The 571,764-nt window shown below is 41.6% G+C and overlaps 21 protein-coding genes, 3 long non-coding RNA genes and 59 other non-coding genes across 99 annotated transcripts in view; 41 read left to right on the top strand and 42 right to left on the bottom strand.

Moving 5' to 3' along the window:
* Positions 1–2,130, bottom strand: part of cant1a (calcium activated nucleotidase 1a) — a 15,319-nt gene extending 13,189 nt beyond the window's left edge. Inside the window, exon 1 of the mRNA XM_015946454.3 lies at positions 1,973–2,130. The gene's annotated coding sequence lies outside the window, so the exon portion shown is untranslated. The remainder of the gene's footprint in view (positions 1–1,972) is intronic.
* Positions 2,131–9,700: 7,570 nt separating this feature from the next.
* ankrd53 (ankyrin repeat domain 53) lies at positions 9,701–12,954 on the top strand. Its single transcript, XM_015946456.3, has 6 exons — positions 9,701–9,954; positions 10,216–10,294; positions 10,408–10,607; positions 10,689–10,853; positions 10,948–11,068; positions 12,335–12,954. Exons 1-6 carry the CDS (start codon positions 9,773–9,775, stop codon positions 12,887–12,889), a joined length of 1,302 nt encoding a protein of 433 aa, XP_015801942.1. The 5' UTR covers positions 9,701–9,772; the 3' UTR covers positions 12,890–12,954.
* Positions 12,955–15,661: 2,707 nt separating this feature from the next.
* On the bottom strand, positions 15,662–28,697 carry tex261 (testis expressed 261). The gene is made up of 6 exons (XM_015946459.3): positions 28,440–28,697; positions 26,066–26,145; positions 25,836–25,989; positions 25,665–25,732; positions 25,456–25,558; positions 15,662–16,691 (listed from the first exon to the last, which is right to left on the bottom strand). Exons 1-6 carry the CDS (start codon positions 28,507–28,509, stop codon positions 16,576–16,578), a joined length of 591 nt encoding a protein of 196 aa, XP_015801945.1. The 5' UTR covers positions 28,510–28,697; the 3' UTR covers positions 15,662–16,575.
* Positions 19,518–22,419, top strand: LOC139066091 (E3 SUMO-protein ligase ZBED1-like). Its single transcript, XM_070547940.1, has 3 exons — positions 19,518–21,276; positions 21,492–21,615; positions 21,903–22,419. Exons 1-3 carry the CDS (start codon positions 19,777–19,779, stop codon positions 22,289–22,291), a joined length of 2,013 nt encoding a protein of 670 aa, XP_070404041.1. The 5' UTR covers positions 19,518–19,776; the 3' UTR covers positions 22,292–22,419.
* A 4,144-nt stretch (positions 28,698–32,841) lies between the features above and the next one.
* On the bottom strand, positions 32,842–64,285 carry shtn2 (shootin 2). 4 transcript variants are annotated; one of them, XM_054747506.2, is made up of 17 exons: positions 64,191–64,285; positions 51,167–51,216; positions 48,942–49,002; positions 47,660–47,754; positions 47,140–47,332; positions 44,190–44,287; positions 43,729–43,810; positions 40,896–40,990; positions 36,908–37,060; positions 36,679–36,832; positions 36,093–36,207; positions 35,861–35,919; positions 35,507–35,604; positions 35,373–35,393; positions 35,225–35,278; positions 35,005–35,146; positions 32,842–33,125 (listed from the first exon to the last, which is right to left on the bottom strand). In XM_054747506.2, exons 3-17 carry the CDS (start codon positions 48,964–48,966, stop codon positions 32,929–32,931), a joined length of 1,581 nt encoding a protein of 526 aa, XP_054603481.1. In that variant the 5' UTR covers positions 48,967–49,002; positions 51,167–51,216; positions 64,191–64,285; the 3' UTR covers positions 32,842–32,928. The 4 variants fall into 4 exon arrangements, with proteins under 4 accessions (XP_054603481.1, XP_015801946.2, XP_015801947.2 ...); XM_015946460.3 differs by lacking the exon at positions 64,191–64,285 and adding an exon at positions 52,251–52,391; XM_015946461.3 differs by lacking the exons at positions 35,373–35,393; positions 64,191–64,285 and adding an exon at positions 52,251–52,391.
* Positions 64,286–101,486: 37,201 nt separating this feature from the next.
* On the bottom strand, positions 101,487–120,947 carry vax2 (ventral anterior homeobox 2). Its single transcript, XM_015946463.3, has 3 exons — positions 119,983–120,947; positions 116,977–117,164; positions 101,487–101,995 (listed from the first exon to the last, which is right to left on the bottom strand). Exons 1-3 carry the CDS (start codon positions 120,215–120,217, stop codon positions 101,498–101,500), a joined length of 921 nt encoding a protein of 306 aa, XP_015801949.3. The 5' UTR covers positions 120,218–120,947; the 3' UTR covers positions 101,487–101,497.
* A 7,912-nt stretch (positions 120,948–128,859) lies between these two features.
* On the bottom strand, positions 128,860–173,405 carry adissp (adipose secreted signaling protein). The gene is made up of 6 exons (XM_054747512.2): positions 173,268–173,405; positions 160,251–160,337; positions 153,898–154,037; positions 145,185–145,323; positions 133,881–134,006; positions 128,860–129,184 (listed from the first exon to the last, which is right to left on the bottom strand). The coding sequence occupies exons 2-6, from the start codon at positions 160,267–160,269 to the stop codon at positions 129,084–129,086; spliced, it is 525 nt and encodes a 174-aa protein (XP_054603487.1). The 5' UTR covers positions 160,270–160,337; positions 173,268–173,405; the 3' UTR covers positions 128,860–129,083.
* On the top strand, positions 137,544–137,617 carry trnan-guu (transfer RNA asparagine (anticodon GUU)). The gene has a single exon. It is a non-coding gene; the product is annotated as a tRNA-Asn (tRNA).
* A 3,926-nt stretch (positions 173,406–177,331) lies between the features above and the next one.
* nufip1 (nuclear FMR1 interacting protein 1) lies at positions 177,332–182,656 on the bottom strand. Of its 4 annotated transcripts, none has more exons than XM_015946465.3 (10): positions 182,200–182,656; positions 180,330–180,415; positions 180,079–180,183; positions 179,931–179,993; positions 179,779–179,855; positions 179,595–179,687; positions 179,299–179,471; positions 179,098–179,223; positions 177,938–178,176; positions 177,332–177,867 (listed from the first exon to the last, which is right to left on the bottom strand). In XM_015946465.3, exons 1-10 carry the CDS (start codon positions 182,429–182,431, stop codon positions 177,433–177,435), a joined length of 1,629 nt encoding a protein of 542 aa, XP_015801951.3. In that variant the 5' UTR covers positions 182,432–182,656; the 3' UTR covers positions 177,332–177,432. The 4 variants fall into 4 exon arrangements, with proteins under 4 accessions (XP_015801951.3, XP_015801952.3, XP_015801953.3 ...); XM_015946466.3 differs by having other exon boundaries at positions 180,079–180,180; XM_015946467.3 differs by having other exon boundaries at positions 182,212–182,656.
* A 695-nt stretch (positions 182,657–183,351) lies between these two features.
* nop58 (NOP58 ribonucleoprotein homolog (yeast)) lies at positions 183,352–189,215 on the top strand. The gene is made up of 16 exons (XM_015946469.3): positions 183,352–183,521; positions 184,100–184,176; positions 184,253–184,305; positions 184,518–184,642; positions 184,716–184,852; positions 185,032–185,096; positions 185,743–185,877; positions 186,030–186,175; positions 186,373–186,499; positions 186,684–186,847; positions 186,922–187,056; positions 188,047–188,108; positions 188,204–188,352; positions 188,429–188,547; positions 188,766–188,873; positions 188,949–189,215. The coding sequence occupies exons 1-16, from the start codon at positions 183,477–183,479 to the stop codon at positions 189,003–189,005; spliced, it is 1,704 nt and encodes a 567-aa protein (XP_015801955.3). The 5' UTR covers positions 183,352–183,476; the 3' UTR covers positions 189,006–189,215.
* On the top strand, positions 186,222–186,304 carry LOC129165746 (small nucleolar RNA SNORD11B). The gene has a single exon (XR_008565021.1). It is a non-coding gene; the product is annotated as a small nucleolar RNA SNORD11B (small nucleolar RNA).
* Positions 186,532–186,612, top strand: LOC129165748 (small nucleolar RNA SNORD11B). Its single transcript, XR_008565022.1, has one exon. It is a non-coding gene; the product is annotated as a small nucleolar RNA SNORD11B (small nucleolar RNA).
* A 1,799-nt stretch (positions 189,216–191,014) lies between the features above and the next one.
* wdr12 (WD repeat domain 12) lies at positions 191,015–197,836 on the top strand. 2 transcript variants are annotated; one of them, XM_015946472.3, is made up of 13 exons: positions 191,015–191,181; positions 191,483–191,577; positions 192,218–192,312; positions 192,403–192,509; positions 192,581–192,696; positions 192,770–192,924; positions 193,000–193,045; positions 194,773–194,858; positions 194,943–195,083; positions 195,226–195,331; positions 195,406–195,538; positions 197,242–197,314; positions 197,434–197,836. In XM_015946472.3, exons 1-13 carry the CDS (start codon positions 191,141–191,143, stop codon positions 197,509–197,511), a joined length of 1,272 nt encoding a protein of 423 aa, XP_015801958.1. In that variant the 5' UTR covers positions 191,015–191,140; the 3' UTR covers positions 197,512–197,836. The 2 variants fall into 2 exon arrangements, with proteins under 2 accessions (XP_015801958.1, XP_015801957.1); XM_015946471.3 differs by having other exon boundaries at positions 192,215–192,312.
* Positions 197,837–199,067: 1,231 nt separating this feature from the next.
* On the top strand, positions 199,068–208,324 carry ical1 (islet cell autoantigen 1-like). 3 transcript variants are annotated; one of them, XM_015946473.3, is made up of 15 exons: positions 199,068–199,195; positions 199,725–199,757; positions 199,831–199,981; positions 203,040–203,112; positions 203,184–203,307; positions 203,387–203,585; positions 203,666–203,791; positions 204,245–204,343; positions 204,443–204,516; positions 204,700–204,749; positions 205,630–205,674; positions 205,768–205,947; positions 207,459–207,740; positions 207,821–207,913; positions 207,985–208,324. In XM_015946473.3, exons 2-15 carry the CDS (start codon positions 199,750–199,752, stop codon positions 208,101–208,103), a joined length of 1,623 nt encoding a protein of 540 aa, XP_015801959.1. In that variant the 5' UTR covers positions 199,068–199,195; positions 199,725–199,749; the 3' UTR covers positions 208,104–208,324. The 3 variants fall into 3 exon arrangements, with proteins under 3 accessions (XP_015801959.1, XP_015801961.1, XP_015801960.1); XM_015946474.3 differs by having other exon boundaries at positions 199,073–199,195; positions 199,728–199,757; XM_015946475.3 differs by lacking the exon at positions 205,768–205,947.
* A 4,377-nt stretch (positions 208,325–212,701) lies between these two features.
* fam117ba (family with sequence similarity 117 member Ba) lies at positions 212,702–215,856 on the bottom strand. Its single transcript, XM_015946476.3, has 7 exons — positions 215,649–215,856; positions 214,885–214,968; positions 214,692–214,802; positions 214,088–214,231; positions 213,792–213,999; positions 213,596–213,716; positions 212,702–213,062 (listed from the first exon to the last, which is right to left on the bottom strand). The coding sequence occupies exons 1-7, from the start codon at positions 215,667–215,669 to the stop codon at positions 212,837–212,839; spliced, it is 915 nt and encodes a 304-aa protein (XP_015801962.1). The 5' UTR covers positions 215,670–215,856; the 3' UTR covers positions 212,702–212,836.
* Positions 215,857–221,682: 5,826 nt separating this feature from the next.
* Positions 221,683–271,148, bottom strand: bmpr2b (bone morphogenetic protein receptor, type II b (serine/threonine kinase)). Of its 2 annotated transcripts, none has more exons than XM_015946477.3 (13): positions 270,856–271,148; positions 244,441–244,626; positions 244,158–244,337; positions 236,735–236,842; positions 236,488–236,579; positions 232,318–232,548; positions 228,302–228,416; positions 225,337–225,497; positions 225,079–225,226; positions 224,830–224,966; positions 224,422–224,594; positions 223,040–224,349; positions 221,683–222,547 (listed from the first exon to the last, which is right to left on the bottom strand). In XM_015946477.3, the coding sequence occupies exons 1-13, from the start codon at positions 270,920–270,922 to the stop codon at positions 222,300–222,302; spliced, it is 3,156 nt and encodes a 1,051-aa protein (XP_015801963.1). In that variant the 5' UTR covers positions 270,923–271,148; the 3' UTR covers positions 221,683–222,299. The 2 variants fall into 2 exon arrangements, with proteins under 2 accessions (XP_015801963.1, XP_070404039.1); XM_070547938.1 differs by having other exon boundaries at positions 244,441–244,623.
* Positions 271,149–273,349: 2,201 nt separating this feature from the next.
* LOC107377074 (dedicator of cytokinesis protein 9) lies at positions 273,350–350,169 on the top strand. 4 transcript variants are annotated; one of them, XM_054747511.2, is made up of 52 exons: positions 273,350–273,670; positions 305,946–306,062; positions 312,028–312,117; positions 314,651–314,733; positions 315,614–315,683; positions 315,984–316,079; positions 318,759–318,893; positions 318,981–319,155; positions 319,375–319,430; positions 321,418–321,492; positions 321,596–321,736; positions 323,451–323,768; positions 323,840–323,922; positions 324,130–324,252; positions 324,338–324,417; positions 324,512–324,699; positions 325,581–325,646; positions 326,191–326,283; positions 326,466–326,577; positions 330,791–330,906; positions 332,780–332,866; positions 332,948–333,037; positions 333,105–333,220; positions 333,303–333,372; positions 333,475–333,600; positions 334,309–334,380; positions 334,457–334,603; positions 334,719–334,802; positions 334,882–334,993; positions 335,072–335,250; positions 335,381–335,488; positions 335,621–335,732; positions 336,542–336,675; positions 337,524–337,638; positions 337,726–337,792; positions 340,462–340,509; positions 340,898–340,965; positions 341,040–341,155; positions 341,227–341,364; positions 341,446–341,628; positions 341,720–341,833; positions 342,735–342,950; positions 343,032–343,089; positions 343,685–343,791; positions 343,987–344,109; positions 345,127–345,240; positions 346,944–347,090; positions 347,890–348,100; positions 348,372–348,562; positions 348,635–348,735; positions 349,478–349,616; positions 349,850–350,169. In XM_054747511.2, exons 1-52 carry the CDS (start codon positions 273,557–273,559, stop codon positions 349,955–349,957), a joined length of 6,132 nt encoding a protein of 2,043 aa, XP_054603486.1. In that variant the 5' UTR covers positions 273,350–273,556; the 3' UTR covers positions 349,958–350,169. The 4 variants fall into 4 exon arrangements, with proteins under 4 accessions (XP_054603486.1, XP_015801973.1, XP_054603485.1 ...); XM_015946487.3 differs by having other exon boundaries at positions 340,829–340,965; XM_054747510.2 differs by lacking the exon at positions 273,350–273,670 and adding an exon at positions 290,546–290,855 and having other exon boundaries at positions 340,829–340,965.
* A 2,357-nt stretch (positions 350,170–352,526) lies between these two features.
* On the top strand, positions 352,527–436,138 carry LOC129165140 (uncharacterized). The gene is made up of 8 exons (XM_070547937.1): positions 352,527–352,945; positions 359,903–363,693; positions 364,275–364,457; positions 367,870–367,956; positions 416,690–433,751; positions 434,362–434,524; positions 435,076–435,960; positions 436,062–436,138. Exon 7 carries the CDS (start codon positions 435,082–435,084, stop codon positions 435,802–435,804), a length of 723 nt encoding a protein of 240 aa, XP_070404038.1. The 5' UTR covers positions 352,527–352,945; positions 359,903–363,693; positions 364,275–364,457; positions 367,870–367,956; positions 416,690–433,751; positions 434,362–434,524; positions 435,076–435,081; the 3' UTR covers positions 435,805–435,960; positions 436,062–436,138.
* On the top strand, positions 369,326–369,397 carry trnad-guc (transfer RNA aspartic acid (anticodon GUC)). Its single transcript has one exon. It is a non-coding gene; the product is annotated as a tRNA-Asp (tRNA).
* trnad-guc (transfer RNA aspartic acid (anticodon GUC)) lies at positions 369,967–370,038 on the top strand. Its single transcript has one exon. It is a non-coding gene; the product is annotated as a tRNA-Asp (tRNA).
* On the bottom strand, positions 372,234–372,307 carry trnan-guu (transfer RNA asparagine (anticodon GUU)). Its single transcript has one exon. It is a non-coding gene; the product is annotated as a tRNA-Asn (tRNA).
* Positions 380,163–380,234, top strand: trnad-guc (transfer RNA aspartic acid (anticodon GUC)). Its single transcript has one exon. It is a non-coding gene; the product is annotated as a tRNA-Asp (tRNA).
* On the top strand, positions 380,731–380,802 carry trnad-guc (transfer RNA aspartic acid (anticodon GUC)). Its single transcript has one exon. It is a non-coding gene; the product is annotated as a tRNA-Asp (tRNA).
* On the bottom strand, positions 386,569–386,642 carry trnan-guu (transfer RNA asparagine (anticodon GUU)). Its single transcript has one exon. It is a non-coding gene; the product is annotated as a tRNA-Asn (tRNA).
* trnad-guc (transfer RNA aspartic acid (anticodon GUC)) lies at positions 393,619–393,690 on the top strand. The gene has a single exon. It is a non-coding gene; the product is annotated as a tRNA-Asp (tRNA).
* trnad-guc (transfer RNA aspartic acid (anticodon GUC)) lies at positions 394,254–394,325 on the top strand. The gene has a single exon. It is a non-coding gene; the product is annotated as a tRNA-Asp (tRNA).
* trnad-guc (transfer RNA aspartic acid (anticodon GUC)) lies at positions 394,862–394,933 on the top strand. Its single transcript has one exon. It is a non-coding gene; the product is annotated as a tRNA-Asp (tRNA).
* On the top strand, positions 395,464–395,535 carry trnad-guc (transfer RNA aspartic acid (anticodon GUC)). Its single transcript has one exon. It is a non-coding gene; the product is annotated as a tRNA-Asp (tRNA).
* Positions 398,448–398,521, bottom strand: trnan-guu (transfer RNA asparagine (anticodon GUU)). The gene has a single exon. It is a non-coding gene; the product is annotated as a tRNA-Asn (tRNA).
* Positions 415,927–415,998, bottom strand: trnad-guc (transfer RNA aspartic acid (anticodon GUC)). The gene has a single exon. It is a non-coding gene; the product is annotated as a tRNA-Asp (tRNA).
* Positions 416,484–416,554, bottom strand: trnag-gcc (transfer RNA glycine (anticodon GCC)). Its single transcript has one exon. It is a non-coding gene; the product is annotated as a tRNA-Gly (tRNA).
* trnag-gcc (transfer RNA glycine (anticodon GCC)) lies at positions 422,963–423,033 on the bottom strand. The gene has a single exon. It is a non-coding gene; the product is annotated as a tRNA-Gly (tRNA).
* On the bottom strand, positions 426,464–426,534 carry trnag-gcc (transfer RNA glycine (anticodon GCC)). Its single transcript has one exon. It is a non-coding gene; the product is annotated as a tRNA-Gly (tRNA).
* trnag-gcc (transfer RNA glycine (anticodon GCC)) lies at positions 429,966–430,036 on the bottom strand. The gene has a single exon. It is a non-coding gene; the product is annotated as a tRNA-Gly (tRNA).
* LOC139065983 (uncharacterized) lies at positions 436,131–439,196 on the top strand. The gene is made up of 5 exons (XM_070547936.1): positions 436,131–436,685; positions 436,775–436,879; positions 437,004–437,072; positions 437,210–438,299; positions 438,698–439,196. The coding sequence occupies exons 4-5, from the start codon at positions 437,263–437,265 to the stop codon at positions 439,194–439,196; spliced, it is 1,536 nt and encodes a 511-aa protein (XP_070404037.1). The 5' UTR covers positions 436,131–436,685; positions 436,775–436,879; positions 437,004–437,072; positions 437,210–437,262.
* A 51-nt stretch (positions 439,197–439,247) lies between these two features.
* Positions 439,248–441,806, top strand: LOC139065968 (uncharacterized). Its single transcript, XM_070547934.1, has 2 exons — positions 439,248–439,839; positions 439,933–441,806. Exons 1-2 carry the CDS (start codon positions 439,248–439,250, stop codon positions 440,988–440,990), a joined length of 1,650 nt encoding a protein of 549 aa, XP_070404035.1. The 3' UTR covers positions 440,991–441,806.
* Positions 441,807–443,976: 2,170 nt separating this feature from the next.
* trnag-gcc (transfer RNA glycine (anticodon GCC)) lies at positions 443,977–444,047 on the bottom strand. The gene has a single exon. It is a non-coding gene; the product is annotated as a tRNA-Gly (tRNA).
* Positions 444,048–445,298: 1,251 nt separating this feature from the next.
* Positions 445,299–445,370, top strand: trnad-guc (transfer RNA aspartic acid (anticodon GUC)). The gene has a single exon. It is a non-coding gene; the product is annotated as a tRNA-Asp (tRNA).
* An 806-nt stretch (positions 445,371–446,176) lies between these two features.
* trnag-gcc (transfer RNA glycine (anticodon GCC)) lies at positions 446,177–446,247 on the bottom strand. Its single transcript has one exon. It is a non-coding gene; the product is annotated as a tRNA-Gly (tRNA).
* Positions 446,248–447,500: 1,253 nt separating this feature from the next.
* trnad-auc (transfer RNA aspartic acid (anticodon AUC)) lies at positions 447,501–447,572 on the top strand. Its single transcript has one exon. It is a non-coding gene; the product is annotated as a tRNA-Asp (tRNA).
* An 806-nt stretch (positions 447,573–448,378) lies between these two features.
* trnag-gcc (transfer RNA glycine (anticodon GCC)) lies at positions 448,379–448,449 on the bottom strand. The gene has a single exon. It is a non-coding gene; the product is annotated as a tRNA-Gly (tRNA).
* A 1,253-nt stretch (positions 448,450–449,702) lies between these two features.
* On the top strand, positions 449,703–449,774 carry trnad-auc (transfer RNA aspartic acid (anticodon AUC)). The gene has a single exon. It is a non-coding gene; the product is annotated as a tRNA-Asp (tRNA).
* Positions 449,775–450,580: 806 nt separating this feature from the next.
* On the bottom strand, positions 450,581–450,651 carry trnag-gcc (transfer RNA glycine (anticodon GCC)). Its single transcript has one exon. It is a non-coding gene; the product is annotated as a tRNA-Gly (tRNA).
* A 2,131-nt stretch (positions 450,652–452,782) lies between these two features.
* Positions 452,783–452,853, bottom strand: trnag-gcc (transfer RNA glycine (anticodon GCC)). Its single transcript has one exon. It is a non-coding gene; the product is annotated as a tRNA-Gly (tRNA).
* A 1,251-nt stretch (positions 452,854–454,104) lies between these two features.
* trnad-guc (transfer RNA aspartic acid (anticodon GUC)) lies at positions 454,105–454,176 on the top strand. Its single transcript has one exon. It is a non-coding gene; the product is annotated as a tRNA-Asp (tRNA).
* An 806-nt stretch (positions 454,177–454,982) lies between these two features.
* On the bottom strand, positions 454,983–455,053 carry trnag-gcc (transfer RNA glycine (anticodon GCC)). Its single transcript has one exon. It is a non-coding gene; the product is annotated as a tRNA-Gly (tRNA).
* A 1,253-nt stretch (positions 455,054–456,306) lies between these two features.
* Positions 456,307–456,378, top strand: trnad-auc (transfer RNA aspartic acid (anticodon AUC)). Its single transcript has one exon. It is a non-coding gene; the product is annotated as a tRNA-Asp (tRNA).
* Positions 456,379–457,184: 806 nt separating this feature from the next.
* Positions 457,185–457,255, bottom strand: trnag-gcc (transfer RNA glycine (anticodon GCC)). The gene has a single exon. It is a non-coding gene; the product is annotated as a tRNA-Gly (tRNA).
* Positions 457,256–458,508: 1,253 nt separating this feature from the next.
* On the top strand, positions 458,509–458,580 carry trnad-auc (transfer RNA aspartic acid (anticodon AUC)). Its single transcript has one exon. It is a non-coding gene; the product is annotated as a tRNA-Asp (tRNA).
* An 806-nt stretch (positions 458,581–459,386) lies between these two features.
* Positions 459,387–459,457, bottom strand: trnag-gcc (transfer RNA glycine (anticodon GCC)). Its single transcript has one exon. It is a non-coding gene; the product is annotated as a tRNA-Gly (tRNA).
* Positions 459,458–460,710: 1,253 nt separating this feature from the next.
* On the top strand, positions 460,711–460,782 carry trnad-guc (transfer RNA aspartic acid (anticodon GUC)). The gene has a single exon. It is a non-coding gene; the product is annotated as a tRNA-Asp (tRNA).
* Positions 460,783–461,588: 806 nt separating this feature from the next.
* Positions 461,589–461,659, bottom strand: trnag-gcc (transfer RNA glycine (anticodon GCC)). The gene has a single exon. It is a non-coding gene; the product is annotated as a tRNA-Gly (tRNA).
* Positions 461,660–463,790: 2,131 nt separating this feature from the next.
* Positions 463,791–463,861, bottom strand: trnag-gcc (transfer RNA glycine (anticodon GCC)). The gene has a single exon. It is a non-coding gene; the product is annotated as a tRNA-Gly (tRNA).
* A 1,253-nt stretch (positions 463,862–465,114) lies between these two features.
* trnad-guc (transfer RNA aspartic acid (anticodon GUC)) lies at positions 465,115–465,186 on the top strand. The gene has a single exon. It is a non-coding gene; the product is annotated as a tRNA-Asp (tRNA).
* An 806-nt stretch (positions 465,187–465,992) lies between these two features.
* Positions 465,993–466,063, bottom strand: trnag-gcc (transfer RNA glycine (anticodon GCC)). Its single transcript has one exon. It is a non-coding gene; the product is annotated as a tRNA-Gly (tRNA).
* Positions 466,064–467,316: 1,253 nt separating this feature from the next.
* trnad-guc (transfer RNA aspartic acid (anticodon GUC)) lies at positions 467,317–467,388 on the top strand. Its single transcript has one exon. It is a non-coding gene; the product is annotated as a tRNA-Asp (tRNA).
* An 806-nt stretch (positions 467,389–468,194) lies between these two features.
* On the bottom strand, positions 468,195–468,265 carry trnag-gcc (transfer RNA glycine (anticodon GCC)). Its single transcript has one exon. It is a non-coding gene; the product is annotated as a tRNA-Gly (tRNA).
* Positions 468,266–470,396: 2,131 nt separating this feature from the next.
* Positions 470,397–470,467, bottom strand: trnag-gcc (transfer RNA glycine (anticodon GCC)). The gene has a single exon. It is a non-coding gene; the product is annotated as a tRNA-Gly (tRNA).
* A 1,251-nt stretch (positions 470,468–471,718) lies between these two features.
* trnad-guc (transfer RNA aspartic acid (anticodon GUC)) lies at positions 471,719–471,790 on the top strand. Its single transcript has one exon. It is a non-coding gene; the product is annotated as a tRNA-Asp (tRNA).
* Positions 471,791–472,596: 806 nt separating this feature from the next.
* Positions 472,597–472,667, bottom strand: trnag-gcc (transfer RNA glycine (anticodon GCC)). The gene has a single exon. It is a non-coding gene; the product is annotated as a tRNA-Gly (tRNA).
* A 1,252-nt stretch (positions 472,668–473,919) lies between these two features.
* On the top strand, positions 473,920–473,991 carry trnad-auc (transfer RNA aspartic acid (anticodon AUC)). The gene has a single exon. It is a non-coding gene; the product is annotated as a tRNA-Asp (tRNA).
* An 806-nt stretch (positions 473,992–474,797) lies between these two features.
* On the bottom strand, positions 474,798–474,868 carry trnag-gcc (transfer RNA glycine (anticodon GCC)). Its single transcript has one exon. It is a non-coding gene; the product is annotated as a tRNA-Gly (tRNA).
* Positions 474,869–476,119: 1,251 nt separating this feature from the next.
* Positions 476,120–476,191, top strand: trnad-auc (transfer RNA aspartic acid (anticodon AUC)). The gene has a single exon. It is a non-coding gene; the product is annotated as a tRNA-Asp (tRNA).
* An 806-nt stretch (positions 476,192–476,997) lies between these two features.
* trnag-gcc (transfer RNA glycine (anticodon GCC)) lies at positions 476,998–477,068 on the bottom strand. The gene has a single exon. It is a non-coding gene; the product is annotated as a tRNA-Gly (tRNA).
* Positions 477,069–478,319: 1,251 nt separating this feature from the next.
* On the top strand, positions 478,320–478,391 carry trnad-auc (transfer RNA aspartic acid (anticodon AUC)). Its single transcript has one exon. It is a non-coding gene; the product is annotated as a tRNA-Asp (tRNA).
* An 806-nt stretch (positions 478,392–479,197) lies between these two features.
* trnag-gcc (transfer RNA glycine (anticodon GCC)) lies at positions 479,198–479,268 on the bottom strand. The gene has a single exon. It is a non-coding gene; the product is annotated as a tRNA-Gly (tRNA).
* A 2,129-nt stretch (positions 479,269–481,397) lies between these two features.
* trnag-gcc (transfer RNA glycine (anticodon GCC)) lies at positions 481,398–481,468 on the bottom strand. The gene has a single exon. It is a non-coding gene; the product is annotated as a tRNA-Gly (tRNA).
* A 2,131-nt stretch (positions 481,469–483,599) lies between these two features.
* On the bottom strand, positions 483,600–483,670 carry trnag-gcc (transfer RNA glycine (anticodon GCC)). Its single transcript has one exon. It is a non-coding gene; the product is annotated as a tRNA-Gly (tRNA).
* A 1,253-nt stretch (positions 483,671–484,923) lies between these two features.
* Positions 484,924–484,995, top strand: trnad-auc (transfer RNA aspartic acid (anticodon AUC)). The gene has a single exon. It is a non-coding gene; the product is annotated as a tRNA-Asp (tRNA).
* An 806-nt stretch (positions 484,996–485,801) lies between these two features.
* trnag-gcc (transfer RNA glycine (anticodon GCC)) lies at positions 485,802–485,872 on the bottom strand. Its single transcript has one exon. It is a non-coding gene; the product is annotated as a tRNA-Gly (tRNA).
* Positions 485,873–487,123: 1,251 nt separating this feature from the next.
* On the top strand, positions 487,124–487,195 carry trnad-guc (transfer RNA aspartic acid (anticodon GUC)). Its single transcript has one exon. It is a non-coding gene; the product is annotated as a tRNA-Asp (tRNA).
* An 806-nt stretch (positions 487,196–488,001) lies between these two features.
* Positions 488,002–488,072, bottom strand: trnag-gcc (transfer RNA glycine (anticodon GCC)). Its single transcript has one exon. It is a non-coding gene; the product is annotated as a tRNA-Gly (tRNA).
* A 1,251-nt stretch (positions 488,073–489,323) lies between these two features.
* trnad-guc (transfer RNA aspartic acid (anticodon GUC)) lies at positions 489,324–489,395 on the top strand. Its single transcript has one exon. It is a non-coding gene; the product is annotated as a tRNA-Asp (tRNA).
* An 806-nt stretch (positions 489,396–490,201) lies between these two features.
* On the bottom strand, positions 490,202–490,272 carry trnag-gcc (transfer RNA glycine (anticodon GCC)). The gene has a single exon. It is a non-coding gene; the product is annotated as a tRNA-Gly (tRNA).
* A 2,312-nt stretch (positions 490,273–492,584) lies between these two features.
* On the top strand, positions 492,585–495,090 carry LOC139066392 (uncharacterized). The gene is made up of 4 exons (XM_070548932.1): positions 492,585–492,690; positions 493,295–493,457; positions 494,035–494,919; positions 495,015–495,090. The coding sequence occupies exon 3, from the start codon at positions 494,041–494,043 to the stop codon at positions 494,761–494,763; it is 723 nt and encodes a 240-aa protein (XP_070405033.1). The 5' UTR covers positions 492,585–492,690; positions 493,295–493,457; positions 494,035–494,040; the 3' UTR covers positions 494,764–494,919; positions 495,015–495,090.
* Positions 495,091–495,120: 30 nt separating this feature from the next.
* Positions 495,121–500,389, top strand: LOC139066391 (uncharacterized). Its single transcript, XM_070548931.1, has 5 exons — positions 495,121–495,284; positions 495,563–495,631; positions 495,721–497,245; positions 497,642–498,783; positions 498,877–500,389. Exons 3-5 carry the CDS (start codon positions 496,209–496,211, stop codon positions 499,929–499,931), a joined length of 3,234 nt encoding a protein of 1,077 aa, XP_070405032.1. The 5' UTR covers positions 495,121–495,284; positions 495,563–495,631; positions 495,721–496,208; the 3' UTR covers positions 499,932–500,389.
* A 569-nt stretch (positions 500,390–500,958) lies between these two features.
* On the top strand, positions 500,959–501,030 carry trnad-guc (transfer RNA aspartic acid (anticodon GUC)). Its single transcript has one exon. It is a non-coding gene; the product is annotated as a tRNA-Asp (tRNA).
* Positions 501,031–501,836: 806 nt separating this feature from the next.
* Positions 501,837–501,907, bottom strand: trnag-gcc (transfer RNA glycine (anticodon GCC)). Its single transcript has one exon. It is a non-coding gene; the product is annotated as a tRNA-Gly (tRNA).
* A 2,542-nt stretch (positions 501,908–504,449) lies between these two features.
* LOC139065958 (uncharacterized) lies at positions 504,450–514,659 on the bottom strand. Its single transcript, XR_011518928.1, has 2 exons — positions 514,263–514,659; positions 504,450–506,576 (listed from the first exon to the last, which is right to left on the bottom strand). It is a non-coding gene; the product is annotated as an uncharacterized lncRNA (long non-coding RNA).
* A 194-nt stretch (positions 514,660–514,853) lies between these two features.
* On the top strand, positions 514,854–516,622 carry LOC139065926 (uncharacterized). 3 transcript variants are annotated; one of them, XR_011518907.1, is made up of 3 exons: positions 514,854–515,786; positions 515,849–515,928; positions 516,027–516,622. It is a non-coding gene; the product is annotated as an uncharacterized lncRNA (long non-coding RNA). The 3 variants fall into 3 exon arrangements; XR_011518901.1 differs by having other exon boundaries at positions 515,849–515,950; XR_011518895.1 differs by having other exon boundaries at positions 515,849–516,622.
* Positions 516,623–517,690: 1,068 nt separating this feature from the next.
* LOC139065947 (uncharacterized) lies at positions 517,691–518,448 on the top strand. Its single transcript, XR_011518918.1, has 2 exons — positions 517,691–517,851; positions 517,940–518,448. It is a non-coding gene; the product is annotated as an uncharacterized lncRNA (long non-coding RNA).
* A 7,582-nt stretch (positions 518,449–526,030) lies between these two features.
* LOC139065910 (uncharacterized) lies at positions 526,031–534,414 on the bottom strand. Its single transcript, XM_070547933.1, has 2 exons — positions 534,230–534,414; positions 526,031–527,811 (listed from the first exon to the last, which is right to left on the bottom strand). Exon 2 carries the CDS (start codon positions 527,790–527,792, stop codon positions 526,032–526,034), a length of 1,761 nt encoding a protein of 586 aa, XP_070404034.1. The 5' UTR covers positions 527,793–527,811; positions 534,230–534,414; the 3' UTR covers position 526,031.
* Positions 531,435–555,614, bottom strand: LOC129155662 (zinc finger protein 420). 2 transcript variants are annotated; one of them, XM_070547930.1, is made up of 2 exons: positions 555,298–555,614; positions 531,435–534,661 (listed from the first exon to the last, which is right to left on the bottom strand). In XM_070547930.1, the coding sequence occupies exons 1-2, from the start codon at positions 555,461–555,463 to the stop codon at positions 531,948–531,950; spliced, it is 2,880 nt and encodes a 959-aa protein (XP_070404031.1). In that variant the 5' UTR covers positions 555,464–555,614; the 3' UTR covers positions 531,435–531,947. The 2 variants fall into 2 exon arrangements, with proteins under 2 accessions (XP_070404031.1, XP_070404033.1); XM_070547932.1 differs by having other exon boundaries at positions 531,435–534,652.
* Positions 555,615–571,764: the final 16,150 nt, after the last annotated feature.

Here is a 571,764-nt window from a genome sequence, read left to right as displayed (position 1 = left end):
CAAGCACAACTTCCGTTATTTCACAATAAATCGGTAAACAAAAGGCGTTTTTTGTTTCATATGCACAGGTTTAACAACTTTTAACAACTGTCAATGGCGGTTGAACTTTAAATGCATAAAAATAAGCCATAAATACAGTTTCTACTATCAAAGCAGTCACCCTTTGTTGATCCATACACTGCTGATCTCTCAACACAAATGATGGACAGATTAAACAGTTCATTTCGATGCTTCTCCCACACAACGGGTGTTTGGATCTAACTTCCGCGTTTATTGCTCGGACTGTATTGCAAGATCTCGAAAATCCCGCGCATGTCTGTTTGCGCACCTCAGGTCTCCGCACCGGAGCGGAGCCGTTGTAGAGCGGGTATAGTATAATTTGAGTTTGGAAGCGAGCAGCAGTGGAGGGCGGGGCAGAGCGGAGATAGTGGAATTTTGTGGTTATGGTGATGAGCTACAAAGGAGCCACAGCTGCCCTGCGACACACTGGCAGAGATGAGGCTTTCCAAGCACAGGCGCCATCAGTCCCTCAGACCACCGCAAGCAAACAAGGTGGGTTAAGTGTCTTGCCCAAGTACGCAACAACAGGATCGTATGGCTGAGATGGGATCGAACCTGCGACCTTCCCGCTCAACCTCCTGAGCTACTGCTGCCCCAAAAAGAAAAATACATAATAATACAACAAGTATCGTATGTGGGCTGAATTAGGATGTATTGATGGCTACCTAGCTGATGGATCTCTTCGACTAAGCAGCTAAATAACCCTCCCACTACCTGTCTTTTATTATCTCCTTAGGTCAGTTGTGTCTCTGGTGAGGAGCAGATAAAGCAAACAAGAAAAAAACATCTAACTCAAAAGATAAACAAAAGCATCCTGCCAATTTTCTTAAAGTTGAATTTAACACTATTTCAAGTCCCTTTGGTTCATGAAACAAAATGATGTTTTACAAGAACTTCTACAGGCTGACACAGCAGAACAATATTTTTCTTTTTGACTGTTCTCTTGTTCAGAGCTCTCATCTCCTCCCTTATCATTAACAGAATGTAACATTCCATCAGACACTAGACAGCCTGGCTCTGGCTTTGCTCCACGCTCAGCTGCTCTGAGAATGCACCAGTCGTGCTCATTGGTCGGTATGCGCAAGAGGAGAGGGACGCAGTTTGATGGATGGATCATAATCCAATCATTACGAACAGGACGTTCACAATTGGATTGCATTTTTCTAGGATGATGCATTTCACAGGTGATTAAAATTACTCATTTTTGACAAAACAAACATGTCAAGCAATATGGCAAAAAATGCTCCAGAAAAACATAACATATCCCACCTTTAAGCATTGGAACTGCTTATTACAGTTCATGTCTTCCAATGCAAAGGTCAAATTCCTTTCTACAGACAGACTGTTGAAGATATATCCTTGATTAGACAAATATTCATTTTATATGCTGAACTTAAGGAGTAATTTATGTTATTGCACCAAAACCAATGATTGAGTAACTTTTAAACGTATATTAAACAGCTAGTTGTCGAGGCTTTATGTTCTCTGCTTGTACTCCAACACTTTTTATTGTAAAATAGGGGAAATAATCTAAATAAAGAGTGTTAGCTCATTCTGCGCTAGATAAATAAGTATCAGTGTAAAACGACTGCATTTGACATTAGAACACGCCTGAATTCTGCAAATGCTTTAACCATATAGACAAACAGGAGAATGTTGAGGTAATTTACAGATATCGATGTAATTAAAAATATATACTTGTAGGGTTAGTGTTAACCCTAAGGGCAGTGATAGACCTGCTGTTTAACGACGCGAACACGTGTTTAAACTGGCTTGCGTTTGATTTGAAGCGTTCCCCGAAATTAACGCGACGCGTCTGAACCGATGGTCTGAAGCACAGTCTTTGGTCTGAACGCTACATTAAACGAGTAACCATTGGGTGGAGTTGACCAAAAGAGCGATACACACTCACCACGGTGACTCCGCCTCTGGTTTAGAAGTCTTTCACACCATCTACGATACCGCTGCTGTCTTTTATTCTGTTGTGGTCTCAAAATGAACTAGTAAATAGAACAAATGAGCTCTTTTATGGACGCCATGTTTGTTTTGGTCGGAATCACAAACCTGGCTCTCTTTCCGGTCTGAGTTGCGCGCCCTAGTGGAACACCCCAATACTACATGCAGTGTAGTATGTTGCCTATAAAAAAAAGACAGACAGACAGACAGACAGACAGACAGACAGACAGACAGACAGACAGACAGACAGACGATAGATAGATAGATAGATAGATAGATAGATAGATAGATAGATAGATAGATAGATAGATAGATAGATAGATAGATAGATAGATAGATAGATAGATAGATGATAGATAGATAGATAGATAGATAGATAGATAGATACAGGGAGTGCAGAATTATTAGGTAAATGAGTATTTTGTCCACATCATCCTCTTCATGCATGTTGTCTTACTCCAAGCTGCATAGGCTCGAAAGCCTACTACCAATTAAGCATATTAGGTGATGTGCATCTCTGTAATGAGAAGGGGTGTGGTCTAATGACATCAACACCCTATATCAGGTGTGCATAATTATTAGGCAACTTCCTTTCCTTTGGCAAAATGGGTCAAAAGAAGGACTTGACAGGCTCAAAAAGGTCAAAAATAGTGAGATATCTTGCAGAGGGATGCAGCAGTCTTAAAATTGCAAAGCTTCTGAAGCGTGATCATCGAACAATCAAGCGTTTCATTCAAAATAGTCAACAGGGTCACAAGAAGCGTGTGGAAAAACCAAGGTGCAAAATAACTGCCCATGAACTGAGAAAAGTCAAGCGTGCAGCTGCCAAGATGCCACTTGCCACCAGTTTGGCCATATTTCAGAGCTGCAACATCACTGGAGTGCCCAAAAGCACAAGGTGTGCAATACTCAGAGACATGGCCAAGGTAAGAAAGGCTGAAAGACGACCACCACTGAACAAGACACACAAGCTGAAACGTCAAGGCTGGGCCAAGAAATATGTCAAGACTGATTTTTCTAAGGTTTTATGGACTGATGAAATGAGAGTGAGTCTTGATGGGCCAGATGGATGGGCCCGTGGCTGGATTGGTAAAGGGCAGAGAGCTCCAGTCCGACTCAGATGCCAGCAAGGTGGAGGTGGAGTACTGGTTTGGGCTGGTATCATCAAAGATGAGCTTGTGGGGCCTTTTCGGGTTGAGGATGGAGTCAAGCTCAACTCCCAGTCCTACTGCCAGTTTCTGGAAGACATCTTCTTCAAGCAGTGGTACAGGAAGAAGTCTGCATCCTTCAAGAAAAACATGATTTTCATGCAGGACAATGCTCCATCACACGCATCCAAGTACTCCAGCGTGGCTGGCAAGAAAGGGTATAAAAGAAGAAAAACTAATGACATGGCCTCCTTGTTCACCTGATCTGAACCTCATTGAGAACCTCTGGTCCATCATCAAATGTGAGATTTACCAGGAGGGAAAACAGTACACCTCTCTGAACAGTGTCTGGGAGGCTGTGGTTGCTGCTGCACGCAATGTTGATGGTGAACAGATCAAAACACTGACAGAATCCATGGATGGCAGGCTTTTGAGTGTCCTTGCAAAGAAAGGTGGCTATATTGGTCGCTGATTTGTTTTTGTTTTTGAATGTCAGAAATGTATATTTGGGAATGTGGAGATGTTATATTGGTTTCACTGGTAAAAATAAATAATTGAAATGGGTATATATTTGATTTTTGTTAAGTTGCCTAATAATTATGCACAGTAATAGTCACCTGCACACACAGATATCCCCCTAAAATAACTAAAACTACAAACAAACTAAAAACTACTTCCAAAAACATTCAGCTTTGATATTAATGAGTTCTTTGGGTTCATTGAGAACATGGTTGTTGTTCAATAATAAAATTATTCCTCAAAAATACAACTTGCCTAATAATTCTGCACTCCCTGTAGATAGATAGATATAAATAGATTCTTTCTGGAATTTGAAAGAACGTTTATAAAACAAAATCAAAGCTTGTTCTAGAAAGGTTTTGAAGCTTGGTCTAGATTAGCTTTAGCTCAATAAAACCCACACCTCAGCTCTTTTACCCTTCTCTACTGCAGCTCCATCATCTCTGATCCAGCCTCCTCCTCCTTGTTGTCCCTCTGTTCCTTTTTGACCGTGTTGCAGATGATGTCTGAGCAGTTTAAAAAGCCTTCCCTGTATGGTCTCTATCAACAGAGCCATCCTTCCCATGAACATTTTCAATAAAATATTTTTACCATCCAGCTGGTTCACCAGTTCCCGCACTTAACGGGCTGGTAAAACATGCAGCATATCCAACATCAATAATGCAGCAATCAACATGCTGTACTGTACACAGAGTAGTGGCTACATCCCTTTGGTCTTGTCAAACCAAATGGATTTCAAACATTTTGCGTGTGACCGTTATTTCACATGAGTAAATAAGCCTTTATGAAGTGAATCTGTGATTATTGGAATTGTAATTAGGCAACTGGATTAACATGACTCCTATTTAACCTTTAATAGGGTGTGCTCCAATTCCACTCCTGTGAGTTTTTAAATAAGAATTTCAAAAATAAGCATTTCTAAATGCATAAATATTTTAAACGTGTAGTCCCATTTGTGTTTGCGTATTTACTTTCTCAGATAAGCTTGTGTTTCTTTATTCCCTTCATAGTTCATGGATACAGTCAGGATGCATGTCAGAGGAACAATAGGGAGGTTTTGGTGAAATGGGACGAGACAATATTCTGTGACCTGGATACCGGAACAAAAAGGTCAATATGTCATGGGTGCAAAGGGTAGCACATGTGTGAGATATAAGCAGCATACCTGGCATGATATACACTTTCAGGTACGTACCATAATGTAGAGGCCTCCCCGTGAAGAGCAGCTATCACTGCTGCTAAAGCATGGTCTCCTGACTGAGAAGGTTTGGGGAGGCTTGTTCACTCTGCTGCTGAGACGTTGATCTTTGCAGCTTTACACACAGTCAGAGTGTGAGTTCACACCTCTGCCCGACCAGTAAACTCTACTTTTATAGTGTTTTTTTATACAATAGTGTATTGGTGAGAATGTGACAATACGATACCTATCACAATACAGAGGAGACAATATGGTGAAGTTTTAAGACTAAATTTAATTGGAAAACTCTGGTCAGAAGCTTCCAAGACACATTCAGTGTTGTCGCGAGATCTCCTTCCATCAGAATGGAGGCAGTAAAAAATGCTGCCACCTAGCAGTCAGGGTTTGAATTGCACAACACAAAGAAATACATTGTTGTATGTAAATTCTCAATTAAAAAAAAAGTCAATACCCTGCTTTTTCCATTAACATAGCACAAAATATCACCGTATTTAAGTGTAATCATTTTTTTCTTACATCGCTAATATATTTTTAACATTTTGACAACTTTTGATGCTTTGTATAAAGATAGAACCAACCAATATTCTGGTTTGTGGATTGTTTTTCAGTCTGTTGCCTTTAACTTAAACTCCAAAAACCAAAACAGAAAAAATAACTGATGTCAAGTTCTAAACACACATCTGGAATGTTGGTGTTTTATCTCTACAAGTAACACCAGTCTGAAGGAGTTCTGCCATGTTGTGGAGTTGCTAATGCTAACAGTTAGCTTCTGCTAGTCAAAATGTGCTCTACTCTCTCCTGGATGCTACACCAACAACAGCTTTCCCTGTCGCAGGCCAAGATGGGTGAGTCCATCAATGCTAATTTACAGTGTGGCATAAATCTGTGTGGCATTTTGTGTCTATTTTCTATTAGCAGACAATGCAGGGAATAGGGGTAGAAGACTTTTATAACATGCAGCCTGCATGAGAAACTCAGAGTGACTGATCATATCTCAAAAATAATTAAAAAATGATTTCTCAGTGAACTTGCTCTTTAAAATTTAAAGAAACAGCTGTGCGTTTTAGCTGTCTTTGTAAAATCTTGCAAACTTGCAAAACTTAGAGGCATTTGTGTGTTGACAAGCTATTGACATGTTTGCATTTTGGAAGCAGGAAATAGAAAAATGAGCATTTGTATTGAAACAACGTCAAAGTAGAACTTTAAAATAAAGAAATAAACATGAATAAAAAACTAAACTAGTTCCACCAACCTCCCCTCTCCTTACACAGATGATATTAACACACTTCCCCTCCTCCCTTCTCCTTTCCTCACTATCCTCTCTTTTCTCACTATCCCAGTTCTTTTATCTCTCTCTCCTTCCTTCTGGTCATTTCTGCTGAGCTGTGAGGACTGAGAACAAGGTGTCTCAAGGATGTGGAGGAATGTGAGGATCATCAGAAGGTGTGACGGCAGGATGCTCAGAACCTGGGGCACAAAGAACCCAAGCCTGAAAGTTGTGGACAAATGCCTTGAGTGAGGACTGAAATAATCTCTCTTTCCTGAAGCAGCAGTGGTTTTATGGTTCAGTCACCTCCAGGTGCAGGATGTTTGCTTTCTGCCTTATAGGAAAATGGGAATTAGCAGAAAAATCATGTTGTCTTTCTCGTGCACATGTGCATTTGCACACTTAAGCGCTGCTGTCTTGTTTGACACTAATAGGTCACACGTGGCACAAAAATATCATCTTGATGAGGATACGAATGATTTACCCTCGCGCTGTTGCTAATTATTCATCTTCTTGTCGTTTGATCTGATATCTGTGAGTGTCGCATCCCTGCCTCCCATCCTCTCCTCTCCTCCTTTGACCCCTCCACTCACAGCTCTCATCCTCTCCCTGAACAGGCCCTGGCACAGTGCAGCGCCTGTGTGCAGCGATGCTGAGGGAGGTCGCCGTTCGGTCACTGCGTAAAGCCTAGTCGCATTGTGACTCGGAGCTGCAGAATGTGCCATGGTGCATTAGCGAGCTGCCGCCCGGCCAAGCGTGAGGCGTAGAGACAGGAGGAGGAGGAGGAAAACGGAGAAGGAGGAGTCAAAGGAAAAGGAGAAAATCAGGAGTGAGAGAGGGCGGAGGAAAGTGAGGACATCAGCGCACTTACACGAGCAGAGCTCTGAGGCTCCAAGGGCACAGGTCCTTGTAAGGTGGCTCATCAAATATGAAGGAACATCAAGGGTGTGTGTTCGCTCTGGAATGTACAGTACCGCTCATCTTCTCCTTCCTCTCTCAGCTCTCCCACCTCCTTCTCTCCCTGTCACTTTGTTGCTCACAACTTCTCATCTCAGAAAGTCTCACTCAAAGATAAGCTTTCAAAGCTGGTTGTTTACGGCTCCTTAGAGGTCTTAAAGTGGTCCAAAATAAGGCAAGAGTAAGCCATTTGTATTCAAGCTTGATTGAAAAAAAGAAGTGGATTGATTGTACTGCCGTTTGATGGCCAACTGGTTAGGCGCCACTTGCAGAGCAGGAGATTATTGCGCCGCAAAGCCAATAAAGACAGATGGTGTGTGAGAGGATGATTTAATGGACCAATGAGAGAATGCCGCAAGGCTGCAGGGATATGATCTCATTTTCATCCTCGTACTAAGCAGGTTTAGAATGCTCTGATTAGCCCGTGGCTGATCGGCATTGCACCAACTGGATGATGTGTAGCTAATGCACGCACAACCTGTCCTGCACGTCCATGCACAGGTTTTATAGTAATCACACAATGTACATAAGGGAGAATGTTGGATTTTTTTTTGTTAAATTAACTCCAAACTGCTTTTTTCTTGAAAAGTGTTGAAGCCTTACATCCACATAAATGACTACGCTTATTTCACATGAACAATAAAGCACAATCAGGCTAAGGAAAGAGGTTAAGTTGGGGTTTTGGTTCAGGGACTTGTTCTGAAAGTCAAACAGGAAAGAGTTGTAATGCAAAAGAGTTCTGGCAACTCTCTTGAGATGTGACCGGGGTTAAAAGAGCACGCTCAGGTCACGGTGGGGTTGTGTTTCTTTCTTACTGTATTATTAAGTGATGTACACAAGCATGCACGCACACAGGGCTCAAGACACATCACTGGGTGCACACGAACACGGGCTTCACTTGTACTCACTCTCGCTGCACACACGTTTCTGCGTCATCAGCTGCAGGGTGGTGTAGCAACACAGGCGAAGGCCTCGGGGGGACGGAAGCTAGCAGCAGGAAGCAAAGGTTCACGGCCCGTCCTTGACCCTGAACTGGACTCAGAGGCTGATGGGGAGTGAAAGGCGAGGACATGTCTAAAAAAATACATCAAATAAGAGTTTTAAGCCAACCAAAAGAAGAAGGGGCATTGATTAGAAGTTTTGAGAGCTAAAAGTGAAAAATTAAGTGAAACATTGGGTCTGAGTCATTAAATATTTAGTTTACTAAGTTGTTAAATGTGGCTGAAAGCTGCAGAAAGAGCTCGTAAGTGGCAGGTGAGAAATTTTGTGTTCCTTGGCAAACTTTAGAAAGAAAAACTGTGAGTTTGATGTGGAAACAAAAGGTTGTGTCGGTTATCTAAAAACTGTTTTTGCACTTAGATTTGTCGTCGTCTGAGTTTTTTTTAAGGTAAACAACTAAAAGCAAATCAGCTGGTTTCAGTTTTGTAATTTTGAAACTGCAATGAAAGAAAACCAAACATCTAAAAGCATAAATATTGGACATTTATGCAAACTAGCAAATATTTTTTGTAAATACCTCATTTGCCTACTTTAAACATAAAAATGTCAGAAAAAAATGTAATAAAATAACATGGGGAATTACATTTTAGCACATTTTGACAGAATTATATATTTTATGTTTAAAGTAGCAACAAAGCACACATCTGCACAACCTGGAGAAAGTTCTGACAGTCTAAACTCATATAGCAGCATTTCTGTCATAACCCACTTGTTTCTAAGGCCCAGCCCATCATATACTGTACAGTTCAGTAGCGTGTCAAGTGGTCAATAAGTGTGATCAGGGAGGCCTAAAGCCTGGTGAGATCATCGATCCCTTTGCTCACATGAGATTATAACCGTCCCAGTTCACATCAGCTTCACATGCGTCGACAGCAGGTCTGGGCTGCAGCGGAACCAGCGCACCCTCTGAAGTCTCCACGGCATTGGCAAGATCGATCTGCTCTACTGAGACCAAGTCAAGCGGGCAATTCTAATGTAATATCAATATGAACACGCCAGGATGTAGCTTCTGTAGAGATGGCTAGAAATATTCATGTTTGAGTTTGCAGGAACTCATTTCTTTATTAATTAATACAATCAGAAAAATGAGCCGCAGAGGTGGGGTTGTATTTGAGTTTTAATAGATGAATAGATGGTAATTGCTTTCTGAAATGATAAATAAATGATGTTGACTAATTAAAAAGTCTTATTTATTCTCACTGGTGAATCACTCTTTTATCTTTGCACAGGCTATTTCATTTAGACCTAATTCTGGTTGCAGAAAAATGTGCATGTTTCATGCAAAATCATTGTTTCAACGTTTCATCTAGTGAAAAAGTATTATTTAACGTTTTTCTGTATAAACAAGAAATTTATTAATCCTCATAACTAGGCCGCCTGTAATTAAAAGATGAAGTGTAAATAACACTACTAATCTATGCTAGCTTTTAGCTAAAATTTCCATTCTTAAACCAGTTTCTGCACATCCATAGTCTGGCAAGCCATCCTATATAGGTGAATATATAAATCCTTTAGCTTCTGCTACTGTCCGTCTAGATTTCTGGGCTATTACGTCCAGGAAAAACAAATGATTGTTTTATCTCGCGAGATTCCGCGATAATTTTTGAGTTACATCAAAAGAAGAACTAGCTAAAACAGTTATTTATGTTTTATTTAGCTAACTAAATTATGAAACTAGATTATGAAGAATTTAAGTCAAAGCTTCTACCTGTTAGGCCAACGAGACAGTTTCTTCTTTTATTTACCTTCAGAACAAAAAAGGGGATCGTTTCCGTGTTTCCTCGTTTCCATGGCAACCACAAATACGTAAAAATGATCAGAAAACAAAGACGTGGCCCACGTAAAATCAGGTAAATGGCATTATCAACATCCAAATCGTAAAAGTTATCATTTCTTTGGTCGTTTCTGTGGAAGTTTAAACTACCGTAGTTTGTGTGTTTAACTTTGAACGTGACTTTGTGAAGCACTTCAAAACTCAACTTTATCAGCTTTCAGCAAACTATTTGTTAAGAGTCACGTTTAACTTAGATAATTAGCCCGTATATGTGTGTTTTCTTTGACTCTCTACACCTCACCTCTTAGTACTGCTTCTAAGGAATATCATCTTGTAGGAAGTTGCCCACCAAGGCTCCATCGGTGGAGCAGATGTTGCCAGATGTCACTGCTGAGGTCCCAGGGTTGCCTGACGAGGTATTTACGTCACAGACTTCTGAAAACATGTTTGTTTATTTATTTTTCTACAATTAAGGTTTAGTGATGAGGACATCCTTTAAAGTTCTGAAGTAGCATAATTTGTCTTCCAGTACATGAGCGCTCTTCATGCAGCCTGTGTTCATGGGCAGCTGGCTACTGTGCAGGTCCTGGTGGAATCCAGGCCATGGTGGGTAAACATCAGTGATTCCCAGGGCCGCCAGCCCCTTCACATGGCCCTGTCATGCCACGCCTCCCCCAACACCCACACTTGTCTCAGATACCTGCTGGCGCACGAAGCTGATGTCAATGCGTAGGGGCTTTAATGCTTAAAACCATAGTAACAAGTTATAGTTGTGATGCTTGAAAACTTAATTTGTTTATTTTTAATTAGCACCACTGATTCAGGTCAGACCCCACTCCACCTAGCTGCCTCAGAAGGCCTCCTGGAATGTGTAGAAATCCTCGTGAAAGCAGGAGCAGACGTGCTGGCAAAGGACAGCATGGGACTTACACCTCTAGATACGGCACGCATCTTGTGCCACAGGAAAGTAGCGAGGTATTATGCTAATTGACACAAAATATTAGCACTTCTAACAGTTTAATTTTAAATTCACAGATGTTTCGGGGGTTTTGCGTGTATGTGTGTGTAGATATCTAAAAACCAGTCTGTGGCAGGCTAATAAGAAGAGGGAACTGGAGGAGAGGATACTGGCTCAGGCATTATACAGAGACCTCATGAATAAAGTCAAACAGACTGATCCCAGTAGACAGGTGAGTTAACATTTCAAGATGTATCTTAGACAATTTAACAAATGTAATGGATAAATAAAATGAGATCATATGTCTGTGTGAATTTTCAGACATTTTTAAGGGTGTTTTTGTGTAAAAGTTCTCTTACCTGTTAGCCTCCTGAACAGCCTTAGTTCAGCGAAATAACTTTTATATCTTACAGGACTGATGAGATGTAGCCTGGCCTGCCAGACTCCCCCTCTGTTTAATTCTGCACAGAGAAAGAGTCTGGTTACTCACAGGCAGAGAGGCACTTTAGGGGCGGGACTAGGCAGCTCAAAAGTAACCAATCAGAAAAAAGACAGAAATGCCGACTGTACCACGCAACACCGTAGTTTCTTAGCTGTAGTAAAAAATGGCGTCTGGCAACGGCGCAAACATCTTCTTTTTTTTTTCGAAAAAATGCTTTTAGCGCTTCTATTTGTTGTGGTTTTGAAGACATTCAGGTCATTTAGAACAGAGGAAAGAGCCACAGCGAACTCCGCCGCTGTCTCCGTTGTTTATGAGAAACAGAGCGTCGCTGTGTGTGACGTCCCCGATGCTGCAGTTTTTCAGCTGTAGTCAAAAATGGCAAATGCACAAACATCTTTCTTCAGAAGAAAGGCTTTTAGCGCTTCTACTTGTGGTTTTAAAGACGTGTCCAAGTCATTTCGAACAGAGGAAAGAGCCGCAGCGAACTCCGCTTCAGTCGCCATGTTCGACAAACTCTGCATTATGGTGTGTGACGTATGCTAATCAGCGCTGATTGGCTCGGTTAGAATTCTCACGGGGTGGGGTTATTTGAATAGGAGAGTTCCCAGACCCTTTCTCTGTGCAGAATTAAACAGAGGAGGAGTCTGGCAGGCCAGGCTAGATGAGAAGGCAGCCAATTTGAGAACAGCAAGCATTTAAATGGGTGGCAGTCATTTCTTATTTTCCGTAAAACAGAATTTACTTTGGTGTGAAGGTTTGGGTGTAGGTTCATTAGGCTCGTCAGTCGGAAAAAAACTGTTTTTGTTTTTTTAAGACATTCAGGAAGCCGTCAGTGTAACTTAATACATTTATTGCCATTTGTTTCTAAATATTTATTCTTATTAATAATATCTGATGTTAAATGTAGTCAAACTCTGCTGTTAATTTTTGAATTGATTACTTTACTATTATCGTCATGTAATTCATAACAAGTAAGCGCAATTATAACTTTTTTACACATACTTCAAAATGGCCAAACGATTTTTTTATTATAATTTCTCCATTTCTTAAAAAAAGGCACTCATTGATGAAAAAGTGGCAGACTGGGCAAAGAAGAAAGGCTTGCCTCTTTTGAAGGATTTGACCCCCAGGGTGCAGGCAAGCAAATACCACAGCCAGTGTCTCCTGCCAGACCAGAGTGCTTTTAAACCAAAGCAAACCAAGAACCATCCAGGAGACCCTCTGAAGAACAAAAGCTCCTTCACTAAACAACCAGCAGCCTCATACAGCAGTCCCTGGTCCATCTTTATTGGCCACCAACCAGAGGAACCCCTCACAGAGCCAGACCTCAGGGACAGCGTCACATTGTGGATGGACAGGAGGAACCAGAAGCTTCAATATGTCACTAAGTGGGAGGGTTCACCCCGTCCCACCCCCAACCTGCCTCTGGATGTTGTTGAGAGGGTGTTGTTCCCCAGAGCCTTCCCTTCTAGGATCGCCACGCCTCACTGCTTTGAGCCACTGAACATCGACGAGGTCCAACATCGAAGATGTCCTCAGGGATGGAGCACCTCCCCCTGGACGGAGGTGGCCATGCACCTGGCTGAAGTGCTGGAGCCAGGTCACTACTGAGCTTCCGAGTAGGTGCTGAAGGAATTCCAATTAGAGCTGACAACAAATAAACAATGTAAAACAAATCATTTATACATTTTTATAGCTTAGAGGTATGGTTCACTGAGAAACCATATTTTTTATTATTTCTGATTATAAATGGCCACTCTGAGTTTTTCATGCATTCTGAACATGAAAATAGTCTCCTACACCTATCTCCTGCATTAGCTTCTGATAGAAAATAAGACAGTGAAACTCTAGGATTAGAAAATCCTGACAGATCTACGTCCCACTGTCATGGACTCACCCATTTGACTTGTGATGGAGAAGGCTGTTGTTGGTTTAGCATCCAGGAAACAGCAGGGCTCAGCTAGCTAACTGTTAAAATTAGCAACTCCACCACACAGCAGAACTCCTCCAGGCTTGTGTTTTTTGTGGAGATAAAACATCAACGTTGAAAAGCAATTGCCAGTGGTAGAGTTGCATTGCTGTTGGCCAATTCAATTCAAAGATACTTTATTAATCCCAGAGGGAAATTAGAGTTTCAGTACACACAATTATCAGACATACATACATAGGCATAGACACACGACAAGAATTGGTGACTGTGGCCATTCGCAACCCGAGTCGCGCTACCTTAATAGAGATCAGAGGGTTTACATGAGGACTGAGTCAGGTGGAGGAAAAAAAGGCACTTCAGAGTTACCCTCAACAGGGAGGGCAGCTTTGCTATGCAAAAAACACCTCATACAGACATGCAACAGACTTCAGACATTATACAACATAAGTGTCCACTAGGTTGGGAGGTAGGGTTGGGGACTCTCCACACATCAGTGCATGCAGCCACGATAAGCAGCGCTCATCACCTCCGTTTGGACAGGGGGGGAGGTCGTTGGGTTTAGAGAGCACAGTGACTCCTGGAACGATTCAACGGCCTTCACCGGTCGCAGTCCCACCCAGGCTGGGATAGGGAGACAGAGTTGCCATGGCTACAGCAGCATTCCACATTTCTTCTGAGGGGGAGTATTCACTTCAGCCTCACAGGCTCAAGGGCACCAGCTTCAGATAAGAAATTGTTTTGGGGCCAGACAGAGATAATTTCCTCTCTGTCTTAAAGTTTTGTTGGTCCTCAACCCCTCTAAATCCAATAATGTCGTAAATTAATCTATCCCAATCTGCGCTGACCCGTCAACTCGCTCCTTGATGGAATCCACCTTTTGTGCCAGAGTCTGAATCTCAGCCAAAGTCCCAAGCTTACAACTCATCTCGACAATTATATGAGTTTGTGCATTCACAGCGCAATGTAATCCATCCCTGAGCTCCGGGATTAAGCCAATATTCCTTGACAGCTCGTTAATTTTCCGGAAAGCCAGGTAACCACTCAGGCCAAAAAGCAGGAAACCTGACACCAACACCACGAATATCCAGACGTCTTCAGAATCCTCTACAGACAGTTGAGAGAGGCAGATCAGGTCCATGATATGCCCAGCTGGCTCTGTCCCAGAGGCCCTTCTCCCGTTCTCATCGTTGAAAACATTTTGTAAGTCGCGTTGAGAGACCAACTGACCAGATCCATTTTTAGTAATTTCCAGTTTCCAGAAAAAATGCAGAAGCACCGTACACCCAAAGACAGACAAAGAGCCCTGGGATAAGATAGGGAGGAGGAAAAAAGCGTCTGTACTCTCCAAGAGCCGGAAGAAGAAATCAGAGGCGAGATGTCCAAATATAAGGAAATAAGACCAAAATCCGGCCGTCTGCTGCAACTTTCTTCTGCGGCTGGCTTCTGTGTCCTCAAACAGGAGCACCTAAGCTTTTCTTTTACTAAAGAACAACTTACAAGGCGTTCACTCCTACTAAAGGCCATTGCAAATATATTTTAAAAATGAGTGAAGTTGACTTTTAAAGAGATGATAGGAAACCTGGAGTACTTTCCTACATTGTATCAACAGGATGCGATAACCCTTCAAATGCTTTTAAATTCCCTAAACCCTAGTTTGATTAAGCATGAGTCAGTCTAATTATGATGCACAAGGGCCTCATCTCTAAAGTCAAAACATTTGATTTCAACACATTTGTACTTATCACTTACGCCTCGCTGGATCAGATCTGTTTGTACTGAATCTTTAGGCGATTTCAATATGGCTGACTGGAGTCTATATAAACCATGCTCTTTGTTGTTCTGACCTCCACGTTGCATAATTTCCGAAGCATCAAACTCAAAAACCACAAACTCTAGAAGCTAATCTGACAAACTCAGGGAGAGCGTAGGGGTGAGTGAAAGGTGAGAAACCTCCATGAACTGGGTCACCTGTCACAGCTGTATCCCTGCACTTCCACTCGTCTCCCCCAGGGAAACAAATTGGGATCCAGGTGGAGGCTTGTAAACAGCGTGAAAGTGCGAACCATGAGCTGTGGCCTGTCATCTGGAGGTGAGTGTGTGTGGACTTTGTAGATTTGTTCTTGTTTTTTCTTCTTTACTGTGTGAAGCACTTCACACCTCAGTGGGGGTCAAAGTGCACACCAATATAAACCTGGTGCTTCCTCTTTGACTGAACCACATGGGACTAGAATAACATTATTCCATTCAGTCGGACCGCCTCAAACACAAAAACACATTCTGAGTAACTAAAGGTCAGCAATTTATGGGTGGACAGGATGCCTTGGCCTTATGTCATTAAAATCAGAAGACTTATTTTGCCTTTATGTTTTATAAATGTTATTAAAAAAATAATAGAATCCACAAATTATCTAAACAAACTCCTTTACTCACAGTCTATGATAAATCACACATGATTGTAACTGGTAAAAAAACTGTCAGTTTTATTGTTTTCATTCCCCCAACACCAGAAATCTTATCAAAGTCATTGCACGAGTGCCTTGCAGGTTGGGTTCACTCTAGAAAATCTTTTATTTTATTAACTATGAATGTTTTCTCAAACTGTCCAAAAAACAAAAGAAGACAGGCTAGGAGCCCCTACAGAGCGCTGATGATTAGTAAAAGTACTGAAGAAATCTGGACAAGCTTCGTCAAAACACTTGTTTTTGTTGCAAAATATTGGTGATGCGGGATGGGAGTGATTCCTTAAATGGAAGGTTGACTTCTACAAATTACCTCTTTTTACGTAGTGGTATGTTGCAGGACACAGTCTGTTTATATTTAGAACAAGTCATCATATTCGTTAGAGAATCGTTTTCTAACCCATTTTCCTCATCAGAAGATAATGTGTAAGGGTTTGATTTCTCATGCCGTCCTGGCATTATTGCTACCTCCTTCATTAAATCAGAAAAACAAAAAGGAAAGAAAGACAAGAAAAAGTCTTAAAAAGAAAGCTGAAAAGGATTTACCTGCCCAAGCCATTATTGAGTTTGTTGGTTCATTTTTTAGCCATCTTACAAATGCCTCAACACTAAAGCTTTAAAATGAAGTCCATCATGATAATACAAAAGCATGGTGCTACAGACAAGATCCCCGACAGGTCTCCGGTAGGTGCAGTTGGCAGTCGGTACAAACACAAGATGAGCTCATCTGCTCATCCAGCAGGAAGCGCTCCTCTGTTCATTGGTCCATCCTTTTAGTGATCTCTTCTTCCACGTTTTTGTCCCGTTCACAAGCGGTGTCCACTGCTTCCCCCCGTTCTCCACCTCACATACACACACATCTCCATCCGCACCTCTTCCGAGGCTGCAGTCAAAGTCAGAGCTCCTCCTCAGTACATCTTCTGTCGGCTGGGCAGAACGGCCTCTTTGACAAAAGTGAAAACGAGAAGGATCCCAGATCGCTTGCCCCGTTTGCCCTTGGTGAAATAATTCGACACCACGTCATCTACAAAAGAGAAAGAACAAAAGAAAGTGGGTTATTATTTAAGCTTTATAGCAGCATTCATTGTATTGATCCTCCAACCACGAGTCTGTCCATCTTATTAAGTTCACAGGCGACACCACCGTCATCGGACACCGACGGGGATGAGTCTGCCTACAGAATGGAGGTTGAACGGCTGGCGTCCTAGTGCAGCCACAACAACATGGTACTAAACACCCAGAAAACAGCGGAGGTTGTTGTGGACTTTAGGAAGCATACAGTCCCACTCCTCCCCCCATAACCCTGTCTTCACAATCCCATCACAATGTTGGACTCATGTCACTTCCTGGGCACCTCCATCACCCAGGACCTCAAGTGGGAGCCCACCATCATCTCCATCATAAAAAAGGCCCAACAGAGGATGAACTTCCTGAGGCAGCTGAAGAAATTCAACCTGCCAGCACAGTCGATGAGGCTGTTCTACACCGCAATCATCGAGTCCATGCTCACCTCTTTAATAACCGTGTGGTACACTGGAGCTACCATCAGGGACAAGAAGAGACTGCAACGTGTTGTACGCTCTAATGAGAAGGTCATTGGCTGCAAACTACCCTCCATACAGGACCTGTACACCTCCAGAACATTGAGGCGTGCAGGTCGGATCACAGCAGACCCGTCTCACCCTGGACACGATCTCTTCGACTCACTCCCATCTGGCAGGGGGTTTCGATACATTCAGACCAGAACCTCTCGACACAAAAACCGTTTCTTCCCCTCTGCTGTTAGACTCAAGAACGACAATTGTAGACCTGCCCACTCCAGCTGCTTTGTTTCAGTCATGTAACGATTAAATTTACATATTATTTAATGAACCATAAAATGTGAGATTCCATAGGAACTATGAAATCAATCTTATGGACCTTTGGATAATTTAAACCCAGAAGATTGGAACTTTTTATTGCAGGGATTATGTAACCACTTCGTATTAACTCAGAGACAAAAGAAAGAGTCAAGTTTTAAAAGTTTAAAGATTTATTACTAAACAAATTAAAACTAGACTAACTTTAAACACTAAATGTATGGTGTAACTAAGGTGAGGTGAGACTGAGAATGGTGTAGTGTGGAATGTTGTTCAGAACCAGCTAATCCGGAGAAACGATTAGTTCTGATGGGAGTGAAGATAATGTTTCGCGCTAAGCTTTTGGTTTGGAGTTTCATAACACACATTGAGACGCCATTCTGCCGGCCTACGTACCCTTTGCGGAAGTCCGAGTCAGATCAGGAATGTCGAGGTCCAGCTTGACCTTCTCTGGAACCAAAGCCGGTAGGAAAAGCAGCGGTTGCCGACCAAACCAGTCTTGAGATACTTCCAGGTCACGACAGTTTTTTTGGCATCTAGCAAGACCCAAAACGGGGTCGTGATGGTTCAGCTTTTATTCTGAAAGGAACCATTGCAGCAGGTGGAACAGCAACAGATTTTATCCAGCTTGTCGTCAGGTTCTTTCGGCTGAAGAGAAAAATTACGGATTGGCCACTCCGACACCTTCTCTAGAAAGCTTTGAACTGAAGTTTAAGGTGACGTGGGCATAGTTTTATAATTTGGATGTTTTGATTTACGGTCGAATCAAAAGAGGACAGATTTACCAAGCACCACCAAAACCACACCTCCGTCAGACCTGGAAGGTTCTGAATGAGTCAGAAAAAGGAAATGTGTCCTGTGGCTTAACCTTACGTGTGATTAGTCTCTAGTGGAAATATTTAAAGGTATATTACTTATTATATTCTATAGGATTATAATATCAAGTAATTAATATTTTCATTTCACAGATTAGTTCACATTTTATTATTGGCCAACACTTTGTTTGATTAGCTTTATTAAAAATAAGAGTTCTTCTGATTTATTAAAAGAAAGTGTTCATCTTCTTTCTTCTCTTGAGCTGGAAAGGAAACAGTTTAGAAGCAAATGCATGACCTTGAGGCAGTCTCATGCAGATTAGTTCTTCCTGAGGAAAGAGGGTAAGCAACCTTCGGTAGAACAGCTCCTCCATCACGTTACAGTCACATGACCCTGTGTTGTGTTTGCACCTGAACTGACCCGCTCTGACCAGTACCTACACTGACTTGTATAAACAAAACGATGACTAAAAAAACTTGGATGAATTCTAAAACAACGACTAAAATAGATCATACGCCATTTTCGTCAACATACACTAGATGAGACAAAAGTTGACAATGACAAAAACCCAATCAGAAGGAAAAGATGTGAGGAAACCAATCAGCAAATGAAACAGGAGGGACTAGATGAGAGAAGAACCAATTAGAGTCCGGAGCCGGCCGCTGTTTGAACGAGATACAGGAAACAACTGAACAAGAAGAAAATGTCCACGGATGGGAGGGACAGGATTAAACATGACAACATAAAGAATATGTGCTTGTAGGGCTGGGCGATAAGACTAAATATTTTACCTGTAGGACAGAAAACTTCTATTTTATATGAAGCTCTGATTTATACCACGGTTAGGTGTTTTGTGATAGTATGTTATGTCAAGATGCACCTTACGGCATGCCAATGCATGCTAACCATGCATAAACAAACATGGAGGAAGACGGTAACAGATGCAGTTCAGATCAGGTTTATTTTTAACAGGATGACCTGCCGACCAAACAGAGGAGCTTGTACCTAAAATAGAGGCAACTTCTGTTTAATGCATGTGGTTTGGATGTAGGAAGGCCAATGTGGACCAGAAAACAGTTGTTTGTATAGTTTACGGCTCTCTGTGCTAACAACAGACAACTTTTACATACTATATACATATTAGGGTTGTGAGAGATAAACCGATGCGACCGGATATTCTGTTAACAAGTGAGAGATTTGGGTGCATCGGTAGCAGCCTCCTCAATCGATAGGGAAAAGACCTGAACTCATAGATGAATCGGTTCTAGAGTCATCGATCGGGTATCGCGAGATTTTGAGTCGTTTGGCTGCATCATACGTAGGCCAGGCGCCAGAATCGCTAAAACATCGCGAGAGCTTAAGCTACCCCGCAAACCCAAAGAAGCAGCTACCCCGCTAAACACGATAGCTGCCAGTGACTAGCTGTTAGCTCAAATGACAACACGAAAAATGGAGGAGGCGGAGACCAACAACATTAGCCTGGGCGAAAGACGTGATAATACACCGAGACAGATTTTCAACGCACCGGGAAAACAAAAATCCAAGGTTTGGACAGTGTTTGGGTTTTATAAGATGGCGGGGAAGCTCGACAGAAGCCATGCTATTTGTAAACTTTGTAGAGCCTCGTTGACCTACTCCGGGAGCACTACAAATCTGGACCAGCATGCAAAGAGAAAACACGGTGAAGAGTACGGTGAGTTTACCGAGCAGAAGCGTGCAGGAACCAGTGGCAAACAGGCAAGGACGGAGAACGCCATTCCTACTTTTTTCCAGCGACTTGGTCAAAACTCAGCACGCGCTAGGGAAATCACGGCATCAATAACACGTTTTATTGCCAAAGGATTATGTCCTTACAATATTGTCGAGTGGGAAGGATTTCAAGATTTGATTCATACATTAGAGCCCAGATATAAGATACCGTCCCGAAATCATATCACCAACACGTGTATGCCAGCGCTGTATGCCCAGGTTAAGAGCCAAGTTGAAGAAAAACTGGCAAAAGCAGAAAGAGTGGCAATAACTACTGATGCTTGGACGTCATGTGCGACGGAGTCATATGTGACCATCACAGCCCAACACATCGCTCCGGATTGGGAGTTACATGTTTACGTCTTACAGACCCGGGCATTCAAAGGATCCCACACTGGGAAGAATGTAGGTGCTCTGCTGAAACAGGCATGTGTTGACTGGAAGATTCTAGATAAAGAGCCAGCCCTGGTGACTGACAACGCCACAAACATGGTTTTAGCTGGCGTGGAAGCAGAAATGACTCCTCACCTCATGTGCTTTGCACACACTATAAATCTGGCCACACAGAAAGCCTTCAAAATGGACACAGTAGCAAGGTTGCTGGGAAAGGTGAGAAGAGTGGTTGGCTTTTTTCACCGCAGTGTCAGGGCAGCAGAAATTCTACAAGACAAACAGAAACAACTTGCTTTGCCTACCCACAAACTCATCCAAGACGTGTCCACCCGGTGGAATAGTACCCAGATTATGCTTGAACGGGTACTCGAACAACAGCCTGCCATCTCTGCTGCACTCATGTCCAGGGATCTCAGAAGAGGAGAAGAGCTTAACACTCTGAAGGACAAAGACTTCTGTGATGTTGAAGACATTGTGAAGCTGATGGTGCCAGTCAAACTTGTGACGATCAGCATGTGTGAAGACAAGCGGCCCACACTCTCAGTGATTTCCCCTGTCAGAGAAAAGCTTAAAAAGACATTTGAAGCAGCAGATGAAGACTCGGTAGTAATCAGAGAGATGAAACAAGCATTCAGAGAGGACTTGGAGAAGCGCTACACTGGCCTGGAGGATCTGTTCCACACTGCAGCAGCTCTGGATCCCCGCTTCAAGTCTCTGCCCTTCCTGACGGACCATGATGCTGAGCGGACGTTCGCAAACATAACAGCAAAAGCTACATCCCTGCATAACAAGGTACACCTGGAAACACCTCATCATTTAATTAATTTTGTTAAAATACATAATACTGTATTGTGTATTTTGTGGTTTGTAAATGAGCTTTGTTCTAAACATACACATTACAGTGCATTGTATTAATCTATAATTTGGTATTATTAGATTTATCCTGACTACTGTTAATGTTTGTTTGATTTTGTACACAAGCTGTCTTTTATATTTCATTTTTCTAGGCTTTGGCAACAGGGGATCCAGTCCATGGAGGCCCACTGCAGACCACTCCATGCCAGACTGAACCTGCCCTTGGAGAGCTGGGCATCAGGATTGATGCCCCTCAGACCCAACATGAGCCAGAAGGTTTGTATATTTTATACCGTGATCAATAATGGGTTGACGCTAGTATAAACTCATGCTACAGATCTAAAATATTACCATATTACAAAAACACATAAAATATGAGAATTAGCATGCAAAGACCGGGTTTAATCATATGTTTACAAGAGTAATTCATTCTGAACATCAGATGAATAAAGATATGATTGGGTTATGTCAGCTACAAAGTAAAGCACCACTGAGGCATGGCAAACAAAGTCAGTAACATATGGTAATTGTTTTTTTTTTTTGTTTTGTTTGTTTTTTTTTAGATGATCTCCCTCCTTTCAAAAAGAAGAAAATATCTGCCTTGGACCAGCTGTTGGGAAAAGACTTTGAAGTGAGGATGGCGGCTACATCTGTGAGAGACAAGGCCAGTGAAGAAGTCAAAAGGTACAGAGAGCGTGCTTCATTGCCTCTGGAAGAAAATCCTCTACAGTGGTGGAAAGAGCAGCAGGACTTGCCACTGCTGTCATCTCTTGCTAAAAGATACCTCTGCATCCCAGCCACTAGTGTGGCCTCTGAACGGGTGTTCAGTACTGCTGGAGATATTGTTTCCACAAAACGCAGCCTACTCAAACATGAGCATGTGGATCAGCTCATTTTCCTGAAGAAAAATCTGCCCTCCAAAAAAAAAAAAAACAACAGTGATCAGGAGTAAAATGACAGAGAACATTCACAGGCGTTCTGTAAGTGAAGTGAGCTATTTTTCAGTTTCTGATTGGATAGAAATACCTTTATCTGGTCAAAAAGCAGCAGTTTGATTTTAGTTATATTTATTTACTCTAATTTTGTGCATGAAGCACTTGCCACTATTGAGCATTGTTGAGTTAAGAATGATGTTGCTGCTTTGTCGTTCCACTGTGGTTCCCCAGGCTTGAGGCTACATTTTGAGATGAGGCTAATCAGCTAATCATCAGGTTACGGTTTATAGGTGTGTGACTTGTTTACATGAAAATGTTGCACTTTGTTACCTACCTCTAGTGTTCAAAACAAGCTCAGGCTGAAATCTTGCACTTTTTTATAACTAGTCTTGCTACTTTTACCTCTGGACTTCCCATCCAGCAATCCAACCACATATCTCCATGCCTAAAAATAAGAATAGTAACATGTGGTTTTGGTATTCTGTTTTTCTTTTTTTCTTTTTCCTACAAGTGCCATAAAGCCACAATGCTTAAGACATGTTTTTTTTTACATATTTGAAAATAAATGTGGTACTGTCACTTTAACAGAACTGTGTTATTTTCTTTATAAAATATGTTCAACGAATATAAACTAGAGAATCTAATTGTTTAGTTATTCTTACCGTATCGAATCGTTAAAAATCGAATCGAACCGTTTCGAATCGGTCTGTAATAAAAGGATATCGTTTTTGAATTGAATCGTAACCTGTGCATCTAGATTCATATTGAATCGTTTTTCACAGAGAGATGTGCATCCCTAATACATATACATCGAACTCTTAGGCTACTTCTCCTCTCTCTCAAAATATGAAAATATAACAGATCTGAGGTAAATGTTTTGAGATATGTGTAATTGTTCAGTCATGTGACAGTGATTGTAATCATTTCAGAAGCGTAAGTGTGTGTACATAATAACGTAAATTTAGCCCTAATCATTCTCATTCCATACAAAATCTGCTGTTTTGAGAAGCATTAATATCATTATATCGGTATCGGTAAATATCGGTTATCGGCCATAACAGTAATATTATTATCGACACCATTAAATATCCTAACATTTTTAAAAGTGGGTGATTAGTGATCCGACCGGCTTGCCATATTCTTCACGGGCCGTGACGCGCTTGGATGAAAACATCTACCTCTTTAGCTCCTGATCAGCTGATGACAGCTTCAACACACTGCGCTGCTTAACACACGCATTTTCTTATTAGTAACAGAAACGACGTTTTGATAAAAGATGGTAATTAATTAGATTGCTCGTTACTGAAAAAATATATATATATTTTTTTGTAACGCGGTTATTTTAAACGGCTTTATTCCCATCACTGCTCTGTTGTGTCTACAGCATGCAGTGACTGAGACAGTGAGAACATCCAAACAGCCCTGGATGGCTGGGAGCTTTCTTCAGCTGAATGAAGATAAGACTGAGATCCTCATCTGTGCCCCAGACAAGCTGGTTCCCAAAGTCAGAGACTCTCTTGGTCAGCTTGCTTCTCACACCAAACCTTCTGTCAGGAATCTTGGCATGACCTTTGACCCAGCTCTCACCCTGGATTCTCATGTCAGTTCTCTTGTTCGCTCTTCCTTCTTCCATCTCAGGAACATTGCTAAGCTGAGTCCCATTCTGTCCCGCTCTGAACTTGAGACAGTTATCCACACCTTCATCTCCTCACGCTTAGACTACTGTAACTCTCTTTTCACGTGTCTGAGCAGAACCTCCCTGAACCGTCTACAGGTGGTTCAGAATGCCTGTGCTCGCCTTCTGACCAAGTCCTCCAAACACACCCACATCACCCCGCTTCTCCTCCAGCTTCACTGGCTGCCAGTCAACTTCAGGGTTCATTTCAAGATCCTGGTTCTGGTCTATAGGGCCTTACATGGACAAGCACCATCTTACATTGGTGATCTTCTTAGTCCCTACACCCCCAGCAGGTCCCTGAGGTCCAGTGATCAAAGCCTACTGGTTGTGCAGCACCAGGCTAAAGACCAAAGGTGACAGATCATTTGCTGCTGTGGCCCCCAGAGTCTGGAACTCTCTCCCCCTGAGCCTGAGATCAGTGGACTCAGTGGTCTCCTTTAAAAAGCAGCTGAAGACTCACTTGTTCAATCTGGCTTTTGTGTGACCTTCTTCACCACTCTCTCTTTATTCTGCTCTCCCCACCTATTCCACCTTCCTCAGGATCCACTGATTTCCCTCTTTCCTATTCACTCTCTTTCTTTGTTAACATTTTTTATCACAATTAATTATTTTTTGCTCATTTAAATACATTTTTAACAATTTTCTAAATTCTTTTTTAATATTTTTACATTTTTTGTTTTTGTGAAGCGCCTCGTGATTTTAACTTAAGAGGCGCTATAGAAATGATATTTTCTTCTTCTTCTTCACTGAGGGTCTCCACCCACCCGGCCAATCATCATCGTGTTTGTAAGTGCGTTACCGACACCTCTCTCTCCCTGGCTGCAGCTGAAGTGTGGCGGTCAGAAAGCCTCACGCTGTTGCTCAACGTTCGACAAGCACATAGTAACACACAACCTTCCGTCCCCAGTAACGGTAACCGCGTTGCAACAGTGGGAAAAGTAATTAATTAGAATATTCAGTTACCCAAAAAAAGAACACCGTTAGTAACGCCGTTATTTTAAACTGCGTTTTTCCCATCACTGCTAATTAATATCATCTAAATGTGTATTTCCTTTAAACACTTTATAATAATGCCATCTCTAGTCTCATGTTTGTGTGAACAAGAGTAAAACGATAGAGTAGCAATAACTGTAGCAAAATGTGTTAATGCTTCTTGAAATGGAGGAACCACATCACATCTGTTCATCTACAAGGAACTGGTGACTCACAAGACATCCATTCCTACTAGAGACCACTACAAATGTATGGGTGTCCCACACCTTTAGGGCCACTTGAAGCCTTGCGGTAAGAAATAAAACTGGGAAATAGGAATCCCAGCCTCTACTGATCAACATATTGTAGTAGCACCGAGCATTCCAGGAAGAATGTGTTCAGACAAAAGTTGATGCACACACAAGAACACAAACCGAGTCACACTGAAAATCTCATCACTTAAACATACACAGCATTTTAACTTCTACCCTTTGTGTCACAAAGCAGGACAGATGTCAGCATAACTCTCACCTCCCTGCTGCATGGTGGATGGAAGCACGTTTTCTCCTGCAGATAGCGACACGAAGAAGGCAAAGGGGATCACCCACAGGCAGATGGTGAAGTAAGCCAGGACCTAACGGCAGACAGGGACGGATTAGACAAGAAACAATCATTTAGGCACAAACTCTTCCCACGCTCTCAAAGCATGGGTACGTGGCATAAATGTGAGAAAGAGTTACCTCTGAGAATGGATAATACTCTTGTGCAAAGTACTGGAAGGCCATGTAATGGTTCGCCACCACCAACACTGTTGGTGCAAACACAAGTCAAACTCAGGACAAGGACAGGATGGGTGTGTTGTCGACAGATAAGCAGAAGAAAATATTCAAGCAACTTTGTGTTGAGCTCACCACAGGAGAGGATGAAGTTCGGGGAGCTCAGAAGTATGTAGGGAAATGTCCGCAGGAGGCCAAAGTATACCAGGTTTGTGAAGAGGCCAACTCCCACCATAAAGAGCGGGAATCCTTCAAAAAGATAGAGCCCTGCCAGCACACCTGTCGAGAACTGGACACATTTAAACATAATGAGACAGCGGCGATACAACTACTGGTGTCACGTCCTTCTATCATCACTTACTCACCAGAATCATGTACTTTATTATTCGACTGGTGGCTACTGTGTACTCCTCTATTAGTTCAGCCAGGTAGTAGAGGCCAGCAGCTGGGTGAAGAGGGCAGCAGGTGAGAAGGTAAACAGCAAAAGTCTACGATTGTGTAACAACAGTTACAAGGCCTTTCCACCAGACATGTAAGCATCATGTAACATCCCCGAGGCATAGTATGCAGCAGTTAGCCGCCGTCATAGTCATTTGGTGCGTTTTGGGCACGTCCCAAACGCGTAGTGACGCGTCGCTCTGCAAAATTTACACTTGAGTCTATTTTTCATGAGCAATGCTTCCAGAACACATTAGGCTCAGCAGCTCAAATTGGGCCAGACAGGAAGTCAAACACGAAAGCAATAAAAGACATATGGAAACTTTCAAAATAAAAGTAACGTGCAGATGTCCAGTTGCTTAACTAGTAAAAGAATTAGGTCATTACCTCTGGAACCTCCATAGTGGAGATAATGAACCACAGAGCTTTGTGGACACACGCTGCCATCTTTCTCTTTGCTAGCCGAAATCACGAGATCTCGCAATTCTCTGGTGATTTCATGACTGTCCAGGAACAACTGCAAGGAATGCTTTTGCTGTTGATTTTGCGAATGAAATGCTGCTGGTGGGAAGGGACACGCTGCTGAGCTGATGGAGAAAATGCTCCTATTGTCACGTGTCGTTTACGCATCCAGTGGAAAGACTGGGTAATAGAGTAGACAGTAATATAGTAATAGACTTGAGTGTATTCACTCTCAAGATTCATGTTCTGATGAGTTACTATACAAACATATGTAGTAAAAACAAGTTTAGAAAATAAAGAAGACAACATATTTTACACATTTTTATCAAACTTCCATCATTTTATAGCAACACTTTGGGGAAATATATTTCAGAGTAGAGCCAAGTGTGTGAACTACAGTAATATTATTTTGGCAATGGGAGAATTTTCAAAATAAAATACTTTAACAACATGACAGTGTCAAGTACAGTATTCATGTAGAATTTGAGTTTTGACTTATTTACAAGAATAAATGTACAACAAATTTTAAGTTTTACTTTGATGAATACAAACTACCCCAAATGTTGCAACATTGAAAGTGTAAGAACAATAGAGTGTTTGATAATTTTCTAGACTTAGTACTGGTGGTTAGAAATATTAATAACTCTGGTTCTGAAGATCACCACAATTTCTATTTATAAAGTTTCAGACTTTTTTCATTTTCAGCAGAAAAAAAACTTCCACACACATCTGTCACTGCTTGCGTGAACTAGCATTTAGCAATGGTGGGTTCATAAACTGCTAGAATGTCAAATGTTCCTTATTTTTATGTAGCTGCAGGTTATTAGTGTTGTCACAGATCAAAACCATTTTTAAAGTAAATAAACATCTTAAATCTTTAAACTTCTGACTGACTAATTTTTAGGCTGATCATGCTGAATTTTTCTGATTCAATTTCAATTCAAGTTTATTTATAAAGTGCCAAATCAGGACAGGAGTCGTCTCAAGGACCTTCACACAGTAAACATTCCAATACAGGTCAGGTCATTAAGCCAGTCAGTAAAAAGTTTCCTGTATAGGGAAACCAGCAGATTGCATCGAGTCACTGACTGGTGTCAGTGTCTTTACAGCAGTCCTCATACTAGGCAGGCATTTAGCGACAGTGGAGAGGAAAACTCACCAGCTGATTTTTAGGGTGTATATATGTCAATGGGTGTACCTTAAGTCAGTTAGTGTTAAGATTAAAAAATAAAACTGGCTCCAATACACAGAGAAGCAAAATGCATGAACTAGGAAAAATTACAACGTTTTTGTATTTTTATGCATTCATAATTTATGGTCATTAGAATATAAATGGGAGGGACAGACACACCTGTCAGGTGCAGCAGCTGCTATGTAGACAAATTACAATCTGCTACGTGGACAGACTCTCAGGTTTATTTTGTTTGCTTTGACAATGATATTTATTGACACTTGATCCATGTCCTTCAATCCAAACCAGTCTGAAATCCAAACACACTGATTTACTCAAGCTTAAAAGTTGGTAAGACTGAATAGTCCTGTGTAACTAACTATGTCATCATGGTGTTGAGTGGTGACACTTTGGCTGCTGTGTTGGTTAATCATTAGTATTTAATAATCGCTGCGAAGCGACGTCTCACGTGAGTTCAAGGCAGGGTAGAAAGGGAAGCTACACGTATGCATAAGCTAGACAACTTTTACCTATAAAAATAAATATCTCCGGAAACACTAGTTGTGTAACGGAGCTGAATCTCCCAGCAAACCTTCGACCTGCTGAACGCGTTAGCATTAACGAGCCCGTTCGTTAGCACCTGTACAGATTTACAGCTTTAAACTTACCTATCGCTAATGTTATGAAGGATATCTGGACGACCAACGACAGCCAGCTCAGTAAATAAATAAACCACATCTCTTTGCATAAGCCACCGCACACAGAGTAAAAGAAATATGACAGGAATCAGCTAGCTGACTGCTAACTGAGTCTTTCCGCCGTGTTTTCGGCACAAGCTGAGGAAAGCAGCAAAGAAGGACTTCCTCCAGGTCTGAACAGCGCTGCTTTACTACAGCGCCACCGGCGTTAGCAGAGAGAACTGCACCATTAGATTTAGATTTTTTTAGGCTGGTCAACTATTGTTTTATTTTTCTTTAAATACATGAAGACATTTTTTTGCTAAACGTTTTTTATTATTAATGAAAAGATACTAATACAAATTTAAATCAGTTGGAAAATAGAATTGTCATCACTACTATTCTATCATCGTTGTTCTTGTGTTTCTATTAAAAAGTAGCCAACTAAATTTTAATTATAATTTTGAGATTTTACATTTTATATGTTTATTTTATTACCTTTAATTATGTAGTTCTTTTATATGTTTGAAATGAAAATAGTTACAATCTAGCACGTTACACACACTTCACAAGTTAATATTGACGTCTTCGCCAAAGACAGTCTGCAGTGTTGACTCAACAGTTCTGTGTGTTTTCATTCCAAGCAACCAGAATTTCTTATAAACTTTTTTAAGTGATCTTCTGTTTTGATTACGTTTAAAAAGCTATTTTTCTGAAGTCAATGCAAATCTTTTTATAGTCAGTGCTCAAGAGAAGTGAAGTAATTTTCCCCAAAAGCTGCTATGATGGGTTTGCCTTTGGTTGTTTTCAATGGGGCCTATTTGCTGTAGAAAATAAAATCCTGCAACATGTCAGGCACAGTAAATAGAAAGAAACTGATTTAAGATTATTTTTGACAACCTGCACCATGTCAGGCAAAACACACGTGAAATTCAGGTGTCACTTCACCTTAAAAAATTTTTTGCTTCTTTCAAATTATGTGCCAGTCTCTCCAGGTTCAGATATTATTGAATCGCAATTTGGCTCTGAATGAACAAATGGTCGTAGTCGTGTGTAACACTGCTGTCAATAACCTGCACTTTACATCTGAGTTCAGATGGTTCTGGTTTGAAAAATAATCTCTACTAAAGAAATCATAAATGGACTGACAGCTAACAGAGCTCCCTCTGCAACTTGTGCTTCTTGTTTGTCTACATGGAGGAACAAATCTCAGACAGCAGGTCAATAAATCACTGAAAACTTCACTGTGACTCAAGGGGATTTCAGCTTGCAGAAGGAAGTTGCCTTCTTTAGGATATTAACAAGAGGTCCCCGAGATTTTATTTTGGGAGGAATACGGAAACATTTTATATTCGGTATTTGTCTGAACAAGCATATTTACTAGGACCAAATGTTGGCTCTTTATGTCAAAGTTTAAATCAAAATACTAATTTGTTAATGACCTACTGCCCGGTAATTTGAATGTAATAGAGCAAGGGAAATTCAGTCAGTTTTTATTAAAATGTGCTTCACAGTTTACTTCTTTTGTTGGTATTCAAGAGCAAAACTTAATGTTTTCCCTTCTTCTTTTGGTCCTCAAGGTCTTTAATCATATTAGTTATAAGACAAAATTTCCACCTCCTTTTTAAGATATGAATACACAGATGTCTGAATGTTTAAAAATTTCCCATTCAATAATCACCCTCTATTAACTTACCTCTCCCATTTTAAGACATTCTGACAGACACAAATGATCTAAAAGTAAGTTAAGAGGTCAAAAGCTTCAGTTACATTTTCAAAGAACATTTTTAATTAGTAAAAATAAATAAATCTGTTTTCTGGATGTCTAACGGGATCTGCAAAGTTTAAATGGTTCTAAATGCTCCTCATAATAACGGATGTAAGTAAGAATAGTGTTTTTCCTTTTTTGGGCTATAATGATAACATTGCAAGACAACATATGTGCACAGAATAGAAATGTCTCCCTACAGATACATTTTTTCTTATTTACAAACACATTTATTAGATTTATATATATATATTTAAAAGGAGTGTGTGCATAATGTCTAACTAGCGAATGTCTTTCTTGTCTGGAAAAATGTTCATTTATCTGTTTTGAGCACCTCCCCAGCAGAAAGGCGAGTGACAATGTTTTGCCTGTGTATTGAAGGATATTTAAAGCTCTCGTTCTACCTTTTTTTTTCAACACATTTGCAGTAGTTTTTAGTATAAATGAATGCCTTCTGAGTAGTTATCCGTGAGGAAAAACAGCTCTGGCGCTCCTGTTTCAGGAAGTAGAAGTTAGCCGCATGGGGCAGGATTTGGAGTCTCATTACTGTTCTTGACATTTGGACATCTGTCCTCTGACTGGATAACAGCAACATGACTTTCATCTCCAAAATACCTCAAGCCTGAAGGAGTTCTGCCATGTGGTGGAGTTGCTACTGTTAACAGTTAGCTTCTACAAGTTGAGACATTGCTGTTTCCTGGACACTAAACAAACTACAGCCTACCCCATCACTATCCAAGATGGGTGAGTCCATGAACGTTAAGTGACAGCTGAAGAGTCATCAGATTTTCTATCAGTAGCTAATGCTGGGTAGAAGACTATTTTCCCATTCGGCTTGCATGTAAAAAAGTGACCAATCATGTTTCAAAATAAGTAAAAAACAGTTTAGCAAGGAACCATGCTCTCGGGTTGCGAATGACCACAGTCACCAATTCTTGTCATGTGTCTTGTGCCCAGTATGTCTGATCTCTGAATTGTGTGTACTGAAACTCTAATTTCCCTCTGGGACAAATAAAGCTTTCTGATTCTGATTCTGAACAAAAAATATCATGAATTACTGAATGGGTTTTGTTGAAATCCTCAGGAAGTCATCACTGGATGATTCAATTAAATCCAATTCAATATAGCAGCTAAGGCTAATTGGCATTAGAAAACACAAACAAGGCCATAATTCAGTCAGACGTATACAGATGTTGCACAAAGAGGCATTTGCAACACATAGTTTGAGGTCTAACGGAGTGTTCTGGCCTAAGCTTATGAACAGATGGCTTCCAGTTCTTTTAAGGAATGTAGGGTCTTCATTTTTTTCACCGATCTTTTGTAAATGTAGCTTTTTTGACAGCATTGAGGAAAATATCTCTTTCACAAGGGGTCAGTTCAGTATTTTCTTTATATATCCTCTCAAATGTTATGTCATTTTACATTTTATTGAGCATTTGTTGTCCCTACACTGTAAACCCGAATAAGTTCCCAGAACTCAAAAATTTTGAGGCAATCAATTGTCTCAAATTTTTTTGAGTTTTGATACTGAAAAGTTTTCATAAATAAAATTTCTTAATAAATGTTACTCATACATTTGAAGTTAAATTAAAATTGCTCATCCAATCAACTCAAAATATTTTAGTTACCACACTGTAAACCTAAAAAGTTCCCATAACTCAAACATTTTCAGATGCAAAACAAAATACTACGTCTTTAGAAATTAAATTTATTAATAAATTCTACTCATAAACCTTGAGTTAGATTAAATTAAAATTCGTTATCCATTAAACTCAAAATATTTTTGTTACCTACAGGGTCAGCACCGTTTTCCTCCTATAGTTTCTACATTAAACCGTGTCTTACTCAGAGCTTCTCACACACAAACATGCATAGATTTCATTAAAGAGAGTGGGTAGCACACACTTTTAAATCCAAAATCATATAAGACTGTGGACACATACAATGAAAAATGGATTCGAGGTAGAGTGAAAAGGCAAGCCATCCAGTAAGGTGTTAAACAACCTAAATATATAATGTGAAACCGTGTGAGGACACTAAAATGGTGTCAGAGCTAAAGGTGAGAGTAATTTCACCCTTTCTTCAAATGCTTTCAGCAAAGGCAGAAAGGCAGATAGATGGACGGCGAACGGTGAGGGTGCGTGCACTCATTCATCCATGCACACACATGAATGCAGCCTCTGTGCAGAGGTGAGAAAACAAAAGGAGACCTGCTGCATTTAAAAAAAACTTTCAGTTGGGAGGCTGCAGATCACCTGAGGCTCTTATCTCAGCGACACCTCTGGGCTCTGGGTGTGACGGCGTTAATGTGCAGCTCGCATCCTACTGCCAGAGCACGCTTCAGGAGAAAGACAGTGAGAGAAAAGTGGGAGTGGGTATTCATAAATGTGTTTTTTTAATGGCTCTGTTTTCTTGCACTTAGATCGCCACAAAGGTGAGTGGATTTTAAATACAACTAGAAAAAACTTTGCTCTCTTTGTCACGCGACAAATTTTTTTTCTCCAAACTGGGTTAAATGGCAGTTGAAATTTATTTACTTTGACATCCTGAAACCATAAATGTGAAACCGAATGTGTGTTTGCGCCATACTTTATCTGCTGCACCAAGGTGAATAAAGCAAACACACAGAGAGAACAGTATTTTATTTAAAGGCAGAGGTTTCCTGATGTGTCAGTGAAAGACCACAGACAGAGTGCATTTCTGTATCAGGTATTAGGTAGATATATTAGGTATTTGTTCCTGAGTGTGCTTTAAGTCTCCGTGGCTGATGATGAGTGCTGATGCCCGAATGCGGGAATCTCTCTGCTCCCTGTTTTGCTTCAGCCTCCGGAGCACAGGTGCAGTGCCGCTCTCGCCGGCCCAGGGACCGTCACCTGCTGCTGGGACACACTGCTGCCCTGGTTGGGGATCTGACCAAGAGATCAGCACATATTCAGCTCAGGCACGAACCTAAAGAATGAGAACTACAGGGCACACTGCAACATTTAGGTTTGAATAAAATGGGTAGTTCTGGTTTTAAATATTGTAGCTTATTCAAGACAGTGAAGGTGGTTCTTGGAGAAAATCTGATGGTTACTTTTCATTTGTCTTATTCCCTGGTTTTACAAAAGGGGGTGTTTGTGTTTATTTAAATATTTCACATATATATATATATATATATATATATATATATATATATATATATATATATATAATTATTTGTATGTACATACATACATACATATACATACATACATACATACATATACATACATACATACATACATACATACATGCCCTATATGTATATATACTGCATGGATATGCATTTGGACTTGAGTTCCACCATTTGACGTATTCAACATGCAGATAGTGTCCACGTGTGCCACACATTGGGCAGATGTTTTGTCAAAATAAGCAAAAAGTAGTGCCAGATAGACAATATGCAGAACAATAAAAGACAGTACTGGGACAACTCAATGCCCCTATGCTATAGCCAAGCCAACCCAGTATGGCATTTTGCAAAACAATAAAAAGTGCTCCAAAAATTTGAAACCAACAAATAACTGCCATGCCACTACGCACACTGATTAAACCACTGAAGATTAAAATGTCAGCTCATCTGTATCAGTGTGCGTCGGGGTAATTCTTTCAAAACAACCAACATCCTTGAGTTTATCCATCAAAATAAACAGTCAAATGGAAATATCTGTAACCTGCCATTTAACTGTTTTGCCTTCTTGTGAAGATTGTTGCAAAGAGAAAAAACTAAACTTGATTAACCCCAGAGCCGTGCGCACTGCACTGTACTCCGTGACTGTAAATGAGGGGGAAACAATTTAATCGGATCCTTTTCTTTTCAACATGGTTTAATGTAAAGTTTCATTCAGTACAAACTTTAGTTACACCAATCTAACGAGACAGAGCCTGGATTTGTATTCTGAACAGTTTAAACATGTTTAAAACGGAGACATGCGTGACGCGTCTAAAATTCGCAACTGCTCCGCTATTATGGAAATTAAACTAACAAGGTGAATAACAGAAAATTATTTTAGGCACAGACAACATCCCCCACACTTTTGAAAAGCTTGCAACGCGCCTGTCAGGCTTACGGAAGTTGTGGTTGTTAAAATTTTGCCCAGTAATCTGACCTAATATAATGAGCTAGCAGTAGCATCTGCTACATGCTAATTCCAGCAATGGCCATATGACACTTTTTGGGTGCAAATGTAACAATTAGTGGTTGGACATGTCCCGAAGGGCCTAGTGACTTGACTTGGAATCTAATTGGAACAATGCTATGTCAGTTGGACTTGAACACTAAGAGCTTGAGCATGATTAGGACTCAAGAGATGGTGATTTGTCTACAACACTGAAAACAAATAAGTATATGCATATTTTGAACCAGATTGATGAGGTAATGGCTAGTCTGAATAAGCAGAAGACAAAGGTGGCATCTAACAAACAAGAAAAACAATAATTTACATGATTGCTATACGTTATATGCCCTTACAGTAAAGTAAATAACATACTCATAAATGTTTACGGTTGTTCATATAGCAGCAGCATCTAGCTGAAGCGGTTCTGGAGCAGCATGGGTCATGTCTAGCAAGAATTACATAACATTTCCACTGGATTGTGAAATAAATGATAATGAAAGATAAAACATGATTTGCATAATCCTTTTTGGCCTTGCACTACATGGACTAGCTGTTAGCTTGTCAATCTCACCAGAAATAAACTCAATTTCTTCAAACTGAGGTCATTCAAAGAGGTGAAATCACCGTTGAACACAGAAAGTTAGCATACCGGGAGGCAAATTCGAGGACCATGTGTCCTGTGTGTCTCCGATCACTCTCCTTCTTCTCTGTAGCACCATCAGTAGCTCAGCATCTCTGATATTTCCTCTCCTGGAGGGCAATCTACGGTGGGGCTGACGTTTAATGTTGTCCTAGAGTGCAAAGGGAGAAAACATGGATCAGACAGTCTGTCTGTTTTCACTTTTACAAAGTAGCTCATGTTTTGTTACCAGCACGCCCTTCAGCTCCAGGATGACTGATTTCCTGTTTTCACTTCTCTGATCCTGTAAGACAATTTGATATTTTGAAAAGATACCCTTTCATCAGAAGATCATCAGAGTCGATCCTATTATAAAAATAAAAAAGAAGAAAACTGACTTTCCAGGAGCTTTCTTCCTCCTGTGACCCAAGAAGCATCAAATGTTAAATAAAGATCATCCTTTATGATGTGACAATTTTGCTTTCATGTCTTTTAATCTGGATATTTGTACATACAGGTGACAAAAATGTACCTGAATGTTTTTGATGGGCCTCAGAATGATGCCTTTCTTTATTCTCTCCATCATCTCATCCACTGCTTTTGCTTTGATGTCTGAAGAAGGAGCTGGCTCTTGAAGCAAAGATTAGAGCATAAACACGCCTTTGTTTTTATATTTATATTCACAATTACTTTTAAACCATCTACCTCACATTTATAGATGATTCTAAACCAAAATAGTATATGTGTGCTGAAATGATTCACCACGCTGAGAAGATGCATAGTGAAAAAGATTTAAAAAAATGACATGTTCAAGTTTAAAATGTCCAAATTTAAAACTAAAATGGTTGTTTGGGATGTTGATTACAGAAGACAAGCGGAGACTGACTTTTCTGATCAGCTGCAGTGACTCCACCTTTTCTCCTGCTTCTGAGGAAGTCCTGTAAACTAGTCAGATAAATGAGAATAGACTACATCACTGAGATCACATTCATTTTATTTATTTTAAAAAATGAAAGTATAAAAGTAAAAGTCTTTGGGTGTATTTTCTTTATTAGTGATAAAGGAAGAGAAAATAGTTTAAAACTGTCTAGAAAACTGTTTGTGTTTGTTTGACTTACTTGATGACAGGAGTTGGTGGGGGTGGTGGAGGGGGAGGGGGAGGGGGAGGAGTGGATTCTTCCACCACATCTTTGGTTTCATCCTTCCTGTTGTAGGTTTCTTTGAACTGTTTCACTACAAAAGGACAAAAGCAAATGTCACTCAAAAGGATGTAAAATAATACAAACATCTAGATTATTCTCATTAACCCTCTGATGCATGAATTATGAGATCTTCAACCATGATTTTTTAAACAATTTTTTTTCATTCATCTTTAGGTGTGAATTAAACAAATTTCAACAAATATTTTTTGTAACATTTTGTTAATTTACAAATACTTTATTACATGTCCACCTCAGTGGACGGCGTGCATTCTGAACATGAAATATGTTGGCTTGCCTTACTGAAGTCCAAATGGAGAGGCTCACATGCAATAAAGTCTTCAACAGCTGTGCTTAATAGCAAAAACAAATAAATAACTATTTTGAGTACCTGTCCACTGTAGTGACCATTATGCATCAAAGGGTTAATGGAGAAAACACTCATATTTAGGTGTCTTGGTGCATCTTTCACAGTTTGGGGGCTCTTTAGTGGAGTTTCTGCTACCTTCCTCTCTCAGCTGTGTGATGGACGTGTTAGCTTGAAACAGCTGCTTCTCCAGACTCTTCCTCTCCTCCTCTGTCTTCTCCTGCTGCTCTCTCAGGTTCTGCAGCTCAGACAGATCAGCACTCTCCTCCACAGAACCTTTCATCTGCTTCACCTGAACACAAAAACAAGAGAAAGGGGCAGGAGGATGACATATGCAGCATTCATTTAACACCATCATCCCGCTCACCTGCTCCTGGTAGTATAGCTGCACATCAGACAGGATGGTGCTGATGCTGGTGATCTGCTCCAGCGCCTGCTGCAGCTGCAGCTGCACGTCGCTCTCTGAGCCACCAGGCTCCATCACCTTCCATTTTTGGGCCGCCGTCTGTTCGCTCAGCATCTGATGAGACAAAGCGCATCTAAAACACTTCCAACAAATCTTTATAATCATCTGCTTCTAAGGAAATAGAAAAGAAACACTTCCATCACAATGAGCCACCATTAGCGGGCGATGGAGGGAAGTGAATTGCCGGTTGTGGATTTTCACTCCGCGGGAGGTTGTCACATAGCAGGCAGAATGTTTTCAAACCCGTGTGTGACTAAATAATGATTTGGAAGCCATAATTACTCATCGGCTTGACTGTAGGGAAGGAACATTGTGAACAGGAAGATTTATCTCTGAGACAAAGCGTTGTTATTCCTCCATTATGACAAAGAAATACAGGTTTTGACTCATTTTAGTGTGAAAATGTTTTTCTTTGCTCTATAATGTGACAGATGAAAACAAGCATTAGTAACTGAAGAGTTGTATTTTGTTCTTAAGCACAGGGGTTAGTCAAATAGTTTCACATTTTTATGCATATTTCTGTTAGCGCCTACAAAAGAAAACCACAATAAAAAGAAAGTCACACAATTTGTAGTCTGAACATGCTGGTGAACAGTTGTTTTTAATACAATAAGTCATTCAGAAATCCACTCGTATTTGGTTTCAGGACATTTCATGACATCTTTCAAGCTTGTCTTCATAGCTTTTGTTTGCTATTCACCCATAACCTGGAAAGCCATCCTGTAGATATGAAAATATATTCTGGCCATGACCCATTCACAGAGCTTGGTTGTCGAGCAGAATCTCAAGTTGTTTTTCAAACTGTCTCCACATGCTATTGAACAACAAACAGCGTGACGTCCTTACTGCTAAGGATGTCAGTCAACAGGGCAGTATGCCATACTCTTTAGAAGAAGATTCAAATACATCTTTTTTCTAACTAAAGCACTTAAGTACTTCTATCTGCTCTTGAATTAAAGAAAAGCCCTAGTCTAAATAGTCCAGAGTTTTAAACGAGCCGTCACCATCTTTTTTTTGCTCGGTCGGAGTAACAACCCGTCCACCAAACCAATAGAACTCTGTAATTGGCTGATCAAACCAAAGGAGCACTGTGATTGGCCCATTAAACCCCATTAAATCAATAAAGCGCTGTGATTGGCGGGCCACCAGACTGTCCGGGGCTGCAGAGGTTCCAATGAAGCGTGGCTAGACCAACATGCAGAACAAAATAATTTTGCTTCTGCTACTGTCTGTCTAGATCTCCAGGCTAGTTTACTCACAGTACCAGACAGACTTTTATTATCCGTTAGAGCAGTTTGCATATAAAGTTTATAATTTACAAATATAAACTCTTTTTAGGGGTTTAAAATTTAACTTTGTGGGGGTTTTTTTCTTTTGGGTGCGTGATCTTTGTCTTTGTTCTGCTAAAACCCATGGCCTTCACAATAAAACACAATATTCTATCACTGATGCATCATAATACAGTATTAATCCCTCAATTTTACAATTTCTGTTGTACATTTATTGCTTCCAGCACCACAAAAAGTAAACCAACCCCTCATTATGATGAAACCTCCACCGTGTTTTCTTGCAGGGCTTCATTCGGTCTCTAGACCAAGCAAAATAGTGTGGACGGTCTATTTAGGGATTTAGCAACCAAGGTAGCAGCATGTGGGAGTTCTGCATGGAGCATTGCAACATGCCCAATCAACATTATGACAGACTGATTCTTATTTATAAGGATGTTCAATAGTCAAAATACGGATATAGTCCAACTGTTGACATAACCGAGGCAGCTTTATTTGTATAGCACATTTCATACACAGAGACAATTCAATGGGCTTTCCATCAGTGAGAAAGGCAAGAACATTAAAGTAACATAACAGCCCAATTAAAATACACAAATACATTCAAATCAATTAAAATCAGAAAAAAACACAGTTAAAGGGAGAGCAGTTACAGTGCAGAAGGTGCAGCACAAGAAACAAGCACTCAAAGGCTGATGAAGACATGAAAGTTTTCAATTTTGATTTAAAATAAACTGATATAATTATATGCCCCGCCCCCTCCATTACAATTACTTAGATAACAAACAAATATGTCCTATTCATAGTAGAACTGTAAAAGTATCGCTGCAAAATATGAAATTACTTCAATTTAGTAAATAAGGCCAGTTGAGACAAACAAATAAAAACAAACAAACTCAAAAAACTTTCAAGTCTCAAGTTTAGTTTCAAATAGTCATAAATCTGATCTAAAACATTTAAGTAAGGACAAAATTTGTGTTTGCTTTATTTTTTGTAATTTGAACTCATTTACTTGGAATTATTTTTTATTTATTTATTTATTTAAATACAAAAATGTATAAGTATGCTTTAAAAGCAGCATATTTGGGTAATATGAACATACTGTTAAATTTTATTAAATCATTTGAAATTTCTAGATAAGAAACATTTTTAATAGGTAGGAGGGGAAATCTCAAAGGTCAGTCATTGTCTCTATGAAAACCTTTTTCACAAGCAAATCTATGGCCCAAGAAGAGCAAGTGTGATTAAATGAAGTTTTTGTTTCTGTATTTTTTACCATGAGAACAAATTAAATTTGCATCAGCAACATGTAGCACACGAGGCCTCCGCTGCAGATCAGCCCACTCCCATCTTTAGTCCCCCTTCAGCAGGAAACCATTTTCACACAGCAATTAGCACACTTATTTCATACATACACACAGATTCAGCCAAAACAAAGAGACAAAGACACACATACACACACACACACACACACACACACACACACACACACACACACACAAAAGGTCCAAATTGTTTCCTGTTGGAGGATCTGCGTCATTATACTCACACACACCATGGAGGAGAGGTGTGAATGGTGGTTGTTTTCAAAACACGTGAAAACAGACAAATAGCAGCGCACACAAGAGGCATTCAGCACAGAGGCTGTGTGTGTGGGTGTGTGTGAGTGAGTGTGTTGGGGGGTCTTTCACCAGGAACTGAGAGTAAAGGGGCTGAATTGTGTGGGGAGTTAGGGGGTCCTTTTCACAGGTAAGGACCCCTGCAAGGTGGCCAATTGTGCGCCTGTCCGGTAAATGGAGGACGCCGTCCACAAAGGCGACAATTGCTATATGCTCCACAAAACATAAAGGTGTCAGGGAAAGACAGGTTGGGCTTAAAGAGCACTACTCCCCAGCAGCAGTGATGACCACTAATTATGGGGATGGGAGGGGCTAAACGGGAGGGGATGGACGAGTGGTGGGGGTGTTTTTGAAAGAAACGTCCTTCATTAAAGGAGCGGCTGGGACAGCAGAAACCATTCTCTCTCTCTGCCTCTCTCTCTCTCTCTCTCTCTCTCTGCCTCTCTCTCTCTCTCTCTCTCTCTCTCTCTCTCTCTCTCTCTCTCTCTCTCTCTCTCTCTCTCTCTGTGTGTGTGTGTTGCAGGTGAATTGATGTTTTTCTATTTGTGTGTGCATTTATGTGTGTGAATGCCACGCCTCATTGAGAGAGCTGAAATCTGACAGTCAGTGTGAAAATAAAGCGCCAACCCCTCTCTCCACTCACCCCCACCCACTGACCTGCCACCTCTGCTGCTCTCTGAAACCACAACTGAAACCTGCTGTGTGAACAGGGCCTAAGACATACAGACAGGAAATCACTGTGTGTGTGTGTGTGTGTGTGTGTGTGTGTGTGTGTGTGTGTGTGTGTGTGTGTGTGCGTGCGTGTGTGTGTGCTCATCCATGTCCCTCCTTTTTGTCCAAATGTCTTTTTTCTCACCGCTGCCACCCGAAGGTCAAAGCCGACACTCCTTCTGCCTTCCTGTGGCACGACCTGTCACCCTCAGCATCTACAGGTGTGAATGTGTGACAAAAAATATTTTTGCACAACCCTGAAAACACACACACCTGGTGGGCGACGACTTCGGCATGTTGCCGGAGGTCCTGCTCCAGCTCCAGCTTCTGAGACATTTCTGTAAACTCCTCCGTGACTAACTTGGACACTGAAGGTTCACACAGAAGAGATAAATACTAAAATAAATGTTAGAAATGTTGTTCAAACAAAAAATCTTCACATGGTAGGAGTAATTTTATGTCTTATTTATTTTTTTAAGCAGGGAAGCTCAAATCATCCACCCCACTGCTACCTCCACCAGCTCCTCCAGTTGGACCTCAGCATATTCCCAATCCAGGCTAGAGATGTAAAGTCTGTATTTGCTTCAGCCACTCTGTCCCGGGTTGACCTGCGGACCACCTCCCTGATGGACATGCCCTTAACACCTTTCTCACTTAGTTTCTTCTCCAACCAGAACAGAATCATTTAGCTGCCGCATCAGTGCAGATGCTGCCTTGATCTACCTGCTGATCTCTAGAACTCGTGAATAAGACCCTGAGATGCTGAAAATCTTCAACTTGCCCTCCATCCTGACCTGGAGTTGGCAATCCAGCCTTTCCCAAAGATCAATGACCACTGATTTGGATCATTCCAGCCACTTCACACTCAGCTGCAAATCTCCCCAGCATGAACTGAATGTCATAATTTGATAGACCAAGAAGGACAACATCATCTGCAAAAAGCAGAGATGGGATCCTCCATCCATCTCACTGGACACCTTCCACGCCACAGCTGCACCTTGATATTCTGTCACCAGGAACAGGTCCGACTCACAACCAGCATCGCTGACAGGCTAGCATTCCATTGGTACAAGGAGGTAAAGGCCTGTCATAAGCCTTCCCCAGATCCACAAGACACATATGAACTATTTGGGCAATCTCCCATGCCCCCTCCTGCACCCTAGGTTAAAGAGGTGCTCCACATTTCCACGGCCAGTACCAAAACCTACATTATTCCTCTTTAGTCCAGAGTAGACCTTTCCGGAGAGGCTAAAGGTTGATTTATGCTTGATGCGTCCGCGAGGTTCACACGGCTCCGTGCAGCTAAATTGCGTAATTTTAACAACCACGCCCCTCCACCGCACCTCCGCACGGCCCAAACTTTCCGCACCGCGCACCTAGGAAATTTTCTAACCACGCGGATGGTCAGACGTGGAAAAGCATGGCGGACTGGCAAGAGCTACTTATGGCAGAGGTTCGTAAATACAGACATTTGTATGATTCAGCTCTCAAAGATCACCGTGATCAACATGTTGTTAATAATTCTTGGAGAGAAATAGCTCGCACTGTCGGAAAAGACGAGCACGCTGTTAAAAATGATAGAATGCCATGTTGTAAACAACAGTAATTTTTACTTCTACTGTGGTGTAGTGTTGGATGCATGCCGTAGAGCTCCATGCTGCCCCCCACAGTTTGGGAGAATATTGGCTCACCGCAGAGACAAGCCGCATGAACCATAAACGCTGCAAGTTGTGAAGCGCGTTCCATCCGCGAGCCGCATCACCACGCGGAAAGTAAATGCGTCAAGCATAAACCAACCTTAAGGAGTGTGATCCCTCTATAGTTGGAAAACATCTTCTGTTTCCCTATTCTTAAAAACATGGACCAAATGTGACAGGCAGCACCATGTTGGAGAGGCATGATAACCAAGAAAGTCCTACAACATCCACAGCCTTGAGACACCAAGGATAAATCTCGTCAACCCCTCAGAGCTTAGCCACTGTGCAGATGTTTGACTACCTCTGTGACTTCTTCCTCAGAAATTGGTCATTTAATCTCCAGAACTCATTGCGTTGGTTACTCACTGGAATATGCCCTCCCAAAGCTATTTGACGGTAAATGGTCTGCGTTTGATATAACGCCTTCCAGAGTCCTAGAACCTCCCAAGGCACTTTGCAATACAATCAGCCAATCACCATTCACACACGGGTGGTGATGAGCTACAATGTAGCTGCAGCTGATCTGGGATGCACTGACAGAAGCAAGGCTGCCTTACACAGGCGCCACCAGTCCCTATGACCACCAGCAGCAGGCATAGGGGGAAAGTGTCTGGCCCAAGGGCACAACAATAGCAACAGGCTGAGCCGAGCTAGGGCCTGCAAACTTCTGATCACAGGGCGGACACCTATCTCCTCTGCCTCTCCTGAGTTGACATCAACATCTCCACCATTCTAAGACCTACGACGTCCAGGGGCATCTTGTGCTTTGCCCCTTACGGGGTCTTTGGTGTCAAACTGGTCCTAGATGAAGGGAGAGACCAAGTGCAGTGCAGAAGGTCCTTCATTGAAATGACTAAGGAATACCGGAGTACCCCACAAATGGATCTCTCAAGACCCCAGTCCCAGTGCATAGCTCTGTTACCAACTTCAGTGCTCTCAATCCTACGAATAATCTTGGGAACTAAAGTGTTTTTGCCAGCTCACTCTAACATTATTTGCATCTCGCAGTGATCCCAGTCCCAGCGCAGAGCTCTGATGTGCAGCCAACCCAGTCAAACACTACAAATCACACAGCACTGGTTCTGCACCATCAGCAGATGTCTCATTGAAACCATGTCCTACACTGTGACTGCAGTAGGTTTTAAAAAGTTCAACACTGCAAAAAAGATAAAAATGAACTCATATTTTTTTAATGTCAATCACACATGTTGTACATCTTGCCACCATGTTTGCTGCCAAGGTATTTTGTGCTTGTGAACTATTTTGGAAACAACAAGGACGTGAAAATACAGATGCAACCCATAAGTTATCTGGTTGTGTTTCATGAGTGAGGTAGCACGAGCTGACACAACACACCTTTGAAACACGTCATTAAGACCAGTAAAAGTCTGATCCCAACTAAAACGTACCTCTTTTGATTTTGTTCATGGTCTTACTCTGTTTGCTCATTTTCCTCAGAATGGCTTCTTTCTCCTCAACCTCCACAGCAAGCTGATGGAAAACAGTGATTAGACTGTCACTGACTGACACACACACACACACACACACACACACACACACACACACACACACACACACACACACACACACACACACACACACTTTCTCTCTCTCTCTCATGCACTCATACTATTTCAATGATTTGGTTACAGATTTACTAGAAGAAGAGTGTACCTTCAAAAATAACAACTAGATCCTTTTGATGTATTGATGAAAATGCAACTAATTTTGAAAACTCAAGGATCTATGAGTAAGCCCCACCCCACATTGAACCATAGATCTCACAGGGGACTCTCCTAAACCCTAGACTCCTGAATCCATATCCATGAGTTAAATAAAACAAACACACACAGAGAATGGTGTCTGTTACCTGCTCTCTGAGCTTGATCTGCTCTGTGGTCAGTTCTTCCACTTGTTGCTCTAAGAGCAACTTCTCAGCCAGAAGGCCATCCACCGACGCCTGCAGCTCTGGCACGCGCGCGCGCGCACACACACACACACACACACACACACACACACACACACACACACAGTGATTACCTGACTGTACGTCTTAGGCCCTGTTCACACAGCAGGAATACCTGATGAGACTGTTTTTAGAGCCATTACGGTAATCGGGCACATCCTTAAGACTGTCAGAAGAGGCGAATCAGGTCAAAACTCATCAATATTGTCCTGCTGAGTGAACATGGCCTAAATCCTCTGTGACAAAATCGCAGATGTAACTATTTTGGTTCTGAAGTGTTTGGTGAGCAGCAACTCAAATATTACACATGAACTGCTTTCAATCAGGAAGATTCTCATCTCAAGGGATGCAGTGTGATGTGAAGGTTTGAGCAGCCTTGTTAATCGCCTTCATTTTCCTGTATAAATTGTTGGTTGTTATAATTAAAAATTCAGTTAAATATATCATTAAGGAGGCACACAGTGATGTTTGAGAAGTGAAACAAAGTTCATATGATTCACAGAAAATGTGCAATAATTCTTTAAACCAAGTTAGACAGGTGCAAAAATTTGGGCATCACAAGAAACAAATGTTTATCTATTTAGTAGATCCTCCTTTTGCAGAAATAACAGCCTCTAAACACTTCTGTAGGAGCCAATTTGTTTTGGTTTAGATTATATTATGGTGTAAGTTTATTTTGATAATGTTTTATGTACATTTCTATTTATTGCACTATGGTTTGTATTTCCTTTAACCACTGGTGGCACTGTGGAGCCTATAAAGGTGTTGAGGCTGCAGTGCACTGGCGTTTTTTGGGTGACGGGAGGTCACACGGTTTTTACCGCTTCGTTTGGTTTCATATGCCACATCTAATTTGCCGTTATGATTGTCATCATTTACATAAACCTGGACAAGAAATAGCCATTGTGGACCCAGCTTGTGATCGTCAACATATTCAATAAATGGGACAATAAACCCAAACCCGCTTTCTGCCTGGACAATATTGTTGAAGCGAGTCATTGCCTCCACCCGCACCCGAGGGTGACTAAAAGTGGGACTTGATAGTCACTACAGCTTCCTATAGCTTCCAACGAGAGTCTGCATTCTGGTTGAAGGTGTTTTGGACCATTCTTCTTCTAGATCATTCAGGCTTGACGGACAGCTCTCTTAAACTCAAAACACAGATTTTCACTAATATTCAGGTCTGGGGACTGAGATGGCCATTCCAGAACGTTCTACTTGTTCCTCTGCACAAATGCCTTGATAGATGTTTAACAGTGTTTAGGGTCGTTGTCTTGTTGAAAGATCCAGCCCTGGTGCAGCTTCAGCTTTGTCACTGATTCCTGGACATTGGTCTCCAGAATCTGCTGATACTGAGAGGAATCCATGCGTCCCTCAACTTTAACAAGATTCCCAGTCCCTGCAGTGGCCACACACCCCACAGCATGCTGGAACCGCCACCATGTTTTACTGTAGGTAGCAGGTGTTTTTCTTGGAATACTGTGTTCTTTTTCCTCCATGCATAACACTCCTTGTTATGCCCAAATAACTCAGTTTTAGTTTCATCAGTCCACAGCACCTTATTCCAGAATGAAGCTGGCTTGTCCAAATGTGCTTTAGTAGACCTCAAGCATCTCTGTTTGTGCTTTGGGAGGAGAAAAGGCTTCCTTTGCATCACTCTCACATGCAGCATCTCCTTGTGTAAAGTGGGCTGAATAGTTGAACGATGCACAGTGACTCCATCTGTGGGTTGACTCTGACTGTTCTCACCATTCTTCACTTCTGTTTATCTGAGATTTTTCTTGTTCTGCCACTTGGAACCTTAACTTGAACTGTTCCTGTGGTCTTCTGTCTCCTCAATATGTTCCTAGCTGTGGAGACAGACAGCTGAGATCTCTGAGACAGCTTTCTGTACCCTTCCCCTAAACCACGATGGTGAACAATCTTTGTTTTCATCTCATGTGAGTTGTTCTGAGACCCTCATGTTGCTGCTCTTCAGAGAATGTTCAAAGAGGAGGGAAACTTTCAATTGCCCTTCTTAAATACTCTTTCTCATAACTGGATTCACCTGTGTGTGGAGGTCAAGGGTCACTGAGATTACCAAACCAATCCTGAGTTACAATAATTAGTTCTAAAGGTTTTGGAATCAATAAAATGACATCAGAGCTCAAATTTATGCACCTGCCTAATTTTGTTTGAAGAATTATTGCACTTTCTGTAAATCCTATAAACTTTGTTTCACTTCATACAAGTAAACAAACACGGTGGAGAAGGAGCAAGCTGCACACTTTCATGACCTCACTTTCTGATTGGCTGTGTGGACATGAACTTCACATTCAACAGGCAGCATTTTGTTTGCTCTAAGAATCAGACCAAGAATAAACAGCTTGAAAGGCCAGATTTAAGATCAGAGCGGTCCTAAACAACCTTCAGAGAATATGCCATACAAGGTAGGATTATCTGATAAGATTATCTGATAAGATTATCTTTAGAGCTGTCACAGCAATCTCGCAAATCTGTAAGATTGTTAAGAGGGTACGAGCTGGTGAAAAACATCCTACCATGTGAAGTAGGGTCTATTATAGTGGGTTATAGTGACCAAACCACATTCAGACATTTGTATATTATTGAATAAAGGAAAATAACATAAATGTTGTTTTATTTTGGGTGCTTTTCTGTTCCAATTTCTATTCCTCCTCCTGGACAACAAAGGTGGCAAGAAGGCACAAATCAGGCAAATCTGAAGACTAAATTTGCCTTTGTGTCTCTTGTTTGCACTCTAAAATAAAAGCAAACTAGACTTTTCTTTTTCTGTTAGCTCTGTTTTTGTGGTGAGCCACAGCAGATCAGTTATAGTAACCCTTGTGGAACTAACCTGTGATTTTAGCCTGAGTTTCAAGCAGCAGTGTATCATCTGTGCTGCAGCCACCAGAATCAACCACATCACCATCGACAGTGAGGTCGGCCTCTACATCAAGGTTCTCAGAGATCAGATCTTCTGGTATGTCAGGCATCCGCGGCATCAGCATCCGGCTCTTCCTCTTCAGGATGTTGTTCTCTTTGCTAACCTTGTTTAGAAGTAGAAGCTTATTCTGATCTTTTACTTTACTTTAATAATTTAATTCAATTCAATTCAAGTTTATTTATATAGCGCCAAATCACGACAAGAGTCGTCTCAAGGCACTTCACATAATAAACATTCCAATTCACAGTTCATTAAGCCAATCAGAAATAATGTGTCCTATATAAGGAACCCAGCAAATTGCATCAAGTCACTGACTAGTGTCAGTGACTTGATGCAGTGACTTTAAATGTGCTTTCATAAATTCACTTTCACTACAAGTTTAAAAAGGGGGAAAAATACAAAAAAAAAACATGAAAAAAATATTATTTACCTGGAAAGCCAGTGCCTCAGCGCTCTCTCTGCAGGAGCGTTCAATCTGGAACTGCATTTCTAGGACACCGATCTCCTTCAGGAGCTGATTGGAAGCTGATTTTTACAGGAAAATGGGTTTCAGTCTAAATTAGGTTTAAAATGCAGAACCAAAAGCAACTGATTGTATACTTCCACTTTTTCATGTGAAATAGTTAAAAGTTTACCTATCGAACTTTATTCACTTTTATGCAAACACGAGGTAAAAAAAAATAAAGAACTCTGCATTTTTCCTGAAAACAGCCAATTTTTGTTTGCACCAAATATATCTTCTGTTTTATTTATTTAGTTTTCCAAAAGTGTGTTTTGGTTCTGCAGGGTTTTTTCAGCCAAGCCAACTTTATTTGTATAGCACCTTACAACAAATAAAACAACCAAAGTGCTTCACAGAAGTATTAAAAAACAAAACACACAAAGATGCACATCATAAAATACATAAAAACAAAAATAAACAAAGACTCTCATGCTGAGTTAGGAGCTAAAGCATAACATTGGGTTTTCAAGAGATTTAACACAAGACAGAGAAGATGGCAACCTAATCTACTAAAAAGTTTGTTAAAGACAAAGATGGTGCTGGTGTTCTCGGCTGGCCGTCTTTCGCAGGAGTTATTGTTTGTGTTTTTACTGTTTCTACTGTCTTTATGTTTTTATAGTCTGCCATGTGTTACTGGATCTTTGTTTTTCTGCTGGGATAATGCCGGGTTCTTCTGATAAAGTTCGGCAGGATACTTTGTTGGCTGGGACTTTTGCATGCCTGTGCCATGATCCTGCACCATCGTCCTGGGGGAGGCATCCTCGAGGCTTCCCTCGGCAGAGGCCAGGCGGAAAGCTGACAAAGTTTTATTTGTACGTACTTTTAAGTTTTGCTTTCTTTTTCTTTTTGGTGTGCTTGTTGTTTCTGCTGCTTTCAGATACTTAAATGATGAGTATAAGGAGTGAGTGTGAATAATTCATACATGTGAGCCTTAAATGTACTAAAAATAGCTTCTTTTAATGATGTTTATTCTTGTTTTAAATGCCTTTAAGTTTATTTTAGTGTCAGTCATGAGATCAATTGAAGAGCAATTTGTTTTCATAAATTTTTGTCTCTATTTTTAGTCTTTAAAAATGCTTATACTTTTGTATTGCAGTGGTATTTTTTTTTACCTTTTGCTGTCTTTTTTTGTTGTTGTTATTTATTTATATTTTTCCACATAAAATCATTCAAACAAACGTGTGAGGATCATGAATAAGTCATTACCCACCTTCCTCCAGTTCAGTGAGTCTCATATTGGCTTCATCCCTCTGCTTTTCCAGGATCTCACACTAACAAGCAATCAAAAAATACAAGACAGGGTTAAAAAATGGAAACCGCCCATGTTTATTTACAATTTATGTTATTATCACATGGCTGAGGTTGATGATTATTTTCAACATGAACTCAAGGTTATTCAACCCCACACTCTAAGAAATGAAAAGCTGAATTTACTGAACCAAGTTATGCCAACTGGCTCCACTAACCTGGTGGCTGAAATCTAAAGAACAGAGTGCTAAGTTATACGTTGTTATGTTAAAGGTGCAGTATTGCTCTTCAAGCAAGCTACATTTTAGAAAATACATTTCAAAGACCTGGTCTGACCTCTGACCTCTTTCTTCAGGCTCCCCATAGACACAGAATCTGATGGTTGCAAGGAAGGGTTACAACACCGGCTTGTGACAGCTCTGCTGAGCTGTGAACGTCCAGATTTACAGAACCAATTCCAAACCAAGGAAACCTCCTCTCAGTCTCTTTAGTATGCTAGCATTTAAAACGTGTGATGTTTTTATGGTGAGAAACAAGGCCCTTTTCAGCTTTCTTGATTTGTTCTTTACTTCAAAACAACAGCAGTTCAGCACCAATGCAATCTTGGGAAACACCACTACCAACAAAATCTCCAGGACACCAACCAAACTCCATCATGTCTGCCTGCTCACAGCAAACCACTCGTGCACACTCATTCTTACAGAAACAACAGAGTTGAGACTTAGCTTCGTTCCCAGACAATAACTCCATCACCTATAAGTTTCCAATAAGAACAGAACCAGACTCTAACATGTAAAGTAACACTTTAAAGGGGAACTAGCAGTTTTGGCATGCTTTTAGCACCCCTAGTGTCCATTTGTGGAACCGAAAGCAATACCTTTCTTCTTGCTGTGCGTTCGTCTTAATCTAACCGCTGAAACATCTCCTTGCCTTTCTAAATGTCTACAGGAGTGATTTATCACTAAATTAAACAAATCAGCTGTGTTCATGATCAAAAACACGTAGGAAACGTTCTGGAACCAGACTGCAGAGCCAGGCATGTAAGTTCATTTTTTTTCTAACAGACCAGACCGACAACTCTGAAGTTGCAAGTGGAACATTATGGCCACAAGGGACGATAGCGGCTGGGTGGCCTTTCATTAACCATGTAAAGGGTAATTTTAGCACATACTGGCTCAAGAAAATGATTAAAAATATGAAAAAGTTGCAAAGAATCTCTTTAAATAAGATTTGCATACAGCACACATTCAGAGGAGCAGTTTGATGGATGGTTCATGATCCAATCATTTAGAAGGGGGACCAGCACTGGATTGGCTGAGGATCTTGCAGGAATCTACATTTCAGAGTTTATTAAATGTTTTTGTTTTAAAGGTTGAATATGGAACAATTTCATAAAAAGCTATATTTTTAATAAGTTATACCTCCACAGGGTGTTTAGAGGTATGCAGAATGAAGGTACAGTATTTCCTTTAGAAGACAATCTTTTGGGGGGGACGGGCACAACACTGGGTTTATGTTTACATCTACTAGCCACTAGAGGGCAACATCGTGGGTTGCTGGCTGGCTCTGTGGAAAATGGCGGACGCTTCTGAGCCCAGAAGTTGTTCTAACGTTAATTAATGTGGTAAAATAAACTTTTAGTAGAAATTAGGCCTTACCCTGTACATCATGGTGCTGGCTTGTAACTTCATCTGTCTGCAGTGAACCTGGTACCCCCACAGCTGGAAACCTTGTTCTATTGTTACAAGTACAACCTCCACACACTAGATGTCGCTTTGTGTTCATGGTTAACATTAAACTTTTAATTTTTTAGTTGCCATACATGAAAAGCTTTTCAAGCAATATGGCAAAAAGGTGTTCCAGAAAAATATCACAGACGGCAACTTGTAAAAGAAATGTAAATTAATCATTTTTTAAGAAACAAAGTAAAAATGACATCCTGTTGTAAAATTTGGTCACTGCAACCACTTTAAACAACTCTGAAAGGGAAAAACTTCAAACAGCAGCTTTAGCTCGTTTTAGTGGGACCAGTTTACATAACAAGTAAATTCAGCATTTCATTTTAGAGTTCAGTGATGAATCTTCAATGTATTTTTATTTTATAATGTCAGTGAATCCATTAATAATCCAGATAGATCCCATGTATGTGAGCAGGACTCCGTTCTTCCTAAATATGAACACAAATACCTGAATATCGCCCCAGTCTTCAGAAGACAAACTGCTTTCTTCATCAGAGTCTGAGGAGGAAATCAAAATAATTTATTCACAAATTAAAGACAGAAACCAGTTCTGAAAACTGGCCATTGTTCAGTGCTCAGCTGAAACTGGTCCCACATCCTGTCAGCGTGACCGGGAGAGGAAGTTCAGGGAGACGTGTGGTCGGAAAAAGAAAAGAAGTGAAACAGCAGAAGGACCTTCCACTCTCTGCGGACACATGCTGCCTTATTATGTCCTGCCTATATCCATCTGAAAATGTCATCATGCATCATTACAAGCTTATTTTTTAATTTTTTTATTTTTATTTTTTACAAATCCTGCTATAAATTCCAATGAAATAATGAAGATAAACGGAGTTTTAGAAGAACGACTAATTTTTAGAGTTTGAATATAGACTTGCCATTAAATGTGTTGGCAGTTTTTGTCATTTTAAAAGTTAATCAAATAGGTATGGAAAGTAATCAGACTGTGTTTCTGTCAAGGTGTAGGACCATCTCAGCATGATCAGAAGAAATGAAAAGCACCTGAGTTAAAAACATGAGTGTCACAGCAAAGGGTCTGACTACCCATATGATTTTTCTGTTTGTCTTTTTTAATAAATCTGCAGAAATACGGGATGCTGTGTGTACATTAATGAGGAAAAATGAATTTAATTGATTTTAGCAAATGGCTGCAAATTAACAAAAATTGAAAAATTGACGGGGGTCTGAAAACTTTTCGTACCCGCTGTACGTACAGTATCAAAGATAAAATGCATTGAACCATTGTAATTTCTACCCATTTCTTCTTTTTCTGCTCATGTCGACATCTGAGTTTGTCTTCCTTTATCCACCTCCACCTTTAGTCTACACCATTTTCTCTGCAGCACTCAGCTACTCTATAAACCATGGCCTCCAGAAATGTTATGCAGGGCCCGATTATGGCAAGTTACCATTTAAATAATTAAGGAAATCTTATGTTATGCTCTTCTCTAACACTTACTCCGTTCCACGTTCCGTAAATCAAAACCAGACAAAGTGAAACTCCCTCTCATATCTGTGTTACTGGAGCTTACCTCCAGCTGCACTGTCCCCTTCCTGAGTCCACATCCTTCACGCTCCCACCCTTTACTGATTCTAAATAAAACGGCACATCCCAGGATACACAAGGACCTGCTTTCTCAATGAACAGCAGCCTGATTATGCTGATTACAGTGAGTGGACGTTTCTGCTTTAACCCTTCCCCCCTTCTGTCAGGAGTCACAATAAAATAAGGAACCAGCCCCATCAACGCCTTGGTTTCAACAATATCTTGTTCATCACAAGCATTTGTCAAGTTTTGATGAGATAAAATGAGTTAATATTAGCAGCTCTTTGGTTCTGATGTCACATATAAAGGTTGTGTGACCCTCTGTGCCCTTTTGGCACAGTGATAAAAGGAAAATGTAGCCTTGCTCATGCATGGGGTCTCTGAGGGATGACTCTGTCACTCTACTCCAAGATCAATGTCACTCAAGCAGGCAGGGTGAGCAAAAGTGGCTTTCACTCCTCTATTAGCATCTGTGCTAAAGTTCATGACCCGCGTAAGCATCCACCACCTGCCATAGGAGCCACATTACTGGGTGAGAATTCAACAGATGACGAGAATGGGTGGCAACGATGATGTTGATGATGACACACGTTCTTTCATGATGAATCATTTAGAGGCTCAGATCCCTGCTTCCTGTTTTATTTATTCTCCTGCCTTTCAAGAGTTTATTTCTAGAAGTGCAGCCTAAACTACTTGACTCACATTTTTCAATAATTATACTTTAGTAGGGATGCTTGATATTGGCTTTTTTATCGATATCCGATATATCGATATTGCTGACTTTTAAGTTCCAATTCAAATATGAACTGATATTGATACATGCCGTCTCTCTCATACAAAAGAACAACTAAAACATTTTGGGTTACTAACATCACATATTTATCATGCATGCTTACATTTCAAACATTTTATGTGCAAAATGACTACTTCAATTTAAGTTGCTTATAGTAAAAGTGCCATATTTATTTTGTCTTTAACAGCATCTGATATAGAGTCACTGACCACTTTATTGGGTACACCTGTCCAACTACTTGTTAACGCTAATCACTAACCAGCTAATCACATGGTGGCAACTCAATGGGCATGTTGACAGAATGAGAAAAGCTTCAGAATGGGGAAGAAAGGTGATTTAAGTGACTTTAAACTTGGCACAGTGTTTCAGAAACTGCCGATCTTCTGGGATTGTCACACACAACCATCTCTAGAGTTTACAGAGAATTGTCCAGAAAAGGGAAAATGTCCATTGAGCAGCAGTTCTGTGGGTAACAATGCCTTGTTGATGCCAGAAGTCGGAGGAGAATGGCCAGACTGGTTCAAGCTGATAGAAAGGCAACAGTAACTCAAATAACCACTTGTTACAACCAAGGTATGAAGAAGAGCATCTCTGAATGCACAACATACGAACCTTGAGGCAGACGGGCTACAGCAGCAAAAGACCATTCTGGGTACCACTCCTGTCAGCTAAGAACTGGAAACTGAGGCTACAACTCACACAGGCTCACCAAAATTGGACAATAAAAGATTGGAAAAATGTTGCCTGTCTGAAGAGTCTCAATTTCTGCTGTAACATTCAGATGGTGGGATCAGAATTTGGCATCAACAACATGAAAGCATGGCTCCATCCTGCCTTGTATCAACAGTTAATGACACGGCCATGTCAATATGGACCAAAATCTCTGAGAATTGTTTCCAGCACCTTGTTGAATCTATGTCATGAAGGATTAAGGCAGTTCTATATATATATATATATATAAATAATTCAAATCTCAACGTCTGCGGGTGGTCTCATCCTTCTAAGCTCGGGTCCTCTATCAGAGGCCTGGAAGCTTTAGGGTTCTGCAGCTGTTCCATCAGGTTGTTGGTCTCACCAAACCGCTGCACTATACTTCCTTGGCTCCTCCATTCATTCCCTGCAGTCTCTGTCACTCACTGCTGCAGCTCTGCCCTCTCAGTTTGCCTCGCAATACCTCCTCATGAAGCACGCCTCTGGTAGGAGGGTGACTTGCTCTTTAACATTTATAGACATTTTAAGATGACTCTGCACCGGTGTAAAGTTGGTTTTATTTTTTCAGTCACACTCCATCATAAACCCTTTCAAACTCATTTGTTCATTTGTTTTTATTGAAATCTGTAGGAAATTTGACCAACTTGGGTGGTTTTCCCTCACCATGCATCTCGAGGCTGTATCAGAGTATTGCAGTGGGGGCGCCGGGGGGGGGGGGGGGGGGGGGGGGGGGCTATAGCTACCCCTGGATTAGTCATTGCACCCCCATAGCACCTCAAGTAAATATTACATTTTTTTACCACGAAATTTTTATTTTACGTGTAGATGTGAAAATATTTAATATACAAAACAAAAATAATCAGTAAATTATCATATAGATAGTAAAAACTTAAACCAAAACAGGAAATTGAGGTTAACCTTTGACCTCATTTTCCACCTGCGAACGAGTGAAAGGTAGAGCTAGTGGTAAAATGGATCGGTTTTTGTTGCCCAAATTTCCACAGGTTCAGTCAGAAACGAATGAATCTTTGGAAGTGATCTCCGACCCACAAAAACCTACGGATCTGGATGAAGAGAGTCAACCCTCAACCGCCGCAGCAGTCGAGGGTTTTGTTGCTGGAGATGCTAACACTAACGTTAGCTAACCTTGCAGCACTATAGATGGTTTTCTGTGTGGCTGTATGTGTTTATGATTTCATGGAAAAGTCAGCGATTGTTTATATGTTTATGACGTATATTAATGATTGTTTCAGGTGTTGTTGAGGTTTGGTGCACGCATGTGTACCTGCTAGTGTTGAAGGTGTTTTAGAGAACAATAGGTACGCATGTCCACTTCCTTCATAGTACCCCCAATAAAAAGACAAGCTCCTTCATAGCACCTGCAGAAAAAAAATTCTGAAGCCGCCACTGGAGTATTGTCCTTTACAGCCTAAACTACCATTTCTTTTTTTAGGTGTACTATTTCCTCCGTGAAGATTAAACACATTTTGCTCAGCAATCTGGCATTTTTGTTGCCTTTTTCATTTTTGCACACTTCAGTGAACAAACCGCCAGATGGAGGATCCGATCTTATTATTTACAGTAATCCCATTCGTGCTACACTTTATACTGACCCCATTAGCAGCGCTTTCATCTACAAGCACTTTTACAACATAAACATTCAATAAGTGGTTTCAATGAGCTGTGAAGTGTCAAATAATGATTTTTACATTGAGTTATAATTGCAAGGATCAATGAGGCTGCTGCAAAAAGATGGATTAGTAATGTGTGAGGCAAATTTACAGTGCAATGTGGATTATTTGGTCGTTTTTGCATGCAGGTGACAGCAGGTAATTTGTTGTAAACACCTAAACCAGAAGTTACTGTATGAACAGTATTAAATTTGAAAATATAGCATCTTACAGGAAAAATTGTGGAACAAAAGCCAATTTAGTGTTGGCCTCATGAAGTGGTTTGCATTCAAAGTTAATTAAAATGTGTTTGTTATTTTACCTTGATCACCATCGACAGTAAATTTAGGCAACACAAAACGTAAAAAATAAATAAATCTTGCTTGCAGCTGTGATCCACACTGATTCCTGATGTTTCTGTCGAGAGCATGAATGTCTGAGCGGGTGTCTTCAGAATCAGAACAGCTGATAATAAAAGGTGGAACTTAACTCTCTCAGGTTCAAAATAAGTTTTGATAAAAGGACAAACAACTAAGTCCTTCAAGGGTACTTGTGAGTTAAAAAATGCTCATGAAATACGTATGTGGAGTAACCAGGTAGGTAGGTTTTAATGTTGCAAATCTGCAACGCCTGCCTCCAGAGGGTTAAACATATTTTTAATCTCTTTTTTTCATCTTTTTGATACCTTAGTTTCTTTGTTTATGAAGCGCCTCGTGATTTTTATCTTGAGAGGAGCTATATAAAAGATCATTTTCTTTTTTTCTTTCTTTCTTTCTTTCTTTCTTTCTTTCTTTCTTTCTTTCTTTCTTTCTTTCTTTCTTTCTTTCTTTCTTTCTTTCTTTCTTTCCTTTCTTTCTTTCTATACATACATACTTCTGTCCATCTGTCCGTACATCCATCACCCAACTATCCATCCATCATAAAACCAATCTTCCATCCATCCATCCATCCATCCATCCATCCATCCATCCATCCATCCATCCATCCATCCATCCATCCATTCTCCAGTCTGCTTCTCCTCCACTTCCAAATGCTAGCTGGTGTTGCGCCCTCAAAACATTTTACTGTTGAGGCCTTCGTCGCTAGCATCTCAAAACTAAACTCAGCACTATGGAATCATCTACCTCCTCGCTCTCCCCCAGTGACCAGTGGGAGCTTTTCAACTCCACCTGTCTGGGAATTTTGGACAATGTGGCTCCTCTGAAATACAGAGGAGCCAGCCGACCATCTCAACCTTGGTTCAATGACACTACATGCTTAATTAGGAGACAATGTAGGAGTGCTGAGTACAAAGAGAAGAAGGACCATCTGCAAATGTCTCTAGATATGGTTAGAGAGAGTTTAGCTTGTTACCAGGCAACAGTTAGAACTAATAAATCTCAGTATCTCTCCTCTATCATTGCTACCAATAACCACTCTCCAAGTACTATTTTTAGGACAATTGATGAATTTCTCAACCCGTCTTTGACTGTCTATATTGACACCTCTGTACACATCTGTGTGACATTCCAAAGGTTTTTTGTTGACAAAATATCATCAATCCAGTACAGGGTTGGTAAACTTGGTGCCACCGTCATGGCTCCTGGTTCTGTTCCGAGTGCTGTCCTAGAAGAGTTCGAGCCAGTGTCACTCTCCACACTAGCTGCCCTGGTGGAGCAAATGAAACCCTCTGGGAGCCCTGTAGATTTTCTCCTGGCTAGGATGGTAAATAAGGTTTTTTCTGTTATGGGTCTCTCATCTTAACTCTCTTTAATTCCTCTTTACATTTTGGTATTTTGCCATCTGACTTCAAGCATGCAGTGGGGTGGCCCTTACTCAAAAAAACCTAACAGTGATCCAACTGTACTCTTGAAGTTCCGATTTCTGAACTTCCTTTTATGAGAGATTGTCTTTACTTTAGTCCATCAATTTCTCAACAATAATTCTGTTCTAGATACTTTCCAATCAGGCTTTAAATCATGTCATAGCACAGAATCAGCTCTCCTGATGGTACACAATGACATAACTAGAGTAGTGCACAATAGGCAGACGGTTGTGCTAGTTATGTTAGACCTCTCAGCCGCCTTCAATACAGTTGATCACAAGTTCCTTGTTTCATGTGTATGAGACTATGTTGGACTTAGCGGTACAGTCCTGAAATGGTTTGCCTCCTATCTGTCAGGAAGAATCTTTTCAGTGAAGTTAGGCGATGCCTTTTCTCCACCAGCTCCTCTATCTAGTGGTATTTCCCAGGGATCACCCCTGGGCCCCCTGCTATTATCACTATACATGTTGCCACTGAGAAAAATTATGATGAAGCATAACCTACACTTCCACTGCTATGCTGATAATGTACAGATTTATCTTCCAATCAGTCCCACTTCAAACATTAGCATAACCTCTCTGCTGAGTGCCTCGATGATCTTCAGCTATAGCTCTCAAACAACTTACTGCTGTTAAATGAAAGAAAAACAGAGTGAATAGTTTTTACCTCTCCAAACCATCCAATTGAAACAATTGAAAATTGATAAGCAGATCAATGCAGTAGTCAGGACTAGCTGTTATCAACTTAGAGCCATCTCCAAACTCAAGCAATTTATCAGTCACTTAGACCACAAGAAAATCATTCATGCTTTCATTAGTTTACACCTCGACTACTGTAATGCCTTATATTAGTGCAAAACTCTGCATCCTGTCTCCTCACAAACACATCTAGGTGGAGCCATATTACTCTCATTCTGTCAGAGCTACACTGGCTCCCTGTATCTTTCAGAATACAATTCAAAATCATCCAGCCTCGGTCCTGTCTATCTCTCTGACATTTTATACGTACACAAGCAATCATGACCAACAAGGTCAATGGGGAAGTCCGTTCTACATCTCCTGAGGACACAAATTGAGGCGACCGCATGTTTTCAGTGGTGGCTCTTTCACTCCGGAGCAAACTTCCCAACGCCCTGCGCCTGACGATAGACATGTCCACTTTCAAGTCAAACCTTAAAACACACCTTTTTCAGCAGACATTTTGTTTTCAGGGATTTACTAGTACCTATCCACTCTTTTATTCTTCTCTTTTAGCTTTTTACGATTTGTGGGATTTTACTTGTGTAGCCTCTTATTCAGTTTTTAATTTTAAGGTTTAAAGCTCTATAATTTATTGTAATCTCTATTTTATGCACTATGGTGTTATTTTATAATGTATAGCATTTTGGTCATCTTATGTTGTTGAGGAAACACTATATAAATAAACTTATTGATTGATTGATTGATTGATTGATTGATTGATGATTGATTGATTGATTGATTGATTGATTGATTGGTTGGTTGGTTGGTTGATTGATTGATTAATTGATTGATTGATTGATTGATTGATTGATTGATTGATTGATTGATTGAACCATCCATCCACCAGTTCATCCATCCATCCATCCATCCATCCATCCATCCATCCATCCATCCATCCATCTATCCATCTACCAGTTCATCCATCCATCCATCCATCCATCAAATAGCCATCCACCAGTTCCTCTATCCATCCAGCATCCATCGATCCATTCATCCACCTATTCATCCAATTATCTAACCATCCATCTAACTATCCATTTTACAATTATCTATCTAACATCATCCATATGTTACATACAGTACATACATACCTACATACATACATACATACATACATACATACATACATACATACATACATACATACATACATACATCACCCCTCAATTCATCCATCCACCCATCCCTCTATCCATCCATCCCTGTGGACCCTGCATGTATTTCCCATCAGGCATTTTTATTTCATTCCAGACTCAGTCATCATGTTGAATCCAATCTTTCTGTCTGTTGTTTTAATCTGACATTGCTGCACTAACAGCTGATGGTGAAAGTTCAAGTTGGCAGCCATCTGAGGACATGAAACACGTGCCCTGCACTAAGATGCCCTTTTGTACTGAAGCTGGAATGTTTGTTATGCCGTTTCTTTTTGAAGGATATAAATAGCGTATCTGCTCTCAGCTTTTATTTGAAGCCATGTGACGCTTACACCAAATGAAATAATCTGATCTAAATAAATAAAAAAAATCCTCCCTAAATTTTACTGTAGATGTTGCATGCTGTGTGAATTGTGCAGGAAAGCAAAGCATCTTGATCATGATGAGTTTTAATAAATTCTCGAGTGCCTTTAGCTTTGTTTTCTGACTGAATCACATGATGGGCATTTGAAAGGCTGATTCCTGATTTTATCCTTTGGCTTAGTATTAGGATTAAGATTTTATCATTTTGAAAAAACATAAAATATGTTTTGCACAGTAATCAAATGTAAGCATAAAAATCTGTAGAGCAGTTATAGAGGAACAGCTTGGATGGTCCAAAGTGAAAATCTGCGGGAAAAACATGAAAAACTGAACAGTTATGAGTGAAGACTAGTGCTGCTGACTTATCGCGTATAGCTTCCACAACTAATAAAATGCTAGAAAAATGTCTTTTTGCTTTTTGAAATTCATTTGGCTGTGCTGTAAGTGATTATAAATTATCAATTATATTAAATATTAATATTATTAATGAAAATTTATATTGGATTATTTGTACTTTTTAAACCTTTATGTTTGAAAAAATATAACTTCATCTGCATCATCCTTTCTTAGACTCTAATGTGTGTTCAGAGGGTTGGGGTTAAAAGTCATCATGTTTAAGTTTGCTGTGTTTCATTGCAATTCAGTTTTAATTATTTGCACTCTGTAGATAGCTGCTTTGTACAAAAATGTTTCCTAATTTGTTGTGAATGATACATATTAAAAAACTGGAATATTTGGATGTTGTGATTCATCTGCAGCTACCAATCAAGGAGAGGTGTAACGATTAATCACAAATATGTGTAAAGTGATATCGAGACAAATAATAACAAATGCATTTTCAAAAAGATAAACTAACTCTGTTAATCACACCTCAAGTACTGCCTTGCATCATGCAGGTGAATCTTGCTTGTGTTTATTTATGCGACAACTTGGAGCACACTTACAAAGCACACTGAATTCCAGTAGTGATGAAAAAGGAAAACACAAGGTCAAATGCAACTAAATGCATTCTTACCTGATCCAATAAGGAAAGCCTTTTATATGTCAACTAACTATTTTAAAGAGGTGGTCCTCTGATTAATGCCTAATATGATCGTCACTCAGAGTTTCACATCCAGGCTGAATGTGAAAATAGTCCACCCTGTTTCCTGCATTAGCCTCTGACAGAAACTAGACAAGGGAATAGTTGGGTCAGAAAAACTCAGTCTCTTCCACGTCACAGGGACAACTAATGTTCGTGGTCTCATCCACCTTGGTAACCGCGGAATGTTACGTTGATTTTTCGTTGACGAAAGAGCAGAGCCTCAGTTAGTAGAAGCTAACCGTTAGCATTAGCAACTCCATAGTAGAAATTCTTCAGGCTTGTGTTATTTGTGAGACAAAACAATGATGCAGAGGAAACAGAGTTAGCAGTAGCGTCACAGTGCAGTTAGCCAATCAGAGACAGAATCTTGGCATATTCTGAATGTTAATGAGAAACAAATCCTAACATTCAAAATGCATTTACTGATTTGTAACAAGCTGTTACAAAACTTTCATCATTCATAAACGTTGTTGTTTCACACATTTACCTCTTTGCTCGTTTCCAGTGATGAAAGGGAGTCTGATGTGCTTGTTGTTTTGCTGCAGGTTGTACTCCCAGGGATTTTTGACCCTAAGGGTCATCTGTTGTTAAGGTCTTACTCCAACACAAAAATATCGCTTGCTTGCAATGATTTAGGTATGTACTGCCCGCTATCGCCAGGGAAAATACACACCATCACTTTAAAGGACACCTGGAAACTCTGTAACTTATCTGCTAGCCTAGTGTTGCTAGCTAACGCAACCCAAATCTACAATGATAGCGTTTTTTTTTTTTTTTTGTTGTTTTTATGTAAAAGCAGATTCTAAAACTGTAGTGGGTAAAGATTAAGCACCCCCTCCAGATGGGCTTACACTTACAAGCGCTAGTTCATGAGAAATAAAAGCTGTTTCTCCAAACTGAGGCTATTCAAGTACCTTAGAATAAACTTTATCTCAGAAATCCTCGTTTCAGAATGAGGAGAATATTATAAAATCAGTGACGTGAGGAAGTGGTAATATTATGCGAAGTGGAGCTCTGAGGCTAAATCAGAATATCTAAATGTTTCATTAGTTCCACTAAGCCTAGAAAGGAGACACAGTGATAGTTAAAGGCATGAAGTGATAACAAGGAGTCAATTAAAACACACCAAAGCATCTTAATTGCTCTTTAGAAACAGTGACTAGTTTTCCCACCACACATTCATCCTCCGTTTATTCAGTCACACATTCCTGTCAGACAGAAACTGTCAGTCCCAGCAACCCCCTCCCTCATCTGCATCAATCATCTATCAAAAAGCAGAGGTTTAATGAAGCAGCTGGTTTAATTCTGCCAGCAGAACTGGGCTGAGGTGATGGATCAGTGGATTTCGGTTCCACTGATATAATGTGTCTGTGGGGGGTGAGGGGAGCTGGGACTGTGGTTTATATACAGCGTTTGTAAATAAAATTAGCAAAACTGCGAGTAGGAGATTATGAGCTACAACACAAACACGCAGACGAAAGCACACTCACCTGCCCCAGCTTGGGCCTACTCAGCACTTATGACTGTGTGATTGGATTATCTGGGCTTTTAGCAGCACCACAGCTGCAGCTGACAGGGAAGCTATCCTGCTTAGGTCGAGCCGGGGTCAACGAGAGGCCAGCGGGGCCGCAACCTTTTCGCAAGAAGACGAAGCCCTCAGGCAGGGAGGGGGAATCAGGAGTAGGGAATTTTAAGAGACAAATCGCAAGAGGAGGGAGTTGTTTTTTGTTTTTCTTAAATATTGCTCAGTGGTGACAGGTCTGATTTCTGGAAGCTTACGGAGGAGTGTGCCTAAATCTAACGGAGGGGAGCAGGAAAGATGGAGCGTGTTGGCGGATGGAGACGGGATGAGTTGTGACAGAAGAGCCTTGCAGATACTGCTGGCCTCCTGGTGACTCCACTGTACGCAGAATACAAACAAACAAGCCCGCTGCTGATGCTGATGCTGATGCTGCTACAGGCTCCATCCACTCCCATGTTAAAAACTCTGATACCTCACACGTCCCTTTTTACCGCCACAAAAAACAAACGCTTCTGAGCAATTTTGTTTAGTCAAAACAAGCATTCTCACACAAAGATATCCCCAGAGCCAGGAGCTGTTTCTATTCTATCTGTTTTAACAATGGTCATCACCTGATATCATATCATGAAGTTGCATCTCTAAATCATATTCTATGATCCACACATGAACGTCTGAGGCTGCAGGTGTAAACGAACGAGCCCAGGCAGTTGTTACTGAGAATAGCAGCCTGATTATTCAGCGCCCTGTGGGGGGTTTGTCTCCTCCTCGGTGTAGACCAGAGGATGATGTCCAAGTCTATTGGCGAGAGTAAGTGATGATATTCTCCCTGTGATTGGTCTAAGCACGCCAACATGAGCAGATCTACCCTCGCTAGTGGAGAGAAGTGATGCAGGAACGTGAAATGTGGATCTAATTCATCCGCTCTGAGGTCAAAACAAGATAAAAACATAAAACAAGGAATATAAACATGTTTTCTGCGCAGAATTTGCTTCTGTTGTTTGAATTTACCTATGACTTAGCTTTAAAAATTCTAATGAATAATTAAAATTGATGGTCTTTGCTCCTACTTTGGAATTTAGATCAACTTTTTACAATTATCACTTATTACTGTTTAGCTTTTTTTTTGCATCAGAATTTGAAAAAAAGAATATATGCAATAACAGTCTGAGGTCTTGTAAATTAGATTTAGTTTTCTCTCACGAGTCTTTTCTGGTTAAATAAAGGTGAAATAGAGTTAAAATAGAATTAATAAATAAAAATAAGAGTAAAATTCCTAAATAAAATGTTCTTTTGTATCGCATTCATTTTCTTTAAAATGGTGTATAAAGGTTTTGTATAAATAAAAAAATTTTGATTTATTTTCTTGATTTATTTCATCGTATTTGCTTCTCTGTCATGCTCAGTGCAATTGAACACAAGAATGTAAATAAATCCATTCAATAGTTGCATCAAGATTAATTTTAGAAACTACAGTCAGTGTTCAAACACTTCTGTCTACATCAAGTTCAACCACGGTGCCAACATGTGAACAAAAATCTAACTAATTTGTTTTAAAATGTGCAGAAAACACAAAAATTACTAATAATGAAACATAATTAAAACATTGACTGAAGCCGTTTAAGCTGCTTTAAACTTAAACAAACTTTAACACATTTTCTAGAGTATTTATTGTGGGTTATAACATTTTTATCAGTGCATGGTGTAAGCTGTTTGCAAAATGTAAAGTGTGTGTGTGTGTGTGTGTGTGTGTGTGTGTGTGTGTGTGTGTGTGTGTGTGTGTGTGTGTGTGTGTGTGTGTGTGTCTGCTCTTCCCAGTGAGCTCTGTAGGTGTCGCTCTAACCCTTTCCTCCACCACTTGTTGCTCTGCTGCTTCTCCAACAGGTTCTTCCCTTCTCCTGAGATGAAAATGTGTAAAAACTTCCTCTTTGTCCCGTAAAACCGACAGAAACCTGCAGCGTTTTTATCCTCGTGTCTCTGATTTGTTATTTTTATTCCTGATTTGTTGCTGCTGAGTGAATTCGGTTGATCGGCTTGGATTCATTCAGTTGTTTAAGTCAAGGAACAATGAAATCATGTGCAACAAACCCCAGACATGCTGTCAGAATCCTCCATCACTGAGGCCTTCATCGCCGTCTCACAGTGATGATGTCAGAGGTGAGAAGCCGTCTGGGTGAACCAGGCACCGAGTGGCACAGACGCCTGGTCACCATCTAAAAGAGAGGAAGGAACATTATAAACACACACTGATACTGTCTGCAGCTGAGCTCACACACACACACACACTGACTGTTCTACCAGCAGCTGCCTGTCTGTGTCAGGATTATAAGTTTTTTAGTTTGACCATAAAATATAAATCATTTGATAATTTAACACAAATTCAAATCAGCTATTTCATTATGTGACCAATTCAATGGTTTAGTTTCTGGGGGATGATGAGCTCCTGCTGCAGAACCCAGAAAAGTCAACAGTTAGAAGCCTAATCTGTGAGCGATCATCAAACATGCAAAGCAGCAGAGGCCCGTTTGTTTGTTTGTTTGCTTAAATTGCTTTAAAAATAAATCATCATGACTTGAAATTAATTTGTGTTTTGTTGTGGAAGAAACTGTTCTTCAACTTTAGTGAAGCAGAGGAAAAATCCTGGGTTCATTGAGAGCTCGTGTTTAGGAGACCAAATGAATCCTTTTTTCTGATGTTTGGTTTTAAACGGGCAGTTAGATCTGTCACTCGTTTATTCAGAAACTAATATGTGTGAAATTTAAAGAGATTTAAAATCTGTCAACAATTTACTTTACATGCACAAAACTTTTTTAAAAATTCCAAACTTTTGGAATTCTGTCTCATATATTCTGATTTGTTACCATTGGTACCATTCATTTTTGCTTATAGTGAAAAAAATGAGTAAAATAAAAGTTAGAGACAAAGTTTTTTATGTTAAACATCAGAATTAAAACAATTTATAATGTCAAAAATAAAATTTTCTATCCATTTATAGTTTAGAATATCTTTTTATTTTTTTTTTTTTTTCTAATTTAATATCTTTTTATCACTTGTCTCTCATTAGATTCATCTACTGAAGAATATTTTTATAATTGAGGTTGATAAAAATCAGCTTTAGCTTTTTGGGGTGCAACTGAAAAAAGTTTATATTTAAATGAATTAAGACACAAACGACACAAAAATATTCTAAAAAAAATTATTTTGTCACAGTGTGAAGCCTTATTTAGTCGTTTCTATAGAAAAAGGTGAATAAATAAATAAAATAATTTGCATCATTTAATTAAATGGTTTAAATTTATCTTTGTAAATAACAGTTTTTTATTAAATATCTAAATTTGTGCATTGATGAATGAGAAAGGAAGGTTTAATGAATGATCACTAAATCTAAAGGTTATAATAAATCATTATCATATAATAAAAATCATTTCATAAACACTGAATTAGTTTTTTTAAATATAAGTAAAACATTCAAAATAATTAGATCACTTTTTTTAAATAAACGTTGATAAATGTTTTGTGGCCTAAAACACTGATTTGGGTTTTTATTCTTACAAACACTTAAAAATGTTATTCTCTTAATTTTTTGTGGACTGAACAAATTTTACAAACTGAGGCACTTTTCTCTAATTAAAGATAAAAATGATGTATCAGAAAAAGTAGTTTAATAATATAAAGTAACTCCAGGCCTGCTGAGAGCACCTGTTGATGTGATGCATGTATTTATGAATTTACTGGTTTTAGTTTGTGTTCATTTTAAATTCCTGTAATTGAATAGAAACATTGTTTAATATTTAAATAATTTTATTTGAACTGATAAAATAAAACTGAAATGAAGATATAGGACCCAAAAATGATGCCAAAAATACTAAAAGTACTTTTAATCTCTAAGACCACGCCCTTCCTCCCTCCTCTGATTCTCTCCGTCTTCTCATCCCTCCATCACTCCACCCTCTTTTCATCTCCTCTGATTTCTCATTCGCTGATTTTCTTTTCTATTTCTTACCTTTTCAGCATGTGTGCAATGTTCATAATCCTTTTCTTTCTCTTCATCTTCTTTTATTTTCTTTCTCTTTTCTCCTTTTCAGTCTCTTCTCTAAACTTTGCTCAGAAAACGTCCTTTCCCCCTTTTCCTACTCCTAAAACTTTTCCTCTCCTCATATGTCTTTTCTCCTCAAACCATCCTTTCCAAATCTTACCATCCAGTGTTGATTCTTTTTTTTCCTTACCTCACCCCTTCATCTCCCTCCTCATCCTCTTCCTCTTCCTCCTCCCGGTGCAGCTGGTGGGGCCCGTCCATTAGTCCTGACATGCAGAGGCGCTGATTCTGTAAAGGTCCTGACCCCTCGCAGTGGGCTTCGCCAGGGCTTAGCGCTACACACTCACACATCTGCGTGCCCTGGGTTGCCCACCTCATGGATAACTTGCTCTTTCCAAATTACACACACACACATACACACACACACACACACACACACACACACACACACACACACACACAACACACACACACACACACAGTGACACAGAAACGTGTGGATGGACACAACTGCATGCACACGCTCAGATTTACGTGCACACATCTCCGGCCCACTTTCATCAATGCTGACAAGACTTAACCTCTCCCTTGGTAGCACCAACCGAGTGCACAGCTGCTGTGTGTGTGTGTGTGTGTGTGTGTGTGTGTGTGTGTGTGTGTGTGTGTGTGTGTGTGTGTGTGTGTGTGTGTGTGTGTGTGTGTATGTGTGTGTGTGTGTGTGTGTGTGTGTGTGTGTGTGTGAGAGAGAGAGAGAGAGAGAGAGAGAGAGAGAGAGAGAGAGAGAGAGAGAGAGAGAGTCAGATGTGCACTGGGAGAAATCCTGATTAATTGGACTGCTGCAGGCTTGGGAAAGACCCACAGCCGCTCTTTGCTTCTCACTCCCTCTTTCTCACGGCTTTTCTCCCCTTTTTTGTGCTTTATCCAATTGTCCTGCTGCACATTGGTGTGAATGTGTCAACCCCTGGATTAGAGGGAATAATAATATTGATAACAATAATAATAATAATAAAACATTTTTAAATAAAAGACCAGATTTCACATAGCTTTTTCAGTTATTGATTCAAATTTGCTTGTTTCAGAATTTTACAACAGTTTCATTTGCCTGTTTATGTTTCAACAAAAAATTCAACAAATGTAATTTATATTAAATTAAAACACAATGTTTATTGTTTTTGCTTTAACAATAATGTCTTGATTAAAGAAAATGATTTGTGTGATTCATTAAAGAAGGGAGAGGGGGCCATGGCCCCTTTCTAGCATGCTTCTTTCCACTTTTCCCTTATCTTTTAAACTTTGATACTTTTGCCTTAAGATCTTTCAAATTTCTTCTGCAGTCTTTGTATAAATTTTACTCATTTTCGCTCATTTTCACCCATCCATCCATCCATCCATCCATCAATCCACCCAGTCTCCTCTGCTTATCTGGGGTCGGGTCCTGCAGTAGCCTAAGGCGAGAGGCCCAGACTTCCCTCTCCCCAGCCACTTGGGGCAGCTCCTCTAGGGGAATCCTAAGGCGTTCCCTGGCCAGCTAAGAAACATAGTCCCTCCAGCGTGTCTTGGGTCTTCCTTTAGATCTTCTCCTGGCTGGACGTGCCCAGAAAAACTCACCAGGGGGGAGTCCAGGAGGCATCCTGACTAGATGCCCGAGCCACATCAACTGGCTCCTCTCGATGTGGAGGAGCAGCAGATCTACTTCTCCGAGCCCCTCCCAGATGACTGAGTTTCTCACCCTATCTCTAAGGGAGAGCCCAGTCACCATGCACCGAAAACTCATTTTGGCCGCTTGTATCCACGATCTCGTTCTTTTGGTCACTACCCAAGGCTCATGACCATAGGTGAGGGTAGGAATCAAGCCCCCACAATGCGGCTCAAAAATTTAGTCCAACCCAGAAGTACCAAAAATTGCAGTTCCACCCTCATCCGCTGGGGGCTGTTGTCAGAAGCGAGCAAATCCTCATTGACTCCCATGTTAAAGGAGACATTACATGAAAACCCCACTTTTTTATGTTTATGTTTATGTGCTTAGCAGACGCTTTTACACAAAGCGACTTACAATTATTTTTTAACCTATAGGGCATGTTGTGATCTGTGGGGGAAACCGGAGTACCCGGAGAAAACCCACGCATGCATGGGGAGAACACGCAACTCCACGCAGAAAGGCCGCAGACGAGTTTCGAACCTGCGACCTTCGTGTTGCGTGTTATCCATTAACACAGTGTGTTTCACATTTTAAGTGTCTAAGTGAGCAAAAAGGCTTATATTATTCACTGGAGTTGCTATTTAGATATTTAATAATTAAGTTTTGGGCATATTTGTCCACCCGTTCAGTTTTTCAAATTGTCTATTACATCAGAAATTTATTTCGTCAGGATAACTACCAAATATGGTCATAGCCCTCGGCTAAACACAGAGCCAATCCGCCATTTTTTTCTTCTCGCTAGGATTTTTTGTAGTCCTATTGGAAAAATGCAGAATGTCTGGTTATTTTAGCCACACACAGCTCACAACTGTTCCTCGTTTTAAGGAAGGGTGGTGTGGCAGTATTTAAAACCCAGAAGCTGATGACACAACTGCTAAAAAAAAAAAAAAAAAAAAAAAAAAATTGTGTGTTTCTGTGTGTGTGTGTGTGTGTGCGTGCGTGCGTGCGTGCGTGTGTGCGCGCGTTCGTTCTTTCGTTCGTTCGTTCTGTATGTACAGTCTATGGTTGGTTCGTGTCTCCCAGGCTAGCTTCATCTATCTAAAAGGAGTCATTTCCATCTGAATGTGGCAGCAACGGGACACAGCAGCAGAGCAATGTCGACAAACTTTACTTTACATTTACGGGCATTAGCAGCACTAAAGCGTTAGCATCCGACTTGCTATCGCTAGCACAGTATGCTAGTGAAGTTAGCACCCAGATTAATGTGGATTTGGCCGATTTTCGTGGAATAAAACGTGATCTGGGATTTCTGATCAACGCCCTTTTTTTTACACCAGATGATAACCTTCCACTGATTGTAGCAGCAGAGAGCCTGTGTGTTATTCTACGTGAGTGTGATGTAATCTTAGCATCCAGTAAATAAAGTCCCATATCAGCTAAAATGCAGCGTGACAAAGTCATTAAAGTGCGTCAACACAGTGGATTTAACAGAGTTTTAAATAACAATCTCTGAGTGAAGTGAGGTTAGTTTTTTGTCTCACTGCAGATATAAAAACTAACTCTGCATCAGTCAGACGCAGCAAAGCTCACCGTCTGTATGAGCGTGAGCGTCGGAAAGCTGATAAAATCGTCTGTAAAATAATTAAAACAAAAGTAAAAATGCTCCTTTGCTTTTTAGAGTCCACATCCAGAAGGCTGGAGCTGTGTTTCACTGGCAGGTTGTCAGACTAAAGCCCTGCAATGCGTAGCCTATATCTTTACAAAAATGTGCGTTTAGCTGTAACGTGGTAATTCTCTCTAATGTGAACACAGAGGTGGACATCAGTGCTGCAGTGAAATTCCCAAGATCAGTCTGCTTTGCTAACAAATATAGTTAAATCTGACCCGCATTCTAAATAAATACCGTTAGAGATTTTATCAATAACTCAATGCCTACTGATGTTTTCACCTAACAGCCAGAATGGAAGAAGAGCATGCTGGGTCATCCTGGATCTGAGCCTGTTCTGTGTATTTACCTACAGGATGCAATAAATGTCTACAAGGCTGAGTTTGGACCATTACATCTAAAATAAAACATACACTCAGTGATTTTTTTAATTGTTTACATTAATATACAAATTTTCTAAGTATTAACCTCAGCAAATAAGTAGAACTATATAATAAACAGGCTTTAGTAGTTAAACAGGCGTTGTGCACACAGGTGCTTTGTGTCCTAGTGCTGGTGGTATCTAGGTCTCAGAGTTCCTGTCCTCCTGCCGTCTTCTGTTGTCCTCAGGATACGGATTGATGTTTCCTGATGATGAGGGAGGGGCAGTATGTGGGCTTCAAACCGGTCCTGGATAACAGTGGGAGACCTCCGTTGTCTGAATACTGAGACCAGAGGGTTGGTGAGATGCAGATATTCTCTACCTCATCTAGAAACGGAGTTGGTTCAGGGAAAACTTTTCCAAAGACCAGATCCATGATGTCATCGCCATATTCTGCAATGATAGACAATAACGTTAATAACATATTTTGTTTACTCTCTCACAACCTCCATACCTCCTCTGCCACGGGTCTTTCTCCCTTTGAGACGTGTTATGGGTACCAGCACCTTCTGTTCAGCCATCAGGTGCCTGAGGTGGAGGTTCCTGCTGCTCAGACTCTGGTCCGCCGCTGTCATCTCGCCTGGATCCGGGCCCGTGCTGCCATCAACCGGGCCAATACGGAATACGCCCGTCAACATCGCCGCTGCCACCGGCCAGGCCCCGTCTTCCAGCCTGGTTACCAGGTGTGGCTCTCTTCCACCAATCTGAGGATGCCGGCGGGCTCCCGAAAGCTCGCTCCCCGCTTCCTGGGGCCTTTCCCGGTCCAGAGTGTCATCAATCCGGTCACTTACCGGCTGCGCCTTCCGGCCGCTCTTAGGATTCACCCGGTCTTCCACGTCTCCCAGCTCAAGCCGGTGGTCTCCTCTCCACCCTCCTCCGACTCGAGTGCCTCCGCCCCGCTGTGTTGACGAGGATCGTGTGTACTCTGTTCGCAGGATTCTGGATGCCCACCACCGGGGACGTGGTTGGCAGTACCTGGTGGACTGGGTGACCTACGGCCCGGAGGAGCGCTCTTGGGAACCCGCTCGCTCGTTTTTGGACCTGGCCCTGTTCACTGAATTCTGGTCCCGCTGCCCTGGGACTTCTGGGGCTGTCCCTCGTGGGGGTGGGGTTCCTGTCACAAACTCCTCCTCCTGACCATCTCTACGTACCTCGTGGGCGAAGCACTACACATCCCAGCATTCCCATCGCCGGCGCGGCTCTGCAACGTCATCATGTCTTCTCTATTTAGGGAAGTGCCACCGCTGAGTTGTCACTCAGTCATCGTACTAGACATACGTCGAACCTAGTTCTCAGTATCATCCACCATCAAACCAGGGAAGAGATCTTTCCTTGCTGCCTACCACCGGTAAGACAGCTTCCTTAATTATTCGGAACCGCCGCTCAGCCTCGGCTCTATCTGAGCGCTGCGTCGCCGTTCCTAGATCAAAGCTGCATGCTCTGTTCAACCTAACGCTAGCCACTCCGCGTCTGGGTCACACAGCCACGCTACAAGCAACCTCCGCTACGCTTCAGCTCAGCCAATCTGACCTGACAAACAGAAGTGGCAGTAACAAGTAAAAGTGCTACAATTCAGTACAATTGTGTCCTACTTTGTGTTGTAAGATTGCGGGAAGCATGTAGCAGTGCCTGAATGTGTCACCCCCTGCTGTTGAGGAGTGGAAACAGTCTGCACTCCAGTCCAGAGGACAAAAAGGTCCCCTTCAAAATAAAACTGCATGATTAATTTTTGTAACATTTTGCTCACTAAAAACAGCTCTGAGGTCCACTTTTGGGTCAGGACCCACCAGGCAGCAATGACAATGAATTTACTTAACAAAGTCAAGTTTTTAGCGTGTAGGAGATCCAGTTGTTTGGGTGAATAACATTTTTTAATCCAGATTATCATAGTTACACACCTGAACAGGTATCTCCTTCATTTTCTCCTCTCTCTACAGTTAGGCATCAGTTCATTACCAGCTGCTCAATTCCAAAACTCTTCTTTCTCATCACTGTCAGCTCCACCACCACCAACCCCAGTCTGACCTGTCACTCCTAGCTTGTTGTGCCTTCCTTTCACCCAGTTTGAGGTGAACACAAAGCGGGGGCTGTTGCCACCTCACAGGCTATGTTACAGACTCTCACATGAGGCAGACACTCTTGGACTCTGCAGCCTTATCTACTGTGACAACTCAGATTACTTCCACAGCTTCCAATCTGATCAGCACATTCAATTCAATTAGCGCAAATTAGTCCTGGTAACCCCCCGCCACCCCCACAACCCCCTCCTTCCAGTAGAGCCCCCCCAAAAAAACGTCTAAAGAAACGCGCTCAACCTGGTAAACTAGCTGGTGAACAACTGCAGAGTTCCTCAATCCGTTCACTCCGCTGACACTGCCCTCCAATTAACACACACACACACACACAATGACTCATTAACACATTCATTCTCAGATGCATCAGCAGAGCACACATTAAAAGTGACACATCACATAGGAACCATCTGCATCTGCGTACATTTCTGAACAAAAACTCCCACAGGTCCAAATTATCGGGTCTGCAAAACTTTATCCTGCAGTCTGTTCCAAGATTTAAAACTGTTCCCCATGCAATAAAGAGACTCAAGTCATTTTATCAGATGTGAGGCAATCTGCAGACTTAACCCTTTGATGCATGAATTATGAAATCTTCAACCATGATTTTTTTAACAATTTTTTTATTCATCTTTAGGTGTGAATGAAACAAATTTCAACAAATATTTTTTGTAAAATTTTATAATTTACAAATAATTTATTACATGTCCACTTCAGTGTGCAGCGTGCTTTCTGAACATGAAATATGTTGGCTTGGCTTACCGAAGTCCAAATGGAGGGGCTCAAATGCAATAAAGTCTTCAACAGCTGTGCTTAATAGCAAAAATAAATAAATAAAAATTTTGAGTACCTGTCCACTGTAGTGACCATTATGCATCAAAGGGTTAATACAGGTTTTTTACTCAGTTGGTTCAGATCTGTACACTCAGATAAAACAAAACAACTAAGTACAGCAACTTTTCTAGAGGCATGAAATCAGGGATCGTAACAAATGCCATTCAGGTCAGGTGATTGACTAAGCAATTTCCTTTTCTGGATTTCTTGTCCAAAGATGAGAACTTCCATCTTGTCTTGATATAAAAGCAAAAAGTTTAGAGTCATCCAATTTTTTATGTCCTCAAGAAAAGCCTGTAATCTACCCAACCGATTAGGTTCATCAGGGTTAATGGATAAATATAGCTGAGTATCATCAGCATAACAGTGGAAGTTTATCCCATGCTGTCTAATGATTTTACCAATTGGGAGCATGTCTATAGTAAAAAGAATTGGTCCAAGCACTGAACCCTGTGGTATTCCACAAGTAACCCTGGAGTATGAAGACGATTTGTCATGTACATTTGCAAAATGAAATATGTCAGTCAGGTAGGATTTAAACCAGCCTAGTGCTTTTCCTTTGATCCCTCTCACTAATGCAGTTTCAGTGCTGTGATACTCTCTAAAACCAGACTGAAATTCCTCAAACAGAGCATTAGTGTTTAAATGCTCACATACTTGGATGGCCACTAGTTTCTCCAGGACTTTGGATAAAAATGGAAGGTTAGATATTGGTCTATAATTCATTGGGTCATCTGGATCCAGAGAAGGCTTCTTAAGTGAAGGTTTGATTACAGCAACCTTAAAATCCTGTGGTACATATCCATTTACTAAGGATAGATTGATTACATCTAGAATGGGGGCAGTAACCAAAGGAAATGCTTCTTTAAATAATTTGGTTGGGATTGGATCCAAAATGCAAGTTGAAGGTTTAGATGAAGCTAATATTTTTGATTAATCTGAAAGCTCAACTGGATCAAAATGGTTCAAGCACAGATGAGGTTCTACAGTCACCTCTGATGCTGCCTCACTTACTGAGGAAGAATAAATCGCATTAGGGAGGATGCTAAAGATTTTGTTTCTTATAGAATTAATTTTACTTGTAAAAAATCCCATGAAGTCATTGCTGCTGAGGGCTAAGGGAATAGATGGCTCAGAGCTATGATTCTGTGTAAGTTTAGCAACTGTACTGAAAAGAAATTTAGGATTATGCTTATTCTCCTCAACTAATGCTGAGAAATAAGCAGTTCTAGTTTGTCGAAGCTTATTTTTATAAAGCACAAGACTATTTTTCCAGGATAGGTAGGCCTCCTCATGGTGCGTAGAGCGCCATGTTCTCTCCAATTTCTTAGAGTTTTGTTTTAAGGCTCGTAAATGAGAATTAAACCAGGGAGCCAATTTCCTGTCCCTAATTACCTTCTTTTTTAAAGGGGCAACATCATCTAATGCCACACGTAAAGAGGAATTAACATGATGAACTAAGGCATCAATTTGTGAGGGGCTAGAAATGAAAATATTGCCCTCTGCTACATGCCTCTGAGATGCTGAGGACAGTAAAGATGGAACAGTTGATTTAAAAGATGCAATTGCGTTGTCAGATAGAGACCAACTATAGTGAAATTTACTTTCATGTCTCGAGAACTCAGTTATAAAAAACTCAAAGGTTATCAGAAAGTGGTCCGAGAGGACTGGATTATGTGGAAAGATCGTTATTTCCTCACACTCTATGCCATAAGTCAGCACAAGGTCTAATGTATGATGGCAGGAGTGGGTGGAGCTACAAAACCAATTGAGTCTAAGATATTACTAAAGGCTACATTGAGGCTATCATTTTCAATGTCCACATGAATATTAAAACCCCCCACTACAATGACCTTATCAGTATTTAGCACCAAATCAGATAAAAAATCAGAGATCTGATCCAAAAAAGAGTAAGGGCCTGGTGGATGATATAAAACTACCAACAAGAGTGGTTTTACAGTTTTGCAATCTGGATTAAGAAAACTAAGAATAAGATGTTCGAACGAACTGTAGCTATTAATTGGTAAGGGACTGATTAATGAATCCGAATGAAAAATGGTTGCTACTCCTCCTCCTCGCCTTGTACTTTGAGCAATATGATGATTTAAATAATTTGAAGCAGTCGACTCGTTTAAGCTAACATAGTCCTCTTGCTGCAGCCAGGATTCTGTGAGAGAGAGCAAAGAGATCTGATTATCACAAATCAAGTCATTAACCAACAAAGTCTTAGAAAAAATGGATCTAATGTTCAACAACCCACATTTAATTGTTCTAGTTTTCTGCTCATTTAAATTTGATCTAATATTTATGAGATTTCCATGATTTGCTTTATTAAGCCTGATATTTAATCTGTGTGATTTTGGCCGTGGGCAGGACACTGTCTCTATGGGGTAGTGGGTGGGTAACAGTACAGAAGCTGCAGAGGGGTGGGTTAAACTATGACTCTGCTTCCTGGTCTGGACCCTGGGTTGTCATGGAGGACTGAAAAAACTGGCCATGTTCCTAGAAAGAAGAGCTGCACCATCCAAAGAGGGATGGATGCCGTCTCTCCGCATCAGACCAGGTTTTCCCCAAAAAGTTTTCCAATTATCAATATAGCCCACGTTGTTTTCAGGACACCACCTAGACAACCAGCGGTTGAAGGACAGCATGCGGCTAAACATGTCGTCACTGGTCCGATCAGGCAGGGGGCCAGAGAAAATTACGGAGTACGACATTGTTTTGGCAAACTTACACACCAAAGCAACATTAATTTTAGTGACCTCCGATTGGCGTAACCGGGTGTCGTTACCACCAGCGTGAATAACAATCTTACTGTATTTACGCTTATCCTTAGCCAGCAGTTTCAGATAAGATTGAATGTCACCCGCTCTGGCCCCAGGCAAACATTTAACTATGGTTGCTGGAGCCTCTAATGCCACGTTTCTGACTATGGAGCTGCCAATGATCAGAGTCGACTTGTCAGTGGGTGCGTCACTGAGCGGAGAAAATCTATTAGAAACGTGGACGGGTTGGTGGTGGCCCACGGGCTGGGTTCTATGCTTCCTGCGTACCGTCACCCAGCCGGCCTGAGGTCCCGGCTGCTCGGGTTCTTCTGCTGGAGGATCACTACAGGGTTGTTCTGAGCTAGTTAGCCGCGCGCTAGCTAAGTAGCTACGGCTGTTTACGGGCTTTTCAACAGCGCGGAACCGGGACTCCAATTCCGACAACCTCGCCTCCAAAGCTACAAAAATGCTACATTTATTACACGTACCATAATCGCTAAAGGAGGCAGAGGAGTAACTAAACATCTGACACAGAGAGCAAGAGATAGGAGACGGAGAAGCAGAGACAGAAGTCGCCATAGCCGTGCTGAGGCTAAGCTAACTGGACGAGCAAACTGTTCAACACCAAATAAACTGTGTGCGAACTCAAATGATTCCCTAAAAGCTAGGTGGAACAACAGAAAATGTGTGTTTTAGCGTGCTTATGTGCTACAATAACTCAGAGATATCCTAGTACAGAGAAATTAAATCAGTTTTAGCGAGCCCCAAACACCAAACAGCTACACGTAGTGCAACACTGAAAACAGGAAACGCCTTGTGCAGCCAATCCCGTTGTAGCAAAGGTCTTAGTAAAAGAGCCATAATGCACAGATCTGCATGCATCCCACTCTGAAGGACTACAGAGCGTACAATAACTGAGTTTTTATTCATAATCTGTAAAGTAGAAATGAGATTTTAACCCAGAAGGTGCACTTACTGCCAAATCTTTAGGCTCAGCTTGTTTTTAGTCGTAGTTGTTCACTTTTATCCTTGCACAAATATTATTAGTCATATGAGTTTTGGATTTATGTTCATGTATTTAGCAGTCGCTTTTGTCCAAAGCGACTTACAAGTGAAAATCGGCAGATTTAGTTGAATTCAATTTAGATTATGCATAATCTAGATTATGTGATCCAAAAATATTTTGACAGAAAAAAAACAAGAGTGACTGAAAGACCCAGTGTGGATGAATATTTCAGGTATTCAGTAAGAAAATGTATTTCTACATGTTATCATATGTGGAAACCAGTCTTTTCTAAGCCACTTGACACAGATGCTCCTGCACACCTGCTGAAGACAGGTCACCAAATCTGACACAATCATGCAAAGCAACATAAACTAAATGTCACTGATGTCTAAATCGAAAGGACTTCCATTTTTAATTGTCTGGTTATCGAGGTTGGGTTGTTATTGTGCAATGCCAGAATGGAAAAGGAAGGCAACAAATAATTAAAGCCAATGTGTGAGTCTCCTCTTATGTTGAGAGATGACAGTTATAAGCACTTTCTTTAAATATTAGAAATAACGTTAAATGCAGCAATTCAACTTGACTAAAAAAAGCAGTCACAATGATCTAGATGCTGTTTTAGTTGCTGATGATGGATGTTCACTTATTTACAGTCCAACAAGTTAGTAAACAATCATATCAAAACTTGGGAATTTCAGGCTTTTGTATTGCCTTTTTTTTAGAGAATCACAATTAAAAACATGCTTTGTAAAATTACAAAAGCGTATTCTTGTTATTTATTGTCAACATGGAGATTTTCTTAAAATATTTAGACATGGCTGGTTTCAACTGATTCTATTGCTGAGCTCTAAAAGGCGTAGTTTAAATTAATATGCTTTAAAATGTACACTGGGCGAAATTAGACTGAGATGGGAATTGGGGATTAAATATCGATATATTTTTCCTAGATATCCATTAGGGTTAGGATTAGAGTTACAAATTGAATGTTTTCAGCACCAGAAGAAATAAACCAGCCCCAAATTATGATGAAACCTCCACTGTGTATTCCTGTAAAGCTTCATTTAGCCTCCTTTGAAGGATCTGAGATGCCATTTTTCTGGATAATGACAAGATATAACTGATGGAATGTAGATGGTCTTTGCAGGAATTTAGCATACAGGTGCTTATTGAGAGCTCAGTCGGCTGGCCTTTCAGAGTACAGGTTGGTGGTTCGTTACCATGGTAGCAGGATACGGAGGTCCTGGGTGGAGCATGGTGGAAAGGAATCATTCAACATTATGTGAGACCAATTTTGAATTACCTTCAAATTAGATTTATTTGATAATGGCTTTTTTGCCATTATCATGAGGCCCCCCCCCCCCCCCCCCACGTAAATAAAGAAAATCTAAAACATTTAGACAGTTAACATTACTTATCTCCTGTCCCTTATCTTTAAATTTTAAACATTATCTGTGCTGAATATGATTTTTTTTCTATTTAAGACACATCATATCAAAAACTAAGCCTCGGATATTCATATTTTAATATTTTGAGAGAAAGAGAAGTAGCTGAAGAGTTTGATGTATAATATGTGCATGGTGTGTAAAGGTTGTAGCATTACAAGAAAAAAAATAACCAATACAGACCATTCCCTATTTTACATTTTGATGCCATTATCATCAGATGATAATGTAGGTGGATAATATCAGACATTCATAGTTAAAAGGGAAAACTTTAAGGTTTCTAAGAGAAAGCAACTGGAAATGTGACCCAAGATTGTGAAACAACCTCACAAATGTAACTCTGGTGTGTGACTGTGACCGAATGTTGAAATCATTAAAAAGGAGAAGAGTTGCTTTTAATCAACGCATCACACTGCAGTTTTATCTCATTGCCCCTGTCGGAGGTCATGACCTCCAAATGGGGAGATATAATTTGAATTTCACACTTTATTGCAGAAATGTAGAGCTGCTCCTCCTTTAACTGTGGATTCCCTTTGTATGCCCTCTTCTCATGTCTCCCCCATCCCTCCGTACCTTGGGTCTGAGTACACCTTGCCCTTGTCAATCAGGGGCCCCGGAAAACCACGAGCAAAGAGAAAATTCAGGATGCACATTGGAGTGAGGGGAGGGTACTGGGGGTGTTCGGTCGTCAAGGTCTTTCAGCATTCCGATGGAGCAAAAAGTTAATGATGGCCCTATTGTGTTTGGAGAAATCTGGCCGGAGGAGAAGTGTTACAGGGAATCACCGCCTGTACCAGTGAGCAGCAACAAAAGGGGGCCGGCCATGAGCCGCCACAGATTTTCTTTCATTTTTTAATTTAGTTTTGCATCAAAAACTGAGTTTATTCATCATCACTTCTGCCAATAAAAGCATGTTTGCTTTGAGGAATTAAAAAGAAAATCAGTTGAGGCGGATGTTAGGTGCTTCCTGAATGATTATTTAAAGGGAATCCTGCCACACAACTCTGTTTTCATTCCTGAATCAGTTTTTAATCAGGTTTAATCATCTCACTCCTCTCTTGGTAAAAGCCGCCCCAACACGCCCTCTTTCCCTGCAGGCCTTAATGCATGCTGACAGTTTCCCTCTGTAATTGGTGATCACACCCAGATGGATGGTTCCTTAATTTGCTGTTCCCAATAAAGCCAGGCCGGCAGCTCAAGGGAAAAGGGGGCAGCAGAGGAGAGGGAGGGAGGAGAGGATGGGGAAGGGGAAGGGGGGTGTAGCTGAGCCGTGGCGGTACAAGCGGCGAGGGGGTCCATCCTTGATTTGTTGGTCATAGATACAAGAGCAGTAAACACCCTAGGCTGCGGACTCGACAGTTTGGCCAGGCTTTTGTTCACACATCCGTTGAAAGGCAAAGGGGGTTTGGGGGGTGAGGGAGTTTGAGGGTTCTCCCTTGCCCCCTCCTCCTCCTACCCTTTCTTTCTTCTGTCCCTTTCTGGTTCCCTCTGTTTTTGGTCCAGCCCGGAAAAGCACACTGCATGAGCACCGGAAAACGTTTGACTGGGACTTTTATTCTGTGTGTGTGTGTGTGTGTGTGTGTGTGTGTGTGTGTGTGTGTGTGTGTGTGTGTGTGTGTGTGTGTGTGTGTGTGTGTGTGTGTGTGTGTGTGTTCTGATTATAAATCACTGGGCGGTAGAAGGAATTGATCCCTCATGTTCATGTGTGTCTTCCTCCCTTTTCACTAACTAAACGGATCGGCAGCGCTCATGTGAAGTGTGAATGGAAGAGCAACGTGAAGTTTCTAAGGTTATAGGTGGCAGTCTGGGCGGGTTCTTGTGTGGTCGTGTTGGCTTTACTTAGGAGAACACAAAGAAAGGTGATGGATTGGGTCGAGACCCCCGTTACTAATGAGGGCAAGCTTTGGTGACCCCCAGGGATCCCAATGATCAAGCAACGCCTGTTTGGATGATCCAGTTGAAAGGGTGGTATGATGTTTGGGCCTTTTTGATTGGTGGTCCTATTTGTTCTGTAATAAATAAAAGGATCACTTAAGTTTACACAACAGATGTTTTTAAGCTAGTGACAACAGGAAATGTTTAAGTATATCAAAAACAGATTAGAAACTAATGTCTACTTTAGAGGCTTTGTTTTTTTTTTAACTGGTTCACTGTCATTGTCTACTGGGATGCTTCAGAGTTCCAATCCTAAACACAGACACGATAACTATAACTAGGTTATAATTGGAGTAACTGATAAGTTCCTCTGGAAGCTTTGATAACTGAACACAACCATAAAATTTGGTCACTCCCAAATACCCTATGAACTATTTTTTTGAGCTAAATCTTTTCATTTTTTTAAATTTAAACACATTTTGAACGGAACATTCAACACTAATCAAAACCCTCCATTCCCACCCACCCCACTGCACTGGATCAATCACATATGAAAAAAAAAACAAAAGTAAGAACAAATCAGATGCTATAAAGAAACTACAGAACAGACTATCAAAAAATCTTTAAAAGGGACACTATCAAAATACTACATAAATGACAACTAAATAACATTAAAATTGTCTGTTGAGCCCTTCGGGTGTGCCTGTTTTTTCCAGGTGTATGTGGGACATAGATATGTTAACCCAGTGACCATATGCTGGTGGATGAGGGTCTTTCCACCTGCATAGGTACACCATCAAAAAACAAAAGGAAATCATATCCAGCTGGCATGTGTCCAAAAAAGCATCCATCTCAACCACTCCAAACAAAGTGGTAAAAGGTCTGGTCACGCAGATTTTAGAGAGCACATAAAAAATAGATCAGCAGTGACACTGTAGTTTCAGGTGGCAGGCGACTGCAACAAACACAAGCTGGATCCAAGGCTTCATTTTAAATTGTTTGTCTTTGGACCAATGTAAACAGTGCACCACTTTGGACTGAATAACACTGTCTCACACAGATCAAGGGTTTATGGATGTACCAGAACTGTTTCTCAGTTGAACATCATATTTAACCCTCTCAGGCTCAAAATAAGTTTTGATAAAAGGACGAACAACTAAGTCCTTCAGGGGTACTTCTGAGTTTAAAAATGCTCAAGAAATACATATGTGGAGTAACCAGGGGCCTCGTTTATAAAGCTTGCTTACGCACAAAACGGGGTCGGAAAACTGCGTAAGCAACTTTCCACGCAAACTTTGGGATATGTCAACGAAAACTTAGTGGAAAAATGTGCACAACTGTAAGTTGACTAAGGACCTTGCTTACGCACATTTTGGACATGGAGAGCACCTGCAGTGCTGCTGCTGAGAAGGATAAAATTATGAAATCCTGCAGCATTATCACTTGTACTGCTTCGTTTTCACACAGAATAAGACCCCCCCCCCAGACACACACACACACATGCACACACGCACGCGCGCACTCACACACACGCGCGCACACACACACAGCCTGAAGAGCAGAATATGGAATGCAGAATATCAGCAGGGGACAGATTGAGACAGAATGTCATGCATCTGTGAAAGTGTGTCCTGTCACTGTGACCTGATTGATCATGCGCCCTGGCTAGTTAAACAGGGGAGATCTCCGTTTGACTGACTGGTTAGCGCATGACTTTCACCAGGGAGTCGGGGTATCGAATCCCGATTGGACCATTTTTTTATATCCGCCACAGATCTCTCTGAAGAATTCACAGCATTGACGGCTTCAGCCGTGGATTTTCTCTTATTTGTTTTGCAAAAGCACTTCCTTTCATTTCTCCACCTCACCCACAGGTACCTTAACTTCTTCTTCTGTGAAATTGAGCTTCCTTGATCTGCCTTGATCTACGGTCGCCATCATCATTGGCGGAGCGCTGCAACAGCTGGTTTATGTATGTGCATGAGGTCCACAAAGCACTTTGCATTGACTATTTATGGCAGTAAGTGGGCGTGGTGAGGGCGGGATGTGACTAAAATGCAGCTGAGAAACATTCTCGTTAGTCTCCGATTTATGAAGCGGAGATTGCATGCAGCTGTGCGTACTCCATGTTTGATAGATCACAAACCTACTTGGCGTAAGTACATCTTTTTTTGCTGAGCTTAAGTACGGCTTCAGTAAGGATTCTGCGCAATGTTCGATAAATGAGACCCCAGGTAGGTAGGTTTTAACGTTCCAAATCTGCAACGCCTGCCTCCAGAGGGTTAAGCAGTTTGTCTAAAGAGGCAAAAGTACCATCATATAAATCATACCTATAAAGCATGTATGCCTGTAGTAGTCCACCCATTAAAGGCCTCATCAGACAAAGAAGAAATTAACTGGTGGTTCTTTGTCAAAGGGGCAGCAAACGACATTTCACTGAAATCACAACTTGGCTGAGTGAAGATGTCGAACATGAAAAGGACAGTCGAGAACAGAGTATAGCTATAGGAGAACTAGTGACAAACAAATCCCTCTACACAGCCACCCAACTCGGAAGACATAAATGGACTTGCAGTAATAAAAAAGACTCCAATAATTGTTCTGCTTTCTTTTAGATAAACACTGCATTTTCACCTCAGTTTGCTCTTTACATGTCACCTATCTTTTTTGTGAAAGCACTTTCATGACCCAAAATAAATAATATTTATTATCTCACATCTAATTTTAATTAAGAACTGTCAGCTTTTTGTGAATCATTTGACAGTTTATTGAGATTTTAATAAAATGCATTAAGAGGAAAAAGTAGAAGATTTGGACAGCAGTAGCTCAGGAGGTAGAGCGGGTTGTCCAGTAATCAGAAGGTTGCAGGTTCGATACTGACTCCAACCAGAGAATGCTGCTGTTGTGTCCCTGGGGAAGACACTTAACCCACCTTGCCTGCTGGTGGTGGTGGTCGAAGGGACCGGTGGCGCCTGTGCTCGGCAGTCGAGAGGCCCAGACTTCCCTCTCCCCAGCCACTTGGGCCAGTACTTCCTGGGGAATCCCAAAGCATTCCCTGGCCAGGTGGGAGACATAGTCCCTTCAATACGTCCTGGGTCTCCCTTTAAGCCTCCTCCAAATGGACGTGCCAGGACAACCTCACCAGGGAGGCGTCCTAATCAGATGCTCGATGGGTGTGGTAGGAACGTAGATTGACCTGTAAATAGAGAGCTTCACCTTCTGGCTCAGCTCTCTCTTCACCGCGACAGACCGGTACAACGCCCGCATCACTGCAGACGCAGCACCAATCCACCTATCGATCTCACTCTCCATTTTCCCTCACTCGTGAACAAGACCCCGAGATACTTCAACTTCTCCACTTGAGGCAGGACCTCATCCCTGACCTGGAGAAGGCATTCTACCCTTTTCCGAATCAAGACCATGGTCTCAGATTTAGAGGAGCTCTTTTTCACTTTAATTTAATTTCTGTTCACACTTTAACTCTTTTTTTAAACATTTTATGTGCGGTGAACCTTCCTCATATGCCCAGAACAAAAGTTGATGCAGTAAAAATTATATTTTTGAAGAATAATTTTACAGTAGTGCACTGGTTTTAAACTGCTCACAATTACATTTAACTACTTTGCTTGATCTTCAACACCTCATTTACTGTCCCACTGATAAGCCTAAATCAAAAAGGACGCATGGAGGAAAAATTTAAAAATATCCTAGACACAAAAATACTACAGAAGTTTCATCTTACATAAATATGAAAAACTAAATTCCACAGTAAAAAGTTTTCCATAGTGACCAGCAGGAATGGGAGGAGCCAAGCTGTTGCGATTATGTATGGATTTTCCACACACCACTGAGACCCCTGACAAAGGTATCTCAGGCTTTCCACCGAAAGTGTGCACAGTGCATGACATAATAGAAACGTTTTCCCTACAAGCTCAGCGGCACATCACTTCCCATGAGGGGTGCTTCTGATAGCTGTGAAAGTAATGCATGCATTTGGTTGCAGGAAAGTCACAAAATTGCCAGAGAATTGCAAGACCATGCATGATATCTCCAGCTCACACGATAACAAGCAAGAAGAAAGAAGGTAGCATGTGTCAACAAGATCTGTGGTTTATTTTCACGTATTTCTTTTTACTAGACAAGCACCTGGAAATCTGCAGGTCTTTATTTTGAAGTTGTCAGATGTTATACGCTATTTCCATGCTTGACACTAAAACAAAGCCCAGAGTTAGCAGCATGATGTGACACCACGCCTCTGGGATGTGTCCGAACCACGCCACTTCACTGCCAGTGGAGACAGAACCACTGACTATAATGACAGCTATTAGCTCCATACTAAGTTTTTTGTACATTACGTGATGCTTACTCGTCCAATGGGAAGCAAGAGTGAAAATTGCCAGTACTTGTTTTTTTTTCTGATTGAGGAGGGAATGTGGAATCGTGCAACAGAACAAACAACGAAAACTAAGAATGTTGGAGGGCTATTACATTCAGCTGTATCACATGTTCAACATTATTCCTCACATATAAAGTAACTAATCTTGCTTTCCAATGATGAAAATGAAAAGTTACTGCCAAGAACCATTGTTTCCGCAAATAATAATCTACCAAACGCAATTTTCTTTACTTTGTTATAAATAATTGAAGGACAAGTGGCATTGTTCATCATGATTTAGATACAAACCTATAGTTAATAGTTCAACTCTTTGCTGTTCATTGATATGTATGCAAGACATCAGCGGTTGCCAATCAAATGGGAACACAGGAACCTCCCAATGGTCCCATTGAAGACTAAAAGCTGAAAGGAAATCAAAAACTACCGAACATGTTTTGGTGATTAGAAAACCACAAGGTAAGATAATTTATCACATTTGACTTCATCAGAAAATTATCCTCTCTCTCTCTCTCTCTCTCTCTCTCTCTCTCTCTCTCTCTCTCTCTCTCTCTCTCTCTCTCTCTCTCTCTCTCTCTCTCTCTCTCTGTGTTTGGGTCAGGTTGGTTCTCAGGAATGCAGCTGTGAACTTTTCGGGCGAGCTAAAGCCCAACGCTTGTGTGAATCATGTCAAAACAAGGAGACATCACTTAGTCCACGCTACTTGAGAGAGGCAGGTGGGTTTGGGGCCTCCACAGAGCCCTCAGTCCTCAGGGTCACCTGACAATTAACCTCCGATCGGGCCCCTAATTCTTAACGTTTCTTCTTCTATATCCTCTTAAATTTGATGCACAGAGCCCTTTCATTTTGGAGCTGCGGCTTGTGACAAGCTCATGTTAAGGGGCGGGATGCTCTAATAATGTTTGTTTATGCAAAAGGGGGGGGGGGGACTTTGACCTTTTGTTTTTGCTCTCAAAGTTAATTCTAGAGAATTAGAAGTGATTGCATAACCCCATAAGGGAGTCCATTTTTACCCTGTCTGTCATCTTTTTGCCTTCCATATTTCTGCAATGCCCTTCTCTACGTCTGCTCACTCAGACTAATCCAACACCCCCCACAGCTATCCCAATTGCACGACCTTTGACCCTGCGCACCTCTTTGCGAGTCACATGACCACGCAGGTGTGGAGGGGTCTCTGCCCCTAACCGACCTCCAATTAGTGACCCTAATTAGTGGAGAGGCCCCCCGATGGGCCGCTGAGCTGCTCCGGAGGAGGATGGAGGGGGGTTAGGCTGTGGAGCATTCCTGAAGGTCGGTGGAGCCTCCAGGAACACAGACACACAAACACATCCAGAGAAACAGAGCCAATGTGGAGCAGAAGGTTCATCTACTTGAGATCAACAAACAGGTTCTGGAAGCTGAAGTGGAACTGATCTGATGTTCACACACAACCTAAAACATTTAATAAAAGAGACGCCAGATGAGTGTTTTACTTTTCTGACACAGAAAACAGTCATTTAGTTTTAATAAAAGAACAATTTCTGTCAAATTAGATAAAGTGACTCTAAAATCTGAGTTCTGATCTATGTTTGGCCTAATTTTCCATTTCTGATAGCTATTCAGTCTAAGCAGAACCTACTGAACTCAATAAAACATCATTGGTGGATATTTAGTTGGAATTTTTTGAATTAATAAATATTATTTCATTAAATAATAAAGATTAAAAACAAATCAAAGTCAAGTTTTCCTAAAAAACTACAAATAAGTCTAAGATGAACAGAATATAATATTGTAGTGGTAAATGGTCTGTATTTGTATAGCGCCTTCTTAGAGTTCTACAACCCCTCAAGGTGCTTCACAACACAGTCATTCATCCATTCACACGCACACTCACACGCTGGTGGGGATGAGCTACTCTGTAGCTACTGTACAGCTGCCATGGGGCATACTGTCTGAGGCAAGGCTGCCCTACACTGACCACCACCGGTCACTCTGACCACCACCAGCAGGCAAGGTGGGTTAAGCATCTTGCCCAAGGACACAACAGCAGCATTCTCGGAGCCAGGATCGAACCTGCAACCTTCCGATAAATGGACTACCCACTATACCTCCAAAGCTACTGCAGTCCCCTACTGTAGGAAAACATATTCCTCTTCAGGGGATGCTAGATCCCAAGAGGATTATAGGTTATTTTATGAAATGCTGCAGTTTCTTTGGTGTTTTGCAAGTTTTATAATTTAATGCATTATTAATTCATTTTGTTGACACTCTATCCCAGAACAGTAGGGAGGTAGTCTGTCTTTAGTGGTCAATAGATGAGAGAAAGGGGGACACCTTGCAGGTAATAGGGACACGGACAAATGAGACATCTCTTCACCCACACACACACTGATAACTACAGACAAATGAGTGCAGTCAGCTAATCTGACATGTATGTTTTTGATCTGTGAAAACCTACACAAGCATGAGGAGAACAAGGAAACTCCTCACCAGTAAGGTCACAGCTGGGTGTTGAACCTGCAACCGCCTTGCTGTGAGGCAGGGCCAGATTAAGACTTTGTTGTACCCTGGGCAACAATATTTAAGGGCCCCATCACCACGACCCAAGGATCACCATAATATGGTCACATATCGAATATTTTACTGTAATATGCAGTAAATATACTCAATACTTGAATGCCTGACATCACGTAACCCGCTCAGGGTAACCTTTGACCCACCTTGTGTGGACTGACCAATGAGGAGAGGGTCTTAACTTGAGGCCCTCTCTTAATTGGTCAGTCTGCATGAGACTGACTCTCAACTGACGTTCAGTCGTAGGCAGTGAAGCGTCTCTGTGCAGCGCAAAAGCCCGGGTGGACAGTTTGTTTAATATAGGGTGACCATATTTCCATTTCCAAACAAGAGGACAGGGGATCTGTGCCTATGATGTCACACTATGGCAACGCCACACAAACCACGTTGGGACCCATTTTTTTTGTAAAACCTAAATTAATATCAGATTCTGCCAATAAAAGGGCTCTAAAACAATTCATATGTAAATATTTTGCATATTTATTGCAAAATCTCATTTTTCTGCTTTAGTGCTGCAACAAGGTTTTATTAATAGTAAATTATTATACCGTTTGTTTTACTACAGCATCGGTACGCTTCCTGTGCACAGATTATTAAGGATTCTTGTTTCAGCTGTGAGATTAGACGATAGGGTCAATGAAAAAATAAGTTGTCACACACTCCATGGAAACTTTCAGAGAATCCACAAATGGTGGCTTTCAAATGGTTTTGTTACTTTTTGCAAGTTTAGAAAAGAAGCAGATGAGACAGCATGTCTGATAATTTAGTTTTTCATCTGATAATATTAGAACATGTCAGCGATGTCTGGGGAGCGTTTATAAACACAGTTTAACTAATACTCCTGGAGAGGGTATGAATTACACAGAAGCTTCCAGGGAGCCCAGTTATTGGGGGGGGGGGGGGGGGGTCATTTTGCCTTGGCCCCCAGAATGCCTTGAAACGGCCCTGGGTGTGTGACTGAGTTTTGAAGGTGATCTGAATTGTATCAGATGTATAAATATGACATGTGTATAACTTATTGTTTTATACAGGTAAAAACATGTAGTGGAGATAAATCTACCCACATTTTACTTTTCAACACTTTGTTTTGTTTTCTTGTTTGTATTTAACTATTTTCCTGTCCTGTCTGTCTCTCATCTTCCTGCATCTCCTCTAAACTCTCCAGAAAAACTGCTGCCTGGATTATTACTCTTTCACCTCATCAGTTACTTTTGCGCAGATCAAAGGGATCTCCTGACCGCAAAGCGGAGTGCGCGTTTCGATGCTGCGTCAGTGAGGTGAAATCACCGCAGCACAGGTGATGAGCTGCGGTGATTTCAAGCAGAGCGCTTCAGGCACAAACAAGACAGAAAGTAGAGAACATGTGCGGACATGAACGATAGTGTGCTAATTATAGTTTTTTGGTTGCACCACTTTGAGAATGGACCGTGTACTGGAAGCAGCAGCCTGGAGCGCTGCGCAACAACGATCAGCGCTCTGCCGCTCTCTGTGCTCTCTGCTCAAAATAGTCCATGAATGATGTAAAATAGGTAGAAAACGTTTTTTCCGGCTCCCCTGGATGTGTAGGATATCCAGCTCCACCATAATTCGATCCCTGCTCCTGGATGAAAAGCCGGACATTTTCATCAGGAACCCCCCAGTCCGGACGCCCCGGACAGAGAGTGAAAAGTGGACATGTCAGGGGAAAACAGGACGTACGGTCACCATAGTTTAATATAAAGCGGGAGATTACAGATACAGTATTTTGCTGCCCTGGGCCCTTTAGAGTTCGGGATCCCTGGGCAATTGCCCAGTTGCCCACATGGTTAATCCGGCCTTGATCACCACCATGACTCGCCATAGGTAGCATCAGTATTTTGCTCAAATCTGGGAATAGTTCAAAAAATCTTTAGTATTCAAGGTAGCTAGCTCAGAGCTAGCTGTTGTTAGCACAACAAGCTGATTGTGATGATTATCAACACTGTAGGAACACAGAGACTGTTGTGCAATTAGTGTATGTGGTTGGTTTATTTGGATTCAGGCTTTGTCCACTCGTAGCCAAGTTTTTTTATATTCGGTCTCCCAAAAAATAGCGTCGATACCACCTTGTTTTTAGGAAAAACTCCATCTACACATAACCGCAGAAGTGCATTGTTAAGCACGTTCATAGTCATAACCCCACCTCCACTTCCTACTCATTTCGTCTTCCTGTTCAACGTCAACAAAACATGAAACGTGTCCAGTCAGGCACGCAGATAGGGTGGGGGACAGGGGGGAATCTGCCCCCCCCCCCCCCCCAGATTCAGATCGACCCCGATCCGTCCCCCCAACTAAGGCCAGAAAGAAAACAAAATCGGAGTTTAAGCGCTTGAAGCTCCTTTTTCCAATTACATTGAATGCAGCATGACGTAAACAAACACCGTCTCCAGAGGCGCCAAAGTGGTTGCTGCTAGGATGCAGGATGAAGCGAAAAAGGCAAGCAACGATTACTGCGTATTTAAAAAAGGCCAACAGTGTAAGTAGGCGGGACCGATCTGTCTGATTATGCATGTTGGTTATAGTTTCTGTACGTTGTTGTCAGTGTTGGGACTTACTCGTTAAAAACGCCAAAGCCTCATTGCTGACTTTATCAAGTCTCATCTACAAATATGATCCCTCATGAAGTTACTACTTTACACCAGAAGATAGTGGAGATGTGTAACCTTCAGGCTGAGCAAAGTTTGGGAGTTTTTAGAGTTTGAAAAATGCCTCCCGCCGTGAGGCTCCCAGTCGGGGAGAGGAGGAGATGTGCGCAACATGAAGAGCACAAATATTAGATAAAACGTATAATTGCCGGCAGGTCTGGTCTTTGTTGACTGATCACTTTGTCTGGTAATGACTGACTCTGATTATGAAGCAGAATATTGACTCTGATGAGGAAATTCACTCATCCAGCCAGGAAGATTGACGCTGCTGCTGCATCAGACAGCTGGTGCTGCACGAGAGGTGTGTGGACTTTACAAGCTCCAAACGTTGGGTTTGATGTTGGTTTAACCTTCTCTGGGATTTGATGGATGTAGAAATGATGGTAAAAACACCGCTAACGTGATAGACGTAGCGACAATGTAAAAAAAAGCCGTGAAAAAGAGGCAGATGTCGATGCGTTATTTATGGAAGTCAAGTGTGCCACATAATCATAAAAAAGTAAAATATAAAATTTAAAAAGAGATTTATATATTTACATATAAATTAAAACTTTCCAAATATAATGAAAATTTCTAAATAACGTAAAAATACGAAGCAACATCTCTTGGTCAGGCTGATGGGAACCACTGCTATAAGTGATACGTGAATTTTGTTTTTTAAATATATTTTATGTGCAGTTTTTAGGGCTTTTATGTTTTCTGTAAAGATCGGTATGCTGAAAATGATTTAATGTTTTGCATAAAGCACGAGGTTTTGGTTAGTAATTGATTGGAAGAATAACAAATGACTGAATTAAATAGTGGGGCGCCTCTGTCAGTACGCCCCAGGGCAGCTGTGGCTACATCGTAGTTCATCCCCATCAGTGTGTGAATGTGTGTGTGAATGGATGAATGATACGCTTTTGAGTCCTTACTCTGAGAGGTGCTGTACAAGTGCGGGTCATTTATCATTTATAGTGTTGATCAGGCAGAGCTTTGTTGCCAGCGTTCCACTGCATAATGGCTTCAAACACGTGTGTGTGTGTGTGTGTGTGTGTGCGTGTGTGTGTGTGTGTGTGTGTGTGTGTGTGTGTGTGTGTGTGTGTGTGTGTGTGTGTGTGTGTGTGTGTGGGAGGGTACATTGGAACTTTGTCCCCCCCAGTTTGAAAATCCTATCTGCGCCCCTGTGTCCGATGACACCATCTAGTGGCTGACAAGCATATCACACAAACATTCTGTCAATCAGTTTTATTAAGATAGCGACTTTGTGTTTCTTGTTTATGAATGTGCTTCTGTAGCTGACAAACATGGTTAAAACACGCTGTTTCACTTATTCTCATGTCATGTTGTGGTTTCATAAATTTATATTTTGAACACGTACGTGTTTGTGAAAAGTTCATCAACTCAGCCGCGGTACTCCTTAACTTTGAAGCATGTAAGCGGTAGTCTAACGCTATTGGTTAGTTTTGGTCGGCGCTCAGTTTCCTATTGCACGGAGCTCTGCGGGGAAGGGGGCGTGCTTAGCAAAAAAAAAAGGATGTATTGCTTACATTTTATCACAGTATGATAAGAGAATCACTTTTACGGATTTTTGATAAATCATACATAATTTATTGTTACGTCCACTGACCTGTAGGAGCTCTCTTGGAGCAGAGAGCTTCCTGTGTTGTTTGTTTGCAGGTCTGCTGCCACACCCTGGTGCACAGCTGGGATCACTTGCGCCTCATCAGTGGGCCTGCATAAAAGCTCCAGCCAGCCAGCGCAGTCCCTTACCCCTGGGCACAGACTGTGACTGTGACTGTAAAGGTGTTAAAACCTGTGTGGCATAAGCTACTGTGATATCAGTGTTATTTAGTGGACACTGGTTTTAGTTGGTGTATGATTTAGCTTATTTTGTTAGTTGGGAAGTTTTGGTAGGGGTTCTCTGCCTTTTTATTTGACACACAGTTTTCTCCTGCTTTGTGGACAGCCAGTGCAGCTTATGCATTTTTTTTTTTTTTTTTTGTCATTAGAGAAGTGTTGCATTTAGTTTTAGCCAGAAGGGGGTTTTGTTTGTTGTTTTGGCCTTGAGACCCAGAAGTTAAAATACTTCCCTCTTTTTGTTATAGTTTTTAAATGCCCCTGGTTTTTGTGTATTAAATTCCTTCTTTTATACAAAGCCAGTTCGTGGTTGTTCTAGACTGTTATTTTACTTTTTTGTGTTACACCCTGACCTCCTAGACTACTCACTTCAGATGGGTTGTAACATTTCTGAAAGGGGAAAATTCCGGAAAGCTACTTTAAATGTAGTTTGATGATGCGAGCACAGCTCTGAGGGCATCCATGTTGTAGTGTAAACACAGGTCGCACATGGCTTGTCAGCATTTTTGCAGCAGTAATGTTTTAAAACCTAAAACTCCGGTTATCTCTGTCCACTCAAAAAATGCTTAAAACAATGAAAACCATATGAAAACGCAAATCTATGCTACTTTTGTTTATTTACTTTTAAAAAGATTTGTTTTTGTTTGGGGTAAATCTGCGTTTTCGTGTGGGTGACGGGTCGAATCGTGGAAAAATGTCTACGATATCTGGCTGCGAGTGGACAGGGCCTAAAACTGATAATGTGGGAAAACTGGCTCATTTTGCAGCTAACATCAGATTTTATGCTCAAGGCAGCCATATTGAATTTTTAAGCTGGAATGACAAATTAGAAAAATAAATTAGCAGAAAATATTTGTATGCCTCTTAACAACATTCTAACATAGTAAAATTATAAATGACCTTCAGTTTGCCCTCAGTTTGTATGTGACTTAAGCCTAGGGCACACTGGCGATAGCCGCGCCACGCTGCACCGTGTCGCGCCCGCGCCGTCATTTTTAATAGGAGCCATTATAGTTAAAGAGCAAGTCACCCCTTACAAGAAGCGTACTTCACTCCCACTTCATGTTTGAAAAATGCAACAAATGCTGTTGCCTAGCAGACTGAGAGGGTGGAGCCACTAACAAATACACACACTCACGACATTGTGACATCATAATGTACCAGTTTACATCATAGCATGCCTCTTAGCCAATAGCGGTGGCAGATTTAAATTCAAATGTAGTGAAGAGTTTTTACCTGACAACGGCACAACATTGACAGTTTCAGGCAGAAAATTTAAATTTTACCTAAAATGCACTAAAGTGCAAAACTATTGACTACACGTGTCTGCAGCACAATTAGACACGCATTTATATAGTTTATCAGAAAAAAATAGTTGATTTGGGGGTGACTTGCTCTTTAATGAGAGTGGCTATACGGGGAGCGCTGCGCCAGTTCTATCTCAAGCCGTGCGGTGGCACTGCGGCTGTTTACAACATTGTGGAGTACTTTACTACAGATATTACGACACGGAACGGCTTTACGGCACAAACCCAGCCACAGCTTTGATAACTTTAAAGAGCAAGTCACCCCCAAATCAACTTTTTTTCTGATAAACTATATAAATGCGTGTCTAATCGTGCTGCAGACACGTGTAGTCAATAGTTTTGCACTTTATTGCATTTTAGTAAAAATTTTAATTTTCTGCCTAAAACTGTCAGTGTTGTGCCGCTGTCAGGTAAAAACTGCACTGCATTTGAATTTAAATCTGGCATTGCTATTGGCTAAGAGGTACCCTAGAATGTTGGCTGGTACCATATGATGTGTGTGTGTGTGTGTGTGTGTGTGTGTGTGTGTGTGTGTGTGTGTGTGTGTGTGTGTGTGTGTGTGTGTGTGTGTGTTTGTGTGTGTGTGTGTGTGTGTGTGTGTGTGTGTGTGTGTGTTTGTTAGCAGCTCTGCCCTCTCGGTCTGCTAGGCAACAACATTTGTTGCATTTTTCAAACAGGAAGTGGGAGTGGAGTAATAATCTGGTAGGGTGTGACTTGCTTTTTAAAGTACTATTGATCTTAAAACATTCTAATGAATACCCGTTTTTATTGAACCAGAGTCTCTCAAAATGCGACAAGTCTGATCACGTAAAAACAAGAGTCACTTTCAGTTTCCTGTTTTTAAGTCCTGCGTGATGTGACTATCGTGCAACTTTTCAAGAAGCGCTAAGTGGCGCGGCCTGTGTGACCACTTGACTTGTAAAAACTGAGGGCGTGACACGGTGCATCTGCCTCCGGTGTGCCCCAGGCTTTAGACTCTAGCAGCTTTAAGAAGAGTTTTTCAGGAATTTCTAACTTTTTGTATTTTAAATCATAAATGGAGGTGTGTGTGTGTGTGTGTGTGTGTGTGTGTGTGTGTGTGTGTGTGTGTGTGTGTGTGTGTGTGTGTGTGTGTGTGTGTGTGTGTGTGTGTGTGTGTGTGTGTGTGTGTGTGTGTGTGTGTGTGTGTGTGTTGCTTTTGGTAGAAATTTGTGATCACCAAATAAAGGTTCTGCACCTTCATGACACATTTAGCCTTTCCTAAGCCATTGGTTCAGTTTTGAAGAACTAATTTATCCAGCAATATCCTTCCTCCTGGCTTCAATATGGAATTTACTAATTAAAATAAATATTTAAAAAACTGTTAGTCCTTCTCTGGGAGCTGTTTGTCAGCTACTTCCTAGACTGGTGGGCAGTTATTCCTGAATGTCCCTTCCCTCCAAGCCCCCCGCCCTAAACCAGGCCACCCATCTGGTCTTCTTTCTGCTGGTCTGCTCTCCTCTTCCTCACTCAAATAAAGGTGCCAATCACTGTAATTGGCACCCCACAGGCTGATTGTCCTGGCCTGAAGAGGCACCCCCTCACTGATGGTCTGGTACAGCTTCATCAGAGTTACAATTTCTTCTTTAGTTGTTCAGAAATCTTTATTTTCAGATCTAAATGATTGAGTGTTTGAAAAAAAACATCTACAAATGATTTAAATGGCCCATGTTGGTTTTGTTTGATGATGATTATTAAAAAAATAAAATCCTGGAACTTTCTCCCGACATTTTTGATATTGACAATAAAAATCTCAATATTTTGACATTTAATTGTTGTGATTGATGGTTAAACATTTAGTTCATTTTTTTCTAGGCTTTTTTCTGAAAAAGGAGCAGCAGGAGTTCCTTTTTGTTGTTTTGTTATAATACAAAAAATCCTCTGGACTCATCGCTCTATTATTTACAAATTACCTTCAAACTCTGTTGACTATATGATAAAAAATGTAAGTCGTGAGTTCCTTTATTAACTAGACCTCTTAATGGAATTCCTAAATAAGAAATTAAAAATATTAGCATTTCATTCATTTTCTCATTCAGCTGGTGCCTCAAGGGCATGTCACTTGTGTCAGTATGTGCTATGGTCTAAATAAGAGCATAATTAAAAGTGCAGTGAATAAAGATGCTTCTGGGAACATCTAAAAGGTAATTGTTGCATGAATCAGATGGATCCAAGGTTTTAATAAAGCTGTACATCAAAATAAACATAAAAAATTATTAAACAGTTTTAAAATGCAGATTTGCCTTAAACATTTAATTAATTTAATTAATTTATAAGTAATTTTTACTGCTGAGTTAATTTTTTTTTTAATCTGTCAGATTTTGTGGCCTTGAGGTTTTGGAGATGAAGCAAACAACACAGAAGCCAAAGTACATAGACATATATTTATATGCATATGATTAAAAATACATATACATTTGTACAATATTGTAGCAGAGCATGAAAACAGCTCCATTAACCCAGAAACCAATGAAAGCCTTTTTAAATAAGTGCAAAACAATGTTGATGAGACGAAAGAATTGTAACGCATATATAAAGTTGGGTTTTTTTGCTAAATTTTCTTTCACATTTTTTCTTTTTTTCCTGTTAAAATCACACAGAGCTGACACGGAGATAACTTGTGCAAAGACCCATTTATATATATTTATGTATAAATTTGTATCTATGTACAGGAAGGTTGTTCATCACAGTTGCCTTTAGCTCAACATTATGGTTGTTTTACTGCTCACAAACAAAGAGAAATAAAATACTTTGATGAAAATGTAAACCAAGCAGGAACAGTTTCTGTGTTTTTTTAAATGAATGAAGATTTTTCACACAGTTTAGATAAAATCAGGACAGAGGCCAAAAACAGCCCGTGGTATCACAGATTGCATCAAAAGTAACACTTTTACTCTGATGAAACTGAAGGACACTGTTAAGAAATAAGCAAAACAACAAAAGAAAAGAACCAAAAGGGAATCTAAAGAGCATTTTTAAAGGTGTGGATCACTCAAATCAATACATTTGCAGTTGTCTCTAGTAGGAATTAATACCTTATAAGTCATATTCTAGGGGGAAAAGCCCTGGTGTACCAGTTCCAGGAACTAGAAGCGACCCACATCAGAGCTGAGCTTCAGACGACAGGCTTTGGAATATTTTTTTCCTGATATGTAGACATCTTGTCTCAGACTGGATAACAGTAACACAACCCTACCACTGACTTGCAACGTTGATTTTTTATCTCCACAAACAACACAAGCCTGGAGGAATTCTGCCATGTGTTGGAGTTGCTAATGCTAAAGGTTAGCTTCTACTGGTCGAGACGATGTTTAATGTTTCCTGGACGCTAAACCAACAACAGCCTTCCCCGTCGCGAATCAAGAAGGGTGAGACCATGAATGTTAAGTGACAGTATGACATGGATCAGTCAGGATTTTCTAATTGTAGAGTTTCACCGTCCATTTTCTATCAGAAGCTAATGCAGGAGAAAGGTGTAGGAGACTATGTTCATGTTCAGTCTGCATGAAGAACTCAATGACTGATTATAATAAGAAATAATCATTAAATAATGTTTTTTCAGTGTTCCACACCTTTAACCAAATCAAGACTTTGCTTTTTTAATCTCTTTTTGTTTTGTTTTGTTTTGTTTTGTTTTTTACCTCAAAAGCAGAATCCTAGGCAGTACGTGTAGTTTTATGTTAAAAAACATCACTGGACAAAAATCTTAACTGATTTCACTTGTTTCCTACACTGTAAAATTGGATCAGTTAACCATCCATCCATTTTCATTCACTTATCTGGAGTCGGGTCGCAGGGGCAGTAGCCTAAGGCGAGAGGCCCAGACTTCCCTCTCCCCAGCCACTTGGGCCAGCTCCTCCGGGGGAATCCCAAGGCGTTCCCTGGCCAGGTGAGAGACATAGTCCCTCCACCGTGTCCTGGGTCTACCTTTAGGTCTCCTCCCGGTTGGACGTGCCCAGAAAACCTCACCAGGGCGGCGTCCAGGAGGCATCCTGACCAGATGCCCGAGCCACCTCAACTGGCTCCTCTTGATGTGGAGGAGCAGCAGGTCTACTCTGAGCCCCTCCCGAATGACCGAACTTCTCACCCTATCTCTAAGGAAGAGCCCAGCCACTCTTGGGAGAAAACTCATTTCGGCCACTTGTGTTAGCGATCGCGTTCTTTTGGTCACTACCCAAAGCTCATGACCATAGGTGAGGGTAGGAACATAGATCGACCGGTAAATCGAGAGCTTCGCCTTCTGACTCAGCTCTCTCTTCACCACGACAGACCGGTACAACGCCCGCATCACTGCAGATGCAGCACCAATCCGCCTATCGATCTCACGCTCCAGTTTTCCCTCACTTGTGAACAAGACCCCGAGATACTTAAACTCCACCACTTGGGGCAGGACCTCATCCCTGACCTGGAGAAAGCATTCTACCCTTTTCCGAATCAAGACCATGGTCTCAGATTTAGAGGAGCTGATTCTCATCCCAGCTGCTTCACACTCAGCTGCAAACCGCTCCAGCGAAAGCTGAAGATCACATTCTGACGAAGCCAACAGGACCACATCATCTGCAAAAAGCAGAGACCTGATCTTCAGGCCACCAAAACGGATGCCCTCCACACCTTGGCAGCGCCTAGAAATCCTGTCCATAAAGGTTATGAACAGAATCGGTGACAAAGGGCAGCCTTGGCGGAGCCCAACTCTCACTGGGAACGAGCCCGACTTACTGCCGGCAATGCGGACCAAGCTCTGACACCGGTCATACAGGGACCTAACAGCCCGTATCAGAGGACCTGGTACTCCATACTCCCGGAATACCCCCCACAGGGTCCCCCGAGGGACGCGGTCAAACGCCTTCTCCAAATCCACTAAACACATGTAGACTGGTTGGGCAAATTCCCACGCACCCTCCAGGATCCCCCTAAGGGTATAGAGCTGGTCCAGTGTTCCACGGCCAGGACGAAAATCACATTGCTCCTCATGAATCTGAGGTTCAACAATCTGACGGACCCTCCTCTCCAGAACCCTTGAATAGACCTTACCAGGAAGGCTCAGCTGTGTGATCCCCCTGTAGTTGGAACACACCCTATGGTCCCTCTTTATAAATAAGGGGACCACCGCCCAGGTCTGCCAGTCCATTGGGACTGTCCCCGATGTCCACGCGATATTGCAGAGCCGTGTCAGCCAACAAAGCCCCACAACATCCAGAGCGTTAAGGAACTCCAGGTGGATCTCATCTACCCCCGGAGCCTTGCCACAGAGGAGCTTTTTAACCACCTCAGTGACCTCCGCACCAGAGATTTACCTCTAAGTCCCCAGACTCTGCTTCCTCACTGGAAGACGTGTCAGTGGGATTGAGGAGGTCTTCAAAGAATTCTGCCCACCGATCCACAACATCCTGAGTAGAGGTCAGCAGCACACTGTCCCCACTATTGATAGTGTTGGTAGCACACTGCTTTCCCCCCCGAGGCGCCGGATGATGGACCAGAATCTCCTCAAAGCCGTATGGAAGTCTTGCTCCATGGTCTCTCTGAACTCCTCCCATGTCCGGGTTTTTGCCTCGGCGATCACCTGAGCTGCGTTCTGCTTGGACTGCCGGAACCCGTCAGCTGCCTCTTAACCATCCTTGAAATTAAAAATAAGTATGCACTTAAAACAATAAGGTCATGGGAGTAGACATTTATATGTTGGAGCCATTAATACTCACAAAGTAAAATACACTTAAATGCAAGTTACTATATTTAAGACAAACCAGTACATAGTACGCAGAAATTTGCTTATGGTACTTTAAACTTTGTACACATTAGTGGCTCCAACACATAATTACCTATTCCTGTGAACTTATTAATGCAAGTGTAAAATAAAAATAACATTTTTGCATTACTGTTACTTGTTTTTTGCTGAAAATTTAAATCAAAAAACATTTGTCTGGAGAAAATTAGCCAGAAAGGAGACACAGGGTTTTCATGAGATTCAGGCCTCTTGACTTCTCAGCTCTATTTCACTACTCAATATTTGATGCCAGTGTGTGAATTATAGATGGTGCTTATAGAAAATAATACAAGAGCACAGGTGTACTGCTGCAAAGAGCCTGCAGTTGTTGTTTTTTCTTTCTTTTTGCAACACTGAACACAACAAGAAGAAATTATCAGCTACAAGCTGCTGCTACATAGGTGCAAAAAGGCCCAGCGAGCCATCGGACTGAGGTCAGATTCTTTCAGCGTGCTCCTCTGGAAAATTCATCTGCAACCTAAAAACATAACGAGTACACCCGGCTCAAATTTATAAATGGATGTCATGACAGCGTCTTCTTTTAGGACGATTCGAACCACCATCAGCAAGCACCAGAGAGGGAAAAAAGAAGAGTAAGGGAAATTTTTTAAAAGAAAAAATAATATCAGAGTTAGAAAAAATGAAAAGATTCAGAAGAAAACAAACAAGAAGGAAAAAGAGACGATGACTCACATGACATGTACAAATTGAGGGCAAACTGCAGGTCATTCAGACTTTCTTTGGACAAGAAGGAAACCTGAAGGAATGACCTCTCATGGGAAAATGAAACTGCTGACCTTTGTTCTCCCTGTCCTACATTAATGCTAGTTTGGCTCTCCTCTTCTCAGTTTAAACACACACGGATCAGTTTACCTTTAAATAAAGAAATCAAAACATGTCTTTCATTATGAAGTCGACCAAAATCACCTCTCCTAAAAAAATCATTTCAGCCAAAAATGAAAAAAGGTGTCTTTAAAGGAGTGAGAGAAAAACAGGAATGTGGGGCAAAACAACAAACATAAAGTGCTTTCAATGAAGGTCAATCTGAGGAAATCCTTACAAGCTGAATGATGGCAAACAGGGAGAAACAAGAAAACATTAAATGCTCAGAGGCAGCTTGATCCATTCACATCGTTTTTGTTAGACGTTAAGATCACGAAACAAGGACATTTAAAGGATACTGTTTAAAGTATAAGATGTTGTCCCCAATTTTCAATCACTAAAATGTAAAATGCCTTTTTTTTGTTCAAAATTTGCTAAAAGAGTGAAGCCAAAGTAAATAAAAGGGACAGAAATTCTATTGCAGATGAGTTTTCTGTGAAGCAACAGATTGATTCACCACCTACAGCTGCAGCTTTAGTCTGCTAAACAAGATGCACAACACAAACCTCTGGACTAAGATCTGAAAAGAGACTTTTTTCTGTATTTATCTGTAGCAGCTGTGAGATCTGTGAATCACAGTTAATCTGAGTTCCAAGGTCGTGTTTTTCTTTTCTTTTCTCGGCCTGACCTCAGCTTGCCTCGCCGATTGGAAGCTCCAAAGCGTCACCCGTAGACGCGCTGGCCAACTTCTCTATTTTATTATTTATTTTTTCCTATCAGATATGTGAGTTTTGCACCATTTTTCCAGAGCCTACCACGTACTGTTTCATACACAAACACAACCAAACCAAAAGGTTTTACAAAGAAACTACAGCTGGACACCAAAAAGACTGATACTGAGATGCTACGGTTCTTTTTTCTTTTTTCAGTGTTTTGTTCTAGTGATCTCACATGGTGAAAAAAAACAAATATGGCCACTTGAACAGGAATAGAAACATGTACATGTCGCTCTCTTTGCTATACCGCTGTCTCACTCAGACACTGATTTAATCAACCCAGTCTTTAGACGAAACGTGGACCAGTCACAACAGCTCAGTTTCACCAGAGGCTCCTGTTTCGTGTCTGGTCTTCTTTCTTATTTACCAACCAAGATACAGCTTAAGGCCCCAACTGCAACACTATCGATATGATCAAATTACATTCAGTTTTACAAAAACTCTATAGATGTGTACATGGCCTAAATTTCTCCATTGTTGCTATAGTTACTGGAATAAAAATGATGGTATAAGTAAGCACACATAATATGGTCAAAGATGCCACCGATTTGCTGTCAGCTCCGCACAAAAATCTGTTAAGTACAAATACTTTGACGAGGGAGATGAAAATCTTTTCATTTTACCAAAACCAATATTTTTCCACGTTTTCGTGACCTAATCGCGATTAAAGTTCAATCATGTGCTGGAAAGTGTTGTTTTATTAATGTGTGAACATTGTTGAGGATAGAAACCAACTACTGTTTCATTTGCTTCTTAAGCTAGGCTCTGAATGTTCATCCTTTAATTTGATCAATGCGTTGTTTGTGTCAACAAGATCGCCACCTAGTGGTGTGGCATAGGTGTTGCAGCTCTTTTGCATTTTTTTTATTCAGGACAAAACAAAAATCGTATTAAAAATAAAGAATCAAAGTGTTACACTTGGGGCCTTAAATTCACCTTGTTAAGAAAAAAGTGAGATACATTTCCATCTCAGGTTTTCTTCTAATGGACTGTGATTCTACAGAGTTCTGGTGCTGTGAACGGTCCTGTTACATGTGTTCTGGTGAGACTAGGTTGAAAATATTCATGTCAAGTTGTCAAGTATGTTATTTTTTTCCTGAACATTTAATGAAGGCCTGTAAAGAGAGAAAGGTCACACACACACACACACACACACTCACTCACTGGACATAAAGTGAAGAGTTACTGAAAACTACCATGAAAAGAGTGGTGATAAAAACACCTGTCTGCAACATACACACGCAGCAATTCTGCAAAACAAAATAATTTTTAGAGGGAAAGTGATATTTTCATTTTCCATTCAGTTTTTCTGAGTTATTTTTTCTCTTTTGTACCAAAAATGGCACCAAGTGATCCAACTGGAGAGCACTTTTACTGTCATATTCTTATTATCCAGCTTGCTCTCTTGGTCTGTCTGCAGCTGTTTGCTTGTCAGACAAGTGGCAGGGTAAAAAGCTGAGGAGAAGCACCTTGTACAAGTCTAGTGCCTAAAAAACAGACCTGCTGCTCAGGAAACTGTTTTTTTCCCACCTAGATCTGCTTCCTTCCTGTCCAGCCTCATGTACGGCTCAAATGCTGAGGAGCCGCAGCCGTAGGTGGATGTCAGTTCATGATGAGCCCCACCCAAGAGGGGCAAGGAGAAACAGAGAGAGTGGGGAGGTGGGACACCCAGCCGTGGAGATGACGGGGTACCGCCCAGTGAGGGCAGCGAGAGCCCAAACGTCCCTCCTGTTAGGGAGCTGGGAGGAGTGCTGCTGCTGACGCCAGGGGAAGTGGAGGAGCCTCCGCCCGGGCTGCTGAGCAGAGAGCCATTTGCTGGGTGGTTTGGCGGGCCCAAAAGGGAGTTTGGAGGTGGGGCAGGTCCCGACAGGAGGCGGCCCTGCTCCAGGAGGCGCAGGATGTTGCAGGTAGCCAAAGACTCTGACGAGGAGGAGGAGCGTTTGTCTGAATCCTTGGTTGTGTCCTTCTTCTGTTTGGTCCGGCGGTTCTGGAACCACACCTTGACCTGCAACGACACCACTTCATCATCATCATCATCATTATCATCTACAAACTCAGAATGGAGAGAATTTTCTTCAAATCCTCAATCAGCAAAAAAGAAAGAGAAAAAAAAACAAAGTTTGAATGACCGTATGGAATAAAAACAGAACCATATCTGTTATATTATCTTTGTTGACTCAGTGTTGACTCATAACAAATAAAGAAGGAGACTTCCAGACGTTCTTATTTTTCACAACTAAAAGCTAAAGTCATGACAAAATGTAATAAAAAGGTCTGAGCTCTAAAGTTATTATAATCTAACCTTGAGAACACTCAATAGATTCCTCCCTGTCAATGTTTATTAAACAAAATGAAAGCTAAATGGAAGTACTGTGAGTGGAACAAAATAAGTTTACCACTTCCTCAGGATTTAAGAGGGAAAGTAGCAGCCATAGCATTTGAAGTGTTTGACTATAAGTGTGACCCTCATAAAAGCAGGTCAGCTTGTAGGTATGGAGCATACAGGCACGTGTTAGCAAAAACTGGGAATGACTTTAGAAAGTACAGGACTGGTGTTTAATAATATTTTGCATGAGCCTGATTTACTATGTTTACATTTTTTGTAAAATCTGGTTCACAGGAGGACACAGCAGGTCACCATTGAACCATGCATGCATACTCTAAACCCTGCAGCAGGTGCAGTCATGGTTCAGCTGGGGGTTAACCCGGTGCGTACATACTTACATGTTTAAAAACATGGGATCAGTTTTGCATTTTTGTTAAAGTTTTTCGCACATCTATATATTTGCTCCTTTTTCCTCTGTGACACCAACAAGTCCTCTAATGTAGAAACTGGCACATTTTAAAACACCAGAAAATCAAAACTGTTGTAATATTTTAACATTTAAAGATACTAAAAGACTTGAAAATGTAAAGTTTCAGTCACTGGAAATACATATTTGTTTTGGTAACACTTTACAATACGAGTTCCTTTATTGATGTTACTTAAGACATTATTAAGCATTATTAAAGGAAGGATTGCTTTTTAACATTCCCAATATATCACATATAATATTCCCAATAAAAGTGTTGGGGTTGGGAGGGGGATGCTTAATAATGCAGTACATAGTATATACAATACATAATATGTATATATAGTATTTATAGTACTTGTATACTTTATTTAATAGCTTACTAATGCTTAATTATGCACCAAGTAACTTTAATAAAGGGAGCGGGAAAGTGTTACTTTTTTATTTTTTCAAATATTTTTCTTATTTTTTGTTTATATTTATTTTTTTGTTTTTTTTTTGTAGCATTTTTGAGGCTCACAATATTTTAATCACTATTTTATTTTTAGAGATAAAAATGCTATTTACTGTAAAAAAAATTTTACTTATATGATTTTAAAGGTTTTTGTTTTTAATCTTCCTTTTTACTTCATTTAAATTTATTTCTTTTGAAAAAAGTTTTTCATTTTAATGTTTTAACTTTTTATTTATATAACTTTAAAGTTTTCTTTCAACAAAAAAATTTACATTTCAAGAATTTTTAGGTTTGGGCTGCAAATAAATTTAAAAGCATGCACATGTGATCAAATATGGTCAGTTGTATTAAAAATACCCCCATTGCTTAAACGCCTTTTGCACATCTCTGATGACAGCAAACTCAGACAGCTTCACATCATCATGCCATCACCTGCATGTCGAGGAAACAGAAAGCTCAGTGAACTCTACCTGTCCTCATCCTCCACGTTTAATTGATGTTCCACAATGTGGCTTTAATGCATGTGAATTCAGAGTGTGAGCTGTTGATTGGGGAGGTTGGTGGACAAAGAACCACAGATGAGAGAAATCACCTCCATGAAAAATGTGCACAATAATGCAGAATCAACACATCTGTGTGATTCGCAGATAAATTTATTTAGTTCCCCTGTTCCTTGTAAAAATTGCTCGGTGCATCCAAGGTCAAACCATTTTTATTTAATTATTATTATGAAATCCCTTTATTCACCGCCTTACATCTCTTTATTGTATTTCAACTAATGAATGTAAATAGAAGAAAATAGGAAAACAAAGTCAGTGGTGAACAGCTGAAAGCAAAGATGCAACAAAACAAAGAAAATAAAAAATGGACACTGTTTACAAGTCACAAGTAAAATAAGTGAGGTTCGGAAAGGTTTCCTGGTGTTCGGGGTGCGATTTTTGGTGTCTATTAGCAGCAAGTGTTATACTACATGCAATTGTGCGAAAGTTCATATATTTCAGTTTATTTCAACTTAAAAGGCATGCAAAGCCAGATATGTTATTTGTTATAATTGTGATGATTATGGCTTATTTGCATGTTCCGTACTGAAAACTCCAAAATTTGAACATCTTTAATATCAGTTAACATCTGAACTTATTAGGTCCAACTCAGGTTTAAAGTCTCATCCAGAACTGGACCGTAGATCAATCAAGATGGCAAAAGAGAAAAGATAAAACTTTAGGCTTTGGAAACAACATGACAATATGAGACCACCGTGGGTGATTTAGTGGAAGAGACACTCTGCTGTAATTAGTAGTTAGGCTGGCTGAAGGGATTGGTTCTCTGGATTAGAGTGAGTTAGTTTCGACAGTGGAACTGATCCAATCTAACACCAAGACTTTCAAACTCCCCTCCAATTAATCTTTTTTGGCATTTCAAATTTGCCTCCATTCTCCGTGCTCAATAAACGTCCCAGTTTGCATTTTTGTATTTTGCCTCCTAAAACACCTGAGCTGGTGCCTGAAATGACTCCTTTAACCAGACGTGTGTAGTGGTAATCAAGCCAGCAGGTGTAAACCGTAGTATCACCGCACCGTGAAGGCCAGCTGAGCAGGAAGTTGGATCAAGTGAGATCATCGATTCGCTTACTGACCACGACACAAATAATGGGATCTGAGAAGATTCCACAGCTCAGAGATGAGGACCAAGGAAAGCAAATCTCACAGCAAGGAACACTCAGAAGGAAAGGAAGCAAGACGATTTGGGATAAACTGCAAAAACAATCTGAGTTGATTTTTTTCATTGTTCCCCCCTCCCCTTGTTAGTTTGCTCACGCATGTACTCCCGAAGATCTCCACGTGCATTTTACTTATGCGCCGATGGTTTCCCAAACACCCACATCCCATAAAAGGCTTTCACAGCAGATCAAACTCCCAGCCAATCCTTTTCCTTTATCCCCTCGCTGTGGGTGGGGCACCGTCCTCTGCTCTCATTGCAGTCCTCCCATCGTTGGCTGAGATAAAAAAGACGTGGCGGTAAGGGAGGGAGGGGGAAAAAAGCAGCTTGATGGTGTTTTGCAGGGATTTTATTAGAGGGGTGGAAATGATGAGTAGCAAAGAAAGCAATACTGCCTTTGGTACATCTACACTATTGCATGTAAATCCTTTTTAATGGGATCCAGGGTTCAGAGCTGGGGCAGAGCTTACCGAGGGAGATCTGGATCTGGTGTGACCTGCATTTGCCCCAGGCTTCACCCTGTGGCCTGCTCGGGCACAGTCAGCACTAACGTTACTCTAAAGATGGCGAGGCTGCTGCAGGCTGGGATGTGGTGCAAAAATGAAAACGCTAAAGCACTTAGATTCTTTTCCCCTACGTTCTGCTGCTTGCATCGTTTGGTTTGTAGGTCAAACATTAGTTTCGTCATCAAGCAATGAAGCCTTGGAGCATTTTACAATGGGTGTAGTTCCTGGAATTAAACTTGATCAAACGTCCTCATTGATTACGTAAAAGACGTTAAATATTGCTCTAAGTTCTCCATACTCTTCATTTTCCTAAACAAGACTGATTTTACCATAAACCCTAACCCCACAAATAGAATGTGTATTTCAAAATGCTCTAAAAGCTAAAACACATTACAGTAGCTGATGGTGATGCTTAGCAACATCATCTATCACACGAGTCGTCCTTCAGACCAGACAGGGCCCGTCAGACACTCAAGATGAAAATGATGGGGCTGGATGTAGACATAGGGGTAGGGGAATGTTCAAGGACACTGGGTGACGAACATACGTGGACACACACACACACACACACTCCCAAAAGCCAGGTCCCCAACCAATCAGAGCTGTGTGACAAGAACCCAATGCAGGCGGGCAAACTGGGCCAGAGGTAGAAAGGTTAAGCCAGATCAAGACCAAATGTACAGATCAAGTTGGTATCCGTGTGTGTGTGTGTGTGTGTGTGTGTGTGTGTGTGTGTGTGTGTGTGTGTGTGTGTGTGTGTGTGTGTGTGTGTGTGTGTGTGTGTTTGTGTGTGTGTGTGTGTTCGATAACTCACCCTAAGCCCTGCTTTGTTCTAAAACAACACTGTGCCAAACCAGAGACTGGCATGGAGAAACAATGGGATCAGGAAAAGGAGAAACCCGTCTCCGACCCTGATGCCCTCGCACTGAACCGGAGTATCCATCCGAGTGACAACAACCCCCTCCGGTTGGGCCACATAATGCTGATAACGCTAAGCGAAGGGAAGGACTGGATCAGAGAGGTCGCTTGGTGACTCTTTCACACTTTTGCTGACCCCTCCATCACCTTGCTGCTCCCACCGTGACCCTGCTCAGACCCACTGATCGCAGCCATGTGATGGGCACAGCCAATGAAAACAGGTTCCCCGCAGATCGTACCAGGCACACCAGGAGCTTTAGAAGTGTACTCAACCCATCAATCAGACCTCTTTAATTTACTGTCATCATCACTTGTTATTTGTAATCTTTTGGTTTTTGGTCATTTTGTTCATCTTGTATTTTGAACATTTGTATTTTTTTTAATAATCTGAGTTACATGAATCCCTGTGGACCGTTTGTTTCAGAGGGGCTTTACCCCACCGACTGCTGTTGTTTTTTGAGGGATTGGAAGATTTCTTTGTGTGTGATTATGTGTCTGATTTGTCAGAGTTTGAAGGGTTTGGGTAACTTTTGCTAAAAATGGGATTTCAACCTTATGTTTCAAGGAGTTCCTAGAGTGAACCGAATAAGGCTCAAACACAGAAAAACACGTCTCACTTCCTGCAGAACCACGCTCCAGATTCTTTCCTCTCTACCTGACCCTAGACGACATCCAACTCCTAAAAAGAAACAAAGCAGCTTTTTTTACAGTGTCATCATGATGATCACATTTCTACTGACCCCTAAACCCTGCAGCAGGTCCGGCCATGGTTCAGCTGGGGGTTAACCCCGTCTTACACAATGGCTGGTAGATATGGCTGACTAATCCTCCTTAGTGCAAAAGCACTTGGGACTGTTATGAAGCCCATCTCTTTCTCCCTCCCTCCCTCCCTCCCTCCCTCCCTCCCTCCCACCCACCCTTGTTCTCTGTTTCCTTCTGCAGTAGCCCCTCCCCCTTGTTTACAAACTGCCCCGCCCACATCCCACCTGGCTGCACCCCTTTCTCAGAACACGCTGATTGGCTGTGTTGGTTTAGACATCTCTTCGGCTCCACCCGACAGTTGAATCAATGACTGTGTTTGAGATGAGTCATTTCTGCGCAGACTAGACCACCGGTGATCGGCGAGCAGTGCATGCCGGTTAGATTTGTGTCCAACTTGACGCCGACTTGCTCTGATGTCATGCCTACGTAGGCAACGATAACCTCGTGAGATCAAGGCGGCCGCAGATTTTGGAAAAGGCGCTGCAGTTGCTCTCCCTCGGCTGCAAAACCTAGGGGATGATGGGAAACGCCAGGCTCTCTCCTGATCTAAGATCTGATTGGTTCATATTTTGATCCAAACATCCGGTGGTACAACATGAAATGTTAGTTGGTCACATGTATTCTGTAAATCACGTTATGTTGATGATGATAACTATATAGGCCATAAAGAGGAATGTGATTTGTGTTATTTTGTCACGTTTCCTTTGAACACACTAAACCTACAGCTGATAACCTTTACTAATTATTACAGTCATGTCTTCATATACAATATATGATATCCACAAGCACGTGAGGATGTGTTTCAGCTGCTAACAGGCACCAGAATTAAAGTTGAAAATTAAACAAGTGTGAACGCTAACGCGATATCTTCATCCATCGTCACCCGCGAGCTACACATGTAGGGAGATCTGTCCGACTTAAATGCCGGCTTTCAGCCACTCCCCCTGCTGCTTCCGTCTGCTCTTGTCTGTTTTCCAGGCGAGGCGCAGCTCAACTCGAACACTGCCACTGTTTCAGCCTCATCTAAGGATTTAAAGTCGTGTTAATGACACACATCTCTGATCCATTGTTCAGAACGAGCCCTACTTTTACTCTGGTATTTTTAGATCCATAAACAGAACCGGTTGTGTTTGTCCAAATCCATGGATAGGGATTAGTAACAAGCGTACACTAAAACCTATACCAGGGGCTTTTAAGAAAGGCCACATGGGTGCCATCTCCAGAACCCAAAATACATTTTTAAGTAATTGCTATTAGACGTCATTTTAATAATGACAGTCATTTTTATGAATAAGGTTATCAGAAATGAAAAAGTGTTGTATAATGGTCTTTTTATTATCATTTTTTTCTTGATTAGTTGGTTTTAGAGGAAGTTTTCAATAATTTAACCAAAAATGTCTAGGGTTACAAGTCAACACTGTCCTTATTTTGTGGATTACAAGCTGAAACATTTGGGAACCCCTGATCTAAACCGCATATAACTACGTTTTCTCTGTTTTGCTGTTTAGTATTTATACTTTATCCAATCAAGCTTGTTCTTTGTTGTATGGTGACAGATTAATGTCTGGTTCATTTTAACTCAGCATTATAAAAATTTCAGATTTTAAAAGAATTTGAATATAACAAAGTTGGTTGAATGAGTAGTTTCTTTGAATCGTACCTCATATTTCTCCAGAAAATCTTACGTCATTCTTTAAAAAAAAGAATGATCAATTTATTTGTTTAATATTTGTCGTATTTCATTGTTACAATTTCTCTCTTTGGAAATAAATTTAAAACTTTTTAAGATTTCTTGAGTAAAAAACTTTGGAGGGGAAAAGTGAGTTTAAACTGTCAGTGCACTTGAAGAACACGTGTTCAATAAAAATCAATAAAGATTCGGCATGAAAAAACAAGAGTTTTTTTCTTTAGTTGCACAGACATTTGTGTTTGTTCGGATCAATGTCTTCATCAAAATAGTTAAGATATTTGAATAAATACTTTTAAAAGTCTTGTAAATAATAAATAAAAGTATTTTTCTTTACCAAAGTTTAATAAAAAAATCAAGCATGCTTCTAGTTAAATATACATTTTAGAACTTGAGAGCCTCTACTGTAATTAAACGTAGCTCCTCATGACAAATTCTGTCCTTTTAATTGTTTTTAGCAGGTATTTGTGGGGTGCGTCGTACAAACTGAAATAACCTTTAGAATCACATTTATTTCTTTTCATTCCCTGTTGTTCTGGGATTGTTTAGTTGCTGAGGCAGTCCTGCTCAGCTGACTCGTGTCTCGGTTTTGGCAAACATCACCAAACAGCTGCACAGAAAGCGTCTACGACCCTGCTGATTATCTGAAACTCTTGGAAGGGGATCAAACTTGAGTGTATCAGTGTGTATGCACAAAGACAACAAAAGTAAAATAACTCCAGTTTTACAGATTTCTTATTTCCAGACCAGCTGAAAGATCACACGTTATTCCGTATATTCGGAAAATTACGCTTTTTAACTGAGAGTCAATGCGGATTATTGCAACAGACTTCATTTATTTTGTGTTTTTCTGGTGAGCTAATCAGCTGATTAGGTAATCACAGCCTCACAGGTTTGTTTCTGATAATGAATGAATCACTCAAAGGCTGTAACTGTCTGTCTGTTCATCTGCTGGGATCTCTTCCTGTTTGTCACTATTCCGAGTGCCGGGACAATGCTCGCTCTGTGCGCCTACATCTGCATGGCCACACGCCTCTGTGCTCCAGAGGAGAGGCCCAGACATCTTCTGTCTGAGTCCAGAACAATAAACACAACGAGGACATTCTCTCCAAGCAGACGTGAAAACGCTCCTCATCCTGTCTCCAAGAGGGCAAGGTGCAATATGGGTTCAATATATGAGTATGCACAGTTGTCACAACAGCTCACTTCCCGTCAAGGTGCACCTCCATGCTAACAAGTGCTGCACACCTGCTTCAGAGCTGGCATTACATTCAGAAGAAGAGACCTCGCCCACTAATCACTTCTCTGGAAAACGCAGCGTGTACTTTTCTGAGAAGATCCCATGGAGCTCATTGGTGATGGGGTTAGGAGGAGCAGATTTAGAAAGCCCAGAAATCTGCTGGCATTTTCCAGAAAAGCATCTGAAATGTCACAAAAATTATTAGAACGGTGTTATTACATTTAACAGAAACTGAAGCTTATTGTTCTTGCTTCATAACAAGTCAGTTTTCTTAAATCTTGTTTTATTTTTATCTTTTGTTGGCTTTCTTTATTTAAGTAAATCAGGAGCAATGAACACAACAAAAAGTAGCTATCTAATGTTTTCCTAAATTAAACAACATCTATTTAATAGTATTTTATAAATTATGATGCAGAATTACTGAATAAAAGTTAGCACATCCCAACTTTACAGTATAAACTGTCCACCAGAAGGCAGAAAACTGATAAAAGTTTCAGTTTTACTGGATTTTCTGATAAACACATTAATTCTGTTAAAGAAGTAGAGTTCTTAGAATCAGTTACATCAAATGTGACACATTTAGCATCACATCATGAGTTCAAAAGGATCAATAGTAAAGCCTTTTTCTACCCTGAACAAATTTTTTCACATTTCTCCACCAGATCCAGTCTAGCATCAGTTTTAATTGGCAGCAAGTCTAACCTGACCTCTCCACCAAGCCTGTAAGCATCCCACAATGTAACAGAGCTCCACCTGGGGCGTTTCAGATGCAAATCAGCAGCAAAAGTGTTCCACGCAGATGGTCCCAAAACTACCAGAGAATTGCAAAAACCACACGTGATTTTGGAAGTTCACGCAATGACAAGCAAGGGGAAAGATGCTGCCGACTCTACAGAAAGCAGTGGTAGTAGAGATGGTGAGAGAAACATTGTTAACACTGTTATAAGGGGAGCAGAAAGAAAAAAAACAACACTAAATGAACTAAAATATCTTCTTGTTCCTTTTCGTAAGCTAGCATTAGCATTGTAGCACAGCTAGCAGCTACAGAAAGCGCTACCCACACTCTTACAGACATTTTCATACTTTATTAAATTGCAGCTCACTAAGTTTTTTGTGGAAAAAAAATGTTTTTTCAAAACAATTTTCCAAAGCAGGGACTTTTCTAAACTCTGTGTTTGTTGCAATAAACAAAACTTTTCAAATACAACGTTAACAGCCTCTTTTGAACATTCCTACTGCTGATTTGTGGACTAAAAATAAAACAATAAAGCTGTCATTTCCACATTTGTCTCACTTTTAGTGATCCTGGTTGCATTAAAGGGATAATGAGCAGTTTTGCTTGCTTTTAGCACCCCCTAGTGTCCGTTAGTAAAACCAAAAGTGAAACCTATCTCCTTGCTATGCACAGCTGAAATGTCTCCTAAGCATTCGTTAGTGTCTACAGGAGTGATTCATCACCAGGTGAAATAGGCTGTGTTCATGATCTAAAGCATGCAGGAAACTTGCTGGAAGCAGACTCCAGCACCAGGTATGTCAGCTCCACTTTACTAAATCCAACAGGGACCAGACCGGCAACTCTGAAGTTGCAAGTGCGATATTCTGGCCACAGAGGGCAGTGGGGGTCTGAGTGTCATTTCATTTTAGTACAAACTGTCTCAAGAAAGTTATTTAAAAATATGAAAAATTAGCTTAGTACGCCTTTACAGCTACAATCCAGAGTTGATTTTTTATCTGACGGCCCCATCTGGGGAATGAGAAATATCTTAAACCGTGCTTATCGTTCCCATTTTTAAAGCCAAAAGCCACGCCTCTTGTTCGTGAACGTGCACCAATAGCTGGCCAACAGAATTAAACCACATTGTGTTAAAAATTATATTCTCACATTGTGCCATTCATAGACTACTGTACTTTAAATACCATATTTTCCGCACTATAAGTCACTCCGGAGTATAAGTCGCAGGACCAGCCAGACCATGAAAACAAAATGCGACTTATAGTCCGGAAAATACGGTACTTACTTTTCTATGTGAAAAGTCGCCAACTCTACACCTGTCTTGCTAAATCCTCAAACGCTCGCACACACATGCTCTGTGGCTAACATCTGTACGTAACCAAATGTCTAATGCTACTGGCTAATGCTGAATGGCAGTCAATTCAAATGGAGCTCTACAGCAGGGATTCCCAATGTGTGGTGGGGGTGCGCGAGCTGCCGCTAGGGGGTGCTCGAGGTGAAAAGTGTAATGGCTGCGGAGCTCAGAGAAGTCTGTCATATGTCACCATTAGCGTAGCCAGAAACTCATTTGTGGGCGGGCCTAAGAAAAAGTAAGTGGGCACAATAAATGTAATTGAAAACAAGTATATTTTGCGCGTGTGTGTGTGTCCTCCGCATGTGCCCTAGCTTCATAATAATAATGCGATGAGCTTCAGCGCTCTGGCCTGCACACGCTGTTAATAGCAAGATATGTTCCATATTTGATCATTTTTATCGGTGTTGGAGAAATATGAAGGTGGCGAATCATTCTGGCAGATTGTAATAAACACCCTGTCTCATGCAGGTGTTCTGACATTGTAAACCTCACACACAGAACATTGTGGATGTAACTAAATAAAGCAAGGAATGATTCCCATCTGAGCATTTTAGCATTATTATATTATTATATTAGCACACTGACTGTGGGACAGTATTCTAAACGTGTCAGGCTATTAACAGCGCGCTGAAGATCTGAAGTTCAGAGTGTGTCTGTCATCGGTGCGTCGGTATATGCATATATATATATATATATATATATATATATATATATATATATATATGTATATATATATATATATAGCCATGCCCTGATGTGGGGGCTGGGGGGTGCATCGACCTGGTCGGACATAGAAGGGGGTGCGCGGCTAAATAAGTTTGGGAACCGCTGCTCTACAGGACAGGAGACAGGCTTTATCCTGAATTATACTTCGTCTTCGTCGGTGCAGAGACACACATCGCCAATATGCGTCGACTCAAGGACTCTCTGGTGGGCTCGCAGAGGGTGATGGAGACATGTCCAATTTTTTAAATATCCATCGAACGTGACAGAGACCACAAGCTTGTGATTGGTCAGGACACCTCTTCCTTTAAATTTGTCAACACCACCACCATTGCCACCTCAAAAGGTAAAAAGATATTTAGCAGCAGAAATGGACCGACTGAAGAGCGCCTCGTGGAAAAAGTCCAAAAATATGACCGTTTTTTCACCCGTGACTGAAGGAGTAAAAAGATAAGAAACAAGCCTTTTTATTTGTGGACGGAAATGATGAGAAATGTGGGTTTAGAGGTGACGAACGTATGAAGATGGGGAGGAAAATGAGGGACAAATTCATATGTGTTAAAAAAATACATAAATACATTATAAACACAATAGTAGATGCACTATCTTGGACCAGATAAGTGACTGTAATGGTGGCAGGATACTACCCTGGTCAGCCAGACTCGTCCTCTGTCTACACAGAGAACTAGTCTGGTTACTCATAGGCAGAGAGGCATATGGGGGGGCGGGACTAACCAGTTCAAAAATAACCAATCAGGCAAAAGGCGGAAATGACGACTGTACAGTGCGATGCTGTAGTTAGTTGCAACTTTATTTTAGCTGTAGTCAAATATGGCATCTGGCAATGACGCAAACATCTTTCCTTAGAAGAAAGACTTTTAGCGCTTCTACTCGTTGGGGTTTTAAAGATGTGTCCAAGTCATTTAGAACAGAGGAAAGAGCCGCAGCGAACTCTGCTTCAGACACCATCTTTGTTGTTTATGGGAAACTCAGCATTGCACTGTGTGTGTGATGTATGCTGCTCAGCGCTGATTGGCTCGGTTAAATATTTTAGGTGGTGGGGTTATTTCAAAAGAGGAGTACCCAGACCCAGTGCTTCGCCGTGGGAGACAACACAATCATACATAATACCTGAAAAGTGGAAAACTCCGGATTGCAGCTTTAACCTTTGATTGTGTGTGAAAATGATAATATCTTTAATTTTTCTTCTGCATATTTTAATTTATTTAGACTTATTCACCACCTAGTGGTGAGATAGAGATATTTCAGCATTATATTTCTGAAATTTGCATAAAACTGAGACAAAAACATCTGTTTAAAGAATCTTGACACATTAGTGTGGATAGGGCCTAAAATAATGGGGCCTTCAATTTTCTAAGCTCAAAGTGTCACAGCAAATGGTTGAGCCTTTAGATAGTCTCTCAGTTTAAGTAGAATTACTGAAATAAATTGACTTTTGCACCAGATTCAAATGTTTCCATTTCATTTCCAGTCCATCTGACACACTTTGGACAAAAAAGTGAAATTTGTTTTTTTTTTGAAAAATCAAATTTCCATGCAGCTGAAGCTATACATCAGTGTCACACTGCAAAGTGTTCTCACCTAAAGGCCTTTTATTTAGAAAATGCCAGTTTTTCATGGTAGCCAAGAAATAAAGCCAATGCGTCTGTTACATTTAAGACACATTTGACCTCATTTATGTGCTGCATGTTATGCTGGCATCTGGATAAAATACTGTTCAAAATACCGTTCATTCAGCTGCCTTTATATTTAACAGGTTTTTCTTTCTTTGCTCTTTTTTATTTTCAGAGTGAGATGCTTTGGTTTGATTCAATTAGATGGTACACTTCTGCCGCAAACTGATCAACACAGGCTCCCTCTGGTTGATGATTTCAAATAATAGGCTAAATAAATAAATGTCTCGATTCCAGCGACGCCACATCCGTTACGGCCTCTAAAATAGAAATGTATCATGTTTAGGATCCGTTTTCAAAGTTTTAGAGGTGAAATGATATTTTGCTGAGCAAAATAAATCATTCTGGGAGATTATTGTAATATACGGGTGAACTTTTAATTATGACCCAGAAATGTAAAAAACAGGTAACCAAATTCCACATGATTTCAAGAATCAAGATAATTTGTTGTCATTGCACAGGTAACGAGATTGGCTTTGCGCTCTAAGACAACTCACGTAAGAGGTAAATATGAGCAAGATAAAATAACAACATCGAATTGCATGTTGACTTAACGAGAACTCGTATTTTAACTGACCTTTTCACTTCTGGTCGTCATTAAAGACATTAAACTGCTTATGACGTTAATGTTGCATCAAGCGCGGAACTGTGTGTAGATCTCAGTTATTTTGAATAAGTAGGCTATTTGATTTGAAATGTTCAGACTCCGCCCTGTCATGCATGTGTGCGTATGTGCACGTGACACACGTGCGTGGTTTGCCTCTGCGATCCGAACACCTGGCAAAAATGTTAGTTACACACAAACACACACACACACACACACGTCTGAGAAGACACCTGTTGCTCTGCTCCATATGAAAAGTTTCTGTAAACTAGAAAAATTTCATTTGTGCCAGATTTATATTAAGAAAATTAAGTTTAAAAGGTTTTGTGAGTTCATAAAACTTATGTAGATGGAAGTTATTTTTTATTATTATTTAATTTTGTTCAAACGTCAGGGCCAATGGATGTTTTTGGGGGTCCTTTCTCCTCCTCCTCAGGAGCAGCAGGAAGCCCAGGCCTCCCCATTAACACCCCCAGAGGCAGCTCTAATGAGGGCCCCAATGGCTGCACACACACACACACACACACACACACACACACACACACACACACACACACACACACACACACACACACACACACAGAATATGTGACACGTTTAAGAGCAACAAGTTGCTTCACACACCTGATGATGACTCCCATCAGCTTCATCCCTTCTGCAGGTGTTAAGGGGTTATGCATGTTTTTGTTATCTTTGATTTGGACAAATAGCTACCTTTAAATAACTTGATAACTTGCATCATCTTTTATTCAAACATCTTGATTTAATGTGTCTCTATTTCATTTTTACATATAAAGCAAACATTATATTTCTACTACAGAAATATGCAAAAATAAAATCATTTTCTATTCTGAGACTTTCATTAACCCTAAAACTTACACAGAGAACTATGTATTTTATCTATATGTCTCCAGGAAGAGACTAAATTAGCTACAGCTGTGATGCATGAGTGAGTTCACACTGACACAGCCATCATATCCTCTTCCTGTGTGATACAAATGACTCACACATATATGCCCCAGCATGAGGTCTTATGCAGTAAATTTAAATAAAGCCTGGAAACAGTTGATGTTGGAGATGAGGGTAAAATTTTTCTGATCCCACTATCGACTGATTCCACCAACTACAAAACTGTTCTGATTAATTTGGAATAGAAACAGATAGTTATTTATGTGTCTATCTACAAGTTGAGGTCTTGCTAGACTGAAAGGAACTCACTGGTTCCCATCTTCTTGCCGTTTGAGGTTTCGATAACGTTGCAACAGGTCACAAGTTGTCAACAGGTACTTTTTATGAAGGTGCGCCTGTAACCATGACAACCATATAGATGGAGATGCAAACACACCAGTTGCAGGCCCCAGAAGTGATAACATGGTGGTCTGGTTGACTTTTTAAAGCAAGTTTTTTTTTTATATTTACATGAGTAGACAATGTCTAAAAATAACAATAAAACACAAAATGACCAAAAGATGATGAGAGGTTATGACTTAAATTAATTTATTAAACTATTAATATAATAATTGCATTAATACAGTTATAATATATAGTAATTTACCAAATGTCACTATTTATGTCAAACTCATCAAACATATGTATATATTTAATCCAGTTCCTGGAAAAAAGCACAAAATATAACAAAAATTCTCGCCATGTATTGAATGACGTCAGCGTGATTTTTCTTAATGATTCCATCTTTATGTTCAATAAAACAAGATTCGACCAACTGTGCGAAAGTTTCCTGTATTTTAAATATTTTGTCTAATAATTAAATGACTGATTGGCTCTCCATACATTGTCACTCACCTGTGTTTCTGATAGATTCAGCTGCCTGGCCAGCTCGGTGCGCTCGCGCCCCACCACGTACTGACACCGCTGGAACTCGAGCTCGAGCCGGTACAGCTGCTCGGCCGTGAAGGAGGTTCGCGTGCGCTTCGGTCGGTCCAGGTCCAGGCCTTTGGGCAGAACGATCTCCCGGATGGTGCCCTTGGCGTCTGTGCGTCAAAGAAAAACAGATTCAGTGTGTGTGTGTGTGTGTGTGTGTGTGTGTGTGTGTGTGTGTGTGTGTGTGTGTGTGTGTGTGTGTGTGTGTGTGTGTGTGTGTGTGTGTGTGTGTGTGTGTGAGACTCACCGTTATAATGTTCTAAAACTATAACCGGAAGCAAACTTCTGGATAATGACGATAAATATTAAGACATTTATTTGTTGCATTGCGCACAAAGCGGGCTAAATCAAGTTATCCCGTCTTTGTTTCACCCTTAAAACGTGAATTTGTTGCAGAAGCTCCAAGACCAGTTGGGCTGCGCATTCACGCGCCAAACATTCAACAAGTCTTTATTTTTATACTTTTTTTCTTGTTCTTCTGCTTTTTGACAAGATGGGTTTTAAGTGGGAATTTATTTTGTATTTTAATCTTTTTAATTGTATAGTTGCATCATACAAATATTGACAATTTTGTATTTTTTGCCAGTCCATTCAGGTGGAATGTTCAGGAAAAGAAAACGAAGGTGGTTTTCTTTCATTTTATTTTGATCATTAATAGTAAAATAACAGGTATAATGTTATTCTAAACAATAATTGGGGTGGGGGTGATGTCAGTTTATTATCAGATAAAGTTTACCACAGATCTGATTAAATATAATAATAATAATATAAACTGTTTCATGTGTGGTGAGGACGCCCAACATGGCCTCCTCTTTTGTTGGGGGGTTTTCGATTCATGAAAAATGCAGTTTAATGAAATACGGAGCTCCAAGCGCGAGCCTTGAATTAAATATGAAACAAAATCTCAGAAAAAGCAATGAGGGAACGCAAGCACACACAAAAAGAGTTTTCTACGTCAGAAGACCTGACAACAGCGGGGGCAACGACGAATGACGATATTTTGCTTGTAACGTTTATTTGTTTGTTTATTTATTTATTTATCTGAAGAAATGGGGTGCAATGGCCTCCGGGTGATTACATTATAGATTAAATCAACGAATTCTTGTCTTTTTTGCGCGCGCACAGACAACACACGCACACAACATTTATTACGCTTTCCAACACCTAAAAAGCAACATCCTTTCCATCTTTACGCACGCGTAAAGGCGCAAAGCTTTGCATCAACTCTCCCATTCATAAAAAATAAATAAATTACAAATGCGTTTGCATCAGATGAGGAATCCCGCTGCTGCAGGGAGACCTGCTGACCTCTCGGTGACCCCAGCAGCCTGAGCGCTGCAACAACCAGAGCACGCGGATTCAAAAACAAACCCTGACGCTGCAGCCTTTCACACCGAGATGATTCCAAGTTCCTGAAAGCTGGATGTGTTTGGGCTCTTCTGCAGCTTCAGGAGGACACAACAAACCCCTTCATGTCTGAACTGATCGGACACATGAACACCTGGCGTTAACACGGAAAAAGTCCAAAACATGATAAACAATCACAAACATGTATTCCTGTAAATCTCAGCTGTCAGATAATAATAAGGAAATTATAGAAGGTTAACGTTATTTCCATTTTATTTCTGCCCTTCTGTGGGTCGAAGAAGCAACGAAAAATGTGTTGTGTACCTTTTTTCCTCATTTAACTGTTATTTATTCTTTGCTTCTCCACTCAGCCTCGTTTTATAAACTCATTCCTAGAAAACCCCTGTCTCTAATTCTCTCTCTCTCTCTTTAAATTCCTCGAGAGAATCCAGAACCAACGGAGATTCAAATAAACATAAAACAAATAAACACAAAGTTTGATTTTTACCTTTTATTTGTTTGTTTTGAGAGGAACATCTGATCATTTCTCTTTATCTCAGAAAACTTAAAACATGTAAAATAAGCCTTCTCCCATAAACTATTATAGATAATATACTAAACCGTTTAGCAAGTTATTCAGCAAAAAGGAAAATTAGTTCCTGAATAAATATTGTTTTGCAATAATGAGGCCAGAAGTCGTACGTGTGCCTTTTATTCAAAAATAATAATTCCTATTAGTGGAAAATGTGTTTTTTTATCTCTAAATAACAAAGATAATTCAACGCAATTTATTTATTCGTTTAGCATAAAAATGTTTTGTTGTACCTGTTTTAAATAGTTACTAATATGGATAATTTTGTTATTGTTATTTTAATTAAAAGTTTCGTTTTGAAGTAAAGAATCTGTAATAAGAGGAAACACACACACACACACACAATTAGTGGTTTAGTGGTTATTAAAAGAGCTGACATGTTTACTTTTATCACTACAGAAAGCAGAAGAAAGTTTCCCTGCGGGGAATCCACCCATTTGTGTCTTTTTATTCAAATAATCATATTTTTGTTGAAATTTTAAACATTTCCACACGTTAAGACGCTTTTAAATCAAATATATTTGACATAAATTATAACGATTACAATCTCAGAGTTTGTTTTGATTGATTAAATAATCATTTAAAAACAAAATGTAACTGAATCACCAATTAAACCCAGTTATAATCGATTATTTTCTACTGGATTGAATTACTTATGCGTGTTTTTTCTGTAAATAATAACTTTTAAAAATACTAAAATGTTGATGTTGCTCTGATGATGGTTTGTTGTGGTCCTCCGAGCAGCAGAGGTGCTCTAACCGGCACAACTACTCTGACACAAACTTCAGCCTGCATGATAAATACGGCTTTTGTAAACAAATACTAGTTATTTTTTATTTTTAAGACATAGATCAGTTTAATTTAACGAAAACGTGAACGCAGTTAACGAGATATTGCTTCCAAATTTCATTTTGAACGCATAAATGTGTTATTTCAGGAGTCGTGCGTGCTCTGTTATTTATTTATTTGTATTATCATATGCGGCTCACCTCTCACTAAGATCCTGCGACAGTAGTCCGGGTCCACTCCCAGAAGTTTGTCGTGCCCGTCCTCGCTGGAGGACGTCGGCGTGGAGGCGGACGTCCCCGGGGTGTCCGTGGAGCTCTGCACCGGGGACCGGCTCCCCAGGTCGGAGCGGCACTTGCTGTCCATCCTGTCTGAACACAGCGGGTTGGGTCCACAGCGGTGGCTCCCATCACCCATAGCCGTGGCCTGATCGAACATCTACAACTAAGTTGGTCTCTAAAGGTCTCTGCGTGTCTCTCTGCTGCTGCTAATCTTCTCTTTCTACTTTCTTCTCTTTGTTAATTGTTTCCACAGAGAAGAAGAGCACGCTCCTCTTCATTCAAAAAATAGAAGAGATAAATAAAAAGGGGGTTAAAATTAAGTAGATCCACTCACAAAGAGACTGAGCGGTCCTGCAGCTGAACCGGGTTCTTGTGCCGCTGCATGACGCACGGTCCCGAGTCCAAACCGGAGGAAAGAGGTGAGAAAGCTTCTTTTTTTACTTAAATGCAACATGGGAGGTGTAGAAGAAGAAATGCATGGTGGAGCTTGCAGGCTGCACGAGAACGAGGTGTGTGTAGGAGCGGGGAGGTGCCACACACACTCACACACACACCAATCACCCACGGAGAAACAAAGTGAGAGGCGGTGCGCGTCAAAGACAGAACCAAAGCAAGAGAGAAAGTTTCTCCAGGTTCGGATCTGCTGCCTCTGCGGATCCTTGGTGTGTGTGTGAGTGTGTGTGAGTGAGTGTGTGCGAAAGAGAGGGTGTGTGTGTTGGTGTGTAAAATATAAAAGGGGGAGTCTTCTGAGATCAAACCCTTCAGGAGGGGGACTGTCAGGAAGTGGGGAGACGGTCTCTGTGGATCACAAACAGAACCCTCTTGTTGGGTTTCTGTTCGCTTCAGAACTACCCCCCCACCCCCACCCACACACACACACACACACACACACACACACCTCACCCCACACACACACACACACTTAGTAATAAAGAGAGAGAGGGGAGAATAATGTCGGTAGTGATATTTCACAAAGGACCTTAGTGACGTAATTTCCTGTCAGAGCGAGGCGAGGCGCTGATTGGCCGTCCGAGGGCAGGGCCGCTGTGTGACAGGCTGCTGCTGACCAGGGATCAGATCTACACACACGGACATGAGTGGATGGGTTGTGGGTTCGGCTCCACGCTACCGCAGCCCCCAAACAAATAAATAAAATACAGATGTTAGGTTAAAAAAAACTTTTGTTATAACTTAATATTATCCTTTCAAACGTTGTTCTGAGTCGGCTTGGTTGGATTCCCGCTCTAAACATTTATTTATTTATTTATTTATTATCTTAGCAAAGCTGTAAGTGTCCATTCAACACTGCCTATAAAGGTTTTATTAATACGTTAAAAGCATTTCAATAGTTTATAAACATCTAATAAATAAATACTAAGAGTTACAGCTTTTGTTTCTACTTAAGTGTTAGAAACATTCACTGTAAATAAATGGTTTAATCGTTGGGTTTTACGCTTAACAATATTACTGCTGTTTTAAATAGTTCAATATTTCTATTTTAACCAAAATTTTTATTGTGTGTTTATTAGACACATTATTACATGGAAGCAAGATCACTGTTGTCCTGGATTTAATACATTTCAGACTGTTTTTAGATTACAGCGGTTTAGACAAAGTATCAAACAAAATGATCCATTAACACTCTATAAATCATTTATTAAAGAATGTATTAACACCCTCTGAAGCAATAATGCATAATAACCGCATTAAAACGTCATAATTAGTCATCATCATCATGGGTGTTGTTGTAAGGAGGAGGTGGCGTAACCACACTTATTGAGGTCTTCATCGTGACTGTTTACTGCTCTTATTGTTTGCAGGTTGTCTGGTCAAATTGGATTTTGTTTGCAAAGAAGAGAAACAAAACAAACAAACAAACAACAAAATGTGGGAACATCTCTGAACCTATTGTGTTTACTGTAAAACTTGTGTTTGTTAGTTTTGTTCCACAGCTGTTCACGTAATAATAATAATAATAATAATAACAATAATATTAGCAAAGGGAGCAGAACATGGGGAGTGTTTGTTGTCAGATAAAACATCCTCAGTAGGAGTGACTCCCGATCAAACACCAGTCCATTTCCTGCCAGCTTGATACGGAGGCTGCAGCCTGCAGTTTGTTGTAATTGTGAGATCATTTTGTTTGCAGAGACGACTGAAGACACTGGGTGGAATTTCCTCTTTACAGGTGAAACGTCTCTGAAAACACAGTGAGTGTGGGTCTTTAAAAGCAGGATTATATAATTATAGTTTTGCTCTGTGTGTGTGTGTGTGTGTGTGTGTGTGTGTGTGTGTGTGTGTGTGTGTGTGTGTGTGTGTTATTTCTTATTTTTATTCTATTTCTCTTTCTTATCCAAGGCTGCAATTACTGCACACAGCCGTGGGTCGTTACTCCTTTCAGCTGGCCCTAATCTCACACAGAATGAATAGAAACTGTCAATCAGATGCTGCACTCAGCAGCGAGACAAGAGGGGGACTGATTGCTGCTGCTGTGCTACACACACACACACACACACACACACACACACACACACACACACACACACACACACACACACACTTCCCTCTTTCTCCCCTCCATTTTCATTCCCTCTGCTGAAAAAAAACTCTGCAAAAACCCATTTTATTCTAAAATGTTCCTATTGGAGATGATAGATAGATAGATAGATAGATAGATAGATAGATAGATAGATAGATAGATAGATAGATAGATAGATAGATAGATAGATAGATAGATAGATAGACAGACCAGCTCAGTGGCCTAGTGGTAGAGTCCATCCCCCCCCCCCCCCCCCAATCGAAATTGGGGTTCGATTCCCGGTCGGGTCATACCAAAGACTTTAAAAATGGGACCCAATGCCTCCCTGTTTGACACTAAGGGGTTGGACTGGGGGAGTTAAACCACCAAATGGTTCCCGAGCGCAGCCACTGCTGCAGCTCACCACTCCCCCTCCATAGGGATGGGTCAAATGTGATGAATTTCACCAGTGTGTGATGATGACTATGGGACTTTAACGTTATTACCCATTAGTGGAAATGGCCCTATATAACTATACAGTTTCCCAGTACTTTTAGTGGATGGGTCTTGAAATACAGAGTTTTGTCAACATAAAGTTGTCAGTCTTCTATTTCTTTGCCATTTAGAATTCTTACCCACTTAAGTTTGTGAACTACCTCTGTTCAGAGAAATAGTTCCTTCAGTTGCCTTCAGGATTTATGTGCAAATGGCTAGTCTGAGTTCAGCCAAGACCCAAATGTATTACTGGCGTCCCAAATCTCCTAAAGTAGCAGCTCACGCAACATTACCCTGTTAGTCTTTACTCCACTGTCAGTTGGAGCTAATTACCAGCATAACAAATGCAGCACAAGTTTAGTCCAGCAGGATTTTTTTAAGTTATAAACATAAATGAATAGGGATCGTGAATATTTGGGAACTTGAAGAAGTTTTAAGATTAGAGATCATCTCTGTTGGACATAAACTCTATTTCTCTGAACAGAGGCTACTCAGTAGTCAATCTCTAAAACATACACACAAAAAAATCTGTAAAAATCTGGGCTCAATGCAAAAGTCAATAAATCTATGTTATGGTTCTTTATTGTTTTAATGACAAACCAAACTGCCTGTACACTTTATAGAAATTCTGATAATCGTCTGCAAGGACACCATCCCTTACAGGAATTTTTGTTTACAAGATATAAAACCCTCTTTAGGTTTATGCAAATTGCTCCATTTGTCATCTTTTTACTTCAGTTATAAGGTGTTCAAAAACTGATTCAAGTTTTGCTCTCAAATTGTTTAGGACAATACCACAATGGGCATAAATCAAACATGTGTCAAACTTTATTATTAGGTAAGATAATATATTTAATTATTTGCATGCTGGAAAAACACGAACTATTGTTTTGAAGACATAAATATGTCTGGCAGGATATTCGTTAAAGCTTTTTCTCTAGAACTGGCTGATAAAATTTGCATCACTTATCAATGGTGCAACCAAGGAGTGGCTAGGGGTGGCCAAGCCCACCCCTCTGCTGCTCACCATTTTTAAAAAAAAGTACAGTGGATGTTTGTGGGTGTTTTGCGAAGAAACCAACTGGTGAATTTAACTAGAAATAAGGAAAGTTTTTAATTGAAACAAATTAAAATAACTTAAATGTTTTTCTCTAAATCATTTTTGTTTTGAAAGGTTTGAGGTAAATGTGTTTTTTTAAGAAAGAAGGATTATGCAATGCACAGTTAGTCTAAACAATCCCATAGATACAAGGACCACCGTGGTGGGCCACCCTAAAGTTGTCAGTGGTCTCACTTGGCCCCCCTATTAAATTATGAGTACACCACTGTGACTTTTCCTCCGCCATTTTTTTACGTTTTACCCAGATGCTGTAGCAGTGTCTCTTTTCTTCTCCTCTGAGCATTTACGTTTTAATTTGGCTTTATTCTTAAACGGATCTGATGAATGCAGACCCATGTGAAGGGGTCGTGGTTTTTCTTTCTCATCCAAACTAATTCCTCTAAAACTTCTAATCCAATTTCAGCTAAATAATACTTGTGCTGTTCTCAAAATCCCAGTTCCATGAAACAAGAGCAGATAAAGGCGCATATCTCCTGTCACATGACGCAGCAGCTCACGGACGTGCGCAAGCACACCCCCCGCGAACCAAAAAGGGAAAACTGTTTATTTGCACCGAGCGCCTCATCCCTGCAGCCCTCCCCGCCTCGCGGCTGGATTGTAGCCTCGTGGAGATGAATCTGATCAATCAGATCAATCAGCAGAGATAACTGTAATCCCGCAGGTCAGCGCGAGGGCACCGGGCCACGCAGAGTTCAAACACACACCACACCTACACATGCGCGCTCTCTCTCACACACACACACACACACACACACACACACACACACACACACACACACACACACACACACACACACACACACACACACACACACACACACACACACACACACACACACACACACACACGAGCTCCGGCCAAATCTGTGCAGGAATGACAAACATTTGTGCGTGCAGGAAGTGAGCGTTTAATGAAATTTGTTTTCATTTAGTAAGCTTTGAATTTGTTTTGTGAATTTACCGTTTTGACGCAACGGCTTGCGTTATTGTAAACGGACTGATTAATAATAAAGAAGCGCACATATGCCAAACAAGGCTAAAGAGCTTTGACTCTGCAGCAGTTTGCTGTCCGCTTCACGCACCCAAACGTAGCGGATATTTGCGGCTGATGGCGCTGCAACAATGTTCATCTGAGCGCAAAAAGCCTCGTTCTAAACTAAATAAACTTAATAAATTTCATAAAACAAAACTTAAAGATTGACGTGACTTGGCGCAAACTACAAGCATTTTTTTTATTAATTTCGATGTTTAAAATAATGGAGTAAACTTAAATTTTGAGAAGTTTATGGTGGTTTAAACATTTTCTGTGCACAAATAAGTATTAAAAGTTTCCAAATAAAGACAAATTGCATCATGAACAATAAAACATGTGCCAATGTAATCTGAGAGAATCCGAAAAAATTAGAAAAAAATTGCGAGGTAAAAAAGACGACAATACTTAAGAGAGGATTAAGCTAATTCTGTCACGTTGAGATCAGGAGGGTTGGACCCAACATGCCGAACCCCAGGACGACAAGAGGCGGAGTGGAGATAAAAGTAAAATCCTTTATTAAGGATGAAAAACCAAATAAACATCTAAAAGGAAGGAAGCCAAAACGATTATCAAGACGCTGCAAAGAACAAAACCAAAAGCTCACCCCATGGGGGTGGTGGGTGGGGGGTGTGTGTGTGTCATCAATGGACCGACAACACAGACAGGGTTATATACACAGGGGCTGGGTGTTTGGGAGACGAGGAGCAGGTGCGTGGGGAGAGAGAACAGAGGAGAGGCTGGTGAGATCAATTAACTAAATGGGAAAGGAAAACCAAGTAGAGCAGGGGATAAACCATAACCTGTGAGACACTACATAAATAAACCTAAAAGACTAAGGGGACAGGAGAACCAAAGATGTACAGTATGTATGTACAGTCTATGACTTGAACCAAAACTACAAGGGAGTGACTAGGAGGGAACATGTGGGAAACCTGGAGAGAGCTGGGGACCAAAGGGAAACAGAAGGCTTGGGGACACATGGGGGGAATTGGGCAGAGGTGAAAACAATGAACAGAGGAGAAGCAGAAATACGCAGGTGAAGGTGTAAGCCTGGGAGTCATGACAAATTCACTGTTTGTATGGTTGCTTTAAGAGAAACTGTACAAGAAAATAAACGAATAAAACGAATTAAATCTGCATATTTCTTTCAAAGTTTAAATAATTAACCTGAAGTAATTTCTAATTTAAATCTACAAAGTTTCCCTCTCAGCTTTTCAAAGCTTTACGTTAATTAATTAAAACGAATTCACTATGAAGTTTTTGTTTATTTTTAAGTATTTTCCTCGATTTGAGGCCACGTTGAACGTTTATTAACATGTGATTCAATTTATGTTAGTTTATAAACAAGCTTTAAATCACGAATTTTGCAGCAAATAAAAGTTTGGTTGCTTCTGTAAATAGTTAATAATATTCAAAAGAATGGAACAAAACTCACCAAATTAAAAAATAATGCTATACTAATTGAACAAATTGTGTTTTGGACCATTAAAATTAAATAATGCGTTTTATTACAAATACTTAGATTTAGTTTTGTTTAAAAGAAAGAAGTTTCACGCTTGGAAAGCAGACATCAGTCCCGCATTCTCCGCACTTGAACCGACTGGTTGTAAAAAAAAAAAAAAAAAAAAATTAATTAATAAAAATCCACAACATTAAGATTAAAACAATATTTTTAGTTTCAATTCCCAGCTTATCTGGAGCTTGTTTAAATCTACTTTTATTTAAAATGACCGGAAATGAACCGAGAAATGGTTCGAAGTGCTGCTGGTCACCCGTCCCAATGCCTTTAACAGAAACGTCATATTCAAGCGAACTTAAATAGTTTAAAACAGAATAAGATTTTTTAAAGAGCGAGTCATTAAAAAGCTGAAAGAATGTTTTTGTTGTGTGAAAACGTAAGACATGTTTATTCCTACAAAAAAGTTGAGTTTAAATTAAAGCAAGAAAACTTTTAGTTTCAACACATGAACCCAAATCTAAAAATACAAATTAGAGGAAAAATCCAAGTACACATAACTTTCTTAAACCTGTCAAAACAGAAAGTTTAATATAAAGTTGCTACTTTGCCCAATAATCAAAACTTTTTAATTTAATTTTAAAGCATGTTTTGGACACCATCTTTAATTTCACACCAGATGATTTAAACGTTTGGAAGGACTTACATATTTAATTATACAACAGCAAACCTAAGTGTTTGCTTTTCAAAATAATAAAACTTGTTAAAGTGACTGAAATACTATGGTAGAAAATATCCAGAGAGATTAAATGTATAATTTGTTCAGTCTTCATTCAAATTAAAATAACCCTGATTGCAATCAGCTTTTACCGCCACCACGCGGCCGTCAAAAGGAACTGACAGACAACAAGTAGTCAAAAACTCAATTCAACGCACTAGTTTATTTACTTTTTTTTTTTTTACATAAAAGTACAAATGACATCCAGGGGGAGCAGGTCAGATCAAAAATGACTAAATTCAAGAAAAACTATCAAGCGTCTCATTTTGATGCTAAAAACAGAAAAAACATTGAATAAATCTGCTGTTCTGCACCATCAACTAGCTCGGTGTTGGAAACGAGTTTAAGGCTGGCTACATTCAGAAAACTACAATAAAAAACATCTGACACATAAGGAGTACACGATGAAATGATATAATTGGCACATGGTTAATGACATGTTAAAGATGGAAGTTTAATAATTGAAAGCTTCAAATTGAAACTCCTTTTGACTCAAACATGTTTGATTAACCCTTTCATAAATGCAAACTGACCAAAAATCCCTTGTGGGGGTTAAAACAGAGTATTGTCATGAATAAAAGGAACCGGATGGGATGGAAGGCACTTGTGTCATTTAGAGGGTTGCTAGAGGAAGCTCTAGAAAAGAAAAGAAAATTGTTGTCATTGTGAAAGAATTAAATGCAATTTTGAGTGCACTCTATAAAAGGGAATGTTGAATTTACCTAAGTTTCATCAAGTGGTACTTAGTTACTTTAATGTAAAGAATAATATGCATTGCTATATGTTAAATGTATATTACTCCATACATTTAGATAACTAGGTTTAGTGAAACCAGTTGACATAACTTGGTTGAGTAAATTCAACATTTCCTTTCTTTAAGAGTGTGATCAAAACAGAAAAACACACGATCAGGTGGGAAAATGCTAATCTAAATAACCAAAAAACAACAGGAATTATCACAGCTAAACAGAAGCAGTGGATGTTTTTTAACCATTAATTAAAAAAAAACATTGTCCAAGTAGTGGTGCAACACTTTGTTATATTTGATTGTATGGTATTTCTATTTTTATGAGAAATAATACAGCTGAGTACACAAATATCATCTTATAGAACTAATTTACTGATAAAACACTAAAATTACAGACTAGTTTAGGGAGTCCAGGTCACATGATGCAGTCAGATTGGAGCAGTATCACACACAGATGAGTCTTCATTGGTTAAACAGAAGCAAAACACGATCAGTGTTGCTACTTCATTCCCCTGAAGTGTGCAGAATCGTTCTTTAGACTAATATGAAGCTTAATTTTTTCCATCAAACAGCCCAACTTCATGTTGAAGAAAGATGTGGGTCTGAGCTGATTAACAGAGAGATGCTGCCCTCTAGAGGCTCAGTCAGGAAAACACAGATTAGAACAGAGACCGGACAACAGTGACAAGGTATATTATATCGCTGCAGCAGAGGAATGTTTCCTGTAGAAAAGCTCTCTGGATGGAGACGGTTTCTATTTCTGCTGATAAGCACCACGGCCAGAATCACTAGAACTGAAGCGCTGCAGTAAACCAGAGTGGATGCATTTTTTTCCTTCAATAGATGTTTCCTAAAGCTGTAAGGAAGTATGGGATCTAGTCGAATCCTTGCCAGTCGCTCTGCTCGGAGTCGTATTCCAGCTCCATGCCAATGCAGCGAACTCCATTCAGCAGCATGGGAGTGCCGTGGTGGCGGTCTGGAAGAGACATCATTTCAGACAGAATGAAAAATTCCTTTTAAAGGGAAATACTGTAAGATTAATGTGGGTTTTTTCTGTCTCTTAATTTAGAAAAAGTGGAGTGGTACACTTAAGATTTACAATAAACAAATCCTCTGAAGTGAGGGGATTTGTGAGGTTTCAAAAACTTTTTAGCCAGAAGTTTAACGATTTATTCTTCATGGTGCTGCATTGCATGGCTCCTCTCAAGAAAACACACTCTTGCCATCAGTTCTCTCTCTTCGTCTACAGAAAAAGCTACAAACAACAGAAGTGGGGGCAGAGCCTAATCCACTGATCTGATAAGCACACACACGCGCACACACACACACACACATCTGGACAGATGTTCAGGCCAGGCTACACAAGTTCAAATATAAAACTAAACACTCCGCCAAACAGCCTTGAACACACACACAGCATTTACTATATTTACACAAAGGCATATGGGTACACAGACACACACCCACACACTCGTACGGCCCATTTACCTAAATCTCCATCTGTCAACATAAATAGAATCAAAAGCAGCCCGACTGAAACTGATTTAAACAACAACAAAAACAAGTGTAATTTTTGCAGGAACAAAAAGGAGAAGCTCAGTTGTATTCACACATGTTTCTCACATGTAATTAATACATTAACCATCCTATTGTTTACAAATGAACTTGTTAATCATTAGATCTAACTTTTTTTTTTGGGGGGGGGGGGGGGGTGTATATTTGGGAACTGGAGTAGTATGACTCAACCAGCAGGGTGCAGCAGTACACCAGTAAAGAGAAGAAACCAAAAAACAGGGTTCTCTTGGTTGCTAGGGTTCAGACTGATTTAAAAAGTTTTGCCTAAGTTAAAAAGAAATCATTAATACAAGCTAGCTTCATTAGTTAACCACATGGATGAAAGATTATTATAAATATTTAGATTTTGCAGATGTACCTTTACTGAGTAACAGATGTAAAATGAGCATACAGCTACCAGCTTTTCTTCAAAAACACTTAATATATTTATTATAATAAAACTATAATGGGCAATGTGACATTTTAAAATAAACAAACAAATTTTATTTATGCGATTCTGACCAATCCTTTATCTAATGCAATGAGGGATTATATTAAACTGTAATCCAAGTAAAGAAAAAAACACAAAAACATTTAAAAAATTACATTTCAGGAACTAGAAAATTTGGTTATTTAGTTAAATTAAAATTCCGGAACTGCGCTGCTCTGGGTGGCTGCATGTTGGAGTAGCTCTGTTGACTATATGTAAGTTTTGCCTTTCTCTTCTAGTTTATCAAGAAAATTTGTATTTTTTTGGACATTTTACTTTTCTGTTTCTGGTGCTCAGGCTTAGAGGATTTTCACTGCTATTTTTTCACTGTTTTCACTTTTTGAGCATTTGTTATGATGCGTAACCATGGCAACAAGCTGGTTTACAATCAGGAGCAGCTGATTAACATTGGAAAGGCTGAAATAATACCTCAACTGAAGCCACAAATCCCAAATGAGCTAAAACGCAAGAAGCATGGGTGCAGAGCGGGATCAAAATGGAGACATGGAGAAATTCAAACCATCTCTTCTATCGATCATAATGGGCAATGTGACATCACTGGCCAACAAGATGGATGAACTCCAAGCCCTTTCAAGGACTCAGCCAGAGTAACAGCAGTGCAGTGTTATGTGTTTCACAGAGACATGGCTGCAGGACCATATCCTCAATTCCAGAGTCTCTCTGCCAGGATTCCTGACGGTACGAGCAGACAGAGATCTGAAGAGGAGCGGGAAAATAAAAGGAGGTGGAGCGGCAGTGCTTGTCAACAACAGATGGTTCCATCCAGGTCATGTTTCAGTGAAATGTCATCTCTGCAGCCCAGACGTTGAACTCTTGGCAGTAAGTTGTCGCCCATATTATTTGCCAAGAGAGTTCACCAGTGTTGTCTTGGCAACCGTTTATATTCCACCTTCAGCCATTGTTGAAAGTACATGTGATGCCCTCAGTTCCGTTGTCGCTAAGCTACAAGCCCAGCACCCCAATGTATTTGTGGCTATATCTGGTGATTTCAATCATGCCTCGCTCTCTGCTACACTTCCAACATTTCAACAGTTTGTCAGCTGCTCCACCAGAGAAAACAAGACATTGGATTTGTGTTATGCAAATGTAAAGACTGCATCCATGTCCAAAACAAGACCTCCTCTGGGACAATCAGATCACAATCTTGTTTTTCTCTGCTCAGAATACAAACCACTTGTTCAGAGGCAACCTGTGACAAGAAGAACTGTGAGAAAATGGTCACAGGATGCTGAAGAAGCCCTGCAGAGTTGTTTTGAGACCACAGATTGGATGACTCTCTGCCAAGGATATGAAGGGGACATCAATGCCATGACTGGATGCGTCACTGACTATATAAACTTCTGTGTGGACACATCATACCCACCAGAACAGTGAGATGCTTCACGAATAACAAACCCTGGATCACCAGTGAACTGAAGAATCTGCTAAATGAGAAAAAAAGAGCCTTCAAGGAGGGAGACAGGGAATTATTGAAGAGTATACAAAAGAAACTGAAGATCAAGATCAAAGACAGCAAGGAGGCATACAGGAAGAAGCTGGAGAACAAACTACAGAGGAACAATATCAGAGATGTCTGGTCAGGGATGAAGAAGATCACAGGCTTCAAGCAGAGGAAGGATTGCACAGATGGCAGCCTGGACACAGCCAATGAACTGAACAAGTTCTTCAATAGGTTCAGTTCAGGAACAAACCCAGCAACCTCCTCGCCTATCCCCAGCCAATCAGACATCCCATCCTCCTCTGATTCAACATTTTCCTGTCACACGCCAGCTCTTTTGTCCTCTAACGCAATCATGGACTCTTCTGGTTCTATAAATCTGTCTTCAACCAAGTCAGGAGATGCTGCTGCCTCGGTTACCTCCCCCTCCCACCTATCTGTCTCTAGAAATCAGCGAAGAGGCAGCTGGAGAGACTGAACAGGAACAAGGCTGCAGGTCCAGATGGTGTCGGCCCCATAGTACTGAAGGCCTGTGCAGAGCAGCTCTGTGGGATTCTACAGCACCTCCTCAACCTCAGCCTGGCCCAGGAGAAGGTTCCTGTCCTGTGGAAGACATCCTGCCTTGTTCCAGTTCCAAAGAAAACTCGCCCATCTGTCAATGACGACTACAGACCGGTTGCCCTGACATCCCACATCATGAAGGTCCTGGAGAGACTCCTATTGGTCCACCTGAATAAGCAAACTAGGACATATCAGGACCCACTGCAGTTTGCTTATCGCCATGGAGCCATCATCCAGCTGCTTCAACCAATCCACTGTCATCTGGACAAAGCGGGCAGCACTGTAAGGGTCATGTTCTTTGATTTCTCCAGTGCATTTAACACAATCCAGCCTGATGAACTTTGCCAGAAACTCCAGAAGACACAGGTGGGGGGCCTCAACTATTGCCTGGATTAAAGACTACCTGACAAACAGACCAGTTTGTGAGGCTGAAGAACTGCACATCAAACCTGGCGATCAGTAACATTGGAGCACCACAGGGGACTGTACTCTCACCATTCCTTTTCACCCTGTACACCTCAGACTTCCAGTACAAATCAGAGACCTGTCATCTACAGAAATACTCATATGACTCCACAGGTGTCGGGTGTATCAGAGATGGACAGGAAGCCGAGTACAGAGAGCTGGTGGAGCGCTTTGTGGCATGGTGTGGAAACAATCATCTGACTTTGAACGTGAACAAACAAAAGGAGATGATTTTAGACTTCATAAGAACCAGGGTGGAGTCAAACACTGTTTCCATCATGGGAGAAGAAGTGGAGGTGGTTGAGGAATGCAAATACCTTGGAGTTCACCTGGACAACAGGCTGGACTGGAGAAAGAACAGCGAAGCCGTTTACAAGAAGGGACACAGCAGACTGCACTTCCTGAGGACGCTTAGGTCCTTCAATGTCTGTAGCAAGATGCCGCAGATCTTCTACAAGTCTGTTGTTGAGAGTGTAATCTCTTCGGCCATCGTCTGTTGGGGTAGCAGCATCAGAAGCAGGGACCTGAAAAGGCTCAACAGCCGAATAAAAAAGGCTGGTTCTGTTCTGGGGACGACTGTGGAACCACTGGAGGAGATAATGCAAAGAAGGATTCCCCAGAGAATCAAGAAAATGATGGACAACCCTGAGCATTCTCTTCACAAGACTGTCCGACAACGGAAGAGTGTCTTCAGTCAGAGGCTTCTTCAGTTTCGCTGCAACACTGACCGCTACTGGAGATCCTTCCTGCCAACAGCCATTGTAATATACAATAACTCTTTGATGACTTGATTATTATTATTATTCTGAGCTACTACAGCAATCAATTTCCCTCTGGGATTAATAAAGTATTTTTGAATTGAATTGAAATAACAATAAACACTTGTCATAATCCAAGTGTAAATAATAATATTAAATAACCAAAGCCTATTTAAGGCAGACTTGTGATCTCCATATTCACTCACGTCATCTATTAAACCCTTAACCGAAATATAACAATGGAAGTCTTCCTGCTTTTAGTAATGGAGCAATTCCCAAATGATTCATGGTTTTGTTCTGATTCTTATGTTGAATCACAAGTCGATGCTTGTGCAAACGTTGAATTCCCGGTTTCTCTGAGCTGTGGAAAAAAAAAGAGCCTCACCCATGACTCGAGCGTGAACGGTGACTCTGACAGAAACCTGGTCATTGGTTTCGCTCAGCAGCTTCACCTCCTCACACATGACTCCCTCCTGCAGCGCCAGGTACTCACAGGTGATCTCTAGGCCTCCTATAGACACACAGACAGGTAAGACAAAACAAAGGGACAATGAGTGAGTTTTTATTATCTGTTAGCATAAGCTGCTGTTTCTCTTTGATGTGATTCATAATAATACCAAGGAACCGGCAAGCAGAGTAAACGGTCATGACAGCTGACTCCAAAGTAAAGTCATAAATTTATCAAACATAGTAGCCCCCCCCCCACCCCCACCCCCCCACCCACACACACACAGAGTAATGTAAAGGGTGTGTCATTCAGCTGAAAGTAAAGGTCAGAGACCTTCTTCTGTTACAGGCCTGTTGCAGGTTTTACTTAGCCTAGTGAACTAGACCAAATTCTTGCTTTGCAAAGTTTAAAAAAAACTTTACAAAAATTAATAATAAAAATAATAATAAAATAATAAAAAATATATACATTTATTTAGTCTGGCTTGCCGGGCTAGGTTTTACTACCATCAGAGGATCATCCTCAGCCTGTTTTGGCAGGCTGCAATAAAACTGCAGATGCTAATCTAAGAGGGGTTTTTACCAACACTAATAGGAGGGGGGAGGGTTGTATCACCTAAAACCAATGCTTCACATTTAGGACAGACACATTTCAGTAAGTAATCCCTGATGACACAGAAGAATTTCCTAAGATGTTGCCTTTATTGTGCTATGTACTCTGAATACATCTAGCTTTTTGTGCTGAAGACATGTTGATAAAAGGATTAGTTGAAGTGGCAAAATATATAAAAGAGCATTAAGAGACAAAAGTGCGTGGGATTTCATAAACTGTCAACTCTGTCGGCAGATGTCCAAAAATCATAAAAGAATAATGACGTAAAAACCGTAGAAGATATCAAATGACAGCTTCACTCCTTCACTCAAGGGTGAATAAATGTTCGTATTTTTGGACTTTTTCCACGATGCGTTCTTCAATCTGTTCTGGGTTTGCCGCTAAATATCAGTTTACTTTTGAACTTGGCTACAGCAGTGCTGGTGATGAATGTACAGGAAGCGGCGTCCTGACCAATCACAAGCGTGCGGTCTCGGTCACTTTCGACAGATGTTTAATATTTTGGACATGTCTCCATCACCCTCTGTGAGCCTGTCAGAGAGCCCTTAATTCTTTGGTTGACACCATATTAGAAACCATGTTTCCTTCTACGAGAGCCTTCACATCGCATATGAAAAATTTTGGGGCTCAAAATGCCCCAGGAGCGCTGATAGATGACCTAACACATCCCCATAATAAAGCCCTACAATGGGAATACCTGTTTACCAGACCAGGATATGAATATGAAATAAGCGGTGTGCTGATTGGCTCATTTACCCCGATGGCTCAATGACCGCGTTAGGCTGGGAAATTAAATTGTAACAAAAGTTTAAGGAAAAAAAGATGGGAGGGGTGCCAACGATGCAGCAGTCTGGACAAGCAAGGGACGAAGTGAGTGTTTGGCTGGTTATGAAGCTGCTGTTAGCAGACAAATGAGGAAAATTACAACAAGCTATGGATCCATCTGGCAATCATTCATAGTCTGGCTTTTCCCAAAACATCCTGGAATGTGAGTGGTGTTCCAACAGTCTGTTTCCCTCTTGTCCAACAAGAACGTTAGGCGCCTAGGCTAGCATTAGCAGTAGTTCAGGCTATCCTTTATCTGCAGTTAGCATTACAGCAATCAGTATCTATACATTGTAGTGCTGCCATGATTAGTCAATTAGTCAAGATGACGTCGACAAAACTGTCAACTTTAAATTTAATAGTCAACATTGTTTATTCTATGAAGCATTTCTTAATATCGCCTGCTGCAGCACCTTCAGTGGCCGCTTGCTGCCTTTCTGCTCAAGGCACATGCGCAGTAGAGGCAAACCAGATCGGTCTTCGAATCAGAATCACCAGAGAAAGAAGACATCATGGCGAGTCGGCAACGTAGTTTAAAAGTATGGGAGCATTTTAAAGACAAAAGAGAAGAGTGTAGAGTGCAAAATCTTTCTTCTTTCACAAGAGCACATCTGCGATACACAAGCACCTTAAAAGGAACCACTTCCTGCTAATTACCTCCTTCTAGCTGCTAACATATACAGATAGTTACTTGTATTCATAGCTGTAGCAACAATCGTAGTGATGGTTATTTCCTTTTCTTTAGAACACATATGTATCTCACGTATTTGCTCTAAAGTAACAAATGCTAATTATTTTATCACGCTACATTACAGTGTTAAAAAACACTCCTCTTTAACGCGCAAATTTGTTACATTTATTGTATATTGTATTAACAGATTACAAAGTTAATTAAAAGTTTGACACGCGATCATCTTGTCTTTGTTTTGAGATGGCACATAACTGATGACACTTCAAACTAGAGGCTAATGACGGGTATATTAGAACATCCTGGTGCAATAAGCTATACTTTTATGCATGACACAATTAGTCAACTAATCGTCAACAAAACTGGGGATTAGTCGACTATTAAAATAGTCGTTTGTGGCAGCCCTAATGTACTGCCAAAATTGAAGTGGGTTGGAGCACGGAGATGTAAGGTGGTGTGTCTAAGCTTATGACCAGCTTTCCTCAGAACGTACCATTTCTCAGCAGTCGTTACAACATTACTAATACACTAATAATTTACTAATAAATATAACATAAGGAGGAGACAGAACAGACTTGTTGAGATTCTAAATTAGACATCCAAAGCTGCCTAACAACAAGGTAAATGTGGTTTTAAATGCTAGGACCGCTTAAAGCATACCAGAAAGCTGAAGAGGTGAGAGGTCATCCACTAAAATATCTAACTTGAGTAGCAGAATACTGAAATAAACTTGACTGATGTTACCAAAGATGTCAACTACTGTTAAAATCATCTTCAGTTATGCACGACTGACTAAAACAAGTAAATAACACCACTTATTTGATTTTGTTAAAAAGCAATGTTCCTGTAGACTAAAACAGGAACCTGCAGCTGTAAGTAAAAAAACACCCCTATTTAACGCACAAATTTGTTACATTTATTGTATGTTGTATTAACGGATTACAAAGTTAATTAAAAGTTTTCATCAGATGTGTGTCTGATACGTCTGAAACAGGGTCAACTTCAGACGACTTCAGAATGAGAATAACCTGCAAAAACATTCAGCCGCTAGGAGACGTTTTGTTATTTTATTGTGGCAAGAAGCTAGTCAGAAGTCCTGCTTTAGCCACACAAACCCTGTAGTCTATACCCCTCCCCCTCTTGCTCACTCACACACACACACACACACACACACACACACACACACACACACACACACACACACACACTGAGCTCAGCTCACAGTCTCTATGGAGTAATTGGTTAGTGCGTTTGCCTGTTAACTGAAAGGTTGGTGGTTTGAGCCCACCCAGGGATGAACTTTTTTCCGCTTTTCTTCCCTCTCCATCTCATTCACATACACAATCACTCATGGCTGAATTCACACACACTGTGGTGCAATGGGTTACTCTCTCTCTCTCTCTCTCTCGCTCTCTCTCCCACCCACCCTCCCACTCACTCACCCTCTCATAAACACACATGGCTGAGCTCACACAGTCTCTGTGGCGCAATCGGTTAGCGCGTTCGGCTGTTAACCGAAAGGTTGGTGGTTCGAGCCCACCCAGGGACGAATGTCATTTTGTATCAAGTTTCAGCTACAATGTCCGTAACCTCTAAAACACCACCTGGTTTTGCATTTTCTTTGATTGATAATAATCAAATCAAATCAAAGCTTTAATTATAAAGCGCCTTCCGCAACCCTGTCAGGAAGCCCAAGGCGCTGAACACTGTACAGTACAATACACATACACTCATCATTTATCCTTTATATCAAATATATATACAGTACAGGCCAAAAGTTTGGACACACCTTCTCATTCAATGTGTTTTTTTTTTTTATTTTCATGACCATGACCATTTACAAAGGGGCCAACAAGTGCTAAACACCTCTGGGAACTCCTTCAAGACTGTTGGAAAACTATTTCAGGTGACTACCTCTTGAAGCTCATCAAGAGAATGCATCAAGAGTGTGCAAAGCAGTAATCAGTGCAAAAGGTGTTTTTTTAATAAGATGGAAAATAAAACATGTTTTCAGTTATTTCACCTTTTTTAGTTAAGTACTACATAATTCCACATGTGCTCATTCATAGTGTTGAAGTCTTCAGTGAGAATCTACCAATATAAATGGTCATGAAAATAAAGAAAACACATTGAATAAGAAGGTGTGTCCAAACTTTTGGCCTGTATTGCACAAGCACACACACACACACACACACACACACACACACACACACACACACACACACACACACACACACACACACACACACACACACACACACACACACACACACACACACACACGCTCTTCAGCATAAACGAGTACACATCCTTTAAAAAGTATGGATTTAATCAGTAGCTCAAGAAACACAAGAACAATTCTGAGATTTTTCACAAGGCTGGGTCTTATTGAACACTAGTTTAACTCCATAACATGAAATTAAGGTTGATAATATAACTTAATCACAAAATCTTCAGTTTTCCTTAAAGGGACTTTACGAAGTTTTGAATTGTTATGCTCGCGATTGCCCCCTCAGGCCAAAAGCGTAATCGCAGCTTCAATAGTAGGCTCGTGCACGAGGCGCGCATGCTGTACGTGCACACTCCTTAACGAAAATAACAGCTGAGACAGTCCCTTGTGTGTGTGTGTGGCCCGGAGGACAGAGGACAGGAGAACGCGCAGCTAATTAAATAATATGGTTCTGTACCTTTCTCTTCAGCACAGCCGACAAAGGTTTATGATGGGTCAGTCCTCCTGCATGCTCAGATAATTCCATTCCCTTGCTTGAAAAATTGTTCCAAAATGAAAGTTGAACCCACATCTTTTTTATCTGTGAATTCAATGCCGTTCGGCGAGTCTCAAATAAAAATGTGGGCATCTTACTGTAAAAAATATACCATTAATGTAAAAAAGAAACTAAATAATTATGTTCACACCCGGAATTGAACCCCGGTCTTCCGCATGAAAGTCCATCGTCTTACTAGACGAGCTACAGCGCCAGTGACGTCTTTTGTATCTGTAACATTTATATCCTTCATGACAGCTGAAACAACGTTCGAAGAATGGTTCGGAGGGCTATGCCTGAGCGTGAACGCGCATGAAGCAGCCTGCTCGACCCGAGCAGCTTTCTTTTTCTGTGATTTTTACAGAAAAATAGGCAATCACAGTAAAAATGCCAGGGCTCATTCTACAGGACCAGGGCATTGCTGGAGAATGTATTAAGAAGAAATTTATTATTTCTATACATGTTTCGGCTGTCAAACTTCCATAATGCCCCTTTAAACTGATTGAAACAAAAATGAATACACCCTGCAACAAAAACTACTACATCTAGTACTTTGCATGACCACCGTGATTTTCAGGGACGGCACCAAGTCTTCTAGGCATGAACTAAACAAGATGGTGACAAATTACAACATCTATCTTATTTCATTCTTCAAGAATAGTGTCTTTTAGAGCCTGGATGCTGAACTTGCTGCTTCGGAATTCCTCACAGGTGTTCAATTTTGTTTCAGATCATGTAGGGATGGATACCGAATTTGGTACTTTTTAAGGCACTGACAGGAGAAGATCATTGAATGCATGTATGTTTTAGTAGCCTGTATTTTTTTACAGGTTTCCCTCACATGTGGCTTGAAGTTTAAGTGGGAGTCTACCTGGATGCCAAGATATTTGTATTGTTGGACAATTTGAAGTTTTTCTCCTGAAACTGTGATGTCTGGGTCTGCTGTTGTCTTCTGTGATTTTGTAAAAAACATTCCCACTGTGTTTGACACATTAAGTTGGAGACAGTTCTGTTGTAACCATATTGAAAGTTTAGCCATTGATTTTGAGAGTTTCTTTGCTACTTCTTGTTTTGAGGTTCCATGTAAATATAAAACTGTGTCATCAGCATACATTTGTATATTAACATCTGGGCAGGCCAGTAGGAGGTCATTAATATACATAAAGAATAGGACAGGGGCTAGTATTGATCCTTGTGTAAGGCCCGTTGACATACAAAGGGGCTTAGACTGCTTATCGTGAATACGGACCGATTGGAAATGGTTAGACAGATATGATTTTATCCATTTTATTGCCTGGTCTGATAGATTGAAGGATGGTAATTTAGCCAGTAAGATCTGATGGTTTACTGTATCAAATGCTTTTCTGAGATCAAGAAAGACTGCCCCAACTACGTTATTTTTATCAAGTAATGATTTGATTTTGTCACTGAAGAAACAGTTGGCAGACTCGGTTGAGTGGTTAGGTCGAAATCCAAATTGTAGTGGATGAAGTTGGAACGGACTGTTTATCAGGTGGTCTTTGATTTGTTCACATATCCACTTTTCAAGAGCTTTAGACATTACTTGTAGAATGCTAATGGGCCTGTAATTTGAAACTTGTTGTGGGTTTCCTGATTTAAATATTGGCGATACGATGGCTGATTTCCATGCAGGTGGAAACTCTGCTTGATCTATAGATTGATTGATAATTTTTGCAATGTGACTAATAAGTGATTAGCTGTTATTTTTAAACATTGCTGTGTCCATTCCAAACACATCTTTTGATTTGGATGGCTTGAGTTTTATGATTATTTCATCTGTGTTTGTTTCTGTGACATATTTGAAAACAAGACTGGGTTCTGCTGACTGAGGCTTATGTGACTCAATATTTACAGGTGAAAAGCTCAGGGCAAATTGTGTAACAGATTCAACAAAGTATTGATTAAAAGTTTCAGCTATTTCAGACGGGTCCCCTATACTGTTCCCATTTATTGTTAGTTCAATTGGTTTCCTTGGTTTATGTTCTTGCCCCATTAATTTCTTTAGCTGATCCCACATTAGCTTGAGTCACCATGAGCCTCACTAATTATGGTAAGGAAAAAGTTGGCCCTGGATTTTTTCAGCATTGCTGTTACGGTGTTCCTTAACCTGGCAAAGTGCCGTTTATCATGTGATAGTTTTGTTTTAATAGCCCTTTTTAGTGTAAAATCACGCTCTTTCATTTTTTGCAGGATATCTAATATATTATTAGAGAATAACAGAAGATGTTTTCAAAAGAAGTTAAAGCTTTTTTTGTTTACACAACAGTAAATTTTGCACAGTGAATTGTAAATGTGACTGATATGACAGCTTCTATAATTTTTGTTTGTTATGGATGTGATGTGATATGATTTTTGATTCTTGAATATAGTTATTTATTGCTCTGTGTAAACTCTCCGTTTTCACCTATTTAGATTTTTCATGAACTCTGAAGTGTGTGGTAACTTATTGGTATATCATTATAGCAATTGAGGTGGTATGATTATAATGAGCTCCTGGAGTTTGTTGTTGTTGGGTGTGTGTGTGTGGGGGGATGGGGATGGGGGTGTTTTGTAAAATATTTGTAATGAAATTGAAAGAGACCTCAGGAAGAATAGCTCCACACTATGGTGTGAGCTAATGAGGTTCTCAATAAATAAATAAAATAAATAAATCCATGGCAGGCTGCTCCTTTTTTTCCTGAGTTTAAACCGACAAGTAAATCTTTAATAATACTTTGCAGTTTATTTGAAAGTGTCTTGCTCCCTTCTTTTAAATCTTTTCCGGATAGTAAGAGAATTCCAGTCATAGTTGTCCACTGTGTTTTTAAATCGATCCTGGTCTTTATTGGGTATTCTTAGTGTTTCCTGCCCTTTAATGGCACATACATAAAATCTCGTTGTTGATAGTTTTCTGGCCACAAGTACTAAATTGTGGTCAGAGAGGCCTGTGATCATATTAAGAGATTATGTGATTCTTTCTTGTCTGTTGTTAAATACTAGGTCAGTCTGTGTTCTTGTTGATTGTGTTATCCTTGTTTGGCCTTTTGTTATCTGTGTGAGGTCAAAGCGATCTGTGATTTGCTTGAAATGTTTTCTGGCCTTTTTATCTTCCCAATTAATATTAAAATCTCCCATTATTATTACCACTTTGTCTAAGTTGATCCTTGTCAGCGTGTTTTGAAATTTTTCATAGAAATCAGTATTTGAATTAGGTGGGCGGGAGATAACAATGAGACTAAAAGACATTTGTGATGATAAGGTTATTTTAAGTCCAATAGATTCTAAATCACAGTTTTCTAGGTCTATTTCCTCAGTGTGAATACTGCTTTTTATGTATACCATAACTCCACCTCCTTTAGATTTTACTCTGTCCCTTCTATAGATTTGATACCCTGGTACCATAAGTGCTGCTTGTGGTGAATTTGCATGGAGCCATGATTCTCACAGACCCAGATAATCTAAATTAGATGTCGTTAATATATGCTGAATTTGATCAGATTTTGACATGAGACTTCTTATGTTAAGGTGTCCTCCGAACAAGCCCTTGGGTTTGAATTTGGAGTCCCATATTATTTTCAAGTGATTCGTCATTTGGAAAATGGTAAACTTTCTGTTTTTTTACAACAGCCGGATTCGAGGTCAACTTCCTGTTTTGACCCGTCTTTCTTCCGGGTGTAATTGCGTTGTTGTTTTTGTTAGCTTTGCTCCTTTTTGGAGTGTGAGTTCGTGACCAGTCACCAGCGTTATTCAACACTGGCGATACATTCTGGTTATCCAGTGTTTCTCTGGAGTATATCGCCTTGGTTCCCCGGCTCCAGGTCGGCTCCACGGTGGCTCGGGCGGCGGAGGGGCCCGCGGCTCTACACAGGTGGACACGCCGGCTCCGGTCCCCGTTAGCTCTATCCAGCTGTTCGTCATGTCCACTTAGGTCACCGATACCCCGCAGAGCTCGTCGGAGAGACAGGACCACCCAGGTGAGATTGTTGCCTGCTGAAGTAGTACGAACATGTAGCATGTACCTGTGAGTTTCTGGTGAGGTGCTCGCTGAGTCTGGAGTTCAAACGGTGTCCGTCTTGTTCTTGACGGTTGACCGGCCCAGGGCACTGGTGGAAGTCTCCAGACAGGAGGAGGAATATGGTGATTAGAAATGCGTAATTTGATGGCTTGGTTTAGAGGCATTTTTTCGTCCGATTGGAGAGATGCGAATACGTGAAAGCGGCAGCCACCACACTTTTACCAAGTCCAAAGTGTTTGCGGCAGGGTTTCCCTTACATAGGCGTAGCCGTGGCGGCCCGCCACGGCTGAAATCCCACCGCCACGCCTACAACATCCCAAGTTTTATTGATGTTTTTTTTTTTTTTTTTTTTTGCGCCGTTTCCCGAAAAAGCAGCGGGAACTACTACTGTGTTGTTGCTTGTGATCACAGCCGGCAGGTAGCAAGGAGGAGGAGGCTGGGCAGGGTGGTTACAGCTATGAGCGTACGGATAAAGCATTTTTAGCGAATACGAGCAAGAAACGAGTGTAAAACTCGTAAATATCTGTAATCGTGCTGAATGAAATCCTCATTGGGTAACTGACTGTCTTCACGCTCTGTGATTGGCCAGTCAGATAGAGCGCCCGCCCCTCCCTACACACAAAACTGCAGCCGGGAGCTCCGTCAGCTCGGCCCAGGCATCAACGCACACACACAGACAGTAAAGCCGGGCGGACACTGTGTGACTTTTTCACTTTTTTGAGCTGATTTTCCACTCGTGCGAGAATCCACAAGATCGGGGCGAGTTTAGCGTTGAGCGTCGTGTAGTGTACAGGGGGTTACGAGAGGCGATTAACACCACGTGACCAGCTACCGATCAGCAATCGTGAGCTCGCACGGACTTCTGGAGTGTTTGATATTTATCTCGTTCCTCATGAGGGTATCGCACTGTTGAAGCGGCGCTGCGAGCAGCTGCGACCCAAAAAGTACCAGAACCGCTCACGGCGCATTCGCAATCCTGCATCAACTCCGCTCACCCGCTATTTACCTAATAACACACGTTGTTCGTTTTTATTTCTACACGTTTTTTTTACTCACAAAGATTGTCAAGAAAGCGTGGTTGTCGTGTTTATGTCAAATTAAACTGATCACAAAACACAGATTTACTTTCTTTATTTCGTTTCCTCATCCAACCCCCATAAATCCCTGTGTGTCCTCCTGCAGCTCTACCGAAGGACAACAGGCAAAACAAGACAAAAAAGTCTGACATGTTGAGTAAAAACTGCTATTTTTAGCATATTTTAGGTCCGACGTGTTGCTACCAGACGTACAGTGAGCACATGACTCGTGAGATCTACCCTGCGCTGAAGTCGTACAGTTTGAGCTGAAGCTGTGTTACGAGTGAAAAAGTCGCACAGTGTCCGCCCAGCTTATTATAATGTTCACTGTAATGCATCTTGATGTTCTTAACAAATAAATTAAATAAAAAATATTGGTCAGTAATGCCAAATATGTAAATTTGTGTTTCTGTCATTTTTATACTGGCTTAAAAATACTTCATTAAGTCTACTAAGCAGGGGTGTAGAACGTTTTTAATAAGGCCAGCCCAGTAATGATCTTGGACCAAAATAAAGGGGGCAGAGAGTCAAATAAAGGGGGAAAAAGAAGATGTTTTTCCAGACGCCAAGAAAAATTAAATGCCAAATCCACCCTGCAAAGTGTGTCACTGAGAGTTTAAAACAGAAATTATTCTTGTGCAAATATTTATTCACCTTTAATACTAGTTATTACAATGCAGCAGTCGCTGGATTGGTGCAGTTCAAAGTGGAGTGCATCAAATAAAACAATATTAACATAAAGTCAGCAGTCATGTTGATGCAATTTTCTGGTTTGAATCCATGTCTGCACTTGAGTAGAGCGTGCCGACTCAGCCCACACTCATTTTCAGAATGTTCTATAACCACAGTGCATCTGAATTTATTAATAACTTCATTGTTATCAGCCATGCTGGGTAAACAAGAGCCGAGCAGCTATGACTGGATCAACACACGTCCTAACTTGTTTATGTACCGGTGTTTAAATAAAGCTGCAGCATACGGGTCAGCGCCCGTTTTACTGCAACATGATCCAGGGTTGGCCTGGTGGAAACCTCTGACCCTGTTTAAACTTTTATTAGGAGCCATTTGTCACAGAAGCCTGGTAAACATTGCAATACCAGTAACTGTGGTCAATATCACGAAACATTTCACCTGCAGCCTTTCAAGTATACTTATGTTTGAGCAGCCTTGTTTTCCAGTGTGTGTTAGGAGACCATGTTGAAAACCTATTTTTGATGCTCCTTTACTGCCTTTGGTCCTCTTAATGAGTCATGAACTCACCCCCCGGAGCCGGCCTGATGCTGTTGAGCCGGAGGTGTGGACTGGGTATTGGAGCTGCACGCACGTCTTTCTCCAGACCCGGGACCTCCGGCAGGGTGAACACTATTTCATAACGATGCTGCGTCTTCAGGAAGCCAACCTTAAAATAAAAAAAGTAGACAGAAATATTTTAAATGTATGTGCAAGTATGACCAGAGGCAAATGTACTCATTTCAAACACCAAACTTGCACAATTTTTTTCCTCTTAGCATATAACAATGTAAGTAAATGATACCAACTAGCCTTGAGTGTGAAAATGTCATTACAATTACTAAATAGTGATCCTAATTCTGCTTGGTTACCTCAACAACCATATTAACTGCAAGTGAAAATAACAAGTAACACAAAGAAGTCACAGGTGCCATTTTAGACATGGGACTACTTTATGACAAAGTACAGCTGTAAACTTCTGCTGAAAGGTGCAAGGAGTGTCTTTTTACTTACTTCCTTACAAACTAATGCACAGGTTATTGGTGAACTGCCATAAAGCACGCACACACACGATGATGATTTTAGAACGTCTTACGATCTACACATCTGCTGGTCTGTAATTTTTGAGAGACATTTTCATCACGAAGTGAAGTTGTGAGTCTTAATTTCAGTAGAAGGACATTCCACAATTTTGAGGCAAAAGCGGTAAAAGCTCGATCTCCGTGACTTTTACGCTTGGTTTGTGGAACAACCAGTCATTTGCTGGCAGCGGAGCGCAGTGATCTTGAGGGGGCGTGTTTCTGCAGTAGTGATGATAGATAAGGTGGCGCAGTCCTTGCTAGAGACTTTAATGTAAATACAAGAACCTTGACCTCAATGTAATGTTTTACCGCAAGCCACCACAGTGCATGTAATACTGGAGTGATGCTCTCCCATTTTTTCACTCCGGTAATGAACCTCGCTGCAGCGTTCTGAACCACTTGCAGCTTTGACAGTGTGGAAGTGGTCAGACCAACATACAGAAAGTTGCAGTAGTCGAGTCTGGAAAGCACAAATGCAAATGTTACAATCTCAAGGTTCTTACTGGATAGCATAGGCTTAATCCTTGCAAGGCGCCGGAGCTGAAAAAAGCAGGATCTCACTACAGAGTTCACCTGTGCATCAAAAGTCAATTCAGAATCCAATCTCACACCAATATCTGTTACACCTTTGTGCTCAAATGGTGCAAATGATAAGAGGTCTATGCTACATGGCTGATGGCCATTAAGTGAAAAAAAAATGACTTCAGTCTTGCTCTAACTGCAACTTCAGAAGTTGGCCGACAACCATGAGCGCACATATTCAACGCATTCCACCAGAGATTTTATCGAGCCAGACAATCTCTTTTTTACTGGTAGATAAATCTGGCAGTTGTCAGCATACAAACGGAAGTCAATACAGCACCTGCGGAAGATCATGCCGAGTGGGAGCAGATAGAATGAAAAGAGCAGGGGACCCAGAACAGATCCCTGAGGGAATTTAAGAAAATTTGATTTCGTGAACCATAATGTAATTTTCTAAGGTACTGGCAGATTACAGCTCATGTCCCTTGTAACGGAATGAAATGACTGTTTCCCCTCTCCTCTGCACAGAACTAGTCTGCATGAGATATGGCCTCAAGGTCTCATGCATTTGCTTCTAACCCGCTTCTTTTCAGCGCAACAGAAGAATGAAGAAAGGACTCTCTCCTTTTAATTTATCAAAGAACTCTATATTAATAAAGCTAATCCAACCTTGTGTTAGTCAATAAATAATATGTGACCAATCTGTGAAATCAAAATATTACTTTATTATAATCCTATAGAATATAAAGGTACTGTGACTTTAAATGTTCCAATAGGACTGATCTCACGTAGCGTTAAAAGACATGACGCATTGCTTCCACTGATCCAATCAGAATCTGCCAGATCTGACGGAGGCATGGTTTTGATGGTGTTTGGTAAATCTGTCAACTTTTCATTCAACCATAAACCAAAACATCTGAAGTATAAAACTATACCACGTCATCTCTAACGCCAGTTAAAAGCGTTCTAGAGAAGTGTCGGAGTGGCCAATCCGTAACTTTCCTCTTCAACCAAAAGAACCCACGACAAGCTGGAAAATTTGTTGCGGTTCCAACTGCTGCAACGGTTCCTTTCAGAATAAAAGCTGAACCATCAAGACCCAGGCGGGTCTCACCAGACGCCAATAAATTGTTGTGACCCGGAAGTATCTCAAAACGGGTGGTCGGCTGCCGTGGCTGCTTCTACCGGCTCCTGCTCCATAAGGTCAAGCTGGACCTTTAAACCTCCTGATCTGGACGGGGACTTCCGCTCAGGGTATGTAGACCGACAAATGGCATCGAATGAGTTTATGAATCTCCTAATCAAAGCTTAACGCAAAGACATCACCTTCAGTTCCCATCAGAACTAATCGTTTCTTCGGATTTGCTGGTTCTGAGCAACATTACACCTGACCCCATTCACCGTCTCATCCACCTTAGTTACACCATACATTTAGTGTTTAAAGTTAAATCTCTTCTGTTGTCTCTGAGTGAATACGAAGCTGTTATCTAATCCCTGCACTAAAAAGTTCCAATCTTCTGGTTTAAAATAACCTCACAGATCCATAAGGTTGATTTCATATTTACTATGGAATCCTACGCCTTATGGCTTATTAAATAACATGTAATTTAAATCATTAAACCCTGAAACAGTGGTTGAAGCGAGAGGAAAAGGACTCAGAAGTGGTGTTGTGTTGATAAAATTGAAACATCAATTCTCAATTTATTTATAAAACTTCCAAAAATGGAATTGAGTCAAGTCCAAACATTGATTTAACTGTCCTTTTACCTCTAAAGTAGGAAGGAAAAGTCCAGATATTAATTTTAATGTTTAGGTCAGAAAGGGTAATTCAGTTTCCCCCGGTAACTGTAACCCACCCAGTGTCCCTTTAATTATATGTCTGTGATTCAGTAACAGCTCAAAATGTTTTAATAGCACTGACCCATATCAATATCAAATTGGAAGAGACTGAATTGAATCATGATAATCAATTCTAACTTTTGAGAATCTGAAGTAAATCGATTCTTGAAATTTGAATCAATACCCAGCTCTACTGGAACGTTGTGTTGAGATGAGCTGTCAGAATGTCTATTAATATTCAGCAAAGAGGGCAATTCACAAACCTTCCCCCCTCATCTCAGTGAGGGGGGAAGGTATCCTCACAGAGGAGACAGGATATGAGAGACTGAGAGAAGACAACAGTAGGGAAGTGAGGGCAGCGAGAGATAACGCGTAAAGCCCTGCAGCGAGGGACAATAGCCTCACACCAACATAATCCCTGGTTACAGCGAGGAGCCAAACACCCGCTCCAAACAGCAAAAAGACCCAAAAGAGCAGAGTCTCACCAACGAACTGAGCCTGTACACCATCAATGAGTCTAACTTGGAACAAACAAACAAGAGTAAGGAAACAACAACGATGATGTTGAGTTTGTTGCATTAACATTTATGAGCATCTTCCATTGACTGTAAAAACAAAAGAGGTAAAAATAACTTGAAAGCAGAAGCTCTGGCTTCTAATATTCATACCATTAGATAGACAGGTGCTTATTGGTAAAACATCTTTATGAAACTCATGGGAGTGAAACTCCATAAAGTCTGCTTTATTTACTGTCTATTTCTCAGGAGGCTCAAGCTTGGTTTATGCTTGACGCATTTACTTTCCGCTTGGTGATGCAGCTCGCGGATGGAACGCGCTTCACAACTCGCAGTGTTTATGGTTCACGCGGCTCGTCTCTGCGGTGAGCCAATATTCTCCCAAACTGAACGTGGCAGCATGGAGCTCTACGGCATGCACCCAACACTACACCATAGTAGAAGTAAAAATGACTGTTGTTTACAACATGGCATTTCAGCAGTTTTTAACAGTGTCCTCGTCTTTTCCGACAGTGCGAGCTATTTCTCTCCAAGAATTATTAACATGTTGATCACGGTGATCTTTGAGAGCTGAATCATACAAATGTCTGTATTTACGAACCTCTGCCATACTAGTTCTTGCCGGTCCGCCATGTTTTTCCGCGTCCGACCATCCGCGTGGTTAGAAAATTCCCGAGGTGCGCGTTGTGGAAATTCTGGGCTGTGCGGAGGCGCGGTGGAGGGGCGTGGTTGTTACAATGACGCAAAATGATGCAACTTTTCCGAGCGAAGCCGTGCGGACCTCGCGGACGCGTCAAGCATAAACCAACCTTTAAGCAGACTGAAGTCACTCAGCAATCAGTTAATGAACGTGTGCAAACACAAATTAAACAGCAAGGCAGCAAGTGAGGATAATAAAAAAAAACCTTTGAGACATGAGCTGATTTCATTAAGTGGACGGCAGCTGAACAAATCCACATTCATGAATATTTTTATGGCAGGCCATTGTACTATAAACTGTGATAAGTTCTAAGTTTGTGCAGCTTTTACAAATCAATGTTGTGGTAGCCGATTTTGCACAAGCTAGTGATTACTTATGACCCCTTTCCACAATTTGGGAGTGTATACATAATATGGAAACACTCTCTGCACCGTCTGGCTTGTTAAGAGCTTAACTGAAGCGCAATGGGGTGTCTTGTCACTCCCAGAAACAAGAGCTGGTTTAGCTATGTGCTAACTGAGCTAATGGAGGTTGACGGGCACTGTCAGCCAGAAAAAGCCCCTTGGTTAGCACCTACTGAGTGGCACAACCTACTCCACAACACAACAATAGAGGACAAGGCAGCAGTGCTAAACATTCTGCTTAGTCTGAGACTTTTGCCCAACTTTAAAAAGAAGAAAACCAGAAAAGACTGCAAAGCGCACCGTGAAAACCAGTGACTTCACCTCCAAACCAATGAGATTGCATTTTGGACCTGGCTTGGTGCACTTGGAACAAAATTGTAGCTGGCTCTAAAAAAGGTGCGGCAACCTGGTACCCATTAATAGTGGAAAGGGGCCAATAGTGCCCTATAAATCACAACAACATTAAGATTGTTGGAAGGGTTTTTCTATATTTGAAATCATCCAGATCCCGTGTTTTGAGATAAAAATGAAAAAAGGAAAAGAAAAACAATTGTTTAGGGTTAATATGTAGCCAAGCTTAAAAGACTCTTTGCATTTTGATGCATCAGCCTTTTCACCACCAACAAGGGTACTTCAGGGTTCTGTTCAAATTATTTTTATCATCCAAACTTTTTTTTTTTTTTTTTTACAGAAAAACTTCTTACTTTAAAAATAAATCTGCAGTATAATCTAATATTGTAATCCTGGAAGACAAAATGTTCTTTCTGAATTATAAACATTCAAATTCAAATTTATTTATATAGAACATTTATTTAACAGCATGACACCTGACCAAAGTGCCAACAACTTCTTTGAAGTCCCTGTCTAATCATTATGTGGTGATTTGGCTTGCCATACATCATTATGTGGTGATTTGGCTTGCCATACATACACCCTGATGATTTCCTATAAGTTCTGTAAGTAACCTGACATTGACATAATTCTCACCAGGACCTGATATAAATGTAGCTCAGCTTTTGAGAGGAGTTTTACATTACTAACATTGTGTACACAAGTACTTCCTTCACCATTAAACTGTCATTTGCCAAGATTCAAGTTCTTTTGGTCTGTTCCTTTAATGGCACCAGCTTCATAATCAGAGTCCAACCGCCTCCCTGCAGTCGGCTACTTGTCAGATTCTATCCGACACTGTAGAGAAGCATTATTGCCTTGAATTTAAAACTATGTAATAGCACAAAAAGAATAAAACAAAAATATCCCCATTATATGACCCATTTTAGAATTGTTTATTTATTTTCTAAGAATGTTTCCAGCTCTGTCCCACTTCTTTATTCTGGTTTCATAATTCTTACCCAAAGGCAACCACACACAGATGTCTCATCACCTTTTAATCTGTTTACACACAGTAACGTATGGGTTCAGCAGGGTGAAAACCTATTGATTGTCTCCAAAGTGGCTCTCAATCTTATGGCCACTGAAAGGAAAGTCTGTAAATATCGGTTGTTGTTTCTCGAATCAGAACAGATTTGAATTTAAAATAGCGAAGTTTCTGAAGCAGCACTTCTTTGCACCACCGATGGCTGCTAATTTCAATCTCTTTGCTTCATTATTGTAATCAGAAACAGTGATTATTTTCAGAAAAATCCTGTTCTCTCACACACACACACACACACACACACACACACACACACACACACACACACACACACACACACACACACACACACACACACACACACACACTCAAAGCTGACATTTATACAGATGTTATGCATAGAGCAAGAACAATAACATTTCCATCCTACATACTGCCCAACACATCTTTGGTCTGTCTACAAAACATCAGAACCCCCCCACCCCCAGCTGGTTGTTTCCATGGAAACACCCCCTCATGCCTATGCACAGACTCATAGTGCTGCCCTGGCTAACTGTGCTCCGTGCCCACTCTCGAGTTTGTTTGAAAAGCTGTGAGAAAACACTCTCACATAAGCAGGCCGGTTTGTAACTGTGAGGGTCACATCCAGCTGTGGGCACACACACTCATACACATACAAATAATTTTCAAGCAAACATATCCATCTGTGATTTTGCATTAACGCCTCCAGAGGCTCAGTAAAAGCATTTTGGGGTAAAGTTTTAGAGTGTGAACAGAAATGAGAGCAAAATCGAATGAAACATGTCCTTTCTCAAATCTCAAACTTACATAACTTGATTACAGATGCCCACTAATTACAGGTACATAAATGTCTGGAGGAAATGAAGGCATTAATCCATCCAAGAAAAGCAATAAGATTGGACCTGCACGTGGCAGAAACAGAAAACAAAGATACTTCAGTACTGCAGTAGAGACGATTCTAGGGCGTTCTCCACTTCAACATCGCCAACATATAAGGGTTGGTTACTGTGATGCTAACAGCAGAGTAACGCTAGCTTGTAGCGGAGTTTCCGCTACATGAAATTGATTGCGGCACCCCGCCACAACTTCAGAATTAAGTTTTTTTTAATCTGTTGAAACAACGTAAAGCATGTGAGATATTTATACCCTATATTTGCGTACTTATACCAAGCATAATCAAAGTTTGAAATAAATTTAAATATCCATCCATCCATTTTTTTTACCCGCTTATTTACGCAGGGACGTGGGGGGCTGATGCCCATCTCCAGCAGTCTCCGGCAGGTGGAGTACACCCAGGACAGACTGCATCACATGGCAACACAGAGACACACAGGACAAACTAACAAGCACACACACACACACACACGACAATTCAGGCAGACCAATCAACCTGACAGTCGTGTTTTGGGACTGTGGGAGGAAGCCGGAGTACCCGGAGAGAACCCATGCATGCAAATTCCATGCAGAAAGATCCCAGGCTGGGATGTGAACCCAGGACCTCGTTTTAAGGCAACAGTGCTAACAACTGCACCTCTGTGCAGCCCCAATTTAAATTTCATGAAACGTTAAAATGTAGTTTATTTTGAAAAACCAACACTACCAGCTCCTGCCTGTCTGACTGCAAAGCTGTGGTACATTGTTCTTAGGAGTGAAGGAAAACTAGAGTCGACAGTAGAGGGAGATAAAAGGTGAAAGAATGGTCCCTAGAGAAGTTTAAGTTGATGCATTTTCAGTTCACGCCTGTGAAAACGAGCCTAATGTTAACGTAGAGTGACCAAAAGTGAAGCTAGTTGGACGTTCACTCCATGGTTCACTACAGACAGTGATGGGTTTTCATGCCGTGCACTGCGCCAGATGGCGGACAGCTGTGTTCTGAGAACTTGTTCATGACAGCGGTGGCTTGCTTAGAGACCATCAACACATTTCTAGTCGTTTGAAAATTAGTACAAAAAAAAGCAAAAGCTTCTAGATTTATTGATTAAATTACTCAAAATCAATTCTCAGTTGTGCTACTGAACTAAATCAACAAGACACAACAGTTTTTTTTTTACACATTTCATACATTCTGATCATTTTTACTAAAACTTATCAGAAATTATGTGATTTTGTTAAATAGCTTGTAGGTAAATACTCATAACCAATTCCCAATTATGTTACTAAACTACACAACACCCACCCCCCACCCCCGACACCCCACCACCACAGTTTAAAAGAATTCTAGAGGAAACCTTGTTGAGCTACTGCTAGCATCCCCGTAGGGCGAGAGAAAAACAAAGAAGCATGTCGAAACACACATGAAACTTTCCAGGTTGTACTGGGAATTTTTGTTATGTCATTATTAGACATACCTGCAAACTCTGGTTGGTCTATTGATGACACCTGACTAACACACTAGAACAAAGATTGTTTGTGAACAAGAGGAGTCCCCTCTCCTTTCTCTGATTGATTTTCATAAGAGTGACAGAAACCCATCGCTGAAACCAGACAGAAGACCCCCTCCCCTCAAAACAAACTCTTCGGCTCTGCACGATTCACGTGAACGCCACATTTGGCTTAAAAAAATGGCGATTTTTGCAGAAAAGCTACAAGTTCGCAGGTATGATTAGAGCTCCTGCGCAATTTTTGTATTTAATCACAGGGTTTGGGCTTCCCGCATGGCCCCTTCTGGAGGAGAGCCAAAAGTTGAGTTGTAGATGTTGAGTCATAAAAAGAAAATTCAGCCAAGAGCAGAAACAAAGTAGTTGTGTTTTTTGTTGTTGTTTTGCATGCACAGACAACAAACACACCTTGACCATGAATTTGCCGACCGCCTCCTGAGTCACCATAACGACAGACTCATGAAGCTTTTCATCAAAATGAACGTGGGAAGCGGCTCCGGCAGAGGGTGGTTTCTCTGTGAAGTGCACGCCTTCAGCCTTTGCACAACCTACAAAAAGGAAAGAGAAGATAACATTACTAATTTGAAAGACAAAATAAACAGATGCACTAAACCATCTTTTTAAATAACAGATGTTTGGATTCACCGGTATCCTTAAATCCAGGGGTTTACGGACCTATTCACCACAATCTAGCTTCATTAAATTTGAAGATCACAATGAGGAGTTAAAAAAGGGGGTTAGATTTCCAAATAAAACAAAGTTTTTGTTGCTCTTGAATGAAATTGATATTCATTGTTCTTCTACCCAGGCATTCGATCACAGTGTGAGAGAATGGAAACTTCTTCTCCAAATAAACTTTGCTCTCCTTTAAAAATAATATGTCTCCAAGAGCTGATAATAGTGCTCCACTTAAGCATTACGCAAAGAACAAGGCACTGATAGATGCTACGACTATGTTTGACTATAAAACATACTAATAATAGGATGTAGCCTTTTAAGATGCACTTGACTTATAACATTTGCCCACAGAACGTAGGGCTGTTACGTGTATTTTGATACTAAGATCAAGTCTTTATGTTCCATGAATTCTGACGTTCTTTTAAACACACTTAGTAGGGAACATAATGTATTTTACTATTAATACAGGTGTTTTATAAACTTATTTCAGCACTGTTTTCGGTCATTATCAATGGCATCAATCAAATGACTTGTGTTGTAATGCGCTTTGGGGGGTTGTGAAACCCAAAAAGGAGCTATATCAAACATAGGCCATTTACCATTTTACCATCACTAAATCCAACAAATAGGTCTTTTTAGGCTAACATTAAAGAAGTCACAAACTCATTTTTTCAATAAATCTGATGTGGTTTTTAGTATCAGTGCTTTTGCAAGAGCAAGTCACTCCCATTCCAGAGTCTTACTCCACCCACACTTCCTGTTTAAAGGTCTGGGACCCTTGTTTAATCAATACATTTGCCGTGGTCTCTGGTAGAACTGAATGGCTTGCAAGCAATACTCGGGGCACAAACGGATTTGGAGTCTTTTATCCTGATATTTGGATATGCGACTCTACTAATGACTGTGTTTGCTCTGCAACATTGATGTTTTATTTCCACAAATAACACAAGCTTGGAGGAGTTATGCTATGTGGTTAAGCTGCTAATGCTAATGGTTAGCTTCTGCTAGCTGAGATGTTCTCTGCTGATTGTGGATGCTGAAGGCGTTGCCCATCTGCATAATAAGTGCTTTAAAATTATTTTGAACTAAACTTTCATTTAATTTACAAGCTTTGAATAATTAAAACTTAGTTTATTCACTTGTTTGACTAACTTCATTTATACGTCTGATTTTAACACTGAGGGGTGCACAAAATTAAGATTTAACAGCTGTTTAAATTCAGTGTTCAATTTTGTTTTGCATCAACTGATAGTGACATTTTAACATGCAAATAAGGTGGAAAACGTCTAGATAACGGCCATGAAAATCGACAGCCATAGGTTGAACTTCACATATCAGCATCGGTATCGACAACAGAAAAACCAATAATCAACCTCTAGTTTGGAGTCCACCTATGTTATTATTCATGGACATAAAAAAGTTAAGAAAATACATGGACACAACCATAAATATCATATATCAATACTAGGGCTGCAACAACGAATCGATAAATTCGATGAAAATCGATTACTAAAAGCGTTGGCAACGAATTGCGTCATCGATTCGTTGTGTCGCACAACTCTTCCAAAAGCGCCCCCCCCCCCCCCCCCCCTCCCGCCCGCCGTTGCGCGCAGACCAGAGCAAGTCAGATCAGCGCGTGGGAGAGCCGCAGATCAGCGCGAGGGAGAGCCGGCAGATCAGCGCGAGGGAGAGCCGCAGATCAGCGTGAGGGAGAGCCGGCAGACTTGAGCTGCTGCGAACCGGTTCCGCATTGTCGCGCAGCGATCCAGGCAGCTGCTTCCAGCGCACGGTCCATTCTCAAAGTGGCGCAACCAAAAAACTATAATTAGCACACGATCGTTCATGTCCGCACATGTTCTCTATTTTCTGTCTTATTTGTGCCTGAAGCTCGCTACTGCGGAGCTCATCACCTGTGCTGTGGTGATGTCACCTCACGCAGCATCGAAAACGCGCTCTGCGCTTTTCGGTCAGGAGATCCCTTTGATCTGCTCAAAAGTAACTGATGAGGTGAAAAGGTAAGAATCCAGGCAACAGATTTTCTGGAGAATTATGAGGAGATGCAGGAAGATGAGAGACAGACAGGACAGGAAAATAGTTCAATAAAAACAAGAAAACAAAACAAAGTGTTGAAAAGTAAAATGTAGGTAGATTTATCTCCACGACACGTTTTTACCAGTAAAAAACAATAAGTTATACACATGTCATATTTATACATCTGATACAATTCAGATCACCTTCAAAACTCAGTCACACACCCAGGGCCGTTTCAAGACATTTTGGGGGCCAAGGCAAAATGCCCCCCCCCCCCCCCCCCATAACTGGGCTCCCCAGAAGCCTCTGTGTAATTCATGCCCTCTCCAGGAGTGTTAGTTATACAGTGTTTATAAAAGCCCCTCAGACATTACTGACATGTTCTAATATTATCAGATGAAAAACTAAATTATCAGACATGCTGTCTCATCTGCTTCTTTTAAAAACTTGCAAAAAGTAACAAAACCATTTGAAAGCCACTATTTGTGGATTCTCTGAAAGTTTCCATGGAGTGTGTGACAACTTATTTTTTCATTGATCCTATCGTCTAATCTCACAGCTGAAACAAGCATCCTTAATAATCTGTGCACAGGAAGCTTACCGATGCTGTAGTAAAACAAAAGGTATAATAATTTATTATTAATAAAACCTTGTTGCAGCACTAAAGCAGAAAAATTAGATTTTGCATTAAATATGCAAAATATTTACATATGAATAGTTTTAGAGCCCTTTAATTGGCAGAATCTGATATTAATTTAGTTCTTACAAAAAATGGGTCCCAACATGGTTTGTGTGGCATTGCCATAGTGTGACGTCATAGGCACAGATCCCCTGTCCTCTTGTTTGGAAATGGAAATATGGTCACCCTACATTAAACAAACTGTCCACCCGGGCTTTTGCACTGCACAGAGAAGCTTCGCTGCCTACGACTGAATGTCAGTTGAGAGTCAGTCTCATGCAGACTGACCAATGAAGAGAGGGCCTCAAGTTAAGACCCTCTCCTCATTGGTCAGTCCACACGAGGTGGGTCAAAGGTTACTCTGGGCGGGTTACGTGTTGTCAGGCATTCAAGTATTGAGTATATTTACTGCATATTACAGTAAAATATTCTGTTTGTGACCACATTATGGTGATCCTTGGGTCGTGATGATGGAGCCCTTGAATATTGTTGCCCAGGGTACAACAAAGTGTTAATCTGGCCCTGGTTCCGCCGTCACATTCCCGCAGAAACTGGTTGATCACACCGGGGCCAGACTACTAGCATGTGGTTTTACAACCACAATGTCCTCAGAAGCAAAAACACTTTTAAAAGGGAGGGAGGAGTCCTAACTGTTGCTGCAGGCGTGTTGTGTGAGAGTGCAGTTATATACTGGTTAATATATTTTTGGGTTCAGTTGCTTTCATGTGGCCTAATGTGAGTCTATTTGGGATCATTGGAATGATCAGCAGCATTTCTTGATGTGACTTTATGGCAGTTGCCCAGGGCATCATCGCAAGGAGGATGGCATTCATTTACTTTTGTTTTATTTGGTATTTTTTCAGTCAGTTTTGGAAATAGTGATCAATTTTGATTAATTCACAGCCTATGTTTAATTACATTTAAAATAAATATTAACAGATGAGATCAAACAAAACAGATGAGAATTGCCCTTAAGCTGTTTAACTTGGACCAAGCATTTTAGGTCACAGATAGATGTAGCTTAGGGTCTCTGTCTATACACTTTATAAGACAATTTAGGTGATGGCATGTTGTTTTTCTGCTATTGAACTGTTTTCTAATAATTTTGTGTTAAATAAAGTGAAGGAAGGAGAGAAATAACGTTTCCCTAGCAGTTTTTAAAAATTTCCCCATGTAATCCGATTAATCGATTAATCGTGTCGAGACCCCATCCGATTAATCGATTATCCAAATAATCGTTTGTTGCAGCCCTAATCAATACACAAAGCCATAACATGAACATATGCCTAGCAGCTAATGAAGGTATGTTGCATAAATCGCAGACATCCCTCTTCTTGTGTTCCACTAAATCTTTATTCAGTCTCATATCAGAGATTAGAAATCCTTGCACTCAGCGATCTGGGTCACAATAATGAGTTGGAGAGTTACATCATGTTCCATATGTTCAGAATTCCAGTGTAGAAATGGATTATAGATGGAAGAAAGGTGGTGTATGTACCTAAAGCCCATCAAAGAAAGCAAGAACAATGTAAGTTCTGTAAAATGAACTTAAACATGGTTTGTTATCTCTGAGACCCAAGGCAGGGCAATCTCCTGTCTCTGTCACATCCAAATAAAAGGAGGACAAATGTTAAAGCAGGTCAGACTGTTAAAATTACTTTTCTTATCAGACTATGTGCCTTCTTTTAGATTAAGAACAGATTATTACATTAACAAATGGCCAAATCTTAGACTCCAGTGGCCACTGAATATAGATGTTTAGATTCCTTTTTATTTGTAATATTTAAAATTAAGCTAAAAATACTCAAATAAAAATACAATCTTAAAAGAAACTATTTGTGATCTTTTAAAATCAGTTCAAATAGAGTTCATTTGATGGGATGTTCATTTCGTTTCCTGAACTACTTTCCTTTCTCCTTTAGAGTGTGATGCAATGACGATGTGAAAAACATTGTTGTATGGCCAATATGTTTGCATATTACAAGTTTTTACGTGATATTTTACTTTAAAAACATTAATTTTAATAAGGCTGGAATAGCTGAATGCTTCTGCCAAAATGGCCACGTACTGCACACGTTCCAGTTTGTTGTCTTGTTTTTGATCATCAACGCTGACTTTAAATCATGAGCTTCAATGCCTGGCTAAGCCAGCTAACACTAAACACACCTGTGCTCAACAAACAAGCTCATCTTCAGTCACTCTCACATCAGCAGTCCTGTAAACTCTGAGTTTTATCATTTTCTGCTCCTTTTGGCCTAATGTAGCCCTGTATCAGTAGGAGCTCTCCAACAGCGTGTCTGAATCAGAAGAGAGGGAACGATGACCGTGTGGACGCAGCATGGCTCTGTTCCGATCTTCGTTTTTACACAAACAACAGTTTGGCACAACGGCATTAGAACACATCAGCTGTGACTCAAAATTTTACTGAATAGGTGACAAGACCTTATTTCTCCCATTTACACTCACCTTCCTGCCACTTTGACCTGAAGAGGTAACTAAAACGGTTTTACAAATAGATTACTTTATGGATAATTGAAGTATTTTCATTAAAACCAAGTCAGGGTGGACAAAACGTCCCTTATTCTAAAATATGGCTGGACTGTCCACATGTGCAGCTTGGTCAGTTCTGTTTTCTAAAGGAGAAGAGCTACGACTGGACCAGTCGTAGCTCTTCTCCTGGTCTTGCTCTTTCTTTCAAGCTCAGCCACACCTGTTTCTGAGAAAAATGTTTCTGCTTGCCCCAACAGCAATCGAAGGTGAACCCACTGACTGACTCAGAAATGAACCTCTTTTCAGAGAAGAAGAAAACAAACTAATTAGATTGATTTTCTTTTCCAGAATGGCTCCAGGGTGATGCAATGGTTAATTTGGCATTCCCAGGCACAGCACGTTGTAATTAAGAGTTCTTGAACCTGTTCATCGACCCGGGTGCCTTTCACCATGCCACACCCTGTCCCATCTGCAAAAGACCCAATGTGAGGAGGAAGACTGAATCCGATCAGACTACAAAAGACCAAAGGTTAAAAGCTTTAAACAAGTTATCCTTGTACCATTTTGGTATGAAAAGGATCTACGAACAATTGCCATAATGTTGCTTTAAACAATAAAGTAATTTTTTAAGAACAGGCAAACCGATCTGATACTTAATTTAAAACATTGTGTTTTACTGTTTTCATAATTACCGTTTTCACAAAATTAATACACAAAAAAACTTGATTTTTGTTTTACTTCCACCATCTAAACCACGCTTTATAATGTCCAACATTAAAAAGTCCATATTCACCCATCCGCTCTAACACGGCTTTACATTTCTGCAAAGGAGGGAAAAATGGAGGATTTTCTTTAAATAAACAACAAAACCACAAAGACTCACTCTTCTTAGCAGCAGCCATGTCGCACAAATTGGATCTTGTTCACCGTCACAGCTTTGTCATGTCAGCAGCTGAACCTCAGAACAACCCTGCAAAACCAGTTAGGACACAATTAGACACACTGGGCAATAAATATATATACATACACCGGTCAGCCCTGAAGGAAACAAGTGGAAATGATTCAATCAACAGATAAACACTGGACAAGGGAGATGATAAAGGTTGTAGAGCAGAACAAAGAAACATGTTTGGCATGGATTTCATCCACAGCCTGCTGTTTGATTGTATTTCAGCTGAGAGCTCAGCTGCACGAGTGAGGCCAGGAGTACCACGGACTCCCAACAGAGGCTTCGATTAAAAGAAAACAACAAAACGCCCTAAGAGGCTTAGCTACGTAGGAGCCGACGCTGCAGTCGGTGGGCTTTGCACAGATGGAGAACTCTGATCTCATGTCTTCTTTTGATTACAGAAACAAACGTGCACTTATGTACACGCTTTTAAAAACTAACAAAAGTATTTAAAGGAGCTGGTGGTAATGAAATAAACACTAAACTAAATGAAAGGATGTAGAATGTATTTTAACAATGGTTTTGGCATCATAACCGTAGAACACTTGTTCACTTGTGTCTGTAGTAGCGACCTGATATAATAGATTTGTTTTTCGTTAAAACACGGGCGAACAACTTCCATTCTGATTTTTTAGATATTGTAGAAGCCCTCGCTCCACAATGCAAGTACAGTGCATACAGTAAATGTAAAGAGGGGGAAAATGGGCTAAGACCATACACACTGACCACATAAGTTTTACAGAAATAATAGACTAAAGGAAACCTCTGGAAAGCAATTAGAAGCACCAATTAATATTTGTTAGGGACGAGGTCTGAAGGAGCCTTGACTTCAGGAAAGGAGAGTTTAGCCCTGTATTCCCTCCACAGCTGACTGATGCACAATGGCTTTTCAGCACTAGTGTCCCTGATTTTAATCAAATCAGCCTGATTTAATTAACTCATTCACTGCCATTGACGACAAAAGTCGTCATTTGCATATTTTCACTGTGTGGGCGTCAGAACGACCCCCGCAACATGAGAACAAACACGTCAGCTCTAAAGCCGATCTTCATCCACATACGTCACACGTCACGTGATCAGGAAGCAGAAAATCCATGTGTTAGGAGATTGTTTAGCGCTGCTGCTGTAAAAAAAGAAGTGAGGCGCGAACCGGAAAACCTTCTGCCGATTACAATTCAACAATGGATTATGAAATAACGGCTAACGCTCGAAACGCGCTGATTATTCCTGATGTAAGAGGTGAGTCTACTCTTTGTTTTGGCTGATTTGGTAGTTTCGGCGTTGACATCATCATAGCGCGCAACATTCTGTGGCTCTTAAAAAAACTGTAAAAACTGAAAAACTCTGGCAGCGAAGGGCTTTTCTGATCAGGAAACGGCTGGTAGTGAATGAGTTAAAGGGTTTCTCTCACCCATCTCTCACTTCATGCCATGCCCAATGTTGCATTTATATAGTATTTTTATGAGAAATTTCAGAAAAGCTGTCTAGCTTTCTTAAACAGACACTTTAAAAAATGTTAAGCTCAGAATACAAACCATTAAATCAGAAATTTTATTTATTTATTTATTTACCAGGGCTGCCACCTTACCATGGTGGAGGGGTTTGAGTGTCTCAATGAACCTAGGAGCCAAGTTGTCTGAGGCTTGATGCCTCTGGCAGGGTCACCCATGGCAAACAGGTCCTTGGTGAAGGATCAGACAAAGAGCAGCCCGAAGACCTCTTATGATGAATTATATAAATGGAAACCGTGTTCCCTCACCCGGACGTGGGTCATCGGGGGCCCCCTCTGGAGCCAGGCCTGGAGGTGGGGCACATTGGCAAGCGCCTGGTGGCCGGGCATTCACCCATGGAGCCCGGCCGGGCACAGCCTGAAGAGGAAACGTGGGTCCCGCTTCCCATGGGCTCACCACTCGTGGGAGGGGCCAAAGGGGTCAGGTGCAGTGTGTGACGGGTGGTGGTCGAGGGCGGGGACCTTGGCGTTCTGATCCTCGGCTACAGAAGCTGGCTCTTGGCACATGAAATGTCACTTCTCTGGTGGGGAAGGAGCCTGAGTTGGTGTGTGAGGTTGAGAGGTTCTGACTAGATATAGTCGGACTCACCTCAACGCATTGCTCTGGCTCTGGAACCAGTTTCCTTGAGAGGGGTAGGATTTTCTAACACTCTGGAGTTTCTCCCACTGAGAGGCGCCGAGAAGGGGTGGGCATACTAGTTGCCCCCCATCTTGGTGCCTATACGTTGGGGTTTACCCCAGTGTACTGGCAGTCAAAGCGGAACGCGGCTTGGGTGGTCGCCGAGGTAAAAACCCGGGCATGGGAGGAGTTCGGTGAGACCATGGAGCAAGACTTTCGTACAGCTTCGAGGAGATTCTGGTCCACCATCCGGCACCTCAGGGGTGGAAAGCAGTGCGCTACCAACACTATCTATAGTGGGGACGGTGTGCTGCTGACCTCTACTCAGGACGTTGTGGATCAGTGGGCAGAATACTTCGAAGACCTCCTCAATCCCACCAACACGTCTTCCAGTGAGGAAGCAGAGTCTGGGGACTTTGACTTGGCCTCTCAAATCTCTGGTGCTGAGGTCACTGAGGTGGTTAAAAAGCTCCTCTGTGGCAAGGCTCCAGGGGTGGATGAGAGCCGCCCGGAGTTCCTTAAGGCTCTGGATGTTGTGGGGCTGTGTTGGCTGACGCGGCTCTGCAATATCGCGTGGACATCAGGGGCAGTCCCACTGGACTGACCGACCGGGGTGGTGGTTCCCTTATTCAAAAAGGGGGACCGCAGGGTGTGTTCCAACTACAAGGGGATCACACTCCTGAGCCTTCCTGGTAAGGTCTATTCAGGGGTTCTGGAGAGGAGGGTCCGTCGGATTGTTGAACCTCAGATTCAGGAGGAGCAATGTGGTTTTCGTCCTGGCCGTGGAACACTGGACCAGCTCTGTACCCTTAGGGGGATCCTGGAGGGTGCGTGGGAATTTGCCCAACCAGTCTACATGTGTTTCGTGGATTTGGAGAAGACGTTTGACCGCGTCCCTCGGGGGGGGGGGTTGTGTGTGTGTGTGGGGGGGGGTATTCTGGGAGTATGGAGTACCAGGCCCTCTGATAAGGGCTGTTAGGTCCCTATATGACCAGTGTCAGAGCTTGGTCCGCATTGCCGGCAGTAAGTCGGGCTCGTTCCCAGTGAGACTTGGACTTTGCCAAGGCTGCCCTTTGTCACTGAATCTGGTCTTGATTCGGAAAAGGGTAGAAAGCCTTCTCCAGGTCAGGGATGAGGTCCTGCCCAGGGTGAAGGAGTTTAAGTATCTCGGGGTCTTGTTCACGAGTGAGGGAAAACTGGAGCGTGAGATCGATAGGCGGATTGGTGCTGCATCTGCAGTGATGCGGGCGTAGTACCAGTCTGTTGTGGTGAAGAGAGAGCTGAGTCAGAATGTGAAGCTTTCGATTTACCGGCGATCAACGTTCCTACCCTCACCTATGGTCATAAGCTTCGGGTAGTGACCGAAAGAACGAGATCACGGATACAAGCGGCCGAAATTAGTTTTCTCCGAAGAGTGGCTGGGCTCTCCCTTAGAGATAGGGTGAGAAGCTCGGTCATCCAGGAGGGGCTCGGAGTAGACCCGCTACTTCACATCGAGAGGAGCCAGTTGAGGTGGCTCAGGCATCTGGTCAGGATGCCTCCTGGACGCCTCCCTGGTGAGGTTTTCCGAGCACGTCCATCCAGGAGGAGACCTAAAGGTAGACCCAGGACACGGTGGTGGGATTATGTCTCTCATCTGGCCAGGGAACTCTTTGGAATTCACCCGGAGGAGCTGCGACCCAAATCCGGACTCTGGATATGTATGACATATGCAGATTTCCTTTTAACTTTACCAGTAAAAGAAAAAATACATAACTGCTTGTGACAGATTTGGATACAAACTGCCATCTTTCTCCTGGCTTGTTATTGTGTAAACTGCTGAAATCATGCGTGTTCTTGCAGAAGGAGCTACATGGAACAAATTCGCTGACCCTTCTCGTCTAAAACACTCCCTGCAAGAAGGGAGGTGCCGCTGACTTTGGGGCAAAGATGCATTTATCAAGCTTTGCATTGCTTACACGTCTAGTGGAAAGCCCGAGTTAAAGGGGAACCAGGCAGTTTTGATTTCTTTTACAGGGGTGGACATTAACTTCAAAACCAACCGGCCAGCCGGGCCGGTAACTCTGAATATTTACCGGCCCCACCAAGAATCTACCGGCCCCGCTGGTCAGCTGCCAAAACGAGTCAAAATAACAACTGAACCGTTTTAAATGTAATAAACCTTCATTTTGTACACATTCACAAACATAATAACGTATTCAAGTTTGAATTTGTTTGTTCCCTCAACAACTCGATTTTGTCGTCGCATACTTCCGGCATACAACGCAGTACATCACCAACTCCGCTTTGCTGTACTCGAGCCATTGGCTGTGTTCGAGATGAGCCAGTTCTGCGCAGACTAGAGCACCGGTGATCGGCGAGCAGTGCATGCCGGTTAGATTTTTGTCCGACTTGACGCCGACTTGCTCTGACGTCATGCATACGTAGGCAACGATAACCTCGTGAGATCAAGGCGGCCGCAGATTTTGGAGCAAGGCGCTGCAGTTGCTCTCCCTCGGCTGCAAAACCTAGGGGATGATGGGAAACGCCAGGCTCTCACCTGATCTAAGATCTGATTGGTTCATATTTTGATCCAAACATCCGGTGGTAGAACATGAAATGATAGTTGGTCACATGTAGGGCTGGGCGATATGGCAAAAGTAGAATATCACGATTTTTGCAATATTTTATCACGATTTCGATTTTATCACGATTTTTTATCCATGAATAGCATAACTTCAATTGCGTATTAAAGAAGAAAAACATTGAATAAATAAACATTTATTCATATTAGGGATAATCAACACAGTGCTAACACATTTATATTTTAAACTCACACCAGAGATGATAAAAGCCCTGAGAGAAACAATTACAAAAATCAGTTTTTCTCGTTTTTCAAGTTACTTAACATAAATTAAAATCGTAAACATATTTAAAGTGCAAACATGTCAATTGCAAACGTATTGTGCAAACATTAACTTGTTCAAAATACTATGTAGCTCCCAGTTGCTCATGTAGTGGATAGTTAAGCTCAAATACGGCTCTGATGTGCGGCTGGACCAGAGATCGCTTGTGGTAGCAAAAAACTGCGCATTCTGAATATTTTCTGCAACAAGTCTCTAAATAAAGTAAAATTTTCCAGTGCAGATTGGAGACAACCCATAGAAGCACTGATTTGATCTCATTTCAGAGATAAATAGAAAAAATAGAACAGGTTAGATGCACCTAATAAATAAAATTACTAACAAACTCAGGAATCTTTCTTTGCTTCACTGTTCTGGTGCTGAGAATATCACTAATGTGGATCAAAGGAGATACACAGATGAATGCACCTCTTATTATTTGGAAACTACATTTACTGCAGCTGGCAGAGGCAGAGATTTTTTCTATTGATACACGGAGTTTACAGAATCATTTTAAATGTTAATAGGGGAAGACTGCAGGAGGGAGCGGTAAAATACAGGGGGTCCCCAGCAAAAACAAGAAACTACGAGTCTGATGAAACCCGCTGGTTTTCCATCAGGCAGTCACGGGGCAGCTCCAGCGACCCAGTGACCGAGCTCAGTCCGGTACCGACACCGGCTCGGCAGAGGGTGAACGAGCCGAGGCGACGTCGAGCTCTGCTTAAGAAGCGGTGTTATTTTCCTGCTTCAGAAGAAGCGTCCAACATGTTTTTACGCTTTCTCCGAGACATGTCACGTCGCTAAGTTGTTAGCGCTGCGCACTAAGGAAACCCTGCGTTCCTCTTCGGAACGAAAACCTCGTATCGCTCTCAGCCGCGGCCGAAGCCATGTTTGTTCACACACAAGTGAAAACAAGCGGGGCACTAATATATTACTATGACTCACTCTGATTGGTTAAGGGTCAAACAAAGGCGTGTCATTCGCCTGGGGTAAGTTCCCTTTTCATTCAAAGGCAGAAATTCAACAGCAGAGCTGTGAATCGTGATAAAACCGTCTCTCAAAAATGACAGACCGTCAGATGTGTAGATCGTAAAACGGTCTAAAATCGTCATATCGCCCAGCCCTAGTCACATGTATTCTGTAAATCATGTTACGTTGATGATGACAACTATATAGGTCACAAAGAGGAATGTGGTTTGTGTTCTTTTGTCACGTTTCCTATGAGCACACTAAACCTACAGCTGATAACCTTTACTTATTATTACAGTCATGTCTTCATATACAATATATGATATCCACAATCACGTGAGGATGTGTTTCAGCTGCTAACAGGCACCAGAATTAAAATTGAAAATTGAACAAGTGTGAACGCTCACGCGATATCTTCAGCCATCGTCACCCGCGAGCTACACATGCAGGAAATCTGTCCGACTTAAACGCCGGCTTTCAGCCACTCCCACCCCGCAGGGACTTAAACCCACACTGCCATCAGCTTCTGGAGGCTGCTGAGCCCCGCTGCGGGCCAGGTCCGACCCGGCTGTCAGCCACTCCCCCTGCTGCTTCCGTCTGCTCTCGTCTGTTTCCCAGGCGAGCCGCTGCTCAACTCGAACACGGCCATTCTCTGCGCCTCACGTCTTCTTTAAACCGCCAAGAATCATTCCACCTACGCACACGCTTCTCTGCTTCATACCGTTTCGAACTGTCTCGCTTCTCACCAGTTTTTAAGCGTTTTGCCAGAGATTTCACCAAGAAATCCCATCCCTGTGGCGGCGGCATCTCCCTGCGTGCTTGTGTGTTTCTAGCGTGGTTCCACTTCGTCTTTAATAGTGAACTTATAGTTCAAGTGACTATAACTAGAATCGTGCAGTACGTGCACAAATCGTACAAGTGCAGTACGTGGCTAGAGGCACGCAGGTTCACGCACACGAAATGAAAACGGCAGCTTCCTACAGGGCGCGGCCATGATGTAGGTGAAAGCCAGTATGTAAATGACAAATAAGGCTTGGGCGCCACCCGGGCAGTGAGTCGTCAAGTATTTACCGCCCGACGAGAAAATTTAGCGCCATTGGCGCTCGGGCGCTTTAAATGTCCACCCGTTTTAGCATCCCCTTGTGTACATTTGTAGAACAGCAAGCAAAACATATCTCCTTGCTGTGCATTCATCTTTTCAACATCTTAATCTAACAGCTGAAATGTCTCCCAGCCTTCTTTAGTGTCTACAGGAGTTGGTTCTTCCCTAAATTAAACATATCAGCTGTGTTCATGATCTTAAACATGCAGGAAACTGCTGGAACAAGACTGCAGCTCCAGGTATGTCAACTCCTTTTATCCAAGTCCCAACAGACCAGACCAACAATTCTGAAGTTGGAAATGGAATATTCTGGTCACAGGAGGAGAAAGGGGCTAGATGGCCTTTTATTAACCCTGTAAAGCAGGGGTGTCAAACTCCAGTTCGAGTGCCGGTATCCTTTATCTTTTTGTTGTTTCCCTGTTTCCACATTTTGATTCACCTGTGCAACAGCTCATCAAGCTCTCCAGAAACCTGTTAATCACCTCCTGCAGATTGAAATAAGGTGTGCTGAAACAGGGAAAACACTAAACAATGTGGGATAGGGATCTTCAAGGACCGGAGTTTGACACCTGTGCTATAAAGGGTACTTTCAGTACATTAAAGGCTCAAGAAAATGATTTTAAAAGATGAAAAACACGCAAAATATTCCTTTAAGGCAGCTACTGGCTACATATTGCACCAAGCAGATATTACACACCATTTACGTATCCGAAGAAAGCAGGGGTTTGGAATCGCCAAAGAGCTGCCAAGCAAGAGTAAAAAGTACCACAGAGGAGCAGAAAATGTTTACACTTATTTCCTTTTAGCCAAAAGTAGAGGTAAAGGCAATGAAAGTGAGGAGTGTGAAGTCAAGAATATCCAAAGAAGAAACTTAAAGTGTCACATCCTCTGAGAGGTCTGCTAAATCAGAGGATGATCTCATTTAAACCAGTACCATTTTAGGAACCTAAATGTGTCACTATGATTAAAATACCACTGATGGGATTCAGGTTTGAAAGACTCCCAGTGCAGAGAGCAGCAATGAGTCCTACCATCATATCTGTATAGAGCTTCAACTAGCACTACAACCTGTTTGCCATTTCTATCATTTCAATGAATATTTTGATTTAATAAAATAGAAAAAAAAACCATGAGCAACTAATAAAACTTCTGCAGAGAAGAATACTCCACATCACAGAGAGCCTGCTGTAGTAGCTCTTATTGTTTGCACGTCCACTTCATTTAAATCCAGAAGCTCAGCCATGAGTAGTAAAGTCAGCTCTCCCCCAGCTCTGTGCCACGGTTCATAAATTAAAACTGCAGATGGCAGAGAGAGAAGCAGGTACTCATTTCCTGCATCCACTGTGGTATTGTGTTGGACAGCAATAAGCTCTGAGCCACGCCAAACAGGTAAACAGAAGAGATGGTAAAGAGCTCTGCATTGAAACTGCCCTGTGATGCTAGTCTGACTGGCAAAGACTTAAAATCTGCTTCACATAAATTCCTAAGAACATTCTTGAAAAAGCAGGTTTCACCCTGAAATGGCTGTTTTGAGCCACATGTGATTCTTTGTAGCTTTGGCCAAAAGTGTGGTGTTTTGGGAATAAACAATAGATTATTTTACATAACTGCATCATTATCAGAGCCAGCTAAATATGAAGAACAATATAGGTAGCTTAAGTCAGGCCCATCTACTTCTGGACCATGGGTTCCCATCCATCCATCTTCTGAACCCGCTTTGTCCACGTAGGGTCTTGGGGGGGGGGGGGGGGGGGGGGGGCTGGTGCCTATCTCCAGCAGTCAACGGGCAAGTAGGCGGGGTACACCCTGGACAGAGTGCCAGTCCATCGCAGGGCTCAATGGGTTCCCAACTGGCAAAAAAATGAATGGGAGCCTTTTGTCCCATGGATTTCATATATGATGTCTGAGAATTTTAAAGACACATTTTGATGCAAAGAAAGTGTTTATTTTCCAAACGGCTGCAAGTTATTTTAGGTTTTGCGTGAAAAGTTGTAAAGGACTACAAATGTACGACTCACCAAATTGACATCATCAAAAAGACAAGATTTTTTCAGCTTTGAATCTTTCTTCCAGGACAAAAAGAGCATTAAAAGTGGAGAAAATCACTATAAATCTGACCATGTGAGAGATGGCAGCTATGCTGGGGTAGAGGAGATTCTGCGATGACATCATATTTTTATTTTAATTACAAAATTTCACAAGCTAATAAATCTCAAAGTACACAATGGACACACAATTATATTTTATTTAAATTGAAGTACAACAAAATGTGATTCGGGGCATAAGGCAAAGCAGATTAGAAGATACCTTTTACAGCCCTGTTCACTTATATTCTTTATTATTTCATTCTGGGGAACGTGAGCCGACCGGAGGGAGGAGACATAGGCTCCCTATACTTTATGCAACTTCCTGACATGTAGAGGTGTTGCTTTCCACATCCACTTGCAAACTTGTTTCCCAACTTATTTCAATCATTAGTGCTAACTCTAGAAGCTTGCCCTCCTGTTTGCTCAAGCGAAGGTCTCAGCCTTTGCCTTGCGGTAAGTGTTACATCCTAGAAGGCAGAGGGAAGCAGAGTCGCTCAACAGCAGTTTTCTGGCTAAAAGCGCACACCAACCTCCGTTAGCTTTGGTTAGCATCCAACTACATCAGCTCAGAGTTTGTTGGGTGTCAATCATCAGCCCCCACTCTCAGTTCCATTTTTGTATTTTGCAAGAGTGACACAGTGACAGTGGCAGTGGTAGGAGCTGCCCATTGGGCTTCAGTTCAGCTCTGTAGAAACTTCAAGTGGCGGTGCAGAATGTTCGTCTATTATATATACCGTCAACAGTTTTACCGATAACCCTAACCGGAGACTAAAATCCCCAAATTCCACTACCTCCGCTCCGCTCCGACACGAACGCCGGAGCAAAATCGGTCCCGTTGTAGTCAATCAGAGCAATTCCACTACTGCGGCCGTGCTCCGGCAGTGCGGCGCCGTGCGCCGCCCTCTGTTCCGGCGTCCGGCAAAAATAGAATCGATCCTATTTTCGCCGGACGCCGGAGCACCTCCGCAGTAAATGGACAGAAATCACAACCGTCCAACAGGAAAAGGAGCAAGCACAATTTCCGTTTTTCACAACAAATCGATAAACAAAAGGCGTTTTTTGTTTCATATGCACAGGTTTAACAACTTTTAACAACTATCAATGGCAGCTGAAGTTTAAATGCACAAAAGTAAGCCATAAATACAGTTTCTACTATCAAAGTAGTCACACTTTGTTGATCCAAACACTGCTGATTTGGAACCCCCAAATTCCACTACCTCCGGTCCGCCCCCGCCTTCCGCAGCCGCTCGCTTCCGAACTCAATTTTTACTGGTACCCGCTCTACAACGGCTCCGCTCCGGTGCGGAGACCTGAGGTGGGCAAACAAGCATGCGCGGTATTTTTGAGATCTTGCAATACAGTCCGAGCAATAAACGCGGAAGTTAGATCCAAACACCCGTTGTGTGGGAGAAGCATCGAAATGAACTGTTTAATCTGCCCATCATTTGTGTTGACAGATCAGCAGTGTTTGGATCAACAAAGTGTGACTACTTTGATAGTGGAAACTGTATTTATGGCTTACTTTTGTGCATTTAAACTTCAGCCGCCATTGATAGTTGTTAAAAGTTGTTAAACCTGTGCATATGAAACAAAAAACGCCTTTTGTTTATCGATGTATTGTGAAAAACGGAAGTTGTGCTCGCTCCTTTTCCTGTTGGGTTTTTGTGATTTCTGTCCATTTACTGCGGAGGTGCTCCGGCGTCCGGCAAAAATAGGATCGATTCTATTTTTGCCGGACGCCGGAACAGAGGGCGGCGCACGGCGCCGCACTGCCGGAGCACGGCCGCAGTAGTGGAATTGCTCTGATTGACTAGAACGGGACCGATTTTGCTCCGGCGTTCGTGTTGGAGCGGAGTGGAGGTAGTGGAATTTGGGGGTTAGGCTCCCATAGTCTAACTCTTAATTTATGATACCGATATAAACCATTACCAATATAAGCAGGGCCCTCCCTCATTTTTGTTTAATTTATTCTTTATTTAACCAGGAAAGACCCAATGAGATTAAAAACCTCATTTTCAAGGAAGTCCTGGTCAAGAGGCAGCTAAAGTTACAGTTACAAAATGTTTCAGTTACACAGACATGTTACGTACAATATTACAGAAGGCAGTTACAACACAGGGAATCTGTCTCAAGGGCCCTCAGTCTGGTTTTAAATGTATATAAACTCAGTTAATTTCCAGTTTTCCTGCAGCCTGTTTCATGCAGAAGGAGCAGAGTGAACAAAAGCTATTTTGCCCAGTTTGGTGAGAGCAAATGAAACACAAAGTAACAACTGATCATTTGCATGCAGACTGTGAAAAGTTACACTTCTCCATTTTGTTACAGATGTAGTTGGGCAATAATCCAAGCCTTATAAATGAAGGTGAACCAATGTCCCAACCTCCTGGTGGAAAAAGGCCATCCCACTCCAGAATAAAATTCACACTGATGGGGGCCAGTGGTCTACAGTTAGTAATAAACCTCAGTGAGGCATGATAAACCACATTCATCTTACTAAGACACTGTGCTGAGGCACTCATATACAAAAGGTCTCCATAATCCAGAATAGACAGACATGTTGCAGTAACTAGTCAATTTTTGCCTCAAAAGAAAAAAACTGTTTATTTAAAGAAATAAATAAATAAGAAACCCAGTCGAAGTTTGAGTTTCTTCACAAGATTATACATATATTATCTATATGAGGCTTAAAGGAGAGGGAGTCATCGAGCCAGACACCAAGGTATTTGGATGTGTGGACCACCTCAATGATAATTCCCTCAAGAGTGGTCACTGAGGACAAACTTAGGTCATTATTAAAATTGTTACTAAAAAAGAAAAAGTCAATAATTTTAGGTAACTAACATCAAATATCTCCTATCATGCATAGTTAAACTTTAAAAATTATCTGTGCAAAATAGGACAATTATTCAATTGTTTTTCAACTTCAATTTAAGTTTGGCCAGTTTTACCAAACAAGCATGAAAAACTGTACATTGAATCTGGCCTCTTTTTTTTTAACATTTTATGAGAGAAATATCTGAAGAGTTTGACTATAAAATGTGAAGGTATGTAATCAGAAGAGTATAAACCAATAATGTTTAAAATTTTACATTTTAATAAAAATTTTGTGTGATAATAATCATTAGGGCGATAATATCGGGTGCGCTTTGTCGCAAGGGTTTTGGATACATTATTAAAAAAAACATTAAAAAATATTTTATTAAAAATCATGAAAACACTCAAGCATGAAACAGAACAACCCAGTCAGGATGTTTTTCCTACGGCTGTTTCGGCTCTATATCCAAAGACTTCTTATTTTAAAGTACACTATTAAAAGTAATCAAAGTGACCGATAGTAATTAATGAATAAATATACTATTATATAATTGTATTGCTGACAAAGCGTATGGGTGAGCACAGAATCTCATGTAGAGGCTTATGTGTATGCCATCAATCCCACACGTGCACGAGAAAACAGCTTTCTAAAAAGCTGCAATGGCCTTTTATTTATTGATGAGTTCAACTGCCTAATGTTGCACACATCACTGGCACAGCTGTGACTCACACCTGACTAGTTACGCTGCCTCCATTAAAAACGGTTCTGCGCAGCAAACTAGTTCAAGTTACTAAAGCTAACAATAACTGTGGTTGCACAGCATACTAGCTGTTAAGCTAAAGCTGATGCTTCACAACATACATGCTTCCTTTTCTCTAAGGCGTCTTTGTTTCAACAGTTGCGATATGAACAGTAGTGACGTATATTTATTTGTTTAGGCTTCCTTTTCACAACAAACGTGACTTACCTTAGCTCACTCCGCCCTTGCGTGTGATGCCAACGGAATGAACGATTGGCAAAGAGCCAAAGTCTCGTACCAGTAACTTGCTGCTGAATGAGAGAAAGAAGCTCACCACGCAGCGCCCGCTCAAAATATGCGCTCCCCTTTGATCCTGAGTCTCTGTGGAACGGTTTCCGGTCACGTGGCATGGGTCTCCACGCCCCCTTCAAGTTGCGCGGTTCCGCCATCTGGCGGGAAGCGTTGGAAACTATTTTGTTTCAGGAAAATGTTTTTTTTATGTTTTTTTTAACTAATTTTCTGATTGTAATTTTAATTTAAATGACAAAATTATAATATCTTTCCCTTAGAATTTAAGTTATAAATGCTTGTTATATTTCTTAAGGTCTTTTGATTTAATCTACAGGTTCACTTTACAATCATTATTATTTTTAATATAATTTGATCTTGCAAAAATTAAAAATCTCATGCTTTGTCTAGATTGCATGCCGCAGTGAGTCCTGGAAAGAATTAACTTACGTTTTTTGTAAAAAAAAAACATTTTTGTGGAAAAAAGTTTTGACTTTAAAGAGCAAGTCACTCCAAATCAACATTTTTTTTCCTGATAAACTATATCAAAGAGTGTCTGATCGTGCTGCAGACACGTGTAGTCAATAAGTCGGCACTTTAGTGCATCTTAGTTAAAATTTAAATATTCTGCCTTAAACTGTCGGTGTTGCACCGTTGTCAGGTAAAAACTCAGCATTGCATTTGAATTTAAATCTGCCGTCGCTATTGGCTAAGAGGTACACTATGATGTTAGATGGTACATTATGATGTCACAATGTCGTGAGTGTGTGTATTTGTTAGCGGCTCCACCCTCTCGGTCTGCTAGGCAACAGCATTTGTTGCATTTTTCAAACAGGAAGTGGGAGTTGAGTAAGAATCTGGTAGGGGGTGACTTGCTCTTTAAGTATCATTTGTTTTGTCCCAGAATGGGAAACTTAAGGTGAACCAGCAGCAAGTGATTGCCAGCATGCATGTTAAAAGAAAAATAATTCGATTTGCACAACAAAAACATCAACAAACGATTCATAAGATTTTTTTTAAATCTGTGCAAATAACAGCAATAGTGTAAAAGCACTATTGTGATTGGAATGAATTACTATAGCTGCTGAGAGGAAGGATCGACAATAACACATTTTTGTGTGATGCAGCAATTATCACTAAAGGAGCTCACCAGCCTTGCAATAGCTTCATGCATGGATTGGGCAAGATTATTCAGCAGTGATCAATCAATCAATCAATAAAATTTTATTTGTATAGCTCCTTCCACTGCCTTTACAGAAGCCCAAGGCGCTGAACGTGACATAAAAGAGCATAAAGACAGATTACAACCCGCATACAAATAAATAATAAATACGTTTTATTTCATGTGTGCTGCACATGATTACATTCTACAATCTGTCTAATATATATAATTTAGCCTTTCTGAGCGGCCATAAACACTCGATTAAAATGCACGAGGGGAGGCAGGCAGTACCCTGCCTCACTATAGGGGCAGTGCTGAGCCCCACAGACACCAGGGCAAATGGCCAGCTTGTACATGGTGGGGGTGTGTGAAGCCGACAGACCAGTAAGGGTGAACTAGCTTCAAAGTGCATTAGAAATTAATTAAAAATGACATCCTGTTGTAAAATGTGGTTACTGCAACCACTTTAAACAACTCTGGATCTTTTAGCTGGCCGTCATCAAACTACAACTGTCGTCGCTGCAGCATTAGCTTGCAGGAGACATGGCAACCCCACACTCACTAGTGGTAAACAGTAGTTACGTTCAGGGGTGTGTCCATGGAGAGGCCTGGGGTAGCAAATGCCACCCTTGGAATCTGATTGGCCACCACACAGAATTCCCTTTAGATAGGCTTTTCATTGTCAAAAAAGACTTGGGGTAAAAAAAAAAGCATAATCATTGGTGCCACCCATGCACAAAGTGGTGCCTCACCTGGGCCACACCATTTTAAAAGATCTGGACACAACACTGGTTACGTTTCTCCTTCTTTCTTTTGAAAGTAAAAACTGACAATCCCCGCGGCCAGCTGGATATGAAAAGTTTCAGCATAACTATCCTTCCAAAATGACTGACTCTTTGGATTTTCTTACAGTAAAATTCTCACCGTATTCTTACATACTGCACCTTTAAATTTATTCTGACTAAATGGAAGATTTATGGCTCAAAACTGCAGGTTTTATTTAAAATGGATTTTCAGTCAGAGTCAGAGTGATCATGGAGAAGTCAGGTCCATGGACTTCATTAACACATAAATGTGACATCATACAGAATTTTCAACTGTAATAAAAGAACTGTCAAGAACAGTGAAGAAATGCTGTAGTCAAATGTGCTCAAATATTATTTTACTTTTCTTGCTAGTGTTTTGTTGACTAGTATGAAATTGATTAAATCATAACCAAGAAGTTTTAAAACAACAAAATATTTTATCTAAGGTGAAAAATAAAAAAACAAACTTCTATTTTGGGACTCCAGAGCAGTCAGTGCCTGCCCAGTCATGAACCTTACTGCATGGCATGCACCATACACTCTTGAAGAGGTAAATAGCCAAACGGGCCACCGTCCTCTTTGAGATTATGAATCTTTCTTTCATTACGAATACTTAGTCAGAATAACGTGTGTATTCTACATATTTCAATAGAAATAAACATTTTTTATTGTTTTTGTATTGTCTACACCAAAATGGCCGGCGTGTCCAAACAAGGAGTGGACCAGGTGGGAACAAGCTGAGTCCCACAGAATCTCCTGGACAGAGCTTTGGAAAGCCGAGTGTGTTCGGATCAAATTCCTTGTCCAGTCCATGATGTCCTCCCAAGCCTAGCCAACCTACACACCTGGGGACTGGCAGACACTCCCGAGTGTAAGCTGTGCCAGAAGAGAGGCACCCTGGAGCACATCTTAAGCAGTTGCCCAAAAGCACTATGAGAGGGACGCTATCGCTGGCACCATGACTGGGTGCTTAAAGCTTTGGCGGACTCAATTAAGCACAGCAAGACCCAGGCAGCTCCCCAACAAGCTATCACCTTTGTTAAAGCAGGGCAGAAGGCACAATGCCACTGGCCTAGCTCCCAAGGGGGGCTTCTCTCTACCGCTCGCGATTGGCAGTTTCAAGTTGATGTAGGTAGACAGCTCAAGTTCCCAGAAAACATCACAGCTACGTCTCTCCGCCCAGATATGGTGATATCTGAGTCCACCAAGCAAGTGGTCATCCTAGAACTGACAGTCCCTTGGGAAGACCATATTGAAGAGGCCCACGAGTGAAAGACGGCCAAGTACTGTATGCAGAGCTGAGCTCGGAGTGTCGGAACAACGGCTGGAAAGTTCGTTGTGAGCCTGTCGAGGTTGGGCGCCGAGGCTTTGCTGGCCACTCACTGCTGCGAACCCTCAAACTCCTTGGAGTAAGAGGACTGAAACTGAAGAAACCCACCAAAACCATCCTCGAGGCCGCAGAGGGGGATCCTTGGAGCAATAGGCCACTTGGACACAAGCTGGGGACTGATCAACCTCAGCTGGGTCGCCCGGGTGAGGGTGTATGAAGATTAAAGACCCGAAACACCCTATGACCCCGGGTTCTTTACTGATGACGTGTCCAAGTAGCAATGGAAGGTGTATTCAAATTCTCTGAGTTTAGATTAATTTCAAATATGGTCAGATACATGTCTTAAACCTTTATCTGCCCCAAGACATATTTTCCCAAGATGCTCCCTTCCATAAGCAAATATGTTAATATTACTAAAACATTTAAAAGAAAGCTCATCGCTCTTTTATCAAGTTTGTCGTATTTGCAAGATTGGTTAATTCATATTTTAACAATGGCGTCACGTTTCCACACAGACCAAGGTAAGTTTGGATAGTTTTGTTCCCTTAATAAATGAAATCCTAGCGTTTGTAGGTGTTTGGTATTTACACAGTTGTCTAATTTTGAAATGTGTTTTGTGATCTGTAATGTGACAAAATTAAGAAAAATAATATTAAAAGAACATAACACTACAACATGACTGTAAAGACCAACAAGTGCTATAGTATAGGGATCTTACTTTACAGATGCATAGTTTTATATAACAAAAGAGGATATTTCTATAAACAAGCAGAATCATTTCAAAATAAAACAAAGACGCTGTGATCTTCACAAAGCAGCCTGGTTGCTCTCCCATATCTCATCATCATACATGTTGGAGGCAGACATGTTTTTATCTGAGGAGGTGGTCATCTCGTCGCCGTTCTGGACCAAATCTGCAGCAGCTGCATCAGAACTCCCTTCAGAGTCTAAAGGAGGCTCACCGCATGGATCAGACAGGCCGTTACTCATCAAACTCCCATCCTGTCTTGTTCCTTCTCTTTGCAGATCTCCACATTCTGGTGCGACTCCACCAACAGAACAGCTGATGTTCTCAGGTTCGTCTGCTGGACTCGGGTTATTGTGGACAGTTCTGGTGGCCGACATGTCTTCAGTCTGCTGGTTCTTATGTTCGCTCTCCAGTCCAAAGAAGTTGTTGTGGACAACATAGCGTACACACTGGAGGAGGACATTCCTCTCGTGGCGGATGTCTGGAGCTAGTAGCTGAAAAGGAGAACTACATTAAAACCAGACATCAGTCATGTCTACATGTCTGTGTCATGTAGACTCGTACCATTTCTAGTAAAGTGGGACGACGTTTCTGAGGCGTATCTTGGTGTCTTCTTCCTCTACCACGGTGACCTCTCCTGTTTTTGACTGTGTTAGGACCAGAGTAGAAGTGAGGAGCTTGATCCGTCTCTGTAGAGGTTTCCAGACCTCTAGAAGGCCCTGTGTACCCAGAGGTGGGCTGGATTCTGTTTAGGATGGTCTTGTTTTCCTGAACTAGGTCTCTGGCTCTCTGAATGGGAACAGCTATGACACAAAGAGACAAGCTTATTATTGGGAAAACACATTCAACAAGTCCAAACCAGGGTTGTGTATTGGTAGGAATCTGGCGATACGATAAACATCACCACACCAGGCAGACGATGCACCTCTTGTGCGTCTATTGTTGACTTTCAGGGGACCCCGTCACCTTCAGCTCCCACGTAATTCGAACCCTGGCTTCAGTTATGGCACTTACACACAAGCATCGGCTCCACTCCGCCTGGACCGGGTTGGGAATGTTGTGGATTTTCCCGCATGCAACCGGATGTCTTTGCAGCCCTATTCCCAAGGTGGTCGGCCTGGAGCTGAACTGGTCCAATATGCCCACTGCCGACTGATTGGCCAGCTCAAAATCGTACCATTTAGGGGAGCCTCGGATTGGCAGATGTAATCAGCCAGCAGGGGATTCCCGCATTCTGGATGCTGTGGAGTTAACAAGCCTCTGACTGAAGCCATTTTTCTGTATCTCATTGCTGTGAGGAGGTACACACACACACACACACAGCAAAGCAGGACGTAGTATCAGAGTCTCCAAAAGCAAGACTGCTCAGGCTGCCTTTGTTTAATAATGGATACACCACAGACTTCGCCACGATCTTTTGCACCTGCGGCAACTTTGGAGACCGCCCATGTTCTCAATCACGTTCGCATTCCTAAGGCAGTGTGGAACAAACGTGGCCAGACTGGGGCGGGTTACGCAGAGTGGAGCCAATGCTAGTGCGCAAGTGGCATTAAAGATCTCTCAGAGCTTCTGTGTTAACGGGTTGTGCACACATCTATGAGAAGAACCGTTGAAGAGGTCACGACTTGGATTTTATGGCGCCTAAAAAGGGTTCTCTTTGCATTCTGGGTAAACATAAAGCAGTGTTACGCATCCTAATGGCCAAACATAGGTTTGTTCACCACCTTCTGGTTCCTCATCCTCTTCACTCATGGAACCGTAGTTAGCCATCAAGGCGCCGAGAGCTGAGCTCATCTGTTTAGGAGGCACAACCAGAACCGGTCTGGACTCTGGAGCCTCTTTGTCTGAATCTGGGAGCACAAAGCAAAGAAATCTGGTTTTTGCCTCCAATTTGTAGGAAACGTTCCAGACTGGAGAACACTCACCATGATCACCGTGTGCCAGTACACCCAATGGATCTTCACCTCTGGGACAATGGATGGGGGGTCTGGGAGACTCGGAGGACCTGCTTTCAACTGGAGGGCCTTGTGGGCGTCGCCCTCTGAACCCTCTGTTTCCCCTCCCACGACCTCTTCCTCTGCCTCTGCCCCTCATTTGTCTGTCAAACAAAAATCTGAATAGTTCTACTGGTTTTAACCTTGTGTCCCATCTCCTACATGCTCTGGAGTCTGGATGGGGATAGTTCCTCGCTGGTCAACAGTCCAAATGTTCTCACACATACCCAAACTGAGCCGTTTCAAGAACCCCTCCAGTCTGCTGCCGCGCCTCCATGATCTTTTTCTTCTTCTCGATGTTCTGAAGTGTTGGATAGTTTCTGTAAAATCCAATTAAACGATGCTAATGAACACCAGTTAAACCCAAAGAACCCTTCACCGCGGGTGTCCGATCACGTAAACAAGGCTCACTTGCGTCTCTCCTCTCTCCACTTGGAGATCTCCTCAGGTGTGTCCAGTTTGATTCTTTTAGCTCCAGGTGCATGGTTCTGTTAGGGGGTAGTACTCACACATATTAGAAAAAGGAAATTACAAGTTTTGTGTACAGAATGAGCTGTACTTACATTTTTCCAGTGTATGGAGACTAGCTTTTCATGAGCCATGAAGCTACAGTCGGATACAGAACACTGACGTGACATTAAATAGAAACATGTTGAATAGATTTTTAAAAAAAACAACACCAAATGATAGAAAACTGAATTAATGAAATACCTTGACGTGTTGAGACACGTGTTCATTGTACAATTGCAGGTTTTTGAAGCCCCGATCACACGTGTCACAGTAATGAGAATACTCAGGTTCTTTCTTATTCTTCTGCTGAAGATCAAGTTAAGATCGGATCATTTTACTCCAATAGATACACTAAATATGAATCACTAAATATGAATCACTAAATATGAATCACTAAATATGAATCACTAAATATGAATCAAATGTGGCCAAACAATGCTCAAATGAGTCACCTTCTTCCCGTTTTGATGAGAAGGTCTGAAGTTTTGTCTCCCACCTGGACGTCCACCTTGATACCACTGCTGTCCAACGTTCTGATCTGAACACAGAAAGTGCAACTTCTTTTTTAAATAAAAGTGATCTCCACTAGCTTGTGACTTCTAATCCTAAGATAGTCTTGCGATTTAAAAAGTTAATGCAAGTAAAGATGGCTGAACGAGGACTAAACACACTGGTTGTGCATCACACAACAAAATGTACCCCAGTAATGCTTTCATACAAGCAGAGTTGTTTTCGTTAAGGAAAACGATGATGAATTGATTTCGTTGACACCAAGCCCCACAATGCGGCTCTAAAATTGGTCTCAACCCGGAAGTACCAAAAATTGCAGTTCCACCCTCATCCGCTGGGGGCTGAGCAAATCCTCATTGACTCCCATGTTAAAAATACCAATTTCACAGCAGAAATAAACATGTTTATAGCCTGGCACCAAAACAGACAAATTATATCAGTCTGGGGATTATTGTTTTACCAAATCTGGGGCAGCTGAGATTGTGTCCCAAAGCCATAAAATAAATTGTTGGTATGAAACTCTCTCCTGTAGCTCAGAGTACATGTCTGTCTGATCTATAAATTGATTTGTTAGAGAATAATACTTGTAAATATCAAAACAAAAATCTTAGTGGACTAAAACTGACTAAGACTAAAATGTATTTTTGTCATCAAGACAAAGAGATGCCCGCCAAAAACAACACTGCCTACAAGTTTCCATTTCTAAACATCAAAGCTCCTGAGACAACACACCTTGTGTTCACCAACTCCTTGTTTGGACCTTGAGGCTTCCGTAGAAGCTCTTCTATGCTTTTATAGCAGCGCTGTCTGTTTATGTTGCGATCATGTGACTGATTGATTAAAACTGGATTTCTTCAAATGATGCACCGATGTGAAATTTTTGGGCCGTAAACAATATCCGATATTAAGATCACTGTTATGGGTGATAATCGATATTTGCCAGTACCGATAAACTGACATTATTGCTTCTAAAATCAGCAGATTTTGTATAGAATGAAAATTATTAAAGTTGAATTCATGTTATTATGTACACACATCACACACATTTATGGTTCTGAGTTGATTTCATTCACTCTTCACATGACTAAACAGACACACATCCCCCCACCACCACCACCACCATCTGAAAAAGGCAAACAAATGGAGACGAGACGGAAAAAATATCGGTTGTTAATATCAGCCCAGGTTTATTTATCGAACTGATACAAATTTGTTAAAAAATGACTAACATCGGCCGATACCGATATAGATGCGGATATATTGTCCATCCCTAATTTCATCAGTTGTGCTAAAGTGGACCCTGGTCAAGTGTAATGACTGAAAGTTACAAAAATATGTATTTGACACATTTGTCATCCTAAATGGGCCTTTCAATTTTATGGCAGTAAACGAGACATCACAACGTTGGGATGTTGTCTCTCATTTATGACTTTGGCAAAATAATGTATAAGCATAACATCGGTTTTAGCACAAGTTCTGGCTGATCACAGCTTCAGTTTTGTGACATTATTAAGTTATTTATTTATTCCGTTTTGATAATACCCATGTTGTAGGTTTTGTATTTCATTGAGCCTAACAGGCCACTGCAATGTAGAGTCTACTGTGGGTAATTCTGGTCTCATAATTAGTCATCATAAACTCAAATCCGTCTGCAGTCTCTTTTAGATGTGATCTCTAGTATTTCCCAACACACAATCATGTTAGATCATCTGGAGTTCACTATACAATAATTGTGGTTTTGATTGATTTCCATAATCAAGCATTCCAAACACAAACATTGAGAGAGGTGTCCTCTTTTAGAAACATAATCACCAAAGGTCTCACAGTGTGGATGGGTCTGACCGTGGTACCCTCCCGCCTGTCCGTGACTCCAGTTCGGACTGACCCAGTAGCTCCAGCTGGGCTCGGACGGCGTCTCTCCCCAGCTCCACATGCTGGGGTGGAAGCTGCTGGCCCGAGGTTGCTGCTGCTCCTGGGGCGTGTGGAACGAGCTTGGAGGGGGACAGCTGAAGTCTGGTGGAGGGTAGCGTTCTGGTTCGTTCATAGCTCCAGCTCCGGTGCCTTACTCAACGTTACCAGCCAGAAAACGGTAAAAGTTAGCTCAAGGTATTAGTCCACGCGCTCGTGTTTTGCCAGAGTTCACGCGTTCGTCACTTCCGTGAAAAAAGTGTGTTGCGTTTTGGATGATCGGAATTTCCTTTTCAATTTCTCAGAACTGGGATTTACAAGTTATCCGGATTACAACTGAAAATTAGATTTCCTACAAAAATATTTTAAAACAAATCTTCACACATCTGGAGTCGCCTATGTGCTTTAAAATTAGCTACATAAAATGTCATTCTTATATTACGGGAGTTTGTTCTCTTTTATTCTCTACTTGTTTGTAATTCTCCTTTTATTACATTTTGTTCTTTAAGTAACATCACGTATTGTTTAATTATATTATCTGTTTTATTGATCAGTCACTTTAATGATGGAATCATTAATAATAATATCGTTTAAAAGTGCGTAAACAGTTAGTTTGGCGTTAAGTTTTACTGTGAAAGCAACATACCGTGCTCATAACCTCTCGCGAGATTTGTTTGCGCGCATCTCTGGCGTTGCCAAATCAAATCCAGTTTGTGACATTTAATTAAAATGTATAAACTTTTTACTTTTTAACAAAATGAACATAACGATAATTTAAAAATAATAAGTAAAAAATACAATACGTGGTTTTACTATTTTGCTATGCGATCATAAAATAAAGGTGGTGGAATAAAAAGATGGAATTGAATTACATTTACTTTGTTAAAAGCTTTCAAGAACACACAAAACAACACAGTTGCATAAATTTATTATAGTTACTGTGTATGGCGTTTTAAAATACATTTATTGTTTTTAGAGTTAGCTAAAACACAAAGGAAATACTGACGTTTGGGTGATTTTGGTTCAAATTAACGGATCTGGCAACCCGGAAGTTTCCCCCTGCAGCAGCTCCTCTGCACCGCGTGCGGTTTCCGAGCCTCACCATCGCGGTGACTGACCGAGACGAAAACTGTCAGCTCTCTGAAAAGAGAGCACTTTAATAAAACAGAGCAGTTTCAAACATGCTCGTTCTATTTGAAACCGCCGCTGGATATGCGATATTCAAAGTGAGTGTTTCATTCTGTCAGTTTACCGATTGAAGTACGATATTTCGCTCGTATGTCTGTAGTTAGCCTCGATTAGCATCCTAATGTCACACATAAATTTGCCCTTAAGTAACAAGTTGGTGTTATTAGGGGAAATAAAACAACCGAGCTCTAAACGTGTCTGTGTGGGCTTGAATATGGCACCGTGTGCTTTCCTATCTCACGTGCACGTCTTCGTTTCTAAACTCAAATGCTAACATGAGTTAGCATGCTGTTAGGGGCCTGTGACCACGTGCGCTCCTGGAAGCTGGCTGAGTTTGATCTCAAACACAACAGAGAATGTAGTACACTCGCTCAATAAAAGGATAATTAATCCGGTCAGGTTATTGTAGAGTCGTTCCTTCTAAATGCACTTAAAGTGTGTTTGTGTGTTTGTGCTAGCAAAGTATCAAGAGCAATGTTGCCCATGTGGCTGTTTTTTTCGTTCAAGTCTATAAAAGACAGTTTGGCTCGGTGCAACACTTGCCATGCACAAGTTCCCTAGCTTCCAGCATACAGACGCTTTTATTGTCTGGTTGCTCAAGTTTATTTGTTTTTAGGTCCTAAATGAATCAAAGCTGCAGCAGGTGGACAGCCTGTACAAGGAGTTTGAGACTCCTGAAAAAGCCAACAAAATGTGAGTATGAACACGTCTCAGTACCCTCAGCTCAACACCTCACTCTGGGGGCTTACATCTGTTTTTCCTCCATCAGTGTGAAACTGAAACACTTTGAGAAGTTTCAGGACACGACGGAGGCACTGGCAGGTAAAAACACTCTGTTGTGTCTATGTTGGTGGTCTGTGATGGATTTCAGTGTCTGATAAAAGCATGAGGTTATCCACAGCAATCGTCACTACCACTGAGACCACCCTGTCCCTTCAGCCAGTAGATAAGAGAAGATGTCCAGGATAGGAGCAGGGATTATTAAAGTGTGCTTATCTAGGTTTAATCAGTTGTTTCTGACCTCTGCTGTGAAGCTGCCACCGCTCTGGTTGAGGGAAAAATCAGCAAAAGTTTGAAGAAGATCCTGAAGAAAGTCGTGGCCAAGGAGGCTCATGAGGAGCTAGCCATCAGCGATGCTAAACTGGGTGGAGTTATTAAAGTGAGTTTCATCCTTCTGCAGACGTCAGAAGATCTGTCTGTTAAAGATTTTCTGATCAAGTTTGTGTTCTTAGGACAAGCTGGACCTGAACTGCGTCTACAGCCCCGCAGTAGCCGAGCTGATGAGATGCATCAGGAGCCAGATGGAGAGTCTGATCTCTGGACTTCCTCCCAGAGAGATGAGCGCCATGTCTCTGGGCTTGGCTCACAGGTCAGGGTCACCCCGGGGTTATACTACAGCTGCTGCTGCTGCCTGTGATTACACATTGCTGTCTGAGATCCTCATGTAGATGTTCCCATCAGCATTCGTCACTACCACTGAGGCTGCCCCTGTGCTCCTGTTTATCGCCTGGTCTGTTGTTTATCAGCTAACACCCTCTCCTGTTGCAGTTTGTCCCGCTACAAGCTGAAGTTCAGCCCGGACAAAGTGGACACGATGATCGTTCAGGCCATTTGTGAGTGTTTCGCTGATGAAGCATCGTGTTGTTTTCATACAATATTAGTGATAATGACCCCTGAATGCAGCATTAGCTGGTTAGGGTTAGACATTAGCGGGCTAAATCTACAGAAACCTGTAGAAAGTAACTATTTTATTTCAGAAATTTCTTTTTTTTAGGATTTGATTGAATGTTCTCCCCTGTGAGGTGGATTAGTAATATTTCAGCCATTCTATAAAAAATCTGAATTTAAGAAATATCAAACTGTCAGTTCAGCCGAATGTTCATTTATTTTAAATAGAAAGATTTAAGTTAGTCAGATGATTAATATATAAATATTTATGAAGAAATTTAGTCTTTTGTCAGGATTTAACATAATGTCAGAGCACCCTTGATAATAATGGTTATTGATCTTATAAATATTATAAGAGGAAACTAAACTGACGTGATAAAAGCTTAAATCAGAAGTTCCTGGATACTTGGTTAGGCTGAACCTCACCTCCAGTGACCCCACAGAAGAAGCTAGTAGCAGCATCGCCGGGCCGTGTGGGTTCAGACATCTTGAAAAATTGAGGAAAGCCCAGTTTGTGTCCCTGGTGTCCTTTTCTGTGATCCTGGCTGTCTTTGTCCACAATAACCGGAGCTTGGGTGTTTTTGTCCTCAGCCCTCCTGGACGACCTGGACAAGGAGCTTAATAACTACATCATGCGCTGCAGAGAGTGGTACGGCTGGCACTTCCCCGAGCTGGGGAAGGTCGTCACGGACAACCTAGCTTACTGCAAAACCGTCCTCAAAGTCGGTAAGGTTCGTTGTTTAAGTAACACCTGGGCTGATGTGAAAAAGAGACGACAGCTTTTGTTTTAATTATCAAAACCCATAAAGGAAGGGCAATTATTTACCTTTTTACTATGAAGTGTCTTACTGATTGGACGGTCGTCTTGTCCGCCCCAGGTGATCGTACAAACGTGTCCAGCACCGATCTGTCAGAAATCCTCCCTGAGGAGATCGAGGCTGAGGTGAAGCTAGCTGCTGAGATCTCCATGGGAACAGAAGTATCCGAACAGGACATCGACAACATCCGGCACCTGTGTGATCAGGTACAGCTTTGTCGGGGTAAAGGTCAAAGGGCATCAGGGGTCATGGTGTCTGTGGTGATGATGAGGACATCTGTCTTTATCCTGAAAACTTGGTGTGGGTTTCTAGTCACTACCTCTTCTGAACAGTCACATGACTTCCTCTTTGGGGGGGGCGGTTCCCTTCTGCTGGATCTGAGGTGTTTTGTGTTTTTCTACAGGTGATTGAGATTTCAGAGTACCGCGCTCAACTCTATGACTACTTGAAAAACAGGATGATGGCAATCGCCCCCAACCTGACGGTGATGGTAGGAGAGCTGGTGGGGGCTCGGCTCATCTCACATGCCGGTACGTATCAGACAACGGCACCAAGGCACCACTGAGCTGTGATGATGAAGACTTTACGTCACTGTCCTGAGTCAGGCTGATGGTTTTAAGTCACTACCTCATCTGAGCTGTCATTAGGGGGTCGTGTGCGTGTGTGTGCGTGTTTGTGTGTGTGCGCGTCTCTGACTTTTTGTATTTCCTTTAGGGTCACTCCTGAATCTGGCTAAGCACCCGGCCTCCACGGTCCAGATCCTCGGAGCAGAGAAGGCTCTGTTCAGAGCGCTGAACACCCGTAAGGACACACCCAAGTACGGTCTGATTTACCACGCCTCCTTAGTGGGTCAGACCACGGCCAAGAACAAAGGAAAGGTCGGTTCAGGATGAGAGGACAACGACGACATGACAAAAGAGTCAACTTTAAACTAATATGGTGGTTCCTGCAGATTTCCAGAATGTTAGCAGCTAAAGCGGCGCTAGCTATTCGCTATGACGCTCTAGGAGAAGACACCAACGCAGAAATGGGAGCAGAGAACCGAGCCAAGCTGGAGGCTCGGCTGCGCCACCTAGAGGATAAAGGAGTGAGTACAATATAAACAACAGGAGCTCTGCTTTAGGCTCGCCGGTTAGGATGGCAAGAAGATCGATGTCAGCTATGATTATTTATGTTTCATACCAGCCAATCACAGGTTGTAAAGAATTACGCCGCAGTTTTATCACCAAGCACAGGACATTACTTGTTTGTCAGCGAAGGCAGACTTTTTTTTTACCATCAAACCTGTTTAGTATAGGAAACAAATTTATAATAAAATTCAGACACCAAATAGTTAAACTCAACCTGACTGGTCATCACGACGTAAACAACGGCAAGAGTTTACAAAGCAGAATGTGCCCACATAACTACGTTTACATACAGTTTTTGTAATTAACTGGAGTCAAAATTAGAAACGTTACTAAAAGCACAGCCTCTGAACACAACTCTATATCTGGGACATTAATTCATTCACAGCAGGAGGAAACCAAACAGCCGATGAAAGAATAATTTAAAAGAAATGTTTACAAGACATTAATCTTCTAACTCTCAGTGAAAGAACGTAAAATCAGCTGTTTTCTCCCTGTGTTTATAGTGACTACAGGTCTAGATGTAAAAATAAATCTAAAATGTGATGTTTTGTTCTTCTGAGATGTAAACTTTATACTTGTTTATGTTTTATTGTTATTAAAATTTCTGTCTGTAAATTTAAAAATGTTTGTTTTAATGTGAACGAAGGCCTACTGATCTAAATAAGTGTTAAAATGCACCCTCCTGATTGGCTCTTTTTCAACATCCTGTTTGAATCCTGCCCTCTGGTGGAGGATATAAGAACTGCACCTTTAGGAAAATTCTGTTTTACTATCAAAAAACTTTACTGTTGTTGTTATCCAACAAACTGTTAAAAATACATTATTCTATTATTAAGTAAAACGCTTTAAATTATTTTATTTTAAAAAAACAGTTCAAACACATTTTCTCCTGCCCAGATTTTAGATCAGGTGTCATCTTGATGCTAATGTATAATCCTCCGTTTCAGATCAGGAGAATCAGTGGAACGGGCAAAGCGATGGCCAGGGCAGATAAATATCAGCATAAGAGGTGAAGAGTCGCTCCTGTCTGCTTTATAAAGATGCTGCTTTTAACCACAGCAGCAATGAAGGCATTAATCTGGCTTTTATTCCTGTTTCTCCCAGTGAAGTGAGGATTTATGACCCCTCTGGGGACTCGACCATCCCGTCCACCTCCAAGAAGAGGAAGATTGAGGAGGTAGAGGAGGAGACCCCGGAGCCCGTAACACCAGTGGTTAAAGCCAAAAAAATCAGAAAGGAGCCAGAAACAGAAGGTGAGTCAGTTACTGGATCACCTCCACTTCCTGTTGGGAGTCGTAATACTCAGCCCGTCTGTTTTTGTTTGAAAAGAAACTGAAACGGCAGCAGAAGCCGCAGAGCCACCCAAGAAAAAGAAGAAGAAGAAAGACAAAAGTGCAGCAGAACTGGAGGAGCCAAAGGAGGAGGAGGAGGAGGTAGCAGTCAGTGAGGTGAGCCTCTGACTTGTATGATCAACAATAACACGTTCACCACTTAATTTCTGTCTGTCGTCACATTTTTTTTTATTTAAAAATTCTCTTTTCCAACTTTTTTCTGATTATATATTAAATCATTTTTTATTTTTTGTTCATGCTCATTATCTAGAGAGGTGTTGCATAAAAAATAGTTTCTTCATCATGTGATCATAACGGGTGACTTTATTATCCAGACCACAGGGAAGAAGAAGAAGAAGAAGAAAGACAAGAGCGTAAGAGAACTGCAGGAGCCAAAGGAGGAGCCAAAGGAGGAGGAGGAGGAGGAGGTAGCTGTCGGCGAGGTGAGCCTCACACACGTATGATCAATAAAACGTTCACCGTCATGTTATCCTAACGGGTGGCTTTTTATCATCCAGACCTCAGAAAAGAAGAAGAAGAAGAAAAAGAAGGTGAAAGAAGAGGAAGACGAGTGAAGAGATGAAACTATGTAAATATTTTTTGTTTATTATTTTATTATTTTTGTCCCAAATGTTTACCTGTAGAGGAAAAGTCTGTTTCCTGCCACGATGAACAGCAGAGTCATCTTTTTATCCAACAACCTCTGGAAAGCCAAGAGCCAATGTGTTTTATTTTTAAAAACTGAATCTGTGCCTTGATGGAATAAACCGATTTTCCTGCTGTAACTGTGTCTTTTTCTGCTTAATAAGCTTCAAACAACTGATAAATGAAGTTAGAATTATACTAAATGTTTTTATTTGCTTAAATTATTCAGTTTGCACTAAAACATAAAGATTTAAGTGGGTGGGACGAGTTAAACTTCTCACCTTTTAACCAGGGCTCAAGCAGACTGGGAACTAACAGGAGTTCCTTCAGTTTTTTAGGTGGGTCCAAATGTTTAGGTTTGAATTTAAAGAATAATGTGAAGAAGTGAAACCTGCTGTGCTCCTAAATGACTTGTTTTAGTTTTTTTTACTGTAGCCTGAGTATATTTAATACAATTGTTTGTGGTTTCCGGAGCTCAATGCCTCAAAGAAAAATACTTCAGGGCAATACTTTTACTTAATTACACTCCATCACTGCTCTTTTCTACTATATATAAATAAATTCACAAGCGTTGGTTCCGCATTAGGTGTAATCGTCACTTTTTACTTTATAATGCCTTCAGCAAGAGAGGGCCAAGTGCCCCCCAGAACCACCCCTGTTTCAACTTGTGTAAGTATTATTTAAAATGACAAACCTGTAATCTAACACAAGTTTAAAGGCAGGCAAAACATTAAGCATCATATTGGGGCAGCAGAGCGGGTTTCCCAGCGATCGGAGGATTGTGGCATCGACCCCAGCTTCGCCGGGGTACTCTGCTGTTGTGTCCTTGGGCAGGACGCCTCACCCGACTTGCCTGTCTTGGTGGCAGGAGGGCAGATGGCACCACCCCAGGGCGGCAGCAGCTCACCATCACCAGAAATGTGAATTATGGAAAGCGCTTTATAAATCTAATCCATTACTTTTAAACTGACTTCATGCCTCACACTCACTCCACTCATTAAAGTAGTGTTGACCATGTTGACCCCTCCTGAGTTGTTCCAGGATGGAAGAATGATCCATGGAGTGCCACCAGAGCAGGGGCTTCCCAGTCTATCTTCAATAAATTCTAGAGTACCCAACTCTTCACAGAGCATCTCATATCCTGCACTTCCCTTCTCCAGCTCCAGTTTCCCCTGACCAGTGTTTTTACCTCTGTCGCCCTCCACAGTGACCACCTTGTGGCATTCACCTTTAATCTAAATTCATTAAATAAATCTGTTCTAATTATTTTTTTTAAGAGAAATTGCCTGATGTGACCAAATATGGTCCTACCTGTGGAATGGAAGTCTAACAGGTCATGTGCAGCAAATTTATGTTGCAAACATCAGTTTAGTTGGTTCTTAAGTAAAACTGAAGCTAGAACCTAAACTGGGTATTTAAATAACTTATTAATAGATACTGTACTAGAGAACTCCATAAGTAAATATCCGTGCTTAATAGATCTACGTATTTTACAGTAGCTATATCATATTTTTGTTAAATGAGGCTGAATATAAATTTCTTCTACAATAAGCAGCAAATTTTTTTAAAATAAAAATAAAGAGTAGAATCAAGGCTTATTCTTTAATCTAGAGTCTAAAAAACAATGACAGTTCACATAAATTTATAATAAACCGCGTAAATATACAAACTAACAAAAATGATCTAAAGGTTTTGCAGGTCGCGTTTTTTCATCGTGATTTCAATGGATTTCACACATGGGGCCTTTAAGAGGTTTGCAGACCTGTTTTTCCCAACTTAATAGAGCTTTGAGTTCGGTTTTCCAGAAATACTTTATGAAGGAATCATGCGTCATAGAAACGTAGAAAATACTGAATCTTTAGTTTATTGTGAACAAACAGCCAGGCAGTACTAGATGCGCACTGATCCAGAGAACCCGGCACCGACTGTATCTGTGTTTGACTTTTTTAGCCTTCCTCTACACCACATGGCCACAGTGTCCTGACTTGGATGTTGTTACAGATCTACAGATATTAGCTGATTTTCTTTACTTTTAATCTGCTCAGAAAACTCGCAGACAGTAGGAATGTCTCAGTTACAGGCGAGGTTTTTTACGGAGGACAAAAGGTGAGTTTAATTCTGGGGTAGTGCGGTAAAAGCGGACAGGCTAGCTAAATAGTTAGCATCTATTTTCTCTAAACGTGTGTTAAATTTGTATTCAGGGTTTAATTTTCTGAGTTTGAGCTTCTTATCAATGTGCGTAACGTTTTCAACTTCCTACTGGCCTCGTGAGCAACCGATTAGAGGGCTTTTAGTGTGTTTTAGCTCCTTTAATGTTAATAATATGAAGTTTGGGTTTAATCGTTGATAAAGGTCAACCTGTCTCCTGGTTGGGTTAACGTTTTGTTGGGCCTTGATTTGTTTGCAGGTTTGTTGTAGATGATGTCCCGTTCTCCATCCCAGCTGCCTCTGAAGTGCAGGACCTCAGTAACCTGATCAACAAGCTGCTGGAGACCAAACATGGTACACACCATAACACACACAATAAACATAGTACACACAGCCTCATACACACTATAGAAATGGCACACACCATAACACACTATAAACGTCGTGCACACACCCTAAAACACACTATAGAGAGGGTACACACACCATACCTTCTCAGTGGCCTAATGGTAGAATGTCTGCCCTGGGACTGGCAGATCAGTTTTCAAATCCTTGTTGGGCCACACTAAAGACAAACAAATGTGACCCAGTGCCTCCCTGCTTGATACTCAGCTTTAAAGGGTTGGATTGGAGGGTTAACGCACCAAATAGTTCCCGAGCACAACCACTGCTGCAGCTCGCCGCTCCCCACAGGGCTGGGTCACATGTGGAGATGTAATTTCACCGGTGTGTGATGATGACTGAGGGGACTATAATACATCTTTAACATGGTAGACACCATAACACACCACTAGCACGTTACCCCCTAATACACACCATAAACACAAGTAACATGTTGCTAAACTACATAAAATGTCGACTGTAAAAAAAAAAAAAACTACTCATAACAGCTTAGTTTGGAGTTTAAACTATTACACATAATATGATTTATAAACGGTTATCATTCTTGTTTTATTTTTTACTTCAGTTGTTTATTTATTTATTTATTTAGCAGAATCTCACAGCAAGGTGGAGTTTGACTTCCTGGTCAAAGGTCAGTTCCTGCGAACGCCACTGTCGTCTCACATGGAGGCAGAGGGTGTATCTACGGTACGACCTCATCACCTGCCACAGAGACCAAAGCTGTCAGTATGAGTCTGACATCTGAGCTTCATCTGCGTGTATGGTTGTGTGTTTTAGGAGGACGTGGTGGAGATTGAGTATGTGGAGCGGATCACAGCCCCTGAGCCTGAGGAGTGCATGATGCACGATGACTGGATCAGCTCAGTGGATGCAGACTCAGAATGGTAAGATGGAGACCAGACCTTCTGGTTTTCTGTAACTGTCCTGTGACTCGTCCCTGTGTCTCGTTCTACAGGATTCTAACGGGTTCCTATGATAAGACAGCCAGGATCTGGTCTGTGGAAGGGAAGCAGGTGATGACCGTAGCTGGACACTCAGATGTTGTTAAAGACATAGCCTGGGTCAAACGAGGTGAGCAGACTGGGACCTTGGATGTCCCTCTTTGTTATTATTAACTTTAATGTGGACTCTATGGATGTCCCAGATGGCCTGACGTCTCTGCTCCTGACGGCTTCTCTGGACCAGACTGTCCTGCTGTGGGAGTGGAACTCTGAGAGGAACAAAGTTAAAGCCCGCCACTGTTGTCGTGGACACACAGGAAGTGTCGACACAGTGTCCACAGACCCCTCTGGCTCTAAAGTAAAGCTTCAGGGAATAGAAAGTGTTCATAGATGAGTTTGGTTTGTGTCTGAGATTGTTTGTGTCCTTTTGCAGTTCTGCAGCGGCTCCTGGGACAAAATGTTGAAGATCTGGTCTGCAGGTGGGTGAGCGATGAGAACATTTAAGCTGGAAAACCTTACCTACAGCTATAAAATACATATCACCTGTGTACCAGAGACAATATCACACAGTGCAGGGAAAATGAGACATGGAATAAGTGAAATAATCGTAATAAATGTTGACAGGTATGATTCAGCAGCAAAATATTGAGACAATGTGCTGTACACACCTGCTCTGCCCGACCAGAAGGTTGATGAAGAAGTACTCTCCCTAGATGCTGAGAAGGTGTTTTCCCACTGTCACCTCTCCAGTTACAGTGGAGCCTTTGGCTGTTGCCACGAGGTTGAGCCCAGGTGTCAGGAGCATCTCACATCTGGGATCTACTGTTAAGTCTCTCTTTATACCGATGATAGGCTTTTATATTTCAAATCCTCTTTCTGGGATCTCCAAGCTGTTGGCTCTTCTTGGGACATTTGGTCAGATCTCAAGTTGTGAGGTTAACTCTTTTGGAGCAGCAGCTCTCTGGCCCCATTCCATTTAACATCGGCCCAGATAAATTTAACTATTTGGATTACGCATACATTTAAAGACCTTTTTGGGACTAGTTATGATCCTTTATTAGCTAATCTTGAGAAATATCCAGATGGGAATCTTTGTCCCTGTCCTGGGGAAGAAGGACAAACATAAAGTTCCTTTATCTGTTCCAATGTCTCCCAATTTTTCTTTTTAAATTCTTTTTTCCGGACTATGTGGCACAACAGATGTTTATAAATGATGTGTGAAACAGAGTTTAGGAGTAAAGCTGGAAACATCAGCTAGAGCTGTGTGATTAAAGTGACAGTGTGTACCTTCCCTGGCAATAGGGGGCAGTACATACCTAAATCTTTGCAAGCAAGCAGTATTTTTGTGTTGAAGTAGGACTTTACTAACGGATGCCGATTAGGTTCAAAAAGCCATGGGGAGTGCAATTTTGAGCAAAATAACAAGCACATCAGATTCCCTTCCATCACTGGCAACAAGTGAAGAGATAAATGTGTAAAAGAACAACATTTAAGAACGGCGAAAGCTTTGTAACCATTTGTTACAAATCAGTAAATGCATTTTGTCTTCACAGGCTCCAGTAGAAGGAAACATGGCATCTAATATGGCGTCGCCCATAGACTTAGACCCGCTTCCATGTGTTTTAGACCTGATTTTTATGGATATTTGTTATGAAGCAGCCAGCTAGGACTTCATTTCTTTCATTTTCAACAACATTTTGATGGATATTTCTAGAAATGAATGGTAAAAACTACACATGGTCTCTTGAAGAAACACTAACTGCAGGACGGTGAGACAAGCTCGAGTTTTCCCTTCTAATCTTGTTTTTGTTTTAAATTCACCTGAGTGAGAGTGAAACTAGCTGAGAGATTTTAATGTTTTTATTGGACATTGGTCTCCTTTAATCCACCCCTGGCTCCTGATGAAATCTGTTAGTTTTTCTTTGACCCAGTAAAGAGTCGATGTAAAACCATAGAAAGTAGATTAACAATAGAGATCAGAGTCACCATAATGAAATGATCCAGTGCTGATCAATTAACAATGTGGTGACGATCATGAGCCTGATCCAATGATTGATATTAGATTAAAACGCATCTTCATAGATTCAGAATGACCTCTTCATGGCTGCTGTAGCAGAGTCAGATCAGCTGCTGAGGGGTTCAGTCTCACCTAAACTGTCATCGTTACTCACAGAAAGGGTTAAAGTTCCTGCTGTTGTTCCTCCAGTGCCCACAGATGAGGCTGATGAGGTCGAGGAGCCCGCTGACAGACCCAGGAAGAAACAGAAGACTCAGCAGCTGGGCCTGACTAGGGTAAAAACAGATCAGACTAAAATCTGAACGCCACGGTTCCAGCTATCAGCTAACGGAGTACCACCTCATCTCCCGCTCTTATAGACTCCCTTAATGACGTTATCTGGACACGGTGAGGCGGTGTCCTCTGTGCTGTGGTGTGACAACGAGGAGGTCTGCAGTGCATCGTGGGATCACACCATCAGAGTGTGGGATGTTGAGACCGGAGCCCTGAAGACCACGCTGGTGAGATTGAGAGGCAACACAGGAGTGGTTATTCTGGTTTTTACAGGATCTGCAGGAGGAGAAAAGGAAGTTTTATTCTTTCTGTGGATTTCGTCAGAAACCCCTGTAAAAGGTGGTTTAATCCATGTTTGTGTCTCCACAGACGGGCAGTAAAGTGTTTAACTGCATTTCCTACTCTCCTCTGTGTCGACGTCTGGCCTCAGGCAGCACAGACCGACACATCCGGCTCTGGGACCCTCGGACCAAAGGTGCCTGGACCAATGTCTGAAAAGCTGCCTGGTTCCTTCCTTATGTCCCCTTAAGTCTCACTTCTCATCTTCAGACGGGTCGCTGGTGTTGCTGTCTCTGACCTCACACACTGGTTGGGTCACCGCGGTCAAGTGGGCTCCGTCCAGCGAGCACCACCTCGTCTCCGGCTCTCTGGACAACCTGGTCAAACTCTGGGACACCAGGAGGTCAGTGAAGATGTTGTTTATACTCTAGAAAGCAATCTAAAGATGGATTTTAAGTCTTTACCCATCATTAAAGTAGGGAAAGTTTTTTTCCCCCAAATCTGTCAAGCATATGTGGTTCACTGTTACCATGGTTACCAGACTTAAGCAACTCTACTGATGCACAGAACAGGCTCCACCAGCAGGAGGCGCTCCTTCCTTGTTATTAGTGAACAGATTTAATAACAAATCCTAGTCACACATTTGTTTATTTATCAACCAGCTCATAAACTAAACTGTTAAATACAAATATCACAACACTGAAAAATCCCCCTCAAGTCCTCAGTAAGTACTTATGTTTTGCATTATTTATAAATCATTCCTTTAAACAATTTTTAACCAAAAATTATTTAATTTCTAAATAATATTTAACTCCTTTGAAATAAAAAACATAAAGGTGTTATTTCTGTCGACTCAAGTGTCCGTTATGTGTCAGCATTCATCGGTTATTCTGAAAACATATGGATTAAGTACACATTTCTGAACAGTGTCTGTCATAAATGGAACAGCCTCGGTATGGAGAAACAGGGATCAGTTCTCGTTAGTCAGACAAACTAACAACTAGCTCATGTTATACCAAAGCTAAAGTGGGTTTCTGCCTCAAAAATGACCTTAAATATTTTATAGTAGTTCATGTAATTGTTGCTTTGTAATTGCTTATATAAACAATAAAAATGTTTTGTCCACTAGTGCTGCTGATGGCTAGTTCCACGGCTAATTTCTGCTATAAAAAACAACATAATGTTAAATTTATAGCATTTATAAGTGCTGAAACAGTCGAGATTTAAAGTCTCTTTATCTTATCTGATGGCAGCATCTAGTGGCTGACAAGCATATCACACAAATAATTTCTCTCCATTTTTTTCAAGGTGGCGACTTCACGTTTCTAGTTTATAAATGTGCTTCTGTAGACTACAAACGGAGCTAAAACACGCTGTTTTACAAGTATTGTTCTCATGTCATGTTGTGTTCTCATATATTTATATTTTAAAGACTTTCTTGTCCATGAAAAGTTCACCAACTCTGCATCGGCCGAGGTATTCCTTAAATGTGAAGCATGTAAGGGGTAGTCTAACGCTATTGGTTAGTTCTGGTTGGCGCTTAGTTTCCCATTGCATGGAGCTCTGCGGGACAGGGGGCGTGCTTAATTATTCACAGTACATGATAAGATAATCACTTTTACAGATTTCTGAAAAATCATACATAATTTCTGAAAGGGAAAAACTCCAGAAAGATACTTTAAGTTCTTTAAAGATGCAAAATTCATCTGGGTCTCAACCTTGCAGCTAGCTGTTAGCTGGTCAATCAAGTGAGAGCTAATGCCCATTTCTCCTAACTGAGGTTGTTCTACAATATTCTTTCTGACATTTACACAAACAGACTTTTAAAACCTTTAATTTAATGATGAGTTCAGTGAGCAGCATCTTATATCTCGTCTTTGTGTCGCACAAACATGCAGACAGGCTTTGGTTTTTGTCCATTATAACTACTGTTGGTGCTGTTCCAGTGCGGAGCAGGACATCCTGCTCATTCCTCTGGTTTTAAAGTAAACATCCATCCAGGAGCAGCTTCCTGTCTGTCAGAATAAAGCTGGAGGCCTTTTGTTCAGAGTCGTGCCTAACTCTGTTAGCTTGTGGACTAAATGTTGTCTTTAACTCCGTCTGCAGCTGTAAGGCTCCTCTGTACGACCTGGCAGCTCACGGGGACAAAGTGTTTTGTGTGGACTGGACAGAAAGTGGAGTAAGACCCGTTCTGTCTTCAGATTTGAATTCTGATGTTTGTGTTTCACACAGCACATAAACAGTTGTGTGTGTGTGTGTGTGTGTGTGTGTGTGTGTGTGTGTGTGTGTGTGTTCCAGCTGATGCTGAGCGGCGGTGCTGACAACAAGCTGTACACATACAGGTATTCAGCCTGTCAGACGGACGCGGGGGCGTAGGCACCGACTGCACAGCTCCAACTCCTCCATCACAAAAGTCAGGACTGAACAGACATGTTCTTCTACATCCTGGTTCTTTTGCCCCACATGGATCAATGACTTGTGTTGGTTTCCCTGAAACAAGAAAGGAGTCCTTTTCACATTTTATAACGATGGAGTTCTCACTGTTCCACCCTTATGAGATCATTTTTCATGGTCTTACTCAACATACTGGCTTTCCTAAGCACTCTCCTTGTTTTCATTTGAACTGTTTTCTTTATCCTGTTCAGTCTGACCTTTACATCGTTGTAAAAAGTAACAAATATTTTAAAAAACTATGTACAGACATGTTTTTCAGAAATACTTTTTCACAGATGTTCTCCTGAAGCCAGATTTTAACATTTGGTGTGAATTCTTAGCATTTCTAACAATCATTTGTGTATATATATAAATGCTAGACGTCCACTTATTGAGCCCAGACCGTCCCCCTAGTGGTTGTTTCCAAAACATGTCTTAAGCATCACCCACTTCACAAAAACACATTAAACAATTTCCTGATAAAGCAAATAAATATTCACCTCAGATTCATGTACCTTTTATAACCGTAGAGCAGGGAAGAGGGCGTGTCATGGTTTGGGGCTGCGCTTTGATACAATGTGGGATCCTAACAGAAAAGTCCTGTTAGCATAAAATAAATCAAAGGCAGTGAAAGGCATTCCGCCATCCATTTTCAGCCGCTTATCCGGAGCCGGGTCGCAGGGTCACCAGCCCAAGCAGAGAGGCCCAGAGCTGCCTCTCCCAGCCACTTGGGCCAGCTCCTTTGGGGGAATCTTAAGGTGTTCCCTGGTCAGCCATGAGACAGAGTCCCTCCAGCATGTCCTGAGTCTTCCTTTAGGTCTCCTCCCAGTTGGACGTGCCCAGAAAACCACCAGAGAGGGGTCCAGGAGGTATTCTAACTAGATGCCCGAGCCATCTCAACTGGCTCCTCTCGTTGTGGAGGAGCAGCGGGTCTACTCCAAGCCCCTCCCAGATGACCGAGCTTCTCACCCTATCTTTTATTTTTTAAATTGAGCAATAACATTGTAGTACAAAGATAAACATAAAGCACAGCCACGATGCTCCTATTTGTATAATAACCCCACCCCAAGAACATGTTGGACACCGATCCAGACTGGAGTAAAAGTATAAATAAATGAGTTAAGTGGATTTAGATGAAGTACACAAGTACACGTGAGGTAGTAAGTAGTAAACTATACATGTTTTGCATAAAATTGATCCTTTATACATTTTGAATATCTAGTATGATTTTACAAAATTATAGCTCAATTTTTAAAAAATGAACGTAAAAGATTTTAATTCTATTTAGCATCCAGAAAACAATTTTGACCATTTTCTGATGGTTGGTTTTGACTTTTAAAAACTTTTTTGTTTGTTATTTTTTTTAATAATTAATCGTGTATTAAATAAAAATGTAAGCACTGCTCGTTATGCGCATCAAACTGTTTATTTGTGGGTGACGTCATCAGCGTCAGTGAAGACCGATGGTGAAGACTCTTCTTCTAACTGCTGAGCAGCGCCCCCTGGTGTCCGGACGGCGCTCTACAGCCGCTCTACATCCTGTTTCTGTGACTCAGAGAGGAGGATGGCTATCAGAGGTTAGCTGAGCCGCTCCGAGTAGATGCTGCTGCACGACACCTGAGATAAGGTAGAGGGTTACACACCTGGTTACATATCTGTGAAACGAGAGAAAAATGTAATGAAAGGGACGTCTTTATTCTAAAGTCGTCAACGGTTCGTTGTACGTTTCAACACCTGCTACTAGCTTGAGTCCTGCTAGCTACAGGAGCTGTTAAGTGTTTATTTTAACCTCTAGTCTTCTCTTTACTTAATATTATTTTATTTTACCCTCTCGTTTCTCCTTGTGTATCTTTATCGCAGCGAGCAGGTTCCCAGGTTTGTCTGAAACTGAACACCTGTTCGACACCAGCTGGTTCCAGTGGCAGGTGTTTGGTCCAGCCAGACCAGATTAGATCAGCTTCTTTAGCCTCTAGCATGGAGGAGTGTAGTTTAGTCTGTAACAACAGGGCTTGTAACCCAATTATAAACCTCTCTAGTCACTGATTGCCTCATTACCAGCAAAGAACATATGGTTTTGGATCTCAAAAGCTTTGTTGATCACATACATATTGTTTCAGTGTTTGTGTCACAAGTCTGTTGGTTTTGTTTTGCTCCAGTAGCTTTAACGGCTGATACCAAGTGATGGACGGGTATGTACCTGTTGGATAAAACCCACACATGTCCACCTGTGCAGAAGCAGCTAACGGTCTCTCTTGGTTCCAGGTTTACGGGGGACATGCTGGGCGACAGCTCGGTGATGGCCCGCATGCAAAAGAAGTTCTGGAACACTAAGCAGGTCCTCATCAAGGCCACGGGCAAGAAGGAGGACGAGTATGTGGTGGCCTCCGATGCTGACCTGGATGCCAAGCTGGAGGTAGACGAAACCAGGCCTTAACTGGGACAGCTGTTACTTTAACCAATAAGTATCCAGCTCTGCTGCGGGTGCAGAAACGGAACAACTTTAAATATCCATAACCTGTCCCCTCTTTTTACATCACACAGAGGCTACAGCGAGCCCTGCTTTGTTGTCAGCATCATTATAAAATGTGAAAAATACACAGATTGTTTAGAAATGCCCAAATTTGTGCTGTTTTTAATCTCTCATCCCATAATCTGGTTTCAAACTTTCTAAAATACCAGCAGTGATGCACTGTTTTTATTTTATTCACTGTTTATGACATAAATAAATCTTTGCGTTTTAGACAGATGGAGCAACTGGAGAATGAGGCAAAGCAACTCAGTAAATCTCTGGTGTTTCTGTGAGACGTAGAGTTTCACTGTGAGCATTTTGTTCTCTCTGGAACTGGATCCCCCCTCCACCCCCAGGCTCACATTGATCTCTGGTGAAACAGAAAGTGGACAAAGTGTTCAGAGGAACCGCTCCTCCCTCCTGCATGAGCTTCTGTTCCATCTTCTGTTTCTGAACTCTAAATCAAACCAGCCTTTTTACAAAAACTTAATTAAATTTCACATTTTCAGACTGAATCATCAGATATGTTTCAGTGAAAAAGTTTGGGTTATTTGATTTGTTTATGAAAAACAAAAGTATCTTTAATGTTTTCAATTTTAGTCTCTGATCAAAAATAAGAAATGGGGGAAATGGACTGCAGAATTAATTTTTAAAAATGAATTTAATCTTAATATTTTATGGCTCAGGTTTATGTGGACAGGTGTCATGCCAATAGACTCAGGGAGGTGTCTTTTTGTCTCCAGCAGCAGTCGGAACTGACATATCGGACATCTGGAAACAAAACAGATGTGTTTAATTGTTAAAAACATGGTTTGTGGAGCGTTACAAGGTGCAATAAGTAAGAATTCTACAGAGTAATAATCACATGACAATCTAATGTCTCTAAGGCTATACTGAAACAAGTTTCATTTTTAGCTGACTGGTGGGTTGACAGGTTTTATCCTTTCAACAAACTAAAGAGGGACGTAGCTTTTGTTCACAATCTGTTCTGCCTTCATAGTTCCTGGTTCCAGAGCCAATCATATGTGAGCCCTTAAAGTTGCCAAGTTTTCAATGCAAACGCAGCAGCACTTGCATTTGTAATTCAACACCGACAGGCAAAAGCTCCAGAGTTGTTTAAAGACCCAAAGCCAGTAAACAGGAGCGACCCAGAAGTTTTTTCTTGTACCCCTAAGAAGCCACGGTATCATTTTTTCCCCCCTCTAATATCAGGTGAAGCAGACTTTTATGTTTTTTTTTTTAAATTTACCTTTTATTTCGCTTAGCCAAGACAGCAGCTAAAAACAGGAAGTACAATATAAAAACATTAAGGACAGTTTAAAGGCACATCATTTCAGGGTGCTCGCCTGCAGAAAACAGTTAAGACAACTGGTAATTAAAAGATCTTTTAGCCTACCTTTGAACTGTGTCATCGTTGGTAAACGAGTTAATTGAAAATGATGCTGCAATTTAGACCAGGATGACATTGCAAAGAAACAATGAGCTAACGGTGCCAACAGTGAATTAGAAACAAATTTTCACCTCTAAAAATATCTGAAGCTACTTTTTCAATGACCAACAACTCAACATTACAGTGAAATATATTTTCCTAGTTTTCATCTTACCGTGTATGACTCATCTTTGCATGTTCTCTAGAATCTTCTGGTGCTGATCCAGAGCTGGTAACAGTTGCTTAGAGTGGACTTGTTTGTTTTGATACATGGACTGAAGTACCCAATTTTGACCACAGGATGTCATTATTACTCCATTCATCTTCAAAGTTTGCATAAATGGAGTTTATCCTCTTAATAATTTTTTTTTTACTAAAGTAAAATTTAATTCTACATCTAATTAGTTGTAGTTGGAGCGTGTTTGTGTGTGTATGTGTGTGTCTTGACTCTTGGGAGGTTCGTTTTGGGTCCTTAGGGATGTTTTGACCTGTTGTCCATGGGGTTTTTACAGATGGTTGTTGGCACTGAGCTGCTGTTATTTTGAAGTTAAGAAGAAACCAAGAAAGCTAAAAACTGCCTAATTTTTCTGTAAAAACATGACACTATTTTAGCTAGCATGCTAAATTTTTATACAGTTCACAACAATAGGAATTGCGATAGAAAGGGTACCAAATATGGGCCAAAACCTGGTTGATGGTAAGGATGTAAGAAAATATCAAAATGGCAATATATCATGATATTTTTTCCTACAAATTATATCAATATTTAAAAAATGTGTATCTAATTTTTGGAAGAATTTACATGCAAACAAGTGTGTATTTTCATTTATTTTGGTGCAATTCAAACGCCGACCGCTAGTTGGCAGCAGAGTGCAATGGGTTTTGTTTCCACCATTGAAATGTAAATTCCTCTATTATGGTTCAGATACCTCATGTTAAACTTGTTACATATCAGTTTGAACTGTTTTATTGAATTCTACAATAAATTCAGTCTAAAAAAATCGCTAATAACGTCTGACTGAATGTATCGCAATATATCGTATCGCCATAATTTCACCAATGCACACCCCTAGTTTCTGTTGTGTCTGGGTGGTGGTGTAACATTTTCTGTGACTCTAGGAAAGCGGGTGCCTGAAGAATGAAGGTCAGACTTGATTACTTTTGTCCCTTGATGCTGCTCACATACATAGTTTATTAGATCACCATGAGGTGGTGAAGTGATCTGTGTTGTTGGTGTAGCAGAAGGTAGGAGTTAGTCTGTTTATTCGGTGGTTAATGAGTAACTCTGCACATGTGCAGCAGACATGATTTGATGCCTCACACCTCTAACGTTAGTCTTCAGCTGGAGACCAAATAGCGACTCAGGCGGGGCAGGTTTAGTATCTGGTGCAGCCCCCTTCTCTGGTTTATTAGAACAGCAGCAGTAGAAGAGTTTACAGGAAGTCGTGTTTAACTTGCCGGTGTAAATTTATGATGGGCTGTAAGGGGAGCTGGCAGCACATTGAGTCACCACCTTCTGTTTGTTCTGTGCAGTTCTTTCGCTCGGTTCAGTCCACATGTACCGAGCTGCTCAAAGTGATCGAGAAGTACCAGCACAGGATCACACGTGAGTCCGAGCTGCTCAGAGTAACCCACCAGATGCTGCAAGAACAAACCAGCTCCGTTTTATCTTCTCAGGGTTGTCCCAAGAGGAGAACGAGTTCGGCCTGTTCCTGCGTTTCCAGGCTGAACGCGACCGCACAAAGGCGGGAAACATGATGGATGCCACCAGCAAGGCTCTTTGTTCATCTGCCAAGCAGAGGTCAGCAGCTCAAATCAGGCTTGTGATCAAAGATCTACATGTTTTCTTTTGAACTCTTGACTAAATCTAATCCCACCAGGATGGCTCTTTGCCCTCCGCTGCAGCGCATGTACCAGGAGGTGGAGACGTTCCGACGGCGCGCCATCGCCGACACGCTCCTAACGGTCTCTCGCATGGAGAAGTCCCGCACAGAGTACAGAGGAGCACTGCTCTGGATGAAGGACATCTCTCAGGAACTGGACCCAGACACCTACAAGCAACTGGAAAAGTTCCGCAAGGCAGGAAGAGGCGGGACAGCTTTGGTATCCTTCTGGTTTGAGAGCGTGGGTGTGAGACGCTGGTGTGTTTCTGTCGGCAGGTCCAGGCTCAGGTCAGAGGGACCAAGGGTCAGTTTGAGAAGCTGAAGAACGACGTGTGTCAGAAGGTGGACATGCTGGGAGCCAGCCGCTGCAACATGCTGTCTCATTCCCTCTGTACTTACCAGGTACACACCCAGACCAGTCTGGTGTCCAGTCACTGGTCAGCCATAGAGATCAGGAGCTGAGTGTAGCTCATTGTCCATGAAAGGGACTAAGTTAACATTTATCCATCCTTAATGAGGTAGACTCTAAACATGAGTCACATGTAGACAAACAGCTGACTACATTTTCTGAGGCATTTCATCAAAATCTGTAAGGATGTTCCTCTAATCACATTTTCTGTTATGTTCCACAGCTGTAGCAACGATTTTGACTAATAATGGCTTAAAAATGCTTTATTTAAAAGAAAACAAAATTTATTTATCTCTGTTAGCATTTTAGCACAAATGTACCCGTAGACCCTTTTTGAAGTTTTAAGGCATCTTTTAGCTAGCTTTAGCAGCAGCAGCAGCATGTGATTATAGACACGCATACATCTCTCCCTGCTTTTTAATGGTTGTTTCCTTTTGTCATGTCAGACCACTCTGCTGCAATACTGGGAGAAAACAGCCCAGGCCATGTCAGGAATCCACGAGACCTTCTTAGGACACATCCCATACCAGTTCACCACACTTAAGGTACCTCAGACTGCAGAGCATCCTGGCCTGGCTCCTGGAAGCTGAAGCTTTCCTACTAAATGTCTTTAAATGAAGTGAAGCAGCATTATCTACCTACAGGATCTGCGGGACCCCCTGGAGCTCATCTCTGACTCACAAAAACACAACGAGAAAGAGAAGAGCAACACAGACAGGTGAAAATGGTGATTTAACAGTGTAATGTCACCTAAAGCACCTGATTCAGGATATGTCTCTGCCTCATTGCCGTGGCTGTAATAAAACACACACCAGTTCCTGTTGTTCAGTTTTCTCTCATCAGCAGCTGTCATTAATATCTAACCAAACTCTGTTGTCATCCTCCATCCTTTTCTTCTCAGTCTGGTGTCGTTGGATGATGGTGAACCAGCAGGAGGTTCCTCTGGTGCAGGTATGTACTGCCCCCTGCTGGCAGAAATAAACAATTCAATTCAATTCAAAAATACTTTATTAATCCCAGAGGGAAATTGATTAACACTAATAAATTATTCACACAAAGAAAATAATGATGGAAAACATCCCATAATACCAATAAACTGTTTCTTACAACTCAATAACAAAAATCTGCAGCCAGCTGGAATGAACGTTTTATTCTTTACTGTATTAAAATGATGTCACAGGATGTCCCTTCAAAATAAGACATTTCTAATAAAAAAAGGTCCCTTTGCCCCTGAGCTTTTATGTTAATGAGGTCTAATTACCATAAATTCTAAAAGTTTGTCTAACTTTGTATCATTGACCCCCCCCCCCCCCACACACACACACACACACACACACTTGTGATAGCCTAAACTTAAATGTGAGTCCTGTTAAGACAGGCTTATTGGTGATCAACTCTGATATTTTTTAACTATAAGGAAGAAAAACTTTGCTAAAATGAGCACAGATCATAATAAACAGTCAGTTTAAAATTACATAAACAACAAGACAATAACAAATGTATTAAAAACAAAAATCTATATAATCTAGTGTGCAGGGCGGCCTTGACGCTCTAACCGAGTCGAGGCACATCATAACGTTTCTACTGTTTTCACATGAAGAGAACAAATGTGTTGTTTACTAACTTTGTGTAATTTCAAATAATAATACTAATTCTGTGGGATCAAAATAGAACAGCAATTTGTTATTAGCTGCCAGCGACACTCTCTGTATGCTAACCGGGGGATTAGTCCCTGTTGTTGCTGAGTAATTCTGCATTTGCTGTTGTGATTCTTAGTGATGGTGACAAATGTTTTTTTTTTTTTACTAATAAATGATATTTGTGTCTGCAGGCCTGACGCAGAGCAGTGGAGGTCCCACCCAGGCCAGTGACATTGGTAAGACCCTGTAAGGGCGTGCTAGCTCGATAGCATCAACAGGTTTATTGTTACTGACTGTGAACGTCTCAATGCACCCAAACACCACCACAGCCACCTCAGCGCTGTGTGACCTCAGAGGCCTGTCCACAGACTCGGATGATGACTTGATGCTGATGGCCGAAGACGTTCCTCCCCTAACAAACTTCCCTGTCCTGCCCCTGCTGCTGCCCCCTCCTCAGGCTGGAGACCAGTATGAACAGTGTAGCTCTGGCAGCTTCTCACACATCTCTGGTAAACCAGCTGGTTGTCCTCTCTCCTCAAACTCTGCTCTGGTCTCCGCTTCCTGTCTCACTCTGACCCAAACACTTGATTCTTCTTAACGCCTGCCTGGACGCTGTTTGTGGAAATCTCACTTCTGCTCAACACTTTCATGTGGCAATGTGTTTCCTTCTAATAATGTGAGATGGTTTCATGCCTTTTGTTTCCGTGTAAATGGGAAAGACGACAGGAACAACTGAGAATGTGGTTTGCTCTATATATGAATCACGGACATTAAAGACTCCGAAAATAATATAAATCTGATTTTAAGCTTTCCATTCCACAGAAACCATGTAGAAATCATTTATTTTAGTTGAAAGACACCAAAATGAGCAATTCTTTTTTCAGATAAGATCATTAAAACACCAAGTTGATTAAAAATACAAGATGGTAGCACCTGTAAACAGATTCTTCACAGAAGAGGGCAGACATGCTTTATTTTGATAGTTAATGATGGTTGCTTGTGTCTAATACCAGGAACCACTGTTACCGTTTAGAGAGCTGGGTTAGCTTCTAATGGGTCTACCATAACTTGCTACTGAACTAAGTAAAAGCTTTGTTTAGAAGGTAGATCAGGTTCACAGTTGGAATCATCAAAACTAAGCTTCGTGTCTCCACCTACGTCTGCTGTTGAAAAGGGATACTATGCTATACTTTTTCATATTTCTAAATCGTTTTCTTGAGCCAGTATGTGCTAAAGTGGCCCTACAGGGTTAATGAAAGGCCACCCAGCCTCTATCGCCCCCTGTGGCCAGACAATTCCACATGCAACTTCTGAGTGGGACTCGGTTGGGACTTATAAAATGGAGCTGACATACCTGGCTCTACAGTCTTCTTCCAGCATGTTTTAGATCATGAACACAGCTGATTTCTTTAATTTAGTGATGAGCCACTCCTGTAGACACTAATGAAGGCTGGGGAGACATTTCAGCTGTTAGATATAGGTGTTAAAAAGATGAACACAGCGAGGAGATGGGTTTGGGTTTTGGTTCTACAAACGGACACTAGGGGGTGGTAAAAGCAAGCCAAAACTCCCTAGTTCCCCTTTTGAAAAGTCAAGCCATGTTGTCTCTATGGCAGTGGCCATGTTGTTTTAAACCCAGTCAGGATGTGGGCCTGAATCAACAAGAGCCATCACCTGGACGTTTTTAGTTTAGAGTCCCATTCATTTCTGTGGAGGGGGCGGGGCTTGAAACATGTACTGGAACCATCCACTAGTGGGACTTCTAGGACCTTTTGGATACATGCTTTTAAGTCTAGTTTTTATGCATAATCATAACACACACACACACACACACACACACACATAGTCATGTCTCTACAGGAGATAAATAACAAATAAAAATATGTGTTTATCATCATTGTTATCCTGGTTTCCTGACTTCATTCAGCTTCATCTTTCCTGGTTTTCTTCACTAACAATTCTCCTGGGATTCTGGGCTGACGTATATTAGATGATGTCTCCTGTCCTCCGTCCCCTCTAGATGCTAGCATGCTGTCGCAGGTTCGGCACCTCCCCTCAGAGGTGGGTCTGGAGGAGGACGGAGAACGCAGCGACATGGCCTTCCTCCAAGACCTCTTGAGTCCTGGTCCAGGAGGCAGCGACGAGTTCAGCAAAGAGTGGCAGGATGCCTTTGGCATGTTTGAGCCTCCCAGCGTTCCTGCTACTAGTAGCATTGGACCCGCAGCACGCCCCCCCTCTAACCCTCCCAGCCCCACAGGCTTCCTACCCTCTCAGCTGCTGGACCACAGTCTGAGCTCCACAGGTCTGCCGAGTCCATCAGATCTATCTCAGCGACAGAAACCTCCAGCAGGCTTTCACCTCTTCTCTTGATTTGGGTTTCAGGCTGGGTGACTCCACCGATGTTCCAAGCTCCGCCCCTGCAGCTCCCCGCCGGTCAGAACCAGGCAGCTACCCGGACTCCGGGTCCAGCTACCGGTACGAGCTCCTGTCCAATCACAAACCTGATCTAAGCCCAACAGTTGTAATGAAGCTGTGTGTGTTTTCAGCTGCCGCATCAGGAGGATCCAAAGACATGTCAGCGTGGTTCAACCTGTTTGCTGACCTGGACCCGCTCTCCAACCCCGACGCCATTGGACGCTCTGCAGATGAGCTGCTGAACGCCTGAGCGTCTCCTCTTTTGTCACAGGGATGATGCTCCTGTTAAAGATGCTGTAACAGACTAAACACTACTAACACACACATACACACGTACATCTGGGCTCGGAGAATGCTTGCTTCTGTCACTGTTGTGTATTTTTCTGTTTGGGCGTGTGTGTGCCTTTTGTCACAAGTGACAATTTTTTAAACACGTTTATCTGAAGCTGAGAGTGGATCGGGTCCAGAAGCATAAACAACAAAATAAAACCTGATTCATCTCCGTTTCGCTAGCCGATGTGTGCATTTTGCTCTAGAACTGGTCCTGGACTCTGCACCTAGCTGCAGGCAGACACTAATAAATCGTCTGTAAAACTTTTAAGTCTCTGAAACAGAAACTTTGTCCTCCCCGTTGTGTGTGTCTACTGAGATCATTAAAACCAAACACCCACCCTCTCATTGTCATTAACTGTATAAACGCTGTTTAAAGCACAAATCTGACATTTTGGACGTGCAGTGAATGCAGCATTAGAAGCTGAGGATGAGCTGCACTGCTGCTAATGGGATGTTTCAGATGGTTTCAAATGACTTGTGTGTAAAATCTGAAATGAAGCCATTTGGGTAGAGTCCTGAACAGCCTCAGTTCGGAGAAACAGCTTTTACATCTTTCGGGAATGATAAGCTAAGGGCTAGTGAAGGCTAGTGAGAGTGCATACCTGGCAAAAGAGGATTTTTTTTTTGTGGTTTAAAACGTCTCCAAAGAGTTGATGCAACTTTTCCACAGTTTCACATTTACTAATATAAATGTCTTCAGTAGCACTTCTGATAATTCCGGGGATGTTCAGCAGCAAAGTCTGCGCGTTTCTGCTGAAACTAAAATCTCTGATGTATATCTGACACATTCATAACAGTTTATAAAATAGCTTTACACAACCTATTATGAATTGTTGGAGAGTTTAATAGGTTTTATTTGTAAACTCTATACTAAATCTTTATGTCACTGTCAGTTCCATGTTAGGTAGGTATTCTGGCAGAAAAACCCAACTGTTACCCCAAATGTTAGACCTTCCACTGATTTTCACTATAATTAAATATAGAAATCAGTCTATCATCTACATTGATATTTTATAGTTACGAGTTTTTTTAAATGGCAGTAACTCGCTTTTCTTCAATCGGACCAGAACATATCTTTGTTTCTCTAAGCTGAGGCTGTTCAAAGATCTTTCTACAACAGACTTTTTAAAAGAAATGGATTGATAGAAGATCTGAATTATTCTAAAAACCCTTCAGAACCAGACCAGTGAACGGTGTGTGTGTATGCGTGTGTTGAGATTCTGGCCGACCCCTAAACACGGACAGTCCACCCCAAACCAGAGCCGGATGTGTGAACAACTCAATATGATCAGATAAAAATAAGTTTTGATCCGATGTCTTAACTCCATCTTCAGATGTCTGAGGCCAAGAAAAAAAAATACATGAGGAAAACAAAGATATAATTTTACTGTAACTTTTCTAGTAAAAGGTTCAAAGAGGAACTGAGTGGGTTATTGAAGTGTGTAAATAACAATCTGATGCACCTTTGCTCCTCTAACTGCTGTTAAAATTGGTTTTGTTGTCTTTGGGGGGGGGGGGGGGAATTATGATGCAACATTGTCAGTTATTTACTATTTTAGTTGTGTGTGCTGCACATATTTATCTGAACTCTGAATGCATTACAAAGATTTTGTTTCTAAAGTGAGACGACACAATAGAGCAACACTTTTCTACTAGCTGCACACGGTCGTCTCCACACACCTGCTACGTGTTTGTGTCCCACACTTCAAAATAAAAGAATGTATTTCTCAAGTCAAAGATGCTTTATTTAATCCAACTATGCCTTTAATTTCATTCAAAGAGGTTTAAAAGATGAAAAGTTGGCAGTTCATTTTCCACTAAACTGGACACGCAAACAAAAAGAAACCTTTCCTCGAGCCTCGTTCCAAAATGCCGTTAATCCACCCGGAAACAAAAATAACGGTGAGAATAAATCGGTAACTTTATTGTTTTATGTAAACTTTGCTCTGGTTGTGATTGTTTTTCAGCAAGTGGAAACTGGATTTTGGAACAGAACTCACTTTTTTTTAAATAACATTTTTTTTATGTAACGGTTTTAGTTAGCTAAACAAAAGACATCCACACTTCTCTACATCTACTCTGCTACACTTCAAAGTCATTCAGAAAATCCACCGTGTGAGGCTACATTAATGGCAGCTGTTGGTTTGCTCAGAGAAGTTAGTAAATCTCTTTGTTTCCTTAATCTCTACAACCTGAGATGGACCATGTTACTCGTTCTGGTTTAGAACTCTGAAGACCTAATAACGCTCCCGTCGGGTTAATAAATACATTATTATTCACAATAATGAGACGAGTTGTAGTTCACAGTACTCGGCAGAGGAGGAGTGGTAATAATTATGTTACACTTGTTGATGCGTTCGAGTACATATCTCCGTCAGCTGACGATACGAACACAGTGCCTCTGTATTTACAAGTCCAGTACATTCCTATCCCACTGTAGCAGGCACAGTTAAGTAATGACACCTACAAGAATACAGGAGGATGGGTTCAGTCATGGAGGGGTCCACAAACTCGCTGCTAGAAACCCTACACAACACCAAAACTCAGTGCTTTAAGAACAAGTCTGCCTCTTTAACAGGATTAGTGCATTTCTCTAAAGCTGAACTGAAAACAGGATTTAGAGTCTTGCTCATAAATTATCATGCTATAAAAACTTCTTGCCTCTGTTTGGCTAGCAGCTACTGCCTTCCTTTACTTTTGATTTTTGAGTAAAAAAGGCAGCGTTGATGTTCTCTCCACAAATAACTTTAGCCTGAATGTGCTAATGCTAATAGTTAGCTTCTGCTAGCTTAAATAGGCTCTGCTCTCTCCTGGCTGCAAAATCAATACAACCTACTGCAGTCAAGAGCCGAGGTGGGTGAGGCCAGGCTGTTTTTGTCTGGTCTGAGCGTTATCCTGTCCGTTTTCTTTCTGTGGTACCCGGTATTGAAGACAGGCAGTAGAGATCGAAGAAAATGTATTTTGTTTAAAGTATCACCCGTTTCTCAGTGAATAAAACCTTTGGTAACGCCTTAAAAAAGGGTTCCTTTATTAACGTTACTTAGTGCATTATTAAGCAGTAAGAAAAGATCCCTTTATTAACGTTCCAGATATTAACAATTAAGTGTCCTTAAGGTTAGGACACAAGCCGGGGTGTGTGTGTCTGCTTAGTAATGCATTACATAGTATTAACATTAGTGTATAGCAGTTAATACTTTATTCAATAGTTTAGGAATGCTTAATAATGCACCAAGTAACATGAATAAAGTGACCCTTATTGTAAAGTGTTACCAGACCTTTAAACTTTTATAACTAAATATTCCCTTCATTTATTTTATTGGGAATATTTTTTTCTGATAAACTTTTAACTCTTAGAAAAGTCACACACACTTTGGAGTGATATCTTTCTGCAGCAGTTCTAATAGCACAATAAAAGTAGTAGTAGTGTTTAGCTCATTTACGAGACGGCACAAGGCAAATAAGATGCTATAAAGCAAGTTTATGAGGAAAGCACTAATTCTGTTATAGAGGTAGAGTTTCTAGTATAAGCATATTAGATGTGATGGATTTGGTGTGATGTGGTTAACTTTTACATCATAAAGAAGTAACAAAAATTTATTAAAAACTAAGAATTAAAGAAATTCCTTTGCTTTCTAAAGCCTGACAGTCTGTATGGTGTAGAACCGTGGGTTGGTGGACCTCTCCGTTATCAGAACCCCACGACCAGACGCTTTAAAAAGCAATACAAAACTGAACGAGACGAGAAGAAATCCACAAAGAGAAGGAGCTGGGGAAAGGAGAAGGTAGGGCTGTAGGTGGCGATGGAGTGAAAAAGATGTGAGCAAAGGCTGGTCCTCAGGAAGGATGGAGGGGGTGGGGCAAGCAGACACAGGTTGAACACACTGCAAACATCATAGCCCTGGCCTGAGTTTCCCATAGATACACGCTAACCAGCCGAAAGATGGAGTCGGCTCATGAAAATACAAGACAGATAAAGATTTGGTCTACGGGTTTGTTTTTAAGATATATATACTGTTTGTATTTTTCCTGCTTGGTCTTGCGCGTATCTACGGCCACCGAGGTGCAACGATCACACGCTAGACGTGATCACGGCCTCAAGGTGGTTCAGGGAAACTGAGCGGTCTAAAACATCAGGCACATTTTTTACTTTTCACAACCCTTCAGCTTTATGCTACGATACATCTGGCAGCACCAAAGGTTAGCCTCCGTGGTCGACCCGTCGGTCGCCAAGGAAAGCAGCGGCCTTTATTTCCCCATGATGGAAGGCATAATTCATTTCAAGAAATAGAAAAAAGAGATATGTCCGTGGAAAGGCGCCATGGTTTAAATACAATGAAATCAAACAGTCTGTCCTTTCACCCTTTTCCTCCCAGTAGAACAGGAACATAACCAGCGCTAACAGTAGAAGAAAGCGATGAACTGTGACACCTGCAGGAGTCTCACGTTTGAGGAGGAGGCAGTGGGAAGCGCTTTGTCAACGAGATAGGACATCAGAGAGAACTTAGCTGGCATGCTGAAGGCATTTTTTTGTGTTTATTTTCAGAGCAGAAGGTTCGGTTCCTTAATTTTTTTTTCTTTTCCCAATTTCACCAATGGGGTAACACTGTTTTTTGGGGAGGGGGGGTGTTGACTTTAAGGCCAACGGGGCAGTCAGAAGCTCTCAGGCTCCTCCAGGAGGCAGGGCTGGGTGGACAGAGGCACGAGGGACGGGGACAGGCTTCGGAGGCCCACCCCCGGGCGAAAGTTGAGGTCCGGGGCGGGGAGCAAGGGTTTGAGGATGCTGACGAGGCAGAAGGCAGAGCCACTGTTGGGGATGAAGTTGACCTTGTTGCGATCGGGACACAAGAAGGGTGGGATCTCCTGCAGAGCTTTGGGCCTGGAAACAAATGTAGCCTGTTTATCAGTTTACAGGATCAATGGCAAAAAGGACCATAAAACAGCAAAGTGTTTAAGCTAAAGTTCTCTGGTAAAGTAGTGCAGCTCCAACTAGACACCCACAAATGAAGTTTTAACCATATTTTAGTAATTCACCACATAACTTTCGTGATGCGACCCCCAAACATGGGTTTGGTGAGCTGAATTCGTCTGAAAATATCAGCATTTATTAGATTTCCATTTTCTGAAACCATATGTTGTATTTTTATTGTCCTCATTCAGTCACTGTAAAAAACAATACACCCTTGTTTGATTCCTATACACAGGACCGGTGGCGCCTGTGCTCTGCAGCCTCGCCTCTGTCAGTGCGCCCCAGGGCAGCTGTGGCTACATCGTAGCTCATCACCATCGGTGTGTGAATGTGTGTGTGAATGGATGAATGATACACTGTAGTGTAAAGCGCTTTGGAGTCCTTACTCTGAGAGGCGCTATACAAGTGCGGGTCATTTATCATTTATCATTTGTCCCACTCACATGGTCTCCTCAGACACTTTGACCTTCTCGCAGCCTTCTGGGGGTTCCCTCTTGAACATGTAGCTGTTGTTGGGTCTGGGAGAAGCGGCGTACTTAGGCAGTGGGGAGCAGGGGCTGAGCTCTGCATACAGGAACAGATGATGAGGAGTTCAGCAGCACATACACCACTCACTGTCTGGTCCTTCCCTTCACTCACCTTTGTCCTCGTAGGGGCTGCCTCCAGTTGTGTCATTTAGAACGGTGAGGTAGGAAGGCGAGATGGAGTCGGGACGGCTGCTGCAGTTGCTGTGGTTACTGCTCAGCCCACCTCCCGATGGGGTTTGTGTGTCGATGCTGCGGGTACTGCTGCTGCGCTGAGGGGGGACGGGTGGGGGTGCACGGTGCCCATCAGGGACATCCTGTGGCTGTTAAACATATAAATAGGTCAGCTGGGCTCTAATCCACCGGATGGTGGATGAGTTACTGGGCGGAGAACACAATAATCCAACTCACAACTATGGTTTCCTCCTTCTCAGGGGTGTCTCTGATGATGATGCGTTCAATCTCCTGGTTCAGACCCTCCACGCTGTTCCGGAAACGAGGAGCCGAGGACTTGGATATGGGGATGGGAATGAGAATGGTTTTGGGTATTGATGCCTGCACAGATATGAAACACAAACACAGGATTTTACTGTTAGTGTGAACCTGAGAGCAATGCTAGAGCAGTTTGATCTGGAGACAGGATGGTTATCTGGTAAGGGGTGGAAATGCTGAGTTAGTTTTTTGACTGATCAGTAGGGGGCGGAGTTTACATGTCTGGGATAGTTACAGAAAATAAACGCATGTTAAAAATAATTAGTTTATTTCAGACCTTAACTATAACATAACACCAGTACTCAACAGCAACCCAGAGTTACGCCAGGGTCCACACAAGGACCACAGTCCCTGTTAGGGTGGTGATCTTGAAGGTCCTACTGAGGCAACAAAAACAAGAACGCATACAAGCATGCACGTGCGCGCGCACACACACACACACACACACACACACACACACAGGCGCAAGGGCCTGATTCCTTTCAGCTATAAACCCACTCAGCAGAGCTTCTTTATTGATCACCTGTGACTGAATGATGGTGTGGCTGCCATTGAACGGGGACTTGCGGTCTTTGTCCCTCCGATGGCGGCTACTGCGTTTGCTGCGCTGGAGCTGCTGACGCAACTTGGCAATCTGGAGAGGTTTAGGAATGCAGACATTGATTTTAAAGTGGTAAACTTCTACAAACACTGCACATGCAGGAAGACGATCAGACCTCCTTGAGCTGGTCGGTGCTCCCGCAGGAGGCCGAGCGTTTGTGAGAGCCCCTCCTCCTCTCATCTGCCCAGGCCCTGGGGGTCTGAGACGTACAAAAACACCAGTTAGAGCAATGTCTCCAACACACACCGGCTCACCATTATGTCTCAGGACCGAGGCGTACATTTGTAGGGATTTTATGTGATATTCATGGAAAACACAAAGGCCTAACAGAAAGGCTGAGATATCCTGCAGGAACTCTTTGATCTCATCTCTTTGATCTGAGTCTTGTTCAAAGACTGCGACTGTGAAACACGCTACCACGTTTTATGATGCAACCGTCTGCAAACTCCCTGAACCTTGTTGGACCTACTGACTGATTGATCAGCCTGTTTAACCCTTTAAAGCCTGAAACATGGAATTATGTTCAGATTTTATCCAAATGTTTATAGAATAATATTAAATATGTATTTAATTTCATCACACAAAAGAAAAATGGTGCTTTATACTTGTAGTGGAAATATTACTGCAAATAAAACGGGATAAACTGCAAAAACTATAATTTATCAGACTTTTTTGGGACTGAATTACCAGAAGAAAGTCAGCAGGCTGCTCAACCATGAGCCTGAAGGAAAGAGGGTGAATTGCCTCATTTGTGATAAATTAATTTCTACAGGATCACATGAAGGTTTCAAAGGAATCTGAATCAACTGGAGATGTTTCCTTGCAGCAGTTTCTACCTGCAAAATACCTGGACATGCCTCTGCCCCGCCCCACACTCACCTGCGTGGCTTTGTCCCTCATGTAGGAAACGTGCTGTTGCTGGCTGTCGTCCTGAGGCCAGGGACCTGTCAGGTGAGAGCCAGCGAGTGTGCCCTGCGAGGGCCACAGCTGGACACGATGACGGGGGACTGGCGAGGAGAATAAGGGGGGCCGCTCAGCTATCAAAGGAGGTGGAGGCCGACGCCAGCGGGGGGCACAAGGAGGTGAGGATGGTTAAGGCCACGGACGCAGTCTGAGGAGATGTAAACAACATTGTTTGTCAACACCCGGTAAACAATAGATGAACAGACTCACAGCTGTTCTGAAGGATAATCTCATAAATATCTCATTCTGTCGAGGCTTGATGCTAATCCAGCCCGTTGCATCCTCCCTTCAGCCCCCTGAATAATGGCATTAAACCAGCTTAAAGCAGGGCCTTGTGTGTGTGTGTGTGTGTGTGTGTGTGTGGGGGGGGGGGGGGGGTCTGGCTTTTGGCCAACTGACCCATTTGGAGGCTGCTGCAGCAGCTTGAACAGGAAGGGGAACTAACTTACAGAAGAGACGACTTTGTTTTTAGGACTTTGTCTTGAGCCGGGAGTTTAATGTTTTACTTTGGCAGATTGTAGGGCTCCGACAATAATTTGTGTGTTAAATTCAAAACTGGAGATGGAAGAATGAGGGCAAAACACACCTATGGTGTTTGATGTATACAAAAGTCTGCTTCTCTTATTTTCAGTAATTTGTTGTCATAAAGATCCTAGAGTTGTAAAAATATGTTTTATTAAAACTTCCACTCAGAAGTTGGAATATTAACCACCTATCTACTGAAATCTGACCCCAGCTTTCCACTGGATGTGTAAGCTGCACATAACGTAATCTATGTGTTTTATCAGCAAACTCAGCATTGCCTTCCCACCGGGAGCGTTTCAGACGCAAATCAGCAGCGAAAGCGTTCCACCCAGCTTGCCTCACGAGATCACGAAATCACTGGAGAAGTGCAAGAACATGTGGGATTTCAGCAGTTCACGCAGTAACAAGCAAGGAGAAAGATGGCAGCACGTCTCCCAAAAAGCCAGTAGTTTATTTTCTGTTCTTTTTACCTCAACTACAAAGATATCACGGGTCATTATGTACTTTTTTATTTACTAGTTATTAAGTAACTAGAAATGTTTTGGGTGTCTTTTATTTTGAAAGTTTCAGGATAATTCAAACTGCTTTTGTGTTTGACTTCCTGTCTGGCCCGATCTGAACGGCTGAGCTTGAAGTGTTCTTGAAGCATAGAAAAAATAGAAAACAGACTTGAAGCATAAATTTAGTGGAGCAGTGTGACACCATGCTTCTGGGATGCGTTCAACACATGCGTGGCACATCGAGGCGTGCGAAAATACAACCGTTCACTATAACAGCGACTATTAGCTATTACGCTTTGCCAACATTACGCGACACTTACGCATCGCGTAGAAAGCTTACCAAATCAACACAAGGATGTGTTTTTTAAAACTGTTATAGCAAAGAACTCAGTCACATCATTATGATTCATAGTCTCCCTAAAATAAAAACTGTTATTTTTTGCATATGAGAAATAAGGCAAAATAATAAATGAGTAATTCAAACTGTCTTATAATTCTAACTTTTTGTCTGCGGTTATTTGAATAGAAATGGAACATAAATAATATTCTGCACACTACAAAATCAGCCTCGCTAGAAGATGAATGTAACATTTAGTTCCGCATGTCTCTACATGTTCAGACAAACGGCTTTGCCTGGTGGTGCAGGACCTGCAGCTAAATTTGGAAAGAGCCTTGACCAGTACTGTTGCTAGGGAACGGTGTGGTGGTGGTGGGGTCTCTCTCTGGGAATAAATGGGGATTAGGACATGAGCAGTCTGATAGAAAAATGCCCAGATTGATGAGCAGTGACAGTTCTTTCCTTAGGGTCAATATTGATGCATTTTCTGGGTTAACACACATCTATATGCTCCTGACCAGCTGGCGCATTAGCACACACCTCTATGATATATCAATAAACTGTACAGAGCTATGGAAAAGTATTTGTTTTTGCTTTGTTGCCATTTACTAGCAAACATATGCCATTTTCAGCCAAAGACAACCTGAGTAAAAGCAAAAATGCTGTCTTTTAAATGATCTAATTTCTTAAGGGAACAAAGCTATCCATAGCAACCTGGTCCTGTGTGAAAAAGTATTTGACCCCCGTGTTAAATCACAAATTAACCTGATTATTTATAAAGTTGAGTTCAAGTCCACCAGCTACGCGTGTAGAATTAAGAAATCACCTTAATTGAATCTTCCTGGTTGAGGAGGAAGCTAAAAGATGTCAAAAAGTAAAAAAAAACAAAAAAAAACATGAATCATTCTGAAGAAATTTAATAACAAACCCATGATTCTATTATTTGAAAAGAGGGAGTGGTCCTCACATTAAAAACCATGCTGGTGATGAAGGGGTGTGTCTTTTTCCATTTGGAGTAAAACTAACACCAGAACATCCTGACAGCAGTCAGACTTGGTGGTGGTAGTGTTGGGGACTGCTTTGCTGCTTAAGCCTGATTTATGGAATCAGAAAATCTTGACCTTTGACCTTAAACAGGACATTCATGTGTCTGCTCTGTAGCAGAGTGGGACAAAATTCCTCCACAGCGGTGAGAAACTCAGCTATCCAAACTGACTGGATTTGAGATCCAGGTGGGTTCTGAATGATAAGACTAATTATCTCAGTGTGGCAAGGTGGAGAAACGAGGGCCCGGGCGGGATTTGATCCCCAGACTCCTGGGTGAGAGTCACGCTCGCTAACCAGTCAGCCAAAGGGACATTCCCTTGGCCAAGTAGCCAGGGCGCCGATCAATCGGGACACTGTGACAGGACGCTCACACTGCCACATCAGTAAATAAGATAATTGTGCATTTCGTATTTACTCAGATTATCTTTGTCTGGTGTTAACATTTGTTTTTTGATCTGGAAACTGTGAAGTGACTGAAGCAAAACCATAAAATCCACACACGGGAGCAGCTAAAGTGTGTTTTCCGGCCATAAGCAAATTAGGCCACTTTTGTTTACTACTAGTAAACAAGCATGCAACCCCCCTCCCCCCATCATCATCATAACAGGTGAGATGCAGGTCATTTATATAAACTCTCACCCAGGTGAGCATGAATCCAGACTGGTATTAATGAGCAGACTCACCTGCAAGATTAGAGGCTCCAGGCGCTGCCTTGGAGGGGGCATGGAGCTCCGGAGCAGCCCAGCCTCTGCTTGTTTGTCTCTACCCGGAGACGCAGCAGCAGCTGAGGCTGAGCAGGGCGGGTGGGCTGCCGGCTACAACACACAAAAGCCCTTTCACCAGCAAACACATGAGAAACAAGGTCGTCTCGGTGTGCTGACTCTGATTTGGCCCCTGCCTCCTCCTCCTGCTGCTGGTGGATGGATGTTTTTTTCTTCTGGCGCGCGCCTGATGCGACACTACGGCTCGAACGGAAACCGGCAGCCCATCTGCTGTAGGAGAGAAAACCGGGGGAAAAAGGATACTGCGTTGGTTTAACGTCCGGGTCGAGATGTGCAGGAAAACAATAACAAAAACTGTGTAAAATACAGGAGAATAAAGGAGAAGGCGGTGATGCTGGACGAGCCTGGCTGACACGACGGGAGAAGGGACCAGTGTGAGGCTAGCAAAGAGGAGCAAGCTAACTTCCGGTTGATACTTTCAAAATAAAACAATCTGAGCGGGCAGCTGAGGCAGGCGGAGAGGGATGGTGTGATAAACAAACAACTAAATAAAAAATTGTTTAGAAACGAGACTGAATTGTGCATTTCAGCATCTATACAACTAAACTATTTTTCTAAAGCTAATTTAACACTGATAAAAGTGCTTTCTCTGGAATCTTAATACTGTCATCATGTTCAGCCTGGCCTAGAAATCTAGACCATCATTAGCTGAAACAAAATGATTTTGCTCTGCATGTCTAGGATGGGTTTGCCACCAGGATATTTTTAGCCTACGTTTCATACAATCTTAGCAAATCTAAGTAGAAAAATTGAAGTTTGTGTGAATGTCTTACATCTTTGTGTATTTTATTACTTTATTATTTTAACATAATTATGCAGTGCACAGCACGTTGGTCATCTTCTTGATTGTTAATTGTACTTTATAAATGAAGTTTGATGATGGTGGAAAAACAAGACATGAATTTACTTCTTGACTTTTAGATTTTTAATTCCAATCTAGAGCATTTCCGGTGAATTTTTGCTAACTTGATGCATCCAAATCAAAGCAGTGACGCAGCGCACGAGCGCCGCGCCGCACGCGCTGATGCTGCAGTTGCTAGGGGCGCGAGGAGCAGACGGCGAAAAGGAGAGGATGACCAGTGTTGGGCAGACTATTGTAACATTTATTACCATCACTAGAATCTGCAACATTAACAGCGATAAATCAAAAATTCGAATAATTATATAAAACTGCGCCTGCTTTTAAACATCCAACATTTTAACTTCTTGGTGAGGAAGTTAAAGATTTAATGTTGCACATATTTTTTCTTTTATTGATACATTTTTAAATAATTGTATTGTTTGGTTTGATCATTGACGAAATTTTTAGTTAATTTGAATATAATCATTTTATTTTATTTTTCCTACTATAATAGATTGTTCTTAAGATAATTATTTAACATCCATTCAGGGACTAAAGAAGAAAAATAACATATATTATTACATATAATATTCAATTATCTATTTCTTGATCCTTTCTTAGTTTAGTAAAAATAAAGTTTCTTACATGACATGATTCAGCTAGTATCTCTAGCCATAATCAGAGATCGCCAGTGTTGGTGGCGTCACTTCCTTTTATCCGTTTGACTTAAAATAATATTCAATTAGTTTAACTGGCTAATTAATTTTTGACAACATACTTTTAGATATCTAGATATCTAAATTTCGGTAAACACCAAAAAACATTTTTCTAAAACTTTTTAGTGAATAAAATAAATCATGTTTGAGAGCTGATAGGTTCAATTTAATTAAAAAAAATAAACAAAAAGAACAAACAGAATCAATTTCTAACAATTGTTCTATTTTTATATTGTTAAATGGGAGGAAATGTCTCCCTCCAGTGTTGACTTTAATTCTAAAGCCCTGTGAGGTGACTGAGGGCATTCATGATGAGCAACAGCCCACATCTGTTTGGGTTTGAATCAAAAACGTCCACCCCACATAAACTCCATTATAATGTCATACATTTATTGAGATTTTCTTTCATAATGAGTTGAAAATGTTTACAGAAACTGTACCGAGCAGACGCATAGCAATGGAATCAAAGGCCGTGTCCACTGAATGCACAACAGACCTCCATAAAAATGATGCAAATATGAATGAAATACACATACGCTTTGTTTTTTTATACAAATTACAATTACAAAAACATACATGAGATCTTGTCCCCAGCACTGAAGCAGCTCTGACATAACAGAAAGGGTACAATGACACTTTTAGCTTGCCTGTACAGCGCTAGGCCTCGATGATTCTGATGCTGGCTGACAGTAAAAGAAACACGGCACGTGCACACGCTCACACGGTCAATCAGTCGCTTCAACATCACGGGATGAGACAGGAAGTGGAAATAATATCCAGCGTGCTTTAGTGTTTTTTTTTTTGTATTTTAGGTCTCTGGTTTTGAACAAAAGTAGCAGGATCTGGGTGTTTTTTCAGTGTTTCTGGTGTTTTGATTCAAAAACAGCTAACACACAGTCAACAGTGAGGTCAGGTGATGGCGTTAACAGCGACACCGTAACAGATCGCTCCGTAGGTTCCATTCAGGTGATTGTAGTGTTAAAATCCCACGCAGGCAGAGAACTCCGGTGATCACACGGTCCAGGATCGATTGTTAGTGTTGTGTCCCCCTCAGAGTCCAAGGAAAAGAGGATTGTCGTCCATTTCTCTCTTTTTGAGTCGGGGGGATGGTGACGGTGAGGGGGTGGATTGTTTACAAAACGATTGTGACAACAATACGTAAGTGCAACAAAGATTATTAAAGTATCAAAAACCATAAAAACGGCAGCCAAAAAACAAAGGAAGCAATAAAAACAAAAGCTTCTAAAACTACATCCTATTGCACAATTAAAATTATGATACAAACATGGATACATGGACAATGGCATTGCATACAAATTAAAATACAAGAAAAAAAAAAGATTAATCTGTTCTGTCTTTAAGACGTCTTTTTTATTTTATTTTTAACAGAGCTCAATCTCATGTCGCTTCATACAGCAAAGGTGAGAGGAAAAGAAATCGCTCCAAGCCTTGATTGTTTTTCTCCGCCTTTTTAAGTTTAAAGACCACTTTTTGTTTCGGTCACAACAGACAGGACTTAAAACACTGATTTTAATTGGTTCAAAGTGCAGGAGGAGGGTTTAAATGTTCTACGGTCATGACGATGAAAGGTAAGAGAAAGCAACAAAGAGATTAAGAACAAAAACGCAGAACAAAGAAGCAAAGGAGAATGATGCATAGCTGGATTCCATTTAAAGCAATGCCGTTAGAAAGCCACACTGGAACGGGACGGGTCTAATTACTGTACAGGACCAGGCTCCACTGTTCACCAAACACCATCTTTAGCTTCCAGATGCTGATTCAGAGCAGTTCTTTATCCAGTCTGGATGGAGGTCTAGACTCAGACCTGTGTGTCGCTGGGCTCGCTGTGGAACCGCCCGCCATGCAGATAGATGGCCGAACTGGACTTGGGTCCATTCTGATTGTGACCATGACTCCGAGTGGACCCGTTGTTGTTGACCTCCGGGCCCCGGCTATCTGTGGAGATAACCCAAGTTGTGGGTCGCCACTTCTTTAGAGAGTAGGGTGTTTTCACGCGCTTCTTGATTTTATCGCCTGTTCCCAAGGCGCCGTCAGGCTGCACCTCCCCTAGAGGAGAAAACACACACAAATGTTATAAAAATGATTATTTCTGTAAACCTGAAAATTACCCCGGTCGACTTGCGTTTCAGTGAGGAAAAATTACTACGTAGTTAGTAAGATCGCTTTTACGAGGTGAAGGTAAATATATATTATCTGCTGTGGGCCATAACAGCTGTATTATCAGACATCAATTATTAATATTAACCTAACATTTTTAGATTGATGCATCTCTGTATTTCAAGTAGTCTTGATTTAGGTGTTTCATGAAAAAATCCCGGACGAGCCCCTAAAACGTTAGACTCTGTAATTTTAGCCCAGAAAATGAAGGGGTTTTATTAGCTCAAGAGCTCAGGTGTGTCTCAGTTTCAGAATAACGTGTCCAAATTTGAAAATCTTTACACAATACACAACTGGAACCCTGATTAAAAAAGCTAAATATTTCTGACAATTTATCAGATTAAAGACGTAAATTTCTGTCAGAGGGTTTTGGGCAGTCACCTAGGGAAGTCAGGTCCTGTGTGGTGAAGGACAGATCCAGGGAGTTGGGTCTCTCTGGGCGGCGGGTTCTGGGCTGTCTGAGCAGAGCTTCTCCTCTCATGATGACTGTTGACTCCCTTACTGGGTCTGCGGTGGACCCTGACCCAGAGCTCTCTCCCATGGTTTCCCTGCTTCCTCCCTCAGCGCTCCCTGCCTCCTCCCCTCCGTCGCTCTCCCCTCCGCTGCTGCCCTCCCCCTGGCCGTGCCCGGTATTGCTGTTGTTGTTGTTGGTGTTGGGGCGGGCTGAGCGCAGGGCAGAGGATGCGTCCCTCACGTCCGGGTGCTCTTGCTCTCGGCTTAGAAGCGGCTCGTGTTCGTCGGGGCTGGCTGTGATCACGCCGAGGCTGAGCCGGCTGTCGTCGGACCTCAAAGTTTCTGTTCCATTCTGAGTTACACCGGATCTTCCCGCCACCATGGATGAGACCCCCCCGCCAGCGTGACCATTAACGACACCATTAACGATACCGTTGATGCTGCCATTGACGTGGACCTCTCGTAGAACAGGTATGTTATTGGTGCTGGTTCCTGCGTGAGCTTCGACGATGTTTGTCCCCATCACTGCTCCAGGATTTGTCTTTGCTCCCTCCACCTGCCTCAGGTTGGACTTCCCGGAGCGCCCGAACTTAAACCTTAGCGAGGAGGACGAAGACTCCTTCTTGGTGGGCTTGTTCTTCAGTGGCAGACTGGACGGTCTCTTTGGCAGGTTCTGCTGCTTGGGCAGGGGGAAGATGGTGGCGGGTACAGCTGCAGGGGGTTCCGACGCCCCCGAGGCCTCGCTGGCCATCTTGATGAGCGGGTAGAGAAGGCTGGAACTGCCGGGACTCAGCGGGTCGGGGGAGCAGAACTGCTTCTGTGAGTGCTCCATTAGATTCTCATCAGAGCTCTCCTTCAGGTTCTTGTCAACTTCTTTAGGATCCAGCTTGGTGGTTTCCAGGTCCTCCTGGGTCAGGTGTAGGCAGACGGGAACTGTGGCTGTCCCTGTGAGACCCTCTGACTCAGAGAGGATGGTGGTGGTAGTGGTGGAGGCTGAGGGGCTGCCTCTCAGACCCATGCTGGTGCTGCTGCTCTCTGGACTTGGCAGACGGGCATTGGCCTGCTGCTGACGCTCCTGGTTGATGGAGTTCCTGTTCCTCTCCCCAGCACCGACTCCAGCTCTGCCTGTTACAGCGCTGCTGCTGTCCACCTGCATATTCTTAGCTACCCCCTCCTGCTCTTCAATGTAGGAGGAAGGATGATCAGTGTAGGGGCCCGACTTTGGAGTCATGCGGTTTCTGTTCAACGACAGGAAGAAATGAGATGTGAAACAGTTTCGTGTTGGCGTGTGTGATTCTGAGTCTAGCTACCTCTCGTTGTGCAGAGTGGTGGACATGGGGTTGAGGGTTGGACTGACGGACTTGGACCGGTCCCATATGAGGAACAGCTCTGTCAGGCGCTCCTCGGCACACTGAGCTGTGAGGCGAGCCTCTGCATCCTGATCCCAGCAGTCCTCCATGGTCTCCTTCAGGGAGCGAACCGCCTGGGGGTGGGAGTAGTTAAATCACACAGATTCCAAACCAAAGGCTCTGGATATGATTATATCAAACAGAAGCAACCTCCACCCAGAAGCTAACACAAAACAAAAGCTAATTCAAAAAATCCTCTAATTAGTTTAAAAGCAAACAGGAAAGATCTATTCCTCCTATTGTGAGTCGGACGCTTTGATTAAATCCCAGATTCATGCGACTGTGGCTCTGTTCCTATCAAACACGTACCAGGCTGTTCTCCTTCCAGGCTTCAGGGAATTTGGGCCGCTGCTTCTCCCGGGACACCAGGACCTGCATGTCCTCAAACGTCGGGTGGTTTCCTGCCTCGACCTGAAAGGCCATCTGGTAATCTGGCACCGACTCTCCTACAGACCAATGGAGACAGGGCGGATCAGATTTTAGACACAGATCACACATATGAGGCTTGTTCTGAATGGAACACCCTTAAAGACGTAGCCCATAGGGCACTCTCCTCACCAGGGAACAGATCGGTACATCTCATGAAGATTTCCCAGTAGACCAGGCCCAGAGCGTACATGTCCACCTGCTTAAGTGCTGCCTCACAGTCCCTCAGGTTCACCGCACCTTCCAGAACCTCCGGAGCCATGTAGCGGACCGTCCCCGCCTGCAGAGGAGAGAAGAAAAGATGAAACAAAGGTAAATGACTGAACGTTCGGGGCTACAAGTGATGAGAGATCCTAAAATCCCTGATGCGGTGCAGTCCTTTCTCCTCACCTCGCTAATAGCAGCGTTGTCCTCCTCCCCGTGACGCGTGGGACGATTCCCTGTCAGTTTCATGGACAGGCCAAAGTCGATGATGGCAGAGGTGCCATCGGCCTTGACCAGAATGTTCCTGCTGTTCAGGTCTCTGTGGGACACGGCAGGCTTGTACAAGTCTAAAAAAACAAAGAGGAGATGATTGTGTAGGTGTGTGACCAGCAGGGGGCGCAGCGAGGCAGCAGGAGGTTGACACAGTCACCAGGGAGATGTGATGTGCAGGAGTGGGGGAGAAGACTACCATACCAAAGCCCCAGAGATCCTGCAGATTTCTTTAAGACAGTCCTTCCTCTTATCTACTCATCACTTCACCTCCCAGAGTCACTTTTTAGCTACACATGGCACTGATTTGAGCTCTCTCTCCTCTCTTTTCACTGCATAGTCTGCCTGACGACTATCTGTGCTAATGAGGAGAGAGAACAGGAACATCTGACGACCATTTGTTGACAGATGACGGAAACAGCAGAGTCCTGACCTCTCAGAGTGAAGTTACCTTTTATTTACCTCTGTAGCATGTTCCTTTCTCTGCTTCCTCTCTGTGGCTCGCTCGAGGGAAGGCTAAAAATACCCTCGGCTGGGCGTGCACTGACTGTTTGTCAAAACACAAACTCTACAAGACAAACAGACCCGAGTGGCGCTGCATGTACAGCTCACGTGGAGGCTCGCTCTGGACTCTACTGTTTAAATGTTTCCGGACACAAAAACTTAGTTTTCAGGTGTCGAGTGTTAAAATGAAGAACATTAACACATCAGGTCAACTGTACACCAAACCTCAAACCAACGCAAGTCAAGAGAACAGATCTCAACCACATATATGACTGACAAAGTCACAAAGACGAAGAGTTGCTGAATCATCACGGACTCACAGTTTCTCTGCTTTTGTTAAACAATAATAAACTTCATCTATAGTCTTTTACTGCCGGAGACACTAAATCAGGAGGAAAACAAGTAGAAACAACTGCAATATCTTTGTGAGCAAGAGGAAGACGGGTGGATCAAATCACTCTTGCTGACATCTTATTTTGACCATTTGCTCTCTGCAAATAAACAACCTAAAGACAATATTTTCATTTCAAATGTAAACAAAAATGTTCAATTCACCCCAACAGACAGAACAGTTCATTTTGCAAAAAAGAGCATTGAGAATCATTAATAACAGTAACTATAGAGATCACACTAATAAATTATTCATTAGATACAAAATACTGAAATTTCCTGACTTGGTAGAGTGGAAAATATCGCAAATAATGTACAGAGCGAATACGAGTAATCTACCAACTAATATTCAGAAAATGTTTCATAAGAGAGTAAGTGGGTACATGTTAAAAGGAACTGATGTCTTTAAGAAACCTAGATTCAGAACCAAAGTGAGGGAATGTAACATTTCTGTAAATGGTGTAAGGTTGTGGAATACCATTAACAAGGAATTTAAAGAATCAACTACACTTGCTACATTTAAAAAATGTATAAAATCTAATGTATTTAGTAATTATGAAAAGGTGAATTATAATGTCAAAGATTAGACGTGAAAATATTAGAAAGTGACTGAGGTTATACTGTGTTTGTTTGGCGGATAATTTTATTTTGTAAAAAGGGGCAGAAATCATAAGATTTTTTTCTTCTATCTGCTCCTTTTCATTCAAATGTTTTTTTTTCAATATGTTAATGTATGTTGTATTTGTTTGTGTTTATTTTATACATTGTGAATGAAATAAAAGATTTAAAAAAAGATGCTGTAAAATCATAACCATTGAAAATGTAAGTCTGTATGTGTGCATGTATGTGTTTGGGTCATGAGACCAATTTCAAACAGTGTGATATTTGTGTAAAATTTCTTGTTTAAATTTAATCAGAAAGTGTCTTAATTATGTACACAAAGTGATCAACAATCTTAGCTGAAGTAGTTTTCTCATCTTTGACTCACAAAAACTAAACTGAGAAGTGTCTGACAGGTTTGAGACAGATTTCAGACGAGACAAAAAGATTTGGGACGGGGTTGAGACAAATCAAAGAAAGTTGAAGAGAAGTTCGAGATGGGTTTAGGTGACAGGTTTAGGTGTTTTGAGACAGGTTTGAGACAGATTTGTGGAATTCAAGATGGGTTTCAGACAGGTTTAAGGTGTTTAGGACAGGGCTGAGGTTTGAGATGGATATGAGGCATTTCAAACAGGTTTGAGACAATTTCCAGAAAACTCGCTAATTGTTTTGGAACTTGTTCAAAATTGCAGTGACAAGAGTGAGATTCTCTGATCGACAAGGAAACTGAGACATCTCCAAAGTTTTGATGTATTCTGGAAACTTCCCCATGAATATGGTTCACAATTCATCACTAAAAGTCTAAGCTCAGGGAGGTATTGGACTCAGGTCCAAAGATTTGTTTTACATGTTGAAAACCCGAGATATCTCCATGTGGATGACTCTGGTTTTATGTTTCCGTATTTGGCAAACACTTTTATCCAAAACCTATAATTGAGGACATAACAATGCAGTCAATATGTTATTACAAGATACAAGTATATTTGATAAGATGAATTTTATAGATTTTATTTTGTTAGATTTTATTTGAACTATACGCTTTTCACATCTCATGGTTTGAGGTGGCAGCCATGTGGTAGTAAAACCAATAAAAACCCCGGTACTATTCAGTGTTCTTGGTTGTATTATTATATTTTTGTATTGACCATAAATTTGTTAATATTATCCTACTTCCTGTTAGGTTGATTGAGGTCAACCAGCTGAATCAGAGCCTACCTGGATGTCACTCCTTCCTTAATCTAAACCCTTTGTAAACGATTAGGTCTACTGGGGCCAAACACACTAAAAGCTTTGCCACCACAACTCTTTTTTTCAGTTTATGTTCCGGTAGCAGCCCTAGAATATGATCCCAGTAAGGTTTGAGTGGTTTGTGTGTCCACCAGCTTACCTCCTTTACAGAGCTCCGTGTGCAGGTACGCCAGGCCCCGGGTGACAGAGTGGGCCAGCCGGCAGCTGCTGACCCAGTCGTTGGTCTGGATGCTCAGGTAGCGACTTACAGAACCCTGAGGACCATGAAGAGGGATGACATGAAACAATACTGTCCTACTGTGATTATAAATCACCACTTTAATAAAGCATTATCCCAGAAATGTTTAATTTCCTTCTTGATTGCCCTCCTGGTAACCTTGATCATTTATTATTAGTTGGTTCATGGATCACAAAGAGAAAAGTTCATCACTCTGAAAGAATACTACTTTAGATCTGGTAGTTGTGGATAAATCACATTAATAATTTACTTGAACACATTATGTGTTCCGACTCCTGTCCTGGCTTGTGCTGCGTTTCCATGACGATGTGTATTAAACTAATGAGAGCGAAGCATAACAGGCTCCTTTTATGCCTGGTATACAGTGGGGCAAAAAAGTATTTAGTCAGCCACCGATTGTGCAAGTTCTCCCACTTAAAATGATGACAGAGGTCAGTAATTTACATCATAGGTACACTTCAACTGTGAGAGACAGAATGTGAAAAAAATCCATGAATTCACATGGCAGGATTTTTAAAGAATTTATTTGTAAATCAGGGTGGAAAATAAGTATTTGGTCACTTCAAACAAGGAAAATCTCTGGCTCTCACAGACCTGCAACGTCTTCTTTAAGAAACGTTTCTGTCCTCCACTCGTTACCTGTATTAATGGCACCTGTTTGAACTTATTATCTGTATAAAAGACACCTGTCCACAGCCTCAAACAGTCAGACTCCAAACTCCACTATGGCCAAGACCAAAGAGCTTTCGAAGGACACCAGGACAAGAATTGTAGACCTGCACCAGACTGGGAAGAGTGAATCTACAATAGGCAAGCAGCTTGGTGTGAAAAAATCAACTGTGGGAGCAATTATCAGAAAATGGAAGACCTACAAGACCACTGATAATCTCCCTCAATCTGGGGCTCCACCCAAGATCTCATCCCGTGGGGTCAAAATGATCATGAGAACGGTGAGCAAGAATCCCAGAACCACACGGGGGGACCTGGTGAATGACCTGCAGAGAGCTGGGACCACAGTAACAAAGGTCACCATCAGTAACACACTACAACGGCAGGGAATCAAATCCTGCAGTGCCAGACGTGTTCCGCTGCTGAAGCCAGTGCATGTCCAGGCCCGTCTGAAGTTTGCCAGAGAGCACATGGATGATACAGCAGAGGATTGGGAGAATGTCGTGTGGTCAGATGAAACCAAAGTAGAACATTTTGGTATAAACTCAACTCGTCGTGTTTGGAGGAAAAAGAATACGGAGTTGCATCCCAAGAACACCATACCTACTGTGAAGCACGGGGGTGGGAACATCATGCTTTGGGGCTGTTTTTCTGCTAAGGGGACAGGACGACTGATCCGTGTTAAGGACAGAATGAATGGGGCCATGTATTGTGAGATTCTGAGCCAAAAACTCCTTCCATCACTGAAAGCTTTGAAGATGAAACGTGTCTGGGTCTTCCAACACGACAATGATCCCACACACACCGCCCGGGCAACAAAGGAGTGGCTCCGTAAGAAGCATTTGAAAGTCCTGGAGTGGCCTAGCCAGTCTCCAGACTTCAACCCCATAGAAAATCTGTGGAGGGAGTTGAAAGTCCGTGTTGCTCGGCGACAGCCCCAAAACATCACTGCTCTCGAGAAGATCTGCATGGAGGAATGGGCCAAAATACCAGCTACTGTGTGTGCAAACCTGGTAAAGACCTATAGTAATCGTTTGACCTCTGTTATTGCCAACAGAAGTTATGTTACAAAGTATTGAGTTGAATTTTTGTTATTGACCAAATACTTATTTTCCACCCTGATTTACAAATAAATTCTTTAAAAATCCTGCCATGTGAATTCATGGATTTTTTTTCACATTCTGTCTCTCACAGTTGAAGTGTACCTATGATGAAAATGACTGACCTCTGTCATCATTTTAAGTGGGAGAACTTGCACAATCGGTGGCTGACTAAATACTTTTTTGCCCCACTGTAATTAGCTGGAGGTTTGGATGGGAAGCAGCTTGGAGGTGCATCCTCATTAACATTCATGAGCACCTGAGGGCATTTGTAGGAGTTTTACCAGTAAACAATAAGAAAAACATTTTAAAAAGTTTGAGACAAACGGCTGCATGCTGATAATATATAAAAGCCTTTAGCAACTTTTTGTTTAAATGGATCAATGCTATGCATCTAGAGGTCAGGAGACAACCTTATCTGAATCTGTTACTCTATTATTTCTATTAAATAATTTCTTCTCAGTGCTGATTGGAATTAACTCAGTGATTCACAGAAAATCAAACAGCATCCAGAGCTCTGAGATAGTATGAGGATTGCCGTAACGACACTGACACTAGTCAGTGACTCGATGCAATCTGCTGGATCCCTTATAAAGGAAACTTTTAACTGATTGGCTTAATGACCTGAACTGTATTGGAATGTTTACTGTGTGAAGTGCCTCGAGACGACTCGTCGTTATTTGGAGCTATATAAATAAACAGAATTGAATTGAGAAGCCCGGCGTTTTCCTCGTGGATCACAGCTCTGTGGTTTGGATTGTTCTTTTGTCTAGAGTCTCGCCGTCTCCACCACAACCGTAACAAACTACTTAATGTTAACTTTATTTGGGTTGGAGCCACTTCCTTCCTTTCATCAGCCTCTGACAGCTGCAGCCCCACCAGCTGATGGTTGATTAAATTAGTGAAATGTTTTGATTAATTTGGCTAATATAACAAGGAGTCCGTTGCTAAAATCAGTACTTTAAGCAATTTCACTGTTAGGAAGAGCCTGTACATTATGGGAATGAGAAAGCCAAGCAGTTAACATGGTGGAGATTGTTTTATATAACCAGACCCAGGTATTGGTGGATCTTTTGGTTTTCACCACCTCAAGGTGATGATATCAGAGCACCACGTCTGGATTTAAACTGGATTAACCAAGACAAATGCTGTGACGTGTAGGTAAGGGTTGTCTCTGAGCCCACTCAACCTACGAAGGAAACTCATTTTGGTCGCTTGTATTCACGATCTTGTTCTTTTGGTTGTTATCCAAACTCCTGACCATAAGCAGTGTTGGGTAATAACGTGTTGCAGTAACGGTGCTACGTTTACCAGTAACTGTTAATATAATTAGTTACTTTTTAAATAAAGCAACTTTACTGGTCTGACTTAAATTGTGTCGAAAAATAAATTAGTATTTGTGTTTATACAACAATCAAATGTGGTTATAAGGACATTAATAATGATAATGATAAATGATCTGCATTTGTATAGCGCCTCTCAGAGTAAGGACTCCAAAGGGCTTTGTACTACAGTGTATCATTCATCCATTCACACACTGGTGGGGATGAGCTACGATGTAGCCACAGCTGCCCTGGGACGCACTGACAGAGGCACATTGGGCATAATGGGACATAATGGGCACATTTTTAAAAATACTCTATTAAAAAGTACCTAAATAGTCACTTTTCAGAGTAATGCGTAACTTTTGGGAGTAAGTAATCAGAGTAACTGATCACTTTTCAATAAGACAAATAGTAAATGTAACTAGCTACTTTTTTCATTAACTAGCACAACACCAACTACTATTGGGGGTAGGGATAAAGGTGACCAGTAAATTGAGAGTGTTGCTCTCTGGTTCAGACGTTTTACGAGACGTAACGGCATTCAGTCGGCTCTCTGGCTGTGGGAAACTAAACAAGGCCTTAACTGTTGAGAACGAGGTGCGAACCTGCTCTAGTACCAGTCCTGGTCTAGCACTGGGACCAAGAAAACTAAAACCCTATCACCGTCCTAAACAGGAGGTGTCACTTCCAGGAACATCACCTTCAGGAATGGCAGCAGAAGAAGGAAGTACACTCTTTCAGACACAACCAAACTCTCAAGTCAGTTAAGTGATTAATTCGGATAATATTTGGGTCAACCAGCATCCTATTGATCAGTACTCACATGAGGGTAGTAGTCCATGACCAAGAGGAACTCGGTTCGTCCTTCTGGACCTGTCCGCTCGTCCGCAGCAACAAACCTAGCGATGTTATCGTGCTCCAGGAGCGGCAGGCGGTAGATGGAGCATTCATTCATGAAGTTCTGCCGATTGGCTGCAGTAAACACCTTCACAGCCACGGGCCGCTCATCCAGAGAGCCGCAGTACACGGTCCCATATCTGCCACGTCCAATCAGCTGAAGGATGGTGTGAGGAAAGACTATTTAAAGGCACTGATCTAAAAATACAAATCTTAATGAAAGAAACACTTTTCCCTGCTTATAGTGCTTTGTTACAGCAGCGGAGGTACACACATGTGCCACACACACCAAGAAGGCAAAAAAAGAGATAGAAAATCTCAAGAGACACTCAAAACAACCACAAGCAGTAAAACATACAGGCAGGCAAGCAGCAGATAGAGAGGAAGTCAATTAAATAGGAAACAAACAGGATTAAACAGCTAAAAACGCTTTGAGTCAGCTCCAAATCATTCAATTAGTGTTCTGAATAAGCCAGAGAACAGCACGCTAATAAGGCCACGAAAATTCAGCTTCATAAAGTCATCTGCATGGGAAAATAATTCAGCAGAGGGTTCATTTGTATTTTATTTATACCTCTGGGCATTTATCTGAAATGGAAAACAATGAAGATGTTTTGTCTGTGAGTTCGGCTCCCTGGCGTATACACCCCCTCAAAATGTGGAAGAGCATGTGCACCTGATAGGGCACAAGGACAGCGGTGTGGAAAAAACCTGCTGCTAGAAGGATGTTCACCTCTCTCTGAGCAGAAAGCAACCACATTAGTTCACTACTATCGACATTTAACCAGCCACACAGAACAGAAATCATTTTCTCCACTTGTATGAGTCAGTCTCTGTTTTAAACACCTACTGATGAATCCAATTTCCAGGCAGATAAAAACACAGTGGGTCTAAGTTACCGGAGAGCGTTAGACTAAAAGGCAAGGGGGTGGTTTGATGAGTCATACTTATAAAACTCAATCATTCGCCGAAAACATCGAGTTTTTAAGAAACTACAAAACAAACAGCTCAAACCTAGTCACAAAGCGATGACATCAGGTGGTGCTACATAGGACATATGGTCACTACCAAGGGGGCGGAGCTTCACGGCTAATTTTATTGTGCTGTAATGAACTAAAGGAACAGACACTACTCCAGATATAGTTTTCTCCATTCATAGAAATATTCACATTAAAAGTCAACTTTAGTCCATTGCAGTGGTGTCTCGTAGGAGTGAATGCCTTGTAAGTCCTTCTCCGGGGAAAAAAAGTTCAGACGCGCCTGTTTAAGGACGTAGAAGTTTGCTGGAGGAGAAAGTAGCTTCAGACAGCAGGATTTTTCCTGATATTTGCACGTCTCACTTCTGATTGGATAACAGCAACACGACTCTACCACCAACTTGCAACACTTATGTTTTACCCCCACTAACAACACAAGCCTGAAGGAGTTCTGCTGTGTGGAGGAGTTGCTAATGCGAACGGTTGGCTTCTACTAGTTAAGACATTCTCTGCTATTTCCTGGACGCTAAACCAACAACAGCCTTCCGCGTTATGAGTGAAGATGGGTGAGTCCATGAATGTTAAGTGACAGTGTGACGTAGATCTGTCAGGGTGTTCTAATCCTAGAGTTTCACCATCTACTTTCTATCAGAAGCTAATGCAGGAGATAGGTGTAGGAGACTATTTTCATGTTCAGCCTGCATGAAAAACTCAAGAGTGATCGATTATAATCAGAAATAATCATTAAAAACATTGTAGGAGCTAAGCAGTGTGCGTACGGACAAACTTGTCTAATTCTCTTTGTGTCTTGTTAAAACCCAAGAACCGCAATATATTTTCAGTGAAGCTGACCTTTAATCTGCTAAAAACACTAAAACACCACCAGCCCTGTCTCACATCCAGATTTTTAAGAATATACATTTTTCAAAATAAAACACAATTGTGTGCATGGACAGGGGGTTGCAAACACAAACATTATTTGGTGTAACAGAGCCGGGAACAGGTACTAGCCATCATGGCTGACTCCAGGTGCTAGCCGTTAGCATTTCCTGGTGGTGTGGAATGTGGGCGGGGCCAACTTATGGCCCTGAGATGTTCAACAGAAATCGAAATTAACAGCAAATAACGTGTCAAAGCATACTTTTGTTAGAAATTTTGTGAATATAAATAGATTTAAGTAGTATAATATAATACATTTTTAAGCTGCTTGTCTTTTTAGGATTATAGTTTGTAAGTTCAACAAATACAGTCAGGGGCTACAAGCAGTGCGAGGACCAGTGGTTAATGAATAAAAACTTTAGACACAGACTCTGAAGAGACAAAAGCAGGGCTAAAATGATGTATTAACTCAAATAAATCAGTTAAAATAAATCCTCAAGGCAAATTTTCATTAACTGAAATGAAAATAATGAGGAGGAACTCTGATGAGAGTAAACAAAAATCCCCAGGAGTTTGAGATTTAATTAAATAAATAAAACTACTTGACTATACTTGTCCTGAAGAATAATTTAACTAGCTTAGCGCAATACCAACAACGTTGTAGCTTTGCTCTGAAACAGAACCTCTTTAGAATAAGATCAGCAAAAAGGCGCAGTTTCCTTGTAATCCCTTTTAATCCTGCCAATAATTACTGTGTACCTTAGGAGCGTAAATACCTTTAACTTACCGTTTTTCTGTCTAGTTTTATCCTAATATTGATGCCAGACTTAGAGGAAGTTATAAAGGCATCAATGTACAATAAGTTTAAGTTATTTAGGAGAATATTGAGCACAGCCGAGAACGTTCTTACTCTGTATTTTGAATGGCTCATTATGTGATTTCATGGCTTTTTAGGTGGAATTGTGTGGATGGAAGGGTTGAGTACCATCATTATTATCTAATAAAAGTGTGATTGGTGTAGCGTAGATGGGATCATAAACATGACTCCACGTAAAGACTTGCATCTTACCAAACTTTAAACCAGTGGTTTTTTTTCCTCACAAAACAATTAAATATTAATGTTAGACCCAGAGAGGAGCACTAGGAATAAAACCAGACTGGAAAATAATGATTTTTCCCCTCCTCTCATTTCAGTTTTTCATCATGCTATCAGTTTTTTTTTTGGCTTATAATGAAAATCATCCAAACTTCATTGACTTCCTGTCACAATGAGAGCCCTCTCGCTTCCATGTCAGGTTTCCAGAATCGGGGTAAGCAAATATCTATTGTTGTCGCCTGACCCATCTCTTACTTCATCCCTCTATGATCAGATGATAAAGTCACATTGAAGCCACCAAAGTAACCGTAAACCTTGATGTGATTTGGGTGTATTTTTGTCTACCGTGCCTTTGCTTTCTCACCTTGCAGAGATGCTGAGGAGAGAGCACCACGTGTCTGCAGTAATGATTCAACTTTTATCTTTTATGAAAGAGGCTCAGCAGAAGCCAACAGGGAGCCAAACTGCTGTATTTATTTATTTATCTATTTATCTATCAGAGCTGCACAAGAGAATGAAACACGCTTTCAACATGACATTAGATGTAATTAATGCAAATGTTTCTATTTTGACATAAATAAGCTCAAAACAATAATTTCTGCACAAAATAATGACTAATTTTTATGATGATGATGAGATTTCATCAATAATTAAATCAGATTGTTTATCATCACTGCACATGATAACATTCTTAGGTCACTAGTCTCCATCATTTATGTTCATCATTACAGAACAAATAAGACCATCTTTGTTAAGCTGATAAATTATTACTGTAAAATTGACAATATTCTAATATTGTGTGATATAATTTCACTTCAACTGCACAAAATTAATCCATCAGATAAAATATTACTTTTACTGATCATGATAAGTCACATTTATTGATAACATTCGACTGTTTTTGTGTTAATAACTAACAAATATCTATCTATCTAGATCTTCGTGTATATATCTAGTTCTATAGATAAATACATAGAGTGTGAAATGACCATTGTGTTGGTTTTTCCTGATCATGGTGGGAAAGTTCTATAATCTGATTCACCAACAAACTCAGAACAACCACTTCTTACTACATTCTGTACATGTATGTGACCGCTTTAAGGTTTTGGAGCCGACTCAGAACCAGATGAAGGTGGGTACTGACCTCCAGCAGCTTGAGATTGTCCAGGTCCAAGGAGCTCTCAGATCCAGCAGCTTCCATCATGTTCAGGTTGTGCAGGCCTTGCTTACCAGCTCCTGTTAATAGTCATCACACAGACTAACATCAGCAAAATGAGGATTAAAAACTTCTGATCTGATGGGCAGTAGAAGTCCACCTAGAGCATGTAAACTATCGCATTAAAATTGTTGTTGAAAATGTTTCTTCAGAGCGTGGCGCCATGGAAACTCACCACGTGTCATGCGGTATCCAAAGACGAAGGCTACAACGAGCACGGCGAGTGCACTGACTACTGCCAGGGCAATAATGATCGTCACGTCACTGCGCATCGTTCCACTATCTGAGCAGGAAACATAAAAAACATAAAAACGGTGACCTTTACAAAAGAAGAGCAAATGATCAGACTCCATGCTTTATGATTAAGATCATGGTCACACAATAACAGCCTAGTCTGTTAGGTAAACCTGAAGCTACCCAGCCAGCACTACTACTGGATTTCATTTTGGGAAATTAAATTGTCATGAAAATTCGTAGAGAAACCACAATTCATCTAAGACAGCAGTACGAAAAGGAAAAGGAGATAAACTTTTCAATTCTGACTTTGGACCTACACTATAGTGTTACTGACCAAAAATAAAACATGCACCTTTTGTTTCACACCTTCCTAAGGAGGCTCGCATCCTCCCCCTTCTGACGGTAAACTTACGACCAAGTCACGTTGCTGCAACGTGGCTGAACAAGGACAAAACACACTGCTGGCTTACGCCGCATGTCAAAAATATTCTTCAGTTCATTATACCAATTAGTTAAAAGTTTCATATGTAAGAACACCCAGGAGATTGCATCGAGTCACTGACTTGCACTAAGCCAGCCTGCAGCAACAGTGGAGAGGAAAACTCCTTTTTAACAGGAAGAAACCTTCAACAGAACCTGGCTCAGCCAAACTTGAATTATTGTAAGGTATGTCCCCCACACGCTCTGTGGTGCTCAGATATTTTTGTGCCATATAATTTAATTTTTAAGCATCAACCCTCCTGAGGCCTGATTCCAATCTGAAGCAGTGATTCCATCCCCACATACTCAGCACGACTCTAATCCAGTACGCTAGACAGCATTTCCATCTAGGTTCCAGTTTACTGTACAACTTTCACCACCTGTTTTGATGTGGTCTCAAATGCACCGAGCAGAAAATGCAATGTTGGCAATCGCCAGTCACTGACTGGCTGGGGAGTGGTGGGGGGTGGAGTTGGGGTGCTTCAGAGTTTTGTGCCTTCTACCCAAAGTCTGAAACAACCAAGCAGATGGTTCATCAGCACCATGTCTGCCATTTGTGTGTTGTGTTTACGTGTGACTTACAAATGACCTGGCGCTGTGTAAAGATCACAGCTAATTTTGTGTTGGATACAGATCAGCCCGTCTTTCTTATGTTACCAATCAGATATAATTTATTTATTAACAACCATTTTCTTAACATTTAGCTTTATAGAAACCACCTATCAGTCACCAGATCTTACAGGTAATGGGGAACACAATACAATATTCCATTGACTCGTGCTAATATGCTTTCATGTGGAAGTTACCTGAAAGTGAGGCTAACGCTAGCTCACTTTCCGTCTATGTTGGGCGATAACGCCCGAAACTTTCTGCAAAGTTTAAATCAGTTGGTTGCTGTTCTGCTGAAACCTCATCTCTCCATTACATGTTTATGTCGGCTTCTGACCTCTCTTCCTTCCTGTCTCACAATCCCCCCCCCCCCTCCACACACACACACACACACACACACAGCCTTATTTCATTTGAAAGACTACCTTTATTATCATTTTTTGAACCTGCGGTGGTTTCCTTCACCAGCACTTGTCTACATTTTCAGCTGATAAAGCTAACCTGTGAATTCCCACCTTGCTGTAGCTGCAAGCTCATAGCTCCCCCATTAATACGGATGACTCATCGTTCTGTACCAGTTTTGGGGAGAAAGTCGACGTTTAGTTTCCTTATCCTCTTGTACCAAACAGCGTACCCAAGAAAGCAGGTTGGATAAATTCCAGTCCCAACAACAAAGACAGGCTGTTAGCAAAGATAATATCTCTAAAAACAAATGTTCTGCTGAGAACGAAAATAATGAGTAGAACCGGGGTCTAGAAAAAGCTTCCATCTCTGTTTCCATCAGTCAACACCCCGTTGCTGTTGAGCTACCAGTTTTATTAATTATTGATGACATCAAGAGCCTGAGGGCAGGTCTGACTGACATGCTGGCATGAGTATGGATGCACTTCCTGGCACACGCACACAGACACACACTAGCTAACAGGGCCTCCTTCAAACTAAAAGCTCCTAAGAAGCTGCCTCATAAAAGTCGGATGAGCAAACACACACAGATTGTAAATGAATGTTTAGAATAACCACCTCATCAAGGACAAAGTCTACAGTCTTAACACACCTAATGGTCTCATTGCCAACAAGCTCAACTTATGCACATATGTGCCTCACGTGAGTGTTTGACTTTGTACTCAAAACACAAAAATGCCGTCGCTAAGGCTGCTTTGCTTTCCGACTCTGGAACACGAGAGATGGCTGGCTGAGATAAAGCCACACTTGTGCTGGTTTGACTTCAGATTAAATCCTCTGATGCATCATCATCTCACCCAGAAAGACCGAATGAGCTTGTTTGGCGAGTGTCTGAATGCATCATCTTTGAATGGAGAGGTCGTCGCCCCGGCTTTAAAACAAACACCTTCATGTTCACAAGTGGATTCACTTTCACTATGAATCAGAAAATCGAATCACTTGATGTGCCGCCTTATGTCTCTGTGACCGGCCCGGGTTCAGATCAGTTAGCAACATAGTCGACTTTAACAGCATTAAAACTCTGACCCTACTTTTGTAATAATGCCTGTCTGCTAGGGATGAGTACCGAATTCGGTACTTTTTAAGGTACCGACCGAATTCCATAGTACCGACCGAACACCGATTCACGTCATTTCAAACGGTGCCTCGTTTCGGTACTGCCAAGACAGTTGCGCATGCGCAAGAGCGTTATGTCGCCGGTCCCTGCGAGCCCGTTGTAAACAGAGCAAGCATGGTAGAAAGAACGCACGCTAAAGCTTGGGTCCACTTCACTAAATGTGATGGGTAAATGGGTGATGAAACTAGCGACAGACAACGATCTAAGTGAGACATCCTCATCTTAATCTGCTCCAGTAGGTAAATAAAATGTTTAAGATAACGTTACCTTGATTTGTTAGCTTCCGTTTCGCTAATGGTGCGTTCGCTTTCTCCTCGGAACTCCGAATTTCCGACTAGAAGAACATGAACGCGCTCTAAAGTTTGGCTTTACTTTACTAAATGCGACGGGTGATTGGGTGAAGGTAAAACCAGTGACAACGATCTAAGTTTGAGGCATCATCGTTTTAATCTGCTCCAGCAGCTAAATAAACTAAGATAACGTTAGCTTGATATGTTAGCTTCCATTGCCACCGTTGTTATCAGCTAATGGTGCGTTCGCTTTCTCCTCGGAAATTCTATCTTCCCAGTAGGAAAAATCAAATGAAAAAGGACGGCAAAAGGAATGAAGATGCACAGTAAATTTAGTTCACAGTAAAGATGTTTGCTTCAGTTTAATTATCAGCTTATAAAACTACAAGGACGATGTTAAAATACAAACTTGTATGTTATTTATCGTGATATTTATCAAATATGGTTATATGTTGAGAAAAATATATATTTAATTATAAAAGAGAATTAAAATAATAAACACTCAAAAGTATCGAAAATTGGTACCGTTAAGTACCGGTATCGACTCGTAGGTACCGGGAATTAGTACCGGATCGATTCAAATGTCAAAGGTACCCATCCCTACTGTCTGCTGTCTTATTGCGGCTTTGACTCATGTTATGAATTTAAGTGTTCCTTCTATCGCTCATCTTTAACGCCATCATCCATTCGTTTAGCATCAAGATCACTCAGACGGCCAAATGACTCCACTCCTTTCATCTATAACTACCAGCATGAATCTGCCAGGCCATGTGTCAGGAGTAAAAAGGAGGAAGGACAATTGTGTTCCTAAAGTTGAACTTTTTGTCCACTCATACCCGCCACTCCCATATGCAGATGTCTGCAGAGATATAGATCTATATCTATATCTACAGATTCATATGTATAGCTCTACATTTACAATACAAATTTGCAGGAAAAAAATGTTAGTGCATAATAAAATATGTGCTAAACAAATATAAACATTCCCTATGAAGAAAAAATAACTGAAAACTTATCGTCTCGCCGAGCAAAAAACATTTTTATAAAAACACAGAAAAGGTGAATTTCTGTGACACTAGGGATGTAAGAAAATATCGATATGGCAATATATCGTATATCGTGATATTTTTTCCTGCAATATTATATCAATATTCAAACGCTGTGAATTTAATCTTTGGAAGAATTTACATGCAAATATTTGTGTATTTGTTTTTCTTTTGGTGCAATTCAAAGGCCAACGGCTAGGTGGCAGAAGATTTGTATCGTCTCCCCTGTATCGTGATACGTATCGTCTTGCCAGAATTTCACCAATACACATCCCTAATTGACACCACATGTTTTTCTTGTAAATATTGTTTTCCAAGAATTAAAGGTGTCTATACATTGGCTTACTTTTTATTTCAGCTGTTCTGAATGTGGGTAACGGTTTGTAACAATGTACTAGGCTCTGTCCAGTCAAGCCTTCTGACTAATTGACACGTGACGAGTGTTAATTGACTCTGCACACCTGATTATAAATATGAGGCTCCCACTGTTGACAGGCGCCACCAGACTCTCCAACCACCATCATCAGGCAAGGCAGTTTAGTGTCTTGCCCAAGGACACAACAGCAGCATTCTCTGGTCGGAGCTGGGATCGAACCTGCAACCTTCAGACTGGACAACCCGCTCTCCCTCTTGAGCTACCGCTGTCCCCATAAACGTAAATGTTTTCACAAACGCTGATGAAGTGTATTTTCTTTTCATGGCAAAAACAACCAAAAGAGGAAAATAATGGTGTGATGTTTAAAAACCAGACGTGGGCTTGTAAATTTTTTGAAACGTGATTTGTTTAAAATTGTATCATGAATTGTATCGAATCGTATTAGCAGAGCGTTTCACCGTATCGTGTTGAGATGCAGTTCAAATTAGCCTTAGTGGTGTGGATTCACATTATACACACACACCCACACACACAACACACACCCACACCCACACCCACACCCACACACACACAAATGTATACGGAAATATCAAATTTCGGTTCAGCTATTTAAATGACCGAGTCATTCCCTGGTGATTTTTGTCAGCTCCTGTTGCTTTTTAATAATAATTTCCCCGTCTTTCTCAGACCATGTTAATGGTTGTGTTTACAGCAATTGTGTCTTTTTTTGTGCTGTTTCACTGTGCCTCTCTAGGACATAAATAAAGTTTTATTGAATTGAATTAATCTGGCAAAACCTGAATTCAGGCAATAATTTCACTTATTAATCAGAAGAGATCAGCGCGTTACCAACTCCCCTGCTTTGGCCTATTATAGTTTTACTCCGTAGAACAGCAGCAGACAGCCAGAGCAGACGCTGTGTAATCCGTGGAATGCAATGAGACGGCATGGAAACGTATGTGTGTGTTTGTGTGTGTGTGTGTGTGCAGGTGAAGAGCTGGCGCTGCCGCCTCCGCCCCCATCCTGCCACACACGCTGCTTCCATTCACAGCCACAACTAAAAGGGGAGGAACATTTAACGTTTAACAATGCATCTGTCAGCTCCGTCTGACAGCTCGCTAATGCTTTAAAAGCACCAGAGATGGGCGGCGATGCAAGCTGGATCCACTATTAACCACTCTCACTACGTCTTAGTGGAATTTCCAGGCTTTGTCCTCAAGAGTTCTGGATGATAATCCAGTATCTCATTTCCTCTCAGCAACTCGAAGGGTGCCGACGTTCAGATGGAAACCAGACAGCCTTTACTCACAGCTGATCCTCTAGAATCAGAAACTTTTTTAACTGGATTTTCAAAATGTTCATGACAAGAAAGAATCATTGGTATTAAAACCTCAATTAAACAGAAAAAACAGCTGCTTCAGAACAACATGCTAAAGCTTAAAGATCTGCCTGTGACTGGTTGATCCACGGCAGCAGTGAGAGAAGTGCTGCATGTGTGGCAAGCTGTTACATCATTTGTTATTGTCTGTTTAAAAAATTAATGAAAACAGCAAATCTAGTACCTGGCACTTCTTGTGTTGCGTTCACCTGTTGTACACAAGATGCACCAACTAGTGAATCAGACCAATGGCATTGATTAGTATTCTGTATGAACAACTACTCAATCTTTCTTAGTTTGAAAAGGGAAACGCAGTATTGTTGCATCTTTACTTAATAAGCTGACCAAACTGGTACAAACTCAGGTTTAAAAGGTCCAGTTCTACTGGTGCCAACTGGCCTGCTAGCTGATTAATTGGCTTGACTAAATTAGCATGGGTTGATCTTTACCCAGCCTTTCCGTCAGATGATAAGGGTGTAGTATGCAGCAATTAGCTGTAATAGTGAATGGGTGCTTTTGTGACTAACACAAAACACTGAGTTTTGGACACTCCCCAGAAGTGCAGGGATGCATCGCTCTGCTACATTTTTGCATTTCTAGTCCATTTTCTTTATACGTTACACTTGCAAAATCTGTAAAGGAGCACAAAAACATGACAGCAGTGGAAAACATCCCAAAACTTTATGCGTCATTATCTGAAACCTCCATGGCTGAAGCACACAGAAAATAAACCACACGTGTTTGGAAAGATGCTGCAGTCTTTCTACTTGCTTGTTACTGCGTGAACTGCTGAAATCACATTTGGTCTTACAATTCTCCTGTTTTCATGACTCCACGGTACCAGCTGTATGGAACAATTTTGCTTGCCTTTCTCGTCTGAAACGCTCCTGGTGGGAAGGGACACACTGCCAAACTCGCGGGTAAAACTATTATATATTTTACGAGACGCTTAGGGGTCCGGTGGAAACGCCTGATTACAGATTAATCTGAAAATGTCAACGCATCAGTCTGTATTAATTCATCTGTTGGCTGATTGATCAAAGTCCTATACAGCTGAATAAACGTTATAATTTATTTAAAGTTCCACAGATACGACTTAGTCCTTAGGAACCAATGCAAGTCAACTTGTACTAAACTATTAGCTGGTTAGTGAAATAAGGTCATGTGCCACTCATTCTGCAAACCAAACTCCAGTTGACCTCCTTCATTAAATTAGCTAATTAATCAAATTCAAACTCTTATATGAATAGCCTGCCAATGGATTGATCAATCACCCAATCCATTAATTGGTTTAGCAGTACTGATGACCTGGAAATGGCTGGATTTCTACGGATGATTAGCATATGTAGAAATTCCCATTTGAATTGACCTCTAGTTATGGATTCAAATATTCTGACACCAACAGATGCTTCATTTCCTGTGGATGGGGGGTTTGTTTCTGAACTGTGGCGACCTGGGTGATTCCATCTGATCTTTAATACATTTGTTATTCCCGTTTAACTGTGTGAGGAATTCCCCGACCAGTGAATTCTCCAGGATAGGAAAGGCTAAGTGTAATTTCCCCTGTTGGTTTTCTTAACCAAGACCAGGTGAGAGTCCTTACTCAGAGGCTGTGCGGTGGTGGGACTCGGTGGTGGGAAGTCCTCAGTGAAGTTCACATTGCACATGTCGCTGCCGCAGCAGCAGAAGTGGTACGTTCCATTCTGCATCTGTGGAGGAAGGTTGGTCACCACGCAGCTGTCCTCACGGCAGGCATGTTGATCACCCAGGTGACTCCAGCAACCTGGCAGAAAAAACAAAAACATGGTTTCTCTTCACATTTCCCACGATGCACATCTAAAACTCTTGACCCGTAGAACAGATAAGCAGCAGAAGACAAAGAAGACCTTGTTTGACCAGTCGCACTTCTCCAGGAGGACTTTTCTCCCACAGACCAAAGCAGTGGCTGCCCTTGGCACATCGAATGGTGGTGTTCTCTGGGGAGACCCGGCCTTCGCCCCCAGCTACTCGCTCCACCTCCCATTGCTGCTCCTGGTCAGTGAAGGCACACTCTCTCTCCTCGCCCTGGGCTGCTGTGAACAAACCAGGAGAACAGGGTCAGGATTACACTAATTTAACCCAAAGAAACAATGAAAGACAGAAGATGATGAAGAACCTTTTGGTCTGGGACCTGGATCAGTCAGAACCTGTAAGGCTCCACTTACAGGGACCTCTAGTTTTTAGACCAGCATGCATAAAGTGTAGAAAGCATATGCCAGCTACCAAAAACTGGACTAGCTGAGTAGCTTAAGTGTTGGGTACATTTATTGCTAGTCCATGTCGCCATTTAACTTGCAGCCTTCTTTCTGAACAGTGAACAGTAGGTGTCTCTACTGAGAAGGTTACAGCATCAGTAATGGTCCTTTCCTACCAAGAGCCTACCAAGTGAGTTTTGGCTCAGCTCTGTTCTAATGCCTAGTTTATATTACTCTGTCAGCAGGGTGTGGCGCCATGAAACACCATCATATGTTGATGCAAGCTCTTTGCGGGAAAACAGCAGTGGGTGACGGAGACATGCCCAATTTTTTAAATGTCTATCAAAAGCTATGAGGCACAAGCCTTTAATAATAATAATAATTAGGTATATGTATTAGTGAAATTATGGCGATACGATAAGTATCACGATACAGGGGAGACGATAAGTTATATCACAATATATTGCGATACATTCAGTCAGACGATGTTAGCAATATTTTTTAGACTGAATTTGTTAGTCCAAATTGATACTTGACATGTTAAACATGAGGTACCTAAACCATAATAGAGGGATTTACATTTCAGTGGTGGAAACAAAACCCATTGCACAATGCTGCCAACTAGCGGTTAGCGTTTGATTTGCAACAAAAGAAAAGAAAATACAAAATGTTTGCATGTAAATTCTTCCAAAAAATACATATACAGCATTTGAATGTCGATATAATATTGCTGCAACAAATATCATGATATATTGCCATATCGATATTTTCTTACATACCTAATAATAATCATCATCATCATAATACATTATTTAAAGCACCTTTCAAGGAACTCAAGTTTACTGTACAGCAAAAAAAGAAAACATAAAAAATAAACAATACAAATCCAAGTTAAAAGTTAAAACCAAACAAAAACAAATCCCTCATAAAAACCCTAGGTAAAACAGAACAAAAGTCAGATAATAAAACTGTGAAACTATCTCATAAACAGTACACACTAAGCAGTCTAGAAAAGGTGAGTTTTTAGTTTGGATTTGAAGATGGGGAGGGACTCAAGAGTTCTGGATAAATGATAAATGACCCGCACTTGTAAAGCACCTCCCAGAGTAAGGACTCCAAAGCGCTGTACACTACAGTGTATCATTCATCCATTCACACACACATTCACACACTGATGAATTGTGGCAGAGAAATCTAGAGGCGGGGAGCATAGCAACTGAAGGATCTGAGGCCCAGTGAGATAAGACGGAAGGATGGAACAGTAAGACGGACAGATGATGACAATGTTGGGGAGCGGACTGGAGAAACAATGTGAATAGATTGGGGGGGGGGGGGGGGGGGGGGGGATTGTGAACAACCTTGAATGTGAGAAGCAGGGCTTTGAACTCGATCTGTTGTTTAACTGGGAGCCAGTGGAGTTGCTAAAGGACCGCACTGATGTGGTGAAATAGGGGAGGTCCTGTGATGGCCTATGTAGCAGAGTTCTGAACTAACTAAAGCTTCTTTTAGGTAGACCAACCAGAAGTGAGCTACAGCAATCAATTTGGAAAGTGACTAAACTGTGGATGAGAATAGAAGCAGAATGGGGGTGGGGGTGGGCGCGAAGGTGATCAATATTACAAAGATGAAAATAAGCTGACTGTGGGATGTTGTTGATAGATAGAAGATTTGAATATGAGATGGTGTCAAAGGTTGAAGTCAAATCAAGGAGGATGAGGATGAAAAGTAAACCAGAGTCAGCTGCAGTAAGAAGGTCATTGGCGATTTTTACAAGTGCAGTTTCAGTGCTGTGACTAAGATGGAAACCAGACTGAAAGGGTTCATAAAGATTTCTGAGTGGCAAATGAGTGCAAAGTTCAGAGGTAACAACTTTCTCCAACTTTTTAAAAGAAAAGGCAAGTTAGAAATGGGCGTAAATGATTTTTTCAATATGAGAGTGACAGCAACAGTTTTAAGTTGAGACAGAATTACGTCAGTCCGGATGCCACTTCCAACAAAAAAGCATAAGAGTTGAAAAGATATCTGAGAGTAGCCTACAAATCAAGACCAACCATAGCAGTGGCAAAAGATTTAGCTCTGCAGGTCAATCTAGCCATGCTCCCTTGTAGCCGTAAGCCTAGTTTATGCTTCTGCGTCTGTGTCGGTACAGAAACACGCAACACCATAATCCATCCTTGCGAGGGCTCTCCAGCACTCGCAAGGATGAACAGAGTCGAGCCCACTTTTCTAAACTTCTGTTGAATGAGACAGAGACCACTGGACAGGACACAGCTTTCATCAGTAGAACCGCCATTGCGCCCTCAAAAAAAAAAAAAGATATCTAGCAGCAAACACAGAGCGGATTGAAGAATACCTCGCGGAAAAACTCTAAAAAATATGAACGTTTATTCACCTGTCACTGGAGAAGTAAAAAGATAGGCAACAGGTGTTTAATTTGTGGACGGAAATTAAGAGAAACGTGGACTTAGAGGTGGTGAGCGCAAGAAGAGGTGGAGGAGAATAAGGGACAAATTTGTCATGTTGAAAAGTCTATGAAACACATAAACACAATATAATGTATTATCTTGGACTGGTAACGTGACAGGATACCCCAGAACAGCTCCACGCCCTCTGTTGTCCTGGCGGGGAATTGCTTTGCAACACTGCCCAGGAGACGGAGAAGTACGAGGGCAAAACGCTTCCATCAATCCTTGCATGTCTCTCTCTTGTGGAACTGACGCAGAAGCATAAACCAAGCTTTAGGCTTAAATTTGGGGCATGACTCAGTCAGCCTCCGCAAGCCTGTCAGAGGGTTCTTGCATCGACGCATAATGGCGTTGTGGGTGTCCATCCCGACGCAGATGGAGAAGTGTAAATTATGCGTAATGGGCTCGACAAACAGGAGGCAGCGTCGCCTCCCCTCCCCTCCATGCACGAGAAAGCAATAATCGTGGGTCTCCCTCCTACTAAGCGAAATGCAAAAAACGTGCATGTGAAAATTGCACTCGTGCACGTGTCGCGCACAGACGGGACAGCGATGCAATCTGAGAAGTTGAAATTTTTCAAAATTTCATCACCTTTGCTCAGAAATGGACTAATCAGCGGAGGTTTCATTGACTGACCAATGAGCGGACGGGATGCTTCTCAGTGCCTCTCTGAGCAAACATGAGAGAAAAGTTAATACAGAGATCTTCACGAAAAGGCAGCAGCATGGAAAATCGTTGGCGAGTTGGTTGTTGGTGTGGTCTCATATTTAGTTCTGTTTGTAATATGGGATGAACCCATTCACGTATTTTCTTTTTTCTATATAGTAAAATCAGAAGTAAAACTCTGAACTGCTTTCATAACCCAACATTCCCTCCAACCTGACAGCCAACCAAAACAACGGAAGACGCCCTATTCGCCCTGGAACAGAGCTTGTCGCTGGTTTTTGCCACAGCCCACTGCCGCATGTCGCCTCCCGTGTGTCAGGTTATCAAAGCCAAAGCAAAAAGTTTAGCTGATCGCAGTTGTTTGTTGCATCCTGTGTGTCGAGCCTATAAGCAGGTCCACCACTGGCCCAAACAGTTATGTGTCTGGCCAATCACAGCATTCTATGTTTTTAGGGTGGGCTTAACACTATAACTGTAACAAAAAAAAACTACAAAGATGGCATCAGCTCAGGAATGGTGGTAGTTTGAAACGGATTAGGCATCAACTTTGATCTATTTAGGCTTGTGCTTTTCTTTGACCCATGAGTAGATAGAAGTACACAAGTCATTTATTTCAAATAAAAAGTGTTTGTTCCTTCTTTGATGGTGTACGGCAGTCTGGCCTGTTCACTGACATTTGTAGAGGTATGTCACGTTGTTTGTTGCTCTGACTGGTCTTCGTGATGCGGAGACAGTCTGAATGTCAATCCCCGATTCCACCTCTATGAATGAGCCGTTTCAAAGGTTCTTGGCCAAAATATTAATTTACATATATAGGATGGCTTGCTAGGCTAATCTAGCAGCAGAAATGGTGAAGAAAGAAGAATGTCTTGCGCAAGAAGTCAGGTGATGTGAACATTTATACAACCTTCAATGAATGAGTACAAAGTCTGCTGTGCAGACTTTTATTTTTTCTTATGTATTAAATTTTAATTTAATTTTAATGTGTACAAGGATGTGCATTTACATGCCCAGGCTGGTCATTTGCCAGAGTGATGACTGTAATGGTGGCAGGGTTGTGCAGAAGGTCCGGTCTAAAAGGACAAAGACAGTTTAGACTTCTGCTTTAGAAAATGTTTTTGTTTATTAACCGTTAATGGGTGTCAATAGCCGGTTGAAGGAAATGTGGAAATCATGCGTCCCTAGTAGAGATCATATTCTTTTGGCCAGTTTTTAACAGACTGATTAAAGTTGCTGTACAGATTATTTCATTTTTCTGATGGCATCTAGTGTCTAGTGGCTGACAAGTGTATCACACCTTGATCCATTTTCATTTCTGTATTTAAGGTCGAAAGCAATGCCAGTTGTTCTTGAACGTGCTCCTCTAGCCAAAAAATGAGCTAAAGCACATCATTTTACAATTATTATGCTTACGTTATGTTGTGTTTTCATATATTTACGGCTTACTTGTCCATGAAAACGGTCGCAAACCTGCATCAACCGAAGTACGTCCTTAAACGCTCGAGCACACTCCGTGATTGATGTCTGTATGTAAGCGATAGTCTAACGCTATTGGTTAGTGCTGACCGGCACTCAGTTCATAGTGCATTGAGCTCTCCGGGACAGGGGACGGGCTTAGCAAAAAAAATAAAAATACGCATTTCCTACATTATATCACAGTACATGATAAAGACAGACATTTGAATGCATTACTGAAAGATCATACATAATTCCTGAAAGGGAAAAACTCCGGACAGCAGCTTTAAATCTAAATCTTCATCCATACACACCAGTAGTAGAGGTTACCAGGTGGGTGCGGGAAATAATCCTAGATAATAATAATAATAAAAAAAAAACTGCTTAAGTGCACACCCATTAAAGCGGTTGCCTCTCACCAACTAAAAGATCAATAGAAAAACCAATTTCAACTCTAGCCTGAAGGATGTCACATTCACAAAGAGAACAGAAGGAGGGCAAACAAAACCTCCTCCTCCTCTTCCTCCTGAGCGATGAGTTTAATGGGTCTAGGGACAAACCGACCACATGGGTGAATCCTGCTGTTGTTTTAGTAGAAAGAGCCAGAATGAGTCCAGTTGAGACACTGGACCGCTGGCTTGTTGAGTTGCAGCAAACATAACGGAGACTGAGAGGCACACCAGCAACAGTCTGAATGTCAGTGTGTGTGTGTGTGTGTGCATGCCTGTGTGCAGCCTGGGTCGTGGGTAATTTCAGAGAAAAGAAACATGATGTGCCAGTTAACTTCCTTTGCTCCCAGCTCCTCCCTTCACTCCATCCGCTCAGAGGGAGAGGGAGGTGGTGTTCCGGGGGGGTTGGGTGATGGCTGTGCCCTGTCCAAGGTCAAGCTAGCCTGTGTGAGAGCAGAGGGGTTAGGCGATGAAGCTGTATTGGTGTACGGCACCACGCCAGCCTTCTGTTCCTTTGTGCAGATAAGGCTGTCAGCCCCCCCACCACCCACCCCCACTGTAGGACCGCTCTCAACCTGTAGGCTCCTCTCTCAGGGAGGGGTTGTCGCTGAAGAGGGTTCAACACTAAAACACTTAGGTGAGTGGACGGCACAGTTAGGGTTAGCCGCATCCAAACGTCACCTAGCCTCATATAAACCCTCCCATGTCATGCTAGCTGGTGACTAATGCTACAAACACGAGACCTTCAGCTTCCCATGGCTGCTCTAGTTTAGCTGAGCTCTCTGATCAGATGATATTATTGTCAAAATGAACAGAACAATCATCTCTACCACTCCACAGTGAGCACAGGGCCTTATCTTGTGTAAGAACACTGTTCTTCTTCAGAACACTTCCCTTTTATCATCACTGCTTCATCTGTAGCAGAGTGGAGCCTGTCAGGGTCCACAGAAGCAATACAACATGTAACTTAACTGGGACATTTTTGGACTGAATATTTCTCCTTTTATGCTGAAAATACTTGATGAGATACAAAGTGTTGGAGAGATGTGTCCATAGAGATGGGTCAACAAACAGATCGTCCAGTGAACGACTGGTCTCTGCAGACAGAGAGGCTCCTGCAGCCGTAAACTCACACTGAGAGACCCTCAGGAGTCTGCAGACAATCAGAAGAGTGACGCAGCTCTAAGTCTTCCTTCCTCTGGCCTGATTGTGTTAACCGTAAAGCTTCTCACTCCGTCATCTGTACTCCAGCTGAACTTTAAATGCCGCAGTCAGGTGGAATGTGGGATTGAGGGGCAAAAGCACAACGCTGGTAGGGAAATGGTGCTCTGGACTTAGAAACAAGACAAAGATGGAAGATCACAACAGAAGGAGGCCCAGGAATGATTCTTCACAGCTGTTTAGAGCTGATCTGACAGGCGAAAATAAGACCTGATCAATAACAGACTCATGCAAATATGGTCAGAAGCCCAGCAGATCGCTATGTAACACTGCTACAGGTGAGAAGCCCTACACATCACTATCCTACATGGATAAATCCATACCTCATTAAGTACAGGAAGAGTTCCCAAACTAGCACGTCTGTCCTCATAAATCAGGAGACATCATTCTCCTCTGCAGACCTTCAACACATTCTGCACCCATCTTAGACCTGGAGGTATCTCCAACACACTTCACATGGCGTTACAAAATATTGGATTATTCTCTTACCCTGACTAAGACCAGCCTTTTAAATTACTCCTAAACATGTTATCCCAGCTACAGAAATCATTCCTAACCTAATTCCTGTAAGCTGAATGGACAATTCCTCATAATGTAGAGTCGAGTTACCCCTGCATGTATGTTGAACTGCACCCAAGGCGTTCTGCTCACCCTGAAATGTTTCTGTCTCAGAAGCTGGTGGTCATGCTGAAACCATAAGGCCTTCGGTGCATCGTTGGTTTGTTAGAGCACATCAATAAAACAGCAGCACATATGAAGCACAGTGATGTTTGCCGCAACAGAGCAAACAACATGGAGGAAGGAATGCGTGTTTCCAGGTCCACCTATTAAAGACAGGATACCCCCTCCCAACCCCCACACCTATTATTTGAGTCTGTGTAAATCAGCATAATTAACTCCTTCGCTCTTCTCCTTCCTAAGTTAAAACAAGCTACTGAGATAAATCCCAACATAATTGAGTTTTTCTATCTGTACTAATAATAATAATAATAACAATAATAAGTAGGATTTAATGGGCAAAACTCAATGTCTTCACAATCAGGAAGCGTCTTCTGACTTCCTGTTACCACCAATCACTGGTGTATTATTGGTGAACAATGTGCTCCTGTGGCAAATGGAAATGGATCCAAATTTGATGCCAATGTTAGCCTACATGGCTAACGTAAGCCCAATCTTTAAAGGTTTGATGGCTGCGGCTCTTAGGAGAGAGCAAGGCTGGACGTATAAAAGTGGTCTCCCAGTGATCCGGGCTGTGCTGAGGTGTTTGTTTTCTTAGTCCTGTTGGATGTGTGGACATGGGCTGTATAGAAGGAACTCTTGCGTAGACGAGGACAAGCGTAGAAACAAAAGGAGGAGGACTACAGAAGGAAGTGCGGAGTCTGTGACAACACCCACCCACAGACGGCAAAACAAGCACAGCTACGTCACTGCAAGCTTGGTAGAAATGTCTCCTTTATGGATGTTCACCAGGACTGTTGTGAAATACCACCAGAATACAAAGTTCAGCCAGAAAAACTCAAACAGCTGATGATCTAAAGTTCAAAGATTATTAAACACGTATCGAGTGTCCAATAGCTAAAGGGTGCCTTTAACGTCTCACCCTGACGACAAACATCGTCACGTCTTCTTTAACACCCAAAACCACCAGACATCAAAGCGTGACCTGCCGTGAGACAGAAATAACACCATGACACACACACACACACACACACACACACACACACACACACACACACACACACACACACACACACACACACACACACACACACACACACACACACACACACACACACACACGGCGAGCAACACAGTAAATAGATTCATTGTGCCGACAGGGCGCCACAACAAAAACAAGACGAACACGTTGATGTGGATTTATCGTCTGGATGTAAACAGAGATGTCCGGGGTGTTCCTCCTGTTCCTGATTCTTCTCCACGTAATCTTGGCTTCCACTGCAGCAAAGGATTGTGGGTCAGAGTATGTGAAGCAAGGCCAGAGGAGGGACAGAGACGACGAGGAGGGGAGATGGGGTAGTCATATCAAAAGTCTACAGAGTAGTTAGTTTTCTGCTCTGAGCCCCTTTATTGGACGATGGCAGGAGCTGCTGCTGAGTGTTTACCCATGGCCCAGTTATTTGCTAATCTCTCCCTCCTCCTCCCCCCCAAACTGGCCTTCGGTGCACCCTCCCACCTCCCCTCAGCTTTGCTGCTAAAGAACAACAGCGATCTAATCTTACCCTCTCTCACCCTCCCCTCCCTGCTGCCATTGCAGGAGTAAGACAAGGCAGTCTGAAACTTGATTAGAAGGCACGCGGCTCTCTGCACGTTTAAATCGGACGCAGAGAGAGAAGGGAAGTTGATGCAGGAATTGGAACTCCACCTAGCTTGTTATGAAAGCTGCTTCCTTTTGATTTTACACAAAAATGCATCAAATATCCACCTGCTTCATCATTAGCATCTCTGAGAGGTCAGAGGTGACTCTGGTGGTGCAGAATAAAAAATGTTGAAATAAAAAGAGCATCATCTTTGCACCCAGACACACCTGTGTTTAGGTGCTGAGGTGGGAAGGATGGGATTGGCATTCTGCTGACAACACCGGTGCTCAGGTTGAGTTTAAAGATGGGGTGTACTGTGATGCTGGTGGTGGGGATTGTGGTTTTAATCTGTCCCATCTGCTGTCCTGTGACTACCCCCGCCTTGACACAGCACCAACACTCAGTCTGTGTCTGTCTGGGTCTGGTACAGTTATGCTAATCCCAGGATTTATAGTAACCCCCAAAGCAACGAGGCCTCCCTCTCTGAACACCCCTCCTCCACACACACCCACCCACACAACATCTCAACTTTCCCAAATATATCATGAAAACACAGATGACAAGCGCTACTAGCTCTCACTGGCTGGACTGGATAATCTGAGATTATATGAATGAGCCTGGGTGTACGCCGAGGCCTCGCTTTATTCTGTTTATGACAACATGATGATTTCCTTGTTGAATAAATGAACGGCAAGTGAGGGCTTGACGGGCTGCGTAGTACCCTGGCTGAGTGATTTTCTACAACGCATCCACCCATAATCACCAGAGGCCTGTGGTTGTCTGGAATGATGGGGGTTTTCACCCATTCTCTGCTGCTGGGGCTTCATGACAAATAGAAGTACGATCACTCATCACAGAAACTATTTAAGTAACAAAAAAAATATTATGAGAACAACTACATCAGGCTACAAGACCAAGGTGTGTCTTTAAACAGCTTGGTGGTTCCTCATGCAAACATTGTTTTTTAAACCAAGGAAACCCCCTAGTGGCTGGTTCCAGTAAACATTGCAAGCCACGCTCCCTTCATATTTATTAGGACATTTCCAGGTCTTAATTGCGTTTATACGCAAGTTACTAACTTGCTGCTGTATGTTCAAATATTTTTTCTCCAATAAAAATTATTACAAACTTTTACACAGAGACAGCTATACTATATAGTAGGGCTGCAGCTATCGAATATTTTTGTAATCGAGTACTCCATCGAATATTTTATCGATTAATCGAGTACTCTAATAAATCACCCTTTTGCGTTTGTGAACCATTATATCAAATAGCATGTTATAAAATATGAAAGACTTCTTAAAATGAGCAATTGCCAGTTATTCTTCAAGTTTTTTTCAAATTTAGTTTTCAAAACTTCAGCACTTCAACTTTACAGTAAAAAAATGCGAGCGGCTGCGGCCCAAACAGCACCAGAACCGCTCACGGCGCATGCGCAAACATGGCTCGCCAGCATTTCCCTATTAACACACGTTCCTTTTAATTTCTACACTTTTTTTGTCTCACACTAACAAGGATTGTCGAGAAAGCATGTTTGCCGTGGTTATGTCAAATTATACAGATCACAAAACATTTATTTACTTTCTTTCGTTTTCCTCCGCCACTCATAAATACCTGTGTCCTCCTGCAGCAGTCTCGAGGGACAACAGACATCAATAACAACACAGTAAAAAGTCCGACGTGTTGTAAAAACTGCTATTTTTAGCACATTTTAAGACCGACATGTTGCTACCAGACGTACGGTGTGAGCTGAAACTAAGTGCTACAAATGAAAAAGTCGCACAGTGTCCGCAGAATATATAGAAATACAGGATAAAATGCATTATCTTGTAGAGGCTCCGAGTCCGCTTGCAGAAGAGACATTTACATGTGGATGTTTCCTGGTCAGGTTGCAGCATGGAGGATGTGGTGTTGTGGTAGGCTAAATCCATTTTACAGTATTTACACTGGACTACGTTTTCCGCCTCACGGCGTGAAAAATGGTCCCACACCTTTGGCAATTTGTGTCTTTTTCGCACTCCACCGGGGTCCACAATGTTCCGCCATGGCTTAAAAGAAAGTTAAGTTGCGTTAGCTACTCGCGTGTGCATTCAGTGCAGTGTGTATGTGCGTCACTTATTTCGGTCCGGGTGAAACATGAGCACGGGTGATTGCAAAGCCATGAATTAATTAAACATGAATTAAACAAAGCCTCGAGGCAGAGAATTTGACTCGAGGATTTTTTGTACTCGAATTATTCGAGGTACTCGAGGAATCGTTTCAGCCCTACTATATATCAATTACCGTATTATACTTATTTTAGATTATTATATAACCTCCATATACCAGTCCTAATCAGTACACTCCATTTCACTATATTTTCTCCTAAAATAAATGAGAAATAAATAAATTTATTGTATATTTATTCAGGAATATTTATTTGCATTTTTAATACATTAGACAATAAAAATGATAATATGAAGTAATGATGGTTTACTTTTGATTCAAAATTCTTATAGGGTTTAGAATTTTATTCCGTTAAGAATTATTTTGCAGTTGAGTTCTGCTTCAATATGAAACAAAGGACAAAATGTGCTCTGCTAAGTGGTTGATCTGCAGGTCAGAACAGTTGAATTTTACATATCAAACAGCTTAAGTTGTGTTTTTCCATCTCAACTTTTCAAGTATCTCCAAGGGTAATAATTATCACCCACCAAGAACGTGTTTTGTCCTCCATTTCCATGGTTACGCTTGTCTCACTTCTTTGTACACGGATAGGACTTTTATCTGAACTGACGAGGCTAGAGCAGATTGGTATCGGTTGATTTATGCTCCATATATGCCACCAAAGATAGTTTTACAATCTGATCAATTTTGCATCATTCCTTAAAGTACTCCATGACAAAAACGAACGTGATCTGTGGTTTTCGCTGGAGTGGTTTGCAGCAGAGTGTGAAGCAGCTGGGATGAGAATCATCTCCTCTAAACCTGAGACCATGGTCTTAAGTCGAAAAAGGATAGAATGCCTTCTCTAGGTCAGGAACGAGGACACACGTGTGGAAGAGTTTCAGTATCTCACCGAATGAGGAAACGATGGAGCGTGAGATCAACAAGTGGATAGGTGCTGCATCTGCAGTGATATGCGGGTGTTGTACTGATCTATCGTGGTGAAGAGAGAGCTGACCTGGAAGGAAAAGCTCTCGATTTACCGGTCGATCTACGCGCCTACCCTCACCTATGGTCACAAGCTTTGGGTGGTGACCATACACGACTGAGACATTAGACTGTTTAGTGATTATTTCAATGTAGACTTGTTACTTATTGCTCCTTTAACATAGCAATGTCAACTGGTTTCTCTGATCTCTGCATGAGATTCACACCATATCATGTTGCTGATGTTACCATTGCAAGCTGAACCATCCTAGATTTCTGCTCTCAAAGGTGAGCAGAGGATAAATTACAGAGCAGTAGAAAGACTCACAGGGCTGGCATTTAGAGAGGATTTTAAAAATACCAAAATGGCCTGAAACCCTCACAGTTGCTGACGTATAGCCATCTGTGTGGAGGCTCTGTCCATTAAATAACATATAGAAACTCATCATCCACACTTGGCTACGCTGAGCTACATTTTTCATCAGCTCTAGACTATTTGTCTCTTCTGGCCAAGGAGAACGCTTGGTGCTAATCATAGGCTGTCACCCTGAGTTACCATCTCAAGGCTGCACCTTTTGTGTCCTAAAGCATCTGCTAATTTCTCTTCTCCTTTTTGCCAAACTGAACTAGATGAACACTGTTCCATTGTATTGCACTGCCTCTACCGCCACTCATATTTAGTTATTTTTATGTCTAACAGTAGCTAATGAGCAGAGCAGAAGCGTGGTGCTTCTGTACCATCTAGTTTACTTACTACTAAGGTTTTTCAGGTGTACAAACACCAAAAAAAAAACCGATCCACACTTGAATTCTGCCTCTACACTGATCTGTTTGTAGATTAGAACCAGAGCTATTTATTTTCTGTTGTCTTAACCCCAGGAAACTGCCTCATCACATCCAGAAACAGAATGATGTGTGCTCAGCAGACTCCCACCGAGGACAAAGGTGACTCCGCTTGGTGTTCCATGCCCTTTAGTATTATAGGAAGTCACAATGATCTAGTCAAACACACAAATGTTTATCTAATCCAACTATTCCTCTAGAACAGGACTTTCACATTGGTTTAAGTATAGCTGGAATTAGACTAGTACCACGTAACCATTATATTCTGACTACTTACTATCAATTTAAGATTAGCCTCATTGTTTCCCTTCATCTCTATCAATGTTAATGAGTGCAGGTTGAGGCAGATTGGCATCCATCTTGGTTCTGGTTCCACTTGAGGGTTTCATTTGGAAATATACTGGATGCACCTCACTGAAACACATCTCACTTCCTGTCTGACTCACTTATTTAATTTCATCATAATCCACATGGAGCGTCCGGAAAAAATAAGAACCCATGTGGAAACTTTCTGGATTAGCCTCTGAGTCCGAAAAACCTTGCAGTCATTGAGAATGCTCTAATTGGACTCAATGATTTCTGATCTATGCAGAAGCCATACAGTGTCCGGTATGCATTTGATCCACATTCTGTGTGAACGAGGACTTACACAGTCTACTTTTATTTAATTTAACTTTATTGCGATTAGCTTTGCATCTGTACTTTAGATATGAAATGGACTTTGATGTAGGGCTGGGCAATATGGCCTCAAATCTATATTGCAATATAATCTGAAGTATGTGCGGTAACAATATATATTGCGATATATTTTTTCCTCTGTTTATATATGTCAAAATGACATGCTTTTAAATATCCTCATGTGGCAAATATATGCCACATGAGGCATATACGCCTCCTCCTCCGCCCACTCCATGCTTGCAGTCACTGCCATTCTGTTGTCCCAATGTCAGCAGGGTGCACATCTTAGTGACGTCATGTGTTATCACGATATCGCGGTATTGCTAAATAGCCAAAAACTCTATCATTACCCAATTTTATATCGTTTCTACCTTATATCGTTTATGTCGCCCACCCCTACTTTGATGGTAACTGGATTTGAAACAAAAAATACAAATTATATGCCAAGATGTTCTTAAAACTCATGTGAAACTATATAGGTGTGGAAGGATAATAAAACAATGTTGCTGCCTTCCAGAATATTCTACAATGCTGCTTTGACAGGAAAGAGCCTGAAACCCTTGAGAAACCCAGAAGAGTGGCGAAATTATTAGATTTGATTAGACTAATTAGGGGTCTCTCATGACATTATGGTCAATACACGTTATTTAACAAGTTAACATATTAGCATCGATCTTCCAACGTATCTGGGTCAAAGGTCCAGCAAGTGCTTCTATGTGGGTTGTGACCAAAAATGAAGCAGCTGTCAGTTTTCCACCTTGTTGTCTTTTTGGAACCAAGTCAAGGGTTTTATTTTGTTACAATCAAGGGACTTTTTGACGCGTCACTCAACAATATACTACACTGCAACTGATTGGAGGTACACACATGAGAATAGGGGAACTGAAGGCACTTTGGACCTATCGGCCAATAGTTGAAGATTTTTTCCTCAGCAGAGGGGGTAACCTTTCACCTACTGATCAGGTAAGAGTTTGTTCAAAAGTTTGAAGCTAACATGAGGATGCTAATGGAAGATGCATTAGAATGAAATTTTAGAGGTTTTCGGTTTTATGTTGGTCGTTCGGACCCAAGACTTGGTTTGAACCAACTATTGGAGGACGTTAATTGGACCATTTTTTTAAATTGCTCTGTTCTGTCAGTGATATAAGGGTTTGAACGATGACTTTGGACATTATTTTGCATTTCCGAGTGGTTTGACAAGTGTTTACCAGATCTACAGTTATGGTTATATCATGATGCAAAACTACAAATTTGTCCCAGAATAAGATAACTTACCACTGGCTGTACATAAAACACCAACATGTTAACTGTTAACTATATGGGAAGGACTGCTGCATAACCTAAAATACTGTTTAAGTCATCTGTTGAAAATTTCTGTATTTTGTTAATATCACGATACATTTTGCAGGGTTGGAACATATTTTTTTTATTGTTTTTTGTATTTGTATTGTTTTTTATTGTGCAGTCCTAATAAAAATTGGATGTTACTTGACAGAATGGTCAAAATGGTCTACTAATGCAGCTGTTGTCTCAAACAGGTTGTGTCTGGAACTTTTTCAGCTCCTGTTTAAGCTGAAGGTGGACGCCAAAACGATAATTAGTGCCTTGGGACAGGTGGTACCAGGGTGACGCAAGCCAGCTGGAAACGGTTGAAATGGAGAACTTCAGACATGATAGCTGAACTATTATAAACACAGACAGGGAAAATTGTAGCAATAAAACAACAGACACACTGGAGCCAAATATCTTAAAAGGTGCTCTAAAAATAATTCCCCACTAATACTTCCTGGTTCCTTGTGGGGGTGTAGAACACCTGACTGACAGAAACGTTAAACCAGCCAAACACACTGAGTGAAACAGTCAGATAATGGGAACCAGCACTTTTCATATCCAGATGGATATTAATGCACGGTTTAAGGAGTTTTGACTATTGATTCATTTACACAGATGGTCTCCATCCCAACCAGTTCCATGTTCCTTTTGCTTTCTCTTTAGATGTAGTACAGGAAGTAGGGCTGGGCGATATGGCCTAAAATCAATATCATGATATATTGAGGGTTTCCCTTAGCTACGATGGACGGTTGAAATGCTAGGTGTTTGCCGAAACTTCAGGGTAGATTTACAGGAACCTCATGACATGCGCGTCTCCACTTGACCGGGCCGGCCAAATGGTCATTTTCAGGAACTTTCGGAATATCTTATCAGGGGTAGGTACTCCAAACGGCCCGATGAAATAGCTGAATGGAACCTTTGGTTTACTCATGCTGTAACGGAATGAAATGACTGTTTTCTATCCAAAAGTCATTTTCCCCCTCTCCTCAGCAAGAACTAATCTGCATGAGATATTGCTCAAGGTCATGCATTTGCTTCTAAACTGTTTCCTTTTCAGCCCAAGAGAAGAATGAAGACAAAGGACTCTTTCTTTTTAATAAATCAAAGAACTCTATTTTTAATAAAGCTAATCAAACAAAGTGTTAGTCCAAAAATAATGTCAACCAATCTGTGAAATGACAATGTTATGATTAGTAAGTTTTAATAAGTAATATGACTTTAATCTAGCTGCACTAGACATCTTGATCCACGTAATGTAAATGCATGACACATTGCTTTTACTCATCCAATCGGAACCTTCCTTTCTGAAGCGTGGCATAGTCTCTGTGGCGTTTATAAATCTGTCCAACTTTGATTCGACCATAAATCAAAACATCCAGATTAATAAAACCAGTCCCCACTCCATCTTAAGATCAGTTCACCACATTCTAAGCGAAGTATCGGACCGGCCACCCGGACTTCCTTTTTTAGCAAAGAAGCAACAAGCTGGATAAAATCTGTTGCATTTTACCAACCAAGCAATGGTTCCTTTCTGAATAAAAGCTGAACTCACTGACCCTCCGGGTCCATCTGACGCTGTCAACCAACTGTCGCTTTTTACCTGGAGACAATCCAAAGACTAGTCTGTCGTACTGCTGACGCTGTTTCATTGGCTCCGGTACCGAAAGGGGGGTCCGAGGACCTGGCATTCTGAATCTCATCCTGAAGGGTATGTGTGGAGCAACAAAATGGCGTCTCATGTGTTTATGAAACTCCGATCATAGCTTAAGAGCAAAACATCACTTCATCACTCAAGACTTGCTTCTGCGGATATGAGAGTTCTGATTACAACTAGGGTTCTCACGGTAACCGGTATAGCGGTAAACCCCGGTAAAAAAGTTGACAATAAAAATAACCGTCCAGTTTTAAAAAAACTAAATTAACTCGGTGGGTTTACCGTGGCCGTGGTTTAGGCGCGGTGACCCTTACCAGCCACCGTCGCTTCTGCTGAAGTTCCCGCGCACACGCACTTTTTAGTTTGCAACCAAAACTTTGAAGCTGAAATAATGGCCGAAGGAGGAGACGGCAGCGCCCAGGACATCCATCAGCCCTCAAAGAAGACTAAATCGGAAGTATAGGCATATTTTGGATTTCTGAAAAATGCTGAGGGACAGTTAATAGAAGACTGCTATCCCGTTTGCAGAACGTGCAGGAAACAAGTGTCTGCAAAAGGCAGCAACACTTTGAATCTAATGGCACATCTGCGTGACCATCACCCGCGTCTCTACAGCCAGTGCAAGGTAAGTTAACATTAGCATTTTAGCTTAAATGCATGACGTGAGGACTTTTGGTTGAGGGAGAATGCAACAAGTCACTATATACTGCAGCCGCAGCGTCCTCTGCCAGCATTTAAACTGTGTCACGGACACCCTGTTGCTGGATGAAGCATCTTATTTGTTGATGATGAAGAGAAATATACAATTAGTTCCTTGTCATTGATTTGTTTACTTATTCAATGCCATTTATACTTGAACATTTGGATTTGATTACATAGTGTAGTAGTTATTTTAGTAATTTGTTTAAAGTGGCTATTTATTTTAAATGCATATTTTTTAAGGTTGACTTGTACAGTGCTTAAGTCAAGTGTGGACTGGAGTTTTAGATTTTCATTTTGATAATGAAGAAAACAAGTATATGAGAAAACAAGTGGGGTTTCTTTGATTTGTTTACATATTGTTTATGTTTTGAATGTTTGGATTTGTATCATTTAAACCTGCACTGACTACTGTAACATGTTCCAGAAAAAGAAGCTATTTGTTCCTTTACTTGTGAAAAGTTGCACTTTTGCTAAGGCTTTGTGTTATTTTAGGTTTAATAAACACTGTTAAACCTTTTCAAAACTATTTCTGTTTGTGTAGAACAGGACTATCAATGCTTTCTGAACATATGCAACACCGTTTAAAAAATACCGCGATAATACCGAAAACCATGATAATTTTGGTCACAATAACCGTGAGGTTAAATTTTCATACCGCGACAACCCTAATTACAACATCACTCACACATACACCATTCATCTCACGTCTCATTCACACCAAGATCCATCCATTCATTTAGAATTTAGAGTTAGTCTTGTTTAAAATTGTTTAGAAATAAATCTTCTTAAACGTTTTAAAGGTGACTCTCCTCTTGTCTCTCAGTTACTACGAAGTGTTACATAATCCCTGCAATAAAAAGTTCCAATCTTCTGGTTAAAAGAAGATTGATTTTATATTCACTTAGGGCTGCTCAATTAATCGAATTTTAATCACGATTACGATCTGAGTTTTGAACGATTATAAAAAACATAACAAGCCGATTATTTGCTCCTCCCGCTTGCGCTCCCCTAAGTTGCAAATGAAGCGCTCCTCACAGTGTTGCCAACTTAGCGACTTTGACGCTATTTCTAGCAGCTTTTCAGACCCCCTTCTTGACTTTTTAATCCTAAAAGTACCTAGCGAACATCTCAGAAACATCTCTGGTAACCCTTAGCTACTTTCTGGATAACTGTCGTCGACATTTCCTGCAGGTTAGCTAAACACTCCGCCTGTGCTCCGGACCGTTCTTCACAACATTAGGAAAGGGAATGATGCAGTGATGTGTCGGTCGCTAAAGACAGCTCTCGGAGCCGGCTCCTTGTTGGATTAACCAGAGTGAGTGACACACACACCGCACCTGCGGTCTCCTGAGCAGCTAAAAACAGCTAAATGTGCGCGTGCGGCGTGCTAAACACACGTGCAGCTTGCCCGATTGTGTGAGACCGGGGTGGGGGGGTGGGGGGTGCAGCTGTGGTCGGGACAATTATTACATTAACTGATGGGCCTGTAAATAAATAGTTTATAAATAAGGTAGAAATAAGTTCCTCACGCTGATAACTAATCTCTCTGAGGACACAGTGCTACAGCACCTTGACACGACTCAATAAATGTTATGTAACATTTTGTGAACATCAGTTTATTTGCATTTATTTGTTATAAATGCCACTCTATAATTCTTGCTGTCAGTATTTGCAAGATATTGGTATTTGGGTCTGTACTGGTTAGACTTACATGAGTTAAACCAAGATCTATAGCCCTTGGGTCATAGACTATGAGCTATAAGTATATTGGTCCTTTTATCCTGGGAATCAGGAGTTCTTTTAGTGATCATCTTGTTTCTTATTTTTGTCCTGATTGTGCCCTGAGCAGTTTTATGACTGAATAAAAACAAATAAAATCAACATAAATTGAAAAATCGTCCTAAATAATCGTGATCTCAATTTCAGTCACCATAATCGTGATTATTATTTTTGCCATAATCGAGCAGCCCTATATTCACTATGGAATCTCATGTCTTATGGTTCATTAAATAGCTGTAAATTAAATCCTTACAACACTGATTGGTTGTAACTCAATGAGAAATTAAATCAGCAGACGTTGTCCAAAACAACCTGAATTAGTAAAATTAGAAGAGTTGCTGGTGAAGCAGACTGGAGCAAAAGAAAATAAACACTAATCGCGCTTAAAATCGAACTCCCAACACCGGAAAACATGGCGGAAGTCCCCCACAACAACGTAATTAACAGAAGAAGAATATCATTTCTATAGTGCCTCTCAAGATAAAAATCAAAAGGCGCTTCACAAAAACAAAAAATGTAAAAATATAAAAAACAATTTAGAAAATGGTTAAAAATATTTTTTATATGAGCAAAAAATAGACAATTGTGATTAAAAAAATGTTAAGAAAGAGAGAGAGTGAATAGGAAAGAGAGAAATCAGTGGATCCTGAGGATAGGTGGAATAGGTGGGGAGAGCAGAATAAAGAGAGAGTGGTGAAGAAGGTCATACAAAAGCCAGCTTGAACAAGTGAGTCTTCAGCTGTTTTTAAAGGAGTCCACTGAGTCCACTGATCTCAGGCTCAGGGGGAGAGAGTTCCAGAGTCTGGGGGCCACAGCAGCAAATGATCTGTCACCTTTGGTCTTTAGCCTGGTGCTGCACAACCAGAAGGCTTTGATCACTGGACCTCAGGGACCTGCTGGGGGTGTAGGGACTAAGAAGATCACCAATGTAAGATGGTGCTTGTCCATGTAAGGCCCTATAGACCAGAACCAGGATCTTGAAATGAACCCTGAAGTTGACTGGCAGCCAGTGAAGCTGGAGGAGAAGCGGGGTGATGTGGGTGTGTTTGGAGGACTTGGTCAAAAGCCGAGCACAGGTATTCTGAACCACCTGTAGACGGTTCAGGGAGGTTCTGCTCAGACACGTGAAAAGAGAGTTGCAGTAGTCTAACCCCTTCTTTCCACCAGAGTCGTCAGCAGCGCAAGTCGGCCGCGTCTCAGGTACAGCATGTCGTGGCCCTTACGCGCCGGTTCTATTTTCTACGCGCGACGCCTCTGAAACGGGTCAAGTTCGACATTTTTGGAGAAGGAAAGACAGGAAATCGGACGCGGAAACGGAGCGAAGCTTTCCGAGATTTTCAGAATAAAGAAACATACTGCCTTCCGGTTGCTTTACTTTAATAAAAAGTTACTAACTGTGCGGCCCCGTGAGAAGTTATCACCTAGCAAGTGGTCTCCTTTGTTTTTCAGCTCCGTATTGGCGATTATAAAATGGACAGAACATAAAACACAAACATTTTGGAGCCATGTTGTAATTTTCTTCTGTTTGTTGTTGTGTTAACTGACAAAGTCACTCGTGTGACTTCGTGCTCAGTCGGTGACAGCTGCTCCCCTGCTGCTTCGCATCTCGTGGGAAGGGCCAAGCAGCAGCTTACGCGAGCAAGACGTGCTGCTGCAGTAACGTGCTGCTGACGGCTCCTGTGGAAAGCCGGGGTAAGGTTCACTGCAGGAACTGATCTGGTTCTGACAGGACAGATATTGTTCAGAATGAAGAGGCAGTGCTCGTTAAACTGAGAAGTTAAGGAATCTGGGTCGTTATCAGAAGAACAGGGTGGATCAAAAGCAGCAGAAAAAGTGCTAGCTGTGCTCTCATTAAGAAAACAAGAACTAACCATACGGCGAGCAGGAGGTGGGGATGCAGAACCTGACAAGTTAAAGAAAATGCAATGGTGATCTGAAATATACAGTTGTGATCAGAAGTTTACATACACTTGTAAAAAATATAATATAATGGCTCTACTGAGTGTCCAGTTATTTCTAAAACTCTGATTTTTCTCTGATAGAGTGATTGGAACAGATACTTCTTTGTCACAAAAAACATTCATGAAGTTTGGTTCTTTAATGTCTTTATTATGGGTTAACAGAGAAAAGTGATCACATTTGCTGGGTCACAAATATACATACAGCAACATGAACTAGCAATTTAGGTGACTTAGAAACGTGTCAGTGAACTGAGCTTCATAGCATGGCCTCTTAACTTCTTGTGAGTGATTATGAGTGACTACAGCTGGTGACTTCTCTTAGGCCAGGTAAATAGGGCTCATTGGATACAAACGCCCACAAACGCTACAATGGGAAAGTCAAAGGAGCTCAGCATGGATCTGAAAAAGCGAATTATTGACTTGAACAAGTCAGGAAAGTCACTTGGGGCCATTTCAAAGCAGCTGCAGGTCCCAAGAGCAACAGTGCAAACAATTGTTAGTAAGTATAAGGTGCATGGCACTGTTTCATCACTGCCAAGATCAGGAAGAAAACGCAAGCTATCACCTGCTGCTGAGAGAAAATTGGTCAGGAGGGTAAAGAGTGAACCAAGAATCACCAAAAAGCAGATCTGCCAAGAATTAGAAGCTGCTGGAACACAGGTGTCATTGTCCACAGTCAAACGTGTTTTGCACCTCCATGGACTGAGAGGCTGCCGTGCAAGAAGGAAGCCCTTGCTCCAAAAGCGGCACCTTAAGGCTCGACTGAAGTTTGCTGCTGATCACATGGACAAAGATAAGACCTTCTGGAGGGAAGTTCTGTGGTCAGACGAAACAAAAATCGAGCTTTTTAGCCACAATGCCCAGCAATATGTTTGGAGGAGAAAAGGTGAGGCCTTTAACCCCAAGAACACCATGCCTACAGTCAAGCATGGTGGTGGGAATATTATGCTGTGGGGCTGTTTTGCTGCCAATGGAACTGGTGCTTTACAGAGAGTAAATGGGATAATGAAGAAGGAGGATTACCTTCACATTCTTCAACACAACCTCAAATCATCAGTACGAAGGTTGGGTCTTCGGCGCAGTTGGGTGTTCCAACAGGACAATGACCCCAAACACACATCAAAAGTGGTAAAGGAATGGCTAAATCAGGCTAGAATAAGGGTTTTAGAATGGCCTTCCCAAAGTCCTGACTTAAACCCCATTGAAAACATGTGGACAGTGCTGAAGAAACAAGTCCATGTCAGAAAGCCATCAAATTTAACTGAACTTCACCAATTCTGTCAAGATGAGTGGTCAAAGACTCAACCAGAAGCTTGCCAGAAGCTTGTGGATGGCTACCAAAAGTGCCTAATTGAAGTGAAAATGGCTAAGGGACATGTCACCAAATATTAGCACTGCTGTATGTATATTTGTGACCCAGCAAATGTGATCACTTTTCTCTGTTAACCCATAATAAAGACATTAAAGAACCAAACTTCATGAATGTTTTTGTGACAAAGAAGTATCTGTTCCAATCACTCTATCAGAGAAAAATCAGAGTTTTAGAAATAACGGGACACTCAGTAGAGCCATTATATTATATTTTTTACAAGTGTATGTAAACTTCTGACCACAACTGTAAACGTCTTCAGGACAAACACTGTCAGCATTTAGGCCCTGTCCACACGTAGCCGGGGATCTGCCAAAACGTAGATATTTTTCTATGTTTTGGCCTGTCATCCACACAAAAACTGAGTTTTTTCACACGAAAACGGATCTTTTTAAAAACTCCGGCCAAAGTGAAGATCTGCGTTTTCTCCGTTTTGGGTGTCTGCGTGTGGACGGACAAAACCGGAGTTTTAAGGTCCGCAATGTCACTTTCCGCGACAAAAAAACCGACCTGTGTTTACACTAGCCGACAGCATGGATGCCCTCAGAGCTGCGCTCGCTTTATCAATTGTCCAAGCGCTTTCTGCTTGTTTGTTTTTGCAAGCGGAATTACTGCTCCTTGCGGAAGACCACAGACGAAGGACGAGGTTAAGAACGGGGAAGTACTGCCGCCTACAGGTCTGGCATGTCCTTAACAACGTATTTATCCGGGTACGTGTGGACAGTTGTTTTTTTTTAACGCGGTGGTGTGGATGCATGTTTTTGGAGGGGCGGATATTTGTTTTTAAAAAACCCCGGCTACGTGTGAACTAGGCCTTAGACTCAGGGTAAAAACAAGGTCTAGATTGTGCCCCCTGGTGTGTGTGGGGCCAGAATCATGCTGGGTAAAGCTGAAGGAGTCCATAAGGCTGGAGAAATTCATGGCAAAGTGATCAGAGGGATCATCAACGTGGATGTTAAAATCACCAACAATCACCAATCTGGACAGCTACACAGTGGAGGATAGAAAGTCACTAAGCTCCTGAAGAAAAGAACTGTTAGGACCAGGTGGACAATAAACCACAGCACAGTAGAATGGGTCCTTACACCCGACTAATCAGCTGCAGTTCAAAGGAAGCAAAATGACCAGAGGTTGTAGAGCTACATGGAAGATGGTCTCTGAAAACAACAGCTAGGCCTCCACCATGACTAGAACCCCGGGGCTGGCTAAGAAAAGAATAACCACTCGGGAAGAGTTCAGTCAGACCAGAATAATCAGATGTTTGCTGCCAAACTTCAGTCAGAAACAGAAAATCCAGGTTTTTAGAGAGAAGTAAATCATTGAGCAGGAAGGACTTATTGTTAACAGGTATTTAAAAGAGCCATGCTGAGTGAGGTGGAGGAATCAGAAACTAAAGAAACAGCTGGAGATAGTGGACGTAAATTAGCAGGGTTAGATCCACGGTGTTTATAAAAACCACTTATGGACGGAACAGGAGGAGAAACCACTGAGGAATGAGGATAAACTGACTTTAAAAAACATGGACGGAGAAACCGCGCCGCAACGCGGCCTGGCGGGAATGCGGAAGTGGCGCTCAAGTCGTCAAACAAAGGACAAGAAGCTAGAAGATCACGCCGATGTTTACTAGATAAACCACGCTTTAAGAGAAGTCTTACTCTCACCTGGATTCCTGCTCGTTTACCTCTTTTCCTCCGACGTTTTCCCGGGACCGGATAAACATCGCTGGAGGCGCCCTGGTTGGAATCGTCGTTTGGCTCTGGGCCAGTGTGCCACTCAGATAAACAAACAGGGCAGTATGTCCTTGGTGCATCTTGGGCGATCGTGAACGAACGGAAGGACAAAAGAGTCTGGCGATCATAGGAGATGGTAGCAGGGACATACTGAAGAGGATCGCAGAAAGGAGCAAGATGGAAAAGAGGAGGTTAGTGGAGAAAAGTTTGAAAAAGTGGCCGGTGACTGCGGCTAAGCCAAGCACAGGCGCCATCTTGTTACCGACCGGAAGCGGAAGCCAGGGCTTTGTTGTCTTACAGAGCGCCGTAAAAAAACGGCACTTTTGGTCATTGAACACCACATTTTACATCACACAGCTGCTCTTGTCCTCTGAATGGATACAATTATGATGTACTTTGATAGAATAAATGCTTTTACTGTTACTGTGGACGTTTTTTGGAGACGATCAGTGACATCGCTCACTGCCAAAGCAGTCGCGACATGCTGACATCTGTGCAAAGTGCTGAAACGGCTGAATTTGAATGGAGGCACAACAACTGAGAGGACTGGGACATTGTATCTCCCAATCAATTTCCCCCTCCCAGGAACTGCCCTGAAGTTCTGCTAATGGAAACACAGCTACTGTTTACGCACATGTAAACTCTAGTGAAGCTAGTAAAAACAAAGCGCTTTATTTAGTTGATTTCACAGTACAATGGTAAAAGTTTGCTGTACGGTTGGTTGCACTAACAGACAAGGGTGTCAACTCAACTTGTCTTTTATTTTTTCTAAATAAATTTGATGGAGACCAAGAACAGGAATGAACAGAAGTGGTTAATTAAAATGAATTGCAAGATTTTATATATATATATCGATATTGGTTTTTCTATTGCCAATTCGATGTGATATGTAGGACACGGTCGGCCGATAGCCAAAATGTACTGCGGATTTTTGGGCCAATTTTCATGGCCGACATTGACACTTTCCACTTTATTTTCATGCTAAAATGTCACTAATAACAGCAGCTGATACACAAAATTTCTGAAGTAGAATCAGTTTTACTTTAATTTTGTGCTGTGTTAAAGTCAGACATCTAAATAAAGTTAATCAAACAAATCAATTAACCAACCATGTATAAAATATTCAAAACTAGTATATAAAAAGAAATTTTTGTTGAAAATAATTTGAGTATTTATTAAGCAGATGTTATTCAGAAATGCAAATTTACACTTAAAATAGATTTTGCAGCAGCATCAGGCTAGCTATGGATGTGCCTGACTTTAAATTGGCTGTACATACAGATATATATATATATATATATATATATATATATATATATATATATATATATACACACACATATATGCACATACATAATATATATATTTCCATTTATTATGTAATATATTAATTTATTATACATATTTATTATATACATATATATTTAAATGAACTGTTATGATATTGTTTATTTTTTGTTGCCTTGGAACATCAAAACTACTCTGTAACTGTCCTGTGTTAGCTTGTTAATATCCGATTTTGATCATGTTTCCACAGAAACCCAATTCAGAATCTCTCTACACCACTAAGTGATGATCATTTAGACATATTTATGTCTTAAGAGTCAAACATTAAGTGTTAATCTAAAATTCACTTCCTACACCCCCACACTAAAAACCTCTGTGATAGCTGTGGTCAAAGTGTTCATCTAGATCTCAGTCCAACCACACTAACGTGTCCTTGGGCAAAATCAGAAGCCCACTGCTGTGCCATGCACTGCCACGCTTGTATGACTTAACGGCTGAATGAAAAACAGTGGACTTGTTTACCCTCCTGCACACAAACCTTAACACAGCAGTGCAGGTCTGTATGGAAGAGAGACTGTAATGCACCGATTCTGGTTTAGAGGGGTCATTTTCTGATAACAACTGTATGGATGGGGAAATCTCATAGCGCGCGCGCACGCACACGCACACGCACACACACACACACACACACACACACACACACACGAGATAGGGCCAGTCTACCAGCCATCTCCTGCACTGGGATCACCTAAATCTCATCTTCCCACACATTCCAGTGCTCCTCCATCCCTGAGCTGCTCTGCTGAAATCTTATCAGGCTCAAGGTCTCAGAAGCCTGGCCTCGGGCCCAGAAGCCTCCAGCACCCAGGGCACGGGCTGGAGGGCTGCTGTTTGGGCGGATGGCTTTTCCCAAGCTTTGGTACACGGCATAATTCAAAGGGATTTGAAACAGACGCATAACAAGGTGGGAAAACAACCAGAAGAAACGACTAAATACAAGCACTGACAAACACTAAATCCACTCACCAGCAACTGCAGTCAGGAGGATGGTCAGGCAGAACAAGAACTTAGCTAGAGTTTGGCTCACAGCCATGACTTTTGGCTTCTCTCCGACTCTTCCTTTGACTTCTTTTGGTCCTTTATTTTTGTTGAGCCTCTGCTGTTCCCCTCACACCAGCTCAATAACCGCTCCGGCAGCAGCAGACATGGAATGGAGATGGAGATGACCGATAATGACAGACAGCAGGAGTCCGTTACTCCTGCTTCGAGCTCCGGCTTGGAGCGGACAGACAAGCCGAGCAGCTACCTCGCCTGGCGGACCTGCCATCTGGAACTCTCCCCCAAACAACCTCCATTACTGCCAGCTAGCATGCTAGCCGCCTCGGGCGACTGTCTGGCGGGATAAAACTTGGGAAAAAGCAGGCAAATGTCGCTTAAAAGCCCAAACCGAGCCAAAACATTTAAATATCTATGGTTCCCAGTGATAATGTCCACCTTTTCGGCCCCGTGAACTGGAATTTAGAAAACAGGAGCTTAGCCGACTGGTTCGAGTTGGTGAGCGACGCTAGCAACAAAGCTAGCCAGTTACTTCTGCTCGTCCTGTCTCATCTCTAGCTCGCTGTTACCAGGAGGAAGAATTAAGTCTCCCCGTCTAGAGAGGGCTATGCTAGCGAGCGATGCACGGAGATCGTGCCCCCGGCTTTAGCTGAGAGACGGGGAACAGAGGTGCTGGCCGGGTATCATCAATCGGTCTGTTGGAGGCGGCTGGGAACGCCTCGTTTACGGGCTTGTCTGGACCACCAGTCTCCGGTATCAAGTTGCTGTGGACGGTCCCACGCAGCCAGGAAGGGCGGTGCAGCGCCGCGGTGCCGCAGACGGCAGACACAACACCGTGCTGCGTTCAGGGTCTTCGCGGAATTCTCAAGTTTGTTGTTTACTATGTTTGAGGAGTGTTTTAAAATGTTAAGAAAAAATGGTCCAAAAATCTTGTAGACCGTACTATGCAGTGGCGCCTATAGAAAATGTATGGACCGGGAGTGGGGCAGTGTAAATTTAGGAGTGGCACACCAAATTGGTTCTTGTGGTAATTCTGATTTTAACGTGTAACTGTGTGTTACATCGCACCTACATTCTTTTTCTTTAAAGATCATTCTTCTATCAGCTAAGTTTAAATCTTTTTATTTTACTAAATTTACCAAATAACACAAATAAATCTCAAACACATACTGCTTACTAAGTGTCTTTTAAAGGTGCAGTATGTAAGAACGTTGAGAGAATTTCACAGAGAAAAAAAATCCCCAAAAAGTCTAAGGAAGGAAGGTTATTCTGAAACATATATCATATCCAGCTGGCTGTGGGGATTGTCAGTTTTTCTTCTTTCAAAACAAAGTAAAGACGGACATAACTACTGTTTACCATCAGTGAGTGTGTGGTTGTCGTGTCTCCTGCGAGATAATTCTGCAGTGCCAACTATTGTAATTTGAATCTACCCTTTTCCGATTTAACCCCTATTTTTAACTCCTTGTCCAAAATCTTCCACAGTTTTCCTCCATGCGCTGAGAAATACATTTGCTTTAAGGTCAGCTCAAAAAAAATTTCAGGGAACATTTTATTAATGGCTGCTAACGTTTGGTACGTTCCCTCAACATTAGCTTCGTCACTCAGAGTGTAACCTTCAGGGAAGGCTGCAAAAAGTTTTGCTCTGTCACTCAAAATGTGGTCTTCAGGTAATCTTTAGGGAAGTTTTTTAGACAGTTAACTCTATTTTTCACAATAAACCTTCAGGCAACATTGAGCATGGAATCTCCACCAGAATGACCATGAAATGTACATTTTTGTTAATTATTCATCTTCAGCCTTTTTTTTCAGTAGTCCCTATACAGCTACTCATCTGTCTCCACTTAGTCCTATCTTCTACATTCTTTCACCAACTAATTTATGTCCTCTTTCACCACATTCATAAATCTTCTTTTGGGTTCTCCTCTCAGCCTTCTGCCTGGTAACTCCCACCGCAGTATCCTTCTACCTATGTAATCATTGTCTTTCCTCTGGACATGTTCAAACCATCTCAAGTCTCTGACTTTATCTCCGAAACATCTTACATGAGCTGTCCCTGTGATGACCTTCATAAATCAAATAAAAATAGACGTTAAAACTTAAAAAAATTGTAAAACACAAGAACTGGACTAAAGTATGAGCATATGAACAACCAATGTCCAGAAAAACGTCAAAATTTCAAGAATATTTGTTTAATTTTATGCAAAACATGTAGAGATGTCTTGTTTACTGATTACAGAGAAGGCACCACATTGATGTAAACATTGGTGACGTTTTACCGCCACTGTGTGGTCGAAAGAAGCACGCGCCAGCAGAGAGCTTCAGTTGTAAAAACACTCCTCCAACAGGGGGTAGTATCAGGCCGAGCTATTTCAGCACACAGTCTGTGGTTTTTTTTTTTTTTTTTTTTTTTTTTTTTTTTTTTGGGTGAGGGACCTCGGCCGATGGGACAGAGGGAGGACGGGATAGGAGGACAGGACCGGAGCGACACTATTATGTCTGATTGCTGGTGCTTCTGGCTCCTGGGACTGCGACGTCCATCATGACCGGGTCACAATAAAAGTTCAACGTGGCAGCATGAAGCTAGTGTGGGCTTACAGTCTCCCCAGATCGGAGTAGCTCCTCTGCTCTTCTCGGAGCCAGGGGTGTCGGAGGAGAGGAGGGCTGAGCCATGGCTGCTGCTCCACCCGAGCCGAGGAAGTTCACCAGGGGGCTGCACAAGCCAGGGACCGCCGCGGAGCTCCGGCAGAGCGTCTCGGAGGCGGTCAGGACGTCGGTGTTGATGGTAGGGAGAGGGCTGATGGCTCACACACACACACACACACACACACACACACACACACACACACACACACACACACACACACACACACACACACACACACACACACACACGTTTTCCTTGGTGGTTATTCTCACCTCTGACCCCTGTCACTTCATTCACCAAAGAGGTTGCTAGGTAACAGAAATGTACACTGCCTGATTTTCTTGGACCACCACTGTAGCACAGATGCACGCCTGCTGTCACCTGACCCCTCAGGTACACCTGAGCTCCTCCAGGTAGAGCCGCAGCATTAATCCCCATGTGTGAGCTGGTGTATATGGGGCTGTCTCCAAAGGATGGGTGTATTGTAAAGGCGCTGCAGTCATGTTTAAATGGAAAGCAGATCCTTTTTCAACACCAGGGTTTTACATATCAGACTATGACATCAACACATGACATATTACACCCACTCATTATTTATGCAACACAAAAACAAGGTCAGATCATCAGTAGACAACCTCTATATGAGTTCGTAGTAGACCGAAAAACCACCAGAAGACCTGCTTCAACACACACCTGATCTCCGTGGGTTGGGAGATCACTCGGCTTCTGCAGAACCTGACCACCTGGCGAGGAACTGCTGAATCAAAGGAACATCTAAGACGTGAAGGATAGTTGTCCAGGAGGACATCCCTGATGTTAGCATTGTTAAAAACTCCAGTCGGTTCACATACCTCTCACCGTGCTGCTGCTGTATTTTCAAATATAACATTTCTTATATTACTGATTTTAATTAGTTATTTAATATTTTGAAATGACCAAGAGTCTGTGTGGGAAACCAGGCACACAAAATGTAAACGCATTAATAGTAAGCCCTGATGTTTATGTTTATTTATTTAGCAGACACTTTTATCCAAAGCGACACAATTTATAACCTTTAGGGCATGTTGTGATCTGTGGGGGAAACCGGAGTACCCGGAGGAAACCCTCGCATGCATGGGGAGAACACGCAACTCCACGCAGAGAGGCCGCAGCCAAGTTTCGAACCTGCAAACTTCGTGCTGCAAGGCAACAGTGCTAACAACTGCGCCACCATGCAGTCCATGGTGAGTAGTGAACACAGTGATGTGTTCACTACTCACCTACAGAATAGGACAGAGACGGTTCATGCGGTCATGATTTGGAGCAAACAAACAACCAGCTGTCAGCATGGCGGTGGGAGGTTGATGGTGTGGGCTCCTTTCTTCACCATCCAGCAGAAGATTTAAACATAGCAGCTTTAGTTTTAGACCCTGGAAGGACTGGGTTCTGACTTGCCGAGTAAGCTGAGGACTGAAGGGTTGCAGTTCCATGCCTGTATACTCTACCCTGCATCAACACAACAGATGTATCGAGCGAGCTTACCCCGTGTGCGGTTGAGTCATTTTGATCCATATCCCATCTCCCTGCAGCTGATGGTACCTCTGTCATTTGGTTAGAAATAAAATCAGCTTTGTTATTGTCAGTTTTGACAACAAAGAACATTAAATGCATTTGTGTCAATTATCACAGTAATTTCTTCTCTAATATTTCTTTTAAAGAGATATTTACTTATATTTTGCCATCTATTTAACTGCACATTTAAAACTGGGTTGCTTTGAAAAGTTGGCAAAGTTTGATTTTATTTTCACTGTGCTTTAAGAACTGCTGTGTAGTTTTATAATGTAAGAAAATGTCCAAAGTTGTGGTCTATTACGCACCTTTTAAGCAGTTTTTGTTCTGTTTCTGCTTGGTAGTCGTGGTGCAGTTGCCCATTTTGACCAGGAACTTGCTAATGTGTTTAACAAGGAAAACAGGTAGCACTGATAGTGTCATTAAAACAAAAAACTCTGGTTATTAATGCTAATAATTTGTTCCAAAAGGAACACAGAAAAAGCATACCAATTGATGACACATTCTACATGGTAAATACGACCATTTATTATTTAGTCCTATTTCCCTCCTCCTTCCTAATGATGTCCCAGTAGCTTATTAATCTGTCCTGCTGCTGCTGTGTGGAGTGCCATAATAGATGGAGATCAGATCTCTGGGTTGTGTTTAATAATGCATGAGATGATGTTGGGTGTCCTTGCTATTTTTAAAACCTGCCTCCTTTCTCCTCTTCAGTGCTGCTGTCACACCAGGCACTCAAGAGACCATTAATTATATCAGGATCTGCAATAAATCATCTAGACCCTGGAGAATGTTGTTAGCAGGTGTGGCTGCTGCTTAGAAAACAAAAGGAGAGGCAAAGCCATAAAACAGCTCCCGCAGTTTTAAAAATTACTTCCAAGTCTGAAAAATGTTGGCTTAGATGTTTTTTTGTAGTTTTTTTTTTATTTTTTTTACCTTTTGCACTTTTGTTTAGCCGTATAAAATAAGTGTCATAGAGTGGATGGTACAAGGAAACATGTACAGTGCAGCTATTCCCAATAGGGGTATTTCAGTTGAGGTACCTTTGTAATAATCTCAGCTGACAAGATTAAAATCATTTATTGTATAAAGTGTAAATGTAAAAGCTACTACCAGTTACTCATCAGGGTGACAAGGCGCCTGGCTTAGCAAGACATCCCCTTGCTAGGGCAGGCACCTTGTCATTGAGAAACACCCACAGTGTGTCCCCCAAAATATTTTCCAGCTGTGGCGTGGGGGGTGTACATTCGCAGACCGCTATGCTTCTGTGCATCTTGGGGGGGTGGTTCGTAGCATAGTAACTAACTAGCTCAGTAACATCACCATTGTAGCTTCATTTTTATCCCTGTTCCTCATTGACAATACTCTACTGGAGACTAAAACAAAGAGACACAGGTTGTTTCTCGATGCCAAGGAACCTTGCCTTGATGTCTTGGTCCCTCTCCGGTTGCCTAAGAGATACATCATCAGGAACCGCCAGGGTGTGTTCCAATGCTCATGTTCTACTGAGGCATCTGTTCTCTGTTTGTTAGCCATTTAGCTAGCTGAACAAGAATACACGGGAGGTGTCTTGTAGCTTGGCCTTGATCAAAAATTGCCCAGAATACAGCACATTTTTCTCAAAAAGATGACGGATCAAAAGCCGGCAGCTACTTCTGGGACAAAAGTTTAAATGCAAGTCAACTAATTGTAGTTATCAGGCTTATATCTGAAATGTTTTTTATATCCAGGGCAGTTATCTATGGTTGGTTAGCTGCTTAGTAGTTGCAGCTTCGGTGGCTAGCAGGTAGTAACACACTTACATACTTAATTTACCCAATATTTCACAAGTTGATGATTTAGTTCATATTGTTACGTCTTCTTTACGCTTGAGCCAGGATCCTCTGGAGGTTTCTTCCTGTTAAAAGGGAGCTTTCTTCTCCACTGTCGCTAAATGCTTTCTTAGTATGAGGATTGCTGTTAAGTCACTGACTTGCTGCAATTTGCTGGGTTCCTTATATGGGAAACTTTTTCCTGATTGGCTCAATGAACTGACCTGTATTGGAAAGTTTACTGTGTGAGGTGCCTTGGGACGACTCTTGTCGTGACTTGGTGCTATATAAATAAACTTGAATTGAATTGAATATATACACAATTAAAAAAGTAAAAGGCTCGTTATACAGTTATACTGAAACTTATATGTATAGAATATAACTTAACCTCATGTGTCACCATTTAACAGTTTCCTTTAACCAAGGAAGGACAGTGTCCTCGTAAGCACTGACATTGAGAAACACCCACAGTGTGTCTCCTAGAAATTTTTCCAGCTGGGGGGTGGTGGGGGTTGTACATTCGCGGACCGTTATGCTTCTGTGCATCTTCGTAGCTGTGGCGCCTATAGGGGAACCACTGAGACAAAGAGTAGTGATAACCCTGAAGTAGAACCTTAGTAGAAGTGGAGGGGTTTGGCGACTAGGTGGGATTGTCAGGAAACCATTCGTCCTACAGCAGTGAGACAAAATCGTCCTGTCGTCTGAAGCTATTTTCTCCTCCAGCTGACTTCTGCATCCTCAAACAGGTGCACTAAAGCTTTTCCTCCCCAGAAATAGGCAGACCACTGCAAATGTATTAGAAATATGAGTAAACTTGATCTTTAAGATTTTCAGAAGATGAGAATTGGGTCAAAAATTGGCATAATTATCTTGTCGTGTGAACCGGACCTTAGTCATCATCACACTCAGTTTAACGTCTCTAAAGACCTGAGGTTGTGTCAAAACCATTTCTATCATTTATGAAACATATGCTGTTGATCCAAGCATTAAAACTAACCCTCGGTATTAGTTAGCATTGCTAAACCCATCAGCCTCAAATCCAGTTACAAGTCCACTACCCTCCAGAGGATTTGGTCTGATCAGAGTCGATAAAACCTGCCAGAGATAATCTGCAGATGCTTTAGTGCTGCTGACCTAGATCTACACCCTGATGCGAGAACGGGGCTTTGTCATCCTGAGTAGCTAAGCCTACAGATGTAGCTAGGCATGTGTCTGACCCTCCTGGTGTAGAAGTGAACACTTGTGTCCATCTTGGTATGTAGCTAGTTTAGTCCAAAAGGACAAAGCTAATTTCTCACTTATCTTAGAGGCTGTTGAATTTTAAAAGAATAATCCTCTTTATTATAAAGTTGCAGCTTTAGATTCGAATGTTTTAGATCTTCATGTAAACATGCATTAGGCTGAACATTTTAACACATTTCAGTCCGATGATCATAGAGTACATGCTTCTTTTTTTTAATTCAATGTTTTTCCCTGTTCCAGTCCAGCTTTAAAGCAATCAGAATAAATGTCTGAGTGCGTACAGTATAATTTTATTCTCACAAGTGGAGCAGTATAGCTTCTGCAATAATGCCACGCCTGATTCCACAACTTTATTAGAAATATTTTCGGTTGTTTCAAAGCCCAGCGGACACAGAGACAGAAATGAAGGGGGGTGGTGGGGGGTGGTGGGGGGGGTTAACAAAATAAGTAATTGAGGATGTATAAGAATCCGCTTTTAGACCTGCAGAAAAAGAGACAAAAAGGACAAACAAAAGTACAACGGCACCAAAATATCACTGCAACAATTGCATGAGGATACATAACAGTAACAATTTTTGCTGAAAAGCACATGGTAATAATTTATAGTGCATTTAGTGCCAACCACAGCTCTAGATCTTACGTTTAAAATGTCCAAGTCCATACTTGTGAGTGCACCATGTGAGCATCCGCGTGTGTACATGCGCTTGTATATGTAAGGTTTCAATAGTGTTCAATAATGAGTGAGAAAACGAATAAATAAATAAATTCAATGTTTCTTTTACTTGAAAGTTAAAAAAGCAGATCTCAGAAATGTTTCACTTTGTAATGAAAGATGAGTGACTCTGTTAGATAAAATTTTGCTATCAGTGCTCACACACATAATAATAGCAGTTATTACTGCTATGCTTCTTTGAAAATCCAAGATTTCAAGATTCAAAAACAAGGTTCCAATAAAAAAAAAGTCAAGATCAACACATGGAGAAAAACATCTGAGGTATTTTTAATCACACAGATCATGAAGACATGCGGCTGAAACAAGTCTTCTCTGTAAGTTGTCCCAGCTCAGCCTTAGAGATTGGGTGAGGAGCTCGAATATCCGGGTGAGACTTGGAGTAAAGCTGATGCTGCTCTATGAAGTAGCAGAGCCAGTTGAGGTGGTTCAGGCTTTTGCCTCCTAGACACCCCTAGAAGAGGTGTTTCATTCATTTCGTACCAGTAAGAGGCCCCCAGGTCAACCCAGGAGACACTGGAAAGATTATGTCTTCAGGGAATTCTTAGGGGTCCTACTGGTGGAGGTTGCTGGCGATAGGACCGCTCTTCTGGGGCTACTACTCTCTGTGCCTGGACCTGGATATGTGGATGAAAACAGATAAATGAAAATGTCCCATTTTTTTCTTTAACGGGGGCGAGGCTCTACACGTTTTCTGGAACCAGCCACTAGGGGTCAATCTTGTTATGTCTTTGATTTCTTGCATGTATAATAGGGCTGCAACTAACGACTATTTTAATAGTCGACTAGTCACCGACTATTGAAACGATTAGGCGACCAATCGGGTAATTATTACATTTTTCTTAAATTTAGCATGAGATTGCTTTAATTATGTGAAAAATGATAATAAACACAAGAAAGATGGGTACTTCAATGGAAAATGCATAAATTTTATTGAACTTTGCTGCTGATAGGCCAATTCTTACTAAAAGTAAATAAAAATGCCCTGTCTAACACCAATTAGGCACAGTGCTCAGTAAGTATAGACATAAATGCATAAATAAAATTAAAATACTTTTGTCAGGCACAGTCGGGCATAACATTAAATCTCTCTTTTTAAAAGCGAAAATACGTTTAAAAAATGTACATCAAAAACAAAACGTATTGGCTATCGTGTTATTTAAATCTCACCGAGGTGACTCAGACTCTGTTTCATTCAACAGTCCAACGTGCTTTCTCTCTAAGTGTTCATGCCTCACACGGTCGGAAAAAACGTGTCTGGCGACAATGTCGACAATGAAGCGCATTGTCGACTATTTCTATTGTCGATATTTGTCGACAACTTTGACGAATCGTTGCAGCCCTAATGTATAATAAATTTGACCACCAGTTAAATGATTAAAGACTGGCTGTCTGGAGGAAACACATTTATTTTGCACACATAGAGCAGTTTTTTATTCAAACAGACAAGGAGGAAACATTTATTTGGACATCAGAAATGACGTCCAGCTAAAAACCCTGAAACTGATACAACATTTTGGTTTTATTCAGAGTTTTCTTGGTCTCATTTGGTGAACTGTTCACATTTACAGCCAACTGAAGTCTGGATAACTGAAGACAGAGTATTTGAAAACACTCGTTTGTGTTGAACTAACCAGCTTATTGAGGTCATGAAGGCCTGAAACACTGCTTAGATTAGACACGAAAACCTTGAAAAACTGTGCCAGGGTGTAAAGGAGGTATATCTGATTTAAAGTCTTGCTAACTAGTGTGTAAACCACTGCCCGGCTCTAACAGTAATTAACAAAACATGAGAAATGCATTAGCCTTCCTTCAAAAACCAGGCAGTGACCATACAGTGGTGTGAAAAACTATTTGCCCCCTTCCTGATTTCTTATTCTTTTGCATGTTTGTCACACAAAATATTTCTGATCATCAAACACATTTAACCATTAGTCAAAGATAACACAAGTAAACACAAAATGCTGTTTTGAAATGATGGTTTTTATTATTTAGGGAGAGAACAAAATCCAAACCTACATTGCTCTGTGTGAAAAAGTAATTGCCCCCTTGTTAAAAAATAACCCAACTGTGGTGTTTCACACCTGAGTTCAATTTCTGTAGCCAACCCCAAGCCTGATTACTGCCACACCTGTTTCAATCAAGAAATCACTTAAATATGAGCTGCCTGACACAGAGAAGTAGACCAAAAGCTCCTCAAAAGCTAGACATCATGCCAAGATCCAAAGAAATTCAAGAACAAATGGGAACAAATGTTATTGAGATCTATCAGTCTGGTAAAGGTTATAAAGCCATTTCTAAAGCTTTGGGACTCCAGCGAACCACAGTGAGAGCCATTATCCACAAATGGCAACAACATGGAACAGTGGTGAACCTTCCCAGGAGTGAGTGGCCGACCAAAATTACCCCAAGAGCGCAGAGACAACTCATCCGAGAGGTCACAAAAGACCCCAGGACAACTTCTAAAGAACTGCAGGCCTCACTTGTCTCAATTAAGGTCAGTGTTCACGACTCCACCATAAGAAACTGGGCAAAAATGGCCTGCATGGCAGATTTCCAAGACACAAACCACTGTTAAGCAAAAAGAACATTAGGGCTCGTCTGAATTTTGCTAAGAAACATCTCAATGATTGCCAAGACTTTTTGGGAAAATACCTTGTGGACTGATGAGACAAAAGTTGAACTTTTTGGAAGGCAAATGTCCCGTTACATCTGGCGTAGAAGTAACACAGCATTTCAGACAAAGAACATCATACCAACAGTAAAATATGGTGGTGGTGGTGTGATGGTCTGGGGTTGTTTTGCTGCTTCAGGAACTGGAAGGCTTGCTGTGATAAATGGAACCATGAATTCTACTGTCTACCAAAACATCCTGAAGGAGAATGTCCGGCCATCTGTTCGTCAACTAAAGCTGAAGGGATCTTGGGTGCTGCAGCAGGACAATGACCCAAAACACACCAGCAAATCCACCTCTGAATAGCTGAAGAACAAAATGAAGACTTTGGAGTGGCCTAGTCAAAGTCCTGACCTGAATCCTATTGAGATGTTATGGCAGGACCTTAAAAAGGCGGTTCAAGCTAGAAAACCCTCAAATAAAGCTGAATTACAACAATTCTGCAAAGATGAGTGGGCCAAAATTCCTCCAGAGCGCTGTAAAAGACTCATAGCAAGTTATCGCAAACACTTGATTGCAGTTATTGCTGCTAAGGGAGGCCCAGCCAGTTATTAGGTTCAGGGGGCAATTACTTTTTCACACAGGGCAATGTAGGTTTGGATTTTGTTCTCTCCCTAAATAATAAAAACCATCATTTCAAAACTGCATTTTTTGTTTACTTGTGTTATCTTTGACTAATGGTTAAATGTGTTTGATGTTCAGAAACATTTTGTGTGACAAACATGCAAAAGAATAAGAAATCAGGAAGGGGGCAAATAGTTTTTCACACCACTGTAAATAATGGCTCTGACCCAGTTGACATCATCTCCCCTTCATTTCTGTGTGGAGTGAGTAAAAATAGCTTTTAATGTGAAAAACATTCCCTCAGGTTGCCTCCACAGGAAAGTAATAGACCAGACTTGCCTGGAGTAGAATTTAAACAAAGCAGCTGCATTTTTCAAATCTGGTTAGTTAGCAGGGCTGGACTGGGACAAAAATTCAGCCCGGGCATTTTGACTGGAGACCGGCCCATCACCTGTTTTTTTTGGAAAAGACATTAAGCCTTATGCTGTTTCTGACACACACCAACGTACACTTTCTTATTGGTAGTATTTATGTATCAATCTAATAAACGTAAACCTACACCATCCTTCCTATCCTGGTATTCTAAAAAGTAGGGTTGGGGGTAACTGATTATTTTTAAAATGATTATTCTGACGATTATTTTATCGAATAGTCAACTATTCTAATGACTATTTAGATGATTAATCTAGCGATTACTTTTCTATTGCACAATTAATAAAAACCAAAAAATTCTCAAATAAATTCCTCCAAAAAATTGATAAGTCGTTACTGTAAGAGAATAAACACTACAGGCCTTCCATTTTGTATAACACTGCTTTTATTGTGTTGCGGTTGGTTATGTTCTGGTGACGTGTAGAACTTGGGAGTGCAGGCCGCTGCCTGAGAGGTGGTTGGAGACGGAGTGTCTCCATGCTGCTTTGTTTTGTTCACTTATGTGCATGAGGCAAGTGGTGTTACGACCCTTCCTGGGGAGTCACGTGTTTCTCCTATTTTAACTGTAAATCCTTCTAGCTGTTATATTTATAACAAGAAACAGATATTCGGACAGAATATTTTCACGTTTATTCGAATATGATTGTGGAACACACCCAGCATCATAATACATGAAGTAATATTTATGCCAATTTAAGCCTTTATGGGTGACCAGGACTCTGTGTTTATGAATGTGGAAGACACCCAGCATCCTGTGATGGTACTAATAACATCAAGAGATAATAAATAAGGTAATATTTAGGTCAATTTAACCCTTTACACGTGACCAGGACACTGTAATCAATTTTTGGCAAGGGAAATGATCATTTGTTGCCATTTTTGAGGTGTTTATGAATGTGAAAGACACCAAGCATCCTGTGATGGCACCAATAACATCAAGAGATAATAAATAAAGTAATATTTAGGTAAATGTAACCCTTTACAGGTGACCAGGACACTGTAATCAATTTTTGGCAAGGGAAATTATCTTTTTTTTTTTTTTTTGCCATTTTTGGGGTGTTTTTGATGACACAGTAGGCAGTATGAGTACAGTAACGTCAACAGATAATACATAAAACCCTTATTTGGTCAATTTTAGCCTCCATGAAAATCTTAGCGATTCAATCACTTTTTGGCAAGTAAAATGCCATTTTAGTTGTCTACAATTAAATCATCAATAAAGAATTTAAAGATATTTTGAGGCATTTCTTATAGGTAAACGGGAGGGTGTAGTCTATTTGGCAAGTGACAATCTTAATTTTATGTGCTGAAGTGCTTTTATCTTGTTACTTTTAAATAGAGCAATGTAATGAATAGCAACCTACACAGTGTCATTGTAAAGCCAAAGCTTGATCATTTTAAATACTTTTTTTCAAGTAAAAATGTGCCCCAAACTAGTTAACTGTGGCTCCATGTCAAGTGGACTAAAGAAAGGAAGGGGAAAAAATTAAATCGCTGGAGAATTGTTTATTTCCATTTATACAACGTTTACATTCAATACAGGGTACCATTTTACATTATTTATTTTTTTAGTATCAAGGCTGTAACATAAAGAAAGCCAGTTCTTACCACAAAGTTTGTGGCACAAACCATCTTTCAATCGCAAATATTGCAAAAAGGATTAATATATCCTCATTGTGAACGTTTAAGACAAATAGCAACACTTAAAACAACTTCCGAACTGGAAAAACTAATGTGGCAAGGTGCAGAAAGGAGTGCCCGGGCGGAATTCGATCCCCAGACTCCCGGGTGAAAGTCATACGCTCTAACCAGTCAGCCAAAGGGACATCTCCTTGGCCAAGTAGCCAGGGCGCACAATCTATCGGGACATTGTGGATGCTCACACTGCCACATCTTCCTCCCTCTTTCCACAAGCACGTCCTCGTGCTCCCGCGCAGGGTGCCACAAACACTGCCACACTAATATCCGTGATAAACATCTGTTTAAGTACCGGAAGAGGTTATCTTTGCTTTCTGAATGTCCATATTGCTAGATATGCTGAGTTTTAGGGCGAAATCCTGGGGAATTTTGTCTAGAAATGCAATTGCCTAACCGTGCGCGATCCCGCGGTGGCTAATCATTTTTTGGCAGCGAGTCAATTTATGGCACAACACCGGATCGGGTTTCTCCTCCTCCTCCCTCTTTTCTTCTCCAACCTGTCGCTGGGCTGAGGCTCCATCACTTCCTAAATTGATTTTACTTGAACCTTCACTACCAAACAACTGTGAGATTTTAACACATGTGCCAGCATCAGCCTGAAGGGCCAGTTTCTTTTTTAGTCGAATTTTCTCCGCTTCTCCTTTCCGTTTTTTGTTCTCCATCTTGTTAAGCTCGTCTGTCTGTTTACTGAGATTCACAAACAACTGGCGGGTGCATCAGACCTCTGGCTATTGGTCCAGCCCAGAGTGTATTATTACCAATTGGCCAATCCACCAACTTTTACGAGGCGTCGCGTGGGGCGGTGCGGGCAAGTTGTCCGCAACAACTAGAGGCCAGGAAAAAAAAAACAGACACCGGCCCATAAAAGATGAAAGGGTCGGCCCAGCGGGCAGTTGCCCGCTATGCCCTATGGTCAGTCCAGCACTGTTAGTTAGCCACAAAAGTTGTGGAGTCCTGCCAAGGAGTCTTTTTATTAAGGAGCACTCTCAAGGACAACGTCTGAACCTGTAAAATTACCTTAAGGACCTTTCTAAAACACTCAGGACCAAAATTAAACATGTGACCCAGATTCGGTCTAAGACAGACATTACTATCAATTTGATTTTAGCTCCCTGAAGGAGCGACATTTAATTTAAAGGCACAACATTAGTCTCACAGGAACAAGATACTCTCCTGGATTTCAGGCTTTGCAAACTTAGCTCACATGACAAAATTAAAAAATAGTCGTAAGATTTTCAAAGCATGAGAGACCCCACACAAGGCGATTAAAAATCCAATCAAATGTGACTTCAGAGAACAAATATATAGTCTGCCCATGATCCATAAAAGCCGTTTTTAGAAAACACACCATGCCGCCACGGTGTGTCTAATGAACGCACCGTGGCGGCATGGCGATGCTGGAATTTTGTGTCATCCGTCAACGTGTCAGTGCCAAACTTGTGAATGCATATTACGCCTTGGCGTAACAAAAGAAGGTGTCAGGGTCACGTGTGGAATTACTGCCATGCTCCATCGGGACACTAATGAAAGTAAACACGGGCAGTGTGTTTCGCTTTTTGAACAGAATCAGCTGAGATGATAAACTGGAGAGATGCAGATTTCCCAGAGCTTCTCTCCATTAGAGCTGGAGCTCAGATCACCAGAGACTGCACAGGGACTGGGGGGACCGTTGTTAAAAAAACTTAAGAGTGCAGCTTCATTTGCAATAAAAGCAAGTTATGTCCGAGATAAAGATTAGTCCACGGCAGCGCAGAGACCGACCCCCATACCCCCTTTTTACTGCCACTGTATAATCTTTTGTAAAAAGAACATAAATGTGCCACATTATCACCATGGTCTGACCACTTATAACAGGGGTGTCGAACTCTAATTCACACTGGGCCAAAATGAAAAACTGGGACACATCTGGCCCGCGGGCATTGTGTCTGACACATGCGATTTATAAACAACCTATGGCTCCCTGATGCCGCCACAGCGTTGTGGCAAGTTGGTGGCATTGTTTTCTAAAAGACCCATAAAGAGAGCTCGTCATGGGGCGGAATCTACGAATGTCTTTCAAATTGTCTCCACATGCTGTTGGACATGAACTACGTGACGTACTCACCGTTACGGATGTCATTTAATGGGCAGTCTACCATACACTGTCGAAGAAGACCCAAATACATCGTATTTCTAAATAAAGGCCTTAAATACCTCTATCTGCTTTTGGTTCTAAGAAAAGCTCAAAATCTAAATAATCCAGTGTTGATGCAAAACCTGTTTCAAATAAGCCAGTGCCACCTTAGTTGTTATACTCCATCGCATCATCCGGTCCACCAAACCGATACGGCGCTGTCATTGACAAGGCACAAGACTGTTGAGGCCTGCTGAGGCTCCTATGGAGCATGGTTATTTCTTTAAGAGCAAATGCATTTTCCTTCGGCTACTATCCGTCTAGGTTTCAAGGCTAAACATGGCAGATGAGGAGATTTGGGATTCCCCTCACTTCATGCAGCATCCCCAGCAGGTTATTTTTTGATGATTTTACATCCAATAAGTTTGTTTAAAACACTGGCATCCCACAAGGCTGGGTCTTATCACCCATTATCTTCTCTGTGTGTATATACAAACAGACTTTTCAGACATGCAGATGAAATGGCATTGGGGGATCACCTGACAGACATCTCTATCCTCATCAGATTCAAGCTGGAGGTCAACAATCCTGTTCAGATCTTTACACCTTTGGTTAAACCGGGCAGTAGAGCAGGTTAAAGACATGGGAACAAATAATTTACATGTTTTAACACTTTGAAAATTGTACTTTTCTCTATATTTATAAAAGTATACATGCGTTCTTGTTTTTTCTAACCCATATAACCACTTTGCACCTCCTCTCATTTAGCCAAAAATGCTAAAGATACAGAAATGAATAGGTGTTTTAGCATGAATTCAAACTTTTTACTGATTTTTTAAAAATATTTTATCTCTTCTTCTCTATTTTCCCCTATAAAATAAAAACAAATTAATGTACTCAAGCCTGTCTGCTTCCCCTCACTACAGTGTATTTGAAGACAAAGCACCCACAATTATAGTAGTTTTCTGCAGAGTTTGCAGTAAACTTGGCAACATCTCTCCTTGTTTTTGTTCCTCTGGCTGCAGAGGCAAGACGAATCTATTAGGGAAAGGATGGAGTTAAGGAGCGTCGTTGGGTTTATTTCCAGTGAATCATCAGATTTCAGGCTTTTGCAGAGTTTTAAACCGACTGTTGGAGGCAGCAGTGATGCACATCATCTTTCTTGGCAGTCCTCTAGGTGGTGTAGAGGACTAATCATGCAGGAGGAATTTAGGCATGTACATACAAAGACTTGGACATAGAGCTGCAGAGACCAAATAGCATGCTTTATTTATATCATTAGCATTACCTTTAGCAGATTATTCTCCTTTTTCCATGACCCGGTGAATTATTTCTGATGTAATGAGTCAAACAGGGACTGGTTAGTGAATAATGTCCACTTCTCTCTGAACTCTGTCATCCTTCTCTGTCATCTGAATGCTGTCTTGGGTTATTTTTGCAGGACAAATCTACATTATGGTCCAAGAATGACACCTTCAAAATGAGAACAAAAAGGATAAATCACCGTTTATGGAGAGTTTTCTGATTGAAAGAGCATATTTTTATGCTGCTTGGTTTGATTTTGCAACATAAGAGCACATAGAAACAATGAATGACCCTTATGAATTCTGGGTAAATGTGTAATGCATCTTATTAGCTTGTGGAGAAGCATTTTGGTTAGACTATGTGCTGAAGTTAGATTTAATTCCATTAGTGCACCTTCTGCAACGTAATGTAATACTGCTGAGTGAGTCTGCAGAGACAGATAGATGCAGGCAGAAGTAATCAAACCATATGTGGTGTTTAAAGGGATACTAAACAGTTTTGCTAGCTTTTAACACCCCTAGTGTGAGTTCTTAATTATTTGTGGGTAAATCAAAATAAGCCTATCTCCTCTCTGAGCGTTTGTCTTTTTAACACCTTAATCTAACAGCTGAAATGTCTCCTCAGACTTCATTAGTGTCTACTGGAGCGGTTCACCACTAAATCAAAAAGATCAGCTGTGCTCATGATCTAAAACATGCAGGAAGCATGCTGGAACCAGACTGCAGCGCCAAGTATGTCAGCTCCATTTTGTCCAAGTCTAATAGACACACTGAAATTGCAAGTGCGTTATTCTGGCCACAGAGGGCGGTGGGTTCTGAGTGACATTTCATTAACCCTGTAAAGGGTCATTTTAGCACATACTGGCTCAAGAAAATTATTTAAAATTTAGAAACATTTGCACAGTATTCCTTTAAGTGAGACGCTGAATGGATCTGACTGAGGCCAACAGTTTAATCTTGAACAATATCAAAGTGAAGTTTACTTCAAGGTCCAGAATATACTTGCTTTTAATCTTGCGCATGCATGTTTATCATGGCTGTCTCACGTAACTTTTGTTTGTTTGAAGCATTGTTTGTGCACATCCTCTGAAATTAGCGCTAAGCGTTTGCAAGCTGCACTGTGTGAGTAACCAGTGGGGGGGAGTTGACAAAACAAGTGAGACATACTCGCCATTGTCACACAATCTCCGGTTTAGAGGTCTTACAGTATAGACGATACCACTGCGTATTTTTATTTATCTTTTTTGTCGTGATCTCCACATTCACCAGCTTATTCATCTCTTCTGTTGATGCCATGTTTGTTTTGGTTGTTCCCTACAAATCTGGCTCTCAATCCGGTCTGTCATCTGCACTGTGCCTCCTAGTGGAATCCTCCAGTACTGCATGTAGTGCAGCGGTGAACAACGCAAGTATTTTACCAGCCTGTCACAGAACTGCCAGAATAAAACTCACAGCTCCAGATAAGCAGATTCTGCCTCATTCACCTCTCCTCGTGAGATGAATTAACATGAAATTAGCACAAGTTTGTGCTTGTGAGGACTTTGCCTACCTGGCCCAAATAGCAGAGTCCTTCACTGACATGGAATATCGGAAGTGTGCAACTGTAATGACCTATCCTTGAAATCCGGGGAAAATAAGGGAAGAGACTGTTGACAATGATGTAATCTGCCTTCAGACATGACTTTTGAAGGATTCAGCCCCTGAATATTAACGCCACCAGTGATCAGGCACAGTGGGTGTCACGTCTAAAATGGTCTGGTAGAAACGTGTTCTCTATTTTTAATTTTGATGTTAGACACAAAATGACGATTCTGTGATATTTTCTTTGGCAGATCATCAACATTCAGATCCTTCATGATGTCATGTGATCGCATCGTCCACTCCTGGTTTTAGCAAAATTCTCCGAAAAGTTTGCACTTGCACTTATTTAATTAGTTCTTCCGATTGTTTCACATAATCACTCAGAAGTGAGTCAGCACTTTCTCTGTCATTCTGCCAGAACTTCATGTCACGGCTGTTTAAGCTTCTTTTAGGGTTTTGTTTTTAGACAAAAAGTCATTTTCTGGTAATATTTAATCTTTTTGAAATTAATTTTTATCCCCTTTTTACTTATGATGTCTGTCTATGGTTTTATACAGTGTTCAGCCCCTGGGGCTTCCATTGAGGTTGTGCTATACAGATAACATTTGATTGGTTGATATATTGTCATCTGCAAGATTTGGTCTGTTTTTTAAATCTGACTCTTTGATCTTTGTAAGAAATTTTAATATTCCATAGATGGTCATCTTTTACTGATGATTAGCATAAAGTTACCATTTCCTGCTGTTGGTTGATGTATGGTTTGATGGATAAGTGTTAACATCTGTGTGACTAGAGACACAGTCAACAGTCGTTACGTTATCCTTACAGTGCTCTGGAGACTGTACGAATGACATCAGAGAGATGACTACCACACTTGTAGTTTCATTGCCAGTGGGAGGAGGGAGAGAGGAAGAGTAAAACATTTGTCTCCAGCAGCTGTTTTATGCGTGGGTGAGTTTGTGTACACGCCTTTGTGATGGTCTGCTTGTGCCGTCGATTCAGAGAAATGACTAAGCTAACAGGGTAGAGGGAGGGAGGGAGGGTAAGACATGAAAGTGCAAAGCATGATTGAAAGATGAAAAGAGAATGAAAAGAAAAGCACTCAAAGAAAGAGAGCAGTGACGGGAAAGGCATCTGCATCACCCCCAGCAGAAGAAGGGAAGGAAGGAAGAGGAATCTCATGAGCTAACGCCCTGCTCTGAATGAGCAGCTCTGCCTCTCTGCTCCTCACCCTCCTCCCTCACCCCTCCATCCCTGCTGAGCATCACACAGGAGGATACAACTCAGCAGCTCTGGCTTTGCTTTCCAACACTGCGTCTTAGCTTCAGTTGTGGGAGATCCTAAGTGAAAGCTCGAACTGGCAGCTAGAGAACTCCAGGTTATGGGAGGAAGTTTGGGAGATAAAGTCGGGGCCTCTGCCCCTGGTTGGATCTGACCTAGAGGTTTTCTTGGGCTCTTACCGTCATGGGGTGCACCACCAGCGTGGTTCTGCTGAAGGGGATCCGGTCCATCCTTGAGAGGAACTGTAGCTACATAAAAGGAGCGGTGGAGCTAGGATCTGTGGAAGAGGAAGAGGAAACACTGACTGTTAGGGGTTCTCATCTGTGGATCCCTACCACTGCTTTGGTAAGCTCCACCTCTACTTGTTACCTCTCTGTTGATGTTGATCCCCAGTCATCCAGGACATAGTTCTTTATATATAAACTGGACCTATTTCCCAGTCCTTTTATGCCATCCTGTGACTCAGCACACCTGATTATGTTCTGATTTATCCCATGAAAGGTAAAACACCTCCTAAACTTCTGCCCATGTCATGTCGGCTTTATTTAAAAATTCTGCTTTATTATGTTCATTCTTTGTTTTAGAATTTGTTTTATTATCTAAAACATTTATTCTGTAAAATGATTAAAAATAAAACTTAAATGTAGGAGTTCCTGGAAAATGCAGTTTGAGCAAGCTACATGTTTAATAAACAATTCAAAGGTACACCCCGTTTCTGCAGGTTACACCCTAAGCTGCGCCTCCCGAATACTGGATCCATTGATACTGTCAAACCACCATAAAACACAATGCTATCTTACCTATCAAGACAAAATAGAGCCACCATGGCATCAATTTGCAGGCCTCACTGTTCCAGTAACAAACACCATTGTTCAAACGCATCACTAATGCACACGCTGCTCTTGTTCTGCTTTATTCTTGGCTATTTAGCCTTTTCAAATACAGTTTAATGTTTTTAACCTGTTGTCGACACCTTTTCTGCCATTGCAACGCACCTACGTAACCAGATAACTGTTTAGCAAGCTAGCTAATATAGCTAATCCAGCTCTGGCTTCACTTCCTGTTTAACCACTCTTAGCTAAGAACATGCCATTCATGCTCATAGAGAGGCAGTGCAGGAGAGGGATGATCAGAGGGCAGTTTGATGGATGAATTATGATCCAATTATTACAACTGTAATATATATATTGTGTGTGTGTGCGTGTGTGTGTGTGTGTGTGTGTGTGTGCCTGCTCTGTCTTCTCGATACCCAGTGAGTCGTGGTGGATGGCTGCTTATACTGAGCCAGGATTCTCTGGAGGTTTCTTCCTGTTAAAAGGGAGTTTTCCTCTCCACTGTCGCTAATGCTTACTTAGTATGAGGATTGCTGTAAAGCTAGTCAGTGACTTGATGCAACCTGCTGGGTTCCTCATATAGGAAACTAACTGGCATAATGCACTCACTGCACTGATAAGTAGAATGTTTGCTTTGTTAAGAGCCTTGAGGTGACTCTTGTGATTTGAACTGAAGATTGGGATGTTCATAATGATTGAATGAAGTTTTTCTAAAATTGTTTCAGAGTGGATAAAAAATATAAATTGTTCAACAAAACCTTTAATTGATTAGTTGCCCTCAATATGTAAAGAGTATTTCAATCCATATTATAGCAACAAATGCTTCAGAAGTGAATCATCCTCTACACCTTACCTCTCCTTGAAAAAACCCAGAATTTGAGTAAAGCTGTTTTAGAACAAATGGTCGCAAGAAGCTACAGTAGCTAGCATGTGTAATAAATCACGTGATGCAGGCCAACTCCAGAGGCTGTTGACCCAGCTAATTTATTCAATTCCATTTAGTTTATTCGTACAGCGCCAAATCACGACAGGGACTTCACAAAGTAAACACTCCAATTAACTATCTAACATTCCACTCTTAGCTCCAACCGTCACTTTACAAAGAGCTGAATGATAGTAGGAAGTTATTTTCTGCATGATAAGCAAGTTCACTTTAGAACTAAACCAATCTTGTCTTTATTTTACTGTTTTGTGCGGGGCTGTTATCTTGTGTACTTTATTTATTTTTAAATCACAAAATTATTTTAAAGTCAATGCAATTTATATAACAATGAAATAAATATGTTAATAGTTGAGAAAAACAATAAAAATGTATTATTAATACCAAATACCTAGTCACCGTGGCAGAGGAGTTCTTGACACTCCCCCATAACCGCAGGGTTGCAGGTTCACATCCCGCTCAGTCTGTCACAGTCATGCCTTGCAGGCACTTCTATTAAAGGTGGGACATTTAAATTGTTGATGTTTCATAAAATAAATAAAAATCATGCTGATGACATTTTAGAGTGAACAGACATTTGGTTGTCATAGCTGAAAAAGCAGAAAAGGCAGTAATGTTTTTATTATTAATGTTTTCATTAATAGTGTTTACTGTGGTGTAGACATAAATAAGTGTTTCTTTCTGTATTCATTTCATGTGTTTATATATATTTATTATTCTAATTTATAAATGTTTTATTATGCATTTATTTATTTTTATTATATATTTATTGAACAAATACAATCAGACAGACATTAATAATAAAAATTAAACAAATTTAAATGGATAAATGATTGAAAATACACTTCTAAGTAAAATATTTTTGATAAATGTGTTTCTGATTTAGAGTTTTTTCAGCCTTTGGCTGAGTGCCTCTGGTGGGTCTAACGCTAACGGGAACTCCCTGCTCTCGTATTCACCTGCCACGCATGTTCTTCACTACACTTGTGATGTCATGCTACAGACGGCTCACTTTTTATTGTACTTGTTATAGATAATGGCTTCATGACGCATGAGCACAAAGCACGCCATCACTGTTTATGTGTGAAGTCCATCTGGAGTGGGAGTTTCTCCTCTTTACGGCCAACACCCTCACACTTTCTCTCTCCAGGGAGCTTGTAGCAACCATTGGCCTCCAAGCATTACGTCAATCTTCACCCTTATGCAATTCTCCACAGACTTGTGAGCACTTCGTCTAGCTGCATGCATGTGCATATGTTCGTCAACATCTCCTAGGAAGGGAGTAGACCGCTCAAATTGGCTTCAGCTGTGTAAAAAGAAACGGACGCCATGCCTCCTTCTATCTGAGATGACTGTTTTTCATAAAGCTCTTGCACAGATGGTCCATCCCATCATACTTGCTTTCTTTGCTGTACCACAGGCATGGTACTGGTGGTAACTCTAGGAAGTTTGATGGTGTCAGAACAACAGTAATGAATCAGGACTACCTCAGTGGAGTCAAGACTGTGACAAGGGCATCTGATTATCATTCAGGGTTGGTGATGTTGTCACTGTAAGCCATTATGGAGGCAGCTGTGATACAGCACTTTATTATAGAGCTGGACCAGAGGAAAACCAAAGCCCAAATGCTGTTATACAATAAGAAAAGTTCATTTTTTAACTTCTTCACTTATTAAAAGTACACAAAACATTCTCAGCCAGCTCAGACTTTAGGATCCTATTTCAGAATTTGTCCAAAAATTGTACTAATTAGCTTTGATGGTATCTAGTTGCTTTTTTATCTTTAGGAGAATCTTTTCAGAGCAGCTTTGATCTTGTTACAGGGTGAAAACGGAGAGAGGAAATAGCAGCTTTATAGTGTGACTCTCTGGTGAGATGGCAAACCTGTTTTAGAAAATGGTTCCATCCTCTGTACAGTGAATTCTTGGCTTGGTGGGTGCAAAGTTGGTGAATCAATGGATCTAAACTTAAATTAGATAAAAGACAGCTGGACATTGCTCAAAGATGTTTTGTGTCGAGGCTTTATGTTGGTGCAGGTTGTCAACTGTTGCTTTGGAGGCTGCAGGTTGAAATCCTGACTGTGGCTTTTCTGCGTGGAGTAAAGCCTATTTTATATTTCTCCGTCTGCATCAGTACAGGCACACAACACCATTATCCGCCATCACAAGGGCTCTCCAACAGGCTCGCAAGGATGAATAGAGTAGAGCCCAATTTTCTAAATATCCGTAGAAAGCAACGGAGGCCACAAGCCTGTGATTGGTCAGGAAGCCATTTCCTTTATCATCATCAACAGCACCATCAACCCCCCCCCACCCCCCCCACCCCCAAAAAAATAACAAGACCCAAACATATCTAGCTGCAGACACGGAGCAGACTGTAAAGATGTCTTGTGGAAAAAGTCCAGCGATATAAACGTTTATACACCCGTAACTGAAGGAGTACAAAGATACACAGCAAACCTTTTTTGTTTTCGTGTTAGGAAATTAAGAGACACATGGGTTTGGAGGTGGTGACTGCATGGAGAAGTGTGTCACTGATGGACTGGGGACCTGTCCACTGTAATGGTGTGAAAATTAATCTAAGATGCTTAAATTAATTACCAAAGTTTATTTATTAAACAGAAGATTCAGTAAGATTCTTTTCATTCAATAAACTGGAAATGCAACCCTTTTCTGTGTTTCGTTTCAATAATGAGGCAAGTTTAAAAATGAAGAAATTTATTTACTAACAATTTTAAACTGAAAGATTTGAAACGACAATCATAAAATGACAATTCATAAATGGCAATTTCGATGACAATCCTTAACAGCTTTGATATTACTTGTTTAAAAGCAAACCTGTGTTGGATGGAGCTGAAATTGAGAATGATGAGTTTTGGATGCGTGAATGCAGTTCTTAGAAGGTTTCTTTCAGAGGGAATGGAAGGTGTTCTGGATGAAATGATGTTTTGCGGATAACTGAGTTATTTTTAGAGAAAACAGCATCAAACGTCATCTGTCGTGTTCTACCTCACCCAAAACAGGACCCCCTTTGTGGATCCGGACGTCAGGAGGATGGGTTCATCCAAGGTGGCACTTCGGCTGGCAGAGTAGACGCAAGTGTCCGATCGTCCGGTCCAGAGATGTCCTGGGTACACGGCTGTACGAAGCGTTTGGCAGACGCACGTTATCGTCTTAACTTAACTTCAGAAATCAAATGACTCTGGGAGAGTCTTGCGTTAGCTCGTTAGTTTCGTTTGTTCTTTAGCCATTCTTGTCGCATGACAGAACAGCTTGCATGAGGTCAGCAGGGCGGCCGTCGCTGGCTCCTCAGGAAGATGTCTCGTTCAGAACTGGACGTGAAATCTGTGATGGTTAGTTTTTACCAAACTCTCTCAGAACACTTCCCCTCTCTCCGGAAGAAAGCTTGGTCATGCGTCAAAAAACATGTGATGCAGTTATTGTTTATCTGAACTCTGTGTTGGTTGAACAAGGGTGAAGGTCTTCTTTGCTGAACACATCTTTAATCATTATAATAATTATCATTATAATACCCAAAGCATAATAATCCATTTCATGTAATTAGGATACCTTTATAATGAGCAAAGTGATTATGTTGTAATGATTATTTAAACAGTAATAAAATCAATGAAATATTAATTATTATTTAATTATTATCATCGTGGCTTGAAGTTTCCTCCTTCTGACGGAACAGCAGATACTGGTGTTATGATCTTGGCAGACATCGTGGCTACTTGGGTTTAATCTGTGGATTCAAAGTACTGTTTGACCCAGCTTGACCCAGCTGGGCAAATGTGACCTTTGGCACAAATCAGAAAGCCTTCATGCCGTTACACCATCATCTCTCACCTAATAATGGAGACCAGTAACGAGTACCTGGTTGTCGGCTCTTTTTAGAACCAACTTCCAAGTGTACCGAGCCAGGCCAAATATGCAACATCAGAGGATTGGCTATCATTGATTGGCTTGGACAGTGTTTCTCAACCTGTTCCTCAGTGCCTCCCTGCCCTGTATGTTTTCCATGTCTCTGCTACAGCACACCTGGTTCACATAGTTGCACTGTCTCCTTAGAATGACATCAAGCGCTGCAGAAGCCTGTTAATCACTCTTTCATTTAAGTCAGGTGTGTGGCAGCAGAGAAACAATGCTTCAAATTCCATGCTGCCGTTCTTTTTTTTAAAACACAGAAACAGTCTCGTTACCTGTTTTGTCGCTGTTTCGTCTGCGGCTGCAGACTTCCTCAGGCTGACGCTGATGGTGGCGTCACTTCCTTCTCCGTTTATCTGCGGGCAGCAGAGGACGTTGTCGCCCTCTGCTACCCGCTCTCCCCTCTCCGACGATGCAGTCCCATGCGCGGTTCAACGTGTAAACTCCATCGTCTCTGTTCATGGTCCCACATCCACGTCTCTTTATCTCGATTGCTTCTTTAATCCATCTTTTGTATTTTTGTTGTTCGGTGTTAACGATCCTTGTGTTGTCCCAGTCCATTATACCCGGTCCCTGGTTTTCTCTTATGCAGTGATCTGTTACGGCTGACTTCTTTATTGTGCTTTCTGCTTCTTCTTTTGCTGCTCTTGTGTGTTTTGGACTTGCCTCTTTCTCGCACTCCTTTCTATGTTCTATTGTTCGTGTGTTGAGTTGGCGTCCGGTTTCTCCTATGTATGTTTTATTGCAGAGTTTGCATGGGATTTCGTGAATGACTCCACATTTAAGTCCAGCTGATATTTTGTCTTTTGGGTGCACTAGTCTGTTTCTAACTGTTGTGTATGGTTTTGTTGGTGTGTTTATGTTGTGTTTTTTCATTGTTGCTCTTATTTTTTCTGTTATGCCTCTGATGTATGGTAGGGTTATCACTGATCTTGCTTCTTGTCTTTCTGGGTTTCTGGTTCCTTGCTTAGGTTGTTCTTTTCTTTCTGTTGTTGTTTGTTGTTTTCCTTTGTTTATCGCCCATGTCGGGTATCCGCAGGTCTTTAAAGCATGTTGTATGTGTTTGTCCTCTTGTTTACGGTCTCTTTCTTCTGTGATTATGTTTGCTCGGTGATATAGTGTTCTGATTACTGACATTTTGTGTATGGTAGGATGTTCTGATGTCCATAATAGATATTGGTCTGTGTGTGTTGGTTTCCTGTATGTGTTTATGCTTAGGGTCCCGTCGGCCTGCCTGGTGATTTTCATATCCATAACTGCTATACTGCCTTCTGTTTCTGACTCATAAGTGAATTTTATGCTGCCTGTGTCGTCAATGTTATTTAAGTGTTGTGTTAGTGTTTCTGTTTGGTCTTTTGGTATAATTTCCAGTATGTCGTCTACGTAGCGTTTCCATAGTTGTATTTTGCAGTTTGGGGGGTGGGGGGGTGGGGGGGCTATGGCTTTCTGCTCTAGGTCTTCCATGAAAAACTCACACTTTAGACTCTTCTAAAGCCCTTTTTAGAAAACACATCGTGCTGGCAAATCAGCGTAATGCTGGCGTTGCAGGAAATTTGCGGCATTTGTGTCGCCATGCTTGCTAGTAATATTGTGGCAACCCCGGACTTGTGAATGCATATTACGCATTGGCGCAACAGAGGAAGGTGTCATGATCACATGGGGAGTTACTGTTGCTCTCCGGTCAGCAACTATATTGAGAATGAAAGTAAACACAGGCCGTAAGTTTTGCTTTTGTAAACAAAACCAGCTGAGATGGTAAACTGGAGCGATGCAGTGCTCCAGGAGCTTCTCCCCATTAGAGCTGGAGCTCAGATCACCAGAGACTGCACGGGGACTGTCGAGGACAGACACCTGTAGGAGCGGCTTGTTAAAAAAACGTAATGAGCGCGGCTTCAATCGCAATAAAAAGCAAGTTAAATGGAAGTAAGCGGCAGCACAGAGACCTCCCCCATACACCCTTTACACCGCCATTGTGTAATCTTTTGTCAAAAAGGACACGATTGCACCACATTACCCCCACGCTCTGACCACTGATAAACGACTTGAGGCTCTCTGATGCCGGCTGAGTGTTGTGGCAAATTGGCGGCATTGTTTTGGAAAAGAGGCTTAAGAGTCTTGAGGGAGCGTGTTGGTTCTCTACATGCTAAATGTTTGTTCACGTTCTTGAAGGTATGGATTACTGGGAAACTTTTCTCAGGTCAGAATCAGAGCTCATTTATGGATTTTGGAGGGTTTAACCCTTAGAACAGTAGAACTGAAAGGAGCCAGTTGAGGTAGTTTGTGCATCTGGTTCCTTCCAAGGGAGGTGTTTCAGGCACTCTCACTGGAGAGGTATTACCTCAAAGCTGGTCTGAAAACGCCTTGGAGATCTCTTTGGATAAGTTGGAGGAGATAGTTGGGAAGATGCAAGTCTGAACATCTCTGCTAAAGCTGGATAAGTAAGAGAAGGAAGATGGGTGGATTAACTGGGTATAATTCTTAACATCTTGCATCAGGATTCTGCTTACACAGTTTGGAAAGTCACAAAGTTCACAGCTGCTGTCAGACTGGCAAACATCCTGGAAACAGCAGCTGGTAATTTTCTGCTCATCAGTGGGGTTTTTTGCATTCAGGAAGCATGGAAGTCCAGAGAATTTGGTCTGTTATATCACCAGGAGGATCAATCAAATCAGACCATTTTTTAATCGGTTAACGTAATCAATCTGAACCAATTGTTTAATTTCTTGGGGTATTTTAACTTTCATCCCAAGTTGCCCTGCTGGGTAAGTGTTAATACCTACTAGCCCTGATTCAGTGTTCCTGTGTTTTTAGGTGAAGCAGCCTCTGTGAATGCTGTGTTTCAGCCTCCCCCTTTGAAGTGAGTACAGTTAAAACAACTTATGCAAATGATCAGAGAGCCCTGCGGAGAAGAAAAGGGAAAGCCACGCACACACTCTTTGCACTTCCTTAGCAGCAATGATGCAGAAACTGAAGGAGAACGACAGCCCTTGAAGTCATGCTGACTCTGTAGCTTCTCATCTCTTCTCGCTGACACCCCCACACCCCCGCTCAGTCTGTGCACTCCAGCGAGTCCCTAAGTTTTTGGCCAAAGGAGATAATAGGATGAGTTATTAATCAGGCCCGTGGAGTGAACCCCCATAGCTGGTGAGGCGTGGGAGTGGTGCAACATGAAAGAGGAAAAGAAAATCAGAAATAACGGATTTACATTCATTTATTGTTAACAGTTACTGGCTGAGAACCTTAAAACATTCTAAAACATGCAGCGTGATAGAAAACAGCTGAGCTAAGGCGCCTTTGCTGCTTAAAGAGAAAAATCCTGCGAGAGGGCAGCGGACTTCCACAGAAAAGTGTGTGTTGGCATCATGAGAGCTGGGGAAGGAGGAAGTGACCCCACTGTAGGAGTCCGATGGTGCGGATACGGCATTGGAACAGTTCAAAGCGAAACGGAATACCAACAGGGAGCTGTTATCAGTAGGGAGGGCAGCGTTTAAATATTGTTGCTCTGGCTGCTCTGTTATTTTTAGAAATTCCTACAGTAGTTTGAGCTTTTCAGACCACTTCAGGACCAGCCTTACAATCAGAGGTAAAGAGGAAACTACACGAGTCGTATCAAGCTAGCTCCTCTAGTTTTTTCATTTACAAACAAGATCACGATAAACTTGTGGTCTAAAGACATTTTAATGAGCTTTAGAATATATGAGAACTTCAGTAAGTTTAAAAAGAACTCACAAGTGGCTTTAATTCAGACTCCATTACAAAACGAATGGCGTAAAATTGCTATAGTTAATGCTGCTGTCATTTAGTAACCAAGGATTATACACATGTATCTCTGAAGTGATGGTATAGAGCAGGGGTAGGCAATCCTGGTCTCAGAGAGCTGCAGTCCTGCTTGTTTTCCAACTATCTTTGTTGTTCCTGCTGTTGATTACCTGGATCAGGTGTGTTCAGTCAATTAGAAGCTGCAAGTTCATGCATGGCTGGAAAATATGCAGGACTGCGGCTCTCTAGGACCAGGGTTGCCTACCCCTGGTATACCCATAGATGGTAAAAAAGCAAGTATTAGTGTTTTAAAACAAGACAATGACATTGGTCCAACAATAACGCTATCATAAGTTAAACCTATAGTTCTGAGGCTTGGAGAACCACCTTTAGCACTAATAATTATCTACCCTACTCTATGATCGCATCTGTTTCTCACATTTTGAGAGAAACCCAATATGTGGCAACAAAAAAATCATTGCTTTAACAGTTTTGGTCCTGCAGCGACCACCTGGCAACGCACCACACACGTCCTGATTTCACTCACAAACATTCCCAGATTAGATGGGAAATCTCACAAAGCTTTATGAGCTCAAACGTGACTTTGGAGTAAACAAGCATGGCAGATGAGAACGATAAATTGGATTCCCCTCAACCCATGCAGCACGCTTACATCACCTCGCTTTCTAACTGGCTCTACGTCACAATTATCAGGCTGCACACTCTTGTCCTCAAGGCACACCGCATACTGGCCAAGCCAATCCAACATGTTAAATGTTTCCCAATTTATGGTCGAAGCAGTCCACACGTCCGGCAGAGCAGACCAGAGAACTCCTAACACACCACAAACGGCTGGAATATCTGATAAAATTATCTTCAGAGCCATTACAGCAATCTGGGTCAGAAGGGAAGAATCAGGTCAAAAATCTGTTTAATTATCTTGTCATGTGAACCAGGTCTTAGACTGTAGAATTATTTGGTCTACAAATGAGATTATGGTGGACTCTTGGCCCGTCCATAGCTCGGAGTGGGTTGGGTGGGGACAGCTCGTCTCCGCCCAGCCAGATTTTGTTTACACAGCCTTCTCAGGAACACAGATGTCTCTGAGCATGTGGGCAGGTAAAAGAGGCGCAGAGAAGTCTGTGGTGTCCTTGCTAAGCGCCACAAGTTAGTAACAAAAGCGGGCATGAGCAGTGTTGCTTTTGGAGACGGATATAAAGTACGCAGCTTCCTAAACTTTTCACTTAGCAGCAGTGCTGCCGTTGGATCCTCTTCCATCCGAGAGTGCTCACAGCAGACGATCTGTCCTCGCGCTGCCATGGCCAGTCTGAGCTGAAGTCGGAGAAGCTTGTTACCTCACTACATCCAGATTGTTAATGAACTGTGCAAGTGCGAAGCTTATTCTGGCAGATTCCACCCGCCAATCAGAAGCTCCCACTAGTAGGTGGGTGTAAACTTCAGCTGGCCAATCAGACCATAGGCGAGTGTGTATGGTCAGCTCTGCACGAACAACACGTGGACAGCACCAATTTAAACACAATTACCCTATCAGGGCTAGATCGAGTTGACCTAAGTCTAAATGTGGTTTCTGTGACTGTAAGCAGCCCAAACCATAAGCCGTCCTCCACCAACATGCTTTCATATTCTTTTAGAGATAAAGAAGTTTGCTTCAACAACCCTTACTAACACCTGTTTAGTCCTTTTGTCATTGTCCTACAATGACCTTTAACCTTTAGCCTGCCAACTGAGGCCTGTAGAGTCTGAGATGGAACTCTTGGGTTTCATGTCAATTCTCTGGCCTCTGACATCCGCTCCTGGGAAGATCATCAGCTGCCTTAAATGTTTTCCACTTGAGAATAATCCTACTCCCTGTAGATTATTGGAAATGACCTTTAACCCTTCCCAGATTGATGGCCAACAACAGTTGCTTCTCTAAGGTCATTGTTGGCATCATGTCGCCACACGCCTGGATGCTCCAGAGTCTTTTACAGGAGGTTTTTTCATGCAGGTTATTTTTATCTAATCTGAAGACCCTGTGAGAACAGAGAGCCATTACAGCTGAAGATAGTGTTCTTGTTGTTTTTCAGAATGACTAAATACATAAGTAGGTAGGGGAGACACATGACAACATGATCTCTGTGCTCCATCCAAGACTTTTAACGAGGGAGTGGTAGATCTACCCTCCTTTCTGACCCACTCCACATACGTCCACCAACATTTTTACAGCTGTACAGCTGTGAGGGTGGGAGGAGCCCTTCCTCTATGATGAGAGACAGAGCCGGGGAGAGGGTGGACGGGCTCTCGTGGTTGAGCAAGGACGGGATCTCACCGGACGTAATCAGAAGCTCTCACAGACTGAAGGAAACTTTTTGTGATGCAGTTGTAGCCTCAAAGACTGTGAAAGGACTGACCAGCATGCAGGGCCGGGCAGCCAAAGTCCCCAAGAAGGAAATGGTGATAGAGTCTCCACAGCAGTACAAGAGTCTAGCTGAGATAGAGGCTGAAGTGGAGGGGGTGTCACAGGTGGCAGTGGTGAGTTTTCTCTATTCTTCATCGTCTTTGGCTATTTAACAGGTCAGGGGGTAGGTCATCTTTGTGCCTTGAGATGAGAACTAGCAGCTTCAAGGTACCACTCTCCAGGGGGCTGAATGTTCATCTTTTGATAGACAACATACCCCTTTTGTTCATTTGCTCTTCCTGTGCATCTGAGTCTAAATGTATTCATGTTTTGTGGTCATGCGTGTTGATTACTGGTGTGCCACTGTTCACAGCTGCTAGCTGTTATCGTCTGTCTGACGGGCAAACATCCAGACTAAATCAGATGATGTTTTTACATCTGGAGGGCTGAGAAATGAAAGGGTCTTTGCATTACATCAGTGGGAGAATTGGGCAAATGAATCAAAATGTAAATCGGTGGTCGGACGCAATTGTGATTGCTATACGTTTATTGCATTCAAATACTTTTGATAGAATCTAGTAGATACATTAAACTCTGGAAGATGCAGTTGATAAATCTTCTGTAAACAGTTCAACTCTGATTAGTTTGCTGAACTCTTCTTTCATTATTTTATTGGCAAAGGGTGTATCAGTGCGCTTTTGGATTTTGGAAGACTGCACATTAACACGTCTGTGTTGCATCAGAGTTGTTTTAATTCCAAAAATCTTTGATCTGAGTAACTTGTAAGTTTTTTGTGGAAGCTACATTAAATCTGGTGTCAGCCTTGTGAAGTGTGTGGCTTTACCCGTGACAGGGTTTCATGCTCAGGGTCAGACATAATGTTTTAATTCACCACTTCACCAGTGTGTTTTTCTTCTTTGTGAGACAAACACCTCCTGCATAACCAGGTTACTGGTACGGAAGCCTGGAAAGGCCAGAACTCCTCTAACGTATTTTTTTCCCCTACTGGCTAATATGAATTAATATAATAGAATAGAGTAACTGTTATTAGTCCCACAGTGGGGACATCCACTCATTACAGCAGCACACACACTTAGAGACACAGATTACAGGTAAAACTGAGATTCCAGCCATGTTTGCTTTGATAACTTCAATAACTTCATGCTAATGACCCACATGAACATAATCCTCTGTTTAGTGGATGCAATTACATCATGAAGTTAGCGTAACATGATATTTTTTTTTCTTGGAAGGACATAATAACTGGTAATATTATGAATGACATGATATTGCCCACCCCTAGATGGAATTTAATTTTTTTTTAATATTAATTATAATTAAAAGTTCCTGTGTGACATTTGTGACATGTAGCTGTAACTCTTTACTGCAGATAGATAGATAGATAGATAGATAGATAGATAGATAGATAGATGATAGATAGATAGATAGATAGATAGATAGATAGATAGATAGATAGATAGATAGATAGATAGATAGATAGATAGATAGATAGATAGATAGATAGATAGATAGATAATGTGAAGAAGTTCAGAAGAGTTGGATGTTAAATTTTCCTCATGAAAAGAAATTTTTTATTAAAGAAAGGTCAGTTCCCTCTGTAAAGTCAGAGGTACGGAAGAGGATTAAGGCCACTGAAAAGAAAGAAAAAGAAAAGAAACAGAATTCTGAGAAGAAATGTCATGATTCTATTTCTTTTTTTTCTTCTTCTTGTCAGTGGCTCTAATCCTCTTCCGTACAGAGTAGAAATAAATAAATAACATGTAGAGCACAAAAAGTCTCAATATTAATTCCCCCCCACTGTAAACGGTCGGCGAGTTGTCCGCTCCCAACCCCATGGCCCCTTCTCACTCTTTGAAATGTTCAAAAGTTGGCAGCCCTGAGTTAATGTTTTACCTTTTTTTTTATCTGCATCATATTTAGTTTAAATAAAGAAACAGTTTGGCCCTTTACACTCTAAAACATAAAATGTAAAACAATTATTTTAGTCAGCAAATTTCTCCAGCAACTTTCAATGTTTGTTTTTTATTTGTATTTTGTTTATGTTTATTTATTTAGCAGACTATTTTATCCAAAGCGACTTACAATTTATAACCTACAGGGCATGTTGTGATCTGTTGGGGAAACCGGAGTACCCGGAGGAAACCCACGCATGCATGGGGAGAACACGCAACTCCACGCAGAAAGGCCGCAGCTGAGTTTCGAACCTGCAACCTTCGTGCTGCGAGGCAACAGTGCTAACCACTGCGCCACCATGCTATTTTCTGTAGCTATATGCAATTATTATTGTCTAACTTCTAGATTATGTTTATTTAGAAGAAGAAAATATCATTTCTATAGCGCCTCTCAAGATAAAAATCACGAGGCGCTTCACAAAAACAAAAACAAAAAATATAAAAATTGTAAAAATAGAAAAAAAGCATTTTGAAAATGTTTAAAAATATATTTAAAATGAGCAAGAATAAGCAATTGCAATTTAAAAGAAAAAATGTTACGAAAGAGAGAGAGTGAATAGGAAATAGGGAAATCAGTGGATCCTGAGGACGGTGGAATAGGTGGGGAGAGCAGAATAAAGAGAGAGTGGTGAAGAAGGTCATACAAAAGCCAGCTTGAACAAGTGAGTCTTCAGCTGCTTTTTAAAGGAGACCACTGAGTCCACTGATCTCAGGCTCAGGGGGAGAGAGTTCCAGAGTCTGGGGGCCACAGCAGCAAATGATCTGTCATTTATTTGGCAGATGCTTTTATCCAAAGCGACGTACTATTGTTAACCTATAGAACATGTTGTGATCTGTGGAAGAAACCTTCGCATGCATGGGGAGAACATGCAACTCCACTCAGAAAGGCTGCAGCTGTGTTTCGAATCTGCAACCTTCTTGCTGTGAGGCAACAGTGCTAACCACTGCACCAGATGAAACACAGTTATCTATTTGTGCATTTCTAAATGGATTTTAGCCTGATCTTATGAGTATGGATGTTAATAATTGAACCCAGCCACACATGTAGACGGCTGTTTTCCAGGAGTTGTGAGTTTTGAGAGCAGCCATTCCCTTGAGGTTGTTGTGCGGAATGTTCCAGCTCATCACTACCGAGCTAAAGGACTGTAATGCGAGGAACTAAGCTCTGCTATCTTACTTACGGTCAAACATCAATCTTTACATTGACTCCCATGTTGAAAGGATCTACTTAGGACCGAGAACGTGTTTCTGCCTGGGGTCCTGGTATCAGGAGGGGATGTGGAACTGTGGCAGCAACCAGCACTGTGAACATGAGCTTGTGACTCTGTGACTGGTACAGTGGCTCTCTCAGACTCTCACTTGCCTATCCATTTCTTCCGTCATCCAACATCTCCTCCTCTAGCACCCTGCATATCTCTGTGCCAGTTCCTGCATCTGTAGCCCTGGCCGTCATTCACTGGAAGGACAATGGCAGCTTGTTGTCCCAACTGTGTGAATACCGCAAATTTTGCTCTGTGGCTCGTCCCTTGACCCATGTAGTTATACTGTTGGTGTTCAATATTCAGACCTCCTGGTCTTTGATTGAGTTGTTCTTTTTCTCTTACAGGTAAAACCGAAGATCATAGAGCCCCTGGAATATGAAAATGTGCTCCTTCAGAGGAAAACCCAGATCATCAGTGATGTTCTGCGTGATATGCTGCAGTTTCCCACAGATGACTTTCAGGTAAGGACAGTAAGTCAGCTTTTGGACAACATATAGGATGTGCATGTTCACTGGAAATCAATACTTCGCTAGGAGAAACATTTAAAGCCACAAGCTTTTAGGGGGCAGCAGAAACACTGAGTTATATTTGCTTGAATGCTTTTTCTTCCATTTTCACTTTTATTTCTCGCATTGCTAATGAGGTGAAGTCCCACCTCCCAAGTGCCTGTTTTCCAGGCTGGTAATTAGCACCTCCAGGTCTCGGCATTCATCCCAGCAGGCGGTAATCCCGTGTGGAGGGTGTTTCCCGTGACCTCTTCTAATTGAACACCAGGATCCAAGGCCTGGCCACTAGCCAGAACTACAAACTCTCTCAGTGCTAAGGATGCATTTGTTCTCTTTTTATTCTTTTCATTTTTAGAGAATTTTGCCTCAAATGTTGGGTTTGGACAGCTCAAACTGGTTACGTATGAGGTGTTTTAGGATCTCAGTGGCTGGGTGATGGTGATCCAAAGGTTCATTCTGGCCCTCACGCTGCCCACGCTGCATATTGCGCATGTGCTAAAGCACACCTTTCTGTGCAGTCTGTTTTAAAGTCCCCCTTTGCTCTACCATAAGTGCATATTACTTAACCTGCTGATATTTAAACATGTGCAAATCTCTGTAAAGCTGGTGTTTTAAAACAGTGTCAACATTTGGCCATTGGAGATCATGGGTGGAAGTAAACAGATGATCCAGCGTTTGTGATTAGTGAGTTTTTAATACCATTTTCTGAGAATTACTAAGACATTAAAACTTTAATTACTGTCAAAACATCCCAAGACCTTATAAATCAACACATAACCTAATCACACTGTTGTACTGGTGGTCATTTAGTTGATGATAATGAAGATTGTTCATGAACCCCATTTTCCTCTCTGCTTTAGTAAATAAATATTCAAATATAGAATAACTTACAACAGTGCAGCATTTGTAATTTTTTCTAGTTTGTCTTTACTGTAGAGCCACAACATCATCCTCATAGCTCACATATTGAGTATGGGGTTTGTTTGCCTCCAGAAAACCATTATCTGTTTAAGGCATGGTCCTGTGTGCATTAAACCAGCGATTACAGAACCTTTACATGCTTGGTGTTGGGGAAATAGTTCTCTGTGGGTCAGCCTTGTTTGTCCAGTACGCCATACAGGTCCTGGTTTGACTAAAGTACATTGTTAAGATTTTTCAGTTGTTGTATTCAGGTCCATCTCAAATTGTACAATGTTGTTGCAGGGTACTGCTCAAGAATCACGTTCTTACACTGCGCAACCCAACAGTTGGATGCGACCTGACTGCACTCATTGTATGTATGGTAGCAACACATCAGACCTTTGATTCCATAAACCCAGAAGAGATTATAGAGCTGCTATTGAAGTCTATTTACTTTCAGGCTTGCCATAGTTGTCGGAGGAGGACATACAAGTGTAAATGGGGATTGGTGGTACAAGAAGAAGGAATGGCATGTACTGTAGGGTGTAAACCAGGGTTTGAGGATATTTGATATAAACACAGCAAACGTGTGTTCTTCACCTCCCTTGCCATTGTGTTTAGAGGAAAGTGTAAAAAGAAAAAGAGATGATGTGTGTGGACATGGGAATGGGTGGCCAGATGTGTTGGCTCATGTGCTGTGTGAGCAGTTCTGTTACGTTTGGGTTGTGCTGCTGTTTCAACCGTGTGATACCTTTTGGGAGGGACGCTAACGTCAGATGACAATGATGAAGATTGTAGAATGAACCAGCTACGTTCAAGGTCACACACACACCACACCAGTTCAGCCTTTTACACAGATTTATTCACTGAGCTCCCTGTGATCTGCATCCTGCAACCAGCTCTAACATCTCTTTGGTGTCTTCGGTATCTCAGGTCACAGTGTGAGCCATCCGTCCTCCTCTTCCTGCATTTTTAATACAGGTGAGCGCTGATTAGATATGAGCTCCTGCTGTGTAGCAACATGCTCCCACTGCTCTGCCTGCTCCGTCCTCCCCTGCAGACACGCACGTCCCTGTGCACTGTCCAACTTAGGTCAGTGCAATCACCAGCCTGACACCTCCCCACTAGAGGTGCACAGGAAATCAGCCACAGCCAGCCACGCTGCTGGCCTGTGGATCACCTGAAAGTTGAAGGGCCTAAGTGCAAAATTCCAACGTGTGTTCCAGGTGTTGGTATCCATCATTTGGTGGAGCCACTGCAGCCATTTCAGCCATGCACGGTCTAAACAGTGTTTGAAGGACTGTTTGAGGAGTTAGAACCAGAAGGCATTGACCGCCTACCTGATGGCCAGATACTCCGTTTCGATGGTGCTGTACTGTCTCTCCCTGTCGGACAGCTTCCTGCTGATGTACAGGCTCCCCGGACCTGCTGCAACAAAATCGGTCCACTCCCCTATCCGAGGCGTTCGTCTTCAGAGTAAAGGGGAGAGAGAAGTCAGGCATAAACAGTAGTGGGGTGGTACAAAGAGCCTACTTGACCCGATCAAAAGCCTGCTGAGAAACCGGAGTCCAGCAGACTGGGTCGGAGGCCCCCTTCTGGGTCAGGTTGGTCAGGGTTGCAAAATCCAGAATAAACCACCAGATCTCCTTTTTCGTCTGGGGGTGCTAGCAGTCTGCAATCGCTGTGGTCAGCAACTTTGTGATCTGCAGGACTCGATCTGGAAGCCGTTGAGTGTTGTACAAGGATTGTGCCCCACGTTGGGCCCCAGTGTAGCATGAACCTGCTCCGTTTAAAGCTTCTTTCCAGAGTATATCTCTTATCTGATGTCACCATCTAGTGGCTGACAAGCATATCACACAAAAAGTCTATTCCTCTGTTTAAGATCGCAACTTCACGTTTCTGTTTATAAATGTGCTTCTTAGACGACAAACGGAGCAAAAGCACACTGCTTTACGAGTATTATTCTCATGTCATGTTGTGTTTTCATATATTTATATTTTAGAGACTTGTCTGTGAAAAGCTCATCAACTCTGCATCAACTGAGGTATTCTTTAAATTTCAAGCAAATAAGCGGTAGTCTAACGCTATTGGTTAGTTCTGGTCGGCGCTCAGTTTCCTATTGAATGGAGCTCTGCGGGGCAGGGGGCGTGCTTAGCAAAAACAAAAAAAAAAAGAGACGTATTGCTTACATTTTATCACAGTACATGATGAGATAACCACTTTTACAGATTTCTGAAAAATCATTCATCATTTCTGAAAGGGGAAAACTCCGGAAAGCAGCTTTAAGGTCACACACAACACACGATACCACTTTAGCCTTTTACACAGTTTTATTCACTGAGCTCCTTGTCTCAATGCCTCTTTTGTATTTTCAGTCTCGCAGGTCATCACATGTCATCCTTCTGCCTGCCATGGACGTAATTTTCACTTTAGAAGTGGGGGGGACACGGGGGGGATCTTTACAGTATGCTCTAATGGGAAACAGGCTTCAACACAAACAGTTGTTTTCCGCTTGGTCCTAGAGCTCAACCAGTGTCAATTTAATATAGCGTAATATTGTTTTTGGATGGTAAAATGTGCAGGGGTCAAAACTTGACTTTGGAAAAAGTGGGGGGGACATGCCCCCCCCCCCCCCCAAATTACGTCCATGCTGCCTGCTCCGTCCCTCCCAGCACCACCATAAATGTTGATCATGCATCACTAGAAATCATGCATCACACATCATTTTTGTATTTTGTTATCAGGGTAGTAAACACTTCTATCATGATAGGAGATATTTGTTGTATCCACAACCCTACACCACACTCTGTTGGCTTTCCACAGTCCATCACCTTTCATGTCTTTCCATGAAACAAAAACAAATAAAGGGTCATCAAATATTGTAGCAATCACTCAGGTACTGACCAGTTAGTTAAGTATTTGGATCTGTATGTGGTACGGCAGTTGTTTCTAGGCTTTTATTCTGAAAGCCCTCAATCAGCAATGAAAGCTGCGCACTTTCCTCTCAGCCATCAGAACTACACACTCATGCATGTTCATATGCATGTGGTTTGGGTTAAGCAAGACTTTTTTATTGGATTGTGCATCACTTCCCTGAGCTATGACCCTGTATCTAGCTCCATGGGCCCAGTTTGGGTGGTCTGAACCACTTCAGACTGAAAGTATTAAAATATTTGTAGCTGGAGTGACATTATGAAACTACCATTTAACACTCAGGCCAATGTCAAAGTTGCTTGTATCCTTATGGTGACCCATTCCTCTAGCCTGGCAAGCCAGACTAAATAAATGTATTATTTAGTCTGGCCACGCTCCATTGACGGCTCTCGGTTGTAGGGCGGGTTCTACCGTTGTCTTTCAAATGATCTCCACATTCCACTGGACAATGAATGTGACATACTCTTGTTTCACTCTGTTGCATCATCCCACCCACCAGGCATATAGAGTGCCCTGATTGGCCCACAAAGCAGATAAAGCTCTGTGATTTGTTCACTAAGCAGATAGAGCACTATGATTGGCCCACCATTATGGACCAATCACAGCTCTTTATGTGTTTGAAACCCCTCTAGAGAGCTGTGATTGGCTAGCCAGAGTCCTGGTAGGAGCTGCTGAGGTTCCAATGGAGCATGCCTAGACCATTCTTTGCAAAGCAAGAATTTGGTCTAGTTCACTAGGCTACCATTCCTCTGCTTCCAACTCATCAACCTAAAGGACAAAACCCCACCCAGTTTCAGGTAAATCTTCTTTGCTTTTTCGACGCACTCAAGCTCACTGCACTGACATAGAATGAGTGCTGGGAAATTCACCCTCTACTTCAGTATGATTTCACAACCACTGGATGATTGGTGGTTTTCATTATGAGGCTGTCTGCAGTATGTGATCATGTATAACTGGTCTGACACCGCCTCTGTATCCATCTAACCTGCCATATGTTTCATATCACCAGGCTGAGAGGGGAGTAGGGTGGAGACAGCCAGATATCTGGGTGTGGCAAGTACATGTTTCCCATAAAAGAGTACTTGTACTGATACACACTATGCCAGATGTACATCTGATGACTGGGAACAGCAGTTATACGCAAACCCCTGCCCAGTGCACAACCATAAAGAGCCTTGTTGTAATTGTTCATGTTTAATTTGGTATGTTTCTTGTCCTAAATTGTTTGAAATAACATCCTAAAATTAATATTTCCAACAACTTCTTTCTGAGATTTGTTTAACTAGCAAGAAATCAGAACAAAAGCAAAGAGAAGAAAGATCATAACTGGACAACTGACAGGTCTTTGATTGCTAAAAATTACTGTTCTGGTCAAAGAGGGCAGAAGTTCAGGGACTTCATCAATGCATGAAAAAAACCAATAGGGTCATGGATGGTGCCAGTGCTTCCTTCACATCTTTGTTAGCCGTGTATCTAAAGGTCTTGATGTTAGCAATATGAGACAAAGCGCCTATTAACTCTGCAGAATACCAACCCAATAACTTTTGTGGCCTAAGGGCCATTCATCTCCTCTCTGTTCAGTTGGACTGTAATGGATTAATAAGAGTTGAAGGAGGAGGAAGTCAGACTGGAGAAAGGTTAGGTTGCAGCAGATTTCCTGAAGAACTGGTTAAAATAAATTATATGTGGAGTATTTATTAGCAATTTACAGTCAGGGTGATCTCAGTTTGGAGAAACTACTGTGCTAAGTTACATTTGTTTTAAGTTGTTTTAACTACCCTTTTTCTGTCTTTTTATTCTGTTTTCTAACAAAATCACAAGTGGTATTTCCTCAAACTGAAGAAGATATTTAGAATTGTACCGACATCCAGCCGTCTTTCCTGGGAGTTGGTGCATTCCTGACCTGGATCTCTGACCTTCCTTTGAGGAAGGTCCCAGGGAAAAGCTTTTATGGGGATCAATAAAGTTGTGCGTACTCCTGTGGACTAGTGAAAACAACACTAAAGAGAGTTGAGTCTGTTGTGTAAAACCCCGGCAGAGTGGACATGTTGTGTTTTTCAAGCCTGCTTTCTTCTTCCTCCCTCAGATCTCCACCCTGCGGCGCCAGGGCCGGACTCTGCACTCCACTGTGCCAGAGACCGCAGAGAAGGAAGCTCACTCTCTGTTTGTCCAAGAGGTAAAATACCAAAATATAGACACATCCAAGCCTTCTCTCTTGGCTCAGCTGTGGCCACATCACCATATCACACAGCAGCTTTAACCGGTTAGGATAAAATCACTCACATCACGATTGTGTGACATTTTTTACATTTTCAATGTATGTTGCAGCTCTAACGCATCTCTTAAGAGCTCGACAGATCCGCAGACACAAAACAACCCTCTGACTTGATTTAACTGAAGTGCACCTCTTAGCCTTGAAGTGAACTTCTGTTTGGGTTCTCCACCCTCTTGTTTCCTGACACGAGTTCATTACATCGTGCTCTTTCAGAGCCGTGTGCTGGACTTGGTTGAGTTGGGGTCTGATGTAGACTACGATAGATGATAGTCCCCCTGTAGCCAGGAGTTACATCATCACATCTGGAACAGCTGTGCTTTCTAACACAGATGGGACCTTTTCAAGTCAGTGGTGTTAACTTTGATCTGACCAAACTGATAAACACAGGATGAATCTTAATCTCCTCCGGCCTCAGGTAGCAGGGTTAAAGTTCATGATTGGATGAGAAGAAAAAGACAAAACAAGTTTAGCTTGAGAAAGAAAACCTCTGATCTCTAAACGAAAACAGGGATATGTAAAAGTCTGAGGAATCGGACCGAACACACGGAACGGAGAAAATCATAAAAGTTGATTAATTGCGGGAAGAACAAGATAATTTGCTTGGCCTCAATGACTTGAATGGATTTAACAAAGTAGACTTGACTTGGCTTCAATTGACTGGAGTGGACTTGGTTTGGCTGCATGAAGCTTGGGCTTGAGGATGGCATCAGAGCTGTGGCTGTAGAGAGCTTAAATCATGAAGAGCTCAGGAGTTGCAGTGAAGTACGAAAGTTTTGACAGCATTGATAATCTTCATGATTTTCTTCAGAAATCGTTGGTTGTAACATACATATTTTTCAGTTAAATGTATTATCTAGGAGACACACACAGTGATATTTGAGAAATGAAACAAAGTTTATAGGATTTACAGGAAGTGCAATAATTTTTTAAACAAAATCAGGCAGGTGCATAAATTTAGGTACTGTTGTCATTTTATTGATTTCAAAATCTTTAGAACTAATTATTGGAACTCACAATTGGTTTGGTAATCTCAGTGACCCTTGACCTCTATACACAGGTGAATCCAGTTATGAGAAAGAGTATTTAAGGAGGCCAATTGTACGTTTCCCTCCTCTTTGAACATTCTCTGAGGAGCAGCAACATGGGGGTCTCAGAACAACTCACAAGAGCTGAAAACAAAGATTGTTCACCATCGTGGTTTAGGGGAAGGGTACAGAAAGCTGTCTCAGAGATCTCAGCTGTCTGTCTCCACAGTTAGGAACATATTGAGGAGACAGAAGACCACAGGAACATTTCAATTTAAGGTTCCAAGTGGCAGAACAAGAAAAATCTCAGATAAACAGAAGTAAAGAATGGTGAGAACAGTCAGAGTCAACCCACAGACAGCACCAAAGACCTACAACATCATCTTGCTGCAGATGGAGTCACTGTGCATCGTTCAACTATTCAGCCCACTTTACACAAGGAGATGCTGCATGTGAGAGTGATGCAGAGGAAGACTTTTCTCCTCCCGAAGCACAAACAGAGCTGCTTGAGGTCTACTAAAGCACATTTGGCCAAGCCAGCTTCATTCTGAAATAAGGTGCTGTGGACTGATGAAACTAAAACTGAGTTATTTGGGCATAACAAGGAGCGTTATGCGAGGAAAAAGAACACAGTATTCCAAGAAAAACACCTGCTACCTACAGTAAAACATGGTGGTGGTTCCATCATGCTGTGGGGTGTGTGGCCACTGCAGGGACTGGGAATCTTGTTAAAGTTGAGGGACACAATATCAGCAGATTCTGCCCAGATTTATGCACCTGCTTAATTTTGTTTAAACAATTATTGCACATTTTCTGTAAATCCTATAAACTTTGTTTCACTTCGTAAATATCACTGTGCGTGTGTGTGATATGTGAAAATGTTTACAGTAGCAACCAATTATTTATACAGGAAAATCATGAAGATTAACAAGACTTCCCAAACTTTCACATCCCACTGCAAGCAGGTACAGGTGAGCACGCTTGGTTGATTCAGTGCAGAGAGGCATAAAAACAGTCCAGGAACTAAAATCATGATAGGATGGTTGATAAAGGTTTAGTTGAATGAACCACAAGACCTCTGGGGCAAATCTGACCAAGGTAGAGATGTTTAGCCATAACGTGGATGTCTGGATGAAACCAACCAGCTGATCCCAGCTGTCAGCACGATGGTGGAAAGCTGATGATTTGGGTCCATCTGGAACTCCTCTATAGATCAAAGTATTCTAGAGTCTAACATGAATCCATAAGCCTAATTGGTCAAATTTGGGAGAAACACCTGTGTTAGTCAATTTTTTTTCCCCACTTTCACTCCATTAGCAGCTGCTAGCTGTTGGTGGGGTTTAGTATCCTTTTCAAGTAAAGAACCTAATTTACTCTTCTCTTCCCATTTCCACTATCTGCTTCTTCAGTGCATCCAGACCTACAAGTCAGACTGGCATGTTGTCAGCTACAAGTATGAGGAGTATTCCGGAGACTTCCGCCAGCTCCCAAAGTGAGTGTGTCTTCCACTGACATGTCATGATGAAACGTTCTGCTAAACTGTTTTTTTTTAAGTCCTTGTGAATTCTAAGCTAATGTTAGCATTTAGCGCTCCAGCAATAACAGATATACAAATTACCATCAAGTTAGCAACTTCATTATCAAGTCCTTCTTTGCCGCAAAACAAAATTAAATCCCTCCAAAACCCTTTCTATTAAATGTGTGTATGATGGGGTTTGCTGCCCTTCTGAACTTGTGTGAAGCCTTGTGCGGATCTGATAGCTGTTTGTTTACAGCCCCATGCCTGATAGTCAGAAACATGGAGATCTGCCACAGAGCCTCTTAGCTCCTCTTGAAAAACAATAGAACACTTCCTGTGTTTTCCTTCAGATTTTCTTCTCCATTCTTAAACTACTCTTGACTGATATTAACCAAACAAAAGGGAAATCCCACAATGTATTTGTGTCCTTGTGGACAGGAAGGAGCTACAGATGTAGGTGATGTTTAAAACATTTTAGAGTAAACGCTGGACCAGCCTCGCCCTTGTCCTTGATGCTGTTTATTCTAGCAGGTCCCCAGAGGACGATAGTTCTTGTAGAGTTCAAAGGTCAAACTATGCGGCATGTAGAAAAAACTGTTTCACTTTGGCAGCTTCGGTCATGTAGATGGAAATGTTATTGGATCTGATTGGCTGCTCAAGAGGAATTAAACACATCTTTGAACAGACTCAGTTTTGAGTCTGACTGAACTGACCAGATCACTTAATCCTAAAACAATCAAAACACCAGAGGCACAAAGCGGTAACTCGTTTGATTAGTGGAACATCTCAGAAACATCTGTGTCTGGTGTGGCTGTGAGGTGGATCATGTCTGATCTTTGCCCTGTTCCTTCAGTAAGGTGTTGAGACCTGAGAAACTCGCTCCTCACGTGTTTGAAGTTGATGAAGATGCAGACAAAGATGAGGTAAAATCACTGTTAACGCAGAACATTTAGTTCATGACTGTTAAGAAGTTTGCCATCTACAAACATGAGTTAATGACAGCAAAAAAGCCTTTTTTTGATGAAACATCTCTTATTTTCATCCTCTTTTTTTTAACCTTGCGCTGCAAGATGAATTCTCACGAGATTTGGAGCTCTCCTTTTTGAGCTCACCTCAAGATCTTTCATGTTTAAGGGCCACACTGTGGTAGCTAGCTTTGGTCAAACCAAAATGGTGTTTTTATTTAAAACATGCAGCATTGTCTGTTCCCTCCACTTATTCAGGATACAGCTTCTCTCGGGTCTCAGAAGGGAGGAGTGTCCAAACACGGCTGGCTGTACAAAGGCAACATGAACAGTGCTATCAGTGTCACCATGAGGGTGAGTGTGTGCTTCTGATAGCAAATGCCTGTTTGATTTATTCACCTATATATTTCAGAGCTTTTGTTGCCAAAGCCCAAAGAAACTGTAGTGTCCAGTGATTTATACCTTATGATGTATATATTTCTAGTTGAGGAAACGTGATCCAGAGTTCACATTATGAGGAGGCAGTTGGCAGATTTAATGTGATTAAAACTTGATATGACACTAGAATAAACAACCACAAACATGTGTAGTTTTTTTTTTTAATAAATGAAATGGATTTTTTTTATAACTATCTAAATTATATTTTCTACTGTTCAGTCACAAAGACAAGCTGGACAGACAGTGTGTCACATTATGCCTCTTCTCCCCAGTTTCTGTTCATATTAATTGCTCCCACCTGCCTCTCGTTACCCCAATCACTTAGGTCCCCAGCTCCACATGTATTTAAACCCTGTCAGTCCTGTGTTTATTGTCAGTATATTGCCTGTGTTTTAGTCTGTTTCAGTCAGTCCGTGTCTTCAGTTTTACTTATTAAAAAACTTAAAATCTTCCTCACCTGCTAGTGGATCCTTAGCTCAGCTAGCAGACGTGACACAGCTCTGCTATAAAAGCATGAAAGAGCTGCTACAGGAGTCCAGACTAGGGCCTAGTCCACACGTAGCTGTTTTTTTTAACGAATATCCGCCCCTCCAAAAACTTGCATCCACACCACCTCGTTTAAAAAAACTCTGTCCACACGTACCCGGATAAATACGTTGTTAAGGACATGCCAGGCCTGTAGGCGGCAGTACTTCCCCCGTTCTTAACCTCGTTCTTCGTCTGTGGTCTTCCGCAAGGAGCAGTAATTGCGCTTGCAAAAACAAACAAGCAAAAAACGTTTGGACAATTGATAAAGCGAGCGTAGCTCTAAGGGCATCCATGCTGTCGGCTAGTGTAAACACAGGTCGCACACGTGATGTCAGCATTTTTTTGTCGCGGAAAGTGACGTTGCGGACCTTAAAACTCCGGTTTTGTCTGTCCACACGCAGACACCCAAAACGGAGAAAACGCAGATCTTCACTTTGGCCAGAGTTTTTAAAAAGATCCGTTTTCATGTGAAAAAACTCAGTTTTCGTGTGGATGACAGGCCAAAACGTGGAAAAATATCTACGTTTTGGCAGATCCCCGGTTACGTGTGGACAGGGCCTAGGAGTCAGTGGATTGAATCAGAAAAAATCTCGGGAAATTGCATCATAGTGGGATACAAAAGTGAAAATGAAGGAGGCTTATCTTACTTTCCTTAGCCTCTGATGTACTTCTCCCTCTTTACTTGTGCACAAGAGCTTTATTTTTACAAAAAGGTGGCTTTTCCACTAGCGGCCAGTGTTAGAAATGTTACTTTAACTCATTCACTGCCAACCGTTTCCTGATCGCTAAAGGCCTTCGCTGCCAGCGTTTCTCAGTTTTTACTGTTTTTTAAAGAGTCACAGAACGTTGTGCGCTAGGATGATGTCAACGCCAAAACAACCAAAACAAAGAGGAGACTCACCTCTTACATCAGGAAGAATCTGCGCGTTTCGAGCGTTATCCGTTCTTTCATAATCCATTGTCGAATTGTGATCGGCAGAAGCTTTTCCGGTTCGCGCCTCTTTTTTTTTTTTTTTTTTTTTTTACAGGAACGGCCCAAAACGATCTAACACATGGATTTTCTGCTTCCTGATCATGTGACGTGTGATTATGCGGATGAAGATCGGCTTCAGAGCTGAGATGTTTGTTCTCAGGGTGCGGGGGGTTGTTCCGACGCCAAAAAGTAAAAAAATGCAAATGACGCATTGGCAGTGAATGAGTTAAAAAAGTTATTCGTTATATTTACGAATTACTTTGTCAAAAAAGTAGCTGAGTTAGTTACTGAGCGTGACGATTATAAAAGTAACTAATTAGGAAAAATAACTATTTGTTACTTTTTAAAATAAAAAATATGCAAGAAAATGGGATTTTTTTAACTATAAATTATTTACTACAATACTAAAATATAAATGGCTGAATATTCTTGAACATAGTAAAAAAATATGTCCAAGTGTTTATTATAAAACTGGATAATTTAAACAAATGGGCTCCTAATAGGAGGAACCACAAACAGGTAACATTACACTAACTGTTCCTGTCACTGTGTGGTGTGAAACAAAACACCAATCAAGTAAAAATGATGACTGTGTTCAAGGAATAGCTGACTACGGTTGGGTTTTCTATGTGTCTTTTCTCATGAGAGTGTTTCTACTGCCAGTTTCAGAGCCTCACAGTAACCTATCAGTAAACACGGAGCTGTGGCCACTCTTGTAGGCCAGTTTTCTACATGGCTCTTGAATGCTATTTGATCAAACTGAACCCCAACAGATCCTTGTTAATCACAAAAGATTTAGAAGTATAATCAGTGTTGCTTATTTGTTGTCAAATATCGTTCAAACAAAAAATATTAGTTAGCAGTATTTTAGGTTTAAAAACTAAAAGTTATCGACCATAATATTATGAACACTTCTGCAGTAGGGTTGTTATGTTCTGATTCTTTGCTCCTATGGAAATCAGATGAGTCTTAGCCCTGGATATCCTGTAATGTTTGGATTTTATGAGCTTTCCCATGCCCTACTTCTGCTTTATTTTTAGAGTAGGACAGACAGTGGACGTTAGGGTTGTTAAGTCTCTATTTATATGCTCTAGTCTTTCAAGAGGAGGTACTTCCATCTTGCTCAGCTGGGTGATGGATCCTACAACCTCAACTTCTACAAAGATGAAAACACCTCCAAGGAGCCTAAAGGAACCATCTTCCTGGACTCGTGCATGGGGGTTGTTCAGGTAGAGCCTTCAGAATTGATTCAGAACTCAAGTTTCATAAAAGTTTTGTATTGTGTGAGATCGAGATTGGTGTTTGTTGTCTTTCAGAACAGCAAAGTGCGTCGATTTGCCTTTGAGCTGAAGATGCAGGATAAGAGTACGTTCCTGTTGGCTGCCGACAGCGAAGCGGAGATGGAGGAGTGGATGAACACTCTCAACAAGATCCTCCACAGCAGCTTTGAGCAGGCCATGCAGGAGAAGAGGAACGGAGACCTCAATGATGGTCAGCTTGTGTGTTTAATACCTTTTGCACCTGTGAATGTACTCGCTTCCATCTAGAGCTTATAACAAAATCGTCCATGTTTTTCCAAACCCTTCTTAACCTGCATTTTCTTCTTTTAGGTTTTATTTTAAGCTTCACTTTCCACAGACAGACACCAATGCTTCATTCTGAGTTTCCTCTTACCACCACAGTTAACCGAGCTGTTGATCTCTCTAACAGATGAGGAGCAGGGAAAAACAAACCTATCCTCTGGAAGCTTTCAGGACACATTTCAGGTAGCCCGTTCATCATCCTCTTTCCATCCCTAATGCATCTCAGTTTCTGCTGCTCCATAAACCAAAGTGTTGCTTTGGCCGTCTGATGAGCAGGAAGCCTGTTGGAACTGGTCTGGCCGTGAACTCGGGCTTCGATTAGAGCCAATAAATGCTAAATGTCTGGATTTCCTGTGGCCACATTTTCCGTTTTGTGCACATCTGGCTCAAGTGTTTGGTGTCCAAATGTAACACTCGTGCTGATCAGCAGTGTAACGTGGCATCTATGAAGCACACGCACAGTACTGATTTGCTCAACTCCAAACAGGTCCATTACAGTTTAGCACCTATTATCATATAGTTTTGATACACAGTTTATATCATTAGTTTAGTTTCAGTTTTCAAGCTCAATTTGAGCCTTGGCAGGAAGTAGTTTTGTTCATTTACCAAACTAATGAACACCAGGGAGTAGATGGGTATGGAAATTGGAATTTCCTTTTCAGAATGTTATTTTTGGGAATTAAGTTCTGTTTACTCCATTTGTTGTTTGGCCTTCTTCACATGTAATCATCGTCCCTTTGAGCCAGTATGTTCGTAATTGTAGCAAGATTACAGGTGAAACACAAAAACTAGAATACCATGTAAAAGTTTGTTTACATCACTGATTCAACTTAAATGTGAAACTAATACATGAGATTGACTTATTCCATGTAAATCCAGTTATTTCAGATTTTATTTGTTATAACTGTGATGATCGTGGCTTACAGCTGGTGAAAACCCCACATTCAAAATATCAGACAATTAGATCAATGTGAAAAGGTTCAGTATTCTAGACTCAAAGTGTCACACTCTAGACAGCTAATGAATCCAGATCACCTGTAAAGACTTCCTGAGCCTTTAGATGGTCTCTCAGTCTAAGATGAATTAATAAACTTTGGCTTGATATTCAAATTAATTGAGTTTCACCTGTAAACAGATGGAAGAAGGTGGTCCTAGTATGTTTTATATGAGAGTTAAAGAGGAACTGCACACCATCAGAAAATGTAACTCCACCCCTAGTCAAGATTTGAAAAATGCTATGAAAGTGGGCGTGGCATGGCCAAGTGTGGGGAATTTCCGTCCCGGGGGGGGGGGGGGGGGCAAGTACTGATGAAGTGAAATTGCACCAGCCCCAGTCAATCACAAGTTTAAAATGCAGTAGCCACTGTTCTGCCACAGGGGGCAGCACTAAGGCATTTTTAGACCTAGAGTCTTGATTTAATCAGGTTTACACAAACTTGTAAAAAATGCACAAAAGCAGAAAGATTGTATTTGTAAAGACCCAATTCTACGGTTTAAAAGCAAAAAGAAAGTTATTTTGGGGTTTAGTTACCCTTTAAATGATAGATCCTGGTCCAGGTTAAGGTCTAGTTCACACAGCAAGATGTTAAAAGGTTTTCTAAACATGAGCGATCCTACATGTGATCAGAGATAGCAGTTTAGGTCCTACTGTGTCTGGTAAAAAAACACGACACACCATACACAAACCTATTTCACTCACAGACAACCAATATGGTGGACAAAGAGGTCTATTCTGATTGTCCTTGATCTGTGCAGCATGCTCCATTACATTGGTGTGTGATGGGCTACATGTCAATTTCAACATGCTACAAGTTTTGTTTGTCCTCAGTTTTGGTACAAGACAAGTCAACACGATGAACAAAACCAGGGACACCCTTAAGAGAGGATCTGGTCAAAAGTCAGTATGTTGGGTGAACGGGGCTAACACCAAGGTTGGTGGCCTAACGGTAATGCCATCTAGAGGAAGTGAATTACCATATAGTTTGTTCCTGAGGAGATTGTGGCCTGCACATGTTTTGACAAATCCTGATAAGGCACTCGTGTCAAGGTTGAAGCCAACACAATGCTACAATGCTCATGGTTTGATGCTTCCGGATCCAGAAACCCAATGCTGACTGCAGGACTTGTTTTTATTTTTGTAATTTGTTCATCTTCACTTGGTTTCTGACAGACTGCCAGAGACAATGAATCTAAAATGAGGAGTGAAACTCGGCTCAAGCTGTTTACTCTGGATCCGGACACACAGGTGATGCAGGCGGTTGTTAAACCTACACTCTCAGCATTCTGTGGGTATGTTGCTTGTTTCTTGGTAGAACAATGCTGACATGACTTATTTCCTGTTTTCACAGAAGCTGGACTTTACCGGTATTGAACCAGACGTGCGGCCGTTTGAAGAGAAGTTTGGAAAGAGGGTTCTGGTCAGCTGCCACAACTTATCGTTCAACCTGCAAGGTTGTGTCGCAGAAAACGAAGAGGGCCCAATGACCAATGTATGTTTCATAGACGTTAGAAGCACCAAAACAAGAGTCGATGCTTTATCCTTGAAAGCACATTGAGGTTTAAATCACTTTAGAAGATCATAGATTATTTTGATGGCTCACTTGGCTTGCCTGACCTAAAACAAAAAATTGGTATCAGTGGCTCAAAGAACAGTTGTTACCATGACTCCGGGCCATGGCTTCATACCACACACGCTAGCTCTGATTTCCTGCAATCACTTTTAACTTTAGGCTACACGTCAAACACTTGATACTCAGCCATTATCCTTCGAGCTGCACACACTCACCCAAACATGGACAAATGGTTTTGTGTAATGGGCAAGCATATAGTGGAAACAGGAAGTTGAACAGCCAAGTGCATTAGGGAGAATGTATACATGTTTATCTCTGTGGTTCTGTGCTTCCCCATCTAAAAACCCTCTTCACTCTGTATGATGACTTCAGTATGACTTAAAAAAAAGTCAGCCAGAATGTAAATGGTCTGTGCACAGCCTTGGGAATGTCTTTGGGCCTCTAATAAGAACACAGTAGGCTCTCCAAATGCATGTCAGCACTTTTGTGATAGTTTTGGGCTAGCACAGGGCTTTTGTTACAAAGCTGTAGTGATTGATCACGTCAGTGTCAGTGCATTACTGTCCTGGGTAAAGAATAGGGGAAATTGGGGACAGCAAAAGCCACATATCAGTGACTTTCATTCTTAAGGGGGTCTTTAAAATGTCTACAAAAATCAGAATAACTATAAAGTAACTGCCAGTGACTTAAAGGCTAAGTTCACTGCGACACCGTTTTTTTACTTGGTCTTTTTTAAATGGTCACTTTGACTTCATCACACAGGCTGAATGTGACTAATAGCCTTCCATACCTATTTCCTGCATTTGCTGCCGATAGAAAACAGATGGGTAAACACTCGAATTAGAAAAGCCAGTGCCTCCAACACATCATAATGTCAAATTAACATTCATGGACTCGCCTGTCTTGACTCACGACAGGTAAGGCTGAATCAAGGGAACTTGGTCTTTAAAATATTAGTGAGGCTAATGAGGTTAGTGAGGCTCTGTTAAATGACTTCGAAACATTTGCGAACCACAGTCAGTCTTAGTCTGTTTTGTTATGTTGGTGAAAACCCTTTCAGATATGGGAATCACTGTATTAGTGCATGACTTGATTGTGATTTGATCAGAGAGAATGGAGGGCCTCTGTGCCTGGAGCAGCCATTAGCCAATGTACATGCATATGTACAAAACCCATAACAGGGTCCTAAATGCCCTCAAACGAGAGGTTTTCCTATTCTGTCTGAATCTAGACACATTCTTTTTGGTCTCGTCGATAGTGGAGAGCATGCTTGCTTCTCTCCCTCATAGCCTGAGATCAGTGGACTCAGTGGTTTCCTTTAAAAAAGGGCTGGCTTTGGTGTTTCCTGCTCTTCCTCTTCTTCCTCACTGGCTTTTTGTCTTTTTCTGTGCTTACCTTTTCTTTTCTTCAATCACATTTTAATGTAAAATGTTCCTTGTTTCTCTCATTATTTATTATGATCTTTTTAAAGAATTTTTTTCTTTTTCTGTAATTATTTTTATTGTTATTGTGAATTGCCTGTTTTTATCATGAGAGGCACTACAAAACAGTCATTTCCTCTTCTTTTGCATTGCCTTCAAGTGTGTGAGGGCCTATCATGACAAAACTTTCTCATTTTCTTTGTTCATCACAGGTAGAACCTTTCTACTTAGTCCTGTCCCTCTTCGATGTCCAGAACACAAGGAAGATCTCGGCTGACTTTCACGTGGATCTCAACCACCCAATGGTCCGACAGATGACATCTGGTTATGGTACTACATCCAATATCCAAATCATTGGTGATGGCTCCCTGGAGCACCCAGAGCAGGCTCACCTCTATCCCACACAAGGGGTTTTTTCAGTCACTTGCCCCCACCCAGAGGTCTTTTTGGTGGCCAGAATTGAGAAGGTCCTACAAGGAGGGATTACCCACTGCACCGAACCCTACATGAAGAGCTCAGACTCTACTAAGGTATAGAAATCAAACCATCATTACCATCTGGTTATGTTGGACTATAAATGAATCAGATGAGTTCTGTTCAGGTCACTCAAAAAGTGTTGAAAAATGCCAGGACAGCGTGCAGCAGACTGGGGCAGTTCAGGATGCCGTTTGCCTGGGCTGCAAGGTACGAAGTCGGCTGATGGCAAATTTTATTATGTGCACCTACAAACCAGAGCTAGCCTTCTGCTGAGGTTCCTAATGACATTTGACCCCCTTGTCTCTAGCTTTGGGTTGATCAAGCCCTTTCCTTTTATTTTTTGCTCCCCAGCCAAGAACAAGGGGGTCTCAGGTTCTTTTGGGCTCAAACTTTAATCTCCACTTGTCTCTGCAGGCCAGTGTTCAAAGACGCATCAGGAACTCTGGATAAAAACGCTCGTTTTTCAGCTCTGTACAGACAGGACAGCAGCAAACTGTCAGACGAGGACATGTTCAAACTTCTCACCGACTTCAGAAAGTAAGTTATTTTCTCACCATTCTCTTTCTTATTTCACCGTTGATACATCTGTATTTGATTCCTTTCTCTTTTGTTTTCCCAACAGGCCAGAGAAAATGGCCAAACTACCCGTTCTTTTAGGGAACATAGATGTAACTATCGATAACATGGCTCCAGATGGAACCAGTAAGCCTCTCAGAAATTTACAAAAGTACTTCTAACCATAGTTCCTTAAATGACGAGACTTTGGTCTTGACTGTTTTCTCTTTGCTGCTTATAGACTGCATCACTTCCTCTTACATCCCAGTCAGGAACTTTGAACAAAACAAGCAAGGCGCCACTCTCCTAGAGGTGGAGGAGTTCGTTCCCTGCATTGCTAAGTGCGCCCAACCTTTCACCGTCTACAAAAACCACCTCTACGTCTACCCAAAACATCTCAAGTATGACGGACAAAAGTCTTTTGCAAAGGTATCCAAAACCAAGATGCACAATAGTCTACAATACAATGTGCAACATAAAATATTCCTCCAAATCACGTCATCTTTGTTGGAAGGCAGCGCTTTTGTTTGTCAAGAACTCTCGTGTCATCATTTTGTGTCCCAGATTGTTAGCTGCTGCAGGGCTGCAGAGAATTATCCCTGAGTTAGACAGCAGCTTTTCTTTAATGCGTTAATACAGACTGTTTTATCGTTATTTTTTAAATAGGTCAGCTCCATGTGGAAAACCAGCCTGCCCTATTTTCATTTCCAGCTATCTGGTCTTTTTTTATTTTACCCTCCCACTGTCCTATTGGGTGACCGCACCAGTAAAGTTGACCATTGAGCAGGCTTGATGGTTTATCCCTTGAGGTCCAAATGGCAGGGGTGAGGTGGTGCTCACTCTTGCCATGTGGACCTCAAGGGATAAATCGTCAACCCTGCTCAATGGTCAACTTTCCTGGCGAGGTCACCCAATAGGACAGTGGGAGGGTTAAAATAATCAAATCATCTTAAATCAGAAATGTCCCAATCCATTTTACTTCATTACATCGAGGTTCTGATCAGATCAGTATTCATCCTAACCAGCGTAACAATCAGCTCTTAATCTCTATCGTTGGCGCACTCTCTTGTTCTATACTGGGTTCAGCCGTTCTCAGCTCAGGTGAGCAACCTTGACTTTCTTAAAGTTCTGGATGCACCTATTGAGCAGTGAGTGGAAGTTGGGAACCGTAACTTTGGATCTACAGATGGGACGGCGGTCCCCCTCATCTACAAAGGGAACCAGAGGTTTCACGATTCTCTCTCCCCACACAGGGTGAAGCATCTCTAAGTGCTTTAGATTCATTTTACTTTTGTTCCTTTTTTATTCAGGCGAGGAATATTGCTGTTTGCATTGAATTTAAGGATTCTGATGAGGACGAAGCTCAGCCACTGAAGGTACATCTGCATTTACGGTGAGGTGTGAAAGTTTGGGCTGCCTTGCTAATCTTCATGATTTTCCTGTATAAATTGTTGGTCGTTACGATAAAAAATTTCAGTTAAATATATCATATAGGAGACACACACAGTGATATTTAAGAAGTTAAATGAAGTTTATAGGATTTACAGAAGATTAACAAGGCTGTCCAAATTTTCGCATCCTACTGTAACAATATAACACTAACAAAGGAATAAAATTGGCCCTTGCCAACTCTAGATGCTCTATCAGATGGGCTAAAAACTAGTCGTTTTTACACAATGACCTATTAAAGATGTGGATTACCTTAAAACCTGAAACCAACCCATGTCCAGCTAGTGCTGCTGTTGACTTTGAAGCACAATGGGAAATCTTTGTTTACTTCTTCACCCAGGCAATCATAGTCGCATCAGCAGATAAAAAACCAATTTGTATAACCATGAACCACATGTTTATGGCTGTGAGTAAAAGTGCATATTCTTTTTTCATCTCTTCCTTATTTATCATTCCGTTTTTCATTTGCAGTGCATCTATGGTCGCCCAGGAGGACCTCTGTTCACTAAGCATGCATATGCAGCCGTCCTTCACCACCAGCAGAACCCTGAGTTCTATAATGAGGTATGTTCTGTTGGTCACAGTTGAACCAATGTTGGGAAACTTTAACATACTTTTCCAAATGTGCACATAATTAAACTCTGCATTTAGTTTTGATTTTAATTAATGTATTTTACTTTTTCCTGCACATTTTACATTTATTAATAATTCAACTACAGTAATTATATATATTTTTTTACCTTCAGATCAAAATAGAGCTGCCCACTCAGCTACATGAGAAACATCACCTTCTCTTCAGCTTCTATCACGTCAGCTGTGACAACAACAGTAAAAAGAAAGATATGGTGGAGACTCCTGGTAGGCTGCCTGTTTGAGTCATCTTTTAGTTTTGATCAATTTTTTTAATGCAGATCATCTGTTTAATGTAGATGAGGTTCTTTGTTGAAGTACCACTAAACAGTTTCCTGCTCCTCCACCCTACTGGTTTAAAATGGAATTACAACTGTCATAAACATCCCAGCTGCATACTGCTGTAGCTAGCGCTAACAAAAACCTAAAGCTAATGTGAGCCAACTAACAAAAAAAAAAAAAAAAAAACCACTAAGTAAAAAGATCCACACTGTTGGACAAAAATCATATTACTTACAAGTCCAGTAGCAACAAACCCAGGTCACCATCAGTCCGTGATTTTGTAGCCTCCCTGTAGCTCCCTCAAACCAGTGTAGGCCGTGCCAATGTTTACTCTGGTTTTAGCTCTTTGCTTTGCCTCCAAAGACATTACTGTCATGTTCTGATTCCCCAGCTTCAGGTTAGTGTCATGTTTGTGTTAATTGCTCCCACCTGCCTCTCGTACCCTAATTACCTGTCCTCATGTATTTTAAGCCCTGTGAGTTCTGTGTGTTGTGTGGGGTTGTCTGAAGTTGTCATCTGCATCAGTGCCGCCTGGTTATCCTGAGTTTTTGTCTCCTGTGTCTCACATTGAAGATACTTTAAACCTCACTGGCGGTTCTACATGGAATTACTCCCGGGCGAGGCCCCCTTTGAGTCCCCCCCCCCCCCCCCCCCACACACACACACACCACCACCACCACACCACCCCACCTGCACGAACACACGCATGTTTCCACAAACAGGCATGTTTTATTAGAATGACTATTGAACATTCGTTTTTCTAAGTTGCACATTAGTGTTGTCAAAAAAATCGATACCTAGATATAAATCGATGCTAAAAGTGGTATCTAAATTAGATATTCCATCCTTGTGGTATCGATATTATGGACTATTATACACAGCCTTCTTCAAGTACACCGACACGCACGACAGCCAGATGCCGTAAAGCAGCCTCCGCCTCCCAGACAAACAGAAGAAGAAGACGCCGCATGGCTACATTGCAATTTCCCACGCGAGTTGTCTCCAATCCAAGTTTTGTCTGCCAAATAAATAAACAAAAACATAAACAGCGAATTTGGGAGGCGCTTCACAGCCCAGCTTAATTGGCATACCAAGTCCGACACGTAGTTGTATATTCACACTTATGTGCTTAAAGGAAACTCCCGTTTATTGCAACCCGGACTTAATTTCTAGCATGCAGTACGTTTGTTTACTCACGCTGACAACTTTGGTGCTACTTGGATTCCCCGGGGTATTTAGATCCATCGGCGAATCGCCATCAGTGTATATCCATATAACGGGTGCGGACGGGCACCCATGGTGCAGCCTCGAAGTAAGACATTATCTGCACCAAAACATCTTCATGTCGAAAGGTTTTGTTAGGAATCATTAAAATGATTCCCCTGTTCGTTTGGAGCGAAACTGGGTTTTCTAGGCATGAATAGACTAGCCGCGGCTAATCTAACCGGCGCTTTTAATGACGTCACTGCCGTGCGCCAGTCTGTTTTTATTAAGATTACCGGTAGATGTACCTTTGTCCTACTGTGGAGAAACTCGTTTTCTCCCTTTATTGACCAACAGAGTTGTTCAAAAGTACAGAACAAAACATATGGTATTACAGCTTATGACAAAAATGCACCTCAAACAGAGTTTAAGCAGCAAAACATCACTCTGCAAATAGTGTATATATATAGTGAGACAATTCATGATTTAAAGTGTTAACTTTCGCCAGTTTTTGTATGCACGTTTTAAAAAATGCTGATACTTGAAAGGTTTAAGCACTTTACACACTTAATTCTTAACATTTAATTTTTGCAATATAAATTGAGGAATGTTATTTTTTGAATAAACTTGTTCAATAAATTGGTGTTTTTAAATATTATCGAAATCGAGTATCGAGTTTTTTTCCAGTATCGAATCGAGTTTGAAATTTTAGTATCGTGACAACCCTATTGCACATATTTACTTTAATTACTATGAAGCTGTCAGAATGTAAAGCAGTATACATTATATACGGTATCAAAATATATAGAATCAAATATACAAAAACAAACAATAACTAAACATTAAGAATATATGAACATAATGTATAATATTCTAAATAGCAAAAATATTTCACACATAACAAACTAAAGATAATCACTACAGCATTGCACTTAGAACAGAAAACACAAACTAAAATTAAAACCTAACCTTGATGCAAAGTCATCAATAATGTCATCATATGAAATCTGCTCCCCTACTGAGTGATTGATACTAATCAGAGCCAGGTTAGTGAGCCGCCCCTGAAACATAGGTGACCTCAGGTATGACTTGATCAAGTTTTGAAAAGCTCCTCTCAGCTTGAGCCACAGTGACTGGCAGAGCAGTCCAAAAGTTGGGGTAGATCTCCAATAGATCTTTATCATGACCCATAATATTTTAGAGTTGCCTCTGAAATTGTAATTTAAACTGACATAAAAAAAACTGTAGACTACCAAAAATGCCAACTGTTACAGAACAAATCATGTAAAAAATAATCAGTGCAGCCATCTGCAATAAATAAACAGGATAGTTAGTGGTGACTGGGGAGTTTTCTTCTGCTTAGAGTTGTTTTATTTATTATTATGTGAACATGATCAACATGTGTTTGTTGTTGTTCAGGCAGGCCACAGGCTACAGCGAGCATTTAACAAATCCTAGTTTGAATCAGTAAAAAACGAAGGATTTTTTTCGAACCATTTGAATATTCGTTTCAATATTTCAGCCCTATTAGCTCTGTTAGCAATTAGCTGACCGAATTTAACCGTTAAAATCCCAGTTAACTAGTTAAAAAATTTAAAACATGCATCACGAGAGCGTACTTACCTTTATCTTTCTCCTCTTTTTTTCTTTTTTTTTCCTGAATCGGGCACCTGGTGGTTTTAGCCTTTTTATGTTCATCTCTTCTGTTTGGCTCTTGACTCAATAAGTTTTCTTTAGTCAGGACTAAACTATTTGACCTTGAAGGGGGGGTGACCACAAAATCGTTTTGTTTTTCCTTTTTTTATTCGGCCATTTCACACAATTCAGAAAAGCCTGAAAGAATGATAGGCCTGTGTTTATGATATTATCAATGAAATGTGCGTTAAATGGAAGAACATCAAGATGTGATTGACTTTAGCCATGTTAATACAGTTGATTCAGCCCCTACCCGCTCATTTCATTTGGACCCACCCAGAGGTGAATTCCCCCGCCGCACCCCTCCCCTTTCTCTTCTTCATACACACACAGAGCACGTGAACTTTCTCAGTCAGCAGGAGCGCCTGCAGCTGCAGGGGGCGCCAACTTGCTGTTTCCAATCCAGACACTGTCATATGACAGACAGAATAGAAAACCTTGGTGCGGTGCAGATTTCTTTCTTTTTTATTTTTTAACTCAGCGCTTGTGCGCCCCTTTTGTGTCATGAAAAAATGCCGCCCAGGGCAATTGCCCTGTCTGCCCGTGCCTAAAACCGCTACTGTTAAACCTGCTATGGCTGCCTCCTGGTGTGCTCTCACCTTCTTCGGATCCACACTCACCTCAGCATGACAATTACTCTCTTACTATCGCTTCCAGGCTCCGCCATGATGCAAACAGAAAATCAAACTTCTTCTTCATGTGCTTTTTATTGACTATTGGCAAACTGAAAATACTAACTGCTAGCATACAGCTAACAGCTGTAAAGCAGGTAAAAAAATCGCTTCCTAGAACACCTACCCGCTCCACAAAACTATCTAGTGCAGTTTTTGGGCAGCAGAGGGCTGCAGAGGGGTGCCAAATATGAAACTGGTCAAGTTTCTTACCCAACAATCACTGAGGTCAATTTTAAAGCTCTAGCTTAAAGTAAAAAAAAACTGTCTATTGTTACTTTAAGTAGACGATCATCTGTGTTATGTAGACGATGGTCCTTTTCATGTATGTGATGGTCTGTTTTTTTGTAGGTGTTTATGCAGATGATGGTTTGTTTTATATGAAAGTTGGACAGCTTGATTTATGATGACCAATACTGAGAACGATTCCTGTAAGATAAATGTGTACATTGGTTTCAGTCTGTGTGATGTTCCCATGTTGGTGGGATTATTGAATTTCTTAGGTCCTTGTGCTTGCACAGCACTTACCTCCAACTCCATTAGTGATGGTACTTAAATAATACAAAGCTGTATCTGCTCTGTGTCCTCAGTTGGTTCAGCTTGGCTGCCTCTGCTGAGGGATGGAGGCAGAGTCATCATAAATGAGCAGCAACTTCCTGTGGCTGTTAATCTACCTGCGGGGTACCTCAATGCCCAGGACAACAAGGTAAAATCAAAAAGCATAGCCAGTAATCCAATATTTAAATATAAAACGGTTGATCTGTTGGTTTCACTATTGATCAGTTGGACAATTAATTTATGGGAGGATGATTTGGTCAACTGATGTATTGGTTGGAAAATATATCATTGAATACTCAATTGGTCCTCCTCTACTTTTGACTCTTACAGTTTTTTGTAAAAGCTTATTTTTTCCTTATAAGAAAAATAGTAAATATTTGTCTATTAATCTATCAAAAAACTTGTACTGTTAAACAATCTCTACTTCTGATCCTTATAACAATTTAAGAAAAAATATATTTATTTGTGTTTTCTCTTTAGTGAGTTCATGTTCTATCTTTAAGCAACTGTCCTGAATGTCACCTTGTGGTGGACACACTTCAGGGTTATGAGACAGAAATCCTGATACCAGTGATTAGATTGGGACCGTCCATTGAGCCAGAAGCTTCAGTACCAATGTAATTAGTGTTAAGATGTAAACCATTTAACACACCAAACCATCCAAACCATGAAGTCCTCCTGATGCTGGTTTTCTGATGCAGGAATAATGCTTTTACTATTAAAGGTTCCAGATCATTCTATTTTAACCCTCCCACTGTCCTAATGGGTGTGACCCCATGAGGAAAGTTGACCATTGAGCAGGATTGATGGTTTATCCCTTGGGTCCATGTGGCAGGGGTGAGGAGTGAGCACCACCTCACTCCTGCCACATGGACCTCAAGGGATTAACCATCAATTCTGCTCAATGGTCAACTTTTCTGGTGGGGTCCCCCATAGACAGTGGGAGGGTTAAACCTTTGAGAGCAAAGGTAGACACAGTATATGATCAAATCATTGCTGGCAATATTAAGGTGTCATTTGTCTTTAATACGTGTTATTTTTGTCAGCCTGAATTTATACCTTTATACCTTCGAATAAGACACTGTCAACTGTCTTTGTACCAAAAAAAAAAAAAAGAATCCAGCTTAGAACATTACGTTTCATTATTTTGAGAGTTGGATATGTCTCTTTGGGTGAAATATATTTAACATCTATTAACACCCAGCAGCCATGTTCACCTGTAGGACAAACACCCAAACTCAAGCTGAGCAACTTCATAAAGTTGAAAAAAGACAGAGCAAATTTTGTGGGGGTTTTGTACAGCTGCACAAATTTAAAGAGTAGCAAACAACAGTATGCCAGCCTTAATAACCAGGGGCGCCTCCAGAAAATTTTGATAGGGGTGGCCAGACAAGGCCAAAGACATTTTTGGGATGGCACACCACATTGGTGCTTGTGGTAACTCTGGGAGAGTTTAGCCTGTGGCGATGTATTGCATTGCTTCTTTATTCGTTTTTATTTAAAAAAAAACAGTATATATCCAAAACATTTAACTTCAACTTTACAAACACCAACATTTCAGAAAAATACATATCGCTTACTTCAAATTTTATTTTAAATTTTATTTTTAAATTTATCTTTTTTAGTTTAATTCACCTGTTGCTGTGTTCACAAAAATCTATGGAGAAAATAAAACTTTTTTAAAATGGTGAGCAGCAGAAACATATGTATTTTTTATTCTGATTATCTCTTTACTCATTAATTGTATTATTTTTTTATTTTGTTTTATTACGTCTTGAATAAACAAGATCAATTTATGGTTTGACTGAACATTAATCGATTTATTAGCACTGGCTTTTCCTGGGGGGCCCAGCAATTTTCTAGGAGTGGCCATGGCCACCCCTTGGGGGCACCATTGCTAATAACAGTGTATTATACTATTTTGTTAGGCAGAACAACCAAATCTGAACAGTTAATTTTGTATTTCCACTTCTTATCTCCTGGTTTTCTGTTCAGTAATTGACATCTTTCTGTTCTTACAGCAGTCTGGTTTGGAGATCAAATGGGCTGATGGAGGAAAACCTCTGTTCACAGTCTCAACTCATCTAGTTTCAACAGTGTACACTCAGGTGAACACACATGGAACTTCCATGTTCTACTAACATGCACACGAGTGGTGAATATGAACGACCCCTTTATGTGTCCGCCAGGATCAGCATTTACACAACTTCTTCCACCACTGTCAAAGCATGGAGATGTCAGAACGAGCCTCGGAGGGAGAGCTGATTAAATACCTGAAGGTGAAAACAATTTTTGTCTCTTTAAATGAAATTGGACGTCCATCTAACATCTTCACTTCTGTATTAGAGTCTTCATGCTATGGAAGGTCACGTAATGGTAAACTTCCTGCCCACCATCCTCAACCAGCTCTTCAGCGTTCTGACCAGGACGACACATGAGGATGTGGCTGTCAATGTTACCAGGCACGTCTTTACCCTCCTTGAACTTTTTCTTCTTTTTCTCCAATAGTTTTTATTCCATTATCTGTTTATCTTTGTGTTTCAGGGTGATAGTTCACATAGTAGCTCAGTGCCACGAGGAGGGTCTTGAACATTACCTAAGATCTTACGTCAAGGTGACGTTTAATCTATTCTATCAATGCCGACGAGATCCAGTGTGTGTCTGGGTTCTGTAGACCAAAGCACCTTTTTTTTCTCTTTCTTGTTTCTTTTCACAGTTTGTGTTCAAGCCAGAACCTTATTCTTCCATCAGTGTGAAAACCATTCACGAGGAGCTGGCTAAAGCCATGACAGCCATCCTCAAGCCATCTACAGATTTCTTAACAAGTAACAAGCTTCTGAAGGTAAACCCACCAATACACTCACCTAACGATCTCACTGGCTGCTATAAACACTGGCGGTTCTACACATGAGCTTACAATAAATAGAAACAGCACTGCACACCTGTCCCTTCCTCTCCAGCTTGTATGTCTGACCGGAGTGGGGGGAGTGTGTGTGGGGTTCGGGGGCCATAAAGAGAGGGCCCACCTATTGAGTACCGCTGTAGTAGAGTGTGGAAAGTTGTCAGTATGTCCTCCAGCAGTCTAAGCCTTTAGCAGCATAACTATAGAGATAACTCTGGATAGCCTAGCCTTTTAGATGGAGGCATGTTGGAGGAGGGGTAAGGGAGAGCCGTCTTTACCGACTGTATTCTCGACCTCCCTCTACTCCCCCACTTGTCCAGATCTGGGCTAACATCAAATTTTAACCACAGGCCCTATCAAATAAAAAAATTTTACGCCTAGTCTTAAAAGTAGACAAGGTGTCTGCCTCACGAACTAGAGATGGGAGCTTGTTCCACATGAGAGGAGCCTGATAGCTAAAATATCTGCCTCTCATCCTATTTTTAGATAGGGTTATGGTCCTATTTTAAGATAGGATGGAAGGCAGATCTTTTAGATAGTTAGACATCCAAGCACCCTTAATAAGAAATAAGCTGGGTTTTCCTGTTTGTTCTATCACTTCTGCCACCCTGTCAACAAAGGCTGCTAACTTTATTTGATTATTTTCAGCACTCGTGGTATTTCTTTGAAGCCCTTGTGAAATCCATGGCTTATTATCTGATGGAAAGCGGTAAGGTCAAGGTAGGCCTGCTTCTTTAAATTATTCTGTTCCTGGAGTCATTCTCTTTGTGCTTAACATTGAGTTTTCCATCTTCAGCTTTCCAGGAACCAGCGGTTTTCCGCCTCCTTTTACCACTCAGTGGAGACTCTGGTCAACATGCTGATGCCTCACATCACCCAGAAATACAAGGAGAACTTGGATGCTTCCCGCAATGCCAACCATAGCCTGGCGCTCTTCATCAAGGTCAGGACTTGTCCCAGCTCCTACAATAAGTTCATAATAAGACCCCAGATTGTTTAGAACTAAAGTCCAACATTTCACCAATGTTTTGAGCTTCTGCTGTTTCCTTTTCACTCAGCGTTGCTTCACCTTCATGGACCGAGGCTTTGTATTCAAGCTGATCAACAACTACATGAACTGCTTTCTGCCTGGAGACCCCAAGGTAGGGTCTTTAATGGTTTAGATGGATTTCAAACAATTTCCACCAGGCCCTTAACTGTTGCTTCTGGTGTTCCTTCCAGACTTTGTTTGAATTTAAGTTTGAGTTCCTGCGAGTGGTTTGCCACCACGAGCACTATGTGCCTCTCAATCTGCCCATGCCCTTTGGAAAAGGCCGAATTCAGAGGTTTCAAGGTAAAAACAGAACAGAGTCCACATGAACCCCATCTACAGAGCAGGGTTTTATTGTTCTGTGATCTGCGCCTGCTGCAGACCTCCAGCTGGACTACTCTCTGACTGATGACTTCTGTCGGAACCACTTTCTGGTGGGTTTTCTGTTACGGGAGGTGGGTACTGCTCTCCAGGAGCAGAAAGAAATCAGACAGATCTCCATCCAGGTGCTAAAGGGTCTGATGATTAAACACACGTTTGATGATCGCTACGCTGCCAAGGTTAGCTTCTCCATCATCTTGCTGCTCCATTAATATCTGCATTAATTCCCTTTTCATGGAGTGCTATTTTTCATTAGGACCAAATAATTTTGCTTTCTCTAAGTAAACCCTCTTTTATATGTCATTTCAGAGCCACCAGGCCAGACTGGCCACTCTCTACCTTCCTTTGTTTGGTCTTCTTCAAGAGAATGTCAACAGGCTGGATGTGAAGGACTCAGCTCCTCCCAGCAGCCAAAATGTAAGCCTGTCCTCTAATGGTAGTACCTTAAATGAAAGCTTCTCCCTTAATGGTCTAGATCATGGTTCACACATGAGTTACTGGGTTAATACGGTATTATTTCTTCTCCCACTGGGATGTTTTCTGCTCTAGCACATAAGAGAGGACTCTCTGGTCCCAAACTCCATGGTGAACCCCCAGAAGCCTGGAAGCTGTATAGAAAATGCTCTCCACAAGGACGTCTTTGGGGTCATCTCTGGGACAGGTGACTTCTCTCCTCTGACTTTTATCAGTGACAAGCAGCTAATTAGAGATATTTAAATGACATGAGAACCGTTTTGTCTTTGTTAGAAAAGCTAGTTCAAAAATCCTTTGATATAAATACAGTTTTGGATCTTGTCTGGCTACTAGAAAGTGGTAAATTGACCAAATGTCCTTACAAAAGAAGGGCTTTACAGGTTTTCTCCATGACCCAGTAGACCTCTACAGACTTCTTTCCTTAGGGACTCCCACACCTACTTCCCCAGATCACACGGGTCCACCATAAAGCACGGCAAAGGCATAGTAAACAGTGAGCAGAACGAGTATTAAACAAAGGGAAAAGTAGTGCTTGATTGGTTTTTGAAGTTTTTGGTTTTGCTTTATGCAATATTTAGCATAGCTTCAACTAGTTCAAGCCCAGTTTGGTTATCTAAATAAGTAGCGCACCTACTGTGGGTGGGGCAACAGTGAATTACAGGAGAGTGGAGGGCTAAAGTGGTGACTGAGGTGGCTTTTATTGCCAGTTTAGTCTGGTTTCTAAACGTTTGCACATTTTAATTCTGCCTTAGAGGCCTAAACCATAGTAAAGTGATCAAACTTAATTTTATTTTTGAAGCAGAGGCTCATGGGAGTTTCAAACTGGATTTTTTCTCACTTATTAAAACACTTTTTATCATACAATATCTCTTACTGTTACGTTACTGTTGAGTTAAGTTGCAGTACCCTTCAGCCACCACAAGGAGGAACAGCAGCTACGTCACTTCCCCTCTCTTTTAGTGCTAATGTGATTATTTTTCTGCTCTCCCTCGTCAGCTTCCCCTCACAGCTCCACCCCTAATGTGAGCTCGGTTCACCACACAGGCTCCAGAGGCTCTCTGATCTCCACCGACTCAGCAAACAGCCTTCTGGACAAGAGCAGCGACAAAACCAACTCACTGGAGAAGAAGGTAGACGCCCACTTTCATCTGATCTGTGTCTGACAGATGGTTTTAATTTCTTTGTAATCAGTTCTGCTACAACCAATCAAATGTGTTTTTGTAGGAAGGCTGGTGAATTTTCTCAGCAAAGGTCTTAAGATCAAAATCTAAGGAAAAAACTTTTAAATTCATTTCACTGAATCAGGCCTTATCTGTGTATCAGGAGAACCCTAAATCTACTCAGATAGGATGATTTAGGCCTTGCTTTTATCAGAGGAGCGACTGCAGCTTTCCTTGTCCTTGTTGCTGTGATCTGAACTCTTGGAAACCCTCGCCCTCCTCCTCCAGAGCCTCCCCACTTCCTCCTCCATCTCCTCGATAACCCAACAAAAGGAGACATTTACCAGGAGGCACTCTGTCAACGTGCCCCCCATCCCCCTCGACCCAACGGGGTGGGTTCAGCCTCTGAGCCGGGCAGCAAAGCGGGTCACTGTGGACTTCTCAGTCCTCTCTATCCCGCTGCCTGTCCTGCAGCTGGACAGTGAGAAGAGCAAAGAAGCGAATGGAGCTCCTGAAGAGACTCCTTCCATACAAGTATTGGGTTTGGCGTGTGCTGACTCTCCTCCATCAGCTCTTGGATGTAGTTGTACAGACTTCAGACATCTAGATGTCTGTACAACACATCCTGTCCTGACTTCTCTGAGTGTCTCTCTTCAGTGTCCTCCAGCTGGTGTAGCTTCTGCACCTCAAACCAAACAGACCTCTCTTCCTCTTCACTCTCCCTCACTCTTGTTTGGGTTTTCTGAGTGTTTGCTCTCTCTAGAGTTCTGGTGCTTTGTCCTCTCCATCTCACTTTGTGTCTCGTCTGTGTCTGCCAGAGCCAATGTGTGTCCACGCTGGGCAGCAGCATTCTGCGCTGGGACAAACTGGACCGAGAGGATATCAGAAACCTGCTCATGTGCTTCCTGCACATCCTCAAGAGCATGTCAGAGGGTAGGAGTCTGAGGTTTCAGAAGTGCTGCAGACAAACGCGGATGTCTATTAACGTGTTTACTGTTCTGGTTTGATTTGACATCTCAGAGGCCCTGTTTGCCTACTGGAACAAAGCAACCCCCTCAGAGTTAATGGACTTCTTCACTTTAATAGAGTAAGTACTCAACAAGACTGCCTCTTTAGGCTCCTTACGCATCTCCCCACTGTCATTAAACAGACATCACAGCCTGTTAATGAAAGTTCTGATTTGTAATTAGGAGTCAGCCAGATGAGCTTCTTTCTCACATTCATTGACGTCTGTAGGATTCTTCTAGCTTCAGACTCAATTTTGATGCAACACTAGCAAGAGCTTTTAAGCTATTACTTTCAAACTGGTTTCAGTGGTTCTTGAGCCAGAAAGTTGAGTAGCTTCCAATGGAACATCACTCTGCTGCCCTCTGCTGACCAGAAATGGTACTAAAAGCCTTTGGTGGTTCAGGTCAGCACTGGTGGGAGGTAGAGCAACAGCCGGGGTAGAGTTTACCATGCCACTGGCTAATATAAAGGCTTAGCATTTTCTGTTCGCCAAACTTCAAGAAAAAGAAAAAGCACAAGAGGAAATCGTTAACTTTGTTGGCATCATGGCGGAGCCTGCAAGTGAAAGTAAGACAATAATGTTGCATGAAGCATGATCGAGACATGTAAAAGTATTTATCTAAAACCTAATTAGTATAATAACTTAGTTAGACTCGTGTGCACCATTGGTTTTCTGTGACCTTTAATAAATCAGACATTTAGTCAGTTTGTTGTTCTGGAGCATACAGTGTGTGTGAACTCAAGCTCAGTGAACTAGTGGTAGAGTGTCTGCCGTGGGACCCGGAGATTGGGGTTCAATTCCTGGTCGGGTCATACCAAAGACTGTGTCCCCGCTTGATTCTCAGCTTTAAAGGGTTGGATTGGGGGCTTAAACCACCAAATAGTTCCTGAGTGCAGCCACAGCTGCAGCTCACCGTTAGAGTATGGGGTACCAGGCCCTCTGATACGGGCTGTTAGGTCGCTGTATGACCGGTGTTAGAGCTTGGTCCGCATTGACGGCAGTAAGTCGGGCTCGTTCCCAGTGAGAGTTGGACTCCGCCAAGGCTGCCCTTTTTCACAGATTCTGTTCATAACCTTTATGGACAGGATTTCTAGGTGCAGCCAAGGTGTGGAGGGCATCCGTTTTGGTGGCCTGAGGATCAGGTCTCTGCTTTTTGCAGATGACGTGGTCCTGTTGGCTTCATCAGAACGTGATCTTCAGCTTTCGCTGGAGTGTTTTGCAGCCGAGTGTGAAGCAGCTGGGATGAGAATCAGCTCCTCTAAATCTGAGATCATGGTCTTGATTTGGTAAAGGGTAGAATGCCTTCTCTGGGTCAGGGATGAGGTCCTACCCCAAGTTGAGGAGTTTATCTCGGGGTCTTGTGCACAAGTGAGGGAAAACTGGAGCATGAGATCGATAGGCGGATTGGTGCTTCATCTGCAGTGATGCGGGCGTTGTACCGGTCTGTCGTGGTGAAGAGAGAGCTGAGTCAGAAGGCAAAGCTCTCGATTTAGCAGTCGATCTACGTTCCTACCCTCACCTATGGTCGTGAGCTTTGGGTAGTGACCGAAACGAGATTGCGGATACAAGCGGCCAAAATGAGTTTTCTCCGTAGAGTGGCTGGGCTCTCCCTTAGAGATAGGGTGAGAAGCTCGGCCATCCGGGAGGGGCTCGGAGTAGACCCACTGCTCCTTTACATCAAGAGGAGCCAGTTGAGGTGGCTCGGGCATCTGGTCAGGATGCCTCCTGGACGTCTTCCTGGTGAGGTTTTCCAGGCACGTCCAACTGGGAGGAGAACTAAAGGTAGGCCCAGGACACGGTGGAGGGACTATGTCTCTCACCTGGCCAGGGAACGCCTTGGGATTCCCCCGGAGGAGCTGGCTCAAGTGGCTGGGGAGAGGGAAGTCTGAGCCTCTCGCCTTAGGCTACTGCCCCCGCGACCTGACTCCGGATAAGCGGATGAAAATGGATGGATGGATGTTGGGATTTTATGAATGTAATTTTTACAAATAAAATCTTGCTAACCTCACAACCTCAGCGCAGATTAAATTTTGAGGACCCCAGTTTGGGAACCACTGCCCTAGAGAAGGACCCATTGCTGCCCCTTGATCTGAAAAAGGTCAATGGTCATTTTAACAAATCGTAGTTCACTAATCAAACACATTTAGGACAGCTGATGGTCTTCCCAGGAGTTGAAGGTTCACCCTTCAAAACTACTTTCACACCCTACGGGCCTCAGGTGAAAGGTCAAATGTCATGACAGGTTTGGCTTGTTTGGATGTTCTGAAGAAAACCTCTACTCTTTAAAAGCGTAACCTAATTATTTCATCTGGGACAATCTCCTTTGGGCAGATGAGACCAAATTAGGGATGTTTACCCACAATGCACAGCAGCATGTACGGAGAAAACCAAACAGTTCATACCAGCTGTCAGCACGGTGGTGGATGGCTGATGGTTTGGTCCATCTAGTAGACTTTACTAACAGAACATGAATGCAGAGCAGAGTAGTAAAGTTTTGTTTTTACCTTTTAAGCTGACAAGTTTTGGCTAACGCTGATGCTCTGAGGAAGGCTACAGAGTTAGCCGAAACTTGTCAGCTTAAAAGGTAAAAACAAACCTCTACTACACTGTGTTTAGAAAAGAACCAAGCAATGGAAATTGATGGATTACACAGAACAAAAGATGTTCAAATGAATGCAGAGCATCTGTACAAAAAAAGCTGATTCGCTTCGATGGTGTCCCCTGTCTCCCCCTATATCCCCTTGCAGAATCTGCCTCCATCAGTTCAGATACATGGGGAAGAGATTCATCTCCAGGTACGGTTGACTTTTCTGATCAGATTCACCCTTAAACTAATCGTGTTTTGCTGTAATCCGACACACACATCTGCACAGAATCTAAATGCTCCTGTTAACCTTCAGCTGATGGTTTGATCTCTTATCTTTAACACTGCTGCCAAGTTGTTTAATGAGTGTGGAGGCCCTAGGCCCCCCTGGCACGGGTAAGAGCTCCATTCACTCTGCTTCAGTTAATGCATGACACCTCTTGTCTTCTGTTCTAACGTCAGTGTGAATAAGGAAAGCTTCATCTAAACTCATGGTATCCTCTTTCATTTTGTCCTCTTTCTGTCAACAGGAGCCAGGAGGGGGTGGGGCCTGTAGCTGCAGACAGGAAGTCTCTGACACTACCTGTGCCTCGTAACAGGGCGGGGATTCTCCATGCCCGTCTGCAGCAACTGGGAACTCTGGAGAATGCCCATACGATCACTAACAGTAAGTTTCTTATAAAATGGAGGGAACGTGACGAGAGTCAGTATCTGTGGCTAAAGCTCTCGTTGTGTTCTTAGTGTACTCTCACACCGAAGCAGATGTAAACAGCCAGTGTCTGCTGGAGGCCAACATCTCCACAGAGGTCTGTCTGACCGTGTTGGACACCCTCAGCACCTTCATCATGGGATTCAAGGTATTAGACCTCCAACATGAACAAAGTCTCTGTTTCTGTCCATCTAATAGAACCTACTTTCTGTGTTTCAGACCCAGCTGGCTTCAGATTTAGGTCACAACCCCCTGATGAAGAAGGTTTTCCTGGTGCACCTGTGCTTCCTGCAGATCCCTCAGTCAGAAGTTGCCCTCAAGCAGGTCTTCACCTCCCTCAGGACCTTCATCTACAAGGTGAAGCCTCTGTTTACTCATCTGTCCCCTCTGAGGATTTCTCATGAATTATCCTAAAGTCTTTGTCTCCATGTCCTCCAGTTTCCCTGCACCTTCTTCGATGGCCGGGCAGACATGTGCGCCTCTCTCTGCTATGAAATCCTCAAGTGCTGCAACTCAAAGCTGAGCTCCATCCGCAGTGATGCCGCCCATCTTCTCTACTTCCTCATGAAAAGCAACTTTGACTACACGGGCCGCAGGTCTTTTGTTCGGACGCACCTGCAGGTGGGGGGAGGCCTTTCTGAAGAAAACAAGTGCATTAGACACAATGAGGTCCTTAGTGGGAGGTTGATGGTGTTTGTTGTCATTCCCTCAGGTGGTAATCGCTGTTAGTCAGCTGATCGCTGATGTCATTGGCATTGGGAGCACCCGGTTCCAGCAGTCCCTTTCCATCGTCAACAACTGTGCCAACAGTGATAAGAGCATAAAGGTGAGAAATGGTAGAGTTAATCCTGGCTCTGTTTCAGTTAAACTGACTTGAGTTCTAGCTCGTTTGTGTGTTATCTGAAGTCAGCTGGCGGCTGTTATCTGAAGTAAGCTGAAGTAAGCTGTGGTGGCCATCTTGAATTGGATTACATCCAAGTGGTAATGTCAAAGATCTCATCTGGTCAGTCTGGGATGGTGCTAACTCTCAGCTTCTACAATACCAAACTCTATACCAGCTCCCGTTTAAATAACAGACAGGCTAAAACATTATAACCTGCCTCTGAGCCTTTCAGTGACAGGTGGAGAAAGATCAAAAATCTAAATTTCACACATTTCTGATATAGTGCCGCCTTAGCCGAGTCTCTTTTCAGGAACAGTTTAATTGTTCTTTACACAATAAAAAGTACTGGATGATTATTATCTATAAACCTGCTTGATTCTTAACTTAAAAGGAGACAAATCATTCTACTTTGACATTATAAAAGTAATTTTAAGTCATGTCAGACTATTCCACTGATGTTTCATACAGCTCTTCTACCCATTTATCTTGGTAATGTCTCCTACACCAACCTCTATGGAGCTCCTTCTCTTTAACAGGAGGAGTACCTTCCTGTAAAATCAGCTGTAATAAACGTCTTTGGGTGCCATTTATAATTGTTAACATCAAGTAAATAGCTCAGGGAAATGAGTAATCTCAGGTATTGGACTTTAAATGACCACACAGGTATGGGTATTACAGCTGCCAAAAGCCTGGCACGTCAGGTAATCAATTTAAAGTGAAATGAATAAATGAAATGGAATCAAAATGTCAGAGTACAAATGTAACTCTTACCTCCCACCATGAGGACCTTGTAGCTACATGCAGGTTTCTCTTCATCCACATCTCTGACGGGTTCCTGTTGCAGCACACAGCATTTCCTTCAGATGTGAAGGACCTGACCAAACGCATCAGGACGGTGCTGATGGCAACGGAGCAGATGAAGGAGCATGAGAACGACCCGGAGATGCTGGTGGACCTCCAGTACAGCTTGGCCAAGTCCTACACCAGCACCCCTGAGCTCCGGAAGACCTGGCTGGACAGCATGGCTCGCATCCACAACAAGAACGGAGATCTGTCTGAGGTTCGGAGCTCTGAATGAGCCACGTGCTGCTGTTAGATGCGTACCGTTGTGCTAACGGCTGCTTCTGTTCTTTACCAACAGGCGGCAATGTGTTATGTGCATGTTGCTGCTTTAGTGGCTGAGTACCTGTGGCGAAAAGGTGAGTATAAAATGTAGGGGGTGGAGCTTAAAGGGGAGTGTCATCTTCTATAAATCGTACTTCAGTGTTTTAATGATCTCAGTTTATAGGCTCTAAATTAGTCTCCATTGGGTGGTCTGAGGAGAGAGTCATAGAAGATTAAAAACAGACGGACAGACCCAGCTTGCTGATTTTTGTAGATTTAATGTAAATAAATTTCAGTTAAAGATCCCAAAGACGTGACAGCTGACAGCAGAATCTATTAGAGAATGAACTTAAACAAGTCCAGAGTGGTGGAGAATACCATTTGTTAAAGCAGCCTGGATGTAGGATCATTCTTTGATCCCAGGTCAAGATGTACCTCCCTCTGATAGTGTTGCTGTTCAGACAAGCAGACACAACACCAGCTTTCATCACAACAAACAGACTAAAATCTGACTTTTACTCCCAATAACATAGCATGTAGACGACAACATTGTTGTATTTAACCTGGAGGTCACACTATAGGCTACAGTATTATAAATGTTGTGATGTTTGTCTCTTATCATATCTCAACACCTTTTAGTTAAAGTGTGACGGTGTTGTCTGACTCACACTTGTTCTCTGGGTTTGTTAGGAATGTTCAGGCAGGGCTGCTCAGCATTCCGGGTCATCACTCCAAACATTGACGAAGAGGCAGCCATGATGGAGGATGTTGGGATGCAGGATGTTCACTTCAGCGAGGTTAGACTTTACATTCTGGTCTGTTCCATGTGTTATTTGGTGTTGGCAATGAAAAACTAATTTCATGATGGTCTATGACCTACACCTGCTGTTTCTATAGGAATAGTTTACTAAAACCACGAAGAGCAAGTAGACAGAAACTCTGAGCTGAAATGTGAATCTGGAGAGCTGTGTTTATTTTCTGTGTGTGTTCAGGAGGTTTTGCTGGAGCTGCTGGAGGAGTGTACTGATGGTCTGTGGAAGGCTGAGCGTTATGAGCTCATTGCTGACATCTACAGACTCATTATTCCCATCTATGAAGAACGCAGGGACTTCGAGGTGATCAGTAGACTTTAGTACAGAAGCCAATCTACGCTCTATCTTTCTATAAACACATTATAATTAACATGGTTCTGATCACAGAGTACTAGAGATTTGTTATTTACCATCAGCAAGAAGGTAAATAACAAATCTCTAGTACTCTATCTTCAGAAAAGAACCAAATAATGGAATTTGATTACCAACACAGAGCAAACTAAACAAAGACTGAACTGAACAGTTCCCATTAGACATGTCCTACTCACAAAAACATGGAAATCAAAGCTTCAGCCCAAACTCATTGTGTTTATTATAAATGTAAATTGTTTTTACCAAGTTGACAGAAAAATGCTCAACTGGTTTTTCCATTGTCTGGAACTGAATGTGTAAGTAATTGGTACTTACAGTAACCTGATAAGTATTCTCTACTTACCCTGTATGTATCTACGGAGCAATAGTATGTATTGCTACCAACTTTATTACGAGAATAATTCTATATGAAACATCCATTTGTCCTTGTGCTGCAAATGACACACAGCTGCTACCACAAATACATGTAACGTTTTAGCCATTTTACATTTAGATGCAGTTGATTAGCTAGTTGGTGGTGGCCATCTTGAATTGACTAACAAAAGTTAGTCAGATGTAAATGAACATACAAACGTTACACTAAAATGTGTCCAGTCAATGACAGAAATTTTAGACAATAGTCACATGTGATTGGTTAGTGCTGAGAATACATGTTGAAAATAGCTATTAGCTACCATGACACCAACCTTTAGCTCAGAATCTGTAGATTTGACTGAACTGTAGACATTTTTATCTTTGCTAAGATTGACTAAAGTTAGCTGTGGTGCCTATCTTGGATTGGGTTTGCTCCCAACTGTAGTTAGTTGTGGATGGCTAACTAAATTTTACTTCCTGACAGTTTAATTTAAATCTGTTGAAAATCTACCAGACACAAGCCTAAGAATTTGGCAGTTAGTGGTAACAAGGAGCTTAAAACCAAAGTCATGTTTTGTTTTAATCTCATGACAGAAACTGACACACTTGTACGATACTCTCCACCGTGCTTACACCAAAGTGATGGAGGTGATGCATACGGGCAAGAGGCTGCTGGGAACATACTTCAGAGTGGCCTTCTTTGGACAGGTAAGCTTTAGAAGAGTTGAACAAACTCATGTTGTGTTTAGTCCAGGAACATGTGTGTTCACTTAAACACTGTTTAACAGAAATTCCTGTTCTTTCTCTCATTGCCCTCCAAGGCTGCGGTAAGTGTGTGTTGGTCCTCAGTCTTCTCCTGTATCAGTACGTTTTTAGATTCTTTAGGGGCTGGGGGGTAATTTAGTTCATAGTTTTTCCTCCTCTCCTCCCTATCTTATCCCCAAGGCTCTTTGTCTGTCTTTGGGTGTACGGTGCTTCTACATTTTTTCTGGAAACTAGAAATTATTAAAAATGGATCTGGTCAGCTGGTCACTCAACACGATTGACAAAATTTTCTCAACGATGAAATCGGGAGAAGGGGCTCCCGGGTGCCCCTCTGGGACAGATCCATTTGGGCATATCATGGACTCCTGGAAACAGTGCAACCTGATTTGCCTATCTCAGTCTGTAGAGGATTCTGAAGACGTCTGGATATTCGTGGCGTTGGTGTCAGGTTTCCTGCTCTTTGGCCTTGGAGGTTATCTGGCTTACTAGAAAATTAATGAGCTGTCGAGGAATATTGGCTTGCTCCCGGAGCTCAGAGATGGATTGCACCACGCTGTGAATTCACAGACTCATATAATTGTCGAGATGAGTCATAAGCTTGGAACTTTGGCTGAGGTTCATCCGTTGGGACAAAAGATGGATGCGATCAAGGAGCGAGTGGATGAAACAGCATGGATTGGGATAGAGTAATTTACACCATTATTGGATTTTGAGAGGTTGAGGACCAACGGAACTTTAAGACAGAGTAGAAATTAACTCTGTCTGGCCCCAAAACAATTTCTTATCTGAATCTGGTGCCCTTGAGCCTGTGAGGCTGAAACGAATACCTCCCCCTCAGAAGAAATGTGGAATGCTGCTGTCGCCATAATAACTGTCTCCCTATCCCAGCCTGGGCGGGACTGCGAGCTGTGAAGGCCGCCGAATCGTTCCAGGAGTCACTGTGCTCTGTAAACCCAACGACCCCCCCCACTGAAGTGAAGAGCGCCGCTTATCGCAGCTGCTGGCACTGACATGTGGAGTGTCCAAAGCCCTCCTACCCCACCTAGTGGACACTTATGCTGTGTAATGTCTGAAGTCTGTTGCATTTCTGTCCGAGGTGTTTTTTTGCATAGCAAAGTTGCCCTCCCTGTGGAGGGTAACGCTGAAGTGCCTTTTTTTTTCCTCCACCTGACCCAATCCTCATGTAAACCCCTCTGATCTCTATTAAGTTAGAGCGACTCGGGTTGAATGACCACAGTCACCAATTCTTGTCATGTGTCTTTGCCTATGTATGTCTGATCTCAGAATTGTGTGTAGTGAAACTCTTAATTTCCCTCTGGGATTAATAAAGTATCATTGAATTGATTTATAATTGTTACAAAAACAAAACATCTATAGTTCAGCCTGAAATGAACCAGGGCCATGAAGGGTGTTTCAGCCTTTGTAGCGTTGCTTTGATTTAATCTGCCTTCAAATACAGCCTTGGAAGGATGCATCCCCTGAATTAGGACACAGCCATAGCACGGGTTATAAAGTATATTGCAGTCTACAACTCTGACACTAGATAGCACTAAATATTTGTTACTACTCTTAAATATTGAATTTGCCATATGTAACTGTTCCATCCATTTATTTTTGTGAAAAATATGCTTGTGCTTGTGTTGAAGGGCTTCTTTGAGGACGAAGATGGAAAGGAATATATCTACAAGGAGCCAAAGTTTACTCCACTCTCTGAAATCTCCCAAAGACTTCTGAAACTCTACTCTGACAAATTTGGCCAGGAGAATGTCAAGATCATTCAGGATTCTGGAAAGGTGGAGATGTATTTGTGTGACTGTAGGACTGTAATGCTACATGGTAGACATTAAAAAGCAGCAGCTGGATCAGATATTCTCAAACTTGATATTTAAAGGTATAAATATGATTTCTAGATAAAGTCAAAGGTTCAGAAAAATCTGTGATAAGAAATGTATATTTATTAAATGTTCTTACTAATTAAAATCAAAACATTTACTTCACTTTTAGCTGACTTCCTGCACTGACAGGAAGCTGAATTACAATACATAGTGACATTAATCTCAAACCTAAATGGCCATAAAAATCTAAGATCTGTTATCCCTTACTAAACAACTACCTGCTAAGAATAAAATAATTTTGAATTTATTTATGGTGTCATACCAATATAATCTTAAAATAAAGTTACTGATGAGTTAATTTGTAATATGCTTTATCCACCACAAGGTGCTGATTAAACATGACCACAATAGCCCCTTGGATTAATTGCTAAGCACTGATACTAGCTAACGCTAACAGTAATCATGACTCTTGAATAACAACAAAACTGAAAGGAGCCAACCACTGTAATGGATGATTTACTAAGGTTAACTAGAGGTTAAAAAAATAGGTGTCAACAGGTAGAAGTGTGAAAAGTCAAAAAGAGAGAAAGCAAACTCTTTTTATGAATTCAAATCACAGTGCTAAACTAAGCTAGCTTTAACTGGTTTAGTAATTAAACATTAGTCTGGTGTTTAACTTTTGTTTTAATGTACATTTTTTTCTGAAACATAAAAACTTCAGTTTTTAGTTAAAAGTGTTTTGCTTTTGGACCCACAGGTGAACCCTAAGGACCTGGACTCAAAATACGCCTACATTCAGGTGACTCATGTGACACCCTATCTAGATGACAAGGAAGTAGAGGACAGGAAGACCGACTTTGAGAAGAGCCACAACATCCGGCGCTTTGTGTTTGAGACACCATTCACGGTTTCGGGGAAAAAGCAGGGAGGAGTGGAGGAACAGTGTAAACGGCGCACTGTTCTTACCAGTAGGTCCTACACTCATAATGGTGTTTGTTACATGACACATTTTATGTTTCTCTTTCATATTGTGGTAAGTTAGACTGTGCACAACGTTAGCTAATCCTGCTGGTTTTCTGACTTGGAACAGAAACATTGGTCAATTGAATGTGATGCCACTTCCAGTTGTTAGGTTGTGTTGGTTAGGGTTAGACTCACCGGTAGCCTGCTTATGAAAGTTGTCATGGAGACATCACTGACTGACATGAAGCTTTACCTGCCTTGAACCTTCCCACCCAGCCACCCACTGTTTCCCGTATGTGAAGAAGCGTATAGCAGTCATGTACCAACACCAGACTGACATGAGCCCCATTGAGGTAGCCATAGATGAGATGAGCTCCAAGGTGGCTGAGCTGAGACAGCTGTGCTCCGCCTCCGAGGTGGACATGATTCGACTGCAGCTCAAACTTCAGGGCAGCATCAGTGTGCAGGTATGTTAAACACATCAGCCGAATGGCGCTGTGTTAAAGACTGTCAATGGTTTGACCTCAGGTGTTTTCCAGGTGAACGCTGGTCCCCTCGCATACGCCAGAGCCTTCCTGGATGACAGCAGTGCCAAGAAATATCCAGATAACAAGGTCAAGCAGCTGAAAGAGGTCTTCAGGTAGGGATGACAAAGTGATGACTTGCTATTCATAGTTTTCATAGGCCTGATCCCAATACTCACACTTTGTTGTATGGTCTCCAGCGAAGTGCACTTAAAGGAAGTGCGCAGTAAGGCTTTGAGTGTGTATTACACAAGTGTGCAAATAATTGCCGAATTGGGACAGGGAGCATTGCGTTATCAACGTAACGTATGCCGATCGCTGTTTGTACTACTTTAAAAAAAAATCTTTATTAATAACTTTCAGCAGTTTCTTGACTAAAAGTACATTCATTGCTGTTCACATTAAATCTTAGTCTAAAACATTCAGAGCATGAATAAAGATCATTAATCGTCTTAAAAGAAACTCTTCATTTGAAAATACATATTTTCAAAAAAGGACAATTGAACCTTTGCTCCATCTTATTCTCAAAATTCCCACACAACATTGGATTGTGGATAATACCCTTTGCCGAAGTCTGCATTAATGCAGACATGGGTGAAGTGCCAAGCAAGGGTGCAAAATGGGCGTGGTCATCTTCTGCACTTGAGAATCAGGACACCTTATGCACTCGCACCCCTTGACTGAAATGCGTAATTGAAGGGCACAAAGGTGGAAGTGTGAGTATTGGGATTGGGCCTTAGATGTAGGCCACTTCTTCTACTATATTGGACATGCAGCCTGTTGATCAGTTAGAGCACTGCTGCCACCTAGTTACTGGAGGGTTAAAATTGCTTTAAAATATTGTCCTGCCCTCCCTAGGCAGTTTGTGGACGCCTGTGGTCAGGCCCTAGGGGTGAATGAACGTCTGATTAAAGAAGACCAACAGGAGTATCATGATGAGATGAAGGCCAACTATAGGGACATGATCAGAGAGCTGTCAGACATCATGCACGAACAAGTAGGAACACCAGAACACGTCATAAGTATGTTACTGTTGTATTGTGACATTTACTAACCACAAGTCCTTGTCCTGCTATCTTTGTGCTGCCTGAGCAGATTGGATGGTAATGTTGTACCTAGATACATTAATATGTATAGTTGGGAATGGTCTAACAGAATATTTGATTGAAGGATTACTTTGAGTAACGCGCTCTGGTAAATCCACTGAGGTGAACTTCATATTGTTTCCAGATCAGTCCAATGGAAGAAGGTGCCAGGACAGCTCTGTCTGACTCGATGGGTATCTTCAACGCCATCAGCGGCACTCCGGGCTCCAACCCACCAGGCTCCACCCTCTGAGAGGGATGCCTGACTCCAGACTCAGACCCCCTCCACCACAAATGACTGGTTAAACTGTGATGCATTTGAAAAACTTAACCAAATGCAACCATTCTGTAAGAGTTGAACTTTTTCTGTTCTGATTGTGTCACCAGCTGCAACAGTCAACATTACATTTGTTGGACACTGTTCTTGTTTCCTATGGAGACTTCATTTTATGCTGTTAAATCATTTATCTTTGTGTAACGTTGGTTTCACCCTTTGTAAACGAAGAGAAACACACAATAGGCTTGTGTCCTTATAAACACAATAGTGTCTGACGTCCAACGCTGCCATTGGTACCATCCAGGACCTGAGACTGAGACCTGAGCTTCAGGATATCCATCCAGTCAAGGTCTGCAGTTGTTCTTGGTCAATTTCTATTTAATTTTTTTAAAGAAATTATTTCTCTATGATAGGCCAGTGGACCTTGCCTAAAGCCAAGTGGAGGACCAGATTATTTTTGAACTATTTTATAAAAAATGTGTGCAATATTTTGTGAAGTGACCAAGGCCTCCTGCTGGACAGAATATTGCCAAAGATTTTAGGAACAGTCCATCATGTTCTCCCTCTGTCTGTCCTGTTGAAGCCTTTTTATTAGCTGTCAGGTCAAATAAAAGCAAAAACGTCTTTACCCTGTCTCTTCCCTTAAAAGCAAACTTTTTGTTAAAAGTCTTATTAACATTAAACTTGGGGTTTATCGTTGCTCTCTTTGATGTAACATGTTGATGGGATGTTGAGAACACGCAAGTGCAAAGTTACGGTTGAGAAGGAGAGAAGCTGCAGCCCTCTGGATCCTAAAGATGTAAACATTTCTGGATCAGAGTTGAGCAGCTGATCAGGAGGTGTTGAATAGTAAGAAAGTAAGTTATGTATATAGCACTCACCAGAATCACTAAGTGCTTCACATAGATCAAAAACAAAACAAATCACAAGGTCAAAATCATAATGATCTTAAATAATTTCAAATCAGGAAAACAAAGTCATGAAATTATTAAATGATCATAAATATTAGAAAAACAAATAAGATGATTATAAACTCGACTTAAAAAAGAAGAAAACACAAGATATAGCTAAAAGCAGCTCTAAATAAGAGGGTCTTCAGCTGTTTTTTTTAAAGGTTTCCAGACTCAACACGTAAGAATAAAGGAAGTTCATTCCAAAGTCAAGATGCAGTCTGGAAAGAGCGATCACCTCAACTTTTATATACACAGGAACTAGTTTCACAGTTTCTGAGTCTGATCTAAATGCTAAATGATATTTGTATAGTGATTCCAGGATTCTACAACCCTCCAAGGTGCTTCATAACTCAATCATCAGCTACAATGTAGCCACAGCTGCCCTGAGGCACACTGATGGAAGCAAGGCTGTCAAACACCGGTCCCTCCGACAGCCACCAGCAGGCAAGGTGGGTTAAGTATCTTACCCAAGGACATGACGGTAGCCGGCATCGAACCTGCAACAGTCCGATTTCTGGACAACCCATTCTACCTCCTGTGCTACTGCTGTCCTGATATGGTTGACCTGGGTGGTGGAGTTCAGCGTATCTGGGGTGACCATATATTTTGATTTCCAAAAAAAGAGGACAATTAATCTGCCTGGAGACACGCCCCACTGACAAGGAAATTGTTCCAGCCCTCACAGCGCCGGCCAGTCTGATGGCTGGCCAATTACAGCGCTTTATCAATTAAGTGGGCAGGATGTTACTGCGCCTGAGTGAAACAAAGATGGCAACGGCTCGTTTTAAATGGTTTTGGCATCAACTTTGGACATTTTAGACTTGGGCTTTTCTTTGAGTCAAGAGCAGATATAGGTACTTAAGTCCTTTCGGTAGAAAGAGGATAAATTTGTGTCTTCAACAGTTGGATTGCCCCGTTCACTAACATCCATAGAGATGAGTATATCACATTGTTCGTTGTCCAATAGCATGTGGAGACAGTTTAAAAGACAACCATATATTCTGCCCTACGAATGGGATCAGACCAGACTACATAGTCACATCTATGACTTGCTAGGATAGATTTGTTTAGCTATAAGCTATAATATTCTTAATTTACAAATAATGGCTGGAATTATTTATCGAGATATCAAATGAATCTTAAATGAACAAACTTTTCAACTATATTCAAGTTTTTTTAGAGGTAGCCTAGCTGTAGTTGACTTTATAGTTCTGGCTGAGAGTTTAGTTTTTATAGGAAGTAAGTCACATTGTCATAAGCAGTAATCAGGGACCCATCATAAGGCCACAAGTGGCACAGATGATGTGGGCCCAAAAACCCAGGTGAAGCCCACCTTCCGTCTTCTAGGTATGCCCACATGAGGGCACCATGGAACGCCTGGATAAAATTAACTGTAACCAAGCCCCCACAATGCGGGTCTGAAATTGACAACTGCAGAAGTAAAAAAAAAAAAAAAAAAAAAAAAAAATATATATATATATATATATATATATATATATATATATAGAAAAAAAATATATATACATATATGTATATATATGTATACATATATGTACACACACACACACACACACACACACACACACACACACACACATGACCGTAACCCAGCTGGAATGGGTCCTGTCCCAGTGAGTCATCGTCATAATGGCTGGAAGCTTGGATCAGGTTTGACCGCCTAATAGATACAAAGATGCTAAAGGAAAGCAGTCCTGCTCACAAATGTGAAATAAAAAATAAATAAATACTGAGCAGGAAACTTATTTACGAAACCCATGTAGTGCGTAATTACGCTCCGCCCACTCAGCGCGCACCGCACCATATATTTATGTCGATGACCGCACCGCTCAGTCTGCGCGGAGGACCGCTATGAAATGCGCTGAAATCCCAAGACGGAGACTTACCCAACTCACGCTGACAGGAAAACCGACTCACATTGAATTCTAATGAGATTAAAATAAAAGTGAAGCGAACTTCTAGCAACAATGGGCCTTCATGGCTACAAGTAAGAGTAAGTCAACAACTTTATCGTGTAGAGTTAGCTTTGTTAGCTCAGAGACAAGCCTTTGTTCACCTGCTGGATGTGAGTTTAATAGATACCTATACCTTTGGCCTTAGATGAACTTTTCATAGTTTAGCAAGAGTTAGTGTAAAAATGAGCCAGGTTGCTTATGATTTCTCTCTCATTTAGCTGATAATTTAATAAAGCTAACAACCACATTGCTAGCGTTGGTTAGCGAGGGTGTTTAGTAGCTAACTCAAATAAGCTAACAGTATGACGGGGCTGTACTGTTAACGTTTTTAGCTTATAGCACTGGTACTACAAGGGTTATAGGTTTTGTAGCACAGAACATAAACTTGTAGCACCAGCATAAAAAATATGTTGCAATCTCTAAAAGTCAAATGTAGTTTTTATAATTCTTGCCTTTAAAGTTGCAAGGTGTGAAAAAGGTGACAACGCCTCGCCCGAACAACGCCCTTGCATGGTGCAGATTCGCATCGTTTGTGTTCTGTAGTGACCTTCACTGATATTTACATTTTTTTAATTGCAACAATAATCTATAGGAATAATTAAAACAAATCATAAATGTGTCATACATGTTTGAAAAAATGCAAACCTTTTTTTTTACCACGAGGTTCATACAAAATTATAAGGGGTCATCATGGGATCATTGGGAATTACGAGAAAAATTCACAGAACACCTAACATGAAAACATCTGAAAATATTCTAGAATACTATAATTATTCTTAAGAGATTATTTTTATGGGCTATGAGTGCTCCTGTTCTGAAGAGTTGGTTTTGATCAAATAGAAACAGCTGAAGCTGTAGGGAAGTTCAACTTTATCTCAGTTGTTTGCTTTAATAATTTAATAAACCACTATTCATCCATTTTCTGAACCCGCTTGTCCACGTAAGGTCGCGGGGGGCTGGTGCCTATCTCCAGCGGTCAGTGGGCAATTAGGTGGGGTACACCCTGGACAGAGTGCCAGTCCATCGCAGGGCAACACAGAGACATACAGGACAAACAATAATGCAAACACACAAACTCACAGCTAAGGACTAGGGATGCTCCGATCCGATCACGTGATCGGAAATCGGGCCCGATCACGTGACTTTTAAAAGATCGGAATCAGGTGTTAAAGATCGGATTTAACCTTATAAAACAACAAGCATGACATTTTTAATCAATCTTGAGTTTCAAATTGAATAACAATGGCTTAATTTTGTACCAAGTTTCACTTCCTCAATAACGACATGACACCATACGGCAGCTGTAATGCCGCACGTTTTAAAGTGGACCGTGGAATTCAGGTAGCAGTTAGCTAGCAGGTTAATGCTCGTCTCGCTCCAGGAGAGCAAAAAATGTCAGCGGTTTGGAATCATTTTAAACTGGAGACCGAAGGCTGTCCAACAGCCACTTGCAACATTTGCAAACTGAGTGTTTCACGTGGTGGAAAAGACAGAGCTGCTTTTAACACCACGAACCTCCAGCTCAATATTCCGAGTTCACCGCGGCAACGCAGATCAAAACATGGAGCCAGCCGACACTGGAAGCTATGCTGAAAAACAAAGAAAAACTTCCTAAGGATAGCGACAAGGCCAAGAACATCACAGCCAAGATAGCTGAATTTATTGCACTAGATGACCAGCCACTGTCTGTGGTTTCAAACGTAGGATTTCGCCGTCTCATGGAGCACCTGGAGCCACGGTACGAGTTACCTTCTCGAAGCTACTTTACAGACACAGCTCTGCCCAGCATTCACAACAAGCTACGTGACCACCTGTTAGTCATGTTATCAAAGGTGTCTGCTTTTGGGTTTACCACAGACATATGGAGTTCGTCTGTTTGTCCATTGTCACTGATCAGCTTCACTGCACAATGGATCGACTCGAGTTTCAATTTACAACGTGCTATGTTAAATGTGCAACATTTTCGCGGATCTCACACAGCAGAGCATGTGAAACAGGCTATCGAAGAGATGCTGAACAGTTGGGGAATTGAAAAGGAACGTGTCCATGTAATTGTGCGTGACAATGCGCGAAATATGAAGAGAGCCATGGAGGATTTGGCAGTACCGAGCTTGGGCTGTGTTGCACACACGCTTCAACTTGTTGTGAACGAGGGTCTGCTCGCTCAGCGCAGCGTCACAGACACAATGGCTAATGCCAGGAAGATAATAGGCCATTTCAAACATTCTCCTTTGGCCTATTCACGCCTGGAAGATATCCAGATTTCTCTGAAGATGACCGTGAAGCGCCTGCAGCAAGATGTGCATGTTAGATGGAACAGCAGCCTCTATATGCTACAGAGCATTCTGGAGCAAAAGCGAGCGCTCAGCATCTATACAGCTGACCACAACCTCCCTGCTACACTAACATCTAGTCAGTGGACCCTGATGGAGAATACAGCTGAAGTGTTAGTTCCCTTGGAAGAACTGACTAGGGAAGTGAGCAAGGAGACTGCAACTGCAGCGGATGTGATCTCTGCCATTTCAGGTTGGTTTTGTTTTATTTTCTACATTTTAATTAAAGAACACACAATGTTTTTTTTTATTCTAAATAAGTAATAAACTGTTATCCATCTATTAATTCTCTAAACAGCTCTCAGACGTGTCCTGTCTCGAGAGCAAACGACTGACCAGGGTGTTCGAACCATGAAAAGAACTCTCCTAGAGGCAGTGGAGACTCGCTTTGCTGAGGTAGAAAAGGAACCACTCTACAGCATCGCCACTTTAGTGGATCCAAGATACAAAGACAGGCAAGTAGAAATAATGTACATTTTTAATTTGATTCTAAGATAATAAATTTTCAAAATTGTAAGTCAGCCAATGTCTAATTATGTTTTTAAAATTTAGATTTAGCTCTGTTAATGATTAGAGAATTATTTACTATTACGTAAATATAACATTTCCTCAGCTGAACTGTTGTGTTATGCAGTGTCTTGCCTAACATTTTTAAAAAAAATTGTTACATTTATCTTGTAGATATTTCACAAAGTCAGACCATCTGAGGTTTGCTAAAGATTCCCTCATCCAGGAGTTGATGAAGATAGAGGAGAACAGGGTTGCCAGTAAAGAACCAGAGGCAGCAGAGCCTGTGAGCAAGGCACCTCGTCAAGGAGCAGGAAGCAGCCTTGGCAGCATCTTAGATGAGATCTTAGAAGAGCGTCAGCCAGAGGCCCAATCTGTGAGTAGCACATCAGCAGATGTCCAGGTACGGATCTACCTTTCGGAACAAACCATCCCTAGGAAAAGCAATCCTCTAGACTACTGGAAAACACATGCTACACAGTTCCCTTCACTGGCTGCTGTTGCAACCAAATTTCTCTGTGCCCCCTGCACCTCAGTGGACAGTGAGAGACTCTTTAGTGCAGTGTCAAACATTCTTGATGAGAATAGGAATCGGCTCTCCCCCGACAAGTTAGAGATGCTGATTTTCCTAAAAAAACATGCACTTTATTTGGGAGCCTTAGAGTAAAAGTTGAGCTCCATGTAGAGCACATGGAAGAGGTGAGTTACCTGTTCTTTGCAATTTGATGTTGATGTTTTATTCTTGAATGGTGTTAAGTTCGTACACCACTTTGATTAGGCATATATTTTGTTCGTTTTAATAAACTAGTCAGTCTAAAGGCCCAAGATGTATTTTATGTTGTTACCTGACTGAATTATGCAACTACCTCTTAGAGGTGGAGGTAAGCACTTTAATTTAACTTCTATTATTGTGTTGAGTTATTTTACAAACCTTTTCTACTTTTCTATAAAAACAAATTTGTTTACATATTGTTGCACCACTGATAAGCTACAAAGATATAATTTTGTTTACTTGGTTTGAAGTGCTGCTGCACTAACAAAATGTTTCTACTTTCTTATGGTATCATGTTGGATGCCGTCATATAAATAATAATAAAAAAACCTAACAGGTCAATTTGGGTGCAGTCTCCTTTTTTTCTTGCTATTTTATTGTATTGCTGAAGTATCGGATCGGGACTCGGTATCGGCAGATACTCAAAATCAAATGACTCGGAATCGGAAGCAAAAAAATGTGATCGGAACATCCCTACTAAGGACAATTTAGACAAACCAATCAACCTAGCAGTCATGTTTTTGGACTGTGCGAGGAAGCCGGAGTACCTGCAGAGAACCCATGCATGCACAGGTAGAACATGTAAACTCCATGCAGAAAGATTCCAGGCTGGGAAGTGAACCCAGGACCTTCTTGCTGTAGGAGTAACAGCTCTAACCACTATGCCACTGCGCAGCCCTAGTAAACCGCTATGAAGGGCAAAATTTGTTCTGTCTGTACTTTAGTGCCGCAGAAATGTTACAATATTATGAAATGATCTCATCTCTGGTTTTTACTTCAGCATTCTTAAATGCCCAGATTATTATATTGGGATGTCTTTTACGTGAGTAAGGCTGTCGCATGCTGCTGGTCATTTCTTACCCGAAAAAAAAAACCCATTTATCTTGCTATTATGACTTTTTAATGGTGTTAAATAATGTGTGTATGTTAAACTTCAAACTAATCTCTAGGGCTGCCATGATTTGTTGACTCGTCATGATGACGTTGACAAACAAAATTATTAATTTAATAGTCGACACATTGTTTTTTTTTTATAAACATTTTTTATCTCACCTGCTGCGGCACTTTCAGTGGTTGCTTCCTGCCTCTCTGCTGCTTAGCCGCCACTTTGCACCGAGGCGCATGCGCAGTAGTAGCCATCCAGCTCAGCCTTCATCACTGGAGAAAGAAAACATGACGAGTCAGCAACGTAGCTCAAAGGTTTGGGAGCATTACAGTAAGACAAAAGAAAGGCCCGTAGAATGCAAACATAGCAAAGTGAAACTCCTTTTACGAGAGCACATCAGCGATACACGAGCATCTTAAGAGGAAGCACGTCATGGCAGAGAACAAAGAGTCTCCTCAGTAAGTTTACCTCTTGTTAGCTGCTAACATCAACAGAGAGTTACTTGTATTCATAAGTGTAGCAACACCAGTAGCAGTGGCGATTTTATTACCTTTAGAACACGTTTGAATTAGGGCTGAAAGATTAATTGTATATGCAATTAAATTGAAATGTGACAAAGGAGATTTTCCAATCGCAAAGGCTGCGATTTGACTGGCATCGCAATGCTAATATACATAGAAGAACCCATAGGGATGTTAATGCTAATATCGCAGATTACATTCTTAAAAATTATGAATTGGGAACCTGCCAAATTATTACATTTGGAGTCTAATTAAAAATAAAAACTGCCATCAATCGAATAAGCACAGACAGGTATTTTAGTAAAGCTAGAAAACTGTAAGAGACTTCCACTCCAGAGTTTTCGCTAGCAGCTATGAACGTAACTGAACTACGGAAGCTCTACATGGACAAGATGTCGAAAACTAAACACAAAAGACTTCAATAAATGGGACACACTTCATTCTTGTTAATAAATTTTCACAGTTGATGCTAATACCTTTGCTCCTTCAAGGGATGTGGTCCTGGCTGCAAAGCATTGCACCTTCAAATACAAAATTTTGTCTTGTGCGTGTTTATGTGTATGTAGTAGTGCTGTGAAAAATAACACGTTAATTTAGTGAATTAATGTGAAATGTTAAATGCATAAAAAAATAAACATAATTAATACAGTTTTTTTAATTTTATGTAATCTGACACCTCAAACTCATGAGCAGCTCTGAAGGAGGGGGCAGCATTGCGCTATGCTGGTGTCTGACCTGCTGGAAATGATTAGAAGCAGCAGCAGCAGAAAAATAGAAGGAGAGGAAAAGCTTGCTAGCATGGACAATGCTGTTCATGGAGCGCTGTCTAGATCGGAACAAAGCAGAGCCCAAAATGGATATTGGACACTGTCCATTACAGTGGTGGTTGAAGAGAGAAGAAGCACATTCCAGACTGGCACCTGTTGCATGCAAGTACCTGTCAACCCCTGCAACCACAGTGCCTTGTGAGAGATTATTCTCACTCTCAGGTCACATCGTTGGTGCGCTCCAGGCAGCTGCGTCCAGTGCACGGTCCATTCTCTAAGTGGCACAACCAAAAAAACTATAATTAACCCGCGGTCATTCATGTCCGCACATATTCTCTACTTTCTGTCTTATTTGTGCCTGAAGTGCTCTGCTACTGTGGAGCTCATCACCTGTGCTGCAGTGATTTCACCTCACTGACGCAGCATCGAAACGCGCACTCAGCTTTGCGGTCAGGAGATTCCTTTGGTCTGCGCAAAAGTAACTGATGAGGTGAAAAAGTAAGAATCCAGGCAGCAGCTTTTCTGGAGAGTTTAGAGGAGATGCAGGAAGATGAGAGACAGTCAGGACAGGAAAATAGTTAAATAAAAACAAGATAACAAAACAAAGTGTTGAAAAGTAAAATGTAGGTAGATTTATCTCCACTACACATTTTTACCTGTATAAAACAAGAAGATACACATGTCATATTTATACATTTGATATAATTCAGATCACCTTCAAAACTCTGTCACACACCCAGGGTCATTTCAAGGCATTCTGTGGGTCAAGGTAAAACATAACACCCCCCACTATAACTGGGCTCCCCAGAAACCTCTGTGTAATCCAAACCCTGTCCAGTAGTGTTAGTTATACTGTGTTTGTAAAAGCCCCTCAGACATTATTGACATGTTCTAATAATATCAGATGAAAAACTAAATTATCAGACATGCTGATAGCCCTAATATGTTGACAAATAAACTTGTTGATATGATATGTAGATAAATATGTAGATACATAGACTTGTTTTTTTTTCCAATAAAGTTACATAGTTTTTTTTGCTTCCGTTAGTTGGAAAATATGAGAAAAGCCCCTTGAGAAAATAATCGTGAATTAAATCGCAATTGCAATATTGAAGAAAAAAATCGCAATTAGATTATTTTCCAAAATTGTCATGTATTTTTGCTCTAATTACAAATGCTAATGATTTATTTCATCCCACTACATTACAGTGTAAATAAAAGTGCTCCTCTTCAACGGACGAGTTTGTTACGTGCACACCTCAGCAAGCTAACGTCCTGACCGAGGCCATTGTGAGCATGTTGGTCACAAGACTCCTGTCCAAGCTGATCGATCAAGATTTCAAAGAGATGATCAAGCAGTTCAACCCAGGACACCATGACAGCTACCTACCAGACCGATCCCCCTCTTCATCACAATGATATGAAACAACCTTTAAGGTATGTGTGTCTTTGTCTGTGTGCGTGCATGTATGCGTCTTTGTATCTGTTTCTCTCTGGACACAAATAAATTAAACATTTGAATATAATTTTATGATAAAAAGGTTGCTGATTGAGAAATCAAGAAACTAATATTTTACAGCATAGTACATTTTCTTTGTGTTAAATCTTAACCATCTTTATTTGATATAACAGAATTATTAATTTGGTAAATAAACTAACTTATGTATATATTTTATATTTACGGTAACGCAGACCCTCAGAGCTATCAATGGTCCCCTGACCGCTAACATGTGGACCAACTGTGCTACCAAGGTGTACCTTGGTGTGTTCTGCCATTTCCTGAGTTAAGATAGGAAGATAATGTGCTTCAACCTTGCCGCCATGCCTCTTGTGAACACAAGTCATTTTTGTGTACAATTTATTTATTTTTGGTTTTAGATGCCTACCTACATTTTACCATTTATTTTGTTTTAATAGGTTACAAAGTTAATTAAAAGTAGTTTGAGAAGCTATCATCTTGTCTTTATTATTCGACTGATTAGATTTATATACAGTTGAAAACAATTGAAAATAGAAGCTAAAGATAGGTATATTAGAGCATCTTGGTGCAATAAGCTAAACTTTTATGAATGACACGATTAGTTGACTAATCAATCGTCAATAAAACTGGCGATTAATTGACCCCCCTCCCCCCGAAAACAAACTCTTTGGATCTATATGTTTCATGTGGATGCCATATTTACCATACCATACCATTTTATTTATACCCAAGCCCCCATAATTTGGGTCTGAAAATGAAGCCAATACGGAATGAGAAAAATTGCAGTTCCACCTAGGGCTGGGCGATATGACGATTTTAGACCGTTTTACGATCTACACATCTGACGGTCTGTCATTTTTGAGAGACCTTTTTATCACGATTCACAGCTCTGCTGTTGAATTTCTGCCTTTGAATGAAAAGGGAACTTACCTCAGGCAAATGACACGCCTTTGTTTGACCCTTAACCAATCAGAGTGAGTCATAGTAATATATTAGTGCCCCGCTTGTTTTCACCTGTGTGTGAACAAGCATGGCTTCGGCCGCGGCTGAGAGCGACAACGAGGTTTTCGTTCCGAAGAGGAACGCAGGGTTTCCTTAGCACGCAGCGCTAACAACTTAGCGACATGACATGTCTCAGAGAAAGTGTAAAAACACGTTGGACGCTTCTTCTGAAGCAGGAAAATAACACTGCTTCTTAAGCAGAGCACGACGTCGCCTCGGCTCGTTCACCCTCTGCTGAGCCGGACTGAGCTCGGTCACTGGGTCGTTGGAGCTGCCCCGTGACTGCCTGATGGAAAACCAGCGGGTTTCATCAGACTCGTAAAGTTTCTTGTTTTTGCTGGGGACCCCCTGCATTTTACCGCTCCCTCCTGCAGTCTTCCCCTATTACAATTTAAAATGATTCTGTAAATTCCGTGTATCAATAGAAACAATCTCTGCCTCTGCCAGCTGCAGTAAATGTAGTTTCCAAATAATAAATCTCCAAATAATTCATCTGTGTATCTCCTTTCATCCGCATTAGTGATATTCTCAGCACCAGAACAGTGAAGCAAAGAAAGATTCCTGAGTTTGTTAGTAATTTTATTTATTAGGTGCATCTAACCTGTTCTATTTTTCTCTGAAATGAGATCAAATCAGTGCTTCTATGGGTTGTCTCCAATCTGCACTGGAAATTTTTACTTTATTTAGAGACTTGTTGCAGAAAATATTCAGAATGCGCAGTTTTTTGCTACCACAAGCGATCTCTGGTCCAGCCGCACATCAGAGCCGTATTTGAGCTTAACTATCCACTACATGAGCAACTGGGAGCTACATAGTATTTTGAACAAGTTAATGTTTGCACAATACGTTTGCAATTGACATGTTTGCACTTTAAATATGTTTACGATTTTAATTTATGTTAAGTTACTTGAAAAACGAGAAAAACTGATTTTTGTAATTGTTTCTCTCAGGGCTTTTATCATCTCTGGTGTTAGTTTAAAATATAAGTGTGTTAGCACTGTGCTGATTATCCCTAATATGAATAAATGTTTATTTATTCAATGTTTCTCTTCTTTAATACGCAATAGAAGTTATGCTATTCATGGATAAAAAATCGTGATAAAATCGAAATCGTGATAAAATATTTGAAAAATCGTGATATTCTATTTTTGCCATATCGCCCAGCCCTAGTTCCACCCTCATCCGCATGGGGCTGGTGTCAGAAGCGAGCAAATCCTCATTGACTCCCATGTTAAAAATACCAATTTCACAGCAGAAATAAACATGTTTATAGCCTGGTTCCAAAACATGTTTTAGGTTTAATTGATCTAGTTTATACTCATGACAACTCTGAGGGGGGTGAATCTTCTGTCACTCTTCTGTTTAAGTGTATTAAATGCCTAAAATTCTGTATAATTAATCCGTGGAAAGGCCTCAGTAGCTCGGTCTGAGCCTCAGTCTAGCCTGAAAACTGTTCTGCGATTTTTAGTCTCTGAACTTAGACCAGTAGTTGTAACGTTTGTGTATTCTTTTTTGGATATTATCTGTGCAAATGTTGGACAAAATGACTGGCTGTGGTATTAATTGCACTAATAGAGCGTCCAAGGAGTCTCCACTTCATTTTTTTCGGTAAGTAAAATTATATTCATGTATTTTAGGTCACTGCCGCTTTTGCATTAGCTGAGCTTATCAAAGTAGCTAGCTAACTACCATTTTAACATGTACTGTTTAACCATGAAATTTAGATGTAATACGGTAAAATAATTAATAGGGTATATGTCGATGGGTAAAACCATGGTAAAACCCAGTGCATTTAACATAAAAATGGGTTGAAATATGACGGAGCTCTCTGAGGGAGACTTCTGTGTTCCATTCTTCCACTTAGTTCTCCCCAGCGGTCAGCCCGGCGCATCTCTGACCGCTTCGGCGCCTGTCTGCTGCGCGGACTGACCGCTTGTGGAGCTCTCGGACTCTGAGAGAGACCTGACCACAGAAATACTAAAGCTCGGAGAGTTGGTTGATAGTGCTTGATGTTAGTCTCCAGAAGTCTGTTTGCCATCAGATAAACTCACTAGTTTTTTTTTTTTTTTTTGCATATTTGTAAAATAGTGGTGGTGGGGAGCGACTAAATAACTAATTTGTCCACAAAGAGCCGCGACCGGGTGCCCTGTTCTCATGGGAACTAGTGCAGTTTAATTAAATGGAAATTAGTTAATAAAATTGATTATTAAAAGGTTCATATCCTCTCCAATAAGGTGATAGACTCAAGTGTTTGGTTTTATATTGTTTTTTATAAAGTATGCATTTTGTATTACTCTTTATCCTAATTTTAGACTTTTTACTACAGGCCATGATAAGCTATTAAGTATTTTAAACCCATATGCTTAAGTAGTTCTTTGTATGAAGTTTTCCTCTAGGTCATCCAGAGAGGCTTGACCTTTGGGTAAGCAACCAAAGAAGAGAGTGCTGGACTCCCAATTCACACTCCCGCTTGTGCAGTGAACACTTTGAGAGTCATCACTTCACCACGGACTCCAGGGTACAAACACATTATTTCATATTTTGGTTAAGATTGAAAAAAATTGAAGCATTAGCTGTATAATATACAGATGTTACATTGCTGTGTAACAAAAACAAAAATTCCCTCTCCCTTGAACGAGAGCCCTGCGCGGGACCGTTTTCTTCATCCCGCTCCGGCCCTCTCCCGCTGAATTTTTGACCATTATCGCCCACAACCGCAACGTGTGTGTTACACTCCTGCCCGCACCCGCAGTGTGCATGTCTACTCCCGCCCCCAACCGCAAAACTCAGAGAAATTATTACCTCACAATGAAAGAGATGTATTGAGTTTGTGTCCTCTCTGGTCCTGGAGAAAACATGTCATTTTATAGGCTATACCAGGGGTCGGCAAGTTGCGGCTCTTCCATCCATCTGATGCGGCTCTCTGTGCTTGTAAAATAATGAATGGATATTTAAATAAAATGCTTTATATTTTACTGAATTAATTATGTCAATTCTAAATGTAAATATTGTCTGCGTAAACCTGAACAGTTCCAACCCAGTCTTACTGTGAGACTGTGTTGACGGGTCACGCTTTTGTGTAACCCCTGCTTTCCACAGGAGCCGTCAGCAGCACGTTACTGCAGCAGCACGTCTTGCTCACGTAAACTGCTGCTTGGCCCTTCCCACGAGACGCGAAGCAGCAGGGGAGCAGCTGTCACCGACTGAGCACGAAGTCACACGAGTGACTTCGTCAGTAAACACAACAACAAGCAGGAGAAAACTACAACATGGCTCCAAAAGGTTTGTGTTTTATATTCTGTCCGTTTTATAATTGCCAATACGGACCTGAAAAACAAAGGAGACCGCTAGCTAGGTGATAACTTCTCACGGGGCCGCACATTTAGTAACTTTTTTTAAAAGTAAAGCAACCAGAAGGCAGTACGTTTCTTTATTCTGAAAATCTCGGGAGCTTCTCTCCATTTCTGCGTCCGATTTCCTGTCTTTCCTTGCCCAAAAATGTCGAACTTGACTCGTTTCAGAGGCGTCGAGCGTAGAAAATAGAACAGGCGCGTAATGCTGCTCCTGAGAAGCGGCCGACTCGCGCTGCTGAAGGCTCCAGTGGAAAAGGTTCTGTTGACCACAGCGGTTCCTATCAGCAGCTATGACGTGCTGCTGCAGTAACGTGCTGCTGACGGCTCCTGTGGAAAGCAGGGGTAATAGGCGCTTTCTGAACTGAAGAGGATGTGAGATTCTGGGCTTTTACTCAGACGGCTCATGGATGCGTCGCCACATTGGAGACAGGAACAAGCACTATTCAGCCAAAGTTTCATAATCAGGGAAAATTTTCTAAGTGACAAGTCTCTCTGAGAGACAGAGTTTGGAAAACACTCGCTTCAGTGGGAGGAACCTTCCTGCATAGTTCTGGTTCTGCGACGAGCTCCAAACCCCTCCTCACATCTTCAGCTCGCTGTGCACATATGCGCTGACAGTGAGCTGTGCTGAGCAGTGTCCAGCTCAGATGTTCAGATGGGAATCTTTTCTTGGGTGATTTAGCTACATCTGCGATGTGCGTATCAAATAAAATGTCAGTTCGTCTGCATGCGTCAGGGTAATTCTTTCTATTCTTTCTCAGTCAAAATAAACGGTCAAATGCGGGAACTATCCAGTCAACACAACACAAGCCCTGCTTTGAACTGTTTTGTTTTCTTGTGAAAATTGTTGGAAAGAGATAAAATTTTACTTGATTACTACCAGAGCACTGCGCTGTTATCTCCGTGACTGTAAATGAGGGAAAAACAAATTGATCAGATCCTGCACGTCTTTTAACACATTGGTCAGGATTGACGCACTCTGTTTTCATTTAGTTTTTAACCCTTTAACGCCGATGTGTCACCAGGATCACCGGTGACGCCTCGGCGCATGTGATTTCAAATTACTCCTCGCTACTTAGGGATGCACCGATGGATCGGCATTTGATCCCAATCGGCCGATAGCGCCCCTATCGGTTTTTATTAGAGTTTTCAAAATAGATCAAAGCAGACCGATCAGGTAGGGTTGTCACGGTAACCAGTGTAGCAGTAAACCCCGGTGAAAAAAAAGTTGACAATAATAATAACCGTCTTGTTTAAAAAAAAATCTCGGGGGATTACCGTGGCTGCGGTGTAGGCGTAGTGACCCTTACCAGCCACCGTATCATCTGCTGACGTTGCCGGCGGCACATGCACGCTTTGTTGTTTACAACCAAAACTTTCTTGAAGCTAAAGCTGAAATAATGGCCAAAGGAGGAGACGGCAGCGCTCAAAGAAGACAAAGTCGGAAGTACGGGCATCTTTTGGATATTTGAAGAATGCAGAGGGACAGTTGATAGAAGACGGCTATCCTGTTTGCAGCACGTGCAGAAAAAGTGTCTGTGAAAGGCAGCAACGCTTCAAATCTCATGACACATCTGCATGACCGTCACCCACAACTCTACAGTCAACGCACGGCAAGCTAACGTTAGCGTTTTAGCTAAAATGCGTGATCCGAGGATTTGGGTTGAGGGAGAATGCAACGAGTCGCTATATAAAGCAGCCGCAGCGCAGCTACCTGCATATAAACCGTGTCACGGACACCCCCATATTGAAATGATGCTATGCATTACGGGGCTCCCAGGGGCAGATAAGAGTTGGTCTCTCTCAGAGAATAATTATGAGTTTAACAATGATTACTGCCCGATGACATTTTCCCACATCTGCAAAGCTCACTGGAAGGACACAAACCGAGGACAATATTTTTCTGATATAGGGTTTATTACGTAAGGGTAAAATAAGTATCTAATTAGAAGGCTGCTTGAATACTGAGTATCATCTGATCTAATATTCTTTAATTGATGACATCAAACAGACAAAATAAGAAGTTATGGGCAAATATTGCTATTTTAAAGACTAAAGGGAAAAAATGTAAACAAATAAACAACATCATTACAAAATAACACATTTTAGGCAAAATTTAGACACAAATTGAGGACAATATTTCCTGACATACAGGGTTTATCTAATTGTGTGAAAATGTAACACGTTTAAAAAAAATACCGCGATAACACAGAAAACCGTGGTAACTTTGGTCACAATAACCGTGAGGTTAAATTTTCACACCTTGACAACCCTAATACAGACCATTTTAGATTACGTTACATTTACTTTATTCCCAGATTATGTAGTTTGTAGCACTCATTATAATGTTGTAGAAAATTTCTGGCCAATCCACTTGATCGGTATCGGTGATCAGCATTCTTTGATATCGGTATCGATGATCGGCAGCAAAAAACTTGATCAGTGCATCCCTATCGCTACTTAAACTATAACATTTAAAAAAAAACACAAAGGAGCTACTGTGTGGTGCTTAAAGGGTTAATGAAATCAAGGCCGTTTCATATTCTATTCTCCTCTGTAATCAGGCAGTCATTGAGGTCGCTTTTCTAAGAGAGACCTGAATGAGAAATATTAACACAATCGGAGAAACTCCTCCAAATGTCTGATTTGCCTTGCTTTGGTTTTTGTGTCATAAAGACCTTGTTTCAGCTTCTTTTCAACCTCAGTTGCGGACCCCATCATACTCATCCTGATCCCGCACTGTTTATTTTAGTCGACCGTTCCCGCCCGCAGCAAAATTCACACCGCCCGCCCCCGCAAGATTTGTGTTGGGTCCCGCGTGACCCAATCCCGATGCAGCCCTCTACCTTGAACTGTCTGTGACTGAGGCTGTTTAGATGGGGAAACAATCATGTTATCAATTTCCATATAACTCTATGGATATTTATTCTGATAAACAAATAAAAAAAATTGTCAGTCTTTAATATGTAACTTTATGTATTGGGATTAATGAAAAATATTCATTTTAAACTAAAGAGTTAGGCATTTAAGGAGAAATTAACAAAATAATCCAACATTCTACTGGTGTCAAGTAAATTAAACTGTAATTAAAATGTATGTTTTCAAAGTTTGGATTCTGGATAAAATCTAACAACAAATGCTTTATAAATAGCAAACACTCTCAACATGGCTTTTACACACACACACACCACACACACACACACACATGCATGCATGCACGCAAGCATGCGCACGCACACACACACACAGTGCTCTGGTGTACCAGTGGGTTTTTGAGATACAGAAATTGACCTTGTCTGATGTGTGTGTATATGTGAATCTCTTTTATTATTTTATTTTAGGAGAGACTTTGCCTGAAGAGCACAGCTGTACCTACAATCTTCTCTTCCTTTAAGGTCAAAAAACATCTTCCAAGAAGGAAAGTACAGGTAAGTAGGAGTGACAAGGTACGTGACAACCCCATTGGTTTTGTAAATAGTTTTGAGAAGGTTGCAGATGTAAATGTAGGGGAAGACAGTGCCATGAAAGTTGCTGTTGATCTGAGCAATATAATGATGTGTGAAGACTCACCTCAAGAGGTCTTTGTTACTCAAAATGTAACACATGTTGACATATTTTTATTTCTATTATACTATAATACTGTTTTTCCATATTTACTTTTTTTATACAAAATATCAGAATTCTGACTTTAATCTCAGAACTCAGACTTTTTTCTCAGAATTCTGTCATTTTGTCCCTCAAATTCTGACTAATCTCAGAACTCTGACTTTTTGTATGAACAAATAAATAACTTCAGTCGGAGAATCAAGGATTAGGGTTAGACACGCTCTTCACTCGTTGCCAGTGATAAAAGGGTATCTGATGTTCTTACTTTGCTGGAGGTTACACTCCCAGGGATGTTTGACCCTAATGACCATCTGTTGATAAGGTCTTACTTGAACACAAAAATAATACTTGCTTACAATCATTTAGTTTGATACTGCCCCCTATTGCCAGGGAAACTACACACTGTCACTTTAATGACTATAAAAGCGGATTAGGGCCACTGAAATGAAAGAAAGGTATTCTCAGAATTCTGACTTTTTCTTCTCATGATTATTATAGTAAGGATTCTGAGATTGTAATCAGAATTCTGAGACAAAAATCTGAATTCACTCAGTCCTTGTTAGTATAGTGGTGGTTATCCCCGTCTGTCACGCGGGAGACCGTGGTTCAATTCCCCGACAGGGAGTAGCACTTTTTTTCCATATTTACTTTTTATACAAAATATTAGAATTCTGACTTTAATCTCAGAACTCAGACTTTTTTCTCAGAATTCTGGCTTTTTGTCCCTCAAATTCTGACTAATCTCAGAACTCTGACTTTTTGTATAACAAAAACCAAACTAAAAGCAGTATTACTCCCTGTCGGAGAATCAAGGGTTAGAGTTAGGGTTAGGGTTAGACACCCTCTTCACTCGTTGCCAGTGATAAAAGGGTGTCTGATGTTCTTGTTATTTTGCTTGAGGTTACACTCCCAGGGATGTTTGACCCTAATGGCCAGCTGTTGGTATGGTCTTACTTGAACACAAAAATAATGCTTGCTTATAATCATTTAGTTTGGTACTGCCCACTATCTCCAGGAAAACTACACACTGCCACGTTAATGACTATGGAAGCGGATTAGGGCCACTGAAATGAAAGAAAAGTATTCTCAGAATTCAGACTTTTTCTTCTCAGGCTTATTATAGTTAGGATTCTGAGATTGAAGTCAGAATTCTGAGATGAAAAATCTGAATTCTGACCATATGGCACTCAGTCCTCGTTAGTATAGTGGTGAGTATCCCCGCCTGTCACGCGGGAGACCGGGGTTCAATTCCCCGACGGGGAGTATTACTGTTTTTCCATATTTACTTTTTATACAAAATATTAGAATTCTGACTTTAATCTCAGAACTCAGACTTTTTTCTCAGAACTCTGGCTTTTTGTCCCTCAAATTCTGACTAATCTCAGAACTCTGACTTTTTGTATAAAAAAAAAAACCAAACTAAAAGCAGTATTACTCCCTGTCGGAGAATCAAGGGTTAGAGTTAGGGTTAGGGTTAGACACCCTCTTCACTCGTTGCCAGTGATAAAAGGGTGTCTGATGTTCTTGTTATTCTGCTGGAGGTTACACTCCCAGGGATGTTTGACCCTAATGACCAGCTGTTGGTATGGTCTTACTTGAACACAAAAACAATACTTGCTTATAATCATTTAGTTTGGTACTGCCCCCTATCTCCAGGGAAACTACACACTGCCACGTTAATGACTATGGAAGCGGATTAGGGCCACTGAAATGAAAGAAAAGTATTCTCAGAATTCAGACTTTTTCTTCTCATGTTTACTACAGTTAGGATTCTGAGATTGAAGTCAGAATTCTGAGACGAAAAATCTGAATTCTGACCTCAAGACACCCAGTCCTCGTTAGTATAGTGGTGAGTATCCCCGCCTGTCACGCGGGAGACCGGGGTTCAATTCCCCGACGGGGAGTAATACTGTTTTTCCATATTTAATTTTTTTATACAAAATATCAGAATTCTGGCTTTTTTTCCCTCAGAATTCTGACTTTAATCTCAGAACTCAGACTTTTTTATCAGAATTCTGGCTTTTTTCCCCTCAGAATTCTGACTTTAATCTCAGAACTCTGACTTTTCGTATAAAAAATAAGTAATGAAAAGCAGTATTACTCCCCGTTGAAGAAACAAATGGTTTGAAATAATTCAGTGTTGTGAACCATTTGAACCCAATAAAATGAGTGACATCTGCTGGCCAGACTTCAACATAGCATCAGCATAGAACACAAAAGGCCATATATGTGGCAATAAATTTAAGTCCAAATCTGTCAGTTTTTGTCTTTTAAAATCTGTATGTAGGTGTGTTTCAGAGTGACTGTCCTAGCAAAAAATACTATACAGCAGTAAACATCGACTCAGGAGTTGTGAATAGGGATGGGTCAGAGAAGATGAAGAAGACTTCTGTGATCCAATGCTTCATTCTAATCATAAATCCTCATGTCTCCTAGATCAGCTGAGCTTCATTGCAAAAGTCAGAGATCTTTGCCTCTGTTTTCCTGAGGACGAAGTTCCAGAACCACTGAGCTATAGGGATGAGTACCGAATTCGGTACTTTTTAAGGTACCGACCGAATTCTATAAAACCGACCGAACACCGATTCACGTCATTTCAAACGGTGCCTCGTTTCGGTACTGCCAAGACAGTTGCGCATGCGCAAGAGCGTTATGTCGCCGGTCCCTGCGAGCCCGTTGTAAACAGAGCAAGCATGGTAGAAAGAACGCACGCTAAAGCTTGGGTCCACTTCACTAAATGTGATGGGTAACTGGGTGATGAAACTAGCGACAGACAACGATCTAAGTGAGACATCCTCATCTTAATCTGCTCCAGTAGGTAAATAAAATGTTTAAGATAACGTTACCTTGATTTGTTAGCTTCCGTTTCGCTAATGGTGCGTTCGCTTTCTCCTCGGAACTCCGAATTTCCGACTAGAAGAACATGAACGCGCTCTAAAGTTTGGCTTTACTTTACTAAATGCGACGGGTGATTGGGTGAAGGTAAAACCAGTGACAACGATCTAAGTTTGAGGCATCATCGTTTTAATCTGCTCCAGCAGCTAAATAAACTGTTAAAGATAACGTTAGCTTGATATGTTAGCTTCCATTGCCACCATTGTTATCAGCTAATGGTGCGTTCGCTTTCTCCTCGGAAATTCTAACTTCCCAGTAGGAAAAATCAAATGAAAAAGGACGGCAAAAGGAATGAAGAAACACAGTAAATTTAGTTCACAGTAAAGATGTTTGCTTCAGTTTAATTATCAGCTTATAAAACTACAAGGACGATGTTAAAATACAAACTTGTATGTTATTTATCGTGATATTTATCAAATATGGTTATATATTGAGAAAAATATATATTTAATTATAAAAGAGAATTAAAATAATAAACACTCAAAAGTATCGAAAATTGGTACCGTTAAGTACCGGTATCGACTCGTAGGTACCGGGAATTAGTACCGGATCGATTCAAATGTCAAAGGTACCCATCCCTACTGAGCTATAGTCCTCAGGATCAGGGCTCAGGTGGAGCTTGTTGATTCATGTTACAGTAAAACGGGCGCTGATGAGTGACCCGTGTGCTGTAGCTTTATTTAAACACATATACATAAACAAGTTAGGAAGTGTGTTGATCCAGATGTAGTTGCTTGTCTCATGTTAACCCTGCATGGTTGATAACAATGAAGTTATTAATAAATTCAGATGCACTGTGTTTACATAACATTCTGAATATAACTATGGTGTTACTTTGCTGTATAGCTGAGGCAGCACCAGGTAGCCTTTGGTCATGTATAAGTGATGAGTCTGTGGTGCAGTCATGTGTTTTCACAAAGATTATGTGATGGTGGAATAAAGTGTGTGTTTGGGGACAGTGTCTTCGCTGCCACTGGCTTCCTTTTAGCTTGAACATAACTTGCTTTTTGTTGTTGAAGCAACACTCCTTAAGTTATTTTTCACAAGCCGTTCCAAACGGTGTTTGTTCTTCACAATGCCACGTGAACTATCAGGTGATGTAAAGACCAAAAGCTCCGCATCGTTCCAGTTTGTTGAACATTTTATGTAGGGTATGTGTTCAATCATAAATGAACAATATAGTGGAGTAAAAGGGGAAAATGTTCGTCCCTGGGTGGGCTTGAACCACCAACCTTTCGGTTAACAGCCGAACGCGCTAACCGATTGCGCCACAGAGACTGTGTGAATGAGGAAGGGACTTCAGAGGAGGAGGACGAAGAGGGGACCCTAAATGAGGACGTGGAAGTGACTTCAGAGGAGGAGGACGAAGAGGGGACCCTAAAGGAGGACGAGGAAGGGACTTCAGAGGAGGAGGACGAAGAGGGGACCCTAAAGGAGGACGAGGAAAGGACTCTGGAGACGGGGACACATGGGGCTCCTGAGATGGGGACACATGGGACTCTGGAGATGGGGACACATGGGGCTCCTGAGATGGGGACACATGGGACTCTGGAGATGGGGACACATGGGACTCTGGAGATGGGGACATATGGGACTCTGGAGACAGGGACGTAGACTCTTGTGGGGACGTAGACTCTTGAGGGGACGTAGACTCTTGAAGAGACGAATACACTGCAGGTGGCGGCTCAGGAGACGAAGACACTGCAGGTGGCGAATCAAGAGACACTTTAAACTCGGCTGGCGAGGACACTACAGGAGTGGGCCCTGCAGGTGAAGACTCTGCAGGCTGGAACGTTGGAACTGGAGGCGTCGACCCTTGGACTGGAGGCGTCGACCTCTGGCCAGGAGGCGTCAAACTGGGCGGAGCCTCTTGGACGGGCTGGACCGGAGCCTCGTAGACGGGCTGGACCAGAGCCTCGTGGACGTGCTGGACCAGAGCCTCGTGGACGGGCTGGTGATGGTGGTGACGTGTACGACGAGTGCGTTTTCTCCGAGGTGTGGGGATGGTGTCGGCAGGAACTGAGGATGAGGAGGAATGACAGCCCACCGGAGAGGATGCAGCAGCGCTGTCTGGAACAGGTGGAGGTGTGGAAGCTCGGGCCATCAGAGGTGCCACGATGGCGCCGGCTGAAACGGAGGGAGAAGAGGAGTAATAGCTCACTGGAGATGGGGAGGTGGCGCTGTCCGGACCAGGTGAAGGAGAGGAGATGTGGCACTTTGGAGATGCTGAGAGGGCGGCCCATACAACGGCGCTCGCTGACAGATGGGGATCCACCAAAAAAGAGCTGGTAGTGCCGTCTGGGCTAGAGGAAGGTGTGGAGATGAGTGAGGAGGGAGCTTGTGGGTTGCGGCAGGCGTCCTGCAGACCCTTGGCGAAAACCCAAAAATCTATCTCCTCTAAAGGATGTAGCTCGAGGTAGCGGCTGGCCCATTGCAGGGGTCTTCACTGTATGTCTAAATAGTCCGTGCCATAAAAGCTCACCAAGTCCCAAATAAAATTTCCAACAGGTGTCCGGGTCGCCATTGAAGTTGTACATCCCTTGGCTCAGATCCCACTTACCTGGGGTTGCTGCTGGGTCCTGGGTTGTCGGTCCATTCTGTCACGTTGCGAGTTAGGCGGAGGTTAGGACCCAAGATGCAGATAACACCAGATGACACAAGGCAGGAGCGGTTTAAAAGTAAAATCCTTTTTATTTAGGATGAGGAACCAAAAAAAATCCAAAAGGGCAGGAAGCCAAAAACCACAGTCTGTCACGATACGGTGGTGTGGACCCAAAATGCAGTACCCAGGATGATACGGAGGCAGGGATGAAGATCTTAAGTAAAAAGTCTTTATTTTGTGGATGAGCCAAAAACCAAGGTACTCCAAACTGGAAGTCAAAATCCAAAAGCCAGAAATCAAAAACATGAATGGACCGACACAAGACAAAGACCAGGCAGGGCTTAAATAGACTGGGAGAGGCAATCAGGAAAACAGGCAGCAGGTGTGTGGAGTGAGCTGCTGGAGGGAAGGCAGGTGATGATATAATCTTAATGGGGAAACAGAACAGAGAATGGCAGAAAACCCCTAAAATACAATATTTAAACCTAAAGACTGGGGGAAAGGCTCACACAACAATCTGGAGGAGGACATAATACACACACATATACACTCATACACACACACAAATACTAACTGGGCAGGACACGCACACACACAACAACTCTGACACCTATAAACAGAACTGGGAAATGACCAAGCGCACACACACACACACACACACACACACACACACACACACACACACACACACACACACACACACACACACACAGCAGGGGACTGAGAGGCTGGGGGCTACAAGGACACAGAAAATGATGACCTGGAAGGGCTGGGGAGGAATGAGATGAAACGGGACCTGGGAGGAATAATTGTACTGGTACCACATAAGACACAAAGACTGAGACAAGGACAAGGACACATGAGGGCGCTATGAGACACAAAAGGGAATCTAGAGAGGAATGGAGGCCACCAAGAGGCACAAAAAAGGAGGGGTTCGACGCAGACCATGACAAAGTCCTGAGTACCAGGAGGACGAAAATTCACACAGAGCACAAAACCTAGATGGGAGGTACAAAAGCTCACATAGGCACAAAACAACGCTGACACAAAACAATGGACCGACAACACATTGAGACAAAGACAGGGCTTATATACACTGGGGCATGAAGGGAGGCAGATGGGCTGCAGGTGTGTGGAGAGAGAACCAGGTGAAAGCAATTAACTAATTGGAGGATACTAACATGACCTAAGAGTAAAATCTAAAAACAAGAAAAGCAACCACATAACTAATATTCTAAGGGGAAGGAAAATACAAACACTGGTGGGAAAAAACATACTAAAGAGACTAATAAAATGAAAAGCTGAAACTATAAAAAACTGCAGAGGAGTGACTGGGGATGACTAAAGGAACATAGGGCCTGGGAGAGATGATCTGGAGGGCTGAAGACCAGGGGACACATGAGGAACACAAAGAGACACATAAGGGGGATTCTTAGAGGGGAATGGAGCACACAAGGAGACACATGAGGGAGACGCAGACACAGACCCTGACAGTTTTTGTCTAAATGAAGGTGATGTTATTGTTCATAGAATTAAAATTCATGTTAAAGTTAAGATTATTGCATCAAGTACTCTCTCATACTAAGAATATGTAAAAAGGAGTATTATTATAAAAGTTTGAATAATGCTAATCATGATATTAGAGAAGTGTGGAAAATATTAAATAATGTAGTTCGACCAAATTTAGGTAATGATACATTTCCGAAATATTTTGTTGAAAACAGTATTGTAAAACATGATTATGGTTATGTGGCTGATAGCTTTAATAAATTCTTTGTAAATAGAGGGCTGGCATTGGCAGAAAATATATATAGCTCTTCAACATCGCATACACCATTCTTAAAAAAAAATCAAACCTAATCCTCATTCCATGTTTCTTTCAGCTGTAGAGGAACAAGAAATAATACAAATGGTAAAAACATGTAAAGGTAAAACATCAACTGACAATCATGGCATTGACATGATGACGGTAAAAAAGGTGATAGAAGGAATTTCGAAACCACTTGCATATATTTGCAATTTGTCTTTTCAATCAGGTTTATTCCCAAAATTAATGAAAGTTGCAAAAGTTATGCCAATATATAAAACTGGGGAATAAGCATCAATTTACGAACTATAGGCCAATTTCATTACTTCCACAATTTACCAAGATTCTTGAAAAATTGTTCAATAATCGACTCAAAATATTTTTGAATAAATACAAGATAATATCAGACTGTCAGTATGGATTTAGATCGAATAGTTCAACATCACTAGCTCTGGTGCATTCTGTGGAAGAAATTACAACATCAATTGATCAGAAGAAACATGTTCTAGGGATATTTATTAATTTAAAAAAGGCTTTTGATACAGTTAATCATAAAATGTTACTTGAAAAGGTAGAGAGGTATGGGATAGGGGTGTAGTGTTGAGCTGGTTGACAAGCTATCTGCAACAGAGGAGACAGTTTGTGAAAATTGGAGAATGTTCATCTTCATGGTTGGACATTGTTTGTGGAGTACCACAGGGGTCTGTGTTGGGTCCAAAAATTATTTTTATTATATTAATGATTTGAGTAATGTAACAAATACACTGACATTTGTTTTGTCAGCCGATGATACCACTATTTTCTGTGCAGGAGATAATATTAGCGACTCAGAAAGGATGGTCCAAATTGAAATGTGCGTCATTAAAGAGTGGTTTATTGAAAATAAGCTTACATTAAATATAGCAAAACCAAAATGTATGCTGTTTGGTATGGCTAATAAAACTGAGGTTAAGCTGCAAATAGATGGATGTGAAATTGAGCAAGTAACAGAACATAAGTTCCTTGGAATAATAATTGATAATAAATTAAGTTGGAAACCACAAATTAAACATGTATATAATAAAGTTGCGAGAAGCATCTATATTATGAATAAAGTTCAGCAGTACTTGGATTATAAATCACTCCATGTCCTTTATTATTCATTGATTTATCCCTATCTTATTTACTGTGTAGAGGTATGGGGTAACACTTATAAAACATCTATTGTACCCTTGTCTATCATACAGAAAAGAGCCCTGAGAGTCATTCACAATGTTAGATTTATAGAGCACACTAATCCGTTATTTATATATTCAAAAATACTAAAATTTAAAGATTTACTTCAACTATATACAGCGACGTTCATGTTTAAAGTGCATAGGAAATTTTTACCAAACACATTATTAATGCTATTTATAAAACCAGATAACCTATATAATTTCAGATACAAACTTAACTTTAGGCATGCATATTTTAGAACAACATTAAAGTAATTTTGTATTTCTGTTACGGGTGTAAGAGTTTGGAATAAGCCAAGTGAGGATCTAAAGCAAAGTCTCTCATTGCATAAGTTTAAAGAGAAGTATAAAAAAAATTATACTAATTAATTACATCGAGGAGAAGGAAAAGTTGTAAGGGTGTTGCATTTGATTGTAATTGTCTATTGTTGGTGAACTGGCAGCTGTGAATATTGAGGGGGAGGGGACATAAAAAATTGTAAATTTTGTTTGTGTGATTGAGGATAAAACATGTTATAAGAAAATGGCTATGACACTCAGTGTAGGGAAAATGTATATATTTTTTGTTTTATCTTTCTTGAAATTTGATTTGGGGGGATTATATAAGCTACCAGAGCTTCTTTCCCTTCCTATTGAACATGTTCTACACACACACACACACATATATATATATATATATATATATATATATATATATATATATATATATATATATATATATATATGTATATATACCAAATTATCTATCGATTTACATGTTCAATAAAGACACGTAGTGCGTAAGTAGGACTTGTGGTTAGGTGGCTCATTTAAAACATGTCATGTCTTGAAAGAATCGGAATCGGGAATCAATAGGAACCGGAATCGAAACGAGGAATTGGAATCGGAATCGTTCAAAATCAAACGATGCCCAACCCTGCTGGGTGATGCCGTGTTTCCTTCTACAAAAGCCTGTCAGGACAAAATGCATTTACTGATTTGTAACAAATGGCTACAAAACTTTTACCATTGATAAAGTTTATGTTTTACACATTTACCTCTTCACTTGTTGCCAGTGATAAAATGGTGTCTAATGTTGTTGTTATTTTGCTGGAGGTTGCACTGCCAGGGATTTTTGACCCTAACGACCATCTGTTGGTAAAGCTGGGCGGACACTGTGCGACTTTTTCACTCGTAGCACTCAGCTTCAGCTCAAACTGTACGACTTCATCGCAGGCCAAATCTTATGAGCCATGTGCTCACACTGTACGACACAGTTCTCGGATGCGATCTGACTGCTCATACTGTACGTCTGGTAGCAACACGTCGGACGTAAAAATATGCTAAAAATAACAGTTTTTACACAACACGTCAGACTTTTTTTGTCTTGCCTGTTGTCCTTCAGGAGTGCTGCAGGGGGACACAGGGATTTATGGGGGTTGGATGAGGAAAACGAAATAAAGAAAGTAAATCTGTGTTATGTGATCAGTTTAATTTGACATGAACACGACAAACACGCTGTCTTGACAATCTTTGTGAGTAAAAAAACGTGTAGAAATAAAAATGAACAACGTGTGTTATTCGGGAAATAGAGGGTGAGCGGTGTTGATGCATGATTGCGCATGCGCCGTGAGCGGTTCTGATTCTTTTAGGGTCGTTGCAGCTCGCAGCGCCGCTTCAACAGTGCGATAATCTCATGAGGGACGAGCAAAATATCAAACACGCCAGAAGTCCGTGCGAGCTCACAGTAGCTGGTCACGTAGTGTTTATCGCCTCTCGTAACCCCCTGTATACTACACGACGCTCAGCGCAAAACTCACCCCGATCTTGTGGTTTCTCGCACGAGTGGAAAATCGGCTCAAAAAAGGGAAAAAGTCGCACAGTGTACACCTGGCTTAAGGTCTTACTTGAACCAAGCCCCCACAATGCGGATCTAAAATTGGGCCCAACCCGGAAGTACCAAAATTGCAGTTCCACCCTCATCTGCTGGGGGCTGGTGTCAGAAGCGAGCAAATCCTCATAGACTCCCATGTTAAAAATACCAATTTCACAGCAGAAATAATCATGTTTACAGCCTGGTACCAAATCATGTTTTTTGTTTAAATTATCTAGTTTACACTCATGACAACTCTGAGGGGGGTGAATTTTTTTCTAACTCTTCTGTTTAAGTGTATTAAAAGCCTAAAATTCTGCATAATTAATGAGCATCCGACCCACATGACTGCCGCCTCAGACCCACGTGACCACAGAGCTACAGTAGCTCCGTGGAAAGGCCTCAGTAGAGCCTCGGTCTGGCTTGGAAACTGCTCCGGGATTTTGAGTCTCTGTGTTTGTGTATTCTTTTTGGATATTTTTTGTGCAATTGTTGGATAAAATGACTTGCTGTGGCATTAATTGCACTAATAGAGCATCCAAGGAGTCTCCACTTCATTTTTTTCGGTAAGTAAAATTACATTTATGTATTTTAGGTCACTACCGAGCTGAGCTTAGATTTTAATATGTACTGTTTAACCATGAAATTTAAATGTAATAAGGTAAAAACCAGTGCATTTAACATAATGCTGCACTTTAGAAAATGGGTTGAAATATAACATGTTGGTGGAGCTGGGTTCCGACTATCGGCTTGTGGAGCTCTCGGGAGACCGATGTTTTCCACCCATTCTCCCCTCCCCGCAGCTCGGCGCTTCTCTGTCTGATCGCGGCTCCTGTTTGCTGCGCGGGCTGACGGCTGGTTCTCCCCGCAGCTCGGCGCATCTCTGTCTGATCGCGGCTTCTGTGTGCTGCGCGGGCTGATGGCTTGTGGAGCTCTGTGATGGAAACCTTTCCACCCGGTTCTCCCCAGCGGCAGCTCTGCACATCTCAGATCGCAGCGGCGCTTGTCTGCTGTGCGGCTGCCGGCTTGTGGAGGTCCCAGAGACCTCTGTGGAGGTCTCGGAGACCTCTGTTCCACGGTCAGCCCGGCGTATCTCTGATTCAGAAGCTCTGGTGTTGTGCACAGTTAACTCCGGTTGTAGCTAGGTTGCTACCTCCGTTAGCTTAGCTCCCACCTCTGCATGAGCTTAGGGTTAGCTTCAGGTTAGTTTGTAGCTAGTTCGACCGGGTGCCATCAGTTGATCCCAGCCTTACAGCCCCACCCTCAGCTCCACCTCTCTTCCCTTTTTCGGAATTGTCTGGGCTTGACGGAACCTGTGACACGGTCAAAATGGCGGTGGTGGCCACCTCCCATTTTAGTACCAAAACGTGATATTGGAGCCTATGGAAAGGAGATGTCCAGTATATTTATGTCGATGTCTTGAACTCAAAAATAATGCTTGCTTACAATCATTTAGTTTGGTACTGCCCCCTATCGCCAGGGGAACTACACGCTGTCACTTTAATGACTATAAAAGCGGATTAGGGCCACTGAAATGAAAGAAAGGTATTCTCAGAATTCTGACTTTTTCTTCTCAGGATTATTACAGTTAGGATTCTGAGACTGTAATCAGAATTGTGAGACAAAGATCTGAATTCTGACCATATGGCACTCAGTCCTCGTTAGTATAGTGGTGAGTATCCCCGCCTGTCACGCGGGAGACCGGGGTTCAATTCCCCGACGGGGAGTAATACTCTTTTTCCATATTTACTTTTTTTATACAAAATATCAGAATTCTGACTTTAATCGCAGAACTCTGACTTTTTATATAAAAAACAAACAAACTAAATGCAGTATTACTCCCTTTCGGGGAATGAAGGTTTAGGGTTAGACACCCTCTTCACTCGTTGCCAGTGATATAAGGGTGTCTGATGTTCTTGTTATTTTGCTGGAGGTTACACTCCCAGGGATATTTGACCCTAATGACCAGCTGTTGGTATGGTCTTACTTGAACACAAAAATAATGCTTTCTTATAATCATTTAGTTTGGTACTGCCCCCATCTCCAGGGAAACTACACACTGTCACTTTAATGACTATGGAAGCGGATTAGGGCCACTTAAATGAAAGAAAAGTATTCTCAGAATTCTGACTTTTTCTTCTCAGGCTTATCATAGTTAGGATTCTGAGATTGAAGTCAGAATTCTGAGACAAAATATCTGAATTCTGACCTCAAGTCTCTTAGTCCTCGTTAGTATAGTGGTGAGTATCCCCGCCTGTCACGCGGGAGACCGGGGTTCAATTCCCCGACGGGGAGTAATACTCTTTTTCCATATATACTTTTTAATACAAAATATCAAAATTCTGACTTTAATCTCAGAACTCTGACTTTTTGTATAAAAAACAAACAAACTAAAAGCAGTATTACTCCCTTTAGGAGAATGAAGGGTTAGGGTTAGACACCCTCTTCTACTCACTAGTGGTGAGTATCCCCGCCTGTCATGCGGGAGACTGGGGTTCAGTTCCCCGACGGGGAGTAATACTGTTTTTTTATACAAAATATCAGAATTCTAGCTTTTTCCCCCTCAGAATTCTGACTTTAATCTCAGAACTCTGAGTTTTCATATAAAAAAGTAAGTAATGAAGAGCAGTATTACTCCCTGTTGGAGAAACAAACCCCAGTCTCCCGTGTGACAGGCGGGGATACTCTCCACTATACTAACGAGTAGCTCAAAATGTAAGTCGTTATAGTTACAAATTACTTTTCTCAAAAAGTCATTGAGTTAGCAACTCAGTTATCACAATGTAAAACTAATTAGTTACCTACCAAAGTAACTGTGACAGTACTTTTATGTTCTATAACACAGTTATGTTCTATAATATTCATCACATGAAAGTTTTTTTAACTGAATAATTATTTTTTTAACTGAAAGATTCAGAAATCTGAAATGTTCAATATGCTCTTATGGATATCTGGAATGTTAATTTCTACTAGGAACAATATAATTATAGATATCTGGGATACCTGATCGTCGGCTAGCAGTGCCTACACCTCGCTCAGGACAATCCAGACTCTTCTCATGCATCGGTCTACAAATATGGAATGACCTTCCAAGCACTATCAGAACTGCGGCTTTCTTTTCAATTTTCAAGAAACTCCTGAAGACCCTGCTCTTCAGAGAGCATCTTCTTGACTAGCACCTTCCCTGCACCCGCCCATCTCTCTACTGTCAACTCCGTTGTTCCCTCCTCTCCATGATTGATGTCAAGTTGTTGTTATTGTTGTTGTTAGCCTCAAGGGCAACATACCGATTATCACTTGTAAGTCGCTTTGGACAAAAGCGTCTGCTAAATACATTAACTTAAACATAAACAGTCTGAATTAAGGCTGCACGATATTAGGAAAACCTGCGATATGAGATAACAGTGATTAATAATGCGATGACGATATTACTTGCGATGAATAAAAACTTTACTCATGAACAAAAATAATCAAAAGCAAATAAATAAAAAAATGACAAAAAAATCATAAACATGAAAAAAGCAAAAGATATGAGTCAAGGGAAAAAGAAAATGAACAAGAAAATGCAATCAGTGGATCCCGGGAAATGCAGAATCAGCAGAAAGAGCAGAACAAAGCTATCTCAGGTGTTTTCTGCCCATTAAAATTAAATGCCATCCACCTCGGGGGTGGGCATATAACCTAAGAGGACCCACCCAATTGGCCAAATGGGTGAAGAGCTCTATTTGATTTGGTAAAAAAACATAGTGCTTCCATTTGACTGACAGAATACATTATTTGTAGCAAACATTTGAGCTGACCATTCATTACGATATTTATCTGTGCTTTGCGATATGCATATTGCGCATGCTGATATCGCGATAACAATATATTTTGCAGCCCTAGTCTGAATAATAATTGTTAAAAGACTATCTTAAGTTTTTAGGAATTATGAGATATCTCAAACTTAATTCCTACTAGTGCAGTGGTAATTTTGGATATCCTTAATTATAATTAACAACGTAGCTGTTGATATCTTCATTTGCAGTTTTGACTAATAAGAACACAATTAGTGCTAGGGTAAAATAAATTATTGCACACACACTCATCTCTCCGATCTGCAAATAAACACCCTGATGAGTTTGGTAGTAATGGATAGGGATGAGCGAGTACACCACTATCTGTATCTGTATCTGCTCAACTATCTAGATTATCTGTGTTTGTATCTGTACTCGGAGGGGGCGTGGCATAACCCAGAAGTGGGTCTGGTTTACATCAATACTTTATTTTAAATCTTAAATTGATATGGATTGATCTGAAGTTGCTATATGTATTGTTTTATTTGAAAACTATTTACAGAGCAGCCTCAGAATTGAGATTCAATGTTTTTGATCACAATAGTAAAGGAACTATTACAGAACAACAAACGAGGGGTTGCTCATCAATGGGTCAGAAGTTATTTAGATAACAGAAAGCAATATGTTCAGATAAATGGCATTACATCAGAGCTACGAAATATTGCTTATGGAGTGCCACAAGGGTCGGTCCTTGGACCAAAATTGTTCAACCTGTATATCAATGATTTGGTAAATGTGTCTGACAAACTAGGTTCTGTTTTGTTTGCAGATGATACAACACTGTTTTATTCAGGGTCTGATATAAATGAAGTAACTCATGTGATAAATATTGAACTGATAAAAGTTAAAAACTGGTTTGATATAAATAAATTAACACTTAATCTTAAAAAAACTAATTTCATTCTATTTAATGACAAAGAAAATATAGACGTAATATTAAAAATAGATAACATGGAAATTCAAAGGGTAAAAAAAATCAAATTTTTGGGAGTAATGATTGATGAAGCTCTAAGCTGGAAATCACACATAGGCTATATAAAAGGTAAAGTGGCCAAAGCCATTGCAGTATTATATAGCGTAAAGTTTCTACTTAATAGTGAAGGATTGTTATTACTATACAATGCACTGATTCTGCCATACTTAAATTACTGTGTAGAAATCTGGGGAACTGCATATAGAACATATACACAACCTTTGTTTGTTTTGCAGAAAAAAGCAATGAGAATTATAGACAACACTCATAGTACAGCTCCATCTAATCCATTATTTATAAAATATAAAGTAATTAAATTTCATGATTTGGTCAACTGGAGAATATTGCATATAACGTATAAAGCAAATAAAGGTACATTGCCAAAGAATATTCAGCATATATTTGAAAAGAGAGATAGCAGTTATTCATTGAAGGGATTTGAAATCTTCAAAAAACCTAGATTTAGAACAAGAATGAAGGAAATGAGTATATCTGTGAATGGTGTGAAGTTGTGGAATTGCCTGGACAGAGAATGGAAAGAGTCAAGAACTCTAAAAGTGTTCAGTCTACACATTAAATCACGTGTGTTGAGTGGATATGACAACGGACAATTGATGTGGACATAATAATTAACAAATGTGAACAGTTACGGGACTGAAAGAACTGGTGAGGGACTGCACAAATATAAATTGATATTTAAGTTTAAAAAGGGGGTAGAAATAATAAGATTTTTCTTCTATCTGCTCCCTTTCATTCAAATATATATTGTGTTTTCATGAATATTGTTTAGTGTCTGTTGTGTTATTTTTTATTGAATGAAATAAAGATAATAAAAAAAAAGTTTTTCAATAAAATCAGAACATTAAAATTACGTGCATAAATTAATACATCTTAACTCATGCAGTAGGAACTAGGAAATATGAAATAGTAGAACCAGACACAACTTTTTATATATTTTTTTATTTGATTAAACAGATTTTTTCTTAACGTTCTTGGCATTTTTCCCACACAAAGTTAAACAAAACAATGTTGATTAAAGCCGCTCTGCGACTTTTTCACTTTTTGAGCCGATGTTCCACTCTTGCGAGAATCCACGAGATTGGGGCGAGTTTTGCGCCGAGCTTCATGTAGTGTACAGGGGGTTACGAGAGGCGATTAACACCACGTGACCAGCTACCGATCAGCAATCATGAGCTCGCACAAACTTCTGGAGTGTTTAATATTTTGCTCGTCCCTCGTGAGGGTATCACACTGTTGAAGTGGCGCTGCGAGCAGCTGCGACCCAAAAAGTATCAGAACCGCTCACGGCGCATGCGCAATCCTGCATCAACACCGCTCGCCCGCTATTTCCCTAATAGCGCACGTTGTTCATTTTTGTTTCTACACCTTTTTTACTCACAAAGATTGCCAAGAAAGCATGTTTGTCGTGTTCATGTCAAATTAAACTGATCACAAAACACAGATTTACTTTATTTCGTTTTCCTCATCCAACCCCCATAAATCCCTGTGTGTCCTCCTGCAGCACTCCTGAAGGACAACAGGCAAAACAAGACAAAAAAGTCTGACGTGTTGTGTAAAAACTGTTGTTTTTAGCATATTTTTAGGTCCGACGTGTTGCTACCAGACGTACAGTGTGAGCAGTCAGGTCGCATCCGAGAACTGGGTCGTACAGTGTGAGCGCATGACTCGTGAGATCTGCCCTGCGAGGAAGTCGTACAGTTTGAGCTGAAGCTGAGTGCTACGAGTGAAAAAGTCGCACAGTGTCCGCCCAGCTTTAGGTGTGTGTGAGAGAGAGGGAGAGAGAGTTAAAAAATAAAAAAAAACGACCGGAGCGGAGGCAGTGACCGACGCAGCACGTCAGCTCTGTCTTGTCAAATGCACCACGTTCGTTACGAAAAAAGTAACTTTAAATATTAAACCAAAAAAATGGCAAGCTGAAGAAAACCTAGGGAGTACTGAAGAAACGTGAGCAACAGTGAAGCACTGTGTGTGTATGCGTGGATGGGCCGGACAAACTGAGCTCCCGGCTGCAGAGTTTTGTTTGTAGGGAGGGGCAGGCGCTCTATGTGACTGGCCAATCACAGAGCGTGAAGACAGTCAGTTATCTAATGAGGATTTTCCTTCAGCACGATTACAGATATTTACCAGCTTTACTCGTTCATGCTCGTGTTCGTCAAAAATGCTTTATCCGTCCCGGATACTCGTCTCATCCCTAGTACTGGAGAAACTGAAGCTTTCCAAACCATTGAACTAATATCAAGCAAATGGTTTGAAATAATTCAGTGTTGTGAACCATTTGAACCCAATAAAATGAGTGACATCTGATGGCCAGAATTCAACATAGCATCAGCATAGAACACAAAAGGCCATATTTGTGGCAATAAATTTAAGTACAAATCTGTCAGTTTTTGTCTTTTAAAATCTGTATGTAGGTGTGTTTCAGAGTGACTTTCCTAGCAAAAAATACTATACAGTAGTAAACATCGACTCAGGAGTTGTGAATAGGGATGGGTCAGAGAAGATGAAGACGACTTCTGTGATCCAATGCTTCATTCTAATCATGGATCCTCATGTCTCCTAGATCAACTGAGCTTCATTGCAAAAGTCAGAGATCTTTGCCTCTGTTTTCCTGAGGACGAAGCTCCAGAACCACTGAGCTATAGTCCTCAGGTGGAACTTGTTGATTCACGTTACAGTAAAATGGGCGCTGAACAGTGACCCGTGTGCTACAGCTTTATTTAAACACAGATACATGAACAAGTTAGGAAGTGTGTTGATCCAGATGTAGCTGCTTGGCTCTTGTTTACCCTGCATGGCTGATAACAATGAAGTTATTAATAAATTCAGATGCACTGTGTTTACATAACATTCTGAATAAAACTACGGTGTTACTTTGCTGTATAGCTGAGGCAGCACCAGGTAGCCTTTGGTCATTTATAAGTAATGAGTCTGTGGTGCAATCATGTGTTTTCACAATTATGTGATGGTGGGATAAAGTGTGTTTGGGGACAGTCTCTTCGCTGCCACGGGCTTCCTTTTAGCTTGAACATAACTTGCTTTTTGTTGTTTAAGCAACACTTCTTATTTTTCACAAGCCGTTCCAAACGGTGTTTGTTCTTCACAATGCCACGTGAACTATCAGGTGATGTAAAGACCAAAAGCTCTGCATCGTTCCAGTTTGTTGAACATTCTATGTAGGGTATGTGTTCAATCATAAATGAACAATATAGTGGAGTAAAAGGGGAAAATGTTCGTCCCTGGGTGGGCTTGAACCACCAACCTTTCGGTTAACAGCCGAACGCGCTAACCGATTGCGCCACAGAGACTGTGTGAAATGTGCCTGGGGTGTTGGGAATTAATGTCTTTCACCTCCTGTATGATGAAGTTTGTAAACTATATTTTTCGGACTGGCGGTTGGCAGCAGTGGTGAGGACGGCAAGTTGGGTGCAACAGAGCAGAGATGGGTCTCAGAATTAGCAGTTTTTGATCGAACAATAAAATACCGTCCCAGCTCACTGAACGCAAATGCTGATGCGTTGTCTCGACAGCACCTGGAGACTGAGGGTCTGGAGTATGTTGAGCCTAGGATCAAGTCAGAGATAAGTTTTTTGCCTGGCCGTTCACCAGCTGACCTTGAACAGTTACAAATCTGAGATCCGATTATTGGATTTTTTTCGGGGTACTGGAGATAAGAGAGGATGCCTGATGCGGTGGAGAGAGAGGGTATGAGTAAGGGCACTAGGGAGCTGATTCATCAGTGGGGGCGTATTAAAGAAAGGGAGTCAGTGCTATACCACCGCGTCCCGACCTCTGAGGTCGAGAGGGAGATTTATCAGCTCGTGTTACCCCAATGTCTACACAAGTCTGTTCTTTGTTCCCTCCATGATGATCATGCTTATCAGGGGGTGCAACGTACGTTGCAGCTGGTCCGGGCATGGTATTACTGGCCAAACATGTATGCTGATGTTGAGAAGTGGTGTAAAACTTGTGACAGGTGTGTGATTTCTAAAGCTCTCCAGCCAAAGGTTAAAACCTTTATGGGTACTATCAGAGCATCCCATCCTCACAAAATCTTAGCCATAGATTTTACAGTTTTAGAACCAGCAATGGATGGTAAGGAGAACATTTTGGTAATGACTGATGTGTTTTCTAAATATACACAGACTATTGCAACCAAGGATCAGCGAGCTAGCACTGTGGCAGAAGCCCTAGTGAAGCACTGGTTCCAGCTGTTTAGACCACCTGGCCGTATTCACTCTCATCAGGGGAGAAATTTTGAAAGTGCTTTGATCCAGCAGCTTTGCAAGATTTATAAGATAGAGAAGAGTCACATTACGCCTTATCATCCTCAAGGGAATGGTCAATGTGAGCAATTTAATCGTACACTGCATGACTTGTTATGTGCCCTCCCCCCGGAGCAGAAATGTAGTTGGCCTCGGCACCTTTCTCAGCTGACCAATGATTATAACACCACAGTCCACCAGTTGACTGGCATGACCCCTTATTTTCTGATGTTTGGGCGAGAACCACTGTTGCCAGTTGACTTCCTGGTGGGAAATGAGGGTGACGTGCAGGATCTGCCGCTAGAGAATTGGGTTTGGGAGCATCAACATTCACTGGTGGTAGCATATGACACTGTACAGAATCGTCTGGATTTAAAAAGGGAACAGTGGGATTTAAGGGGCCATGATCAAGGTGGGTTTGAACCAGGAAACTTGGTTTATACCAGGAACCACTCTGTGAAGGGACGTAATAAGATCCAGGATTTCTGGGACTCTATGCCATACCAGGTAGTACGGCCACCTACGGGGCAGGGTGTGGTTTATTCCATCGTTCCTGTGGGGCTGGAGGGGCTGCTTCGGCAGTTGCATAGGTCCGAGTTGAGGGGGGTCCCTGAAGTCAGGGAACAAGAATTGAATGGAGGAGTTGAGGAAATTAGAGATGGGGTGAATTAGGTGGAGAGCAGACCCTGCCTGTAGGGGGTATGGGGGTAAGTTTGTCATTATCCCTGCAGAGTCCTGATGGCCAGGTTGTGGAACCGATGGTGGGATGCAAAGTCTTCAACCTCCTAGTCAGGTGGTGTCGGATGGGTCAGCTTTTCCTCTGCTCCCTGGGGGGGCTGAGTCAGGAGTGGGGGAGGTCTCTTCACCTCAGACCGGTGGCACATTTCGTCGCTCGATGAGACCGACTGTAGGGCAGCATTTCAACCTCTACAGACTGCCTAGATCTGCTGCAGTCTGTCTGTACTGATCTAGGACTTCTAAGGGGTGGGCGGGGGCTTTTTTTCTCTGTTCATCGGCGGGTCGCCGATGCTCTTTGGTGGGGAGTATTTTAGCCAGTGGCACCTGGTGGGGTTGGCAAGACAACTGCCACCAGGTGGTTGACATACTCCACTGATGGTGGGAACTGATAAATAGCTGTGGGCATGGCAGTTGGGGTAAAATGTTTGTCAGTAGTTGTCAGCAGTGCTGGGGTTCAGTAAGGCTCTGTGCAGGACAAGCAGTGTGGTAATGTAAGTAAGGTGTTCTTGGTGTGAAATGTAGACCATTTTTTATCTGTTGGTAATGCTAGTGTTGTGGATGTTGCAGTGTGGCCACAACAAGGGTGAGCAGTGTGTTTCTGTTGGGGTGTGGGGATCGGCGCATCAGGTATTTTAAACATGTGTTAACTCAAGGGATGGGGTTTTAATAGTGTGTACTGAATGTTTGTTTTGATGTGTAATATGTTTTGTTTTACAGGGACTGAACTGTTCCTGTTGTCCTTTAATGCAGATTTGTTTGAATTGTGGTGGTCCGCCCAGCCTTGCATGGCCTGTAGACCAAAAGATATGGGTAGAGTCTTGTAAGGGCGGCCCAACTCCCTTTTTGTACCTATTTTCCTGTTTCTTTAAATTATCTTTTGTTATATACATTTTGGTAAATTTTATTACGGTGTCACAGTGGTCTGTTGGGACCTGCCCCTGGTAACACTCAATTATATCAGCTAGCTGTTAGCATCAGCCACTAGCTTGCTCCGTCTCTAAGCAGTCATTAAGTGCATTCTCGCATGTCTGCTCGATCAGGGAACCGCTGGGTCAATGTTCTGCTCTAAACGCTGCATTTAGCTTTGTGACTTTTATTGTTTGAAGATGTTTGTGTGTGTTTTAGCAAGCCTTTTCACAGTGGCTGCCACCCGGAGTGTTTTTTATGCCAAATCCCTCCCCCACGCAACCAGGAAACACATGCGGAAAGCAGTGAGGGACAAATATATATATATATATATATATATATATATATATATATATATATATATATATAGAGAGAGAGAGAGAGAGAGAGAGAGAGAGAGAGAGAGAGAGAGAGAGAGAGGATGGAATTTTAATACATTTTTTAATTCTAAAATCTTTCATCCTATTTTCTGTGAACAGGTATGATTTTAAATGTATATATTTTGATGTTAACTGTTTTGGTAAATAACTTCCTGAATTTGACGTCTGAATTGTCAAAATAGAAAAAATCGTTATAATATCGTGATTGTGATTTTGCAAAAACAAAATCGTGATATGATTTTTTCAAAAGTGACTATGTGTAGTTTTTACCATTAATCTCTGGAAATATCCATCGAAATGTTGTAAATGAATTAAAAGATGCCCAGTTGATGAAAAATATTGGCAGTTTCATAACATACTCATAACAATCTGTTCTAAAATACATGGGAGCGGGTCTAAGTCTCTGGGCGATGGATTTGGGCATTGAGCATTGATTGAAACCAGTTTCAATTGTTCGTTTTTCCCGGAATCGTTCAGTTTTTATTTCAATTCCTAGTTTCGATCCCTAGAATGTCAACGGAAAAGGAATCCTTGGCCAATCTCCATGGAAAAAAAACATGATCTGCAAATTGTGATTAACACTTTTCAGAGATGATCACACCAGCTGTCTGTGTGCAGCACTAAGTCCCCCCTCCCCCCACCCGGCGCACAGCAGCCAAATATAAACAAATGCGTCTGCCGAACTTTTACTCCGTAATGTAAACTTTAACTCCTGCAGCTTAGAGGAAACTTGTTACCCGCTGGTGGACACCAGAGTTTTGGGGAGCCATCAGGCTGAAGAAGGAGGCCTACAGGGCGTGGCTGGTCTGTGGGTCTCCAGAGGCAGCAGACAGGTACCGGATAGCCAAGCGGGGTGAAGCAGTGGCAGTTGCCGGGGCAAAATCTCGGACATGGGAGGAGTTTGGTGAGGCCATGGAGAAAGACTATCGATCGGCTCCAAAGAGGTTCTGGCAAACTGTCCTGCGCCTCAGGAGAGGAAGGCAGCAACTCGCTCACACTGTTTACAGTGGGGATGGGGAGCTACTGACGTCAACTGGGGCTATAGTCGGATGGTGGAAGGAATACTTTGAGGAGCTCCTCAATCCCACCTATGTGCATTCCGAGGAGGAACCAGAGCCAGGAGACCTGGGGATGGACTGTCCAATCTCGGCGGCAGAAGTTGCTGAGGTAGTCAAACAACTACACAGCGGCAGAGCCCCGGGGGCAGATGAGGTTCGTCCTGGGTATCTCAAGGCTATGTATGTTGTAGGGCTCTCATGGTTGACACGTCTCTGCAACATTGCGTGGTCATCGGGGGCAGTTCCTGTGGAGTGGCAGACCGGGGTGGTGGTCCCCATCTTTAAGAAGGGTGACCTGAGGGTGTGTTCCAACTATAGGGGGATCACACTCCTCAGCCTCCCTGGAAAGGTCTACTCCAAGGTACTGGAGAGGAGAGTCCGATCGATAGTTGAATCTCAGATTGAGGAGGAGCAATGTGGTTTTCGTCCTGGCCGTGGAACTGTGGACCAGCTCTATACCCTTGCAAGGGTGATGGAGGGGGCATGGGAGTTTGCCCAACTAATCCACATGTGTTTTGTGTATTTGGAGAAGGCTTATGACCATGTCCCCAGGGGCACCCTGTGGGGGACGCTCCAGGAGTATGGGGTGGGTGGCTTTCTGTTAAGGGCCATTCAGTCCCTTTACCAGAGGAGCGTGAGTTTGGTCCGCATAGCCGGTAGTAAGTCGGACCTGTTCCCGGTGAGGGTTGGACTCCGCCAGGGCTGCCCTTTGTCACTGGTTCTGTTCATTACCTTTATGGACAGAATTTCTAGGCGCAGCCGTGGTGTGGAGTGTGTCGAGTTTGGTGGCAGGAGAATCTCATCTCTGCTTTTTGCGGATGATGTGGTCCTCCTAGCTTCATCCAGCTCTGACCTTCAGCTCTTGCTGGGTAGGTTCGTGGCCAAGTGTGAAGCGGCTGGGATGAGGATCAGCACCTCCAAATCTGAGACCATGGTTCTCGACCGGAAAAGCGTGGCTTGCCAACTCCAGGTCAGGGGAGAGGTCCTACCTCAAGTGGAGGAGTTTAAGTATCTCGGGGTCTTGTTCAAGAGTGAGGGTAGGAGGGATCGGGAGATCGACAGGCGGATTGGTTCAGCATCTGCAGTGATGCGGACGCTGAGCCAATCTGTCGTGGCGAAGAGGGAGCTAAGCCAGAAAGCCAGGCTCTCGATTTACCGGTCGATCTACGTCCCAATCCTCACCTATGGTCATGAGCCTTGGGTAATGACAGAAAGAACGAGATCGCAGATACAAGTGGCCGAAATGAGTTTCCTCCGTAGGGTGGCCTGGCTCAGCCTTAGAGATAGGGTGAGGAGTTCGGACATTCGGGAGGGACTCGGAGAAGAACTGCTCCTCCTCAGGATCGAACGGAGCCAGTTGAGGTGGTTTTGGCATCTGGTAAGGATGCCTACTAGACGCCTCCCCGGGGACGTTTTTAGGGCATGTCCTGCCGGCAGGAGGCCCCCGGGTCGACCCAGGATATGATGGAGAGGTTACATCTCCAATCTGGTCCGGGAACGCCTTGGGGTCCTGCTGGAGGAGCTGGTGGAGAAGGCCAGGGAGAGGACGGTCTGGAGCTTCCTAGTTGGGATGCTGCCCCCACGACCCGGACCCGGATAAGCAGAGGAAGACGACGACATTTGCCCCTTCACTCGTTGCCAGTAATAAAAGGGTGTCTGATGTTCTTGTTATTTTGCTGGAGGTTACACTCCCTGGAATGCTTGACCTTAATGTCCAGGGTTTCCCCTAGGAATTTTTCCAGCTGTGGCGCTTGGGGAGAAATTATGACACGTCTCTAAATAAAGTAAAAAAATTTAGTGCAGAGAGGAGACAACCCATAGAAGCACTGATTTGATCTCATTTCAGTGAAAAATAGCACAGGTTAGATGCACATAATAAATAAAATTACTAACAAACTCAGGAATCTGTTTCTTTGCTTCACTGTTCTGGTGCTGAGAATATCACTAATGCGGATCAAAGGAGATACGCAGATGAATGCACCTCTTATTTATTATTTGGAAACTACATTTACTGCAGCTGGCAGACGCAGAGATTTTTTCAATTGATACACGGAATTTACAGAATCATTTTAAATTTTAATAGGGGAAGACTGCAGGAGGGAGTGGTGAAATACAGGGGGTCCCCAGCAAAAACAAGAAACTTTACGAGTCTGATCAAACCCGCTGGTTTTCCATCAGGCAGTCACGGGGAAGCTCCAACGACCCAGTGGCTGTGCTGGGTCAATGTTATCGAGCTCAGTCCGGCTCGACAGAGGATGAAAGAGCCGAGGTGACGTCGTGCTCTGCGTAAGAAGAGGTTTTATTTTCCCGCTTCAGAAGACGCGTTCTACGTGTTTTTACGCTTTCTCCGAGAAATGTCACGTCGCTAAGTTGTTAGCGCCACACGCTAACACGTCAGTAGTGCAACGTAGCCTGCTGGAGGTTTTAAGGAATCAGATCAAAACACCCGACCTCTCAGGCTACTCACACATCGATCTTAAGTTGTCGCTTTTGAGCTATTATCGTAATACAGTATTAGATGCGGTTAAAGTCGGACATGAAAACATAAATAAATTTTACATGAATAAGTGATGCTTAGCCTGGGGGGGGGGGGGGGGAGAAATCTGGCCTCATAAACACTCGAGGAAACCCTGTCAGGATCGTCAACACTCGTTTATCTTAATGCTATTGAAACATGTAAACCAAAAAGCATTATATCCACTGCTACCTTTCTAATTTTAAACTCAGTAACTTATGCTGTAACTTCACCTTGCCCTGCCTGCTCCTCCTTGCAGCCCGCCGGCTGTGATCAAAAGCGACAACATAGTAGTTCCTGCTGCTTCTTCGGGAAACAGCACCAACAAAAACAAAATAACTTGGGATCTTGTAGGCATGGTGGTGGGATTACGCCCTGATGTCCATATGTTGATAAGGTCTTACTCGAACACAGAAGTTCAGTCCTCGTTAGTATAGTGGTGAGTATCCCCGCCTGTCACGCGGGAGACCGGGGTTCGATTCCCCGACGGGGAGTAATACTCTTTTTCCATATTTACTTTTTTTATACAAAATATCTGAATTCTGTCTTTAATCTCAGAACTCAGAGTTTTTTATCAGAATTCTGGCTTTTTTCCCCTCAAATTCTGACTTTAATCTCAGAACTCTGACTTTTTGTATAAAAATAAATAACTAAAATCAGTATTAATCCCTGTTGGAGAATCAAGGGTTAGGGTTAGGGTTAGACACCCTCTTCACTCGTTTTCAGTGATAAAAGGGTGTCTGATGTTCTTGTTATTTTGCTGGAGGTTACACTCCCAGGGATGTTTGACCCTAATGACCATCCGTTGATAAGGTCTTACTTGAAGACAAAAATAATGCTTGCTTACAATCATTTAGTTTGGTACTGCCCCCTATCTCCAGGGAAACTACACACGTTCACTTTAATGACTATGGAAGCGGATTAGGTCCACTGAAATGAAAGAAAAATATTCTCAGAATTCTGACTTTTTCTTCTCAGGCTTATTATAGTTAGGAATCTGAGATTGAAGTCAGAATTCTGGGACAAAAAATATGATTTCTGACCTTAAGTCACTCAGTCCTCGTTAGTATAGTGGTGAGTATCCCCGCCTGTCACGCGGGAGACCGGGGTTCGATTCCCCGACGGGGAGTAATACTGCTTTTCTATATTTACTTTTCAACACAAAATATCAGAATTCTGACTTTAATCTCAGAACTCAGTCTATTTTCTCAGAATTCTGTTGTTTTCCCCCCCTCAAATTCTGACTAATCTCAGAAAATACAAAAATAAATAACGAAAAGCAGGATAATTTCCTGTCAGAGAATCAAGGGTTAGGGTTATTTTTAGGGTTAGACACCCTCTTCACTCGTTGCCAGTGATAATAGGGTAACTGATGTTCATGTTATTTTGGTCGAGGTTATACTTCTAGGGATGTTCGACCCTAATGACCATCTGTTTATAAGGTCTTACTTGAACACAAAAATAATGCTTGCTTACAATCATTTAGTTTGGTACTGCCCCCCATCTCCAGGGAAACTACACACTGCCACGTTAATGACTATGGAAGCGGATTAGGGCTACTGAAATGAAAGAAAAGTATTCTCAGAATTCTGACTCTTCCTTCTCAGGATTATTGTAGTTAGGATTCTGAGATTGAAGTGAGAATTCTGACCTCGATTCACTCAGTCCTCGTTAGTATAGTGGTGAGTATCCCCGCCTGTCACGCGGGAGACCGGGGTTCGATTCCCCGACGGGGAGTAGTACTGTTTTTCCATATTTACTTTTTAACACAAACTATCAGAATTCTGACCTTAATCTCAGAACTCAGACTTTTTTCTCAGAATTCTGTTTTTTCCCCCTCAAATTCTGACTAATCTCAGAATATAAAAAAATAAATAACGAAAAGCAGGATTATTTCCTGTCGGAGAATCAAGGGTTAGGGTTCTTTTTAGGGTTAGACACCCTCTTCACTCGTTGCCAGTGATAAAAGGGTAGCTGATGTTGTTATTTTGCTTGAGGTTACACTCCCAGGGATGTTTGACCCTAATGACCATCTTTTGATAAGGTCTTACTTGAACACAAAAATAATGCTTGCTTACAATCATTTAGTTTGGTACTGCCCCTTATCTCCAGGGAAACTACACACTGCCACGTTAATGACTATGGAAGCGGATTAGGGCTACAGAAATGAAAGAAAAGCATTTTAAGAATTCTGACTTTCCCTTCTCAGGATTATTACAGTTACGATTCTGAGATTAAAGTCAGAATTCTGACCCGAATTCACTCAGTCCTCGTTAGTATAGTGGTGAGTATCCCCGCCTGTCACGCGGGAGACCGGGGTTCAATTCCCCGACGGGGAGTAATACTGTTTTTCCATATTTACTTTTTTATACAAAATATCAGAATTCTGACTTTAATCGCTGAACGCTGACTTATTGTATAAAAAACAAACAAACTAAAAGCAATATTACTCCCTTTCGGAGAATGAAGGGTTAGGGTTAGACACCCTCTTCACTCGTTGCCAGTGATATAAGGGTGTCTGATGTTCTTGTTATTTTGCTGGAGGTTACACTCCCAGGGATATTTGACCCTAATAACCAGCTGTTGGTAAGGTCTTACTTGAACACAAAAATAATGCTTTCTTATAATCATTTAGTTTGGTACTGCCCCCTATCTCCAGGGAAACTACACACTGTCACTTTAATGACTATGGAAGCGGATTAGGGCCACTTTTTATCAGAATTCTGGCTTATTTTCCCTCAGAATTCTGACTTTAATCTCTGAACTCTGACTTTTCGTATAAAAAATAAGTAATGAAAAGCAGTATTACTCCCTGTTGGAGAAACAAGTCCCAGTCTCCCGTCTGACAGGCGGGGATACTCTCCACTATACTAACGAGTAGGTCAAAAAGTAAGTCGTTATAGTTACACATTACTTTTCTCAAAAAGTCATTGAGTTAGCAACTCAGTTATCACAATGTAAAACTAAATAGTTACCTACCATAGTAACTGTGACAGTACTTTTATGTTCATTAACACAGTTATGTTCTATAATATTCATCACATGAAAGATATTTTAACTGAATAAGTTTTTGTTACTGAATGATTCAGATATCTGAAATGTTCAATATGTTCTAATGGATATCTGGAATGTTAATTTCTAGTAGGAACAATAGAATTATAGATATCTGGGATACATATCCAGTCTGAATTAAGGCTGCACGATATTAGGAAAACTTGCGATATGAGATAACAGTGATTAATAATGCGATGACGACAATAAAATAAATATAAACTTTACTCAGGAACAAAAATAATCAAAAACAAATTTTAAAAAATAGCAAAAAAATCATAAACATGAAAAAAGCAAAAGAAATGAGGAAAGGGAAAAAGAAAATGAACAAGAAAATGCAATCAGTGGATCCCGGGAAAAGAAGAATCAGCAGAAAGAGCAGAACAACGCTAACTCAGGTGTTTTCTAACCATCAAAATTAAATGCCATCCACCTCGGGGGTGGGCATCTAACCTATGAGAACCCACCCAATTGGCCAAATGGGTGAAGAGCTCTATTTGATTTGGTAAAAAAACATAATGCTTCCATTTGATTGACAGAATACATTATTTGTAGCAAACATTTGAGCTGACCATTCTTTATGATATTTATTTGTTCTTTTTTATATGCATATTGCGCATGCTGATATTGCGATAACAATATATTTTGCAGCCCTAATCTGAATAATAATTGTTAAAAGACTACCTTAAGTTTTTAGGAATTATGAGATATCTCAAACTTAATTCCTACTAGTGCAGTGGTAATTTTGGATATCCTTAATTATAATTAACAACGTAGCTGTTGATATCTTCATTTGCAGTTTTGACTAGGGTAAAATAAATGCTAGGGTAGGGTAAAATAAATTATTGTTATTTAAAAACGGAATTACAGAGTGATCCTATTGTTTAAATTGATTGATTAAATGTTAAAACTGCTTGCTCTGTCTTTCCTTTTCCAGCTTTCACACATCTCCTCACCTTTCTGTAGTGCTGTTTATTTTTCATTCCTCCTCTTTTACAGATTTGTCTCCCATCAAGATTTACAGATCCATCACGTTAATGTAATACTTTTCCCAGGCACTTTGCGCACGCCAGCCTCCTCCCTGCTTTAAAACGATCTGAGAGATGAGTGTGCGCACACACTCATCTCTCTCATCTGCAAATAAACACCCTGATGAGTTTGGTAATAATGGGGAAAGTGAAGCTTTCCAAACCATTGAACTAATATCAAGGAGATGGTTTGAAATAATTCAGTGCTGTGAACCATTTGAACCCATTAAAATGAGTGACATCTGCTGGCCAGACTTCAACATAGCATCAGCATAGAACACAAAAGGCCATATATGTGGCAATAAATTTAAGTCCAAATCTGTCTTTTAAAATCTTTATGTAGTTGTGTTACAGATTGACTGTCCTAACAAAAAATACTATACAGCAGCAAACATCGACTCAGGAGTTGTGAATAGGGATGGGTCAGAGAAGATGAAGAAGACTTCTGTGATCCAATGCTTCATTCTAATCATGGATCCTCATGTCTCCTAGATCAAATGAGCTTCATTGCAAAAGTTAGAGATCTTTGCCTCTGTTTTCCTGAGGACGAAGCTCCAGAACCACTGAGCTATAGTCCTCAGGATCAGGGCTCAGGTGGAGCTTGTTGATTCACGTTACAGTAAAACGGGCGCTGATGAGTGACCCGTGTGCTGTAACACAGATACATAAACAAGTAGGAAGTGTGTTGATCCAGATGTAGTTGCTTGTCTCCTATTAACCCTGCATGGCTGATAACAATGAAGTTATTAATAAATTCAGTTGCACAGTGTTTACATAACATTCTGAATAAAACTATGGTGTTACTCTGCTGCATAACTGAGGCAGCACCAGGTAGCCTTTGGTCATTTATAAGTGATGAGTCTGTAGTGGGGTCATGTGTTTTCACAAAGATTATGTGATGGTACGGAAAAGTGTGTGTTTGGGGACCGTCTCCTCATTTCCACACGCTTCCTTTTAGCTTGAACATAACTTGCTTTTTGTTGTTGAAGCAACACTTCTTACGTTATTTTTCACAAGCCTCCAAAAAGTATTTGTTCTTCACAATGCCACGTGATCTATCAGGTGATGTGAAGACCAAAAGCTCTGCATTGTTCCAGTTTGTTGACTAACCTATTTAGGGTATGTGTTCAGTCTTAAATGAACAATATAGTGGAGAAAAAGGGGAAAACGTTCGTCCCTGGGTGGGCTCGAACCACCAACCTTTCGGTTAACAGCCGAACGCGCTAACCGATTGCGCCACAGAGACTGTGTGAGCTCAGACCTGTGTGTGTTTGTTTCTATGTGTGTAATGACAGAGTGAGGGGTGAGCAGGAGAGGGAGGGAGGAAGAGTAACATTGCATCACGTCAGGACACCCCTCCCCCCCTCGTGAGTGTGTCTGTTCTGTGTGGTGTGAGCGAGGGGGAGGGGTGTAGGCGACAGGGTTTGTGTTGCTAAAGCAGGACTTCTGACTAGCTTCTTTTCACAGTAAAATAACAAAAACGTCTCCTAGCGGCTGAATGTTTTCGCAAGTTGTTCTCATGCTGAAGTCGTCTGAAGTTGACCCTGTATCAGATGTATCAGACACATATCTGATGGAAGAATTTACAGCAGCAGTCCTTAGGTTACTGCTTTAGTCTACACAAACATTGCTTTTTAACAAAATCAAATAAGTGGTGTTATTTACTTGTTTTAGTCAGTCATGCATAATTGAAGATGATTTTAACAGTAGTTGACATGTTTAGTAACATCAGTCAAGTTTATTTCAGTATTCTGTTACTCCAGTTAAATATTCTAGGAGCCTGAACTGAGGTGAATACTATCATGGATTTTATCAATATGTTTATCAATAACCCATTTCCTACAGTAAAGAGAAGGAGACAATGAGCAGACAGGTCAAACAGTTACAACTGTGGCAAATGCCGACGCAAATGCCTCCAACATCTGTTCACAGGGTTTATTTATAGAGAGTCGGGGTGTGTGTGTGTGTGTGTGTGTGTGTGTGTGCGTGCGTGCGTGCGTGCGTGAATGGTTAAGTGGGCATGCAAAGAGGCATAGGTCAATACATTACATTTATTTGATTGAGTCCATGATCAAGAATAAATAAACATAGATTTTTCCATAACATTCCCTCCTGTTTATCTGAATAGGATAACCAAACAAAAGGAAGCATGAAAACAAAACAAAACCAAATAAGGAAAAATTAAAAGAAGTACAATAATAAGGAATTCTATCCACTTCCATAACTTGTCACCACTAACTATAACTATAAAACCTTCATCAATCACAAATCAAGTAATAGAAAAAGGGTAACCCAGGAAAGGTGATCATCTCAGTGGCATGTTGCGGGTGGAGATGACGGCGGACCGTGTGTGGAGGAGCTGACCTGGAGGCAAAAATTTAGGCTCGGGTAAAGTAAAAACGGTTTTAATAACAGAGCGGGAACGGCAGGACAAAAACAACACTGACAGATAACACAATGATCTGACAAAGACTGATACAAGGATGGAGGTATAAATACACAGGGCAAATGAGGAACACATGGGCAGGTAACAAGGGGCAGGTGAAAACAATAAGGACTAATCAAGGGCAAGAGAGAGACAATCAGGAAGGCAGGGGCAGACCGTGACACTCAGGCCTAGTCAACACGTAGCTGTTTTTTTTTAAACGAATATCTGCCCCTCCAAAAACTTGCATCCACACCACCTCGATAAAAATAAAACTCTGTCCACACGTACCCGGATAAATACGTTGTTAAGGACATGCCAGACCTGTAGGCGGCAGTACTTCCCCATTCTTAACCTCGTCCTTCGTCTGTGGTCTTCCGCAAGGAGCAGTAATTCCGCTTGCAAAAAACAAACAAGCAAAAAGCGCTTGGACAAATGATAAAGCGAGCGCAGCTCTGAGGGCATCCATGCTGTCGGCTAGTGTAAACACAGGTCGCACATGTGATGTCAGCATTTTTTGTTGCGGAAAGTGACGTTGCGGACCTTAAAACTCAGGTTTTGTCTGTCCACACGCAGACACCCAAAACGGAGAAAACGCAGATCTTCACTTTGGCCGGAGTTTTTAAAAAGATCCGTTTTCGTGTGAAAAAACTCAGTTTTCATGTGGATGACAGGCCAAAACGTAGAAAAATATCTACGTTTTGGCAGATCCCCGGCTATGTGTGGACAGGGCCTCAGTAGTCATAAGGGCCAATGGGTTACAAATCAATTAACTCAAAACAAAAAAGGATAGGCATCAAAACAAGGAAAATAATAAGTAAAGTAATAAACACTACGATCAGATATGAAAAATTTTGAATCAACATGATAAGGCAAACACAGCATGAGGTGCTGCAATCATATGTCTATTGCGGATTGTAATCTCAATCCTGTTAACTCGTCCAAAGAATCATTCCATACAAAGTTCAATACAAAAATCAGCAAAATAAGAAGAATATATAAAATTAAAGCTGCAATCAGCGTCGTTCGGCCCTCGCAGCTCCGCGCCGCTCCGGCCTGGCCGGCAGCCCGGGGCACCAGGGCACATCCGCGGAACAGAAACGTTGGCCACCCCGACACCGGAAACCGCTAACGGTCACCTCGTCCACACCTCACCCTGACTCAGCATCCCCTCTGAGCCTACCATTATATTACAGGTCTCACCACTAGGGCAAACTCTATCTTTACCACACTGGTAGTGTGATGACACAGACCAACTGTAATGCTTTTCTGGCCACGTTTTTTGAAGTTATTGTAGGTTAAATTTATCTAGGGGGCGCTGTGACAAACTACAGAAAAATCCCATTGAGGTCAGCTTTGGTTGACAATGTAATGATTTGAAGTTTGTATATTTATATACTGTAATTAGATAATTTAATTACCTGATTTTGTATATTTATACAATCTAAGTAATCAATCAGAAGAGGCTGTTTTTATCATCAGGGAGTTTACTTCAACACTTTGTATTGACTGAGAGACAAGAAAGAGAGAAAGTTGGGATTGTTTAAGAATCTTTAATTTCTATAATCATAAATTCTTACAATCTACCAGGACTATCTCAATGATGGATGCATATGGATGTAGATGGTTCGGGTTGGTGTGTGTGTGTGTGTGTTTTGTTCAGAATCTCTAGGCTGAGTAGCGAATCTGGTTGTTTTGACTAGGCTACCACGAGGCTTCAGAAGCTGATGACATGAGCCGCCATTTGCCGTATTTACGTACCCAGGAAGAGTCTCCCGTATTAGATCAGGAATTGCCAGGTCTCGGACCTTCAGTGATACTGGAGCTGGTTGAAACAGCGGTCACAGCACACAACGCCCGTCTGAAGGGTAGATTCAGGTAGCATCGGCAGGCGTCAACAAGTTCACTCTTATTTTGAAGGACCGTCGTCTCGTTGGTATAAACGACGGAACATCTCAAGCTTGACAGATTTCAGCTCAAAGTAGGAAGTCCAGCTGGCCAGTCTGAACTTCTTAATGATGACGATGGAAATCCTTAGGAACTCGGATGTCCAGGAGCTGAGTTTAATACGTAACTGCTGAAAGTCGAACGTAACGTGGAACTGACTTAAAATGGAGTTGCCTTCTTTTTATATCTCCCATTTGTTTAAGAATCATAGTAAACCGGATTGGACTACTTTCATAAACAAACCAGATTCTGCCCTACCACAGGCGAAAGTTTCGATTGGTTGAAAACAATGTCATGCGTTTCCATGGTAATGCATATCAGTGTGTCTGGGGCAGCCCTGTTTATTCATTTAAACACATAACTCATGACATCTTTATTTCACAGATCATTCACCTGATTATTCATGATCAACAAATGCTTTGATTAGCTTATCACAAATGAAGTAGCCCCGAGACTCTCTGCCTGTGTGTTGGGGTTTACCCCGGGGGACAAGAGGGTAGCTTCCTTGCGCCTTCGGGTCGGGGAACGGGTCCTGACTGTTGTTTGTGCGTATGGGCCAAATATCAGTTCAGAGTACCCACCCTTTTTGGAGTCCCTGGGACGAGTGCTAGATAGTGCTCCATCAGGGGACTCCATTGTCCTGCTGGGGGACTTCAATGCTCACGTGGGCAATGACAGCTTGACCTGGAGGGGTGTGATTGGGAGGAACGGACCACCTGATCAGAACTCGAGCGGTGTTTTGTTATTGGACTTCTGTGCAAGCCGCAGTTTGGCCATAACGAACACCATGTTCGAACATAAGGATGCCCACCGGTACACTTGGTACCAGGGCAGCCTAGGTCACAGGTCGATGATAGATTTTGTAGTCGTATCATCTGACCTGCGACCGTATGTTTTGGACACCCGAGTGGAGAGAGGGGCGGAGCTGTCAACTGATCACCACCTGGTGGTGAGTTGGATCAGATGGCAAGGGAACATGCCGCGTAGACCTGGCAGACCCAAACGCATAGTGAGGGTCTGCTGGGAACGCCTGGCAGAAGAACCTGTCAAGACGGTCTTCAACTCCCACCTCCGGCAGAGCTTTGACCACGTCCCGAGAGCAGTGGGGGACATTGAGTCCGAGTGGGCCTTGTTCCACTCTGCGATTGTCGAGGCGGCTGTTGCTAGCTGTGGTCGTAAGGTGGCCGGTGCCAGTCGTGGTGGCAACCCCCGTACCCGCTGGTGGACACCAGAGGTTCGGGGAGCCGTCAGGCTGAAGAAGGAGGCCTACAGGGCGTGGCTGGTCTGTGGGTCTCCGGAGGCAGCAGACAGGTACCGGATAGCCAAGCGGGGTGCAGCAGTGGCAGTTGCCGAGGCAAAATCTCGGGCGTGGGAGGAGTTTGGTGAGGCCATGGAGAAAGACTATCGATCGGCTCCAAAGAGGTTCTGGCAAACTGTCCGGCGCCTCAGGAGAGGAAGGCAGCAACTCGCTCACACTGTTTACAGTGGGGATGGGGAGCTGCTGACGTCAACTGAGGCTATAGTCGGACGGTGGAAGGAATACTTTGAGGAGCTCCTCAATCCCACCAATGCGCATTCCGAGGAGGAACCAGAGCTGGGAGGCCTGGGGATGGACTGTCCGATCTCGGGGGCAGAAGTTGCTGAGGTAGTCAAACAACTACACAGCGGCGGAGCCCCGGGGGCGGATGAGGTTCGTCCTGGGTATCTCAAGGCTATGGATGTTGTAGGGCTGTCATGGTTGACACGTCTCTACAACATTGCGTGGTCATCGGGGGCAGTTCCTAGGGAGTGGCAGACCGGGGTGGTGGTCCCCATCTTTAAGAAGGGTGACCTGAGGGTGTGTTCCAACTATAGGGGGATCACACTCCTCAGCCTCCCTGGAAAGGTCTACTCCAAGGTACTGGAGAGGAGGGTCCGATCGATAGTTGAATCTCAGATAGAGGAGGAGCAATGTGGTTTTCGTCCTGGCCGTGGAACTGTGGACCAGCTCTATACCCTTGCAAGGATGATGGAGGGGGCATGGGAGTTTGCCCAACCAATCCACATGTGCTTTGTGGATTTGGAGAAGGCTTATGACCGTGTCCCCAGGGGCACCCTGTGGGGGACGCTCCAGGAGTATGGGGTGGGTGGCTTTCTGTTAAGGGCCATTCAGTCCCTTTACCAGAGGAGCGTGAGTTTGGTCCGCATAGCCGGTAGTAAGTCGGACCTGTTCCCAGTGAGGGTTGGACTCCGCCAGGGCTGCCCTTTGTCACCGGTTCTGTTCATCATATTTATGGACAGAATTTCTAGACGCAGCCGTGGTGTGGAGTGTGTCGAGTTTGGTGGCAGGAGAATCTCGTCTCTGCTTTTTGCGGATGATGTGGTCCTCCTAGCTTCATCCAGCTCTGACCTTCAGCTCTTGCTGGGTAGGTTCGCGGCCGAATGTGAAGCGGCTGGGATGAGGATCAGCACCTCCAAATCTGAGACCATGGTTCTCGACCGGAAAAGGGTGGCTTGCCACCTCCGGGTCGGGGGAGAGGTCCTACCTCAAGTGGAGGAGTTTAAGTATCTCGGGGTCTTGTTCACGAGTGAGGGTAGGAGGGATCGGGAGATCGACAGGCGGATTGGTTCGGCATCTGCAGTGATGCGGACGCTGAGCCGATCTGTCGTGGGGAAGAGGGAGCTGAGCCAGAAAGCCAGGCTCTCGATTTACCGGTCGATCTACGTCCCAATCCTCACCTATGGTCATGAGCTTTGGGTAATGACCGAAAGAACGAGATCGCGGATACAAGCGGCCGAAATGAGTTTCCTCCGTAGGGTGGCCGGGCTCAGCCTTAGAGATAGGGTGAGGAGCTCGGACATTCGGGAGGGACTCGGAGTAGAACCGCTGCTCCTCCGGATCGAAAGGAGCCAGTTGAGGTGGTTTGGGCATCTGGTCAGGATGCCTCCTGGACGCCTCCCTGGGGAGGTGTTTCGGGCATGTCCTGCCGGCAGAAGGCCCCCGGGTCGACCCAGGACACGTTGGAGAAGTTACATCTCCAATCTGGTCCGGGAACGCCTTGGGATCCTGCCGGAGGAGCTGGTGGACAAGGCCGGGGAGAGGACGGCCTGGAGCTCCCTAGTTGGGATGCTGCCCCCGCGACCCGGACCCGGATAAGCGGAGGAAGACGAGACGAGACGAGACAAATGAAGTACTTTGATTAATCCATGAAAAGCGTTCTTCTTCTGTTCTTCTGTCTCTTCTCCTGGAATGTAAACATACTGAACCAAGCGTCCGACCTTGTCGATGGTACTGTGTGAAGGGGCAGCTGTTAAGGGCAGACCATTATACTTCCTAACGCTACAACAAGATGTTTTTCTGTTAATTTGGCATCAATCAGTCAAAGCATGGCTTGGGGCTGACAGTTTTAATGACTCTAGGGGGCGCTAGTTCAGAAAATAGGCCACGCCCACAATCTTCAGCTGTCTATTTCTCTTGGGGGTCAGACTAGGATCACTCACCAGAAGTTTTGTAGCGATATCACGAAAACTGAAGAAATGAGAGGCAAACGTATTTCCTTGGCGTGATGGCGATTTTGGCCATGCTCCCAAAGCCCCGCCTTTTTTCTAAACCTACCTGTACTGGAGACCAAGTGACCTCAACTTGTCTACTGCTAATTGCCAGAGATTCCTATTGATTGGGTAAAAGGAGTCCAATAGGGAGATGTGAAAAAAAGAGTGGCTTGGCGAAAGGTCAAAGTTTCAGGCTTAGCCACACCCACACCTTTCAACTTTTGAAAAATCCGACGGTTTCCCCCTGGGTCCTAAGAGTACATAGCAGACGTTTGAAGGCGATTGGTGAAAAGGGCGACGGAGCATCACTCTCCAAACAACGTGTGCGAAAACCAGTAAATCTCGTACTTGGACCAAAATGGCCGACTTCCTGTGCGACTTTGTGCTTGGGTCCAAGAGACTTTTTTGTAGGTCCTGAAACACCACATTAGTGTACCAAATTTCGTAATCCTCTGTCAAAGCATGGCTTGGGGCTATTAGTTTAAATGGTCCTAGGGGGCGCTATTTAAGAGAATAGGCCACGCCCACAAACTTCAGCTGTCTATTTCTCTTGGGGGTCAGACTAGGATCACTCACCAGAAGTTTCGTAGCGATATCACGATAACTGAAGAAATGAGAGAAAAACGTATTTCCATGGCGTGATGGCGATTTTGGCCATGCTCCCAAAGCCCCGCCTTTTTTCGAAACCTGCCAGTACTGGATACCAAGTGACCTCACGTTGTCTACTGCTATTTGCCAGAAATTCCTGGTGATTGGGTAAAAGGAGTCCAGTAGGGAACTGTGAAAAAAAGAGTGGTGCGGCGACAGGTCAAAGTTTGAGGCTTAGCCACGCCCACACCTTTCAACTTTTGAAAAATCCGACGATTGAATTTTTCCCCTATGTCTTAAGAGTATATAGCAGAAGTTTGAAGGCGATTGGTGAAAAGGGCGACGGAGCATCACTCTCCAAACAACGTGTGCGAAAACCAGTAAATCGCGTACTTGGACCAAAATGGCCGACTTCCTGTGCGACTTTGCACTTGGCTCCAAGAGACTTTTTTGTAGGTCCTGAGACACCACATTAGTGTACCAAATTTCGTAATCCTCAGTCAAAGCATGGCTTGGGGCTGACAGTTTTAATGGTCCTAGGGGGGCGCTATTTCAGACAATAGGCCACGCCCACTCAGATCTTTTGGGGGGCCAGAGTAGGATCACTCACAAGAAGTTTCGTGACGATATCTTTAGAAATGACGAAATGGGAGGCAAACGTAAGGCCACGGCGGTACGCCTGACTTCGCCGCGCCGCCACATTCCCGCCCTTTGCCTAAAACTCCCATAAAGTGACGCCAAGCAACCCCCACCTGTCTTGAGCTACTAGCTACAAATTTGTGGCGATTAAAGTTAAATGGGGCAATTTGGGACCTTTCACAGTAAAACTTAACCTTTTTGGCCCTGAGGGGGCGGGGCTTGTGTGATGTCATCATTTGACCATTCAATTTACTTTGTGGGTAGATGACAAATGACCACAGAAAGTTTGGTAACTCTATTCCTTACAGATATGAAGTTATAGCAATTTAAATTTTTTTGGCGAGGAGTCAAACTTCGAGGCCTGGCCCCGCACCTTCAACATATACGAAAAGTCAGAATCCTTGTCTCATTTTGTTCGCTCATCCCTTCTGAGCAATTGTACACAATTTTTGAGACGATCCTGCGAAAAATGATCGAGAAATCCAATCAGAAACGGACCCTAAAAACGGCAAAAACGGCTAAAAATCGCCATTTCAACCCAAAATGGCCGACTTCCTGTTTTATATTGACCATGCTTGCAAGAGACTTTTCTGTGCGGACTGTTGAGTACTACAAGTGTACCAAATTTCATAACTGTACGATAAACTAAGCTTTATGGAGAGGGGTTTTTTTTCACTTTCTAGGGGGCGCTGTTCAGCCATTTTCTTTGCGATTTTTTTGTGACCTTTAAAATATCAAATTTTTCACCAGGCCTGACAAGTTAGCAAAATATTGTGAGTTTTGGGGTATGTTAAGGTCCCCAAAAAGCCGTTCAAAGGGGGCATGGAATAACAAAAAATAATCAGAGCACAAAAACAAGAGGCCTTCGCAGCGCTTTCGCTGCTCGGGCCTAATAATAATGATGATTCCAATGAAAATAATAAGTACATATAAGGTAGTAAACACAGATAAGGCTAACACAACTGACAATAATATCTTACAGCAGTACACAGAGATAGAAAATGGAATCAGCTAAATCAACACAATTATAACCTTAGGAAATTCCCATCCATCCATTTTCTGAACCAGCTTGTCCGCGGGGTGGTGCTAGTGCCTACCTCCAGCGGTCAACGGATAATCTGGCGGGGTATACACTGGACAGAGAGCCAGTCCATCGCAGGGCAACACAGAGACACACAGGACAAACAGTCATGCACACATGTAGTTTCTGATTCCTCCACCTCACTCAGCATGGCTCTATTAAATACCCGCTCTGTTAACAATAAGTCCTTCCTGCTCAGTGATTTAATTCTCTCTAAAAACCTGGATTTTCTGTTTCTGACTGAAGTTTGGCAGCAAACATCTGATCATTCTGGTCTGATTGTACTCTGCCTGAGTGGTTATTCTTTTCTTAGCCAGCCCCAGGGTTCTGATCGTGGTGGAGGCCTAGCTGTTGTTTTCAGAGACCATCTTCCATGTAGCTCTACAACTTCTGGTCACTTTGCTTCCTTTGAACTGCAGCTGATTAAAGTCGGGCGTAAGGACCCGTTCTACTGTGCTGTGATTTATTGTCCACCTGGTCCAAACAGTTCTTTCCTTCAGGAGTTTAGTGACTTTCTGTCCTCCACTGTGAAGCTGTCCAGACTGGTGATTGTGGGTGACTTTAACATCCAAGTTGATGATCCCTCTGATCACTTTGCTATGGATTTCTCCAACCTTATGGACTCCTTCATCTTTACCCAGCATGTTTCTGGCCCCACACACACCAGGGGGCACACTCTGGATTATGTTTTTACCCTGGGTCTAAATGCTGACAGTGTTTGTCCTGAGGACGTTTATATTTCAGATCACCATTGCATTTTCTTTAGCTTGTCAGTTTCTGCGTCCCCATCACCTGCTCGCCGTATGGTTAGTTCTCATTTTCTTAATGAAAGCACAGCTAGCACTTTTTCTGCTGCTTTTGATCCATCCTGTTCTTCTGATAACGACCCAGATTCCTTAATTTCTCAGTTTAACGAGCACTGCCTCTCCATTCTGGAAAACATCTGTCCTGTCAGAACCAGATCAGTTCCTGCAGTGAACCCTACTCCCTGGTTTAATGACAGCCTTCGCAGCCTAAAGCGCCAATGCAGAAAAATTGAGCGCTTGTTGAAGAAAACCCATCTCCATGTCCATCTGCTGCACCTAAAGGATCTTCTGACATCCTTTAACTCTGCAGTCAGAGACACTAAGGTTTCCTATTTATCCAACCTGGTGTCTCAGAGCAAAGGGAACCCCCAAGGTGCTGTTTAACACCATCAGCAGCATTGTCTCTCCTGCCTCTCCCGACTCCAACCAGGCCCATGATCCTAGATAGCTTTGCTCCTGTTTCTTTGCCTGAGTTAACCAAACTAGTTAACTCTATAAAGACCTCTGCATGCCCCCTCGACATCTTACCCTCATCTTTGTTTAAAAGTGCTTTTCAGTCCATCGGTCCCAGCGTGCTCTCTATAATTAATGCTTCTCTGGTTTCTGGTCAGGTCCCTGCTTACTTTAAGAATGCTGTAATCCACCCGCTTCTTAAAAAATCGAGTCTTGACCCCTCACTCCATAGCAGCTTCAGACCCATCTCTAAATTTCCATTCATCTCCAACATGTTGGAAAAGGCTGTGGCTAAACAACTCACAGCTGCTCTTGATGAACATAACATCTATGAATGCTTCCAGTCAGGTTTTTGTAGAGCTCATTCTACTGAAACAGCTCTTCTTAGGGTCTCTAATGACCTTCAGACTCACAGTGATGCAGGGGACTGTTCTGTTCTGATCCTGCTGGACCTAACTGCAGCCTTTGACACTGTTGACCATCACCTGCTACTGGAGAGGCTGAGAGACTGGGTAGGCCTATCAGGAACTGCTGTGAAGTGGTTCTCCTCTTATCTTTCTGAGTGCTCCTTTTCTGTAGCCGTCTCCAAGTTTAGGTCTTCCACCACCTCCCTAACCCATGGTGTCCCACAAGGTTCTGTGCTGGGGCATCTGCTCTTCCTCCTCTATCTGCTCCCTCTTCAGCACATCCTGAGCTCCTTCAAAGGAATCTCCTACCGTCTTTATGCAGATGACATCCAACTGTACATCTCCTTTAAGCCCCATAAGATGTCTAAAGCTGGGCGGACACTGTGCGACTTTTTCACTCGTAGCACTCAGCTTCAGCTCAAACTGTACGACTTCATCGCAGGGCAGATCTCACGAGCCATGTGCTTACACTGTACGACCCAGTTCTCGGATGCGACCTGACTGCTCACACTGTACGTCTGGTAGCAACACGTCAGACCTAAAAATGTGCTAAAAATAGCTGTTTTTACACAACACATCAGACTTTTTTGTCTTGTTTTGCCTGTTGTCCTTCGGGAGTGCTGCAGGAGGACACACAGGGTTTTATGGGGGTTAGATGAGGAAAACAAAATAAAGAAAGTAAATCTGTGCTTTTAGGGTCCGCTTCTGATTGATTTACTCGATCATTTTTCGCACGATCGTCTCCACATTTGTGTGAAATTGATCAGAAGGGACGGCCAATCAAATAAAAAAAATAAAACTGACTTTTCTTGTATGCTGAGGGGGCGGGGCCAGGCCTCGAATTTCGACTGTTCGCCCAAAAAATATAAATGGCTATAACTTCATAACCAAATAGAGTAGTTAAAAAAACTTCTGTGGTCATTCGGCATCCGGCCCCGAATAAAAATTAATGGTTGGATGATGACATCACACAAGCTCCGCCCCCTCAGGACAAGAAAGGTCACATTTTACTGTGATAGGTCCCAAATCGCCCCATTTCACTTAATCACCACAAATTTGTAGCTGGTAACTCAAGACAAGTGGGGGTTGCTTGGCGTCACTTTATGGGAGTTTTCAAAAGAGGACTGTGGCAGCGTGGCGAAGTCAGGCGTACCGCCATGGCCATACGTTTGACTCCCATTTCGTCATTTCTAAAGCTATCGCCACAAAACTTCTGGTGAGCGATCCTAGTCCAGCCCCCCAAATAATGTGATTTAAAATTCTGGTGGGCGTGGCCTATTTTTTTTTAAATAGCGCCCCCTAGGACCATTAAAACTGTCAGTCCCAAGCCATGCTTTGACTGAGGATTACGAAATTTGGTACACTAATGTAGTGTTTCAGGACCTACAAGTGCAAAGTCGTACAGGAGGTCGGCCATTTTAGTCCAAGAACTCGATTTAGTAGTTTTCGCACACGTTGTTTGGAGAATGATGCCCCATCACCCTTTTCACCAATCACCTTCAAACTTCTGCTATATACTCTTAAGCTATAGGGGGAAAAACTTAACTGTCAGATTTTTCAAAAGTTGAAAGATGTGGGCGTGGCTAAGCCTCAAGCTTTGACCTGTCGCCGTGCCACTCTTTTTTTCCACAACTCCCTATTGGACTCTTTTCACCCAATCACCAGCAATCTCTGGCAAATAGCAGTAGACAAGTTGAGGTCACTTGGTCTCCAGTACTGGCAGGTTTCGATAAAAGGCGGGGCTTTGGGAGCATGGCGAAATTCGCCATCACGCCATGGAAACACCTTTGCCTCTCATTTCCTCAGTTATCGTGATATCGCTACAAAATCTGGTGAGTGATGCTAGTCTGACCGCCAATAGAAATGGACATGATAGGTTTGTGGGCGTGGCCTTTTTTCTGAAATAGCGCCCCCTAGAACCATCAAAACTGTCAGCCCCAAGCCGTGCTTTATCTGAGAACTATGAAATTTGATGCACTGGTACACTAATGTAGTGCCTTGGGACCTTCTAAAAAGTATCTTGGAGCCAAGGTCAATGTCGCACAGGAAGTCAGCCATTTCGGTCCAAGTACTCGATTCAGTGGTTTTTGCAGACGTTGTTTGGAGAGTGATGCCCCATCGCCCTTTTCACCAATCGCCTTCAATCTTCTGCTATATACTCTTAAGACATAGGGGGGAAAATTCAACCATCTGATTTTTCAAAAGTTGAAAGTTGTGGGTGTGGCTAAGCCTCAAACTTTGACCTTTCGCCATTACATTACTTGACGTAATAACTCCCATGCGCATGATCAAATCTATATCAAACATTGTCTGTGTGATCACTGACCATATCTCAAGACAATGAGAATGTGGACAGCTGACATCACCTAAACCCCGCCCCAAGAACAGGAAGTCTATTGTTTTATGGTGAAACGCCCATATATGTCCCCTCTAATTTAGTCAACATGACACTAAGGCCATCCACTGTCTTCATGATGCTGTAATGACCATTCAGTTCTGATAGCTTTCCAGAAAGGGAGGGGCTTTGATGCCATGGCAAATTCTGGCGTGACGCCGTGACCTTACGTTTGACTGTAACTTCCTCAAAGTGCCTCCGATCTGTACGAGACTGAACATGGCAATCAACAATCCTGCCCTTTAGCCAATGAGGAACAAATGGTTGGTGAACGTTGTATAATATCACCACAGCGTCCCCTACATACCTTTAAAACTGTAATAACTCATACAGACGAGGTCGCAACTGCACCAAACTTGCTATAGGTCATCCCATCACACAAAGGCACCCAACACAATCCTGTGGTCATTGGTTGATATCACTTTAGCTCCGCCCCCTGACAGACATCAGGCCCTGAATAACACATGCATAATGCTATTCACACCAAACTACACGCAAATGATTGTTGTGAACCTACAAACTGCTCTATGGTATATTTTCCTACATTTGGGACAGCACCCCCTAGATACCATAGATCCTTTGTAACTTTTACATAAAACCTCCAAACTATATCAAACATGGTGGGAGTCATCATGCAACTGCAATCAACACATATATGTGCTCACTCATTCAAATCACTTTAACTCTGCCCACTTACAGCCTTTTGCCTCTAGATGACCCATGCAACATTTGATTGATGCCAAATTAATAGAAAACCATCTTTGATGACAAAAGATGACCTCTATGGGATTTAGTTGTAAATGATCACAGCGCCCCCTTGATAGATAGGTTCAAACTTTATTAACCTCTAAAGACAAGGTCAGAATGGCTTGGCTTGTGCCATCACATGACAGCACCAAACACATTGATGTGGTTGTTGGTTCAAACCCCTTTAGCTCCACCTCTTTTCAGCTTTCTGGCTCTAGTTAACACACACTATGTCTGATTTATGCCAAAGTAACAGAAAACCACCTTTGTCAACCAAAGCTTACCTCAATGGGATTTTTCTGTAATTGGTCACAGCGCCCCCTAGTTAACTTTAACCTTCAATAACTTCAAAAAACGTGGTCAGAATAGACTTAAACTTGGTCTGTGTCATCACTCCACCAGTGTGGTAAAGAGTATGCCCTAGTGGTGAGATGTAAAAATTATTGGTGGGCTCAGAGGAGATGCTGAGTCAGGGTGAGGTTCGGATGAGGAGACCATTCGTGGTTCTGGTGTTGGGGTGGTCGACGTTTATGTTCCGTGGATGTGACCAGGTGCACCGGGCTGCCGGCCAGGCCGGAGCGGCGCAGAGCTGCGAGGGGCCGAACGACGCTGCTTGCAGCTTTAATTTAAGTTTGAAATTTGAAATAAGTATAAGAAATGAAGGAAAATTGTTTATTTGTTTTGCATGCTTTAGTTTAATGAGCCAGTAGGGGGAGTGTTCCTTTGATTGTGTGAATATGAAAGAAAGGGGGGGGGGGGGGAGGATAAAAGATGGTTGGAGATTTTTCTCAGACAGACAGACAAGACGGGGAGTGGAGCCAGACAGTTTTTTGACCTCCCTCTGCCCTTTAATTTTCCTCCTTACAATTTTGTTTCATTAGCAACTTGTGGAAAAGTCTTTTGTAACATTTTGTTTTTTGTACCATTCAATTTTGAGTTAACAGTTGAACTGCAAGTGGACTCTGAGGATTCTTAATCCCTTAATTTTTTGGATAAAGACGGAGGAAGAGGGTTATGAGAGTGTCAGACCAGTCTCCACATATTTTGGATTAACAGTTATTTTAGTGGCTGACCTCACCTCTTCAGCTTTCTGGTATGCTTTAAGCTGTCTTAGCATTTAAAACCACATTTACCTTGTTGTTTGGCAGCTTGGGATGTATAAATTAGAATACCAACAAGTCTGTTCTGTCTCCTCCTTGTGTTCTATGTATTAGTAAATTATTAGTGTATTAGTAATGTTGTAATCATGGTTGAGAAATGGAACGTTCTGAGGAAAGCTGGTTTAACACATCATAAGCTTAGACGCACCACCTTACATCTGCATGTCCCAACCCTAACCCTAAAGCATGTATCTAGTATTAGGTAAGGCTCTAGCCTGAGCACCTGAAGTCCTTGTTGGACAAGAGGAAAATAAAGAAAAACACTGTTCACATTCCAGAATGTGCTTGGAAAAGCAAGACTATGAATGAATCCCAGATAGATCTATAGCTTGGTGTCCCTGTCCTTTTCCTCGTTGGTCTGCTAGCAGCAGCTTCATAATTATCCGAACACTCGCTTCGTTTCGTGCTCATCCAGACTATTGCATCATGGGCAACCCCCCCTCCCCACCCCAGTTTACTATAACACACAATGTGGTAATCTAGGTTCTGTGGAGGAAAATACAGAAACCAGCAATAACACAAACCATTGTATTAGGCAAAAGTGGTCAAAAGTTTGGGATCAAGAGTTAAACTAAAAATTCAAATTCAAATTTTATTTGCCACATACACATTCATACACAGTACGAAATGCAGTGAAATGCCTTACACAACTGCTCGTGACCTAAGAGTTGAAAATAAAAAAACTGTACACCACGAATTAAAATGAAGGGTAAATTTAACTGGGAAAGAGTAAGGTAAAATATATGAATTAAAGTTGAATAATAGAATAGCTGTACAACAAAATACACAATAGAATACAAATTAGAATAAAAGGTAAATTTAGCTGGGAAGGAATAAGATAAAATATATATAAGTTGAAGTTGAGAATAAAGTAACTGTACAACAAAATACACAGTATGTAAATGTATAAGAATGTATGAAGAAATAAAAATATCTATACAAAACAGTGGCTGAACAAGTATTAAATGGAAATGAAAAAAAAAATATATATATATATATATATATATATATATATATATGTCCAGAGTTGTGCAAACCACATTTTAGTGACTTTGTTGTGCAACTGTGCTTAAGCAAAGTCCAGACTGTTCGGTGTGTGTGAGAACCATATGTGTGTGCACTTACTATGTGGTGGTGTGGTTTAAATATCGTATTGCCTGCGGGAAGAAACTCCTCCTCAGCCTCTCTGTGTTGGTGTTCAGGGAGCGGAATCGCTTTCCTGACCTCAACAGAGAGAACAGTCTGTTATTTGGATGGCTGAGGTCCTTCACGATCTTCCTGGCCTTGGTCCAGCACCGCCTGCTGTAGATCGAGTGCAGGTCAGGGAGCTCGGAGCGGATGGTGCGCCCAGCTGATCGAAAAACCCTCTGTAGAGCTCGTCTGTCCTGCATGGTGCTGTTCCCGAACCAGGTTATGATGTTCCCCGTCAGGATGCTCTCTATGGTGCACGAGTAGAAGTTCCTGAGCACCCTGGGGGGCAGTCGGAAGTCTCTCAAGCGTCTGAGGTAGTAGAGACGCTGCCGGGCCTTTTTCACCACGGTGTTGATGTGACAGGACCATGACAGGTCCTGCGTGATGTGAACACCGAGGTATTTGAAGCTGCTCACTCTCTCCACTGGGCACTCATTGATGACGGGGATCTGGTAGTTCCTCTCCTGCTTTGTACTGAAGTCCAAACTATGGGCAGATTGGCTAATGCTAGTGCTAGCGTGAGCACACTCAGTCAGATGGTTGTGAGTAACTAAACTCTAGAAGCAAAAGAAAAATCCCCACCATCCTTTTTTTTTGTAGATGTCTGCAGCTGCAGCGGTGTGGGGCAGAAACGTAGCAGCTACCTGGAGTCTAGTTGTTGCTATGAGTCTGCTCCACACATCGCAGCAGTGCTATGCCAAGCTGTTGTAGCATGTAATTCATAAACGCTTCTATATTTGAATACAATTTAAACCTTATTATTTTGCCAACCCATACATGATGGAATAGCTTTGCCACCATTACATTGTTACTGGTAGAATATTCAATCGCTGCAGCTCTTTTTGTAACACACATCATTACATTTCATTTAAATTGTATGCGCGACTCATTATTCAGTCTTTCATTTATTAAGGGACTGGCCATCCAGGGGAGCATGAATGTCGCCCTACTGGAGAGAATGAAGAAATACTGGAGAGAATGAAGAAATTCAGCCCAGCAAACCTCTCAGGTCTTTGTGTGTGAGCCTTTGCTGTGTCGACTTGGTCCACATGACAAAACCAGTGTGTCAGTGTACTTCTCTCTCTTCAGTAACAGGTACACCTAACTGTGTGTGTGTGTGTGTGTGTGTGTGTGTGTGTGTGTGTGTGTGTGTGTGTGTGTGTGTGTGATTAATCAGGTCAATACATTGATATATTGATTGTCAGAATGTAAATAGAAAATGAATGAAGAGTTTTAATATTGTTTTATTTTTTGTATAAAAAAGGTAAACTAAAGTTGTTACTCCCCGTCGGGGAATCGAACCCCGGTCTCCCGCGTGACAGGCGGGGATACTCACCACTATACTAACGAGGAGCTACTGCTTATTTGTATCAAGACAAAGGGGTTTTTGAAGTGTTGGAGGTCTCGAATAATGTTAAATTATTTATTTATTTTAACAGGAAGAATGACATTCTTTTGCCAACTAGCAGGGCTGTTCTGTTTATGTGATGTTTGACATTGTGGGAATCATTCCCCCAATGCCCCTCTACAAGGGACCTGGAGACCAGCAGGAACTCGGAGAAAGAGCCTCATCTCTAAAATACCTCAGTCAACAGTCTGAGCTGGGAGAAAGAAATAAGACTTTACTTTACTTTTTTTTTGTTCTCTTCGGAAAATGAATGCAGTTCTCAGGAGCAAACTGGGTTGGTTCTACAGGTTAGAACAGGAAGCTGCTTTCTAGATTTTTATCAGAAACTGAAGGTCTCGAGGTTATAGTTAGGGTTTCTGCCCTTTGTGGGTAAAATATTGTATTAATTATTTCTGTTACTTGTCAAGATTGTGGTGAAAAAAAGAACTGATGCATTGGCCGGGAATCGAACCCGGGCCTCCCGCGTGGCAGGCGAGAATTCTACCACTGAACCACCAATGCTGCTGGTGATCACAGCAAAATGTGATTTTTTTTTTTTTTCCATACAGATGTGTTTGTAGGAGGGTGTATTTCTGAAGGGATGCCTTTTAGGCTGCTGATTTTCTTCTTTTCTTCTTCCTTCTCTTCTAAATTTAGGATCTATGCTACATGCTGGGTTCTCTGGTCCTTTGTGTTTAGAAGAGGCAGGAAGTTCTGGAGCATGCATGTAGAATAAGGTATCGGTCTAATCAGAGACATCCTCAGGTGTCAGACAAAAGACCAGAGAGAAAAGAAGCCTCAGTTTTATTTTTTTTAAAAACCATCAGACTTCTGACTTAATAGCATCTGTCCAAAAATCTCAGGAATAAAGCCATCAGAAAAACAATCAGAAAAAACAGCTTATGGGGAAAAAAAGTCAAACCAAAATCATTTTGGAAAAAAGTTCTCAATCCTAAAGCCATCAACAAAAAATTTGTCAATCCAAAGGATGTCAGTAAAAAATTCTCAAACTAAATGTCATCAGGAAAAAAGTTGTCAAGCCAAATGTAAAGAAAAAAGTTGTCAAACCAAATGTCGTCAGGAAAATAGCTGTGAAACCAAAAACTGTCAGGAAAAAAGTTGTCAAACCAAATGTCGTCAGGAAAATAGCTGTGAAACCAAAAACATCAGGAAAAAAAATTCTTTCAAAATGTCATCAGGATAATTCCTGCCAAACCAAAAAGCCTTCTGAAAAAGATTTGTCAACCCAAAGGTGGTCAGGAAATAAGTTGTCAGACAAAATACTCTGAGATAGAAATGACTTCAGAAACACATGAAACACAATTCAGAAACTGCTGAATTTCTTCTTGTCTTTGTCCTTCACTTCTAAACTTAGGGCGTAGGTTACATGCTGGGTTTCAATCAAAAAACCATCAGACTTCTGACTAAATAATGTCAGTCAAAAAAGTCTCAGGAATAAAGCCATCAGAAAAATCTGCTTCACAGGAAAAAAAAAAAGTCAAACCAAAATCTTTTTGGAAAAAAGTTCTCAAACCAAAGGCCATCAGGAAAAAGTTGTCAATCCAAAAGCTGTCAGGAAAAAATTGTCAAACTAAATGTCATCAGGAAAATAGCAGTGAAACAAAAAACTGTCAGGAAAAAAGTTGTCAAACATAAAGTCACCAGGAAAAGAAATTGTCTCACAAAATGTCATCAGGATAATTGCTGCCAAACCAAAAAGCCTTCTGGAAAAGATTTGTCAAACCAAATGTGGTCAGGAAATAAGTTGTCAGACAAAATACTCTGAGATAGAAATGACTTAACTAGAGGAATCCAGCAACGGGTGCCATTGTCACATGATGGCCGACTTGGCATGATGTCCTCAATGTGCAACAGCAGCAGAGTGGGCTTCTGAATGCATCACAGTAACTTTTAATTATTCTGCAATTTCTTGATACATTAGCTACTCTTAATCCTCTGAAGTCAATCCACACGCCGGCGTGTATTTGCGAGCTGGTCACATTACTCCCATTGTTATGCAACCAGAAAACCACTTAGGGTCATGATTACAGCTTGTTTTGACAAAGGGGGCTTAAAACTAATTAACAGTTGTGATTTTACACATTTATCCAAGTAAAAGTAAGACATTTAAGGTAGATAATTCATGCCAAGATAAAGGTACTTTTGCACGATCTATCTGCGATAGATGCAGAGCAAAATCCTACAAACTGAGTTCTCTGCTGGCTCCGTCGTCTCTCACTGCACTTCACTGTAAGCTAGGACTCAGGAGTCAGGAAGAAAACAAGACCAAGCTTTTCCTATAGGCTGAGATATGAACCACATCACAAAAATCACTCATAATTAGTTCACCCAGTCACTCAAAATTAGTTGTATTTATTCTTTGTTTCTGGTGAGGATTATGGGGGAAAAGTAAAGTGCTGCATTGGCCGGGAATCGAACCCGGGCCTCCTGCTGAACCACCAATGCTGCTGATGATTGCAGCAAGACGTGATTTTTTTTTCTCTATACAGATGTGTTTGTAGGAGGGTGTATTTTTGAAGGGATGCCTTTTAAACTGCTAATTTTCTTCTTGTCTTTGTCCTTCACTTCTAAACTTAGGACGTAGGTTACATGCTGGGTTTCAATCAAAAAACCATCAGACTTCTGACTAAATAATGTCAGTCAAAAAAGTCTCAGGTATAAAGCCATCAGAAAAAACTGCTTCGCAGGGAAAAAAAGTCAAACCAAAATCTTTTTGGAAAAAAGTTCTCAAACCAAAGGCCATCATGAAAAAATTGTCAATCCAAAAGCTGTCAGGAAAAAATCGTCAAACTAAATGTCATCAGGAAAAAAGTTGTCAAGCCAAATTTAAAGAAAAAAGTTGTCAAACCAAATGTCATCAGGAAAATAGCAGTGAAACAAAAAACTGTCAGGAAAAAAGTTGTCAAACATATAGTCATCAGGAAAAAAAATTGTCTCACAAAATGTCATCAGGATAATTGCTGCCAAACCAAAAAGCCTTCTGGAAAAGATTTGTCAAACCAAATGTGGTCAGGAAATAAGTTGTCAGACAAAATACTCTTAGATAGAAATGACTTCAGAAACACATGAAACGCAATTCAGAAACTGCTGAATTTCTTCTTGTCTTTGTCCTTCACGTCTAAACTTAGGGCGTAGGTTACATGCTGGGTTTCAATCAAAAAACCATCAGACTTCTGACTAAATAATGTTAGTCAAAAAAGTCTCAGAAATAAAGCCATCAGAAAAAACAGCTTCAGGGAAAAAAAAAGTCAAATCAAAATCTTTTTTGAAAAAAGTTCTCAAACCAAAGGCCATCAGGAAAAAGTTGTCAATCCAAAAGCTGTCAGGAAAAAATTGTCAAACTAAATGTCATCAGGAAAAAAGTTGTCAAGCCAAATTTAAAGAAAAAAGTTGACAAACCAAAAGTCATCAGGAAAAAATAGTCACACAAAATGTCATCAGAAAAATTGCTGTCAAACCAAAAAGCCTTCTGAAAAAGATTTGTCAAACCAAATGTGGTCAGGAAATAAGTTGTCAGACAAAATACTCTTAGATAGAAATGACTTCAGAAACACATGAAAAACAATTCAGAAACTGCTGAATTTCTTCTTGTCTTTGTCCTTCACGTCTAAACTTAGGGCGTAGGTTACATGCTGGGTTTCAATCAAAAAACCATCAGACTTCTGACTAAATAATGTTAGTCAAAAAAGTCTCAGGAATAAAGCCATCAGAAAAAACAGCTTCAGGGAAAAAAAAAGTCAAATCAAAATCTTTTTTGAAAAAAGTTCTCAAACCAAAGGCCATCAGGAAAAAGTTGTCAATCCAAAAGCTGTCAGGAAAAAAATTGTCAAACTAAATGTCATCAGGAAAAAAGTTGTCAAGCCAAATTTAAAGAAAAAAGTTGACAAACCAAAAGTCATCGGGAAAAAAATAGTCACACAAAATGTCATCAGAAAAATTGCTGTCAAACCAAAAAGCCTTCTGAAAAAGATTTGTCAAACCAAATGTGGTCAGGAAATAAGTTGTCAGACAAAATACTCTGAGAGAGAAATGACTTAACTAGAGGAATCCAGCAAAGGGTGCCATTGTCACATGATGGTCGACTTGGCATGATGTCCTCAATGTGCAACAGCAGCAGCGTGGGCTTCTGAATGCATCACAGTAACTTTTAATTATTCTGCAATTTCTTGATACATTAGCTACTCTTAATCCTCTGAAGTCAATCCACACGCCGGCGTGTATTTGCGAGCTGGTCACATTACTCCCATTGTTATGCAACCAGAAAACCACTTAGGGTCATGATTACAGCTTGTTTTGACAAAGGGGGCTTAAAACTAATTAACAGTTGTGATTTTACACATTTATCCAAGTAAAAGTAAGACATTTAAGGTAGATAATTCATGCCAAGATAAAGGTACTTTTGCACGATCTATCTGCGATAGATGCAGAGCAAAATCCTACAAACTGAGTTCTCTGCTGGCTCCGTCGTCTCTCACTGCACTTCACTGTAAGCTAGGACTCAGGAGTCAGGAAGAAAACAAGACCAAGCTTTTCCTATAGGCTGAGATATGAACCACATCACAAAAATCACTCATAATTAGTTCACCCAGTCACTCAAAATTAGTTGTATTTATTCTTTGTTTCTGGTGAGGATTATGGGGGAAAAGTAAAGTGCTGCATTGGCCGGGAATCGAACCCGGGCCTCCTGCTGAACCACCAATGCTGCTGATGATTGCAGCAAGACGTGATTTTTTTTTCTCTATACAGATGTGTTTGTAGGAGGGTGTATTTTTGAAGGGATGCCTTTTAAACTGCTAATTTTCTTCTTGTCTTTGTCCTTCACTTCTAAACTTAGGACGTAGGTTACATGCTGGGTTTCAATCAAAAAACCATCAGACTTCTGACTAAATAATGTCAGTCAAAAAAGTCTCAGGTATAAAGCCATCAGAAAAAACTGCTTCGCAGGGAAAAAAAGTCAAACCAAAATCTTTTTGGAAAAAAGTTCTCAAACCAAAGGCCATCATGAAAAAATTGTCAATCCAAAAGCTGTCAGGAAAAAATCGTCAAACTAAATGTCATCAGGAAAAAAGTTGTCAAGCCAAATTTAAAGAAAAAAGTTGTCAAACCAAATGTCATCAGGAAAATAGCAGTGAAACAAAAAACTGTCAGGAAAAAAGTTGTCAAACATATAGTCATCAGGAAAAAAAATTGTCTCACAAAATGTCATCAGGATAATTGCTGCCAAACCAAAAAGCCTTCTGGAAAAGATTTGTCAAACCAAATGTGGTCAGGAAATAAGTTGTCAGACAAAATACTCTTAGATAGAAATGACTTCAGAAACACATGAAACGCAATTCAGAAACTGCTGAATTTCTTCTTGTCTTTGTCCTTCACGTCTAAACTTAGGGCGTAGGTTACATGCTGGGTTTCAATCAAAAAACCATCAGACTTCTGACTAAATAATGTTAGTCAAAAAAGTCTCAGAAATAAAGCCATCAGAAAAAACAGCTTCAGGGAAAAAAAAGTCAAATCAAAATCTTTTTTGAAAAAAGTTCTCAAACCAAAGGCCATCAGGAAAAAGTTGTCAATCCAAAAGCTGTCAGGAAAAAATTGTCAAACTAAATGTCATCAGGAAAAAAGTTGTCAAGCCAAATTTAAAGAAAAAAGTTGACAAACCAAAAGTCATCAGGAAAAAATAGTCACACAAAATGTCATCAGAAAAATTGCTGTCAAACCAAAAAGCCTTCTGAAAAAGATTTGTCAAACCAAATGTGGTCAGGAAATAAGTTGTCAGACAAAATACTCTTAGATAGAAATGACTTCAGAAACACATGAAAAACAATTCAGAAACTGCTGAATTTCTTCTTGTCTTTGTCCTTCACGTCTAAACTTAGGGCGTAGGTTACATGCTGGGTTTCAATCAAAAAACCATCAGACTTCTGACTAAATAATGTTAGTCAAAAAAGTCTCAGGAATAAAGCCATCAGAAAAAACAGCTTCAGGGAAAAAAAAAGTCAAATCAAAATCTTTTTTGAAAAAAGTTCTCAAACCAAAGGCCATCAGGAAAAAGTTGTCAATCCAAAAGCTGTCAGGAAAAAAATTGTCAAACTAAATGTCATCAGGAAAAAAGTTGTCAAGCCAAATTTAAAGAAAAAAGTTGACAAACCAAAAGTCATCGGGAAAAAAATAGTCACACAAAATGTCATCAGAAAAATTGCTGTCAAACCAAAAAGCCTTCTGAAAAAGATTTGTCAAACCAAATGTGGTCAGGAAATAAGTTGTCAGACAAAATACTCTGAGAGAGAAATGACTTAACTAGAGGAATCCAGCAAAGGGTGCCATTGTCACATGATGGTCGACTTGGCATGATGTCCTCAATGTGCAACAGCAGCAGCGTGGGCTTCTGAATGCATCACAGTAACTTTTAATTATTCTGCAATTTCTTGATACATTAGCTACTCTTAATCCTCTGAAGTCAATCCACACACCTGTGTGTATTTGCGAGCTGGTCACATTACTCCCATTGTTATGCAACCAGAAAACCACGTAGGGTCATGATTACAGCTTGTTTTGACAAAGGGGGCTTAAAACTAATTAACAGTTGTGATTTTACACATTTATCCAAGTAAAAGTAAGACACTTAAGGTAGATAATTCATGCCAAGATAAAGGTACTTTTGCACGATCTATCTGTGATAGATGCAGAGCAAAATCCTACAAACTGAGTTCTCTGCTGGCTCTGTCGTCTTTCACTGCACTTCACTGTAAGCTAGGACTCAGGAGTCAGGAAGAAAACAAGACCAAGCTTTTCCTATAGGCTGAGATATGAACCACATCACAAAATCACTCATAATTAGTTCACCCAGTCACTCAAAATTAATGGTATTAATTCTTTGTTTCTGGTTAGGATTATGGGGGAAAAGAAAGCTGCTGCATTGGCCGGGAATCGAACCCGGGCCTCCCGCGTGGCAGGCGAGAATTCTACCACTGAACCACCAATGCTGCTGATGATTGCAGCAAAACGTGATTTTTTTTTCTCTATACAGATGTGTTTGTAGGAGGGTGTATTTTTGAAGGGATGCCTTTTAAACTGCTAATTTTTTTCTTGTCTTTGTCCTTCACTTCTAAACTTAGGACGTAGTTTACATGCTGGGTTTCAATCAAAAATCCATCAGAGTTCTGACTAAATAATGTCAGTCAAAAAAGTCTCAGGAATAAAGCCATCAGAAAAATCTGCTTCACAGGAAAAAAAAAAGTCAAACCAAAATCTTTTTGGAAAAAAGTTCTCAAACCAAAGGCCATCAGGAAAAAGTTGTCAATCCAAAAGCTGTCAGGAAAAAATTGTCAAACTAAATGTCATCAGGAAAATAGCAGTGAAACAAAAAACTGTCAGGAAAAAAGTTGTCAAACATAAAGTCACCAGGAAAAGAAATTGTCTCACAAAATGTCATCAGGATAATTGCTGCCAAACCAAAAAGCCTTCTGGAAAAGATTTGTCAAACCAAATGTGGTCAGGAAATAAGTTGTCAGACAAAATACTCTGAGATAGAAATGACTTAACTAGAGGAATCCAGCAACGGGTGCCATTGTCACATGATGGCCGACTTGGCATGATGTCCTCAATGTGCAACAGCAGCAGAGTGGGCTTCTGAATGCATCACAGTAACTTTTAATTATTCTGCAATTTCTTGATACATTAGCTACTCTTAATCCTCTGAAGTCAATCCACACGCCGGCGTGTATTTGCGAGCTGGTCACATTACTCCCATTGTTATGCAACCAGAAAACCACTTAGGGTCATGATTACAGCTTGTTTTGACAAAGGGGGCTTAAAACTAATTAACAGTTGTGATTTTACACATTTATCCAAGTAAAAGTAAGACATTTAAGGTAGATAATTCATGCCAAGATAAAGGTACTTTTGCACGATCTATCTGCGATAGATGCAGAGCAAAATCCTACAAACTGAGTTCTCTGCTGGCTCCGTCGTCTCTCACTGCACTTCACTGTAAGCTAGGACTCAGGAGTCAGGAAGAAAACAAGACCAAGCTTTTCCTATAGGCTGAGATATGAACCACATCACAAAAATCACTCATAATTAGTTCACCCAGTCACTCAAAATTAGTTGTATTTATTCTTTGTTTCTGGTAAGGATTATGGGGGAAAAGTAAAGTGCTGCATTGGCCGGGAATCGAACCCGGGCCTCCTGCTGAACCACCAATGCTGCTGATGATTGCAGCAAGACGTGATTTTTTTTTCTCTATACAGATGTGTTTGTAGGAGGGTGTATTTTTGAAGGGATGCCTTTTAAACTGCTAATTTTCTTCTTGTCTTTGTCCTTCACTTCTAAACTTAGGACGTAGGTTACATGCTGGGTTTCAATCAAAAAACCATCAGACTTCTGACTAAATAATGTCAGTCAAAAAAGTCTCAGGTATAAAGCCATCAGAAAAAACTGCTTCGCAGGGAAAAAAAGTCAAACCAAAATCTTTTTGGAAAAAAGTTCTCAAACCAAAGGCCATCATGAAAAAATTGTCAATCCAAAAGCTGTCAGGAAAAAATCGTCAAACTAAATGTCATCAGGAAAAAAGTTGTCAAGCCAAATTTAAAGAAAAAAGTTGTCAAACCAAATGTCATCAGGAAAATAGCAGTGAAACAAAAAACTGTCAGGAAAAAAGTTGTCAAACATATAGTCATCAGGAAAAAAAATTGTCTCACAAAATGTCATCAGGATAATTGCTGCCAAACCAAAAAGCCTTCTGGAAAAGATTTGTCAAACCAAATGTGGTCAGGAAATAAGTTGTCAGACAAAATACTCTTAGATAGAAATGACTTCAGAAACACATGAAACACAATTCAGAAACTGCTGAATTTCTTCTTGTCTTTGTCCTTCACGTCTAAACTTAGGGCGTAGGTTACATGCTGGGTTTCAATCAAAAAACCATCAGACTTCTGACTAAATAATGTTAGTCAAAAAAGTCTCAGAAATAAAGCCATCAGAAAAAACAGCTTCAGGGGAAAAAAAAGTCAAATCAAAATCTTTTTTGAAAAAAGTTCTCAAACCAAAGGCCATCAGGAAAAAGTTGTCAATCCAAAAGCTGTCAGGAAAAAATTGTCAAACTAAATGTCATCAGGAAAAAAGTTGTCAAGCCAAATTTAAAGAAAAAAGTTGACAAACCAAAAGTCATCAGGAAAAAATAGTCACACAAAATGTCATCAGAAAAATTGCTGTCAAACCAAAAAGCCTTCTGAAAAAGATTTGTCAAACCAAATGTGGTCAGGAAATAAGTTGTCAGACAAAATACTCTTAGATAGAAATGACTTCAGAAACACATGAAAAACAATTCAGAAACTGCTGAATTTCTTCTTGTCTTTGTCCTTCACGTCTAAACTTAGGGCGTAGGTTACATGCTGGGTTTCAATCAAAAAACCATCAGACTTCTGACTAAATAATGTTAGTCAAAAAAGTCTCAGGAATAAAGCCATCAGAAAAAACAGCTTCAGGGAAAAAAAAAGTCAAATCAAAATCTTTTTTGAAAAAAGTTCTCAAACCAAAGGCCATCAGGAAAAAGTTGTCAATCCAAAAGCTGTCAGGAAAAAAATTGTCAAACTAAATGTCATCAGGAAAAAAGTTGTCAAGCCAAATTTAAAGAAAAAAGTTGACAAACCAAAAGTCATCGGGAAAAAAATAGTCACACAAAATGTCATCAGAAAAATTGCTGTCAAACCAAAAAGCCTTCTGAAAAAGATTTGTCAAACCAAATGTGGTCAGGAAATAAGTTGTCAGACAAAATACTCTGAGAGAGAAATGACTTAACTAGAGGAATCCAGCAAAGGGTGCCATTGTCACATGATGGTCGACTTGGCATGATGTCCTCAATGTGCAACAGCAGCAGCGTGGGCTTCTGAATGCATCACAGTAACTTTTAATTATTCTGCAATTTCTTGATACATTAGCTACTCTTAATCCTCTGAAGTCAATCCACACACCTGTGTGTATTTGCGAGCTGGTCACATTACTCCCATTGTTATGCAACCAGAAAACCACGTAGGGTCATGATTACAGCTTGTTTTGACAAAGGGGGCTTAAAACTAATTAACAGTTGTGATTTTACACATTTATCCAAGTAAAAGTAAGACACTTAAGGTAGATAATTCATGCCAAGATAAAGGTACTTTTGCACGATCTATCTGTGATAGATGCAGAGCAAAATCCTACAAACTGAGTTCTCTGCTGGCTCTGTCGTCTTTCACTGCACTTCACTGTAAGCTAGGACTCAGGAGTCAGGAAGAAAACAAGACCAAGCTTTTCCTATAGGCTGAGATATGAACCACATCACAAAATCACTCATAATTAGTTCACCCAGTCACTCAAAATTAATGGTATTAATTCTTTGTTTCTGGTTAGGATTATGGGGGAAAAGAAAGCTGCTGCATTGGCCGGGAATCGAACCCGGGCCTCCCGCGTGGCAGGCGAGAATTCTACCACTGAACCACCAATGCTGCTGATGATTGCAGCAAAACGTGATTTTTTTTTTCTCTATACAGATGTGTTTGTAGGAGGGTGTATTTTTGAAGGGATGCCTTTTAAACTGCTAATTTTTTTCTTGTCTTTGTCCTTCACTTCTAAACTTAGGACGTAGTTTACATGCTGGGTTTCAATCAAAAATCCATCAGAGTTCTGACTAAATAATGTCAGTCAAAAAAGTCTCAGGAATAAAGCCATCAGAAAAATCTGCTTCACAGGAAAAAAAAAAGTCAAACCAAAATCTTTTTGGAAAAAAGTTCTCAAACCAAAGGCCATCAGGAAAAAGTTGTCAATCCAAAAGCTGTCAGGAAAAAATTGTCAAACTAAATGTCATCAGGAAAATAGCAGTGAAACAAAAAACTGTCAGGAAAAAAGTTGTCAAACATAAAGTCACCAGGAAAAGAAATTGTCTCACAAAATGTCATCAGGATAATTGCTGCCAAACCAAAAAGCCTTCTGGAAAAGATTTGTCAAACCAAATGTGGTCAGGAAATAAGTTGTCAGACAAAATACTCTGAGATAGAAATGACTTAACTAGAGGAATCCAGCAACGGGTGCCATTGTCACATGATGGCCGACTTGGCATGATGTCCTCAATGTGCAACAGCAGCAGAGTGGGCTTCTGAATGCATCACAGTAACTTTTAATTATTCTGCAATTTCTTGATACATTAGCTACTCTTAATCCTCTGAAGTCAATCCACACGCCGGCGTGTATTTGCGAGCTGGTCACATTACTCCCATTGTTATGCAACCAGAAAACCACTTAGGGTCATGATTACAGCTTGTTTTGACAAAGGGGGCTTAAAACTAATTAACAGTTGTGATTTTACACATTTATCCAAGTAAAAGTAAGACATTTAAGGTAGATAATTCATGCCAAGATAAAGGTACTTTTGCACGATCTATCTGCGATAGATGCAGAGCAAAATCCTACAAACTGAGTTCTCTGCTGGCTCCGTCGTCTCTCACTGCACTTCACTGTAAGCTAGGACTCAGGAGTCAGGAAGAAAACAAGACCAAGCTTTTCCTATAGGCTGAGATATGAACCACATCACAAAAATCACTCATAATTAGTTCACCCAGTCACTCAAAATTAGTTGTATTTATTCTTTGTTTCTGGTGAGGATTATGGGGGAAAAGTAAAGTGCTGCATTGGCCGGGAATCGAACCCGGGCCTCCTGCTGAACCACCAATGCTGCTGATGATTGCAGCAAGACGTGATTTTTTTTTCTCTATACAGATGTGTTTGTAGGAGGGTGTATTTTTGAAGGGATGCCTTTTAAACTGCTAATTTTCTTCTTGTCTTTGTCCTTCACTTCTAAACTTAGGACGTAGGTTACATGCTGGGTTTCAATCAAAAAACCATCAGACTTCTGACTAAATAATGTCAGTCAAAAAAGTCTCAGGTATAAAGCCATCAGAAAAAACTGCTTCGCAGGGAAAAAAAGTCAAACCAAAATCTTTTTGGAAAAAAGTTCTCAAACCAAAGGCCATCATGAAAAAATTGTCAATCCAAAAGCTGTCAGGAAAAAATCGTCAAACTAAATGTCATCAGGAAAAAAGTTGTCAAGCCAAATTTAAAGAAAAAAGTTGTCAAACCAAATGTCATCAGGAAAATAGCAGTGAAACAAAAAACTGTCAGGAAAAAAGTTGTCAAACATATAGTCATCAGGAAAAAAAATTGTCTCACAAAATGTCATCAGGATAATTGCTGCCAAACCAAAAAGCCTTCTGGAAAAGATTTGTCAAACCAAATGTGGTCAGGAAATAAGTTGTCAGACAAAATACTCTTAGATAGAAATGACTTCAGAAACACATGAAACACAATTCAGAAACTGCTGAATTTCTTCTTGTCTTTGTCCTTCACGTCTAAACTTAGGGCGTAGGTTACATGCTGGGTTTCAATCAAAAAACCATCAGACTTCTGACTAAATAATGTTAGTCAAAAAAGTCTCAGAAATAAAGCCATCAGAAAAAACAGCTTCAGGGAAAAAAAAAGTCAAATCAAAATCTTTTTTGAAAAAAGTTCTCAAACCAAAGGCCATCAGGAAAAAGTTGTCAATCCAAAAGCTGTCAGGAAAAAATTGTCAAACTAAATGTCATCAGGAAAAAAGTTGTCAAGCCAAATTTAAAGAAAAAAGTTGACAAACCAAAAGTCATCAGGAAAAAATAGTCACACAAAATGTCATCAGAAAAATTGCTGTCAAACCAAAAAGCCTTCTGAAAAAGATTTGTCAAACCAAATGTGGTCAGGAAATAAGTTGTCAGACAAAATACTCTTAGATAGAAATGACTTCAGAAACACATGAAAAACAATTCAGAAACTGCTGAATTTCTTCTTGTCTTTGTCCTTCACGTCTAAACTTAGGGCGTAGGTTACATGCTGGGTTTCAATCAAAAAACCATCAGACTTCTGACTAAATAATGTTAGTCAAAAAAGTCTCAGGAATAAAGCCATCAGAAAAAACAGCTTCAGGGAAAAAAAAAGTCAAATCAAAATCTTTTTTGAAAAAAGTTCTCAAACCAAAGGCCATCAGGAAAAAGTTGTCAATCCAAAAGCTGTCAGGAAAAAAATTGTCAAACTAAATGTCATCAGGAAAAAAGTTGTCAAGCCAAATTTAAAGAAAAAAGTTGACAAACCAAAAGTCATCGGGAAAAAAATAGTCACACAAAATGTCATCAGAAAAATTGCTGTCAAACCAAAAAGCCTTCTGAAAAAGATTTGTCAAACCAAATGTGGTCAGGAAATAAGTTGTCAGACAAAATACTCTGAGAGAGAAATGACTTAACTAGAGGAATCCAGCAAAGGGTGCCATTGTCACATGATGGTCGACTTGGCATGATGTCCTCAATGTGCAACAGCAGCAGCGTGGGCTTCTGAATGCATCACAGTAACTTTTAATTATTCTGCAATTTCTTGATACATTAGCTACTCTTAATCCTCTGAAGTCAATCCACACACCTGTGTGTATTTGCGAGCTGGTCACATTACTCCCATTGTTATGCAACCAGAAAACCACGTAGGGTCATGATTACAGCTTGTTTTGACAAAGGGGGCTTAAAACTAATTAACAGTTGTGATTTTACACATTTATCCAAGTAAAAGTAAGACACTTAAGGTAGATAATTCATGCCAAGATAAAGGTACTTTTGCACGATCTATCTGTGATAGATGCAGAGCAAAATCCTACAAACTGAGTTCTCTGCTGGCTCTGTCGTCTTTCACTGCACTTCACTGTAAGCTAGGACTCAGGAGTCAGGAAGAAAACAAGACCAAGCTTTTCCTATAGGCTGAGATATGAACCACATCACAAAATCACTCATAATTAGTTCACCCAGTCACTCAAAATTAATGGTATTAATTCTTTGTTTCTGGTTAGGATTATGGGGGAAAAGAAAGCTGCTGCATTGGCCGGGAATCGAACCCGGGCCTCCCGCGTGGCAGGCGAGAATTCTACCACTGAACCACCAATGCTGCTGATGATTGCAGCAAAACGTGATTTTTTTTTTCTCTATACAGATGTGTTTGTAGGAGGGTGTATTTTTGAAGGGATGCCTTTTAAACTGCTAATTTTTTTCTTGTCTTTGTCCTTCACTTCTAAACTTAGGACGTAGTTTACATGCTGGGTTTCAATCAAAAATCCATCAGAGTTCTGACTAAATAATGTCAGTCAAAAAAGTCTCAGGAATAAAGCCATCAGAAAAATCTGCTTCACAGGAAAAAAAAAAGTCAAACCAAAATCTTTTTGGAAAAAAGTTCTCAAACCAAAGGCCATCAGGAAAAAGTTGTCAATCCAAAAGCTGTCAGGAAAAAATTGTCAAACTAAATGTCATCAGGAAAATAGCAGTGAAACAAAAAACTGTCAGGAAAAAAGTTGTCAAACATAAAGTCACCAGGAAAAGAAATTGTCTCACAAAATGTCATCAGGATAATTGCTGCCAAACCAAAAAGCCTTCTGGAAAAGATTTGTCAAACCAAATGTGGTCAGGAAATAAGTTGTCAGACAAAATACTCTGAGATAGAAATGACTTAACTAGAGGAATCCAGCAACGGGTGCCATTGTCACATGATGGCCGACTTGGCATGATGTCCTCAATGTGCAACAGCAGCAGAGTGGGCTTCTGAATGCATCACAGTAACTTTTAATTATTCTGCAATTTCTTGATACATTAGCTACTCTTAATCCTCTGAAGTCAATCCACACGCCGGCGTGTATTTGCGAGCTGGTCACATTACTCCCATTGTTATGCAACCAGAAAACCACTTAGGGTCATGATTACAGCTTGTTTTGACAAAGGGGGCTTAAAACTAATTAACAGTTGTGATTTTACACATTTATCCAAGTAAAAGTAAGACATTTAAGGTAGATAATTCATGCCAAGATAAAGGTACTTTTGCACGATCTATCTGCGATAGATGCAGAGCAAAATCCTACAAACTGAGTTCTCTGCTGGCTCCGTCGTCTCTCACTGCACTTCACTGTAAGCTAGGACTCAGGAGTCAGGAAGAAAACAAGACCAAGCTTTTCCTATAGGCTGAGATATGAACCACATCACAAAAATCACTCATAATTAGTTCACCCAGTCACTCAAAATTAGTTGTATTTATTCTTTGTTTCTGGTGAGGATTATGGGGGAAAAGTAAAGTGCTGCATTGGCCGGGAATCGAACCCGGGCCTCCTGCTGAACCACCAATGCTGCTGATGATTGCAGCAAGACGTGATTTTTTTTTCTCTATACAGATGTGTTTGTAGGAGGGTGTATTTTTGAAGGGATGCCTTTTAAACTGCTAATTTTCTTCTTGTCTTTGTCCTTCACTTCTAAACTTAGGACGTAGGTTACATGCTGGGTTTCAATCAAAAAACCATCAGACTTCTGACTAAATAATGTCAGTCAAAAAAGTCTCAGGTATAAAGCCATCAGAAAAAACTGCTTCGCAGGGAAAAAAAGTCAAACCAAAATCTTTTTGGAAAAAAGTTCTCAAACCAAAGGCCATCATGAAAAAATTGTCAATCCAAAAGCTGTCAGGAAAAAATCGTCAAACTAAATGTCATCAGGAAAAAAGTTGTCAAGCCAAATTTAAAGAAAAAAGTTGTCAAACCAAATGTCATCAGGAAAATAGCAGTGAAACAAAAAACTGTCAGGAAAAAAGTTGTCAAACATATAGTCATCAGGAAAAAAAATTGTCTCACAAAATGTCATCAGGATAATTGCTGCCAAACCAAAAAGCCTTCTGGAAAAGATTTGTCAAACCAAATGTGGTCAGGAAATAAGTTGTCAGACAAAATACTCTTAGATAGAAATGACTTCAGAAACACATGAAACACAATTCAGAAACTGCTGAATTTCTTCTTGTCTTTGTCCTTCACGTCTAAACTTAGGGCGTAGGTTACATGCTGGGTTTCAATCAAAAAACCATCAGACTTCTGACTAAATAATGTTAGTCAAAAAAGTCTCAGAAATAAAGCCATCAGAAAAAACAGCTTCAGGGAAAAAAAAAGTCAAATCAAAATCTTTTTTGAAAAAAGTTCTCAAACCAAAGGCCATCAGGAAAAAGTTGTCAATCCAAAAGCTGTCAGGAAAAAATTGTCAAACTAAATGTCATCAGGAAAAAAGTTGTCAAGCCAAATTTAAAGAAAAAAGTTGACAAACCAAAAGTCATCAGGAAAAAATAGTCACACAAAATGTCATCAGAAAAATTGCTGTCAAACCAAAAAGCCTTCTGAAAAAGATTTGTCAAACCAAATGTGGTCAGGAAATAAGTTGTCAGACAAAATACTCTTAGATAGAAATGACTTCAGAAACACATGAAAAACAATTCAGAAACTGCTGAATTTCTTCTTGTCTTTGTCCTTCACGTCTAAACTTAGGGCGTAGGTTACATGCTGGGTTTCAATCAAAAAACCATCAGACTTCTGACTAAATAATGTTAGTCAAAAAAGTCTCAGGAATAAAGCCATCAGAAAAAACAGCTTCAGGGAAAAAAAAAGTCAAATCAAAATCTTTTTTGAAAAAAGTTCTCAAACCAAAGGCCATCAGGAAAAAGTTGTCAATCCAAAAGCTGTCAGGAAAAAAATTGTCAAACTAAATGTCATCAGGAAAAAAGTTGTCAAGCCAAATTTAAAGAAAAAAGTTGACAAACCAAAAGTCATCGGGAAAAAAATAGTCACACAAAATGTCATCAGAAAAATTGCTGTCAAACCAAAAAGCCTTCTGAAAAAGATTTGTCAAACCAAATGTGGTCAGGAAATAAGTTGTCAGACAAAATACTCTGAGAGAGAAATGACTTAACTAGAGGAATCCAGCAAAGGGTGCCATTGTCACATGATGGTCGACTTGGCATGATGTCCTCAATGTGCAACAGCAGCAGCGTGGGCTTCTGAATGCATCACAGTAACTTTTAATTATTCTGCAATTTCTTGATACATTAGCTACTCTTAATCCTCTGAAGTCAATCCACACACCTGTGTGTATTTGCGAGCTGGTCACATTACTCCCATTGTTATGCAACCAGAAAACCACGTAGGGTCATGATTACAGCTTGTTTTGACAAAGGGGGCTTAAAACTAATTAACAGTTGTGATTTTACACATTTATCCAAGTAAAAGTAAGACACTTAAGGTAGATAATTCATGCCAAGATAAAGGTACTTTTGCACGATCTATCTGTGATAGATGCAGAGCAAAATCCTACAAACTGAGTTCTCTGCTGGCTCTGTCGTCTTTCACTGCACTTCACTGTAAGCTAGGACTCAGGAGTCAGGAAGAAAACAAGACCAAGCTTTTCCTATAGGCTGAGATATGAACCACATCACAAAATCACTCATAATTAGTTCACCCAGTCACTCAAAATTAATGGTATTAATTCTTTGTTTCTGGTTAGGATTATGGGGGAAAAGAAAGCTGCTGCATTGGCCGGGAATCGAACCCGGGCCTCCCGCGCTGGGACCGAGAATTGTTTAGCTAAACGCCCCTAAACCAAATCTCATTCATTCCCAATGGTAGTCCTAAACCACTACGGATGTAATATATTTTTGACCACTACGCATTGTGGCGCTGTTGCGCTCTTCTCTCTTCTAGGAAGCTGCCTGAAACGGTAGTTCACTTGCTAACCACTTCGGTAGAGACAGGACTGATTAGCAGCGGAGCGGATTAAAAGTATTCTTTAATCTTCGGTTAGACTGTTATAAGGTAAGTTTTGTTGATATGAATGCAGATTACAAGGATTGGAGGTGTTGTTTCCGAACGTACTGCGTTGCTAGGATACGAGTAGCAACGCTATACACGCTAAACGCTAAATTCAAAAGTAAACACTTCAGGATCATAGTTCTACGGTTAAAACTAATGAAAAAATTGCAAAAATATAGAAGATAATTATGGTTTTATATTAACTTCGGTATTATTTTGTTATTTGTAAACAACACAGCAGTGGTTTTTTCAAGTAATGCTTTTTTGTCTTGTAAACTCTGTAAAATAAATACAAGTAAAAAAATTAATAAATAAAAACTAAACAAAAAATAACATTAATATAGGTATCAGCTTTCCTGGCCCAACTCAGTACTTACAATTCAAAAAATGAATGTTTGATGGCTGAATAAGTATACTTATTTTTTGGACTTTAATTTGTGCCTGACTGCTCTGTGTCACTGAAAGAAATAATAAAATACAAGCTATTTCTTGAACATTCAGCAGTGATTTTGCATCCCTCTGAGTCACTCACACCACAGCCTGGTGCATTAACCCCTGTGTCTATGACCTTCAAAGGCTGCCTGTATCTTCACCTTCTTTTCTCTTTCTACAGTCTCTGATCTTCAGTGTGTGAGGAGGTGGAGCCAGGAATACAGTGAGGCACCGTCCCCAGTGAGATCATCGACTTCTTAGGGTGATTTACATGTGATTACAGCTTGTTCATCAGAAACAACCCACTACCAGCTATTCCAGGTTGTGCTGACAGAGTTCCTCAGGTGAGAAGCAACAATTCTTTAAGAAACTTTATTTAAACCTCCTCAAAGTGCTATTGTTTTCTATTTGATTCTATAATACAGACAGCGAGTCACATAACTGGTGTTGTGTTACAAAGATAAGAGGATCAAATGAGCTTTACTACTAAGGAATAGTTTGTCTAGTTTGTTAATCAAACCAATAAATAAAGATATGGGTTTAATAAAGGCAGATAGTCGAGTGAGGTTTGATGACAGTAATAAATATAACCCAGCCTCTCTTCATCTTGTTTGCAGTTGTATCTTTAGAATGTTGTAATGAGAACAGAAGATGCACACGCACACACACACACACACACACACACACACACACACACACACACACACACACACACACACACACACACACACACACACACACAGTTTTAGTGGGTTCATTATTTGATAGAATTGTTATTGAAGTTAATCAGCTCCAGAACAAAGACATGATTATCAAAACTATGCAAGCAAATCTTAAAATATTTTATAATGTTGTGTCTAATAACTAAATCAAAAATGTCCATGAACTTTACCAGGCGAAGATGCAGAGGAAAATGGTATTTTATCCAGGAAAGCTGAGCGTGGTTTTCCGTAAGGGGCCCCTTGGATATCTCCTGCAGGCGCCCTCTCCTGAAGCCAAGCGCATCAAGGATGACCCCAGTTTGCAGGACAGGTCTGCGTCCATGAAGGAGGACCTGGTACGGCAAAATGCTTTGGCCACAGTTCGTAGGAGAGGAGGGGATACCACAGACATTACAGAGCTGCTGGGAGACTACATCCTTCAATTTGGAAAATATAAAGGAAAGTCTTTCAGGTGGCTTTTAGAAAATGATGTGGGATACACTCTGTACCTCATTAAGAACCGCCAGAAGGAGGAGGATTTGGGTCTCTGTAGCTCGGCTGAGGATCACAGCAAGGTCAGCCTGCAGACATTTGTTAAGTTTGCTCTTAGTTTTGCAGAGATCAAGTCTGTCCTCGGCTACGAGGCAGGTGTTGTCAAAGCCTCTTGTGAAGATGAGCAGCAGGTTGGCTTTGGCTCCCGGGCCAAAAGCACATGGAAGGAAATCTGGGACAGTAGAGCTGATGGGTATGCGGACTTCATCTTGAAAAAGAGTTGCCTCCCCGGGACACGCATGAAGAAGCTGCAGCAGTACCTGCAGGGCAGACATCAATCTGCCTCAGCTTCTACACCCACTGAACAGGATACAAGTGTGCCACCTGAACCTCTGGGTAAGAAACTTGATTCATGTTCATTTTTGAAATGACAGAAACATGTAATGTTTAACATTTATCCTGAACTGATATCATATTTGTCATTCTGTGTGCTGTAATCTTTGTCCACACTACAGTTATGGACGAGGACAAAGAGTTGGAGAGCGCCATGTTGAACATCTCACCCTCTGACCTGCTGAGCACGAGCAGTCAGTAACACTGTTAATACAGTCAGTTAATTCTTGAGCCTCTCTTGCAGATGTGTATCTCATTTCTAGATGTTTGCTTTTGTGTGTGTGTGTGTAACCAGTTGCTGTAGCTGCAGCAAAAAGAGAAGAGGATGTGTCAAGACTACTTCCACGAGCAAAACCAGGTTTTTAAATGAGAGGTTTCAGGACTGGAGAGCTATTCTCTTGCATGAAGAATTGCCATCCTAAACTGAGCCATGACCTTCTGTGTTCTGCCTTTGCTTTTTGTTATGGCCACGTTCTGGCCAGGTTCCTGTTCCACGTGTCTCTTCCTACTGTTACACTAAAAGTCCTCAGGACTATGAATTGATTCCTGCTGAGAAGATGTGATTCCAGACACAGTGAGTATGTTATTTTTATTTTTTTGCATGTCTTGTACACTAAAAACATTGAAGTGGGGGTTTGCACTATAAGTTGAATGCATGCTTGTGCACTGGGTGCTGTTACTCCTCCTGCTTAGGTTGATTAGTAAGAGGTTGTTTCTGACCTTTCCAGTATTATGTGTAAAGCTGTGGTAAGCAGGAAAAGTAACTGTGTGTGATTGAGTTCCTACTAACACCAACCAACACCTGCACACTCTGTAACTGCTGGAATAACTGCTGCCTTTTCTGTTTTAGTCCCGTCTGCAACGCTGTCCAGACCTCCTCCTGATGCATCAGAGCAACTGGAAACCTCAGCAGTTGATGGTGAGAAGATTCAAGCTCTGTTTCTCAACTGTTTTATTTTAATCAAGGCTACATGAAGACTTTTTTTCTTTACCTTGTTCTGGGACCAGTCCCAACCAGTAAACAAGGGAAGACACCTGCGGCCCTGCCACCAGAGCTCGCCTTCCTGGCAAAGGAAACATCGAGCTTCACAAAGAGCCTGGAGTCATCTAACGGTAGATCTCCACTAATATTGAACTAAACATCTGTTTATTGCTGATAATTACACAACTACGTCAAATGATTTGATCTGATCCATTATTCCTGGAACAATAACAGAAAGATGGCTCCATTTTTCAGATTCAAACACAAGATCTGCTGGCTCCTCTGCACAGAGAGTGCTGGATTTTGAAGACAGAGGTGAAAAGGGTGAGAGTGGAAATCATCTAGACAGCTTCTTTTTTGACTTGTTTACTTAACTTTAGCTTTATCATTTGTTCCACACATTCTTTAACATTTGTTTTGACTGAAAGGACTCTAAAATCATCTGTCTTTTTGAATATCAGTTTCCTCAGCCCAGCCACCTGCTCCTTCACTCTTGCCTGACCGGGACCTCGATATGAACAGCTGGAGCTGTTCTCAGCACCAGAAACTGTGGATGAGGACAGAACTACAGGATCTCGGACTGTGGCCTGGCTCTCGTCCCGTTCGCATCGTTGGGAACGCAGTTTCCCTCTGGCGTCTTCCTCCACAACCAGAGCTGATCGACACAGTGGCCGACCTCCCATCACCCAACTTCTTCCAGCTGCACCCGTTTTTCATCTGGAAGCCTGAAAGCAACATCATGATCAGACTGAGGAACAATTACATCCTGCCCTGTCTTCATGGGTGTCATCATCCTCAGGTGGTCTCTGCTGGCGTGGGTAGGCCTCGGGTGATTGTTGGCACCGGTGGACAGTATTATATCTTTTCCTCCAGACTTTGTTGCAAGTCCTGTCGGAGAAACTGGTTTGCAGACAGTCCCCGGTGGCTGCAAAAGCTGCCCAGCCACTTCACAAACATTCTGCCTGCATTCCTGACATATAAGAAGGCCATCTGCAAGTCTGTAATGGATGAGCTGAGGCGCACGGGCAAATCACCATCAGACATGGCAAACCAGGTGAATGAACTCATGCATCTCAAATATGAGCGAGCTCACCTGGCATACCTGCAGGCAATCGAGAGCGTTTGGGATGCTGAGGCAGGGGTTCATGGACAGAAGACCATTGGGCAGTTTGTGAGAAAGGACAATGCACCACGTCCTTTTGGCTCCTATGAAGATGCCAGTGGGTGGTGTGGAATTTCTGTTTCCAGCTTCTACCTCACTGACTGTCTGCTGGAAGAGTACAGACGCCAAGAGCCAGTCATGTCCAGGCTCCTTCAAGGATCTTTTGGACAGATCTTCAGGTCTGACCACACCAGAAAAGTTGCACGCAAAGTGACACTTGCATCAGGGACAATGTCTAGCTTTGCGATCATGAACGAAAACTGGTTGATTGTTTCCTGGGTGATGGTTCAGTCTGAGGCTGAGAGGTCCTTGCAGCCGATGTACGAGGGAGTGGCCAGGAGGTACGCTGAAGCTGAAGTGGAGAAGGCAGGCTACCACTGGGTGGACAGGTGAGAGCAGACATCTTCTCTCTTCTTTACCTTTTAGCCTGCTAATGATCCTGATTGTGTGTTTGATTATGTCTGTTTTAATGTGCAACCTTAGTGATTAGGAGAAGAAACAAATGGTTGACTAACGAAAACACAATTCTTTAATTTTATTTTAAAAAAATACTTTTCTAATAAATTAGAAAATGTTGGAAGAAATTCATGAAACTGTTAGAATACACAGTGATGCAAAAGGAAAAACATTAGGAATAAGTGTTTATTGTTTATCGAGATCATGACCAGCTGTTTGATGACATCATCCTAACAGAACCAGGAAACCTGGTGCTCAGAGACCAAATACAGCAGTCAAAAACATAAGAATGATTCTAATTATTCTGCATCTTTGTGTATCTTCCGATCAGGGATTGCTGTGCTTCTTTCAAGATCCCAGACTCCATCCCTGGTGAACATTTACTCTGGGATGCTTGGAAGACAACCCCTGCCATTGTGAATGCTGCTACCTCTGGACCCCTGGCTAATACTAGTGCCTCTCGATCCCATTACAACCCCAACATTGCCATAAAACTGGACTTGTTTCACTGCCTCAGGCGCTTTTCACGGGAGTGCACGTCTGAGCATCACCCCCTCTACAGCAGTTTCTGCCAGCTTCTCTCTGCTGCCTTCTCTGTGGTGGATCAGGAGGACCTCAAGAAGCTCCGGGACGCCTACGAATTCTGTGGTATCCGGCCAGCCAATCCCACCAAACAACACATACGGGAGCACTGCAGGACCAAGATACCACAGCCCACAGAGCTCCTGGACAGAGTGGAAAAGGTGATCAACCATCTTCATCTGGCCAAGGATCCAAATGATGTCCCTCTGTTTAAACCCTCCATGCTGAAGACGTGGCGCATACAGTGAGTGCATATTCTCCGTGGATGCCTCAGTGACCCTGAAATCTCCGAGAGGATCATGTACAGGTATGGTGGCACTCTTCAGCTTAACCATGTACCTGGAGAAGGAGCAAAGGTCAACATCTGGATTCCTGTCAGAGGTACATCACAGCAAGAGGGGTACCATTTCCACCAAGCCCAGTGGATCACTGGAACCCATGCCTCCACTGAACTGTTTCAGGCGCAGGGAATGACAGGAGTGGCAAGATGGAACTACCAACGACTGGTGGACCTTAAGCGACCAGACGTTGTCCTGCCAGCTGTATTTGATCCAGCTTTAATAGCTGAATTAAACAGCTCTTACAAGAGAGTGACTGGACAGGAGAAATATCCCACTCTCAGAGTCTCTGACAGGGACACCGGCGAAAGATTTGGACTTGAGTACATAGAGCCAGGCTGCCGACCGGTCCCTCTTGACTGGGACAAACACAGGACTCAGAAGAGAGGTGAATCATCTGCTCCATTCCTGCTTCCTGTGCATTCATCCATCTCGGCTCAAGTTCCAACTCCAGCGTCAACCTCCAACTTGGGTTCAGCTCCATCTGTCAGCCCTCTACTCTCTGCTGGTGACCTCCTGAAAGAAGATGTCCAGGAATTTCTAGCCACACCAGGTAAGCCACTGAAATGTTTTCTACATATTTGCAATTTATTGTAGACAGTTCACCAATCAGCCGAGTAAGCATGACCGTTTCATTGTGTTTCAGATCTTTCGTGTGCTCCACCTCTGCCTCTGAGAGCCTACCCAAGTGGCGCCCGCGTCGGACCCATAAAAACAGGTGGGCGGGTCTTTGTGTTGGATCACACACGCTGGACACCGCCCATGAAAGAGGCCATTGATGACCTGCTGCAGAAGCACCGTGGGGACAAGGAGATGCTGAAGCTTGTGGATCAGGAATACGCAGCCATTGTTCATCGAGCTGCTGCTGATCCAAACAGCCTTCTGCATCCTACCACCAGACTGCACATCTCCCGCTACGTGAAGCACCTGGTGAAACTGCTCAACACCAGTTCTTCTTTGAACGTAAGCCCAGAGAAACTGAAGGATACACAACAACTGTGGCACTCTTTAACAGAGGGGAGTGAGTCATCCCATGTTCCTGTGGTCACTATTGAGCCAGCTACTTTCAACCCTCCTGCACCTGCTTTGTCCTCACCTCTGACTCAACACTCTCTGGAAAAAATCGTAGAGGGCATTTTGAGCAAACAGCAGCAGCAGGAGCAGCAGCAGCAGCAGCTCCCGCCAGGGCAAAAGAAAAGACAGACAAAGACGTGTCTTTCCTGTGGACAGCCAAAGTCTCGATATGAAACTGATGGATCCTCGATCCACTTTTTCTATCAACAGGGGCCTGTGCGGTATTTTTACTGCTCACAAAAGGTGCACCAGAGCTATGCTGCTGAAGGACTCTCTAACCCTACAATGTCATTTGAAGACTTTTCAACCACTGACTTTTTTCAGAGAGAACTGGATGCAACCAAGACGCGAGTGCAGGAGAAGACTGAAAAGAAAAGGCAAAGGACAGAATCGGCACCAGCAGGCCGTCTCTGTAGGTTCTGTCACATGGAGCTGAAACAGGGACCCAACAGCCCACACATCCACACAGGATTCCCCGGAGTGGCAGGAAAATATATTTACTGTCCCTCCAAGGTGTTCGCTCTTTACCAAAGCCAGGGAATGGTCAAAGAGATGAGCTGGAAGGAGTTCAGTAAGTCTCCTTTCTACGAGGTGGAAAAACAAAGATGGGTGGAGGAAAAGAACAAGTGAACAACTTGGGTTTAGTGTATTTATGTAAATAGAAAATGTTGTAAATCCTCAGAGGATTGTTTCATTGTTTTTTTATCCTCTAGGTTACTGATCAGATGTAAATTTGCAAGTGTAAGTTTAACATCTGTACTTCTGTTTATTTTGGTTTGTCACAGGAACATTGGGACTAGTTTGTTTCTTTGTATATAATGTATATTGTTTTTCTGTTAAAATACCATCTGGTTCATGTTAAATTAAAAAAAAATTGTTCTATCATTACTTGCAGCAAAATGTTATTTAAATTGTTGCTTACAGCAGCTACTTGTACATATCAACATCTGCTGGCTCAGTTTGTCTGGAGCAACACATAAACAAACCTTGCAGTTGTGAAAGGAACAAAATACTCACTGACTGCTGCATTTGAAAAGCTTTGGCAATAAAATATTTTTGTGAGAACATTTTCTGTTGTCATAAATATGAACAAATCAAATTCAAAGTTTAATAGCTTAAAGCAGAAGAACAACAAATGTGATGGTTCATATGTGATTACATTTTACTTTACTTGGTAGTATTTAATATACAGTATAGAGGTATGAGTTACACTAAAATAATTACTAGTAAAATGATTAATGAAATGGGATTTGAAAATCATTTACAAAACACTTTCACTTATTTATCACAATATTTGAACAACAGCTTTTATTTTACGCTGTTTGAACAGATCAGGAAGGAAGATAAGTGATGGGTTAGATGTGGCTCAGCATCAGCATCCTGCAGCAAGGAATGCTGCATTTTCATTGGCTGTCACTCTGTCACAGCTATTCACGGTTGGCCCCCGCGTGGCAGGCGAGAATCCTACCACTGGACCACCAATGCACACAAGCGCATTAGCAACGCCAGTACTCTTGGTGCACAGGACGGTAACACGTGCATGCTTTTTTTTTTTTCTTTTCGGTACTGGACTTCTAGCCTTTGGGTATCACGATTGTTACATTTTCTGCCTGTTAATTTGCTCAGCATTTCTGTGGTGACAAACTTGAGGACCTTCAAAGAAGGTTTACCCATTGTAAACATTACAAGTTGTACAAATAACACTTTTTGGAACATGCATGGGAGTCCAGGACAAGGTCCTGCGGCTATCAGTCCAGCCCTTAACCGAGGCCCGAAACGTCTTTCGTGCGTGGATGGCAAAATCACCACCAGCGTAAAACCACACTGTCAACTGGTTATTAAAAAGTTAAAGGGTGCAATTTAATTTAGGTACTCACTCTCTCCCTGAGTGGCAGACTCGCCCTGAGTCTGTGCTCGAGAGCCTTTTAATGGAAGTTCGTCTGCGGAGATAAACAGCCGGCCGATGGGGCAATTCTCAGCCCCCCGGACATTGATGAGGAAGTGGCGCCATGCGGCTCTCCGAAGGCGAACTCCCACTGAAGGGATCTGCTTTCCCGGGTTTCAGCACCAAAAACGTTGGGTAATTTTTATTTGTCCTGTATTACCTCAAAGAAAACTCAGAGCACACACAGAGGGATTAGATTGATAATTTGGTACATTGTAAACAACCTTAAACAGACAACAAACACATACTTTGCAAAGTGTGAGATACTTTGCAAAGGGTGAGAAGAATCAATCCACACCAGTCGAAAACCAGTTTCCTCTCACCCCGAGTCGAAACTCTGGAGTGAATTTATTTGCAAGAACACACACACACCCATAAATTCCTCAAAAACCCCCTTGGCCTCAGGAATCCACAGAAGACAAAAGGGATTCTTCAGATAATAGATCAACGAGTCTCTTGGCCAGGGCAAGACGGTGTTCCTGCAGAAGAGACTCCCGGTCTGGCCGGTTTGGCCTCCATATAATAGAACAAAAGTGCCTAAAGCATAAAGGAGTTGCTGCAAACATTTTAATGTAAATAAGTACCTCAAGCAGAAAGGAAGCCCTCAGGCAGAAAGGAATTCCTGCAAACATTTAGGGTGAGGTAACTCTGTTTGACAATCAGATTTACCTATCAATAAAAGTCACAAGTTGTACAAATAACACTTTTTGGACCATGCACATTGCCAGTCATGCAAAGCCAGCCAGTGACATTTATATAGCGGGTGAGTAGTTCGCTAATACAGAATGTGAGTTCCTCGTTAGTATAATGGACAGTATCCCCGCCTATCACGCGGGAGACCAGGGTTCGATTCCCCGACGGGGAGACTGCAGTTAACTTTAGCTTGATGCATTGAACAAAATGGCCAATTTTGCACTTGACCATCACTTCAACTGCTGGTATTTAACCCCAGGTCTCTTGCGTGGCAGCTGTTGAATGCTACCACTGGTCTACCAAACAGGACACGCTAACCTTTATGGCCTGCACGTATCACGCATGGCACAGTAAAATGTGCAGCCTTCATTTTCTTTTCACAATAGTTATTTCTACTTGTTTTTCTCATTGCCCCTGAGGTCTCTACATGTTTGTAATGGAAGCTTTTTGTATTTTGATACGGCATCTTGTTGGAACTCAATTTAACTGTAAGTCGTTTTGTAAGTTGAACCTGAATGCATAAATCAACATTTTTTAGCTTGCTTTCCATATCAACTGCACCACCGTGTCTTCATTTACACTTATTCGTTGAACTGCAGTGATTGATCATTTGATATGTTTTTTAGCTGTCATTTAGGACAGCCATTGGAACACAGGGTTTCTTCCTAATATGTCGTTTTTCTCAGCATTTCTGTGGTGGAAACCTTTAGGATGTTCAAACCATCTTTACTCATTGCCACAGCTCCAAGGGTAACCAATAAATGCTGTCTGACGACAATTGTTGCACATCATGCAATGCCATCTGTTGGCATAGATGTTTCAAAAGGCCAGTTGAGGAATAGGCGCATGAAGAGTAAGACGTCGATATTCGTATTGGTGAGCGAATCACTGCCTGTCACATGAGAGACTTGGAGTATAGATGACTACTAACTTTGATCGATGCATTGGACAGGCCTTGGAATTCTATCCAACAGAGGTTGCATTGGCCGGGAATCGAACCCGGGCCTCCCGCGTGGCAGGCGAGAATCCTACCACTGGACCACCAATGCACACAAGCGCATTAGCAACGCCAGTACTCTTGGTGCACAGGACAGTAACACGAGCAGGCTTTTTTTTTTCTTTTCGGTACTGGACTTCTAGCCTTTGGGTATCACGATTGTTACATTTTCTGCCTGTTAATTTGCTCAGCATTTCTGTGGTGACAAACATGAGGACCTTCAAAGAAGGTTTACCCATTGTAAACATCACAAGTTGTACAAATTACACTTTTTGGACCATGCATGGGAGTCCAGGACAAGGTCCGGCGGCTATCAGTCCAGCCCTTAACCGGGGCCCGAAACGTCTTTCGTGCGTGGATGGCAAAATCACCACCAGCGTAAAACCACACTGTCAACTGGTTATAAAAAAATTAAAGGGTGCAATTTAATTTAGGTACTCACTCTCTCCCTGAGTGGCAGACTCGCCCTGAGTCTGTGCGCGAGAGCCTGTTAATGGAAGTTCGTCTGCGGAGATAAACAGCCGGCCGATGGGGCAATTCTCAGCCCCCCGGACTTTGATGAGGAAGTGGCGCCATGCGGCTCTCCGAAGGCGAACTCCCACTGAAGGGATCTGCTTTCCCGGGTTTCAGCACCAAAAACGTTGGGTAATTTTTATTTGTCCTGTATTACCTCAAAGAAAACTCAGAGCACACACAGAGGGATTAGATTGATAATTTGGTACATTGTAAACAACCTTAAACAGACAACGAACACATACTTTGCAAAGTGTGAGATACTTTGCAAAGGGTGAGAAGAATCAATCCACACCAGTCGAAAACCAGTTTCCTCTCACCCCGAGTCGAAACTCTGGAGTGAATTTATTTGCAAGAACACACACACACCCATAAATTCCTCAAAAACCCCCTTGGCCTCAGGAATCCACAGAAGACAAAAGGGATTCTTCAGATAATAGATCAACGAGTCTCTTGGCCAGGGCAAGACGGTGTTCCTGCAGAAGAGACTCCCGGTCTGGCCGGTTTGGCCTCCATATAATAGAACAAAAGTGCCTAAAGCATAAAGGAGTTGCTGCAAACATTTTAATGTAAATAAGTACCTCAAGCAGAAAGGAAGCCCTCAGGCAGAAAGGAATTCCTGCAAACATTTAGGGTGAGGTAACTCTGTTTGACAATCAGATTTACCTATCAATAAAAGTCACAAGTTGTACAAATAACACTTTTTGGACCATGCACATTGCCAATCATGCAAAGCCAGCCAATGACATTTATATAGCGGGTGAGTAGTTCGCTAATACAGAATGTGAGTTCCTCGTTAGTATAGTGGACAGTATCCCCGCCTGTCACGCGGGAGACCGGGGTTCGATTCCCCGACGGGGAGACTGCAGTTAACTTTAGCTTGATGCATTGAACAAAATGGCCAATTTTGCACTTGACCATCACTTCAACTGCTGGTATTTAACCCCAGGTCTCTTGCGTGGCAGCTGTTGAATGCTACCACTGGTCTACCAAACAGGACACGCTAACCTTTATGGCCTGCACGTATCACGCATGGCACAGTAAAATGTGCAGCCTTCATTTTCTTTTCACAATAGTTATTTCTACTTGTTTTTCTCATTGCCCCTGAGGTCTCTACATGTTTGTAATGGAAGCTTTTTGTATTTTGATACGGCATCTTGTTGGAACTCAATTTAACTGTAAGTCGTTTTGTAAGTTGAACCTGAATGCATAAATCAACATTTTTTAGCTTGCTTTCCATATCAACTGCACCACCGTGTCTTCATTTACACTTATTCGTTGAACTGCAGTGATTGATCATTTGATATGTTTTTTAGCTGTCATTTAGGACAGCCATTGGAACACAGGGTTTCTTCCTAATATGTCGTTTTTCTCAGCATTTCTGTGGTGGAAACCTTTAGGATGTTCAAACCATCTTTACTCATTGCCACAGCTCCAAGGGTAACCAATAAATGCTGTCTGACGACAATTGTTGCACATCATGCAATGCCATCTGTTGGCATAGATGTTTCAAAAGGCCAGTTGAGGAATAGGCGCATGAAGAGTAAGACGTCGATATTCGTATTGGTGAGCGAATCACTGCCTGTCACATGAGAGACTTGGAATATAGATGACTACTAACTTTGATCGATGCATTGGACAGGCCTTGGAATTCTATCCAACAGAGGTTGCATTGGCCGGGAATCGAACCCGGGCCTCCCGCGTGGCAGGCGAGAATCCTACCACTGGACCACCAATGCACACAAGCGCATTAGCAACGCCAGTACTCTTGGTGCACAGGACGGTAACACGAGCATGCTTTTTTTTTTTTCTTTTCGGTACTGGACTTCTAGCCTTTGGGTATCACGATTGTTACATTTTCTGCCTGTTAATTTGCTCAGCATTTCTGTGGTGACAAACTTGAGGACCTTCAAAGAAGGTTTACCCATTGTAAACATTACAAGTTGTACAAATAACACTTTTTGGAACATGCATGGGAGTCCAGGACAAGGTCCTGCGGCTATCAGTCCAGCCCTTAACCGAGGCCCGAAACGTCTTTCGTGCGTGGATGGCAAAATCACCACCAGCGTAAAACCACACTGTCAACTGGCTATTAAAAAGTTAAAGGGTGCAATTTAATTTAGGTACTCACTCTCTCCCTGAGTGGCAGACTCGCCCTGAGTCTGTGCTCGAGAGCCTTTTAATGGAAGTTCGTCTGCGGAGATAAACAGCCGGCCGATGGGGCAATTCTCAGCCCCCCGGACATTGATGAGGAAGTGGCGCCATGCGGCTCTCCGAAGGCGAACTCCCACTGAAGGGATCTGCTTTCCCGGGTTTCAGCACCAAAAACGTTGGGTAATTTTTATTTGTCCTGTATTACCTCAAAGAAAACTCAGAGCACACACAGAGGGATTAGATTGATAATTTGGTACATTGTAAACAACCTTAAACAGACAACAAACACATACTTTGCAAAGTGTGAGATACTTTGCAAAGGGTGAGAAGAATCAATCCACACCAGTCGAAAACCAGTTTCCTCTCACCCCGAGTCGAAACTCTGGAGTGAATTTATTTGCAAGAACACACACACACCCATAAATTCCTCAAAAACCCCCTTGGCCTCAGGAATCCACAGAAGACAAAAGGGATTCTTCAGATAATAGATCAACGAGTCTCTTGGCCAGGGCAAGACGGTGTTCCTGCAGAAGAGACTCCCGGTCTGGCCGGTTTGGCCTCCATATAATAGAACAAAAGTGCCTAAAGCATAAAGGAGTTGCTGCAAACATTTTAATGTAAATAAGTACCTCAAGCAGAAAGGAAGCCCTCAGGCAGAAAGGAATTCCTGCAAACATTTAGGGTGAGGTAACTCTGTTTGACAATCAGATTTACCTATCAATAAAAGTCACAAGTTGTACAAATAACACTTTTTGGACCATGCACATTGCCAGTCATGCAAAGCCAGCCAGTGACATTTATATAGCGGGTGAGTAGTTCGCTAATAGAGAATGTGAGTTCCTCGTTAGTATAGTGGACAGTATCCCCGCCTATCACGCGGGAGACCGGGGTTCGATTCCCCGACGGGGAGACTGCAGTTAACTTTAGCTTGATGCATTGAACAAAATGGCCAATTTTGCACTTGACGATCACTTCAACTGCTGGTATTTAACCCCAGGTCTCTTGCGTGGCAGCTGTTGAATGCTACCACTGGTCTACCAAACAGGACACGCTAACCTTTATGGCCTGCACGTATCACGCATGGCACAGTAAAATGTGCAGCCTTCATTTTCTTTTCACAATAGTTATTTCTACTTGTTTTTCTCATTGCCCCTGAGGTCTCTACATGTTTGTAATGGAAGCTTTTTGTATTTTGATACGGCATCTTGTTGGAACTCAATTTAACTGTAAGTCGTTTTGTAAGTTGAACCTGAATGCATAAATCAACATTTTTTAGCTTGCTTTCCATATCAACTGCACCACCGTGTCTTCATTTACACTTATTCGTTGAACTGCAGTGATTGATCATTTGATATGTTTTTTAGCTGTCATTTAGGACAGCCATTGGAACACAGGGTTTCTTCCTAATATGTCGATTTTCTCAGCATTTCTGTGGTGGAAACCTTTAGGATGTTCAAACCATCTTTACTCATTGCCACAGCTCCAAGGGTAACCAATAAATGCTGTCTGACGACAATTGTTGCACATCATGCAATGCCATCTGTTGGCATAGATGTTTCAAAAGGCCAGTTGAGGAATAGGCGCATGAAGAGTAAGACGTCGATATTCGTATTGGTTAGCGAATCACTGCCTGTCACATGAGAGACTTGGAGTATAGATGACTTCTAACTTTGATCGATGCATTGGACAGGCCTTGGAATTCTATCCAACAGAGGTTGCATTGGCCGGGAATCGAACCCGGGCCTCCCGCGTGGCAGGCGAGAATCCTACCACTGGACCACCAATGCACACAAGCGCATTAGCAACGCCAGTACTCTTGGTGCACAGGACGGTAACACGTGCATGCTTTTTTTTTTTTCTTTTTGGTACTGGACTTCTAGCCTTTGGGTATCACGATTGTTACATTTTCTGCCTGTTAATTTGCTCAGCATTTCTGTGGTGACAAACTTGAGGACCTTCAAAGAAGGTTTACCCATTGTAAACATTACAAGTTGTACAAATAACACTTTTTGGAACATGCATGGGAGTCCAGGACAAGGTCCTGCGGCTATCAGTCCAGCCCTTAACCGAGGCCCGAAACGTCTTTCGTGCGTGGATGGCAAAATCACCACCAGCGTAAAACCACACTGTCAACTGGTTATTAAAAAGTTAAAGGGTGCAATTTAATTTAGGTACTCACTCTCTCCCTGAGTGGCAGACTCGCCCTGAGTCTGTGCTCGAGAGCCTTTTAATGGAAGTTCGTCTGCGGAGATAAACAGCCGGCCGATGGGGCAATTCTCAGCCCCCCGGACATTGATGAGGAAGTGGCGCCATGCGGCTCTCCGAAGGCGAACTCCCACTGAAGGGATCTGCTTTCCCGGGTTTCAGCACCAAAAACGTTGGGTAATTTTTATTTGTCCTGTATTACCTCAAAGAAAACTCAGAGCACACACAGAGGGATTAGATTGATAATTTGGTACATTGTAAACAACCTTAAACAGACAACAAACACATACTTTGCAAAGTGTGAGATACTTTGCAAAGGGTGAGAAGAATCAATCCACACCAGTCGAAAACCAGTTTCCTCTCACCCCGAGTCGAAACTCTGGAGTGAATTTATTTGCAAGAACACACACACACCCATAAATTCCTCAAAAACCCCCTTGGCCTCAGGAATCCACAGAAGACAAAAGGGATTCTTCAGATAATAGATCAACGAGTCTCTTGGCCAGGGCAAGACGGTGTTCCTGCAGAAGAGACTCCCGGTCTGGCCGGTTTGGCCTCCATATAATAGAACAAAAGTGCCTAAAGCATAAAGGAGTTGCTGCAAACATTTTAATGTAAATAAGTACCTCAAGCAGAAAGGAAGCCCTCAGGCAGAAAGGAATTCCTGCAAACATTTAGGGTGAGGTAACTCTGTTTGACAATCAGATTTACCTATCAATAAAAGTCACAAGTTGTACAAATAACACTTTTTGGACCATGCACATTGCCAGTCATGCAAAGCCAGCCAGTGACATTTATATAGCGGGTGAGTAGTTCGCTAATAGAGAATGTGAGTTCCTCGTTAGTATAATGGACAGTATCCCCGCCTATCACGCGGGAGACCGGGGTTCGATTCCCCGACGGGGAGACTGCAGTTAACTTTAGCTTGATGCATTGAACAAAATGGCCAATTTTGCACTCGACCATCACTTCAACTGCTGGTATTTAACCCCAGGTCTCTTGCGTGGCAGCTGTTGAATGCTACCACTGGTCTACCAAACAGGACACGCTAACCTTTATGGCCTGCACGTATCACGCATGGCACAGTAAAATGTGCAGCCTTCATTTTCTTTTCACAATAGTTATTTCTACTTGTTTTTCTCATTGCCCCTGAGGTCTCTACATGTTTGTAATGGAAGCTTTTTGTATTTTGATACGGCATCTTGTTGGAACTCAATTTAACTGTAAGTCGTTTTGTAAGTTGAACCTGAATGCATAAATCAACATTTTTTAGCTTGCTTTCCATATCAACTGCACCACCGTGTCTTCATTTACACTTATTCGTTGAACTGCAGTGATTGATCATTTGATATGTTTTTTAGCTGTCATTTAGGACAGCCATTGGAACACAGGGTTTCTTCCTAATATGTCGTTTTTCTCAGCATTTCTGTGGTGGAAACCTTTAGGATGTTCAAACCATCTTTACTCATTGCCACAGCTCCAAGGGTAACCAATAAATGCTGTCTGACGACAATTGTTGCACATCATGCAATGCCATCTGTTGGCATAGATGTTTCAAAAGGCCAGTTGAGGAATAGGCGCATGAAGAGTAAGACGTCGATATTCGTATTGGTGAGCGAATCGCTGCCTGTCACATGAGAGACTTGGAATATAGATGACTACTAACTTTGATCGATGCATTGGACAGGCCTTGGAATTCTATCCAAAAGAGGTTGCATTGGCCGGGAATCGAACCCGGGCCTCCCGCGTGGCAGGCGAGAATCCTACCACTGGACCACCAATGCACACAAGCGCATTAGCAACGCCAGTACTCTTGGTGCACAGGACGGTAACACGTGCATGCTTTTTTTTTTTTCTTTTCGGTACTGGACTTCTAGCCTTTGGGTATCACGATTGTTACATTTTCTGCCTGTTAATTTGCTCAGCATTTCTGTGGTGACAAACTTGAGGACCTTCAAAGAAGGTTTACCCATTGTAAACATTACAAGTTGTACAAATAACACTTTTTGGAACATGCATGGGAGTCCAGGACAAGGTCCTGCGGCTATCAGTCCAGCCCTTAACCGAGGCCCGAAACGTCTTTCGTGCGTGGATGGCAAAATCACCACCAGCGTAAAACCACACTGTCAACTGGTTATTAAAAAGTTAAAGGGTGCAATTTAATTTAGGTACTCACTCTCTCCCTGAGTGGCAGACTCGCCCTGAGTCTGTGCTCGAGAGCCTTTTAATGGAAGTTCGTCTGCGGAGATAAACAGCCGGCCGATGGGGCAATTCTCAGCCCCCCGGACATTGATGAGGAAGTGGCGCCATGCGGCTCTCCGAAGGCGAACTCCCACTGAAGGGATCTGCTTTCCCGGGTTTCAGCACCAAAAACGTTGGGTAATTTTTATTTGTCCTGTATTACCTCAAAGAAAACTCAGAGCACACACAGAGGGATTAGATTGATAATTTGGTACATTGTAAACAACCTTAAACAGACAACAAACACATACTTTGCAAAGTGTGAGATACTTTGCAAAGGGTGAGAAGAATCAATCCACACCAGTCGAAAACCAGTTTCCTCTCACCCCGAGTCGAAACTCTGGAGTGAATTTATTTGCAAGAACACACACACACCCATAAATTCCTCAAAAACCCCCTTGGCCTCAGGAATCCACAGAAGACAAAAGGGATTCTTCAGATAATAGATCAACGAGTCTCTTGGCCAGGGCAAGACGGTGTTCCTGCAGAAGAGACTCCCGGTCTGGCCGGTTTGGCCTCCATATAATAGAACAAAAGTGCCTAAAGCATAAAGGAGTTGCTGCAAACATTTTAATGTAAATAAGTACCTCAAGCAGAAAGGAAGCCCTCAGGCAGAAAGGAATTCCTGCAAACATTTAGGGTGAGGTAACTCTGTTTGACAATCAGATTTACCTATCAATAAAAGTCACAAGTTGTACAAATAACACTTTTTGGACCATGCACATTGCCAGTCATGCAAAGCCAGCCAGTGACATTTATATAGCGGGTGAGTAGTTCGCTAATACAGAATGTGAGTTCCTCGTTAGTATAATGGACAGTATCCCCGCCTATCACGCGGGAGACCAGGGTTCGATTCCCCGACGGGGAGACTGCAGTTAACTTTAGCTTGATGCATTGAACAAAATGGCCAATTTTGCACTTGACCATCACTTCAACTGCTGGTATTTAACCCCAGGTCTCTTGCGTGGCAGCTGTTGAATGCTACCACTGGTCTACCAAACAGGACACGCTAACCTTTATGGCCTGCACGTATCACGCATGGCACAGTAAAATGTGCAGCCTTCATTTTCTTTTCACAATAGTTATTTCTACTTGTTTTTCTCATTGCCCCTGAGGTCTCTACATGTTTGTAATGGAAGCTTTTTGTATTTTGATACGGCATCTTGTTGGAACTCAATTTAACTGTAAGTCGTTTTGTAAGTTGAACCTGAATGCATAAATCAACATTTTTTAGCTTGCTTTCCATATCAACTGCACCACCGTGTCTTCATTTACACTTATTCGTTGAACTGCAGTGATTGATCATTTGATATGTTTTTTAGCTGTCATTTAGGACAGCCATTGGAACACAGGGTTTCTTCCTAATATGTCGTTTTTCTCAGCATTTCTGTGGTGGAAACCTTTAGGATGTTCAAACCATCTTTACTTATTGCCACAGCTCCAAGGGTAACCAATAAATGCTGTCTGACGACAATTGTTGCACATCATGCAATGCCATCTGTTGGCATAGATGTTTCAAAAGGCCAGTTGAGGAATAGGCGCATGAAGAGTAAGACGTCGATATTCGTATTGGTGAGCGAATCACTGCCTGTCACATGAGAGACTTGGAGTATAGATGACTACTAACTTTGATCGATGCATTGGACAGGCCTTGGAATTCTATCCAACAGAGGTTGCATTGGCCGGGAATCGAACCCGGGCCTCCCGCGTGGCAGGCGAGAATCCTACCACTGGACCACCAATGCACACAAGCGCATTAGCAACGCCAGTACTCTTGGTGCACAGGACAGTAACACGAGCAGGCTTTTTTTTTTCTTTTCGGTACTGGACTTCTAGCCTTTGGGTATCACGATTGTTACATTTTCTGCCTGTTAATTTGCTCAGCATTTCTGTGGTGACAAACATGAGGACCTTCAAAGAAGGTTTACCCATTGTAAACATCACAAGTTGTACAAATTACACTTTTTGGACCATGCATGGGAGTCCAGGACAAGGTCCGGCGGCTATCAGTCCAGCCCTTAACCGGGGCCCGAAACGTCTTTCGTGCGTGGATGGCAAAATCACCACCAGCGTAAAACCACACTGTCAACTGGTTATTAAAAAATTAAAGGGTGCAATTTAATTTAGGTACTCACTCTCTCCCTGAGTGGCAGACTCGCCCTGAGTCTGTGCGCGAGAGCCTGTTAATGGAAGTTCGTCTGCGGAGATAAACAGCCGGCCGATGGGGCAATTCTCAGCCCCCCGGACTTTGATGAGGAAGTGGCGCCATGCGGCTCTCCGAAGGCGAACTCCCACTGAAGGGATCTGCTTTCCCGGGTTTCAGCACCAAAAACGTTGGGTAATTTTTATTTGTCCTGTATTACCTCAAAGAAAACTCAGAGCACACACAGAGGGATTAGATTGATAATTTGGTACATTGTAAACAACCTTAAACAGACAACGAACACATACTTTGCAAAGTGTGAGATACTTTGCAAAGGGTGAGAAGAATCAATCCACACCAGTCGAAAACCAGTTTCCTCTCACCCCGAGTCGAAACTCTGGAGTGAATTTATTTGCAAGAACACACACACACCCATAAATTCCTCAAAAACCCCCTTGGCCTCAGGAATCCACAGAAGACAAAAGGGATTCTTCAGATAATAGATCAACGAGTCTCTTGGCCAGGGCAAGACGGTGTTCCTGCAGAAGAGACTCCCGGTCTGGCCGGTTTGGCCTCCATATAATAGAACAAAAGTGCCTAAAGCATAAAGGAGTTGCTGCAAACATTTTAATGTAAATAAGTACCTCAAGCAGAAAGGAAGCCCTCAGGCAGAAAGGAATTCCTGCAAACATTTAGGGTGAGGTAACTCTGTTTGACAATCAGATTTACCTATCAATAAAAGTCACAAGTTGTACAAATAACACTTTTTGGACCATGCACATTGCCAATCATGCAAAGCCAGCCAATGACATTTATATAGCGGGTGAGTAGTTCGCTAATACAGAATGTGAGTTCCTCGTTAGTATAGTGGACAGTATCCCCGCCTGTCACGCGGGAGACCGGGGTTCGATTCCCCGACGGGGAGACTGCAGTTAACTTTAGCTTGATGCATTGAACAAAATGGCCAATTTTGCACTTGACCATCACTTCAACTGCTGGTATTTAACCCCAGGTCTCTTGCGTGGCAGCTGTTGAATGCTACCACTGGTCTACCAAACAGGACACGCTAACCTTTATGGCCTGCACGTATCACGCATGGCACAGTAAAATGTGCAGCCTTCATTTTCTTTTCACAATAGTTATTTCTACTTGTTTTTCTCATTGCCCCTGAGGTCTCTACATGTTTGTAATGGAAGCTTTTTGTATTTTGATACGGCATCTTGTTGGAACTCAATTTAACTGTAAGTCGTTTTGTAAGTTGAACCTGAATGCATAAATCAACATTTTTTAGCTTGCTTTCCATATCAACTGCACCACCGTGTCTTCATTTACACTTATTCGTTGAACTGCAGTGATTGATCATTTGATATGTTTTTTAGCTGTCATTTAGGACAGCCATTGGAACACAGGGTTTCTTCCTAATATGTCGTTTTTCTCAGCATTTCTGTGGTGGAAACCTTTAGGATGTTCAAACCATCTTTACTCATTGCCACAGCTCCAAGGGTAACCAATAAATGCTGTCTGACGACAATTGTTGCACATCATGCAATGCCATCTGTTGGCATAGATGTTTCAAAAGGCCAGTTGAGGAATAGGCGCATGAAGAGTAAGACGTCGATATTCGTATTGGTGAGCGAATCACTGCCTGTCACATGAGAGACTTGGAATATAGATGACTACTAACTTTGATCGATGCATTGGACAGGCCTTGGAATTCTATCCAACAGAGGTTGCATTGGCCGGGAATCGAACCCGGGCCTCTCGCGTGGCAGGCGAGAATCCTACCACTGGACCACCAATGCACACAAGCGCATTAGCAACGCCAGTACTCTTGGTGCACAGGACGGTAACACGAGCATGCTTTTTTTTTTTTCTTTTCGGTACTGGACTTCTAGCCTTTGGGTATCACGATTGTTACATTTTCTGCCTGTTAATTTGCTCAGCATTTCTGTGGTGACAAACTTGAGGACCTTCAAAGAAGGTTTACCCATTGTAAACATTACAAGTTGTACAAATAACACTTTTTGGAACATGCATGGGAGTCCAGGACAAGGTCCTGCGGCTATCAGTCCAGCCCTTAACCGAGGCCCGAAACGTCTTTCGTGCGTGGATGGCAAAATCACCACCAGCGTAAAACCACACTGTCAACTGGCTATTAAAAAGTTAAAGGGTGCAATTTAATTTAGGTACTCACTCTCTCCCTGAGTGGCAGACTCGCCCTGAGTCTGTGCTCGAGAGCCTTTTAATGGAAGTTCGTCTGCGGAGATAAACAGCCGGCCGATGGGGCAATTCTCAGCCCCCCGGACATTGATGAGGAAGTGGCGCCATGCGGCTCTCCGAAGGCGAACTCCCACTGAAGGGATCTGCTTTCCCGGGTTTCAGCACCAAAAACGTTGGGTAATTTTTATTTGTCCTGTATTACCTCAAAGAAAACTCAGAGCACACACAGAGGGATTAGATTGATAATTTGGTACATTGTAAACAACCTTAAACAGACAACAAACACATACTTTGCAAAGTGTGAGATACTTTGCAAAGGGTGAGAAGAATCAATCCACACCAGTCGAAAACCAGTTTCCTCTCACCCCGAGTCGAAACTCTGGAGTGAATTTATTTGCAAGAACACACACACACCCATAAATTCCTCAAAAACCCCCTTGGCCTCAGGAATCCACAGAAGACAAAAGGGATTCTTCAGATAATAGATCAACGAGTCTCTTGGCCAGGGCAAGACGGTGTTCCTGCAGAAGAGACTCCCGGTCTGGCCGGTTTGGCCTCCATATAATAGAACAAAAGTGCCTAAAGCATAAAGGAGTTGCTGCAAACATTTTAATGTAAATAAGTACCTCAAGCAGAAAGGAAGCCCTCAGGCAGAAAGGAATTCCTGCAAACATTTAGGGTGAGGTAACTCTGTTTGACAATCAGATTTACCTATCAATAAAAGTCACAAGTTGTACAAATAACACTTTTTGGACCATGCACATTGCCAGTCATGCAAAGCCAGCCAGTGACATTTATATAGCGGGTGAGTAGTTCGCTAATAGAGAATGTGAGTTCCTCGTTAGTATAGTGGACAGTATCCCCGCCTATCACGCGGGAGACCGGGGTTCGATTCCCCGACGGGGAGACTGCAGTTAACTTTAGCTTGATGCATTGAACAAAATGGCCAATTTTGCACTTGACCATCACTTCAACTGCTGGTATTTAACCCCAGGTCTCTTGCGTGGCAGCTGTTGAATGCTACCACTGGTCTACCAAACAGGACACGCTAACCTTTATGGCCTGCACGTATCACGCATGGCACAGTAAAATGTGCAGCCTTCATTTTCTTTTCACAATAGTTATTTCTACTTGTTTTTCTCATTGCCCCTGAGGTCTCTACATGTTTGTAATGGAAGCTTTTTGTATTTTGATACGGCATCTTGTTGGAACTCAATTTAACTGTAAGTCGTTTTGTAAGTTGAACCTGAATGCATAAATCAACATTTTTTAGCTTGCTTTCCATATCAACTGCACCACCGTGTCTTCATTTACACTTATTCGTTGAACTGCAGTGATTGATCATTTGATATGTTTTTTAGCTGTCATTTAGGACAGCCATTGGAACACAGGGTTTCTTCCTAATATGTCGATTTTCTCAGCATTTCTGTGGTGGAAACCTTTAGGATGTTCAAACCATCTTTACTCATTGCCACAGCTCCAAGGGTAACCAATAAATGCTGTCTGACGACAATTGTTGCACATCATGCAATGCCATCTGTTGGCATAGATGTTTCAAAAGGCCAGTTGAGGAATAGGCGCATGAAGAGTAAGACGTCGATATTCGTATTGGTTAGCGAATCACTGCCTGTCACATGAGAGACTTGGAGTATAGATGACTTCTAACTTTGATCGATGCATTGGACAGGCCTTGGAATTCTATCCAACAGAGGTTGCATTGGCCGGGAATCGAACCCGGGCCTCCCGCGTGGCAGGCGAGAATCCTACCACTGGACCACCAATGCACACAAGCGCATTAGCAACGCCAGTACTCTTGGTGCACAGGACGGTAACACGTGCATGCTTTTTTTTTTTTCTTTTTGGTACTGGACTTCTAGCCTTTGGGTATCACGATTGTTACATTTTCTGCCTGTTAATTTGCTCAGCATTTCTGTGGTGACAAACTTGAGGACCTTCAAAGAAGGTTTACCCATTGTAAACATTACAAGTTGTACAAATAACACTTTTTGGAACATGCATGGGAGTCCAGGACAAGGTCCTGCGGCTATCAGTCCAGCCCTTAACCGAGGCCCGAAACGTCTTTCGTGCGTGGATGGCAAAATCACCACCAGCGTAAAACCACACTGTCAACTGGCTATTAAAAAGTTAAAGGGTGCAATTTAATTTAGGTACTCACTCTCTCCCTGAGTGGCAGACTCGCCCTGAGTCTGTGCTCGAGAGCCTTTTAATGGAAGTTCGTCTGCGGAGATAAACAGCCGGCCGATGGGGCAATTCTCAGCCCCCCGGACATTGATGAGGAAGTGGCGCCATGCGGCTCTCCGAAGGCGAACTCCCACTGAAGGGATCTGCTTTCCCGGGTTTCAGCACCAAAAACGTTGGGTAATTTTTATTTGTCCTGTATTACCTCAAAGAAAACTCAGAGCACACACAGAGGGATTAGATTGATAATTTGGTACATTGTAAACAACCTTAAACAGACAACAAACACATACTTTGCAAAGTGTGAGATACTTTGCAAAGGGTGAGAAGAATCAATCCACACCAGTCGAAAACCAGTTTCCTCTCACCCCGAGTCGAAACTCTGGAGTGAATTTATTTGCAAGAACACACACACACCCATAAATTCCTCAAAAACCCCCTTGGCCTCAGGAATCCACAGAAGACAAAAGGGATTCTTCAGATAATAGATCAACGAGTCTCTTGGCCAGGGCAAGACGGTGTTCCTGCAGAAGAGACTCCCGGTCTGGCCGGTTTGGCCTCCATATAATAGAACAAAAGTGCCTAAAGCATAAAGGAGTTGCTGCAAACATTTTAATGTAAATAAGTACCTCAAGCAGAAAGGAAGCCCTCAGGCAGAAAGGAATTCCTGCAAACATTTAGGGTGAGGTAACTCTGTTTGACAATCAGATTTACCTATCAATAAAAGTCACAAGTTGTACAAATAACACTTTTTGGACCATGCACATTGCCAGTCATGCAAAGCCAGCCAGTGACATTTATATAGCGGGTGAGTAGTTCGCTAATAGAGAATGTGAGTTCCTCGTTAGTATAGTGGACAGTATCCCCGCCTATCACGCGGGAGACCGGGGTTCGATTCCCCGACGGGGAGACTGCAGTTAACTTTAGCTTGATGCATTGAACAAAATGGCCAATTTTGCACTTGACCATCACTTCAACTGCTGGTATTTAACCCCAGGTCTCTTGCGTGGCAGCTGTTGAATGCTACCACTGGTCTACCAAACAGGACACGCTAACCTTTATGGCCTGCACGTATCACGCATGGCACAGTAAAATGTGCAGCCTTCATTTTCTTTTCACAATAGTTATTTCTACTTGTTTTTCTCATTGCCCCTGAGGTCTCTACATGTTTGTAATGGAAGCTTTTTGTATTTTGATACGGCATCTTGTTGGAACTCAATTTAACTGTAAGTCGTTTTGTAAGTTGAACCTGAATGCATAAATCAACATTTTTTAGCTTGCTTTCCATATCAACTGCACCACCGTGTCTTCATTTACACTTATTCGTTGAACTGCAGTGATTGATCATTTGATATGTTTTTTAGCTGTCATTTAGGACAGCCATTGGAACACAGGGTTTCTTCCTAATATGTCGATTTTCTCAGCATTTCTGTGGTGGAAACCTTTAGGATGTTCAAACCATCTTTACTCATTGCCACAGCTCCAAGGGTAACCAATAAATGCTGTCTGACGACAATTGTTGCACATCATGCAATGCCATCTGTTGGCATAGATGTTTCAAAAGGCCAGTTGAGGAATAGGCGCATGAAGAGTAAGACGTCGATATTCGTATTGGTTAGCGAATCACTGCCTGTCACATGAGAGACTTGGAGTATAGATGACTTCTAACTTTGATCGATGCATTGGACAGGCCTTGGAATTCTATCCAACAGAGGTTGCATTGGCCGGGAATCGAACCCGGGCCTCCCGCGTGGCAGGCGAGAATCCTACCACTGGACCACCAATGCACACAAGCGCATTAGCAACGCCAGTACTCTTGGTGCACAGGACGGTAACACGTGCATGCTTTTTTTTTTTTCTTTTTGGTACTGGACTTCTAGCCTTTGGGTATCACGATTGTTACATTTTCTGCCTGTTAATTTGCTCAGCATTTCTGTGGTGACAAACTTGAGGACCTTCAAAGAAGGTTTACCCATTGTAAACATTACAAGTTGTACAAATAACACTTTTTGGAACATGCATGGGAGTCCAGGACAAGGTCCTGCGGCTATCAGTCCAGCCCTTAACCGAGGCCCGAAACGTCTTTCGTGCGTGGATGGCAAAATCACCACCAGCGTAAAACCACACTGTCAACTGGTTATTAAAAAGTTAAAGGGTGCAATTTAATTTAGGTACTCACTCTCTCCCTGAGTGGCAGACTCGCCCTGAGTCTGTGCTCGAGAGCCTTTTAATGGAAGTTCGTCTGCGGAGATAAACAGCCGGCCGATGGGGCAATTCTCAGCCCCCCGGACATTGATGAGGAAGTGGCGCCATGCGGCTCTCCGAAGGCGAACTCCCACTGAAGGGATCTGCTTTCCCGGGTTTCAGCACCAAAAACGTTGGGTAATTTTTATTTGTCCTGTATTACCTCAAAGAAAACTCAGAGCACACACAGAGGGATTAGATTGATAATTTGGTACATTGTAAACAACCTTAAACAGACAACAAACACATACTTTGCAAAGTGTGAGATACTTTGCAAAGGGTGAGAAGAATCAATCCACACCAGTCGAAAACCAGTTTCCTCTCACCCCGAGTCGAAACTCTGGAGTGAATTTATTTGCAAGAACACACACACACCCATAAATTCCTCAAAAACCCCCTTGGCCTCAGGAATCCACAGAAGACAAAAGGGATTCTTCAGATAATAGATCAACGAGTCTCTTGGCCAGGGCAAGACGGTGTTCCTGCAGAAGAGACTCCCGGTCTGGCCGGTTTGGCCTCCATATAATAGAACAAAAGTGCCTAAAGCATAAAGGAGTTGCTGCAAACATTTTAATGTAAATAAGTACCTCAAGCAGAAAGGAAGCCCTCAGGCAGAAAGGAATTCCTGCAAACATTTAGGGTGAGGTAACTCTGTTTGACAATCAGATTTACCTATCAATAAAAGTCACAAGTTGTACAAATAACACTTTTTGGACCATGCACATTGCCAATCATGCAAAGCCAGCCAATGACATTTATATAGCGGGTGAGTAGTTCGCTAATACAGAATGTGAGTTCCTCGTTAGTATAGTGGACAGTATCCCTGCCTGTCACGCGGGAGACCGGGGTTCGATTCCCCGACGGGGAGACTGCAGTTAACTTTAGCTTGATGCATTGAACAAAATGGCCAATTTTGCACTTGACCATCACTTCAACTGCTGGTATTTAACCCCAGGTCTCTTGCGTGGCAGCTGTTGAATGCTACCACTGGTCTACCAAACAGGACACGCTAACCTTTATGGCCTGCACGTATCACGCATGGCACAGTAAAATGTGCAGCCTTCATTTTCTTTTCACAATAGTTATTTCTACTTGTTTTTCTCATTGCCCCTGAGGTCTCTACATGTTTGTAATGGAAGCTTTTTGTATTTTGATACGGCATCTTGTTGGAACTCAATTTAACTGTAAGTCGTTTTGTAAGTTGAACCTGAATGCATAAATCAACATTTTTTAGCTTGCTTTCCATATCAACTGCACCACCGTGTCTTCATTTACACTTATTCGTTGAACTGCAGTGATTGATCATTTGATATGTTTTTTAGCTGTCATTTAGGACAGCCATTGGAACACAGGGTTTCTTCCTAATATGTCGTTTTTCTCAGCATTTCTGTGGTGGAAACCTTTAGGATGTTCAAACCATCTTTACTCATTGCCACAGCTCCAAGGGTAACCAATAAATGCTGTCTGACGACAATTGTTGCACATCATGCAATGCCATCTGTTGGCATAGATGTTTCAAAAGGCCAGTTGAGGAATAGGCGCATGAAGAGTAAGACGTCGATATTCGTATTGGTGAGCGAATCACTGCCTGTCACATGAGAGACTTGGAATATAGATGACTACTAACTTTGATCGATGCATTGGACAGGCCTTGGAATTCTATCCAACAGAGGTTGCATTGGCCGGGAATCGAACCCGGGCCTCCCGCGTGGCAGGCGAGAATCCTACCACTGGACCACCAATGCACACAAGCGCATTGGCAACGCCAGTACTCTTGGTGCACAGGACGGTAACACGTGCATGCTTTTTTTTTTTTCTTTTCGGTACTGGACTTCTAGCCTTTGGGTATCACGATTGTTACATTTTCTGCCTGTTAATTTGCTCAGCATTTCTGTGGTGACAAACTTGAGGACCTTCAAAGAAGGTTTACCCATTGTAAACATTACAAGTTGTACAAATAACACTTTTTGGAACATGCATGGGAGTCCAGGACAAGGTCCTGCGGCTATCAGTCCAGCCCTTAACCGAGGCCCGAAACGTCTTTCGTGCGTGGATGGCAAAATCACCACCAGCGTAAAACCACACTGTCAACTGGTTATTAAAAAGTTAAAGGGTGCAATTTAATTTAGGTACTCACTCTCTCCCTGAGTGGCAGACTCGCCCTGAGTCTGTGCTCGAGAGCCTTTTAATGGAAGTTCGTCTGCGGAGATAAACAGCCGGCCGATGGGGCAATTCTCAGCCCCCCGGACATTGATGAGGAAGTGGCGCCATGCGGCTCTCCGAAGGCGAACTCCCACTGAAGGGATCTGCTTTCCCGGGTTTCAGCACCAAAAACGTTGGGTAATTTTTATTTGTCCTGTATTACCTCAAAGAAAACTCAGAGCACACACAGAGGGATTAGATTGATAATTTGGTACATTGTAAACAACCTTAAACAGACAACAAACACATACTTTGCAAAGTGTGAGATACTTTGCAAAGGGTGAGAAGAATCAATCCACACCAGTCGAAAACCAGTTTCCTCTCACCCCGAGTCGAAACTCTGGAGTGAATTTATTTGCAAGAACACACACACACCCATAAATTCCTCAAAAACCCCCTTGGCCTCAGGAATCCACAGAAGACAAAAGGGATTCTTCAGATAATAGATCAACGAGTCTCTTGGCCAGGGCAAGACGGTGTTCCTGCAGAAGAGACTCCCGGTCTGGCCGGTTTGGCCTCCATATAATAGAACAAAAGTGCCTAAAGCATAAAGGAGTTGCTGCAAACATTTTAATGTAAATAAGTACCTCAAGCAGAAAGGAAGCCCTCAGGCAGAAAGGAATTCCTGCAAACATTTAGGGTGAGGTAACTCTGTTTGACAATCAGATTTACCTATCAATAAAAGTCACAAGTTGTACAAATAACACTTTTTGGACCATGCACATTGCCAGTCATGCAAAGCCAGCCAGTGACATTTATATAGCGGGTGAGTAGTTCGCTAATACAGAATGTGAGTTCCTCGTTAGTATAATGGACAGTATCCCCGCCTATCACGCGGGAGACCAGGGTTCGATTCCCCGACGGGGAGACTGCAGTTAACTTTAGCTTGATGCATTGAACAAAATGGCCAATTTTGCACTTGACCATCACTTCAACTGCTGGTATTTAACCCCAGGTCTCTTGCGTGGCAGCTGTTGAATGCTACCACTGGTCTACCAAACAGGACACGCTAACCTTTATGGCCTGCACGTATCACGCATGGCACAGTAAAATGTGCAGCCTTCATTTTCTTTTCACAATAGTTATTTCTACTTGTTTTTCTCATTGCCCCTGAGGTCTCTACATGTTTGTAATGGAAGCTTTTTGTATTTTGATACGGCATCTTGTTGGAACTCAATTTAACTGTAAGTCGTTTTGTAAGTTGAACCTGAATGCATAAATCAACATTTTTTAGCTTGCTTTCCATATCAACTGCACCACCGTGTCTTCATTTACACTTATTCGTTGAACTGCAGTGATTGATCATTTGATATGTTTTTTAGCTGTCATTTAGGACAGCCATTGGAACACAGGGTTTCTTCCTAATATGTCGTTTTTCTCAGCATTTCTGTGGTGGAAACCTTTAGGATGTTCAAACCATCTTTACTCATTGCCACAGCTCCAAGGGTAACCAATAAATGCTGTCTGACGACAATTGTTGCACATCATGCAATGCCATCTGTTGGCATAGATGTTTCAAAAGGCCAGTTGAGGAATAGGCGCATGAAGAGTAAGACGTCGATATTCGTATTGGTGAGCGAATCACTGCCTGTCACATGAGAGACTTGGAATATAGATGACTACTAACTTTGATCGATGCATTGGACAGGCCTTGGAATTCTATCCAACAGAGGTTGCATTGGCCGGGAATCGAACCCGGGCCTCCCGCGTGGCAGGCGAGAATCCTACCACTGGACCACCAATGCACACAAGCGCATTGGCAACGCCAGTACTCTTGGTGCACAGGACGGTAACACGTGCATGCTTTTTTTTTTTTCTTTTCGGTACTGGACTTCTAGCCTTTGGGTATCACGATTGTTACATTTTCTGCCTGTTAATTTGCTCAGCATTTCTGTGGTGACAAACTTGAGGACCTTCAAAGAAGGTTTACCCATTGTAAACATTACAAGTTGTACAAATAACACTTTTTGGAACATGCATGGGAGTCCAGGACAAGGTCCTGCGGCTATCAGTCCAGCCCTTAACCGAGGCCCGAAACGTCTTTCGTGCGTGGATGGCAAAATCACCACCAGCGTAAAACCACACTGTCAACTGGTTATTAAAAAGTTAAAGGGTGCAATTTAATTTAGGTACTCACTCTCTCCCTGAGTGGCAGACTCGCCCTGAGTCTGTGCTCGAGAGCCTTTTAATGGAAGTTCGTCTGCGGAGATAAACAGCCGGCCGATGGGGCAATTCTCAGCCCCCCGGACATTGATGAGGAAGTGGCGCCATGCGGCTCTCCGAAGGCGAACTCCCACTGAAGGGATCTGCTTTCCCGGGTTTCAGCACCAAAAACGTTGGGTAATTTTTATTTGTCCTGTATTACCTCAAAGAAAACTCAGAGCACACACAGAGGGATTAGATTGATAATTTGGTACATTGTAAACAACCTTAAACAGACAACGAACACATACTTTGCAAAGTGTGAGATACTTTGCAAAGGGTGAGAAGAATCAATCCACACCAGTCGAAAACCAGTTTCCTCTCACCCCGAGTCGAAACTCTGGAGTGAATTTATTTGCAAGAACACACACACACCCATAAATTCCTCAAAAACCCCCTTGGCCTCAGGAATCCACAGAAGACAAAAGGGATTCTTCAGATAATAGATCAACGAGTCTCTTGGCCAGGGCAAGACGGTGTTCCTGCAGAAGAGACTCCCGGTCTGGCCGGTTTGGCCTCCATATAATAGAACAAAAGTGCCTAAAGCATAAAGGAGTTGCTGCAAACATTTTAATGTAAATAAGTACCTCAAGCAGAAAGGAAGCCCTCAGGCAGAAAGGAATTCCTGCAAACATTTAGGGTGAGGTAACTCTGTTTGACAATCAGATTTACCTATCAATAAAAGTCACAAGTTGTACAAATAACACTTTTTGGACCATGCACATTGCCAATCATGCAAAGCCAGCCAATGACATTTATATAGCGGGTGAGTAGTTCGCTAATACAGAATGTGAGTTCCTCGTTAGTATAGTGGACAGTATCCCCGCCTGTCACGCGGGAGACCGGGGTTCGATTCCCCGACGGGGAGACTGCAGTTAACTTTAGCTTGATGCATTGAACAAAATGGCCAATTTTGCACTTGACCATCACTTCAACTGCTGGTATTTAACCCCAGGTCTCTTGCGTGGCAGCTGTTGAATGCTACCACTGGTCTACCAAACAGGACACGCTAACCTTTATGGCCTGCACGTATCACGCATGGCACAGTAAAATGTGCAGCCTTCATTTTCTTTTCACAATAGTTACTTCTACTTGTTTTTCTCATTGCCCCTGAGGTCTCTACATGTTTGTAATGGAAGCTTTTTGTATTTTGATACGGCATCTTGTTGGAACTCAATTTAACTGTAAGTCGTTTTGTAAGTTGAACCTGAATGCATAAATCAACATTTTTTAGCTTGCTTTCCATATCAACTGCACCACCGTGTCTTCATTTACACTTATTCGTTGAACTGCAGTGATTGATCATTTGATATGTTTTTTAGCTGTCATTTAGGACAGCCATTGGAACACAGGGTTTCTTCCTAATATGTCGTTTTTCTCAGCATTTCTGTGGTGGAAACCTTTAGGATGTTCAAACCATCTTTACTCATTGCCACAGCTCCAAGGGTAACCAATAAATGCTGTCTGACGACAATTGTTGCACATCATGCAATGCCATCTGTTGGCATAGATGTTTCAAAAGGCCAGTTGAGGAATAGGCGCATGAAGAGTAAGACGTCGATATTCGTATTGGTGAGCGAATCACTGCCTGTCACATGAGAGACTTGGAATATAGATGACTACTAACTCTGATCGATCAATTGGACAGGCCTTGGAATTCTATCCAACAGAGGTTGCATTGGCCGGGAATCGAACCCGGGCCTCCCGCATGGCAGGCGAGAATCCTACCACTGGACCACCAATGCACACAAGCGCATTGGCAACGCCAGTACTCTTGGTGCACAGGACGGTAACACGTGCATGCTTTTTTTTTTTTCTTTTCGGTACTGGACTTCTAGCCTTTGGGTATCACGATTGTTACATTTTCTGCCTGTTAATTTGCTCAGCATTTCTGTGGTGACAAACTTGAGGACCTTCAAAGAAGGTTTACCCATTGTAAACATTACAAGTTGTACAAATAACACTTTTTGGAACATGCATGGGAGTCCAGGACAAGGTCCTGCGGCTATCAGTCCAGCCCTTAACCGAGGCCCGAAACGTCTTTCGTGCGTGGATGGCAAAATCACCACCAGCGTAAAACCACACTGTCAACTGGTTATTAAAAAGTTAAAGGGTGCAATTTAATTTAGGTACTCACTCTCTCCCTGAGTGGCAGACTCGCCCTGAGTCTGTGCTCGAGAGCCTTTTAATGGAAGTTCGTCTGCGGAGATAAACAGCCGGCCGATGGGGCAATTCTCAGCCCCCCGGACATTGATGAGGAAGTGGCGCCATGCGGCTCTCCGAAGGCGAACTCCCACTGAAGGGATCTGCTTTCCCGGGTTTCAGCACCAAAAACGTTGGGTAATTTTTATTTGTCCTGTATTACCTCAAAGAAAACTCAGAGCACACACAGAGGGATTAGATTGATAATTTGGTACATTGTAAACAACCTTAAACAGACAACAAACACATACTTTGCAAAGTGTGAGATACTTTGCAAAGGGTGAGAAGAATCAATCCACACCAGTCGAAAACCAGTTTCCTCTCACCCCGAGTCGAAACTCTGGAGTGAATTTATTTGCAAGAACACACACACACCCATAAATTCCTCAAAAACCCCCTTGGCCTCAGGAATCCACAGAAGACAAAAGGGATTCTTCAGATAATAGATCAACGAGTCTCTTGGCCAGGGCAAGACGGTGTTCCTGCAGAAGAGACTCCCGGTCTGGCCGGTTTGGCCTCCATATAATAGAACAAAAGTGCCTAAAGCATAAAGGAGTTGCTGCAAACATTTTAATGTAAATAAGTACCTCAAGCAGAAAGGAAGCCCTCAGGCAGAAAGGAATTCCTGCAAACATTTAGGGTGAGGTAACTCTGTTTGACAATCAGATTTACCTATCAATAAAAGTCACAAGTTGTACAAATAACACTTTTTGGACCATGCACATTGCCAGTCATGCAAAGCCAGCCAGTGACATTTATATAGCGGGTGAGTAGTTCGCTAATACAGAATGTGAGTTCCTCGTTAGTATAGTGGACAGTATCCCCGCCTGTCACGCGGGAGACCGGGGTTCGATTCCCCGACGGGGAGACTGCAGTTAACTTTAGCTTGATGCATTGAACAAAATGGCCAATTTTGCACTTGACCATCACTTCAACTGCTGGTATTTAACCCCAGGTCTCTTGCGTGGCAGCTGTTGAATGCTACCACTGGTCTACCAAACAGGACACGCTAACCTTTATGGCCTGCACGTATCACGCATGGCACAGTAAAATGTGCAGCCTTCATTTTCTTTTCACAATAGTTATTTCTACTTGTTTTTCTCATTGCCCCTGAGGTCTCTACATGTTTGTAATGGAAGCTTTTTGTATTTTGATACGGCATCTTGTTGGAACTCAATTTAACTGTAAGTCGTTTTGTAAGTTGAACCTGAATGCATAAATCAACATTTTTTAGCTTGCTTTCCATATCAACTGCACCACCGTGTCTTCATTTACACTTATTCGTTGAACTGCAGTGATTGATCATTTGATATGTTTTTTAGCTGTCATTTAGGACAGCCATTGGAACACAGGGTTTCTTCCTAATATGTCGTTTTTCTCAGCATTTCTGTGGTGGAAACCTTTAGGATGTTCAAACCATCTTTACTCATTGCCACAGCTCCAAGGGTAACCAATAAATGCTGTCTGACGACAATTGTTGCACATCATGCAATGCCATCTGTTGGCATAGATGTTTCAAAAGGCCAGTTGAGGAATAGGCGCATGAAGAGTAAGACGTCGATATTCGTATTGGTGAGCGAATCACTGCCTGTCACATGAGAGACTTGGAATATAGATGACTACTAACTTTGATCGATGCATTGGACAGGCCTTGGAATTCTATCCAACAGAGGTTGCATTGGCCGGGAATCGAACCCGGGCCTCCCGCGTGGCAGGCGAGAATCCTACCACTGGACCACCAATGCACACAAGCGCATTGGCAACGCCAGTACTCTTGGTGCACAGGACGGTAACACGTGCATGCTTTTTTTTTTTTCTTTTCGGTACTGGACTTCTAGCCTTTGGGTATCACGATTGTTACATTTTCTGCCTGTTAATTTGCTCAGCATTTCTGTGGTGACAAACTTGAGGACCTTCAAAGAAGGTTTACCCATTGTAAACATTACAAGTTGTACAAATAACACTTTTTGGAACATGCATGGGAGTCCAGGACAAGGTCCTGCGGCTATCAGTCCAGCCCTTAACCGAGGCCCGAAACGTCTTTCGTGCGTGGATGGCAAAATCACCACCAGCGTAAAACCACACTGTCAACTGGTTATTAAAAAGTTAAAGGGTGCAATTTAATTTAGGTACTCACTCTCTCCCTGAGTGGCAGACTCGCCCTGAGTCTGTGCTCGAGAGCCTTTTAATGGAAGTTCGTCTGCGGAGATAAACAGCCGGCCGATGGGGCAATTCTCAGCCCCCCGGACATTGATGAGGAAGTGGCGCCATGCGGCTCTCCGAAGGCGAACTCCCACTGAAGGGATCTGCTTTCCCGGGTTTCAGCACCAAAAACGTTGGGTAATTTTTATTTGTCCTGTATTACCTCAAAGAAAACTCAGAGCACACACAGAGGGATTAGATTGATAATTTGGTACATTGTAAACAACCTTAAACAGACAACAAACACATACTTTGCAAAGTGTGAGATACTTTGCAAAGGGTGAGAAGAATCAATCCACACCAGTCGAAAACCAGTTTCCTCTCACCCCGAGTCGAAACTCTGGAGTGAATTTATTTGCAAGAACACACACACACCCATAAATTCCTCAAAAACCCCCTTGGCCTCAGGAATCCACAGAAGACAAAAGGGATTCTTCAGATAATAGATCAACGAGTCTCTTGGCCAGGGCAAGACGGTGTTCCTGCAGAAGAGACTCCCGGTCTGGCCGGTTTGGCCTCCATATAATAGAACAAAAGTGCCTAAAGCATAAAGGAGTTGCTGCAAACATTTTAATGTAAATAAGTACCTCAAGCAGAAAGGAAGCCCTCAGGCAGAAAGGAATTCCTGCAAACATTTAGGGTGAGGTAACTCTGTTTGACAATCAGATTTACCTATCAATAAAAGTCACAAGTTGTACAAATAACACTTTTTGGACCATGCACATTGCCAGTCATGCAAAGCCAGCCAGTGACATTTATATAGCGGGTGAGTAGTTCGCTAATACAGAATGTGAGTTCCTCGTTAGTATAATGGACAGTATCCCCGCCTATCACGCGGGAGACCAGGGTTCGATTCCCCGACGGGGAGACTGCAGTTAACTTTAGCTTGATGCATTGAACAAAATGGCCAATTTTGCACTTGACCATCACTTCAACTGCTGGTATTTAACCCCAGGTCTCTTGCGTGGCAGCTGTTGAATGCTACCACTGGTCTACCAAACAGGACACGCTAACCTTTATGGCCTGCACGTATCACGCATGGCACAGTAAAATGTGCAGCCTTCATTTTCTTTTCACAATAGTTATTTCTACTTGTTTTTCTCATTGCCCCTGAGGTCTCTACATGTTTGTAATGGAAGCTTTTTGTATTTTGATACGGCATCTTGTTGGAACTCAATTTAACTGTAAGTCGTTTTGTAAGTTGAACCTGAATGCATAAATCAACATTTTTTAGCTTGCTTTCCATATCAACTGCACCACCGTGTCTTCATTTACACTTATTCGTTGAACTGCAGTGATTGATCATTTGATATGTTTTTTAGCTGTCATTTAGGACAGCCATTGGAACACAGGGTTTCTTCCTAATATGTCGTTTTTCTCAGCATTTCTGTGGTGGAAACCTTTAGGATGTTCAAACCATCTTTACTCATTGCCACAGCTCCAAGGGTAACCAATAAATGCTGTCTGACGACAATTGTTGCACATCATGCAATGCCATCTGTTGGCATAGATGTTTCAAAAGGCTAGTTGAGGAATAGGCGCATGAAGAGTAAGACGTCGATATTCGTATTGGTGAGCGAATCACTGCCTGTCACATGAGAGACTTGGAGTATAGATGACTTCTAACTTTGATCGATGCATTGGACAGGCCTTGGAATTCTATCCAACAGAGGTTGCATTGGCCGGGAATCGAACCCGGGCCTCCCGCGTGGCAGGCGAGAATCCTACCACTGGACCACCAATGCACACAAGCGCATTAGCAACGCCAGTACTCTTGGTGCACAGGACAGTAACACGAGCAGGCTTTTTTTTTTCTTTTCGGTACTGGACTTCTAGCCTTTGGGTATCACGATTGTTACATTTTCTGCCTGTTAATTTGCTCAGCATTTCTGTGGTGACAAACATGAGGACCTTCAAAGAAGGTTTACCCATTGTAAACATCACAAGTTGTACAAATTACACTTTTTGGACCATGCATGGGAGTCCAGGACAAGGTCCGGCGGCTATCAGTCCAGCCCTTAACCGGGGCCCGAAACGTCTTTCGTGCGTGGATGGCAAAATCACCACCAGCGTAAAACCACACTGTCAACTGGTTATAAAAAAATTAAAGGGTGCAATTTAATTTAGGTACTCACTCTCTCCCTGAGTGGCAGACTCGCCCTGAGTCTGTGCGCGAGAGCCTGTTAATGGAAGTTCGTCTGCGGAGATAAACAGCCGGCCGATGGGGCAATTCTCAGCCCCCCGGACTTTGATGAGGAAGTGGCGCCATGCGGCTCTCCGAAGGCGAACTCCCACTGAAGGGATCTGCTTTCCCGGGTTTCAGCACCAAAAACGTTGGGTAATTTTTATTTGTCCTGTATTACCTCAAAGAAAACTCAGAGCACACACAGAGGGATTAGATTGATAATTTGGTACATTGTAAACAACCTTAAACAGACAACGAACACATACTTTGCAAAGTGTGAGATACTTTGCAAAGGGTGAGAAGAATCAATCCACACCAGTCGAAAACCAGTTTCCTCTCACCCCGAGTCGAAACTCTGGAGTGAATTTATTTGCAAGAACACACACACACCCATAAATTCCTCAAAAAACCCCTTGGCCTCAGGAATCCACAGAAGACAAAAGGGATTCTTCAGATAATAGATCAACGAGTCTCTTGGCCAGGGCAAGACGGTGTTCCTGCAGAAGAGACTCCCGGTCTGGCCGGTTTGGCCTCCATATAATAGAACAAAAGTGCCTAAAGCATAAAGGAGTTGCTGCAAACATTTTAATGTAAATAAGTACCTCAAGCAGAAAGGAAGCCCTCAGGCAGAAAGGAATTCCTGCAAACATTTAGGGTGAGGTAACTCTGTTTGACAATCAGATTTACCTATCAATAAAAGTCACAAGTTGTACAAATAACACTTTTTGGACCATGCACATTGCCAATCATGCAAAGCCAGCCAATGACATTTATATAGCGGGTGAGTAGTTCGCTAATACAGAATGTGAGTTCCTCGTTAGTATAGTGGACAGTATCCCCGCCTGTCACGCGGGAGACCGGGGTTCGATTCCCCGACGGGGAGACTGCAGTTAACTTTAGCTTGATGCATTGAACAAAATGGCCAATTTTGCACTTGACCATCACTTCAACTGCTGGTATTTAACCCCAGGTCTCTTGCGTGGCAGCTGTTGAATGCTACCACTGGTCTACCAAACAGGACACGCTAACCTTTATGGCCTGCACGTATCACGCATGGCACAGTAAAATGTGCAGCCTTCATTTTCTTTTCACAATAGTTATTTCTACTTGTTTTTCTCATTGCCCCTGAGGTCTCTACATGTTTGTAATGGAAGCTTTTTGTATTTTGATACGGCATCTTGTTGGAACTCAATTTAACTGTAAGTCGTTTTGTAAGTTGAACCTGAATGCATAAATCAACATTTTTTAGCTTGCTTTCCATATCAACTGCACCACCGTGTCTTCATTTACACTTATTCGTTGAACTGCAGTGATTGATCATTTGATATGTTTTTTAGCTGTCATTTAGGACAGCCATTGGAACACAGGGTTTCTTCCTAATATGTCGTTTTTCTCAGCATTTCTGTGGTGGAAACCTTTAGGATGTTCAAACCATCTTTACTCATTGCCACAGCTCCAAGGGTAACCAATAAATGCTGTCTGACGACAATTGTTGCACATCATGCAATGCCATCTGTTGGCATAGATGTTTCAAAAGGCCAGTTGAGGAATAGGCGCATGAAGAGTAAGACGTCGATATTCGTATTGGTGAGCGAATCACTGCCTGTCACATGAGAGACTTGGAATATAGATGACTTCTAACTTTGATCGATGCATTGGACAGGCCTTGGAATTCTATCCAACAGAGGTTGCATTGGCCGGGAATCGAACCCGGGCCTCCCGCGTGGCAGGCGAGAATCCTACCACTGGACCACCAATGCACACAAGCGCATTAGCAACGCCAGTACTCTTGGTGCACAGGACGGTAACACGAGCATGCTTTTTTTTTTTCTTTTCGGTACTGGACTTCTAGCCTTTGGGTATCACGATTGTTACATTTTCTGCCTGTTAATTTGCTCAGCATTTCTGTGGTGACAAACTTGAGGACCTTCAAAGAAGGTTTACCCATTGTAAACATTACAAGTTGTACAAATAACACTTTTTGGAACATGCATGGGAGTCCAGGACAAGGTCCTGCGGCTATCAGTCCAGCCCTTAACCGAGGCCCGAAACGTCTTTCGTGCGTGGATGGCAAAATCACCACCAGCGTAAAACCACACTGTCAACTGGCTATTAAAAAGTTAAAGGGTGCAATTTAATTTAGGTACTCACTCTCTCCCTGAGTGGCAGACTCGCCCTGAGTCTGTGCTCGAAAGCCTTTTAATGGAAGTTCGTCTGCGGAGATAAACAGCCGGCCGATGGGGCAATTCTCAGCCCCCCGGACATTGATGAGGAAGTGGCGCCATGCGGCTCTCCGAAGGCGAACTCCCACTGAAGGGATCTGCTTTCCCGGGTTTCAGCACCAAAAACGTTGGGTAATTTTTATTTGTCCTGTATTACCTCAAAGAAAACTCAGAGCACACACAGAGGGATTAGATTGATAATTTGGTACATTGTAAACAACCTTAAACAGACAACAAACACATACTTTGCAAAGTGTGAGATACTTTGCAAAGGGTGAGAAGAATCAATCCACACCAGTCGAAAACCAGTTTCCTCTCACCCCGAGTCGAAACTCTGGAGTGAATTTATTTGCAAGAACACACACACACCCATAAATTCCTCAAAAACCCCCTTGGCCTCAGGAATCCACAGAAGACAAAAGGGATTCTTCAGATAATAGATCAACGAGTCTCTTGGCCAGGGCAAGACGGTGTTCCTGCAGAAGAGACTCCCGGTCTGGCCGGTTTGGCCTCCATATAATAGAACAAAAGTGCCTAAAGCATAAAGGAGTTGCTGCAAACATTTTAATGTAAATAAGTACCTCAAGCAGAAAGGAAGCCCTCAGGCAGAAAGGAATTCCTGCAAACATTTAGGGTGAGGTAACTCTGTTTGACAATCAGATTTACCTATCAATAAAAGTCACAAGTTGTACAAATAACACTTTTTGGACCATGCACATTGCCAGTCATGCAAAGCCAGCCAGTGACATTTATATAGCGGGTGAGTAGTTCGCTAATACAGAATGTGAGTTCCTCGTTAGTATAGTGGACAGTATCCCCGCCTATCACGCGGGAGACCGGGGTTAGATTCCCCGACGGGGAGACTGCAGTTAACTTTAGCTTGATGCATTGAACAAAATGGCCAATTTTGCACTTGACCATCACTTCAACTGCTGGTATTTAACCCCAGGTCTCTTGCGTGGCAGCTGTTGAATGCTACCACTGGTCTACCAAACAGGACACGCTAACCTTTATGGCCTGCACGTATCACGCATGGCACAGTAAAATGTGCAGCCTTCATTTTCTTTTCACAATAGTTATTTCTACTTGTTTTTCTCATTGCCCCTGAGGTCTCTACATGTTTGTAATGGAAGCTTTTTGTATTTTGATACGGCATCTTGTTGGAACTCAATTTAACTGTAAGTCGTTTTGTAAGTTGAACCTGAATGCATAAATCAACATTTTTTAGCTTGCTTTCCATATCAACTGCACCACCGTGTCTTCATTTACACTTATTCGTTGAACTGCAGTGATTGATCATTTGATATGTTTTTTAGCTGTCATTTAGGACAGCCATTGGAACACAGGGTTTCTTCCTAATATGTCGTTTTTCTCAGCATTTCTGTGGTGGAAACCTTTAGGATGTTCAAACCATCTTTACTCATTGCCACAGCTCCAAGGGTAACCAATAAATGCTGTCTGACGACAATTGTTGCACATCATGCAATGCCATCTGTTGGCATAGATGTTTCAAAAGGCCAGTTGAGGAATAGGCGCATGAAGAGTAAGACGTCGATATTCGTATTGGTGAGCGAATCACTGCCTGTCACATGAGAGACTTGGAGTATAGATGACTTCTAACTTTGATCGATGCATTGGACAGGCCTTGGAATTCTATCCAACAGAGGTTGCATTGGCCGGGAATCGAACCCGGGCCTCCCGCGTGGCAGGCGAGAATCCTACCACTGGACCACCAATGCACACAAGCGCATTAGCAACGCCAGTACTCTTGGTGCACAGGACAGTAACACGAGCAGGCTTTTTTTTTTCTTTTCGGTACTGGACTTCTAGCCTTTGGGTATCACGATTGTTACATTTTCTGCCTGTTAATTTGCTCAGCATTTCTGTGGTGACAAACATGAGGACCTTCAAAGAAGGTTTACCCATTGTAAACATCACAAGTTGTACAAATTACACTTTTTGGACCATGCATGGGAGTCCAGGACAAGGTCCGGCGGCTATCAGTCCAGCCCTTAACCGGGGCCCGAAACGTCTTTCGTGCGTGGATGGCAAAATCACCACCAGCGTAAAACCACACTGTCAACTGGTTATTAAAAAATTAAAGGGTGCAATTTAATTTAGGTACTCACTCTCTCCCTGAGTGGCAGACTCGCCCTGAGTCTGTGCGCGAGAGCCTGTTAATGGAAGTTCGTCTGCGGAGATAAACAGCCGGCCGATGGGGCAATTCTCAGCCCCCCGGACTTTGATGAGGAAGTGGCGCCATGCGGCTCTCCGAAGGCGAACTCCCACTGAAGGGATCTGCTTTCCCGGGTTTCAGCACCAAAAACGTTGGGTAATTTTTATTTGTCCTGTATTACCTCAAAGAAAACTCAGAGCACACACAGAGGGATTAGATTGATAATTTGGTACATTGTAAACAACCTTAAACAGACAACAAACACATACTTTGCAAAGTGTGAGATACTTTGCAAAGGGTGAGAAGAATCAATCCACACCAGTCGAAAACCAGTTTCCTCTCACCCCGAGTCGAAACTCTGGAGTGAATTTATTTGCAAGAACACACACACACCCATAAATTCCTCAAAAACCCCCTTGGCCTCAGGAATCCACAGAAGACAAAAGGGATTCTTCAGATAATAGATCAACGAGTCTCTTGGCCAGGGCAAGACGGTGTTCCTGCAGAAGAGACTCCCGGTCTGGCCGGTTTGGCCTCCATATAATAGAACAAAAGTGCCTAAAGCATAAAGGAGTTGCTGCAAACATTTTAATGTAAATAAGTACCTCAAGCAGAAAGGAAGCCCTCAGGCAGAAAGGAATTCCTGCAAACATTTAGGGTGAGGTAACTCTGTTTGACAATCAGATTTACCTATCAATAAAAGTCACAAGTTGTACAAATAACACTTTTTGGACCATGCACATTGCCAGTCATGCAAAGCCAGCCAGTGACATTTATATAGCGGGTGAGTAGTTCGCTAATACAGAATGTGAGTTCCTCGTTAGTATAGTGGACAGTATCCCCGCCTATCACGCGGGAGACCGGGGTTAGATTCCCCGACGGGGAGACTGCAGTTAACTTTAGCTTGATGCATTGAACAAAATGGCCAATTTTGCACTTGACCATCACTTCAACTGCTGGTATTTAACCCCAGGTCTCTTGCGTGGCAGCTGTTGAATGCTACCACTGGTCTACCAAACAGGACACGCTAACCTTTATGGCCTGCACGTATCACGCATGGCACAGTAAAATGTGCAGCCTTCATTTTCTTTTCACAATAGTTATTTCTACTTGTTTTTCTCATTGCCCCTGAGGTCTCTACATGTTTGTAATGGAAGCTTTTTGTATTTTGATACGGCATCTTGTTGGAACTCAATTTAACTGTAAGTCGTTTTGTAAGTTGAACCTGAATGCATAAATCAACATTTTTTAGCTTGCTTTCCATATCAACTGCACCACCGTGTCTTCATTTACACTTATTCGTTGAACTGCAGTGATTGATCATTTGATATGTTTTTTAGCTGTCATTTAGGACAGCCATTGGAACACAGGGTTTCTTCCTAATATGTCGTTTTTCTCAGCATTTCTGTGGTGGAAACCTTTAGGATGTTCAAACCATCTTTACTCATTGCCACAGCTCCAAGGGTAACCAATAAATGCTGTCTGACGACAATTGTTGCACATCATGCAATGCCATCTGTTGGCATAGATGTTTCAAAAGGCCAGTTGAGGAATAGGCGCATGAAGAGTAAGACGTCGATATTCGTATTGGTGAGCGAATCACTGCCTGTCACATGAGAGACTTGGAGTATAGATGACTTCTAACTTTGATCGATGCATTGGACAGGCCTTGGAATTCTATCCAACAGAGGTTGCATTGGCCGGGAATCGAACCCGGGCCTCCCGCGTGGCAGGCGAGAATCCTACCACTGGACCACCAATGCACACAAGCGCATTAGCAACGCCAGTACTCTTGGTGCACAGGACAGTAACACGAGCAGGCTTTTTTTTTTCTTTTCGGTACTGGACTTCTAGCCTTTGGGTATCACGATTGTTACATTTTCTGCCTGTTAATTTGCTCAGCATTTCTGTGGTGACAAACATGAGGACCTTCAAAGAAGGTTTACCCATTGTAAACATCACAAGTTGTACAAATTACACTTTTTGGACCATGCATGGGAGTCCAGGACAAGGTCCGGCGGCTATCAGTCCAGCCCTTAACCGGGGCCCGAAACGTCTTTCGTGCGTGGATGGCAAAATCACCACCAGCGTAAAACCACACTGTCAACTGGTTATTAAAAAATTAAAGGGTGCAATTTAATTTAGGTACTCACTCTCTCCCTGAGTGGCAGACTCGCCCTGAGTCTGTGCGCGAGAGCCTGTTAATGGAAGTTCGTCTGCGGAGATAAACAGCCGGCCGATGGGGCAATTCTCAGCCCCCCGGACTTTGATGAGGAAGTGGCGCCATGCGGCTCTCCGAAGGCGAACTCCCACTGAAGGGATCTGCTTTCCCGGGTTTCAGCACCAAAAACGTTGGGTAATTTTTATTTGTCCTGTATTACCTCAAAGAAAACTCAGAGCACACACAGAGGGATTAGATTGATAATTTGGTACATTGTAAACAACCTTAAACAGACAACGAACACATACTTTGCAAAGTGTGAGATACTTTGCAAAGGGTGAGAAGAATCAATCCACACCAGTCGAAAACCAGTTTCCTCTCACCCCGAGTCGAAACTCTGGAGTGAATTTATTTGCAAGAACACACACACACCCATAAATTCCTCAAAAACCCCCTTGGCCTCAGGAATCCACAGAAGACAAAAGGGATTCTTCAGATAATAGATCAACGAGTCTCTTGGCCAGGGCAAGACGGTGTTCCTGCAGAAGAGACTCCCGGTCTGGCCGGTTTGGCCTCCATATAATAGAACAAAAGTGCCTAAAGCATAAAGGAGTTGCTGCAAACATTTTAATGTAAATAAGTACCTCAAGCAGAAAGGAAGCCCTCAGGCAGAAAGGAATTCCTGCAAACATTTAGGGTGAGGTAACTCTGTTTGACAATCAGATTTACCTATCAATAAAAGTCACAAGTTGTACAAATAACACTTTTTGGACCATGCACATTGCCAGTCATGCAAAGCCAGCCAGTGACATTTATATAGCGGGTGAGTAGTTCGCTAATACAGAATGTGAGTTCCTCGTTAGTATAGTGGACAGTATCCCCGCCTATCACGCGGGAGACCGGGGTTCGATTCCCCGACGGGGAGACTGCAGGTAACTTTAGCTTGATGCATTGAACAAAATGGCCAATTTTGCACTTGACCATCACTTCAACTGCTGGTATTTAACCCCAGGTCTCTTGCGTGGCAGCTGTTGAATGCTACCACTGGTCTACCAAACAGGACACGCTAACCTTTATGGCCTGCACGTATCACGCATGGCACAGTAAAATGTGCAGCCTTCATTTTCTTTTCACAATAGTTATTTCTACTTGTTTTTCTCATTGCCCCTGAGGTCTCTACATGTTTGTAATGGAAGCTTTTTGTATTTTGATACGGCATCTTGTTGGAACTCAATTTAACTGTAAGTCGTTTTGTAAGTTGAACCTGAATGCATAAATCAACATTTTTTAGCTTGCTTTCCATATCAACTGCACCACCGTGTCTTCATTTACACTTATTCGTTGAACTGCAGTGATTGATCATTTGATATGTTTTTTAGCTGTCATTTAGGACAGCCATTGGAACACAGGGTTTCTTCCTAATATGTCGTTTTTCTCAGCATTTCTGTGGTGGAAACCTTTAGGATGTTCAAACCATCTTTACTCATTGCCACAGCTCCAAGGGTAACCAATAAATGCTGTCTGACGACAATTGTTGCACATCATGCAATGCCATCTGTTGGCATAGATGTTTCAAAAGGCCAGTTGAGGAATAGGCGCATGAAGAGTAAGACGTCGATATTCGTATTGGTGAGCGAATCACTGCCTGTCACATGAGAGACTTGGAGTATAGATGACTTCTAACTTTGATCGATGCATTGGACAGGCCTTGGAATTCTATCCAACAGAGGTTGCATTGGCCGGGAATCGAACCCGGGCCTCCCGCGTGGCAGGCGAGAATCCTACCACTGGACCACCAATGCACACAAGCGCATTAGCAACGCCAGTACTCTTGGTGCACAGGACAGTAACACGAGCAGGCTTTTTTTTTTTTTTTCGGTACTGGACTTCTAGCCTTTGGGTATCACGATTGTTACATTTTCTGCCTGTTAATTTGCTCAGCATTTCTGTGGTGACAAACATGAGGACCTTCAAAGAAGGTTTACCCATTGTAAACGTCACAAGTTGTACAAATTACACTTTTTGGACCATGCATGGGAGTCCAGGACAAGGTCCGGCGGCTATCAGTCCAGCCCTTAACCGGGGCCCGAAACGTCTTTCGTGCGTGGATGGCAAAATCACCACCAGCGTAAAACCACACTGTCAACTGGTTATTAAAAAATTAAAGGGTGCAATTTAATTTAGGTACTCACTCTCTCCCTGAGTGGCAGACTCGCCCTGAGTCTGTGCGCGAGAGCCTGTTAATGGAAGTTCGTCTGCGGAGATAAACAGCCGGCCGATGGGGCAATTCTCAGCCCCCCGGACTTTGATGAGGAAGTGGCGCCATGCGGCTCTCCGAAGGCGAACTCCCACTGAAGGGATCTGCTTTCCCGGGTTTCAGCACCAAAAACGTTGGGTAATTTTTATTTGTCCTGTATTACCTCAAAGAAAACTCAGAGCACACACAGAGGGATTAGATTGATAATTTGGTACATTGTAAACAACCTTAAACAGACAACGAACACATACTTTGCAAAGTGTGAGATACTTTGCAAAGGGTGAGAAGAATCAATCCACACCAGTCGAAAACCAGTTTCCTCTCACCCCGAGTCGAAACTCTGGAGTGAATTTATTTGCAAGAACACACACACACCCATAAATTCCTCAAAAACCCCCTTGGCCTCAGGAATCCACAGAAGACAAAAGGGATTCTTCAGATAATAGATCAACGAGTCTCTTGGCCAGGGCAAGACGGTGTTCCTGCAGAAGAGACTCCCGGTCTGGCCGGTTTGGCCTCCATATAATAGAACAAAAGTGCCTAAAGCATAAAGGAGTTGCTGCAAACATTTTAATGTAAATAAGTACCTCAAGCAGAAAGGAAGCCCTCAGGCAGAAAGGAATTCCTGCAAACATTTAGGGTGAGGTAACTCTGTTTGACAATCAGATTTACCTATCAATAAAAGTCACAAGTTGTACAAATAACACTTTTTGGACCATGCACATTGCCAATCATGCAAAGCCAGCCAATGACATTTATATAGCGGGTGAGTAGTTGGCTGATACAGAATGTGAGTTCCTCGTTAGTATAGTGGACAGTATCCCCCCCTGTCACGCGGGAGACCGGGGTTCGATTCCCCGACGGGGAGACTGCAGTTAACTTTAGCTTGATGCATTGAACAAAATGGCCAATTTTGCACTTGACCATCACTTCAACTGCTGGTATTTAACCCCAGGTCTCTTGCGTGGCAGCTGTTGAATGCTACCACTGGTCTACCAAACAGGACACGCTAACCTTTATGGCCTGCACGTATCACGCATGGCACAGTAAAATGTGCAGCCTTCATTTTCTTTTCACAATAGTTATTTCTACTTGTTTTTCTCATTGCCCCTGAGGTCTCTACATGTTTGTAATGGAAGCTTTTTGTATTTTGATACGGCATCTTGTTGGAACTCAATTTAACTGTAAGTCGTTTTGTAAGTTGAACCTGAATGCATAAATCAACATTTTTTAGCTTGCTTTCCATATCAAATGCACCACCGTGTCTTCATTTACACTTATTCGTTGAACTGCAGTGATTGATCATTTGATATGTTTTTTAGCTGTCATTTAGGACAGCCATTGGAACACAGGGTTTCTTCCTAATATGTCGTTTTTCTCAGCATTTCTGTGGTGGAAACCTTTAGGATGTTCAAACCATCTTTACTCATTGCCACAGCTCCAAGGGTAACCAATAAATGCTGTCTGACGACAATTGTTGCACATCATGCAATGCCATCTGTTGGCATAGATGTTTCAAAAGGCCAGTTGAGGAATAGGCGCATGAAGAGTAAGACGTCGATATTCGTATTGGTGAGCGAATCACTGCCTGTCACATGAGAGACTTGGAATATAGATGACTACTAACTTTGATCAATGCATTGGACAGGCCTTGGAATTCTATCCAACAGAGGTTGCATTGGCCGGGAATCGAACCCGGGCCTCCCGCGTGGCAGGCGAGAATCCTACCACTGGACCACCAATGCACACAAGCGCATTAGCAACGCCAGTACTCTTGGTGCACAGGACGGTAACACGAGCATGCTTTTTTTTTTTTCTTTTCGGTACTGGACTTCTAGCCTTTGGGTATCACGATTGTTACATTTTCTGCCTGTTAATTTGCTCAGCATTTCTGTGGTGACAAACTTGAGGACCTTCAAAGAAGGTTTACCCATTGTAAACATTACAAGTTGTACAAATAACACTTTTTGGAACATGCATGGGAGTCCAGGACAAGGTCCTGCGGCTATCAGTCCAGCCCTTAACCGAGGCCCGAAACGTCTTTCGTGCGTGGATGGCAAAATCACCACCAGCGTAAAACCACACTGTCAACTGGTTATTAAAAAGTTAAAGGGTGCAATTTAATTTAGGTACTCACTCTCTCCCTGAGTGGCAGACTCGCCCTGAGTCTGTGCTCGAGAGCCTTTTAATGGAAGTTCGTCTGCGGAGATAAACAGCCGGCCGATGGGGCAATTCTCAGCCCCCCGGACATTGATGAGGAAGTGGCTTCATGCGGCTCTCCGAAGGCGAACTCCCACTGAAGGGATCTGCTTTCCCGGGTTTCAGCACCAAAAACGTTGGGTAATTTTTATTTGTCCTGTATTACCTCAAAGAAAACTCAGAGCACACACAGAGGGATTAGATTGATAATTTGGTACATTGTAAACAACCTTAAACAGACAACAAACACATACTTTGCAAAGTGTGAGATACTTTGCAAAGGGTGAGAAGAATCAATCCACACCAGTCGAAAACCAGTTTCCTCTCACCCCGAGTCGAAACTCTGGAGTGAATTTATTTGCAAGAACACACACACACCCATAAATTCCTCAAAAACCCCCTTGGCCTCAGGAATCCACAGAAGACAAAAGGGATTCTTCAGATAATAGATCAACGAGTCTCTTGGCCAGGGCAAGACGGTGTTCCTGCAGAAGAGACTCCCGGTCTGGCCGGTTTGGCCTCCATATAATAGAACAAAAGTGCCTAAAGCATAAAGGAGTTGCTGCAAACATTTTAATGTAAATAAGTACCTCAAGCAGAAAGGAAGCCCTCAGGCAGAAAGGAATTCCTGCAAACATTTAGGGTGAGGTAACTCTGTTTGACAATCAGATTTACCTATCAATAAAAGTCACAAGTTGTACAAATAACACTTTTTGGACCATGCACATTGCCAGTCATGCAAAGCCAGCCAGTGACATTTATATATCGGGTGAGTAGTTCGCTAATACAGAATGTGAGTTCCTCGTTAGTATAGTGGACAGTATCCCCGCCTGTCACGTGGGAGACTGGGGTTCGATTCCCCGACGGGGAGACTGCAGTTAACTTTAGCTTGATGCATTGAACAAAATGGCCAATTTTGCACTTGACCATCACTTCAACTGCTGGTATTTAACCCCAGGTCTCTTGCGTGGCAGCTGTTGAATGCTACCACTGGTCTACCAAACAGGACACGCTAACCTTTATGGCCTGCACGTATCACGCATGGCACAGTAAAATGTGCAGCCTTCATTTTCTTTTCACAATAGTTACTTCTACTTGTTTTTCTCATTGCCCCTGAGGTCTCTACATGTTTGTAATGGAAGCTTTTTGTATTTTGATACGGCATCTTGTTGGAACTCAATTTAACTGTAAGTTGTTTTGTAAGTTGAACCTGAATGCATAAATCAACATTTTTTAGCTTGCTTTCCACATCAACTGCACCACCGTGTCTTGATTTACACTTATTCGTTGAACTGCAGTGATTGATCATTTGATATGTTTTTTAGCTGTCATTTAGGACAGCCATTGGAACACAGGGTTTCTTCCTAATATGTCGTTTTTCTCAGCATTTCTGTGGTGGAAACCTTTAGGATGTTCAAACCATCTTTACTCATTGCCACAGCTCCAAGGGTAACCAATAAATGCTGTCTGACGACAATTGTTGCACATCATGCAATGCCATCTGTTGGCATAGATGTTTCAAAAGGCCAGTTGAGGAATAGGCGCATGAAGAGTAAGACGTCGATATTCGTATTGGTGAGCGAATCACTGCCTGTCACATGAGAGACTTGGAATATAGATGACTACTAACTTTGATCGATGCATTGGACAGGCCTTGGAATTCTATCCAACAGAGGTTGCATTGGCCGGGAATCGAACCCGGGCCTCCCGCGTGGCAGGCGAGAATCCTACCACTGGACCACCAATGCACACAAGCGCATTAGCAACGCCAGTACTCTTGGTGCACAGGACGGTAACACGAGCATGCTTTTTTTTTTTTCTTTTCGGTACTGGACTTCTAGCCTTTGGGTATCACGATTGTTACATTTTCTGCCTGTTAATTTGCTCAGCATTTCTGTGGTGACAAACTTGAGGACCTTCAAAGAAGGTTTACCCATTGTAAACATTACAAGTTGTACAAATAACACTTTTTGGAACATGCATGGGAGTCCAGGACAAGGTCCTGCGGCTATCAGTCCAGCCCTTAACCGAGGCCCGAAACGTCTTTCGTGCGTGGATGGCAAAATCACCACCAGCGTAAAACCACACTGTCAACTGGTTATTAAAAAGTTAAAGGGTGCAATTTAATTTAGGTACTCACTCTCTCCCTGAGTGGCAGACTCGCCCTGAGTCTGTGCTCGAGAGCCTTTTAATGGAAGTTCGTCTGCGGAGATAAACAGCCGGCCGATGGGGCAATTCTCAGCCCCCCGGACATTGATGAGGAAGTGGCTTCATGCGGCTCTCCGAAGGCGAACTCCCACTGAAGGGATCTGCTTTCCCGGGTTTCAGCACCAAAAACGTTGGGTAATTTTTATTTGTCCTGTATTACCTCAAAGAAAACTCAGAGCACACACAGAGGGATTAGATTGATAATTTGGTACATTGTAAACAACCTTAAACAGACAACAAACACATACTTTGCAAAGTGTGAGATACTTTGCAAAGGGTGAGAAGAATCAATCCACACCAGTCGAAAACCAGTTTCCTCTCACCCCGAGTCGAAACTCTGGAGTGAATTTATTTGCAAGAACACACACACACCCATAAATTCCTCAAAAACCCCCTTGGCCTCAGGAATCCACAGAAGACAAAAGGGATTCTTCAGATAATAGATCAACGAGTCTCTTGGCCAGGGCAAGACGGTGTTCCTGCAGAAGAGACTCCCGGTCTGGCCGGTTTGGCCTCCATATAATAGAACAAAAGTGCCTAAAGCATAAAGGAGTTGCTGCAAACATTTTAATGTAAATAAGTACCTCAAGCAGAAAGGAAGCCCTCAGGCAGAAAGGAATTCCTGCAAACATTTAGGGTGAGGTAACTCTGTTTGACAATCAGATTTACCTATCAATAAAAGTCACAAGTTGTACAAATAACACTTTTTGGACCATGCACATTGCCAGTCATGCAAAGCCAGCCAGTGACATTTATATAGCGGGTGAGTAGTTCGCTAATACAGAATGTGAGTTCCTCGTTAGTATAGTGGACAGTATCCCCGCCTATCACGCGGGAGACCGGGGTTCGATTCCCCGATGGGGAGACTGCAGTTAACTTTAGCTTGATGCATTGAACAAAATGGCCAATTTTGCACTTGACCATCACTTCAACTGCTGGTATTTAACCCCAGGTCTCTTGCGTGGCAGCTGTTGAATGCTACCACTGGTCTACCAAACAGGACACGCTAACCTTTATGGCCTGCACGTATCACGCATGGCACAGTAAAATGTGCAGCCTTCATTTTCTTTTCACAATAGTTATTTCTACTTGTTTTTCTCATTGCCCCTGAGGTCTCTACATGTTTGTAATGGAAGCTTTTTGTATTTTGATACGGCATCTTGTTGGAACTCAATTTAACTGTAAGTCGTTTTGTAAGTTGAACCTGAATGCATAAATCAACATTTTTTAGCTTGCTTTCCATATCAACTGCACCACCGTGTCTTCATTTACACTTATTCGTTGAACTGCAGTGATTGATCATTTGATATGTTTTTTAGCTGTCATTTAGGACAGCCATTGGAACACAGGGTTTCTTCCTAATATGTCGTTTTTCTCAGCATTTCTGTGGTGGAAACCTTTAGGATGTTCAAACCATCTTTACTCATTGCCACAGCTCCAAGGGTAACCAATAAATGCTGTCTGACGACAATTGTTGCACATCATGCAATGCCATCTGTTGGCATAGATGTTTCAAAAGGCCAGTTGAGGAATAGGCGCATGAAGAGTAAGACGTCGATATTCGTATTGGTGAGCGAATCACTGCCTGTCACATGAGAGACTTGGAGTATAGATGACTTCTAACTTTGATCGATGCATTGGACAGGCCTTGGAATTCTATCCAACAGAGGTTGCATTGGCCGGGAATCGAACCCGGGCCTCCCGCGTGGCAGGCGAGAATCCTACCACTGGACCACCAATGCACACAAGCGCATTAGCAACGCCAGTACTCTTGGTGCACAGGACAGTAACACGAGCAGGCTTTTTTTTTTCTTTTCGGTACTGGACTTCTAGCCTTTGGGTATCACGATTGTTACATTTTCTGCCTGTTAATTTGCTCAGCATTTCTGTGGTGACAAACATGAGGACCTTCAAAGAAGGTTTACCCATTGTAAACATCACAAGTTGTACAAATTACACTTTTTGGACCATGCATGGGAGTCCAGGACAAGGTCCGGCGGCTATCAGTCCAGCCCTTAACCGGGGCCCGAAACGTCTTTCGTGCGTGGATGGCAAAATCACCACCAGCGTAAAACCACACTGTCAACTGGTTATTAAAAAATTAAAGGGTGCAATTTAATTTAGGTACTCACTCTCTCCCTGAGTGGCAGACTCGCCCTGAGTCTGTGCGCGAGAGCCTGTTAATGGAAGTTCGTCTGCGGAGATAAACAGCCGGCCGATGGGGCAATTCTCAGCCCCCCGGACTTTGATGAGGAAGTGGCGCCATGCGGCTCTCCGAAGGCGAACTCCCACTGAAGGGATCTGCTTTCCCGGGTTTCAGCACCAAAAACGTTGGGTAATTTTTATTTGTCCTGTATTACCTCAAAGAAAACTCAGAGCACACACAGAGGGATTAGATTGATAATTTGGTACATTGTAAACAACCTTAAACAGACAACGAACACATACTTTGCAAAGTGTGAGATACTTTGCAAAGGGTGAGAAGAATCAATCCACACCAGTCGAAAACCAGTTTCCTCTCACCCCGAGTCGAAACTCTGGAGTGAATTTATTTGCAAGAACACACACACACCCATAAATTCCTCAAAAACCCCCTTGGCCTCAGGAATCCACAGAAGACAAAAGGGATTCTTCAGATAATAGATCAACGAGTCTCTTGGCCAGGGCAAGACGGTGTTCCTGCAGAAGAGACTCCCGGTCTGGCCGGTTTGGCCTCCATATAATAGAACAAAAGTGCCTAAAGCATAAAGGAGTTGCTGCAAACATTTTAATGTAAATAAGTACCTCAAGCAGAAAGGAAGCCCTCAGGCAGAAAGGAATTCCTGCAAACATTTAGGGTGAGGTAACTCTGTTTGACAATCAGATTTACCTATCAATAAAAGTCACAAGTTGTACAAATAACACTTTTTGGACCATGCACATTGCCAGTCAAGCAAAGCCAGCCAGTGACATTTATATAGCGGGTGAGTAGTTCGCTAATACAGAATGTGAGTTCCTCGTTAGTATAGTGGACAGTATCCCCGCCTGTCACGCGGGAGACCGGGGTTCGATTCCCCGACGGGGAGACTGCAGTTAACTTTAGCTTGATGCATTGAACAAAATGGCCAATTTTGCACTTGACCATCACTTCAACTGCTGGTATTTAACCCCAGGTCTCTTGCGTGGCAGCTGTTGAATGCTACCACTGGTCTACCAAACAGGACACGCTAACCTTTATGGCCTGCACGTATCACGCATGGCACAGTAAAATGTGCAGCCTTCATTTTCTTTTCACAATAGTTATTTCTACTTGTTTTTCTCATTGCCCCTGAGGTCTCTACATGTTTGTAATGGAAGCTTTTTGTATTTTGATACGGCATCTTGTTGGAACTCAATTTAACTGTAAGTCGTTTTGTAAGTTGAACCTGAATGCATAAATCAACATTTTTTAGCTTGCTTTCCATATCAACTGCACCACCGTGTCTTCATTTACACTTATTCGTTGAACTGCAGTGATTGATCATTTGATATGTTTTTTAGCTGTCATTTAGGACAGCCATTGGAACACAGGGTTTCTTCCTAATATGTCGTTTTTCTCAGCATTTCTGTGGTGGAAACCTTTAGGATGTTCAAACCATCTTTACTCATTGCCACAGCTCCAAGGGTAACCAATAAATGCTGTCTGACGACAATTGTTGCACATCATGCAATGCCATCTGTTGGCATAGATGTTTCAAAAGGCCAGTTGAGGAATAGGCGCATGAAGAGTAAGACGTCGATATTCGTATTGGTGAGCGAATCACTGCCTGTCACATGAGAGACTTGGAGTATAGATGACTTCTAACTTTGATCGATGCATTGGACAGGCCTTGGAATTCTATCCAACAGAGGTTGCATTGGCCGGGAATCGAACCCGGGCCTCCCGCGTGGCAGGCGAGAATCCTACCACTGGACCACCAATGCACACAAGCGCATTAGCAACGCCAGTACTCTTGGTGCACAGGACAGTAACACGAGCAGGCTTTTTTTTTTCTTTTCGGTACTGGACTTCTAGCCTTTGGGTATCACGATTGTTACATTTTCTGCCTGTTAATTTGCTCAGCATTTCTGTGGTGACAAACATGAGGACCTTCAAAGAAGGTTTACCCATTGTAAACATCACAAGTTGTACAAATTACACTTTTTGGACCATGCATGGGAGTCCAGGACAAGGTCCGGCGGCTATCAGTCCAGCCCTTAACCGGGGCCCGAAACGTCTTTCGTGCGTGGATGGCAAAATCACCACCAGCGTAAAACCACACTGTCAACTGGTTATTAAAAAATTAAAGGGTGCAATTTAATTTAGGTACTCACTCTCTCCCTGAGTGGCAGACTCGCCCTGAGTCTGTGCGCGAGAGCCTGTTAATGGAAGTTCGTCTGCGGAGATAAACAGCCGGCCGATGGGGCAATTCTCAGCCCCCCGGACTTTGATGAGGAAGTGGCGCCATGCGGCTCTCCGAAGGCGAACTCCCACTGAAGGGATCTGCTTTCCCGGGTTTCAGCACCAAAAACGTTGGGTAATTTTTATTTGTCCTGTATTACCTCAAAGAAAACTCAGAGCACACACAGAGGGATTAGATTGATAATTTGGTACATTGTAAACAACCTTAAACAGACAACGAACACATACTTTGCAAAGTGTGAGATACTTTGCAAAGGGTGAGAAGAATCAATCCACACCAGTCGAAAACCAGTTTCCTCTCACCCCGAGTCGAAACTCTGGAGTGAATTTATTTGCAAGAACACACACACACCCATAAATTCCTCAAAAACCCCCTTGGCCTCAGGAATCCACAGAAGACAAAAGGGATTCTTCAGATAATAGATCAACGAGTCTCTTGGCCAGGGCAAGACGGTGTTCCTGCAGAAGAGACTCCCGGTCTGGCCGGTTTGGCCTCCATATAATAGAACAAAAGTGCCTAAAGCATAAAGGAGTTGCTGCAAACATTTTAATGTAAATAAGTACCTCAAGCAGAAAGGAAGCCCTCAGGCAGAAAGGAATTCCTGCAAACATTTAGGGTGAGGTAACTCTGTTTGACAATCAGATTTACCTATCAATAAAAGTCACAAGTTGTACAAATAACACTTTTTGGACCATGCACATTGCCAATCATGCAAAGCCAGCCAATGACATTTATATAGCGGGTGAGTAGTTGGCTGATACAGAATGTGAGTTCCTCGTTAGTATAGTGGACAGTATCCCCGCCTGTCACGCGGGAGACCGGGGTTCGATTCCCCGACGGGGAGACTGCAGTTAACTTTAGCTTGATGCATTGAACAAAATGGCCAATTTTGCACTTGACCATCACTTCAACTGCTGGTATTTAACCCCAGGTCTCTTGCGTGGCAGCTGTTGAATGCTACCACTGGTCTACCAAACAGGACACGCTAACCTTTATGGCCTGCACGTATCACGCATGGCACAGTAAAATGTGCAGCCTTCATTTTCTTTTCACAATAGTTATATCTACTTGTTTTTCTCATTGCCCCTGAGGTCTCTACATGTTTGTAATGGAAGCTTTTTGTATTTTGATACGGCATCTTGTTGGAACTCAATTTAACTGTAAGTCGTTTTGTAAGTTGAACCTGAATGCATAAATCAACATTTTTTAGCTTGCTTTCCATATCAACTGCACCACCGTGTCTTCATTTACACTTATTCGTTGAACTGCAGTGATTGATCATTTGATATGTTTTTTAGCTGTCATTTAGGACAGCCATTGGAACACAGGGTTTCTTCCTAATATGTCGTTTTTCTCAGCATTTCTGTGGTGGAAACCTTTAGGATGTTCAAACCATCTTTACTCATTGCCACAGCTCCAAGGGTAACCAATAAATGCTGTCTGACGACAATTGTTGCACATCATGCAATGCCATCTGTTGGCATAGATGTTTCAAAAGGCCAGTTGAGGAATAGGCGCATGAAGAGTAAGACGTCGATATTCGTATTGGTGAGCGAATCACTGCCTGTCACATGAGAGACTTGGAATATAGATGACTACTAACTTTGATCGATGCATTGGACAGGCCTTGGAATTCTATCCAACAGAGGTTGCATTGGCCGGGAATCGAACCCGGGCCTCCCGCGTGGCAGGCGAGAATCCTACCACTGGACCACCAATGCACACAAGCGAATTAGCAACGCCAGTACTCTTGCTGCACAGGACGGTAACACGAGCATGCTTTTTTTTTTTTCTTTTCGGTACTGGACTTCTAGCCTTTGGGTATCACGATTGTTACATTTTCTGCCTGTTAATTTGCTCAGCATTTCTGTGGTGACAAACTTGAGGACCTTCAAAGAAGGTTTACCCATTGTAAACATTACAAGTTGTACAAATAACACTTTTTGGAACATGCATGGGAGTCCAGGACAAGGTCCTGCGGCTATCAGTCCAGCCCTTAACCGAGGCCCGAAACGTCTTTCGTGCGTGGATGGCAAAATCACCACCAGCGTAAAACCACACTGTCAACTGGTTATTAAAAAGTTAAAGGGTGCAATTTAATTTAGGTACTCACTCTCTCCCTGAGTGGCAGACTCGCCCTGAGTCTGTGCTCGAGAGCCTTTTAATGGAAGTTCGTCTGCGGAGATAAACAGCCGGCCGATGGGGCAATTCTCAGCCCCCCGGACATTGATGAGGAAGTGGCGCCATGCGGCTCTCCGAAGGCGAACTCCCACTGAAGGGATCTGCTTTCCCGGGTTTCAGCACCAAAAACGTTGGGTAATTTTTATTTGTCCTGTATTACCTCAAAGAAAACTCAGAGCACACACAGAGGGATTAGATTGATAATTTGGTACATTGTAAACAACCTTAAACAGACAACAAACACATACTTTGCAAAGTGTGAGATACTTTGCAAAGGGTGAGAAGAATCAATCCACACCAGTCGAAAACCAGTTTCCTCTCACCCCGAGTCGAAACTCTGGAGTGAATTTATTTGCAAGAACACACACACACCCATAAATTCCTCAAAAACCCCCTTGGCCTCAGGAATCCACAGAAGACAAAAGGGATTCTTCAGATAATAGATCAACGAGTCTCTTGGCCAGGGCAAGACGGTGTTCCTGCAGAAGAGACTCCCGGTCTGGCCGGTTTGGCCTCCATATAATAGAACAAAAGTGCCTAAAGCATAAAGGAGTTGCTGCAAACATTTTAATGTAAATAAGTACCTCAAGCAGAAAGGAAGCCCTCAGGCAGAAAGGAATTCCTGCAAACATTTAGGGTGAGGTAACTCTGTTTGACAATCAGATTTACCTATCAATAAAAGTCACAAGTTGTACAAATAACACTTTTTGGACCATGCACATTGCCAGTCATGCAAAGCCAGCCAGTGACATTTATATATCGGGTGAGTAGTTCGCTAATACAGAATGTGAGTTCCTCGTTAGTATAGTGGACAGTATCCCCGCCTGTCACGTGGGAGACTGGGGTTCGATTCCCCGACGGGGAGACTGCAGTTAACTTTAGCTTGATGCATTGAACAAAATGGCCAATTTTGCACTTGACCATCACTTCAACTGCTGGTATTTAACCCCAGGTCTCTTGCGTGGCAGCTGTTGAATGCTACCACTGGTCTACCAAACAGGACACGCTAACCTTTATGGCCTGCACGTATCACGCATGGCACAGTAAAATGTGCAGCCTTCATTTTCTTTTCACAATAGTTACTTCTACTTGTTTTTCTCATTGCCCCTGAGGTCTCTACATGTTTGTAATGGAAGCTTTTTGTATTTTGATACGGCATCTTGTTGGAACTCAATTTAACTGTAAGTCGTTTTGTAAGTTGAACCTGAATGCATAAATCAACATTTTTTAGCTTGCTTTCCACATCAACTGCACCACCGTGTCTTGATTTACACTTATTCGTTGAACTGCAGTGATTGATCATTTGATATGTTTTTTAGCTGTCATTTAGGACAGCCATTGGAACACAGGGTTTCTTCCTAATATGTCGTTTTTCTCAGCATTTCTGTGGTGGAAACCTTTAGGATGTTCAAACCATCTTTACTCATTGCCACAGCTCCAAGGGTAACCAATAAATGCTGTCTGACGACAATTGTTGCACATCATGCAATGCCATCTGTTGGCATAGATGTTTCAAAAGGCCAGTTGAGGAATAGGCGCATGAAGAGTAAGACGTCGATATTCGTATTGGTGAGCGAATCACTGCCTGTCACATGAGAGACTTGGAATATAGATGACTACTAACTTTGATCGATGCATTGGACAGGCCTTGGAATTCTATCCAACAGAGGTTGCATTGGCCGGGAATCGAACCCGGGCCTCCCGAGGTTGCATTGGCCGGGATTGTTTAGCTAAACGCCCCTAAACCAAATCTCATTCATTCCCAATGGTAGTCCTAAACCACTACGGATGTAATATATTTTTGACCACTACGCATTGTGGCGCTGTTGCGCTCTTCTCTCTTCTAGGAAGCTGCCTGAAACGGTAGTTCACTTGCTAACCACTTTGGTAGAGACAGGACTGATTAGCAGCGGAGCGGATTAAAAGTATTCTTTAATCTTCGGTTAGACTGTTATAAGGTAAGTTTTGTTGATATGAATGCAGATTACAAGGATTGGAGGTGTTGTTTCCGAACGTACTGCGTTGCTAGGATACGAGTAGCAACGCTATACACGCTAAACTCAAAAGTAAACACTTCAGGATCATAGTTCTACGGTTAAAACTAATGAAAAAATTGCAAAAATATAGAAGATAATTATGGTTTTATATTAACTTCGGTATTATTTTGTTATTTCTAAACAACACAGCAGTGGTTTTTTCAAGTAATGCTTTTTTGTCTTGTAAACTCTGTAAAATAAATACAAGTAAAAAAATTAATAAATAAAAACTAAACAAAAAAATAACATTAATATAGGTATCAGCTTTCCTGGCCCAACTCAGTACTTACAATTCAAAAAATGAATGTTTGATGGCTGAATAAGTATACTTATTTTTTGGACTTTAATTTGTGCTTGACTGCTCTGTGTCACTGAAAGAAATAATAAAATACAAGCTATTTCTTGAACATTCAGCAGTGATTTTGCATCCCTCTGAGTCACTCACACCACAGCCTGGTGCATTAACCCCTGTGTCTATGACCTTCAAAGGCTGCCTGTATCTTCACCTTCTTTTCTCTTTCTACAGTCTCTGATCTTCAGTGTGTGAGGAGGTGGAGCCAGGAATACAGTGAGGCACCGTCCCCAGTGAGATCATCGACTTCTTAGGGTGATTTACATGTGATTACAGCTTGTTCATCAGAAACAACCCACTACCAGCTATTCCAGGTTGTGCTGACAGAGTTCCTCAGGTGAGAAGCAACAATTCTTTAAGAAACTTTATTTAAACCTCCTCAAAGTGCTATTGTTTTCTATTTGATTCTATAATACAGACAGCGAGTCACATAACTGGTGTTGTGTTACAAAGATAAGAGGATCAAATGAGCTTTACTACTAAGGAATAGTTTGTCTAGTTTGTTAATCAAACCAATAAATAAAGATATGGGTTTAATAAAGGCAGATAGTCGAGTGAGGTTTGATGACAGTAATAAATATTACCCAGCCTCTCTTCATCTTGTTTGCAGTTGTATCTTTAGAATGTTGTAATGAGAACAGAAGATGCACACACACACACACACACACACACACACACACACACACACACACACACACACACACACACACGTACACACACACACACACACACACGCACGCGCGCGCACGCACACACACACAGTTTTAGTGGGTTCATTATTTGATAGAATTGTTATTGAAGTTAATCAGCTCCAGAACAAAGACATGATTATCAAAACTATGCAAGCAAATCTTAAAATATTTTATAATGTTGTGTCTAATCACTAAATCAAAAATGTCCTTGAACTTTACCAGGCGAAGATGCAGAGGAAAATGGTATTTTATCCAGGAAAGCTGAGCGTGGTTTTCCGTAAGGGGCCCCTTGGATATCTCCTGCAGGCGCCCTCTCCTGAAGCCAAGCGCATCAAGGATGACCCCAGTTTGCAGGACAGGTCTGCGTCCATGAAGGAGGACCTGGTACGGCAAAATGCTTTGGCCACAGTTCGTAGGAGAGGAGGGGATACCACAGACATTACAGAGCTGCTGGGAGACTACATCCTTCAATTTGGAAAATATAAAGGAAAGTCTTTCAGGTGGCTTTTAGAAAATGATGTGGGATACACTCTGTACCTCATTAAGAACCGCCAGAAGGAGGAGGATTTGGGTCTCTGTAGCTCGGCTGAGGATCACAGCAAGGTCAGCCTGCAGACATTTGTTAAGTTTGCTCTTAGTTTTGCAGAGATCAAGTCTGTCCTCGGCTACGAGGCAGGTGTTGTCAAAGCCTCTTCTGAAGATGAGCAGCAGGTTGGCTTTGGCTCCCGGGCCAAAAGCACATGGAAGGAAATCTGGGACAGTAGAGCTGATGGGTATGCGGACTTCATCTTGAAAAAGAGTTGCCTCCCCGGGACACGCATGAAGAAGCTGCAGCAGTACCTGCAGGGCAGACATCAATCTGCCTCAGCTTCTACACCCACTGAACAGGATACAAGTGTGCCACCTGAACCTCTGGGTAAGAAACTTGATTCATGTTCATTTTTGAAATGACAGAAACATGTAATGTTTAACATTTATCCTGAACTGATATCATATTTGTCATTCTGTGTGCTGTAATCTTTGTCCACACTACAGTTATGGACGAGGACAAAGAGTTGGAGAGCGCCATGTTGAACATCTCACCCTCTGACCTGCTGAGCACGAGCAGTCAGTAACACTGTTAATACAGTCAGTTAATTCTTGAGCCTCTCTTGCAGATGTGTATCTCATTTCTAGATGTTTGCTTTTGTGTGTGTAACCAGTTGCTGTAGCTGCAGCAAAAAGAGAAGAGGATGTGTCAAGACTACTTCCACGAGCAAAACCAGGTTTTTAAATGAGAGGTTTCAGGACTGGAGAGCTATTCTCGAATTTCCATCCTAAACTGAGCCATGACCTTCTGTGTTCTGCCTTTGCTTTTTGTTATGGCCACGTTCTGGCCAGGTTCCTGTTCCATGTGTCTCTTCCTACTGTTACACTAAAAGTCCTCAGGACTATGAATTGATTCCTGCTGAGAAGATGTGATTCCAGACACAGTGAGTATGTTATTTTTATTTTTTTGCATGTCTTGTACACTAAAAACATTGAAGTGGGGGTTTGCACTATAAGTTGAATGCATGCTTGTGCACTGGGTGCTGTTACTCCTCCTGCTTAGGTTGATTAGTAAGAGGTTGTTTCTGACCTTTCCAGTATTATGTGTAAAGCTGTGGTAAGCAGGAAAAGTAACTGTGTGTGAGTTTGAGTTCCTACTAACACCAACCAACACCTGCACACTCTGTAACTGCTGGAATAACTGCTGCCTTTTCTGTTTTAGTCCCGTCTGCAACGCTGTCCAGACCTCCTCCTGATGCATCAGAGCAACTGGAAACCTCAGCAGTTGATGGTGAGAAGATTCAAGCTCTGTTTCTCAACTGTTTTATTTTAATCAAGGCTACATGAAGACTTTTTTTCTTTACCTTGTTCTGGGACCAGTCCCAACCAGTAAACAAGGGAAGACACCTGCGGCCCTGCCACCAGAGCTCGCCTTCCTGGCAAAGGAAACATCGAGCTTCACAAAGAGCCTGGAGTCATCTAACGGTAGATCTCCACTAATATTGAACTAAACATCTGTTTATTGCTGATAATTACACAACTACGTCAAATGATTTGATCTGATCCATTATTCCTGAAACAATAACAGAAAGATGGCTCCATTTTTCAGATACAAACACAAGATCTGCTGGCTCCTCTGCACAGAGAGTGCTGGATTTTGAAGACAGAGGTGAAAAGGGTGAGAGTGGAAATCATCTAGACAGCTTCTTTTTTGACTTGTTTACTTAACTTTAGCTTTATCATTTGTTCCACACATTCTTTAACATTTGTTTTGACTGAAAGGACTCTAAAATCATCTGTCTTTTTGAATATCAGTTTCCTCAGCCCAGCCACCTGCTCCTTCACTCTTGCCTGACTGGGACCTCGATATGAACAGCTGGAGCTGTTCTCAGCACCAGAAACTGTGGATGAGGACAGAACTACAGGATCTCGGACTGTGGCCTGGCTCTCGTCCCGTTCGCATCGTTGGGAACGCAGTTTCCCTCTGGCGTCTTCCTCCACAACCAGAGCTGATCGACACAGTGGCCGACCTCCCATCACCCAACTTCTTTCAGCTGCACCCGTTTTTCATCTGGAAGCCTGAAAGTAACATCATGATCAGACTGAGGAACAATTACATCCTGCCCTGTCTTCATGGGTGTCATCATCCTCAGGTGGTCTCTGCTGGCGTGGGTAGGCCTCGGGTGATTGTTGGCACCGGTGGACAGTATTATATCTTTTCCTCCAGACTTTGTTGCAAGTCCTGTCGGAGAAACTGGTTTGCAGACAGTCCCCGGTGGCTGCAAAAGCTGCCCAGCCACTTCACAAACATTCTGCCTGCATTCCTGACATATAAGAAGGCCATCTGCAAGTCTGTAATGGATGAGCTGAGGCGCACGGGCAAATCACCATCAGACATGGCAAACCAGGTGAATGAACTCATGCATCTCAAATATGAGCGAGCTCACCTGGCATACCTGCAGGCAATCGAGAGCGTTTGGGATGCTGAGGCAGGGGTTCATGGACAGAAGACCATTGGGCAGTTTGTGAGAAAGGACAATGCACCACGTCCTTTTGGCTCCTATGAAGATGCCAGTGGGTGGTGTGGAATTTCTGTTTCCAGCTTCTACCTCACTGACTGTCTGCTGGAAGAGTACAGACGCCAAGAGCCAGTCATGTCCAGGCTCCTTCAAGGATCTTTTGGACAAATCTTCAGGTCTGACCACACCAGAAAAGTTGCACGCAAAGTGACACTTGCATCAGGGACAATGTCTAGCTTTGCGATCATGAACGAAAACTGGTCGATTGTTTCCTGTGTGATGGTTCAGTCTGAGGCTGAGAGGTCCTTGCAGCCGATGTACGAGGGAGTGGCCAGGAGGTACGCTGAAGCTGAAGTGGAGAAGGCAGGCTACCACTGGGTGGACAGGTGAGAGCAGACATTTTCTCTCTTCTTTACCTTTCAGCCTGCTAATGATCATGATTGTGTGTTTTATGTCTGTTTTAATGTGAAACCTTAGTGATTAGGAGAAAAAAACAAATGGTTGACTAACGAAAACACAATTCTTTAATTTTATTTAAAAAAAATACTTTTCTAATAAATTAGAAAATGTTGGAAGAAATTCATGAAACTGTTATAATACACAGTGATGCAAAAGGAAAAACATTAGGAATAAGTGTTTATTGTTTATCGAGATAATGACCAGCTGTTTGATGACATCATCCTAACAGAACCAGGAAACCTGGTGCTCAGAGACCAAATACAGCAGTCAAAAACATAAGAATGATTCTAATTATTCTGCATCTTTGTGTATCTTCCGATCAGGGATTGCTGTGCTTCTTTCAAGATCCCAGACTCCATCCCTGGTGAACATTTACTCTGGGATGCTTGGAAGACAACCCCTGCCATTGTGAATGCTGCTACCTCTGGACCCCTGGCTAATACTAGTGCCTCTCGATCCCATTACAACCCCAACATTGCCATAAAACTGGACTTGTTTCACTGCCTCAGGCGCTTTTCACGGGAGTGCACGTCTGAGCATCACCCCCTCTACAGCAGTTTCTGCCAGCTTCTCTCTGCTGCCTTCTCTGTGGTGGATCAGGAGGACCTCAAGAAGCTCCGGGACGCCTACGAATTCTGTGGTATCCGGCCAGCCAATCCCACCAAACAACACATACGGGAGCACTGCAGGACCAAGATACCACAGCCCACACAGCTCCTGGACAGAGTGGAAAAGGTGATCAACCATTTTCATCTGGCCAAGGATCCAAATGATGTCCCTCTGTTTAAACCCTCCATGCTGAAGACGTGGCGCATACAGCGAGTGCATATTCTCCGTGGATGCCTCAGTGACCCTGAAATCTCCGAGAGGATCATGTACAGGTATGGTGGCACTCTTCAGCTTAACCATGTACCTGGAGAAGGAGCAAAGGTCAACATCTGGATTCCTGTCAGAGGTACATCACAACAAGAGGGGTACCATTTCCACCAAGCCCAGTGGATCACTGGAACCCATGCCTCCACTGAACTGTTTCAGGCGCAGGGAATGACAGGAGTGGCAAGATGGAACTACCAACGACTGGTGGACCTTAAGCGACCAGACGTTGTCCTGCCAGCTGTATTTGATCCAGCTTTAATAGCTGAATTAAACAGCTCTTACAAGAGAGTGACTGGACAGGAGAAATATCCCACTCTCAGAGTCTCTGACAGGGACACCGGCGAAAGATTTGGACTTGAGTACATAGAGCCAGGCTGCCGACCGGTCCCTCTTGACTGGGACAAACACAGGACTCAGAAGAGAGGTGAATCATCTGCTCCATTCCTGCTTCCTGTGCATTCATCCATCTCGGCTCAAGTTCAAACTCCAGCGTCAACCTCCAACTTGGGTTCAGCTCCATCTGTCAGCCCTCTACTCTCTGCTGGTGACCTCCTGAAAGAAGATGTCCAGGAATTTCTAGCCACACCAGGTAACTCACTGAAATGTTTTCTACATATTTGCATTTTATTGTAGACAGTTCACCAATCAGCCGAGTAAGCATGACCGTTTCATTGTGTTTCAGATCTTTCGTGTGCTCCACCTCTGCCTCTGAGAGCCTACCCAAGTGGCGCCCGCGTCGGACCCATAAAAACAGGTGGGCGGGTCTTTGTGTTGGATCACACACGCTGGACACCGCCCATGAAAGAGGCCATTGATGACCTGCTGCAGAAGCACCGTGGGAACAAGGACATGCTGAAGCTTGTGGATCAGGAATACGCAGCCATTGTTCATCGAGCTGCTGCTGATCCAAACAGCCTTCTGCATCCTACCACCAGACTGCACATCTCCCGCTACGTGAAGCACCTGGTGAAACTGCTCAACACCAGTTCTTCTTTGAACGTAAGCCCAGAGAAACTGAAGGATACACAACAACTGTGGCACTCTTTAACAGAGGGGAGTGAGTCATCCCATGTTCCTGTGGTCACTATTGAGCCAGCTACTTTCAACCCTCCTGCACCTGCTTTGTCCTCACCTCTGACTCAACACTCTCTGGAAAAAATCGTAGAGGGCATTTTGAGCAAACAGCAGCAGCAGGAGCAGCAGCAGCAGCTCCCGCCAGGGCAAAAGAAAAGACAGACAAAGACGTGTCTTTCCTGCGGACAGCCAAAGTCTCGATATGAAACTGATGGATCCTCGATCCACTTTTTCTATCAACAGGGGCCTGTGCGGTATTTTTACTGCTCACAAAAGGTGCACCAGAGCTATGCTGCTGAAGGACTCTCTAACCCTACAATGTCCTTTGAAGACTTTTCAACCACTGACTTTTTTCGGAGAGAACTGGATGCAACCAAGACGCGAGTGCAGGAGAAGACTGAAAAGAAAAGGCAAAGGACAGAATCGGCACCAGCAGGCCGTCTCTGTAGGTTCTGTCACATGGAGCTGAAACAGGGACCCAACAGCCCACACATCCACACAGGATTCCCCGGAGTGGCAGGAAAATATATTTACTGTCCCTCCAAGGTGTTCACTCTTTACCAAAGCCAGGGAATGGTCAAAGAGATGAGCTGGAAGGAGTTCAGCAAGTCTCCTTTCTACGAGGCGGAAAAACAAAGATGGGTGGAGGAAAAGAACAAATGAACAACTTGGGTTTATTTAGTTCATTAGTGTATTTATGTAAATAGAAAATGTAAATCCTCAGAGGATTGTTTCATTGTTTTTTAATCCTCTCTAGGTTACTGATCAGATGTAAATTTGCAAGTGTAAGTTTAACATCTGTACTTCTGTTTATTTTAGTTTGTCACAGGAACATTGGGACTAGTTTATTTCTTTGTATATAATGTATATTGTGTTTCTGTTAAAATACCATCTGGTTCATGTTAAATGAAAAAAAAAAAAACAAATTGTTCTATCATTAATTGCACCAAAATGTTATTTAAATTGTTGCTTACAGCAGCTACTTGTACATATCAACATCTGCTGGCTCAGTTTGTCTGGAGCAACACATAAACAAACCTTGCAGTTGTGAAAGGAACAAAATACTCACTGTGACTGCTGCATTTGAAAAGCTTTGGCAATAAAATATTTTTGTGAGAACATTTTCTGTTGTCATAAATATGAACAAATCAAATTCAAAGTTTAATAGCTTAAAGCAGAAGAACAACAAATGTGATGGTTCATACGTGATTACATTTTAATTTACATGGTAGTATTTCATATACAGTATAGAGGTATGAGTTACACTAAAATAATTACTAGTAAAATGATTAATGAAATGGGATTTGAAAAACATGTACAAAACACTTTCACTTATTTATCACAATATTTGAACAACAGCTTTTATTTTGTGCTGTTTGAACAGATCAGGAAGGAAGATAAGTGATGGGTTAGATGTGGCTCAGCATCAGCATCCTGCAGCAAGGAATGCTGCATTTTCATTGGCTGTCACTCTGTCACAGCTATTCACGGTTGGCCGCCCTCAGGCAGAAAGGAATTCCTGCAAACATTTAGGGTGAGGTAACTCTGTTTGACAATCAGATTTATCTATCAGTAAAAGTCACAAGTTGTACAAATAATACTTTTTTGACGATGCATATTGCCAATCATGCAAAGCCAGCCAATGACATTTATATAGCGGGTGAGTAGTTGGCTGATACAGAATATGAGTTCCTCGTTAGTATAGTGGACAGTATCCCCGCCTGTCAAGCGGGAGACCGGGGTTTGATTCCCCGACGGGGAGACTGCAGTTAACTTTAGCTTGATGCATTGAACAAAATGGCCAATTTTGCACTTGACCATCACTTCAACTGCTGGTATTTAACCCCAGGTCTCTTGCGTGGCAGCTGTTGAATGCTACCACTGGCCTACCAAACAGGACACGCTAACCTTTATGGCCTGCACGTATCACGCATGGCACAGTAAAATGTGCAGCCTTCATTTTCTTTTCACAATAGTTACTTCTACTTGTTTTTCACATTGTCCCTGAGGTCTCTACATGTTTGAAATGGAAGCTTTTTGTATTTTTATACGGCATCTTGTTGGAACTCAATTTAACTGTAAGTCGTTTTGTAAGTTGAACCTGAATGCATAAATCAACATTTTTTAGCTTGCTTTCCACATCAACTGCACCACCGTGTCTTCATTTACACTTATTCGTTGAACTGCAGTGATTGATCATTTGATATGTTTTTTAGCTGTCATTTAGGACAGCCATTGGAACACAGGGTTTCTTCCTAATGTGTCGTTTTTCTCAGCATTTCTGTGGTGGAAACATTTAGGATGTTCAAACCATCTTTACTCATTGCCACAGCTCCAAGGGTAACCAATAAATGCTGTCTGACGACAATTGTTGCACATCGTGCAATGCCATCTGTTGGCATAGATGTTTCAAAAGGCCAGTTGAGGAATAGGCACATGAAGAGTAAGACGTCGTTGTTCGTATTGGTGAGCGAATCACTGCCTGTCACATGAGAGACTTGGATTATAGATGACTACCAACTTTGATCGATGCATTGGACAGGCCTTGGAATTCTATCCAACAGAGGTTGCATTGGCCGGGAATCGAACCCGGACCTCCCGCGGGGCAGGCGAGAATCCTACCACTGGACCACCAATGCACACACGCGCATTAGCTACGCCAGTACTCTTGGTGCACAGGACGGTAACACGAGCAGGCTTAATTTTTTTCTTTTCGGTACTGGACTTCTAGCCTTTGGGTATCACGATTGTTACACTTTCTGCCTGTTAATTTGCTCAGCATTTCTGTGGTGACAAACATGAGGTCCTTCAAAGAAGGTTTACCCATTGTAAACATCACAAGTTGTACAAATAACACTTTTTGGACCATGCATGGGAGTCCAGGACAAGGTCCGGCGGCTATCAGTCCAGCCCTTAACCGGGGCCCGAAACGTCTTTCGTGCGTGGATGGCAAAATCACCACCAGCGTAAAACCACACTGTCAACTGGTTATTAAAAAATTAAAGGGTGCAATTTAATTTAGGTACTCACTCTCTCCCTGAGTGGCAGACTCGCCCTGAGTCCGTGCGCGAGAGCCTGTTAATGGAAGTTCGTCTGCAGAGATAAACAGCCGGCCGATGGGGCAATTCTCAGCCCCCCGGACTTTGATGAGGAAGTGGCGCCATGCGGCTCTCCGAAGGCGAACTCCCACTGAAGGGATCTGCTCTCCCGGGTTTCAGCACCAAAATCGTTGGGTAATTTTTATTTGTCCTGTATTACCTCAAAGAAAACTCAGAGCACACACAGAGGGATTAGATTGATAATTTGGTACATTGTAAACAACCTTAAACAGACAACGAACACATACTTTGCAAAGTGTGAGATACTTTGCAAAGGGTGAGAAGAATCAATCCACACTGTCGGAGCTTGATTTGTTTACTGAAAGTCACGTGGCCAATGAGTAACGATGCTTCGATTCACCCTTCCACCCACGTGACCGCTTCACACGTTGTTTCAAACATTTAAAGCAACGCAAACCGAGAGGCGCAGGTTATGGCAAGCCAAATGAGCATTTATTCTGATATCTGGACATCAGCCAGAATTGTCATGAACATGTAAGCCATTTCTGTCCACTAGTTATCTAGTTAGCCATGTTTGTGTCAACTAGTTAAATAGTGACAGCCTAAATGTCAACTAGTTAACTAGTAAGGCCTAAATTTTCTCTAGTTAACTAGTTAAAATGTTTCATATCTTACTAGTTAACTAGTATTGCTCAGTGTGTTCACTAGTTAACTAGTGCGCATTTATGTCTACCACAAGTTAACTAGTGTGCACATTTTGACCCTCACTAGTTAACTAGTGAGACAAATACCTTCAAGTAGCTGATTGGTATGCATTTCTGCTTTTACTAATTAACTAGTGAGCAGTTTTTGTGTCAACTAGTTAACTACTGAAGCCTAAATGTGTTCACTAGTTAACTAGTGCGCATTTCTGCTGTCACTAGTTAACTAGTGGGCACATTTTCACCCTCGATATTTAACTAGTTGACACAAACATGGCTAACTAGTTAACTAGTGGACAGAAATGGCTTCAATTCAATTCAATTCAAGTTTATTTATATAGCGCCAAATCACGACAAGAGTCGTCTCAAGGCACTTCACATAATAAACATTCCAATTCACAGTTCATTAAGCCAATCAGAAATAATGTTTCCTATATAAGGAACCCAGCAAATTGCATCAAGTCACTGATTATTGTCAGTGACTATACAGCAATCCTCATACTAAGCAAGCATGCAGCGACAGTGGAGAGGAAAACTCCCTTTTAACAGGAAGAAACCTCCAGAGAATCCTGGCTCAGTATAAGCAGCCATCCTCCACGACTCACTGGGGATCGAGAAGACAGAGCAGGCACACACACACACACACACACACACACACACACACACACACACACACACACAAGTAATGTGTCTATAGTTATATTGTGATGTCTTAGTAAATATTGTATTTGGTGAAAGATAAACTTTATTGTATTTATCCTAGTGGATCTATAATTAAACGGATAAACTAGTATTAGCACATCAAAAGTCAATGAAAACAAAAAGTTATTATCAGGAGAGAGAGAATGTATTAGTGGTTAGCAGCAGTGTGCTAGTCGATGGCCCCCTCCATGAGGCCACCACAGCTCAGCAGAACGTTATTGTAACTTCTTCTGGGGAGGAAAACACTTACAGAGAAAATAAAGTTAACAGCTGAAATTGCACAAAATAGTACAGTTAAAGAGCAGACTGTAGAATAAAGCAGTAGAGTGTGAAAAGTGGTCAGTGTGTCCTCCAGCAGTCTAAGCCTATAGCAGCATAACTACAGAGTTAACCCTGGATAATCTATCCTATTTAGATGTAGGCATGTTGGAGGCAGGGCAAGGGAGAGCCGTCTGTACCGACTGAACACTACACCTGCTTACATGTTCATGACAATTCTGGCTGATATCCTGATATCAGAATAAATGCTCATTTGGCTTGCCATACAGAATCAGGATTCAGTATTCAGTGATTAAACACCGAGTCGCAAAAATGGATCCTGTAGCAAAAAGAGGGCGTTCTGAGATGTGGGAATGTTTCAATTTAATCTCTCCAAATGAGGTTTGAAAATGTATTTGGTCTAGTCAGGTAAATTACCTTTATAGTAGTAATACTTGGTGCATATTGTAGGGCTATATCTTTTAGACCGTCTGTCATTTTCCTTTAATAAATTAAAATCTAGTTTGGTATGATTTTTCTTCTTTTATTGGTAATTAATATATTAGTTGATGAGCTTTTCAGTTTGGTTGTACGTGTAATGGAATTTAGTATGTCCTATCCTTATGTGAATTTCCTAATCATCATTTTGTTACTCTATTTCTAAAAAAGATACATAAATTGAGCTAATTATTCCTGCCTAATAATCCAATAGAAATGTGAAAAGTAAAATATTTGAATATGTAGAGAATGTTAATATGTGTAAATTGGATATGTTTCATCACATATTCCATATAAATAAACATTGTTTCATTTCAAGTATTCACACCAAGAAAAGCAATTTTAGTATATTCAATGTAATGTTCAAATTCAAGATGCTTTTATTATATGATCCTGAGGAAGCTTTTTAATGCTTTATTTGTCCATAAAGTTCAATACACCATTCAGTTTCAGTAGAATTGGCTGACAATACAATGAAATACAAACATTTACCAGCAGATGTCCTCACAGAGTTTTGAAGCATCAAACCTTGGACCTTTTTTCAATACAATTGGATTGTAAAGCTTTGTTGGTTCAAAAGGCTTCATATCATCATCACTAGCGGTGGTGAGGACCCAAGATGCAGAACCCAGGATGACAGGAGGCAAGGATGATGATAAAGTAAAAGTTCTTTATTTTTAGGTGAGCCAAAAACCAAGAATATCCAAGCTGGAAGCAAAAATTCCAAATTCCAAAAACTGGAATAAACACAGAGGGACGAAAATGACTACAAACAAAATTAATGGACCGACACAAGACAGAGACAAGACCGGGCTTAAATAGACTGGGAGACAAATTAAGGAAACAGGAAGCAGGTGTGTGGAGTGAAGGCTGGAGGGAAGGCAGGTGAAACTAATCAACTCAATGGGGAAAACAGAAACAGAGGAGGGCAAATACCTAAACACAAAACTAAACAACAATTACCTAAAGACAGAGGGAAGGACTCACACAAACTAGCTGGAGGAGGACATAGCACATACACCCACACACACTGAGCTGGGGACAACGAGGCTGGCGCTGACCTGGGAGGAAAGTGTAGAAAAGATAACATAAGACACTAAACTGACACGCAGAAAAAGGACACATGAGGGCGCCAAAGGGCTACAACATAAGACACATAACTGGGATGCAGACAAGGACGCATAAGGGCGCTAAGAGAGCACAAGGGGGGAACCTGGAGTGGAGCACAAGAGGAGCTGGGGAACAAAGGGACACAAGAGGGAATCTAGAGAGGGATGAAGGACACCAGGAGGCACAAAAAAGGAAGGGGCTGACGCAGACCATGACAGTTCTGACTCCTTAAGAGACCTTCATAGACGCAGACAACTACCTGTTGTGACCTGGAGACAACTCGAAGACCAGTGCTGCAGTTTCTCCTACGGACCTCGGTGCCATGGAGTCCACGGACTTCGACTCATTCCGGATCTACCCTGGGGGTCTCAGAAAGGGTACGTAGGCATGACAGATTGCATCTGATGCCGATTTATAAACCATCACTTATAGTTTAATGCAGACCAAATTCTTTTCACACCCAGAACTCAGTTTCTTCTAGATACAAGGTTCTGATAAACACACACCATTCAATCATCATACATCACATTCCATCCATTTATATTCATCCATCACATTCGTCTTATTTATAACTTATCTTTTTTTAAATTTCTTTAGAAGATAAATTTCTTACTTTTTATAAACCTGACTTTGTCTGAATTAATACGAAATGTGTTATGATCACTGAAAAAGCAACAAATCCTAATTCTTTTGATTAAACATTCAAAGACCAATAAGGTTGATATCCTATATTTATATAGAATATCACATCTTATTGGTCATAAGTAAAGGTAATATATTAAGCTTAAAAGCAACAACATATTACCCCTTCTACATTGCCATTAGTAAAGTGTTGTGGAGATTAAGTAAACAATGCTGATTTAGCCACTGGTTAGCTGACGTGCGCTGGAGCGTGTTGGGAGAGATGGCAGGCTGCAGGAAGAGAGGAGACTTGAGTAGAAGGACTTTGGAACGGACATGTTGGGACTGGATCGGGAGTTCTGTTACGAAAAGACAAATGAACAACTTGAGGTGAGTTTGGGAGTCAGAGACACTAATCGGAGGCTGACGTCCAGCTAATTGCAGGCGGGGATCCTAACATATGCAGCTTTCTTGTGCTGGACATGATGACGGACTGACAAATTATATATGTCTTTTGATTTAATTGTTTTGTTATTCAAACTAACAAGTACAGCAACGGTGTAGCTATTCTTTTTTATTTTTTAGTTGAATTAACAGACTTCGTGCTTCCAGCTACTGTATTTTAAGATGGTGGATGACCATAGAGCACTGACCACAGTTTATGTATATAAAAATGTATAATTTCAAGTTGAGAGGAATATTTAGAATTGATGTTGGTGAGAAATATTAGTGAAAAACAAGTTTGTTAACTGGAAACAGGATTTATAGTAAGAAGGTAAAAATATCACACACTGGGCCTTTAAGGAGAAGTTGAACAGGTGTTCCTAATAATGCTTTAGGTGAGTGTAGGTCAACCTCACTGAAAAAATTTTATTTAATGATTATTTCTGATTATAATCGGTCACTCTGAGTTTTTCATGCAGGCTGAACATGAAAATAGTCTCCTACAGCTATCTCCTGCATTAGCTTCTGATAGAAAATAAACGGTGATACTCTAGGATATGAAAAGCCTGACAGATGTGACTCAAGGTGTAAGGCAAAGCCCAGAAAGACAAGAAAATAACTTTTATAACCTAGTTCACTAACATTAATTTTTATTTTATTTTTTTATCGGGGACCCATGAGCCAACCAGAAGGGGAGGAGACTTAATGTCCCCATTAGTCAGATCCAGGTTTGATTACCAACGTGGACGTTTTAAATAAAAGCTGTTTTCATGTCAGTACTGTTTTATTTTTATTTAATAATATGAATGTAGGATATATCATCTTATACATATGGGTAGAGATGTGTAAACAGATTTAATACGAGACTAAAGCTGTGAATATTCAGTCTGAATTGATCCGACTCTCATCAGAATATTTTAAACTACTTCAGCCAACAATGCTGACCAACAATCTGAAAAATCTGTTTGCTTCTGACAGAATGAAAAAAGAAATAATTCACTCACAACAACAGCTGGAACTAAATTATTATTCAGATGGCCAAAAGAAAAAACAGTGGCCTAAATTGCAGTCTAAATGCACCAGAATGCAGTTTAACACTTGCTTTTTCAAATATTTCTAAGGAAGCATGTACAAATTTTATTTTATTCTTATGCCATACTGCCCAACCCTACTTGTTATGGGATTAAATAAATGTAACTGTGTTAACTTATTATCACATTCAAATCGACCTCTCATCATCATCTATCTAAAATCTCACTCTTCATTGTAGCACCTACCTGCACCTCAGCAGGTAGAAGAAGAAAATATCATTTCTATAGCACCTCTCAAGGTAAAAATCATGAGGCGCTTCACAAAAACAAAAAATATAAAAAATTGTAAAAATATAAAAAAGCATTTCGAAAATGTTTAAAAATATATTTAAAATGAGCAAGAATAAGCAATTGCGATTTAAAAGAAAAAATGTTAAGAAAGAGAGAGAGTGAATAGGAAAGAGGGAAATCAGTGGATCCTGAGGAAGGTGGAATAGGTGGGGAGAGCAGAATAAAGAGAGAGTGGTGAAGAAGGTCATACAAAAGCCAGCTTGAACAAGTGAGTCTTCAGCTGCTTTTTAAAGGAGACCATTGAGTCCACTGATCTCAGACTCAGGGGGAGAGAGTTCCAGAGTCTGGGGGCCACAGCAGCAAATGATCTGTCACCTTTGGTCTTTAGCCTGGTGCGCTGCACAACCAGTAGGCTTTGATCACTGGACCTCAGGGACCTGCTGGGGGTGTAGGGACTAAGAAGATCACCAATGTAAGATGGTGCTTGTCCATGTAAGGCCCTATAGACCAGAACCAGGATCTTGAAATGAACCCTGAAGTTGACTGGCAGCCAGTGAAGCTGGAGGAGAAGCGGGGTGATGTGGGTGTGTTTGGAGGACTTGGTCAGAAGCCGAGCACAGGCATTCTGAACCACCTGTAGACGGTTCAGGGAGGTTCTGCTCAGACACATGAAAAGAGAGTTACAGTAGTCTAAGCGTGAGGAGATGAAGGTGTGGATAACTGTCTTAAGTTCAGAGCGAGACAGAATGGGACTCAGCTTAACAATGTTCCTGAGATGGAAGAAGGAAGAGCGAACAAGAGAACTGACATGAAAATCCAGGGTGAGAGCTGGGTCAAAGGTCACACCAAGATTCCTGACGGAAGGTTTGGTGTGGGAAGCAAGCTGACCAAGAGAGTCTCTGACTTTGGGAACCAGCTTGTCTGGGGCACAAATGAGGATCTCAGTCTTATCTTCATTCAGCTGAAGAAAGCTCCCAGCCATCCAGGTTTTGATAGAGTCTAAGCAGGTGTGTAACAGCTGCAGCTTAGACCTCTCATGGGGCTTAAAGGAGATGTACATTTGGATGTCATCTGCATAAAGATGGTAGGAGATTCCTTTGAAGGAGCTCAGGATGTGCTGAAGAGGAAGCAGATAGAGGAGGAAGAGCAGAGGCCCCAGCACAGAATCTTGTGGGACACCATGGGTAAGAGAGGTGGTGGAGGGCCTAAACTTGGAGACGACCGCAGAAAAGGAGCGCTCAGAGAGATAAGAGGAAAACCACTCCAGAGCAGATCCTGATTGGCCTACCCAGTCTCTCAGCCTCTCCAGTAGCAGGTGATGGTCAACAGTGTCAAAGGCTGCAGTCAGGTCCAGCAGGACCAGAACAGAACAGTCCCCTGCATCACTGTGGGTCAGAAGGCCATTAGAGACCCTAAGAAGAGCGGTTTCAGTAGAATGAGCTCTACGAAAACCTGACTGGAAGCTATCATAGATGTTATGTTCATCAAGAGCAGCTGTGAGTTGTTTAGCCACAACCTTTTCCAAGATCTTGGAGATGAACGGAAGTTTAGAGATGGGCCTGAAGCTGCTGTGGAGAGAGGGGTCGAGACTCGGTTTTTTTAAGAAGCGGGTGGATTACAGCATTCTTAAAGTAAGCAGGGACCTGACCAGAAACGAGAGACGCATTAATTATAGAGAGCACGCTGGGACCGATGGACTGAAAAGCACTTTTAAACAAAGATGAGGGTAAGATGTCGAGGGGGCATGCAGAGGTCTTCATAGAGTTAACTAGTTTGGTTAACTCAGGCAAAGAAACAGGAGCAAAGCTATCTAGGATGATGGGCCTGGTTGGAGTCAGAAGAGGTGGCGATAAGGCTGAAGGAGAGATGCTAGATCTAACCTTATTGACTTTGTCCACAAAGAAAGACAGAAAGTTCTCACAGTCTGTAACAGAGTGGATGGAGGCTGTAGGAGAGGCAGGAGACACGATGCTGCTGATGGTGTTAAACAGCACCTTGGGGTTCCCTTTGCTCTGGGACACCAGGTTGGAGAAATAGGAAACCCTAGCATCTCTGACTGCAAAGTTGAATCCAATCCAATTTTATTTATAAAGCGCATTCAACATGGCATTACAACCAAACAAGGCGCTGTACAGCAAAAATGTTAGTGAATTTAAACCGCGTTATACAATCATGTCGGACGAACACAGATCAAAGATTAAAAAGAAATACAACAAAAATCCCCAAAACTAACAGCTAAAAATCAATAAGACACAGGGAGACTAAAAATTAGAAAAACATTTTAAGAAGAACCTCAATAGTACGGAAGTTGATATTGTGAATTCCATTTTTCAACAATGTTGATCTAAGTGATGTTCATAATTATGTGGTATATGCTAGGTTGAAGTAGTGAGTTTTCAAGCGTGATTTAAAAATGCTAGCTGTTGGTGCTTGCCTCCCTAGCAGTGGTAATGCGTTCCACAGTGTCGGTGTACAGACAGAGAAAGTCCTTTCTCCACGGTTTTTTAAACGAGCATTCGGAACAGCTAGGAGGAGCTTATCTTCGGACCTGAGAGCACGCGGCGGGTTGTAGAAATGGAGAAGTTCACACAGATATGGAGGAGCTTGATGGTTCAAGGATTTGTAAGTCAGAAGCATAATTTTGAAATTTATCCTGAACTGCACGGGCAACCAGTGGAGAGATTTCAGAATTGGAGAAATGTGTTGTCTTCTGTTAGCTCCAGTCAGCAACCTTGCTGCTGAATTCTGTACCAGCTGAAGTCTGGAAAGAGCTGATTTACTGATGCCATATAAGCAGGAGTTAGAGTAATCCAGCCTTGAAGTGATGAAAGTGTGGACCACAGATTTCAGAAGACGGACACTCAGGATGTGCTTTAGTTTCGAGATGCGTCTTAGTTGGTAAAAACATGATTTAACTGTGTTATTGACCTGGGCATCCATCTTCAGAGCTTGATCCATTTTTACTCCAAGGTTGGAGATTACAGAGGATACATTAGGTGAGAGATAGCTGAGGTCAGGTTGATGAGTAGCCGTGGTACTGTAAGGGCTGAAAACGATTAAGTCAGTTTTGGAGTCATTAAGATGGAGGAAGTTATCAGCTAGCCATTGCTTGACCTCAAGGATACAATCAGACAGAACTTTCGTTGATTGAGTTGGCTTAAATGAAAAGTAGATTTGACAGTCGTCAGCATAAAGATGGGACAGCGTGTCTTCTGAAAATGGCTCCTAAGGGCAGTATATAAAGGTTGAACAGTAACGGGCCGAGTATTGAACCTTGTGGGACACCCCAACGTAAAGGCTGTGATTCAGATGAACAGCCATCCAACATGACCCTCGCAGACCTGTTCCAAAAGTATGACCTAAACCAATCTAGGGCTGTGCCTGAAATGCCAGCCCAAGCGTGAAGTCTTGTGATCAAAATGTCATGATCGATCGTGTCGAATGCTGCGGATAGATCCAAAAGTACCAGAACCACATGGAAACCTGAATCTAAAGCCAGAAAAATGTCATTTAAGACCCGAACGTGAGCAGTTTCAGTGCTGTGCTGTTTTCTGAAACCAGACTGATAGATGTCCATTACCTGAATTTCATTTAAATGTTTAATCAACTGTGCATACACTATTTTCTCAAGTACCTTAGATAAAAACGGTAATTTAGAGATTGGTCGCAGATTAGAGTAATCGGTGGGATCAAGGCCGGGTTTTTTCAAGACTGGCTGTAGAACAGGTGTTTAAAGGCTTGAGGAACTTCAGCCAATGTCAAGCTACTATTTATAATGCCTAGCATGCTATTGCTAATTAAAGGAAACACCTCTTTCAGGAGGCGAGGTGGGATAACATCATCTGGGGAGCCAGAGGGTTTCATGGCTGCAACAGTTTTTTCTAGATAGGGCAAAGTGATGGGCTGAAAGCTTTGAAGTTGCCCGTGAGAGGGGATAAATGAATCAGGAACAAGGTTGGATTGGTGAATTTGAGCTCTGATTACAGTAATCTTATTTAAGAAAAACTGCAGAATTTGGCTACACAAGTCAGCGGACACAGAGGAAAATAGTTTTTGAACTGGGGAAAGCACTGCATTTATGGTTTTATATAACACACCTTCATTATTGGAATTAGCCGTGACAATGCTGGCAAAAAATCGATTTCTCGCGCCTCTGACTGCTCTTTAGTACTGAGACCAAGCCTCTCGCATGGCCTCAAAGGATACAGTAAGCCTATCTTTTATCCATTTACGTTCCAGTCTCCTGCAATTTTGTCTCAAGGAACGAGTTTGTTCGTTCAGCCATGGGTCTGGCTTGGATTTCTTTCGACTTGATTTTAATGGAGCGAGTTAAAGGATGTCAGAAGATCCTTTAGGTGCAGCAGATGGACGTGGAGATGGGTTTTCTTCCACAAACGCTCACTTTTTCTGCATTGGCGCTTCAGGCTGCGAAGGCTGTCATTAAACCAGGGAGTAGGGTTCACTGCAGGAACTGATGGGGTTCTGACAGGACAGATGTTGTCCAGAATGGAGAAGCAGTGCTCGTTAAACTGAGAAGTTAAGGAATCTGGGTCGTTATCAGAAGAACAGGGTGGATCAAAAGCAGCAGAAAAATTGCTAGCTGTGCTCTCATTAAGAAAACGAGAACTAACCATACGGCGAGCAGGAGGTGGGGACGCAGAAACTGACAAGTTAAAGAAAATGTAATGGTGATCTGAAATATAAACGTCCTCAGGACAAACACTGTCTGCATTTAGACTCAGGGTAAAAACAAGGTCTAGAGTGTGCCCCCTGGTGTGTGTGAGGCCAGAAATATGCTGGGTAAAGCCGAAGGTGTCCATAAGGCTGGAGAAATTAATGGCAAAGAGATCGGAGGGATCATCAACGTGGATGTTAAAGTCACCAACAATCACCAGTCTGGACAGCTTCACAGTGGAGGATAGAAAGTCACTAAACTGCTGAAGGAAATAACTGTTTGGACCAGGTGGATGATAAACCACAACACAGTAGAACGGGTTCTTACGTCCGACTTAAATCAGCTGCAGTTCAAAGGAAGCAAAGTGACCAGAGGTTGTAGAGCTACATGGAAGATGGTCTCTGTAAACAACAGCTAGGCCTCCACCACGACCAGAACCCCGAGGCTGGCTAAGAAAAGAAAAACCACTCGGGCAAAGTTCAATCAGACCAGAATAATCAGATGTTTGCTGCCAAACTTCAGTCAGAAACAGAAAATCCAGGTTTTTAGACAGAATTAGATCATTGAGAAGGAAAGTCTTATTGTTAACAGAGCGGGAATTTAATAGAGCCATACTGAGTGAGGTGGAGGAATCAGAAACTACAGAAACAGCTGGAGTTAGTGGACGTAAATTAGCAGGGTTAGATCCACAGTGTTTATAACAACCACTTATGGAGGGAACAGGAGGAAAAACCACTGAGGAATGAGGATAAACCGACCTTGAAAAACTTGGACGGATGAACCGCGTCGCAAAGCGGCCTGGCGGAAATGCGGAAGTGGCGCTCAGGTCACCAAACAAAGGACAAGAAGCTAGAAGATCGCGCCGATGTTTACCAGATAAACCACGCTTTAAAAGAAGTCTTATTCTCACCTGGATTCCTGCTCGTTTACCTCTTTTCCGCCGATGTTTTCCCGGGACCGGACAAACATCACTAGAGGTGCGCAGCTCTGGATCGTCGATTGCTTCCGGGCCGGTGCGCCGCTCAGGTAAACAAACAGGATGGTAAATCCTCGGTGCATCTTGGGCGATCGTGAACGAACGGATGGACAAAAGAGTCTGGCGATCATAGGAGATGGTAGCAGGGACACTACTGAAGAAGATCGCAGACAGGAGCAAGGTGGAAAAGAGGTTAGTGGAGAAAAGTTTGAAAAAGTGGCCGGTGGCCGCGGCTAAGCCAAGCACAGGCACCATCTTGCCGACCGGTAATGTGAGACGAGGTCTGGCTCTCTGTCTTTCCTTCTTCATCATTTTCCTGCTGAACTTCCTCTGATCAATTATATGAAAAAAGTGACATGAATAAGGTTTAAAAATAAAATGTGATAAGAATGTCACAATTAAGCAACAATCATACTTACAAACTCCATTTTTAAGTGGAGATTCTACTTTTTTTTTATTTCGTGTCAAATGGTTTTTGTCTGTTAATGTCAAATTTGCCATTTTTTGTTGACTACTGATGTTGCTTAATGTTTAACGCTGCTTAGCAAGATGTTTACATTAGTCAGCCAGTCTAACGTTTGACCAAAAATACAATTATCCTCTTGGAATAAAATTAGTACCAACTCACATTGCCTTTGTTTCGTTTTTTGCCCATGAGAAGAACTCGCTGAGCTGCTGCCGTCTCATCTCTGACACCTGTGTCTGTGCCCCACCTCCGACTCCTGCTTCACTTAGCCAGCCTGTCTGACTCCCTGTGGGGAGGGGCTGTGTCGGTGAGAAGCATCGACACATACATATATGGACAATGGGTTTCCATAGCCCCGATAACACATTTTGGAAGAAAAATTGGAGGTGGCTATCACCTCCATTTTGACCGTGTCACAGGTTCCGTCAAGCCCAGACAATTCCACAAAAGGGAAGCGAGGTGGAGCTGAGGGTGGGGCTGTAAGGCTGGGATCAAAGGACGCCACCCGGTCGAACTAGCTACAAGCTAACCTGAAGATAATCGAAAGCTAACGCGGAGGTGGGACATAAGCTAATGGAGGTAGCTACCTAGCTACAACCGGAGCTAACTCTGTGGAACACCAGCGACCTGAAGCTCACACGGAGTTTGTGTGGAGGTTTGCAGCACTTTTTCATGAAAACTATCTTTCTGTGAATAAAAATGTATTAAATCGGTAAGTTTATAAGTTATTTCCTTAATTAAAATATATTTTCCTTTGAGCAAGTTTTCAATATTTTTAACGTACCGTATTTTCCGGACTATAAGTCACTCCGGAGTATAAGTCGCACCAGCCATAAAAAGTATAATGAAGAAAAGAAAAACATATATTAGTCGCACTGGAATATAAGTCGCATTTTGGGGGGACATTTTATTATTTTTCTTACAAAATCTGAGACCAAGCGTTTCATTTTGCATGACAAGTACCGGTAACAATAACAGAATAAACAACGCAGCGCAGCAGCGCGCCACGGTCTCCAGTAGAGGATGGCGGTGTTTGAAACCCTGCCAGCAGGACAGGGGAGCTCAGTCGCGGGTCAGAACCGGCCCGCAGCAGTGCACCACAGGCTGCAGTAGGTGATGGCGGGGCAGAGGAGCTGAAACCTGGGCCAGATCCAGTGTGCAACAGGCTCCAGCAGGTGATGGCTGTGTTTTTATTCCCAGCGGGGCAGGGGATCTCATTCCTGGTCCAGAGCCAGCCTGCAGCAGCGCGGTATAGCCTACATAATTTGGTATATAAGTCGTTACGGAGTATAAGTCGCAGGACCAGCCAGACTATAAAAAAAAAGTGCAACTTATAGTCCAGAAAATACGGTAGTTATTAGTATTTGAGATAAATTAGCAGGCTAAATACATTTCTACGGAGCCCCTCTGATGACATGGTCCAAAAAATAAATAAATTGTGGCCACGAAATAGCTATAACGTGGGCACGAAATACGTATTCGTGCCCACGAAATACTTATTTGTGGCCACGGAATAGCAGGATGAGGTAATCTGCTGACCCCGCCAGTCACCAGTAGGGGAGCTGTGGGTATAAAAAGCAGACTCGGGCAGTGTTTCCTTCCTTGTTTACGGAAGTAGCTGCACTACCCAAACAGAAGCTGTATTTTGGAACAGTGGCAGCGTAAACTGGATGCGTGTGGATCGCGGTGAGTATTTTGATCAGCTGTTAAAAAGCAGATTGGTGATAACTGATATAGGCTATATACAGACAGAGGCGACATTTGGAAGCCTGATGAAAGCTGTAACGTTACCGCGTGCTGTTGGAAAAGAAGCGTGCTTGCCTTCTAGGTGATCTATTGCTGTCGGCGTGGTATGTATGTGCGGCACGCCCAGTATGAATAATCTTTTCTTGGGTTAATAAGGTTTATTACCATTTTTCTTTTTAGGGCCCGAGGTGTTGTGGTGCTATGACAAAGTGTTTTTGAGTCACTGCTGTGACTCCCCCCTCAACCGAGGAGCGGTTCGATAGAGCGGACCAACCTACTGGGATCTGTTTGGGCCGCCGCTCACTCAGACCATAACGAGGATTTTAACCAGTGCTGGTGCTCCGCCGCCAGACGTTCTCCCACCCAGCGTGTTGGTTGGAGTGGAAAGGGAGATCCTTTCTCCCCTCTGACGCAAGAGGATTCTGGAGCACTATTGTACATTTTAACAGAGTTTATTTTATTGTGGTTTTTAACTTTGATTTGTTTTGTCCAGGCTGGAGCCAAGGGTGGTGGCAGTGGTTCTTCTGTGTGCGAGTTGGTGTGGGCCCTCCTTCACATCTGTGTGACTGTTCACTGGTGCTTCGGGTGATTTTTAGTATTTAGTTTGTGCTGTTGCTAGAACCTCCAGTGGGTCCACCTTACCTTGGTAAGCTCCAGCCTGGTAATACTAATTATTTTCTTTCCCTTGTTTTAATTCTTCCTTTCTATTTTTAAATTAGTAGTTTAAATTGCTGTCCTTTTAACAAAACATGAAATAAAATTGTGGACCGTGCGTACACCTTGTTTCTGCTGCCTTTGTGAGAGCATTGAACCTATGTGTGCCTAAAAGGTACCAATTTTATTTTCCTTGGGTGAAATTCCCAAGGTGGCGTTGTTTCAATCTTTTTACTTAACATTCTGTTTAGTACCAGTAAACCCCCTACCACCTTTGCCTCGCCACATTAAGATATTAGCTTCTATTTTGGGATGACGTATTAAAGTCGGGTCCGCTCCAGCCAGTGACTCCGAACCTGACCACAACTCCTGTTACTGCAGCATTTGTTATTCCAGTCCGCATGGCAGCGGATCGCAGATTCAGCCACACCATAAAACAGCAATAGGTCGGTCTGAGGCAAAAGTGAACCTCATGGCTATAGCTTTTCCCTACAGACATTACACACAAGTAGGTTACCAGTTCAGGTTTACGCAGCGCAGAAGGAAGGAGAGCGCTCTGGCCGCACAGGTTAAACGTTTCTACTTTAAGAAAACCGTTAAATTGCATTTTTATGTGCTACCTGGGGACTCTAAATATTTATTTAAAATGAAATCAAAGGAAATTGTAATGGTATTGAATGTTTATGAATTACTATTTAAAAAATGAAAGTGATGGGGAAAAAGGTCGATCTATGACAGCTGCAGACGCGTTCCAGCGGAACCACGGCTCACAGGTGCACAAGTGAGCACATCTGGGCTGGGCAGCTATTTCGTGGCCACAAATAAGTATTTTGTGGCCACGAAATAGCTATAACGTGCCCTCAAAATAGTATTTCGTGGCCACAATTTATTTATTTTTTGGACCATGTCATCAGAGGGGCTCCGTACATTTCATATATTTCTAAAACGTAATACTTGTTTGTATCTTGTACAGCCAACTAGCCTTTATTCTGGACTCAGCACAATTCACCAAAAGTAAAGAGACATTATACAGATGAAGTAAGCACAAGATAACTTACTGGAAGAAACTGAATTATCATCAGAACCAGAACAAGAGAGCCCGATAACAGCCATGTGAAAATAATAATTAAAAAGTATGTATGTATAATAGAAATAGAAATAAAAATATATTAGAATTAGTGTAACTCACTGTGATCCAAACAATAAATCAGCCATAGCTGATTAGCAATCATGAAATGAGGTCTGGGAGTTTTTAAGTTTCATTCTTTTATTACATTTTTTTCTGAGATCTGTTAAAAGGTCACCATGGCAGCTTGCGTGTCTTCAACGTCGGCTACACAAAGCAGCAAGTGTAAGTACCATGAACCTGTCTTGACCACTTCATGTATGGTTTTGCAGTTTAAGCAGCTAGGCCAAACCTGTTATTTTTTTCTCCATAGCCATTTGGATCATTGGAGACAGCTACGTGAGGCGTGGTGCCCAGAGAGCTGCAGTATGGACAACCTTGGCCTCCCTGACGTCCGTGTCTCCTGGTTCGATTGGGGCAGACCGAGGTGGAAATACCTTCTCCCCTTCTTTTTCCACTCCCTGCAGGGAAGAGCAGCTCCTGATGTCCTTCCCATTCACTGTGGCGGCAATGACATGGGAGTGGTCAGCAGTGTGAAGCTGGTCAACATTATGAAGGAGGACCTGCACCGGCTTCACCTTCTACACCCTCATATGATGATCATCATGTCATCCATCACCCAAAGGTGTAGCTGGAGGGCAGGTGTAAAACTTGCTAAAATTGAGAAGGCCAGGAGGTTTGTTAACAGTGTTATGGCTACACTTATTTCTAGCTTAAATGGTGCCGTTGTTGTGCATCCTCACATCACATCTTCCTGTACCGACACTTTGTGTCCTGTTATTTTATAAAATGTGATGTAAAAAAATAAATGTTTTTGCTCAATTACTGGAATTTCTTTGGTTAAGACAAAAAGGAGGGAAGCATCATTCATGCCAAGTTGTTTCTACAACAGGCCTCTTTTAAGTCCAACAGTTTCTTAGCAGCCAATAGAAATGTGTTCTTTACTAACTTTACTTGGTTTAAAAATCTTCCTAAAATAAACCTTAGAGGCTGCCGTATTGCACAACCCAATCATACTTGTTATGTAAATATTAGCTTTGTAGATATTTGAAGAGTTTTTTTAAAGATAGATATTTGTGTGCTAAAAAACCATAAACTTAAATAATTTGTCATTCTTTATTGAAAAACAACCAAATACAGGTATACAGAAAGTGTGGGAAAATGATAATGTGAAAGTATTGCTCTTTAAATGTAATACTATTTATCTTTAAAAAGAAAAACTCTAAAAATGTCCTGTACAGCAACATGACAGAAGAATGGTGGTCTGTCTGTCAGAAAGTGCTGAACAGATTTGCTCTATCAAGAGGAGCCTTTCGTGTAGGAGTTTATGTTATTGTAATATTGGTTTGGGTTATGTATCGCCACATCAGCATGTAAATGCTGAACCAGTCTGGAATAAAGAGGATTGATAGAGGACAAACAAGTAAATAAGAGAGAAAAATAAAAACAACTAGGAAACCAACATAAAAAACAGCAACCAGCTGCTGCACCTGTGAAGAAACATTTCTAAGAATCATCAACAAAACGTGGGATGAACAACTATAAACATGTAAACAATGAACAACAAACATCAACAAGCATGTGTTCGTGCGTGTGCTGGGATGTGAAGTGTGAGACCTCCAAGGATCAGGTGCACTCTGGAACCGCCCCAAGCACCAGGAAACCAGCTGCCACCACAGAGCACAGAACCAACTCAGACCACCTCCCAGATAGCCGAGCACCATGCTACAGATAACTCAGCAAGGCCACATCCAGAACCGGGCTGACACAGGTCATGGGCCACAGGACACAGCAATCATACAGCAATTCCACCTGAAATAGAATCATTAAAATTAGAATCAAATACAACTGTTGTTCAGTATGACATAACGGTCATGATTATGAGATAGACTAAACAGACTTTTAGCCAGACTGAAAAAATGTTGCCAGAAAAAATATTTGTGCTGCTATCATTGAAAAGATATAAATAAAAGTTTCCAAAGGTTATCCTAGGTCAAACCCCCTTTCAAACACCAGTGTTTACCTGCAGTCACACACTTGGCATGAATGAGTGAGGCATCTGCATGGTAATTCAAATGGAATTTTAAAGAAGGCAACTGGACTTCTTTGGTTTCATGAATATAGGAGGGTCGATCTTATTGTAGCTGTCTATTGCTGCTTGATAAGCAGAAACTGTCACCTGCAAAACACCTCCTCCCTACCTCCTCATGGTTCGTTTGCATCGTTTTCCTCTGTTGTGTGGGAGTTGTGTTGATTAGATGCAGAAAGGTGTGTTGAGGGTCTGCCCTCGTCAGAAATAATCACTGTACAGTGATTTTCTCCAAAAAGACTGCGCTAAATATGATCTTAAAAGCAAATAATAACATCAGTGCAAGAGACACTTCATTTCCCATGATGCTTTTCACACGGAAGCACTGTGATGATGTCACCGCCAAGACGGAGCAGGGGTTCTGTACATGCACAGAACGAACCACAACAACCAGCTCAAAAACTATAAGTTTCAGAGAAAAACGAAACTTAACTGTTCTTATGCCCAGTTCACTGGCTGTAAAGGACGCTCATTGCTGCTGCTCTGATCAATGTGAGCAGATCAAACACCGAACGCTGAAAAGCTGGGTTTGGAAAACCAGCAAGCAAATCTACTCTTTTCTGCTCAACTCCAGCTGATCTGATCCCGTGGTGAAACACCAGTGGGAAAAACAACAGAGAAGCGTAAATCACATCTGACCAGGGAACACAGCTGTTATCTCCTGCAAGTTTTTATTTCATTTAAACTTTTACCTTTTCTCGTCTCTTCTAGACCAAGATAAGCAGTCGACCGCGTGACATTGCTTCAAATTATCAGACGGTTTTTCTCTATCTTCCGTATCAAACACGCTACATATTTACCGTGAAGTAAGATCTTTTGTTTATTGTTATTTAATCTGGAATTGTCAGTAAACTGTGGCCAGGCTGCCGACTCTGTTTAGATTAAATAGTTTACGAGTGACCGTTGTTGTTTAAGAGTCTAAACTTTTGAAGTGTTGAAGTTAAGTTTTACTGTGATTTTTAAGCCACTAAGGGCTAATCCCCTTTTCTACTGTGAGAGAGAAGAAAAATCACAGCTCATTCCTCCAGTGTTATCAGACACACACACTCACACGCACGCGCACACCTGGTTTGATAACAAAGAACTCCATTCATACGCCTTTCTCACACACACACACACACACACACACACATGGTCTGATTTGACACACACACACACACACACATTTTCAATAATATCAAATTGTTTTGCATTATTAATCTCCTTGTTTAATTAAATGTTATAAAATTCAGATTTGTCTCCATAGATTTCTTTGTGTTGATGCAAAATCTCTGCTCCTGACGGATTCCACGACTTCAAGAAAGACTGATAAGAGTTTTGGATTCATTTCCCCGGTTAAAGGGGATGGTGCCCCGGGATACCTAAAGAGTATCTTAATTAATTAATACATCGGTAAATAGTCCCATATTTACAGAATTTATTGAAGAATCCAAAAGTAATTAATTAATTACTAATTACTCGCTCCTAATAACCCCAACAGGTGTGATGTCGTGTTACTTTCTTGTAAATATGTATATAGTGTTTCTTCTTCGTTCATGCATGCGTTACAGTTATTACATTTTTTTTTCATATTATTGCTATATTATTACTATTTGCAGAAGAAACCTAAGTGAAGTTGGCCCCCCCACCTTCTTCAAATCTAACAAAATTGGTGTCAAACATTTGTGCTGGTTTGTGCTGCAATATAATAATAATATATCAATAATATGAAAAAAAATTAATAACTATAACTGTGATGCTGGAACGTAGAAGAAAAACTATATACATATTTACAAGAAAGTTTTCTTCTAGTTACACAGCAATGTAACATCTGTATATTATACAGCTAATGCTTAAATTTTTTCTATCTTAACCAAAGTATGAAGTAATGTGTTTGTACCCTGGAGTCCGTGGTGAAGTGATGACTCTCAAAGTGTTCCCTGCACAAGCGGGAGTGTGAATCGGGAGTCCAGCACTCTCTTAAAGGTCAAGCCTCTCTGGATCACCTAGAGGAAAACTTCATACAAAGAACTACTTAAGCATATGGGTTTAAAATACTTAATAGCTCATCATGGCCTGTAGTAAAAGGTCTAAAATTAGGATAAAGAGTAATACAAAATGCATACTTTATAAAAAAAACAATATAAAACGAACCACTTGAGTCTATCGCCTTATTGGATAGGATATGAACCTTTTAATAATCAATTTTATTAACTAATTTCCATTTTATTAAACTGCACAAGTTCCCATGAGAACAGGGCACCCGGTTGCGACTCTTTGTGGACAAATTAGTTATTTAGTCGCTCCCCACCACCACTATTTTACAAATATGCAAAAAAAAATTTTTTTTAAATGATCGAGTTTATCTGATGGCATACAGACTTCTGGAGACTAACATCAAGCACCATCAACCAACTCTCCAAGCTGCAGTATGTCTGCGGTCAGGTCTCTCTCCGAGTCCGCTCCACAAGAGGTCAGCCCACACAGCAGCCAGGCGCCGAAGCGGTCAGAGATGCGCCGGGCTGACCGCTGGGGAGAACCGGGTGGAAGAATGGAACACAGAAGTGTCCCTCTGAGAGCTCCAGCTCCGTCATATTTCAACCCATTTTTATGTTAAATGCACTGGGTTCTACCATGGTTTTATCCATCGACACATTGTTACGCCTCCAGTTTAGGATCCGGGAACAGGTAATTAAATGAAGGTAAAAGGAGTGGGAGGAGTCGTAGGGCTGTTAAATAACAATATCTTTTAATAACATAAAAGGAGGGACTATAACCGCCTCACAGGATAATACCAGTTACACCAAGGGAAAAAGGGCATGGGGAACCAGCCCCAGGAATAAAATACAACAAAATATACCAAGCTTTCTGGTTTAGCTGGAACCTCTAAAACTTTACAACTTAAAGGCTGGTGTTCTACACCTCTGGATCTAGATAAACAAATCAAATAAACGAAACTATAACCACCGTCTGTCTAGCGTAGGACCTCTAAAACACGCACACTATTCGATTACAATCGGACACGGAACTCAACGGGAGTGAGGAGCAGGGAGACAACCCATGGGTAAGAGTTGCTCCCCGAACAGCTGATCCCGCGTCATCTTTATCCTCTCCGGCACAGCTGACATAATCAGTCCTCATCTCATGCAGCTGGACTCTCCGCGCTTCGACCAGGGTTCCTGGATGACGACACTGCCACAAGTCCATTTTGAGGGAATCCCCGACGTCGCCATGGAGACGAGACGCTCTTCCTGGTTCTCACGCGCCGACAGGTTTCTTCCGCTATGCCGCTCCACAAGGAATATACCATAAAAAAAATGAAATACAATAATAACCACAAGCACTTACAGGCCCCACTGAATAGGGGACGTAACACTTCCCCCTGTCAAACAAAGTTGTTCCTAGAACAACTTACTCACACCATCCACACTTATCTGTTGAACGTTCAACTCCTAGATAAGCAGTCAGCAATAACGTTCCCAGCGCCCACCTTATGGTTGATTTCTAGGTTAAACTCCTGCAACAACAAAGCCCATCTCATCAGCCTGTGATTTTGGTTAAACATGCGATCTAAAAACGTCAAGGGGTTATGATCAGTATAAACTCTTAACAGTTTTGCACTGGAACCAACATAGACATGAAAATGACGCAATGCCATGATCAAAGCAAGGGTTTCTTTTTCAATGGTGGAATAACGGCTTTGGCATGAACTGAACTTCTTTGAGAAATAGGCGACTGGATGATCTATTAAGTCATCATCAGCCTGGAGAAGAACAGCTCCGGCTCCAACCTGGCTGGCATCAACTTCTAGAGAGAAAGGTTTAGACAAGTCTGGAGCTTTTAGATTGGGTGCACTGGTTAATAATGACTTACAGGACGCGAATGCATGTTGGGCCTCTTTGCTCCACACAAAAGGGACCTTGGTACTCAATAAATCTGTCAACGGGGCTACCACAGATGCAAAGTTCTGACAAAAACAGCGGTAATAACCAACCATTCCTAAAAAACGTCTCAACTCTCTTCTGTTTCTAGGGTCAGGGAAATCCATGATAGCCTGGGTTTTGTCCTTCAGCATACAAACCCTACCGTGCCCGACTTCTTTACCTAAATATGAGATTGTCGCCTTTACAAACTCATATTTAGAAAGGTTAATGGTTAAACGTGCAGCTTTCAAGCGGTTGAACAACTCTGTAAGGGTTGTGACATGTTCAGTCCATGATGCCGCATGGACAACAATGTCATCCAAATAAGCACTACAGTTCACAAGGTTAGAAGTTATCATGTTAATTAACCTTTGGAAGGTCGCAGGCGCATTCTTCATCCCAAATGGCATGACATTGTATTGGAGGAACTCATCAGGGGTAACAAACGCAGAGACATCCGAAGCCCTTTTACTTAACGGGACTTGCCAGTAGCCTTTTAACAGGTCAATCTTGGTCACAAAACTAGACATACCCACTCTGTCGATACAGTCATCAATACGCGGGAGCGGATAAGAATCAGCAACTGTTACAGCATTTATTTTCCTGTAATCTGTAATAAGTCTAGGTGAGCCGTCAGGCTTTTTCTCAATCAAACAAGGCGAACTCCATGGACTATAACTGGGGACAGCTAATTCATTTTGCAACAGGTAATCAGTTTCTTGTTTCATTAAGGCACGTTTCTCAGGACTGGCCCTGTACGGATGCTGTTTAATAGGGGTGTTCGTTAATAGTGTAATTTCGTGTTGGCATACATTAGTTACTGTTGGAGTGTCCGAAAATAAATCCAAATTAGCATTTATTAACGCTAGTATATCACCCCGCTGTTCCGGTGGTAAATGCGATAACTTATCATCTAGAGCAAGCAACGCCTGTGAGTTCTTCAATCGGGGACTCACGACCCCAATGGAACTTTGTCTTAACTCTTCCTGAGGTTCGATGGCCGGGGGGGAAACAGCTGCGCACACTGGTAACTCTCCGGACACCTCCTGAGTTGGAGAAAGATAAGGTTTCAAGAGGTTGCCATGACAAACCCTAACAGAGTGCTTTCTACCAGGAGTATTTATCTTGTAAGTGTTCTCGCTTACTTTACCACTAACCACAAATGGACCGTCAAAACGTACCGACAATGAGTCTCCAGTGACAGGCTTTAACATTAATACCTGGTCACCTGATTGAAACTCCCGCAAACTTGCCTTTTTATCAAAGTGAGCTTTCATGTTTACCTGTGCCTCCTGCAAGTGTTTACGAGCCACTTCATTGGCCAAATGCAGTCGTGATCTGAAGGACTTAACATATTTGTTGACATTCACCTTCTTTGCACTCTCGGTTTGCAAAAACTTTTCCTTCAACGCTTGCAACGGACCTCTAGGTGAGTGACCAAAAACCAGCTGAGACGGACTGAATCCCAATGATTCTTGTGAGGCTTCTCTTGAAGCAAACAGTAGGAAAGGTAAACCTTCATCCCACTGTTCTTTTGAACTGTAACAGTACTTTCGCAACATGCTCTTTAAGGTTTGGTGCCACCTTTCTAACGCTCCCTGCGACTCTGGATGGTAGGCTGAAGACATTACATGCTGGATCCCTAATGTTTGGGTCACCTTTTTAAATAGCTCAGATTTAAAGTTAGAGCCTTGGTCTGTCTGTAACACTCTCGGAAGGCCAAAGAGTGAAAAGAAATTAGTTAGAGCTCTGATAACTGATTTAGTTGTAATGGAGGCCAGCGGTATTGCTTCAGGGAATCGGGTAGCGGTACACATTATAGTTAACAAGTACTTTTTTCCAGACTTGGTACGAGGCAATGGACCAACACAGTCAACTATTATGTGGTCAAACGGGTTCCCTATTACGGGAATTGGAGTTAAAGGGATTGGCTTTAAAGGTTGGTTTGGCTTTCCCACCATTTGACATGTATGACATGTCATACAAAATCGAGCAACATCCTTCTTCATACCAGGCCAAAAGAAGTGATCAAGGAGAGCCTGATAAGTTTTACGTATCCCCAAATGACCCGACCAACGGCTTTCATGCGCTAGAGCAAGAACTTGATGTCTGTAACATTCCGGAATTACAATCTGGTTAACACTAACACTTGGGGAAGTTAACTGTTTTGGATTTACCCACCGTCTCATTAAGAGATCGTTCTCCACATAGTAACCAGAGGACGTGTCATCTGTGTTAGCCACAGCCTCAAAACATTTGCTTAGTGTTTTGTCATTTTTCTGCTCCAATCTCAAGGTCGAGCGAGAAACTACACATTTGGTTGGACTATCTTTAATGTCTTGTACTTCGGTTTCTACTGAACTGCTTTCTTCAGACAGTTCATGTAGGGGAGAACTGAAGTCTGCTTCTTCAAACTAAGAGGATACATTCATGAGATCATCACCGCTTTTAACTGCCCCTGCTCTTGTGACAACACATGAGGGGGAGATACCGGGGGGTGGGTTTACACAAGTTAAGGTCTGAGGTTGGGTTATGACTTGTGGGACAGGAATTACAGCGCCCCCTGCAATGTCATTTCCTAGCAACATGTGGACCCCGGCCACAGGCAACGTCTTGCATACAGCCACTTTAAACTTTCCTGTGACCAGTTCACTCTTCAAATTTACCTCATGCACAGGACACGAAATAACATCAGAGGACAAACCTCTCAAAAGTACTGAAACATTTGTACAACTGGAAACATTAAAAGGAAGCACAGACTCTAAAATCAGTGTCTGCGAGGCTCCTGTGTCCCTCAGTATTTCAATTTGCACTGAGTCTAAGTCATTCTCACCCACATGGACTGTGCCTTTGAACACAAACGGATCAAATCCCCTATCTCTGCTTTGCACATGCCCCTTGAATGCAGTTTCTGCAATAAAACCAACTTCTCTCTGGGATACATCTTTCTTACTCTTTAAGATTAGACAGTTCTTCACAATGTGACCCAACTTATGACAATAGAAACATCGTGGCTGTGAATTTCCACTGCTCACTCCGGGCGTCCTCTGTCTGACGTCCTGGGGTTTTACATTGGTAGGCCTGTTCTCAATCTTTATACGATGAGTCAGCATAAACTCATCTGCCAAAACTGCAGCAGCAGATAAGGTATGTGCCTTTTGTTCGTTTAAATACAAAACAATCTTCTCTGGAAGACACCTTTTGAACTCTTCCAGTAAAACAAGCTCTCGTAACTCAGTCAGACTAATCACTTTTGACGCCATAACCCATTTATCAAACAAAATGCTTTTCTCTCTGGAAAATTCTACATATGTCTGCTCCTCGTCCCGTTTCCTAAGAGATCTGAACTTTTGCCGATAGGCTTCAGGAACCAGCTCATATGCCTGCAAAACTGCTTCTTTTACACGGTCATAGTCAGAAAAATCATGCACAGACAAAGCTGACATTACCTCTTGAGCCTTGCCTGTCAGTTTGCATTGTAACAGCAGAGTCCACACTTCCTGCGGCCAACTGAGTGAAGTAGCAATGCGCTCAAACGCGGCGAAGTAGCTGTCCACTTCGGCCTCACGGAAAGGTGGCATCAGCATCATGCACTTCCCGACGTCAATCTGGTCTGCAGCAGTCGTCAGCCCTTTAGTCGTCTGATCAGCTCTTCTGCTCGGCAGCTGTGCCTGAACCTCCAGCTCCAGTCGTTTCAGCTTTATTCTGGTGTCTGCCTCAAGTTCCAATTTCCTCATTTCGAAGTCTCTTTCACGTTGTTTATTCTCTGCCTCCTGCTTCAGGCGAGCCAAACGATATTGAAAGCGGGCGTGGTCAAGAGAATCGCTCCTCGAACCTGGAGAATCCGGGTCAAATCGTGGGGGAGTTGGTGGAGGAGAGTGACGGTCCTCACCCCTTTCAGGGGCCCTCATCCCGCCGGCCGCATCCTCTGTCGCACCACACGCCTCAGCAATGTCCTCCTCTTTACCTTCAACATAGTCCTCACTCTGAAAAGGCAAGACAGCAAGATCACTCAGGGGTGACAGCAGCTTCCTCCGCTCCATCACAGACAGAACCTCCTCCTTCAGGGCGTTCTTCAGCATGTGCTGAACCCCAGTGAGACCCAAGTAAGCAGCTACTTCTAATAAATCTTGCTTACGACACTCTTCCAGTTGTCCACGTGAAGGCGCCCTCATGAAGGTTTCCACGTCGAAGCTAGACATGATCACAGAAAAAGAAATTATTACAAACAACCCCACAACGAAACCCCACTTTGTTACTGAGGGTAACTGTTATATGTAACCGACAGATCAGGACGAGCCCCCACTTTGTTACGCCTCCAGTTTAGGATCCGGGAACAGGTAATTAAATGAAGGTAAAAGGAGTGGGAGGAGTCGTAGGGCTGTTAAATAACAATATCTTTTAATAACATAAAAGGAGGGACTATAACCGCCTTACAGGATAATACCAGTTACACCAAGGGAAAAAGGGCATGGGGAACCAGCCCCAGGAATAAAATACAACAAAATATACCAAGCTTTCTGGTTTAGCTGGAACCTCTAAAACTTTACAACTTAAAGGCTGGTGTTCTACACCTCTGGATCTAGATAAACAAATCAAATAAACGAAACTATAACCACCGTCTGTCTAGCGTAGGACCTCTAAAACACGCACACTATTCGATTACAATCGGACACGGAACTCAACGGGAGTGAGGAGCAGGGAGACAACCCATGGGTAAGAGTTGCTCCCCGAACAGCTGATCCCGCGTCATCTTTATCCTCTCCGGCACAGCTGACATAATCAGTCCTCATCTCATGCAGCTGGACTCTCCGCGCTTCGACCAGGGTTCCTGGATGACGACACTGCCACAAGTCCATTTTGAGGGAATCCCCGACGTCGCCATGGAGACGAGACGCTCTTCCTGGTTCTCACGCGCCGACAGGTTTCTTCCGCTATGCCGCTCCACAAGGAATATACCATAAAAAAAATGAAATACAATAATAACCACAAGCACTTACAGGCCCCACTGAATAGGGGATGTAACACACATACCCTATTAATTATTTTACCGTATATTACATCTAAATTTCATGGTTAAACTGTACATGTTAAAATGGTAGTTCTTTGATAAGCTCAGCTAGTGCAAGAGCGGCAGTGACCTAAAATACATAAATATAATTTTACTTACCGGAAAAAATGAAGTGGAGACTCCTTGGATGCTTTATTAGTGCAATTAATACCACAGCAAGTCATTTTGTCCAACAATTACACAAATAATATCCAAAAAGAATACACAAACGCTACAACTACTGGTCTAATTTCAGAGACTAAAAATCGCAGAACAGTTTTCAGGTGAAACCGAGGCTCTACAGAGGCCTTTCCATGGAGCTACCTCTGTGGTCACGTGGGTCTGAGGCGGCGGTCACATGGGTCTGATGCTCATTAATTATACAGAATTTTAGGCATTTAATACATTTAAACAGAAGTTAGAGAAAAATTCACCCCCCTCAGAGTTGTCATGAGTGTAAACTAGATCATTTAAACCAAAAACATGTTTTGGTACCAGGCTGAAAACATGTTTATTTCTGCTGTGAAATTGGTATTTTTAACATGGGAGTCAATGAGGATTTGCTCGCTTCTGACACCAGCCCCCAGCGGATGAGGGTGGAACTGCAATTTATTTCACTTCCGGGTTTGTTTCAGTTTTTGACCGCATTGTGGGGGCTTGGGAGAAACAAAAAACACAACCTGCACCAAACCTAGGTACATCTGAGAAGGTAGTAGAAGGTAGAAGTTTACAACACTGTTGCATTAAGGATTGGCTACATATATATGAACTAGGGTTGTCACGGTATGAAAATTTAACCTCACGGTTATTGTGACCAAAATTATCACGGTTTTCGGTATTATCGCGGTATTTTTTAAACGGTGTTGCATATGTTCAGAAAGCATTGATAGTCCTGTTCTACACAAACTGAAATAGTTTTGAAAAGGTTTAACAGTGTTTATTAAACCTAAAATAACACAAAGCCTTAGCAAAAGTGCAACTTTTCACAAGTAAAGGAACAAATAGCTTATTTTTCTGGAACATGTTACAGTAGTCAGTGCAGGTTTAAATTATACAAATCCAAACATTCAAAACATAAACAATATGTAAACAAATCAAAGAAACACCACTTGTTTTCTTCATCATCAAAATGAAAATCTAAAACTCCAGTCCACACTTGACTTGAGCACTGTACAAGTCAACCTTAAAAAAATATGTATTTAAAATAGCCACTTTAAACAAATTACTAAAATAACTACTACACTATGTAGTCAAATCCAAATGTTCAAGTATAAATGGCATTGAATAAGTAAACAAAACAAAGACAAGGAACTAATTGTATATTTCTCTTCATCATCAACAAATAAGATGCTTCATCCAGCAACAGGGTGTCCGTGACACGGTTTAAATGCTGGCAGAGGACGCTGTGGCGGCAGTATATAGTGACTCGTTGCATCCTCCCTCAGCCAAAAGTCCTCACGTCATGCATTTAAGCTAAAATGCTAATGTTAACTTACCTTGCACTGGCTGTAGAGACGTGGGTGATGGTTACGCAGATGTGCCATTAGATTCGAAGTGTTGCTGCCTTTTGCAGACACTTGTTTCCTGCACGTTCTGCAAACGGGATAGCAGTCTTCTATTAACTGTCCCTCAGCATTTTTCAGAAATCCAAAATATGACCATACTTCCGATTTAGTCTTCTTTGAGGGCTGATGGATGTCCTGGGCGCTGCCGTCTCCTCCTTCGGCCATTATTTCAGCTTCAAAGTTTTGGTGCCGTTGCAAACTAAAAAGTGCGTGTGCGCGCCGCGGGAACTTCAGCTGAAGCGACGGTGGCTGGTAAGGGTCACCGCGCCGAAACCGCGGCCACGGTAAACCCACCGAGATAATTTAGTTTTTTAAAAACTGGACGGTTATTTTTATTGTCAACTTTTTTACCGGGGTTTACCGCTATACCGGTTACCGTGACAACCCTAATATGAACTGATCAATAAGATGAGATAATTCCATGTAAATATGAAATATCAATCTGATTGGCCTTTGAATGTTTAATCAGAAGACTTTAGTTTCTTGACTTATTCGGGGAACATACAGAAACAAACACAATTATTGTGCTGCAAGTCTTTTTATCTCTTAAAAATGTTTAAAAATATGTTTTTGTCTAACATGTCTGGCTGCCAGTCAAATTCAATTTAATATCCTGGTTCTGGTTTTTAGGGCTTTACATGGACAAGCTCCATCATACATTGGTGATCTTCGCATTCCCTACATCCCCAGCAGGTCCCTGGAACTCTCTCCCCCTGAGCCTGAGATCATTGGACTCAGTGGTCTCCTTTAAAAAGCAGCTGAAATCTCGCCTGTTCAAGCTGGCTTTGATGTGACCTTCATCATCACCCTCCTTATTCTGCTCTTTCTACCCATTTTGCCTTTCCCGGGATCCACTGATTTCTCTTTCCTCTTCGTTTTCGCATTACCTTTCCTTACATTTTTAATCACAATTTTTAGAATTTTTTCAAAATCTTTTTTTATATTTAAAATTTTTTGTTCTTAAGAAGCACCTCTGATTTTTATTATAAGAGGAGCTATATAAAAATTGTTTCCTTTTCTTTCTAATTAATATAGGCCATTTTAGTGGATGTTATTGTTCCGTTATGCCCAGATCATATCTATAGAACTCATAACTTCACAGGAAATTTTTGGCCAAGCTGTGTGATCGGTATCAGTAATCAACACTCCTGGAATTCGTGATTGGACGCATAAAACTTGATCAGAGCATCCCTAGATATGGCTTTTCACATGTATGTACATTTTATTTATATAGCACTCATCACACACAGAAAATCACATGGTGTTTCACATAGATGAAAACAAATCATTGTCATAAAATCCTACTGACCTTAAAACAGAAATAAGAATCTAAGTCACATATTTATAAAATACCATTAAACAATTGAAAGAGGATTACAAATTTGAGTTAAAAATAAGAAAATACTATATTTAGATATAGCCGCTTTAAATGAAAGGGGCTTCTGCTGTTTTTTTTTTTTTCAAAGTGTCCAGACTGTCAAGACTAGTAAGGCTAAAAGGAGGACCACTCCAATGTCAGGGTGCAACAGTGTGGAAGGAGCCATCACCTGGACTTCTATAATTGGTCTTTGGAACTTCTAGAAGGTTCTAGTTTGTGGACCTGAGGGCTCGGGTTGGAGTATGAGGCTTTAGCAATTCAATGATATAATGTGAGTTCTCATGTGTGTAGTCAAGGAACTACTGTCACTAAAACATTTACCACAAGATTTACATGGCTATGGCTTCTCACCTGTGTGAGTTCTCATGTGTGTAGTCAAGTGACCACTGACATTAAAACATTTACCACAAGTTTTACATGGATATGGCTTCTCACCTGTGTGAGTTCTCATGTGTTTAGTCAAGGAACTACTGTCACTAAAACATTTACCACAAGTTTTACATGGATATGGCTTCTCACCTGTGTGAGTTCTCATGTGTGTAGTCAAGGAACTACTGTCACTAAAACATTTACCACAAGTTTTACATGGATATGGCTTCTCACCTGTGTGAGTTCTCATGTGTGTAGTCAAGTGACCACTGACACTAAAACATGTACCACAAGTTTTACATGGATATGGCTTCTCACCTGTGTGAGTTCTCATGTGTTTAGTCAAGTGACCACTGACACTACAACATTTACCACAAGTTTTACATGGATATGGCTTCTCACCTGTGTGAGTTCTCATGTGTTTAGTCAAGGAACTACTGTCACTAAAACATTTACCACAAGTTTTACATGAATATGGCTTCTCACCTGTGTGAGTTCTCATGTGTGTAGTCAAAGCAGTACTCTGTGAGAAAAATTTACTACAACATTTACATTGAAATGGCTTCTCACCTGTGTGAGTTCTCATGTGCTTAGTCAAGTGACCACTGTCACTAAAACATTTACCACAAGTTTTACATGGATATGGCTTCTCACCTGTGTGAGTTCTCATGTGTATAGTCAAGTGACCACTGTCACTAAAACATTTACCACAAGTTTTACATGGATATGGCTTCTCACCTGTGTGAGTTCTCATGTGTTTAGTCAAGGAACTACCGTCACTAAAACATTTACCACAAGTTTTACATGGATATGGCTTCTCACCTGTGTGAGTTCTCATGTGTGTAGTCAAGGAACTACTGTCACTAAAACATTTACCACAAGTTTTACATGAATATGGCTTCTCACCTGTGTGAGTTCTCATGTGTGTAGTCAAAGCAGTACTCTGTGAGAAAAATTTACTACAACATTTACATTGAAATGGCTTCTCACCTGTGTGAGTTCTCATGTGTGTAGTCAAGGAACTACTGTCACTAAAACATTTACCACAAGTTTTACATGGATATGGCTTCTCACCTGTGTGAGTTCTCATGTGTTTAGTCAAGCTATCACTGACACTAAAACATTTACCACAAGTTTTACATGGATATGGCTTCTCACCTGTGTGAGTTCTCATGTGTGTAGTCAAGTGACCACTGACACTAAAACATTTACCACAAGTTTTACATGGATATGGCTTCTCACCTGTGTGAGTTCTCATGTGTATAGTCAAGTGACCACTGTCACTAAAACATTTACCACAAGTTTTACATGGATATGGCTTCTCACCTGTGTGAGTTCTCATGTGTTTAGTCAAGGGACCACTGTCACTAAAACATTTACCACAAGTTTTACATGGATATGGCTTCTCACCTGTGTGAGTTCTCATGTGTTTAGTCAAGGGACCACTGTCACTAAAACATTTACCACAAGTTTTACATGGATATGGCTTCTTACCTGTGTGAGTTCTCATGTGTTTAGTCAAGGAACTACTGTCACTAAAACATTTACCACAAGTTTTACATGGATATGGCTTCTCACCTGTGTGAGTTCTCATGTGTGTAGTCAAGGGACTATTGTCACTAAAACATTTACCACAAGTTTTACATGGATATGGCTTCTCACCTGTGTGAGTTCTCATGTGTGTAGTCAAGGAATCACTGTCACTAAAACATTTACCACAAGTTTTACATGGATATGGCTTCTCACCTGTGTGAGTTCTCATGTGTGTAGTCAAGTGACCACTGTCACTAAAACATTTACCACAAGTTTTACATGGATATGGCTTCTCACCTGTGTGAGTTCTCATGTGTTTAGTCAAGGGACCACTGTCACTAAAACATTTACCACAAGTTTTACATGGATATGGCTTCTTACCTGTGTGAGTTCTCATGTGTTTAGTCAAGGAACTACTGTCACTAAAACATTTACCACAAGTTTTACATGGATATGGCTTCTCACCTGTGTGAGTTCTCATGTGTGTAGTCAAGGGACTATTGTCACTAAAACATTTACCACAAGTTTTACATGGATATGGCTTCTCACCTGTGTGAGTTCTCATGTGTGTAGTCAAGGAATCACTGTCACTAAAACATTTACCACAAGTTTTACATGGATATGGCTTCTCACCTGTGTGAGTTCTCATGTGTTTAGTCAAGGAACTACTGACACGAAAACATTTACCACAAGTTTTACATGGATATGGCTTCTCACCTGTGTGAGCCCTCTTGTGCCTTTTTTGTTTTTTATCATCTACACTGTCTCTGTGATCTTTGGATTGGCATATTTTATTACGTGTCAGTCCTTCATTGCTGTTTGATTCTGAGTTTTCTTTCCTGCATCCACCCTGATCTTGGTTCTCAGCTTCTGTAGAACTCTGACACAAGGGTTGGTTCTTGTTTGGTTCTGGTTCATGACAGTCTGTTTCTTCAGAAGGAGAAATCTCCATGAAGGTATCAACTTCCTGCTTCAGAAGAAACTGCCCTTCATGCTGATGGATAAGGAGGTCTTGTTGTTCCTCTTTCATCAGTGGAGGTTCTGGTTCCTTCTGGTCCAAACTGGAGGTCCATTTCTGTTTAGAGAGCTGCTGGTCAGTCAGAGCCATCTTGTTTTCCCAGACATGATGCTGTGGAAGTTCTGGAAGTTCTGGACAGGATAAAAAACAAAACAAAATGTAGATTAATGTGAATTAAAAAAAATCTCTTGTTTGGACAAAGCTTCTCATTCAACGTGTTTTTATTTTCATGACCATTTACATTGGGCGATTCTAACTGAAGGCATTAACATTATGAATGAATACATGTGGCGTTATGTACTTAACCAAAACGGTGAAATAACTGAAAACATGTTTTATATTCTATTTTCTTCAAAATAGTCACCCTTTGCTCTGATTACTGCTTTGCACACTCTTGGCATTCTCTTGATGATCTTCAAGAGGGAGTCACCTGAAATGGTTTTCCAACCGTCTTGAAGAAGTTCCCAGAGGTGTTTAGCACTTGTTGGCCCCTTTGTAAATGGCCATGAAAATAAAGAAAACATATTGAATGAGAAGGTGTGTGTATATATATATATATATATATATATATATATATATATATATATATATATATATATATATGGTAGTGTCTCGAAATATCCTGTTTTTGACCTAAAAGATCATGCTCTGCTGCATCTGCTCGAGCGGAGATGTGATGTCTCCGTCGGGAGGCCTAATCTACATGAGATATTGGCCCAAGGCCTTTCATGCCCTCTGCTCATCTAAACTGCTTCACCTCCTTACAGTTCAAGACAAGACGGAGAACTCTTTTGATAAATATATAATCAAACAATGTTTGTTATTGCCCATTAGAATGTGAATCAGATGTTCAATCATTTTGTGAAATGACAATGTATTACTTGATATTATAATCCTGTGATCAGTAGTAATTATAATTTTGGACAGCTGCACTAGACACGTTGACACAGAGTTGTGTTAAGTCACATTACACATTTCCTTTTGTCTGATACAATCAGAACCTACGTTTCTGAAGTAAGGCATGGTTTTCTGTGGTGTCTGTAAAAGCCCTCTTTTGCATGTCAAATTCTGATTCGCCATTAAACCAAAATATGACAATTATAAAAACTATTCCCACGTCACCTTTACTTCAGTTCAAAGCGTTCTAGAGAAGTTTCGGACAGGCCATCCGGAACCTTTACAACCATAAGAACCTCGACAACTTGGATAAAAATTTGTTGCACGTTACACCTGACCGCAGCGATTCCTTCAGAATAAAAGCTGAACCTCACGACCCCTTCAGGGTCTCGCTGACGCCAATAATAACCTGTCGTGACCTGGAAGCATTCCAAGACTAGTCTGGTCGGCACTGCTGCTGTCTCTACCGGCTTCAGTACCAAGGAAGGTCCACGGACCTAGACATTCTGGATCTGAACGGAGGCTTCCCCTGTAGGTATGTAGACCAACAGATGGCGTTTAACGTGTTTTATAAATCACCAACTGTAGTTTAGAGCAAAACATTCACTCCCACTCAGAACTAATTGCTTCTCCGGATACGAGAGTTCTGATAACAACATTCCACACATACACCATCCATCTCACGTCTCATTCAACTCAATTCAATTCAAAAATACTTTATTAATCCCAGAAGGAAATTGATTAACTCCACCTAGATTAATTATTTCCACCTAGTTTCATCAGTACACAGAGTGTTTACAGTTAGACCTTGTTTAAATTGTGTAGAAATAAATTTCTTAACTATTATAAACCCGACTCACTCTCTTTTCTCTGAGTTAAGAAAGTGTCCAGTAATCACTGCAATAAAATGTTCTGATCTTCTGGTTAAAATATTCAAAGATCTATCAGATTGATATTTCATATTCCTATGGAATCTCACAATTTATGGTTCATAAGTAAGATGTAAAATACCCATCGTTAATATATATATATATATATATATATATATATATATATATATATATATATATATATATATATATATATATATATATATACACACATATATATATATATATATACATATATATATATATATATATAAAGATAGATAGATAGATAGATAGATAGATAGATAGATAGATAGATAGATGATAGGTGGGGGGGGTAGCTGTGGTTGGGACAATTATTACATTAACTGATGGACCTGTAAATAAACAGTTTATAAATATGGTAGAAATAGAAATAAGTTCCTCAGGCTGATAAATAATAACTAACCTCTCTGAGGACACGGTGCTAGTGCACTCCTACACTCTCCAATGCCAAATCACAGTATTACTCCGGTCTCATCTCCTCCAACTCCAGCATTACTAAGACATTATTTTCCATCATGAACAGCACTTTTCAGCCTCACTACTCCTTACCCATCCATCTTTACTCCAGAAACCTGTAACTCTCTTCTTCTGTTTTTTAATGATAAGGTCAATAGAATGCATCTCTCTTTACCTCATTCCTCCCCTCCCTCCTCTGATTTATTTGAACCCTCCATTCAGTTCTCCTCCTTTGAACTTCCCCATCCCTCAGAACTATTAGATTACATCATCAAGTCCAAACCTTCCACCTGTCAACTAGATCCCCTTCCAACAGTTTTTTTTTAAATCCTGCCTTTCCTCCCTGCTCCCCTTTATAACAGCCAATATTCATTCCTCACTATCCTCTGGTACGGTCCCCTCCCTATTCAAATCCGCTTCAGTCAGCCCTATTCTAAAAAAACCTGGTTCAGATCCCAATGATTTCAATAATCTCCATTCCATTTCCCATCTTCCCTTCATTTCCAGAGTCCTAGAGAAAACCGTTGCATCTCAGTTGCACTCCCATCTCACCCGCAGTAACCTTTATGAACAGTTTCAGTCTGGCTTCCGTCCCCACCACAGCACAAAAACAGCTCTCATCAAGATCACTAATGACCTACTCATTGCTGCTGATTCTGGTTTAATCTCCATTCTCATTCTCCTCGATCTGAGTGCGGCCTTTGACACCATTTCTCATCCCATCCTCCTCAATAGACTCTCTTCCTTAGGCATCACTCACACACCCCTCTGCTGGTTTCAATCTTATCTTACTGGCCGCACTCAGTTCATCCAGTTAAAATCTTTTTCCTCAGAACCCTCCCCAGTCAAGTCAGGTGTGCCCCAGGGCTCTGTCCTGGGGCCCCTCCTCTTCATAGTCTATCTCCTCCCTATTGGCAACATCTTCCACAAATTCATTATCCAGTTTCACTGCTTTGCGGATGACACCCAGCTCTACATTTCCAGTAAACCCAACTCAACTCTCCCACCATCCTCCCTTACACTCTGCCTCTCAGAAATCAAATCATGGTTCACCTCTAACTTCCTCAAACTCAATAGCAATAAAACTGAATTTCTTCTAGTTGGTACTAAATCCACCATCTCAAAATCTGACAGCTTTTCCTTAACCTCCCCTCAGGTCAAGAGTCTGGGTGTCATCCTCAACAGCTCACTTTCTTTTCAAGCTCACATTAATAACAATTCGGTCAGCATACTTCCAACTACGTTCCATAAACCGTCTCCGCCCCTCCCTTACCCCTCACACTGCCGCCATTCTCGTCCACAGCCTCGTCACCTCCCGTCTCGACTATTGCAATTCACTTCTTTATGGTCTCCCCAACAAACTCCTTCATAAACTGCAACTGGCCCAGAATTCAGCAGCCCGTATTATCACCAGAACCCCTTCCTTTCACCACAACACCCCGGTTCTCCAACAGCTTCACTGGCTCCCAGTTAAATTCAGGTCCATCTTCAAAATTCTCCTCCATACCTTCAAAGCAATCCATAACCTCTCTCCTCCATATATCTCAGACCTTATAAGTATTACCACCCCATCCCGTTCTCTCAGATCTTCTTCTTCCATCCATCTTCAGGGTATAGAGCTCCGGGAGTTGACGTCACTTTTCCCGGCATGCAACAGTTCAAATCGAAACGGCGCCATATTGGCATGCAGAAGCCGGCAGCTGGACTATTTGTTATTGTCAGAAAACTCAAACGGGAAATATGGTAGATTTCTGTTGTGCCCCAGGATGCAGAACAGACGCGGACGACATAAGGAATGAGCCATCTACAGGATTCCCCAAGATCCGGAGCGCCGCAAACGTTGGATCATGGTAATAAAACGCGCTAGTGACCGGACTAAAATGAAGCTGTGGGATCCCGAGAGTAAAGGTTTTCGCTTATGCAGCGACCTCTTCATATCAGGTACTTAAACCAACGTTTCCTCAACTGTGTATGGTATTTATTTTAAATGCTTTTATTATGATTCTTAGTGGGCTTCCTAAACTTATTTTGGCGTGGCTTTTTCTGTCTTATTACTCATAGCAGCAAGTAAACATCACGTAAAACGTTGCCTCGTGAGTTCTGCGTGCTGCCGTTTCCGTGTTTTATGATGACAGCAATTAACCGGCTAAGCTGTATTTAATTTTTAAGCAATGGTTGATCAATTGTCAGATCACACACCGAGACTACTTACGTATAAATCTGTTATTTGTCCGTCCATCCATCCATTTTCATCCGCGTATCCGGAGTCGGGTTGCGGGGGCAGTAGCATGACTTCCCTCTCCCCAGCCGCCGGAGCCAGCTCCTCCGGGTAAATCCCAAGGGGTTCCCCGGTCAGGTCCGGTGTTGTGCCGGTAAGAAGTCCGCTCCGACATCTTCTGGCGTTTTTAAAAAGTATCCCAGGGGCACGGTAAGGGTCGGAGATGTTTAGTCTATTTATTTTCTGACTATATAAAACGATTTCTTCTGTTTTAAAGTGTGAAGTAAACTCCGACGAAGTAAAATCCAAGCGGATCCCGTTCATGTTCATGGTTACATCCGTGTTTGTTTACCTTTTTTGCATGCCAAAATGGCATCCACTAACTGAGAGTCACGTGGGGTCCGGAGCTCTATATGCAGGAATCTCAAAATTAAATTCAAGACTTTTTCAAGACTTTTTAAGACCTTGTAAAAATAAAATTAAGACTATCGCAAAGAACTAATCAACTGTTAAACACTCATATATTGTTTTTAAATACCGCATCGCTTCGTTTTCCACTTCATGTTGGGTTACGTCACATCCGGGAAAGCGAGGCAGTAGCAATCATACGTAAAGCCACGTGGTTCAAAAATGCAAGCCGCGTGCATAAAAGAACAAAATATATATATTTTTACTTTACATGCATCTATTTTTCATACCCATGAACTCCAAGGCTGTGAAAAAAGTGACAACTAAAATAACTCCCCCCCAAACAAGGTCCTTACGTGCTGCAGATGTGCATCTATTCTACAGTGGATTTTGTAGTGACCTCTGACATTTATATACTTTTATTTTATTGAGAATATTTTTTTAAAAATTCTTTATCTGATGTTTTTGCAAAATGCAAGCAATTTTCTACCAGTCCTACTGTTCAAGAGAGCTAAATATAATAAACCGAAATAACTAATCAGATAATGATTAGGGATCATCATATAATAATTAACTATTATTATGAAACTAATTCACAAAACACCAAACATAGAAACATCAGAAAATATTCCAAATGACTGTAATAATTCTTCAGCAGGATGACCAGATCCCAACTCACCAAATGTGGGACAGAGACTACTCACTTTGGGACGTGAAGCTTCAATGTAACCAGATAAAGTTAAAATGTATTTTTTTAATATTTTCTGTCTTTTATCTCTAACATGACTGTTAAATATACATACACTTATTATATAATTGATGTCTTATATATTCTATTTGAATTAAACTTGAACAAGCAAACAGCAAAAGGTTTAATGCTGTTTCTAAGTTTCTCTCCAGTTACCACAACTCAACTCAGGCTGGACCTTCTACTGTGACTCTGAGTAACTTTAGCTACAGTTACTTTAAGCCATCAACTGATTTTATAAATATAGACAGGCCCACTGTAAAATAATGAAGGTTTAAACAGCTATTTAAAGTTTTCACAGAATATTTGTGCTGACTTTCCACAACAGGAGGTACCTGGATTGGACACAGTCATCCTCCCAGAATCAAATGTGGACATCCAGCTGTTTGGTTTTTGTTGACTGGTTGAGCGACTCGTCAAACATTAACAGAAACTGGCCAGCCTTGTTGATGGTGTCGACGAGCTCCTGCTTGAAGTGTGGTGCTAACCCGAATCGCATGATGTATCCAGTTTTGTCCTTGCCACAAGTGAACAACTTCACTATGTCCGAATCTGGAAACATAGACTTGAAAACTTCAGCCAAGTTTTCATTTGAGTTCAGGGAATGGTGTTTTTCCTCTGTTTGGAGACACCATAACACCTCAGCATGCAGCGTCGCTGTGCTGCCCAGAGCCACTCTGATATCGGCTGCAGAAGATGAGGAAGCAGAGACAGCCCGGCTCTAGGTGCGACTGTCGATCGTGGAGCGACGTTGGGACTATGTTTTGGTGGTTCAACCTGATTTCCACAGAAGCTAGCGATGGATAGCTGCCGCTCTCGGCGGCTAGCAGCAGCTTTGTGGCTAGCACAACACATGTGCGACTTTAAAGAGTTTATGCCCATTGACACAATACTTATTTTCTTCTTGCATATCGTATAGTAAACCTCCCTCACGTTCCCCTCGACTGGCTGAAGCCATTCTTTGAAATCCGGGATATCCAGCCAGGACGCTGCAAACTTGCACTTTCCCATTCTCGTTGTGCGTTCACGTTCACCAACATTCTCTTCCGTCTTAAAATTTAGGAGCGTTCCTAATATGCACCAGGAACACCAGAGCGTTCTTTGCACTTTTGAGCTTCCACCCCGTCCACCCTGGTGCTCTGAGAGAAAAATTACTAACGCACCCACAACAGCGTAGTGTTATTTTATTTTTTTTTATCTTTTATGCTCCCTCTCTCGGTTCGTTAAAAAATAAAACTAAAACAAACTGTTGGCTATCAAATTCAGAAAAAAAATCTCAAAATTTAAGACTTTATAAAGCCGTGATAAGACTTTTTTATACTTTTAAGGGTCTTAATTTTTCCAAAATTGATTTATTACCTTTTAATACTTTTCACGACTCCGCGGATACCCTGATCTTGCAGTTCCTTCTGCCCGTCTCGCTACCATGGGGAGCAGAGCTTTCAGCCGCTCTGCTCCTCGTCTCTGGAACTCGCTCCCCCCTGACATCAGGAACATCGACAGTTTTACCCTTTTCAAAACCAAACTCAAAACACATACAGTATGTTTAAATCTGCCTATGACCTCTGATATTATTGAACTGTTTCTCCCTTTGTTTTTTCTTCTTTGCCTTTTATTGTTGTTTTAATGTATTTTCTGAAGTATTTTCTGTCAAGTGACCTTGGGTGTTCTGAAAGGCGCTTTTAAATAAAATGTATTATTATTATTATTATTACAGCACCTTGACACGACTAAATACATATTATGCAACATTTTGTGAACATCAATTTATTTGCATTTATTTGTTATAAATGCCAATATATAATTCTTGCTGTCAGTATTTGCAAGATATTGGTATTTGGTAGCCTAGTGAACTAGACCAAATTCTTGCTTTGCAAAGTTTGGTCTAGGCATGCTCCATTGGAACCTCCGCAGCTCCTACCAGGACTCTGGCTAGCCAATCACAGCTCTCTAGAGGGGTTTCAAACACATAAAGAACTGTGATTGGTCCATAATGGTGGGCCAATCATAGTGCTCTATCTGCTTAGTGAACAAATCACAGAGCTTTATCCGCTTTGTGGGCCAATCAGGGCACTCTATATGCCTGGTGGGTGGGATGATGCAACAGAGTGAAACAAGAGTATGTCACATTCATTGTCCAGTGGAATGCGGAGATCATTTGAAAGACAACGGTAGAACCCGCCCCACAACCGAGAGCCATCAATGGAGCATGGCCAGACTGGCTTGCCAGGCTAGGTATTTGGGTCTGTACTGGTTAGACTTAAATGAGTTAAACCAAGGTCTATAGCCCTTGGGTCATAAACTATGAGCTATTAGCATACTGGTCTTTTTATACTGGGAATCAGGAGTTATTTTAGTGAACATCTTGTTTCTTATTTATTTTTGTCCTGAATGTGCCCCGAGCAATTTTATGACAGAATAAAAACAAATAAAATCAACATAAATTGAAAAATCGTCTGAAATAATCGAGATCTCAATTTCACTCACAATAATCGTGATTATTATTTTTGCCATAATCGAGCAGCACTAGTGGCATGCATGGTTGTTGGTGCCAGACGGGCCGGTCTGAGTATTTCACAATCTGCTTAGTTACTAGGATTTCCAAGCACAACCATTTCTAGGGTTTACAAAGAATGGTGCGAAAAGGGAAAACATCCAGTATGCGGCAGTATTGTGGGCGAAAATGCCTTGTTGATGCTAGAAATCAGGGGCCTCCGGAGACGGCAGCACTCGGGAAATTTATTATCCATCAAAGAAGACAAAGTCGGAAGTATGAGCATTAGTGCCCTAGTGGAAATGACGTTGGATGCGGCGCTCACGTTTACGTACGTTGCATGCAGGCGGGAGGAGTATCAGAAATCCATGGAAGATGACTGATAAACATAACTAATTTGGTGCAAACATTTACTCGCCAAATGGAGCAATTTGCTCGCATTTGGTGAGTGTTAATTTCGGACCCTGCATCCAACACTACACCATAGTAGAAGTAAAAATTACTGTTGTTTAAAACATGGCATTCCAGCATTTTTTAACAGCATGCTCGTCTTTTCCGCCAGTGCGAGCTATTTCTCTCCAAGAATTATTAACATGTTGATCACAGTGATCTTTGAGAGCTGAATCATACAAATGTCTGTATTTACGAACCTCTGCCATACTAGTTCTTGCCAGTCCGCCATGTTTTACCGCATCTGACCGTCCACGTGGTTAGAAAATTTCCTATGTGCACGGTGCGGAAAGTTTGGCCCATGCAGAGGCACGGTGGAGGGACGTGGTCGTTAAAATGACGCAAATTTGCCGCGCGGAGCTGTGCGAACCTCGCGGACGCGTCAAGCATAAACCAAGTTTTAGGGATTAAAGAATGCGTGTGCAAAATAGAATAATTTATATATGTAGCATTGTTAATCTACATAACTAGAATTTAACGTTGTTGCTATTCAGCTTTGTTAAATTCTGAGAAAGATCAAGCAAATTGGCAATGAAACTTATATTATATATATATATATATATCCACGGATATTTATATAATCGATAGAAGTTCATACACCAACGGGCTTGGTCCATATTTAAACAAAAGATTAATATTTAAATTAAGAGATTTTAATTAATAATGAAAGTTTATTTATTAATTCCGAAGATCTAAAGAGATCTTTGCTCGTTCAATGACCAAATGCACCACTCTGTGTCTTATTTCAAAGAAGAGTGAGGTTTAAAAAGTTAAGAATTTATTACTAACAATTTAAAGATGACAATTTAAAAGACAATTCGTAAATGACAATTTATAAAAGCTTTGGTATTAAAACTTGGTATTAAAGCAGTCCGTGTCTGGATGAAACTAAACATGAAGTGTGTATGTTTGAATGTGTGAATGTAGGTCTCAGAAGGTTTTATCTTAGAGAAAAACGTGTTCTGGGTGAAAGAATTTGGTTTGCAGTTAAGCTAAATAATTTCTTAAAAGAGGCATTCAGACGCAATCTGTGTTCTACCTCACCGTTCAGATGACCCTCTGTTCAGATCCGGAGGTCAACGGAGGATGTTGATCAGCCTCTGGGTACTCGGTCCGGTAGGGGAGACCAGTGGTACCGACTCTCTGGTCCTAGAGTTGCCGCAGGCACACAGGTGTGGAATTGGTTTGCGTCTGAGCAGATTCTTAAGGAATCTCGTAGCGTCAGCTTGTGCTGCAGATGACGTTTCTATTGAAGCAATTCTATCGGCGTGACAGAAAAGCTTTAGTAGAGGTTTCGAACGGCCGACTCGATCCTCTGGACTCTCGTTGCCACGGAGAGAATTTGGTGACCTCAAGAACTGAACTTGAACTGAGGAGTTAGGTTTTAATAGACGGCCGGTAATCTTATTCTAACGAATTACATTTTGACATGTAGATTTAACATACCTCAGAACATGCCCTCTCAGAGACAGAAAGTTCTGGGCTGTCATGTGACAAAGACATGTGAGTGCAGTTAACCTTAAACTGATTTAATGTGTCCTGCATGATTGTGTATAAGTGCAGATGATCTTCTTGTCACTGTTAAACATTACTGATTATCATAAATAATAATAATTATTAACCAAAGAATAATAATTCATTTCAGTAATTAAATACATTTATAATGAACCTTGATGATTATTTATGAACATTGTAATAGACAGTGAAAAGAGTTTATTAAAAATGATTCTTTTAAATCTTGAAGTGTCCCTCGTCTTGCAGATGGAACAGCAGTCAGATAAAGGCAGTCAGATTAAAGGTGTGGTAGACCGACATTAAGTATCCTGTGATGGATAATCTGTAGATAGAAGTGCAGCCAGGACAGCTTGACCCAGCTGAGGAAGAGTGACCTTTGGGTCACAAATGAGGCCATTCATGTCGCTACATATAGGAGTTTTTTTTTAATTGTAAACAAGGGAAGCAGAAGATACATATAAAAAATCTAAAAATAAATTTGTAACAATAATTAGGAAGCAAAAAAAAAAATTATGGTAATCTATTCAATCAGAATAAAAATAACAGGAAAGCTACTTGTGTGACTAATAGAGAGAAAACAAAATCCAGTATTCCAAATCACTTTGTCAAGGACAAAAAAGATATTCATGATGATGAAATCACTGATGAGTTTAATGATTTTTTTGTAGATGTGGGTAGGAGTTTGATGGAGAACAAACCAATAATAGAAGATAAATTGACCACAATGATTAGTACTGTCAATAGTATTGTCCTTGACAAAGTAGATAAAGAAAAAATACTAAACATTGTAAAAAACTGTGGAAACAAATGATCAACCGATTATCAGGACCTGAACATGATGACTGTTAAAACCATCATAGAATCTGTCATTGAACCATTCACTTACATTTGTAATCTATCACTTTCTACTGGAAATTTTCCTGATGCAATGAAAACAGCGAAAGTCATTCCTTTGTATAAGAATGGTGATAAACATAGTTTCAATAATTACAGGCCGGTGTCACTGCTTCTACAGTTTTCTAAAATATTGGAAAAAGTATTTGTATCAAGGTTGGATAAATTCATCAAAAAAAATTTTTAACAATGAACAAGAGGTTTAGAACTAAACATTACACAGCAATGGCAATAATGGAATTAACGGATAAAATATCAACAGCAATTGACAATAAAAATTATTTTGTTAGTGTTTTCATTGATTTGATAAAAGCATTTGACGTCATTGATCACTCAAGGTTACTTCGAAAATTAAGTCAGTATGAAATAAGAGATGTGGCTCATCAATGGGTTAAAACATATTTAGAAAAAAGGAAACAGTTTGTTCAGATAAAGGACCATAAAACAAAACTATGTGAAATTAATTGTGGAGTGCCACAAGGGTCGGTCCTCAGACCAAAACTGTTCATTTTGTTTATTAACGACTTGGTAAATGTATCTAAGACACTCGGTACCATTCTATTTGCAGATGACACAACACTGTTTTACTCAAGATCAAATATACATATAAAGTGATACATGATGAACTGATTAAAATTAATAACTGGTTTGATATAAATAGATTGACACTGAATCTTAATAAAACAAATTTTATGTTGTTTAATGATAAAAAGAACAGTGATGTGTCATTGCAAATAGATGGGATTGAAATTCAAAGAGTAACAGAAACTAAATTTCTTGGAGTTCTTAGTGACAAAGACTTGACATGGAAATCCCATATTAGTTACATAAAAGGTAAAATTGCCAAATCCTTAGGAGTATTACATAGAGTCAAGTTTTTACTGACTAATTCTGGTTTGTTGGCATTGTACAATTCACAAAATTGTTCCATACCTGACTTATTGTGTAGAAATCTGGGGAGCAACATACAAAAACTATACACAACCCTTATTTATTTTACAGAAAAGAGCTCTGACAATCATCAATTATAGTGGCTGTAGAGATCCATCAAACCCATTGTTTATTAAATATAAATTACTGAAATTTCATGATTTAAAAGACTGGAAAATCTTACAAACCATGTATCTGCCAACAAACATTCAGAGAATATTTGAAAAGAGAACTAGTAATTACATGCTGAAAGAAACTGATGTGTTTACAAAACCTAGATTTAGAACTAAAATTAAGGAATGGAATATATCTGTAAATGGTGTTAAATTTTGGAATAACATTAAAAGGGAAATTTAATAAAACTCTGTCATTTAATATATTCAAAAAATTTACCAAATTGAGTGTACTAAATAATTATGAAAATGTAAATTAAATCAATGATCATGATCACTCTGGAATTAAGAACAGGAAAAAGTTTAATATGAATCTGTATGTGAGTCTGACAAATGGAAACTGTATACAAATTGATTATTTCTTCTGGAAAAGGGGGCAGAAATTATAGGACCGTTTTCTTCATCCTGCTCCTTTTCGTTCAAATTTGATTTTTTGTTATGTATTTCTTATTTTTATATGTTTTTTTTGTTTTTATTTTGAATGAAATAAATAAAAAAATATATATAAATATAACGAAACTTTAAAATTTATTTTACTTTGAAAAACCAGTACTGCCGGTTTTCCCCCGTGTGCAAAGGCTCCCATCACACACAGTGCACAGGACACCGAGTGGACAGAGGGGCACCAAGCAATCAGGTTTATGAAAAGAAAAACAGATTATATTAATGTTTATTGTCTTTTTTTTCACTCATCAGCCACAGATACTCGCTACTGTCACTTTAGAGCTGAGACAACTAATCGATTTAATCGATTATAATCGATTATTAAAATAGTGAACAACTTTTTTAGTCATCGATTAGTTGTTTAATAATCATATTTTACCGCATAAAGTCTATTTTTTACCACAATCTGGCATCGGTTACAATCTGTTAAATTTGCCGCCAGTGTGTGGCAGTAATGAGCCACTGATCTACCAGTGGAGCCGTAGAAGAAGAAATGAGCCAGTGAGTGCCCTCGGTTTTCATGACGTATCACGTTACTGATGCTCATCTTGCTGTGAGAGATGGCGGAACAAGAAGAAATACGGAAGAAAAATAGAAGCGACAAAACTGAAGAGGAAACCCCGGACAAAAACCTCACGAGTATGGGAGCACTTCACTCTAGATGCCTTGAAAAGACGGATGACCTGTAAAATATGCAAAAACCATCTAGCATGGCACGGAAGCACGATGTCCCTAAGTGAACATTTGAGATGAAAACATGTGGGGGCTGATGCAGCAGAGGAAGAGCCAGTCCGGTAAATCCGGTAACAGAAAATAAACAAGCTAACGCAGATCAAATTTGGGAGCTGAGTTCATTATAGTGGATGTTAAACATGTTTTTTTTGTCGCGTCAGTCTACGGTGTTCTACTTCTGATTGACTAAATGCAATCATGAATCTCCTCCGTGTTGTGAATCATGCGCTTGCCAAATTTAGCACGTCTGTTTATAAGAATGTTCTCGTTAAGAGAAAAACGGCACAAACCCATAACTATGTTCCTCATTCAAAAAAGGACAACTCTGCGGTGAAAAATATACAGACGAGCCATGTCCTGGTGAATATAACGCGGCATAGTTGTACGCTTTCAATTTTTAAATGCAGGAGAAATTCAGAAAGTAATTTTTTTTACTATTAAAAGGCTGTTTTACTAGAGCTGAGGAAAATAATCAAATAATCGATGCATCGGGATGCGGACATAAACGATTCTGCATCGTAGAAGAGTACGCCATAATCGATTATAGTGGAATGTAGTTTTGTTTTTTTAATGGCGGCACCAGCGCAGATCCAAATCTGTCAGAGTGAGCGTCCTCCACATTTACCTCCGCCTTAATGTGGTACTGCAGGGCTGAGCGCTAGAGCTGTCACCCGAGACCAAACCGGAACCCAATCAGCCCGACCGGTTCTGTTGGATTTGGGCCGTGAATTATGCTAATTGAGCGGGTTGTCGTGCGGCGCGCTCCGCTCGCTCGATCAGCGACCGAGAGAGAGAGAGAGAGAGACACTGTCTGCTCAGAGAGAGGATCGGAGGACGCTCCTCCAAACCGATGCTCCAACACGCGTTATTATTTTCATAATTTAATTATTATTTCTCCTGGAAGCGCTCAGTCAGACTGCTTGTTGTAATGTAGGGAGATCCGGTCGTGGGGAGGGGGCGGGGTCAGTGACGGCGGCTGCAGCGTGATCGTCTGTCTCTTTTATTTAGGGACACGGAGAAGTTAAAAGGAGAGAGAGAAATAGAAGTTCTTGTTCCACTTTATTATTTTGTGTCATGATGATAAACTGATGGTAAATTCAGCTTAAAGAGAAGCTGGGAGGAAGCTTTGGTTCATTTTAAGTTACAGGAGGTCTTGTCTCCTATCTGCTCCTCCAGAGACAGCATGGACATGAGGGTCACATGGTGAGGGTCACACAGGACAGGTTAGTGGAAAGGTTTGTAGTTAGCTGGTTAGTGAAGGAGATCCATCAACTGGGTAATTTAATCCTAATCCAGCCCACAGCCTTCTGCTGGTGTTATTATCAGGAAGAATAAAACACACATCTTAAATATTATTGGAAGTGTAGAATTTGTTTGATGTTTTATTATTTTCTGCATCAAACAGAACTTGATTCATTCTCCAACATTTCAGAAATGAACCACTGGGTTCAAATAAAATAACAAACTAAGTCAAACATTTCATTTGGTGTTATTTCTGACATCCTTGAACTGTGGCATAAACATCTGACTCTAGAGCTGCTCAGAGACATTAAACACTCGTATATGAACACATTATGGATTTTATTATTACATTATGTGTCCTGTAGGTTTTCAGTACTTTTTTAGATTTTGTGAGTTTTTGCAAAGCGTGTTTTTCTCATCCTGAGGCGTGGTGCTGAACCAGGAAACAGATGTTTTACTTTGTTAAATCTTCTTAAATGTTTAAAATGTTTTGTCCTAACCTGTTGTGAATGGAGAGCTTTTGAGGGATGGCAGGTTGTGTCAATTACGTTTTTGATAAAAAAAAATAAAAAGCAATTATCTGACATCTTCTATTTATCGATGAAAACAAATCAATATGAAATAATCGTGATGCATCGTGATGCATCGGGATATCGAATCGAATTGAATCGTTGACCCAATAATCGTAATCGAATCGAAAGACAAGTGAAGATTCACACCTCTATGTTTTACTGTCTAACGCTGTAAAACGCCTCACAACACATTTTTGTCAAAATAAATTATCACTGTATATTGTTAATTAATTCAAATAATGTAATATTGATTTAGTGTTGAAGTGTGTGTGCTGCTTTATTTTATATGTGTACTTATGTCAGTCTATTTGTGTTTCTTATGCAGAAAAAAAAACAAGCAACGATGGACAACTACATGGGGAACAAGACACTCACCCCCCAGCAATGCATACCACTTACAAACTCTATTCTAGATTCTACATTATTTTTTATGGAATTAACCTCTTATATTTTGATGCCAAAAAATTATTCTGGACTGATATTTTGCACTGTTTAGCTGTTATTTACACCGCTGACTGTGTTCATGTGCAATAAAATAGATTGCAGTCAACTGCACAATTCTCTTATGTTTTTCTTTTTCATAACTGAAATGTATTCATCACTTGTATAGGTTAAGTAGCTAAACAATAACAAACCGATTAATCGAAAAAATAATCGACAGATTAATCGATTATGAAAATAATTGTTAGTTGCAGCCCTATGTCATTTACAGCAAAAGTTGGGCTTTCTACCGCGGTGACTCACTCACACGTCCCTCTCCTACAGTAGTTTGGTTAGGGTTAGGAAATTAAAACCTTAGGATTCCTAATGTTTTAATCCACCTTGTAACCAGTGTGTTTTTTTCTGTTTGGGAGACAAACCCCTCCTCCGTAACCAAGTTATACAGAAGCCCGGAAAGGTCAAAATTCCTCAAACGTATTTTTTCCTACTGGCTGATAAAAATGTATTGAATAGAACAGAATAGATTTATTAATCCCACAGTGGGGACATTCACTCATTACAGCAGCACGTACACAAAGAATAATAACAAGATTACAGTAAAACTGATTTCAGCCATGTTTGCTTTCATAACTTCAAGAATTTCATGCTGATGACCCACATGAACATAATCCTCTGTTTAGTGGATGCAAATACATCAAGAAGTTAGCTTAACATGATAGATTACTTTTGCTTGGAAAAATACAATAACTGGTTACCGTATTTTCCGGACTATAAGCTGCTACTTTTTCACCACGCTTTGAACCATGCGGCTTATAATGAGGGGCGGCTTTACTGAAGATTTTCCTTCACCTGCCAAGGGGCGCTTTAGCAGAAAGTGAAACAGGTGGAAGTCAAAAGTGGAAATCAAAGAAAGTGCTCATTTTAATTTAGCACATGCAAGCAGCCAGCACGATGAAGAATTTTTTTCAAATCCATACCCCCTCATCATGGAAACTACACGTATGAGTTCATGTGATGCCACATTTAAGTTGAAGGCAATCGATCTGGCAGTAAAGGAGGGAAACAGTGCTGCCGCACGTAAGCTTGGCATGAATGACTTCAGTGGTTTCAGTGCGCAGGAGGAGGATGAATAAACTAATCAATAACTTTTCTGTTTTGTTTGATACTGATCAGTTCAGTTATGTTCAATTAAACTACATTTTCAATTCAGTAGATATCCGGTAGATATATGCGGCTTTTAGCCTGGTGCGCCTTATATAAGTACAGTTCCATGTTTTTTTTTTTAAACTTAGTAGGTGCGGCTTATATTGAGGTGCGCTCCATAGTCTGGAAATTACGGTATATTATAAACAACCCGAGATGGAATTTAAATATTTTACATTGATTATGACTAAAAGTTCCTGGGAGACATTTGTGACATGTAGCTGTAACTCTTTACTGCTGATAGATAGATGATGAGTCCTTGTAAACCACCCCCTGAAGGCGAACAGTCGGCACCCAAAGCACCACATACACCCAAAAACATACAATCTTATGTCTCAAAATCCACGTCTCTTTTAGGGCCCAACCGATATGCTTTTTTTTGGGACAGATACCGATATAAAACTTTTAACAAAAGCCGATAGCCGATATAATCGCCGATAAATCTCCCTCACAAAATAAATAAATAAATAAGAATAAAAATTTTCTTAAGCTTAAACCCTTCATTCTCTGCCTTTTTATGCAAACTTATTTCTCTCTTACACACCAAAGAGCTGTCTCAATAACTCACTAGGGTTTCCAAGTAATGCAAATAAGATTTATTTAGCAGATCTCAAAAACAACAGAACACACAAACTCAGTCACAGCATAAATCTTAACATTCAAGTTTTTTCTTGTAAACTGTGGTTTCCACAAATACATTTCAACTTAAAGGAATATTCCACCACTCAGCAAATTGTGTCTTATTAAGATTCCCCAGAATCAGACAAGTCAGAAAAAGCATTTTATAACCAGCCCAAAATGATCTGGCAGCAGTTGGTTTTCTTAGTTTAGCATCAAACAATGCAAGTTAATTCACATACATTGTAGTGTTTTTTTTTTTTTATGTAGGTGAATGCAAGCTTTCCCTTCCATTGCTTTATGCTAAAACAACTGGTTACAAAATGTTTTTTTCTGACTTAGCTAACTCTGGGGAATCTAACAACACACACACAAGTTTAGGGACAGAAGATCCCAATAAGAATATTAAAATAATAAAAATGCAACAATAAATAAAACGTAATACTTGTTCTTTGCAACAAAGTAAAACTCTGTGGAAGTGAACTTGGTGAACTTATTCACAAAACTTATTAATAAAGCTGGCACCATCTGCTGGATAGGTAGCGCAATATCGGCCATATCGGCCGTCTTTTTGGCCAATAGTAGGGCTGGGGGTAAACGATTATTTTAAAAACGATTATTCTGACGATTATTTTATCGAATAGTCGACTATTCTAATGACTATTTATACAATTAATCTAATGATTATTTTTCTACTGCACAGTTAATAAAAACCAAAAAATCTCTAATAAATTCCTCCAAAAAATTGATTAATTGTTACTGTAAGAGAATAAACACTACAGGCCTCCCATTTTGTATAACACTGCTTTATTGTGTTGGTTGGTTATGTTCTGGTGACATGAAGAACTTGGGAGTGCAGGCTGCTGCCTGAGAGGTGGTTGGAGACAGAGTGTCTCCATGCTGCTTCGTCTTGGTCACTTATGTGTGTGAGGCGAGTGGTGTTACGATCCTTCCTGGGGAGTTTGGCTCGTGTGCAAAAAGGAAGGGACAATAATGTGGGATTTAAAATTTAAAATGATGATCGGGTTTATTTACAACTACAAAAAACCAAATCTTTCCATCCACAGGTTGGGAGTAATAAAACTAATTCTGCCTGTGGGGAATTAAAACAAAAGTACAGATAACTATGGATGTCCCGCTGGGCAAATATTACAGGGTTTTGGACCAAAATAAGAATCTCCAAAGTTCCAAACTCTAAACTGGGTGGTTAAACCAACCTCAAGGTGATATTTTAAACTAAACCGAAAACTCACAACACTCTAAATGTAATAAAAGGGAGATTTTATTACATTTAGACATTTATTAATTTGTACCACAAATTATTATTTTTTATATGTGTTCAACATGTTTAAATATCGCTTGTTTAATTAACCAACATTTCTAGTGTACAGCGCCTTGTTTGGTTGTTATGCCTTGTGAATGCGCTTTATAAATAAAATTGGATTGGATTGAAAAAAGATGAACTCTAAACCAAAACGTAACAGCTTATCCAAACGCAAGAAGCTGTTAGCGAAAATGCTAACAGTAGCTTTACCAACGTTAAGTTCAAGTTGCCAAGTTTAAATAAACCAAAAACACCCAGCAGCAAACAGACCAGCTCGGAGGAGAGACTGCTTACACCAAAACAGCTCTCCTAATGTCTGAAAGAAGCTCCTTTATGAAGGGAGAAACGCTCCCGGTGATTTTCTGCATCTGCTATAGAGACGGAGCAGCGCATTTGACCCCGGAAGTTGTTGTCCGTTGCCGGGAAACGAAGGCGGGCAAAACAGGAGAGGAACCTAGTAGCGGACGGACGTTGTTCCGGGTCTTCGGTATTTGGCTGAGATGTTAGTGAAGGCGGAGAAGAGGGCGAACTAGAGGAAAAACAGGCAGATTCCACCTCTATTTACAAACTCCTGGGGATGCAACAAGTGGGCGCGGTGCGTCGACTACTGGATCTGACGTCGACGAATTTTTAGAATTGAGCCGTCGACGTCATCGAAGCTTCGCTACAGCCCTACTAGCCACACTCCTGAACAGACATTCCCCATCACGCGCTCTGCGCTCCACTGACCAAGGCCTGCTCGCTGTCCCTCGTTCTAGGTGTTGTACTCGCGAGGACCGGGCTTTCTCTGTCCTAACACCGTCACTCTGGAACCAGTTGCCACCCTCAGTTAGGCTGTCCCCATCTCTGCCAGTCTTTTAAGAGTCGCCTAAAACCCCACCTCCTCCGCTTGGCATTCCCTGAACGTGTTTGAATTTGGCCCTCTTTTATGTTGATTTTATTTTCCTGTTTTCATTGGTCTCTTTATCCCTTGTTTTACCCATTTGTCTTCTACTTTAATGTTTTACCTTTTTTGCACTATTTGAATTGCTTTTATTTTTGATTTATTCATCATGTTTCACATTTCTCATGTACCACGTTCAGCGCCTTGGGCTTCCCGACAGGCGCTTTATAAATAAAGCTTTGATTGATTGATGTGGCATTTCAAAATAAAGTGCAATCAAGTCATTAATGACTATTTTTACTAATTCCATGGTAATTTCTCAAAAACTGTTTCATTCCGCGACATCAATCCACTTCAGTCTTAGAGTACACATCGAGCACTACATCCTCCCCAAATTTCATGAAGATCTGATGTGGCATTTCAAAATAAAGTGCAATGAAACTAGTCAGTAATGACAATTTTCACTATATTCCACGGCTGATTTCTCAAAAAGTTTGATTCCGCAACATCATTCCACATCTGCCTTAAAGTACACATAGACGACTACATCCTCACAAAATTTCTGATGTATCATCAGGTCTTAATAAAATTTGCAGAGGATGTAGTCCTCGATGTGTGCTCTAAGACTGAGGTGGAATGATGTTGTGGAATCAGACAGTTTTTGAGAAATTAACCATTGAATTTAGTGAAAATTGTCAATATTTTCACTTTCTTTTGAAATGCCACATCAGATCAGGATGAAAGGGAGGGGAGAGATAAGAATTGCAAAGTAGACAAATGTGTTTATTCTTTTAATTTAAAGTATTTTTAAATAGATAAAATCATAAAAACACAGTTTTTATCTTGCACACAATTTTACACAAACACATTTATTTCGTGTTCATTATTTTAATTACAAGTATTTTTAAATAGATAAAATCATAAAACGCAGTTTTATTGTAGACACAATTTTACACAAATTTTGAAATGTGTTTTGAGCGCTTTTATTTTGAAAGGCACTCTACAACGAGGACACCGTAAATTCTCTTGTAGTTGCGCCCGAAAAAATCGAAAGACGGCTGGAAGGCAGTCAGAAAACTGAGGTCCGCTTGCTGGAGATGATCTACACAAGAAAGCGGCTTTCTACACACCTTAAATAATAACAGGACAGGGCCCCGGGCTAAATTATTGTCCCAGTCCGTCTCTGCACGAGTCCCGCTGGTGTTTCTTACCTGCTCTGTGTGTGCTCTGTGGTTCCCAGCTCATATCCGACAGTCTACGCCGACTACCGTGACCTTCCTCGAACTGGGCCAGGGCTTCTTCAACCTTCGTGATGAGTTTTCTAGCAGTAGCTACTTGCTTGTTGACAAACTCCATCAGAGACTCTCCTGAATACATGTTTAAGCCGTATATATGTCGATGGTTTAACCCAGAGACTCAACATTCACCTCATACAACAAGCTATGTTTGCTATCAGTCCTTTACTTCTTCGTCTTGCTTTTGGTTGGCGCTCGGAGAACAATGAACGTGTTACCGCCACCTGTTGGCCAGGAAAAGAATGACACCAAGTGAGAACTTGAAGTACCAATCCAAAATATAAACTTTCTTTCATTGTAAAAACGTAAGTGAGGTACTGTATCTCACAGAAACAAACACTGGAATTTTTCATACGGATTTACATGAAACTAACAATATTGATAAATCACTGGATGTTTAGTTGAAATAATTTTTTTGTAATTACTTTTAAAATCATGAGATTCGGAGTCAGATTTATATTAATAAAAATGGCAAAACTGAATTGCCATTATATATATATATATATATATATATATATATATATATATATATATATATATATATATATATATATATATACAGACAGATAGATGATAGATAGATAGATAGATAGATAGATAGATAGATAGATAGATGATAGATAGATAGATAGATGTTAGTGATGCATAAATATGAAATATTTGGGCCAATACCGGTATCAAAATCACTGTTATGGCTGATATCCGATATTTGCCCATATCGATATACTGACATTAATGCTTTCAAAATCAGCAGAATAAAAATTATTAAAGCTGAATTTACATTATTGTGCACACACACACCACACACGTTTACGCTTTTGAGATGATTACTCTGTCACATGACTAAACAAATACACATCACCCTGCTCACCCTCTGAAACACTCAAACAAATGGAGAGGAGATGGAAAAAATATCAGCTGGTAATATCCGCTAAATTTTGTTTATCTGACCAATACCAATATTTTAAAAAATGACTAACATCGGCCTTTATTGTCCATCCCTAATATATATATATATATATATATATATATATATATATATATATATATATATTCTGGGTAGTGACGTCACATGGTTGGACTGCTTATCTGGTTCACACGGCTGACAGTGCAGTGGGCATCAGTTCAGCCTTTCCAATTTGAACCTGACTCCAGTTTCACACTGCAAGCATCAGCGGAACGGCAGCAAAGCGGCACCGCTTCAAATAGAATCCAATTATAGTCTATGGAGTGTTTCAAACAAGCCGCGACGCGGCAATTTCCAGACGCATCCCAGAAGCGGCATGCTGCGTCGCAAAAGATAGGATCGAGTTCTATTTTTTCCGTGAGCTGCTTCTGGGACATGCCATTTCCCGCAGTTCACATAGTGCGAGACAGGATACTACACGGTTTCAGTGTAAAATTCCCAGTTATTTTCAAAATCAAATGCAACGTTGCGATGTTATTTACAACTTATGTCAGTACGTGTGACCGAACGACTCTGTTTACCACTGGTTTCTTTCGAGAAGTGCAACGGTGTGATTCCTCGCGGGGATTGTGATCTCTCGATGAGGAAGGTGTCGGAAGTCTCGAGGGGTTTTAGAATCTCGCGGGTACAGCGAGGCGCAGCGAGGAAGCCGTGCCACAGCCAAGACCCTCCAGGTGTGAAAAGGACCGCTTTGAAGTTCGCGAGTGAGCCGCTCCGCTGCTGTTTTGTTCCGCTGATGCTTGTAGTGTGCAACCGGGGTGAGAGGCAAGTGAGTAGCGAAGAAAATTCCCAGTCATTGGAGTGAGTGGGGTTCAGTCACTGGTGTACATGCAGCAAATGCATGCCCATGCTGATGGAGATGGAGAGCACTTGTTACAAAGAGCTCAATTTATAGCAGCAGCTATCCACGGTATCGGTCTTTAGCAGACATGTAACCTGCATGTCAACCACACCCCCTTAGTGACATTTTAGGTGTATGACTCGTGTTCCTAGGGGAAGCCGCAGCTGAAGTTGAAGCAGAACAAGAGTATAAAGGATGGATAAAAAGAACATGGATGAATGCATTCCTTACAGGAATAAAATTGTGAAGGAGGATAGGGATAGGTATGTTCAGAAAAATCAACAACATAGATCCCTACGACCTCAAACGGAGTTCAGACGTTTCATTACTGCCGAAAATATAAGCGGAGCACCACTTCAACATATTTATAATAAAGTAAAAGTAAAAAGCAGCCGTCCAAAAACATTTGTCCACTAACTCAGGCGCTGCACTAGGTTTCAGTTTTGGATGGGCCTTAATTAAACAAGTTACAGTCAATATATGTTACAAGCAGGTACAGAAACAATACCTACATTCAGAAGTCGCACTAGTCGCTTTGTTTTTATTTTGACCAACAGGGTTAAAAAAACTGTCATGATAATTTCCTCTTGTCATTTTCATTTCTTATACACATACATAAATAAAATATCACTGTTTAATTTTCATTTGTCGTTAATATTTAGTCTAAACAAGCTGACCAGCGTGTCCAGCATCAAGTCACAATTAAATTATTTCTCTTAAAGTAGAAACATTTTACCTCCCGCGTTCTGGTTCTTCTGTTGGCCTGTGACCCACCGATGCTCTCCGAGCTGCTCACCATGGCTCCTCAGTGGGCTGATAGCGAGCTGTGCTGATCATGATGTCCAAGTCTGAGATAATGCTCACATATTCTGATGGGAGTCTTTTCTTGATTAATTGTGTTACCTCTGCATTGTTCTCTGTGCGTGACCTAAAATGTCTGCACACCCACATGTGGCGGGTACTTCAAGTCTGTCAGAATGACCAACAGCCTTGAAATGTCTCTTTATAATTATTTGAGAAATGAAAATGTGGGAATTTGAGTTGCAGGCTAACAGTTATACACAACGCCACCTAGGGAGTTGCACCCCAGGATATAAAGACACACAGGTCCACATCAGGCAGGAGATGTGGCCTGACTAATAACATGGTTTTATTCATCAAATCAAAATAAAAGGGGAAAAAAAAAACAGAAAAAGTCCAGGGTCCAACTCGGCCAGCAAAAATACAAACCAAACCAAACTAAAACCACCCCAGTCACAGTGCCATGCACCCAGGAGGTGCACAGTGAAGGAACACACACACACACACACACACACACACACGTGGAAAACTCCCGCCACTGAAGCCGAAGAGACCAGAGAGATGCTTCGCTCCAGCAGCAACTCCCACTCTCATGTAACTAGCCGGGATGTCCAGACAGACCTTGGAATATCTCTGTCAGTGCTTCTCCTTAGGCACGTCAACACACCACACTCCCCACCGCCGATCAGTGACGTAGGAGGCAGATTTAATGCGACATGACCGTTAGACTGCAGTTGCTTTCAAATTCACAAGATATGTATTGGAATAAATACCACAAATGAAAGTGACCTGAGTCGGATTTGGAAAAAAAATCAGATCTGTGCTGTTCAGACTGTTCAGACTCAGGTAAAATCGAATTTGATGCACTTTTTCCTGCAGTGACAGCCTCAGACACAATGTGTGAAGCATTTTGATGCGCTGTAAAATTACCCAAAACCACTAGATGGTATCACAGCTAATGTGTTAGAGGCCTCAGTGTGAACACGTTCTCTGTTGTTTCCTGGATGCTAAACCAACAACAGCCTTCTCCATGTGAGTCAAGATGGGTGAGTCCGTTTGTTTATTATCATTATTATTTTGAGTTCATGAATGTTAAGTGACAGTGTGACATAGATCTGTCAGGTTTTTCACCTCCTAGAGTTTCACCGTCTATTTTCTATCAGAAGCTAATGCAGGAGATAGGTGTAGGAGACTATTTTCATTTTCAGCCTGCAAGAAAAACTCGAAGTGACTCATTATAATGCTTTAAAAAATGGTTTTCCAATTCTAATTACTGGACAACTCACTCTTCACCTTCTGAGCTACTGCTGTGAGACTGAATGTGAGACGATGATAAATAACAGAAAATATTTTTCTGAATAACGTGTCCCCCTCACTTCTGAGATGATGGTTACGCCCCTGGTGTCAGTGGTTTCTCTGCTGCCCACTGTCTTTTATGGGTTCAGAGTCACACAGCCATTGATTTAGCAGATTGTTGACCATCATGTCCTCATGCTTTCATTAAAAAGAAAACGTCAAAAGACCTTAACTACTCCTTTAATTTAGCCTTTTAGTGGCAACATTTCTTAAGTGTTTGAAGTTTAAACTTTTTTTTCCTAGAAAAAGGAACTAAACATCTCGTTTCCTGTTAGAAAGTCCTCCCACACGATCTCTGTGAGTCCAGCACAGGTCATATTTGACTGCGGGTGGAAGAAGATGTTGGTGTTGTTGGTCTTTCTTCTGTTAGACCAAGCACGGGTACGGAGAAGATGGAGTTAAACACCTTTTGAGTTGGTAGAATGAGGAGACAAATGATCAGAGGAGTCCAGACACTGTTTTCACCGCTCATGAGGAGGAGAGCCTTTGCAACATACAGCAGGTCCCGCGATCTGCTCCTGTCAGTTGCTTCGGACAGACTCTCCCCGTTCTGCTGAAAACGGCTGATTTTTATTGAAGATTACAGGAATGTTACATACGTAGTTTGCCATACACACACGTAATTCTGCCATCTGCACCTGCAGACGCACGTCAGCTAATAGCCTTGTTAATGAAAGACCAATTCATCCCAAGGACATGCAACCTTGAGATGACCAGGACACATCCTGCAACATCCTTTGCTAACAAAGACAGTTGTTCTTGTATTGAGGAAATGAAGGAAGGAGCACTTTCACTCCCTTATGCAGCTGTTCAGCTTGAGCAGAAAAGGCACAGAGAGGTTTTTGATATTATAACAAGATTCCATGAAAAGGCATATAATAATGTATTTATGATAATATATAAGGAGCATAAGTGAGAGATACATATTTGTTCATATAAAAGAGCTTATAATAATATATGAAAGAGCTTATATGAGAGATATATATTTTCAATCCCCCTTTTGAACTCTTTTAAGAGTTCAATAAAGATATAAGAAATCAAAACAATAACACCAAATTCCATCAAAAAGAATCCAATAAGCAAAGTTGTAAAATACCAATACAAACAATCAATCAGATTACATTTTCTCATATTTCCAGCAGTAAACTAATACAAAAAAACATGATCATATTTTTAACTGAACACATTACAACATGAATGGATCGCATGCTCACCGTATGAGGGCGAAAAACCCTAATTGTCGTACGTTAATAGGGAAAATTCCCCCATGTCTTCCCATTTTGGGACAAACACCTTTTGGCACAGAGTGAGCATGCCTAGCTCATCAATGGTCAAAAAATAAAAACAACACAATCAAAAACTCATAGAAATGAACAGGTGAAGGGATTGTTACATAAATCACTGAACATTCTCACACTCTAACATCATCTTCTTCATCATGAGAGTCATCACTATCATCAGAGGGTTCCCCTCCCAAATAGATGTTAGGATTGGCTAGTAACAAGGGCATCTGGATAATTGGGTCAGCAGGTGGAGGGTGTAAAATATAATCCTGGTAAAATAAATGAGGGTGTGAAATAGAACCCAGATAAAATAAATGGAGGGTGTTAAATATAACCCTTGTAGAATGTTCGTATGGTGGTTACTTCTTCCCCCTGTTGAGGTCCCTCCACTGGCTCCAGGCAGCTGCAGGGGGTGATGATGTCACGATTCTCGTCCTGCAGGATGTGGTGGCAGCTTGGCATGCTACCTCGTCCCGCAGAATTGGTAGCTTGGCACGCTACTGCAGTCAGCTACTTCTCTTCCTGGTTTTTGGATCCTTTTTCTGGTTAGGCAGATGTCAGCTGCTTCTCGTCCTGGTCCTTGGGTACTTTTTCTGGTCAGGCAGATGTCAGCTGCTTCTCTTCCGGGTTAGGCTCCTCCCGTCCAGCCGGACAGCGTGTGACGTCCTCTCCGTGATCCTGTATGGCTCGGTCCACCTCGGTTCCGTCCACTTCCTTTTGGTGACTTTTAGCAGGACCCAGACGCCTGGCACCGAAGGCGAAGTATCTTCGTGTGTGTAGTTTTGGTCCAATGAAGGCTTTCTCGGCGTGTGCAGTCCAATTGATCTAGGCAGATAGTTGGTAGGAAGATTCACACTCCGGCCGGACCAGAAGTTCCCCGAACCGATCGCCTAGGGATTAGAGGTTATGCACAAAAATGTCCTAGCTCTTACTGACCCTAGCCTCTGATACCTTCAACATCAGACACATACAGTTACGAACAGCAAGCGCAATTAAAGGTACAGTGACATCACGACATGGACACACACAGACACACAAACACATACACATGCACATACACAGAGAGAAAGAGAGAGTAAGAATGTGTGTGGGAGAAAGAAATGAGTGGGATCCACTTTGCCACCAGCATCTCCACCTGTGTCACAGAGAAAAAATTGCAAAGAAATTAAAACATAAAGCAAACAACAATAATTCAATGAGTATAAATGATCAAACTAAAATATACAACCATGCATGGGTTTTATAACAGTTCCGGCAACACTGGAGATGATGCCTTGTACAATGAATTCTTAAGATGTCCTTCATCAATTAGAGGTTATAACCAAATTGTTTCAGGATCCTGAATTTAAATTTGAATTGGTTAATTTACTCAGAATAGTCCAATGGCTTTGTTGATGTTTCTCAAGGCTCGGCCACGCCCATATAGATAAATAAACAAACAAACAAGACAAACACAGTCAAACACACGGTCCATACACTTCTCTGTGCCCTCACACACCAAGCAAATGTCAGACTGAAGCGAAAGTGTGAAATACTTAACCTAACGCTAAATCAGTGGAAAGAAAAAATAAGACCTAAAGCATGTGATCAAATTAATCCAACAACACTTCCCATAACTGCTGTTCTAAACTCACGTTGCGATGTGATCTTTCCAATTAGAAATTAGGACAACCACTTTTACTATCAATTCAACCAAATAGTTTCAGGTTGTCCCTTACCTAAACTACCTATCTTTCTTACTTTCTTTCTTTCTTTCTTTTTCCTTTAAGAACACTACTCGCACAAGAAATCCTAAGAATTAATTCACTACTTAAGGTTAATTCATAAATAACGCATTGCTAAATCAATAACGTGATTTGTGCTAAGAAATACTCCCCTACCCTCTTCCTTTTTCCAGTGGCACTGAATGACAGATTTTAGATCAATTTAACGTTTTATTACTATTACGTTTCATTTAATTAATTTTGCTTTTTCTCTTATTTTTATCTATTTATTTATTTATGTTATTTACTTATTTATCATGCCATCCTGTGATGATAATCTTAAAGACTTTTTAGCCAATTGTCGTCAAAAAGGCCAATTAAAAATTTTATGTTAAAGATTTCACAAGATAAAAAATGTGAACATAATTTTTATCGAATGAGAGGTACAATTATTCAATATTTTTGTAACATTATTTTCTACGTTAGAACTTACAGCTGATAGAAAAATATAGGATCAGCTAGGTTTGGCTAGATCTGTTGGGAAACTCAACGGAGCTGAAACAACACTGTTGTCTCGGATGAGATGTTCCATGAATCATTTAGTCAGCTGAATGCCAAATTATTCATTTAATGTTTGTTTTTATGCAATGAATGGAATGGGATGGAACGTTATTATAAACTGTCCGGAAATTTGCGCATGTTTGCTCGAAGGAGAGAACTGTTGAAGCCTAAAGCGTTCTCCTAGACTTATAAATAGACACCGTTTCCTTAACCAATGAAGATAAGTGATAACGCTGATGTATTCCGTTTTGAAAAGAAAATAAGGCTTTACTGCATGTCCGCTGCAGCTGAGAATCCTAAGACAATAAAGATTATATTGACGTCCAATGGTGAGTAGGGCTGAAATCCAGGTTACTAATCCTATTATTTATTTATTTATTGTTATTATTATTATCTTTTTTTTTAGGCTAACTTTTCCAGTTAACTATGTTCTACAGTAGTTTAGTAAATTTTCCACAGTTCTGACATTTCATCAATTCAACTGGTTGTTGCCAAAAAGCCTTGTTCATTACCTGACTGCAGCAAGCACTCTTTTACTGGGTGTAACCATAGGAAACAGTCTCTTTTGAGCCTCTCTTTGTAAGTCCAGGATGACCACCGTCATTGATTAAAGTTCACATGTTAGCACACATGCTCCTCCCCTTTTGTACTTTGTTTCATCAGCAGCAGGGCAAATAAGTTTCTGCCTCTTTGTCCATCTTGTAGTGCTCCCCGTCTTGATGTTATGAGTCACAGCTTTTGGTGAGGGCTTCCAGGTTCTCTTTGGCAGTAGCGGTTTTAGGCACGGGCAGACAGGGCAGTTGCCCGGGGCGGCATTTTTTCATGACACAAAAGGGGCGCACAAGCGCTGAGTAAAAAAAAAAGAAAAAAGAAACCTGCGCCGCACCGAGGTTTTCTATTATCTGTCATATGACAGTGTCTGGATTGGAAACAGCAAGTTGGCGCCCCCTGCAGCTGCAGGCGCTCCGTGCACCGTGTGTGTGTGTGTATGGAGAACAGGAAGGGGAGGGGTGCGGCGGGGGAATTCACCTCTGGGTGGGTCCAAATGAAATGAGCTAGGGGCTGAATCAACTGTATCAACATGGTTAAAGTCGATCACATCTTGATGTTCTTCCATATTTCATTCATAATATCATAAACACAGGCCTATCATTCTTTCAGGTGTTTCTGAATTGTGTGAAATGGCCAAATAAAAAAAGGAAAAACAAAACGATTTTGTGTTCACCCCCCCATCAAGGTCAAATTGTTTAGTCCTGACTAAAGGAAACTTATTGAGTCAAGAGCCAAACAGAAGAGATGAACATAAAAAGGCTAAAACCACCAGGTGCCCGATTCAGGAAAAAAAAAAAGAAAAAAGAGGAGAAAGATAAAGGTATGTTCGCTCTCATGATGCATGTTTTCAATTTTTTGAACCAGTTAACTGGGATTTTAACGGTTAAATTTGGTCAACTAATTGCTAACAGAGCTAATAGGGCTGAAATATTGAAACGAATATTCAAATGGTTCGAAAAAATTCCTTGAATCGTTTTTAACTGATTCAAACTAGGATTTGTTAAATGCTCGCTGCAGCCTGTGGCCTGCCTGAACAACAACAAACACATGTTGATCATGTTCACATAACAATAAATAAAACAATTCTACAAGCAGAAGAAAACACCCCAGTCACCACTAACTATCCTGTTTATTTATTGCAGATGGCTGCACTGATTATTTTTTACATGATTTGTTCTGTAAAAGTTGGCATTTTTGGTAGTCTACAGTTTTTTTATGTCAGTTTAAATTACAATTTCAGAGGCAATTCTAAACTATTATGGATCATGATAAAGATCTATTGGAGATCTACCCCAACTTTTGGACTGCTCTGCCAGTCACTGTGGCTCAAGCTGAGAGGAGCTTTTCAAAACTTGATCAAGTCATACCTGAGGTCAACTATGTTTCAGGGGCGGCTCACTCACCTGGCTCTGATTAGTATCAATCACTCAGTAGGGGAGCAGATTTCATATGATGACATTATTGATGACTTTGCATCAAGGATAGGTTTTAATTTTAGTTTGTGTTTTCTGTTCTAAGTGCAGTGCTGTAGTGATTATCTTTAGTTTGTTATGTGTTAAATATTTTTGCTTTTTAGAATATTTATTATATATTATGTGCATATATTCTTAATATTTAGTTAGTTTAGTTGTTTTTGTATATTTGATTCTATATATTTTGATACAGTGTATAATGTATATTGCTTTACATTCTGACAACTTCATAGTAATTAATGTAAATATGTGCAACTTAGAAAAATGAATGTTCAATAGTCGTTCTAATAAAACATGCCTGTTTGTAGAAAACGTGTGTTCGTGCAGGTGGGGTGGTGTGGTGGTGGTGGGGGGCGGTTGGGGGGGGGGGGCGCTCAAAGGGGGCCTCGCCCGGGGAGTAATTCCATGTAGAACCGCCACTGCTCTTTGGTGAGGGCTTCCAGGTTCTCTTTGTATAGAAGTCAGACCCAAACATTCTTTGCAGCTGGTTGTGACAGGCCCACCCAGTAAAGTTCATGCCTCCACAATGCACAGCAAACGTTTCCCTTAAATATGTTGATTGGGTTGAAATGACAGAACTTTCTCTTTTACAAATCAAAATCAACGATGGTTTCTAATAATTAGTCGACTTTATTGACTCAAAGGTAAATCTAGACTACTTCCTATGCACAATTTGTTCTGACTCATCAAATCAGTTCTACACAGGTTTTAAACATTAGGCACAATCTATCCCAAATGCAAGATCCCTCCTTTCATTTTTTATTTATCTATTTTATTTTGGGAAAATAACTACCAGTTTTTAACTCAAAACAGCCTAGTACAGTTTCTAGCCAGGTTACAGGAAATAATACTTAGTTTATCTGTTTTTTCATTATTCAGCATCTCAAAATCCAGCCATTAACGTTAATGGTTCTTAAAGTTGAGGCAAGACAATTATTGGATTTTCTTTTATAGCAAGATTTAACAAATATTTTATTTCCAGACTGATTATTTGTTAATTTTATGGTTTTCATAAAGATGATCCTGAGAGGTTCAGAGTTGCTTTTCGCAGCACCCTGTGCTATTTTTAGACTATTGGACTCCTGTGTGTAAAAGTGGGTGGAGTCAGGTCCCCAGGCTGAAACTCCAGTCATTCTCACTAGATCTGTCCGAGAGGAAGGATCTCCTGAATACCCTAACCAGAAGCCTTAAGGTACGTCCAAAACACCGAAAAATATCCTTTCTAAAGTCACGAATAGCTTAAAACTGCATGTTACACAGAAAAACAGAGAGAGCCCAGCTGACTTCACGGCCCATAATCAGACAAAATACTTCCTTTATAACCACAACCATACAACTTTTGTATTTTAAAGGATTTTCTTGTCATCACACTAACGATAAATTCTTTTTCTATTGTTTCCACAGTCTCTTGAACTAAATAACCATCTAGCAAAAACATGGACCGCACCCTGTTTCTCAAGCAGCTGCTCCCTCTATTAAAAACTGCGTCATTCAGAAGATCCAGCGAAAGCAGCATTTACTTCTCATGCAAGAAGACACACATCCACTCATTCACATGGCACAGACGACATTCTTTGTTTGTCACAGTCTTTTTTTTTTTTTTTTTTTTAAAGTAAGTCAGTTCGTCACTTATTTATTCTCTCTCTCTCTCTATATATATATATAATATTTTAAGCACAGAATTTATTTAACACTGCACTGGTTATTTTCAGAATTTATTGCTTACTATGCTTTTAAGCAGGACTTATGTAACATTAGAGCAAATCCAATTGCAATTTTTTGAGAGCGTTCTGAGAAATAGTTTATATATTTATTTTCTGCAGATCTGTTTCGATTTTACTGTTTAGCAGCTATCTGACTTTATGTATATGTATATCCATATATTTCTAAAATAAAAGCTGTCATTTACAACCTTACTTGCATTTCTTATTTATTTATTTATTTATTTTTTTCCTTTTTTTATCTCCAGGCCACTTAACCCCCAGATCGGGGTCACTCACATGCTGCCCCGCACACAAATGATTATCACGCTTGTACACTACATATGTATATATATATGTATACACATATACATACGTACACACATACATATACACATGTTACTTTAAAAACCTTTTATTTATTAACTCATGGTGTTCTGTTCAAAGACTGATCAGAACAGGGTTGCAGAATTTGAATTTTGCGTAGCTCCAAACATTAATTTTAGCACTGCAGTGTAATTTACATATACGAGTTGCAACTTTTTAAAGCTCTTATTTATCTTATTTATTTATTTTCTGGTACCGCATCAGGCCTTCACACACACATCCAGCGCTGTACACACACACACACACACGGAGCTCCCAGAACTCTGAAGCAGCCTCTTGCTGCGTCTCACACACACAGGCTGAACTCAGCTTACACACACAGTGAAGCTTGTCTACAGCTGTGCTTTTTGTACTTGGTACCTTTAAAGGTCCAAAAATTTTGTTAGAATTTTAGGAGATCTCTTTTTACCTCCTAGGGCCCCAAACCCAACTTTTCTTGTCTCATAAAAGGTCCCCGACCTTGTACATTAGAACATTTTTCTCATTTCATACAAAAGGTCCTTGACCTTTAGAATTTAGGGAGCTCTCTTTAGCCTCCCAGGGCCTTAACCCGAACCAGGTCCCTGACCTGCAGTATTTTAGGGTTCCCACCCCTAAGGCCCTACCCTAGCTTAATATAACCTCGTTATATTTTCTATTCACTCGTCAGCAAATAGTGTGGTCAGCCACGACCTGGAAATGGAATTTAGGGCTTCTCTAATAACCCTGGGCCTCCAACCCTCTTCTGTACTATTTCCTTATCTCATTTATCATTAAACCATTGTAAAATCCTTATCTTATTTTACCATTAAACCATTACAAAAAATCTCTTATTACTTCTGCACTTGTCTCCACTTTCTTCTCCAACATTTATTTTAGGACCACAGCTACTATGATTCTGGACACAAAGGCTTTGGATAAATCCAATGAGCAGTTTTTTTAGAAATAAGGTTCTGCTCACCTTGTTTTCCACCGCGGTGTTCTGTGCCAAGATCGTTCACTGGGTCGGTTGGTCAAATTGTCCTCCAAAAACTCCTTTTTCTTCAAAAAGAAAAAATCCTGTTCGTGACGCCAAATTTGTTGGTCTTTCTTCTGTTAGACCAAGCACGGGTACGGAGAAGATGGAGTTAAACACCTTTTGAGTTGGTAGAATGAGGAGACAAATGATCAGAGGAGTCCAGACACTGTTTTCACCGCTCATGAGGGGGAGAGCCTTTGCAACATACAGCAGGTCCCGCGATCTGCTCCTGTCAGTTGCTTCGGACAGACTCTCCCCGTTCTGCTGAAAACGGCTGATTTTTATTGAAGATTACAGGAATGTTACATACGTAGTTTGCCATACACACACGTAATTCTGCCATCTGCACCTGCAGACGCACGTCAGCTAATAGCCTTGTTAATGAAAGACCAATTCATCCCAAGGACATGCAACCTTGAGATGACCAGGACACATCCTGCAACATCCTTTGCTAACAAAGACAGTTGTTCTTGTATTGAGGAAATGAAGGAAGGAGCACTTTCACTCCCTTATGCAGCTGTTCAGCTTGAGCAGAAAAGGCACAGAGAGGTTTTTGATATTATAACAAGATTCCATGAAAAGGCATATAATAATGTATTTATGATAATATATAAGGAGCATAAGTGAGAGATACATATTTGTTCATATAAAAGAGCTTATAATAATATATGAAAGAGCTTATATGAGAGATATATATTTTCAGTGTGAGTCTGCTAAACTAGGATAATCATCAAGCTAATCTGCACCACAAAACACGTGAATGTCTGCCAAGAGATCTGAGTGCCAGTAGAGCAAAGATAAACTTATTTCATATTAATCTAGAAAAATGTGCTGAAAAATTACGAAACGTTAAATATAAACAGAGCCATAAAGTGTTTGGTAAAACTGGTAATGAGCCTCTAACGTCTCTATGCCCTCACCAAAAAGTGGCATAGAAATGGTAAATGGCCCTTTTAGCGCCTTCTTAGAGTTCTGTCATTCACACACACACGCACGCACACACACACACACACACACACACACACACACACACACACACACACACACACACACACACACACAACTTTTATACTTTAAATTACAGTATTTCTCCTTCATGGTGCAATCCTTAAACTGCTACATTTTTGGGTTTTCTATTTCTAGCATTTACATTTTTATAGTCTCTAAGAGAGGATTGAACAAATCCCCTAATTTCATCTTTATTCACAAAAAAACATCTGCTGCTCGTTTGCATGCAGCTCAAGAGAAACCTCCTATCAGCTGGTTTCAACTTCTCCTCTTCCAAAAGAAATAACAAACATTTCTCATAATTGCTGCGCAAGTTGTCTTCCTTTCACTGGCTCACTGTTGACAGACCTTCGAAATAAACTATGGCGTTGGAAAAGAGGAAAATCGATTCTTCCTTTTCATCCGCTCTCATCCTCTATTCAGATAGTTTTTTATTTTTCATTTCAAATTACGTTTTTATACACTTTCCACCTCTCTGCACCTTGACAAACAAAAATGTATTTCGAATCTAGTGAAACGGCAAATGTCAGCTTTTATTTTATTGAGTTTGTTGAATGAATGTCTTCCAGCTGAATGTCATCTCCTGGAATTCCTGTTTCTAAAATGTCACTTTAGCTTCCTTCTCCCCTGCCGTTTCTACACCTCACTTGTCACTTGCTGCCAAATGCTTAAACCTCAGCCGGGTAATCGCAGATTGTCAAAGGCAGCTTAGTGTTTTACTTTATTAGGGTTCCAAGCCCAAAGGGCATTGGAACCCTATTGTTTTTCTACGGATTTTTCATTATTATTCTTCTCCGCTAATACTGTATGGGGGCAACAGCCTGAAATTGCCAGGAAAAATCTGATATGGCAGTCTGATAGAAAATCCTGACCGCTACTCAGGTTCGAAAATTTGGACCCCGAGTCACCTAGGTGGCGCTATTGCGGAGGTGATTACGTTTGAGCTACTAGCTCCCAAACCATAGGCCCTACAGTCAAAAAACTTTATATGGACATGATCCTTGGATGATTCTGCATCTTTTTTGTATCAGCCATGCCCATTTCCGCCTAACTAGATTTTTGGCTAGATCTCAAAAAACGCAAAACTTAGTTTTAATCACCTATTCGTCATTTTTCGTCAAATCAACTTCAACCTTTGAACATAGGATCTATGGAGGAAGAGAAGTTGTTGTGATGAAGAAAAACGCTGAAATATTGAAAATTGGGTTAATGACACCATGTCAAATTCAGTGCGCTAGCTAGCACATGTCCTAATTGATTATATCTTCAACAATTTTCAAGATAAAATGATGAGACTCTAGACCCTTACAAAGTATGAGAGGTAAACCCTACCTACGCAATTTTGTTTGGATTCACCAATAGGGGGCGCTAAAGATTCAAAAAGTTTGTTTCAGCAAAACGGCTTGATAGATTACCACAAAACTTGGCAGATATGTTTATCATTGGACCCTTACCCTACATTTCGAAAATGATTAAAAAGTGGGCGTGGCTTATAGGCTATAAATAGGCTTTAAAAGTTTTCGCCCATTTACTAATGAAAAATATATATTCTGTACAGAAAGTTACAAATCAAATCAGTCATAGTGACATCTACAATCACAGAAAAAATTTAGAATTTTGTCCAATAGATGGCGCTGTTGTACCCCAAAAATATTTATGGCATGTTTCTCCCCATTACATTCGTAAAAAAACAAAGGGTCTCATCCATTATTTTCTTTGATTCAGTCAAATTTAGATGAGTATTTTAAAAAATAATTTAAACTTATGCTAATTAGTAGAAATTTGCATAGTAAGTCAAACGTACTTTCGTTAACTCCTCCCGGCCGTCCAACACAATCACATCACTACTTTCCCTGACAAAAGAGGAGGAGCGGCTGACCAAACAATGTGAAGGGATTTTGGATAATTTGCTTGATTGTTTTTATATGATTTTTTAAAATATGTTTGGGGGAATGAAACAGTTTTTTTAGCATAACTTCAAAAGATTTTGACATTTTTCAAAGCTATTCATAACCACCATACCTAGGATCAATTCAAGTGGATATCTTGATTTTCAGCTTGATTCAACTAGTGATGTTACCTGTGACATGCAGGATTCGAAGCTTGTATTACCAAAACGAACCACCGCAGAGCAAAGCACTGTGTCGGAGCTTGATTTGTTTACTGAAAGTCACGTGACCAATGAGCAACGATGCTTCATTCACCCTTCCACCCACGTGACCGCTTCACACATTGTTTCAAACATTTAAAGCAACGCAAACCGAGAGGCGCAGTTTTATGGCAAGCCAAATGAGCATTTATTCTGATATCAGGATGTCAGCCAGAATTGTCATGAACATGTAAGCCATTTCTGTCCACTAGTTAACTAGTTAGCTATGTTTTGATCCGGAAGTAAACCCGTACGGAGACGGAAACATTCTGGCGTTTCCGCTTTTAAATCCACAATTAAATAACCGTACGGGTTTACTTCCGGATCAACTCACCGCGGTGTATTTGTCTAAAACAGAGCCATGTCAGCCCGGATAAAACGCAACGCCAAGATTCTACGTGCTTTGTCACGTATGAAGCCTCGCCAACGTCAGGAGTTTTTAAAAGGGTGCTCCGATGACGTTCTGAAGGCTTTATGCGAAATAGCTTTAAACGTGATCAAAGGAAATATACGTCTGTCGCCGCGTCAATTTCGAAAGTTGTCTAAAAGCAAAGAATTGCTCAGACAGTTGACTCACAACAAAACTAGCCTTTTTAAAAAAAAGAA

This window comes from Nothobranchius furzeri, chromosome 2 (genome assembly GCF_043380555.1).
Source record: "Nothobranchius furzeri strain GRZ-AD chromosome 2, NfurGRZ-RIMD1, whole genome shotgun sequence".
Lineage (NCBI taxonomy): Eukaryota > Metazoa > Chordata > Actinopteri > Cyprinodontiformes > Nothobranchiidae > Nothobranchius > Nothobranchius furzeri.
This window is presented reverse-complemented; position numbering and strand designations above follow the sequence as displayed.

What these genes read in the sequence shown, in the direction of transcription:
- ankrd53 (XM_015946456.3), top strand. Translation starts at nt 9,773, where the DNA reads ATGAAACTAGATTATGAAGAATTTAAGTCAAAGCTTCTACCTGTTAGG. An exon ending in TCCCAGGGTTGCCTGACGAG is followed by an intron (nt 10,295 to 10,407) that starts GTATTTACGTCA and finishes TTTGTCTTCCAG; the next exon opens with TACATGAGCGCTCTTCATGC. An exon ending in TGCCACAGGAAAGTAGCGAG is followed by an intron (nt 10,854 to 10,947) that starts GTATTATGCTAA and finishes ATGTGTGTGTAG; the next exon opens with ATATCTAAAAACCAGTCTGT.
- LOC139066091 (XM_070547940.1), top strand. Translation starts at nt 19,777, where the DNA reads ATGACAACACGAAAAATGGAGGAGGCGGAGACCAACAACATTAGCCTG. An exon ending in CTACATCCCTGCATAACAAG is followed by an intron (nt 21,277 to 21,491) that starts GTACACCTGGAA and finishes TCATTTTTCTAG; the next exon opens with GCTTTGGCAACAGGGGATCC. An exon ending in GACCCAACATGAGCCAGAAG is followed by an intron (nt 21,616 to 21,902) that starts GTTTGTATATTT and finishes GTTTTTTTTTAG; the next exon opens with ATGATCTCCCTCCTTTCAAA.
- tex261 (XM_015946459.3), bottom strand. Translation starts at nt 28,509, where the DNA reads ATGTGGTTTATTTATTTACTGAGCTGGCTGTCGTTGGTCGTCCAGATA. An exon ending in GAACTTCATCCTCTCCTGTG is followed by an intron (nt 25,733 to 25,835) that starts GTGAGCTCAACA and finishes TTGCACCAACAG; the next exon opens with TGTTGGTGGTGGCGAACCAT. An exon ending in AGTATTATCCATTCTCAGAG is followed by an intron (nt 25,559 to 25,664) that starts GTAACTCTTTCT and finishes GTCTGCCGTTAG; the next exon opens with GTCCTGGCTTACTTCACCAT.
- shtn2 (XM_015946460.3), bottom strand. Translation starts at nt 52,284, where the DNA reads ATGTGGACTCAGGAAGGGGACAGTGCAGCTGGAG. An exon ending in CTGAGGCACTGGCTTTCCAG is followed by an intron (nt 47,333 to 47,659) that starts GTAAATAATATT and finishes CTTCTAAACAAG; the next exon opens with GTTAGCAAAGAGAACAACAT. An exon ending in AGGAAGAAAGCTCCTGGAAA is followed by an intron (nt 35,279 to 35,372) that starts GTCAGTTTTCTT and finishes ATTGTCTTACAG; the next exon opens with GATCAGAGAAGTGAAAACAG.
- vax2 (XM_015946463.3), bottom strand. Translation starts at nt 120,217, where the DNA reads ATGTTCGATCAGGCCACGGCTATGGGTGATGGGAGCCACCGCTGTGGA. An exon ending in TCGCAGGATCTTAGTGAGAG is followed by an intron (nt 117,165 to 119,982) that starts GTGAGCCGCATA and finishes TTTGACGCACAG; the next exon opens with ACGCCAAGGGCACCATCCGG. An exon ending in TGAATCTATCAGAAACACAG is followed by an intron (nt 101,996 to 116,976) that starts GTGAGTGACAAT and finishes GTGTCGTTGCAG; the next exon opens with GTCAAGGTGTGGTTCCAGAA.
- adissp (XM_054747512.2), bottom strand. An exon ending in CATCAGGCCGGCTCCGGGGG is followed by an intron (nt 134,007 to 145,184) that starts GTGAGTTCATGA and finishes GTGTGTCTATAG; the next exon opens with GAGGCCTAGAGATCACCTGT. An exon ending in CGTTCACGCTCGAGTCATGG is followed by an intron (nt 129,185 to 133,880) that starts GTGAGGCTCTTT and finishes TGTCTCTTCCAG; the next exon opens with ACCGCCACCACGGCACTCCC.
- nufip1 (XM_015946465.3), bottom strand. Translation starts at nt 182,431, where the DNA reads ATGAACGAACCAGAACGCTACCCTCCACCAGACTTCAGCTGTCCCCCT. An exon ending in AGAGGATGAGGAACCAGAAG is followed by an intron (nt 178,177 to 179,097) that starts GTGGTGAACAAA and finishes TTTGTGTCATAG; the next exon opens with CTGTTCCCATTCAGAGAGCC. An exon ending in GTCCCACTTTACTAGAAATG is followed by an intron (nt 177,868 to 177,937) that starts GTACGAGTCTAC and finishes TCTCCTTTTCAG; the next exon opens with CTACTAGCTCCAGACATCCG.
- nop58 (XM_015946469.3), top strand. Translation starts at nt 183,477, where the DNA reads ATGCTCGTTCTATTTGAAACCGCCGCTGGATATGCGATATTCAAA. An exon ending in TCGGCTCATCTCACATGCCG is followed by an intron (nt 186,500 to 186,683) that starts GTACGTATCAGA and finishes TATTTCCTTTAG; the next exon opens with GGTCACTCCTGAATCTGGCT. An exon ending in AAAGGAGCCAGAAACAGAAG is followed by an intron (nt 188,353 to 188,428) that starts GTGAGTCAGTTA and finishes TTGTTTGAAAAG; the next exon opens with AAACTGAAACGGCAGCAGAA.
- wdr12 (XM_015946471.3), top strand. Translation starts at nt 191,141, where the DNA reads ATGTCTCAGTTACAGGCGAGGTTTTTTACGGAGGACAAAAG. An exon ending in AGGCAGAGGGTGTATCTACG is followed by an intron (nt 192,313 to 192,402) that starts GTACGACCTCAT and finishes TGTGTGTTTTAG; the next exon opens with GAGGACGTGGTGGAGATTGA. An exon ending in GTTGAAGATCTGGTCTGCAG is followed by an intron (nt 193,046 to 194,772) that starts GTGGGTGAGCGA and finishes TTGTTCCTCCAG; the next exon opens with TGCCCACAGATGAGGCTGAT.
- ical1 (XM_015946473.3), top strand. An exon ending in AACTGGAAAAGTTCCGCAAG is followed by an intron (nt 203,586 to 203,665) that starts GCAGGAAGAGGC and finishes TTCTGTCGGCAG; the next exon opens with GTCCAGGCTCAGGTCAGAGG. An exon ending in ACCAGTTCACCACACTTAAG is followed by an intron (nt 204,344 to 204,442) that starts GTACCTCAGACT and finishes ATCTACCTACAG; the next exon opens with GATCTGCGGGACCCCCTGGA.
- fam117ba (XM_015946476.3), bottom strand. Translation starts at nt 215,669, where the DNA reads ATGAGGGACAAAGCCACGCAG. An exon ending in CAGCCCCTACGAGGACAAAG is followed by an intron (nt 213,717 to 213,791) that starts GTGAGTGAAGGG and finishes TCCTGTATGCAG; the next exon opens with AGCTCAGCCCCTGCTCCCCA. An exon ending in AAAGTGTCTGAGGAGACCAT is followed by an intron (nt 213,063 to 213,595) that starts GTGAGTGGGACA and finishes ATTTGTTTCCAG; the next exon opens with GCCCAAAGCTCTGCAGGAGA.
- bmpr2b (XM_015946477.3), bottom strand. Translation starts at nt 270,922, where the DNA reads ATGGCTGTGAGCCAAACTCTAGCTAAGTTCTTGTTCTGCCTGACCATC. An exon ending in ACAATCTCAAGCTGCTGGAG is followed by an intron (nt 232,549 to 236,487) that starts GTCAGTACCCAC and finishes ACCATCCTTCAG; the next exon opens with CTGATTGGACGTGGCAGATA. An exon ending in ACCACTCTGCACAACGAGAG is followed by an intron (nt 224,350 to 224,421) that starts GTAGCTAGACTC and finishes GTCGTTGAACAG; the next exon opens with AAACCGCATGACTCCAAAGT.
- LOC107377074 (XM_015946480.3), top strand. Translation starts at nt 302,231, where the DNA reads ATGATGAGAGACAGAGCCGGGGAGAGGGTGGACGGGCTCTCGTGGTTG. An exon ending in ACCTAAGATCTTACGTCAAG is followed by an intron (nt 333,373 to 333,474) that starts GTGACGTTTAAT and finishes TTCTTTTCACAG; the next exon opens with TTTGTGTTCAAGCCAGAACC. An exon ending in GACTTCTTCACTTTAATAGA is followed by an intron (nt 337,793 to 340,461) that starts GTAAGTACTCAA and finishes ATCCCCTTGCAG; the next exon opens with AATCTGCCTCCATCAGTTCA.
- LOC129165140 (XM_070547937.1), top strand. Translation starts at nt 435,082, where the DNA reads ATGCAGAGGAAAATGGTATTTTATCCAGGAAAGCTGAGCGTGGTTTTC.
- LOC139065983 (XM_070547936.1), top strand. Translation starts at nt 437,263, where the DNA reads ATGAACAGCTGGAGCTGTTCTCAGCACCAGAAACTGTGGATGAGGACA. An exon ending in GGCTACCACTGGGTGGACAG is followed by an intron (nt 438,300 to 438,697) that starts GTGAGAGCAGAC and finishes TCTTCCGATCAG; the next exon opens with GGATTGCTGTGCTTCTTTCA.
- LOC139065968 (XM_070547934.1), top strand. Translation starts at nt 439,248, where the DNA reads ATGTACAGGTATGGTGGCACTCTTCAGCTTAACCATGTACCTGGAGAA. An exon ending in GGAATTTCTAGCCACACCAG is followed by an intron (nt 439,840 to 439,932) that starts GTAAGCCACTGA and finishes ATTGTGTTTCAG; the next exon opens with ATCTTTCGTGTGCTCCACCT.
- LOC139066392 (XM_070548932.1), top strand. Translation starts at nt 494,041, where the DNA reads ATGCAGAGGAAAATGGTATTTTATCCAGGAAAGCTGAGCGTGGTTTTC.
- LOC139066391 (XM_070548931.1), top strand. Translation starts at nt 496,209, where the DNA reads ATGAACAGCTGGAGCTGTTCTCAGCACCAGAAACTGTGGATGAGGACA. An exon ending in GGCTACCACTGGGTGGACAG is followed by an intron (nt 497,246 to 497,641) that starts GTGAGAGCAGAC and finishes TCTTCCGATCAG; the next exon opens with GGATTGCTGTGCTTCTTTCA. An exon ending in GGAATTTCTAGCCACACCAG is followed by an intron (nt 498,784 to 498,876) that starts GTAACTCACTGA and finishes ATTGTGTTTCAG; the next exon opens with ATCTTTCGTGTGCTCCACCT.
- LOC139065910 (XM_070547933.1), bottom strand. Translation starts at nt 527,792, where the DNA reads ATGAGGGCGCCTTCACGTGGACAACTGGAAGAGTGTCGTAAGCAAGAT.
- LOC129155662 (XM_070547930.1), bottom strand. Translation starts at nt 555,463, where the DNA reads ATGTATTCAGGAGAGTCTCTGATGGAGTTTGTCAACAAGCAAGTAGCT. An exon ending in ACAGAGCACACACAGAGCAG is followed by an intron (nt 534,662 to 555,297) that starts GTAAGAAACACC and finishes TATCCTGTCCAG; the next exon opens with AACTTCCAGAACTTCCACAG.